The sequence below is a fragment of the Ammospiza nelsoni genome, chromosome 7 (assembly GCF_027579445.1).
Source record: "Ammospiza nelsoni isolate bAmmNel1 chromosome 7, bAmmNel1.pri, whole genome shotgun sequence".
Lineage (NCBI taxonomy): Eukaryota > Metazoa > Chordata > Aves > Passeriformes > Passerellidae > Ammospiza > Ammospiza nelsoni.
The window spans coordinates 1379272-1955987 of NC_080639.1; the positions used below are offsets into that span (position 1 = coordinate 1379272).

At 46.9% G+C, this 576716-nt stretch overlaps 4 protein-coding genes across 6 annotated transcripts; 3 read left to right on the forward strand and 1 right to left on the reverse strand.

Annotated features, from left to right (window-relative positions):
- Positions 1 to 4903: 4903 nt before the first annotated feature.
- On the forward strand, positions 4904 to 20866 carry ASB18 (ankyrin repeat and SOCS box containing 18). The gene is made up of 6 exons (XM_059476433.1): positions 4904 to 4961; positions 8361 to 8898; positions 10362 to 10629; positions 17364 to 17862; positions 19149 to 19262; positions 20552 to 20866. The coding sequence occupies exons 2-6, from the start codon at positions 8589 to 8591 to the stop codon at positions 20735 to 20737; spliced, it is 1377 nt and encodes a 458-aa protein (XP_059332416.1). The 5' UTR covers positions 4904 to 4961; positions 8361 to 8588; the 3' UTR covers positions 20738 to 20866.
- Positions 20867 to 30403: 9537 nt separating this feature from the next.
- Positions 30404 to 32194, forward strand: GBX2 (gastrulation brain homeobox 2). The gene is made up of 2 exons (XM_059476236.1): positions 30404 to 30902; positions 31089 to 32194. Exons 1-2 carry the CDS (start codon positions 30404 to 30406, stop codon positions 31610 to 31612), a joined length of 1023 nt encoding a protein of 340 aa, XP_059332219.1. The 3' UTR covers positions 31613 to 32194.
- A 20591-nt stretch (positions 32195 to 52785) lies between these two features.
- On the reverse strand, positions 52786 to 375375 carry AGAP1 (ArfGAP with GTPase domain, ankyrin repeat and PH domain 1). Of its 3 annotated transcripts, XM_059476341.1 has the most exons (19): positions 375116 to 375375; positions 272791 to 272849; positions 268553 to 268640; positions 254360 to 254445; positions 250692 to 250833; positions 246916 to 247050; positions 228197 to 228324; positions 222197 to 222352; positions 217113 to 217205; positions 178207 to 178311; positions 166603 to 166771; positions 153778 to 153939; positions 135568 to 135729; positions 104924 to 105001; positions 95201 to 95355; positions 93035 to 93125; positions 86575 to 86797; positions 55165 to 55420; positions 52786 to 53902 (listed from the first exon to the last, which is right to left on the reverse strand). In XM_059476341.1, the coding sequence occupies exons 1-19, from the start codon at positions 375276 to 375278 to the stop codon at positions 53699 to 53701; spliced, it is 2655 nt and encodes an 884-aa protein (XP_059332324.1). In that variant the 5' UTR covers positions 375279 to 375375; the 3' UTR covers positions 52786 to 53698. The 3 variants fall into 3 exon arrangements, with proteins under 3 accessions (XP_059332324.1, XP_059332326.1, XP_059332327.1); XM_059476343.1 differs by lacking the exon at positions 104924 to 105001; XM_059476344.1 differs by lacking the exons at positions 104924 to 105001; positions 153778 to 153939.
- A 99441-nt stretch (positions 375376 to 474816) lies between these two features.
- Positions 474817 to 506993, forward strand: TRPM8 (transient receptor potential cation channel subfamily M member 8). The gene is made up of 24 exons (XM_059475938.1): positions 474817 to 474916; positions 476008 to 476081; positions 477491 to 477647; positions 480940 to 481117; positions 482520 to 482692; positions 484218 to 484392; positions 485344 to 485411; positions 488618 to 488815; positions 489631 to 489733; positions 490688 to 490806; positions 491803 to 492093; positions 492432 to 492521; positions 493095 to 493224; positions 494205 to 494350; positions 494841 to 494953; positions 495541 to 495757; positions 498190 to 498281; positions 499017 to 499155; positions 499894 to 500065; positions 500897 to 501074; positions 502464 to 502654; positions 504350 to 504449; positions 505629 to 505662; positions 506943 to 506993. The coding sequence occupies exons 1-24, from the start codon at positions 474827 to 474829 to the stop codon at positions 506991 to 506993; spliced, it is 3279 nt and encodes a 1092-aa protein (XP_059331921.1). The 5' UTR covers positions 474817 to 474826.
- The last annotated feature ends 69723 nt before the right edge of the window (positions 506994 to 576716 follow it).

The following is a 576716-nucleotide window of genomic DNA, read 5'->3' on the forward strand; positions in this document are numbered from 1 at the left end:
TCACTAGCCTTGCAAATCAGCACAGCACTGGGTAGAGCTGCCTTTTTTTTTTTTTTTAATTTTTTTTTTTTGCCTCATGGCATCAAGCCATTTCTATTCCGACCAGAAAAAGAGGATTATTTCGTGCTGGGATTTCAAATTAAAAAAAAAAAAAAAACCTTACACCTAAGATAACAAGCTGCACAAAATCCCCAAATGGTTTGGGGCTCTTGTTGGGGTTTGGACAGCGCCTGTGGGGCTGTCACAGCCCTGGGCTGAAATCCCTTTTTTGGTATAGTAGGGAAAGCCCCAGGGGATGTGCCAGCATGGAGAGACCCCCATCCCACCCCAAATTCCCCCAGAGCAGGTGCCACCCTGGGGCAGGGCACTGCCAGGCTCTGCACACACCTGCCCAACAGCCTTAAAGCCAAAGGAGGGAAATGCCAACCCCAAATCCTTCCCAGCTTCCCCCAGTCCTCTGGAAAATTACTTATCCCACCCCTAACCTCCTCTGAGCATCCCCAAACAAACACACTCAGCTTCCTAAGGCTGGAATCTGCTCTCCTGACAAGTGTGAAGCATCAAGCTGCTCCAATTAGCAAGAAAATCATCATTAATGACACAGCTAAAGCAAAGGGGGAGAGAAGCCCAAAATAAAGCTGCTCCCTTCCAGGATGGTGTGGGGTTTTCTGAGACCCCTGTGGAAGGGAGGAATGATGAATCTGACTCCATGTTCTGAGAAGGCTGATTTATTATTTTATGATATTATATTAAAGAATGTTATACTAAAACTATACTAATGAATACAGAAAGGATACAGACAGAAGGCTAAAAAAAAAAAAGATAATAATGAAAACTCGTGGCTGCTTCCAGAGTCTTGACAGAGCTGGCTGTGATTGGTCATTAAATCAAAATAATTCACATGGAACCAATCAAACAATCACCTGTTGGATAAACAATCTCCAACCACATTCCAAAGCAGCAAAACACAGGAGAAGCACATTGGATAATTCTTGTTTTCATTTTTTCTCTGAGGCTTCTCAGCTTCCCAGGAGAAGGATCCTGGGCAAAGAGGATTTTTCCAGAAAATGTGACAGTGACAGGAGGGCAGCTCCAAACCAGCATTCCCTAACAGCCTTTCCCAGTTTCCTTGCTTTAGGATGACCCTAAATCAGTTTTCCCAACCAAGAAAAGGCAACCAGGAGTGATGGAAACATGGGAAGGGGGGAAGGCACCCACAGCAGCACAAAACAAGGAACGGAGCAAGGAGAGCCTGGAGAAGACAGCCAGGTTCAGAAACATGGAAAAACGCACTCAAGGAACTCCCCTTGTCCTGGAAGAGCCACAGCTTCTGCATGGATAGAGCTGGGCTGTGTTAGCAGGAAGCAAAAGGATTTTCAGTGTTGCTTTGGCCACCAGAAACCAACAAAACCCAGGGAATTCTGGCTCCAAGGCTGTTGTCCTCTCCCTCAGGGTGGTGGGAAGGTCACTGGTGTGGGCACACCTGGCCCCAAAGCTGTCCCATCCTCTCACAGGACCCTAAAGCAGGTCCTGCCCTGAGCCACCACTCCATTTTATGGAATGGCTCAGTGGGATCACGAGCAAATGGGAAGCCCAAATCACCTGCTGCCCCCACAGGACAGACATTCCCACATTCCCACCCTAGGCACAGCACTGTCTGTGGGATTCTGGGGAGCAAGGAGAAGCCACCGTGCCTGACCACCCACGGAGGGGGATGCTGGCTTTCTGAGTCAAGATAATTGAAGTTCAAACTCCAGGAATCAAAATCAAAAAACCCAAAACCAAACAAACAAAAAAAAAAAAAAAAACAAAAAAAACCCCAAAAAACAAACTCAAAAACCCACCAAAAAACCCGACACAAAAAAAAACAAAAAGGAAACAACAACAACAACAAAAAAAAAAAAAAAACAAAAAAAAAAACACAAAAAAAATCGACACAAAAAACCCAAAAAAGAAAACAAAAACCCCACAAAAAATCGACACAAAAAACCCCAAAACAAGCAAACAAAACAAAAAAAAAATACTAAATTAAAAAAAAAAGAAAACCAGAGGGAAAAGAGAATGGGGTGAAATGACGAAAAAATCCACCAAGAAATTCTGTTTGGATATCAGCTGGTAGGACTGGCCTGGGCGTGGAGGGCTCTAAGCCCCAGTGAAGGTTTGAGGAGAGGTCAAGGCCTGGGTACAGCCCTGGGCTCTCTTTGGCAATAATTGGAGCAGTGAAAGGGTTGGGGGATCAGCAGGAGATGGGAGTGGTGCCAACGAGCCATTGGCACCTCTCAGCACAAAGTTTGGGAAGTGACACCCGTAATTACCCTAATTACTCCCATCTCCACCCCAAATGCCGCCACTCCTTCCCAAAAAGCTTCTCAGGGAGGGATGGGTGCTGGGCAGGGAGAAACAGGGTATGGGTTGGACTCGATGGTCTTGGAGGGCTCTTCCAGCCTCATTATTCTGGGATTCTGGGATTCTGTGCAATGCTAACAGGCATCAGGCCTGCCTGGAATCTGGGGGTTTGGTGGGCTTGGAATGGAAGCCCCACATCACCTCCTCTCCCTGGGGGTGGTTTGGGACACACACATGTGGCCCCAAAACCTCCCCACCCTCACTGGGTCATTTCTGACCCTAAAGCAGGCCCTGCCCATTTTTCCGCTGTTCCATTTGATGTTTCCAACCCCATCCCTGCTCCCTCCAATCTCCCAGCCCTGGGATGTCACTGCCCTGCTGGTGACACCACATTGCAGCCATCAGGGACACCCCAAAGCCCTGTCCCCCCATACCCACAGTGGGGTCAGCTCAGGGGTGGCACTGGGGACAATGTGCTGTGACACATGAGCCCAGGACCAGCTGCTCTGCACAGCACAACCAAACCCGTAATTTGCAGCCCTTGCCCCACAGGTGATGGGAACGAATGGGGGCAGAACCAGGTGCTTCCCTCCTGTAGCCCCAAGGAGAGGTGGGAGCCCTGATGAACCTGGCCAAGGCCCCACTAATTAACCCTGACAGGCCCAGCTCTGGTGGTGTGTCCAGTGGGAAGGGATAAATCAATCCCCCAGAAATGGGCGTGGGATGGATGGCTGGGTTTGTTCTCCTGCACCCCAGAGGGCAAGCAATTATCTCAGGAGCTTTCTGTTGAGGTTGTGCTTGGGAAACACATCCCCCAGCCCATAAATAACCCCCACAGCTGCCTGGCACTTCCAGGTGTCAAACTCTAATTGTGCTCAGGGGTGACATGCAGCCGAGGGAAGGGCTTGTTGGAGCTCGTGGTGGCCTTGCACCTCCCACAGCCATGGCAGTGCTGGAATTCCCTTGGGTTTTGTGTTGCTGAAATGGGATAGAAGAGGTACTAAAGAGTCTCTTTTTCTCCCAGCTCCATGCTCGAAGAAGTCAGGATTCCTCAGCTCTGCTTCTCAAGGTTGTTTATTTTCTCTTATCGATAAAATTCTTTTTCTGACCTGCTGAGGTCTGTCCAGCAGGTTGGGTTGTGGCACAGTGACCATTCTCAGGATGTTGTTAGCTTGTTATACTAAAAACTACGTGTACTTTATTCACAATAATTTTCCAAAACCTATCACCTATGTTAGACAATGTGTCTCTACTCTAAACCAATCGAAAAGTGTCACCATCCCAGTAGAAGATGGAGAACAAGAAGAAGGAGAAAAAGAAGAAGGACAGGACATGCCCAGATCCCTCCATCTTGCCTCTTGAACCCCCATTATAAAACCCCAAAATTCTACATTTTCACCCTGTGACAAATTCACTATCACTCTACTCAAACTCTTGTGGCTTGTAACTCCTCACACAAAGTTGGTAGCTTTTTCTATGGGCTAAATCAAAGGCACAGGTGTTTGTGACTCTGTGCCAAGGTCTCTGAGCCCCCTGCCAGGGTCTGGAGTCCTGCAGGGCAGCCAGAGGGATGTCCTGGGTTCTGACAGAATTCCAGCTGGGAATGGGGTGAACCTGCTTCAGATTCCACGAGCTGGGGGGAAAGAGCTGGGCTCTGAGTCCTGCAGTGCCCCGTGCTGTGTCCTCACCCTGTCACCCTTCCCAAAACCCTTTTTGGTGGCAGTCCGTGAGGGGTGAGGGTGCCACACAAATCACAGATTCGGTGTCTCCCATCCCAGGAGGAAATCCCACATTTTGGACCCCACAAGGAGCCCCTAGTCCTGAGCCTGGGTGGGGGACATGTGATGAGGGTCAGCCCAGCTGGTTTTCCAGGCTGGCACCCAGAGTGACATTCCATGAGCACATAACTCAGGGGGTAAATAACTGGGAGGGCTCCACCTTGCAGAGAGGATGTGCCCCAGGACTGAATTCCCAGGGGATAATTAACAGCTCTTCAGCAGGGAGGTGGGGACAAATTGCATTTTTACTTAAGCTAAGAGCAATTTTTTTTTATTATTATTCCTGTAATTGATGGGGGAAAGGAGAAAAAAAAAAGAAAAAGGAAAATTGTGCAGTTATAATTGGAAAGAGTTTGGAGAGGGGTTTATTGAATTATTTACACCTGACAAAGATGAGCCACTATAAACCAACTGTAGCACGAAACCTTTCCACGTTATATAGAGCTGTTAAAGGGAAATGCTTAAATATCATCTCATTTCCAATAAAAACTCCACAAAATCAATGCAGCCTTGGGACAAGTTTATATTTCACTAGGCAGCAGCTCCTAAAGAGGAGCAGCAGCATCTGCAGAAGTGTTTAGGGGGGGGTTAAAGGCATGTCCCCTCCCCAGGCACAGGCACAGGGACAGGGACATGTGTGTTGGCACAGCCACATAGCTGGGCAGTGCTGTCACATGGAGAGCTGCAAATATAAACGTGGGGACGTGCTGGGCACGGGGTGGCCCTTGGCAAGGTGGCACCATTGGCGCTCACCCCTCGCTGTGCCCGGGCAGGGATGGGGACACAGGGGGCATGAGGGAGCAGCAGCCAGCAGAGCCCCCCTCCCATGGCCCCAAGGTAGGTGTGGGGCACTGGGGGCATTGCCAGGGGGTGCTGGGGGGACCCTGCCATCACAGGGACCCCGTTTGAGCTGTTTGGGGGGGCTGGGAGGGGATGCAAGGTTTAAATCAGCCCCTGTGCAATGCAGGAGGCAGTGCTGCAGGCCCCTGCGCCACGCTGGAAACTTCCCTGCAATAATAATGATAATAATGATAACAATGATAACAATGATAATGATAACAATGCCATGCCTGCTGCCAGGGGCCAGCTGTAAATCGGGGTGGTGGTGCCAGGAGCTCTGCACATCTGGGTGTTTTTTACCACAGCCTCAGCAGGGCCGAGGTGTCCCCAGAGTGAGGGCTGAGCTAGGTGACAGCAGCACACCTGGGACAGGCTCTCTGCAACCCCTCCTGCTGCAGGAATGAGTTTTGCCAGGAATGGGGAGCTGGAGCAGGCAGTGGAAGCTGTTATTAATGGGGAAGGGAAATGCAGCATGTTTTGTTCAGGGAGAAGGGGCTGGAGATCCATGAGGGGGAGGCTGCAGGGGCTCATTTCACTCTGGTGTGTTTGTAGGGGCATCCCTGCTTGTGGAAAATCACTTGTTTTTTTTTTTTTTTAATTTTTAAAAGTTTATTTGTAATAGAATGGTTATAAAAATAGCAATATAATTAGAGTAATAAAAAATTGGGACAATTTGGATTAGGACAATACGAGACAATAAGAAGAAAGAGTTAAGGATGGTCTGGGTACCTTTTCTGGGCAAAATAAGCCCGAAAAAGGACCCACATTAACAGAGGATTAACCCTTAAAAAGCAACAGCCTGTTGCACATTCATACACCTCATACATGGTGCATAAATTCCATTCAAACACAGGATTCTGTCTGGGCAGTGTAAGCTTCTTCCTCTGAATCCTGACAGCATCTTCAGGGCTGAGTGAGGTGGGAAGAAGTTCATTTCTTCTGATAATGAAGCAATAAATTCTCTTCCTCTGAAAGATTCAGGTGTCCTGTGGCTGCTATCTCGCTGCAAGTCCTTTCTTTAAAAAAAGTATCCTACATAGCACAATTTCTATTTTAACATTATGCTATAACCCAAAACTATATTTAACACACTACTTAAGAGAATTAATACAGCATCACTTTCTGACACAACACATGTAATTTTCATTTGAATATTTGCCAAAAGCCAACAATAAAATACACATTTTTCACACTGCTGAAGTTAGGACACAGCAGGATGATCCCAGGCTTGATTTTGGCAGGGTCAGGCACTCAGGGATCACAGAGCTGTGATGGCAGGGATGTGCCCCAGGCACACAGCAGCGACACAGGGGAGGCTGTGGGGTTTCCTCCAGCACCCAAACTCGCTGCCTGAAGGCAGCAAGGGCTCTACAAGCTGTTGGAACCCCCTTGTTTCCCTTCCACACCCCACCAGGGTGTTCTGCCCCTGCTCTGGGCAGCCCCAGGCTGTGCCCAGCTCTCCTGGCCCCTCTCTGCAGTGAGTCCCACCTTGTGCAGCCACATTTCCCCCAAACCCACAGCAGCATCCCCACAGCGCTCTCCACATCTCACAGCTCTCAGCTGGGCTGGCAGGAGCCCAGAGCCAGGGTCTGTGTGCCAAGGGTCCCTTTTCTCTCCTCTCCCGCTGTCCCAGGGTATTTTTAACCCTGGCACGGGCCTCCAGTGTTTATATGCAAATAGATGCAGATTGAGAGGGGTCACGGGGAATTAGAGCCCACAGTGTCTGCCCTGCCTGCTAAATTTACCCAGGGAGGCAATCCCTGCCCAGGGAAGGTGATCCCTGCCCTGGCTGTGAGGCAGGATTGTCACCACAGAAATATGTGACAGGGTCACCAGAGAGAGGAGAGGGACAGGAGCCAGGGCAGCTCTGGGAATGCCAGCCGAGGGTGAATGATCCCTGGCTGTGCCTCTCCCTGCATCTCCAAACCCTCTGCTGAGCCCAGGGATGCCCAGGGGGTTTTTCATGCCAGGGCAGTGCTGGAGGAGGTGGCTCCGTCCACACCAGAGGGGGAATGGGCACTGAAAGGCCGAGTGCAGCAAAACAGCAACCAGTGGGGAAAGCAGAGGGGAAAATGAGTGCTTTGGAGGCTCCAAACCAACACAGAGGATAGGCATAGGTGGATAAGCCAGGTGTCCCCAACCAGCCTTGAGACCAAGGGGAAAAGAAGGAGAAAATAGGAAAAACCACATAGGATGGTCTCAAATTATCTCCCAGCGCCGCTCCCATGAACGGGGGCCTTAAGGAGGGTTCTTCAGCAGGAACCCCATCCCTCATGTGTGATGGTGTTTGCAGGGGTCCCAGGATGAGGGGAGAGATGAGAATCTTGACTCCATGTTTCAGAAGGCTGATTTATTATTTTATGATATATATTATATGAAAACTGTACTAAAAGAATAGAATAAAGGATTTCATCAGAAAGCTAGAAAAGAAAGGAATGGAATGATAATAAAATCTTGTGACTGACCAGACAGTCCAGACAGCTGGGCTGTGACTGGCCATTAATTAGAAACAACCACATGAGACCAATCACAGATGCACCTGTTGCATTCCACAGCAGCAGATAATCAATGTTTACATTTTGTTCCTGAGGCCTCTCAGCTTCTCAAGAGAAAAGATCCTAGCAAAAGAAATTTTCATAAAACATGTCTGTGACACTCATGGACACCCCAGGGAGATTTTGTGGCTCCAGGACCTGAGCTGGGTGTCACTACAGCCATGCTGGGGACACACACACACACACAGGGGACCCTCAGGTGGCTCTGGCAGCACGAGGGGTGCTGGCTCAGGGATGCTCAGGATCCCCAGGAAGGTACCAAAATGTTCTCCCAGCCTCAGGTTGGCTCCACACAGAGGGAGTTCCAGCTGTGGTGTAACATCCCAAAATGTGCTCTGAGCAGGTTTATCCCCACAGAGCTGGGTGGCAGGGCTGGGAAGGGCAGGCTTTGTCACCCAGAGCCTCCCAGTCACGAGATGCCAGTCTCTATTCTTGTCCCCAGCACCGGATCTCTCCGGTGACCTTGGGCAAAGGGGAAGTGGGAGCAGGGAATGCTCTGCTGGCATCCAGGGCAGCTTTCTGTCTCCTATACAAGGCACTGTCTGGGAGTGCCAAAGCCCCAGGAGCATTTGTACCTTGCTGCAAGGGCCATCCCAGCGTTCCAGGCTGGGCCAGCAACACGTAGCCCAGATTTTTCCACACTGCAACCACAGGACTGGAATCTCCTATGAGCACCTTCATGAAAAAAAGGAATGTAGAGGGGGGAAAATAAAATCCTCCCACCAGAGCTCAGAGGACACAAATAAGGTTATTGGGTGAGAAGACACAAATAAGGTTATTGGGGATGGACAGACAGCATGACTAAATTTTTTAATTTTTTATTTTTATTTTTATTTTTTAGTTTCCTAAACATTAGGCACCATTTTCCTCCCAGCCTAAACACTTCTGTCTCAAGTTGGACCCTCCAAAAAATCCAGCAATTCAATCCAAGAGGTGCTGCTGCAGCATGGCCCAATGACCACCTGACCCTCATTGTAGCCCGTGTCCATCATGCTCCAGCCCCTCTGGAGTTATAAATACTCCACAACAGAGCCTGGACTGGATTATAATTAGACAATGAGCCAAGAGGATGGAACCAATGGGCTATAAAAGCCTGGCCATCCCCCCAGGCAGGACCTGCACACCAGGAAGCACTGGCATGAGCCAGGCACCAGGAGCTGGGACAGGGAAGCTGAGGATTTCCTCCAAGTTGGACTTGGAGCATCCCTTGGGACCTCGTGCTCCCATCGCCAGGTTCTACACAGCCCTGGTCACAGGAGACCTGAGGAGCCTGCAGCTCCTGACTGAGAGGTACCACCAAGATGTCAACCTGGTCTTTGAGATCAGTAAGAACCAGCTGGAGTGGCAGGTGAAAAGCCAGGCCTCCTATGGACTCTCAGGTACTTTTCCTTTGAAGGAAATGAAAATGAAACCAGTGGGTATTTACTAACCCTGACCAGGAGAGGTGCCTTAGGTGTGCCCAAGGTTTCTGGTTAGCCCACAGTTCTGGTCATTAATATTCATAACTTTTAATATTTTATTCTCTTCTGCTCCTACTAACCCAGTGGAAGTGTAAGATCTGTGCATCCACATGATTTCTTCAGGCTGGGGTTAGGCATTCTGTGTTTTGGGAATGCTCTCAGGAGGGCTCACAGCCCAAATTCCTGATGGTCCTATCAGGAAGGATAAGATGCCCTGAGATGAGGCTCCCCATGGCCCCAGGTGTTCAGGAGATGATCCAGGAGGTCCTGGAGATGCTGGGAAACCCAGTTCCTCTCTGTGGCTCATCCCAAAGCCAGCACATCCCAAATCCAGCCCTCCATTACCCTCCCACCTGCTTGGGAGCCTTCACTCCCAGCAAAGTCAGCTTTTCCTTTCCTGGGGAATTCCTTTTATGTCCTGCCATCCACTTGGACATGGGGCTGGGTGCCCTGCTGGCCAGCAGGGTGTTGGTTTGCCCACCTGATTCCATCTGGAATGACACTCCTGGAAGAGCACACACTGAGGGGGTTTTGTTTCCCCTCCTGCCAACTGCAGTCAGAGCCACCAAGCGCAACCAGCCCCTAAAGCTGCCAGAGAGAAATGGGAAAAGAGGAGTCAGGAGCTGCCTCAGACACCAGGCTGCTGGGCAGGAGAGGGAATGAAGGGGCAGGACTGGACCAGGTACAATCAGAGCCCTATTTATTGTATTTGCTGGGAAATACCCTAATGAAGGCAGGAATGATGAATCTGACTCCATGTTCTCGGAAGGCTAATTTATTACTTTATAATATATATTATATTAAAGAATGCTATATTATACTAAAGAATACAGAAGGGATACTTACTGAAGGCTAAAGAGATAACAATGAAAACTCCTGACTCTCTCCAGAGTCTGACACAGCTTGGCCCTGATTGGCCAAAGAGCCAAAACAACTCACAGCAGAACCCAATGGAACACTCACCTGTGGGTGAACAATCTCCAAACACATTCCACATGAGCACAGCACAGGAGAAGCAAATGAGAGAAGAATTGTTTTCCTTTTCTCTGTGGCTTCTCAGCTTCCCAGGAGAAAAATCCTGGGCAAAGGGATTTTCAGAGAATGTGCATGCCACACTCTTTCAAGGGTGTGACACCCCATTCAGAGGAGTGAATGCCACACTCATTCAGGAGTGTGAATGCCACACCCATCCAGAGATGTGAATGCCACACCCATCCAGAGATGTGAGTGCCACACCCATTCAGAGGGTGTGAGTGCCACACCCATCCAGAGATGTGAGTCCCACAACCATTCAGAGATGTGAGTGCCACACCCATTCAGAGGGTGTGAGTGCCACGCCCATCCAGGGCTGTGAGTCCCACAGCCATTCCCGTGTCCCGCAGGGCTGTGGGCTCTGGAGGAGCGCCTGGAGCTGAGCTCCCCTCTGTGCCTGGCCGCTCGCCATGGCCACCCCGACTGCCTGCGGCACCTGCTGCGCCGCGGGGCCGACCCCAACCTGGCCCCGGGGGGAGAGGCTCCCCTGCACCAGGCCTGCCTGGGGGCGCACAGCGACTGCGTGGAGCTGCTGCTGGAGTACAGGGCCCAGCCCAACCTGCTCAGCGAGCGCGGCACGGCCCCGCTGCACCTCTGCACTTCGCAGGACTCCCTGCGGTAAGCACGACACCCACCCGCTGCTGGGGCTGGCATGGGGCTGGGACAATGGGAGGTGTCCCTGCCCTGGAATGAGGTGGGATGGGTTTGGCTTTGAGGTCCCTTCTGTTGTAGTTGAGATGGAGACAGATGGAGATGCTCTGTACTAAAGCAGGTAGCCCCGATGATGAGGAGGAATGATGCATCTGACTCCATCGATATCAGAAGGCTAATTAATTACTTTATTATCAGAAGGCTAATTAATTACTTTATTACACTATATTATTCTGTACTATATTATTCTATACTATGTTTCATTGCATCCAAACTGAATCTGCACAAGCACCCAACTCAACTGCCCAGAATCTCGTGACTGCCAGCCAGCAGTCCCAACACACACACATAGATTCAATTGGCCAATGAATCCAAACACACCAGAATCCAATCACCAATTTCCTTCAGGTAAACAATCTTCCACAAGGCATTACACTTGTGAACAACAGGAGGAGCAGCAAATAAGAATTGTTTTTTTCTTTCTCTGAGGTTCAGAGAATGTGAATCCCAGAGATATGCTTGGGAAATTGGGCCTTGCTTTTCTCTGTGAAGAGAAATGGGGCCACAACACTCCATTTCCAGATGGCTTCAAACTGGTTTTATTCTAGCAGGCGTGCTTTTTATACATTCTTACAAAGCTCAGAAGTTCACACTTTACTCATTGGTTAGAAGAGACAAAGTGATTATTTACTGTATTTGTAGGGAATTCCCAGATGAAGGAAGGAATGATGGATCTGACTTCATGTTCTCGGAAGGCTAATTTATTACTTTATCATACTATATTATATTAAAGAATACTATACTAAACTCTACTAAAGAATACAGAAAGGATACTTACAGAATGCTAAAAGATAATGATGAAAGCTTGTGACTCTTTCCAGAGTCCCAACACAGCTTGGCCCTGATTGGCCAAAGAGCCAAAACAACTCACAGCAGAACCCAATGGAACACTCACCTGTGGGTGAACAATCTCCAAACACATTGCACATGAGCACAGCACAGGAGAAGCAAATGAGAGAAGAATTGTTTTCCTTTTCTCTGTGGCTCCTCAGCTTCCCAGGAGAAAAATCCTGAGCAAAGGAATTTTTTCAGAGACTGTGAATGCCACAATTATTGGAATAGGCAGTTGCAGGTTTCTCTTATTTATTGTCTTATTTATTCTCTTATTTATTCTCCTATTTATCCTTCTTTCTTGCTTGGTTTCTATGCCAGTGACCTTGGTAGGAAATTCTTTCAGGGGTAAACATGGATCCCCTTATCAAACATGGATCCTCTTATCAAACATGGATCCTCTTCTCAAGCTTCTTCTTGGCTCACAGAAGTTGCTGTAAAACCTCTTCCGCCCAAATCTTCCAACCCAAACCGCTCTGGCATTCCGTGTTAACCTTGCTGTGCATCCCCTGTGCACACAGCCCAGGAGCTCTGCCTGTTGGAGGCAAAAAAGATGAACCAAAAAAGGTGCCATGATCCATGGCAAGGCTTCCCACACACTCCCACATCTCCCCACTGCCACAGCAGAGACAAAAAGGGCATTTTGGTGCCAGGCACATTGCACGGCCCAAGTCTTCTTCCTATGGACAGCCCAGCCTCAGCCTTTCCTTCCTCCTCTTTCCTGACTATTTCCCCTAAAATCAGTGTGTCCTGCAGCCCAGATCCAGCACGCTTCCCCAGGAGATGCTCAGGATGGGTTTATGGGTTGTGGAGCAGTGCTCCCACCCCCTCACCCCACACAAGCCATATAGGGATCCCCCTTGGTTCACAGGCAGGGCTGAGCTCCTCCAGGTGCACCCACATCCCACCCTGCATCTGCATCACACAGATGAGCATAAAAATTGCCTGGAAAAATATGGAAAAGCACAGAAAAATATGTTTCTGTAGGACTTTAGGTGCCTGGATAGCTAGACACATGGAACCAGGATATTTTGCTTTTTTCTTTTTTTTTCTTTTTTTTCTTTTTTTTTTTTTTTTTTAATAAAGAGTTCAGCCACTTGATATTATCCTGATGAAACTGCTCAGGGCCACAGTGAATTCCATCACCTGTCAGCTTCCCTGGAAAGCCAGCCTGTCTTCCATCCTCTGCCCTCCAGGCAGGCAAGAGTACCTGGAAGCAGGTGGTGAAAGCAAGGTTCCAGCATATCATGGGCAGGGAGAAAGTTCTGGAGAAGGAAAGCAGCCAGAGAGGGAAAGGTTTGATCCCTGCTCATCAATAAGAGCCTCTGCAGGATGTCCAAAAATCAGCTATTAATCAACTCCTGGTTCAGCCAAAAACATCCGGGGATGAATCCAACACATCCTTGGTGCCGTGAGGGATGGAAGGAGCGGGATGGGAGAGGGAGAATGCTGCAGGCAGCTCTGGCTTTAATTCCTTCACCTGAGCGCCCTTTCCACCTCCAACCTCATCCTAAAACCCCAGTGCTTCCCTGATTTTGGGCTTCTCTCCCTAAAGAGATGGGGCCACCAAACCATCCCAGGGCGTGCAGAGGATCTCCTGGACCACAGAGGTCTTTGCTTCCAAGCTTGGAAAAAAAAAAACTATTTTATATAGATGCATTAAAAAATGGATCTGCTCTCACTGATTTGCATGTTCCATTCCCTTGGAAGGCAGAGGGGGATGGCAGCACAGCCACCAAGGGGATCAGACAGCCCCGAGGTGGCAACAGCTGAGTTGTAAGGCCTGGAATATTGGGGCTTTATAATGGAAATGCTGCGAGCCTCTTAACTGCGGCGCCCGGCGCTACGGGGGCTTCTACAATAACTGAGCCAACTCCCTTGAAAGATCAAAAATTAATAGACATTTCAGACAGGGTTTGAGGTTTCGACCACTGCTTTTTCAATAGCAAAGACTTTGCTAAAGTTAGAGACTGAGGAGGTCAAGCTTCGGGTAACACAAACATTTCCTCTTTGATTAGGGGGAGACTACTTTACCTCACCTCCTTTTTTTTAATTTTATTATTTTTTTCGTCGAGTAGTAGATTTTAGGTCATCCTTAATTTTTTACTGACAACAAAGAGCAGGTCATTGACCTACATAGAGAGCTATTTTATTTTTCTCCCTCTCGATAACAATGGCCAGAACACCTATGTGCCAGGTTCCTCTGTATTCCCATATACTCGGCAATTCACCATGGGGGCAGGACTTAAAACCTTTGAGCCTCTCAGTGACTGGGATAAAAAAAAATTATCTGGGCTTCCTTCCAGCCATTTGAGCTTCAGAATCCATGAGATTTCAACAAAAAGGATATCAGAGCTTTAATCTAGGAGCTTTTTGAAGAGATGGAAAAAAAAAAGTTCCAGTAAAGTTCAGTCTTACCTTCTTCACTTTAGGAGCTGTTCATGCCAACGTCGGCCTATTTAGTAGAGTTCCTCTCCTTGACCTCTTTTTTACAGCCGAGATAATTAACATGGTGGGGTAAGATGAGTCTCTAAATTCACTGCACTCTCTCCCTGGCGCTCTCCCTTTTCCCTCTTAAAGCTGGGGATGATTAAAGGAGCCTGCCTTTATTGGCACCCCGAAAAAAAAAATAAAATAAAAATAATTGAGGGGGAGAGGAAGAGCCTCGGCAGCGGGGAGGGGAGGGGACAGCGGGCGTGGGCCTGGTAGGGATGCAGGACACGGCTCCTGCCTCCCATCACGGCAGGGAGAGATGCTGAACATCTGCAGAGCCCTCCTCCAGAGCTCCCTGGATATCCCAGGCTCCCCTCGAGGCCAGGGAGAGCCTGCCTGGAGAGGAATTTCCCTTCTCCAGCCTCGCACAGGAGGAAAGAGCTCGGCAAGGAAGGAGCTCTGGGAAGCCAGGGGATGGGACAAGAAGGTGTCACCCCCACTTCCAGCTGAGCAATTCCCTTCTCCGAGCCTTCCCCCCACCCTGGGAGCTGGAGTCAGAGCTCTCCAGCTCCTCCAAGCCCCCAGAGGTGAGGGGTGGGGGATGGAGGGTGGGATGAGTCCATGCAGGAACTCAGGGGCTCCGTGCGAGGAGCACCAGGATGGGGAGCAACACCAGGGATGGGGGAATGGGAGGAAGGAGCAGGAAACAGGAGCTGAGCAGGAAGGCAGGAGCCTGCAAAGGCCAAGGCAAGGCTCCCAAACTCCAGGAGATGGGGACTGACCCAGAGGAGCATGCTCCAAACACTTTCCAGCTGTTCCAGCATCATCCTGGGCAGCTGTGGGAATGCCTGGGGCTGTGGGAATGAGCAGCACTGCAAGGGAATAAAAGCCCAGGGATATGAAAAGCCAGCATTTAGCATCATCTAGTGCTAAACCTCATCCTCTGCTCTGTTCAGCCTTGCTAAATACAGCACTCGGAGCGTTTGGAGCCATCGTTTTGGGAACCTGGGCAAGAGCAGCTCCTGGCTGGGTCCTGACAGAGAAATGAAGAGCCCAGAAGCAGCCACAGGGCTGGCCTTGCCCTCTGAGACGTGACAAAATGAGGGCTTTCACAGATAAACCTCGGGGATGGGAGGGAAAATCAAACAGGAGGCTTTTCCTTAAGGAATCTGGAACCTGAGTGGGTTTTTGGGACTTTGGGAATTTCCCTGCAGCCTCCGCTGCCCCAAGCTCCTGCTCCTCCTGCTGGCTGTTCTTCACATCCCATTTCTAACAAATCCCGCTTCCCCAGCCTGGTGGCTTTCATACCAGCCAGTGGGAGCCATAAGGAGGGCAATGGGCACATCCTGCCCTGACTCTGTGATGGGTGAAGAGATTAAAAAATCAATCCCAAATCATTTTCTCCCATTCCATTTGATCCAGGAGCTCAGAGCAGGGAGCACCAGCACCACTCACCCCAAATTTAATTTACCTTTAGAAGTGACTTGTCCAGCAAGGGGATGTCACCCATCACCTGCAAATTACTTGGAAGTGAGTTTAAATTAGTCAAAATTAGGCACCAGGCTGGATGGAAAACAAACTTACCTATTTTGCCACGGAATTTGTGCTGAGATAATCAGAAAGCTGAACTCAGTGTGCTCTTTCAGTATCCCCAGAAAATTGTAGAGGAGTCCTTGAAAAAGCAACAAGCCATTGCTGGGCCTTATTTAATGGGATTTTAGTCCAATCTGGTGGCAACAACCAGGCTGAGAATGAAAATACAGGAAGCCAGAAATGCTGGGGAAGTGTTGGAGCTCATGAATTCATCAATAGAGATTTTAGAGTTTAACCAGAGCATCTACCCAGAACCTGCTGATGCCCAGATATCCAAACAGGAGGAAAATGATCCTCCCAGGCTCCCACCTTTTCCATTCAGTGGAAGAGATCACTCCTTGCTCATAACTCCCAAGAGAATAATCATAATCATGGCCTCAAATTCCCTGCTGACAAGGATAGCCAAGACCAATAAAAGAGACCAAGAGTCTGAGTGATCCCTTCAACAGCAGTCAGCAAGCCCCAAAAAGCCTCAGGGAGACAAACCACTCCTGAAGAAAGGGATTCAGCATCCTAGTGCAAAAAATGAAATTGGTAAGTGGGGGCCTGAGGATTTTGGCAATGGTACAACCCCACCTAAATCCACTCTCAGGCAACCACAGCCCAAGTAGAGCATTTGTGGTGGAGCCTCTGGTGAGGGCTGGCACCCCTGGGAGGTGCAGGAAAAGATCCTGAAGGGATTTTTCCTGGTATCTCAGGCTTGAGGTGCACAGGAAAAGCAGCTCAGGGAGGTGTTTGTAGATTCTGCACTGCCAAGGACAGTGAAAATCCCCCCAGCAAACCCTTGTGGAGGTGATGAGGCAGGTCCACAAAAAGTCAAGTATATTGTTATTAGTATTAGCATTATTAGCATTATCTCATTATTTTATTATTGATATTTTCCCCACACTCATTAGCATTCTCCTGGGCCAGGAAAAACAAGCAATATCCTGGTGCTGTGCTTCCTCCCTGAGGTTCCTCTTCTTCCCCATTCCTGCTGCTGTAAGGATCAGGGTGGGACTTCTCTCTCTCTCTCATGCTGCTTCTGTGTCAGCCCTGATCCTCCCCCAGGGCTCCAGTGGCACCTGAGCTGACAGAAAAGATGAAAATTAGAGAGGCAGGAGGGGGTTAAAGGTTGGTGCTCCTCCCTTGGACTCCATGATCCTTGTGGGTCCCTCCCAGCTCGGGATATTCTGTGATCGTGTGAAAACACAATCCTCTGGAGCAGGAGCACAACTCAGGTGTGGGGTTCCTCCAAAGGGGAGGGAAAACACATTTTTATATCCAAGCAAGTGAGGCTAGGGTGGTCAAGGTGTTCAGAAATGGTCAGGGATGGTCAAGGATGGTCCAGGACACTCAGGATGGTCAGGGATGATCAAGGTGGTGAGGGATGGCCAAGAACGGTTGAGGATGGTCAGGGTGGCCAAGGAGAGTTGAAGGCAGTCAAGGATGATTGAGAATGGTCAAGGTATTCAAGGATGGTCAAGGCATTCAAGGATGGTCAAGGCATAGGACAGTCCAGGATGGTCAAGGATGGTCAAGATGGCTAAGGACAGTCCAGGATCGTCAAGGAGGGTCAAGGTATTCAAGGACAGTCCAGGATGGTCAAGGATGACCATCCATGCATGACCCTGGTCAAGGGGCAGAGGGAGATACTGCCGAAACCACCACTGCCCTCACTGTGGAGTGCATCAGGGCACAGTGCCACGCTCCCAAAAATCCCAGCTCCAGCATGACTTCCCCCCTCACCCCACACCACCATCCCTCATGTCTCACCCCACACCACCCCAAACCCCTTCCCACAGGTGTGCCAAGCTCCTGCTGCTGCACGGGGCGGCCGTGGAGCTGCCGAGCGAGGTGGGAGGTGACACTGCCCTGCACGTGGCCGCCAGGCACCGTCTCTGCCACCACGCCCGCCTCTACCTGCGGCGCTGCGCCCACGTCGACGCCCGCAACGCGCGCCAGGAGACGGCGCTGGACGTGCTCTGCGGGCAGGCCCCGGCCCAGGACGACCATTCCCTGCAGCTTTTCCAGCTGCTGCTCAACCACGGCGCCGATGTGGAGGCCCGGGACGAGAGCTGGAGGCGGCCCCTGCACCGGGCCTGCAGGGTGGCCAACGCCGAGCTGGTGCGGCTGCTGCTGCGGCGCGGCGCCGACGCCAACGCCATCGACTACGACGGCGTGTCCCCGCTGGGCTGGGCCCTGCAGGCCGCGGCCTCCCGCCCCGAGCTGCGGCCACACCGCACCGTGCAGCTGCTGCTCAACCACGGATCCCAGAGGATTTGGCCATCGGCCTTCAGCAAGGTACAGGCCTCAAAATGACTCCCAGAAAATTTGGCCCCATGTCTTCAGAAAGGTACTGGCCCCAAAATGGCTCCCAGAGGATTTGACCCTTGGCCTTCAGAAAGGTATCAGCCCCAAAATGGCGCCCAGAAAATTTGGCCCCAGGTCTTCATCAAAGTACCGGCCCCAAAATGGCACCCAGAGAGCGCCTGGCACCTGGGGGGTTGAGGTTGGGTGTGGTTGTTAATTGTTGTGGTGTTGTTGAGGGTCCCCAGGACGAGGTGATAGAGGAGAATTGACTCCAAGTTCTCAGAAGGCTGATATATTATTATATATCATATCATATCATATCAATCACATCATATTATTATATGAAAATTATATACTCAAACTACACTAAAGAGAGAGGAGACATCAGAAAGCTAAAACAGGAATGATAATAAAAAAACCCATGACTGACCAGAGTCCCGACACAGCTGGACTGGGATTGGTCATTAAGTTAAAGCAATTCACGTGCTGGGTAAACAATTCACCAAATCACATTTGCTCCATGGAGCAAATCCATGGAGCACAGGAGTATCCATGTCTGTCGGGGTCACTGCTTGCTGTGGTGAATGGATGGCTCCATTTTTAGTCCTGGTTTTCCCAGGAATAAAATGTGCTTTTGGCTGGAAATTTATATAGGTTAATTTTTTTTTTAATTGTGCTTTAAGTATTGCAGTCCAGAGGAGCAAAACATGGAGTAACTGAAGCTTCCCAGCTTCCCAGGAGAAGAAATCCTGGCAAAGTGATTTTTCATAAAATGACAGGGACAGTTGGGAGATTTGGGACATCTGAAGGTGGCAGGGTGGGAGAATTTGGGAGAGCTTCCCAGTCTGGGCAGGGGCTGGGGAGTGATGGAAGTGAAGGCCCAGAAGAAGGGCCGGATGGAGCCAGTGTGGCTCAGAGGGGTTTTTCCCTGCCTAGGGAATATCAGAGACAGGCTTGGCACATCAGCTGCCTCGTGGCTCTGCGTTCCATTGGTTTTACACCAAACCATAAAGAAAATATTATCCTGCCATGTCAGGCACAAGCCAAAAATGTAAATAAGGAGCAAGGGCTGCATACAGAGGAAAAAATGCCTCAGCAGGGTGGGACTTCCCACTGCTCCAAAAGGCACCAGGAGAAACCCCACGCCTGCCCCATCCCAACACGGGGCTGTCCCAGCCTGGAGCGGGCTGGGGTGGGACAAACCCCAGCTGCAGCAGGTGGGTGTTGTCCCCTCTGGCCTGCCTCTCTGTCTGAGCCCTCCCACCATCCCTGGACAGGTGCTGAGATCCTGTGCAGCTGTGCCAGAGGTCATCGAGGTGCTCTTCAACTCCTACTCCCAAATCCCAGTGTCCCAGGAGTGGAGAGAGGCCGTGCCACAGGAGGTGTTCCAGGTGAGGCAGCCCTGCTGCTTTGAGACCCTAGGAGGGGATTTTCCCCACAGAATTAGGGTTTGTTTTCCCCACAGAATTAGGGTTTATTTTCCCCCAGACTTGGTTTCCCCCCCCCCCACCCAGACGTCACTGGGACAGAGGAGAAACAAAAGGAATTTTCCCTAGAGCAGCACCACACACCTGATTCCTCCAGGCTTGCATCCCTCCACCTCCACCATGCTCAGACCCCACATCCCTGCCCCAGACTGCCATAAAATCCACTCTCAGCCTCTGGAAGTGAGCCTGGAGCCAGAGCACTTCCCAGCAGGAGCCCACATCTCTCCTTTTGGTTGGAAAAGCTCCTCCTTGGATGTGCAACAGGTACAGGCAGCCCACTCTGGGGTGTTTTGGGATGACTCCTGGCCCCACAGGCTGTAAGGAATGGCTGGAATGCTAACAAAGTCTTCACCATGCTCTGAGGAATGGGACAAAGGATTTTATCCCCCCAGATTAAGGAACGGCTGAGGCTGCACAGCCCAATCCTCCTTTGTTTCCCAGTTCCCTCAGGGGCAGGCTCTCTTCTCCATCAGCTTTCTGTGGGATGCTGCTGCACCCTCCCCGAGACTGGCTTTCTCCAAGGTGCTCCCACAGGAGAACTGATGTCCACAAGGTCCCAATTGCACAGGAGAATTCCAGTCCAAAAGGCCCAATTCCATGGGAGAATTGCAGTCCACAAAGTCCCAGTTCCACAGGAGAATTGCAGTCCACAGGGTCCCAATTCCACAGAGTTCCAGTCCACAAGGTCCCAGTTCCACAGGATAATTGCAGTCCACAAGGTCCCAGTTCCACAGGAGAATTCCAGTCCACAAGGCCCCAATTCCACAGGAGAATTGCAGTCCACAAGGCCCCAATTCCACAGGAGAATTCCAGTCCAAAAGGCCCAATTCCACAGGAGAACTGCAGTCCACAAGGTCCCAGTTCCACAGGAGAATTGCAGTGCACAGGGTCCCAGTTCCACAGGAGAATTCCAGTCCACAAGGTCCCAGTTCCACAAGAAAATTCCAGTCCACAAAGTTCCAATTCCACAGGAGAACTGCAGTCCACAAGGTCCCAGTTCCACAGGAGAATTCCAGAACGCCTCATCCACCCTTTCCCTGTGTCAGTTCCCCACACCCACAGCCACACCTGAGCTCCTTCCCTCCAACCCTTATCCCTGAACACCTCCAGCTTCCCTGGCAGCCAGGAGAGGTGTGACCCCAGGTGGCAGAGCTCCTGTGGGTGGCACTGTCCCCGTTGTCCCCTCTCTGCAGCAGCACCAGGCGTTCTACGAGTCGCTGCTGGGGCTGGCGGGCACGGCGCGGAGCCTGCAGCACCTGTGCCGCGCCACCATCCGGGCACACCTTGGGGACAAGTGCCACTGCCTCGTCCCCCTGCTGCCCCTGCCCAGGGCCCTGCAGGAATTCCTGCTGCTGGAGCCCCAGGGAGTGGTGCTGTGAGGGGGCACACCCAGGAGCACATCCATGGAGCTCAGGAGCATCCGTGTCTGTCAGCGTCACCGTGGTGGGTGGATGGCTCCATTTGTAGTCCTGGTTTTCCCAGGAATAAAATGTGCTTTTGGCTGGAAATTTGTATAAGTTGATTTTTTTTCCCCTTCTAATTGTGCTTTAAGGAGATTACAAAGAGTGATAATATGATTAGTGGCTGGTAGGAATAATGCTGATTGTAGAGGATCCCTGCAAAGCAGCGGGGGCTGCTCAGGTGTGGGAAGGGAGGGACAGGGCAGGGGACACAAAATCAGCCCAGGGGACCCAAAACAGCTCAGGGGACCCAAATCACCTCAGGGGATTCAAACCAGCCCAGGGGACCCAAATCAGCTCAGGAGATAGAAATCAGCCCAGAGGACCAAACCAGCCCGTGGGACCCAAAACAGGGGACACAAATCAGCTTAGGGGGACCCAAACCAGCCCAGAGGACCCAAAACAGGGGACCCAAACCAGCCCAGAGGACCCAAAACAACTCAGGGGACCCAAATCAGCCCAGGGGACTCAAATCAACTCAGGGGACTCAAACTAACCCAGGGGACTCAAACCAGCTCAGGGGACCCAAACCAATCCTGGGGAATCCAAATCAGCTCAGGGGACCCAAACCAGCTCACGGGACCCAAATCAGCCCAGGGGACCCAAACCAGCCCAGGTGAGCATCAAATCCCCTGGGATAAATCTCCCCTGGGAGTGGCACAAGCAGAGGGGCTGTGTAGAAGCCCCTCAGCAGGATGCAAAGTGTAGCAGCATTAATAAAGACCCTAAATTTGATTTAAATTCGATTTTTTAAAAAATGTAGGAGCCACCTAGAATGTTGTGGCTGCTTCATGCACAGGGTGACACAGTGTATGTCCCAGCCCCTCCCATACCCCTTGTGCCTGTCACTGTCCCCAGGCTGGCACAGGAGGGGGCTGGAAAACCCAAAATTGTGCAGTTTGGGCTTTCATTTCCCACAGTCACCTGGCCAAAGGGAGCAGGAGGAGCCAGGATTTACCCTCACGCTCCCCAGGTTAATTCCTGCACACGTGCATCCCTTGGGAGAACAGCTGTCCTCCTGCCACAGTGCTCCCCAAAATTCTTCCAGTCCTCAATTACACCTGAGTTTCGTTTGGTTAAAAAAAAAAAAACCCACACAAAATTATATGTATTGTATTTTTAATATATGAATATACATAGTAGATATAATTGTGTGTGTATAAATTCATATATATACATATATACACATACATACACATATATACATATATACACACATATACACATATAAATAAAAATATATATTAGATATAATTGTGTGTATATATTCACATATGTATACATACACATACATGTATATATTTGTAAATAATTATAGAGATAAATATATAAATTTATATTTTTCTATAGTTATATATTTATAAATATAGATATAATTTTATATAGAAATGGATATTTTTATATAAAATTTTCAGTATTTATCTATATATATTGTCTATTTTTTATTATATATATATGTTTTATATAAAATAAATTGTATATATATTATATATAAAAAAATTATATATATTTATATAATATGTTAAAAATATATATTATAAATTAATTTATATTTTCTATTATTATTAATTATATTTTATATAAAATTCTGTATATCATATTCTATATAGAATTTTTATTTATTTATATATATAAATAATGTATTAAAATTATTGTAATATAATTTTTATAATTTTATGTGACTTTATATATAAATGTATATTTTATATAAAAATTTATATGTATATATTAAAATTGCATGTGTTTTATATATAATTATTTATATTTTATATGCAATATTTATATATAAATTTTAATTTTTTTTTTTTTTTTTTAATGGATAATTCATTTTTTCTGTCTGGCTGGACTTTGCATCCCTGGCTCCCAGAGCTGCTGCCCTTGGAGCATGGAAATGAGGAGGAGAAGGAATTAAACAATTTTTCCCCTCTCCCATCTCCCACCTGCTGCTTCCACAGCGTCCTTGTCCCTCCACGGACAGCCCGAGCGCTGCCAGCCCTGCCCCGCGCGGTGTCCCCAACATTTTGTGTCTCCCGGGGTGTCCCCATCCCAAAGCGCCGTGCCTGTGGGACTCCGGGCTTTGTTTGGGTGGGAATTGTCGGGGATTCAGGCAAATCCCATCCCGGCTGAGCCGTGACCCTCATCTGAACCAAGCCAAGCTCAATGTCGCCGCTCTTTGTCACCTTTTACCTCCGTGTGAGATGAGGGGGACGCAGAGAGCGCCGCCGGGACACCCAAAAACCCAAAACCCCAAATCCACAGGGGTGGGACGGGGAATGCACCTCAGAGGGGACACGAGGGGACAGAGGGAGACAAGGGGGGACAGGAGGGGGACAGGAGGGGATGGGGAGGGACAGGAAGGGACACGAGGGGACAGGAGGGGACGGGAAGGACAGGGGGTGACAGGAGGGAACAGGAAGGGACAAGGCGTGACAGGGAGGACAGGAGGGGACAAGAGGGGACAGGAGGGGACGGGGAAGACAGGAGGGAACAGGGAGGGACAGGGTGTGACAGGGGGGACAGGAGGGTATACGGGAAGACAGGAGGGCACAGGGGGGGACGGGGGGGAACAGGGGAGGACAGGAGGGGACAAGAGAGGACAGGAGGGGACAGGAGGAGACGGGGGTGACAGGAAGGCAGGAAGGGACAAGAGAGGACAGGAGGGGACAGGAGGAGACGGGGGTGACAGGAAGGGACAAGAGAGGACAGGAGGGGACAGGAGGAGACGGGGGTGACAGGAAGGGACAAGAGAGGACAGGAGGGGACACCAGTGGGGGGCGCATTGCTCCCCGCGGCCGGCAGGGGGCGCGCTTTGCTCGGCCGTCGGGGGCAGCCGCGACCCCCCCAAAAAGAGCCGAAAAATGAGATTTAGAGGCCAAAAAAAACTCTAAAAAACGGACTCCGAGCCCTCGGGGCTGGCGGGGGAGGTTCTGCCCTCGGTTCGAGCCCTTCTGCCCGCGGCGGGGGCAGCGCGGCGGCCGGAGGGTGCTCCGGGCGGGATGGTGCTGGTGCTGGGGATGATGGTGATGATGCTCCGGGTGGGATGATGATGATGATGATGATGATGATGATGACGATGATAAGGCTGATGATGATGATGATGCTCCGAGTGGGATGATGCTCCTGGCTGGGGCTGATAAGTTTGGCGGGCTTTGTATATATATATATATATATATACTCTAAATTATATATACCCCAAATACAGATTTTTTTAGATTTTTTTTTTCTTCCTGGCAGCGCCTTGTTTTGATGCAGATGTTCTCGGTTTTTCAGGTTTTTTGGAGGTTTTTATTATTGCTGTTATTATTATTATATTTTTGGCTATTATTATTTTTATTTTCCAGCAGCTAAAGACGGGAGGTCACATTAACTTCTAATACGGAGACACATAAAAATGCGATTATGCCTGCTAAACAGAACACAGTAGGCTGCTAGTTAAGACAATGAGATTTCCAGGAAGTGATGCATAAATTCTTCAAAAAATGACACATTTTTCACGTTTCATTCCAATTAAATTACTGAGGCAGCTAACACAGCGCTGCACACGCCACACATTTCGGGGAAATGAAGGCTTTCTGTGTTTTTTCTCTTCTTTTTTTTTTTTCTTCTCTTTTTTTTTTTTTTCTTTTTAAGTAGATCTGGATGTGCGTGTTTTATGAAAGATGTTTAATATTAAGCTGCTATTAAGGCAAAAAATGTCAGAGACCTTCGTCTCTCCTCGAGGATTTTTTTATTTTATTTTTTTTTTTTCCCCTCTGTGTGTGTGTGTGTGTGTGGTTGGGCTGCTCCTGCTCGTTTTTCCACCCTGCGGTATTAAAGCACCGATGGTCCAGCTGCAAAACAATTTCCAAATAATGGGAATTCCCCGCCCTGCTGCACACACCTCTCTGATTGTGAGGAGCTGGGGAGGATTAAGGAGCGATGCGCGCCCTCCCACCGGAAAATACAAATAAAATCACATAAAAATAATAAAAATAATTTGGGGAAAAAGAAGGTTTTGCCGTCCCGTCGGGTGTTTTGTCCCCTCTGGAGCAGGATGGAGCCCCCCCCGGGATGCAGGGGGTGGTGATCCCGGTGGGAAGCCGAGTTTGCCTCTCACCATCCGAGCAGGGGCTCGTCAGGGCGATAATCAAACCCCGAAGTGGCCCCGGTAATGAAACAGCGTTTGATTTCCTTTATTTATTTATTTATTTATTCAATTTTTTTTTTTTTTTAAAGCTCGGGCTGCGCCGGGCGATCCGCAAAGCGCGGATACGAATCAGAAATGAGATTTCTTTTTTTTTTTTTTTTTTTTTTGAAGTCCTAATGAACCTGATTGCAGGAACATTTATAATCCCCCATGGCTTTAAATGAAATCAGATATAATCAGGAGCTATGGGGAAAGGGAGTGTTTACAGGCAGAGATTGGGAAGTGCTGCTGTATTAGCAAAGATGCTGCTCCTTCTATTGATGTCTAAAATGATGGATAATGTGAGAATGGCAAATATACTATTTGTCTAATGGCTCTGCAATTAAATTCCCCTGTAAATGACCCATGCCTCATTTCATCCTAATCTATGGAATTTTGATTGAATTCGTCAGCTCTAATTGAAAAATACTGCACTTTAATGTCTGCACTGCAGTTTCAGGACCGCGCTGGTTTTAATGAGACGGTGCCCCTCTGACCCGGGAATATTTTAGACTTTTAGTCGGGATTTTTTTTTTTAATTTTTTTTTTTTTCTTTTTAACCCGGCCGATTTCTCAACTGGATTCCACGAAAAGCCGGGATCGAGAGGGTGCGTGGGGTTCGCCAGCACTGAACTCTCCGTGGCGATGTGTTTGGCTAAGATCCCCTGTAAGGCTCTTAAAATACTCGGACTCCGCTTGTTTAAACATGTATCCATTTAAAATAATTTTTTTAAGAGCCTATTTGCCATTATCCGAACGAATTTCGGGGTGAGAGCCGGGATTATAGAAGTCAAATTTCTATTTTTTTTTTTTTTTATTATTTTTAACCTGCACCGTGGTATTTTTTACCCTTTTAGCCTCTTTTTTCCCCTCACCCGAAAATCCCGAGCACCTTCAAGTTTGTTAAAAAGGGAGGAGGGAGGAGGGAAGGGGGGAAAAAAATTTAAAAATAAAACCAGAAAAAGATAAGAAGCGTGGAGTGGAAGTGGGGGAACCCGCGGGAGGGGCTGGAAGGAGTTCAGAGGGGAACACGCGAGGGAGTTAATGGGATTAGGCGGGGAATGAGGCGTTTGGGGATTGTTTTGGGGTTTGGGGGACTGTTTTGGGGATTGTTTTGCCTTTTTTCCCTTTCCCCAGTGCAGGGCAGGGGGGAGCAAGGAGGGGGTTCCACGCGTGATCCCTCCGTGCACGGCCAGGGGCAAATCCTGAAATCCCTGAAATCCTTGAAATCCCTGAAATCCCTGAAATTCTGCCCTCCCACCCTCTGCCTGGCAGCTCCCAAAACTCTCCCAAAATTCCGGAATAACCCCGGGAACTGCCTCCATTCCCTACAGGAGGAGGAGTGCGAGCCGCGGCCGCATCCCTGATTTTGGCTCGCACCTGCATCACTGATAAGAACTCGCTGATTTGGGGGGGTAATTCTGCTAATTCTGCTCAGGATCTCCTCTCTTGCTCACCTCCCTTTCCTAGGGGGAAAAAAAATATAAAAAAAGACTTTAAAAGCACCGCAGGGTGATGCGGTTTGGGTGATTTTGGTGACGTTTCCCACGCAATTAAAATTTCCCCGGCAAACGCAAGAATGAGCTGGAGAGAGGCTCTGGGAGCCCGGGTTTCGCTTTGGAGAAGATCAGCAGCTGGAAATGGGAGCTGGGGGTGCCAGGGCAGGGTGGGCAGCGATCCCTTGGCACGGCAGGCTGGGGATGTGCCCGGCTGGGGATGCTGTGCCAGGCTGGGGATGCTGTGCCCGGGTTAGGGATGCTGTGCCAGGCTGGGGATGCCGGGTTGGGGATGCTGTGCCAGGCTGGGGATGCTGTGCCAGGCTGGGGATGCTGTGCCCGGGCTGGGGATGCTGTGCCCGCGTTGGGGATGCTGTGCCAGGCTGGGGATGCTGTGCCCGGGTTAGGGATGCTGTGCCCGGGCTGGGGATGCTGTGCCCGCGTTGGGGATGCTGTGCCAGGCTGGGGATGCTGTGCCCGGGTTAGGGATGCTGTGCCCGGGCTGGGGATGCTGTGCCCGCGTTGGGGATGCTGTGCCAGGCTGGGGATGCTGTGCCAGGTTGGGGATGCTGTGCCCGGGTTAGGGATGCTGTGCCAGGCTGGGGATGCTGTGCCGGGCTGGGGATGCTGTGCCGGGCTGGGGATGCTGTGCCCGCATTGGGGATGCTGTGCCGGGCTGGGGATGCTGTGCCCGGGCTGGGGATGCTGTGCCAGGCTGGGGATGCTGTGCCGGGCTAGGGATGCTGTGCCGGGCTAGGGATGCTGTGCCGGGCTGGGGATGCTGTGCCAGGCTGGGGATGCTGTGCCCGGGTTAGGGATGCTGTGCCAGGCTGGGGATGCTGTGCCAGGCTGGGGATGCTGTGCCAGGCTGGGGATGCTGTGCCGGGCTGGGGATGCTGTGCCAGGCTGGGGATGCTGTGCCCGCATTGGGGATGCTGTGCCCTGGGCATTCCCACCTGGAGCGGCTCCAGCCCATCCCAGCGCTCTCTTCTCTCCAAACTGCGTCGCCTCCTGCAAGGAATTGGGATTAAAACCCCAGGATGGGTCACACCCACCCCACAAACTCCCAACATCGCTGCTGTTCCTCCCCTGCGAGGATTTTTGGGGACAAACCCTGCCCGAAGCCTCCTGCTCCTGCTCCATCCCGGGTACCGCATTTCCAGCTGGAGCTGGGGCTGCTCCCTCCCCACGGCCCAGCCTGGGGGAAAAGCGCTCCCCCAACCCATCCCGGCCCTCTGGAGCGCTCATTCCCACCAAATCTTTGGGGTTCGCCCCCTTTTTTTGCCTTTTTTTCTCCTCGCTCCTGCTCCTCTCCCTGCCACAATCGCGCCCCGCTTGCTCCTGCCACAATCAGGGATCGCCGAGTTTGGTTGGGTTTTTTTGGTTTTTTTTTTTTCCTTCGGGAGAAAAAGAAAATCAGCTAATTATGTGCCGAACAAAAAGCCCATTCTTGCCCGAAATAATGCTGCCGTCCTGCAAAGGCACTTGTTTGTGGGCAAATTTTGAAGGGGGCTGACAATAAAAACAGCTGCAGGAGCTGCCTGTTGGTACACATTGCCATTCCTAATTATCCCTGCCCTTCCCGCAATCCTGAAAAAAAAAAAGGGATTTTTTTTTCTTTTCTTTTTGCCCCTCTCGGCTCGCTTGGCTTTGCTCCCCGCGAGAATTCCCAGCTTTTTGGGGTTTTTTTAGCCTGGTGGAAAGGGAGGGAGGAAGGAGAGGGATGAGATGCCGGGCGGAGCGCGGGGAAAAGGGGAAAAAAAATGGGAGAGGAAGAATCCACGAAGCATCCACGGGGAAAACGGGCAATCTCCCGAGCTGCTGCACATATGGTGGCCTCCGCAAGACGGAGCCAGGACATATGGAAATGAGCTGGGAAATCCAACTTTTCCCACTCCCTTCAAGTCGGAGCTGGGCCCCAAAAGTGTTTGTGCACGCACATCACACAAACCCCCCCTGCCCATCCCCAGCCCAGCTGCTCCCCGGGCCGGGGAAAATCCTTCCCGCAAAATCCCCAAAATCCTGATGGGGACAGCAACCGGGGGGCAGCACCCCAAAAACTGCAGGGTGGGGAGGGGGATGCAGCAAAAAACGCGCCGAGACCTTCAAGAAATAACCTGCCCCCCTGCTTTAATTGCAAAGAACGTTTTCAGATGGTGGCTGGGGGATAAACTGACCCAGATATCCGGGCAGGGGCCGGGGGCGATCCCACCCCCCACACACAGCGGGATTTGGGATGGGAACCTGCGGGAAGGGGATTTGGGATATTGGGGGCTGGGAGGGAGCAGCAGGGCATTCCCCAGCGGGATCTCCCGCAGATCCCGGGGTTTGGGGAGCCTTCCCAAGCGGGATCTCCCGCAGATCCCGGGGTTTGGGGAGCCTTCCCAAGCGGGATCTCCCGCAGATCCCGGGGTTTGGGGAGCCTTCCCAAGCGGGATTTCCCGCAGATCCCGGGGTTTTGGGGATCCTCCCTCCTGCCACAGCCGCTTTGAGGCGGGGTCTGCCCGCAGAGCCCCCCAAAGCCAAGCGCAGGGGCACAGCCAGCGCCATTGTCCCATTGGGAAATCTTAAACTTGCCAAAGGCAGGTGGGATCCCACCCACCCCCAGGCAAATCCCCTCCTTTCTCTTTTTTTTTTTTTTTTTTTTTTTTTTCCCTCTCCTTCTTTTATTCTTTTTTTTTTTTCCCCTGCATTTAATTTTATTTTCCAAACCACTTGATCTTTGCTTGGGAACCTCCATTAATTGCCTGGGTTTGCCTCTTCGCCTGGTCCCTTTATCATTATTTATGGCCTTTGAAATTGTGTAAAGTTCCCTTGACGTTCAATTTACAAGTTTGGGGGCTTTTTTTTTTTCTCTTTTTCCCCCTTTTTTTTCCCCTTTTTTTTTTTTTTTTTTTTTTTGTTCCAGCTTTTGTCCTCGCCAAAGACGTCGTGTTGGAAAAGGCTTTGAGCCGGCCAACATGAGAAGCTCGCCGGAGAAAAAGGGAGCAGCCCCTCCATCGCTTTTAATTCCGCCGTGTTGCTGAATGGCTCTTTTACATAATTGCAGAAGCAATTTCAAAGCCAAGCCAGGGGCTGACTTTACCCAGAACCACATGGAGCCTATTTGGGGGCTTTTAAAAAAAAAAAAAAAAAAAAAAAAAAAAAAAAAAAGCGAAAAAAAGGGAGAGGGAAAAAAAAAAGAAAAAGAAAGGGGAAAAAAAAGAAGGGAAAAAAGAGGGGGTGAGCGTGAATTTAAAAAACAAAAAAAAAAAAGGGGGAAAAAAGGAAAAAAGTGGGAAAAAGGAAAAAAAAGGAAAAAGGAAAAAAAGGGGAAAAGGGGGAAAAAGGAGAAAAAAAGGGAAAAAATGAAAAAAAAAAAAAAGGAAGAAAAAGAGGAAAAAAGAGGGGAAAAGGAAAGAAAAAGAGAGAAGGAAAATGTTTAGGGAAAGGGCTGTTCCGGGGTTCGGGAGGCAGCGCGGGGCTGTCCCGGTGTTCCGGCCGGAGCCGCGCAGGTTCCGCGGGCGGTCCCGCGTGGGCCGCGCCGTCCGGGGCGCCGCGAATGGGGCGTGCCCTGGGGGGGCGTGGCCTCTCCTCCAAGCCCCGCCCCTTCCCCCTCTCCACCAATGGGCGGCGGCGGCGGCGGCCACGTGGGGCGGGCCGGGTTCCCAGGCGGCCAAAATGTGAATGGGCGCGGGGCAGCGCGGGCGGGCAGAGCGGCGGCGGCGGCTCCGCGGGGGCGCAGCGCGGGCGGGGCGGCCCCGAGGTGCGGGAGCTGTCGGGCCGCGGCCCCGCTCCGCCCCGGCTCGGCCCAGCGGCCAGCACGCCGCCGCCGCCGCCGCCGAGCAGCGGCAGCAGCCTCGGGACGAGCGGGAGGAAGAGGAGGAGGAGGAGGAGGAAGGTGCCGGCTCTCCCGCTCGCTGCCGCCGCCGCCGCTGCTCCGGCATGAGCGCGGCTTTCCAGCCCTCGCTGATGATGATGCAGCGCCCGCTGGGAAGCAGCACGGCCTTCAGCATCGACTCTCTGATCGGCAGCCCCCCGCCGCCCGCCCCCGGGCACTTCGTGTACACCGGCTACCCCATGTTCATGCCCTACCGGCCCGTGGTGCTGCCGCCGCCGCCGCCGCCGCCGCCCGCGCTGCCGCCCGCGCTGCCGCCCGCGCACCCGCAGCACCACCCGCTGCCCAGCCTGCCCTCCGGCTTCTGCTCCAGCCTGGCGCAGGGCATGGCGCTCACCTCCACGCTCATGGCCACGCTGCCCGGCACCTTCCCCGCGTCCCCGCAGCACCAGGAGGCCGCCAGGAAGTTCGCGCCGCCGCCGGGCAACTTCGAGAAAGCCGAGGGCATCCCCCCGGACGGCGGAGGCGACGACGGAAAAGCTTTCCTGGGCAAGGACGGAGCGCTGCTGCCCTTCCCCGCCGCCGACGCCGTGCAGGCTTCCCTCGGTGAGTGACGGAGCGGGGATGATGGGGGGCAGCGGGCGGCAGCGAGGGCTGAGCTCTCGGTAACGTCGGAGCGAGCGGAAGGTAGGGGGAAAAAAATGAGGGAAAATAAAAACTAAAAAAGGGGGTGGTCAGAGCGTGGTTTTTGGGGCGCTGGGACGCTAACGCGAGGCCTCTGCTCCCTTGCAGCCGGGGCTCTCCGCGGCCAGGGCAAGGAGGACGCCAAGGCGGAGGAGGAGGCGAAAGGCAAGGAGGAAAGTTTCTCCATGGACAGCGATCTCGATTACAGCTCGGACGACAACATCGCCGGGCAGGCGGCTCACAAGGAGGAGGACTCGGGCGCGGCGCTGGAGGAGAGCCCGCAGAGCGCGCCCGGCTCCGGCAGCACCACGGCCACGGGCAAGAACCGGCGGCGGCGAACAGCCTTCACCAGCGAGCAGCTGCTGGAGCTGGAGAAGGAGTTCCACTGCAAAAAGTACCTGTCCCTCACCGAGCGGTCCCAGATCGCGCACGCCCTCAAACTCAGCGAGGTGCAGGTGAAAATCTGGTTCCAGAACAGGCGGGCCAAGTGGAAACGGGTCAAGGCAGGCAACGCCAACTCCAAGACGGGGGAGCCCTCGCGGAACCCCAAGATCGTGGTGCCCATCCCGGTGCACGTCAGCAGGTTCGCCATCAGAAGTCAGCACCAGCAGCTGGAGCAAGCCCGACCCTGATCGCTCTCCATCCATCCCTCCCTCCCGCGCTCCGTTTTCCACGGGAAAACTTCCCAAACCCGGGGTTTGAAGGCGACCCGCCCGCGTAAAAACAAAAACGAGAGAAGCAGGAAAAAAAAACACCAAACCCACAAAACCCAACAACAACAAAAACGCACCGCAAAAAACAGCACGAAAAAATAAGAACCCCGCGTTGTGAGCGCCCGGCGAGTCCCCAGCGCGGGCGAACTTTAAAGCGAAACTTTGCGCTCGCCGCGAGGGGAAGAGGCTCGGGAAGTGTTTGGGAAATGCCGGAGCGGGGATATCCCGGCGGGAAGAGGCGCACAGAGCCCTCCCTGCCCCAGAACAGAGATATTTATTATTGCCAGGCCGCCCTGGAGCCCGCGGCCGGAGCGTCCCCAGCGAGCCCCGCAGCGCCTTTTGGCACCTTTGGGGTTTTCTTTCTTATTCGGGGCGAAAGGTAAAAAACATAAACAAAAACAAACCGACAAAAAGACGAGAGAACAAACAGACAGACAAAAAAAAAAAAGCCGAAAGAAAACTCAGAGTTTCATTTCATGCCTTTTTTATTGTTTGGTTTTATTGCCGATGGCTGAGTGGCAGGCACTGGGGAATGAGTTTTTAAAATCTTTTCTTTTTTCTTCTTTTTTCTTTTTTTTTTTTTTGCCTGGCTTTCTGTCGATTTGGTTTGCCTATTCTACCAAGCCATGTTTGAAGGGGAGGGAGGGTGGGAAAATGGCAAAAAAAAAAAAAAAAAAAAAAGAAAAAAGAGAGAGAAAAAAAAAAGCAGCACGATCTTCACTATGGTGTTTAATTTATTTCAATGTAGCTTATTTCCTTATAAGTTATGAAATTTAAAAGCAAACTAAGTCTTGTGAATAAAAACCGACAAAGAAACAGAAAAAGACTTTAAAAGGAAAAAAAAAAAGGCCAAAAACGCCCTCCAGCCCCCGGCTGCTCTGTCCAGGATCTGGTGCTGAGCTGATTTTCCTTTCCCCTCCTGCGCTGCTGGAGCGGAGCGATGCTGCTCTCGCCTCTATTTTCGATTTTCTGCTTTTGTGGTTGTTCTTCATATTTTCCCAGCCGCACTTATTGCCGGGGAGGGGGGAGCCGGGTGGAAAACTTTCTCTTTTTTTTTTGTTTTTTTCTTTTCCTATTCCCTTTATTTTGAGGGTTGTGAAAGCTCCAAAAAAAAAAAAAACCCAAAAATCTGTTTGGCAGTGCCTGCTCGGGGCTGGGGGCAGAGCAGCCCCGCACCCTCCCGGCTCTGACCCTGCCCGCGTTTTGGGGGTGCCGCCTCTCCCTCCCACCCCCAGCCGGGGTCTGGGGGTCCCTTTGCTCCCCCAGCCCCGTTTTTGGGGATTTTTTGGGGGGTGCAGCCGCTGCCCCAAACCCCGCGCCCGTTTTCGTTGCGGCGGGGCTGGGAGGGCTCGGGGCCGAAGGGTCCCGCGTCCCCCCTTCCCTTCCCTTCCCGCTGCCTTTTCCCTTTTCATCCCCTTTTTGTTTTTCCCCTTCCCCATTATCCCGGCTCCATCCGTGCCGGTGCCGCCGTGACATCGGCGGCGGCGATTTGGGATTAAAAATGAAATTTTCCCCAGGAAAACGGAGCGCCGAGGGGGGGGGGGGGTTTGGTGGGGGGGTGAGGTTTATTAAAATGAAATAATTAAATCGGGGGATGGGGGGGTTCGTTCTGTCCCGGGACAGGTTCCCAGGCTCGGGCGCTTCATCACTAATTTATTATAATGATTATAATTAATGCTGTTATATGATGTTGTTTGGGTCCGAGGGGGTTCGGCCGTGGCTCCGGGGGTGCACGGGGGTGAATGGATCCGTTTCCATCCCCACCAGGTGCTCCCCAAAAAAGCCAAACCCCGGCCAGCATCGCCCCACGGGCAGCCGCGGACACGCGGGGAAACGCGCGCAGTTCCAGCCTGCTTTAAAAAGCTGCAAAACGCTCTAAAAAGCTTTTCTAAAAAGCGGAATATTCATTATAATGACGATCATATTTTCGGGGGTTCGCCGGGAGCCGCGGGAAAACACGCGTGGGACGAACCCCCCGCAACACCCCCGGCGCTGCTGCTGCTGCTGCTGAAAACAAAAATGATCATCTCTGGAATTGCTGGGATTGATCCCGGCCGGATCTCGGGGCTGCCCGGGCAGCGCGGAGCCTGCAGAACTCCGGGCTGTGCCCCCAAACCGGGGGGTGCACCCCAAACCGGGGTGTGTGTCCCAAACCAGGGGATGCATCCACAAAACCGGGGTGTGCTCCCAAAAGCGGGGGCTGCACCCCAAACTAGAGAATGCACCCCAAACTAACATGCACCCCAAACCAGGGGATGCATCCACAAACCGAGGGATGCACCTCAGAGCGGGCTGTGCACCCCAAACCAGGCTGTGCCCCTAAAACTGGGGGATGCGCCTCCAAACCGGGGGATTCACCCCAAATCGGGCTGTACCCCCTTAAACCGGGGTATGACCCCAAAACCAGACTGTGCTCCCTAACCGGGCTGTGCTCCCCAAAACTGGGGGATGCCCCCCAAACCGGGCTGTGCTTCCCAAACCAGGGGATGCGCTCCAAAACGGGCTTGACCCATCAAACCGGGTTACGACCCCAAACCGGGCTGTGCTCCCCAAACCAAGCTGTGCCCCTAAACCGGGCCGTGCCCCTAAACCGGGCCGTGCCCCCCAAATTAAGCCGTGCCCCCCAAACCGGGCCGTGCCCCTCCCGGGCTGCCAGTGCGGGGTTTTGGGGAGGAGCGGCCGCCGCTCAGCCCCGTTCCCCCGGGGATCCCCCCGGTGCCAGCCCCGGTCTCTGGGAGTCTCCGGGTCCCCCCAAGCCGGAGCGGGGCCGGAGGGGAAGCCCCGGGCCGGGGGCCGGAGGAGAAGGAGATAAACAAGCGAGGGGGTTGATAGCTGTCATCATCACCATCATCATGGCTTTCATTTGGCTGCCTAATGAGTCAGATCACAGGCAGAGAGAAAAATTGTCAATCGCCCGGGCTCTAATGAATTTTTTTGCAAATTGTAATCAAGCCAGGCCGTCTCAGCTCGCTGATTAATGAGACCCAGGAGGCCCGGCCAGCACCTCAGCTTTTTATTCCATCCCGTCCTCCCCGCACTAAATTAACAGCAACTTGTCTGAGCTTCAAATTAACTCCCAATGATTAATTCTGATGGGGGGGTCTGAAGAATAGCTCGTCCTAATAGGCGCTGGCCTCTGATGCTGTTTGAAATTAATACACTTCCCCTTTGGCTGCCGGCTTTAATCCAAGGCTGGGCTTTGACATCACTATATTTGTTGTTACAATAAATTCCTCTTACATCTGCAGATCAAATAATCGCGGGGCTCGGGGAGAAGCGGCGGCAAACCCGAGCTCGGAGGGGACGGGGAGCTCTCTCCTCTCTCTGCTGCAAACCCGGCTTTGCGTTTGGCCACAAACGGGGATTTTTTTAAGGCAGCGGGGCTGGGACGGCGCTGGGATGTTAAATGAGACATCATCGCCTTTAAATCCCCCCCGCTCACCGCGCTGCCCGCAGCCCCCGCGCCCAGCGCGGCTCGGTTCTGTGTGTCCCGCGTTGATTGCTCGCATTGTCCCGGCCCGCTCCGGCTCTTCCTGCCTCGTCCCTGCCCCGGGAATGTGCCAGGACGCGGCCGGCGGTGCGCGGAGGGACGGGGGGCTGCGCTCCCTTGGGAATGCCCCGCCGAGGGACCGAGCGTGCCCCGGTGCCCCCGGCACTGCCCCCACGCCGAGGTGTCCCGGGGGCCGTGTCCCCTCTGTCCCGCGCGGAACCGCATCCCGGGGCCGCAAAGCGCCGCCCGAGCAGCGCCGCACGCACGGGGACAACCTGTGAGAATCGCAGAGCGCCCCGCACAAATGGACCGCTCATCCCAAAGCCTTGGGCAGCGCGGAGATCCCGCCGGGCCCGTGTCCCCCCTGTGTCCCCCGTGTGTCCCCTCGGGGGTGCCGGGTCCCTTCCATCCCCTGCTCGCCCGCCCCTCGCTTGCTCTTTTCTTCCTCCCGCTACGCCCGGCCCATAGAGAGCCTTAATCTGTTTATTTCGAGCCACTTCATCCTCCCGGCCGCTTTTGTGCCTCTGGCTTTGTGGCAGCACCGCGGAGGCTTGAAAAGCGCCTTCCCCTATAGTCTGAGGTCTCCTCGGCTGCCGGCGCGACAATGGCTGAAACAGGATTACACTGACCTGATCCCATTAAACTCGCCCGTGGATCGGGGCCGCCCTCGCTCCCTCCCTCCGGCCCCAACTTCGCTCGCACAACTTTCCCCGGGCCGGAGGGGGAAGGCAAAGGCGGCCCCTCCGAGCAGCCCCGATGATGGAGCAAGGATGGAGGGATGCAGGGATGGAGGCTGCTCCTGTTTTCTCGGCTTGTTGCTCTTTTGTTTTTATTTTATTTTTTTTTCCCCTGAACCACGTGGACTTTAAACCTCAGCTTCATCTCCCAGGGCTCATAACCAAAAGGCGGCGTTTCCTCGGTTGCCGGTTCTGGCAGGAGATCGAGTTCAACCCGTACAGGGCGATTTTAGCAATAACCAAAATCTACAGAATTCCGTGCAATTCCTACAGATTTAGACCCTGAAACAGGTTTAGACCCGCGAGGGGGGTGTGGGGCACCGCGTTCCGCCTTTTCCAGCGTGGGGAAAACCCTGGGGATGCTCATCCCGCATCCCTGGGGGCATCCCCGGAGCATCGCCGGGCACGGAGCGAGTCCCGGCTGCTCCCAGGATGCTCCGAACGGGAATTCATCCCCCGGGGCAATAATCACCGAGCAGGGGGATCGGGCGGTGGAACCGGGGGTGTTCGAAGCTGAGCTGCGCTGAGTCAGAGCCCTAAAACCACGCTGGAAATGGGAATTTCAGCCCCGAGTGGCAGACCACGCTGGAAATGGGAATTTCAGCCCCGAGTGGCAGAGGGCCCACGGCCGGCTTTTAGTGCTCACATCCTATTAATGTACCCAGCAAAAGACAACCCGGAGATTCCCGGCTATCATTTTCATCATAACACTCTCCTGTGTGGTGCCACCTGCCTGGGGCTCCCAAGCTTCTCTAAAAGAACCCAAAAATGGCCTCCCCAAAAGGGCCTTTGGCAGTGATTTGTTTTTTTTTTTTTTTTTTTTTATTTTTTTTATTTTAAGTTAGCACGTCTTGATGCTACCTGAAGTGATAAAAATTGCAACTTCTTGAGTATAAACAGAATTTTTATAAACAGAATTTTTTTACTGTTTTCCTCCCCGTTTTCATCCTCTTCAGGATTTTTTGTTTTGCTGCAAATGCATCCATACTTGGGAATGTTGTGGGAAAAAGGTGAGTTTGGCCCCAAAAGCGCTTTAAGAAGAATCTGCATCCCTTGCTGGCATTCCCAGAAGAGCCAGAAGAAGCCATGGGAATGGGTTATAGAAACCACCCGTGCAGAGTTCCCCAGTGGGAGCAGCTTTCTGTCCCATCCCCTCTGAATCAGGCTCATGGCCATTTTTAAAACACACATCTGTATTTTTTCCCAGCCAGATGTTGGGCTCCTAAGCCCACAGCTGCCGTTTCTGCCCCCTCCCCAATTATTTTCAGATTTCCCCATTTCCAAAGAGGCAATAAGTCCCCGCCAGAGGAGGGTAATGGGAAGGCTCTCTCCGAGAGAAATTGTTAATTTGGGATTTATAAAGGACTTTCCTTAATGAATAATAGTTGAGATCGATCTGTCTTCCTGCCTGGTGCTGCAGAGTAACATTTGTAAAGTGAGGTGATCCCAATTACTCCCTCTAATGACCCTCTCCAGGAGAGATTCCAGAGCTGCAGCCACGAACCCCCTGCTCCCCTGGTGCCAGGAGCAAACCCTGATTATCCCAGGGGTCTCAGGATTTACCCAGCTCCCAGTGCCCTCATTTCCCTGCATCCATCCAGCTCCCAGTCCCTCATCTCCCTGGATTTATCCAGCTCCCAATCCTTCACCTCCGTGGATTTATTCAGCTCCCAGTGCCCAAATTTTCCGGATTTATCCAGCTCCCAATCCCCACCTCCCTGGATCCATCCAGCTCCCAGTCCCTCATCTCCCTGGATTTATCCAGCTCCCAGTCCCCTCATTCCCCTGGATTTATCCATCTCACAATCCCCAATTTCCCTGCATCCATCCAGCTCCCAGTCCCTCATCTCCCTGGATTTATCCAGCTCCCAGTCCCCTCATTCCCCTGGATTTATCCAGCTCCCAATCCCCACCTCCCTAGATTTATCCAGCTCCAATCCCTCATCTCCTTGGATCCATTCATCTCCCAATCCCCATCTCCCTGGATCCATCCATCTCCTAATCCCTCATCTCCCTGGATTTATCCAGCTCCCAATCCCCCATTTTCCCTGGATTTATCCATCTCACAATCCCCAATTTCCCTGCATCCATCCAGCTCCCAGTCCCTCATCTCCCTGGATTTATCCAGCTCCCAATCCTTCACCTCCGTGGATTTATTCAGCTCCCAGTGCCCAAATTTTCTGGATTTATCCAGCTCCCAATCCCTCTTCTCCCTGGATTTATCCAGCTCCCAATCCCCCATTTCTCTGGATTTATCCAGCTCCCAGTCCCCTCATCTCCCTAGATTTATCCAGCTCCCAATTTCCCATTTCCCTGGATCCATCTAGCTCCCAATCTCTATTTCCCTGGATTTATCCAGCTCCCAATCCTTCACGTCCCTGGATCCATCCACCTCCCAGTCCCCATTTCCCTGGATTCATTCAACTCCCAGTGCCCATTTCCCTGGAATTATCCAGCTCCCAATCCCCTCATCTCCCTGGATTTATCCAGCTCCCAATCCCCCATTTTTCCTGGATTTATCCACCTCCCAGTCCCCTCATTCCCCTGGATTTATCCAGCTCCCAATCCCTCACTCCCCTGGATCCATCCACCTCCCAATCCCCATTTCCCTGGGCTTATCCAGCCCCACCTCCCTGCCTGCCGTGGCTCAGCTCCAGGATGTGCTGCAGGATCCTGCAGGAATGTTTGGGTGGGGAGACCCCTCCAAGCTCATCCCATTCCCAACTCCCACCAGCCCAGGAGGCTCCAGGTGTCCTGGCCTGGGACCCTTCCAGGGATGAGCTTGGCATCCCAGAGGGGAGGGAAGGATGGGGAGTGCCCCCTGGCATTGTCACCCCTTGTCCCCAAGGTACCAGGCCCTGACCCCCACCCCCCTCCTGCCTTGGCAGAGAGGGGGGAAATGACTCAGTTATTACTAATTAACTCGATTATTACTAATTACTGCCCAAAATGTCCTCACAGGAGAAAACACCAGCGCTGAAGGGCCCTGGGACCAACGGGAGGGGAATGGGAATGGATCCAGCAGCTCGAGCCTGGCAGGCTCCAGTGAGCAGCAAGGCCTTTTCTCCTTCTTTTTTTTTTTTTTTTTTTTTTTTTTTTTTTTTTTTTTTTTTTTTTTTTTGCTTAAAATATGGATCTGTAACAGATCCAACAAGGTATGGGGGGGGGGGGGGGTGTCTCTCCATCTTCTCCAGGGCTTCAGCTGGAGACTGGCTGCCTTCAGGGCATTGATGGGTGGATTCTTGCCCTTGCAGGTGCCTTCTCCAGCTGTTTTCCTCTCTTTCCATCCTTCCTCTCTTCCCTTTGCTTCCTCTCCGCAGCAGGGAAGGAAGGTGTGGAAATCCCATTCCCTTCCCTCCTTCTCTTGCTGTCATCCCACATCTCAGTCCCACATCTGGAGGGCCAGGAGCCAAGGATGGGAGCTTTTTCCCATCTCTGCTCCCCTGCTCCCCAACACCTGGGACAGAGGTTCTGTCTGGATTCCGTCTGCCCCACCAGCAGTGCTCCCCTTCCTCCTTTGCCTCCACCCCAGGAACATCAGCCCAGAGATGTCCCAGCGCCCATGGAACACCGATGCCACTTTCCCAATCATTCCAGTGGAAAAGGAAAATCCAGGAAAAAAATTACCTCTTAAAAAAAAAAAAAAAAAGCAAAATAAATTTCTCTTTCCTCACCTGGCACAAAAGCTCGGCGATGCCAGCGTGAACTGGCCGGGCCGATTAAAGTGGCAGCCACCAGCCAATAAATAAATTGGAAGCATCTCCAGAGCTGATTAGCTCGCTAATTAAGCTCAGTTACGGGGAAATCTGCGGTCAATCAGCCCGGCCATTACCAGCTGGATCCGCAGAGCGGGAGATGGGGATGGTGCCGCTCCTCTCTCTGCTGGGGAGAGCAGGAGGAGGAGGAGGAGGAGGGTGGGGAGGAAGGTGCTGCCCAATCCGCTTTCCCCGGCCGCAGTCCGAGAGGCTCATCCATCCCGGGTGGGGGAATCCTTAAAATCAGAGCGTTTTGGGAAACCTACAAAAGGCAGGCCTCAGAGACAGCAGAAGTCTGATTAGAGTTAAGCAGTAGCCATAAGATTCGTCAGCAGAAAGTTTTTATAAGAAGTAGACAAGTAAGGAGAAATAGAAGAAGGGTCTGTGTATTAATGCTTGGCTAGAATACCTCCCTAAGCTACAGAAAAGTTTATCTACCAAGATATTAGGAGGTTCTAAGCTTAATAATGGAGCCCTGTGGATTGTATTTTAATGCTTACAAGCAGGTATTGTATTCTAAATAAGCAATATTGTTTCACTGAAGGTATGTGTGCTTACAGTGGTTGGATAGAACTACTGTCAATGTGCTTTTGCTTTGTGTGATTGGTCAAAAACTTTTAAATTGTAACTTGAAGTTCTCTGTCTGCTGCCGGGGCTGTGAGCTGCTGGCATCTTCCCATTGCCATAACCATGTAATGAGACTGATGCTGGAAGATGAAGAGCTCGAGATGCATTCCCCAGCAGTCCCATCCCGTTGGTGATTTGTGCAGAGACCCCAGGCAGTGATACTGGGGGTGCCCCACAGCTCCCCAAACTGCAGGGTGCCCCCAAAGAGAAGGGTAACACCAGGGCTGGGGTGTGTAGTGGATTTTCTGGCTGGGACAAGTCTGTTCCCCATGGGAATTTGCAGTTCTGTCCCCTCCCTTGGCTCCTGGCTCTTGCCCGGCAGCAGCTGGGGACCCTCAGGGGATGCTGAGGGACATCTCCACCCCCTCTGGGGGCTTAATTTCCCTCCATCTCGGGGGTCTCTGTGGTCAGAGTGACCCCGAGATGTGTCAGTCTCTTTTCCCAGCCTGGCAACCGAAGAAGCAGTCAGGACTCTTCTGTTCTGCTTTTCAAGGTTGTTTATTTGCTGTTATCTGTAACATTTGTTATCTATAACATTCTTTTCCTGACCTGCTGAGATCCATCCAGCAGGTCAGTCCATGGCACACTGCCCACCCTTGGGGCGGTGTTCTGTTTTTATTCTAAAAGCAACTACGTGTACAATATTTACAGTTACTTCCCAATACCTATCATCTACGTTAGACAGTGAGCTTCTACTCTAAACCAATCTAAAAGTGCCAACATCACAGCAGAAGATGGAGGCCAAGAAGAATAAGGAGGACAAGGCACACCCAAATTCCCCCATCTTGGCCTCTGAACCCCCATTCTAAAACCCCAAAATTCTATTTTTCCACCCTGTGACAAGCTAACTATCATTCTACCTAAACTTTCATGGCTTGTAATTCCTCATATAAAGGTGGTAATTTGCTCCATGGGTCAAAATCAAAGGCACAGGTGTCCTGGGCTCTGTGCCAAGGTCTCTGAGCCCCTGGCAGGGGCTGGAGCCATCCAGGACAGCCAGAGGGATGTCCTGGGTTCATTTCCCTCCAAGGCATCTCCAGCCTGCTCGGGCTGCCCCAAAGCTGAGCTGGAATTTCCAGTCCGGGATCCATCCAGAGCTGGCAGCACTGCAGGGTGAGGTGTTCTGGTGTGATAGATGAGGAATGCCACGACTGACTCTCACCATTAATGGACAAATACCATGCAAGCAGGTTAAGAAAAGTTTTATAGATTTATAGGTATGTTGTACCCCCTCGTGTGGTTATCAAGGGACAGCTGGGGTTGGGACTGGCTTGTCACTGTGGAACACCTGAGCTCCAATCAGGATTTGGGGGAGAGATTTCCACCACTGGACAGCAAAGAAGGGGCTGATGGACAGAACTTTGGGAGGGGTTGAAGGGTTAAAAAGGGTAAAACCTCCATTGTGAGGGGGCTGAGCACATGGTGGGAAAACCTTTTGCTCCCTGCACCGTAACCTTTTTTCTTTATTCAGTCTTCTGTTGTATTTTTGATAAGGTTTAGCAGACCTTCCTGAACCATGAGGAGTGAGCAGCTATTTCTCGCATTCCACATTTGGGAAGCCCTTTTGTCCCTCCTGCTGCCAGTGGGCACCAGGCAGGGAGCTCTTCTCTCCTCCTCCTCCTTCCCCTGGCCCTGGCATCTCGAGGCTGCTGCAGATCCCAGCCTTTCCCTCCTGAGATCCACATTCCCGGCCTTGGATTCACACTTATCCTCCATCGGTCATTTGCTCTGCATCAAATCAGCAATAAATGAGGATTTTTTACTGCAGATTCTCTTCAGCTGAGCAAGGAGCCCTCGGTGGGAGCAGCACCAATTCCTGACAGGCTGGAGCCAGCTCCAGGGATTTTTGTGCATTCCCTGGAAGCCCAAGGTCAATCCCTGAGCAGCAGCGAAACTCCCGTGGAACGGCAGTGTGAAAAATGTGTATTTTATGATTGGCTTTTGGCAAATATTCAAATGAATATTATTTGTGTTGTGTTAGAAAGTGATGCTGTACTGATTTTCTTAAGTAGTGTGTTAAATATAGTTTTAGGTTACAACAAAATGTTAAAATAGAAACGATGCTGTGTAGGATACTTATTTTTTTCTAAAGAGAGGACTCTCACCAAGATAGCAGCCACAGGACACCCAAATCTTTCAGAGAAAGGGAATTTATTGCTCCATTATCAGAAGAAATGAACTTCTTCCCACCTTGCTCAGCCCTGAAGATGCTGTCAGAATTCAGAGGAAGAAGTTGACACTGCCCAGACAGAATCCTGTGTTTGAATGGAATTTATGCACCATGTATGAGGTATATGAATATGCAACAGGCTGTTGCTTTTAAGGGTTAATCCTCTGTTAATGTGGGTCCTTTTTCAGGCTTATTTTGCCCAGAAAAGGTACCCAGACCATCCATAAGTCTTTGTTTTTATTGTCTCATATTGTCCTAATCCAAATTGTCCAAATTATTATTACTCTAATTATATTGCTATTTTTATAACCATTTTATTACTATTAAACTTTTAAAATTTTAAAAACAAGTGATTGGCGTTTTTCACAGCATCACCGCTCCAGAGCTCCTCATCCTCCCCCTGAACCCAGGGAATCTCCAAACAATCCCATCTGGAGCCGGGAGATCGGTGCGGGCAGGGCACAAATAAATAAGTGCAATAATAAACAAGTGCTAATTGCTGGCGCTGGGCTTCAAATGGTTACTGCCCGCGCATTTATTGGGCAATTAAAGGCTTTACTGGGCATTCGGAGAGATCAATGACTGCTTTTCCCTCTGCACTTGGAGTGTTCCACCAGGAATGGCCACGTTTCCCTCCTGGTCACCCCTGCAGGCTGTGCTCTCCTTTAGGGCTGGATTTGGGCCAAACCTGAAAGGTTTTTCCCAGCCTAAAAGGTTCTGCAAAGTCACCTGGGTGGGAATTGTGAGGTTTCATGTGGAAAAAACAAAATTTCTGCCTGAGATCCATCCCAGAAACAGAGGGGAAAGGGATGAGCTCAAAACCAGGCCTCAGAAGAGCTCCAATTTCAGCTGGGCTTCTCCTCCCAGCCAGGGTAACATCAAATTCCAGTGGGAGGTGGCAACCAGAGGAGCTTCCAGGTCCCTTCCAAGCCAAGCCAACCCATCCCATGGCTGGGATGTGGATGCTGTGGGTGCTCAGAGCTTTCCAGGGGTTCTGACATCAGCCAAACTAATGGGAGAGATGAAACCCGCTGAGGACTGAGAAACTGATGGAAGAGATGAAACCCAGTGAGGATAGAGAAACTGATGGAAGATAAATCCACTGAGGATTGAGAAACTGATGGAAGAAAAGTCCACTGAGGTTACTAACTCACTGGAAACTGGTGACTCGGAAGTCCCTGCATTTTCAAGTCCCAGGCTGGAAATCCACAGGGAAGCCCCCAAAAAATCAGATTTCAGACACCTCCAGCTCTGGCTTTTGGCCTCTGGTGGAGAAATAAAGACCTGGCTCTTTAAGGTCACTCCTAGCTGAACTCCACGGAGCATAAAATGTTTTTGTTTAAAAACCAGAAGGATCTGGGTCTCTTCTGGAAAACAAAGCTGGTGGTTAAGACACTCAGCCCCATCCCACCAGCTCTGAGCTTCCTGTGCTCAACCCCTCACCAGAAATCAGGAATTCTGAGCAGGCTCAAGGAGAAGCCAAGCAGGAGGTGATGGAGAGGGAAGCAGGAGGTGATGGGTTTCCACCAGGCCAGACTGGGAACTCACTGGAAGAGTCCATGCAGGAAAAAATGTCCTCATCCCATCGCTCCTCTCACCAGAAATCAGGAACCCACTGATTTTACAATACACACCCAAACCAGTTTGGATTTTTATTGAAAAACCAAATAAAAGCCAGCAGAAGTGCCCAGAGAATGTCCTGGATGTGGTGCATGCAGAGTGAGAATCTTCTGGGCCATGGAGGAGCTTCCCTGAGCTGGTGCCACCAGGGTGAATCTTTTGGAGGCGAGGGTGGAAATGCACAGCAAGGCCCTGATGGGAAAGCATCAGTCTGGGCTCTTTAGGAATTACTTTTTCTCTTAAAAAAAAAAAAAAAAAGCAAAAAAAGGGGATGCTTCCCCCACTCCCATTATGGGAATCAAGAGTTTTCCTTCCCAACCTCCTCCTGCCCCCCGTTGCTTTGCTGTAGGATTATTTTCTTTTTTCCCCAGGCATCAGTGAATGCCACCAGCTGGGAGCGTTCCAGGGGTACACAGGGGTGGGCTGGGGGTAAGGTGAGGAAGGTGGGCATGAAAGGCATCCTTAAATGTGCTCCAGCATCTCTGAGCACCTGGATCTTGCAGGAGAAGCCAGATCTTAGGAGGGTTGTGAGGGAGAGAGAGCAGCCAGCCGTGCCCATCACGAAATCAAAACCCGCATCCCTTCAGGAGAGCAAAGGAGGGGAGGGACGGATGGCTCCGAAAAAGAGGAGCTCTACTACAGCTTTACACCCAGGGGGAAGCCAAACAGAGTTCTGCCAGGCTGAGAGTTCACATTTCAAATCCAGGAGGGGAGAGCACAAAGCAGCACCTCCTGCCTGGGTGCTGGGGGTTCAGCAGGGTGGGGAAACCTCGCAGGAACAAAGGGGAGCAGCTGCTGCCTGGCAAACCAGCCATGTGAGCCCAAAAAAGGGGGAAAAGGAACATCCATGAGCAGCCCTGCAGCTTCTCATCCCTCACAGTGCTGCTGGAGCCTCCCTGGAGCACTTGGAGAGGAAGAGCAGGGAAGGAAACAGCAAAGTTCCCCAAATCCTAGTGGGACAGGAGAGCTGGGAGGCTGAATGGGCAATGACAGATTTAGGTCAGGGCACAGCAGGCTGAGAGGATAAATCCCAAACCCCAATCCCAGGCTGTGGCAGCCCCACTCAGACCATGAGGACACAATTTCACCTCTCCAGCCCTGGCCAGGTTTTCTCTGGAGCAGGATCTGCACTGGTGCCCTCTGGGGCATCTTGTCCCTCCTGGGTGGCTTTGAGGTCACCAGGACTGCAAGGTTGGGAAAATCCAACCCCAATCTGCTGCTTCTCCCTCTTTTTGAGGGAAATCCCCCACTTTTCCTCATCTCTGAGCACCCCTGATTTCTCTGTGAGACCAGCACAGACTGGGCAAACCACAGCACTGGTTCTGTCTCTGTAGTGCCCTTGTAGATCCTAAATGTCTCATTTCATTCTTCACTCCAGGGTGGTTTAAATCATCCTTAAATCATCATTTCCCCCCTTTCCATGCACTTCTATGGAATCTGGCCTGCTGCTCTCCAAGGACCACACAGCTCTCCTAATTTTATTTAATTTTTTTCCTGCAGGGAGCCTTCCAGTGGGTTCCCAGTCTGCCCTGGTGGAAACTTCATCACCTCCTGCTTCCAACTCTCCATCAGCTCCTGCTTCCAACTCTCCATCACCTCCTGCTTCCCTCTCCATCAGCTCCTGCTTGGCTTCTCCCTGAGCCTGCTCAGATTCCTGATTTCTCCCGGGGCTGTACTCAGGACAAGACCTCTAAAGCTGTAAATAAATGTCAATTACCTGCCCATTGCTCAGGGATTTGAGCTGGTTCAGAGAAGCCTGGTGGAGAGCCACCATTTCCCTCCAAAGCAGGGATTAGGCCGTGCCACATGCTGACCTCAGAGATGTTTCATTATTCTTACTTTAAATGATCATTTGGAGCAATTTAGCAGATACAGATGTAACCAATCCCAGCCTAATTCCTTGGATCCCCTCCAGAGAGCCTTAAAGCCAAGGTGCAACACTTAGAGCTCCCTTCCTGGGGGAGAAGAGCTGTTTTTAATGGAAGCTCCCATATTTTTGGCTGGCAGATCTGTCACTCACTCCACGTGCACTCTTAGATACACACCCATGATGGCCTGGCTGACTTATTGCTTTTTAATTTATCAATTTGCACCATTATTGGCTCCTCTGCCATCCCAGCTCCTGGACAATCCCTCATCTTTATGTCTGGCAAAGAGTGACAGGAGCTGGAAAAGGAATCAGTGGAACCACGAAGACTCAGGCAAAGAACAAGCTGCAACCAACAAGTTTTCTTGTCTTTATTAGAAAGAGACCTATACAATATAGCAGCCTCTCTCTGCAGTACTTTACAGCTTTTTTTGTTCCTTTTTTTTTAATTTTTATTTTTATTTTTAATTATTCAGAATACTGTACAGCTGACACAAAAAATCTCGACGTGTAGAGAGAGAGAGAGAGAGAGAGGAAGGGGGAACATAATACAAACTGGCATACTTAATCAAACCCAAATAATAGGAAACAACAAGCAAAGTGAAATGTTTGTCAATTGGTTTAATTACAGTACAAACAATATAAATAAAGCATCATCGAGTCATTGTAAAACAAACTTGCTGGATGAGGTAATATAAAAACAACAACAAAAGACCTTTTTTTTTTTGCCTTTTTTTCTTTTTTTTTTTTTTTTAGAATTTCCACACTGTCTCATCATCATTTATACATTATTATTTACAGAAACAGAAAACAAACAAAAATAAACCGAAACCCCAACAACCCAAACCTTGCTATGAAGCCTGCCATGTGCTGGGTACCTCCTGCCTCTGCCCCAGGCAGGTGTTCCCTGCTCACCTGGGCTCCCTCCCTGCTCAGCTGGACAGACAAACACCACAAAGCAGAAGGACCTGGAGGATTTGGGGGCTGAACACAAAATCTGCTGCTCAGGGCTGGGCCAAGCTTTTGGGAGTTGCTCAACTCCTGCTGAAGCCCAGGGGTTTTAAGGCAGCAGGAGCTGCAGATCCGAGCTCTTGGCTGTTCCAAGAGTTAGGAACATCACCAAAGGAGTCCCTGGTGTTTTGGGGGACACTCCTGCCCCAAACCCCCCTCAGCCTGTGCACCCACATGCAGCCACCAGTGAAAGGGGCTCCTGACAGTGACACAGCAAGAGGGACACCTGGGACTGGCAGATGGGCACATCCTCTTCTCCTCAGCAGATTCCATGGAGAATCCAGCTGAGCCCCTGCTTACCTCAGGAAAAAGCACTGGAGGGGGTTTTCAACAGCACTTCCAAGGAATTGAGGGAGTGGGAAAGGCAAGATCCTCCCATTGCTTCCAAGATCCTCTAATTTTTCCCCACAGCTCCTTCCTGCCCTCTCCCTGTGGAAGGACAAGAAAGCACAGCCAGGGCAGAGGTGGCGGCGGCAAGGCTGGCTCAGCTCCGGCCAGCCTGCAGCACCCCAGGTTTGTGACACCCCCACTGCAAAATTCTGGAGCCAGTCATGGCCAAGGACAGCTGAAGGGAGGGATGAGGAGCTGGAGACAGCTCTTAGAACATCTCCCTTGGAAACATCTCCCCAACAGCCCCACAAGGCAGCAGGACCCCAAGGGCTGCTCAATCCCTGACAGCTCACTGGTCCCACAGCCAGGTTCAGCCAGAAAGATGGGTCTCAAGCAAATTGGTATTTAAAAGAGCCTCTGAAATGCCAGACTCTGTCCCTTCTACCTTCAGGATATCCTTCCCTGGAGCTTCCCACCCCTAGGGCTGGTCAGAGGGATTTCCCCTCTCCAGTGAGGGAGGGTGTCTCCCCTCCAGCCCTGCAGGCCAAGCTCAAGGCTTTCTCAAGCTGAGGAAGGAATGCCTGAAGGAATTGGATTTTTGGAAAACCCCTGAGGCTGCAGCAAGCCTGGAGCTCATCTCCCTGCACCTCCCCATCCCTCCAGCCAGTGTCTGGTCTGACTCCAGCTGGGATAAACTCCCATCCAGAGGCTGGCTCCAGCTCCTGGTGGTGATTAGGGCATTCCCACAGTCCCTGACAGCACTGTGGCACCAGCACACACACACACAGCAAGTGCAAAATGACCTCCAGGTGACACCTGAGGGCTCAGGACACCCTGGCTGCACCTCACCCACCGGTTCAACTCAGCTCAACCCCTACATTTGGGATGCAGATGCCAAACCCCCACATTCAGCACCAAAACCCTTCTTGGGCCCTGCAGGAGGAGTCTGGGCTTTGGGGCACAGAGGAGACGTGGACAAGCTCTCTCTGTGAGGGGTTTTCCTCCTCGTGCCCTGCAATTCCTGAACACCAGCGAAGTGTTTTCAGCTACTTCAGGAGTACAAAAACCCCACATGGATCAGTTCTGGAAAGAGGGGAGGAGCAGGGAGCATTCAGTGCCAGCAAGCAAGGTGCCACCGTCCCCAAGGCATGCCATGAGACCTCTGAGGTGCCCCCCACCCACCCCCCTCACATCCTGTACACAACACACAGATGGAACAATGAGTAGCTCTGAAGCACTGCAAAACAGCCAGGCCCTAGCACTGGAAGCGAAAATAAACCACATCCAGAAAATCCATGGCTGAGGGGAAGCTGAGGCTCTGCCTGCCCACAGAACCCAATGTGCCACAGGGGATTGGGCTGCAGGCAGGCACAGGGAGATGAAGAGGTTAAAACTGCTGAAATGCACAAAGACAGCTTTATTTTATCCACCCACAAGCAAAATCCTCCCCCCTGAATATGGTAGGAAACGATGGGAGTTCATTCACCCACATCTTGCTGTCACCCTGAAATGAAACATGGGGCCAGAAACATGCTTGGCAATTTGGGGCTGAAGATGGCCCTAAAAAAACCCCAGACTGACCTTTTACTTTTCAGAAATCATGCAATTCCCCTCTCTAAACGTGAACTATTCACAGCTCCTGACAATCCTGGCCAAAAGCCCTCAAACCTCCCTTTAAAATGTGGGACAGACTCAGTCAAGTCAAGGTAAACTGTCCCAATATTTACTGTAAAAACTGGCCCATGCTAAACAACAAAGCAAAACCTACAAATATCCTAAACCAACAAATCCACCCATCTACAGCTCTGGATGTTTTGCTCTACGACCTCTATTATTATTTTCCAATAAAACCATTCAAACCAACCTTCCTTTTTTTTTGGTAGCTTAGAACTCAAAACTCACTGCAGAACCTCTTGATTTGGGGTAGTTCAGTGTTTCTTTTTTGCCTTGATAAGAACTTTACTCCGGAGCAGTTTTGGGTTTTTTTCCCTCTTGTGCAGCAAACACAAGAAGATCCAAACCTGGCTTTTCTGTGCAGTAAATGTTACCCACAAACCATCCAGAATGGAAGGTGTGGAACTGAGGGTCCACAGGCAGAGATCCCACCTAAGGACAGGATTGCTGCAGCAGCCCCCAGAGGGGGAAGGAAGATGCCTGACAGTGAGATGAGGAGGGGGAAGTTGTCTCCTCTCCAGCCAAGCTGCCCCAAAGTTTGGTCCCCAACGCTGCCCTCGAGTCCCCCCTCTGACAAGAACCACGTAACCAAACATGAAATGACCATTTCACCAACAACAAACCCCACAAACCATCCCTGTTAAGGTGCAAAGGCGACTCCCCGAGACGTTTGGGAAGGGCCCCTTGGGGACCCCCTTGTGAAATCTGTGCTTGTCTCCACTACCACTACTCTGAACTAGAAACTACAAATTACTTCATTTCTCCTGATCTCCGTACAAATATAAAAGCTGAAGCTATTCCAACCCCATAGACTCTAATTTTTCTACATTACAGTGCTGGAGATCGCTTCCACACCCGGACCTGCGCTCCCACCTCCGCTCCTCTCCCCACATGACTCTGCCTTCTCTGGCCCAGGCAAATCTCCAAGTGCAGCTAAAGCTTCTTCTTGCACTAACACACATAATTTAAGGGAAGGGGGACAAGACAGTGAATTAAACAATGTTTACACAGTTATTTTACACTGCACCCAAATGCTTCAAAGTCCTCTCCACCTTCCAGGAGCTCACCCGGCTTTCCCAGCAGCACCAAGGTTCTCCAAGCTTTCCTTTCTTTTCCCTGCTCCTTTTTTCAACCACCAAAATTGGAAATCTGGCAATGGGAGCCCTTGGCCAAATCTCTGCATTCAGGGCAGAATTTTCCCATGGTTGGGTCTTTTTCCTTCACGAAGAGCAAGGAGAAAGAAGGGAACTGTCCTGGCAATATCCAGGCTCAGCTGTGACACATCCAACTGAATTCCACAGCAATTAGCCAAAGGGAGGAGGAAATATGGAAACACCAGTGGCTGAGCTGCTCCTAGTGTTTTAGTCATGGATAAAGTGCAGAGGAAGGGGGATTTGAAGGTATCTGGGATGAAGGGAAGGGTTTGGGGGTGCAATGCCAACCACTGCCACAGCCTCCAGAGAAAACAGCTCTGGCTGCTGGGTGTCTGCTGGGATTTCTCATGGACTGGGTCACAGCTAGGGCTTGTTTTGTTCCCAACATGCTCCAAGGGTGTGAGGGTTCCAAACAAGCAACAAGAGTGGCTAAACACGAGCCAAGGAGTGGCAAAGGGGTGGAGAATGGAGTGAAAGCATCAGGAACCACGATTCCTGTGGGATCTCCAAGTGCCAGGGGGCCTTGCCTGATTCTGCACCTGGATGGCTCCAGGAGCAGCCTCTGCAAAGTGCAAACACATCCCCTGACGAGCCTGGGAGCTCTCCAAGCCAAGCCCCACCAGGATCCAGCAGGTCCCTTCCAGCTCAGGATATTCTGGGATCTCCTGACCTTCCAAGGGAGCTCTGCCACCTGCAGGGCTGGGAATTCTCCCCACAGACCCCCAGTCCACACTGCTTCAACACAGTTATGCCAACACTTAGGGGAAAACCACATTTAGGTTAAAAGCAACCACGCTACCACTTAATTAAAGCAGCACTTCGCTTGCCCGGATGCATAATTTTTCCTGTAATAGACTGGAATTTCCTCTCCTAAAAATATTCTGTGTTTTTTCAAGGGTTGGCCTCAGAAGATTTTTAGGAAAGGACCCTGAAATTTGTCCTCCTGCAATCTGCCTGGTTGCCCTTGTTTCTCAAACATCACCCTCAGCCTTGTCAGAGGAAGGTGGCCAAAGAGAGCATTAAACAATGTACAGAAAATCATCTCAATTAAGGAAAAAATCCCAGTTCTGAAAAGGAATGTGCACTTTGAACCCTGGGTTTGAAACACTGGACTTGGTTTTTGGGATACAAATGCCCTGGATGCTCCTGGGGGGAGCTCTAGCACCTCTGGGATTGCCATTCCCGAATCCCTGCTGTGGCAAAGCTCCTGAGCACCAGCACACAGAGGGGGTTTCACAGCATCCCACATCAGCTGGGCTGTCCCCTTCCTGAGGGACCACCTCCAAGTACCAAATGTCAGGAATGGTGGAGAAATGGCAGTTCAGACAGACACCTTTTCTGAATTAAAAAGAAAAAAAAAAAATTCAAATATTTAGAAGTATCCCAGGGGGAAGGGAATCAGCTGTGTCTGGTGCAGTCAGCCTTGGCTGGCTGGAGAAAGATTCCCTCCCCCAGATACTCAAAGGTCTAGAATACAACAAAGTACAAAAGGACAACACCACCAAAGAGGAGAAGCTGGTCAATATCCCTGTGCTTCCACCTCAAGGCTCGTTTTTCAGCCACAATTTTGCCTCAAATCCATAATTTTTCATTTTTTTTTGGTTTTCCTTAAGATAACCACGCGGCATTTCCTCCTTTGCATTTTTCCCACATTCAGTTTATTCAGCAACTGCTCCTCCCATTTGTGTGCTGAGTGAAACCAGAGCCCCAAGGCAGAGCACCACCAAAGGCTTGGGAAATACACAGGAGCAGGTAGATCTGCAAATTGCTCTGCTGTGTGCACCTCCCTGCCTTCACATAATTGCTCCTTTGCCATCCAATTCAGTTGAGTTTTCAACTTTCCCCATGATAAACCATGCCCCCATCCCCACATTGCCATAAGCCACTTCTAAAGAAAAAAGAAAAACAACAAAAAAAAAAATCACTTTTCTTCCTGCCAAAACCTCTGCTTCCCCACGCCAGAATGCTGCTAGTGGGAGGCAGGAGAAGCTGGGATGCAAGACCAAAATGGCCCAATCAGGTGTTAAAAGTTGGAATTGAAAGGAACTGTCCAGGGCACTTGCACAAGCCATTTTTCTCGCCGAAAGCAGCCCTGCCCGCCGTGCTGAAGGCTATCAATTCTGAACTTAATCAAATCTGATCTTCCCCCAGCCAGAATGGGCCTTTTTGTCTTGGCTTGTGAAAGCTTCCTGACTTCTGGAGTAAAATATATTTACAGTGCTGAGGAACAGCCTCTTTTCTCCTTCCTAAATGCTTTTTTTTTCTCTTCCCTGATCTCCTTCTGATATGTTGTTCCTCACAGGCTTTGGAAAGAAGAGTTCACTGCTGGGGATATTATCAATGTACAATAATGATCTGTAACCCACAGATCCTAACTAGTTGCACATTATTTAGTTCACATCCATTACAGTTTATAAATTAACAGAGACGTAATTTTCTGTACAAAAAAAAAATCAATGTATATTTACGGTCCTTTTTTTATTCAAATAGATTTTAAATACATAGAATCTAGAGACACAATACAAAAATCTGTATAAGTTAGGCAATGCATCACAGGAGTGACCAAAAAACTCAACACAATTTACCTTGGCAAAATGACAGAACCTATTTCTGCTGGCTGAAAACATAAAAAAAAAAAAAAAAAAAAAAAATTAGCCTTTAATGCATTTATTAATTTCACCAAACGCACTTGAAATGTTGTTTTCCACAGCAGTATTCATTATTCCTTTTTGTGTTTCAGGCTTACCCTTATTTATTTTTTCCATTTTGTTTTTACACCAAGGAGACTGCAGTCAAATAACACTCAGCAACTCATTTCCTCTCTTTGGACTGAAAAATTAAACAGATACTAAATTATGACAGTGAATTTAGAAAGGAGGGCTCCAAGGGCTCGAAAGAACATGTCTGAGATAATATGATGCTTCTAAGAATATTGCAATCACATCCAAGCAATCACCGAAGCGTGCCATGTAACTACCTCCTCAGCTAATATGCTTTTTTCTCCGTGATGACTAATCATGTTCTATTAAACAGCAGTAATGCTGGAAGAACTCAACTATACAAGTGTAATGAAGCCAGTATTCTCCCCGGACAGATTAGCTACAACTGATTTGACACATACCATCATAGGAGCTTCAAACCTGACAAACTCTGTGCTTGCTTCTGATTTATGCCGTCAAGCTCTTCGGGAGAAGAGAATGGAAATCCATGCGCCGCAGAGGTGAAATGTTCTGATGTGCTTCACTGTCACTTAGGGAAAGTCACCGTCTCTCCTGCCTTCTTTCCTTCTTTCTTTCCTTCCTTCCACTCCGGCTCGCCTCTCCCCGCGGTGCCGGTGCCACCCGGCACGGCCCCCAAACCCAGGGCCTGCCCGGCATGGCCCCCAAACCCAGGGCCTGCCCGCAGCCCCCGCGCTCCTCCCGGGCCCCCCGCGCTCCGCTGGCACTCGGGATGGACGCAGGGAAAAGGGAGGAGGAGGAGGAGAGGCAGCGGACTCACAGAGCGGAGCTGCGATGGCGATGGAGGAATGTGAGGCTGCGGCCGCCGCCGGGCTCAGCCAAGGCGTTCCCCTCAGATGATGGTGGGCATCCTCCCGCCGCTGTTGTTGCGGTTGTTGTTCTTCCTGGACAGGTTTGGGGTGGCCATGAGGGCGAAGCGCTCGTCGGGGCAGCCGTACTGCAGCAGCACGTCGATGCACTCCTGGCTGGAGGCCTGGCGGGCGTAGGCCAGCGCCGTGTTCCCGTGGGCGTCGCGCGCCATCACGTCCACGCCGTACTGCGGGGTGACAAGAGGGGGGAATCACAAACCACAAATGGCACCTGAGCTGTTGGGAGCTGGGGTGTGACAATTTGGGGAGGGGGTTTGGTATTGGAGGCGAGGGAGGGTGAGGGAGCAGCCTGGCAACAAGAGCACGGCAGCGCTGAGCCATGTATGGAAAAAATGTTTCTGAGGGAAGGACAAAATCGTGTGGGACAAAATCTGCCCTAGCAGACTCCAAGCTAAGAGAATCTCTCCTTCCTCCTTTCCCATGCTCTCCCTTGCTTTCCAACAAGCAGCAGAGAGGCAGAAATGTGCTTTTCTACCACCCTCTGAAAGCATGCAGTGAGGAACACCCACCCTGAGGCCATGGCGCCCTGAAGCCCTCCAGGAGCAGCTCTGGCCCATCCTGCTGAGGGACACAGCCCAGCCCTGGCAGGAGTCCTTGCCCAGATGAGGAGCTTCAGCAGCTCGATCCTGAGGCCATGGGGCCCTGAAGCCCTCCAGGAGCAGTCCTGGCCCATTCTCCTGAGGGAGGGCAACGAGTCCCTACCCATGTGAAAAATGCATATTTTGTGATTGGCTTTTCACAAGTATTAAAATGACTATTATATGTCTTGTGTTAGAAAGTGATGCTGTATTAATTCTCTTAAGTAGTGTGTTAAATATAGTTTTAGGTTATAAAAGATGTTAAAATAGAAACAATGCTATGTAGGATACTTTTTTTAAAGAAAGGACTCGCAGCAAGATAGCAGCCACAGGACATCTGAATCTTTCAGAGAAAGAGAATTTATTGCTCCATTATCAGAAGAAATGAACTTCTTCCCACCTTGCTCAGCCCTGAAGATGCTGACAAGATTCAGAGGAAGAAGCTGACACTGACCAGACAGAATCCTGTATTTGAATGGAATTTATGCACCATGTATGAAGTGTATGAATATGCAACAGGCTGTTGCTTTTAAGGGTTAATCCTCTGGTAATGTGGATCCTTTTTCGGGTTTGTGCTTGTACCCGGACATCCATAACTCTTTGGTTCTATTGTCTCGTATTGTCCTAATTCAAATTGTCCAAATTATCATTGCTCTAACTGCATTACTATTTTCACAACCATTTTATTACTATTAAACTTCTAAAATTTTAAAAAAACAAGTGATTGGCGTTTTTCATACCCATATGAGGAGCTGCGGCAGAACCACCCTGAGGCCATGGTGCCATGAACCCCCCAAGGAGCAGCCCTGGCCCATTCTCCCGAGGGCCCCAGCCCTGGCAGGAGCCCTTACCCAGATGAGGAGCTGCAGCAGCACCACGTTGCCCTTGCGGCAGGCCAGGTGCAGGGCCGTGCGCCCGTCGCCGTCGCCGCAGGTCTCGTTGACCTCGTCGCGCGTGCCGTGGGCCAGCAGCAGGATCACCGTCCTCAAGTCCTCCTCGGCCGTGGCCCTCAGGAGGTGCTGGCCCAGAGAGAGCTCCAGGCACTGCAGAGGGGCGAGGAAGAGCTTCTGCTCGTACTTGGCGCGTATCCAGAGCTCTTTTTCTTCCCTAGGGGAGCCAGAGGGGACTGGTCACTCTCAGCTGGTGTTGTAGCCCACGGTCCTCAAGCAACAAGGAGGTTGTTTGCCCTTTCAAATTCATGTCAAGAAAGCCCTCACAGGAACAGTTCAGCCAAACCTTAGGAGCAGTTCACCCAAACCTCGTATTTTTAGCAGTATTTGTGTTGTCCACTTTGCTGTTCCAGTGCTCAGGATCCTCCCTGATGGATGCTGTGCCAGCATCCATGGGGTTGGAAGATCATAACAGCCAGGAGGTTTTAAAAAGCCCTGGGCCAGCAAGAGGTCGAGGCAAGAGCCCTCACTGTGGTCACAAAGACACAACAAGGTTCCAATTCAAGGCTGGAAAACACACTGCAAAAAAAATGCACCCAATTTCTGTAACCCAGACCAGAAGTAACCAAATGGGGGCTTTGTCCCCCTCCAAACTGAGTAATGCTCCCAAAGGCATAAGGATGATTCCTCTTGTTTTGCCAAAATTCAAACCAGTGCTTTGAAGCACCTTTTCCTCCTGATGTATCAAAGAACCATCAGAAGCTTTCTGGTGCTATCAGGTTACAGCAGAACAAGGACTACAAACAAGGCCCTCCACTCGCCCCCTTTCAAAAATTACCATACAATTACATGATCTGAGAGCAACAGCCCCAGACAGAAAAAGTCCCATTTAGAGGTCCCTCAGGTAATCTGCTCAGCCTGTGAAAACCACAAACATCACCTGAGCCAGGCAACTGGGTCCTGGTGACAGATTCTCTCCTCTGGAGTACAAAAGGCCAAGCTCTGTTTACGCCTTTCAGCCGTGTTTACACTGCTCCCAGTAATCTAGTGTCAGGTTAGCCCTAATCTGTTTTTAAATACTTATGTAAACATCTCCTTCCACCAGCAAATCTGGATTAGTTTTGCATCATTTCCTGGGACATGTGGAGTGACCTTGCTGTGACCTGCCTGGATGCTTCCAGGCACAGCTTCCCAAAGCAGGCACAGATTCCCTGCCCTGGCCACAGTTTGCCCCACAAACAGGGCCAGGCCTTTTCTTCAGAGCAAAAGTGCAAACAGAAAATTAGCACAGAGAGTGCTTCTTTTACCTCAAGCCTCTGAATGGCTCCTGCAAACTAAAAGACACACACACAAAAAAAAAAGCCCCTCCACAACCCATTTGGGCAGTTGCAAATTAACCTTTGATGGCAGGATCTGATAAATGGAGTATGGCTGCAGGTATTCCAGATGGAGAGGAGGAAGAAAAGGAGTTCTGTTATCAGAATCTTTAATTCATGGTTTTTCTAATTACATTTTTTAAGGTAAAAAGCCAAACTAGAACCAGTGCCACGAAAGGGATAAACTAACACATAATTATCTACAATAAAATGGGCATTCTTGCAACAGCTTTGCTCCCAATACCCAGTTAGAATATCTTCAAGGATGTTAGCAAAGATCTCAGATGATTTTTAAACTCACACAGAGTTATTGAGACTATACACTCCGTGTTTAAAATGTGCCAGACTGGAAAATGAGGTGATTCAACCTGTGCTGTTCACCCCCAGTAACACACACCAGGGCTCTGGGAATTTTTTTTTTTTCCTATGTCCATACACCCTAAAGGCAAAATACTCCTCAGATATCTAAGTAATATATTTTTTCAGCTTAGTGAAGGGTCTGCAAATGAAACTCCCTCTCCCCCAGACCATCTTTGGAGTGAGAGAAACTTTTGACTCCTATCAGAGCACTGGTGGCTCAAGAAAAAGTCCCTTCCTATTGAGAAAAAAAGCTGTTTGACACAAATCTCCCACTTCCAATCACCATTCAGCCTAAGCTGTAACAGTGAGGCTAAACAGAGAATAACTTAGTTCAGGCAGAGGCTCTCCAAGCTTCAGGCTGGCAGGTTCACAAATCTATCAGCACCAATTTCACATTTGCTCTGCACATTTGCACAACCCTGGTGCTCCTGGAAGGATGCAAGAAAGAGAGACAGGGATGCCCCAGTCCAGCTCAGCTTTGTCCTACTGCCTCAAAAGGCTGGGGAAAGAAGAGGAACCTCTTTAGAAGCCAATGGCACAGGACGGGGAATGTGCTGCCACCTGCCTCAGCGCTGGGCACCAAATGAATTCACTCAGTAAGGTCCAGTTCCACCTCTGGAGCCACATCAAGGGTTGTGGTGGAATTATAAATCAAAATAAAGGTGTTTCAGAGGCCCCAGACGTTTGGGGCAGCACATCACTGACATCAGTATGGCGTGAGATTCAGGTCTTTTTCAGCAGTACAAACTGGGCTCAAGGAAGATTTGGATGTTAGGGATGAAAACAAAACCTTATCAGAGGTGGGAGGAAAAGCACACTGGACTACACCTCATGGACAGCCATAACACACAGGGACTGCTCTCCAATGAGCATGTCCACAGACATCCTGCCTCCATCTCTGACACAAACCCTTTCATTTGGATGGGAAGTCCTGGGGACTTTCCTGCTCCACCGCTCGCATTCATCTCAGAAACCCTGACAACAAGACACAAATACTGCAATTGTTGCTCTGATGCCCCAATTTCACTTCTGGGATCCACAGCTTGTCTTGGTTGAGGTTTCATTTCCCCCAAGGAAGGCCAGTCCAAGAGCAGAGTTGTCAGCAGTAGATCACTTAACCTCATTGCAGTTCCCTGGAGGACCACTGCTCACATCCCCTGTTAGTTAATGAGCTAAAAAATGAATTATTGGAGCGGTCAGCAATAAGCAGGAAGAGGAGGCACAGTGTTTCATTTCAGCCAGCACTGACATACCTTTAAATAAATCAACTGAAGAAGAGCACGAGGAAGTGTGAGGGAGAGCAACTCATCAGGAGAAAGACACTGAACCAGTCCCTAAAATAAAGGCTAGTAAATATTGCCCTCTCTTCCTCCCTTCATTGCAAGCCCGGCAATTCTAAAGGACCCTCTCCATACCAGGCACTTTCAGCTGTAGTTGTCAAAGCCAAACCAAGACTCTTTCAGTGAACTTTCAGCAGTGGAGTCCTTGTCTCAGGAGCAAATCAAAGCTGCTGTGCTGTAGAAACAACATCTTCATGTGCTCTGATGGTCCCAATGACACCAAACACTGGGGGAGGTCTGAGCTGCCTCTTCCTCATATGCAGCAAAACGAATATATTATGAACTCCTAGATAAACTTAGAGAAATGAGCAACAGAGCCCTAAGATCAGATGTTCTTTGAGCCTTTTCTTTCTAAAAAACCGTCTTCAAACCCTGATCTGTATCTGCTGGTGCAGACTCCAAACCTCACTGAGCTTGCCCCTCACACAAGGGACACATACAGCAGAAAATCACTGCAAAACACCCCACAGAAGCAGGAATGAGTCACCAATGTTGTCCAGCAAGTGCCACCAAGCTCTCTGCTCCTGGAGGAGCCTCCATCACTCGTGAACCCCAAGAACACACAGTGGTGTGAATTACAAAACCCCTGCTGCAGCAGCAGCACTGTACACAGGTAAAAGGTTATTAGAAACAGATGAAAATTTCAGTTCTCCGTTTATTTTGATCTAATTAGGTGCTTGCTTCTCAAGATAATGTCCAATTATTTAAATTACTCTGCCAGCCACATCACATCATTATTATGTGGAAACATAAATACTGGGCACTGGAAGGGGGGAGGGTAAGCAGGGAGCATCAGAGAAGAGGAAAAGCAGATTTGCTTCCAGCACAGCCTCACTCCAGGAGCTGCCCTGTGTTCCCCAGCTGTGGGCTTGCACTGGAGATGCTCCTTGAGGAGCCCACATCCCACACAGCCCAGCCCCATCATGTGCTGCACTGGGTTTTCCACCCTACCAATGCCATCAGAAGCCTCATCCTGCTGGTACCCACCCTCCATCCTGACTCCTCCTCGCTCCCATTCACCTCTGCCTTCACCTCCACTTGTCCCTCACAGATTTTTGGTGGAGTCACACCAGCAGGCAAACAAGAAGAGAATGTGCAGGGTGGGAAAAGAAGTGGTGCTCATGCAGCGACCCAGAACTGCCTGAGTGGGCAACAGCTCGTGGCTGGAGAGCCTGGGAACTTGCCATTGGAATTCCAATCTCCAGAGCAAGAGCAGCCTTGCTCTTCCCAAAGCATGACTAAAAGGATGACTAAAATGTCATGTCGTTATCCAGAGTTACTCACCACTTGTTAAAAAGCTGGAACAAATTCTGAAGGTTGAATTAGAAAGACAGTGGACGGCAGGTATTTACCATGGCCCAGCATTGATTTCCCACCACCAGAAATGAGAGCAGGCTCCTTACAGGCGCTTTGAAGTGAAGTTTTATCCTCCACACCTCTGACAACACTGAAAAGCTCCTGGTTTTTTTTCATCCTTTCTTCTCTCCTGCTACAGGAACTAATTCTGTAAGGGAGGAGGCCTCTCAGTGGTGTCTCCACGGTGGCTGTGCAGGTGCTGTGCCCGTGTGTTGCCATTTCTGGTTGCTCACTGAAGTACAACCCTTTAACGCTGTGGTAACCTGGCCAGCTCAGCAAGAGCTCTGCCAAATTTCCTCTCCTGTTGGCCAGCTGACAAGGTTAATGTGTCTCTTCCAAGAAAATGAAGTAAATCTAAGCCACTGCACCTCCCAAACTCCTGGAAGAGCCCCAGGATGTGTCATTAGCTTCGTGGTCCAGCACACAAGGAGCACATATCACCTAATGACCAGCTGCATGTGCGGGGCTTCCCCATTAAACATGATTCCAAAAAATGGCACTGCTTTGGACAGGACTGGCGATGCAGGCTTGGGATGGGTAAAAAGAAAACACTGAGGGTGGGGGCAGGATTGCAATGTTGGAGAAAGGTTAAATGCAATTAAAATGATGCTTTTAATTGCAACAGCAAAAGCGGGGAGGAGAAGAAGAGAGGGCGAGAAGAAAGGGGCTAGCAGCAAGGAATTTCCAAAGTGCCTTCCTGCCCCGAGCAAAGCAGGAACTGGGAGGAGAGGCATGGAAGAGGGGCTGGGAACAATGTGCTGAGAAAACACAGGGGCTTCCTCTCTCTCTGCAGGAGAAGACCCCTCTGCTGCATTGCAAAGGCAGCGCTGGGCAGCTGAGCGGCTCCGCGCCCCGCATGCCTCCCCGCCCCGCCGCGTTGCTAAGGGGGAAGGCACGAGCCCACCGGGAATATCCAGGTCCCTGGCAAACAAGAGGGCTCCAGACAGCAAACAAAGACCGATGGGTATTTATCCCTTAATTACTGAGAGCTTTGAAGAAACGAGCCCACTGTAAATCCCGCCCGCTCGGGAACGGAGCGCGATTTATGCGCGCCGGGGCAAAGAGGAAATAAATATCTCTCTGGCTCCTGATCAATATTATGAGTGTTTTGCCAACCTACAGGGTGTTTTATGAACTGTAAGGATAGAAAGGGATCATTAATAATTAAATAAAGTCTATCTATTAAGCTTATTACTTCTCACAAGTTAAACATCCCTGACGGATGAAGGGCAGCCCCATAGGAAAGCTGTGGATCAGCCAGCCCGTGTCTTGCCTTGGACTCTGGTCCAAGTGAGCAGTGTGGTAATCCAGCCTGGAAATGATTTAGTTACTGTCTGATGGGCAACTTATCTGCCTAAGGACTGTGTTCAACCCACTCTTCAGATTTTGGTCCAGGAGACAGACAATTCAGTGCTGCAAAGTCATGCCAGACTCAGGTTACTTCTACTCTCAGTCCTTTTCAACCTAACCAAATGGCACAAATCCCTGGAAGAGTTCAAGGCCAGGATCTGAGCACCCTGGGATGCTGGAAGCTGTCCCTGCCCATGGCAGGAGGTTGGAAGGAGATGATCTTGGTCCTTTCCAACCCTCACCATTCCAGGATTGTATGAAATGAGGGCGGTTTCCCACCAGCAGCACCTCGCACTGTCAGGGACTCATTTCCTGCAGCCCCCAGCTCTGGACCTTCTCCACCATTAACTCTCCTATTCAATTTTTCAGTTTTCCTTTCACAGCTGTGTGTTTCAGGGAAAAAAAAAAAAAAAGCCCTGTCCCCTGTGTGTGAGGGACAGAGATCACTCATTTGTGCAGAACTCAACGTGCTTCTCAAATTAATCACGGCTTGCCTGCCACTTACCAGGATCATCATTACTGGGATTTGGAGGAGTTCCTCCACCTTTTTCCCCTCTCTCCTGACAGCATTCCCCTACACAGGGCTCCAAACCAGCACTTGTGGGTTACCCCTCCATGGAGTAAGCAGCAGCACTCCTTGAAGCATTAATACACCCACAGGATTTATCACTGCCCAGCATTAACGACCAGCGTGGCCAAGATATCAAGGTTTACTGGCTTCAGGCCTTTCAGATAAATACTCTTCAATTGTGGGCTCTGATTTATCACAGAAAATTGCAGCCAACTTCTGTTTTCATTGCAAGACACTCCATCTAATAATTTTTAAGGTTTACTCGATAAAATATATCACACCTGAGGTTTACTTCGTGTAAAGTTAAGGAAAAACTGTGACATACAACAGCAGGGGATACTGTGGGTACTAAGATAAGGCTTATTAAGTTGAGAATAAAGATCTTAAGGGTGACAACTCTAAGCCCAGCAAGTTGTTTAAATCTTTTCTCAATAAAAATCCAGGCTTTTCCTTTGTTCTGTACCATTATGTGAAATGAAAACAGTCCCTAGAGATTTAATAAAAACCTTGAAGAAGCCACAAGTTGTCCTTTTCCTCTAACCCCAAAAGCCCCAGAATTTTTTGAAACAGCGTTGCCAGTGACATTTCAGAGGGAAAACCCTAACAATGGTAAACTCCAAGGATTTAGAGCTCACCACAGTCCTGAGACCACAAAGACTATTAGAAGTCTGGAACACCTCTGCTATGAGGAGAGGCTGAGAGGATTGGGAATGTTTCCATTTACTGGGTAGTGAACCTCAACACTTGGGCACACCACAAATATTACCTTAAAAAAGCCAAAAGCTGCAACAGTTGCACAGAAATGCTAAAACCAAGGAGTATATTTGCTTCTTGCCTGTTTTCAGTAATAAATAAATATATATATATGCAGGGAATAGTAATTGGAAACACGTACCTAATGCATTTCATTACTCGTGTGTAACCACACTTAACCTGATGTCTTAAGTGTATAAATCAAACTGCATTGTGCCAGTACCTAAACACAGACTGGAAATTTCAATTTGCCATTTGATATACAGTCACTCAGGTCAGAAGATTCCATTAATCTCCAATTTGTTAGCACTAATTTTCTCCTACAGCAAGGCCTTGCTCAATGCAGCACTGTTTTAAGTGGAGCTCAGGAAACCATTACTTACTAAAAAAAAAAAAAAAAAAAAGAAAAAAGAAAAAGGAAATTACCTTCTCTTTTGTATTTTTGGGGTGCCCTGATGTTGGAAGGAAATGATGAATTGATGAATCTGACTCCATGTTGTTAGAAGGCTAATTTATTATTTTATTATCTATATTATATTAAAGATTGCTGTAATAAAACTATACTAAAGAATACAGAAAGGATACAGACAGAAGGCTAAAAGATAATAATGAAAAACCCATTACTCCCTCCTCAGAGTCCAACACAGCTTGGCCATAATTGGCCAATAAGTAAAAACAACTCACAGCAGAAACCAATGAAACAACTACCTGTTGGTAAACCATGTCCAAAGCAGCAAAACACAGGAGAAGCAAATCAGATAATTCTTGTTTTCATTAATTCTTGTTTTCATTTTTCTCTGAGGCTTCTGAGCTTTCCAGAAGAAGAATCCTGGGCATAGAGATTTTTCCAGAAATTATGACGGTGACACTTCTCCAAGGCGGCGGATGGGGAATGACACACAAATACTGCAAGGCACAAATCTCAATAGTGTGTGCCAGGAGGGAGATGGAGCGAGGTGGCTGTGTGAGTGTCCCCATGGCTGAGCAGTGTGGCATGCAGCAGGGCTGTGCTCCTGCCATCACACAGCATTAGGGATACCACAACAGTGCCTGATGTGAGCGGCTCCGGAACGCAGCCCGCGGCAAACACGGCGAGGAAGAGAAATGGAGCTCCTCCTCTGCTCGGCCTGCTGGGAAGTGGAGGAGCAGCAGAACTGAGAGTGCCTTATAAATAATGAGGGAAGGGGGAAAAAAACACTTGGAGGGGGTTGACTGACTTGCAGAGCAGAAAGATATGGGAATCCATAAAATCAGAGGGTTTTGGGAAAGCTATAAAAGGCAGGCCTCAGAGACAGCCAAAGTGTGATTAGAGTTAAGCAATAGCCATGAGATAGGTCAGCAGAAAAATTATGTAAAAAGTAGAAAAATAAGGACAAAAAGTAGAAATGTAAGAAAAATAGAACAACAGTCTGTGTACTAATGCTTGGCTAGAATACCTCCCTAAGCTACAGAAAAACTTTTATCTACCAAGATATTAGGAAGTTCTAAGCTTAATAATGAAGACCTGTGCATTGTATTTTAATTCTTACAAGCAGGTATTGTATTCAAAATAAGCAATATTGTTTGACTGAAGGTACCTGTGCTTACAGTGGTTGGATAGAACTACTGTCAATATGCTTTTGCTTTGTGTGATTGGTCAAAAACTTTTAAAAGAAAGTTGTAACATGCAGTTCTCTGTCTGCTGGTGGGGCTGTGAGCTGCTGGCATCTTCCCATTGCCATAACCATGTAGTGAGACTGATGCTGGAAGATAAACAGCTTGAGACGCGTTCCCCAGCAGTCCCGTCCTGCTGGTGATTTGTGCAGAGAGCCCGGCCGGCAATAGAAAGAGGTCTCAAATTAAAGTTTGCTTGAGGCTTTCATCATAGAATCAATAAGGTGGGAAAAGACCTCGAGGATCATTGAGTCCAACTGATCCAAAATGGTAAAAACATGTTGAGGGCTCTAGGAGAACCCAATCTTTACCAGAGGATCAAAAACTGATCTAATTGCAATGCCCCACGAAGACCTTCAGAAATGTTTCTTGATCCTTTGTTAACAGGAGCTCCTACAGTTTGGTTTGCAAGGAGAAACAAAAGTCCTTTCACAGGGCTTTAATGGCATCTTAATTTCAGCAGAAGCAGTAAGATGATGCTCTTTGGAGTATTTGGGGAAGAAGAACACCCTCCAACCATTACACTGAATTTATGTAAGACATAAAAGAGAAAATACAAGTAATAAACATTGTATTTGAGCACAGACTCTGAAGAAAAACACATTTGGAGCAGCAAGCAAATAAAACCAACTGCTTGCTCTGCACAAGTCAGCAGTGGGAGGCAGGCAAGCTTGGAGGGAAAGGTCCAGGGGCTGGGAAGCAGCTGGACAATCCCTGTGGGCAGCATTTCTGGGATACACATTCCAGAGATGCTGCAGGGACCTCTCCACTGTCCAACTCTTCCCAAGTGACTTGGAGCTCTCCCTCCTGCTCCCCTCACCTTCTGATGTCTCCCCATTTGCGCATCCCAAGTCCCACAGAATCCTGAAGTTTGTAAAAGACCTCCAAGATCAAGTACAGCCTTCAACCAAACACCATGGTACCCAAGGCACTTATTTCTATGTCTGCTCATTCCTTGGACACTGCCAGGGATGGTGCCTCCTCCACCTCCCTGGGCAGCCCTTCCAATGCTTAACCACTCTGTCCGTGAAGAAATTTCCCTAACATCCAACCTGAACCATCTCACTGATGCCAAGGACTCTACAGAAATTGTTGGTGTCATCAGATCCTTCCATCAGTCTCCTTTATTAATGGCTGTTTTTATTTAGGAAAATGATGCCTTTTTTGGCAAGGCAGAGATCCCAAAGTATTCCCACTGTTCAGCAAGTGATGGGACTTCCCTCCACCTCTGTTTTAGTGGGTTGCAGGTGTTTGATGCCCTTCTCTAACCATAAATCATAATTAGCTAAAAAAAAAGACTGTTGGTAGACCTGCTCATGTTTCTGGAAAAGCCAAGTGGGCAAAGAATTTCCTTGGAATGAAAAGGGATGAAGCCTTGAGAATCCTCAGCAGTTAACACCCAGAGAAATCCATGAGGTTCCTCTGACTAAAAAACTGAAATCCCAATGATTTCTTTTTGTTTGTTTGTGTATTTCCAACAATGGGCTGTGCAACACAGGGGTCACCCAAATGTGTCCCAGAAAGATGAGACTAGAGATGGATGTGGCTTTCAGAAGACATGGAACTGCTCAGGTCCTGCTCACGCTTTTCCAATGCACCTCTGCCTATTAATCACTTGCAAAGCTTTGGGCTTTCATGATTTACAAGCCATAAGGTGGATGTTTGACAGTGGGAAACCCACAGAAATCCTGACAGCAAAGAAAATCCGCACCGGGGACACCTGCCAAAAGTGACAGCAAGTTCCACTTGGAGAGCAACTCAGAGAGAGCTGTGCAGGGTTCTAAAGGCTGAATTAAAGCCAGAATTGAGGAATTAAAGCCTCTTGCCCAAGTATTCCTTGTGCCTAAGTGCTCTCTCTCTCCCAGCTACCTCACTGCAAATCCCTCTTCAGGCCACATTTGGAAATTATTAAAAAAAAAGATAAAATATCCCTAATCTGTTACCAATTAGAAGAAACATGTGAATATTATTTTCTAATTTGTGACTCAATCTTAAAAGTGAACTCACTGAAATAATTACACTGGCTCCTGAATATTCCTATTGTGCTCCTGAAAAAAAAAATAAATCCAAAAACGAACAGTGGGCATATCCTCTACTGCCCCAGATGCCCTGGGGCTGAATGTATCAATAAGAACCATCAAAGCCCTGGACATGGACTGCTAAAAACCTGTAATTTCTGCTCCCAGCCCAGGGGCTGCCAAACAGACTCATTTCCTCCTAATGGTCTTTGTGCACCTTGGGCTTGTGGCGCGTCGGGACGAGCCAAGGAGGCCCAAGCTGAGTGGCCAACACAAGGTGTCCAAGCTGTCCACTGCACAAGTGACCCCTTCCAGCTGCAGGAGCTCTGAGCCAGGATTTATGGGAGAACAGCAATGGAGATTTCTTTGTAAAACCCAGACACAGCACGACTTGAGTGAGTAACTCCTGAAAATTGGTAATTTCCTGGTGGTTAGCAGGAGAAGGCCCACCAATGGGGAAGCAGAGGCTGCTAATAAATTTATAGTGCGTTATATGCCAATTAGACCCCCTCAGCCCTTCAAGAGGCAGCACCACCAATCAGGTTATCATTCCACAAATGTACTCTTTAGGGCTGAGCTCATCACAAATCAATCCTGCATTTCAAGTGCAATTTTCATTAGCGTTACCCGGGACCGCACTGGTGAAACAATGCAGGCAGGTATTCTCCTTCTCCCCTCAGAGCACCCTTCCCCGATGCCTTGTGCTCAGCTATTTTGCTCCTCCTGGTGCACAGCCACGTCTCAACTTCAAATGGTAAATAATCACTTTGAAGAGCACATTAATCCTGCGCCACAGCAGATTTATTACACGCGTCACACGCGGGAGTTTCGCCGTCACTCGCAAGCCAGCCGTGAACCCCGTGCTTAAATTACACCCTTGTACCTGACCATGCACCATGCAAGGCTCTGTCAATACCAGCAATCAGCAGCTCCCTCAGCTTCCCACCCTGTGACATCCACAAGTGTCATTTGGGAATTCAGAGAGAGGAAAAATACACCAATAAATACTCTGTAAGGTTTAGCATCTGCTTTAAACCTCTGGCCACAGCTTGAATCACAGCTTCTCCTCTGTGCAAGCAACACTGCACTTTGGATGCTCTTCTTTGCTTCATTTTTGCTGAACAAAGCCAGAAACAGCCTTTAGTTTTAGCTTTGTAACCTATGGCAGCACGGAAGTGCCTCCTGCTCAGGAACACAGGGCAGCCTGAGTCACCAGGAATGCATTTTCCTTTTATTTTGCTTCTCAAGCTGGGTACAGACCTTGAAGAAGCACATGCAGGAACCTATCAGAGAATATCCTGAGTTGGAAGGGACCCACAAGGACCATCAAGTCACCCCAGCAATCCCACCCTGTGCATCCCTGAGTGTGATATCCAAATGTTCCTTGAGCTCCTGCAGGCTTGGGGCTGTGACCAACCCAACCTGACCCAAGCCTAGGTGGGGTTACAGATGTAACATCCATGTTGGGTGGACTTTTAGAACAAGGATCTCCTAATGCAAGAACTCCCAAAGCAACCTTCACAAAATTTACTTCCTAAACCTCCCCTGCCCCCAGTCATTCTAAATTTTTATGGAGTCTCTCCACAAAAAAAACCTCAACCTAGGAAGAGCAGTGCCTGATGCCCCAAGCCTTGGGCTGTCACCTGCATCTTATTTCTACTTAACCTCTTAAATAACATTGGAATTCACTTTGTCCCCTGATGGGCTCTGTAATGAGAACCTCCTGTCAATCAGGGCTCCATTAGCCGGGACAGACTCCCACTTCCTGAAACAATTTATTGCATTCCCAGCAGCGAACGGGCCTGGCTCCTTTTGAGCCCTTTGGGTTGTTTTGGGGAGCTATTCATCGGGAGCGGGTGTCCCTTGCGTCCCTGCTGAGCGGGGCATTGTTCCCCCCATTGTGGCTCCTGGAAACGGCTTCCTGAGCTGACCCACCTCTCCTTGTCCTGCCCAGGCCCAGGGTTTGCCAAAAACTTCCTTGGGCTGCTCAGTTCAGCGGCCCAACACAAAACCCACCAGCTGTTTCCAGCCACTGGGGCAGGGGGAGAAGCCAATCCTGCTGTTAACCCCTTCCCAACAAAAGCCCGGGGACCTGGAGCCTGTAGCTCCCTCTTCCTTAAAGAGCAGGATCTGCTCGCATTTAGCATGAAACTAAAGGCAATTTTGTTTTCCTCTTCCTCTCTCTTGGTTACAAACTCAAATTGCAGCTCAAAGGAAAAAAAATCTTACTAATAGAGGCTAAAACCACTTTGGCTGGAACATTATCTTGAGAGGAGAATTTCCATTTCCCTAAGTGTGTGCAGTCCTTACGAGGTTCATTTGCAATGAGTCTATCTGTTTTGATGAGATAATAAAATGCATTTTATTTAAAAATATCTCCATTTCCACAACCCCCCCCAAAGGAATTTAAATGGTCAGTTAATCTTTCTGCCTCAGAGTAGAAGCAGAGTAAATAAAAGAGGGCTCAAGATTATATAAACCAAGATTTTTTTCCTATTCTAACACTGGTCTCAAAGACTAAAATACAGATGTACCTGGGCATTGGCTGTGTGCCTTTTTAGTATAAATCAGTTTAACTTTTAGCCTGGGAAAGGGAAAAAAAATGGAAACAAGATGATAGTTATCTCCAGCCTTCTGTGATTCTCGAGTCAATAGTAAATGGGGGGGACTCGTTAGTGCCATAGTGATCCAATCAGGATGAAATTATGCAGTCATGTAAGAAATAATATCTATTAGGCTAATTTAATCAACGAATACTTTACAGATGAATTAGAATGCAGAATCCAATTATTTCAAACATTTGGACTGTCAGCCGCTGTGTTTTTGAAGCGGTGCAGGGGGGGAAAGGGAAGGCTTGAGAATCCTTTCAAGGCCAGGCTGGCTGGGCTGTGTTTGTGGCAGGAGGGCTGAAAACAGCAGAGGAGCTGACAACCACAATCAGCACCTTCCCTGGCTCCTGGGGCACCTTCCTCTGAGATACTGGCAGGGACAGCTCCATCTGCTCTTTGCACTGGGTCTCCAGTCTTGGTGATTCCCCTGGCCAGCCACCCTTTAGAAGGAAGGTTCACCCTCTAATTCAAGGGTGTTTTCTTACTGGGAAGGGAAGATGTGCCCCTGGTTGGTGCACAACACCCTGGTGCTGCCCATGGATTACACATGGCATTTATTCCCTGGGAAAACCAAGGTGCTGCTTTGTGGCACCATGCAGAGAAATGGGACAGACATAACTACTGCCAGAAGGGGAAACTGGTTTAAAACACCACTTGACTCAAAAAGGGGTCATATTTTTAAATAAAATGCATTTTTCAATCTCATCAAAACAGACAGACTCATTGCAAATGAACCTCGTGAGGACTTGATCTGCTCTTTGCACTGGCTCACAGTGACTATCTCCAGTCCTGGTGATTCCCCTGGCCAGCCACCCTTTAAAAGAAAGGTTAACACTTTAATTCAAGGGTGTTTTGTTACTGGGAAGGGAAGATGTGCCCCTGGTTGGGGCCCAGCTCCATGGATGCCACGTGGCATTTATTCCCTGTGAAAGCCAAGGTGCTGCTTTGTGGCACCGTGCAAAGAGAAATGGGACAGACACATCTACTGCCAGAAGGGGAAACTGGTTTAAAACACCACTTGACTCAAAAAGGAGGGGACAAAACTGGGGGCTGTGAATACACAAACCATGATCCAGCCTGCTGGTGCTCTGTCAAACCACGACAGGACCATGAAGCTTGCCATAAAACCATCACTGCTCCACCAAGGAGCCTCAGGGATTGGCTGCTTGCTCTAGAATAAAGGCACACCCTACCCTCTCTGTAGACAATTTCCCCCCCCCCCCAATCCACTGGAACTGCTGTTTCATAAAGAAACAAGAGCAGCCACCCTCTGCATTTTGAGTATCAGAATGGCTTGGGCTGGAAGGGACCCTCAAGACCATCTCATTCCAACCCCTCTGCCATGGGCAGGGACACCTCCCACCATCCCAGGCTGCTCAGAGCCTGTGGAACAGCTCACACACACAGAGATGGTCTGATGGTCCCATTTACCATCAGAGCAGGTATTTCAAGAGCTGCAGATGGCAAAGGTGCATGTTTTAGTATCAAGCCTACAGCACAAAGTGACATTTTCTCCCCTTCTCTCATTATTAATAGAAGTTGTTTGTACAGAGAAAAACAAGGCTACAAGAAAGCGATGGATACTTTAACCGTGTGGAATATGTTTTACAAAGAACTGAAAGAACTTCACTGAAAAAACCCATTTCATTCTCTGGGCTCCAGCATTTCTTTTGACTATTTGAGAGATATCATGAGGAGCAGAGCAACCCTGGTGCCTGCTGCAGAGTGTGGATGCACCATTGCTCCGTGAGCTCTGTGTGCCATTCCCAACGTACCTGGGGTCCAAACATTTTTCTGCCCTGTCATCTGGAGCAGTAAATGGACTCTCTTGCTTATTTAAACATTTAATGCTCTTCTGATGCCCAAATTATGCCTGTTTCCCATGATGGATTAGCACAGGATACAGCAGTGACAATTTTCTGCAATCTGTGGAATATCAAATTTTGATTACTTTAGGAGGAAAAAGTAAAGTTATAAGCAAACTGATTGATAAGGAGCAGAGGAATACTTCATGTGGTGGCTCGTTGGGAGCCTTGATGAATGCCTGGCAGGACTGTGATGAGTCCCCACAGAAGACATGCAATAACTCTGAGGAGATTTAAGGTATTTATTGCTCAAATAAAACAAAACCAAGTGACACGAGTAGGTGAAGCAGCACCGGGTGATTACAATCTGCTGATCAAGACCAAGTGCAATTCCAATTTTTTTTGCAGAGCTAAAAAACCAAACTAATTCTCCAGCTTGCCTACAGAACACTGATGGTTATTTTGGGAATTTTGGATGCTGGCTTTCTTCAGTGAGCAATGGGGTTGTTCCAGTGCCAGGTCTTTGTGGAGGATTATCATCCAGTTAATGCTGGCAGCTGTTCTACTTCTGTGTGTCAAATTATTTAGCAGTATCTTCTTAAGATAAAGTGATAATAGATATATTTTTATCTATCTATCTATCTATCTATCTATCTATCTATCTATCTATCTATCTATCTATCTATCTATCTATCCATCCATCCATCCATCCATCCATCCCATAAAGCTGCAATACATATGAAATATATAAGGTGTGACTTGGTGATCATGGAGGTTCTTCCCAACCTTAACAATTCTATGATTTTCTGTCTCTACATGCACACACATTCCCTGGGCCCCATTCCCTTTCCAGCTGTGAGACTGAGGAGTTCCCAAAGGAACGTCCCTAACACAGTGCTCCTCAGCAAGGTGTAGAGAGAGCTCCTCTGAAGGAAGAACTGCTCTCTCCTCAATCACAAATCTCTCTTCCAGGGCTTCCCCAGCAATGTTATTGTCAACAATTCCCCAGTGCTGGCAGAGGCAGATGTGACCCTTTCACTCTGGAACTCTGCCGAGCTGTGTCTCTGTGAGAATCCCTAAAGCTCTCCCTGAGTGTGAAGGGGCTTTGTACTAAAAGCATCTTCCCCAAAACAGTTCAGACTGAGGGAACCTTCTGAGAGAGACAAGGGAGGGAAAAAGCCACCAGAGGAGAGCAGGATGCATTTGAATGGAGGGTTGGACCAGCAGCACCTTCTCCTTCAGAGAGGGGAGCTCACCTGAGCCCACAGGGCTGTTCTGCTATTTGAAAAGGCACTTGCAGTTAAGCACTGAAGAGAACAGATTTTTTTATTTTCAGTTTGCTATTTCTGGGCGGGGTTGATGGATGTTTTGGACAGAAGAGGCTGAAAGGAGGCTTTGTAAACCAGCATGATTAAAACAGTTGTCTTGAGCTGAGTTTGTCTATTGTGAAAAGAAGTGAGGGAGACTCCAGCCAATCCGTCAGCAATGCACTGCTGGCAGACACAGGCACTGATCAGACACGACAGCTTTGCAACAAGTCTGAAACCCAAGTGCAGTAAAACCTCCCAGCCTGCCTGTATCTGTGTTTGCTACAAGCATCCTGAAGATTTTCAGCTTTTCCAACTCCAGGAGCCAGCATGGGAACACCAGTGGCTTTGGTGGCACTCCAAGGAGGACAAGGAAGATCCTGGTGGTAAAACAAAGGGTGCTGAAAGCTCCCAGTGTGAAACATGGTGGATTTGGAGGATTTTTGGATGTGGTATTTAGGAACCTGGCAGTGCTGGGTCAAGGGCTGCACTCCATGATCTTGGAGGGCTTTCCCAACTTTAGCCATTCCATGAATCCATGATATTTTAGATGCAAAGCACAACCCAAAGGCAGGGTGTGTATTCCCAGCTATCCAAACAGAACAAACACCAAAGATCTGCTGCCTTTCCTGAAAAATGCTTGGACTTTGCAGGGCTATCCCATATCCCAAATCACTTGCCCTCTGTTGATCATGCTTAGGATGAGACTCCTAAGCTGTATCAACCCATTTTGTTTCCTGTAAAATATTCTTCTATCCTGAAGGAAAAGGAATTAATGATTATTCTGAGATCTAAACAATGTGACAGACTTTGCTGGGTATTTTGGACAGCTTTTATAATGGGGAAAAAAATATTGCTATTGCTGATGTGACCTGGCAATTAAAATATCTTCCATCTGACAAACACCAGCAGTCAGAAGGAGCTCTGTAGAATTCCTGAGCATTTGTTTTTTAGCTCCTGGATGAGACCAGAATGAGAACTGCTGGGTGAGCCCCTAAATTACATCTTGGTGGGCATCTGATCCCAGTCCCTGCAATGCTGATGTTTGCTTATACTCTGTCTTTTGGGAGCGGTTTCTGAGGGATCCAACAAGCTGGCAGCCCCCTCCAATCCTGCCTGGATGCCTGGAAAAAAAGCTGCAGCTCCCTCAGAGCTGAAGTGGGCAGCAGCCCCTTCACAGGAACTGGTCTGTGAGCTACCACCACATGTCTAATTAATGACCCTGCCGGTCGCAGCTGGAAGAGCTGAGCTGGGGGTGATTAATTAAATTAGCTGGCAGAGGAAATTACAGTGGAAAAGCCAAAGTTTGATTGCTCCATAATTAACCACAGTGCAAATAATATCTGCATCTATAACTTCCAGCCATGAGATCAGAAGCCAATTGAATTTGGCACTGATTGAAGCTGTAAATATCCTGTGGTGAAAAATGATGGGTTTGTTCTGAAGGGAAAACTTACAGAAATGGACATCCAGCAATGCAGGAGGGGAGCAGGGCACAGGGAGGAAAGAGCCCTGGAATGAGATCCTGAGCTCAGCTGATTTCTGCAGTGCTGAGAGGACTCAAGGTGAAACAGGAGGAAATATTTTAAAATGGGAATGCTGTGAGATTCCTTAGCAGAGCTTTGGTGAATCCAGAAAGCAAAAAAGGCACTGAGATCATCCCATCCCCTGCCCTGCCCCACAGCCTGTGGTGGGAATCACTGCTTTCCTTGGGAAAAGACTGCACAGCTGAAAAAATACCCAGTCCAAACCAAAATACCTCCTCCCTGCTCCTGCACCCTCCATCCCCCACTCCTGCTCTTAGGAGCACTTTGTTGAACTACAAGATCCCATTTTTCCAGGGAGATCACCTCCAAATGCCTGCCAACCCCTCCATCCCCCTCTAAATCATTAACATTTCATTAACTCCCTTAAGCATCTCCTGCTACTCACTGAATTCTTATCATTCTTATAATATATTCTTATCATTCTTCTCCAAAATTCTCTATTTTGCCAAGTTATGTACCCACCTCAATGCTGCATCGTGTTGGACTGCTGGGAGTCTCATTCCTGTTCCACTGCAGCTGAGTTCTGGCTTAAAGAAAGCTCACATTTTTAAACTGTGGCCTGAAATGCAACCCCTCAAATCCCAAAATGAACCAAGATTTATTTCCATGCTTCTCAAACTGCTGTCCAATGTACTCTTGCACAAAAACTACATGATCCAGGAAATATTGAATTTTCATTTTTTTAAAGCAGTGAAACCAATTTTCCTGAGTGTTAAGTGCACTATATTCACATACAAAATAGTATTTCATATTTTGTGTATTTTATTTATATTTTTTCATTAGATATAAAAATATTATATTATATTTATATTTCTACATTATCTTGAATTTATCAAGGATATTATCCATATGCTTGATAAATCCTTGATAAATATGAAATATATGCCCGACCATATGATATTTACCTGATGATTATGTTTCTCCAAAGGGAATCCCCTTTGTGTGGACCAGAGTCTTCTCCTGAAACAAATTTGTGCCTTCTCCTGCCCCAGACCTGAACACTCCTGTGGGTATTGGCACCTACTTGGCCATCAAACCCTCCTCACCAGGGCACACCAGTACAAAAAAATTTATAATTCCACAAAAAAAACAACAGCCCAGTATTTAATTGTGAACACACAAGTCCTGCTCTGCTTTGCCATTTCTTTCTGAAAATGCGGGGAATCACCAAACCAGCTCATTTTTATGTAATTCATCACTCCTGGCTGACAACACAATTTTTGGGGTGCCCTGAGAGCCTTCCCTGTAAGCTGGGCTGGTTCCTGCATGTCCCATTATTGGTGTGGCTGTAAAAAATGCAAACCAAACCTCTGCCCCCAGGATGCCAAATGCACTTTGCCCTCACAAAACACCACATTTGATGGTGGAGGCTATTTTCCTTCTACTTCTGAGGCATCCCATTCTCCCCTGCCTCTCATTCCACATCTTAACACACACACATTGGTGTCAAATGAGCTGTGTGACTCCACAAAAATGCAAATGTGGCAACAAAGACCAGCTAAAAATCAGCTTTGGACATGTATGAAGGCCAGGAGTCCCAAAACTCCGTCAGAAAAGCCATCCTCATATCTCATTTTACTTGGAGCATTCCCACCATGCATCCTGCACATCCCTAAGCCTTGTCTGCTCCTCACACCTCCCAAACACCCCTTGTAAAACACACCATGACTTAAAAAAAACCCATTTAAAATGTTAGTGACTGATTTTTAACAAAAAAACCTCTGCATTTCAAAGGGTCCTGCAGCTGCTGAGTTTATCCAACCTCCAAAGGAATTTTGTGTGATGGTGTCCACAGCTGGAAGCAGAGCTGGGAGCACCAACACCAACTCAAACTGGAGTTCCACCACTCAAAATTGCAATTGCAGCAGCATTTCAAATAATATTTACTTTAAACACTATTTTAAATAATAATATAATTTTAAAGAATAATTTAACTTTGACCACAAGTCCAAACAAGTAATGCTGATTATTTTCTGTGGTTGATTCTTTATTTTTCACCTTTTTGCCTGAATGCAACAGGTGAACCCAAGCAAACTCAGGAATCCATTTAGGACTGGTGTGAGCTGTGAGAGGACAAGTGGCCTAAGCAGATCTGGTCTGGAAAGGCTCAGCCAGGAGCACACACACGTCACCAGCAAAGGATTAAAGCTGCAAATTTTGGCTTCTTGAGATGAACAAATGAAAAAGTCAACTTCTGAATATCATCTTTTCATAAGAGAGCCCTCAGTTTCAGCACACAGTGACACAATCCTGCTCTTTCCACTTGCAGAGGAGCCTCAGAAGCACTCCTGGGCTTGTGATTTAATTCAGCTTCCCAAGCCTGGCTGCTGCTGCACAGACCAGTGAAAATAAAATCAAAACATCCATTTGGAAATTGTGACCCGGATGAAACCAGACAAATGTAAATCTTTCGGAGGAAAAGCCAAGTTAGCAGGAAGATTTCTAGGCCATGACATAATCATCTGTGCAGTATGAAGGCTTTTTGAAGCTGGGCCCATGCACACCTTTGAGATGCACCAATTACCAGGACACGGCTTCTCCTCCCTCGCTCCCCAAATTCTCACACAAAAACTGCCTCAGCCACAGGACTTTGCTCTGTCTGCACAATCTGCTTAATAGGCACAGGCAGGGATTTCATCTCCCTCTAATTCCTCACCTGTGCTCCCCTCAGCACTTTCATTACTCCAGAGCTGCTCTGGTTTCTTCTGGTCACTCATTTCTGCTGGGGCTTTGCTGCTGCCCCCCACTCCAGCACCCACACATGGAAAAATGCAGCTGGAAGAGCACGATCCCAGATGAACAGAGAATATTTGAGAGCTGTGGGGAACCTGCATTTGGGCTGCTGTGTATATCAAGTTTCAGTCCAGTCAAAAGCCAGCACCATCTTTTCACTGCTGCCCTTTTCATTTAGTTATCTTACTGAAGTCTTATCTCCCCAGTCCCTTGCCATAGGCTACCAGCTTCCTGCAGAGCCAGAAACAAAGCTCAGTCTTAAACAAAGGGGGGAAAAAAGGGAAAAAAGCACAAAAGAAAGTTGGTCACAGTTACTGTTAGGGAGCCCTGCGGGTTCTGTAGGCAGGACCAAAGCGAGGGGATGCTGCTGCCTCTGTACCTCGTGTCACCGGCCAGCAAAGCCACCAGGAGCACACACAGGCACTGCCTGCCTTCAAAGCATCCCACCACTGCCTTCAGCCACGCTCTGCTGGCCCAGGAGCTGGAAGAGATCCATCCAAATGGCTGGAAGAGGCAGAAAGCACAGGGGGAACACAGCCACCATCACCGGTGACAGCCGCCGAGAGCTCGTGTCACAGCCCCCCTGTGCCATCCCACCCATGAAAAACAGGATCCTGGGGAGCACCTCCCACCCTCCCTCTCCTCAGATTTACCCACAACCAGCTCATGTACGTCTTTAGCAGCAGAAAACACAGAAAGAGCAGAAGGAATTTACACAGCAAAGCTTCCCCAGCACAAACCAGGACTGAACTGGCTTCAGCTCAGAAAGGAATTTGAATTCTGTTTGGTTCAACTGTGCACAGAGGCAGATGGGAGCTCAGGGCAGGAGGAATGAAAGGAACAGGTTAAGCCTCAACCACACAGAAAAGCTGCAAATAAAAAGAAAATATTTTGCATAAGATTTCTTTCTAACAGAATGGGTATTTTCCAATCTGCTGCGTGTTTCCCTAAATACTTGACTCACAGCACATCCCAAAAAACTCACAGGTGAGCCTTTGCATCTGACCTGGGCACCCCATAATAGCTGATGCTTGGCATTGGGCATTTTTTAAATCAATGGCTCTATTATTATTACTACATGTTTTTTATTAACATGTTTTAAAACTTAATGGCTCTATTATTATATGTTTTTATTAACATGTTTTTTAACTCAATGGCTTTGCTATTATTACTTGTTTTTTATTAACGTGTTTTTAAATTATTACATGTTTTTTATTATTAAATGTTTTACTATTATTACAAGTTTCAGCCTTACAAACAGCTGAATTTCCAGAACAAACAAGTGTCCAGTGATTTTCCTTTAAGAAGTAACTGATGAAAAAAAACCTTTGCCCAATGCTTCAGACAGCAAACTTCATTTTCCAGTTGCTTTTAGCTTGCCATATTTAAGATGAAACTCCCCATATGTGTTCCTCAGGTACTGTGGAGTAGCAGATATGTGCATCCACACATGTGCTGTGCAATTTAATTCCAGTGTCAATGATGCCAAGGAATTTTCTGAGGAAAAACTAACCCACAGTGGTTTCCATCTGATTCCTTTTCAGTGACCTTGGCCATAGCCTGATCTAAGCCATGTTTCCCCTCAAGTTATAAATGCACCATCCATTTTTCCCCATCCGAAATTAAAATTTTGTTCTAATTAGCCTCTTTCATTCCTCTATTGTAGTTCCACACTGGCCTGAGCCGTTTCTAATAAACACAGTGATGTGGTTTTCTCTCTGTTAGTGAGCTCTGAGTTGATCTTTTCAAGTGGCTTTTTGGCCAAGCTGATGTCAAGTCCACTGAAAACACATTGGTCTTCAAACCTCTCTAGTCTGGTAGGTGTTTGGGAGAGAACTAACACAAAAAGAGAAATAATCAGTCTGAATCTAAACAGAAAATTAATCTCAAAGCCAAGATCCTACACAGTTTTGAGACCTTCAGGACAGGCACTCACCCACCCACCAGATGGGTTCTTATTCCAGCAAACAAAAAACCAAACCAAAAACCAAAGCAAAAACTATTTTCTATTGCTGATTATATCAACTTACAGACACTCTTTTCCCCAGAAAATCCCCCTTGTTTGAGTCCTGAACTCAAATCCTAGATTTCTCCAAGTTTAACAGCTCATTAGCTTCTTTTTTCTGGGGAATTCCAGCTTAACTTGGTATTTTTAAGCACGGCAGGCAAATCCACAAAGAATGAGAATCCAAATTTGTCAAGGATTTCACCAGAACAAAGGAACCTGGAGCTGAGTGTTGCTCCAAGCCCTGTCCAGGCTGGTCTTGGACACTCCCAGGGACTCAGTGAAGTGGTACTGGTGCTATTTAGACTGAAAAGAAGAACAGCACTGTGGCTCTTTCATAAATGCTTTCCTAACCTGCAGAAGGAGACGGCAGCACTTCTTTTTCGGGTTTCTCTTTCCCCACCACCACCAAGGAGGAAAATAACAATGGTAATAATTATTGCAAACCAGGCTCCTGTTTACCCAGAGGCTGAGCTTTTATCAGAGGCAGCCTTGCACACAGGAAAGGTGCAGCTGAGCCAGGGAGCATTTCATCTAAAGCACTCATTAACTTGGACAAGCAGGGTCGAGGGTGTTGTGGTTGTTTTGTTTTGATTTTTAATCATCCAGGCATCTCCCAGGCTGCCGTACAGGCACCGGTGTTGCACCGGATCAGCTCCTGGGTGACAAGGGCTGCCAAGCAGCTGCAAGGACAATAAAACACAGTATTACTACTACTGCTACCACCTTTCATCTTTGGAGTATTGTATCTGAGCTTCCAAGGCCTCCAAAGGGCTGAAGTCTGAGCAGCAGCCACCCAAGCTGATGTTCACTCACCTCACTCAGCTCTTCCTGTCAGAGGCATTTCCTGCAAGCTACTGCTGAGTGACAATTTCATTTTTTTTGCTTCAATTTCATTGCAAACCAGCCCAATGTGGAAGCACACGAAGGGCTCACTCCTCCAGCTGTATCCCAGAGTTTCCTGGCAGCACTGAATCAGTCTCTTTATTTATGTCTGCGTTTGAGGACGCGATGCCGCCGCAACCAATAATTTATCCATTTTCCTCATTATCCCCGTGAAATATCTGCTGTCCAAAACACAGCTAATAGAACTGCAACTCGCTGAGTGCTGCTCAGTGGAGTTCAGCCACCAGGAGTGAGTTTTCACTGATCCCCAGGTCCAAGCTGGAAACCTTAAGCCAAACCTTAAGGCAAACCTTAAGCCCAAGCTGCAGTCCCGGAGCAGCTGTTGGGCCGGCAGCAGCCCAGCTGTCTAAACTTTATTGGCAGCAAATGTCATCCTTGCACACAGGAGCTGCCTGCCTGGCAGAGCCAAAGGCACATCTTGGGCTATCACATCCCATCACGTTCCCCTCCAGACGAGATGTGAAAACCGGAATGGGAAACGTCAACAGAGTCCGGAGCGGGGCACGGCCGCTGACAAGCACAGCACGCCGTGACAGAGATGGGCTTGGAGTTGCAATTAGTGGCACTGTCATTTTCGGGCCCTCCTGCCAATTAATTAAGCCTGTCAAATGGAAAAACAGCGGCATTCACATGATAATTTATATCGGGAGAGACTGGCCCGGCTTTGCCGCTGCCGCCGCCAACAAAATCCCCTCCGAGCGCTTCAGGAAAAAAAAAAAAAAAAAAAAAAAAAAAAAAAAAAAAATATATATATATATATATATATATATATATATATATATATATATATATAAAGAAGTGGAAAGGGGAGGGGGGGGGATAGAAAGAAAGAAAGTTAAACTGTCCTTGTTATAATTGTTAACTCTGATCGCTCAAGTAGAAGACGGGCTGATTAAAACTCCAAACGAGCCCCCAGCTCGCTTAAATCTCCGAGTCCGGAATGATAGAATCAGAGGAGTTTATTCATACCATTAAGCCCCAGAGAACTTAATTGAAAGAAGAGCATAGCCTGGACCTTGACAAGCGGGAGGTCACAGTAATTGCTGCCGGACATATTTAACATTAAGATAATCAGGCCATTAATTACCCTTTGGATCATTAAATCAGCCAGTTGCAAAATGAAATTTCTGCCTCTATTACTCACTTGAGAGACCACAGGGGTGGCTTTTAATTTATCAGTGAGCTTGAGATACAAAGGACCAGGCTTGGGGAGGAAGGAAAAGGGGGAGAAAGGAGGGGGTTTGCTTCAGCAGAGGCAGGAATATCAATCCGCCATGCTTGGTGATCGTGGCAAATTAACTAGGTAAGATAACCTCAGCTTCTAAAGGCAGAAGCTGGGGGTATGTAAATAGATGAGGGCAGACAGGGAGATCAGAGCCTGCACACCACTTAGCAGGATAATAAAGGAAATCATCCTTGATTATCAGTGCTAATTTGGACACTGCCGGTAGCTTGTTATGCGTGTTCTGAGTAGCATTTAATTAATTCAATTGCTTGTTAATGAGGGAAGTGACATGTGGGGAGCAGATGCCACCCAACTGCAGATGGGTTCTGGTCAGCCCTTCACAATAAAATCTTTTTTTTTTCCTTTCCTTCTTCTTTCTTTTTTTTTTTTTTTTTTTTTTTTTTTTTTAATTTATTTTAAAAAATCCCCTTCCCCCAGCCCTGGAACTGGAAAGGTGTCAGGCGTGGAGGAGCACTGAAAAGGCACAAAACACTGACCTCATCAGGCCAAGATCTGCCACGGAGCCAGAGCTGATAATCAGGGCTGGAGAGGTACCTGTGCTCCCCCAGAGGCCCCGTCCATTCCCTGTGCCAGGAATCAGGAGCAGCAGCAGCACAAACTGCTGGCCAAAAGGAGCAGAGGCTGAGCAGGACGGGAACACAGCAGCCCTACAAGAGCCAGGATGCACAGAGGGATCTGAGGTGCTCCATTTCCCTGGGTTCACTCTTCATCTGTGATGAAGGATTCATTATTTTTACCAAGAAAAGGACGAATATTTGCATGGAAGGTATGGGTTTTTATTTTCCATTTGGTATTTTTCATCCAAGTCACTCCCAGTGACCAGCTCAGCATCACGGCCGCTCTCCTGGCAGCAGCACAAGCCAGGCTTTGGCGCAGCTCTGTAAAACTCAGCTCAGTGCAGTGCAGCTGCAGAATGCTGTCCCTGACACCATTAGAGTGAGTTCATTATGAGCAAGGATCAAAGTGGATCTTCCCTGGGAAGGTGAGAGTCCATTCCCAGCTCTGCCAGCTCCCAGCTCGGCCAGTGCTGGATTTTCCTGTAGCCCTTGGTACCCAGGATAAACAGAGAGTGCTGGGCAAACAGAGCTGAGCACAACTGCTGCTCCAAGCCCCAGTTACAGAGCTTAAAACTGTGCCTGGACTTTTGCAATCCATTCATCCCTCAGTTCAAAACCAGAGTTTTAGCAGAGTTGGACATTCCACCTGCTTGTGAATACTCTCAAGGAGATGCTGGAATGGCAGAGCCCTGTCAGTGTGCAGCCAATGCAGATATCTGGCATTGTCTGAGCAGCAGAACAACATCCCAGTGTGGCTGGGATGGTGCCTGGATATGAGCCTGCTTTCCCCCAGCTTGCCTGGCAAGCTCCAGCTGGTGGAGGTGGCACATCCATCCCAACAGACCCAGGGAGACAGAGATGGAGCTCAACTGCTGCTTGTGCTCCAAGCCCCAGTTACAGAGCTTAAAACTGTGCCTGGACTTTTGCAATCCATTCATCCCTCAGTTCAAAACCAGAGTTTTAGCAGAGTTGCACATTCCACCTGCTTGTGAATACTCTCAAGGAGATGCTGGGATGGTGGAGCCCTGTCAGTGTGCAGCCAGTGCAGCAGAACAACATCCCAGTGTGGCTGGGATGGTGCCTGGACATGAGCCTGCCTTCCCCCAGCTTGCCGGGCAAGCTCCAGCTGGTGGAGGTGGCACATCCATCCCAACACTCCCAGAGAGATGGAGCTCAGGGAAGGAGGGTGAGGGAGCACATAAACAGCCATCTCCTGGAGGGGCAGAGGGATGGGGGCAGCTTGTCTCCTCTGGAAAAGGCCAACACCACCTTGAGAAGTCAAATGAGTCTGCAAACCAGAAGCAACACGAGCACGAGGACAAAGCAAAACAAGTGAGCTGTGTCCAGAAAAAGCCAAATATCTGGTAGGGGATGGACACCCCAGTGCAACAGGCAAAGAATTCCCTATTGGGAAGTTGGCTTCCCCACATCTCAACATTCCTCCACAGAGCTGCTGAGCCCCACAGGGCTCCTCCAGCGCTGCAGCACTCCAAAGCAGCCCTGTGAGAGTGTGCTCAAACAGTATCAATAGCAATTAGAGGGAAAATCCTGATCCCATCCCCAGCCCCAGTTAATTGTTGCAACATTGATTTACTCTAATTTGACTTCTCACTCCAAATTAAAGCCGCATTACCCAAGGAGGGACTGCAGGCAGGCTCCCCCTGCTCGCCCCCTCCCCTCTGAGACAATAAATTTCATATTGAATACACTTGGAAAAAAACCTGGCAGTTGTTGCAGGATCCATACCCAAAGATCTTTTTTTTTCCCTCTTTTTCTTTTTTTTCTTGCTGGGAGTAATTAAAAGATGCTTTTCTTGACTAATGATGCCCCTGTTTAGGAATGGGAAGTCGATACTCCTTCAGCAGCAGTCAGCTCCAATTTGTCACAGGCCTCCCCAAGTTGGAGCTGTGTTCTGGGGCTGCTGGTAATTGCTGGAACCAATTACTGACCTAATCAGGGACCCACAGACACCACAGCTCGGGCCAGCTGCTCCCTGCTCCCTCTCACACTCCAGTGTTTGGCTTTTCCACCATTTCCCCAACTTTCTGTGCTCAGCAGAGCTCGTGTTTGTTCCTCCTTCCTCCCAAAACCCCAGGAACGCCCTGAGCCCTGCCTCAGCCACTTCCTTGGGATCCTAGCACACCTGTGCTCCCAAAGCCTTCAGGTCAGTGCCAGAGGCCATCCTGGGTGCTGCTTTTCACTGACAGGGGCACTGAACACCCTGGACATCTGCCTGAAGAATCACAGGATGGTCTGGGTTGGAATGGGCCCTAAATCCCATCTCATCCCACCCCTGTCATGGGACACCTTCCTCTAGACCAGGCTGCTTGCCTCTCCAGCTGGATATGAGCTGGAAAATGTCAATATCAGAGGATACAGCTGGGCAATATTCCTGCTCAGTGCAGGAGGGATAATGCCTTTTGCTGAAGGCTTTGATTTTACACGCCCTCCCATCTCAGAACCCTTCTGGCTTTCAAAGGAAGTGTCCAGGTTGATCTTTTCCCATGATTTGCTTGGATGAAGAATATGAAGTGCATTTGAGAGGGCCAGAAAAGGACAGCAGCATTTCACATGGTTTAATCACAGAATCTCCTGAGCTGGAAGGGACCCACAGGGATCATGGATCCAACCCCTGGCCCTGCACAGACACCCCAACAATCCCACCCTGGGCATTCCTGGGAGAGTTGTCCAAACCCTCCTGGAGCTCTGGCATTCCCTGGGCAGCGCCCAGCACCCTCTGGGGGAAGAACCTTCCCCTAAAATCCAACCTAAACATCCCCTAACACAGCTCCTGCCATTCCCTGGGTTCTGTCCCTGTCACATTGCAGCTGTCCCTTATGAGGGAGGCGCAGGCCATGATAAGCTCTTGAATTTGGTATCTTATTTGTGAGTGTGCAAAATGACTGAAGGGAAGCTGTAGTCACAGATCTGCCTTCAGAAATACTGGTGACATTTTCCTGGTTAGGATTCCTTCATTATGCCATGACCTGGAGCAGCCATGTGGCGATTCCTCCTGTCAAAAACCATCTCCAGGAATCCCTCCATCCTTTCCTCCACTCCACAGAAACACACAGGATGCCACTGCCAGCACACAGTGATCAGTGCCAGTCTCTCCCAGGCTGAAGGGACTCCTTTGAAAGCCACATCAGGACTTTCAGGTTCCTTTTAGTCCAGCCTGTGAACACTCCTTGAGCCTCCCAGCTCAAGAATTCAGTATTTGTGGAGCAGCTCATTACTTCTTTATTTTTTGGTGTCCCTAGAAATCTGCGGGTTTCCATTGATGGCTTTATACACAACATGAACAGGTGAACCCCACCTGATCCTCTCTGAAAGTGTCTGTTGAGGGCCCATCACAGAATCAGAATCCCAGAATGGTTTGGGCTGGAAGGGACCTTCAGGACCATCCAGTGCCACCCCTGCCATGGCAGGGACACCTTCCACTGTCCCAGGGTGTTCCAGCCTGTCCTTGGGCACTGCCAGGGACAGCTGCTCTGGGCACCCTGTGCCAGCGCCTGCCCACCCTCTCAGGGAACAATTCCCAATTCCCAGTGTCCCATCCAGCCCTGCCCTCTGGCAGTGGGAGCCATTCCCTGTGTCCTGTCCCTCCATGCCTTGTCCCCACTCCCTCTCCAACTCTCCTGGAGGTGCCTCTTCCCCCTTCAGTCCCTTCACAACAACAAAAGGAAGATTTATTTAACCCTCCTTTCAGGGCCATTTCACCTGCTTCCCATAGAATTCCTCATGCAAAACTCCAAGCAGCAGTGGGAACATGGGGAGCAGAGCCTCTGCCTGAAGAACTTGAATTTATTTTCTCACCACAGCTTGGAGAAAGGATTGTGATGCTGGCAGAGCCCAAAGAGAAGCACAAAAGCAGGCACACACTTGGAAAAAGCAGAACTCTCTTGTATTTATGTAAAAAATTGCATTTCAGTCCCTGCTGCAAAGAGCAGAGGAATGGGAGCAGCAAAGCAAGACTTCAATTGCTTTGTGGGAGAATTTCCACATCATCCTAATTCTGCTTTTTCTAGCACCTCTTCTATCACAGAAGCATGAACCTGGACACAGAGCTAGAAAATCCTATCTATAAAATGAATCTTTTTGTCCAAAAATGTTGCAGTGCAGTGATATCAGTGGCAATCAGAATCAGCTGAATATAACCATGAAGATGCACAGAAACAAAGTGGGAGAATTAAAATAAGCCCTGTGTATGAAATACTAAGAGAAAAACAGTTGATTTTCTAGAAGTAAAATTCAATCCTGAGCGAATTATTAATTGAAATGGATGGTGCTCTTTTCATCACAGTCACATGGATTTTAGATTTTTCCTGATGATTATTATATGACTACTGAAATAAAGTGATTTTTCTTTTTTTTTAATAGCATTTCAATTGAGTGCAAGCATTTTCCTTTCAGCTGTTTAGAACCGCTCACTCAGCAGTAAGGAGCAACATATCTTTGTGAGGTGCAAGAATATAAAATCTCTGTACTGAAGTGATAGCAACGACTCAAAGTTCATTTCAATCTACCTGATGAAATCATTGTGCCCAATAATACACAGGTAAAGAGCAGCCACCCCATTTCTGCCTGAACAAAACCTCTCTTTGGGGCTCCCTGAGCACTTTTAGATGCACAGCCATTCATCTAAGCAGCCTGATTAATGCAGTGGCTTCATTCTCGAAGATGAACCAAAGGTGGCACCACAAATTCATTTTTCAGGGCTAACGAAATAATGCAAGAAGGAACAGTTGACTTTTCTACACTCAACAGCACAAACCCAGCCCTCTGCTGCAGGAGCTGGCCCAGGCACAGTGATCCTTCCACCTGGTCCAAAACTGGAATAAGTATTCTCAAAACATCTGTCTTTGACACTGATCGGATTAATTCAGCAGAAAACCCCCCAGTTTTAGGTAGGACAGCACCTCACAGGAAGATTTTCACTGTGTGGAGCTATGAGGGGCAGGTGAAGAGCTGTTCTCAAAGGAGACACCCCCCAGCAGCTCATGGTTTCACATAAATCACACACAAAGAAAGTCAACAGGTCCATGGCTGTCACCATCATATTTTCTGGAAAAATCCCTTCCCCAGGATTTCCCAGTCCTGGGAAGCTGAGAAGCCTCAGAGAAAATGAAAACAATATTTCTCATTTGCTTCTCTTGTGTTTGCTGCTTTGGAATGTGGTTTGGAGATTGTTTATCCAACAGGTGAATTGTTTTAACTTAATGACCAATCCCCATCAGGCTGTGTCAGGACTCTAGAGAGTCACAGGTTTTTCATTATTTTGTTAAGCCTTCTGTCTGCATCCTTTAGTACAGTTTTAGTATAGCATTCTTTAATATAATATAATATCATAAAATAATAAATCAGCCTTCTAAGAACATGGAGTCAAATTCATCTTTCCTTCCTGCCATGGGAGACCCTGAAAAATACCACACATGGCCAGCAGGACTTGGAACACCCCTGAGCAGGACCAAGGACCTGACAGCCCTGACACTCTGAAGGGAGATTGTTAATGACACACTGACAGGCCAAAAGGCAGGAACTTGGTGGCCAACTGAGACAAAGGAGCCCATGACAGGACAATTTGGATGGAGGAAGAAGCAGGTGGGAGGTTCCCATCTCCCACTGAACACAAAACTGCAGAGCTGCTGAGCAAACCTTCACAAGAGCGAGAAATCAACGAGGTCACTCAACTTTTGCCACCTCCCGCTTTGGCACACGTTCACCCTGGGCACATAGGGAGGTTACAAACAATGTGAGGTTATAAACAAGGAGAGGTTATACACAATGTGAGGTTATAAACCATGACTTTCCCACAAGGGAGAACTCCGAAGTGGCGGCGGCATTGCGCGCCGGGTGAGGTGCGGCGAGCACGAACCCACCTGGTGGAGTCTGGGGAAGGCTTCACGTGGCCTTGGCTGTTCTCCTCCCACACACTGTTGGCCAGCTCGTTGCCAATGGCTGACATGACCTTGATGAGCTCGATGGGCCAGTCGTCCAGGTCCAGGGAGCGCACGCGGGACAGGTGCGTGCCGAGGTTGCGGTGGATACCTGAGCATTCGATGCAGATGAGGGCCCCCAGGTTGAGGCTGGCCCAGTCGGGGTCTGCAGGGCAAGGACACAGCAGTTAGGGCAAGGGAACACCCCACAGGACTTCCCAGCTGTGGTTGTGCATGAAGGTTTTGGTTCTGGAGGTGTTTTGTCCTAAAGAGCAGCTGGGAGGCCATCCAGGGTCAGTGGGGATGCCAACCCTTCAAGGGGTACAGAAAAATGAAATGTGGTGTCTCAAAGGATGCATCACTCCACCTCCAGCCAAAAAACCCCAATGAATTAGAGGGGAAAGGAGAAACAGAGGCAATATAACCATGGGGGTGGGTAAAAGGAGAAAAAACCAGAGCCTAGAAACAATTATCTCCTGCTAACTCCATCAAGCTATGTGTGGCTCTTCCATCTGACTCTTCTTACATCTCCAGCACCAGGGAGATAATAAACACCAAGGTGGAAATGTCCCAATTGGAATGTGCCTGGTCCCAGGGCATAAGCCAGAAGGATTGCACCCACCCAAAACAACCCCACACAGGGTGACACTGGGACAAACCTGGCACAGGATGGGAAATCCCATTTCCCAACATGGTTCAAAGCTCTTTTGCCACTGTCCTCTGTGATTCAAATCTAGATGTGTATGGATTGCCTCCTCTCCAATAAACATTCATCCTAACAAGTGCAACTGAAGACACATGAAAGGAATTCTGGTTGGTTTTTCCTAACCCCCTGCTGTCAGATCTCTTTTTCGTGCCTCACTCTGTGCATCCCAAAGAACAACCCCAAATGCCATGCAGGAAAAGGGGGATAAATTAAGAGGGCAGGCAATTCTGGTTCCTATCTAAGCAATATTTGGACCTGACAGAAAATGAATTTCCAGTGTTTCCTTCTGCTGTGAAAAATTCATCCAAAGACTTGTCTCCACTTGGTGTAACCCACAACTGAAAAGCTATTTCTGGCAGACAAAATATGTGGAAACAAAACATTTTCTGGTTCTTTCCCATGTCATGTTTGGACAAAAAATAGGAAAGGAAAGCTCATAATTTTAATTGTGAAGTCCCACATTTCACTGAAGGCATTGACTGACATTTTTCAACAAGTCCATTGATATGTAAAAATGCAACCAAGAAGAAAAATTCCCCATCTTATTCCACTTGAGCAGAAAAGCACATCTTTTGTTTCAAAGTTCCTGTCCATAGCAAGTCCTACGTTATACATAATTTAATATCCACATTATAAATATACAACATTTCAGATCTCCAAAAAATCAGGTGAGACAAAACTCCTGCCATGCTTCCCAAGCTTTTGGTACAACAACCACAACAAACTCTTTCAATTCCATAATTCTTCATATACCCCCACTGTTGTTTTGCCAGTCAGGGAACCAGTGGTGTACCAGAAACACACTAAAAACCCCTCAAAATCTCAATTTGTTGGTATAAATTTGAAGACAGCAAGTAATAATTTGAAATTTGCAAACTGTGACTCGGATGAGACCCCTGACCTGCAAAGGCCAGGGTTATCCTCACAAAAATCCAAAGTGCAATGAGCTCCAAGAGGCATGAACTCGGAATGAAGCAGGAGAATGGAATACCAACTCACATTATTCCAATTATTCTGACAGAACTGGAGTTAAGGACCTGACCTCCCTCCCAAACACCTCTCTACTTGATGCACGTGTAGAGCATCTCGTACTGAAAAAATTCTTTAAACACAGAATGGTTTGGGTTGGAAGAGCCTCTCAGTTGCCAGCACTGCTGGGATTGAAGGAGTCCCCCAAAAAAACAACAACCAGGAGGTTCCATGAAATTCTAGCAAGATATTATTTTCAATTTCAACAATCTGACAACACAGAGCTGGGTGGGAAAGTGGCAAACAAGGCAAGGCAAGGGCTGAGCTCATTACAGAAATAAAAATTGTTATCACCAATGCACACCACAAGTTACAGCTTTCCACCTGTAACTATTCAAGGTTGGTTTTTTTTTTTTTTACTTAAAAGATGATACAAACCCAGCTCCCTTTTCCTGCTGGTGGTGAGAGTAGCTCTGAATTGGAGGATGTTGACAAACATGGGGCAGGTGTGGCCATCAAGGTTTGACAGCAAAAAGAAGAAAAAGCCCACTCAGTGCAGTTAGAGGTGCTTTACTTAGAATTGGTCAAACAAAATATGAGCTTTTTAGCTCCACTGAATACAACCAGATTACAATTTTCAGCTGTTCATAGCCTCAAAAACGCTCAGCTCACTCCTTCCCTGAAAATTCTTCCCCACTCTCACTCTCACCTCAATCAGCTTCACCATCTGGAGGTGAACACTCTCTTAGGAGAATAACCCCTCACCACTCCTTCATCCCTTTGGATTCTGATGAAAGGCTGAACCTTCCTGAGGTCAGCAGCTGTGAGATATCCCTGGGCTGAGCAGCAGGAATTGCTGGAAGGAGGAGCAGAAGGGCCAGGGAAAGAAGAAGCAGGGGTGAAGGCATCTCCAGTTGCTGCTGAAGGGGGAGAAAAGTTTGCAACTCTCCTATTCTTTTTTTTTTCCTATTCTTTATGAAAAACCAAATTTTGTGATGGGAAGGACAAGATTGTCCAAATTATTATTATCTCAGTGTTTGGCTTTCAAATACAAAATACAGCAGAGTATGTGATCAGACTCCTGGAATGGAAAACTCATGATGAGAATCCATGTTTTTAAACCCTCCCTGTTGTTTTCTACAACAGCAAAGACCTGATGTTCCATGTTCTCCAGGTATCTTGGAAGAGGTGACTGCTATTTATCCTCTGCTGAGCCCAAATCCAGAATTCAGCAGGGTTTGCCTGAACTACTGGATCACCCTGGGTGGCTTTTCCAGAGTCAGTACCAGGACTCTGCTGCTTTGGGAAAAGGCAGCACCAGCTTCCTTTTGAAACATTAAATCAGATCCTGGGCACAAACTTCAGCTCCTAAAGAGTATTTTGCCTCTTTTCTTGCTCTGATATAGGAATGTTGGCAGGAGAATATGGAATAACTTTAGCTGGAGGCTGCCAAAGGGCCGGGATGCTGGTGGCACACAGCTGCTGGATCAGCATCCAACAAGGCAGAATTCCCTGGTGAAACAAAGTGCTCAAAAGGCAAAAGCTCCAGAAAGAGGGAGAATGAGACTTCTGAAGTGGAAGATTGATGGCTCCTGAATAGAGCTGAGGGATGGCAACATCTCACACTCCTGTTTTCCCATACATCTGGCTCTGTGGAGATGCAAACAACGTGAGGCTTCCACGGAGTGCTGGGGTTTGTGATGTTAAATGCTCTGGCCTGCCCAGGCCAGGCAGCAAGGGAGGCAAGGGAATAAAGCAAAGCCCTGCAGAACTGAGGTTCACCTCCTCTCTGTGTGTGTTTACACTTTAAGATCCACAGCTTTGGAAATATCTCACATTTTTCCGAAGGAACGACAGCGGCCTTAAAATCAGGAAGGTCAAACAGCAAGAGGAGTCAAAGAGAGCATAAATCACCAGTGAGAATACAAACAGGTCCAGCTGACATTCCAAAATCATCCCCCATAAAAGCCACATGACAGAGTGTTGCCAGAATGGGCTGTCCCACTCTGCCCTCTCCCAGCAACGAGCTCCTGGCACATCCCTGCTGCTGGCACCAGGCACCGGGGCCAGCTTGACCCATGAGCAATCTGGCTGAGAACCAGATTGGCTGGGGGGAAAAAAAACCCAAAAAGGGTAAAAAAATATGCTGTTTTCTTGTACAAGTGTTTTCTTGATGAAGCATCCATCCTGGCTGCATAAATCCTGGGATATGTGCATGGCTGGGGAGAGAAACACCAGCCTTGGGGACAGTCTGGGTACGGCTGAGGTGGATCAGAAGGATGTTGTGGAAATTGTCTGCACTGAAGGGATTGCATCTTATGGATATATAATATAACATCCCATAAATAAATAAATAAATAAATACAAATAAAATAAAATATGTTTGTATATTTTATAAATAAGTATCTAGTTAGCAAGGCTAGCAGTGTGGAGTCTGGGTAGAGCTGAGGTGGATCAGAAGGATGTTGTAGAAGTTGTCTGCACTGAAGGGATTGTATCTTATAGATACATAATATAACCTCCCATAAATAGATATAAAAATATAATTGTACATTTTATAAATAAATATCTAGTTAGCAAGGCTAGAAGTGTGGAGCCTGGGTAGGGCTGAGCTGGATCAGAACAATGGTGTGGGTGTGAAAGTTGTCTGCACTGAAGGGATTGCATCTTACAGATACATAATATAGCCTCCCATAAATATATATATATATATATAATATGTTTGTATATTTTATATGTAAATATGCAGTTAGCAAGGCTAGGAGTGTGGAGTGTGGGTAGGGCTGAGGTGGATCAGAAGGATGTTGGGTGTGAAAGCTGTCTGCACTGAAGGGATTGCATCTTATGGATATATAACCTCCCATTAAAAAAAATATATATATTCATGTATTTTATAAATAAATATCTAGTTATCAAGGCTAGGAAAATGCCACCCCCAGTAGAGCAGGACCCAGCACCACTCCCCCCATGGGCTGCTCAGAGGCAGCAGTAAGTACTTTAAATGAGCTAAATATCCATGAATGAGCTAAATATCCATGCAGGTCACTTCCAGACCCCCTCCTCACCCACAGCACACACCCTTCCTGCCTTCCTCCTGAGCTGCATCAGAGCTCTGGGGGAAATCTCAATGGCTGCCAGGTCACTATGAAAGCACACCAATAAATAAGACTTGCTTTGGGCTCCAGGTGCTAAAACACCACCCAAACCAAGCTTTTCCCTGGTTTAGCTCGTGCTGGATCACTTAGAGTGAAATCAGGGACCAAATTATTGGTGCAAAAGCACCTGCACTTGTGTACAAATGTTCTTTTTACACTGGGGGGTCAGAGTGGCTGAGACCAGGAGTCAGAATCCCGAGCAGCCAATCTTTAAAAATAAAAATCACACCTGAAGAAAAGTAAGCGAATATTTTTCCATTTTAAGCATGTGTCAAAAATGCAAGGAAAGTTCTGACTTCCAAATATCAAAGAAATAAAAATGCACAAGTTCTCAGTCCTTTAGCTCCTACAACTAATTGCTTTAGAGCAGGAGAACTTCCTTTCTGTGGCTTTGTTGCAAACCCCTGGAACTAAAGAGCACCAGAATAATGGCCTCAGTCAGGGTTAGTGAGGTGAAGCACAGCTCAAAGTATTCCTGAGAACACTCTTCTGAACACTAAGCATATGTTTCAAAAAAAAAAAAAAAAAAAAGGGGGAAAGAAACACAAAGGGGAAGAAAGAAAAAAAATCCAAAATCAGTTTTCTAGTATCCAGATATAATGAGCAATGACTTTGGTTTCTTCTGACAAGCAAGCCTGAAAAACCAAACCAAAAAAGCAGCAATCAAGCTCTACCTCTTTGAAAATATTACCATGGCACGTGTGCTCTCACCACACAAAAGAGGGGGGAAATGGAAGGGACTGGTGTCAAACAGCAAACTTTCTGCCTTTTCTTTGAAGCAAGTACAGAAATGCTGACATTCAACGTGAAACAACGAGGGGGAAAAATCAGGATGCACTTGACGTGGCAGATATTGAGCATAAATTAAGTTCAAACAAGTCTGGTTAAGCAAATCCTTCAGGAAGCAGAGATGGGCAAACAAGGGAGGGGATGCCACAGCAGGGAGCTGGGGAAACCCAGGGCACTGGGAATATTTCTCTGTGTGCTCTGACCCCCAGGGGAGCACTGACTTTGACCCTCATTCATGAAGAAAGTTTCCAAAGATAGGAAGATAGACTAGATAGACTATTATCCACAAAAAATGTGAAACAGATTGTAGAGAGCAGTGTAGGTCTGTCACTTGGTGAGAAATTGAGGTTTTGGGATTTTTAGTGTGTAGTGGATGGAAGCAAGATGGAGGGCACAGGGTGTCATCCTGGGTTTCGTCTTCATGCTTCTTCTTCCTTCTTCTCCATGGGTTTGGGCGGCATTTTAGGATCAGTTATTGGGTTAAAAGGGAAAATCTAAGTGTAAATTCCTAATTGGATAGTTTAGCTTCAAAAGACCTTGTAACAAGAGACTGTTGGCCATTTTGTGCCTTCTGATGAAAAGCTGCTGAACTCATGGTTATGAGTTTTACTGATAAGAAATAATAAACACTTGAGTCCAAACAGGAATTACTGTCTCGAGTGCCTTCAGTCCAGACCCAGAGAAACAGAGAGCTGGTATCCCCCCCGGGAGGCAGGGCTGGGTGTTGCCAGGGCCTGGTGGCCAAGGGGAAGGGGTCAGAGGTGCAGTCAGGTGCTGTACTCACTCTGTGCCTCGCAGTCCACGCAGTGGGAGTTGCCTCTGATGTTCCTGATGGACTGCAGGGCCATGGCCTCGTTCTGGCTGGTCAGGCGCGACTGCGGGGAGCCAGAGACACCAGTGAGCAGCAGGAACCCAAAATAACCCCCACGACACCACTGTCAGCTGAACGAGCAGCCAACCCCACAGCCCAGACCAAGGTCAAATTAATACAGTCAAGGAACCTCAAGTTTTGATTTGCCCCTCAAGGAACAGTGCTCCTTTGGCACCTCCCAGACTTTTGGGGTCTCCAGCCTGGATTCTAACAGAGGGAAATGGAGCTTGGGAATGAACCCTGCTCTTCCCAAGAGCAGCAGCCACACTGTAGGCTTGCTTCTTGAGATAAATGAGACAAGAATATTATTTTACAAGATCAATTTCTTTTATTGATGTGCGTGCTTGTGCTAATGAAGACTAAGGGACGCTCTGCAGAAGAGGCTGGAACTTTTTATCATCCAAAGGTCAGATTTCAGCCAGTGGCTCCCCTTTAAATGCTCCCCATGATGACCTGCCCATGACCTCTGCTGGGGGAGACTCTCCTGATGTACAGGCAGATTGGCTCTAGCCAACTGGCTTAGGCTGGAAATGCAAGATGTGCCTGGGGGTGTGAATTCTATTCTGTATCTGTTAGAGCTGGGGCAGTTCTCTTCTCTTCATTGGGCAGTTTTCTTTATCTCTCCCACAAACCAGTTCTCCCTCGGGGAAATATCTTGTGTTCGTGGGCCATTGAGTGTCACTGCATGACTGATAGAATTACATCCTCCCACTGGGAGAAGCTGTGCCCACGGGGAGGAGCCAAGCATTCCTTCCTGGATATAATCTGACAGTTGGAACACCACAGCACCTTTCCCACTGGATTCCCAGAGGAAGACCAGACCAATCTACACCACCACTGGATCTTGAGAGGAAAACTCCACCCTTCTACAGGATCACTGCTTCAGCAGAACCACACCTGTCTCTGCAGGAGGGCTGCAGTCACCCTTTAATGGGACTGCTACCAGCAACCTGACACACAGGGAGTCGGGCCATATTCTCACTCTGTCACGGTTGTTTTGTATTACTGCTTTGGTTTGGGTTTTTTTTTTCCTTCCCTAATAAAGAACTGTTATCCCTGCTCACATATCTTTGCCTGAGAGCCCCTTAATTTCAAACCTATAACAGTTTGGAGGCAGGGGGTTCACATTTTCCATTTCAGGGGAGGTTCTGCCTTCCTTAGCAGACACCTGGCTTTCCAAACCAAGACACCAAGTAGGACTTGTGGATGTCCACCTGGAGACACAACTGCCATGAGACACCTGCTAAACCTGTCCACCCAACTGCTCTTTGCTGTTCCAGCCAGTTCTTCTGACATGCTTTGGGAACGCAGTGAGAAAAACCTCTCTGAGCCATTGCCCAGCCACTCTCTATCCTTTTGTATTCATCTTTTTAGGTAGGTGACAATGTACAAACTTCCCCTTCTGTGCTCTTAATAACACATTCATTTCAGAGTGTGTGAACCCATGCTAAGCAAGAAACATGTAAGCTGTGATTTTCCTCCATCTCAGGAATATATGTCGGAAAAAACCCATTTTTAAACACAAAATGGGAAGTAAATTGTGTTATGATGATGGTAATTACTGGTGTTTGATCCAGTCTGTCACACCAGGGCAATGAAGGCAGGCATTCATTTAAAAATGAGTCTCCCATGCAGTATAAAATCATGAAAGACAACTGTTAGGAGGGTAATATTAAAGGATCTACAGTTCTGGACTGAAATGATCAACAATCATTGGCCATTTCTGTCCCTCAATCACCACTCAGCACCTTGCTCTCTCCTCTGAAGTGTTTACAGACAATTGCCCTCAAGACACACAAGTTCTCCCAAAATGAGCGTTGGCTGAAGACTTCTCAGATTTTAAACATTTGTTTTGACAGGAAAGGTGAGCAGATTCCTTCTGTCACCAGAGGAAAGCACTCCAAGGGGGAAAGCTGCTCCTCCCAGGCCACATTGCTCCCTCAGAGAGCTCTGACCATGCTCAGCTGTGGGGGGAGCACACACAGCTCGAGGGGTAAGGGCTTAAAATCCAGAATTTGCTGTCATCCTAATGCTCCCCTGACCCATGGCTTATTGCCAACACTGCTCTGTGCCCCATACCTTGTTCTTGCTGCTCTCACAGGACTGTAAACTGGCCAGGATCTGGCTCTCTATGGCTTGGACCCACGCGTCCCTCTCTTCGTAGGTGGTTGCTTCAAAGTGCCAAGTCTGGCCCGTGAGAGAGACAATGATAAACTCAAAGTTCTCTTCTTGCTCTGGAAAAAAAAAAAAAAAAAGAAAAAAAAAAGAAAAAAAAAAAAAGAAAAAAAAATAAATGCAATAGGAAGAAAAGATTAAGTTAAGGACAGTGAAAAGAATCTTGGCTGGTAAGAACTTGTGTTACTCAATGGTTTTAAGCTGAAGGAGGGTAGATTTGGATGAGATACTGGGGAGAAATTCTCCCCTGTGAGGGTGGGCAGGCCCTGGCACAGGGTGCCCAGAGCAGCTGTGGCTGCCCCTGGATCCCTGGCAGTGGCCAAGGCCAGCTTAGACGGGGTTTGGATCAACCTGGGACAGTGGAAGGTGTCCCTGCCCATAGCAGGGGTGGCACTGGATAATTTTGAAGGTCCCTTCCAATCCAAACCGTTCTGGGATTGTGCAAATCCTGTAAGTGCAGGTCTGGACCCTGCCCTGCACAGTGCACCAGGAAACAACCAGGATCCACTCTTTTCTGTCCAAATGCTGTGCAGGTAAAGCAGTGGTTTAGGTAAATACTCAGTGCCTGTGTTTGTGAGCTTGGAATCGAGTCTGTGCCTTAATCAAACATAAAGTGGCCAACAAGCATCATTCAGATTTAAACCTGAGGTGCTAAAAGCTGCATAATGTAAAAATCAAAGGGTACCACAAAATAAAAGATGAATGGACCACAAAGAGCTGACAATACAGAAAATGTAACAATTTACCCTCCTCTTTCAAGCAGTTTTTACAAGCACAGATATATTAAAGCAGATGTGGACATTTTCTCCTCTACAGCATAAATACTGGGATAATAATAATAATTACTGGGCTATAATACAGGATTAAAATCAGTTCAACCTATTCAACATCCACATCTGACATGGGAGATGAGAAAATGATCTGAGAAGCCAGGAGAGAGGGTCAGTGAAATATCCTTAGGGCTGCTGGAGGAGCAGCACATGGAAATACCAGCAGCACTGAAATAAATGGACACACACTCCACCTACACATGGGACACCAATGCCAAATTAAAAAAAAATCAAGGAATCTGAAACAGAGTAAAGTGCAATTGGGGCAGGCTGGCATGAAGCATGAAAGGAAAAGAATAATAGAGCACAAAATTCTGGTGAACATCAGCCCTAACGAGCTTCAGAAAGAACATTTTGTCTGATAATGACTGATTATATATTCAGTGCCATGGCACTACTGTGTTCCCTCATCATCCATAAACATGCAAAGATCAGGGACAGCAGATTTGAGGACAGCACTGCTGGCAGCTGTGTTCCCAAACTGGGGACAAGGGCTTTTCTTGGATAAGCTCCATGTCATGCTGTAAGGATGCCTCAAAGGCAGCAGGAGGTGACTTGTCACCTCCAGGTGGGGATAACACAGAGCTGAATGTCATCTGCAGGTGCAGGGGAGGTACCTGAGGGTCCAGTTAATTTACTGAAAAACGGTGCATGGGGTAAGTGGGAAAAGAAATCATGGAATGTCCAGAGTTGGAAGGGATCCAGAAGGATCAGACCCCCAACAATCTCACCCTGTCCATCCCTGGGAGTGTTTTCCAAACACTCCTGGAGCTCTGGCAGCCTTGGGGCTGTGCCCATTCCCTGGGGAGCCTGGGCAGTGCCAGCACCCTCTGGGGAAAGAACCTTTTCCTAAAATCCAACCTAAACCCCCCTGGCACAGCTCCATGTCATTCACCTGGCTCAAAGATGAATGATGCCCAGCTACAAGTGTTCCACTTTAGCAACACACTGTTCCAGACAAACAGGTAGAGACATTACCCAAAATGCCATGAATTAATCATGGCCAAAGCCTCGTTTATCAAGCAGAGCTTTCAGGGTTTCCTGAGGAAGATCCAAGAGGAACTACTCCACAAAAAATGAAGTCACATTCAGCCCTGTGCACAACACAGGAGGAGAACACAAGACTTAAGGTCTCTGCAGCACCACTGACTCCTCTGATCTCCTCTTTAATGATGCTGATCACACACATGGAGCTGGTTTGCCCAGGAGAAGTAAGCCCAGGTGAGCTGCTGCACCTTTTCAGGTGGGGCTGGAAGGACATTTTGAGATCCAGAGAAGAAAACAGAGCTGGGAAGGGTCTGGAGCCCCAGGAGGGGCTGAGGGAGCTGGGAAGGGGCTCAGCCTGGAGCAAAGGAGGCTCAGGGGGCCCTTGTGGCTCTGCACAGCTCCTGACAGGAGGGGACAGCCAGGGTGGACAGGGACAGGAGCAGAGGGAACGGCCTCAGGCTGGGCCAGGGCAGGCTCAGGGTGGGCACAGTAGGAATTTCTGCATGGAAAGGGGGGTCAGGGATTGGAACTGACCAGGGAGGTTTGGAGTCTTTAAAAAATTTGTAAATGTGACACTTGGGGACATGGATTAGTGGTGAACATGGCAGTGCTGGATTAACTGCTGCACTTGATGATCTTGTAGGTCTTTTCTAACCTTAATAATTCGATGATTCTATATCCACTGAAGCTTCAGAATTACTCCCCAAAAAGCTGTGCTGGTTGAAGGCATCCTCCTTAATTTTTTCTGCTTAATCACACCAGTATTTTATTTCCCCCCCCCCAAGCTCAACTGTGAAACAAAGCAGCAGAGCCTGCTCTACATCAGCCCCAGGGCAATTCCTTTAGAAGACAAGGAACAAACCTGTTCCTGTATGTCCTCAAGCACAGCACACAGGAACAGGAAAATCCAGGCAGGAGGATGAAGTTGTTCACTTTTTACTCTTCAGCCAAATTATAGCTTGTGCTATTTAAATCCCTGTGAGCCCAATCACAAAATTTTATTAAACAGTTTTCCATGTTTAACAGTTATTCATGGAAAGGTCCACTATAATAGTATTTTAGCACCATCAACCTGTCGAAATCAACCTGCCCAATTACTCCAAACTACATTAATAACACCGGATATTACACTAATTGTGTCCAGTTTCTATGCAGACGAGGTCCCACGGGGCTAATTTTGCATCCTCAGGGGCAAGCAACTCAGCCATCAGCCTGATTTCACCAGGAATCCCTCCTCATTACACAAGTCCAGGCTGTCAAACTTTTTTTTTTTTTTAAAAGAAAAAAAGGTTAATGGGCCAATCAGTCATCAATTATTTCCTGGAAGGGCAGCAGAGGAAGGGTTAAAGTGTGAAGAACCAGCTGCCACTGACTTCCATTTGGAAGTTATTATCAACAGGAGATGTCTAAAATGCTGTTGTTGTTTGTTTTGCCTTTTTTTTTTTTTTGAAGAGAGAAAGGTGGCTGGGATGGGAAATGAGCCAAAACTGTGAGATTGTGATGATATGGAGGGAAAAGCACAAGGGAGTTTTTCTTTTAGTGGAAGCCCACATGGAATCAGTGAATTTTAGGGTGCCCAGATGTGGCTGCTCCATCCTTGGAAATGTTCCAGGCCAGGCTGGACAGGGCTTGGAGCAGCCTGGGATGGTGGGAGGTGTCCCTGCTCATGGCAGGGGTGGAATGGGATGGGCTTTAAGGTCCCTTCCAAATCAAATCATTCTGGCGTTCCAGGGACACTTCTCACCATCATCTTTTCACACCCAAGTTCACAATTTATTTTCCTCTGCCAAAAAACCAGACACTGCCACAGCCCACCCACTTCTGGAGAACAGAGAGATACAATTTCTCAGCAGCAATGGATTGTGGAAGGAAAAACAAATGTGCAGGGCATGGCCCCCCTGCCTTCCCCATGCCATGTGTTTGTGATGTGGGACTGGGATCAGGCTGAGAAACCCACACTGAAAATTACCACAGGATACAATTAGTCCATAACTTGTTCCAGAGAGCTCCATTTTTAGTCTGTGAAATGCAGGGAAAACACATGTCCAGGAGCACTCACACCTCCTGGTGTCTCAGGAGTGGCTCTGAATAATGTGCACAAATCACTTGGTCTCCATTCCCACTCCCCTCCTATTTTACTCTCACTACTAAGAACTGCATAAATAACACCTTGCACCAGTGAGGGCACAATTCCAAGTCCCAAAATCCTACAAGATCAGGCTGGGAGGGACCTCAAGGATCACCTGGTCCAACCTTTCAGCAAGGCAAGGGCTCCTTTCTGCTGTGCAGGAATCACACGCATCCTGAAAGCTGCCCTTAGAATAAACACATACAAAGGTATATCTAAGAGGCATTTATGAGTATTTTGCCAGAATAAGACTGGATTTTCTGGCTTCCAGGCCCACCAGGCTGTGCATTTGTATCTCTGCCCAGCACAGCTGTCTGACAGCAGAGCATGCTGGTGCTGCTGCTAATTAACAGCAGCTCATCATGCACATCTGGAGGGTGGTGCCACTCACACAGGAAACACTTCCCAGCAAGAAGAAGTCAAGTGCAGCACCAGAAGCCCTCGAGGGGGTGTTTCAAATGCTCCTGAAGCACCTTCAAGAGCTGAGGTTGCAGCCTGAATCCCAGCCAAGCCTGCCTCGAGTAACACCCAGACCTATTTCAGCTCCTTTTTCATCTCTCCTGAAAATCTCTTCTGCTCAAGCACCACAACCCTTCATCCTTTCAAAAGGAGGAGAGGGAAGAACTGCTGGGGTGCCCTGGGAAGCAACATGAGTTGTTTACAAGCACAGTTTGTTGACAACAATTGTGTTATTTATGTCCCACGTGTGTTGGGTCAGTCACCTTTGCCACTCAGTGAGAATCACCCCCCTCACTTGGCAGATAAGTATGTTTATTAGCAGCCTCAATTAAGGAAATATTTGTGCCATGTCCCACTGGGCATGGCTATGCTAATACTTCTCTCCTCTTTCCAAACCCAGTGTCTAAATCTAATTAGTTTTGAAAATCAACCCCATCAGGACAAGGCAGCTCTGCTGTCGCTTGCCCACAGCTCTTGGTAAAGGTTGTGTTCCACTGGAAGAGTTTTATTCTGGTTTATAGCACATTTCTCTGAGTGGTGGGGAAAGGCTGAAGGCACTGAAGCCCTCTGCCTCTTGGGCTCGATGTTTTATTTGGGTGCCAGGACAACCCAAGTTGAAAAGTTTTTAAAAATTCAGCTTAGACAGAAAAACTAAAAAAAAAACAAAAATCCAGGTTAGATGTAACTTCCTGCATGGCAGCAACAGCATGACTTTAAAACCAAAGGTAGCCTGGGACTGCCAAGTATGAGTACCCAAACAAAAAAGTTTTCCCTCAGTGCCCAGCAAATCCAACCAAAATCATGCAACAGTAAGGAGGGGGAAAATCAGGATTTAATATCTTTATCCATGCAGAGTACAGGTTTTTAGTTCCTTGAAGATAATCCTTCCTGCTGTGCTGCAAAATCATAGAACAACAGAATGGTTTGAGCTGGAAGGGACCATAAAGCTCATCCAGCTCCACCCTCTGTCATGGGACACATTCCACTATCCCAGGATGCTTCAAGCCCTGTCCAACCTGGCCTGAAATCTGTTGGTACAGGAGAAATTATTCTGTATTTTAATGATACTACAGAAATTATTCTGTATTTTAATAATAATAATAATGCACTCATGATAACAGGTGCAAGGTACCCTTAAAACCAGAGTGGGATTTGTTTGAATTAGAACTCACTGCTATTTATATACTATATAAATATTATATACTCACTGCTATTTATATAATACACTATTATATACTGTATACTATTATATACTATTATATATTCACTGCTATTTATATACTATATAAATATTATATACTCACTGCTATTTATACTCACTGCTATTTATATAATATACTATTATATAGTGTATACTAGTATATAATGCTATACACTCACTGCTATTTATATAGTATCATATAGTGATACTAGTATATAATACTATATACTCACTGCTATTTATATACTGTATAAATATTATATACTCACTGCTATTTATATAATATGCTATTACATACTGTATACTAATATATAATATTATATACTCACTGCTATTTATATAATATGCTATTATATACTGTATACTAGTATATATTATATACTGACTGCTATTTACATACTATGTAAATATTATACACTCACTGCTATTTATATAATATACTATTATATGCTGTATACTAGAATATGATATTATATACTCACTGCTATTTATACTCACTGCTATTTATAAAATATACTATTACATACTGTGTCCTAGTATATAATACATACTCACTGCTATTTATATACTATATAAATATTATACTCACTGCTATTTATATAATATGCTATTATATACTGTATACTAGTATATAATATTATATACTCACTGCTACTTATATAATATACTATTACATACTTTATACTAGTATTTAATACTATATACTCACTGCTATTTATATAATACTGACTATTTTTCCCCCTAAAGAAGCAAAGGATTGCCTCAAGCCTGGCTGCCCGCAACAGAGGGAGCATGTGGGACTCTCTCATTTGGCTTCCTATGGAAAAGCACTCAAAATCTGACAGCTAAACAGTTCAGGCAAACTCTAACATGAATGAAAGTAAGACTTCTTGTAATGAGAGAGATCTGATGGAAGAGGTAACTCTGCAGTTTTGGGGCAAGGCAGGGGTTGGGCTGTGCTCCAGGGAACAGGGACAGGAGGGGAGGGAATGGCCAAGGCTGGGCCAGGGCAGGCTCAGGGTGGACAGCAGCAGGAATTTCTGCATGGAAAGGGTGCTCAGGGATTGGAGTGCAGTGCCCATCCCTGGAGGTGTCCAAGGAACACCTGGAGGTGGCCCTCAGTGCTCTGGGCTGGGGACAAGGTGGGCATCAGGCCCAGCTGGGCTCGATGGGCTGGGAGGGCTTTTCCAGCCTCGGTGATTCTGTAACACCCTCAGAAGGCTGAGTCCTTCAGCTGGGATCCCACACCTGGGGAAAATCCCACCCTAACCTTATTTTTGCTGTGAAACAGCCAGGAGAGAGCAGCCCCTCTGATGGGGAAGCCCAAGCACAGAGTCCCCCCATGCAGGAGATTATTGAGGCCTTAGGATTTCAGCTTTTCTATTTTTCCTGTATTTGTAATCCTGCAACTCTTTAGTGTATAACTCTGAACTCCATATAAAGTGTTCTCTATTGCTTTCCCATTTTGGTCAGACACAATTCCTCTCCAGGCCTGGGAATCAAGGACATCCTGAGAGATGGAAACAAAAGTGAGCTGGGAAAACAAACTTGGGGTAAATGATTTCATTACTTGCAGCTGTAGTTGAGAGATTAACCCCCAATATGCAAATGGCCCAAACTTATAAAAGTATGAAAACCTTTGTCCATTTTTTGGGTGTATCTCCTGAAGGCCCTTTAAGAAATAAAACTGGTTTTTATTCCCTTAATTCTGTCTGGCCTTTAGGTAGCACAAAAATCACCATCAGCTACCCAGAGCAGCACCTGGGCTGCAGCTTCCCCCAGCTCCAGCTGAGCTCTGCCCACCTGGCAGGGCACCTAAAAACACCAGCAGGGAGCTAAAAATGATTGGAGAGCTTTCCAAACCAAGGCTGAAGCTGAGGGAATTTTTTTTTTTGGTGTGTGGATAGGTGTGAGTGGAACCGAGCAAGCGTGTGCCAAGGAGCAAAGCAGATTTGTTATTCTGGACTGTCATTTCCCATCATCGTTCTCTTTTTTGAAGGCATAATTATCCAAACATGTGGTTTTTAATACTTACAATGCTCATTAACTCCACATTTGCATGTCTCACCATTCCAGCTCTCACACAGTACCAGCTCACAGCTAAGAACATTGAACCTCCAGCTTTTGGGGGGGGATAAAACATCCAAAAAATGATACATTTGCCCAATTTTAGAATTTCATTTTGATGCTGTGTCTCAAAACTTGCTCGGCCATGGCCAGCAGAACTGTGTTTCCATACCAAGGTGCCTTCATTATTTAGTTTGATCAGTAAGATAAAATATCCTCAAATTAGACAGGCCCTACAAAACCTTGATCTGTAAAACACAAGGGAATTCCAGATATTTGTTCCTCTGCTGCAGTTTGAGAACAGGTAAATAAAAACTCACAAGCTTCTCAAGCACTAAACCTGTAGCAACAAACACACCTGATCAGAGGAAAAATAGGGCTGGGAGGTATAAACAGCAAATAGAAAATTGAAAATTATTAAAGTGTCTTTGTGGAAAAAAGACAACCCCAAGACTTATGAATATCTGACAGCCACTCTCTGTCTTTTCATATTTATTTGAAAAGACAATGAAAGGATCAAACCAGCCCATTTAGCAGCTCTGAAAGGCAATAATTTTACACTTGGGCTGAGAAATAAAATAAAATTATAGTTAAAAAAAAAAGCTGCCTTAACAAGCTGGAATAAAACCCCACTTTTGTTTCCTGTGCACACTTTGGCAGGGAGAGCCAGGCCCCCAGCAGCAGCCTGGGCTGTAATTGTGCAAAAAGAGGCTGGTGATATAAATCACCAAAGGTTAATGATCAGGATGTGAACAGAGGGACTTGTTTACAGAAATAGCATGCAATTTAAAATTTACAAGAGATTTAATGCCACCGCTTGGCAATCACTAAAATCAACAGCCCAGAAAACAGTGACATTAAGAAAAATATTACAGTTCTAATCATTCCAAAATAAGTCAATTAGTGTTAGGGCATGAGCTGGCGATTACTTGACCCATTTGGTTCGCACTTAAGTGAAGAGAAAAAAAAAAATCCCCCTCCCTTATAGCGAGATTACTGAGTTGTGACCTATTTTGCATTCCCTGTTCCTTCCACCATCCCTCTTCCATGCTGCTGGAGATGTTGCTGGTGGGGTTTTTTCCTCCCCCTCCCCTCCTCCTTTCTTGGTTTGTGAGTCGTTCTGACCTTTGACATTTGTAATAATAATAATAATATATATATATATATATATATATATATATATATTAAAAAAAAAAAGGAAGTTTGTAATCGTGTTGTTTGAAGGTGGAGAGGGGAGGGGGGGAAATAAATACATAAAATTCCTTGTGCTATTATACAGAAGGCATGACTGGTGCCTTGGGTGGGGGAAAAAAACCAGCAATGTAAGTCAATTTGTGAACTTTGGCACTGGGTGACCTTTAGAAATACAACAATATCCAGAATTTACAAGCAAGAGTAGCACATGCAAATGACCCGGCACTGTCTCGCCTCTGGATTAGAGCTGCAAAGAGCATTATGGAGAAGGCTTGCACAAAACAAATTAAGATTGTTACTTAAATGTCATGGCACACTATTGTATTTGGCTACAGATCATTACACCTGATACTAACACTTTTAAAAACTGTAATAACTTGGGAAATATTACATTGAGTGCCCACATGGAGAAAGGGAAAATATATATATATGTATCTCTCAAAAAAAAAAAAAAAAAAAGGAGAAAATGGGTTCCTGAAGTAATTTAAACATCACCACTCCACGACTAGAGGGAAAGGTCAAAATTTAAGTAAGCTGAAAGGAACATGAATGGCAAAACAAAAGGCACGAAGAGAAAGATGAAGAAAAGACCAAGTGGAATGACTCTGCAAACACGGGGTGGAAACAAACACGCATGCTTGGGGCAAATCTCATCTCCAGGGGCACAGGGAGAGGGGCAGGGAGGGTGAAATTCTGCAGAGGTGGGTTAAAAAAAGGGGGGGAGAGAGGAGGTGTTTGGCTGGGACAGGTGGGGTTGTTACCTTCGGTGTTGGTGCTGCTGCTGCTGTAAATATTTCGCAGGCTACCAACACGGTTTAGTTTCCAAGCTTTGCGTTTGGCTGCGTCCAGAGAGCAGGAGGGGAAGAGAGAAAAAAAAAAATAATAAAAAAGAGAATAAAAATAAAGAAAAAAAGAAGGGGAAGGAAGAAAAAAAATTTTTTTTGGTTTTTTTTTTCAATGAAAAAGGGGAGAAAAGAAACATCAAAAAGCATGTGAAGTAAAATCCAAGCACGAGCCTGTTCACACGTGAAGAGCTACACACAGAAAATGCACACAAGGACCACTCAGCCCCTGCAATCTATGGCCAGTGTGGAAAACCTCATATTCAGAGTGATTCTTCTTTCACTCACCACAACATGACACGATTTGAAAAGATTAAATGGATCTGCTATTGGAATAGACAAAAACAGACCAGTAGAAGTCAAAAAGAAAAAGAAAAAAAAGGCAAAACAAAGAAAAAGGCAGGAAGTATTTGTGCAGAAGATACAGGACTGGACAAAACAGCTACTGTAAAATGTGATTTACTTCATGACAAAACAGAGCCAGACAAGAGCTCCTTTTCCTCCAAAAGCCTGTGGGGATCACTTGGTGCCTGGAGTTCACCCTTAGACCTCCTTTTTACATCACCACCTTTGGAAACAGAGGTGATGATGTAATGACCTTAAACCCTCATCCCAGCAAATGTCCTTTGTAGCACTGAGCTCAGAGGAAGCAGAACCATAAAATAAATCCCAGAATGGTTTGGGTTGGAAGGGACCTCAAAGCCCATCCTGTTCCACCCCCTGCCATGGGCAGGAATACTTTCCACTATCCTAGGCTGCTCCAAAAATCCTCCCCCACTGCAAAATCAAAGTGTTTATTTGGAAAGGAGGGGAAAAAATGCCTATTTTTTACATAGAATAGCAGCACCCTTGTTTTATTAGAATTGACCCAAACTTTGAGATCCTCTGAGCTGCTGCTTCTCAATGAGTAGAAAATCTGCCTCAAAAGCACCCTGCTCCCAGGCTCATTAGGGGACAGCACATTGTCACCCTCTTTAGAATCTTGAAGTTAGGCAGGGTTTCCTCACCCAGGAACCAGATGAAACATCTGAGAACACCAGGACACCTGAGAGCCACTGGAAGAACAGGAAAGTGCTGGAATTGCCTTGTCTGGAAGTGTGTAAATGGCATTTGGATGTGGGACAGGGTTTAGCAGTGATGAGCTGGTGGTTGGACTCAAGAAGTCTCCTAAGGGACCTCAGACCCTTCTCCCTCCCACCACAGATGTCCCTCACCCTTTAGGATGTCATCCACACCCCACAACACAGCCAGTTCCAGGATACAATAATTTAAAAAATTTTCCTTTAATATTTATGGGGGAATTTCTGTAGTGCCCCAGGGAGCTCAGACCAAACAGCTGCTGACAGGGAGAAGGAACAGGACACAAAGTCATCCCAGGCTTTAACAGAAAGCTCCATTTTCAGCTGAAGAATTAAAGCTGGAAGAGCACTGCCTGAACCCCCTTAATGTTAAGCCAGGTATGATTTGAATAAATCTGCAGGTTTCAATGCTCCATGCTGAAGAGGAGGACACATTCTCAGTGACATCACCAAATCTAAAAGTGCTTCCATTGGGTGCATCCTTCAAGCTGGAAAAAACCCTTTCATTTAAAGACCTGTTTAAGACGTCTCTGCAATAGAGAGGCACAATTGCCCTGCAGAAAACTTGTTTTTCCTCTGAAACATTTACATATAAATAGGCAAAATCGAGGTTTGGCACCCCTCTGAAAGGGAAGATGGTCTCCAGTGCACAGAGACCCTTTCCCAGAGCCTTTCCCATTTTTCACACTTTAATGGCACGTTTTGTGTGCAGGAGTGATCCTGCAGTCTGCTTTTCTATTAACCTATTGATGAAATAATCCATTTTAATGTGTTAAGTGTCAGCCTTTCCCTTCCCTTTCAACAAATGGACTTTTCCCACCGAGATGCTGAGGTGCTGACACATCCACATGCATCCTTTGGCATCCACTGGGCTCCTGCCTGCTTCCTCCAGGTGCCTTTAAGGATTCAGTGATGCTTTGGACACTGCCAAGCAAAGGCTCTGCAGGGTGATTGATGTGCCAGGAGAGCAGAGCCATCCCAGCCTTCCTGCCTCTGGAATGACACACTGCTGTTAGCCACAGCCAGGCTGCAACAGGCCCTGCAGCTCATTAGCTGCCTGCTTTGTCTTTCAATCATCTCCCAGGATATTCAGTTTGTCTGCTCTGCCTTCACTTCCTGGGCCCCAAAGGAAAGCCAAGAAAAGCTCTGCTGCCAGCTCCAGAGATATCTATATCATCTATATCTATATCTATATCTATATCTATATCTATATCTATATCTATATCTGCATCTATCCCTGTATCTATAGAATCTATATTTTATCTCTATCTATCTATCTATCTATCTATCTATCTATCTATCTATCTATCTATCTATCTATCTATCTCTATATGTCTATGTCTATATCTATATCTATCTATATCAGTATCTCTACTCTATATTTATATCTGCATCTATCCCTCTATCTATGTAATCTATATTTTATCTACATCTACATATCTATCTATCTATATCTAATCTATATCTATACCTATCTCTATATCTATATCATCCATATAATATATATATATACAATATATATACATATCTATGTCTATTAGCCAAATCTAGTTTGATATAATATATATGATTGAGGCTGAAGTTGGAAACCAGTATATTTTATATATATGTATATAAAAATATTATATCTATATCTATCTATATCTATGTATCCCTATATCTATATAATCCATATTATATACATCTATATATCTATCTAGATATATATCTATATATCTATCTATTATCCAAATAATTTTCTATATAATACATAGAGAATATGTATTTTCTATATATATGATATAGAATACAGATTTGGATATATTTCATATATATGATTGAAATATATATATTTCATATATATATTATTGGGATTGGGGTTGGAAACCAGTATATTTTATATATAAATATATCTAAAAATATTATATCTATAGAAACCATATTACATATAGCTATATATCTATATAGGTATATATCTATATATCTATCTATTATCCAAATAATTTTTATATCATATATACAGAAAATATATATTTTCTATATATATGATATAGAATATAGATTTGGATATATTTCACATATATATATGATTTAAATATATATATATTTAATATATATATGATTTGGGCTAGAAACCAATATATGATATATCTATCTCATATATCTACAGCTATAACTATATCCCTATATCTGTATAATCCATACAATCTATATATATACACATCTATGTGTATTATGCAAATAGATTTCCTATATAATAGGGTTGGAAACCATTATATTTTATATATAAATATATCTAAAAATATTATATCTATCTATCTATCTATCTATCTATCTATCTATCTATCTATCTATCTATCTATCTATCCCTATATCTATATAAACCATACTATATACAGCTATCTATCTCTATAGATATATATCTATATATCTATTATCCAAATAATTTCCTATATTATATATATACAGAAAAGATATATTTTCTATATATATGATATACAATATAGATTTGGATATATTTCATATGTATTATTGAAATATATATTTCATAAATATATATGTGACTGAAATATATATATATTTCATATATATATGATTTGGGTTGGAAACCAATATATGATATATCTATCCCTCTATCTCATATCTATCTGTCTATCTATCTATCTATCTATCTATCTATCTATCTATCTATCTAATATGTATATATATATATATATATATATATATATATATATATATATATATATATATATGCTTAATCAAAGAAACTCCAACTGGTTATCAATAAAATGCTGTAAGAAATACTTCATTATCTAACAGAAAAACTCAAATTAAAAATGTAAAAAAAAATCTTTAAGGCAGATTGATTTTTGAAGTAATTTCTGGAAGTGTGTTCCTCCAAAAATCCCACCAAGAAGTGTTTCTAACTAAAGATTCCAGGAAAAAAAACCAACCAGGCAAACCTTCTCAAACCTCAAACATCTGGAATGAAGTTAACAATCTCCCAGCATTTAATCTGACTTTTCCTGAGTGAGAAACAGCACTGGCCCTGGATATTGAGGATGCAGGGGAGCTGTGCCTGCCCCATGCAGACCAAGCCCAACACCTGAAGCCACACCTGCATGGGCACGGAGCCACTCCCAAACGTGCCCCATTTGCCCCCACCCTGAACCCTGCAGGCATGGTGCCTGCAGCACTGCCCTGGGCACCTTTCAGAGCAGGAACTGTCCTTGTCCCTGAGCAGGGGGGGTGGCAGCAGCTGCAGGACACCCAGCAGGATGGGGGGACACAGATCAGCCCTTGGCTGGTGCTTGAGTGCTCCCTGGGAGCTGAACTACCCCCATGGGTGTAGAAAAGCTTTTACACCTGCACATCGGGGTGAGAAGAGCTATGTTGGAACAGGAAGGAGGAAACCAAGGTCCAGGACAGCTTTTTGTAAAGATATGGAGGAACTGGGAATCAATTAAACTTAATCACTCCCAATTACCACCTCTCTGTATTTCCTCAGGACATAACTTTACAGCTGTGAGCAGCCAGAATTTCTGTGTTTGCCTTCTGTAATGGGGCTGCTGTTTATCCTCTGCTGATGCACCTGATTGTCCTGCCCAGTTTTGATTACTCAGGTTTGCACTAAATGTGTTACTGCCACCACCATCACCTGCCATTGTTCCCAAAAGCAGGAGAGGTTTGTGGCAAGGGTTTAAACCCAGGTGTGATCTGAGGACACATCTGCTTGTTACCTGGGAAGTTCTCTAAGAATGCTCATGATGCTACAGCCAACAAAACCTGCGTTAACCCTTTCCAACCTGCTCCAATATCACTGCCTGGGATCTCTGTACAAACCACAAATGGGATGGGACTGCTAGGAATGTGCCTTGAGCTGTTTATCTTCCAGCATCAGTCTCATTACATGGTTATGGCAATGGGAAGATGCCAGCAGCTCACGGCCCACCAGCAGACAAAGAACTGCATGTTACAATTTACTTTAAAAGTTTTTGACCAATCACACAAGCAAAAGCATATTGACAGTAGTTCTATCCAACCACTGTAAGCACAGGTTCCTTCAGTCAAACAATATTGCTTATTTTGAATACAATACCTGCTTGTAAGCATTAAAATACAATGCACAGAGCTCCATTATTAAGCTTAGAACTTCCTAATATCTTGGTAGATAAACTTTTCTGTAGCTTAGGGAGGTATTCTAGCCAAGCATTAGTACACAGATCATTGTTCTCTTTGTCCTTACTTTTCTAATTTTTACATAATTTTTCTGCTGCCAAATTTAAGGCTACTGCTTAACTCTAATCACACTTCTACTGTCTCTGAGGCCTGCCTTTTGTAGGTTTCCTAAAACCCTCTGATTTTAAGGATTCCCACAATTCCCCCTTCCCACCACCATCACCTGCCATTGTTCCCAAAAGCAGGAGGGGTTTGTAGGAAGGGGTTTAAATTTAAACCCAGGTGTGATCTGAGGACACATCTGGGAAGTTCTCTAAGGTTGCTCAGGATACTACAGTCAACAAAACCCTGCATTAACCCTTTCCAACCTGCTCCAATTCAGCTCTTTTCCCATTTTGATAAGCAGAAACACACTTTTACTCCTGGCAGAGTGTTCACATGCACAGGTACCAGTGCTGCAGCCAGGCATTCCAGATGTGCTAATGTCACCTCTGGTGCGGCTGTGACAGATCAGACAAACAGTCCCCAGCCAGCTGATGCAAAGCTGCCGTGGCTGCTGTGTCCGAGCCTGGGCAGCCATGGTGGAGGAGGAATTCCATGGACTACATCCCTGGAGTGTGCTGAGCAGGGCTGATTAAATGAGGCACGCCACAGCCCTCAGCATCAATTATCAGAAATAATAGGATCTCTGCACCCAGGCTGGGGGAAGGGGGCTGCAGTGTCAGCTGCTTCCTACAGCATCCTCCCAGTGCCCAGTGCCAGGAATAAAACCAGCCAGGCACCCCAGCACTGCAATTCCACACTGGGGAATGGCAATGGGGGAAATCCTCCTCCCACAGCACAGGGCAGCTGCTCCAGGTAACACCTGCCCAGCAAAATGGAGTTCTGAGAGGAGGATGGAGGCAAAGCTGAATATTTCGGGATGAACTTCATCCCTCCCCTGCTCTTCCTGGAGTTTTCCTGCCCCACACATGGTTCCATCAGGGCAGGCTGGGGAGTCTCCTCTCTTCTGGGGAGCAGCTTGTCCAAGCAGACCCCCCTGTGTGACCAGAGCACTGAAATGATCTCACTGAGAGGCAGCTCAGGACATTCTCGGATCATCCCAATTTGCAAATCTGCAAATTCTCAGATGCAAATTTGCATGCAAATCTGTCTCTGTGACTGTGAAGGGGCTCGACATTGTCTTATCCTATGTGAAAGCAGAATGACAAAAATTCCTCAAAAAAGGGTTAAAAAACCACCAAAACAAACCCCAGACCTATCTAATCTAGATGTGTACATAAATATGAATGTCTAAGTAAAATGAATTGGATATATTGCCCTTCAAGATCTGTCCAACACTACATTTTAAAATGAAAAAAGGCCACAAAGTGCATGGATGTTATAGAAAACACAGACTCATGAAATGCTTTGGGTTGGATGGGACTTTGAAGACCCCTAAAGATCTGGTTCCAACTCCTATTTTAAAATATTATTATAAATATAATTATAAATATTTTTATAAATATTATCATAAATGTTATTATAAATATCATCATAAATATTATTATAAGTATAATTTTAAATATTATTATATTAGGTAAATATTTTTATACTTATAAAATTCCCTATTTTTCTATTTATTCAATCAGATTTCCACAATGAACCATCTCTAAACACCTGAAGGTGACTCTGAAGTTTCCCATCGTTTCTGTTTGGAGCAGGAGGGATTATCAGGATGCACATCCCAAAAGACAAAAAAAAAAGGGGAGACAGAAGATATTTTCATTTGGCAACAGTTCTTACTATGCCCAGGCTCCAGAACACCCAGAAAAAATAATCTGGTGTGAAGTAAATTAATAAAAGTGCTGAGTTACAGAAATTTCCCCAAATACAACTCAAACTGTGTGGTACAAAAAACCCAACTCTTTCCTCTGCCACTGAAATCCTTCCCCAAGCTCTATTTCAAACCCACCAAACACTCTAAAAGCAATACTTCAAATCACATGAATAGTTAATTACGTTTGCCTTCTCCTCAGCTTTGAACATTTCAAATGAAGGGAGAAAAAAATGAAAACACATTCATACTTCTGCTGGTGACAGGGGGAAAAGTTACTTTAATTAAACATTTCTAAAAAATGTTTTTTTTCCCCTCCTCTTGCAATATTTCTCCACCCAAACTTCTGCAGTAGGTAAAGGAGCCACTAAATTATTTCAGTGCCTTTCCAATGCACTATAAACATACAGGGTTCCAATTCACAAAAAGGAAATGGTAATTGGAAACATTTTTCTCAGTTTTTCATTATCTGAAGCAGAAAATTATGGCTCTTTTCTACACACACACACACACACACACACACAAAAAAAAATCCTTTTCAACCACCTCGAAAAATTGTCTTTTAATAAAAGCTTTAAATTATACTATCATATTTCAAAGGCAATGAACAGTTAAAGCAGCTAATCAAAGGTATAATTATTTAATGACTCTGACTGCTGCTATGTGGCAGGGCTGGGATGGCTTGGCTGTGATCAGCAGAGCCCCAGCTCCAGCTCTGGAGCATTCCAGCCTCCCATTCCCAGGGGAAGCTCCTCCAGGTTGGGGTGACTTCACCAGGCCAGCTGAGCTATTATGGAATTAAGGGAATTTCACTGCTTTTTTGTACACATCTGGACTTTAAAACCAAACCAACCCACAAAACGAGCATAAGAGGTTTTCCTGCAGAGGAAACGACAATATTTCCCTGACAAAATGGGATTTGTCAAGATCATAACTGATTTTTTTTCCTTTCACTTTTAATGCTGCATGACAGTTTTCTGTAAAGCCCAGCTGCCCCACTCTAGTAATTCAAATGTAAAACACCTCCTCCTCAAAATGTGCTTATTGAAAACCTGTCTTAAATGCATTTTAATCTTTTTATTGAGAGGAATCTGTATTAATTTAAATATATAAAATAATTTAAATATATAAAAAAATTTACTCCAGGTGAGTGAAGCTGTGAGCAAGCAGAGCTTCTGACTCCATTCCATTGCTTTTCTCATGTATTTTACAACTGGAAATATGACTGGAGTAACATGCAATCATCAGGCATTAATTAACACAGCTATCCAGGAGTGTTCAGTGCACCTTGGCTTATTTTTAATTTCCAACAGAGCAGTTTGTACCATTACATCTGAGCCTCCATCCTAAATATTAACTTCTCTTATACTTTTTTTTGTTGTACTAAATTACTATTTTTTTTTTTTTTGCTACTCAGCTAGATTTCACAGAATCACAAGGGTTGGAAAAGACTTCCAAGATTATCAAGTCTTGACCAAATGTCACAAATCCCAACAGCAAAGTGCCACAAATATTCATTTTTTGAGCACTTCCAGGGATGGTGACTCCCACCACTACCCTGTAAGACATTGGACCCTCTGGAATCTCAAGGATATTCACATTTCTCCCCAATTGCCTTGATCCTGGGGTCAGTGTCATGCTTGTCACCAGGATCATGGGAGCTCAGGTGACACCAGCACTGGGGTGGCACTGGAAACCAGACACGGTGGGGGAGCTGCCCCTGCCAGCTCTGCACCTTGGGGCACTCCGGGATCAAAGGGGACACCCAGGGACACCACAGATGGCAGCAGTGGCACCTGTGACAGCAAACCCTGCTGGATGGGACACCAAAACCCGCTGGATTTGTGGGGAATGTTCCAACAAGGCAGGAATGATGGATTTGATTTTATGTTTTTAGAAGGTTAACTTACGATTTTATTTTATGATATATTATATTATATTATACTATATTATAGAATATTATATCAAAGAATACAGAAAGGATATTTATTTAATGTTAAAAAGTTAATCATGAAAACTCGCGACTCTTCTTAGAGTCTTGGCACAGTTTGGTTTTGATTGGTTAAAGAGTTAAAACAAGTCACATTAGAATTTAATGAAATAATTACTTGTGGGTAAACCATTTTAAAATACATTTTTCATGAATAAAACAGGGGAGAAGTAAATGAGATAAGAATTTTTGTTTTTGAGGCTTTTTAGCTTTTCGGGAGAAAAATTTTGGGCGAAGGAATTTTTTCAGAGAATGTGAATGCTACAAAAACCACCTGGGTTTGGAGAGCCCTCCTGGCATGGAATGGCTCTGGCTGGAAGGGTCACCCAGCCCAAGAACAGTTCTGGAACACAACATGCACCTTCACTAAAGCCCTCTCAATGCACTTGAAGGAGATGAAGAAAAAAGGCTGAAGAGGAAGCAGAATTTGGGGGGAGAATCCAGGGAACTCCTGCCAAGGTGTCTTACAGAAAGCAAGCCAAGACTGAGCACCAATATTTATGGAATTCTTCCAGCTCTCATTTCCTGGAGATTCTTTTGTAGATCCAAGTGATGAAGAATTTGATTTTCCCAATGCCCAGGTTAGGCATCAGTGTCACTTTGTTATTCCAGCTCTGACTTACCCTGAAATGTGAACTACTGAACAGAAATCAGAATTATTGTTACCACCTCCCATTTTGCTCACCTTTAATCCACATCATCCACCCCACTGCAGAAGGAAATTTCACACAAGGTAAATATTGGATTTGCAGGGAATGCCCTGACAAAGGCAGGAAGGCTAATTTATTAGTTTATAATACTATATTATATTAAAGAATACTATACTAACTATACCAAAGAATAGAGAAAAGATACTTACTGAATGCTAATAATAATAATAATAAAAAAATAAATATAAATAATAATATATAATAATTAATAATAAAAAGTTAATAATGAAAGCTTGTGACTCTCTCCAGAGTCTGACACAGCTTGGCCCTGATTGGCCAAAGAGCCAAAACAACTCACAGCAGAACCCAATGGAACAATCACCTGTGGGTGAACAATCCCCAAACACATTGCACATGAGCACAGCACAGGAGAAGCAAATGAGAGAAGAATTGTTTTCCTTTTCTCTGAGGCTTCGAGCTTCCCAGGAGAAAAATCCTGAGCAAAGGGATTTTTCAGAGAATGTGAATGCCACAGGTAAATAAAAACTGAGGCACACACCACACACAAACCCCAAATTAGTGTATATCTAACATAAAAATGAGTTCTTTGTGACTTTGCACACTTGTGAAAATGAGCAGGAGCCAACCTGCCAGAGCTGGGTGTTAATTGTTCAGCATGTCATCCTTGTTAATTGTTCAGCACCACCCTGCTTGTGGTGTAACATGTCCTGTGAGAGTGGGGAGATTCCTCACTGGAAAAATCTTGCTTGGAGAGATTCCCTGTGCTCACTTCCCCCACAAAGTGCTCAGCCACCTGTGATGACTATTTCTCTATAAACCTGAAGGATCATGCAAAGACAGGGGAATGATTTAGGCTGGAAAAGACCTTGTGACCATCTCCCTTTGTGCCTGAGCTTCCACATCACCCTGCACTGACAGAGCAGGAGACTCCCAGTCCCTTGCCTTGGCTGAACTGGAGACCACAGACCTGCAGATGTTGGGTCCTTCAGTCTGAGGAGGACAAGCTGAGCATGGAGGGTTCACTGGAACTCTGAGTTTGGCAGAAGCTCCTACCCGGGAGTGCACCCACAGCACCCACAGGCTTGGCAGGGAATTGGACAGGATATGGGGGAATGCTTAAAACAGAGGGAAATTGGGATATTGGGAAGGAATTCCTCCCTGTGAGGGTGGGCAGGCCCTGGCACAGGGTGCCCAGAGCAGCTGTGGCTGTCCCTGGATCCCTGGCAGTGCCCAAGGCCAGGCTGGGGCTGGGAGCAGCCTGGGACAATGGGAGGTGTCCCTGCCATGGCAGGGGTGGCACTGGATGGGCTTTAAACTCCCTTCCAAACCCAACCATTTTAGGCTAAATCTATTCATTTGCATTTTAGAACTCCTCAGAGGCTGCACAGTTAAACAGCCACCTCAAATGGGACAAAGCAGCGTGGAATTCTCACAAGGACTTTACAAACTTCCAGCTGATCTCCCCAAGCAATTCTTACTGCACAAGTCACCATCTCTTTGGGGAAGAGTCTTAACCCAGCTCTCTTCCTAGGGAGAAATTCAGTACTGAGACACCCCATGGGAACAGAAAAAATCTTTCCAAGGGCAGAGAAAACATTTTGTCTCCTCTCCACAGCCTGCATTTCCAAGGGCTTCCCCCACAGGAATTGCTACCATCTATGGCTGCCTTGGGTGGGCTCCTCAGATTTGGTGTTAATTTGCACAATACCAATGAAAAATGTAAAAATCATTAGGTGGAAGATGTTTGTGGTTTGCTACTCCCCAGCATCTGCCCACAACTTTGCACAAATCCATCCAGCTCAGTGCTGTGCTGCTCTTACACGAAGGTTGTCATCCCTGTAATTCGACTTTTTTCCCAAAAGCTGTGGTTGCTGGAAATCCCTGGGGAGCTGCTGTGGTCAGCTCTGGAATGAAGCTGAGAAAAGGAGGATGGGATTTGCTATTTGGATGTTTTGAACATTAGGCAGGGCCCACACAAACACCACAAGGGACCAAACCCTGAATTAAGAGATTTGTGCCAGAGTTGTGCTGTCTTTCACCTTTCCAGCAGAACCCTGAGTAGCAACTCAGATAAATATTAAAGAGAAATATGAAATCCTGAATTTACATCAGCTGCTGGTGTCCCAGGCTCCCTCCCAAGCCACAGCCCTGAGCTGTTCACCACTGACTGGCTCAACCACAGCGCCTGTTACTGATCACTTATTGAATAATGGAAGTGACACAACTGATAAAAGCTTTCAATCCTGGAAAAAAATGATTTATAGGATTTCACTCCACTGGCACTGTTATTTGTGTGACAAATGGTTGGACAGACACCAGTTAATCTCCACACAGCTCCAGCTCAGATGGAGCAGCCAAATGATCAGGCCCTGCTGACAACAGAGCCACGCTGTGGGGAGGGGCTGAATGCTGGCACTGCACCCGGGCTGAGCCCCAGACCCATGCACCCAGAGGGTTTGATTTTATTTTTGGGGGTGGTGGGGCAGGCAGAGCATGGCAGGGATGAGGAGTATCCCATAAAAGCAGGAAGGTGCAGCTGGGGAGAGCAGCCCCTGCTCCTGCAGCACAGAGATGAAACCATCAACACCAGGGAGGCATCAGAGGTCTCAGGAGACTCCAAATCCTCCAGGGATTCTTCCTGATGGCCAGAGCTGAGCTGCAGTGTCACCCACAGCTGTCAAGGCTGCAATATTGCAGTGTAATATCAGTGAGAGCTGCAAACCCCACCTTGCTGTCAAGGCTGTTATGTTGCAGTGCAACATCACTGCAAATCCCACCTATCCTCAGCTGGGAGAGAGGGATGGGGCTGCTTTTGAGGCAGAATAGCCCAGGATTTCTCCCCCTTGAGGAATGAATGGAGTTTAAAATTTACAAGCAGCACATCACCAGCAGCTTTATCTCACTGGTGGCATCAGCAGCATCCTGCTCCCTGTAGAAGTCAGGCCTATTTTATCATCCACTCCTTCAAAAAGCAGCAAACCCCTCAGAGTGCTGAGCTGCCATGAGTCTGCATTATTCTCTTGAGTTGCTTTTCAGCTTGGCACCCCAAATCTGCCATTTCTCTCATTCAAAAAAATCATTTCCATGTCAATAAAAATCATTTCCGTGTCTATAAAAATCACGGGCAGGGACACCTTCCACTATCCCAAGGTGCTCCAGCCTGGCCTTGGGCACTTCCAGGGATCCAGGGGCAGCCCCAGCTGCTCTGGGCACCCTGTGCCAGGGTCTCAGCACCCTCCCAGGGAAGATTTATTCCCAATATCCCACCTAAACCTGGGTAGAGAACAGAAAGCCTCAGCAAACGAATCTCTGGGTTGGCCACAGAAAGACAAGAACATCAAGAGAGAGGGATAAGAGGACCTGATAAAGGAGAAGCAGCAAGAATTTTCTTCAGAAGGTCTAAAAGACCTCTGGAGTGGTAAAAACCCCCCCAGGCTGCACTCCTAGTAGCAGGAGAAATGCAGATGGAGTGTGAAGATGACTGATTCCATGGGAAACAAGGAGAAAATCCCCCTTCACAGCTGCTTCTTGTGATCTCAGGTCTAACTCGGTGTGTTTGCTCTTGAAAGACACTTGTGATAATGTGGCATTGAAAATTGCCCAGCTCCTTATCCCCTGACAATCTCCTGGGAGAGACCTGAACAACTCTGTTACTGTGCTGAAACTTAATTTAATGGAAATTAAGTTTCTAGGCAGATCCCACACCAGCCTTCCCAGGATTTCACACTGGATCAGTGTGAGGTTAAATAACACACAGGTTCTTCAGGATCCCTTCCCTCTTTCCAAATTTCCAACTCCAGTAATATCCTTTTTGGATTTTTCCAGTCCTCTGCAACATTCTCACAGCTATGAGATCCCTTCAAAATTGTATGACCTTTCCACATGGAGAAATGGCACAAAAACCCCTCACAAAACACCAGTACAAAATGACTGCCAAAACACTGTGCAATCAAATATAATAAAGGTTGATACAGATTATTTCCTTCACTGGGCATAGCTGGACTTGCTTGGTGGGCAAGAACAAATGGGTTTGGTAAAGAAAGTGAGCATGAAAAGCCAGGTAAAACAAAGTGCAATCAAAAGAGAATTTTCATGAGAAAATCAGAATTCTCAGCCAGACACTGCACCCTGGGTTCCCTCAGAGTGGCAGAACTTTGTCCCCAGGTGAGCTGTAATGACACTGAGAGGATAAAAACCCCTTAAAAATGCTGTACCAAATACAGGCAGCTTTTCCTGCTTGGGATGGGAATAAGCTGGATGTGCTGAAAAACTGTGAGTGATCAATTGATGCTCTGCAGTTCCTGTGTGTGGCAAAGAGGAGATCCTCTCCTCATTGATTGGTGCAGCTCAGGGAAGCAAATTCACCCAAAAATGGAGGGGAAACCATGAACCCTGTCCCCAAAGATGTACAGCAGGGACAGAAACAGGCACTTGGGGGGAATTTCTTCCACCTCATCTCCCACCATTCCCACAGCTCCCATTTCAGCCTTGCCCATCCCTTGCAGAAGTGGCTGGACTGCTGACTAAAACTACCAGCATGGAGGTGTCTGGCAGTACCTTTTATTGCAGATTAAAATCTCCATCATGCCTTTCCACAAAGTTCTTTAGGAGGAAAACAAAAAAAAAAAAAGGAGATGATAAAAAAAATAAAATATATATTCATGTTGAATTTGCCCATCAAACTGGAGTTGATGTGTTAGGACAGACCCACAAAAAATGAGCACCCAGGAGGTGACAATTCCTACATGTGTGAGTGTGGCACTGCCTTGAAATGACAAAACCCTTTGTGTTTCACAGGGTCTCCAGGACCTACTTCTCCCTGGAAGGATAAGTGGAATGAACCAGAATCCTCTGAATGTTCCTTGGATATTCAACATCCTCCTCAAGCAGGAGCAAAGCCCAGCACAATTCTCAGAGAGATCCAACGTGCTGCCTCCTTTGCTGCTCACAAAACCATCCTGGATTTTATTCTGGCTCTGGGGGACAGTTTATGTCAATCTTTTCTTCTTTTCTTTTTTCTCCCCACAAGTGTTGCAGGTTAAACTTTGTGCCTAACAACACTGACAGAGTCCCTTCACATTCTTTACATGAGCTATTGAGTAGCATTATGACAAATTATGGGGCCTGATGATATGGAAAAGGAACATCTCCTCCACCCACAGGCTGTGGAGGAAATCAAAAGACTGAAAGAAATATTCCTGGCCAAAAAAAAAGCCAACAAAAAACCTCAGAACCATGTGGGGAAGCAGCAAGGTTCATTATGGGCAGATTACTCATGACTCAGGAGTTCATTATTAGTGGATTATTTACAAGTATTTCCAATGGGCTGTCAGCTGTTCCCCTGGGAATGGCTTTTCAATAATATCCACAACTTAGAGAAAGAATGATGGGCTGTATTGATATTTTTATTACTAAAGGCAGCAGGTAATCATCAATATGTTTTAAGAGAAAAGCAAAGACCTATTTCCAACCTCCTCCACAGTTATTTTTACATGTCATAACAGCTCTGGGCATATCCTGTACTCTTTAGTTAGCAATAAATGACAGGGCTGCACTTAAAACCTTGTGTACATGGAATTCTGTGGAAGCAGATCCTGATGTTCTGTGACTCTGGGATTCTATGAAGACCTGCTCTGTTAGTCCTCCCTTAAAAAATAAAAAATAAAATAAAATAAAATAAAATAAAATAAAATAAAATAAAATAAAATAAACATAATATAAAATAAAATAATGTCTAAGATCACACCATAAATTGAAGCCCAGATCTCCTCTTCCACAGAGGGAAACCTCCCCATCATTCCAGTACATCCCATTCCTCCCCAGGTTACCAAAGCTCAGCTCCTCACTTCACATCTGGGATCCAAAGTTTAACCATAAGCAGTGGTGACCAAATTATTGACTTTGCCTGGACAAACCAGTGTCTAAGTGTACACAGAGAGACTGAGAAATAAAGATTACAACTGACAGATCACTAAAAATTAATCAATTCTCACATTCTCCTTATAATCACTATGGATCCTCACACCAGAGTCTTCAGGTAATCTGGTGAGCATTAACTTACATTTTACCTAATTATTAAAAGCACTAAGCACATATTAATCTATGATTTATTACAATTAGGTTTGTTCTAATTTAATTAAACACTCAGGCCTCCTAAGTATTCTATGAAGCTCAGGTATGTTGCCTGGCAAGTGGGGTCTTGCTGAAAATAATTTTTCAGGAATCCTCATTTCAGGGATCTCCAAATGGGAACTATTACCCCAGATGAGAGCTCAGTTTCAGGATGAAAATGTACCTTTAGTCACTGGTTAAGTGCTGCCAGACTTCCTTCCCCACCTCCACCTTTCCAGGCTCAGATTGCTGGGTCAGTCCTGTGTGATAAACACCAGGTCTCACCATAAAATGGTGTTTATTTACAATAAAAAAAAAAAGAAGCGAGCAGTTATTTCTGACTGCCCACTCAGAGCCACGCACTGAATGGTGGCCAGCCAACCAAGAAGTGATTATGTGTGTGACAATGCTGATGTGAGCCCAAAGTAGTAATATTGCTTCCAATTTTAAGGTTAAGCAAACCATGAACTGCCCTTTTATGTATAAATATGTTGGTTCAAGCTGGAAGTTGTCTGGAAAGGAGCTGGATCCCTTGGGTGTTTTGTTTTTTGAAAAGCCCCTGCGTTTATGATCATCACAAACCAGCCAGCATCACCAACAACTTTCAAATGAGGATTTAAATACTAAAATATCCTTCTTTAAAAACCATTTTCCCCTTGAAAAGCTTGCAGGACCCCTGCACACCGTGCATGCAGGCACTGGAGTCCCAAAGGGAGGAGCAGAAGGAAGAGGGAGCCAAAAGAGTCTTGGAGCTGCCAATTCCTTGTCAAGGGAAGCAGGGGCAGAACCTCTCCAGCCTGGCTGGGTCACCCACCCCCAGGGAGGGCAGGACGTGGATTCAGGACATGAGGATCTCTTTTTGCCTTCCTTTGGAAGAGAAGCTGCTCTGAGTCTGTGTTTGCTGAGCTGTGTGTGCTCATCCCTGCGCCAGCAGCCAGGCTTTGCCCCTCACCCTGAGAGAGGGGAGCTTTGGCTCTGGAGCAGCTTTGGTGCCCAAGTCATAACAAACCTGAGGGGCAGCTCTGCATTTTCCATCTTGGTCTCCATCAGGGAGGTGAAACCCTTGGAAAAGTCAACTTTTCAAGGGGAGGAGTTGTCCTTGGTTGGTTCTGTTGGCTCTGTTGCAGTGGGAGCTCTGTTTGAGCTGCTGCCTGTGGGAATCTGTCTTGGAGCTGCCAATTCCTTGTCAAAGGAAGCAGGGACAGCACCATTCCAGCCTGGCTGGGTCATCCATCCCCAGGGAAGGCAGGACATGGATTGGGAGACATGGGGAAAGAACCAAAGCCATGGCAGTGGCTGGAGGGCCCAGGGGATGAACCTCTCATGGGATGAACCTGCCTGGGGACAACCCAAACCATCCTTTCTGTAAAAATCCCACAGGTGTTTCCCACATCCCATACCCAACATCCCACTCCCATGGGAGATCTGCCATGATTCACAGAGCTGTGATGTCCCTGCCATGTCCCTGCCATGTCCTTGTGTGTCCCTGCCATGTCCCTATTGAGCAGGGTGTGTCACCACAGAATCTCTTCCCTGATTGCCTCAGGTGAGCAAAACCACAGATTCCCACAGGCAGCAGCTCAAACAGAGCCCACAGTGCAACAGAGCCAACAGAGCCAATGAGGGAGAATTCCTCCCCTTGAAAAGTTGACTTTTCCAAGGGTTTCACCTCCCTGATGGAGACCAAGATGGAAAATGCAGAGCTGCCCCTCATGTTTGTTATGATTTGGGCACCAAAGATGCCCCAGAGCCAAAGCTCCCCTCTCTCAGGGTGGGCAAAGCCTGGCTGCTGGCACAGGGATGAGCACACACAGCTCAGCAAATACCTCAAAATAGGCACAAATCTCCCCAAACCAGGATCTGGAATTTCAGACAACAGCTGAACCCAAATTCATTGGAACAAAACCCAACAGCTCTGTTTCAAAGAGAAAAAACCCACCAACATGACTTTTTTTTTGCTGTGATTTCTGGTCTGGCCCTTATGTGGGAGGTGAGAACTGATTTAAAGAAGACAAAGATTTTAAAAAAGAAATTAAAGTTGCTTTTTTAGGGGTGGGGCTGGTCAATTTGAGCTTAGTTTTAGGGAAAAAACCAAACCAAATAAACAATCCAAATAAAAGGGAAGCAGTAGAAGAGGGGCAGTACCATGAGAGGGGCAGAAACACCTTCAGGAAAGGCTGGGAATTTACAGAACTGCAAGAATTCCAGGCAGGTGGAGAAAAATTGTATTGATTAATGGCAATAACAATTTGGGGTGATACCAGAGCAGAGTTTTAACTGCATTTTTCCATCCCAAACATAAGCTCTTCATTTGATGCATGGATAATACAGCATTGTACTATAAAGTAAAAAGCTTTAAAGCTCATCTCTGAGCCACACATGCATCCAAGAATTAGGAATTGCAGGATATTCATAGGTGAGAAAGCACAGTGGTGCCACTGAGCAAGGAGCATCACTGACAATCAATTCCCTGCTCTGGCACCTGAAGTTCGGCTTTAATGATTTTACTTTTATTGGAATGAAGGAAGATGTGACATTTTCATAGGGGAGAAATAAACAGCAGCCTAATCAGCCTCTGAGACATGAGGAGCTAAATGAAGGAGCTGGCCCCTCTGCCTGTTTTAAAGGCCAGGGATTTATCCTCATTATTGGGATAAAATTGGGATAAAACCAGCTCGGGAGCGTCGGCTTCGCACCTCGCGACGTCTGCTGGCACGGGTGCCAAACCAGAGCCACGTTCTGGCAGCCTGCAGGCTAAACTGCATGAATCCCTAAAAGCTGAATGCTGATCTGCTGTCATTTAACATGTGCTCAACATGTGTGCTCAGCAGCAACTGGGAATGAAATATCTTAAATATTATCAAACGCTACATCATTAAATATAAATTAGATGGAAACAGGGGAAAGCTAAAAATTGACTAGGAGTTCAGCTCCTCTAAATGGCTAATACGGCCATTTTTCACCTGAAGCCCTCTCCAATCCAGTTTTGCCATTAAGCACAAACCCAAAGAAAGGTAATCAATTCCAACTAAAAAGCACTTCTCCCGCAATGACTGCACTTCAAACCCCTGGCTGGCTGCCAGCCTCCCCCTCGCCAGCCCCAGACAACAGCCATCAGTGTTTCTGACTTTCACAGGAGCACGAGGGGCCATGCATAATTGACTGGAAGATGGGCTAAAACTGTGCCCAATCAGTGTGTGATCAGAGCCTGTGGAATATTCAGCGCCACTTGATTACACGGCGGCGCGGCCTCGGCGCTCTCCTCATGAAATCTCTTCAAGGTCCAGAGTACTGTAATAAGATCATTACTGTCAAGCGCTACCAATCGCAGCCAATGAGTCTTGGGATGGGAAGTCATACTTCACAAGCTCCTCTGGTCTTCTTTTTTTTTTTCTTTTTTTTTTTCTCTCTCCCCCTCTCTCCCTCTCTTTTTTTATTTTTTTTTTTTTGTATTTTACTGCGTGTTGAGGCAGCAAGGCGACGAGGTGACAGATAATGATCACATCACTGTGTGGCAACTAGAAAGGCACTTTTAAGAAAGAGCACAGAGAAATCAGCTTAAGAGAAACTCAAACAATTTTTTTTAAGGGCTTTTTCTTTTCCCCCCTCAAAAATTAAATAGAATTAAACTGTGCAGTATTCTCCTTTCATGAATTGTGATTTAATGTCATTGAATTTAATCATTTGATAGATTTTCATATTATCCCAAAGCCTATTACCTCACAGACAAATGGCCAATTTTCTCCAGCTCATGCTCACAAAAGAAACCTTTATTAATTTTTTTTTTCTTTTTTAGAGTCAGGGGGAGAACTGGTGGAAAATGTCAATGATGAGGCCTGTTCAAGTTTCCCTTTTTACCTAGTGCTTCCTGGAGTTACACACCACATATGATGCATAACATCTGTCACAAGTAACTGGTCTGTAAAGAGAAAGGTGGAGGGACAGAAAACAGGAGATTAAAGCACAGGGTATAAAATAAACATAACAGCCAGCTCAGCACTGAAACCTCACACAGGGAATGTACATCTACAGCGAGGGCTTCAGCTGATGTAAGGCTTAAAACTTGACAAAACAACGTGGGTTTGAAATGACTGACAGGCCAGGGGCTGGAAATGAAGAGCTCAGCACTACTGCAGCAGGGATGACATCAGTACCACAAAGGATGGGAACTGGAACGGCTCCAGTCGTGCCTTTGAGCTGGAGAAGGCTCCAGGGCTGGGACAATTGCTGAAGGGGAAGGGAAAGTCCACCCTGCCCACATCTCCAGCAACTCCCACCATCAGCACCTCCATCACCTCCTCCGGGCCTGGCAGCTCCCATCATCTCCAGCACATTAAATCCCATTGCACAGCATTTCCTACTTGCTGTTCCTATGGAGAGCCCCATCCTCATGGATCTGTGCCCTTTCAAACACATTCCACTGGCACACTGCTCCTCAAACCCACCCTTTGCATGAAAAGTTTCCATTTCCACAGAATCCCAGAATGGTTTGGGTTGGAAGTGACCCCAAACCAATCTTGTCCCACCCCTGCCATGGCAGGGACACCTTTCACCATCCCAGGGTGCTCCAAGCCCTGTCCAACACTTCCAGGGATACAGGGGCAGCCACAGCTGCTCTGGGCACCCTTCTCCCCTCAGAGGGGAGAATTCCTTCCCAACATCTGACCTGAACTTACTCTTTCAGTCTCCAAGCCAATATATGCATATTCAGCCATATATTTAGTACAATTGTTCATATTTATCACCACTCTCCTCAGTTTTGGACGTGTTTTTTAAAACATGTCACAAACACTTTGACAAAGAATCAAAACAATAAGGAGCACAAATATTTCTTGATCTACAGGTAAATATTTCTTGATCTACAGGTTGCTATAAAATCCATAATTGACTAAAATGTAGGGGTTTGCAACTAAAAAACTGTTATTGTTCTGTGTGTACCTCTTGATTATGAGTTCTTAGCAGCCAAGAGCTGATATGTTTAATAAGCCTTGGGTAGATCAGACATGACACAGTCCCCCTTGAATTTCAGGACTGAGCTATCCATGGCAATCCTCCATGGCAATCCTCCACAAGCAGGGCTTCTGAAGGGAATTATTTAAGACTTGCACCTTTTAAAGAAAGCTGTTTCCCACAGGTGGGACAGTCCCAACAAGCTGATGAGCCCAAGTGCACAGGCATCCTTCACAAACTAGATTTTCCTTCTACATCACAATACCCTGTTTATTGAAATTGTGACAATTTGCCTTGAGAGATGAACAGGAGGACAAAGTTACACTGAGCACCAGATTTTAGCCTTTTCACTGGCTGTAGCTTTATCATACATAATCATCTAATTTTATGATATTTTAATTTAGGTATATAGGCTCATAACAAAATGAAATTGCCCTACACTCCAGAAAAACTGGAAGGCACTTTTAGAATAGACATTTTTATTTAAGGAACAGAACTACCAACCTCTCTAGCACAATTAACATTTTACAAACACTCATTGCTACCTCTGCAAACATCACCTTGTGGACATCAGAAACCATTTTCATAACCAAAATCTCTGTGTCAAGCTGGCAGCACCTTGCTGAGGACACTAATTACCCAAAGCCAGTGAAATGCTAAGGTGTCACTTGTTTTTGTTCAGTTACCAAGCTGCTCAAAACTTCCTCCTTCCCCAAAAAATCAGGCCAAATCCCAGCGTGGCACTGGATACCCAGCGGGCCCTTCCGCTGTCGCAGTGCTCAAAACGGGACTAATTTTTAGGGAAACTTTGAAAATAAAATAAAGTAAAATAAAATAAAAATAACTTTTCTCTCTCTCTCTCCAGATGTGCCAGTGTGTACAACCAGCACCAAATCATCCCAGGCCTCAGCCTCTCCAGAATCCCTTTTCCTGCTGACCACCACTGTGACACTTTTCCTTTCAACCAGGTGGGCGGAACCAGCCGCCTCCACCGACCCCGGCTTCTGAAGGGAAGCAGGAATCTTTCAACTTGTTTAGCCTGCAATGAAGTGGGTTAAAACAATAGATGAGCTTCACCTCCCTTGTCTTTCACTCCTCAGCATCAACATAAGTGCCTTGCAGCAGCAGCAGCCCTTTCATGTCAGGGAGGCTGTGGCAGCCGAGGCTCGAGGATTCCCAAGCACTGACCTTTCTGCCTTGGTTGAAAGCCAGGCTCTGAAGATTGGGGCTGCATTTTTTAATTTCTGCCCTCCTGCCTCCTCCTGCACAGGACTGAGCTTCCTTTGGATGAAGTACCAGCTGATGGGTAGAATTAGAGCCCAGGAGTGTTTTGACAAGGAGAGGTGATAAACTCACAGATGCCTAAACGAGCATCTGGCATTACAGATATGGGCACACACTGCTGGGGTTTCTTCTTGAAGTTCTCTTGCAGGCAGGAAAAATGCAGCTAGGCATTTTGCTCAGTTTTAATGCCAACTAAACCCTAAGACTTGTTTTGTTTTGGGAGGTTTTTAAAGAAATTGTTTCCTAAAAAGCAGCTAGAGCAGAGAATAGTTGGGCAGGGAGGCTTACAACTCTTTGGAGAAAATCTACAAAATAAGGATGCAAATACTTACCTAAACACACTCCTAAAATCTCACTGAAAGCAAACTCATTAAAGCCCACGTTTAGAAAGTGGGGGTTTTTTGTGTCCAGTATGAAATTCAGCAAAATGTCATTTGCTGCAGTTCCTGAAATGTTTCATGTACAGGAAGACCACACAAATGACACAACAACCAACAAACTGTACACAAAGAGAATTCAGCAGTAACGCTAAATGCTAAACCTATTTAACCCTAAAATACAAACCTATTTAAACCCCCCAACCTTCCTAGGAATCTGCTCATCCTGCCAACCCCTCCAGTTCCAAATAAATGCTTCTTCTCTTCATTCAGCATTGCAGACAAAATGCCACTTTTGTATCCCTCTCTCCTTAAGCCCTGAATATTTTTTAAAACTATGAACATTTACTTCCTGAAACTTCAGGCACCTAAAGAGGCCAGAAATAGAAGCAAAACCTGCTGTCACTAAACCCTTTATCAGAAGGGGCACAGAAACACTGCACTAAAGGATGGGAACATACTCCTCTTCTGTGTGATTTGGGATTTTAAATTTTACATTTATGTATTTATTTTTTAGAGGGGAAAAGCTTAAGATACCACTTATCATTTTAAGGAGGGCATAACTGAATAAAAAAAAATATAGGGTATTATTAAGGAATTACTGTTTTCCCCTCGTGATTCATGCCCAGACTTTGTGTTGCTGCTGTACCCCAATCACACAGCAGGCTGTAATTATTGATAGCTGATATATAGGGACCAACTAAAATAATTAGGATGGCAATATCACCAGGAATAATTTTTGTGGCATTCCTTCATGGGCAACACCTGTTTGCTGTACATTTAATTGCCCTCCAATGGACTGCAAACTCTTTCCTTGAAGAAGTTTTGGTGGCAGCTCAGTTCTGGGCATCACTTCAAGCAACACAATCCATCCAAGGACCTCCACATCCAATGGATTGGATTCCAAAGGTTACAAACTCTTTAATAGGTGAGTGGCTTTGCCCTTGCTCCAGCTGCAGGTCAAGATATTGCATTTCAGAGAAAAGGCAGTGACAACGCTGTGGCTCTTTGTGCTGGAAAGGTTTGTGAACATGCTGTCCTCTGACAATGTCAGAAGGTTTCTTCCAGACCATAAAAAGCAAAAAAAAAAAAAAAAAAAAAAAAAAAAAAAAGAGCAAAAAAAAAAAAAAAAAAAAAAGCAAAAAAAAAATTAAATATATATCTAAGAGGAGCAAGTAAAAATACCCTCCTTCATCCTGGTGCTTAATTCAGTGCATGATAAGTAAGTATTAGCATTAAAAATGTCAAGTTCATCTGTCAAAGGAGGAATTTGCTCTCCCACTTTTGCTTCTTGAGTTGTTTCCACTAAACTTCCAAAAACCCCAGATGACATTTTCTTTTAACATGCTTAGAGAGATAGAATTTTTTAGTTCAGTTGTGGCCACCACACTTCCTAAAGGAAATGTTTGTTACAATTGTGTGGAGGACAGCACAATGTGGTACCAAGAACATTTAAATCACCTCAGGGTATGATGCCAGCAGGTAAATCACCAGGAAAGCTTAGGGTGGGAGGCTGCAGGGGAAATGCCCACAGCTTTTCCATGCATTTCTGTGACCCCTGTATTGCTTCTGGTTTTTTCACTTACAACAAGAAAAATTTCAGGTGTTATACAGAGAACTTCTGTGTTATACAGAGCATTTCTCTAATTCCCCTTGTCATTCTGGTTGTGGGGTGGCTGAAAGGGACACAGGGAGACACCAGCTGAAAGCACTGATGGTTTTGCTCATTGCTAAAAGAACAAATGAGAGGTGCCACTAAACCTTTGCCACAGAAAACAAATGAATATATTTTAATTTCCTGCTTAACCAGGGCTCATTTTCAACACACGGTGACACAAAATGTTTTAAAAAACAAGGGTTTTTTAAATAGCTTCACCAGTTTACCCCAGGAAAATAAAAAAAATAGGGTTTTTCAGTAAAGTGGGGTTCATCCTTCAGCTAAAAGCCAGAAAGCGTAAACCTGGAGTTGGGTCTGGACTGCACAGAGCAGCAAAGCACCAGGAAAAGCAATTACTGCACAAGGGCCAGAGAACAAATACCTTTGTGCTAACAAAACAGTTCTGAGAAGAAACATAAAAGGTCCTTCTTTGTCCTTCAAAACCTCTTTAGAACCAAATGATGAAGAGGAACATGGCTTTCAGAGAGTTTGGAAAGTCTCCCTGCAGTTGGAGCTCACCCTTGCTGCTCCCCAGGCGCCGTTTCCCAGCTCCAGCTGCGTGTGCAGAGCAGAGCTGGGGGGTTTGCCCCAGGATGCTGAGGCAGGAGATGGTGAATTCTCTTCCCTGGGAGGGTGGGCAGGCCCTGGCACAGGTGCCCAGAGCAGCTGTGGCTGCCCCTGGATCCCTGGCAGTGCCCAAGGCCAGGCTGGACGGGGCTTGGAGCAGCAGAAGGTGTCCCTGCCCATGTCCCATCCCAGGGGTGGCACTGGATGGGCTTTGAGGTCCCTTCCACCCCAGCCCAGTCCATGATCCTTTGGTTTTCCCAAGGGAAGGAGTGGATGTACCCATCCCACTGGGATGTGGTGGTGCTGGCGCTACAGCCCACACTGGCTGGATCTCCTGTTAATGAAAAACTTAAATGTACATTTGATAAGGAGGTTAACACTGGGATGGTCCCAGTGCTGAAAGGCAGCCTGGGGCCTTCCTAAAATCCCAGAGATGGATGGAGGGGAGGCAGGCTCAAGCAGGCACAGCCATCAAGCTTTTGAACCAACAAGAGTAAGAAAAATAAACACTGGGAAAGATCTTTCTGTGAAGAGCATTTCCAAGAAAGCTTTTTAATTTTTCTGCTTGTTTTCCAGCTGAAAAGCCTTCCTATTATCCCTGGCTGTTCCAGGAAGTGCAGCAGCACAAGGGGACCCAAACAGATGTGGCTCTGAGCAGCCATTCCTGTTTGAAACACAGCTCTGTCTAATCCTGCTCTGAGCAACTTCAGGCAGCATGGTGGGGAAAAAACTGCTGCTTGCTGGCACCTTGCCTAATGTAAGCATTCCTGCTGCTACCCTCAAAAACACCAAGGGATTTTTTGTCAGTGACAAGTTCAGCCCAGAGAACTGAAAAACTTCTCCCTGGGAAAAAAAAATTTCACAAGAATCTGATTTTCTGAGATAGGAATGGAATTTTAATTCTCCTCCAAGCGTAGCGCAGGTGCTGCAGCATTTGTGTTGCTGTGAGCATTGTCTCAGAAAAGCTGCAGGAAGATAAACCAAGTGAGATGAAAGAACCCATCCCAGAAAGAGAGGGCTGTGCATGTGCAGATAGTGTGGAGAGAGAAGAATCAGCATGACCTTTATGGAAGGGCATAAAAGGGATGAGCATCAGGCCTTGGAATTGGTGAACCAGCCTGAGCTCAGTGTCCATCATCGTGATATCTGAATACTTGGGCAGAGGTCAATGATCAAAGCAGGCACGTTCAAGGAGGGGAAAAAAGCCCTGCAAAGTGCAGCAAAAATGCTCCAGTTTGCTGAAGACCAGATTTAAACCTCATTGAACACCTCAGCTTTGGTGCAGATGAAAATGAAGGAACTCAGAATTCCTGTTTGAAAGCTGACACTTGAAACGTGCCTGGAGCCAAAGGAAGGCAACATAAAATCTAGAATTACCCACACCATTTAACTCTGATCCATTGTACCTGCCTGGGAACAGCGACTGCAAGAGGATCCTCCTCCTCCTCCTCTGCACAAGGAGCCCAGGATTTCCAGGAGGAAGGAAGGAAAGAAGATCATGGTTCTCCCACAATTACCACCACAGGCTTCTGGAGCCAATTTGCAGCATCTCAAACACTTTGATCAAAGTGTTGGAATCTCCCAGAACACCTTTGATGGCCTAGTTTGGATTTGTGGTCTTCAAAAGTGCAGTAATCCTCTGAGGGTGCAAATCTATGTTATGGTGGGGGAAGAAAAATCCCCAAGGGAATATTTTAGGTTACTGGACAGATTTGTAGCCAAGCACTGGAGAACAAGGAAACAACTGGAAATGAAAACTGCTTTGAAGTGCAAGATGTGGAAACCATAGAATCATGGGATATCCAGAGTTGCAAAGCACCCACAAGGATCACTGATCCAACTGCTGGCCCTGCACAGACACCCCAACAATCTCACCCTGGGAGTGGTACCCAAACCTCCTGGAGCTCTGGCAGCCTTGGGGCTGTGCCCAGTCCCTGCACCCTCTGGGGGAAGAACCCTTCCCCGAGATCCAGCCTAAACTCCTCTGACATTCAACTGCTTGGAGAAAGCACCCAGAAGAGCCTGAACCTGGCTGGACTCCAGGATCCTTGAGGCCCTTTCTAACCTCGACCATTCGCTGGCTCTGCCTCGCACCAACACAACTCCCAGAAAACCCAAAGGCTGCCAGGATTTGGGCAGAGCAGCCCCCCCAGCCTTTCTGAGTCTTGCTAGGACGTCCTTAGTGGCAATCTCCAGCCACTATCACTCTTAGTGAGATGCCCTTCTCCTAAAAGGACAGGAGCTGGAGCACGCCTCATTGCTTCTCCTTCAGCTCGCGCTGACGGACGAGGCTGTCTGTCCTCGCTGTCAGCCATCCCCTCCCAGCCCCGCCAAGGATTCCAGGATTCAAGGACCAGCCAGATTAGCTGTGTGCTGAAGGATGCCCAGAGCCCTGGCATGCCCAGAGAGAACTCCTCACTCTGCTCTTGTGGCCAAAGTGCTGCTTTTCAGCAGCAGGGCTGTGAAAGAGATGGTGTGAAATGAAAGAATTTAACAGCCACTGAGGCCCTCTTGTGTGACATCCACATCCTCTGGAAAATCCCTTTGCCCGGGATTTTTCTTCTGGGAGCTGAGAAGCCTCAGGGAAAAGGAAAACAATTCTTCTCTCATTTGCTTCTCCTGTGCTGTGCTCACGTGCAATGTGTTTGGAGATTGTTCACCCACAGGTGATTGTTCCATTGGGTTCTGCTGTGAGTTGTTTTGGCTCTTTGGCCAGTCAGGGCCAAGCTGTGTCATACTCTGGAGAGAGTCAGGAGTTTTCATTATTATCTTTTAGCATTCAGTATCCTTTCTGTATTCTTAAGTATAGTATAGCATTCTTTAATATAATATAGTATGATAAGGTAATAAATGAGCCTTCTGAGAACATGGAGTCAGATTTATCATTCCTGCCTGGGGCCAGTCCCTTATGGGACCCCTTCCTGGATGTGCCAGTCCCTTAAATACCTGATTGCATTTTGTAACACACTTGCATGTTCAGCTCCACAGGAAGGTGGTGTGGTGGCTGTAACTGTAGAGTTTGCAATGTGCTCTTGACTTTAGTCTCATTTTTGAGTTGTTTTGGCTCTTTGGCCAATCAGGGCCAAGCTGCGTCGGACTCTGGAAAGAGCCAGGAGTTTTCATTACTATCTTTTTAGCATTCAGTATCCTTTCTGTATTCTTTAGTATAGTATAGTATTCTTTAATATAATATAGTCTAATAAAGTAATAATTAGACTTCTAATAAGATGGAGTCATCATTCCTGCCCTCGTTGGTGGACCTGCATTTTATGATACTCCTGAGACAAACTTGGCAAGTCCCAAACAGAACAGAACACTCTTCTCTCCACACAGAAGAGTGAACCTTCTGCCTCAGAAGACATGTGAGAAGAGGCAGGTGACAGGAAGCTGATGGGCTCATGCAGAGGCACAAACACTGTAAAAGGAGGGGTTGGATTGTTGGAGAGCGTCCAGAGGACAGGATGGAGCTGGGAAGGGGCTCAGCCTGGAGCAAAGGAGGCTCAGGGGGCCCTTGTGGCTCTGCACAACTCCTGACAGGAGGGGACAGCCGGGGTGGACAGGGACAGGAGCAGAGGGAACGGCCTCAGGCTGGGCCAGGGCAGGCTCAGGGTGGAAACTGGGGAATATTTCTTCACAGAAAGGGCTGTCCAGCCCTGGCACAGCTGCCCAGGGCAGCAGGGGAGTCCCCATCCCAGGAGGGATTTAGAAGATGTGAGGATGTGGCACCTGGGGACAGGGATGAGTGGTGGCCGTAGCAGTGCTGGGGAATGGGTGGACTGGAGGATCTCAGAGAGCTTTTTCACCCTAAATGATTCCACCCTTTGAGCTCCCTGGGTGTTACTGAACTGCTGCTTGCCAGCAACCTCCTGCCTTTCTGGAAGCACGCTGATCCCATTTCCATGAGAGGGGACAGTTTTGTTCAGCTATTGCAAGAGGATTTCAGGTAACACAGCGTGGTGCTGGAAGTAGAGGAGGAGAGGAAGAGGAGACAGAGGAAGATGAAGGATGGACTCTGCAATCAGAACAGGGACATCAGGGACAAGAGAGCCATGTGCAAACTGCTCCCTCTGGGTCTGTGCCTGCAGCCCAGGACCACACAGGCTCCAGTGCCTTGTGAAAACAATCTCCCCAGGAGAAAGAAAACATACACCTATTAACTGCTCAGAAAGAGATTTTTCAAAGGCTCTCGATATCCAGCTGGTCTTGATTCATTTTGACTTCAACAAAATATTCTTGGGCCAATGGTGAAAGCTCTGAAAAATCCCCTCTGTAATTTGCCATTGAGGTTTGAAAATAAGTGGTGTAAAAGGGTTTCTTTAAAAGAAAAATAAAAAGAAAAGGACAAATTAAAAATGAAAGGTTGAACTAAAATTTGGCTTCGGGCCATAAACTAGGGGGAAACTAACAGCAAAGATAGTTAAATGACTGGAAAGAGAACACAACAGGAGCTGTTATGAAAAAAAGCTGATGGCTTTTTAAAAAAGGATTTGTATAGATAGCTGGGGAAATAAATTCCGGATGTGATAGAAGTGCAATTGAGAAATTAAATAAATGGAAAATAAGGATGACTAAGTAGTAGTTAACATGCCCCTTCTCAGTTGTATACTATTATCACATCTATTTTTAATGTCTCTTCAGCTGTCTGCAATTGTCATCCTTTCTTCAGAACTTGTTCCAACATTCTTTGATACTGAATTAGCTGTTTTTTACTCTCCCATGCTTACAACCACATCTTTTTCTTACTCAACACTCCCCTTTTCCCACAATGTTATTCCATTGTCTCCCTTTTTCATCTCTCCTTATGTGTTGACTCCCCAGTTTCTGAGCCCTCCAACCACCCTTGTTCATCTTTCTTTTTCTGGAGCTCTTTTTGGTTGAATCCTAGCATGTTTCTTTTCTTCTTTTCTAAAGCTGCAAGCATGTTTTATATCATACCTGGCTCCTGTACACATTGTTACCCCTTCAGAAGGGCATTGAACAGCTACAGCAGTGTGGAAATAGTAAGCTAAACTAAGGGAGAAAAAGAAGTTCTTTTTGGCTTTTGCTTTCTGGCTCATAAAAAAAAGAACCCAAACATTTAAACTCTCCCCTTTTCCCTTTTATCCTCAAATAACACAAGCTTTTCCACAAGCAGCTGAATATTCAAACAATGAGAGGCATCAGAAGTGTTGGCGATTCTAGAGCTCAGGATGTGCCTGAGGAGATGTGATAACACAAGATTTAATAATACTGAAAAAAACACACAAGTTCTGACGTGATCCATGGGCTGGGGAGTGAACCTGAATTTTTCCTCCTTGTGAACCTTCCAAGTGTGCCTCTTCCTTACCTCAACACCTAATGATGCTCCATATTAACTTGGGGACTCTGATTTATTTTAAAAAAAGGGTTCTAAACACATTGCAGACAGCTGAATTCACCAGTGTGATGCCTCAGCTGCTTCAGCTCCATCCTCACAAGCTCACACTTTAATTTCTCACAATTTCCTTTCCCCCGTGCATTCAGAGCCGAGGCTAGTGTTTGTCACCTTGGTTTTTAAAGATTTGCTAAGTCTTCTCATGTTTACATTTCTCCTCCATAAAAGAATACAAAACAATAAGTTATTTACACCTTCTGTAAATAACTCATTGTTTTGCATTCTTTTATGGAGGAGGAGAAATTTGATGGACTGTTGGTTTGTCCAGTGTCATTGGAGAGGTGGCACTGTCACCCTCCAATCCACTGTCACTTTTGGAAATCGATAAATCTTGGGGTCAGAAATAAAAAGAATTCCCTTTTCACTTTGGGAGAGCTGTATGTGTGTGTGGTGTTATTTCGTGCCCTCCAGTGACAGGTGCTGAGCTAACACCACTCCTTGGAATGGCCCAGTTTCCAGGATTCAGCCTGGGATTGGGATGGGGACCTACCCTCAGCCGTGCCCGAGATGCCGTCAGCTTTGAAGTTGCTTGTGCTTTTCTTCCGGCGGTGCTTCTTTCTGTTGGCGTGGGGGGAAGGAGGGGGGTCCAGCTTGGGGCTGGTGGTGCTGGAGATGCTGGGGCTGGAGCACACTGAATCTCCCAGGCCCGTGTCTGCAGCAGAAAAGACCAAAATGCTGTGAGATTGGAAGGAGGTGATGGTTACAATCCAAGCTTACAACCCCTGGCTGTGGGCAGATACGTTCTTGAGCTGCTTCAGGAGAGTCTCCAAATAATGTCCATTGTTTTTTCCAAAAAACTGATTCAAGTCCTCTTAGATTAACAGGACTGAGCAGCAATTTTAGGGGCAGGCCAGCTGGAATGCACAAAAACAATGGGAAAGCACTTTATTGCTTCCAATTCTTCCAAAGACCCTCCCTAGCCTCAAATTAATTTGTGTAACACTTGGACATTTTAATGCATAAACAGAGATATCCCTGGATCCTCTGGATGTTCTGTGCTGTCATTAATATCAGACAGACGCCCACTGAAAAGCTGGTGATGGCAGTAAAGGTGGAAAATAAGGTAAGTAATGTGCACCTGGTAAAGGTAATAACTGTGTGATAAATTCCTACCTGCTCCACACTTCCTACCTGCTCCCAAGGAAAATAAATAATCCCACCTTACTCTGTTCACTTTCCTGCTTTATTAACTCCAACAATTTTAAGAACTTGGGTCCTTCCACATAGTAAATATTCAAGTAACCTTAATCCAGGATTTCCCCCCAAGGTTGGTAATGTGATTTTTGTTTAATTACTGGCTTGGTTTGGATTTTAATTATAAAATTCCACATAAAACCTACACTTAAAGGAAAGTGCTTGCTATTATGGAAAGTGAAGCCATTTCCAGAACCTTGCTTAAATACCATATTGCACCTTAGTGCAGTATCAGGACTGCATTTATGTGCCATATCCTTAAAATCTCCCAGACATATTCAGCAAATACATTCCCATGATTGCCTTTTGGGGTTAAATACTTGGTGATTGGTTTCAGAACAGCAGACACAGGGAAAAAGAATAAAAATCCTTATTATAAAGCTTAAGTGTAATAACAGGAGTGCATTTAACTTAATATGTCAGAAAAATATCAAGCCAAAGATTATTAAAAAAATAGCTGTTGATTCTTTTTGCATAGTTAAATTCCCACAGAACTGCCTCTTTGACAAAAGCCAACTTATTTTGCTTTCTTTTTCCTCCTAATAAAGTTTATTTACTAATTACCCCCTAAGCACAGTTGTGCTCTAAGTTATTAGTGGGGGATAAATTATGTAGCTAATTGCCTGGCAAGAGAGACCAAACCAAACATTAATCTTTATATTACGGATTTCTGTTCTTTTCCCTACATCCACTAGCTTGAAACCAGTTCCCCAGAATTTAACCCCAAAAGGGACTCATGGGGATGTATTTACCCTGTATCAGTGTAGGAGATTTTAAGGATTTGACCCACAACTGGTGCAAGTGGCAGAGTTTGCTGTCTCTCCAGGAGAGGAGGGAGGTGAAAGTCAGGTGAAAATCCTGGTGGGAATTCTCTCAGCCAAGGGGACAGAGATCCCTTTGGATCCATGGCACAGGAGAAGGTGCAGAAGAGGGTGCCAGAAACACAAAGGCATGAGCACAGATGCACTGGGGTTTCTGCCAGCCCCAAGCAGTGACCTCCAGCTTGACTCTGGAGGTTTTCAATGCTGAGACTTCAAAAGAAGGAGAAAAACCCCCAGGCTGTCCAGAGAAACTGTGGCTGCCCCATCCCTGGGAGTGCCCAAAGCCCAGCTGGAAGGGGCTTGGAACAACCTGGGCTAGTGGATGGTGTCCCTCTCTGAAGTGTTACAACCAGGTGATGCTTAATGTTCTTTCCAACCCAAACCTTTCTGGGATTATATGATTCAAAATGCTTCACTTGCCCCCCACCCCATTCCCAGCTTTCACTTTAAAACAATCAAACCCCTCCGAGTTCATCCCCTCCTGCACCCGCACGCACCTGGTGGAAAAACCCCCACAATCCTGAGGCAGCAGCACAGAATACACCCTGTTAAAACCCATCAGGTTGCATCCACACACTGGTGGCAGCTCTGTCTAATTTCCAGGCCGTAAATCCCCCCAACAAAACCTGCTGGAGAGCTCTGAAAAATGAGGGACGTACGGGGCTGACGCCCGGCGTCGCGGAGCTGAAGAATTAACCTCCCGTGGTAAATCCTCGTCATCCCCAGCCCCTTCCAGGTAATCACCTGCCGTCCTTGGGTCAAACTGCTCTCAAGTGGGAGCCTGGAGCTCTCCCTCCCCCTCAAGCAGCAAGGGAGGTTGGTCCCTCATGAAGGGAGCCGAGTTGGTCGTGCTCCGGATCCCCGGATTCTGAGCCCACCCTTTGAGGATGGGAGTTATTTAACATTGCCCTGCTTTAAAATATGAGCAATCAAAAGGCACCGGGCTTCCACGCTGTGCTCTCCCATTTCCCACTCCTTCTCGTGCCTGACAAGGTATTCTTCAAATTGAAAAGAGGGCTCCTGAAAGCTCGGGCTTGGGGAAACTGTAAATGAGTTCAGGCTTCAGCCCGCTGAATGCAATTTCATCCTCCTGACTGAATACAAATAATGCATTTTATTTGGTATCAATTACCACGCCTGAGAACAGACGACCACTGCCAGCACTATTAAATATATATTTAAAAATAAAAAAAAAGAGGGGGGGAAAAAAAAGGCAAGGATAAAGGCATGGCAAATTAAAAAAGCAAGCGCCTCATTACTCCCCATCTCAAGCAGCTTTGACAGAGGCACTGGAAGCCATAAGCTGCGTTCCACTGGGCTGGGATGGGCTGTTTTGCAGCCATCCCGCACGCTCAATGTCAGCCATTAGTTCTTCCCAATCGGGCATCAATGTTCAACACACACCCGAAAAAATATATAATACTGGTAATAATAATAACAATCTGCAGCTTCTCTGAGCTTCAATACTTGAAGTATGAGTCAAAGCAGCAGTTTCACTTTTCACTCGGGAAGCTGACAAGCATGACTAGAGGGGGAATAAAATAACATTCAGTTCGCATAAATATCAAGCGGGCTGCTTGAGACTGATGGGCCAGGAATGTATTCTTAGCCATCATTCTGGCAGACAGGCCCAAGGACACTCATAACTTATTTTACAATCATTTAGTTTCAGCTCAAGTGGAAAACGTGACAACTTATCTCTGCTGACAAGATGCCATATCGAACCTTACAATTAACTCTCCCCCGATTATCTGCCCAGCCCATCATTAGCTCTGTGCCTCTTGATGGACTGCAGGGGCACAGTTTCCCTTGATGATGGTCATCATTTGCAGGGTGCACAGCTCCATGACACCACAGCGAGGACAAAACTCTCCCCTTGCCACGGAGCTGGGCTTGTCCTGGCCGGCACAGCCTTGTTTTTTGTGACTGCTTTGAAGTGATGAGCAGCAAAGCGCTGCTGGAAAATGCCTTCTCCCCCCAAACGGAGCATCCTCGTGTTTCAGCCCATGTCTGCTGCTGCTGCAACCTCCAGGAGGGAGCCAGAGATGCCCACGCTGTGTCCCAGCTGCCAGGAGCCTTCCTCGTGCCCTCCATCCCTCCCCAGTGCCAGGATTAACTCCTTCAGCCGGAAGGGAGAGCTGACACAGCCACATCATGGAACTGTTTGGCTTGGAAGGGACCTTAAAACTTCAACTCTTGCCATGGGACACTTTCCCCTGTCCCGGGCTGCTCCAAGCCCTGCCCAGCCTGGCATTGGACATTTCCAGGTTCATAAGTATGTGCAGTATCTCACTCCATGCCCAAAAGCAACAAGTGACCCTTGGTGACCAAACATCCCTTGAGTTATGCACAGATGGGACATAAAAACCCCACCCCTCTGCTCTTCACATGGGGATTTTTCTCTACAGGTGCAGGACACGTGGATTAAGACAGAGACTGCTCTGCTTGGGCAAGTCCAGCCCTCATTTGTGAGAATTTACCAAACAAAACAAAAAAGCCAATGCAGCTTTTACTCCACAAGGCAAGCTCCATGTCTGCCTCTCTCCAAGATCCATTTTGCAATTACGGTCATGAGAGAAATTCCTTTCAAGTATGACAAACTGTGGTAGAAGAAAGGAGGGGTGGAACACAAGAAACACTTTGTCTACAACTACAACCCAGAGTCAAGAGACAGAACATTATATGAAAACCAATCCTCAGAAGAGTCTCAAGAGCTGTGCTGTTGCACTGGGCTTTATTTGCTGTTTGAAACAATTTTATATCCTCTCCCAGTGTTACAAATATTTTGTAAAAGGTAACAATTCCCACTTCCTATCTTTTCTATTATTTTGCTCTTTGGGAGCTGCATGTGCTCGACAAATGGATCTCAAGAACAACTCCATTTGTGCCCCCTAAGGACTTTGTGATTGTCCTCCTGGATTTGAAAAGGGTGGAAAATTAACAGAATCGTCATTGAATCACAGGACTGGGAGTGACCCAACAGACCATCTTATCCCACCCCTGTCATGGGCAGGGACACCTTCCACTGTCCCAGGGTGCTCCAAGCTCTGTCCACCCTGGCCTTGGGCACTGCCAGGGATCCAGGGGCAGCCACAGCTGCTCTGGGCACCCTGTGCCAGGGCCTGTCCACCCTGACAGGGAACAATTCCTAATCCCCAATATCCCATCCATCTCTGCCTCTGGCACTGGGAGCCATTCCCTGTGTCCTGTCCCTCCATCCCCTGTCCCCAGTCCCTCTCCAGCTCTCCTGGAGCCCCTTTAGGTCCTGGCAAGGGGCTCTGAGCTCTCCCTGGAGCCTTCTCTTCTCCAGATGAACACTCCCAATTCTGAGCTGTCTGAAACTCAATCCAAAGGCAGACTGTGCCTCCTGGTGCCCCTAGAACAGAAAAACAACTTCCTTGCATCCCAAATTCCCAAGTTCCCTCACCAAACCCGTCCGAGATACGACTCCTTCAGCACCTGCAGCAGAGGTGCAGGAGATGCCAGCACAGGAACCAAGGAGGCCAAGGAAATGAGGGCCAATCAGCCAGGATGAGCACCCCAGGCCAGGGTAAAGGGGCTGGGGGTGGGAAAAGCAGGAGAAGAGGCAAGGTGTGAGGGACGGGAACAGCACAGCACAAAGGCTGGGACACAAAAGTCCCAGAGCGGAGCTTCGGCGTTGGCCCACGGCTGCTATTCTCTGTGTCACACACACAACCCTCTCTCCTGTGTAACCATCTGCAGAGGAACCAAGCATATTCTGACCCCTTCTATCCCCGTGCCTTTTGATTTATTTCATATTTTTGTCAAATCACCTATTTACAAAAACTTGAAACAAACTCAACAGGTGACGCTATTCTCCGCAGACCAAAGTCGAGCTTGATCTGGTTTACATTTTTCTTGCATCTTCTTGTTAAAATTTTCCAACAGGCTTTCAAAGTGAAATTAGACTTTTTTGTCAAGCCCAGCTCCCCAACACGGCCTTATTCTCAAGTGGCTGGAGATTGATTAATTTGGGTTTTTGATTTGCCCAAGTAACAAGAAGTCAGACGTTACAAAAGCGGGAGCGGTGAATGGGATCAATTAAAGAGCAGAAGCAGCAACACAATTAATAGCACCGGGTTCAGGAGCAGAGAGAAAGGGCTGATGACGAAAACAACAGCAACAGCTCTGCCTGCAGCAGGAATCTTTGCTGAGACCCAAGGAAGGCTGAATCCAAAGAGGGTGTTTCAGAACTTTCACTGTGCCATTAGCGCTGAAATGAAATAAGGCAAAGATGTCGGTAGCTGGTGGACTGAATAATAAAAAAATAGCTGGACACTTTCATCTTCCACACATGTGTTTTAAATAAAGGTGAGAAAAGCAATCCTTTTATTTAAACAGAGACTATAACTATCTGTAGTTTGTATTTCAGACCCATTTCCCTGAGCTGAGATTTTTCTGGCTGTGAAATCCTCTGCTCTCCAGCTTCCCTTTACAGCTATTACCATAAATGTTCTATCAAGTTCTTTATCTTCCTCCTCTGCCTCAGACCGAAGTGAAGGGATGCAGCAATCTCACAGTGCAGATGTACAGGACTGACACTGAAATCCTGTCAGAACTGTTGTAATAAACACTTGGGAGTGGGGGAGAAGGGGTGGGCATGAGACTGCAGCCTCCAGGATGAAAAAGAAAAGGCAAATATTTGTCAGGTACAGAGAGCTCACACCTTTGGAGGAATTAGGTGCATCTGGTCATTGCTGAGCTGAGCCCAGCTCAGGCACTCAAGCTATGGAGGGCTTAAATTAACCTGCTGCACTGAAGGAAATTAAAGGAGGCTCTGGATGGACATCAAGGAGCCTTGGGAGCCTTCCCTTTCCACGGCATCTCCCATTTTTGCAGCCTTGTGCCCAGAGCCTGCAAATCTCAAAGCTGTCCTGTCATCCTCAGGAAGCCCCACTGAACCACTCCTTTCCTCTAAGAGCAACTTCAATTGAACAAGGAAAACAAAAGTTCCTTCTAGGCAGCAGGAGAGGGCTCTGCCTGCTTTTGGAGGCTCTGGCTCTTGCACCTCCAGACCCCAAGGCATGAGCAACCCTTCTGCTCTGTGACAAGGGAGGGACATAATCCACAGCCTTGGGAGGGACAATCAGCCTCAGGATGCTCAGGCACAGACATTGGAAAGCTTCAGTGATTTTGGAAAGACCCTCATTACCATCTCCCTTATCTAAAGGGAAGACACATCACCTCCAGCTCATTCCCTAGCAATGCACAATGTTGGGCCATCATAAAGGAAGCACGAGAGCAGAAAATGCAACAATAGAGCTTAAAAAAACCCCACAAAAGTACATTTTCCCTCCTAAGGAGCAACACATTAGAGTGCTGGCAAAACAGCATCCTGCTCCCTGGAACTTGAAGGATGGCTAGGAAGAAAAGAAGCTCCCTTTCAAAGGCAGCTCCTCGTTTCCAGGAGGAATTCACCAGCTCCCACAAGGAGAGCACACAGCTGTTCCTACACAATTCTCTCCTGTGCTGCCAGGATGGTGACAAGCAAAGCAAAGACTGTGTTTTAGAGGACCTGCAACCTGAGAACGTGAACTGGGGATGAGATCCTAATCTTCCTCCACACATCTTGCCTGCAGCAGGTTTGGGTCAGGGGCAGGGATGATACAAACTGCTCCTGAGCGAGCAGGGATTGTTAATTTATCTCATCCCCCATTACACAGACACATCCCTGCTCTGGATGCCCTGTGGAAAGATCAAGCCTGACAAGTTGTTGAACACATAAGGACAACAAAGCAGGAAAGAGAAGCCAGTCTGGGATGCTGCAGGATGCCACCACACCCTAGGCAAAGTAACTTGGTGGCTCCTGCTGAACAGACCTGCAGCTGAGATGTACAGGGAGCATCCCTAATTCTTGTGGCAGGAGGTTTTCACTGGGCAGCACCAGCCCTGTGAGCCCTGTGTGGTGTCACCCTGAATTGCTGCCAAGGCTGTGGGTGTCACTGCTTCCCCCGGCCATCAGCTGGGATGTGGAACAGAGAGGGAAAACAGCACAGAGGACAGAAGTTCTGGGGATTCACTGCAGGTACCTTGCTCATTTCAGGGAATTTGCTCCCTCCCCATGAGGGAGAAAGGAGATGGGTGGTCCTTTTGAAGACACACCTCAGGGCAGAAGCTCCTGGTTCAATTCCAGGTCATGTCTTGGTCTGTCTGGGCCAGTCTGGATGGGGCTTGGAGCAGCCTGGTCCAAGTGGGAAGTTGTTCAGGAGGGTCTTTAGGGCCCTAACAACCCAAACCATTTTGTTTTGTGATTCAATTATTCACATTTCTGTGATTCTATTATTCATGCTGTAACTGGTTTCTATCTCCCCTTTCTGAAGCCAGGTAGATGATCAGGCACCTCAGGAACAGCTGCCAACTGCAGCACTCTGGATGTGGCAAATCCACCAGGACCATCCCCAGGAATGGTGATGGGGAACAAAAAGACTCTTGGAGCACACTAAAATAACACATTTTAGGTGAACAAGCTCCATCATGGTCAGACACATACAAATTCTATTTTAGATCAAAATGAGATGCATTTAAATTCACCTTAATTACACAGAGGGGGGCAGAGCTCCACCCTGATCTAACCATCAGCGCTGTCTTCTTGTTGCATAAAAAAAATCCTCATTTAACAACATTTTGCTTTGAAATAGAGCCTGCAGGTCAGCAGGCACTTGGAAAATAATGAATCCATGGCTTACTGAATCACTTCCTACTAAAATATTTACCTTGTGTTTCAAGATAGGCAAAGTAAGACAGAGAGGAAGAACTGACTCTCTTCAAAGGATGCTCAGAGCCAGAAAGATGTCTCGTCTCTACTCCTGTACTTTAACCTTCCGTCTGTATAACCTGTGGATAACTTCAAGCTTCAAACCCACTCTGTGGTAATTGAGAAGAGGTTAGGAAACTCTCCACTGTCAGTCCACGAGACTTCAGTGACAAGCCCTAATATCAGTGTTTTGGAAGGGAAAAAAAAAATCAAGGGACTTTCACTATTAACATTTTCCAATTAAAGCTGAATAATTGCTGTATAGCAAATTGGCTGTTAATTGCATCATGCTAGGCAGGAAAAAGCTAAGGCTTTCCTGGTAATGTATGCCATGAGCAGCACTGTCAGAAAGGAAGAGACATAATGGCAGCAATACCAAACCTGCTCTTAATCAAAGGCAAAATCAAACATTTTCCTATCGCAGACACCCAGAGCTGAAAAGCAAAGCTCTTAAAACACAAAGCTCTGTCTTTCAGAGGTGTCAGGTGGCCTAACTACCACCCACAAACTTTTTTTTTTTAATTTCCAATTTTAATCAAGGCAATTTTCTACCTCTGGGACAAACAAGTGGGGGCCCTTCCTCAGAGAAGCCCCCGGTGCACTGGATACTGCTCACAGCCCAGCTGCATGAAGGGATGAGATCAACTGTGACAAATGAAGGGCCAGGGCACTTGAAAGGGAGGGGAAGCTCTCCCACCTGCAGGAAGGGAAGCTCTGAGCTCCAGCTGGCCCCCAACAATCCCCAGGTTGTGGCCAGGGCCCTGCACAGAGGCTTCTTTCACTCCCCGAGCCGCAAGCGCTCTGAGGTGGCTTTGAAGTGTTGGGTTCCATGGGTAAGGAATACACAACATCCCTAAAAAACCCAAGCTTTGAAGTGTTGGGTTCCATGGGTCAGGAATACACAACATCCCTCAAAACCCACTGCTCTGATGCGGGCTGGGCAGAAACCCAGCCTGGCAGCAGCCACGCTTGAGGAGGCAACTGCTCTGCTCTTAATTGGAACAGAAACTTCATTAAGGCCCAACAAGGGATAAAAGCACTGAGTGTGTTTCTTGCACACTCTTCCTCCAGACCTCACAAAACAAAGCACTGCACTCCTGGCTGCACACTGAACAAGAATGTAACATTAAACATTAAACAAGGATGGGACTCTTAGAAGCATCTGCTGGAACTTGTGAAATGTGGATGTGCAAAGAAGAAATCCTGAGATCAGGAATTGCTCCCATGGGACATGAACATTTTGTTTCTCAGCTTCGTGTTTAAACCTTTACAGCACTTAAAATAAATTTAGAATTTACATTATTAAATAAACTGAGCTTATTTACACTAAGATAAAAAGATTAAGGGAAAATAAAAGCTTGCTGATTTGGGAAGCTTATTTATTTCCCTCCTAAAGTCTTCCTTATAAAGTCCTTAAATACAGAATTCAGTGGGCTTATGAAATTTGTTAAGGCACACTACTTGAATCAAAGAGTTTATAAAATGTCACATTCTGCTCTTGCAGTATTATGTCTTTCCTCTGTGTTTACTTCAGAGTGTGTCTCTCGATTTATAATGTTCTCTGCAAACGTGATTTTATTTTCCAAGTCCACAACCTCCTGCAGGATATTGTGTGAATCCAGCTCATGTATTTAATTCCCTGCAATTACTGCAAACATTTCAGATTAAAGCAGCCTTAAACTGCAAACATGCAAAATAAAAACCTTTAAAACTTACACTCTTCTAAATACAAATGAGATTACAGGACAGCCTCCCTGATGAAGAATTCCCTTGTCCAGAGCTGTGATCATCTCCAATATTATACCTTAAATTAAAATGTTTTTATGTAATGATCCAAAACATTGGTTCTAATACAAAACCAGAGACGAGAATGCATTTTGCAGACTTTAAGGGCTGTGTCTGTCAAATGTCTGAGCTACACAGATCCATGGTGGGTATCCAGCTGCCTTCCTGGAGAAGCCCTGACTTTGGGAAGTGTTTCTTGGACAGGAGCTTGAAGAGCTGATGAAGACAACATTCACTCTCCTCACTATTCTGTCAGGTTAAAGCCTAACCTCCAGGAATAAAAGTAAAGTGCTCTGGCTTGAGGGATTTTCCCTCTTTTTTTCTCCTGAGTGGGGATAACAGAGAAGGTGTGACAACAGGCAGAAAAAGCACTGATTTACTGAACATTGCCAGATAATCAAACCAGATTAATCAACATCAGTAACCAGGAACAAATCACCTTTTCCCCCTGTTATAAAGAACATGCTACTTGCATTTTTACCTCAGTGTAAATCCAAAGTCTGTATTTAAACACCCATGAGTAAATGCTGGGAAAACCCAGAGCTTTATAGTTCAGTCAAGAAGTTAATTTAGTCCCATGAACAATTTACTGACAGACATTTGGCACTCCAGGCTGTGAGCAACATTAATATCAGCATCAGGTTGCCAATGCCAAATTACCTGAGGATGCAAAGTCATGTGTCTTGGAATCAAGAGCAGGATGTAATTGCTGAATGCAACAATTCTTTGTGTTTTAATCAGGGGTAGAGCAGAAAGAAGATCTTCAACAAGAAAAGCAGATGGAGAATTGCAAAAAGGATTTAAGCAGCAGCACTGGATAAACAGAGGAGCAGCTGAAACTCAGTCAAGCTGTGCAGAATTCCCAAAGTCCTCCCTAAACCAACATCATGGCAGAGTTCAAACCTCAGAGGGCTCTTGGTGCCACCAGAGACACAAAGTGAAGAGCTGCTTTCACACCTTTCATTCTTTGATGTCACCTCCATGCTGGACACCAGGCCCAGATGGCACCAGCTCACCTCCAGTTTGGTGTCACCGAGCTGCCACCATGGCCTGGGTGGGCAGGAGAGAGGCACAGCCCCACAGCATGATGTAGGCTGGAAAAGCCCTCTGAGAGAGGCACAGCCCCACAGCATGTTTAGGGTGGAAAAGCCCTCTGAGAGAGGCACAGCCCCACAGCATGTTTAGGGTGGAAAAGCCCTCTGAGACCCTTGGGTCCAGCCCCTGACCCAGCACAGGTTCCTAAGTGCCACAGAGTTTTCAACATTTCCAGGGATGGTGGCCCCAAGGCTCCCACTGAGCTGAGATTCCCCATGGCTGCAGAACAGGAGGGGTGAGCACTGGGTGCTGCTGCTTCCAGAGGATAACACATTCCCAAAAACCCCAGGCAGGCAGCACCAGCTGGGTTAATGCTCCAAACTCCTTTCCAGAGCATTTATTTATCAGCACTGCCCTCCAGGCATTGCCTTACTTTGGGGAACCACAGGTTGCAAAACCCCATCGTCCCCTGGCTGAATTAAAACCAGTTTGAAACCTCAAGTCCTGCAGGATCAGCAATACAAAAAATTACCAGTTTCCTCTGCTACACAGAGTTTTTTCATATTTCTGGCTGACTGGGCTATTTCAGGTGAGAGCTTGTCAAGAATGCCAGGTAAATTTAAATACTGGAAGTTTCTCAGCACACAACCTCATGCTGAAAGGGGATGGCTTTGCAGAGATTGTTAGAAAATAGTGCTTTATAAGCCAAGTTTCCTCAAGGTATGCTGAGACAACAAAGGAAATAATAAGGTGCTACTAGCAGAGTTTGCCCTGCTCAACTGCAATAGTTTCCCTCTGGAAATATTTTGCCAAAAGCAATTTGTGGATCACAAAAAGGTATGAAAAGGAGAAGAATGTTCCCTTTCCTGTCTTGTGTAAAATAATGTAAACTATGTGTACATATTATGCATGGTGAATTTTATTATATTAAGTAGTAAGAACTACAGAAAATCCCAGAGTAGCTCTAAAGCAGCTAGAAAAAAAAAAAAAGGAGAAAATAAATCTGTATTTGCTTTTCAGTCACAATTTCCATATTTTAAAAGGAGGAAAAAGCTCTTCTGACCCAAACCATCTGCATACACCGACCAAAACCAATTCCAAAATTCTACAAATCTATTTGAAATTGTATAATTGATCCTGGTCAAGGGCTTGCCTATGGAATTCCAAGAGCTCTAAATGGTATTTTCTGATGTCAGGTTGAACCATTTCCTCTCCCAAGGCAGAGCAGAAGGCTCCATCATTTAATCATTGCCAGCACTTAGGATCAGACAAGGAAGGCAAGTTGCAAGGTCTGCATTAATATCAACACTCCAGCAACCTCTCACACCCCATGGCACAGTGAGAACTCAATTTTACATTAATAAACCCTAAGACCAAACTGTGAGGAACTCAGAAGACACCAGGTATTACAACTGCCATAAATTACAGCCCAGCTCAAATGGCCCGTACAAGCAATTGTACAGTGATAAAGCCTAAGTGGATGATATTTAAACAGATATTTGATTTACTGCAGAATTTTACATCATGCTGGAATTCAAATGACAATTTACAAGTGCAGGGAGCAGAAATCCCTGTCCCATGCAGAGTGCTGTTTGCAGGGCTCTGTCAGGAGAGCTGGATGCTGAATCCTTGCCTCTGATGGTCTCAGGGCACGGAAGCCAAATGATAAAGCAGGATACTGAAAAAGAGAATGAACCAAGCTGCTGCTTCATCCCCAGGTGGGAAATGACATCCTTGGTCTTCTCAGAGTGATGGCTCATAAATCTCACTTCTGCAAGGCACCACAAAACCTCTGCTGGCAAATGGAGGGTCTGTCTGTCTGTCTGGTTCCTCAGAGATGCACAAACTGTGAAGACTGGAGAGCAGACAGACCCAGCTCTTCAGGGACATCAGCACCACTAAAATCAAGGAATTAGAAAAGCCTTCCAAGACCACAGAGTCCAACCTGTCACTGTCCCCAGCCCAGAGCTCTGAGTGCCACATCCAGGAGATCCTTGGACACCTCCAGGGATGGGGATCCAAATCTCCCTGGGCAGTTCCAATCCCTGAGCACCCTTTCCATGGGGAAATTCCTGCTGATGTCCAACCTGAGCCTCCCTTGGTTCAGCCTGAAGCTGCTCCCTCTCCTCCTGTCCCTGTTCCCTGGGCAGTTCCCTCCTGGCAGGAAGATTTCCTCACTGGCACAGGGTGCCCAGGGAAAGGGTGGAACACTTCCATCATCCTGGAAGTGTTCAAAGAATGTTTGAATTTGGCACTTAGGGACAGGGATTAGTGGTGGGCTTGGCAGTGCTGGGTTAAGGGTTGGACTTGATGATATTTGAGGGTTTTTCCAAGTAAAAATCACTATTTTCCAAGTTGTGATTTTATGCAAATAACAGCTGGATTTACAGAGGAGGAATTGTGGGATGAACAATCCAGAGCAGAACTTTAACACCCAAATGGGTCAAAAATATCTCCCCTGAGACAAGAAACCCTCCTGTGCCCCAGCAATGAGCAACTGCAGATAATTCTGGGTGATAAAAGAAAAAAAAAAAAAAAAACAACAAAACATCAAGGAGGAGATTTATCAGAGGAAAAAACATCGCAGGATTCCAGTGGGATCCAGGAAAACCTCTGTGCCAATAGCTGGAGCAGCAGTAATTGTTCCAAATCTATCAATAAAGCTGAGCTGCTCCTTCATTGACTGCAAACACCAATTTCTTTCATGGGGGATTATAAGTTGATGTTCATGGTCTCCCTACCACCATTAGGGTGATAAACAGTTGAAACTACATCAGGATCTGACACACAGATCAATTCTGGCTCCATAAAGAATCTACACAAGAGGTTCCTGGACAGGGATTTACTGCCCCCAGTTTTTATTCTCTCTTGCTGCTAAAATTACTTCTGTCAAGCACTTACAAGAGCACGGAGGAGAAGGGGGAAGGAAAAAAAAATAAAAAAAGAGGAAAAAAGGCAAAAAGAATTAATTTTTCATGTGCTGCTGGAACAGCCTTTTGAAATTTGGGGAGTTTTTAAGGCAAATATGTTCCTGCATTGGAAATGATGCTGAACAGCAGGTGGGAGTGAGCTAAATAGTGAGCCAGCAGCACGAGCTGCTCACTATCCAGCACGCAGCAATTTGAAACACCAAACTAAGCTGTCGAGATTTTCTCCCAGGGCAGGCACAGGCTTCATGTTACCAGCACCAAATTATATTAGACATTTAATTTTAAACCTCAGGTACTTAAATGTAAAACCTTACAACAGTAATAGTCATAAAGCAGTGGGGCATTCCATTTCAGAGAATGGATTTTTCTATTTTTCCCCTTTAATTTAACCAGCACCTCCTGTTTTGTGGCTCTGCCCACTACAAAGTAATTTATCTAATTAGGAGATGTTCACAGCTGCTTGAAAGACAGAAGCCCCAGGAAACCAAAGGTCTGGTTTGGAAGACTTTGAAAAGTTCTCGGGAGCCACACAAAGTATTAATTTAATGTGAAAAAAAGGTGCAGAGAAAAATTGAATCCCAATATGTTATTTTGTCTACAATAAAACCACGTGACAATAAGCAGGCATATTCTCCAGTACATTGGCATTTGAATTCCAAAAGATGCTTAGCTTCTTGCCATACCTGCTGCTTTCACAGTATTAGCTTTTTATGACTAAAATTCAAAAATCTTTTAATGGAGAAAAAAACCCCAGAAATTAAAAAGGGTTTTTCATGCGTCAACTTGCCAACATAAAGGCCACATCTCTGAGCTTACCCAAAGATGATACACTCAGAGCAATCAATTATTCTTGAGGTTTTGTAGGAGTTTTAGTGCAATGCTTCTGAGTCTGCTGCCTAAAACTCGTTTTTAATCCAGTTTTCCCTCCATATTTATAAAAAAACAACCCCTCAAAAAATACTTTAAATATTAGAACCTCTGCAAGAAATTATTTGAGGTAGGCTTCTTCACAAGCACCCAGCAGTCACCTGCAATTTCAAAATAAGTATTTCATAGGTAATTCTGGCTGTCATCTCTTCTGAGCCAGAAGTAATCCCACACGATTGTCAAGTCAGAAAGAAGGTACTGCACATATGGAAGAGTGCAGGGCTGGGGTAGGAGAACAGGTTCCCTTCACCAGGAATTGCAAACCAGCTCAGGATCAGCAGCAGGAGCAAAAGGCAAGTCCAGCAACCCCAGCATCCTGAAGTCAAGGGGATGGGAAAGGCAGGAATTCAGGGGATATTTCTCATTTTTAAGATTCTATTTCCACTCCAGGGTAGGAGTTCACTGAATTTTGGAGGTTTTTCTCCCCTGCAGCCTCACTTGGGACATGTGGCACAGGGATGGCACCTGCTCACCTGCGTGCAGGTGTGTCAGGGTGCACAGCACTGCAGCCTACAGCCCCTGCTTTCCCCCTACAGCCAGCACCCAACATTCCTCATCTTGCCTTAGAAAAGCCACAGGATAAAAGGCACAAAAAGCCCAAACTTTGGTCTAACCTTCCAGAAGGGAGGTGGAGCTGGGGTGGATTAAAATGAGCAAGCAGCTCAGGAAAAGGAGGCAGAAAATGTATGATTTAAAGATGGAAACCAGCTCAGCATCCATGCAGGACAATGCTGCCTCCCCTAAAAGCTTCACCAGGAGTGGGTGAGCTGAGGGGACACAGAGCAGAACAGGGCTGGAGCATTTGTTTCCCTGTGCTGCTTCACAACACCCCTGCCTTCCTGCAAGGCTCGCTCAGAAAACTCTGAGGCAACATCTGGAGCATTTTAATGCAAATTCTCCTGAAGGTGCTGCCCCCATGTTTGCAGCTCCAGGAAAAGGTCTGTGCTGTGCTAAGTGTGAATTTGATAGTTAATGTCACTCTGAAACACGGTGGTCATGGTTTTAAACCCTCTGCTCTCCTAAGGTGGCACTAAAAACCTGCCCAGAGATGCTCTCAGGGCTATACTCAGGTTCAGACCTTTCACAGACACAGAGATATATGTGGGACATGTGAAATAGCTCCCATATTCCCCTAACTGCTCCCATTTTAGGGGCAGCCATCAGAAACTGTATTCCTCCCCTTTCTCCTGACCTGTTCACCCTGGTCTGGTAGCAAACATCACATCTACCCTTTAAAAACAATTATTGCTACAACCTAATAATTCCAAAACACCACCAGGAATAGTGCCTGCTCCTTTTAATGCTGTTCAATGCTCCACAGAGGAAACACTAGGAGTGTGGAGCAGGAGCACAGCAGAGAAAGGACACACTGAGGAGAGGATCTGGAGGGTCATTTACTGCTAATATCCATCACACAGGGCAAGGAATCTGAGTTTCAAGCAAACAACACACATTAATTATGTGGCTGCTCCATCCCTGGCAGTGTCCAGGGCCAGGCTGGATGGGGCTTGGAGCAGCCTGGGATGGTGGAAGGTGTCCCTGCCCATGGCAGGAGAAGATGGGCTTGAAGGTCCCTTCCAACCCAGAGCATTCTGGGATCCTATGATTATGTACCTGAAATTAAAATTAAGCAGTATTGCAACTATATTATTGCACCTTAATGTTGAAAAAAGTACAGCAGAATTCTCTCAGGCTGCTCCAAGTCCCATCCAGCCTGGCCTTGGACACTCCCAGGGCAGCCACAGCTTCTCTGGGCAACCTCTGCAGGGCCTCACCATCCTCTCAGGGAAGGATTTCTGCCTAATATCCAAGCTAAACCTCCTCTCTTTCGGTTCAAAGCCATTCCCCCTTGCCCTGTCACACTAAAAAGTCAGTGTTTAAAGTTAATCCTTTTCCTTTTTTCTAATTCCAGTTTTTCCCTCTGCAAGTTTCCAATTTTTCCCTTAGCACCCAACGCCACAACAGGGCGGGCACCATTTCACTTCCCTTTTTTTTTCCCCTTTTGAAAACAAACAAGAGCACCAAAGCACCGCCACAAAGCTGCAGGTTCCTTACCACTGCTAGTGCCACCATCCTCTCAGGAGAGGATTTCTCCCTAATATCCAAGCTAAACCTCCTCTCTTTCACTTTAAAGACACTCCTCCTTTCCCTGTCACACAAAAAGGTCAATGTTTAAGTTAATCCATTCCCTTTTTTCTAATTCAAATTTTTCTCTCTGCAAGTTCAGCACCCAACACCACAATGGGGTAGGTGCCATTTCATTTCCTTTTTTTTTCCCTTTTGGAAAAAACCAAGAGCACCAAAGTCCCCCTTCATCCCCCCAAAGCTCCAGGTTCCTTACCACTGCTAGTGCCACCATCCTCTCAGGGAAGGATTGCTCCCTAATATCCAAGCTAAACCTCCTCTCTTTCACTTTAAAGCCATTCCCCCTTGCTCTGTCACACAAAAAAAGTCAAAGTTAATCCATTCCCCTTCTTTCTAATTCCAATTGTTCCCTCTGCCAGTTCAGCACCCAACACCACAACGCGCTGGGCACCATTTCATTCCCTTTTTTTTCCCTTCTGACCAAAACCAAGAGCACCAGAATCCCCCTTCACCCCGAGGCATGTGGGATCCCTAAAGCTGCAGGTTCCTTACCACTGTTAGTGCCACCATCCTCTCAGGGAAGGATTGCTCCCTAATATCCAAGCTAAACCTCCTCTCTTTCACTTTAAAGCCATTCCCCCTTGCCCTGTCACACAAAAAAAAGTCAAAGTTAATCCATTCCCATTCTTTCTAATTCCAATTGTTCCCTCTGCAAGTTCAGCACCCAACACCACAATGGTGTGGGCACCATTTTGTTTCCTTTTTTTTCCCTTTTGAAAAAAACCAAGAGCACCAGAGTCCCCCTTCACCCCAAGGCACGTGAACCCCACAAAGCTGCAGGTTCCTTACCACTGCTAACACCACCATCCTCTCAGGGAAGGATTTCTCCCTAATATCGAAGCTAAACCTCCTCTCTTTCTGTTTAAATCCATTCCCCCTTGCTCAGTCACATAAAAAATTCAAAGTTAATCCATTCCCTTTTTCTAATTCCAATTTTCCCCTCAGACTCTGCCAGTTCAGCACCCAACAACACAACACGGGGGGCGCCATTTTGTTTCCCTTTTTTTTCCCTTTTGGAAAAAACCAAGAGCACCAGAGTCCCCCTTCACCCCAAGGCACGTGAACCCCCAGAGCTGCAGGTTTCTTACCACTGCTAATGCCAGAGTTGGCAATGACTGTGGCCTCACTCCACTGATCTGCACTGGAGACCGAGTAGGAGCGCTGGTGCAAACCGTCCGGGCGGCTGTTGAAGGACACCAGACTGATCCCACTGGCCATCTGAGACACAGATGTGCTAGTAGTCACGTTCCCTAGGCACAAAGGGAAAACAAATCGTGTCAATAGAGAGCACAGGAGGGATTTTGTGTCAGGATGGATGGGGGGTGCTTAATGAGCAGAAAGAAGGGGTAACTTCACCCACACAATAACCCTCCCTGAAGCGCCGGAGCTGACGGTCCTGAGACCAGCTCCAACCCAGCTAAGAAGATCAAAAAAGCCAAGTTTTTCATGGTATCACCTCATTCTGTTCATTCACCTTCTGGGAAACATGGCCTTCCACCACTCTGCTACCAGGCACACTCTCTGGAGCTTCTCTGCTTGTTAGACTGGGCACAGAAAATCAATTTTATTGTATTTGCTGGGAATGCCCCAATGAAGGCAGGAATGATGAATCTGACTCCATATTCTCAGAAGGCTCATTTATTACTTTATAATACTATATCATATTAAAGAATGCTATACTGTACTAAAGAATACAGAAAGGATACAGAATGCTAAAAGATAATAATGAAAGCATGTGACTCTCTCCAGAGTCTGACACAGCTTGGCCCTGATTGGCCAAAGAGCCAAAACAACTCACAGCAGAACCCAATGGAACAATCACCTGTGGGTGAACAATCCCCAAACACATTCCACATGAGCACACACAGGAGAAGCAAATGAGATAAGAATTGTTTTCCTTTTCTCTGAGGCTCCTCAGATTCCCAGGAGAAAAATCCTGGGCAAAGGGATTTTTTCGGAGAATGTGAATGCTGCATCAGTTTATTCCTAAAAGCCACTGTTTATACAACTGAGCCAACTCCAAGAATTTAAAACAATCCAGCTCTAAATAATACCTGACACAGGCATGGCCCCCAAGAACACACTGATGGGGAGCAAAGGACTGCCAGCAGTGAGAGACCAAGAGGGAAAAAAAAAATTCTTGGACATTTAATCTTAAAACAACATTGTGACACAAAGCAGAACTCTGGACTGACTGCAAGTATCATTCCTGGGGATGGTCCCTGGAATGTGACACAAAAGGGGACACACAAAGAACAGCCTTTACCCAGCAAACACTTCTGTATTTTCACAATCACTGAGGCCTAGGACATTAAAATGCTGGGAGCTGTGTTCAAGGGGGAGTGACAGGGACGGGTTTCTCACCATAAAACAGGACAAGTGGGATCTGCTTGAATACATTTTAGAGCAGAAACAATTAAAACATTTCCAGAAACTCAGGTTTCTGATAGTCTTACTCACAACTTGCTATGGGCCAAAACCTGCACCACGGTTTGGGTTCTGAGCACATTTTACTCCATCCCTAGCCACAGGCCTTGCACATCATAAAGCCACAAAGAATTTACAGTTTCATTCCTTGTGACAGGCTCTCTAAAGGTGCCCCACAGGTCCTCTCTGGATTGAAGAACACTCTTAAAAACCACATGCAAAGGGAAGGGAACAGACGCAGTGTTATAACGCACCCTCACACTTTGCATTTCCATTGCACCTTCTACTGATGAGTTCAGAAAAATTAATGAATTAATTTTCAATGCTCCTGTGAGGTTGTTAATTATCTGCTATCATTTCCCCCATTTTTCAGAGGTTAAATGACCCAGGGCCACAAAGGAAGATTGTGGCAGACTTGAAAATAAAACCCAGATCTCCTGACTCCCAGTTCTATCATTATGTCTTTTCCCAGAGCAGCCTTTGGGAAGACAGCAGAGCTTAGTGAACTACTTTGTGTTTATTAGAGTTGGCATAATTGTCCCTTTCTCTCCTCCCCTTTCCCAAGACAAAATCTCCTCTTTAGTCCTTAGCACAGATCCATCACAGTATCTGTGTCTTCAATGTACTTATTCAGCCCTCCAGAACTTCTGCCTGGCAATCCCTGCTTTGAAATGAAATATAGACAGGAAAACTCATTTGTTTCATTATGCAAAGTCTAAGGTGGGTTTTGGAACCTTGTTGGGACCTCCCAAGGCATGAGACTACGGAACAGAGGACTAAACTGCAATTCAGTATTTTAAAACCACAACAGGAAATGAAAACATGAGCTGACCAAAGTTGCATTTTGGCTGCCTTAAAAGAAATCTCTCCTTCCAAATCAGCTTCTGTGATGCTCGCTGTGAAATCCCCTTTTCCTCTGCATTTCACAATCCAGAAAAATGATGAATATTAATAAATTGTTTTGATGATCCACCAAATTAAAGGGAATGGCTGATGTGAGTGAGTGACAAGAGTTTGAGAGTGGGTTCTACCAGCTCAAGATTTAGGCCAGCACAGACACAACACAAGCAGTGATATTTTTGTGCTGACATCTCCTACCTAGCCCACAAGCTTCTGAACACAAGGGTCCCATCACCTTGTGACCATGATGCAAAACCAACACCTTGAGAAGAGACCACCAAGGTTTCTGTGCCATCATGTCAGCACCAAAAGCTCTCCTCTCCCCTCAATGCCACCTGAGGCAGCTCCAGCCCCACACTGAGACATGAACCTGTTCAGAAGTGACTTGTTCTGGGAAACAAAGCAGAATTTTTCTTCCACTGCACCTCTCTCAAAGGTTGCTAGCACAAAACAAGTGTATTTGTGTGACACTTGAGTGAACTCTGATGAACCCAGCCCAGCTCCCCCTTTCCTACTGCCACAGCCTGGTATCCTTTATCCTGCAACTTTTATGATAATATTTATTCAGGATTAAATCCCACTTTGCCCAGGTGCTGCAAGGTGTGTATTTTCGTGGCATATCAGATCACCAAGCCAGCATCCCTGAGTAGACATCAGAAGTGCCAGGCTACAGAAAATAGTGTGCCTTTCCTTTCCTGTTCCCCTCCTTGATATGCTCAGCTCTAGCACAAATTTGTTACTTAGAAGCTCATTTAAAAATCATTTTTTCCCAATCCAGCTCTGATTTTCCCACTTCTCAGTCCCTCTGCATGAACCCCACACCAGGCACTAAAGCTGCCACCCCAAAACAAGGACTGCTGCTCTGGCCAGAGCTTCTCCAACAGAGTCCCACAGCTCTTCCCGTCTACCATGGGCAAACCCCAAACCAGACCTGGCAAAACTCCTTTAATTTTCCTCCGGGACAAATCCTTGACAGAATTAAGACCAGTTCAGCCTTTCAGCAGACAAGCAGGAGACAGTGAAGAAGAGGAGGCCAGCAGCATCAGTGGAAATGCTGCAGATGTCCCTGCCCAGGGCAGGGTGTTGGATCAGATGAGGTTTAAGGGTCCTTCCAGCCCAGACCATTCTGTGGTTCCCTGATCCATGACCAGCAAAGCCTGTGTGTTGAGTCAGCCTTTACATCCTGCACCCCTTGTCCCCCCAGCCAAGGACAGACTCCCATCTCCACACCGACTCCAGGCTCCTGCTCTGCTACCTGGCCCAGGCTGGAGCTGTGAAAGAGTTGCCTCTTCAAATGCATCCTGCATGCATCAGCTGGTTGCTTAAGTTGATTAGCAGGGGGCAGTTAAATTACTATGCTAATCCATGTATTCTCAGCACTGCTTCCTTGATATGGATATGTGTATATGCTTACTGGGAAGCCTTGATTAGTTCAAGCTTCAATGTGTCAAAGGCTCCAGATTCTTTCCAAAGAATAATTTTAGCTGTACTCACATCCCTAAAGTGTGGGAGCTGATTTGAAAAGGTACTTACCTCTACCATATGCTATTTTTCTTTAAACAATTTGCATTTCAAAGGGAATATGGCATTTATATTTGAATGAATATCAGTATGTTGCCAGAACTTGTCTCAAATGAGCAAAAAAAAAGATGCTGGTCTCCTATTGAACAAAAATGTTTTCATCTACCAAAGGAGCATCAAAGAAAGAGTTCCTCTTTCTAGCTCTAGACAGCTTTATTAAAACTATCTTTTCTGATGTTATAAAACACCCCGTTACGGCCGCGCTTACAAAACGTTCAAACAATTAAGCCCCACAAAACCCATCCAAATTAAGATTCAAGGTAATTTCCAGGTTTGGCCACTGCTCAGCAGAGCAGCCCCTAAGAAAAGCGAGCGTGCTCACACGAAATCCCATTTAAATGCCCATTTATTCAGTGTAAAACGCTGCAAAGAGCACGAGGAATGAAGGCAAGGAGAGTGGAGAAGCTGAGGGAAACACACACGGGGGCACAAGGAGAACAAGAGCAGAAATGCAAGACTTAGAAATGAAATTAAAATAACCAGGATCCACCCAATCAGGGGGCTTGACAAGATGTGAACAGTGTGAGTCTAACAGGTAAAAGCCAAAAGGTCTATTGTAAAAATGGGATTAAAATATGCAATTAAGGTTAATATAAATGCTGGGTTACATATGTGGAGTGACTTGTCCAACAAAAAATAAAGCACTCGTGGTTTTGGTCTTGTTTGCTCCTGTAATGGAACAGTATGAGGGACAGCATGTCTGCAATCCCACATTTGATGGTTTTTAAGTTAATAATCCTGTGAATCATCACAGGTTAGTGGAACACACACATCAGTTGAAGCCTTCACCAACTACACCACCCACTAATCCCAAATGCAGAAGGAATACAATTCACAAGCAGACCCTGAGAAGTGAGACACAAGTGACACAAACGATGCTGGGCACAAATGATTTCCATTCCCTGCTGCAGACACATTTCCTCCAAACAAATCAGCTACCAGAAGTTACATTCACAAGTGCAACCAATACACTCCTGGATTGATGAGATGAGCAGCCAGAGCAGGAGTTGTGAAGCAGAACTGTATTTTTCCATGAGGCAGCAGCGTGTGAGACTCGCAGGGGGCTGCACAGAAAGACTGAATCACATAAACTGCAGCCCTACTGCTCTGCTTTCACCATGTTTCATTTGTCCCAAGCTCCTCGAGCTCATGACGAGTTTCTCTTCCAGAAAAAAAAGAGAAAGAGAAGGAAATAAACCTCTTAAGGCCAGAGGGCTGCGCTCACCAGCTGTTAGAACTAATGAAAAATACATTAGAGTTGTGGGTCAGGAAATCCTGACTCTTGATATCAGAGGGTTAATTGTTTCAAATCATGTCGGGTCAATTTGTGTTGTAGGAATTCTGCCTATTCTTGAAATGCCCTCTAATTCAGCACCAGGCACTGTCAAGTAGGTTAGATTGGCTGTGGATGCCCCTTCCAAACCCACACTGCTCCCTGGAGTCTCTTCAGGGTGGAAAGGGAGAAGCCCCACTGCTGGCTGCAGAAAGATGGGAAGCATTCCCTTCCCACCCTCAGCTCTGCAGCACGCCCAGAATGAACTCCCAGAGGTAAAGCAGAAACCTTTCCAGTGGGCAAACCTTTCCTGGGAAGTGTCTGACCATCCCAGCTGTGCTTCCTGCCTCTCCCTCACCTACCAGGAATATTTGGGGATGCTCTCCTGGGTTCCATTAGTTTGCTGCCTCAGCACCCACCTTTTCCAGGTGCATCCTGTGCCCACTCTGGAGATTGTGTGCTGCACTGAAATCTGAGCAAACACCTCCTTGCCTCTCCCACTGAGGAGAGCCCCATGCTGGGAAGGGAGGCCCAGGTGTCCCAGAATACAGCCCAGGTGTCTGGCTGTGTTCTCAGGAGACTGTGGGACCTGAAGAGCTCTAAATTTCAGAGCCAGGTTCTTCAGGGGAATTCCCTCAAGTACTGCCATGGATTCTGTTCCATCCCGACGGAAGTGTGCAAGCAGCACAAGGTCCCTGCCCTGCTTCATTAGGCACCTGAAATTACCTGAGGCTCCTCACACATGAAATAAGAAGGAGTGAGGGGCAGAGTTGGACAAAGATGATCCTTCAGGTCCCTTCCAACCCAAACCACTGTGACTCTGTGACAAATCTTTCCAAACCATGCTGGTTCCAGCACTGCAACTCTCCCCCAACACGCTGACGATCACTTTCAGCACTGCAGCAGCAAACTTGCTCGTGAGTTTAACTTAGTTTTAAGACTTCTTTCTTCCAGAAGCATTTATTTACTCAACAAAATTCCTAAGGACAAGCAGCTATTCCTAGAGGAAGCCCTTCCATGTCCATCCCTGCCGGACTGGGCTCGATCAGCAGCACACAGACCGAGTGGGGTCAGTACTAATGAACAAACAAGGCAGTGCCAAGAAATATCCTGGCAGTGAAGGACGTGGTGCTGGGAGTATAACGAGGAAAGCTATTATTCTCAGAGCATGCCAAAGCAACACAGCAAGTGTGGAGGAAAATGAAGTCATCAGAGGAGACATCTCTTCTAAAAGAAAGTTAAACCCAAGATCTTCACCGCGGGCTTCTGCTTGAGATCCCCCACTCTTTATTCTGCTGGGATCAAAGCCTGCTTTCCTTCCCTGGCAGGCAGATTATTATTATTTTTCTGTAGTTTTAACAAATAACAGTAATAAATAAGATATGCTTGACATCCTGGTTGAGGCTACCTGCTTGTTCAGGGACGGCAGCTTTAAGACCCAGAAGTGAGTGCTTTGCTGGCAAAACCTGCTTTTTGTTGCTCTTATTTGGCTGTGAATCCTGACAGGAACCATGGATTTAACTTTGTGAAAAATAACAGCAGAGATCCAAACCATTCTGAGGCAGGTACAGCAGAGCATGTGCAGGCCCTGAGGCAAAGGATGTAAAATGCTCCCCAGTCCCTTCGACTGTCTGTGGAAATGATCAATAATGGGACTGGAGAGGGGGTGGCAGGTCCTACCTGTGGGCTGGATCTAACTTTGGGAGCTTCCCACGGGCTCCAGCCCTCCCCAAGCCCTGCCAGAGCCTCCTGGGCTGAGCTGGGGAGGGACCACTGCTGGCATTCACCGCCTCTCCGGGAAACAGAACAAAGAAACTTTATTTTCGCAAAAGAGACAATAGATACCAACGCGAGATGACTTTTTCCCTTTTTTTTTCTTTTTTTTTTTTCTCCCCCCTCTTTTTAATAGCTCTTGCCACTGTAACAGCAGCTAAGTGAATGCATGTCTGCAGTGTGAGCAGTTTTGATAAACAGCCTCTGCGGGCCACACAACGGGGATAATGTATCCTTAAGTACTGCCAATGAGCTGCCATTCTGCACAGCCAATTACTTCTGTGCGTCTGTCACTCAAAGGAAAAATGACTGAGCCCATTAGATCAAACCTTTGTCACTGTTCCTAATGCACTCTTAGGCCTCATTAATCTGAGGGAGCAGCAACACAGCCGCCGGTGCCTCATTGCCTCCCCCACAACAGGCCCACGTGAATCTTCTCATCTCTCCCCCAAGTGCACCACGTTAATCAAGCTCTCCTTATTACCCCGGTCCCTGTCACGCCGGAGAGCGCTCTCTCTCTTAAATGCTCTCATTATGGTCCATCTTTAGAGCCGGCTGAGTGGAAAAAAAAAAAAATTAAAAAAAAAAAAAATAGAGGGAAAAAAAAAGAAAAAAACAAACCCGAGCCAGAGAGAAAGAGAAGAGGAAAAAGCAAGTCCGATCACATTAATATTCATGACAATAATTAGTATTCTAGGTCACTGAATATTCATGCTATTAGTTGGGTTTTTTATGGGTTTGCTGGATGTCCTGATTGCTGGAGTGTGGAGGAAAACAGCATGGTTGGGACTTTAGATGTCAATGGCAGTTCAATACTCCAAACACATTTGTGAATTTATTTTTTTTTCCTCCCCCGTTTGGTAAATCAGCTTCAACCCTCCCGATGGCTTTAATACCTTAAAATCACTGGGGGAAAAGCACAGACATCCACCTTTTTTTACTCATCACTTGCCAAGGTCTGAACACCCAACCAGCTCGTGCTGCTCCCTGTGACCCTCAGGACACCGGGATGGCATCGGGTGCACAGGGCAGATTTGGGATTTTGTACGGTCACAGAGCCATGAAAATCATCCAGAGGGAAACAGGCACTGCCTGCAGGCTCCAGTCACCTGCCTGAAGCTCTGTGACACATCCCCACCCTTCATCCACCGCAGCAGCATCAGGGGTTTGCCCACTCCAGAAAGGATCCTCACACAGCTCATTTTTCCCTTTTTTTCTCCCTAAAGAGAAAAATCTCAGCAAACTCGTCTTTCTCAATATTTAACTAATACAGTTATTTTAACAAATATTTATTTCATTATTGTGCCCTGCTCCTTTTCTCTCATTATCGAGGGATATAGCATACTAACTAAATGAAAGTTTGTATTTCTCTAAATCTGGAAAGGGCAAATCCCAGCCCAGAGGAAGCAGAGAAAATGACCTTGAGGGATCCCCCTCTAGTGGGATGAAAGGGAAATCTCGGATGCACTTGAAATTGGGCTTTTTTTCCTCAGAAACGAGCAAACTGCCAACTTCTCCTTCCCGTTGCTGCAACTGTATATCACTGAGCCAACAGCAGAGTCACCCAGATGGAAAATTGACTGGGGTGATGGATGACAAAAGTAAGTCCCAAACTTGCATTTGTGATCTGTGGCAAGTGCATAAAACTGGAGCTGGAGTGTGGAAAGTGTTCTGCACCCAACTGCAGAGTTAGTGACAGACAACTCCCAACAATCACTCCAGGCCACCTCAGCCACCTCCAAGCAGGGAATTCAGAATTTAGGGCTCAGTCCAGCATTTATTTGCAAAGGCACCCACAAGGCTTTGGGAAAACTGCCCATGCTTCTGAGCTCTTGGCTTGATAAATATTTTTACTCATCACCAGCCTGATTGTAACATCTGAATCCTCACAGTGACCCCCCCAGTTGAAAAAGATTATTACATGATCTGCAAAAAGCACCAAGGATTTGATAGATGATCACAATTAATGACAGACAGGAAGCTCACAGTGGTGAGAAGGTGGAGCTGCCATTCCTGCAGCATCTGAAATGTCACAAGCAGTTAGCAGATAACAACCTTCAGCACACTTAACGATGGCCCTGGCACTAACACATTTTTGGATACTTCACATACTGTACACTCACCATTTTAAGAAAATTTAATAGCACCAAATTTTTTTAAATGAAGTGTTAATCAGGAAACAATTTATCTCTACACCATAAGCTATTTTTAGTCGTGAACTTTCTACATCAGTGGCTCTTGCTACAGCTCAGGCTTTGGGTTGTTTGGAGAGGAGAAGAAATAAATGACTCCTGGGAGAGATTTCAGGAATAAGTTCACCTTCAGGTCAAGCAGCTCAAATCCAACCCAATTCAGGAGTGATGAAACCTGGACCCACTCCTGGCTCCCAAGCCAGGCTGAGCCAGCTCCTATGGGCAGAGAGACTGGCCAGTGGGATGGACAGGACAGGACTCTGGCCCTGCTCCCAGCTCTTAGAGAAGGCTGGAACTGAGCAAGTCCAAGAATTACCCTTTTCTGAAGGACTTCCAACTGAGCTGCATCCACAGAATGATGCTCAGTGCCATGTAAATTCAATTTAAATTTCAGTTACTTCACCACTGTTTGTCAGCTTGGAGTGAAAATACCACAGAAGTGACATAATTTTGGATTGAAGGCAGTAAACATCCATTTTCCCCAGCTCACAGTTTCCTACCAAGTTAGCTTACAAGGGTGAGCACCTTCCCTGAAGCCACAGTTAACAACCTGTTATTTAAAGTCTATACAACATAAATAACAACCCTGCATCTCTCTGTGTTTTCTGGGAGAAGCTGCCACACAGAATCCCAGCTCTTACACAATAAACCCCAAAGAACCCAAGAAGGGACCAGTTTTCAAATCAAAGTAAACCTTTTTCCAGGCAAGGTGCTTGGCTTTGCAACAGCAGCAGCCCAACCTTCTACTCCTTTCCCTGCTTTCTGACAGCACAGAAAATATTCCTTTTTCCTGCTGCTGTTTCACTTCCAGTTTGTTCACTGTCCCGCCATGACTCTGACAATGGACTGTGACTTGATGTTAAGGGAAAATTGGTTTTTTTTGGTTTTTCCCAAGCTCTTGTGCCAGTGGAAACCCAGCAGGGAAGAGTAATCCAGACTTTTTAAAACTCATATATTTTCATAAAGGTGGGGAATTTTCTCCTTTTTTTTTTTTACATCTCTGAAATGGAAACTCTCAAGGACTGGAACTGAGTTTGTCCTTCCCAAATTCCCAGTATTGCCCTGATCAGCCTCATTCCCCCTATTCTGCTCACAGCACTGTTATGGGAAGCACCTTGGGAAAGACCCAAGGTGGGAGGAAATTCAAGGTGTCTGATGCATCACTGAGGTTCAAAAAGGCTTCAGAGAAGGAAGGGGATGAGGAGGAGGAAGAGCTTGAGCTGCTCTGCTGCCTTACAGACCATGGTGGGAGCAGAAGAGTGGTTGGATCACAATAAATCACACTCAGAGAAAACTATTTGCTTAAATATGAACTTAAAATATCAGTTACAGGCAATCAAATGGGCATTTTATCCATAGATTTCTTGGCAAAGTTGGCATGGAAATCCATCCTTAAGGGGCATCTTCCAAGCAGGGCCTAAGTGTCAAAGGAAGGCACCAACCAAGCCAAGCAGTATTTAACATTTGGGGATGAGGTAATGTGAAGCAGAGAAAACAAAGTGAATTTACAGGCCTAAAAATCAAAATAGAAAGTGCTGATTTTTCCTGTTTGGTCCAAGCCTCCTCCACATGGCAGAGCTGTGTACAAAACCCTCCCAGTGTAACCAGTAAGTGACAAGCTCAGCCCTGTGATCCATTTTAAGGCACCGCAAAGGCTCAAGACACCACTTTTCCACCAATACCAAGTGAGGGGAAGCTCTGAGGCAGCAGCACAGCCTGCAAGGGACGATTCCCAGGTGTTTTGACGTGGGGAGATATGTTTTGAGTGTGGGAGATAACTGCAGATATTCCAGGGCTCCTCCTGCCCCTCCAGAACTCAGCCCCAAGAACCTCATCAGAGTTCAGATGAAGAATGCAGGCACAGCTTGGGACAGTGCCCTTCTTTTCTTTATTTTCTTTCTTTTTAGTAATTCTTAACTGATTAATCCTTTTTATGTTTGCTTTTAAGCCAGTAACAAGCAGCAGCTGCTGCCCAGACATCAACAACAGCAAAGTCTTTCAGTACGTCTAAGCAGGAGGATGAGGAAGCCAAGAGGCAGGAGAGAAGCTCCAACTATTCCCACAGTGTTATTTGAAATTCACTACCTGAATTTCCCATAATTTGGAATTTCTGGCATAACTGACTTGTGTGATCAAACCTCAGGCTGGCCAGGACACACACACACACAGTGAGAGCTGCCTGCTGCAAACTCTCAGGGAAAGTTTCCCTCTGACCTGGCAAACCAAGTAGATGCCAAAACATGTAAATTCCACGCTATAAACCTTAAATTCTTACATATCTCTAAATATGTTTCCAGAAACTTGCTTTTCTGAAGCTATCAAGCTATTTTTGACTGTGTTCAAAAATGTGTTAAAAGCTGAAACCTATTTAAATGTCTCCCCTGCAGTTTACTGACTCAGCCCAGCACTTTGCTTCCCTAAATTAGGAAGTATAATGAAAACCTAAGCACTCTCCACACCTGGTCATCTAAATTATACAGAAAACTGGAAAAAAACAACCCCAACCATAAATCATTTTCTCCTATGAGCTCTGTCAGGTCAAATCCTGAACAAGGGTTTGATGAAATCATGGCTTCAGACACCTCAGGGCCCAGCCTGGGATCTCCAGGAGTTTCTGCTCAGTGGCACCACTTTAAAAACCCATCTCAAACAGCACCATTCAGAGTTGGAAGGGGAAAAACACTTCTCAGTTTTCTCCTAATAAAGGGAAATGTCTCAAAAGAGCAGGGAACTCCACCTTGGCTTGAAGGACTGAGGTTTGGAATTAGATGATATTTAAGGTCCCTTCCAACCCAAACCAGCCTGATCCTATGAAGCATGAGACAGATAATTATCATTATTATTATCCAAGAGAAGACACCTGAATACCCAGGAATGCCAGGGCTGCTCATCCCAGTGGGTTTTGCACAGGGACAGGAGTGTGGGATGGTTTTGCTGGCACATGCAGGAGGTGTCTGCATTACCCATAAATGCAGAAGGCACTTGGCACTTTATGGATGTCATCCCAAACATGCTGACAGAACTTCCACTAGCCCATTATGAGTTTTGTACAAGCTGTGCATTTTACAGGATAAATTGTCTCCAATGTTTTCCCTTAATGCAATTTTTTAAAATCCACTTAGCTGTATGGACAAGTACTTCAGCAAACAATAAACATCTTTGTTTAGAGCTCAGAAGGAGCTATAAACCACTTCCACCAATAAATTAAAAAGCTTTCCACCGAAGAATCTTGCTGTTAGAAGAATGCATAATACTGAACCTTCCAAAAGTGGAAAGAAGGGCTGTGGGTCTCACCAGGAAGCCATAAAAAGTTTTTTCAGATCATACAGCATTTGCTTTTCCTAAGTATTAGCTAAGAGATCATAGATTCCTCCCATATGTTAATGACTGGGAAATTATGTAGGGCTTTGGCAAGTACAGGGTAACAAATACACAAAAACAGACACTGAAGGCTACCCAGAAACTCAGAATCTCCTGTGGGGGACAGATCAGCAGTCAGGGCTCAAAAACCTCCACATCAGTGGGTTTGTAAATCCCAGAATGGTTTGGGTTGGGAGGCATCCTACAGTTCAACTAATTCCACCCCCTACCACGGGCAGGGAGACCTTCCACACCACCAGGCTGCTCTGAGCACCACCAGCCTGGCCTGGAACCTCTCCAATGATGGAGAGATATCCATCCCTGTCCCAGCTGCTCATGGTAGTTCCCTACAGACACTGGAAATGCAGATTTTCTGCCATTTTCCTGCATGCCAGGTGCTCCCTTACCTGAATTTGGCGAGATGTGTAAACTGCTCATGTCTTTGGAGAGGCCGTTGGTTTTGGGGCTGGAGATGGGGGCACAGGCTGAGGTGGCTCGGGGTGGCCTCTTGCCAGGGACCTTCACAGTGGTTCTCAGCAAGTCAATCTCTTTGCCATGGACATTCTGCATGTAATCCTGCACAGAGAGGAGAAAACCCCAAACACAGCATCAGACAGGGAGTTCTGGACAATTAACACAATTAACAAACCTGGTTTCACAAGGCTCTGGCCTTAGACTCTCTGCCCATACCCACCATATGGTTTTCCCCTTGCTTCCATGTTCCTGATAATCCCTTCCACACTTCTCACAATTAACCCCATAAGTCTGGAGCTTTCTCACAGATCCTCTAACTTCCAGCTGGGTAAGAGGTGATTCACAACACAGCCACATGTGGGAATTCACTAGCTAAAGATCCCAAACATGAGGAGAAGACCAAGTGTACCTCCTGAGCACATTCACTTGTGTCTCCTCTCTGCCAGTGTTTTATGCCCTCATCTCCCTCTCCCTCAAATTTGGCTGGAATGGGTCAGCAGGCACCAAAGTTACCAAAGAGCACCAGCAGGGAAGGTTTCAGCAATTCCAACATTGTTTCCTTACAGTATGACCCTTTCTGCACCTACACAAAACATCATCAAAGGGGAAAAAAATCATGCAAATTACATCTGATTAGAGCAAACACTGGGAGCCAGAAGTGGAAAAGGATTTTGCTAATTCTTGCTTGCAAAGCCACAAAGGGGAAATAAACAGAAAAGCAAATGGACATGGGTGTTTTTATCAGAGGGCAAATTGATCCTGGGATACACCAGCACAGCTATTTCCAGGAGAGATGGTGAATGTTAAAGGCAGCACACAAGACACCAGAGCTCTCATCTCCTGGTACACAGGGCTGTGGTTACTCACATTCCAGAAAAAAAATAATTGAAACTGGGACAACTATAGGGACATGGAAAGCAAGAAAAGAGACACCCTCTTAAAGAGGACATGCAAGAGGGGCAGCACAGGAGAGTAAAACCAGGGGTGAAAAGGGGCAAGGGCACTGCACAAAAAGATACCTGGGCTGCCGAGAGAAGCTGGGGCTGCCCCTGGATCCCTGGAAGTGTCCAAGGCCAGGTTGGATGGGGCTTAAGATAGTGGAAGGTGTCCCTGGCAGGGATGGAATGGGATGAGCTTTTGAGGTCCCTTTCAACCCAAACCACTCCAGGCCTCTGGGATTAAGGACCCCGAGAGAAAAACAGCGATTTGAGGTGGCTGGGAGAAGATCTGGGTTCCCACTTTACAAGAGATTTCCTGAATTCACCCAAAATCTGTATCACTGCTGCCACAATCCAGAGAGATGATTGCTCCCTCATCAAGATTCTTTCACATTTGGCAGTTTTTACAGCACAAATTATTTATTCTGCTCAAAACCCATCGAAAACCTGGACCAGCAATAATTTCTTCATAGTTAACAGAAATCAGTGATAAAACCCTTGAACTAAGCCATCACAGCAGCTTATTTTTCCCAAGCTGAGAATTACTAGCAGGAAAAGGTGGTGTCTGAACAATTAGAGGGGAGAGGACACAGTGCTCTGCTGCCAAGAGAAAAACAAAGGCAATCCACTCAGAAAAATTCCTTTACTAGGTGTTGGGAGAACAAACACCTTCCATCCATAAATCATGAACTCAGCAGAACTTTCTTGTTCGGGTGTCACTTCTTCACAAATTAAAACACAATAAGCAGAAGATAATTGAGCATTCGTTGCTTGTGGGCTGTAAAGTGAGGTTTAATCAGGGAGTGACTAAACCTCGGCACGGGCCCTTTCCCAACAGTTTTATTTAGCCTACAACCAACTTCAGCTGGAGAAGGGGGTTTTGGATGCAGTTCAGATGAAGGCTGGGTGTGATTTCCCAACTTGAGATGTGGCAGGGTGTTGTTAAAGGCCTTTTGGCTGGGTGCAAAGCAGGCTGAGGTGAGCCACAAAACCACTTGAGGACGCAAACACAAAACCAATGAGTTGCTGCCGTGGGAGCGAAGCGCCCGAACCACAACAGATGCTGGGTAGGTATTAATGTCAGCTTAAATATTTATGGGGATATATCAAATGTAAATAATAAAGGCCCTTTCATCGTGGGCAGGGTGCAGGGCGATAATCTGCAGGTCTCCCCGAGGAGGGGAGGGCAAGGAGAGCGTTCCCAGCCCCCTCAGATCCTCGGCTCGCTCGGGGAATGAAAGTTCAAACCACAAAATGACGCCGGGGCTTCAGAGGAGCAATGGAGGGTTTGATCAGATTAGAACAGATGAGGGTCTTGCTGTCATCTGGAATATGCTGTGTTAAAGAGAAGACAGCAAGCTGGATTTTGATATGCAAATGGTACAGGGATAACTCCCCAAGATGTTAGTTGTAGAAAATGCTGATCCGAGAAAAAAGGGGGAAAAAACCCTTTAACAAGGCACGAGGGTAATTCAAAGCCAAGTACTTTTAAACAGCACTTAACAAGTCCCTGGAGCCCACTCAACAGTGGGCCACCCCAGACGTGCCATCTTCTGCCCCTCAACAGCTTGAAAAAGTAGTAATTGCGAATCCATTTGCATTTTTCTTCTCAACTTGTCCGCGTTCATCATTCGGCAAGGCAGGGGGAAAAAAAAATAATAAAGAAATAGAAATTAAAGGCAGCAGCAAAGCAGAGGGACCCCTCCCCAAACACGTGGCGCAGAGGAGACGCGGGCGCCCCGATCCCGCACACCCCGCGCTCGCACCTCCGCCGCCGCTTGTTTTTTACATTTCGCTCCTAATTATGTTGCATCTATTGCCATACACTTAATTAGCTGCATTAATGTGATTTCTTTTCACATAGTCAAGCAATTAAGAGCTATGATTGAGTTTCATTCAATTAGCCTCAACAAACATGCTAATTGATGTCCCAGATGCAAATGAGGTGCAGTGAGAGAAACCTGCTAGCAATTGAGAGTTGTGGCAGGGGGGACCCGGGGCTCGCAGCTCGCTGGCAGCAGCAGCACGGCTTAACACGGCTCCCCCTGCTCCTCCCAGGGCAGGGGGGACACCAGCCATGTCCCAGAGAGATCCCTACAGGATTGAATGCGGGAATCACAGGATTGAATGCAATGGGCGCCGTTCCATTGAATCCAACGGGCGCTGTCTGTGGTTCCGGTGGCCGGTGGAACGTTCTGCTATCCCAGGATCCGAGGGCTACCCAAGGTCTCCATCCAGAGCTGTGAGACACCGGGCAGGCCATGGCCTGCAGTCAGCACTAACTGGCAGCTCCATCTTAGTCAGAGCAGGGCGATGCTGCCTCGGCATCCATCAATCCATAATCCCCAAATCGCGCTCCCCGCGTCGATTCCCATCCCTTCTCCTCCTCCCCGGGTTACCGCTCCGCTACGGCGCCACCGAGGTGTTAATGTGACTACTCAAGGCCATTGACCATTATCTACAGGACTAAATAAACTGTTAAAATATCAGGGGGAAATCAAAAAAGCTGCATTGACTGAAGATGACGCCAAACATTACTTGACAGCCCCACAAAATGAATTGCCTTGAGTAAGAAAGGAACGATGCGCCAGGACCCAGAATAATGTAAAGTAAAATTACTTTAGTCCTGCTCCTCATACAGCAGCTCTCTGTTTGCAACAGCAGAAATTAATTTAACCAATTAACTGAGCAGGAGCCTTTCAGACATGCAAATTGAGCAAATGGGTATGATCATGTTTTCTAAACAAGCCTACCCAAAAAGTGACACCCCCGTTTTGGGGGGGTCTCTTTGGATTTTGAATGCCAGCAGTTGTTGAATTTACAGCTGCACATCACAGTGATTTCAGAGACACTCCACCAAGGGCCACAAGCTGAACCCAGGCTATGTGTGGCTCCAGCTTGATGCCTATGTCCAACCTGGCCCTGAGCACTTCCAGGGATGGGGCAGCCACAGCTCCTATGGGCAAGAGCCTCCCCACCCTCACAGGGAAGAACTCCTTCCCAATATCCTTCAGCTTAAAGCCATTCCCCCTTGTCCTTGTGCTCTAGAGCCATGCTTAAGTTAAAGACATGGCTCAGATTATCAAAAACATGGATATAAAAAACGTTACAGAGTTTGAGGGTTTTCAAATAATACAAGAGTGGTGGATAGGGAGAAAGCCCTTCACTGGGGTTACAGTTTTACCCTGGGCAAAGGGGTTTCCAAGCTCACATTGAAATCACTCACCTCGGGATAAGCCATGTGTCACAACACTAAAATGCAAAATAATATCTGCTCCTTCCTCGAGGTCTCCCTGTGTTTCTTCCATCTGTCCCACTGCCACCCTTTTCCAGGGCACCACATATGAAATGAGAGACTCTCCAAGAGCAGTGACTTTCCAAGGCTATAATGGTATACAGGTATGAATATCACACTTTTTTTGTCCTTTTCAGCTATTCTGAGCTCTCAAAAGCCTGTTTTTTCATCACTAGGAACAGGTCCAGACTAAAAATCCTCCCCAGATCTCTGCCTGGTTTCCACTGAGAGATGATGAGCTTCTAACCTATCCCTGGTAGTGTCCAAGGCCAGGTTGGATGGGGCTGTGAACAACCTGGGATAGTGGAAGACATGGCAGGGAGGTGGAATGAGATGAGCTTCAAGGTCCCTTCCAAGCCAAACCATTCCCTAAAAAACACCTTCATTTTGTGGCAGTTTTCCCCCACTGTTCAATCAGATGTAACACTCCTAAGGCTCCACTTACTGAGGTTGAAGTAGTGTTTCCTGATCTGAGGCGTAATAAAAATTATTATGGAAAAGGAAGTTTATGGTTGCACCTCTGGATGACATTTCAAAGACTGTGTGCAGCGTATTTTTTGAAAGACAATTCCAATTTTGTGAGCTGACCTACTGGAGGCACAAAACCTATTGTTCACCCTCAGCAACAACCAAATCCTCTTCCCCCCAAACCAAGAGCAGCCCGGGAAATTGGATGGAGCCCTGACTTTTGTGCCTCTCCGTGGCAGTCAGACATTTTTATTGCAAAACGCCGTCTGGAAAAGATGCAAAACAAAATTGCTAAACTGCAAAAAGAAGAAAAGGGGGGGGGGGGGGAGAAGGAGAAAAAAACAAAAGGCCCCCTTCCCTTTGCTTATTGAGTTCAAAGGCATAACATGCAGCACCCTGCAGCAAATGGGAAGCTACACTAATTTTAAAGCCATAAAACGCTATAAAGTGCCCTGCGGGGCAGGACTACACTGGAGCTAGTTGCACCTAAATAAGCCATGGTTCATTTACTTCGCAGCTTAGCCTAATGTAATCATCAGCAGATTCCTAGCCTAGAGTTGTAACAGGCGCGGAGCCGCGGCCGCCGAGGCGACACTCCCAGCCATGGAGGGGCCGCCGCCACATCGCCGTTGATTAGAAAATTTTTCAGTTTTGACAAGCCCTTAATGAACATAAATCGCTCCTTGATTGGTTTCCGTGTGGGGCCACGGGCACACCTAAGAAGGAACGGCAACAAAAAAACCCCCACAAGTCTCCCCAAGTCCTGAGCCTCGCTGCTTTTCCCAGGAAGGGCCTGAGCTGTGGATGGAGCATCGGGATATGAGCCACAGTGGAATAAATTCATCAAATGGTCCTGGGGAATTAGCTGTCCCCCCCCCCCCTGCATATAAACACGGCCATAATGTCATTCAGCTTCATAATACACAGTTAATCTTAAGGAGAGCCATGAAATGTTATTTTCTGAGGAGAAGAGAGGAATGGGAATGCGTTCTGGAAAACACTGATCGCCCCAAAGCGCTGTCCTGACAAAAGGAAGGGCATCATGAATCTGTTTGCTTCACGTTGGGAATCAAGAACATTAAATTTCAGTAATAAAAAGCACTGGCTATATCTATAGCGAGGTGTTAATCAGCTCCATCAGCGTTGCAGGAGCAGGGGAGGAAGGCAGGGCAAGACTTGGAACACAACAGCAACAAAATGTTGGTCCTTCTGTAAATGGATCCCTTATTTGCATAACATTTTAAGAAAACTTTTCCCCTTGCACTTCACTTCTCATTCAGCCTTTGTAATGAGAGCTGCTGTAAAAGACAAACCAGAGTTTTACCATCCTGAGTAATTTATGAAGCATTTATACCCACAGCAGTTAGCTCGGCTGGACAGGAAGCTCTAATTTTATAAACCCCCCTGATTAATTATTAGCTTGGCTTTTGCCTTTTAAATTGCAACTTATTCTGACCCTCAGAATTTCCCTTGGCTTTCAGAAGGAGCAAACAGACACTGGAATATGTGTTTGCTGCAGCTCTGCCAAAGCACAATTGTGTTTGCCACACTACTGAGTGTCGACTCCCTCAGGGGCAGAGAGGCCTGGACAGATCCTCGTGGGTCACTTCCCACCCAGGATATTCTGTGCTACTGTGATCTTCAGTTTTATATTTTTCTCCCAAATTAATCTTGACTCCATTACATCTTTCAGATTAAGACAATAAAGAAGTTTTCCAAGAAGCTCGAAAGTGACTGAGTAATCTGTACAGCTATAGCACTTTATAAAAATCAGGAATTACTGTACTCATATTTAACTGTTCCTATCATTAATTTTCTTCTATCCTAACCAATGTTTTAGGCATGCTAGTGGATGCAGTAGTAACTACAATAAAGCTTCAGATTTATCTTCATCAATACTCAAGCTGCAGGATGTGTTTTGATCACTGCTCTCTCAGGAGGGAGAGCCACATCACACGTGAAAAGTACCACAGAATCCCAGAGTGGTTTGGGTTGGAGCAGACCTTAAAGCTCATCCTGTTCCACCCCCTGCCAAGGACAGGGACCTTCCACTATCCCAGGTTGCTCCAAAGCCTCTCCAGCCCAGCCTTGAGCACTTCCAGGGTCCTTTTGTCAGTCTAAAGACTGATTTGAGGATTAGCTGTTTTTAGGAAATGCCACTTGAAAGGCCCCTCAGAGCCAGCCAATATCCAGCTTTACGTTCCTTCAGAGCAAAAACAAGGGGGAAATAAATGGACATACATGATGGTATTTTAGAAATATGTGAGCATGAATATTTTTATTAAAGCAACACAAACAACACACTTCAGAGCTATTGAACTGCCTGAGGCAACAACCTGGAAATAAGGCTGAGCTGCAACGATGGCTGTGGGGGATATTCCTAATGGGAAGGGGAGCATGGGTCCTTGGCTGCAGCAGCACCAGGGGCTGACTGGCCACACAGGACAGCACACTGCTCTCAAGGATGAGGGGAGATAGGATCCTGCATTTGCAAGCAGCCTTTTTGTTTCTAAATAGTTCAGGAAAATCACAAGAGCTGGTAGCAAAAATTTCAACTGCAGCTCTGAGAGAAATGCTGGGACCAGAGAAAAGTGCATGGAGCTACAACACTTCCAGATACCAACACAGAGGACATCCTCTAAATCCTCCTGCTTCTCACCATCTGCTTTTTCTGGAGAAAATGGCCAAGCAGAGAAAGCTCAAACAACACTTCAAGCCTTAAGGAATTTTAACATATTTGTAGGGTCTTCCCAGAGAATGTGTCCATATAATATATTGCTGAAGCTCTCGTGCCAAGTTTAGCCTAGTGTTGGATCTGACTCTCTCTCAGGCTGAAATATTGCCTTTAAAAAAAAAAAAAAACAACAATATATTTGAGGATAGAACAACACTGCTAACATTCACATGCCAGCACTGTATTTAAGGGAGAATTTGGAACTGTGGCTCCCGTCGGATGAATTGAGCAAACCAGGTGAATCCACACCTCCCTTATGGAGATAAAGCCAGATTTCCCCCCTCAATCACATTTACAATCCCCAGGTCATCACACCAGACCAGTGAAGATGAAGGTTACAGGCTGCAGCCAGCAAACACCAACCTTGCTATGCACATGGGGTTTGTGTACCCGCTGTGTTCTAGGTGGGCATCACTAGGGGAATGGGCATTCCTTCTCATGTATTTAAGAAGCTCTTCTTCTCCCATAAGGTGCCCCAGCACTGAAATCAAATCTAGACCAAATTAAACATAAAAGGGGAAAACTGCCCTTACCAAAAACTAGCTGTTTTCAGCCTTTTTTCCCTTTTTCCTTCTTTTCACAACAGAGGTGCAGCGATGGTGAAGACATGAGAGCAGAGAAGGGACATCCACAGCTAAAGCTGTGTCACGTGCTGACCCGTGGCACGCTGGCAGCCCTGTGGCAGGCAGCCAGTGGTGAAACATCATCAGCTATTCATCAGGAGAAGGCTCAGATAAAGCAGGGCTGCCCAGCAGGTATCCTGGTGAATGCATTCCGGGAGCATCCCGCCATTAAAAAGCCAGGAGATGCCTCGGCGAATTCCCCCGGGGCCCTTTGGGGAGGCTGACATGGAATTTGCCGGCCAGAATTTTAGTGATCCACTCCACAGCTCTGCTCCAGAAGCCCAAGATGAATAGGGAGCTCTGGTGAACTTTGAAGCCTGAGGGTCAAAGTTCTCTCTCATTATCCCCAACCATTTTCTATCAGCGCAGCTCCTTGGCATCCCAAGGGACGGGAAGGTTTGAGGCTCTTGAAAAAACCTGACACGACCAAGTCAGGAAACAGTAGGGTGCTTATGTACACATATTTTTCTTCCCCCGTTTCCCTCTCCCCCCACTTTCTTGAAAAGAAACGAGAGGGATTTTGCTATTGTGTCAAACATCAACCTGGTGGCACCGGGAGTCGCTCGTGAGGCTGGCACAATGCCGCGCTCGTTTCAGCACGCTGCCCTGCCAAACAGCCTGACCCTCCCAGGGACACCTCCTCTGCAAAAAAGGGCCTCATTTGATTTTTCCCTCCCCACCCCAAAACCTTTCATTGTGCAGGCAATGCTTTCAAGGAGGATGTTGGGGCTGGATTCTGCAGTACCTGTTTTCTGTGTTTAAACCACTGCTTCGTGCCTGAGCTGCTACCGAATGCATCTGGCAGAGACAACTGATGCACCTGTGGCCAAACCTTGAGCAATATTTAACACAGTGCTCACTATCAGCCACTAAACATTGTCATTGGCCCTTCAAACACCAGGTGTTAGGCTCTGACTCAAACCACAGGCTGGACAGACCAAATGATCCCCTAGATTTCCTTTCTCTGCCACCACTAGAGGCCAGCCCACCTTTCACTGCAATTAAAAATTCACTCCAGAATTAAAAGAGCAACATTTTGATGAACTCAAATGATATACACATTTGAAACAACCCAAATCTGATTAGAGCTAGGCTTTGCACAAGTTTGGGAAACTGACTTTAGACAGCAAACAAAAGCTCTTTTCTTCACTGCTGCTTAATGGGAAACGTGGTAGGAATAAGGTCTGATTTTTCAAAACAATGTAAGAAATTATCCCAGACAGCAATGCAAGCACAGCATTAAAAATTCATCGCTTTCTTGTGAAAAAAAAAAAAAGGAACAAAAAATTACTGACAAACAAAAACCAGCAAAACCAAAACAGAAACACAGTATCAGAGCTCTGGTTGGGGGAAGACCCTCTCACCTGACAATTCCCAAACTGTGACATTCCTGCTAACAAAGTTTAGTACAAAGTGTACTGGGCGTGTGACTGACTGAAAAGATTTGTGGTTCCCTCACAAACCCTTCTGATCCACACAAGGAGGGAAAGGCAACACCGAGCCCAGCACCTTCTTCTTGGGGTGGGGGGGCACGGTGGAGGACAGAGGGAAACAATTACAGGCTGGTAATTACTTCTTCTTTAAATGGATTCCCTCTAATCTCCGATGGATTTACCTCTAATCTCAAAGTAATTACGTGTAACCTCAGTGGATTCTCACTCTGGGGGCGCCGCCGCTGCTCCGGGGGAGCCTGCACGGGAGAAGTTTCTCCATTGTCTGCCAGAGCAATGGAAAACTCACACGTGCACAGCCCTGGCAGGAACAATAGAGCCTTTTCCAGCAGCCAGGAAGGGGCCAGGGCACACACAACAGCTTCATCCTCGTTTGGTGACCAGCATAATCTGAGGCACACTCAGGTGTGCTCCATGGGGCATGCAGAATCCCTGCTTCCCTTCTGGGAGCAATGCCAACACACAAATCTGGATGTTTCAGGGCTACTTCACAGCAGAATTAGTCACGTTTGGGCACTAAAATTGGGCAGAAAGACATGAACTCCATCACACAAAGGAGCAGTGAAAACCCTGCTCCAGAACACCAGGGCTGAGGGACAAGGTTTCTGATGGGAAGCAGCAATGCCTGGAAGCTACTTGTCATCTCATTTACCACATAATGTGTAAGAGAAATGGACATCACATCAGAAACCACAGCAAAGCATCATCATGGCAGGACCTGAGACCATAAAACCTTGTGTCAAGGCAGGGGAAAAGTGCTAATATTCCACAGACAGGGGCAAGCACAGCATCAGCGTGGCCAGGCATGGATGTGGCACTTGGGGAGGGGGTTTAGTGCTGGGCTGGATGACCTTAGAGTGCTTTCCAACCTTAATGATTCTAGGGCTCCATGCTCCTCAGACACCACCCAGCTAAAGCAGAAGTTTCCTGCCAGTTCCAGGTGCAGGTTTGTAAACCCCAAAATTAATAGAAAATGCATCAAAGCCTTGATTTTCACTCCTTAATGAAAACGTGACCAGGAGCTCAAGATGCCACCAATAGGTTTAGAAACAACTGACCCTAAAAACATTACAAGTGGCAACCCTCTGATTTGCATGTGTGGGATGATGATAAAATACAAGATCAGATATTATATAAAACCACACATACATGTATATCTTTATATATATTTATATACTTGTATTTATTTTTATATATTTATATATATAGGTAGGTATTTCTAATCTATATATCAAATATCCATATATCTCACATCTTTATCTATCATCTATCTATCTATCTATCTATCATCTATCTATCCATCCATCCATCCATCCATCCATCCATCCATCCATCCATCCATCATCCATCTATCTGTCTATCTATCTATCTATCTATCTATCTATCTATCTATCTATCATCTGTCTGTCTGTCTGTCTCTATTTTTATATATGTATAATGCATATTCTACCTTGGTGAGGGTCACACCATGATTTCTGGGGTGGGCTAGTCGTGAGTGGGATCTCTGTGCTCCTTCCACCCCATACTAGGAGTTGTGCCACACACTCTGAGGGACAGACAGCATCCTTGGGACAGGGATAGATGCCTCGACATGGAAAAGTTGTATGGAACAGTTTTTAATGGCTATGCCACTTCCAAAAAGCTGCTCAGAATTACTCCTGAATAAACTATAAGCCCTGCACACTGACAAAGACCTCTCCTCACTCTTTACTACCTCTAGGAAACTTTTCCTTGTGAAACCAGTTGTTTTTTAACCCTGGGATCAACAACAAGCCCATAAAAGAAAATAAAACAGAAAATAAAGCAGGAAATGAAGGCTTTAAACAGTTCCAGCAGGCTCTTGGGATGCAGGGAAGCCCCAGTCCCAGAGGAGTCAGAGGAACTGGAGCGCGCTCAGACCTCAGGTGATGATTCCCTGGGAGGGAGGGCAATGAGGAGAGAGGAGGAAGCTCCTTGAGCACAGAGGTGCCACCAAGGCCTGGCTGAGCCTGCTGCCAGGGCTGGGGCTCCCAGGGCAGGGGTACTCACGTGCAGGCTGGGGTGGTAGGTCAGCAAGCCGTTGTCACACAGTGTCACGTACTTCTTCTTCCACTCCTTGTTCAGGGACTTGCCACTCCGCTTCAGCAGCATCCCCTGGTGGGGCACAGAGAGGGAAAAGGTGAAATGGCAGCACAAACCACACACAAGTGCCTAAGACACAGAGCGAGGAGGAACTGCCTTTCCAGATGAGCATTTTCAGACAGGCTTTCCCCTGCCTCTCCCACAATGCACATTCCCTCCACTGGCTTTGTCCAGTGGGTAGAAAAACCCTCTTTTTCCTTGAATCCCATGCCTCAGGAAAGCACATTTTGGTGTGACCCACATGGATTCCTAGCTGATGAAGACACCATGCTCTGCATTTCCTAACCCTCTAAAATAAATGATGAACCCAGGCTGAGGGAGGACTGTGCTGTGTGGCCTCTCCCTCCAGCATCTCCTGAGGATTCCGTGCCCACAGAAGAGCACACAGCTGTGTTCTCATTCCCTCTGCACAAGGGTGACACCACCATGGAAACTCCTCACTCCAGCAAAAGAAACCTCAATCCCAGGCAAGAGTAACAAAACAGAGCAAACACAAAGTGTTTCAAGTAAATCCTGGATAATTTAATGACAAAAGTGTGACTGGAGAAGAAAGGAGGTGGGCAAAGTGAATCTCCTTTCCACAATATTCAATCAAGGATGAATGACAACAGTCACAGAATCCCAGAATGGTTTGGGTTGGAAGGGACATTAAAATCCAGTTTCAACCCCCAGCATGGGCAGTGACACCTTCCACTGGACCAGGTGGCTCCAAGCCCTGTCCAACCTGTCCTGGAATGCTGCCAGGGATGGGGCAGCCACAACTTCTCATCCACAGCAAAGATTAAAAGTCATCATTGTGCTCCAACAGACAAACAGACAGGAACTGCTACTGTACATTGACCTGTTCTCAGCTGCAAAACCAAAATTCACTTTGAAAAATAAAACATCACGTGCTGTGGAACACTCCAGGTAGTAAATGAAGGATGCACTTCCTTGGGAAATTTTAATTTTCAACCCAAGCCAGAAGGCAGTTCCTAATGGATCCAGGCAGTGTTGTGGTTGTGCAAAGCCTTACTGAGCCAGTGGAGATCCCAAGCTCAGTACCCACCACAGGGACACAGAGACTGGTGTCACAGATCAAGCTCTGAGCAAAGCAGACACATATCCATTTCAATAAATCCCAACCAGGAGTCCACCCAACACAAACTTCAGCTCCCTAATCCCTATAAAACAAGTTTTTCCCTTCTCACTGTACAAGGCAATTAAAACACAGGGAAAACAGAACACAGAAGGATGCCCTACCAAGCACGGCGCTTCCAACTCCCATGGAGTCGTTAACAGTAGCTTAAGCCTTGAAAACGAGTTCCACTGTTTGTTTCCCCATTAAACTTGCAGCTTTATGAAGTGATCCCTCTGCAGACCCTGTCCCAAAGCCAGGAGGGGACACAGGTCAGCTCCACTCAAGCAGAAGCCCTGCTCCTGGCCACAGAGCTGGAGCGGAACTTCAGAGGAGAGCACTCCATGGTGGGACCATGAAGAAAAGCTCTGCTGGACACTGAACAGCACAGTGATCCAAACTCCCAACTTTCTGCCTGCCTCTGGGTCACATGTCTGTATGTTTTTTTTTTTTTTTTTTTTTGTTCTGCTCCTTGCTAGAACTCAAAACTTTTTCAAGGAGAACGGGGCTTCTGAAACGCCTCCTCACAAAAGCTCCTGCTCATCCCAATTACTGCCAGCCGGCGCCTGGAGACGTTGTTTTCTTCTATTAAAAAATGAAAGCTTATTTCTGCCTTTGACTCTCCTGTTTGTCTATAGGAGGTGATCTGTCTCTTCACCTTTCCCATCTTTCATACCTCACCTGCAGCACAGCACTGGTGTTTAGGGGGACCCAATTCTAGTTAGTGCTGTGCCGTGGGGATCAAAAATTACTGTTTCTCTTCACTGGTTTGTTCTTCAGACCTTCTAATGGGGAAAAGCACTAAGGATCACAATGGGGATTTTTTTTCCTTTTGCCTTCTTTTTTCAAGCTTTGAAGCCAGTAAAATGTACATATTTCATAACCTTTTAATTGCCCCTTTGCTATACAGAAAACATGTTATTACTTACATAATTTTCAATTTGTGTCAATTATAGTCTCAATAAAGAGTAAAAAATCTATGACCATCATGATTTTTACTACTTAAAGTTTTGCTGCTAAGTAGGAATTATGACATTCTAGTTTTGGATCTAAATGAAGAAAATTACTCAAAATGAGGTTTTACTATGTTTTAAAATAGAACTCTGTGCTTTGATGTAAAAAAAACAAACAAAAACCAACCCACCCAGCTCAGAACTGAACAGGGATGATGGACCTATTTGTGCCTAGCTAACAAACCAGACTTCCCAATCCATTTTCTTCAGGCATTCCTTTGGCAAACAGAATCATTTTCACATTATGTGATAATTAAAAGTATCTTGAAGTACCTGGAGAGCAAACTGCTGTGAATACAAGGAGCTAACTTAAAGTGCTATAAAGCAAAGCAGCCCATATAAACCACAGATTTTATCCCCAAGGCCACCACTTTGTGGTAATTTTATAGAATGGTCTGGAGAAATGGTCTTAGAATCAGAGTTTAGATCAGTTATAAATGCACTTGAACGTTAGCTACACATTAAAAAATGGCCCGCATGACAGGAAATGTTATTTAAAAGAAAAAAAAAAAATAAAGCTCCTTGCTTCAGTCACATTGTGGCTATATTTGAATCACATCAGATCCTGTGCTGAGGAAATGAGATCCAGGGGTTCCTGCTGACCCCTGGTACCTCCAAGGCAATTCAGAGGCAGCTTGGGCACGTCCCCAGCCACTGCCAAATAGGTCTCCATGTACACACAGCACCCTGGAAAAATCCCATTGAGTCCCCAAGCTAGGCAGTAAGAGCCTACATGAATCTTCTACTCCAAATACCAATTTTTTTTTGACTAAATAATCCCTGCCTCAAACAATTATTAATTGGATGATGCTATTTTGCCTAATTTCTAGGAAATCTTTAATTTCTCACAGCCCTCCATGGGCAGTTGGGTGCAGCTCCAGAGCCTCCAGACTCAACACTAAGGATTTAACACCTCTGATTTCCACACAAACCCAGAAGAACTTCACACCTCCAATAGCTTTTTAATTTATTTTTTTTTACCACCTTCCCTCCAAAACTGCAATTCTGTGTTGAAGGGAGGAATGGTGAGTCCTCCAGCTTGTGGTTTGAAGGAGCTGGAGGAAAAAGGCTCCAAGTGGAGTGCGTGGAGCTCAGTCCCTGGGTTTTGCTGGAGGATCCAGGGAGCGAACGGAGCTGGCTCTCCATTAGTAATGTGTGTGCTACATCTACTCCCAGGAGGTCATTGCAAGCCAAAAGCAATGTTAAGTGTACAAGCTTTAAATAACTTACAAAGTTAATGTAATGAATGCAAGTGTGATCTGAAATCCATCACTCAGTGGCTTGCTGTAGCCTCAAGCTGTGATAAAACACCACTCATAAATTTATATTAAAACTCTGTTCGATAGCAATTATTTACCAACAAAGATTTATTGATTGCATTTGCTGTTAGGGACTGGGGCCCTAACTGAGTCAATCAGCTTAGGCTGCTGAGCTCCAGGGCACCTGGGGAAGTTACAGACTGCCAGCAGGCTCTGCAATCCCAACATTACCGTGGGAGCAGCAGCAGCTAATGAAAAGCCGCCAGCCCCGGATTGACTGGAGCCAAGGTGGAAAGAAAACAACACACCCAGCACTGGTGAAGGCACCAGGGCTTGTGGAGCACCCAGCTCACCTGAATATACAGCAACCAGCAAAATCTGCCTGCTCTGGGTGCCCTCTGTGAGCTCCAAACCTTGCCTGATTAAATAACGACTCAGTGGTGAAGCAATCATCAATTTGTTCTACTGAAATATTTTAGGTTTTAAATAGCAAATTATCAGCATTTCAGAAAGTGACTCCTTGAAGATGTTGGCAGGTGAGAAGCCTTAAAAATGGTTTTTGAAGTCAGCAGAGCCAAGATTGACCTTCTGGAAAAGGAAATATGGTACCTACAAGGCAGGGGTTGGAACCAGATGAGCTGCAAGATCCCAACCAACCCAAACCATTCCATGATCCCACTCTGGTTTCTGTTTCCTTTCAGACATTTACCCCACTGCCATGGTTGAGGTGCAAACTTCTGCCAGCCTTTTGTTTCTTCCCCTCCCTAATTTTTAGCTGACCCCATATTGTTTCCCTGATGCTATTCTGACAGAATGAAACAGGTAACCTCACACTTCATCATTAACAACAGAAATTCCTGATTTTCCACTCAGGTCTGTAGCTCCCATAGCCATGATTAGCAGCTAGCACTGCTAGGAATTTTCTACAGCTCCTGTGCATCCTGCTCAGAAAAGAAAAACTCTCAGCCATGAAAAACCTCCTCCTTCAAATACCTCTGAAGGCAACCACTCAGTCAGGATCACAAACTAATTGTTACATACAAATTCTGGCCAATAAAACACCCACTCCTGTGAATCTATTAATGTGGGGAACAAATGCTGGTGAAACCCCAGGATTCAGTGACCAGCCAGCTCTGCACAGTCTGTCCAACAGCACTGGGGGCACCTGATAATAAACAAGGGATTCATTTTTTTTGCCTCCTGAAGATTTAGTTGTAACAGGTTTCTGGTGGTAAAGTCCATTCTTCAGCAGCTCAAACTGTTTCACCCCCAAACAATACCTGCATGCCAAATGAAGCTTTTGGTAATGACTGAATCATTGATCCACAGAGAGTCAGAGAATCCCAGAATGGTTTGGGCTGGAAGAGACTTGAAATTTCATCTCATGCTGTCCCTTATCATGGACAGGGACACCTTCCACTAGACCAGGTCGTTCTGTCTTTAAACCTAAAATCCTCTAGGGAACAAATTGTTGAAGATTCCCAGTGTATGTGGAATCCTTCCATAAAAATGTAACTTGTTTTCTCAGTTTCTTAAACTGAGATCTTTTTTCCCCCAGGAATTTAAGGGAATGCTGCTTGGTCTTTTGGTCAATGAGACATGAAGCTGGTTTAAGTTTTTATACTTGGAAACCTGTAGCAACCTCCTGATACTTAAAGGGAGCTTATAAAAAAGAGGGAGAGGGACTCTGGATAAGGGCTGGGAGTGCCTGGACAAGGGGAATGGATTCACACTGCCAGAGGGAAATTGGGATAAATGGGATATTGGGAAGGAATTGTTCCTGTGAGGGTGGGCAGGCCCTGGAATGGAATTCCCAGAGCAGCTGTGGCTGCCCCTGGATCCCTGGCAGTGCCCAAGGCCAGGCTGGATGGGGCTTGGAGCAGCCTGGGACAGTGGAAGGTGTCCCTGCCATGGTAGGGGTGGGATGGGGTGAGCTAGGAGGTCCCTTCCACCCCAAACCATTTTGGGATTCTATGGCCTCTTACAGTAGCAGAGCACAACTGGGGACCAACTGAACCACAAAAAAAAAAAAAAGGTTACAAGAGCATGGAGTGGCTCTGAAGAGTTCTGAAAACAGGAGAGCTCAAACATTCTCCACCTTCAGTATCTAACAATAACATTGCCAAAAACCCTTCCAAAACCTTGTATGTTCTTAGTACAGTTGTGCACAAGGAAAACCCCTCCCACCTCCCTTCAAAACTGGCACAGCAGCAGCAGCAGAGTTTTGCTACAAAGCTGCTCCCACACTGCAGAAACTATTCAAATTTATGTTCTGCGCCTTTAGGAGAAAATGAAATCAGAACATTGCACCCAATTCTCTTGTAACATTCCCTAAACACCAGGCAGTGAGTGCACAGCAGGTAATTACTCCATGAATGGTTACCTAATGCTGGGGCTCATCAGCCACGATTTCCATTTGAAGACAAAGAACAGAGAGGATCTATCACCTGACTTGGGGAGCAGAAGATAATGGCTTTGCTTAAACTTGAAGGACAATCAACCTGCAACTCGTTATTTTCCAAGCTCTCTGCACACAAGCTACGAAAGAAAATTAGAAAGATGTACTGAAAAAAACCCCAGTGCTGATTAAGCAACTCTTACAGTTCATCACAGCACCAAGGAAGACTGCCACCAAAGGACAGCCCCCAAATTCCTGCAAGGAACAGCAGCTAAGGACAAACTCAACGGGAAGAACAAACTTAGCTGCATCTCACTGTTACTGCATCTTTATTTTTAATCCCACAATGGTTGGAAGGGAGCTGAAAGACCATCTCAGCCCACCCCCTGCCATGGGCAGGGATACCCTCCATGATCCCAGGCTGCTCCAAGCCCCATCCAACCTGGCTGCTCCAGTATTTCACCCTCTGCATCTTGCCAACACAGGTGATGCACGAGTTCCTCCAACTCTTCTCGAGTTCTCCCTCAGCTGCAGCTCTGGGACTCTTTCCTTAGCCCTGCTTTATGACTATTTCTAAAATGAGACTAAAGTCAAGAGCACATTGCAAACTCTAGAGTTACAGCCACCACACATCTTTCCTGTGGAGCTGAACATGCAAGTGTGTTACAAAATGCAATCAGGTATTTAAGGGACTGGCACATCCATTGCATTTGCTGGGAATGCCCCAGGCAGGAATGATGAATCTGACTCCATGTTCTCAGAAGGCTCATTTATTACCTTATCATACTATATTATATTAAAGAATACTAAACTGTACTAAAGAATACAGAAAGGACATTGAATGCTAAAAATTAAAATAATAATAATGAAAGCTCATGACTCCTTCCAGAGTCTGACACAGCTTGGCCCTGATTGGCCAAAGAGCCAAAACAACTCACAGCAGAACCCAATGGAACACTCACCTGTGGGTGAACAATCTCCAAACACATTCCATGTGAGCACAACACAGGAGAAGCAAATGAGATCAGAATTGTTTTCCTTTTCTCTGAGGCTCATCAGCTTCCCAGGAGAAAAACCCTGGGTCAAGGAATTTTATCAGAGGATGTGAATGCTACACACATCTTTCACTCTAACCCAAGTTTACCTCTCTGAACAGGACACAGCACAAGAAAATCACATTATTTTCCTGCCTTGCAGTAGTTTATGCCTCTGTTGCCTTCCAAGACTTATTCTGCTTACTCTGGACTGCTAAAAAAATAGGACAAAAAGGAATCCCAGCCCTTAATAAACTCCAGTAGTTGGTTTATTAACCCCTTGGCACTGGCAGCTGTGGTTTCCCTGACACCAGTGAAATGCACTTGGATGCAAATCATTACCTTGGGCAAAGGAAAGCAGCATTGGGGAGAGAGCAAACAGCACTGTGGGAAAGGCTCTGGCAATGGCTGAAGGGGCAGGCATGAAAAGGGAGCCCCAAAACACTGACTTCTCTCAAGAAACAAACAGCCTTGGGTGGGTGGAGGGAAACAAGGACTCCTCGTGCAGGCATGACCACTCCTAGGCAGAGGATCTGCTCTTCCTCCCAGGAGCACTCCCCAAAATTCTCTTTATCATGGTTTATATAAAGTAGGGATTCAGCTGGGGGAGCGGAAAAGGGAGAAAAGCCATGAAAAGCTTAAAACCCAATTTTAACTTTCTCTCCTGACACTATAGTGTTTCCATAGAAACATCAGGAAGACCACTTAAGAGCAGCTTTTTTTTTTTTGCCTTTTTTTTTTTTTTTGTAGCCATGTTTGGCACCATACCCCTCCCCTGGCCAACCTATTATTTCACAAATGGATGCGTTCTGTGCAGGCTCCGATGGAAAAGGGGGGCAAAGAGAAAAAGAAGCCAGGATCTTTAAGCAGTTCCCTTGTGGTCCCCTCCCTTTTTTGTTGGTAATATTTCTGTCGTTCTGCCGGGGCTGTATGGTACAAAGGGTTACACTTTAATTGAGCTGTCAGCATCTCCAACAATCCTATAAAACTGCGATTATGCACGGCGGGGTTAGTGACACACTTGTTATTGTGGATGCCCTATTTGCTAAAGCCGGGCTCCCCCCCACACAGGTCACCTCACCCAGGCGACCTTCCTGTCATTAGCCTCGTCTATTCCTACCTCACCGCTGTGAAAATCACACAAGGAAAGGCTTCAAAGCCCTTGCCAGGACTGAATTCGACCAGGAGCTAATCACCCACAAATCCAGCTCAAATGGCAATAATTGGCTAAACTGCTCACCTCTCCAGAGCTCAGCAGTAATTTGGGATAATAAAGAAAAGAATTATTCAGCTAACTGCCCTGAAATGTATGCTTTGTGACCGACACACTTCACATTTTAATAATGATGGACACAAAATCCAATTTAATACAGCATCGGCTGAATAACAAACCCAAGAATGCTGGCAGGAAAAAAAAAATAAGTGTGTGTGTGTTCCTTTTTTTCCTTAAACTATGTTCCACGTTATTGTACAGAAAGGATTCACACTTCATGTCAGGAAATTTTGGGACGAAAAAGGCCTTCAACAACCAACCTCAGAAACTCTGCTCCATAATGGGATTTTGAAATTTAATTTAATTTTTTTTGAACCCAAAGGAGCGTCCTCCTTGAAAAATAAATTTTGCTGAACAGTTAGTTATACCTCTGGTCCTCAAACTTTTGTAGGGGTAGGAGAATAAATATCCTTTAAAAAAAAAAAAAATCTGTATTAGAAGGCCACCTTCTTCATAGTTCTAATTAACAATATTTCCTGATTGCTGAATTTTTCTACTTTTTGCTCCATTTTTCTACTTTTGTTCCATTTCTCTGCTTTTACACCTCGTCCTGTGGTCAAGGACCATCAGCATCAATGACCCCACCAAAGAAGGGTCTGCCAGGACACACTGCACTGGTTCAGCACTGCAGAGCTCACAGAATCCCAGAATGGTTTGGGTTGGAAGGGACCTGAAACCTCATCCTGTGCCTGCCATGGGCAGTGACACCTCGCACCAGACCAGCGTGGGTGAGCAGGGCCCGTCAGGATGCTCCAGCACTCTTCCATGCACACACCCAGCTCCCTTTCCTCCAATCTCTCCCAAGACCAAGAGAAAAAAAGGAAAACAGATGAAACAGGCATTCCTGGTGGTGTTCCTGGGATGTCCAGCTCAGCCAGAGGAGTGAAGGTGGTGATGTCCTTCAGAGATGCACTCAGTGTGTGCTCGGCACTGTCCTCTCATCTTTAGAGCAGGAAACAAATCAGGAACGTAGCGAGGAAAAATGCTTTCCCTACTGGTTCCTGTTTCCTGGAGTTCATGAAATCATGTTTCACATTCTCAGAAAAAGTTGCAAAAAATGTAAATTCCATCTACAACATGAGGGAAATACCTAAAGAAATGCAGAACTTGCCAAGACACACAGGACAAGTGCATAAGAGAGCTCCAAGCACATCTCTCTGCTGCTTGCTGAGTGTGTGAGCAGTCATGGAGCTAAAGAGCTCAGAAAAATGATGATTTACCTACTGCTGCAGCAGAGACACAGTTTTTTAAAGAACCCTTTTCACAACATACACAACTGCCTGCTCTTTCTTCTTATGAATCAGTCTGTACTTTATCACCTGAGAACAAAATCATTTTGGCTCCAGCTGGGAATACATAAAAATGTGCAAATAATTCACTCAAAAACCTTCTGGTCTTGGCCAAGGACCATGACTTGAGTCCCACTGGGAGAAGATCTCTGACAGGGTGTAAAATTTGGCTCAAAATCCACCCCCACACGACCTCAGGTGGTTGGGGTGTCTGAGCAGGGTCAGGATTTGGGCTGAATGATCCTCATGGACCCTTCCAGCTCAGAATATTCTGGGATTTGGTGCCTCTTTTACACCAAGGCATCTCCACATCTCCAACAGCTCCCTGAGCCCAGGGTAAACCTATCTAAGGCCATTTCCCAGGATTTAAGGGTACAACCTAAAGGCAGCTTTCAAGTACAGGTTTTTCACCCCATGTTCTTAAATTGTGACAGCAAAAAGGCAAAGTTACTGCTGTGAGAAGCAGAACTCAGTTGTTACAGAAATTAGAGTTAATAAAACATGAGACATTGCCAGTGCCAGTCAACTGCAAAAACTTTTCTGAGACATTATAAATCAATACTCTTGACAAGGTTATTATTAGTAATAACCTGAGACACCCCAAAATTTGTTTTTTGTTATTTAATATTCCTCTTCTGAGAAGAAAAGGTTTTGTCCTGGCCTGCCTTGCTTTACACACAGCACTCACTCCTCCTCTCCCCCACTTCCCCAGCTCAGCATTAATCAGGGCAATTTCAAAATAAAGGATTCTGCATATGGTGTCAGCAAGTTAAAAATTGTAATATTGTTTTAATGTTAAAATCACTCCAGATACAATACTTCCTGTGTAGTGTATTTCATGGCTCATTTGCTTCAACAGATATTAAGCTTCAGTCAACAATTAACTACTGACACCTTTATTTATTTATTTTTTTAAACCGAGACGATTTAGCAGAAGAGCTAAAAGCACAGCTTGGATTTATTAGATGGATGCTAATTTGATGTCACCAGTTTATTTCATTTCTATCAAGTATCCATTCTTGTGAATGATAGGGTCACTCAGCCCACATTTCAGATGAACTGAAACCCAGATTTGAGCACATCCTTCAGCCCAAGAATTGCTGCAGAAGGGCACCACTCTAAAAGACCATTTGAACTGTTAATTGTTTATCACTTAGCACACGGGATCATTCCCAAACACAGCCAATGTTTAAATGGGGTTTTGGACTCAGCACTTGTGGTTTTCTGCAAGAACCCCACTGGCACTGCCTTAGCCTGGCTCCACCTGCAGTTTCATGGTGCTGCCCCTGGGACAGAAGCCAAACCAGCCCATTCCTGAATCATAAGGCATTTCCATGGTGACAGCAGCAAAATCAAGCTGTCATCAGAAGACTTCACCTCTCTCTGTCCAATCCCCATCAGAGGGATGCAGAATCCTGGAATGCTTTGGCTTGGAAGGGTCCTTAAACACTATGTACTTCCAACCCCTGCAAGCGATGTGAACCCAAGCCATATTTGCACTTCATGAGGCATTTCCATCTCTCAGAAGCCTTGGGACATGATTTTGGATCACTGGCTTGTACCCAAATGATGTCAGGAACACAATGTGACACCAGCCAGGGAGGTCTGGCCCCAAGTCCAGAGCAGTACAATTAACAGGATGTTGTAAACATATGGTAAAGATCTTTGTAAACAACTAAACCCTCCTGGAAATCTCTACTCCTAGAGAAAACTGAGCTATAGTTCAGTGGCCAAGTGTGATGCACCACAAAGAGTGACAGACCACACTCCCCTCTGAGCATTCCTGGAAGGACACCTGGGAGATGTTTCTGGAAGAAATGTTTCCCTGATTTCCCCACATTTCTCCCTGCAAAGCCTTGAATTTCTTCACGTGTGATCTGTAAGGCAGAACACAGGTTGCCCTGGGAATTTAATGCACTGGTCACTCAGCTTTTAATGTTTTGGAATACTCAGCAGGGACAGCAGGTATGGCAAAGGCCATAAGGTTTATTAAGCCTTATTCACTTATTAAGACTTATTATGTGCTATCTGTTTATTAAGACTTATTCATCTATTTATTAAGACTATTTGTTTATTAAGATTTATTCCTCTGTTTATTAAGGCTTATTAAAAGGAGTCAGAGAAACCCAGAATGGGATTAAAGCTCACCCTGTGCCACCCCTGCCATGGCAGGGACACCTTTCACTGTCCCAGGCTGCTCCAAGCCCTGTCCAGCCTGGCCTTGGGCACTGCCAGGGATCCAGGGGCAGCCAGAGGTTCCCTGGGCACCCTGTGCCATTCTCTGTGCCACCCTGCCCACCCTCACAGGGAACAATTCCTAATTCCCAATATCCCCCCATTCCTGCCCTTCTTCAGCTTAAGGAGTCAATCCATAAGTTGTTAAAGCAGAAAAACTCAAAGATGCTTCCACAAACAAAGATATTTGTTCCTTCCCCAAATCATGTAAAGATGCACACTTTATTTACCTTTAAAGAGTGGTCTCACACACATGTTGATCCCCCAGTTTGAACCTCATTAATATTTCAGAGGGAGAGACAACAGGAGCAGGAGCTGCTCCAGAGGCTACGATTGTTTTACGACAGAGTATCCCAGATCCAAGTGGCTTGCAGGCAACACAGACAAACACCCCCTTCACAAAAGGTAATTTATAAAGCTCATTTATGGATTTCTCTCTGCTGTTATTTAGCTGTGGACTAGGCAAGCTGTAAAGTGTTGGAGACAATCTCCCTCAAAAAAAAACAACCCAATATAATCCATTATTTATTAAGTGATCAGCCATGGACCAGACAACACACTAATTTTTAACCACCTTTCCCAACTTCCTATAGATAAAGAACATGTTTGTAAAGACAAAAAAAAATTAAATAAATAGATATATATAAATAAAAATGCAAGGTACCCAGAGTGCAGCTAATGGGATTTGACGCTGGCTTTAATTTTAATGAAGAAAGTTGCCAGTAGCAACAAAACTGTCAGCAGCAGCCAAGCACCATTAATAAAGACCCAGACAACATTAGTGGCACGGCAACAGTACAAAAGGTTCCCCCCGGTTCATGCTGTGCTAAATTGGCTGCCCAATTTTTCTTAAGTGTCCATACTATTTAGAAGACAATTTATTAATTTTTGTCATCCATTGTCACTTGACAGGCCATCATTTTGCATCCCGAATTTGAGATGAAAACTAATTGAAAAGACTGGCAGTATTTATGAGGGGTATTATTTGTCAATTATGGCTGCTGATGATCCCAGGTCCTACCAACTTTAACACCCCGTGCCTGGGTGGTGTCAGCCGGACCTTTTTTGATTTTTTCTGGTCATTTCCATGTTAGTTCTAGGAAAGTGACAAAAAGCAATGATAAAATCAATTCAGCAAACTCGTTAAGAAACAGGGGCCCATCAATCCCTGCTCTGAAATCACTGGAGTGGGGGAAAAAAAAGCACTGGTGTGGCCTGGGGAATCACAGCTTTCCAAGATACCTTCCAGGGAAAAATCCCCATCTCTTTGTTCCCCACAAGCAGGACACATTTTCAAATACTCCAAATAATTCAAATACTCCAAATATACTTTCAAATACTTTCAAATAATTGAAATTAATTTACCCAGAAAGGGAAGGTTTTACTCTCTTCTCACTGCTCTTAACTGCTTCTCTGCAAGTCTGAACGCCTGAACTGCCCTGAAATTCCTAAATGCAGGGAGTCACAGAAACACAGAATATTCTGAGCTGGAAGGGACCCACAAAGATCAGAGTCCAGTTTTTCATTCCAGCTTTATTTTACTGATAACTCTTGCCCAGCCTTTCAGAAAGGTTCTCCTGCTTCCCACCTTCACAGACTTCAAACAATGATACAAAACATCCCGGTGTTAAAACAGCAAAGAAAATGAGGTTGCACCACCCATCTCAAGCCTTGTCTGCTTCCACCACCCATGGTGGAGCCCAGGGTGAAGCAGCTGTGCCCTGTAGGCCATGGTGGGGCTGAGATCCACCTGAATCCCACAGAAAACCCCACACCAGAGCAGGGAAAGGCCTAAAGGAACCTCTGGCCCCATGAGAAGCTCCTGCTGGAGCAGGGTCCTGGCAGGAACCATGGAGAGAGAAGACCACACTGGTCAGTGTTCCTACAGCACTGAGCCATGGATAAAGGGACCCACACTGGAGAGATCCTACAGCACTGAGCCCATGGATAAAGGGACCCAAACTGGAGAGATCCTACAGCACTGAGCCATGGATAAAGGGACCCACACTGGAGAGATCCTACAGCACTGAGCCCATGGATAAAGGGACCCACACTGGAGAGATCCTACAGCACTGAGCCCATGGATAAAGGGACCCACACTGGAGAGATCCTACAGGACTGAGCCATTGATAAAGGGACCCACACTGGAGAGATCCTACAGGACTGAGCCCATGGATAAAGGGACCCACACTGGAGAGATCCTACAGGACTGAGCCATGGATAAAGGGACCCACACTGGAGAGATCCTACAGCACTGAGCCCATGGATAAAGGGACCCACACTGGAGCAGGTCCTACAGGACTGAGCCCATGGATAAAGGGACCCACACTGGAGAGATCCTACAGGACTGAGCCATGGATAAAGGGACCCACACTGGAGAAATCCTACAGGACTGAGCCCATGGATAAAGGGACCCACACTGGAGAGATCCTACAGCACTGAGCCCATGGATAAAGGGACCCACACTGGAGCAGGTCCTACAGGACTGAGCCCATGGATAAAGGGACCCACACTGGAGCAGGTCCTACAGGACTGAGCCCATGGATAAAGGGACCCACACTGGAGAGATCCTACAGCACTGAGCCCATGGATAAAGGGACCAGATGGTGAAGGATCTCTCCTTATCCCAATCTATGGGCCTGTTTCCTAAGTTTTAAAAGCCTACAATATTTATCTCTTTCCTCCTTAGTTCTCTATTTAGCATCAGTAAATCTTAGTATTGATTTAAATATGGATATTCTTTAACTTGTCCAGTAACATACTCCACTTCTTCTGAAGATCTGAACACTTGAAGATCACAGCTAAAACCTGATTTAAACATTCCTTTCAGTACAAAGCACATAATTTCCTTTACCAAAAGCAATTAGAAAGCCTGAAGCTTTCATCTACTATACCAAGTTTTCTCTAATACTTATAGCAAAATGGGCATTAAGGAAAAAAAAGGTGCATTTTCAAAAGAAAAATTTGAAACTAGAACTGCATTAACATATATTTATTAGTCTATATTTAAATGATAGCTTTTATATCTCTATTTGCAATATACTGTTGATTAAATAAAAAATCCAGTGACAATTAAACAAGAAGAATTTTCTTCTATGAGAAAACCAAACATGTAAACACCAGACCAACCCAGCTGAATCCATCCCATTAATCCACACATGTTTTACAGAAGACACTGCCAGTTTTGCTTTAAAAAAAATAATTCAGGGATAGAATTGCCTCATCTCTTACATTTCAGAGGCAAATCCAAAGCAAAAGCTTTTTCCCTCCACTGTTTCCTAGAACAAAAATAATGTGCATTTAGTTAGCCTTCTGCATGAGGTAACACCATCCAAGGCTGATGCTCACTTGCAATATAAATCCTCAACCTGGAAAACATTTTGGCACAGTTCTTACATCAGCGATGATAATTATGTTCTTGCCTTCCACTGTGTTCATGCCTGGCTTCTCTCACTCACAGAACACACAACTGAGTGTCTCTCTGGGGCATGAGAAGGCTCTTGGCTCCCTCTGGATCACCTCCAGTGGCAAGATGCAAGCCCAAAACTCTGAGGAGCTCCATGTCCCCTTGGACATTTCACAGCCCCTTCAGATATTTGCTCCAATATTGGAACCTGGTGGAAATAACACTTTTCTGCATCTCTCATTGGAATTTCTCCTGTCCCAAAGATGTCACAGACTCCCTTCCTCCACCCTTCCTATCAATTAGCAGGGAGGTACACAAGAATTTGCCTTCCTGTGCTGGGATGAGGTGCACATCCTGCACAACTGAGGGGCTGCACCAACCACAACCATCACAGCACAGCAGCTGCAGGGCTCTGTGACCCACCTGGACAACCTAGAAGTTATTGCAAACTGGAACAGTTTCATTCTGCCATCAGCAATGTCTTTCATGCAGTTACACTGGGCCATCTTAACTCATATGTTACTAACTCAACTTCCAGGAAGATCCTAGAACGAGGTAGGTGTGCACACAGAAGCTTGAATCCCTAAAGAATTGTAGCCAAACTAAAAATGTATATTGCTGCTGAAATGCCAAAGAAAGAGGAAAAATTTACCAGTTTTATTAAAGAGAGAACAGAAGAATAATGCTTTATGTACTTTCAAAAAGAATCAAGCCTTTCTGGCATTGAGAAGCCTGAGTTAGTGCTGACACTGAGATTAAGGAGAACCAGAGCTCATTTGAAGCTGGAGTCGATGCCATAAGACACAGGAGTCTCCATCTGCAATTCAAACACTCCAGATGAAGGCAAAACACACAGACTTGCTGCGGAACCTTGTTCTCCTGCAGCAGCCAAACCTGTCTACAAACCCAGCCCAGTGCCACGAGCCTACTGTGAACACAGCTAGGAAGCTCCTGTCCCCAGTGCATCCAGAGAAGGACACAGCTTTGATGGAGGATAAATCTGACATCCCAGTCCCCTTCTGATGGGGTCTCTGGTATTGAGATGACCCCAAGGTGTTAGAAAGTCTCTTTTGCCAGGCCTGAGACCAAAGAAGAAGTTGTCAGGATTCCTTGCCTCTCATTCTCAAGGTTGTTTATTTTCTGTTATCTATAAAATTCTTTCTCTGACCTGCTGAGATCTGTCCAGCAGGTCGTGTTGAGGCACACTGACCACTCTCAGGGTGGTGTTAGCTTTTTATACTAAAAACTACCTGTACTTGATTTACAATAATTTTCCAAAACCTATCACCTATGTTAGACAATGTGTCTCTACTCTAAACCAATCAGTGTCACCATTCCAGCAGAAGATGGAGGCCAAGAAGAAGAAAGACTGGACACGCCCAGATTCCTCCATCTTGCCTCCTGAACCCCCATTCTAAAAACACCAACATTTTACATTTTCACCCTGTGACAAATTCACTGTCATTCTACTCAAACCCTTGTGGTTTGTAACACCTCACACAAAGTTGGTCATTGTTTCCATGGGCTAAAATCGAAGGCACAGGTGTTTGTGACTCTGTGCCAAGGTCTCTGAGCCCCCTGCCAGGGTCTGGAGTCCTCCAGGGCAGCCAGAGGGATGTCCTGGGTTCTGACACCCTTCATCCACCTCAACAGGCAGGAACTCAACACCTCTTACAACCCTGATGCTTTTAAGATACGTGGCTAAAGTTTCTCCCCTACTGCAAGCAAACCAGCTCAGCCCACAACATAAAGGTGATAAGGCCACCTAAAGAAAACAGAGCAAAACCTAATTTATCTTCCCGGTATTGTCAAGGTGAATTAGACAGCAGAAGAAATTAAGGGTCCTTTGTCAGCATCCCAACTTTGTGGAGAAATGCCCCATTCCTCTGGCTAAATGCACCTCCGTAACCTCTTTGTTGGGAAGTGTCAGCGGCGGATCAGCGCCGGGCAGGGTGACGGGCGCACAGAAGCTATCGGGGCTCCGATCTGGAGCTCACCTCCACGTTAACTCCTACTGCTAATTCATCATCCCACCACGACAGCCAGGCTGATTGGGGTGCTGGCAGGACAATACGGGCCCAGGCTGACCACCAAAGCCCAGCCCAGGGGAGGAGGGGCTGACGGGCACGCCGTGGAGAAGGCCTGAGATAAGTGCTGGCTGTCAGCGCAAGGACAAAGAAGGGCAGGCCCTGGGGAGAGAAAGGAGATAAAAAAAACCCTCGACAACTGCTTTATCTGATGAGGGTTATGGCTAATTAATTATAAACTCAATTACCTAACCCTTACTTCAGCAGTCTCTATTCATTAAGAGATAAAACCTGACTGACTGCTAACTTTCCCTTGCACGCCCGCACGCACAGCACGCTGCATTCGGGTTTGCACGCTTTGCCCCACGATTCCTAAAAAAAACTCTGCAAAAGCCTTGTCCCTGTCAACTTTGAGCTGGCAGGATGGAAGATTCCTCCTTTCTTTCCTTCCCCCTGCCACCCAAGGCACCCTGTGTGGCGCCACGGGAGGGCCAGGCCTCCGTGCTGTGCATTGGCATTTAAAAGCAAAGCCCTAGCATTAAACAATGGGCATTAGGGACATCAAAGCCCCCTTTTCTCACCAACTCCCTGCTGCCTCCCCGGGCTTCTGATCTGCTCCACATTTCCAACTGAGCTTTTAATTTTGGGTGCTGGAAGCTTGGTGGAGCAGCTCAGCGGCATCAGCTGAACGTGATTCTTCCAAAGTTTGAAGGTAGCCAGGAAAATGAGAACCATGAACTCTAAAACCCCTGAGCCAAGCTGAGGCTGGCTAATAACACGAGCAGAATTTTGCATGTAAGGTAACAAAGATGTCTGTTTCATCAGTGCTCAGATTCCAGCCGCGCTCCTGCCGTGCCTGGCCTCTCCTCCAGCTCGAGTTCTTGCCCCCATGCCTGGTGCTTGACACGGGCTCAAACATCCCTGTGGAATCAATGCTGCCCATTAAAGGAAGGCTCCTCTTAATCTCTTTCCAAAGCTGCAGACCTGGCTCGCTCCCACCTTTTGAATCCACGGATATTCTCAAATCCACGTTTTTCTTTGGCTGCCCTTTGCTCTGGCTTTCCCATTTCTACAGGATAATGTTCTTTACTCACATGTTTTAAAGAGAGAGGTCTCATCTATGTGTGTGTGTGTATATCCATAATTATCCATGTTTATATGGAACAACAAGGTGATGACACTCACGTTATGCCTCACATCAGAACTTTTTAAAGAATAATTTCTTCTACTCTACAGAACAAGGGATCCCAGCTCTGGGTCCGTTTCTCATACTTAGTCCATTTTCAAATCCCTGTAAAGTGTATTAATGACCGAAGATTTTGGTTCATTCATGGTGTATGGCCTTTTAGGTAATTTTCCATAATTTATATGCACCAAATGGAATAAGACAACACAGTCAAATAATCAGGCTGGGCAACATTGTTGGGGAAGATGAAACAAGCTACCGTGCAACCCCCAGCTACTCCTACACAACATACATTATTTAAGCCCTTCACTACAAAGATATTATTATTATTATTATTATTATTATTATTATTATTATTATTATTATTATTATTATTATTATTATTATTATTATTATTATTATTATTATTGTTGTTGTTGTTGTTGTTGTTGTTGTTACCAATGTTTTGGCCTGGATGGTGATTATTATTATTATTGTTATTTGGTCTTAGTATATGGTCTTGGTTATTACCTTATTAAACAGGATTTATTTTGCTAACACTCATGGTTTTGGACTTGAATGATGGGGTCCAATGGTTCACTTCACTCCTGTGATGCTTAGGTGTGGCGGTGCTTTTCTGAAATCTGTTCCAGCATTTGGTTCCCTTTCTCCTTTATCCTGCTGGCACCCCAGGCCTTCCTTACATCCCACCTTGCTCAGCTCCATCTTTCAAGACTTCCCAAAGAAGATAAAAATATGTTGCTATACAAACTTTACAGAGAGACTTTTTCACTCTGTAATTTAACAACTTTTGTCTCATGATTTTAAAGTGTATCACAAGGACAAATTCAGCTATAATTAAAGGCTGTCCACTTTGATGGAGCCTTTCAAAATCTGAAAATAAAAATTCTTAAACACCATAACCCTATGGAGCAGCCAACTCATCTTTGTTTATCTTCTAGGTAACATGACAAATAATAATATCACCTACCATGAGCTATTCTGAATATCAACTCCATACCTTGCCTCACCATAACCAATTCCAAATCCAATTCATATTCACTTCCTTGCTCACCTTTTGCATTAAGTTGGAAGGCTTATACCATGCTTTTATGGTTGAGTTCCTCCCACTGAAATTCCTCATAGATCCCTGTGATCTTCTGAACTTCTTCTGAACTTCCTTGGCACACACACCACACTGCAAAATCACCCACATCTGAATCACCCTGTGTTGCCTCTACCCCCTCTGACCAACAGTTCTGAAGATATTCCAAAATCACAGAATGGTTTGGGTTCAAAGGAACCTTAAAGATCATCTCCTTCCAACTCCCCTGCTCCATTAACAAAGTTTTTAGACCAATCCTATTCCCTGCAGCTCTCACTTAATCCTTCACCCAATAAATGCAATTACAGGTGATTAGAATACCTTGAATAAAAATAAAGTTTTCTGTTTGCATTCTGAAATATTAAGAAGAAGGTCTGCACTGGCTTTATTTGCAGTTCTTTATCTGAGGTTGCCAAGGTAGCTGACACCTCTGGTCAAATCCCAAACTGAAGCTGCTGGGAAAGGCAGATTCACCCATTCCCTTCCCCTTGTTTCCCATAACTGTAGCAATCCCATGAAATCCCTACAGCAAAGGAATGAGGGTGCACCAAGCCACAAATCAGAAGGTCTCATTTGCTTCCAAGCTCCTTTCCACCTCCCTTCTCCCTCTTTTCTGGGGCTGTAACTCTGCCCTGTTTTGACACGAGCACGAGTCCAGCTGTGCTCTGACCTCCCTCTTCAGCAATGTGTATGGAGGAATTCACTGCTCCCTCTTTATCCAGCTTTGCTGCAAATAATGACCATTTTGAGTCTCTTCCCCTACACATATTCACTTTTATGTACTCCTATAACTTTTTATCTAAAGGAAGATGATTGTACTTTCAACAAATTACAGCTTAAAAGAAAGAAACAGAAACATTAAAAAAACCCAATGCCGTTTTCCATCAACAATTCCACACAGCTTCTTCACTTAAAAATATAAACTAGGCTTGAAACAACCCCACACTCTGCAGAAACTGTCCTCTCAACTGCCTTCCCATCACACCAAGAGGATTAGGGAAAAAAAGGAAGACTTGTCCCATTCATCAATAGAGGAGTTATTCATCCGAAGTTTATTATCTCAGGTAATTTGATCAATACACTTCACCTTTATAGTCCCGTTGTCCTTGTGAGCAAAGCATTTTGCCTTTTATAGTGAGCTGGTTATTATGAAGGCTATTCACAGGGAAATTCTCTGCAGTTAAAAGTTTTTCCAATTAACTACATTGAACACCACTGAAGCCATAAAGCGGTGCTGCCATTTCCCAGCGTTGTTGTCGGAGTGTGGCGGTGCTCGGGAGGCAGGCACAGCACATTTGGCACAGACATCCACCAACACTTTGGGATGGCAGGCAAGGAAAGCCTGCCAGCTAACACAGAAACACTTTTGCAGTGCAGACTCAGGAGCGTGCACCACAGAAAAAAATCAAAAATAAAAAGTGGCTCAGTAGGAAGCCTTGAGAAATCACATAGAGGCGCCTGAGCCCTTGGAATGCTCCTCAGATCAATCCTTCTCCTTCCAGGCAGTGTCAGAACCAACTCCTGGAATCGTCTGGATTAGAAAGGACCCCAAAGTTCATCTGGTTCCACCCTCCTGCCATGGGCAGGGACACCTCCCACCAGATCAGGCTGCTCCAAGCCCCATCCAGCCCAGCCTTCCTGCATTCCCTGAGTTTTCTCACCCAGAACTTCCAGGGCATCACAGCGTGTGAGGACAAATTCCCTGATGTCCTCTGGGTTAGGTTCTCAAAACCCCTCATCCCACACATGAGCTGCCTCCTCCTCTCTTCCTAACCCTCACAAAGGACAGAAGCAAAACACCAAATTCTCAGGGATCAGCTGTTCTAAGGAGAGAAACCTCTAAAAACTCGCTCGAAAATAAAAAATTATTATTCCTTGTGAGAGATCCTCAGAACAAACTAGTTCATTAAAGTCGTATCAGCACTTGTAATTGGCCCTTGTTGGCCAATAGAAGGAGACATTTGCAACTTTTCCCAGGAAATTATATTCTAAATCCTTCATAAGGTGGACCTTGTCCTTTTCTGAGGAAACTTGATAGCAGTCTTTAGTATTCACTGGCATAATTAGGACTGCAGTTAATTTCATTAAATTCTCTTGCTGCTAAATGAAGCAGATTATGAGACATCTTTTATTGCAAGGCATGAAATTACAGCCTGTCAGCTGCCAATGGTAGAGTAAAACTAATGAATTACAGGGTAAATAACACCAGAATTAACCAGCCAATTTAACATAGCAGAGAACAAAGTCATTTTTACTTGGAGTCACCACTGCTGGGATCCCTTTCAGCTGAAAGGGAACCAACCTCAAATCTAAATAACCACACAAGCCCTGTTTCTTGGGCAGCAATGTTAAAAACCAACACTGCCAAGAAGTTGGGAGAAAATTGGTGAGATAGTTACAGAAAGGCATCACTAAAATATTTAAATTGTGCTATGTCCAAGTAGTTTGTGCTGATGTATTATCCTTTATCCAGGCCAGGAAAAAGGGCAGGGGAGCATTAATTTGTTGCCATTACAACTGGTTTAATGGGGCCAGCTCTTCCCAGGCAGCACGAGACACAATCCCCATTAATGAGGCACAGACACACTGAGGGGACATAATTAAAGGAAACGGAAAGCAGGTGCCACCAGCCACTTCCATCTCCTCCTCCTGTCCTTCCAAACCTCTGGCACAGGGCTCAGGAGGTGCCTTGTCCCTGCACAGAGCCCAGGCCACCCTCCCTGCCTGAGGGAAGGATGGATGCCCCTCTGAGATCCAACCAGGAGCTCCCACAATCCAGAACTCTTCCCAACACACTCCTCAAGCCTGTCAGGCTGTTGGACACACAAAATTTTTGGGGCTGAGGAGAGAGATTTGCTCTGTGTAGGTTGCTGTCTCACCCCCACACCACCTACTTTTAAAATTGCCTTAAATTATTCTTATTTTAGAATTTTATTTAGGAACAAACCTCTTCTCTGCACTTACATGGAAATCTTGTTGTGTGGAAACAGAGGCTGAGGAGAAGAATGGCAAAGTGTTCATCCCCACTCCAACAAAGGGAGATACCTGAGTGCCTGGACAGCAGCAAGACTCCCACAACCCTGGGTATAAAAACCCAATAAACCCAAGAGAAATGGAAACAAAGCTTTCATCTCAAATTAATGCTCTCACTTTTCTGATGTAACCCAAGGATTGTTTTTCCTACAGCATGTTTCTCCATCTCCAGGGAACACAGTCAAGGTACATCAGGGGTCAGCAAGAGAGAGAAAGCCCCTATTATTAAAAGGGCTGATCATTTTCTGATTTTAGCAAACATTTCAGATCTGTCATCACTCCTACACCAACAAAAAGGGTTAAAAATGGTGCTTCTGCTTGCATTCCCAACAGGCTTCTGAAAGACACCACCTCAAGTCACCTTTGCAGCCCTTCAGAGCTTTAAGCTCAACATCAGCCAAGTTTGATGGAAGGGCAGGAACACCAAGGGGGTGTTCTGGCAGGTTTTGTGAAGTTTCATATGTGCCCGCAAGACTGAAAATCCCCGTTTTAAACAGACTGCAGCTGGAATATTGTGCTGGAGGATGGAGCAGGAGCCCACCTGCACTTGGTACCAGCATAGCACACATTGTTTCTATCCCACAGGTGAGGCAGGGTAAAAAAACTCATGCAATTTATCTTTCTAGTGGAAAGTGTTCCAGGGGGTGGAATGAGGTGAGCTTTAAGGTCCCTTCCAGCCCAGTCCATTCTGTGATTCTCTGTTTGACTTCTGTTTTTAACAGAAAAACCTGACCTTCAAAAAAATAAAATTTACATTTAAAACTCCAAATGTAAATCAGCAAACCCTACCTAGAACAACTAAAAGCGAACAAAAGAAGAACCACAGAGCAGAATCTGTGAACACCTTGCACTGGAGGGGCTGCTCCAAGCCTCAGCCATCCTCCACCTCCATGCTGAAGCTTCATCTCCATCCTTGTGTCCATGCTGGGGTGGGAAAAGGTGAGAGCAGGAGCCCAGGGGAGCCAAGCAGGCACTGAACACTGCAGAGTGGTACAACAGCAAAATTCCTGTGCCACCATTGCTGATGCCACCCCAGAGCTCTTTGGGACAGGACACCAGCACCATTCAGAGAGGCGGGGGGAGAAATTACCTATGCAAAAAAGCATTTTTGGCCACAGAGCAAACCTTCAAGCAAACCTGATTTTAGAAGTTCCAGTGCATGCCATGAGCTCAGGAATGGGGTTTCCCTGACAACCAGGTTCTCCAGGCACACACACTTGTGTTCCACAGGAGAGATTTACTCCACGCACACACACATGTGTTCCACAGCAAAGATTTACTCCAGGCACACACACGTGTTCCACACGAGAGATTTACTCCAGGCACACACACATGTGTTCCACAGGAGAGATTTACTCCAGGCACACACACGTGTGTTCCACAGCAAAGATTTACTCCAGGCACACACACATGTGTTCCACAGGAGAGATTTACTCCAGGCACACACACGTGTGTTCCACAGCAAAGATTTACTCCAGGCACACACACATGTGTTCCACAGGAGAGATTTACTCCAGGCACACACACGTGTGTTCCACAGCAAAGATTTACTCCAGGCACACACACATGTGTTCCACAGGAGAGATTTACTCCAGGCACACACACATGTGTTCCACAGCAAAGATTTACTCCAGGCACACACACATGTGTTCCACAGGAGAGATTTACTCCAGGCACACACACGTGTGTTCCACAGCAAAGATTTACTCCAGGCACACACACATGTGTTCCACAGGAGAGATTTACTCCAGGCACACACACGTGTGTTCCACAGGAGAGATTTACTCCAGGCACACACACATGTGTTCCACAGGAGAGATTTACTCCAGGCACACACACATGTGTTCCACAGCAAAGATTTACTCCAGGCACACACACATGTTCCACAGCAAAGATTTGCTGCTCCCTGGAGCTTCTGTCCAGCACACCCAGCTCACCCGACCCCTTCTCCAAGTGTGTCTGAGAACTGATCCTGTCCTGCAGCCATCCCCAGCCTGTGCAGGTCCTTCCACACTCCAGGCAGAGATGCTGCCTCTCCTAATTTCCCCTTCCTTTACTCTCTGTGGTTTCAAACTCCCACCATATTTCAGGCAAACTCTTTAAGAGCTCCAGAACTACTCTGGACCACCACTGAAGCCTTGCCTCCAGCAGAGGGAAGCTCAGCAGTCTGACAGCATGAATGCATCAGCTCCAGGGGTATTCCTGAGCTCTACAGACCCAGAGCTCCAGGAGTGATCAGCTGGAACCAGCTCCAGGCACCAGGAAGGAGCTCCAGAGGCACCCAGGAATCAATCATGGTGCTTCCTGCTTGGAGACACCAGCACCTCTGGGGACTGCAGGGCCACTTTCTCAGAGACCCTCAAGATTCCTGATGTTACTGAGAGCATCACCTGGTTTTTATTCTCTCTCCCCATCTCCTCCAGAGTCTTTGGTCAATATTTTCCCTTCTCCCTCTCACCTGTTTAGTACAGATTTTGCTTCTCACAGCAGCACAAGTTTCCATCTGAGCTCTGTCCCTCCAGTTCTGTTTTTCAATCCCACTGTCATTTACCCCTCTTCTCTCACCTCCAAAGCCCCTTGTGCTTGTCTGCCTTCAGCTGCTGCAGAAAATAGGGATCTTGGAATCCCTGTGCTGCACAAACAGGTAGGAATCTTGCTTCAGAACACCACATCAACATTAAACAGTGTCACTTAATTGGAGCTAAGTGTGACTTAATCTGGATCAGGAATTACTCAGAGCAATCACTGTGCTGCAAGATTAAAGGACCAACAGCAGTGATTGTGCACCTGTTATTTCTCAGCTACAAACGCAGCATTGCCATGAATTCCCAACTCACAGCAGCATTTGCTGTGCAAAGGCCAAATTCAGAAAATGATCCCAAGTAGTTTTTTGCCTTGCACCACCTTCAGCAAACACAAAATGTCAATGCTCAGAATGCTGGGCACATTCAGCACTGGGGGGATGCACATCTCTCCTGCCACAGCAGGAAGGGGCTGTGCAGCTCACCTGCCTGGCACAGCACAGGAAATCTCAACATCTGTATCTTCAGGAGATGTGGCTCACACAAAAAGTCAATATACACAGAGAATTCCAGATCTGCAGACTCAGACTTGAATATTTGTTTAACTTGAAACACACCAACCACACATATCTCTGCATTTACTCAGTTTGCATCCTGAAGAAGAGTTTTCACCCAGTTTGCTCAAAGCTCAGCTTTTAGTCAATGATTTCCAGTGCATCTCTCCCTCCAGATAAAATTGTTTTGGTTTTAATTTGGCCATGAAACAGCCTGTACAATTTTGATTCCTACAGTGATGGTACCTGCCACCTTAAACAATCCCTGCTCTTCAGTTCTCCTCCATTCCAATGTATTGCTCACTTCAGACAGCACAATTTCTAAACAATTTAACCACTTTGGTAATTTTAGTTGATTTTTCTTTTTCAATACCTCCCGCACTTGAGGATTTCTTAATTTCCCTCCCCCCCAAATACTCACAGAGAAGAGAGCATGAGATGTTAATCTACTCCTTGATTTGTAGCAGCTCTGCACTTCTCTACCCAACCATTTAAATGCTGTCATTCATAATAGGGTGATATACTGTACTATAAACCCTTTTGCAAATGGTAGGTCTTGGTATTTTTCTTTTGTGACAAAGACTCATATTAGTTATAAAGGGGAAGAAATGGACTCAGAGCTCAGATCTACCTACATCATCTCACTGCTCAACAGCCTCTCCCTTTCTTTAAAAGAAAATCCACACCCTCTTCCTTAAAGAAAACCGAAATCACTAAGATTTTATTTTTCCTGGTAGAGAGAACATTCCGTGGTGTGACAGCCCCTGGAGTTCAGCAGCTTCCTCCTGGAGCATTAATCCTGAAACCACACAATCCCAGGCTGGACTGGGTTAAAAGGGACCCTAAAGTCCCACCCCTGCATGGGCAGGGACACCTTCCACTGTCCCAGGTTGCTCCAAGCCCTGTCCAATGTGGCCTTGGGTAATTCCAGGGATCCAGGGGCAGCCACAGCGTGTTTGAGGCTCATGTCAGGTCCTGGCCTTGATTCCAGGGACAGGAACCTGGAGAAGTGTCTTGGTGAGGTACCCCAAGCACACCAAAGCAAAAGCTGCATACAGGTCCTTCCCCATCCAACCCACAGGTCTGCCGCCATCTCAACCTACAGCTCCTTCTCCACCCAACCTACACATCCAACACTGCCCCAAACTGCAGCTCCCTCTCCATCCAACTTTCCAAATTCGGGTTAAAGCAGCAGAAGTTGGAGTAGGTTTTAGTCCAGGTTCCATTTCAGTTTGTTCTCCCACACTGCCCTTGTTTTCCTGGTTCTTTTAAACAAAATACACTTTTCAAGCAGACACATGGCCCTGTCCCCAGAGCTGGGCCAAGTTTAGTCCCCTTGTAGCCAGCCCAGACCACACTCTGGCTTTAGGGCTTGTTTACACCCCCACAGACCAGATCCAGCCCACATGGCAGCTTTCAGCCAAACACATTTGGTTAAACTCTCAATTAAGATGTAGTGAGGCTATAAAACAAAATATTTTACATCTGCTATGTTTGCTTCATGCACTTAGTTGGAAATTCTATCAAAAATCCAATTGAGTTTTCCTGGCAGGTTTTAGTCTGTGTAAAATCACTCTGTCTGTTCCTCACTGGAATAGCTTCTGTCAGGAAAACTAAACCCCAAAGTGTGTGTTTGCATTACTTTTGCCTTCTCCCTAACAGCAGTAACAAAGTTCATTTCAAGCTTTACAGCTTTAGGAAGTCTGTGAGTGAAATATACCCAGGTCATCTGATCATGACACTCATTCCCAATTTATCACCATGCAAAGGATCCTTTACAATAAACAAAACACTAAATTATAAGATTTTTTTTCTCCCTGTTTTAACTCATGCAAAATAATATGAGATTTTATTTGTAAGAATTGCACTTTCATTATAGAATCCTTGAGAGGTTTGTGTTGGAAGGGACCTAAAGGACCATACAAATTCCATCCCCTGCCATGGGCAGGGACACCTTCCACTATCCCAGGTTGCTCCAAGCCCCCTCCAGCCTGGCCTGGAACATTCCCAGGGATCCAGGGGCAGCCACAGCTTCTCTGGGCAATCTGTGCCAATCATTCTCTTTAAATTCAAAATATTGAAGTACCAACATCTGGCCTGGCTGCCGAGACTGTTCTAAAGATGTGCTGATAATTACAGTAGTAACAAGATTTTTTTTTTAAGCAGGTTTAGAGAAAACAGTATTTAAATCAAAGTGCAAGGACTTCCACACATATTTCAAATATCCAAACCAGTTATAGTCAGAGTACCCATGTTTCAAACACTCCCTGTTCCCCCCAAGCAATATTCCTTTTTCATGCCATTTATTGGTTTCAATTTGCCATTCTTCACTATGCTCTGGGAAAATATTTCCTCACACATTACACACACTGAAGTGCCAACGTTTTAAAATAAAAAAACAAACATAAACCCACAACATAAAACAGGAAACTAGGGATGCTGGGCCAACACCCCCAATCCAGATTCACACACAATTACCACACAATCAAATGGGAGCAAAAGAATCATGAAAATACTCAGAATGCCCAAAGTTTGCTTTGTTAAAAAAATTAGGCTAAAGGGCTTTAACTGCGTGCTGTTCAGTTTACTCTTTTGATTGCTTTACCACTATGTAAATCAATTTGTTAATGTTCCTTACAAAATGCATGAGCCAGTTATACTGACAAACACACAAAGCTCATTCGTAATTAGCAGTTAATTAGTACGAAGGAACAGATGCTGTTAGAGTTTCAGCAGGCGAACAGGTTCTGTAAACAATGCTTATAAATCTAAATGAATTTATTAACCACAATGCAACTGTCAACGTTCTGCTGGCAACCACACAGATATGGTGGAATCCCCAAAACATCTTTACAACATATTAATAATCATTGTGTCAAGCCCAGTCTATTGGGCAGCCTCACTTGCTGTCATAAGCTTCCTACTTAATCTTCTGGTGTCACTCCTCAGGACTAATTCCTCATGCCCTGGGAGGAAGAAGAGCTGCAGCCACCAAAGCCAGCCCAGATGTGCATGGATTCTCCTCAGAACAAAGGTGTTTTCCCACTGCCTGCCATCGTGCTGGATGGCACCTGGCGCAGGCCACGGGCACCCTGCTCCTTCGGGGTTTGGCTCCAGGTGATCCCTAAAGGTCCCTTCCAACCCAACCCATTCTGATTCCTGATCTCATCCACTGAAAATAAGAAAAGGCTTCCCTTCTTCCTGCTCTCCTGGCTCATTTGGGGATGTCCCCCCATGCCAGGGCTGGGCTGCTGCTGACACAAGGGATTGCAGGGATAAGTGGGAGATCAGGGAAAGGTTCTTCCCCCAGAGGGTGCTGGGCACTGCCAGGCTCCCCAGAGCTCCAGGAGCATTTGGAAGCACTGCCAGGGAAGCCCAAGACGGGATTGTTGGGGTGTCTGTGCACAGCCAGGGCTTGGATCCATGACCCCTTCCAGCTCTGGATATTCTGATTCTGTGGTTATAAACTCATGCACTCAGCCACGGACTGATGCCATTGTTTTGTGGGGTTTCTTTGATTGCCTGGGGAGATGAAGGGTGGCTCAAATAAAGAGATTGCATCTTGTAAAGCAGTTTCTACATGCAGCTGCTGAAGCACCACCTCCAGTCACAGGCTTTTGGCCAGGGGCCAGCTCAGACCCTCAGGGCAACAGTGAAGATCCCTCAGTGCCCTCACTGCTGTCACTCTGCATGTCACACTGACATGCCACCCTGATATATTACACCATTTCAGCACTGGAAAATTCCAATAAATTTTTTAAAGTCATATTACAGCTTTTTTTATTGATGTTCTCTTTTACACCTCCATTGCTTTTGCTCATTCCCTCCTCCTCCCCATCAAAGCACTCTGACACCTCTTCCCCATGTTCTGGCCCATGGACACTCCTGGATTTGCATGAGAACATCCCAAATGTATCAAATCCTCCATAGTCTCACCAGAGAGACTGCTTGGCTTGCCTCCTGTAGGCTCCAGCCCTACTGCATTGGCAGTGGATCCAAAATCCTGGAATCTGGGGGAGTCTGTTCTCTGCTGGAAAGCAGCACCAGCCACAAGAGGAAGATCTTCATAGTACAGCCTCAGAAAAATACAAATACTTTCTCCCTTCTCTTATGAACACTGGAAAACAGATTCTGACTGATTTATGCTAAAGAGCAGCACCTGTTCCTTCTGTACAATAGGGATCTTCCCCCCCTTTTTTAAAAAAAAAAAATTATATTTTAGGTAAGAGAAGCTCTTTCCCTACTATTTCTGCATAGGCTGATGATCCCCTGGCACTCTCCTCCTGCCTGCTTCCATTCTCCTTCCAAGCCTCTCCAAGGATGCTCAACCTGATCAACACTTATTCCAAACAAAAGCTGGAATGTCTCCTCTTGAATCTTAAGGATGAACAAGAGCTACAATCACCCCTGATGTGCCAGCTAGGAAATCATCAGCTGCTACTCAAACCCACAGGTTTGTCCCTGGCTCTTTCACAAAACATCAAGAGCATTGCATTTGGACAGGATTTGAAGTAAATCATTAATTAAATAAGGAGGATGGAGTTGAACACTCCTTATTGGCAGCCATAAGCAATTATGACCCCTTATGGCATTAACATATAAAAATTTAGGAAATACATTCATAAAACATGAAATTTCCCTCTGTTTTTGAAGTTGGTGGTCTGGCTACTTTCCATCATTGCCCACTGCTCCTCTTTCCTTACTTTGAGGCTGGGTCACACAAATAAATGGAATATTGTGTTTGAAATCGTGTGCCCCCTGCCCAAATCAACACTAATAAAAATTTAAATACACACGTGGCTCCAGGTCACTGCCATGGGAAGTAAAAAAACATGACAAAGTTAATATTCTCTGAGAAGTTCATTGATAATATTTCATTTATGGACCCTTAAATGCACCTGTGGAACAGCTGTAGAGGGCTCACCTTGCTCTAACAATGGCTTGGGACTATCATTGTATGACAGTCCTGGGTATTTTAAGCATTTAGAGATAAAATAACAACATTTTATCAGATGTGAAACAGAAAACTCATGTTTTAGGTACCCTGAAAAATTAGGAGACTAATTAAAAGAAACATATTAGAAATTCAATCTTGATAAGCCAAAGGACCAAACAAGTCCAGCTCCTTCCTGGAACCGTCAGACATGGCAGGAGGGGAAACCAGAGAACCCCAGAGAGCAGGAGGGAGCAGATGGGAGGATCCAGCAGGACAAACGGATGCATGAGGAAAAAGAGGAATTCTCTCAATCAGAGAGGCTGAGCTCATGCCCAGCTGTGCCAAGGGGCAGAAGGGGCCATGCCCTTGGACTGAAACCACATCCTTGGGCAAGGGAAGGGTTTAACACCAGGAGCTCCCAGCACCACATGTCCGAGACAGATTTTCACTGCTATTTTATTGCAAATTCCAAGGACTACAGCTCTTCTTGGGATGGTATCTGCAACTCATCAAGTGGAAAAACCCACAAACCTGGCTTTCACAGTCAAATTAAACATTATTCCAGGCAGGAGCTGAAGTCATTCTTCTGATGTAAGGGCACATTTGATCTAATTGGAAAAAATATTTCAAGTGCACTGGGAATAGTCACTGTTAACTGAATGCAACAACGAAAAAGGAAAAAAGAGCATGCAGACCCCAGGGAATTACCAAATCAATTAACAACTAATTCAGGAACTAATTTCTGTATTGCCTCTTAGCACAAAACTGTATCTTTAATTTCTCCTGCAATAAGCATCACCATGATAGTCCTAACACACTCTGACGCTTTAAATGAGTTTACAAGTATCTCTTTTTGATTGGCTATATAACATTATTTCTTCACAGTTCAATGCAGCCATAGCCAAGTGCTCTGAAATATTTAATTATACTGGTAGCAACCAGTTAACAATTTACAGAACCACGGTGAGTACAAAACATTTTATAACTGGTAATCAGCTAATTAAAAAAAAAAAAAAAAGCCAGCAAAATGTGTATGTTCTGATTATAAACAATTGCAGAGGAATTACACAGAAGATTTCAGCACTAAGAGTATTTGGCTCAAAACCATACCCTGGTGTTTGTACAAGCTGATCTGGAGACTGATTACTGTGATTAGACAGACGTGTGACAGAGGAAATTACACCTCACGCTGCAGATAAATAAATCAAACCATGTCATCTGCCAGTTCCTTGTAAATCACATCAGCTCTGACTTTGGCAGAGCTGCTCCCTGGAGACTCCCAACCCTGGCTTGCTAACAGCAGCCCACAAACCTACCTGAGCACCAGGAAGGAAACACACAAACAGGAGGAGTTTTGGAGAAGGCTCCTTCCTGAGCTGAGGGGATGAAGTTGGAGAGAGACTTTTCACAAGGAGTGCCAGGACAAGGGCAGTGGGTTCACATTGGCAGAGGGCAGGGATGGATGGGACATTGGGAATTGGGAATTGTTCCCTGTGAGGGTGGGCAGGCCCTGGCATTGCCCAGAGCAGCTGTGGCTGCCCCTGGATCCCTGGCAGTGCCCAAGGCCGGACTGGGCAGGGCTGGGAGCAGCCTGGGACAGTGGGAGGTGTCCCTGCCATGGGGTGGGACTGGATGGACTGTAAGCCCTCCCAGACAAACCATTCTGGGATTCTGTGTTTGGAGCAGAAGCAGCAGCACAGGGGGCTGGGTGTGTCTGTGTGCAGTGGAACAGGGGGTTCAGTGCACAAACACACAGCTGTACGGAATGGAAGCAAATCTGGGCTCTGTGTCCCTCCACAAGTTTGCTGCCATCCTCCTCCTGAAATGCTTTTGGCCCTTACCTGCATGAGCCACTTTTATTTCAAAGCACAACCTGATGGTGAACTCAGAGAGAAGAGAGAAGCCATCAGATAAGCCCAGGCACCGGTGGCTGTAGCATCATCTGTCTGTCCTGCTCCTCTAGATGGCTTTTTTCACCCTGTCAAGTCAGATGAATTAAGCAGGAAGAGCTGCTAAGATCACTGCTTGTTTGTTCTCTCTTCTGGTGGGCTCCAAGTAAACATTTGCAGCCAGGAAAGAGCAAAGAGCATTTGCTGCTTGTGAGGACAGCCAGTCTTGGATGTGACACTTGCCTGGAGCACTGGGGTGCTCTTGTGGGAGTGAGGATGACTAAGGACATCACTCTGACTGAGCAGATGTGGCAGATGATCCCTTTTCAGAAGCCATTTCCCAGACACTGCCATGCCTGCTGAAATGCTCCCACAGCTGGACAGACAGCTGTGGCTATTTTAAGGGAAAACAGGCTCCAGGTAGCATGATCTCTCTGCTACAAGTGAAGGAGCAACATAACAAGTGTTGTGTGCTATTCCATGCAAGGTATGTGTAACTGGTGCTTACACATCCCAGCCAGGGCTAAAAATGAACAGAAATGAGGCTGGGAAGTTACCTACTCAACAATGAGGTTAGGAAATCAGCAGTGAGGCAGAAGAAGTAGCAGATGTGGCAGATGATCCCTTTTCAGAAGCCATTTCCCAGACACTGCCATTCCTGCTGAAATGCTCCCACAGCTGGACAGACAGCTGTGGGTGTTTTAAGGCTCCAGGTAGGATGAACTCACTGCTTCAGTGAAGGAGCAACATAACAAGAGTGTTGTGTGCTATTCCATGCAAGGTTTGTGTAACTGGTGCTTACACATCCCAGCTAGGGCTAAAAATGAATAGAAATGAGGTAAGGAAATCAGTAGTGAGGCAGAAGAAGTAGCAGATGTGGCAGATGATCCCTTTTCAGAAGCCATTTCCCAGACACTGCCATGCCTGCTGAAATGCTCCCACAGCTGGACAGACAGCTGTGGGTATTTTAAGGGAAAACAGGTTTCAGGTAGGATGATCTCTGTGCTACAAGTGAAGGAACAACATAACAAGAGTGTTGTGTGCTATTCCATGCTAGATTTGTATAACTGATGTTTAAACATCCCAGCTAGGGCTAAAAATGAACAGAAATGAGGTTAGGGAGCAACCTACTCAACAATGAGGTTAGGAAATCAGTGGTGAGGAGAGGAAGTAGAAAATCACTACTAAAAAAGAGGCAACACTGACCTACACCTGCAAGGAGCTGAGCAGAAGTGACAGGTTTTTTATGCCAGGTTTGACATTTGATGACAGCATCTTCAAAGTTACCTTTGCTGAGTTTAATGATTTTTAAAATGAAATTAAAATGGACATTGGGAAGTGGGAGTTTTCTTTATGCCCATCTTAAGGAAAAACTGTAACTTGTACATCAAGGAACCAAACTCTTCTTCATGAACAGCAAATCAGCGGTGCCACCCCTGTGCCTTGACATAAAAAATATTTGCCATTTTTAGGTCAGAGTAAAGGAAAAAAAAAAGACCAAATACCTAATTTCATTAAGATTACTTTAATGTACTTAAATATGCCAAGCTGGCAGGCAAAGAAGGTCATTTGAAATATCACCTAAAAGTAAAGCCTGAATAAGATATTCCACTTTCTCCATTAATCCAGCCATTTGCAAACTGAGGGAAGGGAATGGATTCTGAAGTTCACCTTTGCAAGTCATGGATGGCAAATTTTTCACTGTGTCATCAATACAGCACTAACCATTAGAACATTTATTTCTAGTCCAGGCTTCCAGTTTGTCATCCCTAAATGATGCAGCAATTTGGGGGCACGAGAGGGGCAGCACCTCCCAGGGTAAGCCAAGGGGGAGGCAATGTGGCAAACACTGATTTTGGACAGTTTTTGGTAAAAACAACAGCCAAGGTTACATGGCTGGAGTATGTAGTGATGTGAGCATCTGTGATTAAGTGCAAAGGGCAAAGAGAAGAAGGGCTGGGAGCAGAAAGTCAAGGCCAGCTCTTATGTATTTATTTACACTCCAGTCTGGGGGGGGATGGGGGCAGGACAGAGGAAAAAAAAAATTAAAAAAAAGAAAAAAAAAAAAAAGAAAAAAAAAAAAGAAAGAGCACACAGCTGCCATCCCAAAAACAGACCTCCCATCTGCCACCCACGATTTGCATGTCACCTTCTCCAGGCTCATTTGTACTTCATTAACTGCCATTGACTTAACAAGATTTATGCAAATGACACCATAGGAGCTTGCTAACTCCCACTGCAATCAAGTGATTATGTATGTACAATTCTCCACAGCAATGAAAAATTAATACATGACAAGCCCCCTTACCGCTGAGCTGAGCTTCTTGCTTTTATTTTTCTTGTTGTGTGCATTTTTTTTTAAATTTGAATATGCCCTACTGATAAAGATTTCCCAAACCCACAAAAACCAAAGTAATTTTCCCAAAACACCATAAAACCTCCCATTCCAGAAAGTCAATTCCCCAAAAGTGGGCAGCCCAATGTGTGCTTCAAAATATTCTTCAAAATATTCACTCAGGCTATCAGGAACAAAATTTCTTTTCTAGAATAAATGAGTTTGGAGGGAGGATTCTCCAACCTTAGCAAGCCACTCACTTTAAGAGCATTATTAGCAATGCTACAGAAAACAGCTTAAATATTCTTAGTTTAAGCATCTCTTTCTCAGAAGTACAGAACTTCCTGGGGATTTTAACTTGAAGCCAATATTGCTCTGATTTCTCTGATTGCTCCTTTTCTGACTCTGATTTGCACAATATTTTTAAATAGCACACAAGTGAAATTTTGTATAATTTTTTAGAATTTCTGATATTCCCAGTTCTCAGAATCTGCTAAAAGTCCAGGATTTAAGACATGCTGATGTGGCTGTGCATGCACAAGGTACTGGTACCTCCCCAGGAAACCTGCCTTCCCAAAATTTCACTCACTTTAAGAGTATTTTGGCAAGAACAAGCAGCCACCCTTTAAAAACAAACCTGCTTTTCATTGCCTACATTTTGGGTTTCTGCTGGGAGCAAGGAAGGGCCATCAGGACAGTTTTATATGGCTTAGCCCAATAAAACCAAATTTAGCACTGCAGTGAAAAACCAGCTTTACCACGTAGAAAGGACACAGAGAATAAGAACATTAACTCTTTTTGACCAGGCTGCTCTGAGTTAAGGACAAAATCCTGAAGGAATGAGGTGTTTCCTTGGAAGGAAGCAGGCTAATCACAACTTTACCTCCTTCATGGAACCCTGGAATGGTCTGGGTTGGAATGGCCCTTCCAGCCCATCTCATTCCAACACCCTGCCATGGGCAGGGACACCTTGTCCTAGACCAGGCTGCTCCATCCAAACTCTCCCAAACTCTCAGGGATTTCCCTTAAACCCACAGGGATTCAGGCACCAAGAACAGGAATGCAGGAGCAGGTTGCAACCCCTGCCTTCTTTTGACCCAAACCCACTGGCAGCTGTGCAGGTCCATTCCTGGGGCTCAGAATGATCAGCATCCCTTTCACTGGGACAGATTCCACTTGTTCCTCAAAACCAGAACACTTCCAGCCTCCAAGGAACTTGTTTTGGGTGGAGGTTTTATCATTTGTTTGTGGGGTGTGGTTTGGTTTGGTTTTGTTGTTTGCTTGTTTTTTTTGGTAAAGCTTTTGTTGCTGTTGTTGTTATTGTTGAGTTTTGTTCTCCCACAGCAATCCTGGGAATGCTGCAGCCTGAAAGCAGATTTCTGCTTCTATCCCAAGTATCCCAAGCAACAAGAGACAGGACAAGAAGAAACAGCCTCAAGTTGCACTAGGGAAGGTTCAGGTTGGCTGTTGGGAAAAATTTCTTCAGAGAAAGGGTGGTCAGGCATTGGCACAGCTGCCCAGGGCAGTGGATTTAAAATCCATGAGGATGTGGTGCTTGGGGACATGGGTTAGTGGTGGCCTTGGCAGTGCTTGTTTCAACACTGGACTTGGTGATCTTATAGGGCTTTACCAAACTTTATAGCTCTGTGACTCTATTTGCCACAGAAAACATCAGGATGTTTCTCATCTTAAGGAGAACAGCAGCATGAAGATTTTTAGGTTGAGAAGTTCCCTTCCACATCTGCCTTATTCCCAGTTAAGGCATGAAATAAAAGGCACCAACTTTCCCAGCAGGAATTTCTGCTGTCACTGTCATATTTTCTGAAAAATCCCTTTTTCAGAGAGGATTTTCTCTCCTGGGAAGCTGAGAAGCCTCAGAGAGGAATGAAAACAAGAATTATCTGATTGCTGCTCCTGTGTTTGCTGCTTGGGAATGTGGCTTGGACATTGTTTATCCAACAGGTGAATGTTTGATTGGTTCCATGTGAATTGTTTTAATTTAATGACCAATCACAGCCAGCTGTGTCAGACTCTGAGGAGTCAGTCACCAGGTTTTATTATTTCATTCTTTTTAAGCCTCCTGATGTATCCTTTCTCTTTCTTTAGTATAGTTTTAGTATAGCATTCTTTAATATAATATCATAAAATAATAAATCAGCCTTCTGAGAACATGGAGTCAGATTCTCATCTCTCACCTCCTCCTGGGGACCTCACAAACTCCACAAGCTCCCAGGACCTGGCACCTGTCGAGACCCCAGGAATGTGGGGCTGCATCAGCAACTGAACCTGGAGCCACCCCTATTGACCAGGCCTCCAAAATCTCTGCTCCTGACACCTGAGAGTGATGTGACATCCCACTGGGAGCAGCCATCCTGCAGCACTGCAAAAACCTCCCAACTCCCACCCCAAAGCCCAAAGAACGGGATGGACCTGCTGAGGTGCACATCAAGGGTTTGTGGGTAATGGCCAGTACATGACAAAATGAAATTACCGTAATTGAGATTACTAACAAGGAGGACACATTCCCAAAATATTGGTCATATTTGGTACACAGGCAGGGCTACAAGGAGAGCTTTGCCATACAGAAATTCCAGATATTGTAAGGGATATTTCTTTACAACACGCTGTGGCACAATCACACTCACAATATTTCCCTTACAATGCTCTTCCTATGAGTGTATTTTTAATTAAATTCATTCCATACAACAGCATTTTAGGAAAGAATAGTAGGTATGCCTGGAATAAATACTGGCACATCTATTCCTCAGTTTTACATTCTCAGCTGCCCTTTTGTTTAATTAGCATTACCCAAAAGGACTGCAGCCGGTCTAACCCATCCTGTACCATACAAAAGCTGTAGGAAAATAAAATTGCAGCTTGTTTTAAATGCCTGGAATCTCCTCCCCTGAATGCAGAGCCAAATACTGAACTCCTCTGCTTTCAAACTGCTCTTCTGGATTGCAGAGTGCTTGATTAAAATTTGCCTACTAGAGATTCACACACCACAGCATTTTTGCTGCCTGATGGTCCCAAAAGGTCTTTCAGAGTGACTTCAGGAAGAAGAATCACAGCTAATAGTTGAGGGTACAAAATCAACTCCTTCTCACATCCAGAAACAGAGGAAAACCACAAAACACCCCAAAATATGCAAACCCAGCTCCACACAGGACATCCAGGGCTGCCTGGCAGATAAGCACAGGCTTAGGGAAGATCAGGAGAGGCAAGGGAACCTCTGGAGAGCAGGAAAGGCACCAAAACAACTGGAAAGAAAATAAGTGGAAAAGAAAGGGAGCTCATCTCTAGCAAGGCAACTCTAACACGTGAGTAAACACCTGGAAACACTGACAGAGAAACTGTGTGAGAAGCATTCCATGGGAATGTGGAGATCTCAACCACACGGACCCAGTGCCATTTCATTTGAGCAAGTGAATCATCTCATTCCCCAAACACTTCCCATCCAAGGCTGGCACTGCTTTTGCCTTTCAAAGGAGTGTTCCCAGCTACAATTTAGCATCGAGATTCCAGGCTAATGAAAGTGCATCTAGGCTAGTAAAAACAGACCAAAACAAATCCTCGGCTTCAAGTCCTGTTGTGTAATGAGAAAGTTTAATTAAGGCCACACATTACAGCTGTAAACGTTCTCTTATATAATAAGGTTTAAATGAAACTGAACCTAATCAAAGTTACAATTCCTTCATTAGCAAATTACAAACAAGAGTGCGCAGCTGACACACCGGCCATGATTATCACAACTAATTGCCTCGTTGTTAGGGAGCAGCCTGAAACTGTGTTCAGATGTCCGTCTGTGGTAGCAAATTAGGGCCACATCAGGCTATTCCTGCCATCACAAGGGGCTCTTGTCGAGCGATCTGATTTACCCTGCGCCTGGCAGCACTCGGCCCAATCAAAGCCCCCTCTACAAAGGCAGCTTTGAAGCCAGCACAGCCTAGAAACCCGCTCCATATGCAGGCCGGCAGACTGCACTTCATTAGGCCTGTTGTCACATTTTCCCTCTTCTTATTCTAATGATCCTATTTTAATACACATAGGAACCTCTCCTAATTGATGTCAAGTGAGTGACTTCCACATTCATCAGCGGCGCACATCAAACGCCGCTCCGCGGCCGCTCGGCCTGCCCGGACCCGAGGTGTGTGTCTTGTCTCCCAACTATGGAAAGCAGGCAAGAGAAAAAAAAAAATAAAATACAACTATTTCGGCATTACCTGTTTAATTGGGATTGCACGGCCGCTTCCAATGCTGTCTGTTCTGCTCTCCAGGACCTTCTTCTCTTTGTCTGGGTCACTCCCTTTCCGAGACTGTGGAGCGAAAAGAAAAGTTTGTGCTCCATTAAATGCACACAGAGGATGCTTTTATTTGCCTTTTTTTTTTCTTTCGGGGCAATTAAAAAATACTTTGGCAGGTAAATATAGGCTCAAAATTGAATCTACACAAGTACACAACCATCCTGACAATGAATAAATTTCCCATCCACCACCCATAAATTTCAACCATCCACTAGTTTGAAATGCATTTGGGTTTAAAGACTTTCAGCTTCGCTGCCTGAAGACCCACAACATCAGAGGACACGTTTCTGAAGTTTCCAACAGCAGCTCCAAAGGGGAATGAATGTGCCATCTCCTCATTAAAAACATTTAAAATAGCCAGGCATAGATTTAATTCACACCTGTGTGGCTCTTAGAGATGTCAGCAACTATTTAGAAATATGATTTTTTAATGCTGGATTGGACCATATGGACTTCAACTTTTTTTTTTTTTTCTGCTTTGGGACAGTTAGAAAGTTGCAACTGTGAGAAAAGCCAATGACTGGAAAAAGTTATCTGAACACAGTGTGGAAAAATTAGCATGAGGAGAATTTTACCAATGTCTAAAACCTGAGTTGCTTTATCCTGGCTTCCTCCAAGGCTGGAAGGAGTGAGGTCACAGCACTCCCTTCATGATTTTCTCAAGTTCTATGGGAATGTGAAGAAGTTATTCAGATCGCAGCCCGTTATTGCGACAGAACGCACGGGCGCAGCGGTGATTTTGACGGATTTATTTTATTACAAAAAGAAGACCTGAGAGTCATCCTCCTTAATAACTGCGCTGACAAGTGACAACTTCACTCCATTACTTTCCAATGGGAACATTACTCACACAATATGGGAAATGGGAAAACAGTTCCGCGTGCTTTTCAAACCGCGGCCGCGCCAGAGCCCGCTCCGGCGGGAAGAGACGCCGAAACCAGGAGAGAAGCGGGAGCGTGGATCGCTCATGCCCCTTTCCCCCGTGCCACAAAGGGGTGGGAGGAAGAATAAAACCCAGGAGCAGCTGCCGGGGGGGGTGAGGGGAGGGAGGAGAGCGAGTACGAGCAGCACATTCGCGCAGCGGGGATGCCGCGCTGCCGGGAACGGGCTGCGCTGGCCAGTTACTATGGCTGGGGGCAATGGAATGGCGTGCCGGGGAACTAAACAAAGAACAAATGAAAGCAAGCAAAACAAGTGGGAGGGGTGAAATCCAGCGTGCAGGATAACTATTGTTCCTCGTCCTTCAAGACAGATTTCTGCCTCTCAAAGTGCCACTTCCCAAGAATACGAGGCAAAACAAAGCTTCAATGGCGCAAGGCGCCCGTAAGTGACATTGTAAAGAAACTCAGTGAAGGTGCCCAAATCCTTGGGAGGGAAGTTGTCAACTTGAATGTTTCTTTTTTATCTGACTTTTTTTTAGAGAAAGAAAAAAGTTTTTAGCCTCTGAAATGCAGGCTGCATATCTACACACTGTTTTTCATTTCTGGTTTTAAATCATCACCATTCCCTGAAAGTTACTGCAGCTGGAAATCACAGGCTGCACATGGAAGGGAAAAGCCTACGTGCAAAACAATGGTAAATGCCAAAAGTACAGAAATGTAGGGATTTCTGCTGGGCAGATTCCCTTCCAGCTGCAGATTCCCTCCAGTCACAGAATCCCTAATGTTTCCAGGGGAGAATCTTCGCACGCTCCGCTATTTATAAAGATAAATTGTGCAGTGAAACAGAAATCTGATCTTTTATGCTTTTGTACCTACGACACACACAATATGTCTTATATCCTAGCAGAAAAAAATCCACTCCAAACCATGCTGGAGCAACACTTCCCAGGACCTTTTCTGATGGCACGTCTACACAATAAATGGTTCTATTGAAAACTTGGTGCCAGCAAACCAAAAAAGGTCTGGAAAAATTAAAGCACCTGCACAAATATCATTGGGGTGATTTCCCCTGCAAGTCACTCACAGATTAATGCACATAACACTTGGCCCAAGATGTCACATCTGAGTTTGGGCACAACCAGACCCAGATTGGCAGTGCTGAGCACCCCAAAAATAAAATACTCATCTCTAACAGTACATACTGAGACATGGAGCTCATTTTAAGTCTGAAAAACTCCCTTGGAATTCTGTAAATATGTAAAACAGGTAACACTGAATGTGGGAAAGGTGATGCACCTTTCTATGCCAGAAATTCCCTCACCCGGTGTGGGATCAGACATAGTCAGAATCAGCTCAGTGAACCTCATAAATGCATTTCAAATCCTCACCTGCCCTATACAGGATTATTTGGTGGTCCCTGTTATGACAGTGTCCAAACAAAGGACATAAACTCTTCTAATATTTCATCTATCTTATCACTTAAGGGGAAAATCAGCTGCTGCTGCAACAACAGCTTTACAACAAACATTAATACTCAAATGTAAAAAGATGAGATGCTGCATTTAATGCACTGAACATGTTTAAAAATTGTCATCCCTATTCCAACTCAAAAACTGTAATTAAGAGGAATCAAATATTTTCTACTTAGCCCAGTTCTCTTCCAACAACAGAAGATCTAAAGATCACTGAACAGATTACCTGTGCTAGATAACAAGGGGTAATTTGCAATTATTAAACAGAAATAGATCTGATTCTGTAAGAGATAAAGGCATAAGTGACTGGGAAGGGAAGCACAGCAAGAAACCTAGAGCTAAACAGTAAAATACTTTAATTACACACTCTGTTCATAACCAGCAGTTTCTGTGTAGTTGTCTATTTATTCAATTAAATAATTCCAGGTTGTAACTTGGCACAGAAGCTGGGTTACAGCAGAGTGGGTGTTAAGTACTTCACCACACAGATTACAGGGCAACTCATTAAACAGCCTCACTACACCCACCTTAAAAGACACAACTAAATCTGCAAAGGCAAATTATTATTATTTTTCCCAGTTATCAGACACTAAGACAACTATCAACACCCTCTCATGTCAGTAAATATGGCTCTCACTAATTATCACAAACCAGAGCTTCAGTCTGTTTACAGCTGACTTAACATTCTTCTCCAACCTTTCCTGTGACTGTAGATGGGTCTGTTTTTCTCTCCTCCCTTTCTCAAATTTACAGCTGCTCCAAACGGAAGCATTCCCAGTTTCCCAGATGCCAAGAGCACCTGCAGAGCCCTGGCAGCCCCTCACACATCCTCCAGCCCAGCCATGGATGGACGGTGATGTTTGCAGGGATGCAGCAGCAATCCAGCTCTGCTTCCCGAGCTCTGATGCTGCTGGTTTCTGGGCTGACACTGACATCTAGTGGGGCTGGGAAATCTGCAGTTCTCCCACCTAGCTCCAGGTTGTTCCCAAGGGAAGGAATCTGCACAGCTGTTATCAAATACCAGCATCAAAGCTGGGACTCTTCTTCCCAGGCCACTCATCTGCACCCAAACACAAATGCATGATTTCCCCTCCCTTCACAGGACTGGAGATGTGGGTTTAAATCAAAATACCTCTGTTGGGAGGGACACAGGATCCCTGGGGCTATGTGCTGTCACTCAGAGCTCCAAAATGGTCACAAAACGTTCCACTTGCTGAAGGTGGAGAGCTCAGATTTCCCTCAGTCTGAGGAAATGGTTTTTACAGGTTTGTATGTGGGAAGTGAGCATGATACCACCTTTGGAATAAAATATATAAATTCTCCATGTTGACAGGAAAGTTGTGGGTTCCTAAACACAGCTAACATGTAGCTACAGCCCCCAAGGGAGTTACACGAGAGCCCAGAGCCATTCTGAGTTTGCTGTGACATGTGTGACCTGAAAAAAACTGCTTACAAACCACAGTTACACCTGCAACAGATCCCAGAGCTTTCAGCAAGAGGCTTAAACCAAGGAAACTTCACTCAGGGCTTCACTACCATCTCCCAAACTACTTCTGCATAACAAAGAACTGTCAGATTGCACCAGGCAACTTTTTATTTGATTTTTTTTTTTATTTTGGGTTTTTTGGCCTCTCAGTGAAGCAAAAAACAGGAGGTTTGGAAAGAAAAAAAAGTTACTTTAATCTCCATCTTTTTTAGCCCTGGAGAAGAAAAGAGTAAACTGATTGTATGTAGTAATAAAAGCAGAACAGGGTAGTTATGGAATAGTTTGGTTTGGGAAGGAACTTAAAGCCCATCCAGTGTCACCCCTGCCATGGGCAGGGACATCTTCCACTATCCCAGCCTGCTCCAAGCTCCATCCAGCCTGGCCTTGGGCACTGCCAGGGATCCAGGGGCAGCCACAGCTGCTCTGGGCAATGCCAGGGCCTGCCCACCCTCCCAGGGAACAATTCCTAATTCCCAATATCCCATCCAGCCCTGCTCTCTGGCAGTGGGAGCCATTCCCTGTGCCCTGTCCTTCCATGCCTTGTCCCCAGTCCCTCTCCAGCTCTCCTGGAGCCCCTTTAGGCACTAAAAAGGGCTCTAAGGTCTCCCTGGAGCCTTCTCTTCTCCAGAACAACCTCCAGCCTCTCGGCCTGTCTGCCTAGGAAAAGCACTCCTGTTTAAGTCTCAAACAGAACCACCCAACAACAATTCCAGGATGTTCTTGTTTTTGAGCCCACAGCTCTGTTGTAGCACTCCTGTGCCACCAGAGCAGCCCAGCAGCAGAGGGGTGAGGCTCAGTGTCCCCAGGGCGGCAGGGACTGAGGCTCAGTGTCCCCAGGGCAGCACTGACTGAGGCTCAGTGTCCCCAGAGCAGCAGGGGCTGAGGCTCAGGCTGTCCCCAGGGCAGAGGCCCCTGTCTGAGGCTGAGGCTGTCCTCAGGGCACAGTCCCCTGGCTCAGGCTGCCCCAGAGCAGCAGGTCCCTGTCTGAGGCTCAGTGTCCCCAGGGCATTGGCCCCTGGCTCAGGCTGTCCCCAGGGCACTGGCCCTGTCTGAGGCTCAGGCTGTCCCCAGGGCACTGGCCCCTGGCTCAGGCTGTCCCCAGGGCAGCAGGGTCCCTGTTTAAGGCTCAGGCTGTCCCCAGGGCAGTGTCCCTGGCTGACTCACCGTGAAGAGGTTGGAGCGGCGCTTGGACTGTTTGCGCACAGGAGTTGGAGTGTTGGCAGTGGGAGGAACATCGATCCGCAGCTCCTTCTGGCTGGTGCTTGGAGTTGATGGGACAGAGGAGGAATAATCACTTAAACTCCCTCCTCCATTACTGGTCTGCAAGGATTAAAGGGAGTTTTAAACAGTGTCAGGCTGCTTTCAAGCAATGACAATCCACAGCTGTATCTTATTTACTCCTGATTTACTCCAGATTGATGCAGAAGTGCAGCCAGGGCTCAGGGGCTCAGCAGGGCTGCCCTACTGCCACTTTTCCACACATTTCTATTCCAAGCCTTTGAACATCTCCCCCACCATTATTTTTTGAATACTCAGATAGCTCTGATTATACAGCAGGCACATTTTCATTCTACACAGTATAACCTTAACTGGGCAGCAACAGTTTCATTTGTTTTCTAGTGTACGAGTAAGCAAACATTGGGAACAACCTTCCAAATCTGGATTTCTACTAAACTAAATTGTAAATACCCAGTGCCATGGAGTTAAACCTACTCTGGAGACACCAGATTATTGAGAGCTGATCAAGAAAATGAAAATAATTCAGGGTTGTAAAATGGCTACCAAGGGGTTGGATAAATCCCGCCATATTCCAAGCATCACAGACTTTCCCACAAGGACAATTGAGTCCAAATCCTGGCCCCACACAGGATTTGCTGAAGCCACTGGTGCAAAAATACAAAACTTGTGAGTAAGAGATTCCAATTTATCTGAAGCAGCCAAAACTGATGTTACATCCTAGTCCTGAAAGAAATAAAGCTTTGAGCCTATAAAAAAATATATGAACTGATGTAACAAATTCCTGAAAGGAGGAAGGTGAGGAAACCAGACAGAATGGAAAGGATCAAAAGGTGATTAAGTATTATTTTTTTTCTTTAAAAGGACTTATTAGACATGACATAAACAAGTACTAAAAACACCACTGAGGGAGGAGATGCTCTGTGTGCTGATGGGGGACTGGGGCAGGACAACAGAGAACATTCTGCCTGCTGGGGATGGAGCAGCAGTGGATGAAGTGGCTGGGCAGTAACTCACAGGTAATTCTGGAGGGAAAAGAAATGTCTGGGATTCAGAAAGAAGGGGGAAAGGCCATCTTTAAAGCAGTCAAGATTCCTGGAGGAAGTGAGCAAAGGTGGTAAGAGGGTATTTCCAGAATTCCTGAGGAGAAAGATGCCTCATGGCACTTCCCCCATGCTCCTTGGGGATGGGGACCTCAAGCTGTAACCAGTCACAGGATGATGGAAAAGCAGGAGACAACCCCTTACACCCCAGCTGAAATCCTGCATGCTCCAAGCTCTCTTCTGGTCCTTGCAGCTTTCCCAGAGCAGGGAGCAGAGGGGAAGGCACTGCAAGGGCAGGGCAGAGACATTTCCTACAACACTCTCAAGTGCTAGAGGAAGCAGCAGCAGAACTGGGAGATGTGTACAAAACAAAGGAGATGAAATTACATAACTGGAATGATCATTTTTGGTGCCCTAATGGAGACCAGTAACACTGGACAGATGAGCAGGACAAGCTGGCAAGAAGTGGCCTCAATTACCCCACATTTGCTTTTCCTGTCTCTGTAGCAGCTTCCCAAACCACTGGATATGGTGGAGATGAGAAGGGTGGCAAGGAAATCCAATTTTTTAAAATTGAAATGAACAGATTTATACCCTAACAGCCTACTTTCCAGGTGGAGACCATGAAGGATTCCCTAAAATTTTACCTTTTAAATCCTTCATCATTTTATAGCGTCATTTTACACTTTTTGCAGCTGTCTCCAGGATTTCTAAGTGATTTATAAGTAACTCCTAAAGGAAAACACAAATCTGTTGGATATTCTGTTCCCCTAAGACACAGAGAGAGTTTCTATAAAAGAACTCCTGCAGGCAATGTTTCTCTTCTCACACACCAAGCCCAGTGGATTTCCAACTTTGTAAATAAAACTCTGAAGTGATTTCAAAATAAGCCACTGGCTGGGACAATGAAAAACAAAACCAGAGAGAATGGCTGCAAAAACCATAGAATGGTTTGGGTTGAAAGGGACCCCAAGGATCATCTAATTCCAACTCCTTGCCATGGGCAGGGACACCTTACACTGTCCCAGGGTGCTCCAAGCCCTGTCCAGCCTGGCCTTGGGCATTTCCAGGAATCCTGGGGTAACCACAGCTGCTCTGGCGCCCTGTGCCAGGGCCTGCCCACCCTCACAGGGAGCTATCTACAATGCTTGTTCTAGATAAATATCAGGTTACTTAGAAACAACCCTGTAAATTCAAAAGGATTGTGAAATATGTGGCATTAAATACATTATCATTCCTTGTTTAGTTTTAGTTTTGACATCCCAGAAAATTTCTAAAAGGCTTAACAATAATCAGGTCTCACACAGAATGAAATAATGGATGACCAAACTGACTGCACTCTGCTTTTAGTAATTTAATTCACGTTTCTGGACAATCATGTTGTAGTAAAAACTGTCTGGAGGCATTGTGTAAACATGGATAATGCATCATACAGATTTACAACAGGTAGTAAGGAGAGAGCTTGTGTGGCAGCCACACCTGAGCTGCAGCTTTGTAGTGGCTGGTAAGCTCCACACCTTCCCAGGAATAATGGAAATCTCCTTGGAGAATGGCACTGCTGACCAGGACACACAACTCCTGGCACTGCAGTCCCCATGGATGGGCACTGAGGGGCTGGAGAATGGCCAGGGCAGGGAATGGAGGGGCTGAGGGAGCTGGGCAGGGGCTCAGCCTGGAGCAGAGGAGGCTCAGGGGGCCCTGTGGCTCTGCACAGCTCCTGCCAGGGGCCTGCAGCCTCCCACACCAACAACAGCTGTTGTGCCAGAGGCTTTTCCAGCTGTTTTTCCAACAGTGCAATCCCCAGCCCAGCTGCAGGTAACCCCTGAGCAGGTTATGCAGCCCCACACTGAGGCACTGAGCACCAAAGGAGGGGCTGAGCAGCCTCAGGTGTTTGGGAACCAGATCATCTCCACTTCCAGGGGCTGGGCAGAGGAAACAGCCCTTTGGAACTGTTTTATTGGCACTATTCTGCTAAGTTAATGGCTTAAAATTGCCTTCCTGATAGGTCAGGTGTAAAGGACAAGCAACTCCTCTAGCACCAGGATGAATGTAGGGAAAAGGAATGGTTCTGTGGGGTTTTGTGAAGTAAAAGGGAACTCAATTCTTCTTTGAAATTAGGCTTAACATGGTATACAAGCATATCATGCCTAGGAAGATTGTCAAGGCACAGGGCAATGTGGGAATGAAAAGTGGGATAGACATACAGAGCAGAGAGATACGGAAGTGACTGGTCTGTACTTGTAAAAAGTAAAGACCTATTCCAAGATGCCCTGTGGCCAACAAGAGGCCTCCAATCCACTGCACAACATTTCTTTCCCTCTGAACAGCTCAGTCTACCTCTTGAAGTGTTCCAAAAAGCCAGACAGTGGGCTGTGACTGGAATTATTAACTCAGGAATACCTGAATGTAAGCGATGTTGCACCATCCCTCTTGTTGACAGAGCACACAACAGCTCTGTCCATCATGCTCATGAGTGATAATCTTGGGATTTGAAAATAAAATTCTTTCCATGCATTCTGTGCTGCCCTGAAAGTCAACAGAGGTACCTGAGATACTTAAAAAGGTTTTCAAGGAAAACCTTCCCCTTGACTGACATACGTGCTAAAAACTAAGTCAGAAGGAGAATTAAGCAGCACCTACTACAAAGAAAAGTGGATTTTGCCTTTGGAAGAGGAAGCATGTTAGTGTGTGGGACAGGCCTCTGGAAACACATAACTACAGCTACTCCTGAGAGCATTTTCTGGAAGGGCTCTTACTGAGGCAGGCACCACCTCAGACTCCTGGGCATGCAGATGGATAAGCACCCACACACACAGACAAGTCTGTCAGAATCCCAGGGTGGTTTGGATTGGAAGGGACCTCAAGGCTGATCCCATTCCAACGCCTTCCACCAGACCAGATTGCTGCAAGCCTGTCCAACGTGGCAGACTGAAACCACAGGAGCCCTGGATGGGGCTGAGCCTTACAATTCCCCCCAAGGTATGCTAAGGACTACTCTGGTTAAGGTGACACTCAATACCTCTTTTTTCCCTCTCTAAAGCCTAAGCTTTTGACTGCAGAGTCATCTGGAGAGTTTGCAGGAGTTCAATCCCCGGGATGATCCAACCAGAGATGGAACAGAATCTGACTCTAGCTGAAGTGCTGTGTGCAGGCAGTGCCTCTGAAGGCCTCTGCTCCTGTGGAGAATGCAAGTGGCAGGGCACTGCACCGCTAACGGGGCTGATTCAGGGAGGAAATCTTCAGAGGAACATCATTACGCCAAGAGAGATGTTCCAAAGGGCAAGACACCAGCCAGTCTTCCAGCCAAGATCAGAGATGGCAAATCTTGCCCCAGATCATCTTAAACTTGGAATTGCAGTTGCAAAGTTCTTTCAAGTCTGGGATAAGGATTCGGCTTCCTTCCCTTAAACAAGGTCATACTGCCTTTAAGTGTAGCACAAAGGAGATAAGACATGAAACAGATTGCTGGCCTCTACTTTTAGGCATGACATCAGTCTCAGAAGAGAGACATCTTTGACTGGTGATGCAATTGCCCCTTCAGGTAATTATGACTCCTGCCAAAGGCAGTAAAGAACATTATTTCACTTTTATTGGAACGGAATCTAGGGAGCCTTATCACAAAAGCTACCTTGCCTTGATTTTCCCAAACAGCTCTTATCACTGGCAAGAAGTTTGCTGCATAGGTGATGGCACTGCTCTAGAATTTGGTGTTTGCTGTTGACCTTCACACTAGACTTGGGTAGGAAACCAGTGAGCCCCCAGATATTTGATGTCCTTCATCAAAAAAAGCTTCATTAACAAAAAATGCCCCCAGAGAGGGTCAGATCCAAGGGCCTGTGGTCAGAGACAGACCAGGTGAGGGAACCTGGAAAGGGGAGAAGCTCTCCCATGGGAGAACTTCTCCTTCACCAGGAGGTGCCAGGGCTCTTCTAAGGAGCAACACACCTCACTCAGCACCTGCTTTAGAAAGGGGGGCCTGAACTCCAGCATTCTCTTTGGGCTCATCAGCAAAAGCCACAGCCACAGCCTGAGGTTGTACCAGGACTCAGTAAATCACAGCAAAGAACTCTGAAGGTTAAACTGGCACCTGCATCTTTAGGGTGATAACCCAGCGGGAACAAGTTACTCCCTTCTGCCAAAAAGCAGGCACTGTGTGGGATAAAGGTCCACAGCCAAAACAAATCCTCACATGGCTGGCTCAGGATTGCAAAATAACCTGTGCATTATTGAGTTTAGACTGAAAACCACACCAGAATGGCTGTGGGTACCTGACATCATTCAGTTTATACCCATCTCAGCTGGGGACAAGCCCAGAGATGATCAGTTGACACTAGAAAACAAAGCCACTGAGGAAGGGCATTGTCAGGGAAACACAGGGGAGCATGCAACACACGTAGGTAAAAGTTGGTGTTAACCATATGTTAATGTTTAGAAAAAGTTGGTATTAACCTCATGTTTCTCAAAATACCATTGAGTGTAAAATTCCAGCACTCTAACCATGGGGATACACCAGCTCAGCACAGCTGAGTGAGAGTAACCACCAAAAACACAGCAAGGGGATGCTGAACCACAGCACAGCAAATCCTACAACTGTAATGATTGGCCTGCAGGCTGCTGGGTATCAATGAGAATGATCAAAGCAGGCTTATCAATCCAAGCAGGCTTTAAAGCTAAATTATTCTGCTTTGCTACTTTGTTTCTTGAACTCAAGCCAATCTTAAAAAAAAAAATTCAAATATCACTTCAAACCACAGAGCACTGGCAGCATGAATAAAATGGCAACTACCTCTTGAGCAGCAAGGAGAGCACTTGAAATGGCAGGAAACACACCAGAGATGAAAAGCAGCTTATCAGCCCCTTTCCCAAGCACTGATTTTGTCTGTACCTGGCTGATATGCACGGCAGAAACCTGGGCAGAACACACGGAGGAGTGGCTCGGAGAGTTGGGCAGAGACTTGCAGGGTCCGATGGAGAGCTGCTGCTTCTTCTTGGTGGAAACGATCTTCTGGGCCACTGAGGGGAGACACAACAGCCAGGCAGGTCAGGCAGGGCACACGGGGGGCAAACACACAGTGAGCAGCACACACAAACTGGGGGGCACCACCAAAGCCTGCCCCAAAAGCTCAGTGTGGTACAGGGAAGGGGAAGGGTGCTGGTTTTCCACGGTGCTCCACGGGAAACTCCAGCTGGGAAAAGTGACTCTTCCTCATTCCTGGTGGAATGAGACTTCTGGAAAATGTGCCTCCAGAAGTCTCATTCCACCACATGAGTACCGCAGGACTCAGGGAAAAATAACAAAAAACAACACCAGGAATTCTGTACCAAGTCCCCTCCGTGTTTGTGACCCCACACTAACAAAGCTCATCACTCTCAGATGAGAGAGACTCATCTGAGGCTTGTGTTTTCCATAAAAGCTCATGGTAGCAAACATTTCCCATTCTTCCTTGGGATATTCTCCTGGCAGACAGGAGGTACCTGCTCTCTGCTGCCAAGGAATAAGATGGATTTCTCTTTTTTTTATCAGCCATTGCACCAGGGCAATCCACTGTGGAGCCCAAACCAAAGATAACTGCAGTATTAGAACTGCAATATTAGAACTGATAAAGGGTTCATGACAGTGAATAAATACCTAGATTGGTGGCACCACACATCCCAGTGAAATTCTTTATGGAAAGAAGCTGTATCATTAGTTCTAATTTAGCTTTTATTCTTTCACAGCAGCAGCACAGCTGGGAAAATGCCTTTTTTTTTCTTTTTTTTTCTTTTTTTTTCTTTTTTTGCAATTTATTAAGACATTCTCTTCAGCATGGGAGAAAAAGCAGCATTTATCAAACAGATACAGGGATCAGAGCCATTAACATCTCTATACACAGCCTGGCAGACCCATAATAAAAAAGATCAAACAGAACTGATGTAGAATGCAGCCACTTCCAAACCTCTCCTACAACCTTTCAATTTAAACAACTCAAACCATTTCAGAAATTCATCCCATCACACAGTGGAACTTGAGCTCATGCTGCTAATTCAGCTAAAGCCTTTGGAAAGAGCTCTTTTTATGTCATAAATACATAAAAATAAAATGTATTGCTACCTTTTGAGTCACAAATTAAAAACTAATCAAAATTTCAGTCTTTGGAAACAGGTAGTTGTGTAGTGGCTAATCAAAAATGCCACTAACTAAATTCAGCTTCATTGCATGCAGTTTTCTCCATGAAGGGAAGCACTTCAGAAAACTTGTGCCAAGGAATCTGCAGTCACTTGCAGCACCTCCACCAAAGCCAGTGACATTCACTGGCATCTCCTCAAAAAGTTCCCCAGGAAATCCTTGGAATTAAGCCAACAGAACCCAGTCTGTCTTGTTCAGCAAACACAAAAGGACAATTATGTAAATTCCAAGATTATTTTCCCTCACTACATTACAGCACAGGCAGGGACAGTGTAAGCATAGTTTCTTCTCAAATGAATGCAATTTTAATAACAAACTGGTCTGTGGCTTATGTTTTTCATGTAAATGAATGATGGCATAACCATGATTTAGTGAGAATACATTGGATAAAGAATGGCTCATATATATGAAGAAGCAGCTTCATTAGTTACATCCCACCTCCAATAGGCCTCTTATCATCCTGAAAGGATGATATCAATTAATTTATCTTCCCCTAGCATATTGATCATAACCTTCATCAGCTAATCATGTTTAAATTAAAGGGGAATATCGTAGCACTCTGTCATTTCAGACCCATTGGGTTATTGATCTGGGGCCTGGGAAGCTATATATTAAAATATTTTAAACCACATTAGCGAGTGAAGAGAGCAAACCAAAGGTCAGATTTTAACATATGCACATGGATTTGTCTTCATCCTATGTGGTACAGACCTAAATTAAGACCCAAACTGAACAAAAACCACACATGGATGAAAACTACCTCATGTGCAAAAGCTCCTGCTCTCACATGGCACGGATAATTAGCCAAGGAGAATATTTACCTCCCCTGCAGTGTGGGTACAGGGGTGCTGGCAGCATTGGCACACACAGCACAGTCTGGGCAAGAAGGGGGAGGAGCAGGGGAAGAAACCCAGGGCAGTCTGAACTCAGTGACTGAACACAAGCAAAGCACCAGGCTGCTCCCAGCCCTGTCCAGCCTGGCCTTGGGCACTGCCAGGGATCCAGGGTGGGCACCCTGTGCCACGGCCTGCCCACCCTCACAGGGAACAATTCCCAATTCCTAATCTCCCATCCATCCCTGCCCTCTGGCACTGGGAGCCATTCCCTGTGTCCTGTCCCTCCATCCCCTGTCCCCAGTCCCTCTCCAGCTCTCCTGGAGCCCCTTTAGGGACTCTGAGCTCTCCCTGGACCCTTCTCCTCCCCAGGTGAGCACCCCCAGCCTGGCTCCAACCCTGGAGCATCCCCATGGCCTCCTCTGGACTCACTCCAGCAACTCCACATCATTATGCTCAAACTGGACACAGGTGGGGTCAAAATAAACCGTTATTCACCCCAAATTTCTCAGCTCCTCACTCTGTCAGAACAATGATGTTCTATAAAGTGAATAAAAAATTCAAGAAAGCAGAAATATTGTTGTCCCAAGCTGCTTCTGAACACAATATTTGAATTTTATACTCTCTAAAAATATTTCTAAAACAGATGAATACCAACTTAATCTATGGCAGATATCAAAAATAATCCAGAGATTGAGAAGCATTTCAACTCTTTTTAAAAATCAGTTGAATTGTTTGTACTTTTACATACTCTATTTATCAGTTTGGGACAGATTTTATTTTAATATATCAGAAGAATGAAAAGCTAAACAAAATTCATGTGCAAAGTCAAGAACTCTTCTGCAAACAAACAGGGATATGCGATGGATACTTAGAGTTGTAAACAAAGAGAAACTGATATTTAGCAAATATTTGGCCTTGGAGGGAGACTGACGCTTATTTTTCATACATTTAAATTTAATTCCACGAGCCAGAATGACTGGGAGTTGTATGCTGCTTGAAGGCATTGATAATTAAAAGCATGTGAAATTCCCACTCTGAGCTGGGAGGGAAAGCTCCTGGCTTGAATGCCTCTCCTTCCATGCCTGACCTAGCTCACCACAACAAAATGAACCTTCCCACCCCTGCCACTTCCATCCCAAACGCTGCTTTTTGTTAGGGAAAAACCCACTCATTCCTCAGCATCTCCTGCTCCCTGCCTGCCCACGAGGCTTTCAGGGAGCCCTGAGCAGGACAGCCGGGAGCTGCACATGGAACGATGGCCGGGCCCAGAGAGTGGTGGTGAATGGTGTCACATCCAGCTGGTGACCAGTCACCAGTGGTGTCCCTCAGGGGTCTGTGTTGGGGCCAGTTTTGTTCAACATTTTTATTGATGATATGGATGAGGGCTTAGAGTCTTTTATTAGTAAATTCGCTGATGACACTAAATTGGGAAAGAGTGGAGACCTGCTAGAGGGGTGTAGGGCTCTCCAGAGAGATTTGGAAAGGTTAGATGCATGGGCAGAATCAAACGGGATGAACTTCAATAAGTCCAAGTGCCGAGTACTGCACTTCGGCCACAATAACCCCCTGTACCGATATAAGCTGGGGACGGAATGGCTGGATAGTGCCCAGGTGGAAAGGGACCTGGGGGTGCTGGTTGACAGTCGATTAAATATGAGCCAGCAGTGTGCCCAGGTGGCCAAGAGGGCCAATGCCATCCTGGCCAGTATCAGAAATGGAGTGGCCAGCAGGAGCAGAGAGGTCATTCTTCCCCTGTACTCGGCACTGGTGAGGCCTCACTTGGAGTACTGTATCCAGTTCTGGGCCCCTCACTTTAGGAGGGACATCGAGTTACTTGAGCGTGTCCAGAGGAGGGCAACGAGACTAATAAGGGGCTTGGAACACAAGCCATACGAAGAGCGACTGAGGGAGCTGGGGTTGTTCAGCCTGGAGAAAAGGAGACTAAGGGGCGACCTTATCACTCTCTTCAACTTCCTGAAGGGTGGCTGTGGTGAGCTGGGGGTCGGCCTCTTTCTCCGGGCAACAACAGACAGAACAAGAGGACACAGTCTCAAGCTGCGTCAAGCGAGATGTAAGTTAGAATTAAGAAGCAAATATTTCACAGTAAGAGTGGTCAGATACTGGAATCATTTACCCAGTGAGGTGGTGGAGTCATCATCCCTTGAAGAATTCAAAAAAAGACTGGATGTGGCACTTGCTGCCATGATCTAGTGAACAGTTAGAGCATCGACTGGACTTGATGATCTTATAGGTCTCTTCCAGTCTTGAACTTCTGTGATTCTGTGATCTCCACAAAATTACATTTTCCAAAGGAAACAGTGAGCACAACTCATTTTCCCAAGCAAAGCCCTCCCACTCTGAGGAGCACAGGACTGAATTCCCTGGGGATGAGGAGCAGAGGACTGAATTCCCTGAGGGATGAGGAGCAGAGGACTGAATTCCCTGAGGGATGAGGAGCACAGGACTGAATTCCCTGGGGATGAGGAGCAGAGGACTGAATTCCCTGAGGGATGAGGAGCACAGGACTGAATTCCCTGGGGATGAGGAGCAGAGGACTGAATTCCCTGAGGGATGAGGAGCACAGGACTGAATTCCCTGAGGGATGAGGAGCAGAGGACTGAATTCCCTGAGGGATGAGGAGCAGAGGACTGAATTCCCTTGGGCTGAGGAACACAGGATTGAATTCCCTGGGCATGAGGAGCAGAGGACTGAATTCCCTTGGGATGAGGAGCACAGGACTGAATTCCCTGGGGGATGAGGAGCACAGGACTGAATTCCCTGGGGGATGAGGAGAAAGGACTGAATTCCCTGGGGGATGAGGAGAAGAGGACTGAATTCCCTGGGGATGAGGAGAAGAGGACTGAATTCCCTTGGGGAGGATGAGGGTGGTGCCTCCATAAGGAACTGGCTCCTCCCTAGTGCTCTGTTCGGGAGCTCATCCCCCTTAGGAAGGCTGGTGCCAGAGGAGCTGCCCTGACAGAGCTGTCTGCCCTGGTTCCAAGAGCTGCTCACACACCAGCTCCTACTCCACCTTGATGCCTTGTGAAGGCTGAGCTAGAACAGAGGCCAGACAGAGTTACAGAATAAAGTAGGGATTGATTAAAAGGATATTCTCAATGGACACACCTTGGGCAGCACACAGCCCGGCCAGGGCTGCACACAAGATGAACCAAAATGGCCACAAAATGGACAACTGGTCACAGGATCTCTCACTTTGATCAGTTCTGCTCCATTTGCATATTGGAGTTAATTGTCCAATTACAGCTTTAGGTTATCAAATCTCATCCTTCTTGTTTTTCTCTCTCCAGCCCACAGTGTTTGTGCTCTTGGGCCTGAGATTTGGATCATTTGTCCTTGGTCCCCAGCTGGAGCAGGAATTGTTTTGTCTCCCTGCTCTGTGCACAGAGCTCAGCATCCCCTAATGGAAGCTCAGACTAAAGCAGCACAGAATCTGAAAAATAGAAAAGCTCAAACCTGAGGCATCAACCTCATCAGCACAGCTCCATCCAAGGACAAGGATGAGAAAGGCAGAGACTTCAGATGAAAATACTCCCTAGGAGGAGTTCAAGGCACAAGGTGAGAGTCTGCTCCAGTCCCACATCTCATAAAACTGAGAACTCTGCAGCACCCCAGAGATGAGTGGAGGGAAACCTCATCCAGGCTGAGACCTGATCTCTCCCTGCTCCTAAGGTGGATCCTGGAAAACACCCAGAGGTACCAGCAGTCTGATCACTTTTCATTCCCAAAAGACAGGGAATACAGCTCTTCCTGTGCTCTTTTTTATACATTTAAATTGCTCAACTAAGAAAAGCTTGGAGTATTAAAAGGGCAGACTCCAGGCATACAAGACCCGTAACATCTGGTGCCATTTCTCTTCTTAGTGATCACAGTCCAGGGTGCTGCATATTTTAGGAGATGCAAACACTCAGTTCTCCAATTACCACTAATTTAAATCAAAACTGGTTTCTCATCAAAACCTGTGTAACACCATCCATCTCCTCTGCACGTCCAAGAAGGAGCAAACAGCAGGTTCAGCTAAAACCTGCCACTTGTGAAAAAGACGGGAATGCAGGAAATTTTCCTTCACTGATGGGCAGACAGAAAATGGCCTTCAGTTGAAGCTGGAATGCTGACAGCTGAGTGAAAAACATCAGCAGGGATAAACCCTTGTTTAAATAAATACCTGTTTTAATTACTTGGGGAAAAAATAACATTGCAAAATTGGGATTTTTGTGTGAGCAAAATTTTTTGTGTGTGCTTATACCTTAAAAAACACAAGTGAAAGACGTTAGGATATACAGCAGCTTACATTTTTACAGCAGCTGCCTTTTAGCTTAATATTCCATGTTTACAGGATAAGTAAGGGTTCAATAAAAGCAAATTTATTCCACAATTACATACTGCAGGAGAGGCAGTAATAACTACCAGAGCAAGCCTTAACCACAAATGCTTCCAAATGGGAAACATTCATGTAAGTAGCCACTATTAAGGCCATTGTGCCTGTTATTTAAAATTCAATCAATTTTCTAGGCTAAACAACCTTTAGATTCTTCTGTTTAGCAGGAGAGCTTGGCATACCACATGTCAGGTGTAATGGAGAAATGAGTGCTGGACAATTCTAAAGCTGGGGTTTGGAAATGGCAATTTATCCAGCTAATTCCTGGCCAGGTGCAGCAAAGTTATTTTGCCCTGAAGAAGTGGTGCCACTGTGAAGTCACACCAGAGCTCCTGCTCTGCACTGAGCACAAACCCCTCCATGCTCTGACAGCCTGTGCTGGGACTTGCTGGGAGAAAACTCAATGACCAAAAGTGAAAAGTCCAATTGACCAAAAAGACATAAATCTGTAGTGCAAGGCACCAAAAGCATTAGGAAGTTTTACAGGACAAAGTGCTTGGTTAACAAATCTTTGCTTCTTAAACCTTGTCTTACAAGATATGAAAATACAGCTGTAAATCAGGCTCTGTATTAAATATCTTTCATCAATGCCAACACATATTTTTTTCCTCCACAGGTAACTCTAATTAACACTGCACATCACTTATTCCCAACTTCCATGCAAATCACTGCCTTCCAAGCCTAGGTAAGCAAATATGCCAATAAATCCACTGGAAACAACCTGGCATCTGAAGCAATTTAAAAATAACCTGTGTTTTCTTCACTGCTTCAGCTGTGCTGCAAGTAGAAGCAAACAACTTGAGGACTTAAGGGGAACATTGTGCCAGACACACAGGTGAAGTCTCCTGCAAATGGATTTACCTGGAGCTCTGCTGACCTTTCCATGAGGGCAGAATAAAGTCATAAATCCTGTTGTATCCCACATAGAGTTATGATTTTAAATGCAAAGATTAAAAAAAAAAAGTTGAAACAAGAAAAAAAGTCAAACTGAAAAGACTCAAAGAGAATGCTGTAAAATTGATGTGTTTTGTAAAATGTCCATAAAGGAAGCAACTGAGTTGTTAATTACCCTTTAAGAACAATATTCTTAAGGATAACATTAAATGTAATAATTACATTGTATGAAATAATAATTTAATGTATTTAATTCTATGTCAAAACACAGAATTGCTTTTAAATCATATCAAACCATAGGCTTAAGTAACAGAAAATTATATGATCTTCAGGATGTTGCCACCTTAGTGAGTCATTTCCTACTCCCATTTTGAGGCAGCTTCATGAAAAGCCCACCTTGGGGCACACAGCACCAAATGACTGCTCTCATAGAGAACATTTCTGCTCTCTGAAGAGTCCTGCACACCCAACTAACAGAGCACAGAGAAGGACACAGTGACAGAAAGCTGCTGTTCTGGCAGTGCATCTCAGATGCAACCAACCCTCTAGAAAGAAATAAACTAATCACATTGACTGAATCACATACAACTTAACTCATGCCTCATCCAGATGGTTCTATTAACTCAACTTAAAGAAAAAGCTCACCAAAAAACCAGAAAAATCAATGGTTTTCTTTTTGAAACTGCCAAAATGACACAAAATTGTAACCCAGCAAATCAAAGTCTGAAGTCAGAGGTGTAACCACACCATGAGATCACACAGCTACATCCAGACAGGGCACAGCTGGTTCCAAAGCAAGGGCCATGATTGCTGGAGTATCTAAGAAAAAAGTTATAATCACCTAATACTTTGAACAAATATCACTTTTTTCACATTAAATATTCAGAAATACTATTCCTCAAGATGTCAGCATTCTCTTCAGAACAGAGGAACCAGGTTTATGACAGAAACACCAAAAAAAGGTGCACAAACACATCACTGCTTCTGAAGCACAGCTTATCCAGGCTGTTCACCAAACTCAAGCTAGAGAATGTTCTTGTCCTTTAAAGAAAAACCTCCCTCAAAACAGACCACCAAGCACCTAAATAAGATTAAATAAACCACCTCAGCCCATGAGCTCGCTGCCCACTGAGCTATCACAATCCACCTCTCAGGCACACAGAGGCCTGCTGGAAAAAGTGTTAAGCAGTGTTACCAACGCCACAGTGCAGGTGGAATAAACCCTGCTCCCAAAACACCCTCCAGAAATCCAGCAGCACATAGGAAGGCATCTCCTCCACCACTACAAGCTAAAAATCCTCTGGGTATGTGGGTTTATGCACATCCAGCTGTCACAAAAGCAGTTCCCTGCCAGAGCAGAAGCATCATGGAGCATTTCACATAAATCTCCCAAAACACGTAAGCCCCCCCTTTGCACTTTAATCATTTGCTAACAGTTACAATAAGATTGTATTAAAAATTTAAACTGCCCTACTTAATGCAATTTACCTTCAAAGGTCCATTTCCAGAGAATGAAGTCGAATGATATAAATGTCGAACACTTGATCAGATTTATGGCGCCCAAGAATATTTCTCTTGATACAGATCTGACGAGTGAAGGCTAATGGCTTTAGTTTTATTACTTTTTAAGCACTTAATGGGAAAATTTAGACATTTTCACAAGACTGAGCTCCACAAGAATGGTGCATTTAGAGGATGACAGCAGAGGAGAGAGCTGTGTGCTCTGGTTAAACAGTGAGAGATTAACGCCGAGTATTTATCCTGATCATCTGTCACACAACAGTTAGGCCTGAGTGCCTCTGTTAGGGCACAGCAGCACAAAGTGCTGACTCCACAGCCAGTTCCAGGTGGAACTGGGGCCAAACTCCCAGGGAAAGACAACTGAAGGCACAGTGGGATTGTAAAAGCTGAGTGATAGTGCCAGGGCGCAGATCAGCCAGTGCCTGCAGGTGAGTAGCAACCAGCCCTTCCACTCTTCAGGGAACCCCACCTTTTCACCTCAGCCATGTTCTCCAGAAATGCTACAAAGCAATAGTTTCACTACTCCAAAAAAAATTTTTTCCCCCTATTTAATTTTTTTTTAACTGAAAGACAGCTGGGAGTCCTCAGATTTCAATTAATGTCGAGGTACTTGGCCAGTCAATCACCGAGTGCTATAAATTCCCCTCTATTTCTCATTAGTTACACTATTGCACAGCTTAAATCTAAACACACCTTTCTGGGAGACTGTAAATTACCAGCCTAAGACACAAGTGAGCGCATCAGGCACCAGGAGGGGCATAAATGATGGCAGTGAGGCCATTGTGTGTGCGCTCCACTCAGGCTGATTTACTCCTCACAGGGCTTGTTTCACACGCAAGGAGCAGCAGCACAAGTGCCACCGGCAGCACTCCATCTCCTGCAGTTTGCATAGCTGACTTGAGACCAGTAATGACCTGTCTTTATTAACATTAACAAGTTTTATGCCCCAAATCCAATTTTCTATGGGAAAAAATATTTCCTCAGCATCTGCCAATAACGTTCTTTCATTAAGTGCAGATAGAGCTCCAAGAAAAACAAACCTCTGCCTTAAATTAAAATTAGTTCTGTGGCTCTGATATGCCACCTTCAGCCTTTTCAAAGTTGAGACAGTGCAGAAGTTACCAGACATCAAAGGATCTTGTGCTGAAACTAAAAGGAACAAACATTCACACATTTATTAACAAAACTAGTCAATTTTAGTCATGTACCAGCTTTATAATAATTTGTGAACTAAAGACCATAAGTCAGCACTCCACAGAGGCTGCTGAGGGAATGCACTTGTCACAGAGGACAAATATGTTCCAAAAAATGTCTTCTATCAGAGATAGAATGTATTAAAAATTTAATTTGAAGTTTTGAAAGTTGCAGGGAATACCGAAGTGAAGTCACATGTGGGAACTCTCAGGGATCACAGGAATCACAGGACCCTTTAGGCTAGAAAAGCTCTCTCAAATCCAGTCCAAGCACTACCCCAGCACTGCCGAGGCATCACTAACCACATCTCCAAGTGCCACATCAAGAAGTATAAGAGTCCCCCAGTTTTCCTAACCCTTTAATAAAACATGTTGAGCCCCTGTGTTCACATTTAATATTTGGGATCGTTTTCATAACTGAGGCAGCACATGCAGTCCCATCCATCTGCCAGCTAATTTTCCTCCCTGATTTGAGCTTGCTTCCTCACCAAAACACAGCATGCACTGCTGAAACAAGTCCACATAGATCCCAGACTGGTACCTCTGCAAAGACCAAGTTAAAGAAGTACCCAAAATCTACAGAAGCTGTTCAAAAACAGCTCAGTGCTGCAGATTCATCTCTTGAGTTATACAAAATGACGTTGTGCTGGATTTTGTCTTTTCCACAAAACACTGACCAGATCCTGCAGCAGGATTTTGCATTGCACAAAATGATTTTGTGCTGGATTTTGTCTTTTCCACAAAGTATTGACCAGATCCTGCAGCAAGATTTTGCATTGTACAAAATGATTTTGAGCTGGATTTTGTTTTTTCCACAAAATACTGACCAGATCCTGCAGCAGGCACGACCTGACCTTGCTGTGTCTGGCTCGCACAGAACTCCAGTAAAGAGAAAAGGAAGAGTGAAGAGTAAAAGAGAAGGAAAAGCAAAAAGGGAAGAGTTTGATGCAGAGAACAAGTCTCAGTGTTTAAGACTGGCCAACAACAGAAACTGAAATGAGAGGAGGAGCCTACAGATAAAGTTGTACAGATATTTGACCAAAACCACACAATGCTTTTCTTCTACAGGAAGAGGAAGAAGCCCCAGCTTTGGTGGGCAACATTTGCCTTGTGCAGCATCACCTCATCAGACCTAACCCTCCATTTCCAAGTTCATCATACACAATTAAAGATTCTCTATAGAGAAGGAGGAAGGAAAAACGCATCTCCTAAGCTCGGCTGGAGGTTTGCTGGTGCAGGAATTCCGAGGGGAATGCCAGCACTGTGTGCCCTGCCCCACACTGCACCCCCCGCATCCAGGGAGGCTTTTGGAGCTGAATCCACGCCGCTAATCCGGGCTGAGCAAACAGCTCGATGGGATTTGCATATGCATGGGGATTAGCTGAAAGGCAGCGATTTGCAATGCGCTGCTTCGGAAGTGGCTTCTGAGGAAGCAGCTATGCTAATAATCAACTTTGATGTTAGAAATGTGTTTGTTGCACAACAGAGGAGGCTACAAAAGGATTATGTTTATTACACCAGTTTTAAACGTTTGATAGCTCAGACAAAAGCATCTCTTCATTATAAGGGGGCAAAGTGGGATTGTCTTTAATAAATGCTGCTAAACACATCGAGAACAGAATGAAGTTACAGAAAGGGCATTCTGCCTTCCCTTTCTGTCTTCACACAACACATCTCGTGGGTTAGCTCTTCATCTTCCATTCATCAATATTAAGCCAGCAAAGCTTTTTTTATTTTTCCTTTTTTTTTTTGCAAGCAAATTTAAACAGAAATCCACAAAGGACACTTAAAACCAACAGCCAAGGGAAGACATATTGAGGATAACTAAAAAAAAAAAATTGAAAAATCAAGCTTTAGCTATTTCATGCTGCCCTCTGTATGTCAAGGCCTGCTGGAGAAGCTGTAGAAAACAAAGTGGCAGATGAGGTGTATGGGTTTTAAGATTTGTCAATATGTCAGATTAAATGATCAAACCACAATCACAGAAGTGTAACAAAGAGCACAGCAGCAGGAAGAGAGGCAGAGATATGCTGGGCAAAGCAGAGCATCCCCCAAAATGCAGCAAACGAGGCACAGTTTACACAGAACACTCAGAAATAAAGCAGGCATGAGGATGATAAAGGTTCTGGCTGTGATAAAGCAAATACAAACTGGCACTTTGAGGGGGTCATGCTCTGCTGAAGCCCCTCCTGGCCCTCACTAACCTTGTGGTCACTCCCTCTGCAGCAGCCAAAGCATCCTCACTCTAAGCATACCTCTACTCACAGGTATCACCAAGCAGAATTTCATTGTGTCTGTTTTTAAAGCCTCCCCTCTGGACACAGCCCGTGCCTGAGCCCTGCCAGCAGCTCTGCTGTGCTGTCAGTTTGCTGTTCAGCTCCCTTGGCTCCAAAAGAATGGCAGAAATTGTCACTGCTGCTTTCAGCTCCACCAGGAACTGCAGCATGACAACATTTATTTATGGCTTATTTCTGTTCTGCCTTTCCTGGTGTCTTTACTGAGAAAAGCAGAGGTTTGAAAAATAAGGAATTTTCAAACTTCCTCCTTCTTCCAGAATTTTTTGCTTCTGTTTCTAGGAAACAATTCCTACTTGCTTGCCAGACACTCCACAAATGTGTTTATAACACTTTATCTGCCAAGCACAACACACATGAGTCTGTCAAACACACTGATTCTGCCTCTTCTCTCATGTAAAATTAAAAAAAAAAAAAACGCAATTTACCCCCAAACAACCACCTTGTTTCCTGCCCCAGGATTTCAATTAAGAGTTTACATTCTAGAATATGACTTTACTGGACTAATTCTGAATCTTCACTACTGAAAACCTGAATTCTTTTGCATTTTGAGGAGATGTTGATCAACATTCTTGCTGCCATTTAATGAAGAATTCATCAATGTTGAACTAGGTCTTGCATTTATTGTGCTCTCCAAAAAATTTAACAGCTGTTACTTATTGCAGAGAATCAGCAGCTCTGCTCTAGGTTTTGAGTAACCTGCCTTACTGCATACACTTCAAATTAAGACTTAAAGGAAGTGCCATGAAATAACCACTATAAAATTAAAAGTCACATAAAAAGTTCTGCAAGACATTATGGTTTTCTACGAGTCACCTACTGAATGACACATCAGAGCTAAAATCAAAACCTCTCTGGAACTTTTACTGGCATTAAATCATTCTATTCCTCAATGCTCATTGTAGCACTTTTAAAATTCCATACCCTGGAGTACAGCTCCTCATCCCATTATTTTATTCCAAGCTTGAAAAAATGGATGCAGACGAGTCACTGGAAAACCTCTTTTCGTTCCTTCACACATTTGTGGATCCAGGTGCAGTGTTGAAAAACCTGATAGAGCAGTACCAGTCTCAATGTCCTCAAAGCCTGCAAAGTTGCTGCACTTTTCACCCAAAAATTGGCAAAAAGATGAAGTCTGTGCCCACCAAACAGCATGGCAGCAACACTGGACAGCACCAAGCACGAGGGGAACTGCACAGAGACCTATTAAGTTCTCAGGGACAACAGAAAAAGATTTTTGAATGGTAATGTGTAAAATGTGAAATTTGGTAATCAGTCAGAAAATAGAAATCCAAGGACATGGATCCATTTTCCAGCCCAATCCTACTGATGCCAACTGCTCCCCAGGATGAAGGCTTCCTCACACCTGTCTCACCAGGCAATGCTCAATTCACACAGCTCATTTCAAGCCTGTGTTATATAAATTTCAGATATTGGTTAATATCTGGATATTGGTTAATATCCTGCTAGTTCACACTGGGCCTTGCTACAACAACATGCAGTCTGATTTATGGCACCAGAGCTTGTCATCTCCTGAATGGGGCTGAGGGATTATCTGGAAACCAGAAAAAAATATCTGTTCAAACAAAAACAGCCATCAAAATAACCCAAAGAACGGTGGAGTGAAATTCTGGTTTCCAAATTAAATCTTCTTGTTGTTCAATGGCCCATAAGAGTTACAGGTCGAGTGAAATTCTTGTTTCCAAACTAAATCTTCTCATTTATTAATGGCCCATAAGAGTTACAGGCAGGCAGGAAGGATAAAGTTAAGTGTAAGGGCAAAGCATGAGCAAGGGTAAAGCTGCAGCAAGTTCAGAATAAAACACAAACAGAAACACCTCAAAGACGAAGGTGACCAGATTTTTACTTTTTTTTTTTTTTTTTTTTCCCCAGCCGATTTTGGAACGTTTGAATGTCCCCGAAGGGCTCCGCGGCGCCGCCGCCATCACGGGCCCCTCATGGGTCCCTCACGCCGCGGCTCCGGCGCCCCCTGGCGGCCGCTCCCGCCGCGCTCCGTTATTCCCGAGGATTAATAAAATCAAAACGTTAATTTTACGTTCAAACAAACGCCTCAAAACGAACTTAAAACTGAAAGGACTTAAAATGAACGGGGGGGTTTAAAATGAACGCGGCTTGAGCGTTTGTTGTTCCAGGCTAAACTATGATGTTGAGGAAAAGAAATTTACTCCCTCACGTCACTTTCTCATTAGAAAAACCTGAAACAAACAAACCAGGAAGATACAAATATCTAACCAGCCAAAACATCGATTTCCCAGCGGTTGTGAAGCATGGAAGAGTCAGCAGGTTGATCCAGGCCATGTGTGACCATCCTGAAGCTCATCACTGCAGGTGCCACATTCCTGGAGGCCTCAGCCAAACCTCCAAGGAAATCCAAGGAAACCCAAGGAAACCCAAGGCAATCCACAGAATTCCAAGGAAACCCAAGGCAATCCAAGGAAATCCAAGGCAATCCCGAGCTGAAGGAACCACAGCTCATCCTGCCCTGCACTGGGTCCCCACCAGCCCAGCTCCCCAAGCAGAGAATCCCTCAGGCCACCTCCAGTGCCAAAGTGCAGATTGATCTTCCCAAACCAGCTGTCAGGATGGGTCCCATTTACTTCCTTTTTATTTACTTCCCATTAGGCTGATGAATATTTCCTAATGAAAACACATCTATAAAAGCTGACTTGATAATGCTGATGGCAAGTGACAGCCCTTCCCCTCGATGCCAGCAGGATTAATTTGTCATCTCCCATTCCTTAACAGAGAAATGGTGCTTTGAAGTTCTCCTTTTAAGACACCTTTGTTCAACACCACACTAAATACTATTTGGATCTGGAAATAAAATATCCTGGTAGATTTTTTTGCACAGAGTGGACACGTTCCTTAATAAAAGACTAGTTAATTTGCAAATAATCATCCAAAAATACTGGCAGCACCAGATCAAAGTGCAAATTGTGAGGCAGCAGTGGCCTCTGCCACCACATACCTGCAACTCCTGCCTCAATACTCACAGGTTTATTGTTATTTTGGGCAATATTAGATCAAAATCTGGGTGTTACAGCCATCTAGATGAGGTAAAACCCCCTTGGTTGAACTGCTGAGCTACAGAGACTCAACTCTGAACCCAAGTTAGACTCAAACCCTTTTGTTTCAAACCCTGTGATAGTAAAATTTTATCCTCTAAATATTTGAACATTTGCTCCTTTGCGGTGTCAGAGACTCGCATGGCCCACAGCTAAATGGGTCAGGGAAAATCCAAACATAAAGCAGGGCAAGATGTGTGGTTCTGAATACACCATGAACAGAAATAAAAGCAATTCTCATGCATTAATGGTACATCAAGCTAATTCAAGAAGCCATTAAAAAGGCATCCTGGGGCAGTACACAGTCATTACAATACTGTGCTGACAAGAAGTATTAAAATAATCATTTTCAATGTCATTGATAGAATCCGTTCTGATAAGCAGGGGGGAAAAAAATCTCTAATTCTTAATTGGGAATATGAAGCAAAATGGATCTTATTAGCTTTTATCTAATTCTTAAAATGCAATTTTGTTCAACTATTTAATACACCAAAAATAAGAAAGGATTTATTATCCTCCAACGTTGGATATATTACTAAACTAAATCCTTGAAACACGGAACTCCTCTTTTTTACTTCAGCCTGAAATTCAGGTTTTACTTCCCAACAGTATGAGAGATTAAACCTCAGTGGGACATAGCTAAAGGTTAAAAAACAGCCTCTAAAACAGCAGAATGTGAAGGAGGACTTTGGCTTTCACTTTACTCAGCTTTCCTCTCACAAAATATGAACCAATGGACTTGATGATCTTAAGGGCCTTTTCCAACCCAAGTGATTCTATGATTCCATCTCTGTTACAATCAATAGTGAGCTTATCAGCTGTAATGAAGCGTTGGAAATGAGGTATTTGGATTTAACTCGAGAATAAAGTAGCATTTTCATAATAACAATAATCATTCAAGTTAAATTATTTTCCCACTCAGCTGTGGAGAAAACGGGAAATGAGTTATCACAGAAGAATCGTAACAGATGACCACTAAGTTCAGTAGCTGCTTGCAGGGGACAAATTAGAAATTTAATTTCTAAAATGTGTGCAATGAAGGAGTAAAAGGCTCTTCAATGCCATTTCCAATTTCTTCCTCCAAAAGGTATGTCTACATCACAGCAAGGCACAACACAGAAACCAGAAAAGAGATTTTAAAATAGGCTTGCAAACAAAGCAGCCCAAACCAGGAACTGGTGTCCACACCCACCAGGTGTGTGTGGAAGAAAAGTCTGTGGGCTGGAACATCCTCAGGTGAATTTTATTTCTTTTTTTATCAGAGAATCCCAAAATGGTTTGGATGGGAAGGGACCCTAAAGCTTATTTTGTTCCAACCCCTCCCAGGGCAGGGACACCTTCCATTATCCCACTAATGTGAACCACAAAAAAACCATTACAGCTATGCTGAACCTGAACACCCCAGAGCAGCACAAACCAAGAGACATTTAATCAAGTGCTCCCTACTAACAGCTTGCACTGCTCATTCATACCCCCCCATTTAATGGGGTTAAGAAGTTGCTTTGTTTCCTGCTGAAACAAACAGCAAAAATTATCAGGAATTGGATTAGGTCCCAGACGTGTCTGGCAAGTGTAACCCATTCATACAGAAGCATTTCTAATCCTATTAGCTGGCAAATATTAAAGACTTGGTTGGCTGCCACCAGGGCAAAACAACTCCCTGATATTTCTTAAAACACATGAGCCCTGTCAATTCTTTCTTACCACCAAAGAGAGACAAATGAGCCCCCTGAAAGCTTACAAGTTTATCACACCAGCTTTGTGCCAAGAGCCTTCTCTCTCCAAATCTCTGAGAAAAGGGAAAAAAAACCCAAGGAGGAGGCTGCAGACAGAGCCACAAACACCAGGACTTGGAATATATAATTAACAATCTAACTATAGCCAGCACTCCAAAATAAATGTGCTAAACAAAACCCCCTAATGGCTCTTTGAAACTCCTAATCAATATAGAAAATCTAGGCAGTCAAAACAGTAATTTTTGCAACTGGTTCAACAGAAAACAGGGAGCAATGCAAGAAGATGCAGCTTGAAATGCTCTTCTCTGAAATCTGATCAACAGCATGGGTAAAAAAGAGGTGCAGGTCAGTATTTTCCACATAAAATGTACAAATGTTTTAACTCTTTTTGTCCCACGCAAAAATTACCACTTTTTTTTTTTCCCCTCGAATGTAAACATTAGAATATATCTCCTTTTTATTCCACATAAAAATTGGTATTTTTGCCTTTTTTTTTTTTATTTGAAGTATCTTTTCACGCCCTATTGCTGCTGTGACACTGCCTCATATAAGCACAGGCAGAGCAGGACTTTGCAATGGGAAGCTGGCAACAAAAACCCCCAGAACCAGGGGCTCTGAGAAGCATTAAAATTTAATTAATTAAGGAGGTTTTTAGACAGAGAAAGCTGCTGTGATGAGGGGCTGACACGTTCAGCTACGAGAGGAGCATGGCGAGAAGAGAAGCCAGCCAAGCCCCAGGACACTTGATTGCAATTCCACTAGAGGGGGCACAGATCCCATCTCATACAACTCAAGGACCACGGAATTATAGAACATCCTGATCTCACAGGGACCCACAAGGATCAAAAGCCCTACACAGGACTGTCAGAGAGTCCCAGAATGGTTTGGGTTGAAAAGGAGCTTAAAGCTCACCCTCTGCTGGGGTATGACACCTTCCACTATCCCAGGCTGCTCCAAGCCCCATCCAGCCTGGCCTTGGGCACTGCCAGGGATCCAGGGGCAGCCCCAGCTGCTCTGGGCACCCTGTGCCAGGGCCTGCCCACCCTCACAGGAACAATTCCTTTCCAACTAGCTCTCCATTTTTAACACCCCATGAACATTACAGTGCTCAAACGTCGCATTTTCAGCTACTCTGCACAAACAGCCCCTCAGCCTCTCCACGAGCACTAAAACCAAAGCAGAGAAAACTTTGCTACCATAAAGCAAGCACCAAAGAAAACTGAAAATTAAATAAGGACTAAAAATAGCTTAAGATGCTTGAGACTAAAGGTGCTGGTGGGGAACACATCATGCACATACGATGTGTTAAGGAGTCATCTTAGAAAGCTGAGGAGCTCTCTTAGAAAACACAACAAAAATGCCCAAAAATCAGGGTTTTCTTTAACTGAGCAGGCAAATCTGGGAGCTATCCCAAAGGGTCACTACTCAGAGAGGACAGCTCGAGGGTGGGGTGGTGCGCTGGGTGCCCGAGGGCAGCGGTACCGTCATGGAAGACTCTCTCCACGTTGAGCCCGTAGGTGGCGCAGGTCTCGTAGTAAGTGCATCTCTTGAGGTCGTTGGACAGCTTCCTGGCCCTGGCATCGTCGATGACACGGGGGTTGGTGGAGCTGATGGCATCTGCAGAGCCACAGGGGGAAAACACCCATTAATGGTCACTTGGAAACACCAGCTTGGGGCTCACAGAGTCTCAGGAGGGGTGGGGAAGGTGGGAGAAAGCACGGAGATCACCGAGTGTAACAGCAACCCACGGTCACCACTGACCCGTGCCCTCCAGTGCCACATCCACGTGGTTTTAGAGCGCTTCCAGGGATGGTTCCAATGCTTTACAACCCCTTCCATGAGGAAATTTTCCCTAATATCCAACCTGAACCTCCCCTAGTGCAAATTCAGGCCAGCTTTTCTCATATTGACTGATACCAAGCAGTGAATTTAAATACAAACCATGAAACAGGGTGTACATCACTCTGATTTACAATTCCTTATTAAAATTACCAGTACACTGATTCTAAAAGCCAGGGGGAAACCCTCCAAGGCTTTTTGCTTTCCTTAAATACATATATTGAGCTCAGACATTGCAAAAAAAAAAAAAATACACAATCACATGAAAGAGCATGAACTCTGATGTAAAATATATTTAGGGAAACAAGTGGGTGATTAGTACAAACATGTCAAATGGTTTTTACATCTCTGTAAGTATCAGTGACTTATAGAGTGTGAAATATTGAACATGATGTATTTTAAAGAAATACAACTTAATTGTAAATTACTTTCTCAAACTGCTGTAAAGGCACCCAGAGATGTTGTGGGAACATACTGCAAAGCTGATAAAAACTGTATTTTTCTAAACTATCATACTTGGTAATTCTCTCCAAGAGCTTCTTCTCAGGAAAGCTGAAATTTTAGTTTCTAGAGCTTATCCAGAGGAGCTGAAAAAACCTTACAGCAGAATAGACGAAGGAGAAGCTTCTTCCTTGCCACTCCATCATAGTGATGAACTCTGTATACAAAGGTGATATTATCTGAAGTGATAATCTTATTAACAGACCTTGAAAAGGAATTTTTTTTTTCCCCAGGAGTATTGTGCTACTCTTCTGCCCCATGCCTGGAAGTGTTCCAGGCCAGGCTGGGAACAACCTGGCATAGTGGGTGGGAGGTGTCCCTGCCCATGGCAGGGGATGGCACTGCATGGTTCCTTTCAGCCCAAACCATTCTGGGATTCTACAACAGGCAATAATTTCAGCATTCACAGCTGCCCAGAAAGCCTTCCTTAAAATCTGTAACCACCCACAGCAGCAACACAGATTTGTTCTTTGGGAAAGAAGCATTAAAAAAACCCCTAAACATGGACTCAGTGCCTCTTGCAACGCTGTGTGTGAGGCTCTGCCCCGGGCACATCGGGACCAGACCTCAGCTGCTGCTGTCATTACCTCCTCATCAGAGCCAATTAACAAAAATAGAGCAGCAATTAGGAAAGGCAGGAGCCCGTTATTTCTCAGCAGAGGGCGCTGGTAGCATGTGCCCAGAAAGGAACCGGAGGGTTCAGCTCCAGAACACCACAGCTCCCCTGAGTTTGGCTCCAAGGGGGCTCAGCCTGGGGCACTGAGCTGCCCTTGGAAGCCAGGGGAGAACGTCTGCAAGTGTTCATGCTGTGGGAAAGATTTCATTGCACATCTCATTCCAGGAATACCTGACACGACCAACGAGTCCAGGTTGGACAGGCCTTGGAGCAGCCAGGGCTAGTAGAAGATGCCCATGCCCATGGCACGGGGTTGGAATTAAATGAGCTTTAAGGTGCTCTCCATCCCGAACCATTCTGGGATTCTGTGATATGAAAGGTTTATTTGAAACATGTATTTTAACAAGTGTATTTATGTATTTCAATCTTTTATTCCACTGTAAAACACAGACCAAAAGCTGCGGTTTTTCCTGATGCTTATTCCTAGAGTTAGCATTATTTTCACCTTTTTTAAAAATCCCCTTTGCATCAATGCTGCAACAGAAAATGAACTTTTCCTTTTCTGGAAGTAACAGGAAGGAGATGGAAAACCATACCCCAAACCATATCCCAGAAGGGGGTCAGAAGGGCACAAAGAAATAAAAATGTTGGAGAAATGTTTCCCCTTCACCTTTTCAACTCCAGCTTCAAGCCCAAACTGTGGCCCTTCAAAGTAGCTCCTTTCTGCTTTTTGGTGGGGTTTCTGCTGTCTTAAGACTTTTTCTGTTCCTACTTCCCCTTTTCCTTCTTATCATCTGTTTCCTCCCTCCAGCTGGGCTGTGATTCCTCCTTCCCTGCTGCCCACACATCCCCTCTGTGCTGTCACCCCTGGCAGGAGGCAGGGGAAGGCCAAATGCTCCCTCATCACGTGGCTGAAAAACACCAAAAAGCTTCAACACCCCCAAAACCACTGGGACACAGTGACAGGGAGAATGCCCAAAATTGAACCAAGAACAATTCACAACACCTCTAACACACAACAGCAACCTGGTGGGGCTCAGCCTGGAGAAAAGGAGGCTGAGGAAGGACCTTCAGGCTCTGCACAGCTCCTGGCAGGAGGGTGCAGCCAGGTGGGCTCTGTACCCAAGGGACAGGACAAGGAGAAATGGCCTCAAATTGTGCCCAAAGGGTTGGACAGCCCAGGGCAGTGCTGGAGTCACCATCCCTGGAAGGACGTAAAAGTTGTGTGGAGGGACATGGTTGAATGCTGGCCTTGGCAGTACTGAGGGAACAGCTGGATTTGGTGATTTAAAAGTTTTTTCCTCAACCTTTATTATTCCATGGTCAGGAACAGAACAGCCTCAGCTGCACCAATGCAGCAAACCAATCACAGGATGGGAAACTGGTGAAATGTTACTGGGCTATGCTGGCACAAGGAGGCAGAGAATACTCAAAAAACCACTCAAATGCCAAAGAAACTGAAACATTTTGGGTACCTTTCCCCTCCGCATTTCCCTTCAGGACAGCTGCTATTTCAGAAGGAAAAACTGGGGGGACAGGTGGGCTCAGGTGGCAAAAAGCTGCATTTTTACTTGATTTACAGAGGTCTCCCAGGGTCACAGCCTGAGGCCAGGCTTCACCTCTGCCTCCTACCCTGCTGCTGGAGGTTTCCCACCTCTCACTCACCCTTTTGCCTCTCAGCAATGCCAGGGTGTTGAACCCTCCCAGACTGCCAAGCTCATGGAAAACTGGTCTGGCTGCAGAACCTCCCCACACAACTGATTTACCTGCCCAAATTCAGCGAGGGCATCTCCCTGCTGGGCAAGAAAACCACCACCACCAGCACACGTTGAAAATATTATTTAAAATTGCCTTGCAAGCCATAGAATCCTGGAATGGTCTGAGTTGGAAAGGACTTTAAAGCTCATTGTGTTCCACCCCCTGCCATGGGCAGGGACACCTTCCACTGTCCCAGGTTGCTCCAAGCCCCATCCAACCTGGCCTTGGGCACTTCAGGGATCCAAGGGCAGCCACAGCTGCTCTGGGCAACCTCTGCAGGGCCTCCCCACCCTCAGAGTGAAGAATTTCTTGTGCATATCTGACCTAAACATCCCCTCTTTCTTCTCTGCTGAGGTCCCACACTCTCCCTCTCCAAGCGGGCTGCCAGGACATTTTCCCCTCACCTCAAACACTGTCCTTGCAATGCCACAGCCCTGTAGCAAGGGAGAAAGGACAGGACATGGCTTTGCCATCCTAAAAGAGTCAATATGGTCTGAAAGGGCCAGCTGAGAGCGTTCCAGCTGGGAGTGAGGGCTGCACTTACCCTGGGTGCCCACCAGCACCATGGGGATCTCGCTGGTGTTGCGGTAGTTGGCCATGCGGCTGTAGTAGTGGTAAACGGTCTGGAAGCTGACCTCATCCTCCAGGCTGAACACAAAGATGACAGCATCCACCCACATGGCAAACTGCAGGGGAAAAATGGGAAAGGCCAACTGTGAGAAGAGCAGAGAGGAGGGGGAAGGAAGGAAAACCAAGAGAGAAACGTTCTTACCTTCCTGCAAGGGAAATACACACCAGAAAAACTCACACACAAAAAGGCCTCAACAGGGTCAGGATCAGCTGCTAAAATGATGAATGTCATCACCCTGCACACCATGAGGATCTGGGATACACAAGGCATTTCCCCACATGAGCAGCCCTGCTTCAGTGGGCTGTGTAACCAGTTACTGTGAGTGCACACTGGGTTTGATGCCCAGCAAACACAGCAGGCTGAGGCTGCTGGCTCTGTGCATTTGAAAGGAGCAGCACTCATCTGCAGAGCTGGCTGAGCCCCCAGGCTGCCATCTGCCTGCATGCCAGGACAGGCATGGCTAGGAACTCTCACATCCCAACCCCATTAACCTGAGCCTTGCAATTCTCCACCATACAGACACTGTCAGCTGAGGCAGCAGCACCAAGGGCCTCCTTGTGCTTTCAGTGAAGAGCAAACTGCTCTCCTGGCATCAGGAACCTGCTGAGAGACATGCAGGTGCTCCTCAGTTACCATGCAAGTGAGAAGCTCTTAGCTCTCAAGTGAATGAAGACATTTAACTCAACAGTGAACATGAACAGGACACCAGGAAAAACCTCCAGCTTACCTCACTGCCTTTATTTTCCCCTAAGTGACTCCATTCCTACCCAAATTCAGAGCAATGGAAACAAGCTACAGCCAGAGGATTTTCATGCTTTGTTATATTACTGCTACAACGTGCCAGGGGACACACTGAACACAGAGGTTCACTGGGGAAAGGCTCTGCATATTCATGATGATTGTATTGAAACCAAACACTGCCTGTCCTGTTATGGTGCAAATATAGACCAAAAAATTGTTTTGAGGTTTTCAAGACAGTCAGGAGGACAAACTTCCAGAGGGGATGGACAGGGCTGGTTAACACACAGCAGAGTCACTGCCAGAATAAGGTCAACCACCACACTGTTCAACTGTTCAAACCAGAAGATGAAACCACAGGAACTGGAGGCAGCATCATTATTTGGGAGATGTGGGCTTGGGTCTCATTATAAAATGCTTTTTGTTGACTGGACTCAGCAGCATCATGCCAAGGACTCTTCCCAACAACTGGGAATGTCCTTAAGGCATCCATTGGGAAGCCAACAGTCTCTCTAAACCCTCTGAATGCTTGAGCAGTGTGTACAGCAGCCTTCTAATAAAGATTATTTCAAAACACTCCACAGATTTACACTGTGCAGTTCGTGCAGACACAAAACATTTCCAGGAAGTCCTTATTTCACTTTTCATATTGAAATGCAGCTTAATCTTTGTGGAGATCAGACCTGTGCTACAAAGAAACCAAAGGAATTTTGGGGAACACAAGGTCTGGAAACCCTGGATGTCTCATCCAGAGTACTGTGCAGGAAATGGCTTGAAACAAGGATAAATCAGCTGCTGGTAAAGAAATCCACTCTCAGACTTATTACTGTGAGTGAGCAGAGCTGTTAGTTCAAGGCAAGCCCAAAACCATGCTGTAAAAGAAGTTTGAAATTTAAAACTTGACATGCAACAGCTCATTGTAGGTCAGTCACCAGGTTAATTTGGTTTTACAATAGGAAATTGAATTATTTTCATCTTTGAAACATTTTATCTTAGGCAAAGAAAGGAGAGATCATAGACCCACAAATAGAGACTTTAGGGAAGTTTGTTTTTCCTCCCTCCCTGCCAAAAAGAAGGGGACAGTAACCTGGGGAATACCCATGACCCAGAGCCAGAACTCCACGTCAGCTCCTTAATTACTGCAGGTGGAATTCAATCCCAGTTATTCATGAACACACAAGCAAACTTTTCATTGCAGGAATGAATGAACAGATTAAACATTTTTAATAGACATGTAACTTGAAATGACACCCAAAAACTCCAATGGGAATTTACAGGAAAGCCTCATGCTGAAAGGTGAGACAGCACTGACACCTCAGACCTCTTCAGCAAATCACGAGGATGGAGAACAAATCTCAGCCACCACAGAATCCCAGAGTGGTCTGGGTTGGAGGGACCTTAAAGCTCATCTCATACCAGCCCAGTGGCTGTTGTCCACACCTTCCACTGGACAACAGCAGCCAAAGCCCCAAATTCACCTGGCACATCCCAGGAGCACACCCTGTGCTGTTCATCAGCCTGCAGCCAGCTCCTGTGAGCTCTGCAAAGCCAGGCACAAACCATCTCAGATTGCTGCATGCACCTTTGCACCTGCACTATTCACATTTTAGATGAGTGAATGTTCTCTAAGCATCAGAGGCTGGAAAGCAGGGGCTGCTCCAGCCAAATCCCTGCCAGCCCCAGACAGAGCTGTCCTTGTTGCTCCTGCTGCCAGATGTGCCAGTGCTTTATTCTGCCCTGTGACTTCCTTCCTTCCTTCCAGGATGTCTCTCTGAGCCTCCATTTCCTCCTCGTCCTTTCTCTTCCCCTTTGTGCTGGCACCTTCCCCCACGCTCTCACCCTCCTGGAGCTGTGCTGCTGCATTCAGACCCGAGCTGCTGCTGCTGCTGCTGCTGGCACTGCTCCCCCTCAGCTGTTTGGCAGCTCCTGGTGCTCCATTATTGCTTGTTTGGAAGCTGATCCCTCTTGGAAGAGCTGGGCAAAGCCAGGCAGCAGCAGCCAGCACTCAGGAAATCCTGCCAGAGCCCAGGTGAGGAGAGGTGGAGGAGGAGGATGCCCAAGACAAGGATGCTGCTGCAGACAGCACAGATGTTAAATCTGAGGTGATTTAAGCAGCACATGAGCAAAGTCTTACTCAAAACAGAGTAAGGGTCAAGCACTCAAACCCCCAAGTGTCTTCTCCACAGCCAGTGCCCTGGACAGGCTGGGAGAGATGGGGGTGTTCAACCTGGAGAAGAGAAGGATCCAGGGAGACCTCAGGGCTCCTTCCAGAGGGCTGGAGAGGGACTTGGGACAAGGACTTGGAGCAGGGCAGGACATAGGGAATGGCTTCCCACTGCCACAGGGCAGGGTTAAATGGGATGGTGGGAAGGAATTCCTCCCTGTGAGGGTGGGCAGGCCCTGGCACAGGGTGCCCAGATCCCTGGCAGTGCCCAAGGCCAGGCTGGATGGGACTTGGAGCAGCCTGGGACAGTGGAAGGTGTTCCTGCCATGGCAGGGTGAAATGAGATGAGCTTTAAGGGCCTGCCATCCAAACCATCCTGTGCTTCTGTGAAATCCTGATGTGTCACCAGGGGAAGCACAATGCTTGGGAATTCAGTGTAAATGACCTGGATATCCTGACTTGCACAGGCTCAGTCAGAATCCCAAATACTCACTACACACACTCATCCATCCATCGTAGCTGAAATCCCAACCATTTGCTGGACAAAATCTTTTCCACCTGAGGGTGATGCTGGAATTCTCCTGGCAGGAAGATGAGAAGGAGCCAGGGCAGAACAAAGCAGAGCCAGTTCTTTGAAAGGAAGTTCTGAAAAACAAGGGAAGGGAGGCTTGGGGCTCACCTGTGCCTCTGGAGGGCCTCCTTCATCTCTGATCAGCAGCAGGTAGCTCTGGCCATCAACCACTATCTCCTTCTTGAATCTCCCACCTGCCACACAAAGCAGCTGGTTACATACAGCAGAGGGACAGAACACACAACAGAAAAAGGCTTCACTTGTGGAAACAAAAGGTCTTTGCAAATTCACCAGCAACTGGAGTGTTACTGAGGTTTATATGCACATACATGGGAATTACTTCAAGTTAAGGCCTGTACTTGCCTTATATACATATATATATATATATATATATATATATATATATATATATATATATATATATATAGTGGGGAAAAGCCAGGAATTGCATTACATCCCACGTTAGGTGTCCTTGGGTTGATACATACAGTTAAAACCCTGTATGTGTCACCTTTGTTTTTAATAATTGTCAGAAGTGTCTGTAAGAAAGGCAGTGCACACAAACATGGTGTCTCCTCCCCAAAAGCAGTTTCCTGTGGCACTCAGCATTTCCCCAAGGGAAGCCCAGTTCTCAGAGCACACAAGAGTGGGATGTTATGGGATGAGAGCTCCACACTCACACACCACAGTTAGGGGAAGGTACCACACACATGTTAGACAAAAAGCTACGATGGTGCTGCCTCTGGAGAGATGTGCTAAGCCAGCAGAGCAGCCTGTGCTGCTGGCTTGGGAGGAATCCCACACCTGCTCTGGACATCTGGACAAAGAGAGGGCAGCCATAGCCTCCAACCACATCCTGCTCCTGCTCCTGCATTTCCAGGGAGTGCACATCAGGAGGTGCCTGGCACCACCAAGGAGGCTCCCAGCCCAGCACTGCTCTGTCACCCCCACTCTGGCTCACAGGGACTCAGCCACCACCCAGGGCAGGGCGGGGATTGCTGCTTTTGGGGCTAAAAGCGTGTTTTGGGCACTCTGCTGCCTCTCTCAGAAATGCCAAATCCCATTTAGGGCTTCTGGTGTGGCAGAGCCTAAGCCAGGATTAGCAAGCTTGGCCTAAGCTTGGGGAGGCATTTAGGCTCCTCTCCTGGAGCAAACCCACTCTTATCTCCCCACCTAAGCCCCAAAGCCCCCAAGGCCTCCAGCTCAGCATCACCCACCCTCGCAGCTGAGCTCACCATGCCGAGATAAAACACATCCCTTACACACCCCAAACTTCTCTCTTTGTCCTATTTGTAAAAACCGGAATTAGTTCTGATTTTAGCCCGTTTTCCCAGCTCCAAAATGTGTCATTCCACAAAAACCAATGGTAGAGAGCCAACAGCTCTGCCCTGCTCTCCAAACAAGCTCCCCTAGCAAGTAAGTCAGTAAGTCAGCACTCTCAGACTAATACTGATCCTCAAAACACAACAATCTGCACAAAAATTGCTGCCTTAGGGGAACCCAATGCTGGCTTAGACCCACCATTCCCCCCAGCCCAACCACAACAGCAGCCTTCAAACCAAGATTACTCCACAGCAACATTCAAGCATGTTTAAACACATTTTGTGTTTAATAAAAGATGTAAGAATTAGAGGTTTTTGTGGGTTTGTGCTGGGGTTTTTTGTTAAATCTTTTCTTTATAAACTTATCCTATTAGCAGTATTAAGCATGCAGCAACGAAGACTATCACATTTCTGGTTGTTTAATGGCACAGAAGGAGCAGAAGAGCCACGAATGGATTTTCATTATCTCACTCACAAAGTGGATTTCAATCCTGCCCTCACAGATCAAGTGGCAGATAGATATCTATCATTACTGAACCTGAAAAGAACAATCCCAAACAAGTGTAGAACTTGTAAAGGAAACAGCCTCAGCTCTCAGGAACTGGATTTCTATTAATCAGGCCATTATTTCTGTACGCTGTCGATTAAACAAGCTTCCCAATGAAGTGTTAACTAAGATGAATTACTTAATATAGAGCCCTCCAGAGAGGGGCTTTAAAGCTGCAAGTAACAATGGAAATACACTGTATGCCTGATCAGAGAGGGAAAGTTCTGCCTAATTGCCATTTCCTATTTCCTTTTTTTTTTAAACACTGCAAGTTCCCCCAGCTAATTACAAAATACCACACACCGAATGCGTTTGGGAGCCAACTCATTATTCCCATGGTCAACAGGATGCCTTGCCAGCCTCACTGTACCTTCAAACACTCCTCAGAGGCACAAAGAAGGTACAGACAGGGTGGATTTAAAAGCTTAAGCAGAGAATTGAAAAATAAAAAAGAAATACTTGAGTGTACAGCTCACAAACGTGAGCCCTACGAGATTTACTCTTCATGATTTGACTGTTGTGAGCAGCTTGGAAAAGGGCATTGAATTTAATAAATGCAGTGCAAGTTAGCCACAGCTCTTCTCCTGTGTGAATCCACACTAAATGATCACCTTGGGGACCTGCTCCTTGCCTTCCCCAAAACCACTGGGCGTGGAGCTCAGTGCAATTATTGTTATTTCCAGGATTAAATTCAGATCCTGACGCGCTGTCCCACTTCACCGAGGGCTGTCACCCTGCTGCAGCCAACAGCCACAGTCAGCTCAAATCTGCTCAAGTGCCTTCTTCACCCTTGAAAGCAGGATGTGCTCATTAGCTGGAACAGGCACATCCTCACAATCCTTGATTTCTGTTTGGATGGAAGTATTTCATGACAAACAGTTTGAATTTAACACCCCTCCAACCAAACTGTTTCAAAGAATGCCCTGCATTTCCAAGCTGCACTAAATATTTCAAAACAAATCCAAAGGCTCAGAAATGGAACAGCAAACTCACGCTCATCCCTCGAGTAAGAATTATTTTATGCAAATCTCAGCTCACAGCAGGACTCATCCCTAATAACTTGTGCTTCTCCACCATTAAGGAGCCCTTATCATGAGCACAGCACAAAATTAGGTGCTGCCCAGGACACAGATTAAGAAAACCGACCTCAATATCACGAATTTACACAAACAAAAGCATAAACAGTGAAGAATGGAAAGAGCAAGGCTGTACCCTGCAGGTATCTGTGGTTGTAGGATTAAGGCAAACAATGAACTGCTTCTCCTTTGATTTGATGAGCCTTGATGAGACCCAGGAGCACTTTGGGCAAGGGCAGCAATTTTGGGGTGCTTCAGCTTGGACAGCACCACGTTCTTTTTTTGTTCTGTTTTTAATATATCCAGGGGTTTGTAAAGCACCACAGGCAAAGAGGAATTACAGAGATCAGCCAGTTCAAATACTGGACTACAGCAACCCATGAGGAAGCCAAACACTCTCCCAGGGCTACAAAATACCCCCTTATTTTCCTAAATATCTGCCTGTGTGACAGAGCCAGGAATTGCTGTCTAAACCAACAGCACTGAGAACAAAGAAATGACCTTCATAACACAGAGAACGAGCTCAAAACCCACAGCACCACTCCCAGGGGAGGTGGCTGCCTTTGCTTTGGTCCCATCAGGATTATGACACATGCAGCTTTTTAATGAGGGAGCTGCTCAGCTCCCAGATGTACCTGCCAGGGGAGGGGATGACTGGTGGCCAAAGGATGGGGCACCACAGGCACTTCAAGGCACTTATTCCCAGCTTTCCAGGGCTAGAACAGTAGCCATTCCCACAGGCTCATTGTCAGATGAGCACAGGATTTTTGCAGGTGACAAATCTCCTCCCTGTGCCCAAACTCATGAGGCAGCCCCCAAACCACCCTGGCTCTCCCAGGTGCACCTGGCCACACTGCTGCTGTAAAATGCCCCACGTGAATACACAGCTTTGAGCAACACAAAGCTAAATAAATGCTGTGCATCAGCAATTTACAGCCCTGGCTGAAGCCCCAGCACAAACTTGAATAGAGGGGGATCAAGCACAGCTTCCTGATCTCATTGTCATGCACGACCCTCCGCAAGGTGAGCGCCCGGCATCGGCGGCGGCGCAGAAATGAACCAGCGAAAATCAGAATTCAATTTAAACACTGCACACACACTGGCAATCAGAGGTGCTCTCTGTAACAAAAGCTGGGTATGACATGGGGAATTCTGGGCATGGAGGCTTTAATCCAGGCTCTGACAGCCTGGCCACCCCCTCCTCTCACCGAGAGCCGTTCCAGCGCGTAATTGCTCAGCGGAGCAGCCGCTGATTTTGCTGCTGCATCCCCAGGCCCCACTGTGCTCACCAGGCTCTTTATTCAAGCAAATTGCCACGGGGATGAAGTTATTTAGTCATGTGAGAAGGATAAATTCGGGGGGCTGGCCACACGACAGGCACAGGCAGCAGCTGAACGTCTGCTGTGGCAGGGCAAGACAGAAGGGAGGGCTGAGGCAGCTCTGAAGGACTCAGGCAGCTCCTGGATTTCATATTCCCAGTGACATGTGCATTTTGACAACAGCAGCCAGTTGTCTCACACATGCATGTTCTCTCCTTTTTTCCCCCCCCATCAGTGCCAAGAACCTGGCTCCTCTTCAGGGAAACACGTTCAGAAATCCTCTGTTCAAACAGATGGCCACAGAGTGGTCTTCTGGTTAGCTACTCACGTTTTTTTTTATTGAAATAAACTAATTTAAAAATGTTTTTCACAGCATTGCCTTAAAAGGAAAAAGAAATTTTAAAAAAGGAAAAGGTTCTTCCCCCAGAGGGTGTTGGGTCACTGCCCAGGCTCCCCAGGGAATGGGCACAGCCCCAATCCTGCCAAAGCTCCAGGAGGGTTTGGACAACGCTCTCAGGGATGCACAGGGTGGGATTGTTGGGGTGTCTGTGTTGGATCAATGATCCTTCCAGCCCAGGATATTCCATGATTCTATGATTTTGGGCATTTCCTGAATACAACCACTGTGCTAAACAACAATTTAGAAACTGTGAGCAGATGAGCTGGGTCAAGGATCAAAGACCAAGGAACCATCGCTGCCACACGAGACTGAAGCTGCAAAAAGAGCCCTGGACCCCCTTTCCAAACACTACCTGGGTAAAACAAACCCCAAAAGCCAACAAAAGCAGCCTAGACTGAGCTCTTCAACCCCCACCATCTGCTTTACTCAACAGGTTTAGGATATAGTCCAGGAAATCCATGGAGAGGCCCTGGAACTATCAAACCATACCCAATTACGGCAAGGTACCCCCACAGGGACCATCTATAAATGCAATATTACATCTTATCATCTGATCTTTACCTAAAACTGCCAATACAGATGCTAATACATCATCTTGCAACTCCATGGAAAGAGGGCTCAATGCTGGAATTTTAGGGGCAGCTGCAATGACATTTGACAACTGAATTCTGAGAGGCACTCACTTATGTATTTGCAGTGCCTCTCCAGAAGGGCAGAGGCAATGGGCTTCCAAAACCTGCGATTTGAATGGAGATCAATGGAATTTTAGAGTTTTAATGGGGTTTTTTTGGGTTTTGTTTAGAAAAAAAAGCTTACCCTTCAAAAATATATAAAAATTACCTCAAGCTGCATAGAACCTCCAGGGTTGGATAGGACAATGGGAAAAACCTGTGAGGGTGGGCATGCCCTGGCACAGGGTGCCCAGAGCAGCTGTGGCTGCCCCTGGATCCCTGGCAGTGCCCAAGGCCAGGCTGGACAGGGCTTGGGGCACTCTGGGATAGTGGAAGGTGGAATGGAATGAGCTTGGAGAGACCTGGGACAGTGGAAGGTGTCCCTGCTCATGGCAGGGGTGGAATGGAATGAGCTGAAAGGTCCCTCCCAAGGCAAACCACGCTGGGATTCCATGATAAACAGGCTGAGCTAGATCCAGTGTTTTATCTCATGCAGCAGGAGAGGAAGTTGATTGATTAACCACCAAGATAAATGGGAACTAAGCAGAGCCAGCCTCTGAGCAATTAAGATTCCCTCATTACCCAGGGACAGGGCTCACTCAGGAGCAGTCCATGTTCCACTTTCACTGCAAAGCTCCTGACAGCCAGTGCAGGCTGGGCTAAGCCAATTAGAGAGGGCCAGCCTTAAAAAAATCACTGTAATGTGAGTGCAGCCAGAGAGGTAAGGCACACTCTGTCCCCATCAAATGACTCATCTGAAAGGAGCAGCACGATAGTAATCCAAGTTTCTGCAGCAGTTTCAACCCTCTTGCACCCACTTTATTAATAACCTAGAAGATGGAAGTAACAGGCTATTTAGTTTCTAGATAATGAAGCAGGAGGGACTGCAATTATGGGAGAAAATTGGATTGTACTTCAACATGACCGTAACGAGCTCGAGAAATAGAGAGGAAAAATAAAAGCAGCATCACAGGGACAAAAGTGGGGACAAAGCAGCTGTGGAAAGATGGGGCAGGATGGCAAAAACCTTTGGCACAGGAGAGAAAAGCAGCTGGGAATTCCTGCAGAGTGCAGAGAAGGGGACAGCCTGTCCCTAGTCTGTGTCACCACGCCAGCCTCAGCCTGTGCTGATCAGGACAGGGCATCCATGGCAGATAAGGACCAAAATCTGCCTGCAAAACACCCAGGCAGAAAAATAAACATGTGCACCCTGGTTATTTAGGGGAGCAGACTAGGAAGGGAGAAGAGGTGTGAGTTCTTAGTAAGAAATAAACTGCTGATCCCATTTTAGGGCAAGGGAAATATTTTTCCCATCTTTCCAGTTATTAATTGTTACGGTCCCAGGTAAACAGGCAAGAACATCAAGTGGGAGCAGACATACAAAGCACCAAATCCCAATTCCAGGGATAACCCTTGGGTTCAGACACCCCTGAGTCCAAGATGAAGCAGGAACCCATCTTCATCAGACACCACTGCAAGAACTGTGGCACTGAGCAAGGGAAAAGCTGAACATGTTGTGTGTTCTCCTGGATCAGAAGCATTTCTGACAGATTAAAGGGCAGGAAAAACAACCCCCAGGAACCTGTGGGGAAGCCCCTCCTCTGGAACCCCCCCAGAGCCCTCACATCCACCCACCCTCCCCAATATCAGGGATATTGTCAGCCACAAGCTGACAAGGACCCACAATTCAATCACTGCTCCCATTTCTACCAACAGCTCATTTTTCATCTTTTTTTTTTTTTTTAAATTTCCTTCTCTTGGTTTATTTTACTGACAGCAGGTGCAGAGAGTTGCTTACACCTCACACCCACTAATTGTATATACACAAGTCTAATTTTAAAAGCTTATTTTTATCAAAGCAGTCAGAGACAAAAAAAAACAGCAAGTCATCTCCTTCAGGCAGGATGTGATCCCACTTTAGCACACTCCCACCTTTTCCACCACCAGTCTTTTCCAGTTTTAAACACAGCCCAAAACACCACTTTCCAAACAGAGTTCCTCACAAAGGCCGCCCCATGATTTAAAATATCATCCTTTATTTTTGCTGCAGCTCCTTCTAAGTTGGCTTCCCAGGCATTTCATCTTCCAGGCAAACCCATCCCAGCTTTCACCCTAACACAAAATTCAACTGCTCAAAATTTCTGCTTGACCTCACAAGCTTCCAACGTAATTGCTAAATCTCAATGTGCACTAACAAACCCTAAACAGCTCACCAAGACAGCCCAAAATGTAAGCACTGATGCACACATCTCAGATCTTTCCAAACACCCCTCTGCTTTTCATACCCACACAGCTCCCCCAATACCTGTCCATTCATTGCAGCTTTACATCACAAATAGCAACTGAAGTTAAAAATGGACTTAGCAGAGATTACACCATAATCAGAATTTTACCCTTCCTAAAATGGCAACAAAGCCCTGGTGACAGCAAATTGAGGGGTCTGTGAGAATTCAAAATGCTGTGAATATATCTTTTTGATACAACTTCCCATAACAACAACAGATTCAGTGAAGGGGGGGGGGGGGGGGGGGGAAGCTCACAATAAGAAATCAAATACAAGCTGAACAAGGAACATGCTCAAAGAAAAATATTAAAACCTGGCTTTGAGATCAAGAGTGAAACAGTGGGCTGTGATTTTGTAATACATCCAAAAGGAGTATTTGAGAAATGTTTGAGAAATAAAAGCACAGGGAGGTCCAGCAGGAGCCACTCTCAACTGGCTGCAAAAGCAGCAGCGAGCAGGGAGCAGTGGAGACCCAAAGCCATGGAAAGCCAGAGGAGGTGGGGCTGGAAAAGCCCTCTCACATCACCAGTGTGACCCCACCAGCACTGCCAGGGCCACCTCTAACCCCTGTCCCCAGTGCCACATCCACATGGTAATTTTTAACATTTCCAGTGATTCCCCCACTGCCCTGAAGAGCCTGTCCCAATGCCTGACAACCCTTCTGGTGAAAAACTTTTCCTTCATACCCAACCTAAACCTCCCTGGGCACAACTCGAGGCCATTTCCTCTTGCAGCATCACCCACTATTGGGAAAAGTCACTTGTACTCCTGTGAAGAGCCTAAATTTGTCAGAGAAGTTCTATAAATCTGCTTTACAGCTTGTCCCAGAGACACAACCCTCAGAGCAGCACACCAATGCTGCAGACATTATTTCCCAAAAACCCCTGGCCATTCAAGGTGTTAAAGAGAACACCTCGAGGACCCTCAGGGAACACAAGCTAAAAGGGAAGCTTTTCTGGCAATCTGCTTCCTCAGCACCTCCTAAAGAGCAAATACTTGAGTTTTTTCCTTTAATTAACAGAGCCCCTCATTTGTGAGACACTTGAAGCAGTCCCCAAGCTGACAGCTGGAACAGAGAGGTTTTCAAAGGGATTTTTTTCCCTCTAACCCACACAGGCAGTCCCAGGAGGGTGAGGAGAGGGAAGGACTCCAGAGGGGAGAGGGCAGAATGCATAAACACCCCCTTTTATGCTGAGCCTGAAAGGCTCCAAAAGCCCAAGAGAACCCTCTGCAGCAGTGCTTTAAAGGGATCAAAAAAAGAGACAAGTGTTGGTTTATAGCTGGGTGTCAGCGTGAAATGCCAAATAAAAATAATCACTCAGTGCTATTACAGCAAAAAGGCAGACAAAGAACTGGAAAGAGGTAATTTTGAAACACATGTCCCAAGTCATCACTGGCTTCTGAACACGAGACAGAGCCTGCCTGTGGGTTTTCAGGCCCAAAGAAACCTTAATCTACCCCAAAGTGCTGAGGGGGCTCCCGAAAACTGCACCGAGGATTTGAAACCAGCACAGAAAATTTCAGCTGCCTCGGGTTTTGCAGTGCAAGAACCACAAAATGGTTTAAGGTTTATGTGGCTTTTTAAAACTCATGTTGGGATTCTTGCAAAGCGTCCCTGTGTAAATTCTTACATGTGTGATGGGGATTTTCTGGCATTCCAGAAAATGCTGAAGGAAAAGGCATGAGTGATTGCAGGGAGACCACCAAGTACATCCTCACAGGACACATTTCTCTGCTCTTCATTTCCACTGCAGCCAGCTGCTCACTGAGAACAGAGCTCACAGATTAGTCTGGGACACATCCTCCCTTTATTCATCAAAGATCAAATTGGGGTGTTCAGTAAATATGGCCTTCCTACGTATCTGAGAAATATGAACTGGATAAAAATAGCAATGGCTTCTGTGAAGAGAGTGGGAGCCTCAGGAACCTGATTGCTCACAGCAGGCAGAACTGCCTGAACCATGTGGAGAAGGGGACAGGAGCCCCAGGGCTGCAGAGGGGACAAACTGCCCAGTTCTGCTGCAGCTCCCATGTTCTGTTCAGCCCAAAACACAAACCCTGACCCCAGCCTGAGGATAAATCTCCCAGCACAACCCCAGCAAGCAAAGACAGATCCCAGAGGGGTTTGGGCTGGAAGGGCCTTTAAAGCCCATCCCATTCCACCACCCCAGAGTGCCCAAGCCTGGCCTTGAACACATCCAGCCATGGGGCAGGGTTTTATCCCTTTTGTTATCCCTTTGGGTTTTTTCCCCAGGTGAAGCGGGTCCACGCTTGTGGATGCAGGCCAGGCTCAGACCTGAATGAAAGCACCTGGCAGGCCAGCCCAGTTCATAGATTATGGCTGAACTTTCTGCATCCACATTGTGTAAGGGTCTGTGGCCAGCAGAAAAATCTCTTAAGAGGATGTGAACAACAGCAGCTGAAATTTTAAAGCACTCTTCCTCAATCCTCCTTGCATAATTACCCATTGCTGAGGAAGCAGCAGACAGGAATAGTTACTCGAGATAAACTGAAAAACACGGACATGCATCCCTCAAGATGGAATTTCTACACAGAATCAGAATCCTTGAGCTTGTAAAAGGCTTGAAGATCATCAATGCATGCTTTTGTTACAGGCTGGCAACTTATTTTCATGACATGCTTCAAAGGGAAGGCTGAGGGTGACACTCCATTTAATACTTTAATATTAGACATGATCATTGCTGCCACTCAAGTGACACACTGCTCACTGTGGCACTGAAAAAGTTATGTGGTGAAGGCTGAAACAGCATAAAAATATTTTTAGGTCAAATTTGGAAAGAGAGTAAATGAACACAGCTTTCTGAAAAACACATTAAAGGCTTTATTCTGTATCTTTTACTGAGGGAAATTTGATTTCTAGTGTAAGTTCCTTCACAAAGAGAGATGAAACCTCCCCTGACTGCAACAGCTACTTGGGATGGTGGATGGCTTTTATGCTTTTTAAAACACTAAAAATAATTACTCCACATGAAATGAATATATAACTCTTAAATATATCCCAGAGTACATGAGAAAAAAAAAACCTCCTTTTTTGTCATCCCAGCCTGGGCCACAGTTTGTCTTTTTTTTTTTTTTGTTTTATTAGACTCACTGGAAAACAAAGCACTGAAATAATCATGACATGATTTTAAATATTCACAGACATGCCAGAGATGTGGAAAAGCCTTTAAGTCATGTTTCACACCTCTGTGGCTTTTTGGAAACAAAAACCCAAACAAGTAACAGAACCCTCCTGCCACTCATTACTCCTGTAAACTCCAATTCACCTTGGTCTGCAAAGAATTCAGTCTCAAATTCCACCACGCAATTCAGTCTCAAAATACAGCACACATCTCATTTGGCTCCTACAGGCAGAATTCAATTCTAGATGGGAGAAACAAAGCCACAACACTTCCCACAGCTCACTTGTTGTTTCAGCAGGTAAAGCAGTTTTTATTCCAATTGCTCAGAAGGTCCTTAGAAGATCACAAATCCCTAGGATTCCTTATCTCCCATCATTTCTGTGAAAAACACATTTCCTCTCTGGTGAAAATTTAAAAAGGATAATAGGAGATAAGGATCATAGAGTAAAGGTTATTACAGCTAAGAGCACACTGTTATCTTTGGGGATACTCTTTAAATACTTTTTCTTTTGTATCAGCTTGTTGTATATTCAGAGACTCCTTTGCATAGTAAACTTTTCTTTAAACCAGTTCACATGTCCTAAGTAAATCTTCTTTTTGGGTCTTTTTTTAGAGTATGGGTATCCTTTCGTTATGGTTTTAGTCTTAAAAAATATCTTTAGTCTTGTTCTTATCACCTCCAGTTTTTGGGCTTTGGTCTACACTGCCATCAGACATTGAGTGTTGATAGTTGGCATATTTGTAGTAGGTATCTTCTTTATATGTTTATTAGATGTTATCTAAGTAGGTATTCATACTTGTATCAGCTATTCCACTACTTTGGCTAAGCTTAATTAACAACAGAAATAAAAACTAGATCTTCGTAACAAAGTTACTGTAACATCACACATACAGAATGCATTTTAACATTTGCAAAAAGCCAGTATTAAAATATGTATCTATAACAATTTCTTTCTTGTATCATCACAGAAAAGTCCCAGAGTACTGAAATTCCCCCCTGACAGCAGGGTAACACATTGCTGCTTTTCTTACATCTGATTTAAAACGTGTCACTCAGCAGCACAGCTGAGTGTGTGTTAAATATGCAAAGGAAAACTCTCAAGGCCCTTTTTCTTCCTTCTAAAAACTTATTCTTTGAGAAAACAAAGGTTTGCAAGTTGCAAACACAAGAGGGACTGAAAAGTTCTGAGCAGAAATCAAAACTGGGGCAGGCAGTGAGAGAGAAGTGCAGGGTGAGGTGCAGGTTCCTCCTCCTGGTGGGGAGGTGGTGATGGGCACAGAGAAATCTCTCACTGGGAGAGCTGAAGGAAACCTGAAACCACCTTTACACGGCTCAAATTCATTTCCTGGGATGCTGGAGCCCTCAAGGCCTGCAGGAGATGTGGATGCAGGGCAGGTTTCCTGGTAATTGCAGCCATTTAGAGGCAGAGGAAAGCAGAAATAGCAGCCCCTGGCCCTAATCACCACTTGCACATGAAGCAAATATCCATCACCTCACCCATTAGGCACTGATTTTATGATGCCTGTTAAATTTAGCTGTTAGGAAGCCATTCCAAGCCAGTAAACTCAGGTTTTCCTTAACTGATCAAGCAGCTGACACCTTCACATCCGACATGCATCCTCTTCTTTATCCAATTTAACAGCCTGACACATTTATAGTCCCTCAGGAAAGGAGAGAGGGGAGGATCCACAAGGGTCTCCAGCACGAAGGATTTTCTAGGGACTTGTTTGAAGGACCTAAAAGTGCTCAGGACCAGGTTGGAGGGGGCTTGGAGCACCCTGGGATAGTGGAAAGTGTCCCTGCCCATGGCAGGGGTGGAACAGAGTGAGCTTCAAAGGCCATTCCAACCCAAACCTCTCTGTGCTCCTGTGATTCTCTGACAGAGAAGTAAAACACAAATCCCCCCTGCAGATGTTTACTGAGGGTAATTTATGTGGGTTGAATTTCCTTTCATGCTGACTTGATTGGAAACCTTGACCTGATCCCTCACAAGGCAAATCAGAGCTCTTAATTATTCCAGTTTTCCTCCTGTTAATGAAATGCAACAGTGTCATTAGTGAGGCTTGTCAGGCACACTTATGTGCACAGAAATGATTTGACACAGCTTTTGTCATCTACTCCTTGCAGGAAAAACAGTCCCAACGTCACTGCAGCACTGTAAATAAAAATCCTTCAAGACAAAGGGGACAGATGGCAACACTCCCAAGGAATATCACCTAAAATATTCATCCTTCAGGAGGAGAGGAGGGCTAGCCCTGTCAACAGTCAGGAGATTTGAATCTTCCAAGGGAAAAAAAAACCCAAAAACATAACCAAATATCCTCTGTTCATGAAGTGGAGGAAGAGATCTGTCAAGACAGTGATTTTTGCTGAAGATTTGCTGCACTCAGTGCCTCTGCAGCCTCTGTCAGCATTTCTCACTATCAGCATCCACAAGAGGATCCACACACACTTCTGTGCACAGCCTCAATTGCTACCATCAATTATTATTGTCAGCCCTAGCTACAAACCAGCAAAAGCATTCAGGGCAAACTTACACACTGCAGGAGCTCAGTGTCAGTGCAGCTCCACAGGAAAATTCCTTGTCCATCCCTCCCTTCCCCTCTCCTCCCATTTTAACTGCAATCCCAGGCTGTTAAAATGTCAACTACCAAGCTGAACCAGCTTCCTGTGGTAAGAGTTAATTAGAAACAAATGTTATCAGAGATGCATGAAACTACAAACTACTGCTGAAGAGACAACAACAGTGATTTGAAATCAAAAGGGAACAACTCAAAATGATACACAAAACAAGGGGGAAAACGCTCTAGTACAGAAACCACCATCTGGCCCTTCCAAACCAGAGCTGCCATGAAGACAATGTATAGTTACCTGCATCCATATCTGCAAAGAAGGGAACAGCCAGTAAGGGAAAGAAGGAACCAGAAATTCAGTGTCTCAGAGTTGGATTTAAAAGTTCATAAGGAGAACAGATAAAGAAAAATAATCAAAAAAGTATTTACTGTAAGATAAACCTCGATAAGGTACTGTGACAATTTTTTATTTCAAGCTATAAACTGGGATTAATGTTAAACACTACAGCGTACAAATTAATTTTCTATGCCATAAAAACATTTTTAAAAAACCACAAATATTTATTAAATTAAACAATAAGTAAGTTACACATTTTTAGGTGAAGATTTTTATTCTCCTAACAGGAAACCCACCACTACAGACAGTAACTGTGGCTTTCAACAGCCCAAGTGAAAGCAGCAGCACTACTGAGAGCAGCCAACTCCTCTCCATCAGGACTAATTCCCACATGGACACTCACTGGGGGCCAAAGTATTTAAAGGATGCAAAGCAAAGTATTTAAAGGATGGAAAATCCACAATTTTATTGTGCATACTTAGCCCGCTCTGGAGAATGTTAAAGCAAAAATCCCCATGCATTTTGAATAGCACATGGGATTTTTTTTTAATCATTTCTGCATGATCAAAAATGAGCAAGGATGTGGATTGTGGGGGGAAAGCAGGCTGGGAGCTGTGGATGCACGTACCTTCAGGTGACTCCTCCTGGACATAGGTGCCGGTCAGGTAGCGGTGCACCAGCGCCGACTTCCCGCTCGCCAGGTTCCCCACGATCCCCTGCGTGCAACACGGAAAGAAAGCAACAAAGAACTCAGCTGCAAGCCATCCCTGCAAAAAGTTGTGTCTTCTGGCAAAATCTTCACGTGGAATAACACCTCAAGCAACAGACACAGAGCAAAATGTGCCCAGAGATAAATAAACTTTGATTGTGTTTAGTGTGAGGAAGCCGGTTGCAGTTATTACAGCATTTAGGTAGAAGTTGAGGAGGGTAAGTTTAGGGTTGTAGATAATAATGATTGCTATTCAGCCTAGGTGGGAGATGGAAGAAAAAGCTAGGATTTTTCAATTTGTGTTTGGTTGATTCACCCTCCTAGGGCTGCTGAGAAGATAGCCAGGATGGTTAGGAGTGTAGGGTTTAATGAGGGTGAGGTTATGAACAGCAGTGGTTTGGGTGGGAGGACCTGAGAGATCACCTTGTTCCACCACCCCAGGGTGCTCCAAACCCTGCCCAGCCTGGCCTTGGACACTGCAGGGATGGGCCACCCTGTGCCAGGGCCTCCCCACCCTCCCAGGGAATTATTTCAGCCCAACCCCAGAGAGTTTTCTTCCTGGAGGTGCTCAAAGCCCAATGGCTTGAGGAGATTTGGGGTTCGTGCCTTTAAAGGGGAGCACGGAGCTGAGGACACCCTGCTCCCTTCTTGGGGGAGGGAGGTGATGGAAGCTTCTCTCGCCCTCTGAAACAAGCCCAGCCTGCTCTGCTCTCTGCTGTTTACTTGACCCTCACCAGAGGTTCAGAACAGAAGGTCCCTGGAGAGAAGATGAACTCTGCTGATCTGCCTGGATTGCCAAAGGGCCCGAGGCAGCAGCCACGAGCTGCACATTCCCCACCTACCCCAACTTCTCACCCCATCCCATCTTCTCAGCCCCAGCTGGCAGGACAGCACCCCCCTGATCAAAGCTGGCTTGGTGGGACCCAGCCAGGTGTGCTGGCACCCCGAATTCCCCCAGCCTGGGGCTGCTCCCACAGCGTGGGCAGCAGGGGGCGGAGGGAGGGATGCTGGGATGAGTCACAGGGAGAAAATGACATCTCCAGCACGAGGCCCTCACCCCCAGGACATGCAGCAACCTCTCCCATTAATGCCTTTTCCCTCCATTACATGCCCATGGGCTGCAGTACATCTGTCTACTCCCCCTCACACCACAGACCCACTGAGAGCTGAGGGTGAGCAAACAGCTTGGCCCTGGCACCTCCTCTCGTCCCCAAAGTGACACCAGCTCCCCTTCCACACAAAGCTTCCCAAGGAGAAGCTCCTTCCTTTTTTCTTTTTTTTGCCTACAACAATGTACAAAGTCCCCACCAGTCAGGATTCACCACTGAAAAACAGTTATTTTAGTGTGTGAAAGCTGAACTGTGTTTTTCATGGTCTACACATGTGGCCAAGACAACAATTTTCCAGTAAAACCTTCACTTAAAGTGATTAGCCTTGTGTGGATGGAAATTAATTTCATTTTCTAGTACACCCGTGCCAAAACTGTAACTGGCAGGGTGAACAGAACAGCATCAACCTGGGGGTCCACTCAGAGGCAACATCCCATGGCTGGGATGTCTTGTTCTGTCCAGAGACCCTCAAAATTTAAAAGACATCAAAAGATTCAAGAGCACAATTTTATATAATAATTGTTTTTAATATCCCAAAGGTCATACCAGGTCATACCATTTGACAGCACTTCAGGTTCTGTGACACATTGCTACAAAGTAGGAGCAATAAATTCCACACTGGGAAAAAAAATCTGACTTCTGATACAGTTTCTCTGTCAGCATTAATATTTGCTTTAAGGCTGATCCCCCACAGCATGACAAAAATGCCAGCCTGTTTTCACAGCAGTCATATTCCTCTCTCCCTGCTTTACACACAAACAATCCCAGTCATCTCCATTTATTTATGGATATGTCTGAAATGCACCAAGTTATGACAAGCATGTTAGGGAACAAAAATACCACCCTAACCCAGCTCAGGGAGGAGAAAATTCAGCTCCAACTCACTGCTCTTTTCAGTTGTGACTTGTGCAACACTGAATCATTTATTTCCATGTGCCAGACATGCTGTAAAACAAACCCCAGCCACTTTGCCCAAACCTCCTAAAGCCTGGTGGGGAAAATCAGAAACTGTACTGATGGCACTTGGCATTTTAAAGCTGTCCAGGAGAGGAGCCTGACTGCACTTGGCAGATCTTTCTGCAAGAAATTTGGTGATTTTATTCAACAATCTCTCATGTTTATCCTGCCTAACACATCCTCATTTAATATTTGAACAAACAGAACCCAGGAACACCAAAGGCAGAGGTCTCACCAAGCTCTTGGCCACAATAAAAGCATCAAAACCCATAAGTAAAACCCAAGTGCTGGATCAGCAGGAACCAGTTACAGAATCCCAGACTGGTTTGGGCTGGAAGGGACCTCCAAGCCCATCCCATCCCTCCCCCTGCCATGGGCAGGGACACCTCCCACTATCCCAGGCTGCTCCAAGCCCCTCCAAGGTGGCCTTGAATGTCCTTCTGAGCACTGGAAGGAAACCAAGCTAAAGAAAGGAGGCAAAGACTGCTGTTCTTTCCTCAGAGGCACACTGAGAAATAGCTCCTTCCTTTATTGCAGCCCTGGGGGCTCTCTCTGCTCTCCCAGAGCCAGTTTCTGTTCCCTTTAAAAAAAAAAAAAAAGGGTACAACACAGCCACTCTAGAAATAAGTCAAAGATAAATAACAACAACAATCCAATTAAGGACCTCCCAGCCTGTACAGGAGGACAACCTCTCCCTTTACCATGGCCCTGGTGTTCCTCAGCCCCTGGAGCACCCAGGATGAGGCCGAAGCGAGGGAATGGCAGGGGGCACTCACAGCCCCAAGCCTTCCCCAAGGGCAGATGTGCAGGAAAGGCAGAGCAGATTTCAGCTGGGCTTCCTGATTTACCCTTCCTCTTGGAGCACAAGCTCACAGGCACAGCTGCTGCTGCTGGCTGCCATCACTTGCAGGGCTATAATCAAATTATTATTTTTGTAACAGCAGCAGTTGTGCTTTTCCCCTTGGGCAGCTCCCGTGGCACGCTGACCACTGCAAATCCATTCTCTGCAGCAGCCACACAGCTGAAATCTGGAATTTCCCAGCCCTGCTCAGACAGGTCAGGGGCAGGACACCCAAGGGAACTCTCACATGGTGCAGCCAGGCTGGCACAAGAGGAAAATGTACCCTGAGACCATCAGCTGGTGCTCAGCAATGGTTTGTGCCCTGAATCCCAGCATGGAGTGCCTGCAGCTCTGCTCTCACCTGCAATTCCCAGTTTCCTTGGGGGTGCTGTGAATTAGCAGGGCTCAGAGGAGGGGAAGGGATGGGCAAGGAAACCCAGGAGAAGCCAGCTACTCCCAATCCTGAATTCCTAGTTTTTCACTGTATTTTGGGCCTTCCAAATGACACCATCTCTTTAACAAAACCTGGAGACCCTTCCTGAATTAGGGAATCACATCCACTGACTGCCAGGTTTTTCCTGCACTCACCTTTCAAAGCAGCCACACAACTGCAGTTGTGAGGATGCTGCTGCCATTAAAATGCCTTTAATAAAAGTGCATTTACCCTGCTAAGTGTGGCCTTGCAGATTCTCTCACCTCCACAAAACACTACTGTCAACTCAGATTTTGGGAAAAGCTTTAAATTCTTTAAAGAGAGGGAGAACAGACATTTGCTCCTTGAAATCATGGAAACTTATAATGGGGAGATGAAATGAGCTTTACATGTCAGCTGCTAACTTCCACTGCCCTCCTAAGACTTCCCTGCTGAGAGGATCCCCCCTGAAAGCGGGTTCATGGAGCAGAACAAATTCCAGCAGTAATAAAACACTGAGAGATCTCTCAAGTATGAATAAAATGAATATTGAATATAGATAAAGAGAGGCTCAGCCCTGGAAGTGTTCAGGGTCAGGCTAGAGTGGGCTTGGAGCAGCCTGGGACAGTGGGAGGTGTCCCTGGAATGGGACAAGCTTTGAGGTCCCTCCCAATCCCAAGCCTTCTGAGTCTATAATAGATATTTACAGGAAAAATCCTTTACTTATTAAACTGATTTTTACATTTTGCCCCAGCAGCAGCTGGAGTGAAGCCTGGGAGGTCCCCAGCACTGTGTGACATTCCCAGCATGTCTCAGGCAGGAGCAAACACAAACTCACCACTTTCAGCTCGGGCACAGAGCGGCTCAGGGTCCATTCCTGGCTGTTCACAAAGGCATCTGTGGAAGAGGAGAACATTCCCAACATCAGGATAATGACATTTCATGCTCTGCTGCACACAATTTCATTCCACAGCTTCAGGAATGTGAGACCAAAGGTCTGATTCCTGAGATGGTGACAGTCCAATGTGACAAAAACCAGGGAAATTGTATAAAAATCCCAAAAATTCCCATTCTGCATGGATCTGCTGCCGGCAGCAGGTGCTCCCACATCATCCCAGAGCTCAAACTCACTCCAGTTAGAGCAAAGGCTCTCAGTGTGTACATTGTCACAGACATCATTTATGGAAAATCATTCCCTTAGGATTTTTCCTCCTGAGAATCTGAGAGGCCTCAGGAACAAAATGTAAACATTGATTATCTGCTGCTGTGGAATGCAACAGGTGCATCTGGGATTGGCCTCATGTGCTTGTTTCTAATTAATGGCCAATCACAGTCAGCTGGCTTGGAGAGTCCAAGACAGCTGCCTTTGTTACCATTCCTTCTTAGCTTAACTAGCCTTCTGAGATGAAACCTTTTCTTCTATTCTTTTAGTACAGTTTTAATGTAATATATCTAATAAAATAATAAATGAAGCCTTCTGAAACATGGAGTCAGATCCTCGTCTCTTCCCTCATCCAAGAACCCCTGTGAACACCAGCACAGTACCTGGTCAAACCATTTCCCATGCACAGGAAAAGCCCTGCGTTTGTCACAGTCATGTCCCCACTGCAGCTGCAGTCACTTCTCCCCCCACGTAAATCAGGAAATCTGCTGGCTCTGAAACCTGTTATTTCCTGCTGCACATCAGATTTCATGTCAGCAGCTGCAGCAGCCACAGTCAGTGGGAACAGCCCTGCTCAGGCAGGGGAAAATCTCTTTTTATTCCTCAAACACACCATTTTTTCAGGAGTATGATCTAGGCAGAAATAAACCACAGAGCCATTTACTACAAAATTAATTAAAAACTACTTGTGGCAGGGGTTGATTCCTTGAAGAAAGGCAGGTTTATCACAGAAATTGAGCTCTTTGGGCTACACCTGGCTCCTGCCTCACTGACAATTCCACACCAAAGAACAGAAATAAGGCTCCATTTTTCTGTATTTAAAAACATTTATCATTTAGTTCCTTCCATAAAGGCCTGGTCAGCTGTAAGCAAACAGAGAGTGATGTTTGTGCTACAAACCCTGTGTGGGTGCTGATTTAACCCCTGCACAACCTGTGCTGCACAGGATGCTCCTGCAGAGCAGATCAGCTCCAAGCCCACAGAAATGGAGCAGCACTGAGGTTCCTGGTGCTCCAATCAGCCCCTGAGCCCACATGAGACGAGAGCTGCAAGGTTAAAACCACCCTGGGTTTAAACAACCCTCTCAGGGTCCTGCCAGCCACTGCTTCCCCTCCAATGCACCCATCAGCAGCAGGACCAGGCTGTTCCATTTGATTCTTTCCATCTGGAGAGTAAAGAAATTGGAGGCAATTTCCTACTCCACACATGACCCTCACTGACTCTAGAAACCATCCAAGCTCTCCCAGCACCCACCTAAAAACAATCACAAAGCAAACTTGTGTTTTCCACTCTTTCTCCATTAAATATATTGCTTTTGCCTCAACAGCCCAAAAAGATCTCTTAGGCAGGAATGAGGAATCCTCCTCCAGTTTTACCTAACACACCCCATTATATTCCAGCTGTGAATAAACCCTGTATGAGAACACAGGTAGAATAATCAGTATTTTGGTGCAGGTATGAGCTGCCTCCCACACACTCAGGGGCAGGGGAAGGAAAAGCAAAGCCCAGAGTAAAATTGGGTTTAACCTTTGGCATTGCAGGTGCAAGAGAAGACCCTGTGCTCATGCAGCTCCTGTTCCATGGCCTCAACTCCCACTGGATCAAAAATGGGAATGGGAAAGGGAAAATGGAAGGAAAGGAAAAGGAAAGGGGAAAATGGAAGGAAAGGAAAAGGAAAGGGGAAAAGGAAAGGGGAAAGGGAAAAGGAAAAGGAAAAGGAAAAGGAAAAGGAAAAGGAAAAGGAAAAGGAAAAGGAAAAGGAAAAGGAAAAGGAAAAGGAAAAGGAAAAGGAAAAGGAAAAGGAAAAGGAAAAGGAAAAGGAAAAGGAAAACCTTTCTGTAGCACACCCAGAACTTGAGATGGGGACAGAAGCAGCAGCAGTTTCCATTTGGGAAATGGGAATGATTGAGGCACTCCATTCCACAGCTGGTCTGGGATGTTCTCCTGCCTTCCTGGGGGAGGAATGTTTGCCCAGACAGGGAGCAATGGGATGGGAGCTTTAGAGTGGGTACTGGGGGAAAAATATCATTGCCCTAACAGGAAACCATCAGCTCCCATGGTTTGCTGTGGGTTTGGGAAGGAGCAGCCAGGGCTGAAGGGGATGAGGAGGTTCCAGCTCAGCTCCAGACTCTCAGGAGTCAAGGAAAACCATCAGCCTCTTATCCCTGACTTGTGGAGGTTTAGGTGTGTGAAACAAACTGGGACAGCTCCCCATCAAATGTCAACAAGCTTCCATGCAAGAGAACCACTGGATTTTATCACCATGGAAGATTAAAGAATGGTGAGTGAGCAAATCACTGCTGCTGACTTGGAGATCTGCAAAAATGAAACCTGCCAAGCCAAAGGGGAGCTGCACAAGGGGAACGAGAACATCACAAATCCTGTCACTTTTCTCTATAATAAAAACCTTTTAAAATATTGTTTTGGAACACCTGTGCTTTCCAAAAGGACAAACCAGGGAGGCAATGAAAGCTGAAATCCCAAAAAGCACAGAGGCCAAAAGACAAAGCACAAGGTGGGCAGCTGCAGAGAGGAAGGATGACCCAGCCCAAGGTCTTGAATTTATTCCTCCTACTTGGTTCTTCCTTCATCAAAATGCACCAAAATCCCACACCAGGACCTTCCAAAACTGTATCAGATCTCAAGGACCCTCAATGTGGGCAGTATGTGCATTTTAGTCCCAATTACCAATATAAGAAATAAAATAAAATTCACTTGACAAGGCGCTAGAGTTCTTGACAAAGCCACCTTCCCCTTTTTTACTAAAGCCTTTAGTTCCTGCCCCCACACAGGTTTTGAGCATCCAAAATACTTGAGAATGGTTGAAATTCCATTTTATTGCCAAAATATGCCTGTTAAAGAAACAAATAAAACCAACTAAACAAAAAAAGCCCAAAAAAACCCAAACAAATTATAAAACCCAAACACCTTGACCTCAACCCAACTAATTTTAACTAAAATCTCCCACTTCTGTTATCCCCAATTTGCAGTTAATTTACATAAGGTCTCCCAGTGCCCTTTAAAAAAATAAAACCAACTTGTTTCTGTTAGGAGATCCATGAGATTGCTCTACACTGGCATGTTTAGAAGGAATTACCACAGCCAAACACAGAATGTGGCATAAAACAGCACCTGGTCTATTCTGCAGTGTGAGGTTTGTGTGCCACCATTGGGATGGACATGGAAGCAGCCTCTGCCCAATTCTTTGTAGGAATATCTCAGGAAAAACTGATTTATTCCTAGAAGTCAAGGTGAAAAGGTCAAACACTCACAGATATAACATGACAAAGGTTTGGGGATTATTTTCCTAAATAAAACTAAGTTATAGCTACAACATGAACCACTGCATCCATCAAACTGGAGCAAGCAGAGCCCACAAAAACCCTCTGAAGCTGAAGCTGCCACCCCCCACCAGCACAAGTTGATTAAACTCATTGGAAGAGATTTGCATAATAAACAGAACCACATGGATGAAGCTGATGAGCTGGGGTCTTGTTTGCATTACTGCCCAGCCCTGGAATTCCAGTGAACTCAACCTCCACACATGCAAGAAATGGCTTTTGTCAATAATTAATCACACTTGCATCTGCTGCTCCTTTCATTTCTGCACCACTGATCAAAAGCTTCAAATATTCATGGTGTCACTTGTGTCTTCTTAAAATGTGCACCAAGACCATTGAAGCTGCATTTCCTTCACAAAGTTGACTTTGCCACAACAGAAGTCTTCTTTTTTTTTTTTTCCTCAATTCTTCTGGTTTGATTTCAACCCCTAAAGCAAAGCACAAACTCCCAAGAGGATCCTCACCTATTTTAAAACCTCAGTTTAGTGACTCAGCCCCACCCAGAGGAACCTTCTTAATTCCAGTACTGAGATGTTGGTTCCACCACATGAATCCCAGACCCCCATGAGGGGTTTGAGGTTTGGATTTGGTGTTTTGGGGTCCCTATGTGGGGTTTTGGGTCAGTTTAGGGGTTTGGGTTTGCTGTTTTGGGGTCACTTTGGGGGTTTTAGGGTCACTGTGTAATTTGGGGTTGGAAGCAACCTTGAAGCCCATCCATTGCACCATGGGCAGGGACACCTCCAATATCCCAGGAGCCCTGTCCAACCTGGCCCTGGACACTCCCAGGGATGGGGCAGCACCTCCTGGGGGGGAATCCTGGGGTTTGGTGGCCATCTGGCCCAGGTCCATGCACCCCATGGCACAGGAGAGCAGCTGACCCCAAGGCCTGACTGTTCCAGTATTCCATATTTAAATTCCATATTGCTTAGAATTTCCCCACAGAAAAATCTACTTCTTCAAATGCAGGAATGACCACTAAAATCCAAATAAATATCAGCAAAACAATGCAAATGAGAGAACATGGGGTCAAGGCCAATCCCAGCACCCATGGGTCAGCAGAGGGGAGGGAAGGCATGAAAACCAGAAATGTTTCCCAGCAGTGACCCCAGCAAGGGCCTGGCTGTCCCGAGTCTGGTTCATCCCATCCCTGAGTTTTCACACTGGAAACCTCCTCCTAAATTAATTCCATTTACTCTCATGGAATCATGGCAGTGAAGTGAATTAATCAGCAGCAGCAAGGCAGCTGAGGGGAGCTGTCAGGAAAAGGTTCTAAAAGCTGGGGCCAGTCAGATTTACAGCACCCTCTCCACCCTCTGGGACCATCCCTGAGGATAATCCCCAGCAGCCAGAACAGTTTGGCTGTTGTTTACTATTTTTTTTTTTTTTTTTTTTAGTAGAGCCTGGGCAGCCCCAACATTAACCAGCCCTGGGCAGTGCCAGCACATCCTGCCCATCACCAGCCTTGTTCCACTGACCTTGTTCTGCCCCCTTTTTCCACCCAAATCTCTCACCCTTGACAAGCAAGAAGCTGAGAGGCTCAGAGCTTTCTCTTCCTCTGATCCAGATGGAAACCCAGTGGCAAAAGGAGTGGTGAGGGCTTTCCTCACCACTGGGCAGATACCTCTGCAGGATGAAAGGATTTAAATCTTTCATTATTCTTGGAAAGTTTCTCAGCAAAATCTTCCCTCAGGCAATCCCAACGTCACTTTGCTGTCCCTCTAAATGAGGAAAAGCTGTAAATAAATAAAATATGGAAAAGCCAAGGGGTTTCTCTGGAAACTCTCAGCTAAAGATGCTTTTTGCTAAGAACAAGAGCCCTCAAAAACAGGGGGATGAATTTAAAGCACCAACAGCCACATCATGTGCTGCTCTCCCCCTTCAATAATTCCTGCATTACAAGCAATATTTAGAGTTTCTTCTGCTTTGAAATCAAAACCTGAGAGTGAACTGGTACAGAAAATATTCCTACAAGCTGCCACTTGCCCACAAGGATGCAGAGCAGGCCACACATGGCTCTCTTGGAGCTGTATCAAAGCAGCACTTTCAGGATGTATTTCCCAAAGCTCCTGTGCTGATTTTCTGAGCAAAGAGGGAAATGTGCAGCTTTTGGGTTGAGACCTGTGATCCTCCTAAAACATTCATTTTTCACATTATCACACATTAATCTCACAGCACATCCTCTCCAAGCCAGCCCCCAGCACTTTGGGTCAAAGCATTGAGTCAGTTCCAGCAGAAAACAGCACAAAACCATCCTGACATGTTGATTTCTAAGCTTTGCATAAAATATTATTTGGAAGATCGTGTCATGTTTCAAAAGGTTCTTTTTCTGTGTTTTATGGGGCTCTGAGCACCCTTTATGGGTGGGAGGTGCTCCTGCTCATGGCAGGGCGTGGAACTGGTTGGGCTTTAAGGTCCCTTCCAACACAAATCACCCTGGAATTCTATGAATTTTTATATCTGTTGTGTTTGGGTTTTTCAAATCAGTTTTTTATATGAGTCCTCTCTGCTTATTCACTCTGTTGCATTACACCAAACAATAACCACAAAGCAGGAACAAATAAAACCCTTAGAAAACCCACCAGGATGATTTAAGGTTTTACTTCCTCCCTGCTCAGTGTGACAGAATCATGGATTCTATGGAATTACTGCTGCAAGCACCCAGCTCCAAGCAGTCCCTTTTTTTCCTTCCTGAGCTGCAGATGTGTAATTTATAATTCTCAGGCGGTTTGGGCAGAGAGCAGCATTGCAGCTCCTCCTGTGGCAGCACAATCTCTACTTACACGTCACCAACAGCAGCAATGCCCACATGCAGAGCAAACCACCAAAGTGCCCCAGAGAATTCAATCCCAGCCCTAAAACCAGAGGGATTTCAGGAGCTGGCAGCTCAGGGCTCCTCCCATCCCTGTCAGGATGGATAAAACCCCTCCAGCCCCAGCAGAAATGTTGGATATTGGGCAGATTTATCTCTGGCCATGCCCAATTCCTAATTCCAAGCAGGAGAACGAGGCTGAGCTCTGAGCAGCTCCGGCACCAGGAATCGCAGCCCGTGCCCATCAGAGCCTCCCTTATCTGTGACATCTGAAAAGCCTCTCCCAGTAACTGAGAAGTGTATTAAAGAGATATTTAGGTCAAAGCTGTAATCTCTCCCCAGCAGCATCTGGCAGCTGCAGCAGCAGCACTGTTATCCTTTGTGCTGCCATGGAAACAAAAGGAGGACCAGGGATGCACAGAGCTGCACAAGCTCCCCCCCCAGCTCAGCCTTTCCCAAAATGTGCTTTGGGTTTGGGGGCTGGGGAACACTTGGCTCTCTGCACCGTGTTTGGGGTTTGGCTTCAATTTTCTAATTGTTCCAATCAAAAGGTTTTTGCTGCTGTGAATATTCCCCCTCTCTCACTCCTCACAGCTTTCAGCTGGGGGCAGAGGTGTCACCTCCTTAAGGATAACCCCTTGTAGGATGCTTCCTACAAAAGAAATGATGAATAATGGACCCAAGTATATTCCCAAACCCAATCTCATGCACAAACTTTTACATCCAACACCACCAAATTGTTTGTTTTGCCCTTAAATACAAAGCAGCTCCAAGCCTGACTGCTCATCCTAAGCCTCCCCACCCCACAAAACAAATCCCAAAACCAAACAGAGCAAATATTTTGGCTGCAGGCTTTTTACAAGGAAAAATAAATTACATACTAAACAAGGACAACTTCCCATTGCCTGTATTTTCCCAGTGGGTTGGGCTCTGGAGCTGGCACACACACTGAGTGTAAGAGAAATTAAAACCCCCCAGATGAAAGCAGAGTTTTCTGCTGTGGGAGCAGCACAGAGCAGGGGATGCTGCGGGTGAGGAGTGTCAGGAACATCATTCCAACCAAATGCACATTTCCCAGCACATCCCTCACAGAAATGGCACTGGAAGCTGGGCCAGCCCCTTTTCCAGCAGGCAATGACAACCCCACCAAGAGGCTGAAAGGAACATAAAGAGCAGACAAAGAGAAAATGAAAGCAGCCCTGTGGCACAACTGCTCCCTGCTCCAATAAAACTGGGAAGGGAAATGATGGAAATGATCATCTCTGCAGTGCAATGCAGGAACATCTCTTATTTCAGGCAATAAACAAGATTTCCTAAAGGCCAAATCCCCACAGAAATTCAGCTAAACACAAAACTACAGCAGTAGTGGAAAGCAGGAAGAAAAGGAAGGCACTGGAGAGGAGAGGGAATGGTTGGTAAATGCTTCATTTTGTTGTGTCTGCCCGAAATCAGGGCAGGGTGAGAGGTGAGATCAGTTTTCTCCCATCTCCTGCCCCAGGGGAAGGGCAGTGCCAGCACAGGAAAGAGGATTCACAGGGACTCAGTGAAAATCCAGAGATAAAGTTTTCACTTTGAGACAGGCAGGAGGGAAAATCCACAACTAAATCCATGTCTCAGCAAGGATGTCCAAAGCACCCAAAATGAGAGAGACCCTTCAAAATCCACAGCCTGGGCTGCCTCTCCTGACTACACACACAAACCAGGAATCTGCCTTTCCTATTCCAATCTGAATGTTAATGAGGAACCTCCCTGAGAAGCATCAAAGATGAAAAGGGACAGCTTCTGCAGTTGGCACAAGAAAAATCGACATGAAAGGAGAAATTAAAAGAGATGAAGTGGGGGGAAAAGAGCATTTTGAAAGAATATAGGAACAGATTTATCTGGCAAGAAGAAAGTCACAATAGAGATTAAAAAAAAAAAGCAAAAGAGAGGGCAGGCTGCAAAGACTTTTAGCTTTTCAGCTAGGTAAGAATGGCTGCAACTCAAAAAACAAGGAAATAAAAAAGGCAAGGGAACTTGGTGACTATTTGATAGAGAAGAAAATGGAATCATGGAATGTCCTGAGCTGGAAGGGACCCACAAGGACCATCCAGTCCAAGCCCTGGCCCTGCACAGAATCCCAACAATCCCACCCAGAGAGCATTGTCCAAACCCTCCTGGAGCTCTTGGGGCTGTGCCCATTCCCTGGGGAGCCTGGGCAGTGCCAGCACCCTCTAGGGGAAGAGCCTTTTGCTAAAATCCAGCCTAAACATCCCCTGGCACAGCTCCAGAAGCAATAGTGAGTAAAACCCAGCACACAGTAAGGCAGCCTGGCCAGGGTTCCCACCCCTGGCATTCCCAGAGGAGTTTGTTCTGGGGTAGCACTTGAGCATCACCAACATTTAAGCAGCAGAACATGAAGCAGATGGCAGTGAATGAGCAAAACCACAGCAACCTTGGGGGAAGAAGGTCTAGGAGGAAGGGGAGAATGGGAATATCAAGGCAGGCTTAATGGCACACAAGTACAAACACCTGAGAGTGTTTAACACCAAATCCCAAACTAAAAATTGGCAGGGGCCTGGAGTGCCAGGACTAGGGGGAATGGCTTCAAACAAAAGGAGGGCAGGGATAAATGGGATATTGGGCAGGAATTGTTCCCTGTGAGGGTGGGCAGGCCCTGGCACAGGTGCCCAGAGCAGCTGTGGCTGCCCCTGGATCCCTGCAAGTGTCCCAGGCCAGGCTGGATGGGGCTTGGAGCAGCCTGGGACAGTGGAAGGTGTCCCTGCCATGGCAGGGGTGGGATGGGGTGATCTCTGAGCTCCCTTCCAGCCCAGTCCAGGCTGGGATTGTGTGAACAAGCAGCTCAGCCTCTCTCCATAGCCACAGCCCCTGAAGTGTTTCACTCACAGCTGCACATCTCTGCTGAGGACACTGCCAAGGTCTGCAGGCACTCACAGCTCCATTGTCTTTGGGATTAGAACAAAAGGGAAAACTACTGGGCTGGGCTTTAATCTGCCTCTTCCCAGTTTCACGATGTGCTTCTTAATCCTCAAGTAAGCAGGGATGAACAAGAGTGATTCCATCTTTAGCTCCCCCTCCTCTCTCATGCAGATCCCCCCTGGCTGCCCCCTCCTCAGGGGGGTGGCTCTTGCCTGGAGCAAGTTCACCTCCTCCTTCTCATCCCCACACTGACCCAACTCCACCTCCTCCTTCTCATCCCCACACTGACCCAACTCCACCTCCCTTTTTCTCTCCCCACACTGCCCCACAGCAAGGTCAAACCACCAGAACACCCAGCACCAACCAGCACTAGGTTCTTCTGTAGCTCTGCACAGCCAGCTCCTGCTTTGTGCTTTCATCACAACCTTAACCTGAAAAGGCTGCAGCAGATTTCTCCAGGATTTGCTGCTGGGTCTTTTCAACATGAAAAAAAAAATCAATTATTTATTCCTAGACATGATTTCCTACTTTTAAAAACTTCTATGCACAAGAGGACCCTGCCTCTTACCTGCTGGTAGCTCAGCTCAAGGCTTCAACAAGAGCCGTCAAAATGAACAATTTCCTTTGTCCCCCCTACAGAACCCAAGTAAATGTGAGCTGGGATTTCCCCATAAAAGCCAAGGCTGCCCTAGCCCAGTGCCTCATTTATCCACCCCCTACAGACCCCACTCTCAGTCCCAGCTCAGTGGTTGCACTCTGAGCGTGACCAATGCACACAGAGGCAAACTCTGCCCTTGGCACAGCCAGGATAGAGTCAATGTGCTTTAGTGGGTGTGATCCCACACCCAGCTGAACCTACAGAAAGCCCTATAATCCAACTGAACCTACACAAACTCCTAAAACCCAGCTGAAACTACAGAAACTCCTACAACAACTCCTACAGCCCAGCTGAACCCACAACAACTCCTATAACCCAGGTGAACCTGCAGAAACTCCTACAGGCCCAATGAACCTCCAAAAACTCCTACAACCCAAACCCAGCTGAACCTACAGCAACTCCTACAACCCAGGTTAAACCTACACCAACTCCTATAACCAGGTGAACCCACAAAAACTCCTACAGCCCAGCTTGAACCTACAACTCCTACAACCCAAACCCAGCAAGAACTCCTACAAAAACCCCTGTAACTCAGCTGAACCTACACAAACTCCTACAACCCAAACCCAGCTGAACTTACACAAACCCCTACAACCCAACTGAACCTACAACAACTCCTACAGCCCAACTCAACCTCCAAAAAACTCCAATAACCCAACTGAACCTACAAAAACTCCTACAACGACCTCCTACAACCCAGCTGAACCTACAACAACTCTTATAACCCAGGTGAACGCACAAAACTCCTACAACTCCTACAACCAGCTGAACCTACACAAACTCCTGCAACCCAACTGAACCTGCACAACCTGCTACAGCACAGCTGAACCCACAAAAACCCCTACAACTCCTACAGCCCAGCTGAACCTACAACAAACCCTACAACCCAGCTGAGCCTACAGAAACCCCTACAACAACTCCTATAACCCAGCTGAGCCTCCAAAAACCTCCCACAACCCAAACCCAGCTGAGCCTACACAAACTCCTGCAACTCAACTGAACCTACAACAACTTCTACAACCCAGCTGAACCCACACAAACCCCTACAACTCCTACAACCAGCTGAACCTACAGAAACTCCTTCAACCCAAACCCAGCTGAGCCTACAGCAACCCCTACAGCTCAGCTGAACCCACAACAACCCCTACAACCCAAACCCAGCTGAACCCACACAACTCCCTACAACCCAGGTGAACCCACAAAAACCCCCTACAACAACTCCTACAACCAGCTGAACCTGCACAACCTCCTACAACCCAGCTGAACCCACAAAACCTCCTACAACTCCTATAACCCAGCTGAACCTCCAAAAACCTCCCACAACCCAAACCCAGCTGAGTCTACACAAACTCCTGCAACTCAACTGAACCTACAACAGCCCTTATAACCCATGTAAACCTCCAAAAACTCCTACAAGCCAGCTGAACCCGCACCCTGCCCACCCCAAAATGCTCCTCCTCTCTGCAGAACCAGCAGAGGAGTGATGTTGCTGCCATGGAGGATTCTCATCCTCCTGCTGCCCTGGGCCACCTGCTGCAGTGGCAGCACCCAAACCCTGCAGATTGGCACAATCCAGCCCCACATCAGCCCAATTCCCCTGCCTGCCCACCCAAACCTGTGCTCTGACATCATCTGACCTTTGCCAGTGCCTTTAGCTGGGGCTCCAGGAGGTTTGTGCAGAAACACATCTAGAAAAACATTTCCCCTCTTCACCAGGGAAATGATGCCTTGTTTATGCAACACATTTCTGCAAACATTTTTTAGAGCTGCAGTCATGTCTCCCAGATTGCTATGCTGGTTGTCAAAACAGAGCCTCTTTTTCCCTGACTGCACCATATGTAATCCTAAATCCACTTTCCCTAACTTGATATTACCCATGCAAGGTTTGGAGCTGATTAGTGGAAAACACACAAACAAGACACTGTTCTCCAGAGAACAGCCCAGCAGGGATAATCTGACTGGGTTTGGATTTATTAGCCTGATGCACATCTCACTTTGTTTAAACAAAGCTTTTGTCAAATGTCACCAAAAAAAATAAAATAAGAGAGTTAATGCAATCCAAGGCATGGTCTCAAAGGGAATTAATGCTGATCTGGAAGCAGAGCAAAAGCCTTGGTTACAGCAACAGGGAAACAGTGCAGAGGGGCCCATTCTCCTTCACTTCACAGAGATCCACTGGGAAAAAAAAGGCTGATTTCCTAAGAAGTGGGGTGGGGAACATGCTCTGTGTGCCTGAGAGCGTCTCCCTGAGCTGATGGGGAGAGGAAAAGGCCCCATGAGGGTTCCCAGCACAGGCAGTGCCCTGCGTGCTCTCCCTGCCCTGGCAGCACCCTCACCTCAGCTGCACAGCTGGTTTTTATTTTATCTTCCTGCAACAAGGCTGATAATACCCACTCACTCAATTTCATTTCCCTTTCACCAGGACATGAAACCAGCACTAAAAACCTGGCACTCAGCACAGCTGAGCCAGGGCTGCATCCTGCAGCCAGCACAAAGCCAAGCAAGCAGGGAAGGGCTCAGGTCAGCCAGCACCTTGTGCCTGAAAAGTGCTCAAAACCAGTTAATAACAATCAGAAAAAGATAATCTGTGACTAAAAGCTCCATTAGGAAAGAGTTTCCTTCCACAGCTGCCTGTTTAAAAAGCACCTGCTACCACCACCAGGCCCTGTGGAAAGCACAGGACCCATGCAAGCCCCAGGTATTTATTTTGGAAACCCAAACCACTGCTCACACGAACTTTAGCCCCAGAGGCTGCAACACAAAGGCTCTCTCAGCTCTCCTGCAGATAAAGCTGCAGCTTTGGAGAAACCAGGAGGAAGGAAAAGGCACCAGGATGCCAAGGTCCATCCCCTCCCATTCCTGGGGCTCCTCCTCCACACAGCCCCTGGGGAATTACTGCAGTGCCTGAGATCTAAACCAACACAGAACCACTGCAAACATCCATTTGTTAATCCTGCTCCATTTGAGGCTTATAAAGCTGAATATTTACTTTGCTGGAACTGGTAATATGACATATTTACAAAAAAAAAAAAAATACTCATGCAGGAATCAGACTGTTATGGGTCTCTGCAAAAATCCTGCCCTCTGGCAATGCTCTTATTTGTGTTTCCTGGGTGAACCAAAAAACCCAAGTGTGTTTTCCAAGCTCCAGCAGGCTCCCAGCACCTCAGGCACATACTTTAAACTCAAAGCCCTGCACTAGAAATGATCTCTTTAAAGGAGCCCATGCAGAGCTCAGCAATCAGAAACCAATTTTGTTCACCTAAGAGACCAAACCCCTCTGTCCCTAAAGTCCTGGCCCTGGTGCTTTTCACATTTGCTATTTTACAACATGCAAATGAGGCCTGTTAAAGGGTAATTTGGGGAAAATGAGCTATTTTTGCACAAGCTGCATCTTGACCTGAAATGTGCTCTGGCAAACCACACTGTAAACTGAGCCCTTGCTAAACCTCTGCACCCAAACACTCGAAATTCTCCCTTCAAATTCTGTTCCCTACTAATCCTATAACCTCCTATTTCCTTTATATGAGCTGAGAAAGGAGAGCTGGGGGCCAGCTTATATTCTTTGTCACCTCTGTGCCACTTCTTCAGGTAAACTCCACCCCATCAGCCACTGAAATTCAGTATAAAAAATTCTTTTCATGTTTAGGGGAAAAAAAAGGCGCCAAAAACCCACCTAGAGATCTAAAATGTAGTTCAAAGCCAACAAGAAGGGTGTCAGCCTCTACTCCAGCAACACCACCAGCACTCACTGTTCAGAAAATAATTAACACAATCAAGTGCAGCCTTAAATCCTTAATAAAGAGCAGCCACTTGGGAGCAGGACAGGGGGGAAAGAGTCTCCAAATCTCCAAAAGATGCCCCCAAAAGCAGCACAGAAGGTGTGACACTGAATGCAGAACCCAGAGTTCCCAGAGCCAGGGAGCTCTGTCCTTGGGCTCTCGCACACACAAAATGTGCTCAGCACACCATGGCAGCTTCTGGGCACATCACAACCACCTCTGGCTGCTCCTCCCCCTGGAAGGGATTTGTTTTTTCCCAGGCACAGGCAGGGGGAGGATGAGGATGAGGAGAGCAGTGCAGGCTGCTGCCAGCACAGCTACAGCATTCTGGGTTTGTTTTAAGCTGCAGCACATCAGAGTTCACATCCCAGAATGAAAACAAGGCAAACCCCAAAATAAATTTCACTCTCTTACTAATTAAAGGGATTCTTTCCTCCAGGAAGGCCAACACAAACCACTGCTGTGGGGTTAAGGATGTATTTTTAGCACTCAGTCCCATCCAGCATTTTTATGGAGGCTGTGCAGGGAAACCAGAGCCTGACTGCCCCTGCAGCATCATCAAAAGCTCTGTCTAGGAAGGGGTTTTTTCCCCCTTATATTTATTTGAAATGCCACAAGACATTTGCATAAGCTAAATCCCAACAATACTGGAATTTCCTCTCCAGCATCCCCGTTTCCATTCCCTGTCATGGATCCAGTGAGTTTTGACAGGCACCAGAGAATGGTTTGGTTTGGAGGGGACCCAAACCCATCTCATTTCACCCCTGCCATTTTCACCGCCACCTTCCACTGGACCAGGATGCTCCAAGCCTCATCCAACCTGGCCTGGAACACTCCCAGGGATGAGGCAATTTCAGCAGATATTTAATAATTCTGGCACATTTTTAATGGCCCTTGCTGCCCTTTCCATTGAATTCACAGCAGTGATGAGGGCTTACCATACTGCAGCTCACACAGCCAACAAATAATGTTATTTATAAGATAGAAGCCTGAACTTACCAGTGACAGGCATGGGTTTGAAAGCAAAGGAAAAACAGGCATTTCCAAATTTACTGGCTACATCTAAAGGTAGAAAACTGAGCCTCTCCATTCCCACTTCCAACAAAGGAAGGAAAAACACCTGATGTGACTTTAAAGGTGTTTTCAGACAGCTGAACTCCCCAGAGTCAGACATTTATCTTTCAAAATAAATAGACATGTCACCACAATCCTTACTGTTAAAAAAAAAGGGAAATATGCTGAATTTCAAAAAGGCACTATTGGAAATGACAGCACAAGAAAAGGCACAACATATGAAAATCTCACTCTCCCAGTGCAAGTTCACTGCTTTTCTAACAAGCCAACAAGTTTCCACTTGTAACTTGGTCCCAAATGATGGCTGTAAGGTTGTTCCAAGCACATTCCAGATTTTTTTCTCTTGACTGCTCAGGACCTGTAACCCCAGGATTACAAAAGTGGCACCAAGCTGTACCTGATGGAAGTAGAGCTGGGAAAGTGAGGTGTCCCCTGCTCTGAGTGTTCTGTTTGGGGAAGTCCAAAGCAGGTTTAACACAGAAATCTGAACAATTAATTCAGATTTGCTAGATGTGCTTATTATCCATATTTGCAAGAAAATAAGGGGACAAACCTTTATATATGGTGGTAAAGCAACCCCAGCAGTGAAATCTCCTCATTCCACAAAACTCTGGGGTTTTTCCATGTTCATAGATAAAGAATCTTATCCTAAACACCAACAAGAAAACCCAAATCATTTCATAGCAGTGGTTTGGGTGACCCCAACACTGAAATCCAAGTCTCCAGCCCACTTTAACAGAAGGCAAAGGCAATGGCAGCTGTACCAGCTGGCCCCAACTAAACCCCTCACCTTTATCAGCTCTGGAAGCATTTCTGGGTGGGCTGAGGAGCTGAGCACCACCCACCATTCACTCATGTCCCTGCTGACTCACACCAACATTAATCAGCCTTTAAAGGTGGTGCTCTACCCCTTCTGCAAATTGCAGCCAGCTCAGGGAGATGAGGAGAGCACAGTGAGGGAGCTGACACCACACACCTGGATGTGCACCAGAATATTCTCCATTCAATAAAAGCAGAATATTCCCCATTCAATACAATATCCCCATTCAATAAAAGCAGGGTGAACAGTTCTAGCAGCTCCTGCTCATTTATGTAAAAACACACTTCCAGTTATTAAAAACCACAGAATAATTTGGCTTGGAAAGGGCCTTAAAGGATCCTCTGCTGCCATGGGCAGGGACAGCTCCCAGCAGAGCTGCTCTGAGCTCCACTCACCCTGTGCACTTCAAGGAAAGGCACAGAACAGATTTCAGATAATCCCTCCTGCCCAACTCATTCTCCCCTTATCCACACCATAAAATGAATATCTCAGGACAATTTGCTCCCTTTATCTGCCTCTGTGCCAGCCTCCACAGCAAGAGCAGAATATTTACAGATCATTTCAGGACTGGCCATTTCCCAGTTTATCAGGGAGCCTAAAGGAGTGGGAGCATCACATCCTGCTGCCCTTCCCTCTGGCAGGACCCACAGGAGGCTCACAAAAAGCTCACAGCAGCTTTAAGCAGCATCACCTTACCAGGCTGCATGACAAAATTAAAGTCTGCATGCAAACCAACTGTTTTTATAGCAGGAAAGAACTGTTTTGGTAAAAAAGCTGCACAGCAGACAATGCAAACTGAAAATATTACCTTGCATGGGCTCAAGCTGCCCTGTCCAATGAAACCTTTGCATCCCTGCTTCCAGAGGTGCCTCCAGGCTCCTTAATCCTGCCTCCCTTGGAGGAAATGCTGCCCAGGTGCTTCTGGTGAGGGGATTTTCTTTTAAAAAATCACTGTGATGCCCAGCATCGCAGCTGAGCATCATCAGCATGCCCTGCTCTATCCCAAACACAGGGACACACATCAGGAAGTGTCTGCATCCCTGTTAAAACACAGGAAATTCAGGGTGGAGGAGATCTCCAAGATGATCTAGTCCAAGAAGCAAAGCCAGGTGTGTGCTTACAATCAGACATGTTTGTCATCTGTAAAGCTCTAAAGCAATTATCATGGTGAATTATACAAAAAAAAAAGAGAAATCTCAAACTAAATTGCTTTAGGCACTGTAATACACAAGAAGAATGAACAGAATGATCCAGGGAAGCATTAGATAACTTTTTCCTCATTAAAAAGGCAGGCAGGCACTCAGAGGGCTCCCAGAGAGTCCTGCATGAAGAAATCTCTGCCCAGACCAGTCTCCAAAAGAAGGAAAAGCTGAGATAAATGCACTAAAAAACCCAGCATGGATTTCTGGCGGAAAATTGTTCCTGTGAATGAAACCCTTGCTCAGGGTTGCACCTGGCAGCCAGAACTGCAAACCCCTGGCTGCTCTCATCACCCCTGCACCCTAAAATAGCCATGAGCTGCCTGTTCCCAAGGCTTTGCTCAAAGGCTGTGCCTCAATCCCTCCCCAGAATGCACAACCTGCCTCCCTCATTGCCACTTCCAACAAAGGATGGAGCATTTGCACCTGGAGGGAAAAATCCTCACGTGATTTTAGAGGTGTTTGCAGACAGCTGAACTCCCCAGAGTCAGGCATTTATCTCTGGAATTAAATAGAGATGTCATCACAATCCTTATTGTTTAAAAAAAAAAAAGGGAAATATGCTGAATTTCAAAAATTGGAAATCACAGCACGAGCAATGGAAAGCTGACATTCCCCAGCTGATATTTGGGGAGTGAAATGTCCATGAGGAATGATGAGATTTTCTGCAGAAACCAAAGAATAAGCAATATAAATTTCCAGTGCTTTGAGACTCTTTTTGCCAGCCTGTACTCAGTGTCTCCCCCAGCACAGACACACAGTGAGCATTAAGCATTTTGGAGCTATAATGAAGCATTCGGCAATCAGCCCCTCAGAAAGTCACTGATTTACCCCAAACCATGCCATCCACCTTAACCACACCATTTATCACTCCAGTGAATAAATCTCACCCCCCAGACCAAAACTGCTGTGGAGGGAGAGCCCCTGGAGCTGGGAGCAGCTCCTTCATCAAGAGAACAAACCCCCAGCTTGAGCTGGGGAGCCCCAAAGCACACAAATCCCCTGGCTGCCCCCCACAGCACCAGCAACAAAGGAGAAATGTGATGCCCTCCTTCCCAGGCTGCTCCACACAGGATGTTTCCTCCCAGGAATTCCCAAATTATTTCCAGAAGTGGTTTATAACATGCCCAGGCACCCATGCAGCACAAGAGTCTACTGAAAACTTGACCTTTGGGGTTTTTGCATTGATCCCCCAGCCCTTGTTGGTATTTTCCAAGAAAAACCTACACTGAAATCTCACTTTAATATAAACAGTCACAGAGTTTCCAGCTCAAAAATCTGCTGTAGGAATTAAAAGCCACACTCCTTCCTGAAAACTCAGGTGACCAGAACCTCAAAGAGCCAAGACCACAAAAGCTGTGCTGTAATTCAAGCTGCACTTACACAAACTGGCTCCCACTCCATGTACCAATTAGTGTCCTGGAAATGCTCCTCAAAAATGCTGCCAAAATCTGTGACAGAATCAGTAAAAATGCCCTTAAAACCCCCAACAAAACAAAACAAACAAACAAAAAAACCACCCAAACCAAACCAAAAACAGCAAAAAAACCAAATAAACACCCCCCACACACACAAAATCCCAAAACAAAACAAAAACAAAACAAAACAAAATCAACCTAAAAGCCTCACAACCACTTTGAGGCCCAAGGTTTTAAGCACAAGTCATCCACTGGAAAAAAACATGACACTGAAATGAAGGAAAAAACCCAAGTGAGAATGCTGCAAAGCTGCTCATTTCAACACCCAGCTCATTTTATTGGTTCTGCCATCACTTTTTCCTAGGTTTGGCCTGCTGAGTGCATATTCCACTAAACAAACATGAAGAAATAAAGGTGGTAAAATTAACTTGAAGTGATTTCATGAGTTGGAGTTGAACACAAGTGCCTTTATTACTCAAAAATTCCCAGCCTAGAGAGCAAGGACACAGCCTGACTCCAAACTCCTATCACACAGCTCACCAGCTCAGCCACAGCCATGAAATTATTAAATAATGTGCTTGAAATAAAGGCATTGCAAGCAAACTCTGCTGGACATGGATTTATACATTATATTTTAAAAATATGTATATATATATATATATATATATATATATATATACACACATATATATATTTTAAAAATGTGTGTGTATATATATACACACACATATATATATATGTGTGTATATATATATATATATATATATGTGTGTGTATTATATCTATGTATTTATATATGTAAATAAATAATATGTAATCTCCCCAAAATGCCATGCCATTGAAAAAAGGGAATTAAGGAAAAAAATAAATTCCTCTGGCTGAAAAGGGTGCAAGAGCTGACAAGATAAGCTGAACTCTAGTGGTGTGAGCCCAAATTTAGCCTTGGTTTATCTGGGAAGCCTTTGTGGAGGTTCCATGGGGCTCCTTGGGCTCTCATCCAGCACCCACTGTTGTTGGTCAAGTACTTATGAAAGCTCATCATCTGAATGACTGAAAAAATGCACAGAAATCCATTTTTATTCATCTTAGCAGAGGGAAACAACCAGTTTTATGTTTTTGCTGTGCTTTTTGTTCAGTTTTACTGCAGAAAACCCTTCCTTCCTCCTCCCTGAGGAGCTGTTGGGGACAGGGACAGCAGATGTAAACAGCAAAGGGCAGCAGTGTTTGTGATGACTGCAGTGACACATTCCTGGGATTATTCTGCAGGAAAGGAACTCAGCTTGGATCCAGAAAGAAATCAGCTTTTCACTGGGAGCATGAACCACACACAACCCTGCTGCAGCAGTGGAATGCACAGGAGGAGTGGGAGCAGGAATTCTCCATCCCAAATCTGCAGAGCTCCAGGCAGCTGGGCTGGGGAACTCAGCTCCAAGCACTGGGTGGGCAGGGGCTGGGCAAGGAGGCTGCAAAAGCCAACAGGGACACCTCAGAAGCCACCAGAAGCCACCAGCAGTGGCTGTTTGGGGACAGGGACTGAGCTGGCAGCCAGCTGCACCTGCAGGAAAGCTGTGTGAGGTCCTGTGCTTGTGGGAACAGGGTCAGACACATTTTATAAATCATTGCTGCACCATAACTGTGATGTTTTCTGGGTCCCCAGGACGAAGGAGGAATTGTGAACTCCATGTTCTTAGAAGGCTGATTTATTATTTTATGGCATTCTATTCTATTCTATTCTATGCTATTCTATTCTATGCCATTCTATGCTATTCTGAATAGTATACTAAAGGTATTATACTATAGTATAAAAATAGTATACTAAAACCATACTAAAGAATAGAGAAAGGATACATCAGAAGGCTTAACAAGATACTAACTAAAAACTCGTGTCTGACTCCTCAGAGTATGACACAGCTGGCTGTGATTGGTCATTAATTAATAACAATTCACATGGAATCAATCAAACATTCACCTGTTGGATAAACAATGTCCAAGCCACATTCCAAAGCAGCAAACACAGGAGAAGCAATCAGATAATTATTGTTTTCATTCTTCTCTGAGGCTTCTCAGCTTCCCAGGAGAAGAAATCTTGGTGAAGGGATTTTTCAGGAAATATGACAGTGACACATAACCAGCTCCATCAGCCACTAAAGGCTGTCAAGTCCCCAACACCAAACTGGTTTTCCATCCAAACTGGTTTTCCACACAAAAACTACCTGTCTCCATACTTCACCCCCACTATTTATGGGCAACATCTCACTGACACAGCTGTATTTTTCAGCCTTAAAAATACAGAGCAGGCACACTCAGATCACACTCCATGTCTTCTTTATTTGGGGATGGAAGGGGATTTGTTATCAGCCAATTCCTGGCATACTTTGCAAGGGTAGAGGTTAGGGCAGGCTGTGACAGGAACATTCCCTGAGTGTAAAGAAGAGGAGCTGCACCTCAGCCCCTCTGCCTGGTGACTGCAGCACCCCCACCAGGCATGGCCTGGGCTCCTCCTGCCACAGGAACCCCCAGGAGGGACTCCAAGAACAATTCCCTCAGTGGGCTCATTTCTCTTCCAAGCCAGCATTCCCAGGGGGAAGCCCACAAGGTGCCCAGACACACATTCAGGACCTGCAGGGATTTCACACAGAAGTTCCAATGGTACAGTGTGAAATTAAATATCTGGGACTGCCATCCATAACCCACAAGGAATGCAGAGCTTCCGTTTTCATGGCAAAAGACACCTAATAATCAACAGCATCATTTAACAGTTACCTAGAACAAAACTGTGATTAACACAGCAAATAAATCCCACTTTGCTCTGGAGTCCTTTATTTCAAATGCAGCTTTCTGTTGCAGAAAAAGCAACCCCAGGAAAGCCCTGCTTCCCAGATACTTCCTTGCAGAGCCGCACACTGAGGCATTTTCTGGGGTTTCTCATGGCAGGAAGGAATTAATCTGACTCCATGTTCTTGGAATGCTAATTTATTATTTTATGATGCTATATTGTATCAAAGAATGCTATACTAAACTATATATATATATAGTTTATATATACTATATATATACGATACTAAAGATACAGACTGGATGCAAACAGAAGGCTAAAAAGATAATAATGAAAAACTCATGACTGCTTCCAGAGTCAAACACAGCTGGACATTGGTCATTAAGTTAAAACAATTCCCGTGACACCAATCAAACATTCACCTGTTGGATAAACAATCTCCAGAGCACATTCCAAAGCAGCAAACACAGGAGAAGCAAATGAGATAGTGTTGTTTTCATTTCTCTCCAAGGTATCTCAGCTTCCCAGGAGAAGAAATCCTGGCAAAGGGATTTTTCAGAAAATATGAAGGTGACACCACAGGTCATTCAAAAGGGACACAAAGGTCCCTCAAAATCAAGCCCTGCTATTTCACCACCCAAATCCGGGTTCCAAAGGGATCAGATGAGAACAAAAGCCACCCAGCAGGAAGGTTCCCTGTTTGAAACAAAGGACAATACAAATCCTGCTGCTGCTCTGGCTGAGATTGAGGTGGGAACAAGAGCTGAGTGGTGCTGACAGCACCTGCAGGAGGAGCTGGCTCAGAATGCTGCAGTGCAGGAGCCTCTGTGAAGCTCCAGGAGCACAGAATGCCCGGGCACAGCCTCTGCCCTGCCCTGCAATCCCCATCCTTCAAGGGAGGATGATTTGTTCCTGCCACACCGGGAAGGGCACCTGGGGTGGGAACTGCTCTCACACAGCCTGGGAGGGCTCCTGCAAAGGTCTGCTCTGCTTTTCAGCTCCACCACTCAAGTGTGACCTGGCACTGAGGCAGGGCAAGGACACACTGCACATCCACCTGAGGACAGAAATAGCACATCTGCCTGGGACTGTGACATCTTAATCAGAGCTAAACTCAATGAAACCATCTGCCAAACGGGAAAACAGAGCTCTGCAGCCTTCATAGAAAATAGCAGCCATCGTGCTTCTGCTTCACAGCCACAACTGAACTGAAAAACTTTCACATTCCATGACTAAACATGTATATGAAAATATAGATTCAAGAAATATAAATATAAATTTATACCCTATAATGTATAATTTATTTATATTTTATTTATTATTGGAAATGTATATATAATATATAATATATAATATATATTATTATATGTAATATATAATTATATATCATTATACAATATATAATTATACAATATATATCCTATAGTACATATAATTATATATTATATTATCTATTATATAATATATATTTTACAATAAAATATATTATATACTATATAATATATAATTTAAATATATAAACATTATATATCATATTTATAATATATAAATATATGATATGTTTATATTTTGAAATATAAATATATATTTATATTATATATAAATAGAAATAATTTGTATTGCATAAATATGAAAATAAATATATATAAATGTATAATATATAATTGTATAAATATAAAATTCTTATATATTATGTAATATATTTCTATATATTTAATATAATCATTTTTACATATTTATTTTTCTAGTTATATATAAACAATACAGATTCTTTATATTTATTATCAGTTCTTTTAATTCTTGATCTTTTAATATATAAAATATATGCACATAAACCAAACACTAAAAAAAACTTCAAAATACCTGAAGGCTTTAAAGCTTTGTATATGAAAATAGATAATTTTTATTTATACAGTTTATATCCATATATATATTTATTTGTTCTAACTTGAGCATCCCTCACAGTGCTTTTCAGAACCAGCTCTCCCACGGTAGCAGCCGTGTTTCCCGGAGGAAGAGGGCATTAGAGCACAAACACGCTGATCTGCCGGCAGCGCTGTGTGAGCAGCCCCTGGCCAGGGAGATTCTCCTCCCTGCCCTGGGTTAAACACAGGGCCGGTTCCAAGGGCCGCAGCTCAGGGCACAGCACTGACTCAGGCCAGGACACCCCTGGCCCTCGGTTCCAAGGGCCGCAGCTCAGGGCACAGCACTGACTCAGGCCGGGACACCCCCCGGGTCTCGGTTCCAAGGGCCGCAGCTCAGGGCACAGCACTGACTCAGGGCAGGACACCCCTGGCCCTCGGTTCCAAGGGCCGCAGCTCAGGGCACAGCACTGACTCAGGGCAGGACACCCCTGGCCCTCGGTTCCAAGGGCCGCAGCTCAGGGCACAGCACTGACTCAGGGCAGGACACCCCGGGTCTCGGTTCCAAGGGCCGCAGCTCAGGGCACAGCACTGACTCAGGGCAGGACACCCCTGGCCCTCGGTTCCAAGGGCCGCAGCTCAGGGCACAGCACTGACTCAGGGCAGGACACCCCGGGTCTCGGTTCCAAGGGCCGCAGCTCAGGGCACAGCACTGACTCAGGGCAGGACACCCCCCGGGTCTCGGTTCCAAGGGCCGCAGCTCAGGGCACAGCACTGACTCAGGGCAGGACACCCCGGGTCTCGGTTCCAAGGGCCGCAGCTCAGGGCACAGCACTGACTCAGGGCAGGACACCCCTGGCCCTCGGTTCCAAGGGCCGCAGCTCAGGGCACAGCACTGACTCAGGGCAGGACACCCCTGGCCCTCGGTTCCAAGGGCCGCAGCTCAGGGCACAGCACTGACTCAGGGCAGGACACCCCTGGCTCGGTTCCAAGGGCCGCAGCTCAGGGCACAGCACTGACTCAGGGCAGGACACCCCTGGCCCTCGGTTCCAAGGGCCGCAGCTCAGGGCACAGCACTGACTCAGGGCAGGACACCCCCTGGCCTCGCAGTAAAACCTGGCTGTCACCTCAGCAATGCCCAAATCCCACCAGAGAGCAAAGCAAGGGCGGGATTTCGCTTCTCACTCCCCACCCTTTGTGTTCACCAGAGCAAGAGATAAGAGGGGGCAAAAGTGAAGGATTCCCACGAGTTTTCAAGGCAGCCAAAGGGACTCCCGGCATTTCCATGCCTCTGGTGCACACACACAGAAATCACCAAGCTGTTTGCACATCTTTATGCACAGCCAAACACACATCTCTCTTATCTGATCCCAACCTGCTCTTTTCAGAGCCTGTAATTCTCAAACAACCTCACCCTGAGTCACCTGGGAAGCTCTGCAGCAGATCCCTACACTGAAAACAAAGGAATTTTTTTCTCTGAGAACTTCAGTTCCCCTCTTTGAAGGCCCCATCCCCACCTCACCCAGAAGGTGAAGTTCAGCTCCTCATTCACAGCAACCTTCTAATCTCAAACACCATCATCTGCCCTGAGCAGCGACTTTGCAGCCAACTCAGAAATAGCCAGGAATTCTGAAGAATTAAGACATGCTAAGATATTTCTGACATATTAGAATCAGATACAAAAATAACATGTTTTGGCCAGAACTGCTCACATTCAAAGGCATTTCACCAGCACCCAGGTGACCCCACAGAGACAGTGCCCTGCAAAGGGGAGCTGATAGAGGCCCCTCACTCCCAGGGACTTCTCAACACTGCTTTTAAAACATCTTTTTTTCAGAAAGAGCCCTTTAGTGCTGCCCTCTTCTTCCTCTGACCCTTGGGAAACAACCCTGCTATGCACAAATCTACATGGAATTAAAAACATCTCTGGTTAACTCTTTAACAGCACAACGCTGCCCAACACCATGCTGGAAATCTGAGGAGATTTCTGGCCACCAGCACAAAACCAGCGATAACACCTTCTCCTGAGGGCAGAAATTAGCCTCTTTTTATTAAAACAAACCCTTCATTAACAATTAAGGATGTAAGAAGGCTCTGGGGAAAACTCTCTGTGGACTATGGGTATCTAAAGGGGCTTTACACATGGGCAGATAGTGATAGGACATGGGGGAACTGTGTTAAAGTCAAATATTTAGATGAGATATTGGGAATAAATTCTTTATTCAGAGGATGCTGAGGCCCTGGCACGGTGCCCAGAGCAGCTGTGGCTGCCCCTGGATCCCTGGAAGTGTCCCAGGCCAGGTTGGGCAGGGCTTGGAGCAGCCTGGGACAGGCTGGGGTGGCAGTGGATGGGCTCTTCATGGGGAGGGGACAAGAGGACACACACAGTGACAGGGTAGCAGTGACAGCCAGGGAGGATCTGCCATCCTAGGAGCAAGAAGAGCAACAATCTGCACCAGGGATGAGGCAAAACAGGTGAATTTCAATTCAACTCAGGGTAGAGAGACAAAATTTTCATTTCTCTCCAAAGCCTGAGCACAATCCCCTGAAAGCTGTGAAGAGCAACACATGGTCAATTTTAACAGCTTCAGTAATTAAACTGGAGAAAAGTTAAACCTTGTCTCCTCCATGAGCACAAAATCAGATTTTTCCCTGCGGGACACAGAGGTCAAGGCACAAAAGCTGTTGCCTTGCCAACACAAATATTTCTGTATCTGTGAGCAGAGGAGCTTCTGAATTAGGATGTTGCATAAAGACCAGTTGGGTCAACATCCCAGTTTCCCAGGCATTTAACCCCAGACAGGAACACCACAGGAGCCCTGGAAGAGCAGGAGATGTCTCAGGCACTCCTGTCATTGTGAAACTCACCCCAAAGAAAGCTTTGGGGTTTGGGAGCCTTGGCTTTGGGAGCAGGGAGAGCTCAGCTCTGCAGGAATGCCCAGAAGAGCATTCTAACTATCATGATTAGATAGATAGATAGATAGATAGATAGATAGATAGATAGATAGATAGATAGATAGATAGATAGATAGATAGATAGATAATAACTGGCAGGGTTAAGGGCCACTACTGATTTCTCAGGGCTCAGCCTAAGCAAAGCAGTGCCACTTAGCAGAGAGACAAACAGGAACTCATTAAGGTGAAATATTGTGCTTTTAACACCCAAATAACACCCAGAAGCAGCAGAGAAACTAAGGAGGGAAGTAGCTCCATAAATGCCTCACACATCCCTGCAAATCAAATCAATCCAGCTGCACTGAGTGGTTGAGCACCCACTTTTGCAAGAGTTTTCCCTTATGTTTAATACATTGGCACTGCTGACAGGCAACTGTTTGCATGGGAATAAGAGGGAAAAAAAATCTTTCATCAGTGGTGCAGAAGCCTGTTCTCAAACCCCACACATGTATATGTATTTGTATACACACACCAAGTCCTAAAGCAGCATTTTCAGGAATCCAGGTCCTCTGTCAGAGGAGCCAGACAAGCTGACTGACAAACACATGCAAACAAAGAGGGATTATAAATCACTTGGAAGCAGCAGGAGCTGGCAGCACTCAGCACAGTGTTTGAGCTCCCCTTCATATCTAAGTAGCAAAACAGCAGCATCTAATCCTTCCAAGTGGGAAAGATCTGCTGGGAGGCTTCATTCACAAAATGGGAGCTGGGAAGAACAAGAACCCTCTACTAACACTGGGATTTTCCCAAGAAACTTTGAATTTATTTCTTATTAAGTACCTTCAAGACTGCAGTGAACTTCCCCAAGCTCAGCAGTTGAGACACATCATCAATTCATTTAAAAATCCAGGTTGCTTGATAGAAGCAGAAGTGACACTGCTGAATCTTTAATTCAACAGCTCTATCTATAGGCTAGTGGAAATAAAGGTACAAATAAGGGGTGTCAGGCAATACAGAGGGAACATTTCTGAAAGCAAGGAGACAAACTTGGAGCACCACCCACGTGGAACATTCACAGCCAGCAAACCCAGACCTGCCTGCCTCGTAAATAATCCCAGGGCTGGCCTGGCATTACAGCCAGATCCTGCTGCTCCTCACAAAGCCCCTGCTGTAACATCTCAGTGCATGGGGAGATTACTCTGGGTTATCATCTCAGACGAGTGACCTTTACAGCTTCACCTGGGCAGCCTCAGCAGAACCAACCCACGAGCACGAGGTTAAATGATGACTGAGGTGAGCCCACTCCACAGCCACCCCTCCAAGTGAGACCTCCTGACCAAGCGACCCTGATGGCAAACACCAGCCCCTGCCTGCTCCAAAGCCCTTCCAGCTGCTCCAAAGCCAACAGCTGCACTGCAGGTCTCTCTGCCTGGCTTCCCTTCTTGTTCCCAAAGGAAACCTCAACAAATAACAAGGCCAACCATTAATGCTGCCTGTGATGATCAAAAAGAGCTTGCAGAAAGCTGCAGCGTGCTGTTTTTTATATTCTCTTGCTGGCATTCCCCCCCTGCTTTGCTTTGGAGCAACATTTGGTACTATTTTGTCAATAAAGCACAAGTATTTGTCACACGCTGTCATTATGTAGCAGCCTGAACCATCCAAACTCATCCAACACCCCTTTTTCAACTCCCATCAAGATAATAGCTTTATGCTGGATGCTTTTCATGAGCAAAATAGATGATAGGGTTCAATATAGTGACATTTCTTTCTCCTCACACATGAAAAAAGCCATTCTGTGCTTTTTGGCAGAAAGGGCCTCTCACTGTGTGTTTACTGCAGTTGCCATGGGGAAATCCCAACACCACTTATCAAAAGTAACACCAGCACATTAACAGTCTGCATTAATGATTTCTTGTTACATCCCAGGCAGCCCAAAGTGCAAAGGAATATCCAGGCATTTAAAACATTTGCTCTCCGCTTTCCAAACACCAACTCCTGAGGTTATGGCCATGCCAAAGAAAACCCCACACCTGCCATGGTTTTACACTCATTCTAGTGACTGCAGAGTTGAACTTGGGCAATCAGTGCTCGACTACTGCTGGTCCTCAGCTCTGTGGGATCAAAATTAGCTCTGCCCTGCAGCAAAGAGCCAAACTGCTCCTTCAAATGCACCCAAGTGGTTCTTCAGGGGTGATCTAGGAATCCAAGACCTGGATGCAGCCCTGCTGATGATCTTACACTGCTTTGAAATTGTATTTTGTGACATGGGAGTGATGGCAGGTCCTGGCTGCTTCACTAGAGGAAGGGTTCAGCATCTGGCACCAGGGATTTCATTTTGCAGGGCAAAATGACCATTTCATCCAGCACAGAACTGCAGCCAGCTCATGCAGCAACTATGAGCAACTAAAACCCTCCCTCTGCTCTGAGGAAAAAGCTCATCTGCCACCTCACATACAGACCCCACCTCTGAAAAACCCGAAACTGTAAAGTCACCAGGAGGAGCAGAGAGTTCCAGAGGAGCCCCATGATCCTCAGAATCACAGAGTCCTCTAGGTTGGAAAAGCCCTCCAGGGCCATTGAGCTGAACCTGTGACTGATGCCCACATTGTCCTCAGCCCAGAGCTCTGAGTGCCACATCCAGGCATTCCTTGGACACCTCCTGGGATGGGCACTCCAAACCTCCCTGGGCAGCCCCTTCTAATGCTGTCCCCTCAGGGTCCCTCTGGCTGTGAGTGCCCAGAACTGGCCCCAGCCCTGGGGACAGTCCCTGCCCTGGGGGTGTCACACCACAGCCCTGGCACAGCCTGGGGGTCTCCTGCCCACCTGGTCCCATTTTCAGCTCCAGGTCCTTTCCTTAAGGAACCTTTCCAGCCACCCTTCCCTGAGCCTGGGGTGCTGCAGGGACAGGACCTGGCACTTGGCTTCTCCTCACACTGAGCAACCTCAGGCTCAGGGCAAGGAACTAGGAGGAAAGGAGAAGGAATTTTGTGTTCTGAATGTTGCTTTTCCTTGTGCAAGCTGTGTTTTGGTCATCTGCATGAGACCACACATGGTTACCTGGAGTGGTAAACAAGGAACAGGCAGATCTCTGGCAAAACAACAGAGCACTAATTCAATTTACAGGGCTCAGTTTGGGAGGGAATGGAGATGAATGCCTGCACAACACTTTGCAGAAATATTCAGTGATCTGCCCCAACAAAGTTACCCATCACTGCCATAAGGCATTTAACTGCCAACTTTATAGCAGAGGCATTAAAATTCTACATTTCTTTTCCATTTTAAGGGAAAAACAAAGACCATGGCTGCTAGCAGCTGGCACATCCTTCAATATTGTGCACACATTAATCCATCTCATTCTCTAATTCAGCCAGTGACCTTAATACCAGTTCAGTTCCTAATCACCCGCCTCTATCAGCGCAGCTGGCATTCATTTTGCTTGACACAAGACCTACCCAATAAGTAACAAAATAAAAAAACTCTTAGACAATGCTTGAAAATGCTTGACCCCAACTACAATCCATTTATCTGCTGGGTTTTAGTTTCATAACAACCTCCAGACAACACTCACAAGAACTGAAACAGCTGAAAGAGTGCTAGGGGGCTTTTACTTCATGAAATCAGGGACTCTCCAGTGCTGAAAAAGATGATGCTGATGGCAGCACAGCCCCACAAAGCTGCAGCTCCATGCCAGGGAGGCGCAGAGCACCAGTCCCAGTGCATTTGCACCCCCCTGCTGAAATCCCATGAGCTCCAGGTCTGTGCCCAGCCATCCATGCCCAGCATGGGGATGCCAGCAGCACAGCAGAGCAGGGGCCAGGGCAGCAAGGAGATGACACAGAACTAACAGGAATTATCTCAAGTGGAGCTTTGCAAGGAAAAGGCTGGAGGCCTCCAGCAGAGATCACTCAGCAGCTTCCCCCTGCTTCCCACGACTCTAAGCTGCAGAGAATTTGAGATAAGAGCTTAAAACTAACTCCTCTAAAACCTCGGGGGGAATACCCTCACAAGAGCATTTATTATATTATAATGATACTCTTTTTGATAGTCCACAATTTTGATACTCAAATCTGCTTAGTGTATCCCAAAGAGAGGTTATTCAAACAAACTTATCTCAGACCAAAAGCAGCAAGTGAGAACCACTGAAAAAGGAACTGTTTTAACACCACCCTCAGCCTCAGAGCCATCCTCCTCCTCTTCCTCCAGAGCAGAGAGGGTTCCTCTCACCAGGAAAGAATAATGAGAACTTCAAGGAGAAAAAAGTTTAGATGAGGAATGATATTCCCCTTAAGGACTTCTTCTAAATGGTTTAAGGCAAAAATAACTCCTCTGGCTTGAAGTTTATGGGAGTTTCTCTTTCTGCCTCTGGGGATAGTGATCATGCACATAGAAAATTTTTCTTCTTCAAATAAATGGATCCCCTCCTTCCCCTTGCAAGTTTTGGGAATTGTTACTTGCATAGGATTTGAGGCCAACAATATCAGAGCAAATGGGGTTTGCAGGTAGGAAAGGAAAAGGCTTTTGAATAACTACTGAGACTGTTGACTGATCTCAGCCAAAAATCAACCTTTACTGACTCCACAGCTAAGTCACACTCAGTAGCATCAAAAACATGTAGATTTAAAAATTCTTGACTCTTCTGCTTAAAAACTTGTCCAAAACTATGTTACACCAGACTGTGGTACGTAAAGTAAGGTATTTCTTTTCAGGAAATATCATCCAAGCAGACATTGCAGTACCCAGGTGAATATTTGAAGCTAAAAAATGCCAACAAGCAACATTTCTTTAAACTTCTACTTTCTCTTAAAACCCTGGGCAGGCTTTTTGTTGCAAGTAAAAAAAAACCAAATAACTCATGCACAGCAGCAAACACAGAGAATACCAAGGCCACAAGGGAAACAAGTGTAAAATCATAAAATCACAGCCTGGTTTGGGTTGGGCAGGACCTTAAACCCCATCCCACCCCCTGCCATGGCAGGGACAACTTCCACTGTCCCAGGCTGCTCCAATTCCATCCAGCCTGGCGTTGGGCACTGCCAGGGATCCAGGGCCAGCCACAGCTTCCCTGGGCACCCTGTGCCAGGGCCTGCCCACCCTCAGAGCCAAGAATTTCTTCAAGTTTCTGGGAATAAAACCTACACTGAAATTAAGGTTTGGTCCACCATCTGTGCACAGGACTGTCAGGAGCACACCAACTCCACATCAACTAAAAGAGGCAAAAAAACCAAGTTCTGGCCAACTAGCAGCTTGTTCCAACCTTAGAATATTAAATTATATTTGGCATGCTAATTGTAATAACTAATTAAATCTATTTCTTAACATACAGTAGGAGAAATTAAAGACAAATTAGTTCAAGTTCAGCTTTCTAACAGTCACCAATGAGCAAGAGCTGGAGCTGTGCACAAGCTGCAGTTTTATGGAAAAAGGGAAGGAAATCGAGCACACCAGGCCTGCGAACCCATAACACAAGGCTGCCACACTGCTGCTACTGCAGCCACACCACTGGGACTCGTTCTGGGCAGAAGGAATCCTTGGCCCAGACAGATTAGGTGGTGGCACGCACAGAAGAACCTCTCTGGAACATCTCAGTGCTGTTTACCAAGAGTTATTGATTAACTGAGGTCTCCTCCCAGGCTGGCAGGACTGTGCTCCCAGAACACAAGGAGAGCATGAGCTGGGGTGTGCTGGCACAGCACAGGCACCAAGAGCCCCATGAAGTAATTCCCTGCTGTGGTTACCTTGACCTTTAACCAAGGGCAGGCCACAATTTCCGTCAGGGTTATTCCAAGCCCACATGAATGCCTCCACATCAATAAAACCTTACAGTCCTCAGCTACCAGGTCTAAATATTTGGCTCTGCTCCTGGTGCCTCAGACTCTGGGCACACTCCACTCACAGCAGGAGCTCTGGATAGGGAAAGAGCTGACAGCAAGTTATTGCTTTCCCCAATAAACCACACTCCACACCATCCTCTGCTGTACCTGGGCCTTTAGGAAACCTTAATCTAATTTGGAATTGTATTTCTCAGAAAAGCAGCAACTCAGAGATCATTTGCCACCTGATAAGCACTTGGTGTTCAAAGGGGACTGTAATTGCTGGTTAAATGTTTCATCACAGATACTTATTAAGGATCTGAGAGCACAGCTGGAGGAAAGCACTGGCTCACAATGAAGCTCCACAACCAGCATTTCTGGTTTGGCCCGTCCCAGGCAGCGATACCGGGATGCTTGCAGCTCCTCACAGAAAGCAGCTCGTCAGCTCTTCCCTGCCACCCCACAGCCAGGCACCTCCATCCCACAGCAAGGATCTTCTTCAAGTTTTTCTTGTATCTGAGGGATTCACAAACCCCCAGAACTCCCTATCTGATTTCCACCTAGACTAGAAATGCTCTGGCTAATTTGTACACAGCTATATAAAAGAACTCAAATGATATAATAATTCAAAGAGTAGCTATATAAAATTACTCAAATAATACAATAATTCAAAGAGTGTGGCTTCTGAGTCTGTCCTGTGTTTTTCAAAAATACCTAACTCAGTTCAAGCTCTTTTACTACAATGAATGTCTAGGATTTATAAGACATTTGCACCAGTATTCACTCACTTCTCCAGCAGTGCCCATTGCTAACCAACACAATTCATCCTTCAGATTACAGAAGCCTTTCCAAAAGGAGAAAGTCCCAGCCTGTGCAGCACTGGGCCACCCAGTGACCTATATAGAGCAGCACTCCAGACCAGCTTCTATTCCATAATTAAACAAGCCACACTTGCCTCACTCATCCATCCTAGAACGCACAGCCAATCACCCCAGAGAGGGATTTTTGGTTCAGGAGGACACACAGCCTGACCTGCACTCTGCACAGCTGCACTACCATGTGCTTCAAAGCACACTGCATCCATAGAATTAGGGATGGTGTGGACTGGAAGAGACCTTAAACATCATCTCATTCCATATCCCTTGCCATGGCAGGGACACCTTCCAATAGCCCAGGTGGCTCCAAGCTCCATCCAACCTGGCTTTGGAGACTTCCAGGGATCCAGGGGCAGCCACAGCTGCTCTGTGTGTGCCTCCCCACCTTGATGTACCCCAGCGCAGCATTTCCCTCCCCTCGCACCCAGCAGCCCCCTGACCCCACCGTCCATCCCCCAGCACCGACGCCGAGCACCCAGAGGCGACGAGGACGGGCACCTTTCTGGGGGGACCCATTGATGCTCTCGGAGCTGGACTGCATCTCCACGGCGGCTCTCCTGAGGCTGCTGAAATAAGCCCTGGACCTGGAGAAGCTGCTGCGGGGGGAGCGCCCGTGGGGGCTGCCGAAGAGGGCGGCGGGCCCGTCCCTGCGGGCGAAGATGCCGCTGAAGAAGCGCAGCAGGCGGTGCTCGCTGCCGCCGGCGGGGCCCTCCCGGCCGAGGCGCTCCGAGAGCCGCTGCAGGTCGCTGTTATCCAGGGTCCGGTTCTTGCTCTTGCTGCGCTCCCAGCGCTCCAGCCGGGACAGCGGCTCGGCCTGGCTCAGCACCTCGCCCACGTCCAGCGTGTTGCGCTTCTCGGGGGGCTCTGCGGGCAGCGCGGCGGGCGGCGAGGGCGGCGGCGGCGGCCCGGGCAGGCAGCCGGAGCTGCTGTGCCGCCGCACCCGGGCCGGCTCCGCAACGCCGCCGCTCCAGTGCCTGAAGCTGAAGCTGCGGCGCAGCAGCCCCGAGTGCCGCCGCGGGCTGTGGCCCCGCTCCGCCGGGCCCGGCTCCTCCCCGGGCTCCCCGGCCTCGTTCCCCTCCTGCTGCCCGGGCGGGGATGCGGCGGCGGCTGCTGCTCCGGGCCCGGCGCTGCCCCGCGGCGCCCCCGCTCTCCGGGGCACCTTGAGGCGGCCCAGCTCCAGCTGCCCCGTGCTCAGCGTCCGGAAGGTGCGCAAGCCGCAGGGGCTGGGCACCCTGTCCCGCTCCTCGCCTTCCTCCTCGCCCTCCTCCTCCTCCAGCAGCAGCAGCCCGGCCCTGGTGAGGCTGGAGGAGCCCGGCGGGCGGCTCCGCCCGCGCCGGGGCAGCTCGGGGCCGGCGCGGCCGCTCTCGGGCCCCAGCAGCTCCTTCTTCACCATGGTCACGGAGATGCGGTACACCGTCTTCCTCTGCGGGGTGCCCCGCTGCATCCTCTCGGGGGAGGAGGCGGCGGCCGGCGGCTCGCTGCTGTCCAGGAGGTACATGATGGCTCTGCCCTTCAGGCGGGCATCGGCGCCGAGACGGACGGACGGATAAATGGATGGACGAATGAATGGATGGACGGATGGAGAATAGCTGGAAACGCAGAGCCACAATCCACTGCAACCCGGTTTAAAAAAATAATGAAATAAATAAATAGTAATTAAAAAAAAAAAGCTCCGGTGTCACACCCCGCTCTGCGGCGGGGTCAGGCTGGGCTCCGGCCGCGCTCCCCGCCGGCGGCCGGCGTCCATGGCAGCGGCATCCCGGAGAGGCGCCGAGGCACGGCTCACATCCAGGGCACGGCTCACATCCACGGCACGGCTCACATCCTCCTCCCGCGGAGCCCCGCTCCGCTCCTCACGGCACGGCAGCCGCTTCCCAGCTCATTGTTTACAGCGCGGCCGCACGGCCGCGGACCCGGCCGGGTTTCTCCCTGCTCTCTGGGCCGGCTAAATCCGATTAGCATCCGCGGCGGGTCCGGCGGGCGCGGGAAGGGCCGGCGGGAGCGGAGCCGGCGGTGCCGGAGCCCGGCGCACGCCACGGGGCGGGCAGCGCGCAGCGGAGCGGCGGGGCCCGAGCGCGGCACCGGCAGCCGCCAAGAGCCGGCATGGAGTCCCGCCCGCCCGGAGCGGCGGCACAGAGCGCCAGCGTTCCCTCAGCCGGATCCTCTCGGGAAAGGGACGGGCATCACACCTCCCTGCCAGCAGCACAGAATTGTCCTCTGTAGGTCGGCCAGTGCAAGCCCCTGGCCAGGCCAGGTTACCTAGAACACGCGTGTGTTCTCACAGGAGCACGGCCAGGTGAGGGTAGAACGCCTCCAGAGAGGGAGACTCCTCAGCCTCCCCGAGCAGCCTGTTCCCACCCTCAATATACTGAAGTTATTCCTCGCGTTGATGTGAGCAGCCTGTTGCCATCCTCAATATACTGAAGTTCTCTCCTGTGTTGATGTGAGCAGCCTGTTTCCATCCTTAATACACTGAAGTTCTCTCCTGTGTTGATGTGAAACTTCTCGTGGTTTGTGGCCACTGCTCCTCATCCTGGCGCTGGACACCACTGAGAAGTCTGCCATCACCTGCCTTTTGGGATAATTATACGTGGTAATGGGACCCAGGATTTATCCAGGCCCATGAAAAGGCAAGCTGTGTGCTGCTCACCAGCTTGGACCACACTGTGAGCTCAAATCTCAGCTCATTCTGCATCCGAGGCAACACTTCCTCCTCAAAAACACTCAAAAAGACCCAGAACCGATTTGTTTTTTTATCTGTGACCCTCCTTAATAAATGTTTGCTCACAGCAACCCTCTGCACGATTACCAAGCCCATTACTAGAGTGGTTAGTCATGCAAGAACCCTTCCCGAGCAGCGGTTTCATCAGAACCTGGCTCTGGTGCACAGCTGGAGCAGGGCGTGGTGCACACACCCCCTTTCACACCCACTTGCCAGCGCCTTTGCAGGGATGCTGAGGTCACTAACAACCAGTAAATGCCCGCTCTCAGTCAAACCAGGCTGGGAGAAAAAAAAAAAGTTACACAACCATAGAAAAAATGTGTTTAGGTTTCATGCTAACATCCCATAAAAAGTCAGGCTTGAAAAATCACCTGCAGCTGCCTTGCACCTCCCTCCCACGTCTACAATCAAAACGTCCCTCACCAATGCCAGTGAGGGTCAAAAACAATAAAAAAGCAGGTGTAAAAAGGTAGGAAAGCACTGCCACTTCCACCACTAAACCCCAAGAGCCACCTCTACAGGTCTGAAATCCCCCGGGATGGGGGCAGCTGTGAGGGCCTGACCTCCCTTGGAGTGAGGAACAGACCTGGAGGCACATCTGGGAAGGGCACAGCCCCAGCAGCAGGAGGCTGGACTCTGACACAGGAATCAGGGATGCTCTGCTCCCAGCCTCTGCACACACCCATTTATCAGGGACACTGATCCCACACACTGCTGCTCTGTTAGCACAGAGAATTCCTGATTTAGCTCCTTTCTCCAGGTACCAGTGTTGTCTTTAACGCTGACTAATTAACACTGATTATTCCTCTTAGCTCTGTTCACCATGGAATAGTTCAGCACCTGCATCATCAGCAGATATGGATTCAAGACCAGGGGCTTGGAGCAGCCTCTCTAGTGGAAGGTGTCCCTGCCCTAGCAGAGAGCTGGAACAAGGTGATATTTAATGTCCCTGGGATTCTAAGAGGTCTCCCTTGACCAGCCTGAAAACAAATTTCCAGTCCCTTCTAAATGTTGTTTATTGCCATAGAATGATGGCACAATTCTCCAACACCCAAAATGCCATTTCCAACGGAAAAAAAAAACAAAAAAACAACAAAGGGAAGTGTCACAGACATTTTTTATGAAAAATCCTTTCCTTAGGATTTTTCCTCCTGAGAAGCTGGGAGGCCTCAGGAACAAAATGTAAACATTGATTATCAGCTGCTGTGAGATGCAACAGGTGCATCTATGATTGGCCCATGTTGGTTGTTTCTAATTAATGGCCAATCACAGCTCAGCTGGCTCGGACAGAGAGCTGAGCCACAAACCTTTGTTATCATTCCTTCCTATTCTATTCTTAGCTAGCCTTCTGATGAAATCCTTGCTTCTATTCCTTTAGTATAGTTTTAATGTAATATATATCATAAAATAATAAATCAAGCTCTCTGAAACACAGAGTCAGATCTTCATCTCTTCCCTCATCCAAGAACCCCTGTGAACACCATCACAGGGAAGAGACGGGGGAAGAAAAGACCTGTTACAAAATATGATCCTGAGAGTGAAAAATTACTTATGTTTTCCTCAAGATCCAGATCTGTAATCCACCAGCGCTGGAGCGTGTGGGGCAGATCCCGGCTCCGGGTCCAGGCCGCGCTTTGCAGCGCGCCGCGCGGGAGCGCAGCCTCCTCACCCGGAGCGGGATCAACCATTTTTCATCCTCCCGGCGTGACAGACCCCTCCAGAGGAACCACTTTAAGCGCACACAAATAGCCGGCACATTCCTGCAGCCCTCTCCGGAGCATCCCACACCGCCCTGCTCCCCGCATCCCGCTCCGCTCGCACCGGGGCGGGAACGCCGGCATCCATCATCCCTGGGGATGCTGCTGCTGCAGCTCTTCCTACGGGCACTAAGTGGTACTCCAAGGTTGCTCTGCTGCTACTCATCACAACTTACCTTCTTGTAAGGCTTCCTGTAAACAGGACGAGCTCTTTTGCAGCCGCTGGTGCAAAGCCCACCATCACCTGGTGGTCCTGCCATCCATCCCCCTTCACCGCGGCCAGACACACTACAGGAATCTGCTTTAACAGCGGGGTAGCTCAGAGCAGGGAGCTAATTCACGGGGCAAGGGATGGCATGTTGAATATTCCGGACGGGCTCCAAGCTCTACAGAGCTGGGGGGTGCTGTACGGAGCCGGGGGATGCTGTACAGAGCAGGGGGATGCTGCCCCAGCCGGGGGATGGATGCTGTCCCGAGTGCAGCATGCCGAGCCCGGCCCCCGCCGCTCCTGCCGGCCCGCAATCAGCACAGATCCGCTCCCAGACCGGGAGAAGTCCCTCGGGCCCGGGACAGGAGCAGCCAGAGGCTCAGCAGCCAAGGCAAACAAGGCCTTGGGCTCGCAGCCTGCGCCGTGTGTCCTGAAGGGCCCTCGGCAGCCGCTCCCGCTCACCTTTCATCATTGCAGGGCCGCCCGGGCGCAGAGCAGGATGCACAGGCTCCACGAACACCGGGCTCTGCAGGCTGGCAGCCTCTCCGGGGGCTGGGGCACAGGGGGTTACACCCTCCGTTCGTCCCACAGCGTGCCAGCACTGCAAACTGCTCCGTGACCCTTTGCCAAGATCACAGAACCCAGAGGATTGTGCTTGACAATGTCCTACTGTCCCTCCAGTGTGGCCATACTGGAAAGTAGAACCATGGAAACCCTGCATCCCATCCAGCCAGGAAAAGGCACCTCTGCCATTTCCCACACAGGATAAGCTCTCTACCAGAATTTGGAATTTCACAGTTCTCAGCAATGAGAATTTCTTTTCAATCAGTGAAACACAGGTATCTCAAACACATCTTCAGAAAGCCTCAAGCAAAGCTGGTGCGCTCAGAGGGAGCTCTCTGAACACTCCATCCACTGATGCCCACCCCAAGGATGTTCTGGAGCTGAGTTTCACATCCCCAGCACTCACTGCCTGCTCTCCATCAACCACTGCAGCGATGACCCTGCTGGCAGGAGGAGCATTGCTGCTCTCCAGCAGCTGCACAGCAAGGTCACTGTGAGCAGCAAACACTGCTGCTACTGACTTTGTAAAGCAAACACTTCTTGTGTCCCTCCAAGTGATGCAAAATAGGCCCTGCATCTTCTCTTTTCCCAAGAACTCTTTGCAAAAATATTTATAATCATCATTCTTTGATTCCTTGTTCTTATTTCCTTACAGGTGTTTCACATTCTGCCAACAGATCTAACACAATCTGCCAATTTACAAATGTAAAAGCCCAGACATTGAGAAAGAGCAGTTGGACTTGCTGATCTTAAAGATCTTTTCCAACCTGAACAATCCTGGGATTCTGTGAAACGCCTCCTATACACCAGCAGCATCTCAGAATAAACATTTCCATGCTGAGACACACTGGACAGGTTTGTCAAAACCTTTCAGGGATACAAGTCCTGTGAAGCTGCTTGTTTGTATGCCCATGTTTTGGATTTTATTGGACACTTCATTGCCTTCATTTTCTTGTCTTTTTTTTTTTGGTAAGAAAAGCAGCCCTAAATGTTACCATTCTTGCAGACTGCAGCTTCAACTATAGTGTCACAGACCTATTTTATGCAAAATCCTTTCCTTAGGATTTTTCCTCCTGAGAAGCTGAGAGCCCTCAGGAACAAAATGTAAACAATGATTATCTGCTGCTGTGGAATGCAACAGGTGCATCTGTGATTGGTCTCATGTGGTTGTTTCTAATTAATGGCCAATCACAGCCCAGCTGTCTGGACTGTCTCAGTCACAAGCCTTTGTTATTCATTATTTTTCTATTCTTAGCTAGCTTTCTGATGAAATCCTTGCTTCTATTCTTTTAATATAGTTTTAATATTATATAATAAAATAATAAATCAGCCTTCTGAAACAGGGAGTCAACATTCTCATCTCTTCCCTCACCCTATGACCCCTGCAAACACCCTCACACTACAGAACACTCCAAGTAGTGGCTCCTTTGACAAAGGGATTGTGGAAGGCAAAATTGGGTCACCTGAGCAGCTCTGAGGAGCAATTTGGCCAGGATTCCCCGTTTGTCTCCCGGAGAGGCCGCGCTGCAGCCGCTGTTTGTCAGCACGGATCAGTGCCCAAGCAGCACACAGGAGAGGGCATCTGGGCCAGAGCAACATTGTGCTGCAGGGGAGCAGCAGCACAGAGCCCAGGCTGCGGGCTCTGCATTAGGGCACCGAGCTGTGCTCTCCTGTCACTCTGCACTTGTCCATTAAACGCGCCGGAGGTCACTGCGGGCAATTCTCTGCTCACGTGAAGGACACAGACATCTCACAACAAAGCACACAACAGGGGCTGCCAGCACGAAGGCAGCACTTGGCACCAGTAATGATCCCACTGCCAGCACAAGGAAAGCACATTCCTGTCCTAAAAACACTGGGTGCTGAGCAGGAAAGGGAATAGGGGCCATGGGTACTGAGTCTGTGAGGTCCCCACGACAAGGTGAGGAATCTGACTCCAGAAGGCTAATATAATATAATATAATATAATATAATATAATATAATATAATATAATATAATATAATATAATATAATATAATATAATATAAATTATATATCTAGAATATAATCATATTAATATCTAATTTATAATATAATTATTATATTATATTATATTATATCATATCACATTACATTATGTCATATCACATTACATTACATTATATTAGATTGCATTATATCATATCATATCATTTATGCTATACTAAAACTCTACTAAAGAATACAGAAAGGACACATACCGAAGGCTTCGCAAGAATGAATAATAAAAACTGGCGACTGACTCCTCAGAGTCTGACACAGCTGGCTGTGATTGGTCATTAATTAATAACAATTCACATGGAACCAATCAAACATTCACCTGTTGGTAAACAATGTCCAGATCACATTCCAAAGCAGCAAACACAGGAGCAGCAATCAGATAATTCTTGTTTTCATTCCTCTCTGAGGCTTCTCAGCTTCCCAGGAGGAAATCCTGGCAAAGGGATTTTTCAGGAAATGTGACAGTGACACATGGGATGCACAGTAAAAATGCACCTCAATAGTTTGTCCCACTAGGAGAGAGGTAAAATGTTTGGCATTGCTTCTCCAGGAAGACCATGCCTTATTGCCAGGGACATTCCACCACATGGGATAATAAAAGTCACAATAATTTTCATTTTCATGTCTCAGCATGGATGATGGTGCTTCCTTTCACATCAATTATGTACTTCATAGTCTAAAAAACTCTTACTTCATAAGACTACATTATTTTATAAAAACAATAATGAAATACCTTTGACTCATATTAATTCATTAAAGATGAGGGTAGGCATCACTCATCTTTATGTGAAATGGAAAAAGATGAAGCTAAGTCAGTTATGATTTGTTTAAAACCATGACATATGCTAGCATTATTATTTCTTTAAAATTATCTTCAAGCAAATTCCAAATTCCATTAAATTTCTGATGTCCAGGCATAGCAGGTTTGATCCCTGCAATTTACTTTAAAGAGCAGAATAAACCCCCCCTTTTTTAAAGGGAAAGAGCACAAAACCTCTTGAATTCTTCTGCATGACTGAAATCATCCTTTTGATTTCTGCCCCCAAGCTGATGGAGCTGTTAAAATTAATATATTGTGCCCATCCATCAGCTTAAAAACAAAACAACACACCTGACTGCAGCTGGATTTTCACTGAATAAACCAGGGTGCTCCTAACTTATCTTCTCACTGAACAAAGAGGCATCCAAAGAATTAATGTGAGATTCACTTGCCCATTTTAAATAAAGGTTTTTCTACATCACATCATCTGACAGAGGAGTTGTATCCTTCTGTTGTATTTAACTGAAGCAGCAAAAATAAAACAGGAAAACTGAAAGAGATCATAGAAACTCCCTATTAATACTTCAAACTAAGACACTAAAGCTTGTTGTCCTGAGAGCTACACTGTTGAATTATAGACACAAAACTTGATTTGTACTTCTATAAACTTGGTTTATCATTCTGCCGAGAGAAGAGAAACTTACAGTGTAAGAAAGTTAAAGGCAAAAGTTTAAGAGCAGAGAGCATGTAGAAAAGAGAAAGTAAAAAAATGCAAAAGAAAAGACAAAGGGACAAAAAAAGAAAAGAGCGCGAAGAAAAGCGCGAAAGCGAGCAAAGAGAGATAAGAGAGCGCAAAAACAAACTAAAGTTCTTGTTACAATACAATAAATCATCTTCAATATTCAAATTCTCATTAACCAATCTACTACAACATACATATCATATAACATTTCTATACAACTTATAGAAATATTTGAATATTGTTAAATATTCAAATTCTCATTAACTAATCTACTACAACATACATATCCTATAACATTTCTATACAACTTATAAGAATCACTACATTACCATACTATATTTACATTTTAAACCCTAAATCTTATTCTTTGAACCCCATTTACTAAGCTGCAAAGCCTACTCTAACTCTTAAACCTACCTACTTACAAAAAGAATTGTTTCCTCCAAAAGAGATTACATTCAACTAGTCACATCGTTATTTTTCAGCAACTAAAATATCTCAAAAGTTGCTTTCATTTCAATCTCACTTAAAGTTTCCATATTCTCAAAATCTTTCGCCAAGCAATCATATTTATAAAGCTTTCTTGTTTCATCCTTCCTAACACCCAGGGCCTTGGGGATGGAGCAGCCAATGCTAAAGCCATTCCCACAGGGCATCCCAAGACTCTGCTTCCATTCCAATCCCAGCTGCCAGCACAGATCTGCCTTTATTCACAGGGGTGACCACAGAAATGAGAATTCTGTGACTTTAATTTGCTTCTAAGCAGCTGCCAGTGCCAGCCAGGAGCTCTGCTTGCTGCTCCTTTCATCTCCTGAGCCAGCCAGCCAGCCAGCCAGCCAGCCAGACAGCAGCAGGGCACCTCAGCCATCCCAGGGATGCTGGGGAAAGCATCACCTGATCCAGCAGCTCCAAGGGCTGCTCCTGTCACCTGCCTGCCCTCCCAGCTGCTGGCAGGCACAGATTCCAGGAATGAACTGCAAGAAAACTCATCTTCCTGCACAGCCAGCCTTCCCTGAGGGGGCTGCCAACAGCCCAGGTTTGTGCACACCACTGCTTTGGGAGGTCACCTTAAATACAGGTATTTATTTACAGATAATGCACTCATGTAAGGCCATGTTTGCTCCACAAGAAACACTGCAAATCTCAAATCTCTTACCTCATTTTGGATCTCATGTCCTTTTTTTTTTTAGAAGCAAAATCCTTTTTAACTCAGGCTATCATACACTTCCTTCAATCCCCTCTCTGGCACAGTAAAATATTGTGACAGGCAGCATCAGCTGTAACCCAGGACTGCACCTTTTGCTCATTACTTGTGGTGTTCCAGTACCTCTCACAAGCAGGAGGATTTCCAGGCGCCTGCCAGCTACTCATTTTATTAGGCAGGTTGTTTTTCACCTCAAATCACCCAGACACTCCAACTGCACTGCAGCAAGGCAAAAAGAACTCAAGAAAGCACTTTTGGCTAAACTTTCAGCTCCCAACTATTGGAAGCAGGTGAATTTGTCACTAGCAAGGATCCAGGTGAGCACTCAGGCACAGGATGATCTGACAAACCTGGGCACGCTCTGAAGGGCCATAAAGACAGAGGGTTGTGTGTTTATGGAAAAGGATTATTCCAGAAGCACAGGCTTGGATCCATCAGTGGTGGTGTGAGGTTTTCAGAACAAGGTGAGAGATGAGAATTGGACTTTATGGTTTTAGAAGGCTGATTTATTGTTCTATTCTATTCTATTCCATGAAATTCTATGAAATTCTATTCTATGAAATGATATACTAAAATTATACTAAAGAAAGAGAAAGGATACATCAGAAGGCTACAAAAGAATGAATAAAAACTCATTACTGACTCAGTCCAGCACCGCTGGCTGTGATTGGCTATTAATTAAAAACAATTAATATGTTTGGATAAACAACCCCCAGACTACATTCTAGAGGAGTAGAACATGGAGAAGCTGAGGCTTCTCATCTTCCCAGGAGAAGAAATCCTGGCAAAGGGATTTTTTAGGAAATATTATGGTGAGATCCATCAGTGTAAGGAGGGGGGAGGATGTGCTGTGACACTGCTCCTGCCACAGTGCCACTCTTTGGGAGCCTGGTTAAACTGCTGCCACTACTGAGCACTGCCCTGCAAAGCCAAGGTCACAGCACACAGCACAGACTGACTCTGGGTTTTTTAAGCACAGGCAAGAAAATAAAGCAAGGAGCAGGAATGGAATGGGAAGGGTGGTCTGGGCTCATCTACAAGGAGATGGCAGAAAGATTCTCAGCTATGATGTTCCATTCTGGATACAGACATTCCACAGGCTCAACCTGGACCTACCTCAGGGAACAGAGGCTTGGGGTGCAGTCTCAACTTCACAATCCCTTTTACAGCCTCAGAAATGGATTGTGGCTTCCCCACAGGCTTCAGGGAGACCTCAGGGCACACAAAGGGGGCTTACAACAAGGCTGCAGGGCAACACTTCACAAGGGCTGGTAGGACAGGACAAGGGGGATGGCTTTAAACAAAAGGAGGGCAGGGATGGATGGGATATTGGGAAGGAATTGTTCCTGTGAGGGTGGGCATGCCCTGGCACAGGGTGCCCAGAGAAGCTGTGGCTGCCCCTGGATCCCTGGCAGTGTCCCAGGCCAGGTTGGATGAGGCTGGGAGCAATCTGGGACAGAGGGATGTGTGCATTCCACGGCCTCTGAGGTCCCTTCCAAGCCAAACCACTCTGTGGTTGTACACCACCACTGCTCTGTCTCTGCAGGGTATTTTGTGGGTACACAGCTTTGTGTGGGTTACACAACCATGGCTTTGTGGCTGAGGACAGAGAGATGGGAGCTGCTGCCAGCCCTGACCCTCAGGTGCTGCCCTCAGTGAAGCCACCCCAGTGTTATGCAAGCCCTGCATTGAGTCTGCCCGATGCCTTTCTGCCACTGAACACACCATGACATCTGTAAAAGCTTCCAACAATCACCCAAACTCTTTAAAAAGCTTCTCCCTTTATAAACACAGTACAGCAGCAAAGAAAATGTGATGTGAAATCAGCTTGAGTGGCTGTGTTTTCAAGCCAGCCTCGAGCTGAGAAGCCAAAAAGGTTCTAAAAAACACAAAGAGAGTGGGTCTGGGTAAGGCACTTTTGTGCAAAGCGTGCACTGACCCAAGGGGCACTGCAGGACACAGACAGGCTGCTAAAATGAACCATGCAAAGCAGCAAAGCCAAACAGGTTCAACTCCTGCACAGCTTCCTTGAGTCTGTCCCAGCCCAGCAGCCTCCCCTGCACACCTCCTTGGGAATGGAGGCACCACTGGGCAAGGGGAAGGGAAGGGCAGGCTCCTTTAGAGCAGGAATTATCCTTAGGAGGATGATTTCTGGTCTAAATGGAGTGAGGGCTGTAGGTGCTGGGGTGCACAAGCCAACTCAGGAGGTGCAGTGTGAGAGAGCAGCCAGGGAGCTGCTCTGCAGGGGCTGGGCTGTTCCTTCCAGCTCTGCAGCAATGTTCAACGGTGGCAGGAGGCAGAGATCCAAACACCAGCCTGGATCAGCTGGGAAATGCCATTTAACACCAGCACTGCAGTGCTCCCAACAGATCTGGAATTGTAACATCAGACTGGGTTGGGAGGGAACTCAGAGCTCATCCCATTCACTCCCTGCCATTCCAGGGACACTTCCCACTGTCCCAGGCTGCTCCAAGCTCCATCCAGCCTGGCCTTGGCACTGCCAGGGATCCAGGGGCAGCCACAGCTGCTCTGGGCACCCTGTGTCCCACCCTCCCAGGGAGTAATTCCTTCTGTTTGCCAAATTTCTGTATGTTCAGCCTGTCTCTAATCAACAGACAAAGACACCACTTGAACAAAAGATTAAAATCTGAAGAACAGCATTTTCCAAGGAGGAAATACATCTCTTAGCAGTAACTTCTAATACACAGATTTGCCTCAATGCACTACAAGAGCACACAAATTCTCCCTTCACCACCTCACATCCCACTCTGTACATCCCATTCCTGCTCAGCAGCATTTCAATGGACAATCTGCCTGTTATGTGCAGCCCCAGCAGTAGTTCTAATGCAGAAAACCCATCCTTTAGCACTTCAGAAGATCTGCCTGAAACAGAAGCACTCATTAAGGCAGAGACCAGCAGGAAACACAGCTCTATATGAATTTTGATTAGTCTGGCTCTGAAAGGAGAAGCTAATTCCTGAAGCCAGCCCTTTCACCATGCACAGGGCTATAAAATGTGCCATTTCCTCCTGCCCCTGTTATTCCAATGGTTTCCATGCCATTTCTTTAACAGAACAAAAAAAAAAAAAAATTAACATAATTTTCTAACATGCCAAAAAAAAAAAAAAAAAATTTAAAAAAGGGTGGGGGGTGGGGAGGGGGCTGGAAAATTCACTTCCTTGCTTTTGCTGTTTTAGCTCCAAAGCTAAGCAAGCCCAGCTGCTCAGGAAATACCATTGGAATGAACACATTATTGAACATGGAAGAATCAATCGAGATTGCTGTCAAAAATTTCACATGCTGTAAGCAGGCCAGCAATCAAAGGCCCTTACGAAATACTTCTCAGGCATGCTGGACAACTTCATCTTTCAAACCTCAGGCACATGATCAAAATTACTTCCAAAAAAAAAGGAGAGAAAAAAATAGAAATCACAGAAAAAATAACTGAATTAGAGGAATTTCACCAGGAAGCCAGGAGCTATTATTTGTTATTAACACCTGACATAACATGATGTCCTCTAGGTACTGTATTTATTCCAGATCAAATGAAGAGGGAGGGGAAAAGAAGTTGTAGCTCAAGATTCCTTCTTTATAAAGCGCAAAGCCTACTCATTTGGTGACTGATTTCGTCCTGGATTCCTTTCACTGACACATTTGCTGACAACACACAAAGAACACTCACTCTTTAAAGGACAACCTCAGCCTGTTCTGCTGTGAATATTTGAACTCCACAGAGGTTTCTCTCCATCAGCTGACACTGGTGGACACTTTGGCCATGCCAGAGTTGCTCAGGGCTCTCCTACAGCCACAAGGAGGAAATTTCAGGGCTTGCAGCACTCTGGGATAGTGGAAGGTGTCCCTGCCCATGGCAGGGGGTGGAACTGGGTGAGCTCTGAAGTCCCATCCAACTCAAACCATTCTGGGGTTTTATACCACGTTTCACATGTCCTGGTGCAACAGATTGGTTTGTTTATGGGTTTTTTCCTGCATTTCCATAATGCTGTGCCACTCTGAAGTAAGTATCTGCAGCAAGTCTGCTCTTCCTTGCATCAACAAATGGAATGTAGCTGCCTGTTCAGCTCCTTTTCCAAGCAAATCACTTGGATTCTTCCTTATTTCCCTTAAAGAACCTTTTGGTGGCCTTCATCATGTGACAGTGCAGAACTTGCAGCACACAGGAGGACACTGGGAACTGAGGCTGTTCTTGCAAACTCTGTATTCCTCCATCACTAAGCTGAAATAACCAATTTTTGCTGGGTTTTTCTAATTTTTTCTCTTAACTATGTTGACCACAATGCATTATCATCTCATGGAATTTAGCTCTGGGATATCCCATTCGACAGTATCTGAAGCTCTTTGTTTCTTTAGTGTCTGCTGTCATGTGCTTTTAGTTACTGAAATGTTCCCAGAAAAGGGGGCACTTCATTCAAAAACCCTCCACAGGAAATAGAAAATGAAAAATAATGAAAAATGAACAACCAACCCTCAGGGTACAGTGTACATAAAACAGAAAAACACCCTCAAGCACCTCCTCTTTTCCCTCCTCACCCCCACATCCCCAAGATACAAAGAAGCTACAACCTCCATCATTCTGTGACTCCACCATGAACAGACAAACGCATTAATAAACCACTATTATCCATTTCTGGCACCTCAAAACACTGCCCCCAGTGTGTATTTGAATCCTGGCTCAAATCAATTGTTGCACGAGGATGATGCTCTGCATTTATACCCCAGACAGGGAGGTTGAGTATATTGCTTATAAAAGCAAATAATTACAGAAAACTTAAGCCCCCTGCTGCTCCTAATTCGAACTGTTCTTTCAGCTCCAAGCCACAGCAATTGCTAATGGCCTGGATTACTTAGCAGAAATTAAGTTTTGTCTCAGAATCTCTCAAATTAAGTTTTGTCTTAGAATCTCTCAAATTAATGACCTCAGTGTGGAATAAGCTTTGTGAACAAGAGTCCTGAGGATCCTGGCAACCACAAGAAAATAAAGAGAACACAGGTTTTGAAGCTGAAGACTAAAATTAAGATTATTTCTAACACATGAAAGCTGAGCAGATAGTGTATTTGCCTTCCTGAGTAGAGAGAATGCGCTATGTCAAAAATTCATTCAAGAATTCAAGTCCTGTCCACCTTGAACAACAATGAATGTCTTTATTTTCTCTTCCCTTCTTATCAGGAATGGATTTTCAAGTATGCTCCTTCAGCTTTTATTATGGCTTTTATGTCCAAGTCAAATAGTTTGCTCTTGGCACAAGTGAAACTAAATCCTGACAGTTATTGACTGTAAAAGGAAATTCTTAATTGGATGAATTACACCCTCTAACAACAATTTTGTAGAAATGTTAAATCACACACAATTGCTGGCACCATGATTCCCATTTTTTATTATACAACTCAAGTTCCCAGAATTATACCTTACTGCAGTGAAAGAAGTCTATTAATTGAGTAAATTCACATGAAGATTTCTTTTATTCATATGAAGATTTAGGCACTTTTAAGGTGTTTGGTACTTCAATTAACTTGCAACATTATGAATTGTACAATCAGAACACTCTTGAATAATGTTTAATTGGGACCCAAATGTCACAACAAAGGTTATCAGAGGTGTATTTAAAAGCATGTTTTACCTGGGAAAAGCTCATCTTGATTCAAGCTGTGAAGTGATTTGAAATTCAGTGAACTGGGGGAATTATTATTAAAGTAGAACGCACAGATCTTCTGAAGAAACACTGAATCCCAGAACACAGAGCTGGCTGAGCAATTAACATAAATCATTCTGACCTGTCCCCTTCCCTTGTTCACTGAAATTGGGATGCTCACAGCAGAAGGAAGATTCTCAGGAGAGAAAGGCTGAGATTTGTTGTTCCACCCAATGAGCACCTCAAGGAGAAAAGTGCCAGGTGAAGAGTTCCAAGTGTAGCTGGGATTTTTCACAAGTTAAAACAATCCAGGTTTCATGCAGCTATAAGAAACCTAACTGAATGATGTCCTGTTCAAGAGGAAGGAGTGAGGCCACAGATGGCTGCCAACTGCACCTTGGCAAGAAGCACTTGAGTGCAAAATTCTTTACCCACCTTACATTGTCTCTGCCTTTCTTCACCAGGCAAGAAAGTGAACTAAACCTGTCTTTGCAATTCAAATCATTATGTGATCACAAGAGGGTGAGACCCCAAGAGGAACTGACTGATCTAAAATTTGGATTTTACCTCCAGGTTGCTGACTGCAGTTCCTCTGAGTGGAGACCGTCACCGTCACATTTTCTGAAAAATCCCTTTGCCAGGATTCCTCTCCTGGGAAGCTGAGAAGCCTCAGAGAAGAATGAAAACAATATTATCTCATTTGCTTTTCCTGTGTTTGCTGCTTTGGAATGTGGTTGGAGATTGTTTATCCAACAGGTGAATGTTTGATTGGTTCCATGTGAATTGTTTTTACCTAATGACCAATCCCAGCCAGCTGTGTCAGACTCTGGAGAGCCACGAGTTTTTCATTAGTATCTTGTTAAGCCTTCTGTCTGTATCCTTTCTCTATCCTTTAGTATAGTTTTAGTTCAGTATTCTTTAGTATAATATAGATCATAAAATAATAAATTAGCCATCTGAGAACATGGAGTCAGATTTGGAGTCAGATTCATAATTTCTTTCCTGCCATGGTGGACCCTGAAAATACCACAGGAGACCACCCAAAGCTCTGAAGGGCCCCAAAGGACACAAAACCAGTGAGGGAATCACCAGGATTCCCCAAAGCACAGGGCAGTGCAAAGCCTGGCCTCAGAAATCACACAGTGACACATCTCTGGCCCTTCAGCCAGCCAGCATGAGGGAATTTTGGGAAAACAGGCTGCAGCTTCTGCACTGAATTTTACCCAATTTGGCAGGTCACAGTTGCAAACAGCCTCAGCACATTTGGAAGGCCCAGCTTTGGGTTAGATGTGCTGGGTCAGGTGCTCTGGGTTAGCTGTGCTGGGTTAGAGCCACGGGCGGAGCACTGCTGTCACCCTGTCCCTGTCACCCTTCTCCAGGCAGAGGTGGCTTTTCCTGGGGCTCCTGGGAACCTGGGGCAGACAAGGCTGGACAACCAGCAGCAATCTTGGTGTGTTTGCCTCCAGCTGCTGTCCCCAGAGATCAGGATCACATTCAAAGCAGTCAGGAAACACAGCCAGACAGGTACCTTGGCAATCCTTTAGTGCCAAGCCCACAGCTCAGCTCCCTCCTGGGCCTGGAGCTGGTGTGGGACTCCAGGACTCCTGGACAACTCATCAATATGACTGAGCAGAAGCCATTTATTGTTCACCTTACACACATATTTATTTATAGGTTCTACCAACTGCTAAGGACTCACTTCTTGGTTGGTGCCTTTGTCTTGTTCACCCCTTTTCTGCCTGCATTTCTCAGAGCGTGTGATTGGTTACACTCCAGCTGTTTCAGTCCTCTTATTTACTTCTTGCTGTCTTGGTATTCAGTTTCTCAGCCTCTTCCTCCTTAATTTAGCACAATTTGTGTTTCAGAAGTCTGGATGAGTCCTGAGGCTTTGCTAACACACTTAGAATCAGGCTGGCTGGTGCACACTATGGCCTAATCCTGCAAATACATTGCAACAACCTCATATAGGTTTTACTCCTCTCCAGCCTCAGTTTTCATGGATATCTTTGCTTATGCACAGGAGGGAAAGCAACAGCACAGCAACAGCACTACCTGAAACAGGCTTGCAAAACCCCAGAGCTGGGTGTTTTACATGCTCCTATCACCTGCAGCTGGGGGGAGAGCAGAGGAGAGCTAGAGAATGGGGAATACTTCCAGAAAGTTTTGTCAAACATGAGGAATGCAGGGGTTTTTGGTTTGTTTTTGGTTTTTTTTTCAGGTCACACACCAGACAGGTTTTACACAGGTTTTGGCCTGACCTTGCCTTGTGCAGGAGGTGAAAGTAGATGACCTCCTGTGGTCTCCCCAACCTGAATTTTTCTGCAGAGGTAAAGGTTTTAAAACTGCTCAAATATGATTTTGCTATATTAAGTTTCATATCAAATGAAAACAAATTAAAAATGGAGTATTTCTCTAAGGAAAGCAAACTCATATCCATGCCTTTCACAACATTCTGTGTGGTATAACAAAATGAGAGAATAAAGCAACTGGGGGGATTTTCCCCCTCATAACAAGCACACACAAATGATGAAGGTTCAAGCTTAAGAAAACAAAAAAACCCTAATCATAACATATTCATGTTACATGAAAAAAAATCTCATTAAATCCATAAAATATGGCAACAGTGCCTCCTGACACAAGTAATCACATATTAATAACCTTAAATCATATTTTAGACTGGAATATCACTTACAGAAGAGAAGAACCATAACCAAAACAACATTCTTTAAAGACACTGAACCGTCTTCTTTAAATATTTTTAAAGCAAAACCAAACAAGTGCAGGGTAGCAGAGGGAAAGGGGCTTTACCCCAACAGCAGCAGAGGCCACCCCAGGATGTGCTCCCCTGGGAAAGGCTCCTGGGCTCAGCTCCCAGCACCTCCCAGGGAGAGAGGGAGAACTCATGTCCTCACCTATGGACAAAGCCCTGAGTGCTTTGGTGGAGGAAATACCCAAAAACTTCCCCATTTCCAGTCACTCAAGGCACTGCTCTCTCTCCACTTCCACCCAGAAAACCCCAAAAGTGGTTTGGGCTTTTTTCCCCAGCAGCTCTGAAGCAAGGGCAGCAAAGCCTGGGTTGGATTTAACATGGAGCACAGGTATCCATCCCTTCATGCCTCAAAGCTGCCTCCCTCTTCTAATCCCTCCTTTTTATTTGCCTATAAAAAAGCCTAATTACTCAGCTGCACCATTTTCTGCAAAAACAGCTGAACACTCCCACAAGATATACTGGCTTGTTTAAACACCAGGTAATAGCAGCATTAAAAGATTCATCCTTCCATAAAAAGCAGGTTCAGTCCCATCACACAAAATGAAATTCCAAGACATAATTCATCCATTAGCAAAATGAGTTACCTTAATGTATAGATCACCAAAACTCCCACTGCAGGGACTGCCAAGTTTTTCTCTCTGCATAAGTTCCATGACAGCTTTCTTTAAATAGCTGAAGTTTCAAGTGCTTTCCAAGTAAAACACAAACTGTGAATTACAGTTCAATCATACCCATACAATAAAAATCATCTTTATGCAACCACCAGCACTTTCAGGTCATTCCCCCTGTACACCATTGTTCTGTGAGGATGCCACAAGACATTTTCATTTTAAAAACCCAGATAAGGTGAGGATTTTCCAGCACTTAGTCCAATCAGAGCAAGATTCAAACAACTTCTGGGAGAAACTCAGAGTTACTCCTAAAAACTGAACTTTCTGTTTAACACAAAGAGTTTGCTCTTCACCCAGGCCTTAGTGAGCCACTGACAGAGCAAAAGGTGCTGCTCACAACTGGCATTTTCACAAACTGGATATGCTGATTCATGTCAATGAAAAACTTAACTTATGAGGGGTTTCATGCAGGTGCTGAAAAACACCTCATGAAGGGTTCATTACTCACTTCAAGAGCTCTTGTCTTTTCCAAGACATACAGTTAGGGCTCCAAATGTTATTGAAAATGTATATTCCTACTTTACAGCAAATTAGAACCCTGCTCTTTTACTGCTTCAAGTATTTATATCCACAATGGAAAGAATAATAAAAAAACTCACACAGTTTCGCATGCATTCATTACTTAACTGTTCAGCAAATCTAACGCTAAAGGTTAATCCTGAGACAGGGAGCAGATGTTCAGTGAGAAGGAAATTTTTCTCAAGAGGAGATACCCAGGAAGTCTGTCTCTCCAAGCTGCTCCAGCCCACAGAGTTTCCCACCACATGAATCCAACTGGGAAAAGCTGTGACTCAGCCTCCAATTAACCATGTACAGAGCAGACACCAGCACAGAGCCTGGAAAGCACACGGAGCACTCAGAGTTCAGAAGCAGTTAGGTGAGCATCACACCAAGCACACACAGCTCCTGTCAACATCATGATCTTATTACAAGCTTCAGAAGGAACTGTTAATTCTCTAAAATCTGAGCCATGGGGTTGTTTTAAATGAATAACAGAGCGCTGCTCTGGATTCTCACCAGCAGAACATTTCACAGGTCAGTTTAACACCAGTGGATAAGCTGGCTGAGTCTTCTCCTCTCCAGGATGGGCAGTCCCAGCTCTCAGCCTCTCCTCACGCCATCACCTTTCAGTCCCTCACCAGATTTGCTCCAGTAAATCCATGTCTTGCTTTTACAAAGCAGCCCACAATGAACAGCAGGAGTCCAGAGGAAGGATCAGCTCCCTCTCTGTCCTTCAGCCTTCCTTCAGGAAAGGAATCCTATCACAGTCTGGTTTGGCTGGGGAGGGACATCAAAGACCATCCCATTCCACCTCTTTCCACTGTCCCAGGTTGCTCCAAGCCCTGTCCAACCTGGCCTTGGGTACTGCCATGGATCCAGGGGCAGTCACAGCTGCTCTGGGCACCTGTGCCAGGGCGTGCCCACCTTCACAGGGAGGAATTCCTTCTCAATATCCCACCCAACCAAACAATTTTGTTGGCAGCAACAAAATTGTGCCTTTCACTTCTTAAAGCCACGGGAATCATTAGGAACAGGGAACCCAGGGCTGATGCCAGGCTAAGGACAGGCTTAGCATGGGCTGCCACACACACTCCTTGTAGCCAGGAGAATTTTAGTTCCTGCTGAATATAAACTCTTGTACTTGGCACATCTTGTTTCCCTCAGCGTGAGCAATAAACCTAAAATCCCACTGTCCTGGACTGCCAAGCAAACTGTGTTCAGTTTGCCATCTGTATGGCAGCTGTCTTCTGTTCAGTGGGCAGTTTGCCTTATCTCTTCCACACCCACTCCTCCCTCAGGGAGACACCTGCTGATAACAGCTATTGAATGTCACTGCATGGCTGATAAGAACTACAGCATCCCACTGGGAGATGTGAGCCCAGAGGGAGGAGCCAAGCATTGCTACCCAGATATAATCTGGAGATTCTGGAACACCAGCACGGCTTCTCCACTGGATTCCCAGAGGAAGACCAGACCAATCTACACCACCACTGGATCTTGAGAGGAAAACTCCACCCTTCTACAGGATCACTGCTTCAGCAGAACCACACCTGTCTCTGCAGGAGGGCTGCAGTCACCCTTTAATGGGACTGCTACCAGCACCCTGACACACAGGGAGTCAGGCCATATTCTCACTCTGTCACGGTTGTTTTGTATTACTGCATTGTTTATTTTATCTTTTTTTTCCCTTCCTATTAAAGAACTGTTATTCCCTGCTCCCATATTTTTGCCTGAGAGCCCCTTAATTTAAAATTTATACCAATTCAGAGGGAGGGGGTTCACATTTCCCATTTCAGGGGAGGCTCCTGCCATCCTTAGCAGACACCTGGCTTTCCAAACCAAAACCCCCACTCAGGTAAGCCCAGAGGAGAAAGCCATTATCACAGCACACACTGCATTATCCCAAACAGCACCCAGCCCCCCTGGCTGGAGCTCAGCATTCCCCAGTTGCCAAAATGCAATGTATATCCATGTATATCCATGTGCATCCCTGGGTCTGGCCTGGCAAGCAGCCAGCTGCAGATGCTCAGAGATTTTCACTTACTTGCAACAGTGCAAGGCCGTGTTTCAAAATGAGGATAAAACATCTATCCCCAGAAAGAAGAGGATTAGATATTCATTTAGGGGTTTTCATATTAAATCCAGATCCTGCTAACGATGGGATGCCCTCTAAACCAATCCCAAATCCCCCTGTGGCCCCAGCATGTCCTAAGATATCTTTAAGCTGTTCTGCAAACCAGCAGGACAGAAAAGCCCCTCCCCAAGCCACTGGGAGTGAAGAGGGCAAAACACAAACAGCACAAAGGGAAGTTTATGGCTAATTACACCATCCGTGCTCACCTCCTGCCCTTCCACTAGCCAAGATCCCATTGCAAAGTTCCTTTAAAACAGAAATTACTTGCAGAATAATTTAAAACAGAAAAAAAGGCGTTAAGAAGCCTGAAAATATCATTTTTATTGGCTAAAAAATCAACCCAGGGTCACTACACTACTCTCATGATAGCTTTATTTGACCAAATCTTCATAAGATTTTTCTGCTCACACATTGCATCTTGGGGACAAGCACAAGCCTTGCACAGGCTTTGAACACAAATTATTAACACTACAAATGGCATTATGGTCATCAGGAGAAATGGACCCAAAAGGTTCAGCTGCATTTTGGGTTTTTTCTGGACTGTTTTTGGGCAGAGGATGGCAGCTCCAAGTTGTATAAATCTACCAGAGCAGGACATGTGTTGGCTCAAACATTTCAACAAGCACCTAATAAATAAGATATAGAGAAGCTGTATTATCATACTAAGGAATGATGATTTTACTCACCTGACAAGTATTTTTCAAGACCCTCCTGAGTAGCTTAAGGTTGCTAATAATACAATTATTGATTAAGACAGGAAAATATATCAACCAAGCCACAACTTGGAGTGTAAATCTTATGCCTTGACCTTTCTGAAATGCTCCAGCCATAACAAAATAAAACTGACAAATATTTCATTTGGAAAAGCACACCAACATATTTTAGGTGTCACCTGAAAATCCACAGCCCTTTCCAAACCTTATATGAGATAATTATTTGATCATTAAGACTGGAAAAGACCTCCAAGACTGAGTCCAACCATTAACCCAGCACCAGAGCAGATTTGCATATCTATAAATATTGCAGGTTCTATAAGCACAGCAACATCAAAGTACCATGGGATGTGCTCACCTACCAGCAGATCCACTGCAGGAAATACGTCCACTATTTGATCCAGACTGAAAAGCCTTTAGTAAGGATCTGCTTCAACCTAAGCATCATTTTCCTTCAAATTGGAAGGCAAAAATGCCTCTATTTGATATTTTCCAACATAGGCATCAGGAGTTTCACAGCAGCAAGGACTGGGAGCAGTTGATCTGGGAGGTACAACCACTGCTGCCTGCTTTCCCAGGCAATCTCTGGGACAAAATATGGCCATTTAGTGGCCATTAACCAAACCATATTTTGGCCATTTAACCAAAATATGGTTAAAGCTGTGAAAGCCCATTTCCCAGCTGGCTCACCAACTGCCTCATCCAGGCAATTCCCACACCTGTATTTCCCTCTAATATTCACTTCAGCCATCTCTCCTCAGGCTGTCACAGCCACCTGACCCTCATTGCTTTTGCAATATTAGATGATTTTACCCAGCATCCTGAGGACTGTGTTCAAATGCATGCACTCAGTTACTCAGTTCCAGTCTTACATGATTTCTTTAAAACCAGGCAAGAAAAGCTATTTATATTTTATTTTTTTTTACCATCAGCCCTTCAAGGCAGGTTTCAGCAGTAGGAGAACACTGCAGGTAATTGAGATTCTCCTTCAGCTCCCTCACTGCTCCAGCCAACATGAGGGACAGGGAAGATGGCACTGATGTGCCTGCTGGAATACAAAAGAGTGTGTGACCTTCCCACCCAAAGCTGCTTTACAAGTCTGTTTTGTGATTATCCCACCCTTCAGGTGGATCTATCAGCTACTTTAAATTACTTTCTCAGCTCCTTGCCCATCAGTCAAACAGAAACCAATTCCTCACTTCCTCATCTGCTTCCCAGTCCAGGAGCATTCATTTCATTTTCAGGTATTTTAAGAATTTGCTGCTAAATTCACTATTTTTTTTCTGTCCTTCCCCCCAGCTCTTTAGACACCTCCTCTGCTACAGTGAATGCAGGGAACATTTAAAGGTCTCCTTCCTTAAAACTAAATTAATTCAACTATCTTAGAGAAGTTTATTGGAATGGCTTCCCATTTTCTTGACAATACCCTGACAGAAGAGAAAAGGTCACCTAAAACAACAATCAGGTCTTTCCCAAGGCCTACACAGCTGCTTTCCCAACTTTTTCAGAGTAATTTCAGAGGATGAAAACAAACTGCAGGAAAAATACCTTTTTCAATCATCAAAAAGTTCAAATGGAAAAAAAACCAACCCAAACCAAAAATAACATTGTGTAGGGTTTTTTTATTCAGTCCAGTAGCCTATAAAAAGCTTCTTTTCCAGTCACAAGGGACAAAAGTGACATTTCCATTGTCTACAGACAAGCCAATTGAATTTGATGTCTGTTGATAAACACTGAACAGACATAAACAGCTTGCAGAAGCCATGCACTTGCTAGAAGGCAAATCTGAGGGTCTGACAGCCAAAATAAAGATTGACAATGCCCATGGCCACACAGAGAAGGCAAGATCAGGTGCTGAACAATGACAAAGAGCCCAGATATTCCCACAGCAGTAAGGGAACCACTCCTTAGGTCTGGTTAGGTGACATTCACATCCTCTGATAAAATCCCTTCACCCAGGATTGTTCTCCTGGGAAGCTGAGGAGCCTCAGCAAACAGGAAAACAATTCTTCTCTCATTTGCTTCTCCTGTGCTGTGCTCATGTGCAATGTGTTTGGGGATTGTTCACCCACAGGTGATTGTTCCATTGGGTTCTGCTGTGAGTTGTTTTGGCTCTTTGGCCAATCAGGGCCAAGCTGTGTGGGGACTCTGGAAAGAGTCACAAGCTTTCATCATTATCTTTTAGCATTCAGTAATTATCCTTGCTGTATTCTTTAGTATAGTATAGTATTCTTTAATATAATATACTATTATAAAGTAATAAATGAGCCTTCTGAGAACATGGAGTCAGATTCATCATTCCTTCCTGCCATGAGGGTCCCCACAAATACAATACCGGTCACATTCCAGGATCTGAGATGTTCTGCCCAGCAAAGATCAAAGTGTTAAAATTACATGACAAAACACAAACCAGATCAATTCCAAGGGCAGGTTTGAGCCACCAGGCTACAGCACCCACAAAAACTGGAGAAATGGATTTTCACCCTGCTGACTGGAGAAAATGCCAGCGCAGTGAGGAAGGAGAGGAGGAAGCCACCGGAGGAATTGCAAAGCAGAGCAACACAAATTGTGCCTCAGCCACTGAATCACAAACAAGGAGGAGCTGCCAGGGAAGCCAGGGCTCAGCCAGCCCCCAGGGGATGGGATGGGAGGGAAGGAAGCACAACAGGCCTGATAAGATCAGCCTCCTGCCCCCAGAAGCTGAAGCCACTCCAGCTTTCAGCCTAATAAAGAACATCTTTAAAACCAGGACTGAACATCTACGGAGAGAGGTTCAGCCCAGAGGCCAGCCTACAAAACCAGCCTCAAACTCCACTCCTGAAAGGAGAGAAAATTCACGCTCTTGTTCTCCCACCCAGGGGGACAAGGTGAGATTTGGATTCAGTTTTTGGAAGCAGTCTGAGTGAACAGACCCACTTCAAACCCATGGAAAGTACAGGAACGCAGAATTTCAGAAATCAAAATCATCACTGTAATGCAGGGAGCTTCCCTGTCGGGAAGGACTGGATTCCATCCTCCTGGGACAAGGATGTGACTCCTCCATCAGAGAGCTGCTCCTGTCCCACTCTGGGGCAGTGGGAATGTCACAGGGCTGTGCAGAACAGAACACGATGGTCCCAGGAATCCAAAGAGATGGCAGGGATGGCTGCAGCAAACCCAGAACAGGGAGCTTCCCTCTCCTTAAGACATCCACAGCTCTTCCAAGACATTTGAACAAAGGCATCATTCCCACTGCCTTTGCTTGGAAGTAGATGTTTTCTAATGCCCAGCAGTTTGGGAAACCATTCTAACCACAGCCAAGGCACAGACCTGCTGCTGATTTAGCTGGTTTGATAACAAAGCCAGGTCTCCTCTCTTGTCTTCTGCTTTCAGGTGATGGTTTGAGGTTTAATCCAACATTCTGCAGCAATCTTAAAGTTAAAACAATTATCCCTTTGAGACTTGTTTAGGATAACTTCACCATTTCAGTCATGTACCTCAGTCCCCTGAGGGCTACTGAACATTTTCCATTTCCTGACTGTATAATTAAACCTTTAGTATGCCATGAATTTCTGCCTCAACCCCTCTGCTTTACATTTGTCAACACGCTGCAGTCTGTCCTCATTCCATTCCTTACATTGGTTTAACCTGGTAAATTACATTCTTAGCAAAAAATGTTGTTCTTCTTAAAATACAAGCTTCTCCAACTCAACAAATATCCACATTGTCAGACAAAAATGTTGTGGAAGAGAAGGTGACTCCGCCAGGATTTTGTTATGCCCTTAAATCCACTGGGAAGAATGCATCTAAATTCAAATTAAAACATGACATAGAGCAAAATGTGAAATTTTGCTGACATGAACTCAGGAAGAAGTGATAAACAAGGAAGAACTATCAGAGGGGGAGAAGAGAAGAGCTAGACATAAAAGGGAATCACACATTACCCAAAACTGTGTTTTATGACAACTCAGCATAGGTAAGTCATAAATCTGCTTCATGAAATCTGGTGTTGGCAAAATTGAAATCAAATAAGCAAAGAACAGAAACTCACTATTCCTAAAGAGAACTGGGAGTGACCTAAAACATCAGTTAAAAAAAGCTTAATAAAAGAAGATTTTGCTCATAATTATTCCCTGTACTCCAGAAAGTATTCACACAGCTGTTATGCCACCTATTGCTTCTGTATTCTAGTTGCATAATATCCCAAATTATGCTTCTCTTCACATTTATATGGCATTAAACCTGCAAGAAGATTGCCTTTCCATGGAAGGGATCTGGGAATCCACAGAACCCAGGAAAGAGCCAGAAGGCAAATGCTTCTAAGAACTAGGTCACTCCTGCTGCTTCCAAATTATTTACAATCCCCCAACAAGGCTGCATTAACTTCAGGGACACTACGGGCAGAGCCAGCACGTGCACTCAGAGAGGGGAAAGCAAACACTGCACTTCAGCACTCACTGCCAAACCATAGATAACTCTCAATAATAGACCCTGACTCCAAAAAGCCACTTGTCTTGCACTGACACAACAGCAGTTCATGTAACATTTAGGCACAGCTTTAGTTCAATGAGGTACAGCTGTCCAAAGCGTGTGACACAAACATCCACGTGCGCTCCAGGAGAGTTTGGCCTCCTGGTTTGCAAAGTGTACATTGACCCCATTAGAAAAGGTTCTATTTGATGCTTTTCACTGTTTTCTAGGCAAGAAAAAGCCAATTACTCCCAAACCTCTGCTTTGCAGGGGCCCCAGACATTCTGCCAGCCCCTCATTGGCTTCAGCTGATACCCACTAACTCTTCTGGGATACCAACAGCATTTGAAGGATCCAGCCTTCCCACACTGCTCTCAATTTTCTGCCAGCACTGTGGCAGATCAGTGTTTCCAGCCAGCCACCCTCCACTGGAGAGCTAGACCCCCATAAATTATAGAAGGCAGCCCGTCAAAGCTCATCTCTGTACCTGCAACAACTCCGCAGTGCGACACGGCTCCCCTTGGAGCCCCTCTGCCCCTCCAGCCCCACAGCACTGCACACTTGGAGCAGAGACTCCTTAAAAGCCAACAAACTGAGGTCAACTCACAAAAGAAATGTGACTTCCTAATATTTCATTCTGCTGGCAAAACAAGATGCCTCTGCAGCTGTAATTGTCCTTGGAGCTCAGCCATCTACGTGCTTTCACTTTCCAGATAAAAATGACCCTCATCTTTCCAGGATACAGGAGCAGCAACAGGGAAAAAACATGTCAGCAGCACCATTTATTCTACATAGGATGCATGTGTGGGCTTACCTAGGATGACCTTCCTCAGGCCTCTCAGCTCAGCACCAGATGGGATTTAAATACACATACCCCCATCCTAATGCTGCTAAAGCATTTCCCGCTGTGGAAAACGCAGGAATTAGTACCTGCTACAGAACAAAGGAATTGTGGTCCAGACCAATTCCTTCCTGAAATGATTTGAAATGGTCACAGAGAAAACAACAGATGATAGAGTTGCTCCATGAAAAACAGTGAAAACCAAAATCCCTCCTTTATTCAAACAGCAATAAAAAAAGTGGAATTAAAACTGCACAGGTAGCACCAACACATTTTTTATTTAAAATGTAATATATATATATTCTCCCCACAGGCATGCAAGGGGTCTGAACACAAAGGAACTTTCCCTGGCATGGTCCAAGCAGTTGGCTATCACCAGCTGCAAACCAAGCAGACTTTGGGGACCCTACAGAACTGCAGTCCTACCTGCTCAGTGGAATAAAAATCACCACAACCTTGCAAAGGTCAAAAGCTTTCTCTCAGAGCCAAGATCTCCCAGCCTGCTTGCTACAGCTCTTACAACTTGACACAACAAATAAGTCAGAAGTACCTTGTGGTCTGGAAGGTCAGTGAGGCCAGCTGCAGGTACCTCACAAATAGAACAGGAGACCTGAACCACCACAGAACTATTTTTCCTTTTCAATTACCACAGTGTATGACCTTATCAAAAGGAAGGAGCCTCTCAAGGGAGATAAACATCAACTGATAAACCAGACCTGGAAATCCTTTTACTACAGAGGCAGAGAAGCAGATTCATGTTCAGGCTGCAGGCAGGCCAGGGAGGGCATTGTCCCTCCCTGCAGAAGGATCTGAAGCTGCTGGAGAGCATCCAAAGGAGGGACACAGAGATGCCAAGGGCCCAGAGGGGAAGCTGAATGAGGAACAGCTGGGCTAAACTGGCTGGTTCTCCTGGAGGAGGTGGGGGTCAGAGCCCACTGGGGGCTGCAGCTTCCCCGTGAGGACAGCTCCCATCTCTGCAGCCAGGGAACAGCTGGAACTCTGCCCAGGAAGGGTTGGGGGGATGAAAGGAAAAGGTTCCTCTCCCACAGGGTGGCTGGGCACTGAACAGGCTCCCCAGGAAATGTCACAGCCCCAGGCTCACAGCAGCCCAGGGTCAGTGCTAGGGGATGCTTGGACTCAATCTGAGAGGTCTTTCCCAGCCTTAATGATTCCATCACTCTACACTGCTGCAGCACATGAACCAGGTAACCATGCAGAGCTGGGAGATTGTTCCAAAAGCAGAGGGGAACACAACACAACAGGAATCTAGTAGGTGCCACCCTGATTTTTTTAAGTTTTTCTAAGCCTTCTAATGCTTACATTCTTATAACAAATTTTCTCACACACTTTCTGTAAATAACTCATTGTTTTGCATTCTTTTATGGAGGAGGAGAAATCTGATGGACTGTTTGTTTATCCAGTGTCATTGGAGAGGTGGCACTGTCACCCTCCAATCCACTGTCACTTTTGGAAATCAATAAATGTTGGAGTCAGAAATTAAATATTCTCTTTTTTACCTTAAGAGAGCTGTGTGTCTGTGTCGTGTTATTTCGTGTCCTACAGTAACAAGTAGGAATCTTCTAGCATACTCATCACACATGCCTGGTATCTTCCATTTTCATTTGCTTCTGAAGTGCTGTTACCCCTCACTGCCTTTCCAAACCACAGCTGACCACAATGGTGATGAATTTGGTCTCAGTCAATCTGAATGGCCAAAAGTCAAGTGTCTTGTGCTGTATTTTAACTCACACTGGCAAAACTCAAGGCAGCTCTTATCTCAGTCTTGACATGATTTTGCTGAGGTCCTCCCAGCCCTGCTTTCAGGTTGTGTGTATATTCCACAGGGTGCCTGCTCTGTAAGCACAGCTGTATGTGAAATTTAAATACCACTTCCAAATCCCTGGAACGCTTTTCTAGCCCCAGCTAAAATACCCATGTATTCAATTAGCGCTTCTCTCCTAGGAGTAACATTTATTTTCATCATTAACCAAGCACGTGTCCATCCATTTTTAAAGCTCTGCTTCCTCCAAGGGAGAGAACAGTAGCTGAAAGGGCTTTTATTTTCTTGTGGTGAAGGCATGCTAAAATAGACATAAAACGCCTGCCATAGCGCAGAGCCAGGTGTCCAATTTTTCCTCTTAATGGCTGGAGGCAAAGAGCAAAAATAGCTCTGACCCACTTCTGCAGGAGCCCATCTGACCATTCTGTGTTAAGCTCACTCGAAGGCAGACCATGCTCCTGCTCTGTTAATTTATTCTCTGCAGAAAACAGCCGAACCAAAGGGATTTTCAACTCGCTTCACTTGCCATACACACTCACCAGAGTTCACCCCGGTGAAAAAATTACATTTCTTTAAAATATTATTATTTTCAGACAAGTACCATAGCATAGTCTTACTGGGAGGAAGTGGAATTTAAAAAAAAAAATCAGGAGTTTTTCAAGCAAGAAACTTAGATAAAATCCTCACTGCATCAGCAGTGCCTGTATGATTCCCACCAGGCTTACTGTGCTGCAAAAGCAACACTTACAGTGAATAATCATCAGCATACACACAGAATACTGATAAAGGCTTTGGAGAATACAGAAGCTCATCAGGATAACAGAATTATGAGAATAAAGGCCAGTTATTTATATATATTGAGCTATCCCTTCACATCCTGCTTTGTCTTTATTCTTTAGGCAACCCATCTTCCAGCTGATTTTTTACCATTATAAGGGCAACACCAGACACCTGCCTACAAGCAGAGTTGCTCATGAACTATTTCCAGACTCAGAAAGCGCAATGCCCTTTTATTGCAGAGGTGATTTGGACATATCAAGCATATTTTCAATTTTTCTCCTTCAAGTTCCAGACACTGAGAAGAGTGCTCTCAAATAGAATGGTTGGGTTGGAAGGGACCTTAAAGCACATCCAGTGCCACCCTCTGCCACAGGCAGGGACACTCTGTACTACCCCAGGTTGCTCCAAGCTCCATCCAACCTGGCCTTGGACACTCTCAGGGATGCAGGGGCAGCCCCAGCTGCTCTGGGCATCTGTAACAAATCCATTCTTGTCCTCTCTCTCTTAGAAGCCTTAAGAGCCTCACCCTTTCTCTGAGGTCAAACACCAGAGCTGCTTTCCCCAGGCTGACCTCAGCTGACTTGAAGCCCCAGCAGCCACAGACACCTGATCTACAACAATGCCCAAATCACCCTCCTTGGGTCCAGCTCTTCCTCTGTGGAACAGCATGGTCTTGAAGGTCCCTCCAGCCCAAAGCAGCCCATGAATCTGTGATTTCATTACATATGGACAAACACCACTGTCCTGGAAGTGCCCTGCCACGAGTTAGACAGCCCAGAGCAAGGGAAAGGACAGCACCACCACCAAGAGTCACAGCAAGCACTGTAACAGCCTGCACTCAAGGGCTGTGGGGAACTGCACTTGCACACACACTCCAGCTCTGCTCCTGACAGGGATGGCATTAAACAAAAGGCTGGCAGACATCAGCAGAGGAGAAGCACAAGGCATCTCAGCAGATCCATTTTCCCTTTCTGTTATGGAGGGAGCACACCCAAGTGTACAAAGCAGATGATAATTATTTTAAAGTTACAAAACCCCCACCTCATCCTTGCCCAGTTATGAGGTGTGGATTTTAAACCTTCTGGAAGGGAAGAACCAAGAACTCCTGTTCAATATCCTCAGCAGATCCCTGCACAGAAGACTGACAAGCCAAGTGCCATGAGCAGATGGTTCAAGGTTTAGCAGAACCACTATCATATGCTAATTTGCTATTAATTACAGAAGCTGTCATGATTACTGCAGCACTGTGCACTGAGGAGGGCTGCCAGAAAGCACAGCCGTTAAGGAAGGTTTCTGATTAATAAAGTTTCTGATAATAAAAATACAGCATTTCTAGTGACCAAAGGGTGAAGAACATACAGTCACTGTGTTTGCCACTACACACACAAAATCTGACATTCCATGTGCAAGGCATCAGCACCAGTGCTAAACCAAACTCTTACTGGTTTAGGGTGGAATCCCAGACTGGTCTGGGTTGGAAGAGACATTAAAGATCATTTCATTCCCTCTCCCATTGTCATGGGGGGACATTTACTGCCTCCTGCTCCCAAATAATTGTGTTTTCCATCAGCCACCTTTACCCAAGTTTTGAACTGCTGACTTGAAAGCTCAAGAGCATCACCAGATTTTGAGCAAATGCTGTCACTCATCACTTTTCTCACACATAATTGGTAAGAAAAATGTCAGCAGGTGAAAATAAAAACTTACCTCACAATTTCTTGCCTCAGCATCCCATCAGTTGTGGGACAGAACATGAATGACTTTGTCCTGCTGAAGTTTGCCTAAAGGGAGGGACAAAGCTACCCAAATCTCCATGTTCCCAAAAAGTTTAATGTGTATGTAAATAGATGTTTTTTATTTCCATCAATGTTTTTGTGACCCTCAAAGTATAGAAATACCAACACCTCTCTGCCTATCAATTTTCCACCCTTTCAAAGACAATTTCCATATGGATTTTGTACAGAGCAGGTAGTCAATAACAGTATAATAGAGATTTATATCCCTACCTCTGTCAATTCCTAGAGGTTTGCACTCAGGGGTGGTAGTCATTTGTCCTTCCAAGGCTTATCACTCAGAGCTGCTCAAAGCCCAGGCAGACAGGGAAAAGAGATATCAAGAAAGGATAGGAACAACCAAAAAACTTCAGGAATTTCCTTCCCCTCAACACACAAATCCTATTAGCAACTAAGTAGTTGTCAGAGTGAATGACTAACAGCAAATATTTCATATATCATCTGGAAAGAGCCAAGCCCCTGAGATCTCATTATCAGAACCAAGTGCCCCAGCTGACATGAATTATTTACTGCAAACCAGTGGTTTTGATTATGCATATGCATTATATGCTGAAGGTACATCTGTGCCCCAGTTTTAAAGCACCACGTGGAGACAAAGGCAGAAAGAGCTAAAATCCAACATTGATTCCGCAGAACAAGGTGATGCTCTTGGCTGGTAAGTTTACCCATCACAAGTGATAGTACACAGATGTTTGCAGTACAACCCAAAGGTAAATTATAGCAGCCTGGAGAATACAGGCATTTTTCTTCCTTCTCTTTTTGACACCCTGACAGAAAAGGAAATTCTTGGTCTTAATCACCTGTACCCAAAGCACCAGGTGATCCATTTCAGTTATCTGAGTGACAGCACACAGGGAGACACAGACACATCAGAACACACTCCTTCCCATTTCCCTCGTCTGTTTCAGACCTGTTTCTATCCTCTACAGTGCAATTTCAGAAGGAAATCTATTACTCATCCAGAAACCTACAGCTTGTGGATTGCAGCATCCAAACTCTGACCATAGGGTTCCCCCCATTTCTTCTCCTTCTTTGACCCCCAGAGAGCAGCCCTAAGAGCTGCTCTGACCACAGCTTCATCAAAATAGAGAGATGCCTCACTTGTTTCTTTTCTAGGACCACAACACATTCATTTCCTACTTCCATTCCATTAACATCCAACCCTACAGGTGTTTTCACACTGATGCCTCTGACAGCCATGAAGGTGCCTGCAGAGCAGGTAGAGTGGTAGCTTCCATTTAGTGTTAAATCTAGTCTTACCTTTATGCAGAACCATTATTTGCATGCAACAGAATTTAGAATATTTGCAACACTAGTCTGAAAAACAGCCCAAGCATGTATGAATACAGCAGGCTTTTCTGATGGAAAACAGACAGCAATTATCACCTCAATATTGGGGGGCTCATTCCCAGCACTTCATTAGGCTGATTTAAGACAGCTTTCACATCTATAACATAAACCCCTTGCTCCTATACAGGGAACTCTTCTTCCTTGTGCTCCAAGTCTTTATTCCCCTTGTTTAATCAACCAGACCCTGACCTGAGGGCAGAAACCACAGGTGTAATGTACACAAAAAGCAGCTCAGCTCCCAACACCTCTTTTAAAGCACAACTCATCCCTGAGCACTTAGATACATTCAGTGCATGCGTTTACATTTGTTCCCACTGCTCTTTACAGCAACTACCTGGACTTTTTCTTAGAGAGAAGAGTAAAGGGGGTTGGTCTTGCTGTGGTTTAACCCTGGTCAAGGAGGAACATCTGTTTACAGCACCTCTCCCTTATCAGCTTGGAGATACTGACAAGCAGAACAAAGCCCGGAGCAATTACCAAGCCAACAAGGCACAGAAACGTCCTCAGGGGATCTGTAAGCATCCTACACTGTTAATTTTAACCACCAAAGCAGACATCTCAAAGGGGAGCTTTTAAAAGCAGAGGGATTTGATGTCCACAACCCTTCTAGAGAGCTACTCACAGGCTGAGAGTATCAGCCAGAGAGAAACAGGATACAGGCAGGGAATAACACCCCAGTTACCTCCTGCCTGTGCTGAGGGCAGGAACAGAGTTAGCACCTGAAAGCAAAGCCACATCACCTCCCAGTGCTCAGGGTTAAGATTAATTTTCTGCTAAACCACCCAAATCTACATTCACATTCCAAAGAAATACAAAGAATGTGAGTTTGCAAACATAAGTGAAATAACATTTTCTATCTGGTCAGAATAAACCAAGGTCTCTGCCCTGCTACCAAATACATCTAAACCTGGTAGTGCACTTGAGACCAATGCCAGTGACCCAAATCCTTCCTCCTTTTGCCTTCTGTCTTCCAAATCTTCTCATTCCCACCAGTGGCATCCTCCAGCCCCTCCCCAAGCCACCAGCCTTCCTCTAACAGCACGGTGCCAAAGAGCTTTCCCTCCAGAGCCTCCTATCACATCCTGTCTCTCCACAGTGCCCAGCTGTGCTCCCAGGCTTCCCCCCAGCTGGAGGCAGAAAGGAGCCTGCACAGGCAGGGAACAATCCCCACACACAGCAGCCTCTGGGAGCCCCGGATCTGGAGGCTTCCCTGGCACAACTGTTCCCATGGCAGGCACTGCCCATCGCTCTCCTGGCTCTGCAGGCGGGAGAAGGGAACTATTGAGCCCAGCTCCTGCATCTGTACAGAGCTGCATCTTCCCAGCTCACTGCTGCCTTGTCTGAATCACAGAGGGGGGGTTGAAAATGCAGGCAACCATTTCAATGAGCTCCTCAGCATTATTTAGCAGCGCTGAGAAATACAGTTTGCTACCAAGCTTAGCCCCAGATTAATGGCCAACACGCCCCACATTCCTAATTTATCACTGCAAATTTACAACTAGATTCAATAAGTACTATAAACACACAAGTGTAATAGATCAGTTACTGGTGCTAGAATATTTTAACCTGGAGCAAGTACAAAATATCAAAGCTGAGGTTATTTTGATTATAGATTTCAGCTGTGGGTTTTGATGTAAAGAGGAAAGTTAGGCACTAATTCACCCCTTGAACTGAATGGCAGGAGCTCAGAAACAGGAACAGTCACCAAAGGTGCCCCAAAATGTCAGGTTTTAGAGCAGCAGCCCAGAGTTACCTGAAATTCCAGGTCTCCCTTTGCCACAGCCAGGGGCTAGCTTTTTCCTAGCAGCAGCAAACCCACCACCCTACACATAAGACCTGAACTGAGAAAGCACAGGAAAAGCTGCCCTAATCAAACAAAGCAATGATAACTTGCAGTCAGAATTTCCATGCCATGCCTTACACACTAACACTGAATCAGGAGATTTAGGAAACTTCCATGGATTGAGCTCTACTCCTGAGTGCACAGGCTGATACAACACCAGAAGGGGAAAGACTTGGCACTGTGTTTTGTGAATTGGTTTAGTTCTGTGATTTCACAGAAGGACAGAATATCCTGAGTGGGAAGGGACCCCTAGGGATCATCAGTCCAACTGCTGGCCCTGCATGGACACCCCAACAATGCCACTCCCAATTTCAGAGTTGTCCCAAGCCTGCTGGAGCTCAGGCCCCCTTGGGACTGTGAACACTCCCTGGGGAGCCTGGCCAGTGCCCACCACCCTTCAGCCTTGCACTACTCAGCTGCCTCAGTGCCAGCTCACAAGCCTTTAAACAGGGAAGATTCCTGAGACATCCACAATCAGAATTCCACATACCCAATCCTTAATCCCTTCTTTAACACATTCATTCTTTCTCTGCTCTCTGGACATTTAAATATTCCTTTCACCCTTAACCCAGCCTGGGAGACATTCTCATTCTCAACTCCCAGTACATTTATTTGCTCTAGAAATCTTTGTACAGCATCCCCATACACCCACAGCACCCTGACACACACAAGTACATCCTAAAGTCTGAATTCCCTCTTTTGGGAAGGTTACTCACACAAACTACTCCAGGTGCTATTTCCATATCAGCAAGCACTCCTTCCAGGGCATTGTTTTCCATATGGTCCTGCACAAACAAGCTTCTAGAAAGCTCACAGTTATTCTCACTGATGTAAAGGAGGAAAAGAACAATACAGACCCATAAATTGCTTATATTAAGTTCATTTATTCCATGGACAGTGCATAATTGTCATAAAACAGTTCACCATGAGTGGTGACTTTCCACAAAGCTGACAGCCAATTTATGGAGAGTTCTACTTTTGCATACGAGGGAAAAAGAGTTAGTGCCAACACCTATAAAATTTGTGACAGTGCTAAGAAAAATTACATCTCCTTAGGCACTTTTCCTTTAAAAAAAGAACTCAGTCATACATATCTCACTAAGCAAAAACATGCTGGGAATGTTCAAACTGCTCTCATGCTGCCTGAAATCTCTCAGCTCTGGGTTTCTGTTTTGGTTTTGTTTAACCTTGGCCTGTGAACTCTCAGTGTCAGCAACACCTCCCTTAACTCTTCCCATGGAAAGAGATTTCAAAGTTGAAGCACAGGGATCTGAACTCTCTCTCCAAAGCAAGAGCTGAGCATGAAGCACAAGTCCCACAACAGTTATTTATTTTATACCATTACTCTGGACACCTCTGGGCAATTTTCTAATTAAAGTGAGTAGCTGAGAGGTTCAGAGGCTTCAGTTTCATCCTGTGAAGAAGCAAGACAAGGTGAGAGTGGAATAATCTCTCAACCCAAAGGCAGCAGTGCAGCACATGGAAGTTACTGTGCACCAAGTTCTGTCCTCTGAAGGCTCTCTAAAAATGATGCAACTTAAATTTCTTCACTTAGAGGACTGACTGCAAGTATTTCTTTAGATATAGAGCAGGTGGGAATGGCAACATACAAGCAACTTATAGGGGCATCCTCACAACTGAGTTTAAAAACTGTCCTACTACTCCTTAGGCAAAGGCAGCACTATGCTACTGCAACTACTACAATCTGTGAGGTTAAATACATGTAACTATCAAAAAGGGGATTGACTTGTAGGTTCTGAGGTTACCAGGAGGATTTTACACTGTAAACAAGTCTCTGGTCTTGTCCCACAAGATAAATCCCCACAGAACTCGGACACTCACCCTCAGAGCCTGCACTCGGCTAAACCAGCTTCCTTCCTTCAGCTAATTTTAAACAACAGGGTGGAATGTTATAAACCAAAAGGCAAACTAGAAAACTGCTGGGAGAGAATCAATTCTCATTGTGACTCATACTGTTAGAAGAGCCCCAAAACACTCTTACAGAAAGAATACTAATTACTTGCATAAACCATGCAGAAAATAGAGAAAAAACAGGAAACTCCCCCTGATGCAGGAACACTTGTATAGCAGCATTTTGAGTCCCAGTCCTGTTTTAAACTGGCTTGCTTAATTTCTTCTGCAAGTCCTACAAAAGGCAAAAACAAACTACAGGTTCTCCTTTTCCCTACCCATCACTTGGCTTTCATCCTATCTTCAAAGGAGTAGAGACTCCAGTTTGACTTCTGTATCTCATTACCTCCATCTACTGGCAAGAGCTGCTCCGGGTTTATAAACCCCCTCCAGACTCAGCTCACACTTAAATATTAAAAAAAAAATAAAAAAACCTCATTTCAGAAATACTGATAATTAATCAGTGAGAAGGAAGAACACAAACAATTCAATTCCAAACCACCTGAAGGTACAGGCCAACTTGTAGACCTCACACCACTTTTTTTTCCTGTTGTCTAGAATTTATTCCTCCCTACCAGTGTATGAAATTTATCTTTGGGTTGAAAATCAAGAACAGGAGCCACAGCCCAAGAGCCCATCTGAAATATTAATGTGATTTCCCATTAAATTTCACAGCCTTTACTGGTAACACATTAGACATAAAATCAGAAAATCCTGGAGCGCTTTGGGTTGGAAGGGACCTCCAAGCCCAACTCATTCCACCCTGCCATGGCAGGGACACCTTCCACTATGCCAGGGTGCTCCAAGCCCTGTCCAGCCTGGCCTTGGGCACTGCCAGGGGTGGGGCAGAAGAGTAACAGAAGCAAGAACAGCTCCTGTTTAAAACAATTCCTGGACTAGCACAAACATCCCAAGGCAATCCCACTCCCAGCCTCTGCTCCTGCACAAAGCCATAGCTCATCTGCAAACCCGTTCTTCAAAACAAGGTAGCAACTAAATAAACAACACACTACAATTCAGGCACATCAAAACATACTTTTGACACTAATGAAGGCTGGTGGTCTCTACAATCTTGCTTCCCCTGCATTAACCCTTATTAAGGGATCCCATTAATCCCTTATTAATGGGATCCTCAAATGTGCCTGGAAATTTTCCTTACATTCAGCTGTTCTCTGTAAAGTACTAGATTATTTTAAGACATCAAAACTATCTGTTCTAAAGCAAAATAAAATGCATGCATTCCTTTTTCCCAGACCTTTTTATGTTATTTATTGTACTGCTCCTCATCCCCAACTCTCACAGTTGTCAGCAGCCAGAAGAGGGCAACATTTGAAATATTATGTAAAACCACAACCAATTCCATCAGCTGCAGAGCACTGGGACATGCTTAGTCTTACCAAAAACCACCAGGTTGTCCCAAAGCTCCTCACTTATCACTGTTACATGATACTAAATTTCCATTTCCTCTTTCTACAGATCCAAGATCTCCACTGAGTGATTTGATCAGATTTTTGTAAGCAGTGAATTACTTTCCCATCAGCACTGCAGTATCATGATGCTTCAGCCCAAGCAAAACTGCTCTGCAGACACACTACTGTTAATTTGTATTATTTTATGCAGTCAATTTCAAAATGAGACCTTTTCTGAAGCATTTCTGACTCTATTTACCACCCCATGTTCCTAAAATACACTCAGCGTGCACAGGTCCTTACTTAACTTTCACAATAAAGTCAAAGTGATGATTCACTTAAGGGAAATGCAAAACCTTTTCATCTCATGATAAATAACACAGACTCAGTTATTCTTTGAAATTCAGTGAGCAAAACATGCTCTGATCCATCCAAGACAGTGCTGCTCACTGATCCACAAGCAGAGGCACAAAATTCTCTAAGAGACTGCTGCTATGGTGATGCCTCTTCAAGAGTGAGCAACATCCACAAAAACACCGTGCAGAAACATGGCAAAAAAACTCCTTTGGGTTTTAAATAGTAAATTTCAATTTGGGGAGTGACAGAGAAATGTTACCATGGAAAAACAGTTTCAAAAAAGAATCTGAATGCCCTCAATCAAAGTTAAATCTGGGATTCACCTGAGAGGTTTGTTTTTCCTTACAAGGATGCCAACAGGCTGCATTATTTTAACCTTTAAAAAGTGTATTGCTCCTAAATATGATTTTTAGCTGTTCCTCAATGCCTGGCATAGCTTACACCTGAGAATGAACCTGTGTTTGTGAGTTTGTTCATATTGTGCTTGATCAAACCTGCTCTGACTTTACCTGCTCCAGGGTGGTGCTGGCTGAGAGGAACCCCACAAGGAACCAGCACCTGAAGGCATCCAGCACTAATCCCTGCCTGAAAACAGAATATTCCCTAGTGGGATTGATTTGGGGGTAAGGATGAAGATGCTTGGCATTCTGTATCAGAATCCTTCAAGATTTCAGCCCAGTTTCCATGAGAACTAACTACTAACTGTTTAAGTCAGGCTGATGTAATTTAAATTCCCCACGGTTTTACAGACGTGTTGAGTTTTAAAATACAATAAAATATTTTCAAGCTATGACATAAAGAAATTGAAAAACAATCACATTTCACTTCATAAGTAAGCTTCACACATGGGGAAAAAAGTCAAAATTTTGTAACAGTAAAGTAAGCAAAAAAAGGAGTAAAAATTAGTCACAGAAGCAGGGGAAAGGCCGCAGTGATTTACTAATACTGGTTTAAATATCCAGTCCCAGGCTGATCTTTCCCAGTGATCTAGGAGGAAAAGGAACCCGAAGTGCCCTTTTGTACTACTCCTGAATACCAAGAGTTTGAGACAAGAAATGTCACATTTTTTTCCAGCAGGTCCAGATAAACTGGCCCTTAAGGCTGACTAATTAGGCAGCTGTTTAAGGGAATGAAAAAAAGATCATGAACCAAAAAGCTCCTGAGCCAAGATCAAACAGTTTTGTGTGTGCATGATCCCCCTCAGATGCTTTCCCAGAACTGCACTTCCTCTGCAGAAGCTGCTTTAAGCAAAATATTCACACAGACTTCAAATTTAGAAGGTGGGACAAGTGTTTGTTAATCAAAAAGCTTTTAATTTATCTTATTGTGAAAAAATTAAATATGTAATTAGTTCTGCAGTCTCGTATTTCATGACAACAGAGCACACATCATCCTCATCCTTCTTCAAGTTTCTCCTGCACTCATCCCTGTCAATAATCAAATAACCAGATCTGGAAATACTGAGAGTATTATACTGAGTCGGACATCAATACTGATAGAGGCTTTTTATTAAGTTGAAAGTCATTTGTATTCTTACTCCTCTGCCAGGACTGTATGCTGGTTTTCATTTATCCATCTACTCAAGTGTGCAACATTGCCATTTTCTCAATAAAGCGTTCTTTTAACATGATCATAACTCAGATTGTTTCTTCCCATACACACAACACATATTTATACATTTCCCTTCTGCATATTATACATCCTGTTCCAGCTAGAGAAAACTGACTGTATTTAAAATAAAATATTGTATTTCCCATCAAACCAAGACCTGCAAGGCCTAGAGCCAGTATTAAAGGTTTAAAGGATTCCAAACCCCTGGATACTCATCAGCAAATGAGTCTCCAACACCAGGTTCTGCAAGATTTCAGCCTCACCTGCCAGTAATCTTTGGACTGTCACTGGTCTGACATCACAGCAAACTCTCACCTCAACATCCTTCTGCTTCCAAAAGTCACCTAATTACTGGTGTTTGAGTTCCTCGTGTACCAACCAAATCTGCTTTGATGAATATGCCAGTTATGAATGTTAATTTCTTTGCTATATCCCAATTTATAGATGGTCATAGCTGAGGATCCTGGAAAGGCAAAACTCCACAAAATAACTGAAAATTAACCCAGAATAAGCCCAAGTGTTCCCTTTTTTAACAGGTTATGAGATGAGGTGCTGATGGAGGCAGTGGTAAATACTGCTTAGGCAAAGCTACTCCAAGGAACACAATGCTTCCTCATGGAAGAGAGGATTCAGGATGGGGAGCAATATTTCACCTTCAGAGGTCATGAGAACATCTGCATCTCCTCTGCACAACTACAGCCCACTGACCCTGAATGATCTGCCCACAGTATTTATTATTTATCTTGCTGCTCTGTTCTCCAACAGACACATAAATATAGTCACATAAATATTGTCTGGTTAAAAAAAAGCATCCATCAATCCAACAATTACTTTCCAATATTTTAAGATTATGAAAATTGCTAATCACAGTAAAACAATCTTCTTCTGTCCTTAGTGCAATGTTTCATCTCTATTCACAAAACAGTGAGAATTTTAATTTTAATTTTTTTTTAGAGATTAGGCACACTTATTAAAAGCACCTTGATGAACTGGGAGGTTCTTTGTCTGGTTGCAGAGCCCCTCCTCTTTCTTTAGCTCACTGCCCAGTTCCCAGCACCTGAGCACTTTCAATTAATCCCTGAAGTCCTTGCAAAACCGAAATGCTCCATTTATTCTGCATAGCCTGGCCCTTCAGAAACTTATCCAAATTTCTCTTTTCCAGAGTCAGGATGCTTTCAGCAGCTTGACAATATTACTTTGGTACAGAAGACTTCATAAGAACTTCAAATTCATTTGTAACTGCCACTCACAGAATCTCAGACTGCTTTGGGTTGGAAGGGACCTTCAAGCTCATCCAGTTTCACCTCTCTCCACCCTCCCAGGCTGCTCCAAGCCCCATCCAATCTGGCCTGGAACACTCCAGGGCAGCCACAATTCAAGACCTCATGTTAAGTCTGCTTCTCTTAAATCCTGGCTTGGAAAGGACTTATCACTTATACATGAAAGGACAAAATTTTAAAAACCCACTTTAAAACTCTCTTATTTCCTTTCCTAGCACCTAAACTTCTGAAAGTTAAGAGAATTCCCTGCTATCCATTTTTCAAACCATGTGGTTGAACTTGGTCACCACCAGGATGTCCAGGATGCAGGATCCAAGCAGGCCCTGATGCTGCCAAGAGCTCAATTGACAAGAGGCTGATGAGCATCAGGCAAATCCTCCAGAGCCTCATTTCTCATTTTTAATAAAAGCTGACACTGGATCATATTAGCTGCAGTTCCAAACACAGTAAATACCACCAGCATGTATTTATATTTACAAAGAGCCTAATTTTTTTGTGTGTTATTAACATTATACAATTAGCATGTTCTTTTGACAGGCACCAAGCTCAGATGAGTTCATATTGGGCAGAAGTTAATTAGTGCTTCATTCCAAAAGCAGAAAATGGAACAGTTTGGGGATGGGATTTATGTAGCACTATTTTTTGCTGCTGTTGTTGCTACTGTATTGGGGGTTTTTAAGGTTTCCATATTTTTGTCTCCCCAAAGAGACTGCTGGAAGCAAAGTCATGGATCCTGTGTATTATCAGCTCCCTCAGCAGGCAAGGAGCCCTGCTCGTTATCACCACCTTTACTTGTACCTGTTGCTCCTGGGATAACAACACTGTGCCTGAGGCTTACAATACCTCTGAACTCCCCAAAAAAGGCATTTCTTAATGTGGATACTCCCTAAAGGAAAAAACCTGAATATCCTTAAAAGCACAGGCATCAATTTTTGTGTTCTACCTATGAAGCTTATTCATCATTAATGCCAAACTTTCTGTCACATCACATTTTCATTATTATCCCCTAATTAAACATTCAAATCCATCTGCAGACATGGACTGAGTCTTCACTGCTGCCACTATGTTTAAGATGCTCTCCATAGGAAATGTTTCTGAAAAGAAGCTCAAATGAATGGCACTGCAGGATGGTCTCTGCATGGGGCACTCAGGTTCTGTCTGCTTGGCAAGGTGTGACTGGCCACAGGCTGAACTGGGTGATCCTGGAGCCCTTTTCCAACCTTAATGATTCCATGCTCAGGAACAGTGAAACCACAGCACACTCTGAGCTCTGCCAGCCAAAAGTTTCATTTTGCTATTTTCTAACTACCTGAAGACAAAATATAAGGATAATAAAGTAACTGTGAGTTGCTTACAGCACACAGGTAACATAGGCACGTGAACTCTTCAGTGCAAATACTGAAACTTTACTATAAACTATTATTTAATGATTTGTATTTAACCTGCTAAACCCTCCCAAACTCCCACTCACCCTAAAAAATTGCATTTCCCAGATTGTGATGTATTCCATGTGCTCATTTGGGGTCTACCAGGGGAAGACCCTGCTACCATTACAGCTGTGCCATAGATCCATACACTCAGATTTCAAGGATTTCTTTTGGAATGGGTGCCTTAAGCCTGGGGAAAAGAAAAGGAGAGGAGGAGACCTCAGAGCCCCTCCCAGAGCCTAAAGGGGCACCAGGAGAGCTGGAGAGGGACTGGGGACAGGGGATGGAGGGACAGGACACAGGGAATGGCTCCCAGAGGGCAGGGCTGGATGGGATATTGGGAATTGGGAATTGCTCCCTGGGAGGGTGGGCAGGCCCTGGCACTGCCCAGAGCAGCTGTGGCTGCCCCTGGATCCCTGGCAGTGCCCAAGGCCAGGCTGGATGGGCTTGGAGCATCCTGGGACAGTGGGAGGTGTCCCTGCCCATGGCAGGGGTGGCACTGGATGATGTTCAAAGGCTCCTTCCCATCCCAAACCAGTGAAGGATTCTGCCATGATTCCATAAATGCCTTTACCTGAACCACTCCAGTAACACTCGAGTGACATTTCCAAACCTTGTCCTGATGAGAAACAACCATTTTTAATCTCCTCCATAACAGACTATGGTCAAGCACTGGGAAGCTGACTTCATCAGCTACAGAATTCAGGCTAGCAAGATTCTGGGCAGTCTAAAATTGTGACTGTCACAGTCATGTGAAATACCAAAACTTCACATTCCCCACAACTAAAACTTGATTCCATCTTGGGCTATAGTATACACAAGATACCTCTAGAAGGGTTTGAAGAAAAGTAAACAGCTTTGAGAAGTGGGAGTTTTACTATGTAAACTTCTTATTTTTCTCAGACAAAAAAAAAAAAAAAAAAAAACAAAAAAAACTATGAATAAGCAGTTCTTTTCAAACATTTCAGAAATAGTCTATCTTTTCCTTTAACCAACCATTATCACAAAAAATGCCCTCAGGGGGCTTCTCTGGAAGTTTTCAATGTGAGGAGGAGAAATCAAATGTCAGAGAGGTTTCCTTTGCCAGAGAGTAAGGAAAGCCAAGGGAAGCACATCACCCAGGAGGATTCCAGGCCCCACAGACTGACAGGAGTTCAGGTTTCCAAGACTTTCTCAGACAAAGCATCACGTTTTGAAGCCTGTTACATTCAGCATTCATTCTGCTGCATCCACTTGCCTGCATTCTCTCCATACAGAGTCCTGCTGAGCTGCTGCTCAGGTTTGTGCTAAACCCCCACAATATCTTCTTGGCAGTAAGAATCCCAACAGCAGCAGGCAGTGAAGCTCTGCCTGACCCAAGCACTCATTCCAGACCAGCTGAAGCAGCATCCTGGGCAAGTCATTCAGTTTCAGGTCCCTAAAAATTACCTATTGCTGGAGAGCTCACAAACACGAGAAGAAAGCACCAAGTAAGCCCGCAGCAGGAGATTTGGTGTCTCAACAGGAAGATAAGGAACCCATCTGACTCATCTCCATCATGCTCTCACTGAAGCAGCCTCACAGAAATAGAGCAGGTCATGAATTTTCTGTAAGGAGAATTGTAGAAGCCCATCAAATATTAAAAAGCACTGCAGATGTCTGCAGTCCTTTCTAAAAGCTTTTCTCAGATGAGCAAAGAGGACACATTAATTAATTCAATTAACTGTTTCCAAACATTCCCCTTGTACAGATCATCACCTTTCTTCAGATGTTTTTATTACAAAATTAGTCTGTTCCTCCAGGGTTTTCACTGCAGAGCTTCTCTCTAACTGTAACACTGTTTGTTTGTCCAGGCTTTCAGAAGAATTCACAGAACCTTACTGCCTCCTGCACAACCTAAAGCAATAGTTCCATCTCCCTGATTTTCAGAAAGCCTCTGCTATCAGCCACATCTCCAGGTTACCACTTGCACAAGCAAAAACCTTAAGTACAAATACGAAATTACCTGCAATGCAAAAACAGCCTCTTGAAAATGATCAGGAATGCATATGAATCACTTCAGCTTATTGAATTACTGCGTCTACCCCACAATCCACTTAATGGGGTTTCTTAAATTAAATTTCTCTCCATTTCCCTCTGTCACATGACACAAGCTGAATATCTACAGAGTACTGAATTTTCATCAGATCCAGCAGCAAGGTACCTGCCTGAGTAATTCTGGCAAGATCAACTTGTTTGTGTTCCAAGCAATCTTTCATTAGTGCATTCCTTAAAAATCAGTCTGTTTCTAAATAGGAAACCTGCTCAAAGACATTATTGCAGAACAGAAACTGGACTGAAAGCTGAAAAACATCATACCTATATTGGAAATGCCATCTTCCTCCAGTTCCTTTGCAGCAAATAACATCCTTTCCAAAGCAGCAGTTGCAGAATCAGCCTGTGCACCGCTTAGATGCCCCTATGCTGGTGGAAGCACATCTCCAAGGCTTCAGTCAGGGAAGGACAGAGCTCTCTGAGTGCCACCTTCAGCCACCCAGAGCTCCCCAGCTCCTTTTGCATCATCCAGGCAATCATTTCCTGCTCTTACATAAGAGCAGAGCTCCCAGGTGCCCCCGTTTGCAGCACGGGGCTGGCACTGCAGGCAGAGGCTGCGGCTGTCCCGTGCCAGGCCCAGCTCCCCATGCACTGACCTCAGAGGCAGCAAATCAGCACTTTGGGATCTCTGCTCCTCAGGGCTTCCAAAAATAGAACAGCAGCTGCTATCAGAGCCTGGGTGCTGATACCCAGCGCCACTGACCACATCTAAGACCTCCCATTTCCTTAATGCCACAGCCAGACAGATTTATGCTGCACTCTGTATCTGACAGTGAAAGGCTGCCCGATATCCATGTGGTTCTCAGCCTGATAACCTGGGTAAAAAAAATCCAAACAAACCTTTTTTTAGCATAACTTTGCATGCCAGCTGTGCTTACTTCAGGCTTTAGATGCTACCAAGTGGAGACCCTGCTCAGATTTTCCCAGCACAAGTTGCAAAGGACCATTCTCAATGCACAGACCTGGCATTGACAATTGGCACTGACACTCTTGGATCCAACATGAATTTACGATTAATTGAATCAGCTTTCAATTAATCAGATTAGCACCTCAGCTGTGAACACATACACTTCAGAACCTTATTCTTGGACTGTGACCTCCTGTTATCTCCCACTATCACAGAAATTTAATCTGTCAAACAATCCAGTACAAAGTCCATGCAATTACATCCGCTTAAGTACAAATCCACGCTTGGCCGTGAGCCCTCAGCAGATACATCTTGTTCATATGTCAGTCAAGTTTCGTTCAAGTAATTACAGCCTCTTTCTTACTGGAAACAGCCACTGCTATCTGCAAAGCCTCAGATTTCCAAAGCACTGAAGGGCAGGCCAGGATTGGGACTGCCAGTTTTACAAACAGCAGATTGGAGGAGGGACATGAAGTTAGGATGGCTGAGGCTGCTATGGATCAGCCAGTCCACCCCAACTGCAGCAGGGACACTCCATTAACACTCACCACTGCCTGTAAAATGCACACCAAGCTGAATCTTAGCATGATTCAAAAGCTTCTCCACTTGTATCTTCCTTGACAGAGAGAACTCGATCACTGCACCTTCCACCTTTCTGGTTGTAACCAATGCACACCTCAGATGGTTTAAAACAGAACAGAGAGGACCAGAAACACAAACTGCAACACGTTGGAGAGGCACAATACAACCTGAAGCAGAAACCACATTCTGTTATTCCTTACAAAAATCCCTTGTGCAGGTCCCTTCTTTTATTCCTTTCTCCCTCTATTCTCAGAATGGTGCTCATGCAGATTTCAGCTCAAAGAAAGTGTATGCATTGTACCTTAACTAGTTTCATAATAGGCAGCAAGGAAGCAAAACTGGACCTCAGTTATTTACAAAAGCACATAGGCTATAAGATACCTAGCTGTTTAAGTCAGAAAAATTAATAAAGGGATCCCACAGAACTTTGCCTTCTGTCTATTCACTCCTCAGATTACAAATGCCCCACAGATTCTTTTCAATGTAACCAACTTTATTCAATGGAACTCTGATTGTAATCTCCTTTAACAGTATTTTTTAAAAATATACAAGCCAACAAATACTCTCATTACCCTCCATCCTTTGTACAAGACACACATAATAGCTTTATATTTCTTAGATCAAATTAGATGAAACTTAATACACCAACAGAGGAAAGCTAGTTCAATCAGTTCTTCAGTCTTGTTCCTCTATTCAGTTTCTACTTATCCAGGTGTTATTGGGTCAAGTCTGGTTTTTTAGTTTCTGTAGAATAAGAGCCATGTAAAGAGATTTATTGTCTCAAGAGTTGCTACTTATTTCTAACAGAAAACGTGTTCAAAATGCTGTCTTTTCACTTTGCTCTTCAATTACCACCATTTGGTTAATTTTGAGCATTTAGCAAGTGTTAGATCATGAGAGTGTTGCTTCATGTCTTTAAAGCAGTCATGATCAACCACAGAAGACTTTATTCAGTTTTACAACGATAGATAATTATCAGGGCTAAACACTCCATGCACTTTTTCAGTTATATCTGTTACTTCAGTAAACCTTCCCAGGTAGGAGCTAGTGATTTCCTCCAGCATTATTTATGAGTTATCAGTTAAGGAAGCTGATTCCTCCTCGCTGGAATTATTTTATAGCTGATCCTCAGAACATTACAGCATCAGCCAAGCCAACGGCATTAACTCCTCAGCATTCTTTAAAAGGCTTTCCCACTATTATCAACTGATAAATGTAATTCAGCCATCGCACAGCACTGTTTATTCACTGCTTTGGCTGTTTGCTGCCCTTTGTTGATGCAGCAGAGGCTTGGTTTCATCTGCAGGGAAACACCTGCAGGGCTAATCCTGGAGCAACAGCTTCAGCTCCTGCACACGCCCCCATGCTCACAGCAAAGTTGGCTTTTCTGTTTTCCATACACGAGACATGACAAACAATTTATCATGGAATGGTTTGGGCTGGAAGGGACATTAAAGTCCACCTTGTTCCAGAGATACCTTCCACTGTCCCAGGCTGCTCCAAGCCTCATCCAGCCTGGCCTGGACACTTCCAGGGATCCAGGGGCAGCCACAGCTGCTCTGGGCATCTGTGCCAGGGCCTGCCCACCCTCACAGGGAACAATTCTGGACCAGAAATTTCAAGTCTTAAGTTTTCTTGCTCCTGCACATCAGCTGTGCTCCTGCTGCTCAACACAGAGCTGCAGAGAACAGGCAGCTGCCCTTGGCTGCTTCAGCCCAGAGGTCAGGCAGAACTAAACCACGGGCTGGTTTGGAGCTCTGCTTTCCAAGTGCATTTGCAGCCACCACATCCAACAGCACTTCCCACAGATGCCTTGGATGTGAGGCAAACCACAGAATGCTCACTCATGAACTGAGCAGCTTATCCTCAAAATACTGCAGGCTTTCAGAGTGACCTAAACCAACTACATGGGCAAAAATGAGCCCCTAGCAGCCGCGAGTCTTGGGCAAATGGTCAGCACAATCCATTCTGTGTATTTATCTTTTTGTTACAAAGCTCCAATCTAACCTTGTAAAAGCTTCTGATATCCTCCTTAACAGGGGTGGCAGACAGATATTTCTTTGTGTGTTATTCCAAAATGGTATGAATTTGCTTTACATTTTACATACTTTTTAGGTTTGTATCTATACGTACTATAGATCCTTTTGTCACCATCCTGGCTTACACTTCACATCAATATTTCAACAGTTTTCATCCTCAGCCATTGTTATGCTAAAACCTAGGTGTTAGCAGAGCTCTATTTTTGAAGTTGTCTGCCAGAGCATGTCTCACTCAAAGCAGCCTGTCAAAGAAATTCACCCCCAGCATGAACAAAGAGAGATGGAAAAAGTAGTTGATGTCATTTTATTTTTTTCAATATGAGAACAAGTCAGTGAGACAGATCTAGATTATTATGAAACATAGTAAATTAAGCTATTTGCCAGGCCTACTGAAATTCAAAATTCAGGAATCTGCCAGGAAAATGATTTTGAAATTAATTTTATTTAATTAATCCACATTACATTTGGCACAGCCATACTCCATGATCCTTACCTCATCCTTATAGGGAATTCCCCTGTAACAGAGTTCATTTATGGAGAAGACATGGCATTCATTTCATGGCATCTTTATTTTGGAATGACAAATTTGCCAATTAAAATTTTAAAAAAATGAAAGGGACAAGAATTCAAGGAAAGTCTGAATTCAATCAGGTCGTTTGATTTAAGTAAGTTGAGGCTGAACTGAAGTTACCCCTCACTGGAATCTACTCTAAAGAGCAGCAATTCCTGGTAGTTTGAGATGTTTTCTGCATTTCCTCCTCAGCCATCAACCAACTGAGGCTAATCATCACCTTTTCCATTAGCACAGGGCTGGAGAACGCTCTGGGAACATCTGCCTTCAATAATTCATCTCTCACACTAATAAACTCCTGAGCCAGTGGCTGCAGATGCTCCTCACTCTCCCCTTCCATACAAGGCCTAATTACTGCTCAGAGTGTGTTCATTAGCCTGGACAGGCACCCACCTCCCTTTGCAGCTCCCTGCTTATCATCTGCCCTCCCATGCAAACAAACACTCCTAAAACCTGGGACCTCCCAAAGATCTCGTGGAGAACCACAGCCCATCTCCATCACAAGCTGGTGGCACAAAGGAGGCATCTCACAAGGACCCTCATTAGAAGGTTCTTCCAAGAACTGGGGGCAATCACCAAGGCAGTGGCCCTCAGTTATTTAATATTTACACTCCTTTTTCCTTCCTGCCTGGGGTTCTCCTCCCTGTTCCATCACATGGGCAGCAAGCTGGGGTCCCTTCACTTGTTTCCATTTCAGCCACTGCCTGAATTTCAGATCAAAAATCCAACAGCTGATCTGTAAACCAATAAGCTAAGTTATTTTTCAAGCACGTCTTTAACATCACCAAGTCAATATTGCTAATGAAGCAAAAGGTAAAACATTCTTATAGCTGAGTCTTAAAGCAAGCAAAGAAATCAAGTTTGTACTGACCTTTTAACATGCACATGTACTCTTTTTTCAGTTATAAGCATAAGTTGAGAACACTAATTCAGAGCTGAGTATCAGCCCCTTGGCTTGGTTCTTATACTGTATTTACCACTATTTAAAAAGAAGCATCTGAGATCCTTCCATAGCAATTTCACTGCTCCTAGGCAAAGGTTTAATAATTATTAGCCTGATTCTGTCATTTCTGAAAAAAAATCCAAACAAACAAATAAACCCAGCCAAGTCCCAATTCATTACAGTAGTACCAGACTCCCCTAGTATTGTGACTTTTTTATTTCACTTCAGTTGCTCAAAGTCAATATAAATTCTTTTCACTGCACAGTTACTAGGCCAAAGTCAAAATGCTTTTTTCCCAGTTCAGCCACATCAGGCTGATCTTCATTTCTTTCCCAGAACTCTAATTAAGTCCTTCTCATAACTGCTCAGAGAATGCAATAAGATCCAATTTCTTTGCAATATTTATTATTGCAGTTATCATCTTGCAACAGCTACAGCCAAGTGAGCATCTGACCAAGTCCTAAAAAGTACCATTGTTTGGCTTAAAACCTTCTCCAAGTGCTGAGTCCCAATCGATGGGAGACATGACTCAAGAGTGAAGGAATTCTGCAGATCCACAAAAGTGAAACAAAAATTAGCTGTGAGTAGCAGCCAGCAGCCAAGGCAAATCGATTGCTGCCCTGATCAGCACACAGATCACAGCTCTGCTTTCTGCACAAACTGAAGGTGTCCAACTCAGTTATGGTCTGAAACGACACAGACTGGGGCCCTCTGCAGTGTTACAGCTCAGCCAGAAAAGAAACAGCTCTCACTGTTCACTGCTCTGCCCTGTCCGTCTGGCTGTGCCCACAAACAAACCAAACCAGCCACACTTCCAGTGCCAAATGAAACATTCCCACCAGAAAACACTTCCTGTTGACAAACAAGGCATCAGCCCTTCTCACTTGCTGTGTATTTCTAGGAAATAAAGCAGCATTCTGCAGATTTGTTTGTAAAGATAATCACTGTGAGCGATTACAGGATCAAGCTCTTGATCAGATTTAAGTGTTCAATACACACTGTCTGTCTATTTACAAACACCCGGTGATAATCCCCTGTTGTCCTAGACAGAGAGAAATAAAAAACAGTTCTGAATAGTGAGTGTTTCTTTCTAGATAACCTGAGGAAAAACTGACCTTGAATTATACAGCAAATAATTAAAATTACCAAAGGCCCTGAGGAGCAGCACCCAGCCCTCTGCTCACCCAGACCACCTTCAAACCAGGACAAACACTGGCACCTCAGCTCCTGCCATCAGGAAAAGGATGTCATTTCCAAAGCTTTTATTCCCCTCAGTCTAGGACAACGGGGGATTATCACCAGGTGTTGGCAAACACTCCCCCACAAAGCTGTGAGGTTCTGCAACTGCAGTAACACAGGCCATGGTTGTTTTCAGCCAGCTTTCACACTAACACTGCCAGAGCCCAAGCAGGAATTATTCAAAATTATTTTCAGACATAAACCAGTAGCAACCTGCTATATAATTCTTCACTCTGGTTCATGACAAATGAAAGTTCTAATTCTCTTAGGCAAACAGTGAATTATTGCAAACCGAAATAAGTGGTTCACTTCAGGAAAAATGCACTTGTTAGATTAATTCCTGCTAGGTTTTCATCTGGATGCAACACAGGGGTCACTTCCAACGTGCTGACCCTTGTCCCACAGGGCCAGGACTTGCATTTAATCCACATTCTGGCACAGCTACAGTGCCTGAAGCCTGCACAGCCTGGACAATTGCCTGAAACTGCACAGAAACCCCAGGGCAAGTCAGTTGAGAACTCCTAAGCTTCAGCCACGCTGGAATTCAACACAAAACTGCTGCATAGCACCATGGCTTCTTACACATCTTGCAGGGAGTGAAAAGTCCCTTTATTTTCAGTGTTATTGAGTATGTAGCTACTAGTGGCATTTCAAGAACACAGGAGCTAAAATTAGCAGCAGCTGCATTTTAAAAAGGCCAAGGCTCCTAGCAGTAAGCCAGAATGTGTTTTCATTAAACCTCACCTAGAAATGAAGATCCAAGTCATCTGGAAGATGCTGGAGTTTAATGGGGATCAGCATTCATTACTGAATGATGAGATGTCTCACAATACTGATCAGTAAAGATTCACACTTGAGTGACAAAGCCACCTCTGCAGTGAGAGCTCCCTGCCACTGCCATAGCAGTGGATCTGGTGTTTTACTCACACCTCCAAGCCATTCTTCCATCTCCAGGAAAAAAATATAAAGTGGAAAATACATATTAACAACTTAAAATCTGTTTTTAAACAACAAAAAAAAAAAGTTACACAGCTTAACTAATAGCTATCTAGCAGAAATTCAGTAACATTATATCAACAGATTTGTCTCAGATGTCTCTCATTCCCCAAAGGACACAAACTTTGTAAGAGAAAACTTCCTCCTGTTTGCATACTCTGAATATTCAAGAGTAACACATTAGAAATCAGATTGCCTTGGATTTGGCAACACTGTTCAAAATTTGCAGCTCTTCCCTCATTGCAACATTTTTCTGCAAGTTTAGATTTTAGAATTTGAGAGTATCAATATGAGAATCACAGGTTTTAGGAAAGGTTTTAGAACAAGTAGAGGGAAAGAAATTGCACAGAAACGCAGTACAGTATTTGTAGCAGACATATTACAGTTAGTGAGACCACTTATCTCCACCCAGCACTTCTACAATTAAAAAAAACCAATCTCAACACATGATCTGAACCCTGACTATTTAGAAAATAATGTAAATGAAACTTCCCACACTCCTAGCTTTACTGTGAGTACAACGGCAAAGGAAATTCATTGATTTACCCTGAAATCCTGTGAACTGTGCATTCTGCTCACAACCACTTGATGCTTCAAGTTCCTAACCCCTGGTATCATATCTTCAACAGAAAAGGTGAAAATTGTAAGGGTGATTGTTCAGCAATGCAGAGAACCTTTCACTAAAGCTTTGGAAGCTGTGATGCAAATTTAACCTGTACTAAAAAGCTGAAAACACGAACCCTGTGTTTTTCACTGCAATACAAGATGGCATTTCTGAAAAGCTGATGATGTATGTTCTGAGCAGGGTTACTACTCTGACTGGGCTCTATCTGCACTCATCCATTATCAGACTACTCAAACACCTCAGTATCAGGTTAGCCAGGGAAAAGGAAGCATTAGGACAACATGAGAAGGCTGCTCTAGGCTGGCCTATTAGCTTATTTTTTCATTCAATTAAATTTCCTGATAAATGTTTCCATGGAAAGCTTATATTGGCAGAATTCTCATCTCCACAGCACTCCGTGGTTTCCCAGAGCCACTGACAGAGGAATCAGCTACAGAGCCTCTGATATTGTAGGAGGGAAGAGGGACTGAGTGAGTCAAACCTACTTGGGACTCAAGCACTCATGAACTTGGGGATAAATAATAATTTTCTACAAAATTCCAGCTACCTAATGCAAAACTTAATTGTCTATTATGGCCAACAGTTGCTCTTCTAAGTGCTGCAATTATCTCACCATTAAGGGATTACCACAGTCACGCATTCATTACAAAATTACTTAGATTACACCATCCAAAGTAGCCAACACCGAGCAGCATTAGCATTACATGACTTCAGGAACATGCTCTTGATTTCACTCAAACCTAGGATACAGATTTTCCAAGTTAGAGAAATGCTTTGTTCTCCACTACAGGGGGTGTTGAGATGGTAACAAACTGTAACTTTCACCCACAAGTCTGGCAGACAACCCGAGCATCCTCCAAAAAGCTCTCCACAGTCAAGGTTAATCAAACGTTTGGAATGAAGACCAGATTTCCTTTCCTCAACGTGGTTTGGGTTGGAAGGACCTTCCCTCCCAGAGAAACAGGTTTGCTAGGGCCTGGGAGTTATTTTACACTGAGGTGTTCAGCAGCAAGAGCTTGTGTGCAGCATCCTCCCCTGCTCTGCTCCTTGAGGAAAAGCACATTGAGGTGTAAGACAGCAATTCAGCAAACACAGCCCAGAGCCCTCCACCAGCAAATTAAATTAAATATCACAGGCTCACCCACTCTTCAGCTACGCTCTCAGAGGGCCGTGAGGATCTGCATCTGTTTTTAGCAAGTTTATATTCTGCTGCTCAACTTTACCACAAGTCTTGCACATTTCTAGTATTGTTTCCAGCTAAATCCAACCTGGGAATGAAGCAGCACATCACCTCATTTTCAATTCAAGCTGAATGGAGGTTGTAGTAATTCTAAGGCACAAAGGAGCAGAGTAATATAATTCTCAGGTTACAGACTATGCTTACCTGACTAGCTTAAAGAGGCTTTACTCTGTGGGGGTTTAAAAAGAATTAAAATAAAAGCTTAATTTCCCCGCCCCCCCCCCCCCCCCAAATCACTCTCAGCATCTTTATTTATTATTAATCAGGTCTCATCTGCTCAATACATCATTTCCATAAGATTAGCAATCAGCCACATGTTATAAGGAGACAACAAATTCTGGGTCCTTTTCTCAACATAAAGCTTCCACCTCCCCAAGAGTAAACAAAGAGCAGAAGCTCAAACAGTTTGTTGCCTTTATGCAAGTCAGCCCCTGGATGAAAAACATGTTCCAGAGAACAGACCTGATTTTCAATCTCAGTTATTTCCATCTTGTACCACAATTTGTCATTAGCCCTTATCTATGCCTTCTTAGGAATATCCCCCATCACCTCCCACTTGAATGCAACATAAACACAAGTAATTTGATTTACTGCTCTTTTAAAGAAATTAACACACTGGGTTTTATTTTAAACAGGTAAAAGTTAACTCCAAATTCATACATTTGCTGACAAGTGGATGTAGGATCCAAATTAAACAAGGGCCAAGCAGTTAAAAATATTTGCTTTTACATCAGCTGCTCATTATCACATAGCACACATAAATGTCTAAATATAGAAACTGGTCTGAAAGTTGGCAATCACAGGGACCAGAAGCAGAACTGGATCCAGCAAATCCCTTCACAACATTCAAGCACACCAAAGTGATAATCCAGACGCCTTCAAAATTCTCTCAAGTTATGTCATTTTAGTTCCTATCTCAAAGTCTCCCAGAACAGCTGTTTGTCCTTGACTATTACAAGAATTTGGCTTCTTTTTGCTTTCAAAAGCCAACAGCCTGCAAGCACTCAAGAAGTTTGGGAGAGTAAAAGCCATGTACACTGAAGCTGCTGCATTCCAGCCACCACCTATGCTCAATGGCCTGTTTGTCCTGCTTGGAGGCAAACTGAGCAAAAAATGCTCCTTGCAAGTGAGGAAACCACTCACTATCCCATAGCTCAATCATATACGGCTACCTTGACCATTAAAATCCACTTTTACAGCTCCACAGGAATTACTCACAAGCTATTACAGCTAGAAAACAGATCTCACACTCTCTCCCCATGATGGTCACATCCCTCAGCAGCACCAGAGCTTCCACCTGTCCACATTCCCAAGGACATCAAACCTGAGTTCTCCATACACAGCTCCCAGCCTGCCCAAGCCCATTGCTCTTCCCTCACGTGTTTTGGGGTGCAGACAGACACATCTGCATGTACATTTTTAGCAATTGATTCAAGCTCCAGGGCCAGCAGCAACCACACTGGGCTTTCAGTTCCCCCTGCTCCATGTGGAATTGCTCCTGCAGTAGCTTGGCCACAGCACCCAAAACACAAAACCCACCGTGGATGCCAAGAGATGAGCCACTGTCACTGCTACAGAGGCCACATTTTCAAGATGCTTACTGTACTATCTCCTGAGACTCCGCTTTTACATTCTGCTTTAAAAGCTGGACTAAAATTAATCTTGTCTAATTCTTTGCTTTTTTATTATTTGAGTGTGTATAGGATGGTAATACAACAACAATTTGGCAATACACAATCTAGAGGACAATTCATAATCAGCATTATAACTGCTGCTTTTCTAGACCTTTATGTAATTTCAATCAGGTATCTCCAAGTTCAAGCCAACTTGTTCTTGATTTTAGTTTTTAACTCCTGAATGTGTAAGAAGTGCCTGTTACACCCACAGGTAACAATTTTCCTCAATCCAGAGGTGATCCTGGAGATCCATCACACAACCCAGGGACCTAAGAGTAAAAGCAACAGAAACCAACCCAAACAAAGAGTCACAGGGTAGGAGAGGGATGTTCTAGTGTTCTCCAGACACTATTCCCAGTAAAACCTGTACCTTAATCCCTGTCCAGGGAACACATTACCCTGAGGACAATAAGTGTCCAGTCTCTGCTGACAGACCTAGCTAGGAACAGCCTTTTTATTGATGGCATCAAGTTCACAGAGACACACGCTGAAATAAGACACAGATCGTACTCAGGAAGAACACAGATTTACACAACTGTATTCATCCCTGTTTGTAGCAGATGGTTATTTTGGATTTTTTTTTACTTATATCCTCAATGATCTTGTTTGAAAAAGATCTAATCCCATCTGTAATTGCAATTTATCCATATTTCGTTTCCTTAATGTGGCATCACTCAGCAGCTTTTATCAAATACCACCACTTACCTAGCAGGCAATATTTCCACCTGCTGAGTAGAAACAGTGTGAGAGCTACACAAAAGCAGCTGCAGAATGTCAGGCAGGGAGGAGGAATGTCTCCACGTTGCATGGTAACACAGGTCCCTCTGACAGCACCTTTCACTGGGGTTCAGGAAAACCAGACAACTTCTAAAGCACTCCAGTGCTGCTTTCCTCCAAGATGATGGTGCTTGTATTTGAGCTTCTAGCAGGTAGCCGGTTCAGCCTGAGCACACCACCTTATTTACATATTAATTTTAAAAAATTATCATCCAAAACACCAGCAGTAGTTACCTGCATCCCTACGAATTCTGACAAAATTCATTTCCCAATTTATCAACCAGGATTTGAAAAAGCTATTGGCCTACTTAGCAAATCAAGGGATATAAATGTGAGCTTTAATTTTAATAACATGTCATTACCTAACAACAAGTAATCCCTAAAGGGACATATTTGCACTTTTTAGGTCACTGAGGTATTTTGCCTCTTGCTGTTGACAGCCTATATTCAAATCACAGCCAAACACCTGTATTTAAATGCTTTTTGCTTCCAAATGGACTAATTTCTTTCAGCTGTCTGTAATCTCATTGCAGTGCTTGCTGTAAGAGCAAGCCAGTCAGGCTCAAATTAGAAAATTTGATATGATTAAAGTGTCTAAATCACCTTGAAATATGAAGTTTGAGATAGATTAATGTTCGTTTTGTCAAACACCCACTTTAATCCAATATGTTACAGAAGCACAGCAATCCTCCCCATTCACACAGAGCAGCCAGTACAATTCTCAATCTGAAGAATCAGCTCCTCCCTGAAACAGCTCTTGCCTTATTTAAGAAAAGGTAAAAGTCTCTCTTCAGACTACTGCATTCCATAATCTAACATCAGGATTTTCCCTATCGGCCTGGAAATACAGAATCTCTCTGGTTTACAATAAACTTCATTGGTTTGCACAGTAAAATAGTCAAAGCACATATCCTCTACCAGCATCACAGCCAAAATATCTTCATTATCCCAACAGTGCATGAATATCTGCATTTTATCTTCCTTATGTTTTCCCACTGCAGTTTTTGCTGCACTGACATCACCAGCACCAACTCAAGGGCACACGGTGTTTTCCATTACATAAAGCTGCACAGACAGACATACTCTGCCTTCACCATACAGATAACACACAAAAACTATTACCATATAGATGATGGCAATTTTCCAGCTTAAAGGGGAGGGGAAGCATGTTCTGGAATATTTTTTCAGCTGTTGTTTAAATCCCACAAAGAACAACAACGAGACTACATGAAAGCCACTGAATTTCTCATTTAGCATTACAGTGACTAAAATGGACCAGCACCTGAATTCGGCATTTAAAGCAAAACAAGGGCCCCCAATTGTTTACAGTCGTCTGCAGACCAGTTTTAAAACATATGTAATGCTCCATCCTAAAAGCTTTTGTCACATAATTTGGAGAGGATTAGCAAGTGAGCAATTAGTACCCGCAGTTCACATCAACTACCACGCCAATTAGCATCATAAATCAAACTCTGACCGAATCCTATTATGCGGGGAGCACGATGTTCCAGTAAGCAAAGTATTCCCAGGGAGGTGATGTCTTCCTGGAAGGCACCTAGGGCTCCTGCTCAGCTCCCATGCTGCTTGTCGCAGCTCTCAGGCCGCTATCGAGGCCGGTCTGCCGTCGGTACTGATCACCTGGCACCCAATGCCGACACACAGCCTGCTCCAGCTCGGGGGTCACGCCCGGGCACTCAGCCCAGCTCATCTCCAAATAAGCCAACAGCCACATCCTTCCGTCCATGAACTCGTGCACTGTTGTACATCCAGATGCTCTTAAATGCCACAACCTCACAGCGGTGAAGCTTAATTAATGCAGGTTAAAATGAGACTCTTATTTTGCATGAGAAAAACAATGAAAGGGGACTGAATGGATGGGTTGCCTCAGGGTATAGGAATCGCTTTCCCCAGCTTGTTTCTGCTCCTCCCTGCTTTCATTTACTCGGCTGCAAGGGTGGAACTACAGATTGCCGTGCAAGCAGCAGAACTGCCATGGAAAAATGATAAACCGCTCCAGCAAGGTCCCACCTGCACTCAGGCTGCAGCTATAGATTCTGCTGTACTCAGAACATACCAGCACAACTGTCAATTCTCACAGTCCCATCATCCATGTCACCACCCTGGGCAGGGGCTCAGAAGTTGGCCCAGGGACTCCCTGAGATCCTTCAACCCCAAGCCTGAACAGCAATCCAAAACTAATTTTAGGCAGGAAAACTATTACTCGGCTTTATTCACAGTGGAAAGAAAATAATCCTATTAATTCTTTAGCATGTATTGAAAATATGAACAAAGCTTTACTACAAAAGCACTTTAAACTCTGCTACATCATTGATTTTATGTTCATGACAGTAATGGTACATTATTTTCCTTCATTGTCATTATTTATTAGATTTGATAGCTGACAATTGTACCCTTGGCAGCACCACCAATAACACCTTCTGGCCAGAAACAGAGATAGTGCAATTCATGACAGAGTGATTTTTATTATCAGAATCCTCACAATCAAATACTCACATCTCTTAAGACTTTCCAAGCTATCATTCTAGTTTTAGTGCTCAACAGTGATCCAAATCAGAGATTTACAGCCCATCTTTCTCAGTCTCCACACCTGCTCCACAGCCTGCCTCCCAGAGCAGCAGATATTAAGCTGTATGTCACTCCAGTGATAGTAAGTGCCTATCTCTGCCTTTTGATTATTTCTTAACAGGCCAAATTTGTCATGTCACATCACCTCACCTGAATATAAACACCTACCAGGCCTCTCCAGGAGCTGTGCTATGGCTGTAACAGTTTACTATGACCTAATATTAATTAATGTTTTCTCTTTCCACGTCAGGAACAACTCAGTCACTAAAGCCTAACTCAGACCATTACATAAAATTTACAAAAGAAAAGACATCAGTATTCTAACCTAAGAATCCAATGGCAGCTCCATTATTCCTTACTATTCCAGCATTACTACATGGATGAAATGAGTTTCCAAGAGATCCTTTGCACCCTGCAGTCAGATCACCTCTTTGAAAGCAGCACAGGTAATTTCTTAGGCCAAGTCTATGACAAGAAGTGCCATTGGTTCCTGCCATAAATTGGCTTTATGGATTTCTTGGCTGCATTCGTGTGCTACAGCTGCCACAGGAAGGCTGAGGGATGACCTGATTTTTGCCTTGGAGACATGAAAATTACTATAAACGTTCAAGCCACCTCAAGGAATTTCACTGAATGAGTAATTCTGGCTGTAACAGTATAGAAAGCAGGTGGGAAAAGGGCCATTCCATCAATTTGCACTTGCTAACCTAGTTCAAAGCAGCAGATTTAAACTGCAAAGCCACAATCATTTTTCTGCTTTGAGAACCCCCCTGGATCCTTTCCACAATGCATTTACATAGCTCTAAAACTACCCTCCCTAAGTTTCCAGGCAAGCCTACTTTAGATTGTTTCCTGGACCTGGACATGTATTTCAGCTTCGTGTTTATCAATCCATCCACAGCCTTAGACACTTCAATCACCTCCTCACCTCCCTAGTTATGGAGCATTTCCCTGAGTTTGGCTGCTGTATCTTTGAGGAAATTCACTGCTGGATGAAAAACAGCAGCTGTCCAAACACTGTCTGACTTGCACAGCAAGGTCACCCTCCAGAACCACAGGATCTCTCTCCTGAGCTGGAGTAATCCTGATCCACAAGGATCATTGATCCAGCCCTTGGCCCTGCACAGACACCCAACAATCCCACCCTGGGCATCCCTGGGAGCATTGTCCAAACCCTCCTTGGGCTCTGGCAGCCTTGAGGCTGTGCCCATTTCCTGCCAGCACCCTCTGGGGGAGAACCTTTTCCTAAAATCCAACCTCAACATCCCCAACGCAGCTTCGAGCTGTTAGAGATGCTCTAACAAAGGGTTCCACAGATACTGGGGAGAATTTCGGGGGAAAAAAGAAAAATAGGAGAAGTAACATCTCTTCAACACTAAAGCTTTAAAGTCCAAGGTGATTCTAACCAGGCAGAAAGCTCCTCATTTGTCCATTGGCCATCTCCAAATTCACGTGCCAGACACCCGAGCTGGGATGTTGCCCGAGTGATGCAGACAGCTCCTGGCACACGAGGGGTTAACTCAGACACAGCAGCACTTGCCAGGTTAAATAGGATCCATTTAAGTGATTGCTGTCTGGGCATTCCAGTGCCATGCTTTTAGCATATTTCCTCTGGAGAGCACAGTTGCTGCGATACCAAAAAGCCAGGCGTCCTGGCTGCTGTCCTGAGCATGAGAAGCTCAAACAAAGATAAGGATCTCTCACACTCGAACCTGCTGCATCTGTGTAACCCAGCCCTGATGCCACAAACCCTGCCACAGAGACTGCCTGGCTGTGTCGCTCCTCCCTCTGGTTATGGCACTGGAGAAGGCAGCTGGAAATTATAGAGACAGTGGTAGAATTAATAAGGAATTTACTGAAAGGAACAACATCTGTGGTTTTAGTTTAATAGAAAATGTAAGCACTACCAAGTCGAGGTTTGGAGTTAAGTCATGCTGAGCATTGATTTGGTCTAAGCTATAAAGAGTTCCTCAATCCCTTTAAAACAATGAAAAAAAATTGAAAATGTAAGCTTCTCACAGACAAACACAAAGCAATCCACACAAAGCTATAGATTCAATTCCAGTGCTCCCCAGAGTCCCTTTGCTTGCCTGTACCTTTCTTTGGGATAAAAGGGGAAATTACCAAACAAAGTCACTGCCTCACCATTGGGTTTACATTCATTATCCAACTATGTAAACTAGTAAAGCTACAAAGGAAACACTGAAATTACATCTTTCACACCGATCAACCCTGTGGTTTCAGCTCTGGGTTCCTGAAGTGGTTAACTGAAGCTCATTTAAGCAGTAAGAAAGAAAAGTGAAAGAACAAGTCATTCTCTGGTTTAGAAATGCACCACTATCTTAACACCCTGTCATCTGTACCACTATGCAGGCTCCAAATAGATTAGTCAGGATCCTGAAATTGCATTAATGAGGCTGAATGTGCACATACTGATTAAGTAACACATCTGCTTCTACCCACTTAAGAAAAAAAATGATTAAATACTTCCAGAGGGCTTTGGAATTGCCAGCTGCCCACAATGGACTCACCAGCACCACTAAGAAAACCTGAATCCTCACCATTTCCACCTTGGAACTAAAATTTAAAACAAACTTTCTAGGAAATCAAAGATGCCTGGTAGCCAAAATACATCTAAGCAAGACATGACCTTATTTCTAACATGGATCACCAGATTTATGCTGCATTTATAACCTTAGCACAATTACAAGAGAAGCACAAACTAACTGCAAACAACTTCAGATCAAAACCTACTTAGGAAGCAGTTGAAAAGTCTCCCCTTACAAACACTAGGTTCAAATCACCCTCCTTTTCAGCCTCCATTGGTACAGAAATCACAAAAGTCAAACATCAAAAATCAGCAGCATCCCAACTTGTCCACATCTGGCACCATCTTTGCTCAGTTTCATGGTGTGAGGACAGACAGGCACACAAAAGAGAAGCTGAGCCACAGTTCTCCCTCAGTACAGGTGACTCAAAGTACAAACAGTGCTTGAAGGCAGTCAAGGACAAAAACTAATATAACAGAAGACAAATCTCTTACCCCCACAGACATCAGGATTATCAAAACTATTGAATACACCACTTGCTGTCTCAGAACAGAAAACTTTATCCAGTGTAGATTACTAAGCAATCACTTTGGATTTGTTCCACAACTGATAGAAAGCCATGTGTATGAAGGTCACACAGAAAACCCCTCACATAAAAACTGACAATTGCAGAAAGGGATGTTTGAAATGCACTGTCAGCAAAGGGTCACACAGTTGAGATGCAACTGAGTTCTGAGATTTTTCTGGAGCTTATATTACCTTTTCTTCTAAGATTTGCTAAAAATATCAACACTACCACTCACCTTGCTCATTGGAAAGGACAAAACCAATCCCAGTGGTGACACAGTGAGAACAGAGTATTCCTGAAGTCTGGGGAGTTGTTCAACTGCCTGGAACTAATCCAAGCCTCTCTCATTAGCCAAAAAGAGTGTGGGATTTTTTAATTTCACTTATAACTGTAAGGCTGCAGTATGTTTGCAAGTGCATCCCTTAAATATTAGCAATGAATGACGTAACTGAGGTGGGGATACGAGGTTTCACAGCATGATCAAAGATACAAACCCATTCCTTCAGGTGGCAAAGTTAAAGCTAAGCCCATGGCTGCTCCAAGTGCTGGGAAAGAAGCACTTCTCCTAATTGGAAGCCAAGTCCTGTGAAGACACTTAGCCTGAGCACCGCTGTCACCTCCTGAAACCACAACTGCCCTTTGTTAGTGCTCAGTACAATGGAGAACACAGACACAGCAACCCAGCTCCCAAAGTGTTCCCTTCTCCCAAGAGCTGAGCAAAAGCAAATGCAATGTGCTGTCTGCTGCGCTGCCGAGCGCCCCTCTTAGGGAGCAGGACTCATTCGCCAATTTCAACAGAAATAAAAACAGTGGTGTGTATACACAGCAGCGCGAACCCTTGTATCAGCATCACTGCCTGCTGCTTTCCGCTAATCCCCCAAAGCAAACGGCGGAGAAGGCCCGGCACACTCCCTGAAACTCCAAAGCCTCGCTGCACGTTTGCTCCACCAACATCAGCTGATGCACAGCAGGTCTCCTTCTGTGCCCCGGGGAAAGGAGTTCTCCTCACAGTCAATGGTGCAAGGCTTTCCTCTTGATCTGCAAGCCTCCTGCGCTTGCTCAGAAGCAGCTGATATTTAATCATGCAGCTTTTGCAGAGAACAGCAGTGAAGCATATAATTTAAAGCCAGAATAAGACATTCCAGGAACTTCAGACACAATTATCAAACCTAGTTTTTAGTTTGCTCTGCAAGTACAGTTAATATCACACACTTGAATCTTCTCATTTACCTACACGCTCGAGTCTGACATCTTCAGCGTTAAAAAGAAATAGCTTTCATTTGCATATGAGCCACACAAACAGCAAAACGTGCTGCATCTCACCAACTGCTTCACACTGGAGGTCTACAGACAACAAGAGCAGATCACAGAATGGTTTGGTTTGGAAAGGACCTTTAAGATCATCCAGTTCCACCCCCTGCCATGGGCAGGGACTATCTCACTGTGCCAGTTGCTCCAAGCCCTGTCCAGTCCGGCCTTGGGCACTGCCAGGGATCCGGGGCAGCCACAGCTGCTCTGGGCACCTGTGCCAGGGCCTGCCCACCCTCAGTGTGTTACCTCTGAGGCAGGTTAACAGCTCAGGGCACGATCAGCAAAAAAGGGCATTAAGAGACTCGTTCCCAGCACGCTGCCCTGGCTGTGACAGGAAACCATCCTCACCCAAGTCCGTGCTCACTGTGTTCGTGCAAGCTCAGAATCCACCTGGATACACTCACCAGCTCTGTGGGCAGATTCCCCACCCTGGATTTAATCCCCCAGCAAACCAACACAACCAGCACACTGCCATGCTCAGCTGTGCTCAGCCAGCAATCTGAAACAAGATGGCTCTAGGGAGAATCAGACTGAGCTGTGCAATTACACAGTTTGAGCCACAGTTCCAACATGCAAACATAACAAAAGCACAAAGAGGCCAGTTGCTACTTTGGTTTCTGGATGCAATTGTTTCATGTGATATCTGGGGGTTTCTTCAGCTTTGGCCGGTGATGCCTGAAGAGCTGAACTACGCCACCATTCCTCTGATGTATTGAAATAATGTAACAAGCACCCAGAGACTGCCACAATGGTCTGGGCTGGAAGGGACCTTAAAGCCCATCCCATCCCACCCCTGCCATGGCAGGGACACCTGCCACTGTCCCAGGCTGCTCCAAGCCCTGTCCAAGCCGGCCTGGAACAGCTGTATTTCCCTAGAGAGAACAATGCTTTGGCAGCACATGCATTGTGCAGTAACTTGTCTCAGCCTTCAGTAGCAGCACAAGTGCTCAGACACAACTGCTGCCTCAACTCAGACCCAGTACAACTCCTGCTGTAACACTGCTCTCAACAGACTCGGTGCCAGCATCCAAGGGCTGCAAAGCTGGAGCTACAACAATCAGATGCCTCCAAGGCTCAGGTACTTCAGGAGTTTTAGCTGCACCCTGAATTACTTTCTTTTCAGCAAACAGTACTTTTTAAAGTGACCAGAAGGAAAAAAATAAAGCAAGGTTTGTACCTTCTCCCATTTTCTCCCACCCACACACTTGCCAGTGTATCTTTGCACTGCCTTGAGCAAGTTATTTCCAATGTACAATCTCATTTCTCCTAAGACTTCAAGTACTACTTCACAATCACGTAATAATCATCATTTCAAAATTAAAATTTACACTTACAACATGCTTTTAAAAAATTTACTTTTAACAGAAAAACTAAAATAAAGATCACAAAATGCTCTGGAACACAGCAATTCATACCTACATGATGGCTGGTATGGTATTCTTACCAATTAAAGCAATAATTTCCCCCTAAATAAATAAATAAAAGCTATTTGAGATGCTCAACACCTGCTGCATCAGCATGTTAGTACTAATATATTAATATTTTATAGAGTATTAATAATGTGTACATCATCTTGGCTAAAGTGTTTTAAAGTCTTTTTATGAAGCATTAAAAATTAGATTTTTCACCATCTTTCCTTGGTTTTCCATCTTGCTAAAGTTTACAAAAATATAGTGTAGTCTGAGCCTGGATGGTGAGAAACTGGAACTGACACATTCAGCTATCACCACACCTTGGAACCTCAGGATATTTGCAGTACCCCAAAGACCACTGAAGGCAATCCATATTTTCTCTCCCTGTTTCTAAGCACACATCATCCTTGGTACAAGGAATGTTTAATGTTGACCAAGCAGTGGTGCAGTGAACTACAGAACATGGGAAGGCAGATTTGACTATGGTAAAGCCTGTGTAACAGACTAATAATATTAATTACACTGTCATTAAACTAATAGAACAGTCTAATTTACTCTAAAACTGATTGGCTACTTAACATTTATAGAACTTTATACAAAAAATACAGAATAAATGCTGTTCCACTGTTGGCTCTGCAACTGTGAGACATGCAAGAACCTGAGAGCAGCCTACTTCTATTTCAGCACCTTTATCCACTGAGGAAAAACTAATGAACATTATCACCCAGAACTGTTTTATCCAGTATCACATGTAACTTAGAATAACACAAGGCAAGAAATCTCTGTGCAAAAAAAGTAAGGACAAATCAATTCAGGACCCAGGTGAGCACTTACTCCCTTCATATTAGACAGCACTCTTGCACTTGAATATAAACAACTGCTGCTGAAGGGAGAATTTGAATTTCAGGTTATTTCAACAGTCTTTGGTCCAGCAAGCACGCCCAGACACCCCTATGGGCTCCTAATGTAAAAAGGAAGAGGGTTCACACTGCCAATAAAACCTGAAGTTTTATTGAGTGGCACTGGAAAGACAGTGCCACTCTACATAGGAAAGAAAACTCCAGGAATCAGTAATAGGAACTTCACTGAAAGTCCCAAATTGCTTAAAATTCCAAGCATGTTCTTCTCCAGAGCTGTCATCCCTCTCTTGAGCAGGAGAGCATTAAATGAGCAGTTCAAGGAGCACATGTAGGCTGGAGCTGGTGTTTAAAGCAGCCTGCACTTAACAAGACTACTCTCTTCTCTTTACAGGGTACAGCTCTCCTTGCAGCGGAAGGAGCTCTTCCAGGAAGTCACTCGGTGTTTTCTCACAGCAGCCACATGCCAACCACACCACAAGTCCTGTCAGTGAACCTCAAGCACCCTGAGGTTAAAGGATTTTGTGATTTGGGGAGTTATCAGCACAACACTAAGCTCTTTGCAGCAAAATTGGAAGGCAACCACCACAAGCCAAATGTCTGTTGCTCCTACATGCAACACATGGCACTGCCACACGGATTTACAGGCTGCTATCAGTGAGAAAGAGTTAGCTACAGGAGGTTTACAAAAAAATACAGCCTGGTGGAGCTGTAATCCAAAGGGGCGAGGAGTTGTTGTTTACCTCTAACTCTGTAACTATTCCATGTTGAAATATTTAAGAGCTAGCTGAAGAGCCCTCAGAAGACATACAATACACTCATTTTCTAGATAAATCGTTCCCAGCTATCAGAGCTGCTGCTCTCATGACTCAGTGTCCAATAAAAGTTAGACAGCAAATTATCTGTGAAGGTTTTACTCATCCTCTCAGCTCTTGAAACATGTTTTTAGACTGCTATTTTGGTTTTCAAGTCTTTGTGATTGACAAACGAGCTGAGGCACAGTTAGGTAACAGAAATCATTAATACATGAAAAGACTATCACGTGCTAAGGAGATAACTACATCCAGCGCTCCACATCCTCCTCCCACTTCCACACCAGCCTGGCACCTCACTGGAGCCCGAGCATCTTATTCACAAACACATTTATACCTCAGAAACTTGTATTAATTACCACTGGAAAAACACTCTGCTGCAGGCATCATCCATCCCAGGGAAATGCAAACAGCAGCAGCACGGAGAAGGGGACAGTGCCTGCCACCAGGTGTACTAATAAGCTTTAAACTCCTCAGGAGAGGAAAGAAAAGGCAAAGCACCCTCAGGAGGGGACAGCCCCACACCATAACCTCAGTAGTGACTGGTAAAGCAGAGAATGTGCACAAACCTCCAGCACACACTTGGTGTGAGTTGGGGAGTGCTCTGCAGTAAGTGACAGGCACTGCCAGCCTCCCCACACAGCACACCAACCCCAAAATGTTAGCTGCAAGAACCAGCATCTGTCTGCCCGAGCTCCTCTGCTCCAGAGGCACACAAATAAATCTTTCAGGCAACAACCTCAATAGCAGCTTTTCCATCGGGACTTTTGGATTACATATCACTCAAAGAGCAGCTAGGCCACCAACACAAGTGGGTTTTAGGCAGCTCTGTCTCAGCTGCTGTACATCACACTCTGCTACCTTGAATCCCTTCCAAAACAGCGACAGGATACTCCAGTTGGAAAAGCACACGATGTGAAGCTCAGCAAGTTATCGAGCAAAATAAGCCATAAATTTCTCCACAAAACACACATTCCTAGCCAATACCGTTTGCTCTTTTTAACTCCAGCGACAGTAAAGAAAAAATATCTGCAGACTTCCCTACGCTGGTGATTTCTCTCCTTTATTTTGTGCATCCTAAGCAGTTCAAGCCTCTGTAGTGCTCCTGCGGGGATAGACGCACATAAATCTAAGCTTAGAGGGCTGTTATCTCCATCTTGCCTCCCGACCTGTTTTCACACTACGGCACAGACCGACACCGCTCTGTAACCCAGCTGCACGTCTTGTTTACCCGCTTCACACCACCAAACCACAGCTCCACACTGTCTCCATCACATGCTGCAGGGAGCGCCGGAGAAAATTTCATTTTCCCGAACCCTTCTGCCGGCAAAGCGAGCATCACCCTTCCCACTGCACCCCAGCCCGAAGGAACACGCTGCTCTCCCACACAGCAGCAGTGCACGAGTAGCAGAACAACTTCTAAACCCCACAAATCCCAACAGAGGGAACAGCCGGGGCACGCAGCGCCGAGGAAATGATGGGGACCAAGCGGGAACACCTCCGGCTCCCTGAAAACGACGGGTGGAGGAAGGAAGGGCAGGCAGCCCGGAGAGGAGAGGCGGCTGCTCCCCACGACCCGCGGGCTGGGGGGCACGGGGGGTGCAGTGCAAGGGGCTGGGGGAGATGGAGGGAAGTGGGGAGCAGCACCATGGGCTTGGGAGATGAGGGGGAGCAGGGCCATGGAGGAGGCGGAGCGGCGGGGACAGGGCTATACACGAGGTGGCAATGGTGGGGGGGAAGAAGGGGAGCGCGGAGGGAAGGGTAAGAAACAGAGCCGTGGGCTGGGGGAGGATGGATAAACAGAGCCGTGGTCTTGGGGAGGGCTGAGAGGGGATGGATAAACAGAGCCGTGGTCTTGGAGAAGGGACGGGGGGGGGTGGATAAACAGAGCCATGCGCTGGGGGAGGCTTGAGACGGAGAACAGGACTGGCAGACGTCTGGTGCGGGGGAGCAGAGCAGCGGGCTGGGGGAGGCTTTCGGGGCGCAGGGCCATGGCCAGGGGAGGCTTTGGGGAGCACAGCACCATGGCCTGGGGAGGCTTTGGGGAGCACAGCACCATGGCCTGGGGAGGCTTTGGGGGAGCACAGCACCATGGCCTGGGGAGGCTTTGGGGAGCACAGCACCATGGCCTGGGGAGGCTTTGGGGGAGCACAGCACCATGGCCTGGGGAGGCTTTGGGGAGCACAGCACCATGGCCTGGGGAGGCTTTGGGGGAGCACAGCACCATGGCCTGGGGAGGCTTTGGGGAGCACAGCACCATGGCCTGGGGAGGCTTTGGGGAGCACAGCACCATGGCCTGGGGAGGCTTTGGGGAGCACAGCACCATGGCCAGGGGAGGCTTTGGGGAGCACAGCACCATGGCCTGGGGAGGCTTTGGGGAGCACAGCACCATGGGCTGGGGAGGCTTTGGGGAGCACAGCACCATGGGCTGGGGAGGCTTTGGGGGAGCACAGCACCATGGCCTGGGGAGGCTTTGGGGGAGCAAGCCATTGGCTGGGGAGGCTTTGGGGAGCACAGCACCATGGGCTGGGGAGGATTTAGGGGAGCACAGCACCATGGGCTGGGGAGGATTTAGGGGAGCACAGCACCATGGGCTGGGGAGGATTTGGGGGAGCACAGCACCATGGGCTGGGGAGGATTTGGGGGAGCACAGCACCATGGGCTGGGGAGGTTTTGAGGGATGCAGGGCCAGGGGTTGGGGGAGGTTTTGGGGCACCCCTCGCCGCTCGCTGCTCTCCCGGCCGTGCCGTCTCACCTTCGATGGCGATGACATGCTCGCGGATCTGGTTCTGCAGCACGGGCTCCTCCACCCGCTCCAGCAGCTCGTAGATGGAGTAGATGTTGGGGTGCACCGACTCGAAGCGCTGGATCTCGGCCCGGATGGCTGCCGAGTTCGCCAGCTGCTGCTGGTAGTTCATGGCGCGGCCGCTCCGCTCCGGCCCCTTCGCGCCGAGACCCCCGGGCGGCGGCGGGGGCGAGCCCGGGCCGCCGCCGCCGCCTCACTCACCGGACACCCCCCCGCGCCCCGTGCCGGGCCGGCAGCAGCGCCTTGGCCTCGCAGCGCGCTGTCACTTCACGACGGCGGCGGCGGGGCGGGGCAGGGCCGCCCCCGGCCCCATGGAGGGAGGGAGGAAGGACCCGCTCCCGGTCGCGGTCCTGCTCCGCCGGTCGCGGTCCCGCCGCCTCCTCAGCCCCTCACGGCTCCCGGTCCTGCCGCCGCCGCCGCCCCCGGCGCGCGCGCGCCCCCCCCCCCAGCCAATGGCCGGGCCCCCCCCGGCAGGCGCGCGCCCCCGCGGCAGCCAATGGTCGGGGCCCCGCCGCGGCCTCGCGCCCTCCCGCGCGCTCGCCCCGCGTCCTTCCCCGCTTAGCCCCGCTTCACGCTGGCGCAGGCCACGCCTCCTCCCGGCGACGTCACCGCGCAGGCCCCGCACTGCCCCACCCTCGGGCACGCTGGGAAATGTAGTCCGGGAGGGAGGCGCTGAGGGAGGGTCGGGCTGGTACCGCTCCCGTCCTCTCAGGGACGCCGGACCCGGCCCGGTCCCGCCCTCAGGAACGGCCGACAGCGCTCACCCCGCAGGGAGGGATGGGGCCCCTCACCGTGAGTCCGGCCCCCGCAGCCGCTGGAGCCCTGAAAGTGATGAAAGTAGGAGTTAGTGCCCAGTCCGCCATTCACGCCGGGAATGGCAGCCCCAGCCCTGGAGGGGCTCCAGGCCAGGTTGGACACTGGGGCTTGGAGCAGCCTGGGATAGTGGAAGCTGTCCCTGGAACGGCAGGGATGGAATGGGATGATCCTTAAGGTTCCTTCCAGCTGAAACTGCCCTATAATTCTATGGCTTGTCACAAATATTTGTCTCGTGGAGTAATGAAGCACTGTTGGCATGACACAAACAGGGTTATTTGCAATATTGCCAGCTGTGCTCTGTCAGCCCCTGACCTCAATTAATCCATTTTTGGGATCGATACTCTATGGATCTAAGCTCCAAAGCTGTGAAACGTGGAGCAAACTTTGCTGTAGGAAACAGCATAAGGACAACTTGGTATAGGATAGCCCCAGGAAAACTGTATCCATCCATTCTAGTGACATATACCACAGGAAGGAAAAGAGTTATTTCGATAACTTCCCCCCCAAAATATCTTTATTTGGGCATAGAGCTCTGGCCTGGGGTGGAATGAGGTGAGCTTTATGTCCCTTCCAAGCCAAACTGCTCCTGATGTGATGGTTTGCACCAAAAAAGAAAGAACTATAGAGGTGCCAAATCAAGCTGTGATATGGGATTGAGTCTTTGGATGCTGCTGGGACTGGAGCTTCCTCAGCAGTGGTCGATGTCTGCTGCAGGAGTTGTCTTCTGCTCATCTGAACAGTTCAGGGGCATTCTGCCATAGATGCCTGTGTCTTCTTTCCTCCTCCTTCTCAGCAGAATTTGGTATCATTTTTATCACCTTTCTTGTTTTTATTTTCTAATCCTAGGAGGAAATTCTTGAGTGGATAAAGAAATAAATTTAAAACTTAGGAAGAATATAGCCCCCTTTCCACTGGTGAGTGCCACTCAGGGCATTAATGATGCTGATGAAAACTTGTGCAACATAAGAGGATTTTTGCTTTCATTTGCCTTAAACTGTTTGAATAAGCTAAATGTATGTAGAAATCTGGATGAAAGCTGCAATTCTCCCCTTTTCCTCCCTCTAGCCTGATCTGGAGCAGAGGCACTACCTCACATTGTGTCTCAGAAAATGCCAAAACAAGCAGCAGAGCCAAGAGTCAGGCAACAGCCTCTGCTGTATGTGGGGCTGATTGTTTCCACTGCTGCCATATGCTTTGTGTTCTTCCAGCTCTAAAATTCATGGAAAACAACTCCCAGAGTAGTCTCAGCTGTAAATGAATGCAGCTACTGCACACAAATAACTGAAGCATTAAAACCCTGTGTTAATAGAAAGCCTTTTTGTGATATTTTCATCTCTAGTCCTCCCATGAAGCCTTGGCTACCCTGATTTTTTTACTACATAATAGCTTTTGTGTAAGCTTTGTAAAATCACAGCAAAATATAAGCTACTATTGCAGCTTACATAGATTTCTTGTGGAAGAAGGCTTTAACAATAAATATTTTGCTTTTGCTTGCAGCTGAGGTTGGCCTGAAATGCTGCTGGTGGTGCACAGGGAGATGCTGGATGCCTCTCTGCTCTCAGAGGTCTGGCTTCCAAAGTGTTCCACCAACCTTTAGTGTGAGCTGGCAGAGAGTGACTGGGGCAGCTCTGCTGAGAGCAGTGAGGAATTCAGGTTTGTTTTTCTTTGCTCTAGCGTGGGCACTTCACAGCTTTTTGGGGTCTGGCTTTGTGGAAGGCAAGGTGAGCGTGCTCCTCTGGGGAGGTGATGAAGCTCAGCCAGTCTCACAGGTATGGAGGGGCTGCAAGTGCAGCAGGCAGAGTGCTCCCAGTGTGGGTCACCCTGCTGGCACTGGCTTTCCTTGCTGAGGGTGAAAGCTTGCCAGGGGTGAGGCTTCCCACCGCTCTCCCACGCAGCTGGTTGTGTGCTGGAACAAAGTTCCATCTGTGCTGGCTTCCTCCTCCTCCTCCTCCCCATCTGGCACATCCACTCAGTGCCCTACCTACAGAGAGCCAGCCTGGATGGGTTCCTTCTGCTCCTGGTGCCTCATTCCTGGAGGTACCAGGAGCTGGAAAGCAGCACTGAATCACTGCCCCAAACACTTCCACCTCCCATCACATGGCAGGGCTTATCCTCTTCCTGCTGTGCCCACCAAACCAAACCCTACAGAGAGTGGGGGAAAGAATTTTGGGGAGTCACAATTGATGCACTTGGACTCAAGGCACGGGGACAATGACATTTTGCTTTCTAACTGAGCCTGACATGTGCACCTTAATGGAAACATCACAAAAGTTCCACAGAGATGTTGCAGCCAGGGTTCATGAGCCATTAAGGTGATGTTTCAGCACAGATCTTGGAAATTGAGAACTCCAGTGGAATTTCATTTCAACCCTGCCCGCACCTTCCCCTAATGCTTTGTTGGGATGTGGAGGAGCTTTCCTGGCTGCTGAAATGGGAATTAGGCAGCACTAGCTTGCAGTTACTAATCCAGTAGCTGAAATGTTGATTGGAGGGGGAAAAAAAATGTCTGAAAGGTGTTCAAGCATCCTATCCTGATCTGTGCCTGAATTTAACATAAATTAAACATCACAGACAGCTTGGCACAGGGACTGCATTGTGGGCCTAACAGGAAAGGGATTAACTGAAAAAGCTGAGAGCATAAGGACTCCTGCACCATCCAGGGGATGTTATAAGAGAAATCTCAGCTGATGGTTGTCAGCAGCATTTCACATGCCTGGGACTCTTTCTGTGTCTGCTTGTCACTGACATCTTTTCATAAAAATCTTTTCTTTAAGATTTTTCTCCCTTCTGAGAAGCTGTGGCCTCAGCAACAAAACGTGAAACAGTGGTTATCTGCTGCTGTGGAATGCAACAGGTGGATCCGTGATTGGTCTCCTGGGGATGTTTGGATTTACTGACCACTCACAGCAGAGCTGGGTCTCGCTCTCTGCTGAGACACAGAACTTTGTTATTCATTCTTTGCTATTCTTAGCTTAGCTAGCCTTCTGAGAACTTTTCTCTCTATTTCTTTTAATATAGTCATAATGTAATATATATCATAAAATAATAAATCAAGCCTTCTGAACATGAAGTCAACATTCTCATCTCTCTCTTCATCTTGCAACCCTTGTGACCACTGTAACATCTGCTGACAATCTTAAAGCCTGGCTGTTTCTGGGATGGCTGTTGGTGTGAGCAGTGTTTTGTTTAATAGGCAGGGAGTGCCTGGAAAAACACAGCAGACAGAGTGTTAGAGATGCATCTTTGTGCCTATACTACTGATATTGCTGTGGAGATTGAAGTCAAACCCATATGAAAAACAGATATGGAAACGTCAAGTTTTCCTGAATGATCTTCACTGTAATTTTCAGTGAATATAAAAATTTAAATAGGTTAAGCTTCCTCTCCTAACAAATTGGGATGAAATTCTGTTATTTTACTGGGTAAATATTTGGGTCAGTCAGTTACTATTAGAGAGTGATTAGATTGCTCAAGAGGCTTTGAAACAAATGTAACTAATGAATTAACCTCATTCAGGGAGTGTGAAATCTGTTCCAGGAGAAATGCCAACTAGTTCAAACAATCCTAATTATGGAGCAGCAACAACAAGCGGCTGTGGGAGCTGTAGCTCATTCCCCAGTGCTCCTGTCAGACCTGGGGAAATGCTGCTCTCTACCCAACCTGCCTGGAAAAAGGTGCCATGGCAAAAGCAACCTGCATTTCTGGAGGTGGGAGCACAGATCCAATCCCTGCTGCAAGGTCAAATTATCCTGCTGAAGGGGTCTGCTAATCAGAAGTGAGCCACACACCAGCTGCAGAACAGGGAACTAGCAATAACTCTGTGTGTTCACCATATGGGGAAGGAATCTGAGTCACTTCTCAATTCTAGCCCCAGGGACTTGGATTTCCACTAACCTGGAACTTTCTGAAATGTTAGAATGAACCGTCTTTTAAACTGCCTGGGTTTTGGCTCCTTGTTGATCAAAGTTTCACTGTAAAACCATTTACAGCATTTGCAGATTTGCACAACTACTATCTTCATGAAACCAAAGCCATTGCTCAGATCTGGAGTTGTGCTGTGGCTTTGATCAGGCTGCTGATGGTCTGTGCTCCAGCTTTAAGTTGTTTTCAGTGAAAATAAATGACTTCTTCACACAAGGCAGGTTTTCAGTGCTAAGTTCTACCCAAGCTATCCAAAGCTCAGACAGCTTCATTGCAGCAAAGACTCAACTCACATACAACAAAAAAAAATTGTTCAATTGGTACCCCTGAGTCAGGGCTCAGCTAACATCCTGAATTTTATAGCAGAGCAAATCCAGTGACAGCTTCATATGCCAGCTCCAAGATACTCAGCACTTTACTGAGCTCTTATCATGGCTAAATATGATTACACTGAAAGTGTCTCTAAGCTTGTTGCTGTTGTCACTTCCTTGACAGAGAATCAATATTTGATTCGCCACATAATTCCATGTTAAGCTCAGGTCTCACTTCAGCTGTGGTGTGCTGACAGGGCTTGAAAAGTTGTGGAATATTGTAGGCTCAGTTGTTACCTTGGAACTTTCAGACACAGGCTATTAATTTAATGCAGAAAAACCATGGGAGAGGTCACTCTGGATTAGTTCAAGCTCATCTTTTAGAACAATTGCCTTAATATTTAATAATATGTTCTATGCATAAAGCTGTGACATCCAATGGTAAGGAATTAAGAAACAGGATAAAAATTGATACTGTAAAGTCAAAACAAGTAGGTCTGGCAAAAGCCTTGCTGGTGGAGGTCCCACATGACTTATTTTAAGAGCATGACATTGGCCAACTGGCTAACCCAGCACTGCCTGAAATGCAGGTTTTTGGTGACAGATTGCACAGTTTAAATAGCAACTTGAAATCATTCCTCTGGTAAGAAAACAAAACCTTTTCTTAGGTGTTAAGAGGAGTGTGAGCTGTTACTGATCAGTGAAGGAATGCAAAAGAGCATGAAAACAAAGCTGAGGATGGTAGTCAGGGCTGGTCATGGTGCTTCCCTACATTTCAGGTGAGAAATCCAGTTCTTTTTGCCTTTGAGACTTGTGCAGGTGAGTGCAGACATCACAAAACCAGCCAGCAGTAGCTGTAGCTTCTTAGAATCCAAGGATCATTTCAGTTGGAAAAGACCTCCAAGATCAAGTCCAGCCTTTGGCTGTCACAAGCCCAGAGCTCTGAGTGCCACATCCAGACATTCCTTGAACACCTCCAGTGATGGGGACTCCACCTGGGCAGCCCCTTCAATCCCGGAGCACCCTTTCCATGGAGAAATTCCTGCTGCTGTCCACCCTGAGCCTGCCCTGGCCCAGCCTGAGGCCGTTCCCTCTGCTCCTGTCCCTGTCCACCCTGGCTGTCCCCTCCTGTCAGGAGCTGTGCAGAGCCACAAGGGCCCCCTGAGCCTCCTTTGCTCCAGGCTGAGTCCCTTCCCAGCTCCCTCAGCCCCTCTTGGGGCTCCCTTCCCTGCCCTGGCCATTCTCCAGTGTCCCCTCAGGGTCCCTCTGGCTGTGAGTGCCCAGAACTGGCCCCAGCCCTGGAGGGGCCTCAGCAGGGCCAGCCCTGGGGACAATCCCTGCCCTGGGGGTGTCACACCACAGCTGGCACAGCCTGGGGGCCATGACCTCGTGGCCAGCCCTGGGGACAATCCCTGCCCTGGGCCTGCTGGCCATGGAGAAGAGAGTAACAGGCACTCTGCTACAGCTGTGCAACAGGCAGCCTGCCCAGGAAGGAGAGTGCTGTCACCAGCACCACGTTCTGTGGGAAGATGTGGATGTGTAGAATTGTTCACTTCAGTGCCTGTCAGAATGGTTATGGGCTCCCTGCAGCAGCACTTGGAGGACAGCCCTGCTGCTTGTTACACACAGGGCCGAGTTTTCTACTCACTGTGTTTATTTGGGTGTGTGTTTGACATCAGCATCACCTGAGTTTGCCTTTCCTTGGAACTTGTAACTTCCAAATCAGTGAGATTTGGCTGCTGTGGGAAGGCCAGCCTTTCAGCTTTCCCATGGAAGGAGTTCCCCCAGGGATGGCTGCAGCCCTGGCAGCCCCCCACCCCAGTGGGCAGTATTCCTGAGCACTGTGGGGTCAGAAGGGGGTCTCCAAAGGGCTGCCATCTAGGACACTGTCACCATAGAAACTGGGGGGATTTGCTGTCACTGTGTCAGCTCTTTGAGCTGCTTAACCGCTCGCTCATAGCAACTCACACACAGCTCAGGGAGAAACTCACACACAGCTCAGGGAGCAAATCACACACAGCTCAGGGAGCAACTCACACACAGCTCAGGGAGCAACTCACACACAGCTCAGGGAGAAACTCACACTCACACAGCTCAGGGAACAGCTCACATTCACACAGTTCAGGGAGAAACTCACACACAGCTCAGGGAACAACTCATACACAGCTCAGGGAGAAACTCACACTCACACAGCTCACGGAACAACTCACAGCTCAGGGAACAGCTCACACTCACACAGCTCAGGGAGAAACTCTCACACAGCTCAGGGAACGGTTCACACACAGCTCAGGGAGCAGCTCACACACAGCTCAGGGAACAACTCACACACGGCTCAGGGAGGTGGCACAGACAGGGCTGCACTGCAGATCCCAGCAAGAATTCCCTGGAAAGGCTCTCCTGCTCATGCCTTGTGTGCATCACCTTGTATGCCCCCTTCCTGCAGCTGCAGCTTCCTCATAAAAATGTAATAAAACCCCATGGGCTCTTTGTCTAGAGACAAGGAAGGGCTCCTGGCACGTTTCCACCATCCCATTTTGCTTATGGTTTGACCAGGTTTGTCTGACCTAGTTCTGTTCATAAACTGGGCTTAATGGTGGAGCCCTGGAAACGTTCCCAGCTGCTAAAGCCTGGCTATTCCCTCTGCAGTAATTAATTGCAGTTCAAAAGCCCTGCACCAGCTATGTATCATAACATTAACATAAAAAAAAAACATGTTCTCTGGGAGTCTAAGCTTTGAACAATCTTCTTATGGTGCCCAGACTTATATTCCATAGCACAGGAGCACCATGGGACCCTGCTCATCAATTGCTTGCTTCTAAGTACAGACTGAACTGGAAAATCTCTTTCCTGTGTACCCATTGCAGACCTGTTATCACAGCACAAAATGAAGCTTGGAATTGTTTTTATTAAGCTGGGTGTGATTTTTCATTCCAGTCTAACTTTCCATCCACTTGCAAAAAAAAATAAAAGAATTTGAGAACAAGTATAATGAGTTGAAACTCGATGCCCAATAATAACTTTAACACCATGAGGCTCCTGGAGAGTGTTCAGCAATTATTAGAGACAGGGAGAATTTTTAGCTCTAACTGCCTGACAAAGAGTAACTTTTGGTTGAGCTAAGGGTACCTAAATAACACATCTTCAGCAGAGAGAGCAGGAGACTGCTGTAAAACCTATTGATGCTTTATTAAAAAAAAAAAAAAAAAAAAAAAAAAAAAAAGAGGTTTGAGCAAGTATTCATGTGCTTAGCTCCTGACTGTGTGAATTGTAGAAGAACTTTTGGCACTGCAGTTCCTGTGATGGTTCCTTGGGGATTTCCTGGCCCTGAACTGTGTCAGCTGCACTTGCTTCCAGCTCGCTGAGAAATGTGGAGCTAAGGCCAGGAGCTGGCCAGAGCTCAGCCTGGGTACCTGCCCTGGCCACGGGGAAGGCTTTTCTGAAATGCTGCCCTCTGGGAAGGAGAGGCTGCTCCTGCCCAAGGTGCTCAGCCTGAGCTGTACATCTGATACCACTGCAGACCAATTCAACCCACAGAATTTCCTGCAAAGGCCAGAAATCCTTTGTGTAAAGATCTCTTCTTCACAAGGATGCAAGTGACTGGAAGTTACAGTGAATCCTCCCCTGCATAATTTATATCCTCCTCTTCAGTGCTCACCACATCATTTCTCTTTACATGCAGGTCTAGCCCCTCAGCAGCATTCTCGAGGCTCATTAGCACATGTGCTGCCACTGAAGCAAGCTGAAGGATGAGATTTTAAAGTCTTCTGTTACCAAAGATTAATACAGATTTTTTTTTCCCCCCCAAAATAATCAGCTGCAGACCAGTGCCAGGACTCAGATGTATTTTGTCTGATGGAAAAACATTTCCTCTGCTTTGTAGAGGCTGCTTACATCCCTTCTGCTGCCCTTGAGGTATTTGTTCCAGCTTTCCTGACACCTGGAGCGGGACAAGCCGGTCCCTTGGCCCCCATCTGAAGGTGGACAGTGTTAAAAAGAAAGGTCAGCCGTGCTTCAGTAGCTTTCAAAGGAGGCCTTGGGTATTTCAAGCACAACACTTCATTTAAAGTCAAAAGACTGAGTTGCAACACTCTTCAAAGGAAGAGCAGTTCTCACTTTTAGGACAGCTCCAGTGTCCCTGAAAGCGTTCCCGAGGCAGCAGCAGCGGAAGCACCTCGGATCTGCAGTGAGGAATGCTTTGCTTTCAAAGCCTGCAAAGCTGAAACGCCTCAAAGCTTAGCCTCAGCTTTGTCTACAGTTTCAGTTTGTGTCACTACTTTGAAATGCAAGATAAAATGTAGGCTTAGGTCTCCTTGAACTCAAGCGACTTGAGGAAAGTGCAGGCAGGATGGAGCTGCATTCTGCAGGCAGGGAAGTGGCATGGAGGCATGTCCCTGCCCTTTGGCCTCAGGTCAATACAGAATGCAAGAGCCTGCTATTGACCCAGGTCTCAAGGGTCAAAACCCAGGGGAGTTTGGCACTCATTTTCCCAAGAGTAGCTGGATGGAGTAAGATGAAAGTATGGCATGGATTCTTACTCGCTCCTGTTCAATCACCCAAGCTGTCACAAGTTTTGCCCCCTTATCCTTGGGCCCTCATCTGAATTTTGATGACCTGTGTGGGGAGTGTTTAAAGCTACCACTGCAGACTCCTCACTGCTCCAGACAAGGCTGAAGAGTCTTGGTTGCACCAGAAACGTTTAAAGTCAAATCAACCATCATAAAATTTAATAAAGCCACTGGAAAAAATTCTGCTGCAGTTTCCAGTAGCAGCACTGCAGGTGTACTGTCTTGAGAACTATAAAGGCTTATTTGTGTTTTATCTCCTCACTACTTGACTTTAAAAAGGTGTAGCAGACTTTTAAATGTTCCCTAGAGAATCCTGGGAGCCCTGTAGTGTTAAGATATATGGAACCTGGGGTAGAGTGCTCTGAAAGCTGAGATAAACTACTGCAGCAGTGGTTCTGTGTCTGAGCCTGAAAAACAGGATAGAAATGTCATTCCTTGTGCAGCTGACAAGCACATGTGCACATCTGCTGGGGCTGTGCATGCCAAACAGACCTGGAACTGCTGTTGCCTTGCAGAACATGAAATCTGGGTGGTGAATAGTTACCTAACATGAAATACTTGGCAGAAGCCTCAAAAGCTAATTTCATTTTTATGCTTTGTTCTTTAAGGGAAGCAGGTTTAATTGGAAGCTAATACTTTTGTTAGAAGTATACTCTAGAGGATATAAATGTTACTGGTTTTTAGGAATGGTATAAGTCCTGTGGGTGCAGGCTGTGGTCAGTTGGAATTAACAGAGTTAAGATCTCAGACAAAAGGGCTCCAGGATGCCAGTTCTCAATGCCAAGCTAAATTGCACGTATCAAGTACTTTCCTTCATGGCTCTCACATCCAAATAAACTTGTGAGTTCAGTTAAGAAGGTATTCCAAGGATGTACCAGTCCTGCCTCTAAACTTGGTTATCTGATGCCATTCTCAATAGCTTACATGGATGGAAAAAACTGATTTCTTGGCCCCAGACCCCACCTTTGGGGGACAGGAGTCAAAGTTCCACCTGGGCTGGGTGCACCTAAGGATCAGTGGCCTCAGGAGGTTACAGTTGCATTGAGTTCTGCATTCTGGGAGTAAACTGGCTGCTCCAAGCAGAGAGAGGGATCCAGTCTTTTCTCTAGGATAGTGGTTGGAGTCACTTGAATGTTCCAGTTCTCATGGCAGCCTGTTCTTTTTTAGGTTCTTCTGAAGCACAAGGCATCATGTGGCAACTCTGCATCTTAAATTTTGTGAAAACGATGCCAAGAGGAAGTGAGCCTCTAAGTGAAAATGGGGAAACCACTGGGAAGCACTGAGTAAGTGAAGTAACTCCACACCCAAAACAGCATTACAGCATTGCAGAGAAATACAGGGAAGTGAGGAGTCACTTCCCAGAAAAATTTCCCTCTGAAACAGAGAGTATTAGAGTGACTTGGAGCTTTCCTTATCGCAGCAACCCAAACTAACATGTAGTAAAGTTGTTGGTTCCTCTAAACAGTCCACCTAGAGACCTTTCAAAGGGATTTCAGATATTTCTGGGAAGTGTTCAGAGCAAAAAAGACATGAAAGCTGTTCCACAGATTGGTCAGTTTGGGGCTTGTAAGGACAAACCATGGCACACACGAGCTTGCAGCATTCCAGTGGTTATGATCCTCCACTGCCCAGCTCAGGGATCACCTGGCACACGAATGCCCTGGGAAAGGAGTCTGGCCTGTTGTGGCCACTGGCACAGAGCACTAGGCAAACATTTGCTGTTGGAAGAGGAGTTGCCTTCTTCTCTTGGGCAGCTGGGTAACACCAGGGCTCCTCCTGTGTAAAAAGGGCAAACAAATTTGAGATGTCTGTCAGGACAGAAGTGCATCTGTCTTGTTGCTGAACTGTGCTGAACCTGCTAAAAGTGCTCTGAGCTTCCCTCAGCTGTGTAACAGTGACAGAAACAGGGCGTTGCTGCAAAAAAAAATCATCCCAGCAATGGCCAAAGTGTGCTCTGCAAGGAATTTAACACAAAAAATGTGACAGAGAGGTACAAGGAGGGGAATAATTCACTATGCACATGGTTGAACAGAACTTTTTGCCCCAAAGAGCTTAATTCTCCAAGAAGAGGTCATTTGGCATTTGAGGTTAACAGAGTTATTGTGAGAGCTTGTGACTGATGCTGGCATAAAGCAATGGTCCACTTTTAGTCCTGTTTCTATCCATGATGCAATAAGATGTAACAGAATGATGAGTTTGTCACAGATCTCAGGCTTTATTAATCATCTGAACAATTGCTATAACTTGGCATCATGGACATGATGGAAGAGCAGCTTTTGTGTCCTGCCAGCCTCTTTCCATCATTCTAACCTGCTGTTTGAAGTAAGGAGACTGGAATTCTCAGTGGATATGAGCAGTCCCAGTGTCTGTCTTCAGGCTGCCTTCTGAAGAGTCCTGGGGGTGATATTCACAATTTCTCTGCTCAGAATAAACCATAAAAATGTGTTAAAAGTTGACTGGATCAGTTCTAACCAAGCTAATGATGAACTCTTACAAGCAAATCGTTTTCTCTGTGAATTAGACTTTAAACTTCAATTCTCTCAGCTGAAAGGAAGAAAACATCCCAGTATTTCGTGAGCTCTTGCTCTGGGACAAATAGTTTCTCATCTCATGCAAACTGCTTGCAGGTTGTACAATATCCTTGCAAGGATAAAAATGGGAAATAAAATAACTGGGGAAGTATTTGAGAGTTTCACATTCTTAGGTGTTTTTTTACCGGTAGATTTACTTGCAAGGAAGTCTGTTGGGAGGACACAATTTCAAGCCTGAAAGCAATCAATCTGGAGGCTGCTGAAACTTTGCCAGAGAAAGTTTTCTGTAAACACACCTAAACTTAGTCAGTGAAAGTTCTTGTTGGTTTTAACCAGGTGTCACATTTCATCTGCTTAGCCCTGGCAGCCTCACTGCTGCAGCCCGGTTGCACATTTTCTGCAAAGTGACTGGAGAATCCCCTTTTTTTTTTTTTTTTTTTGTTAGAAATGAAAAGGTACAGTTGGTTCATGTGGGCACAAGGCTGAGGAAATATGAGCCTACACTATTCATGATCAATCTGTCAGTGTGGTCCCCTCTTGTGTTTACCTGCTCTGAATTTTCATGTCTAATGAGCTCCCTTCAGACCATTTAGCACTCTGAAGTGAGCTGTTGGGTAATTCTGTGGAAACATGAGTTCTGTGATGACCAAACACAAAAAGGGAGTTGAACAGAATATCATGCTATTTTTCATTAGTCAATAGTCCATGTGCATTTGAATATTGCACATCTGTCTAATGGCAGGAATGGGAAGAGCTCAGAAGGAAAAGCAAAGCTGAAGACCTGCTTCTATTTTTGTTGTTGTTTCGAGCAGAGATTTCTTAGGTAAGTTACTAAATACCAAAAACTGTACCTAAGCTGAAGCTGCTTGTGCCTGGGGAGTCATGGTGTGAGCCTTTCCATGTCCTTAGCTAGCCAACTTCCTTTGGCCACACCAAACTGGGCTGTCAAACTGAACTCACCTTTTCTGGTTGGTGCTGCAGTGAAATCCTGCTGAGCACTTCTGAGGGGCTGTAGCACAATGACAGCTTCTCAGTCACAGTGGTGAGCTGGGTGCTGATTAACTTGGGCTGGTCAAGGGAACAGACAGCCATGCCAGTTTAAACCTTCCCAACACGCAGCTTGCCATCTCACTAATTAGGAGGATGTATTAATTTGCTGGAAACAGAACTCTAACCACATCCAGAGAGAAAAGCATGCACTGTATAAAAAGTGTACACTTAGACTCCAGCACTCTGCTAAACTAATTCTGTCTGATGAAGCATATAGTGACATTTGACTGACCTTGTCAGCTGGAGGGGTGAATGGATAAAAGAAATGAGCTTTCAGTCTCTGGCTGAACATATTTAATATGCTGGGTAGGAGGTCAGTATGACTCATCCTTTCCGTTTGCTGCATGGCCTGGGATTTGCAGAGAAAAATCTGTGCTTCTGTCAGATCCTTCCAGAGATGTTAATGCTTTGTGGTGCTTGAATCCTCCACAGGTGCCCTTTCCAAACTGATACCAGGTTCTGTAGTGCCACTATTGGAGCCAGGATTCCCCCATGCCGCAAGGCCAGGAGCTGGCTGCATTCCTTAATGTGCCGTGGGCCACTGCAGCTTCAGAGGGCACCAGCCTGGATCCTGCCCTCCAGATCACGGAGCTGCTTCTGGAAGCTTCTCCCCTAGCTTGCTCCTGATCTAAGTAACACTGCCCTGAGGATGGAAGATGCCATGTGGCTTTTGTGCTGAACCAGACCCCACATGTCATTTACTGAGACTGGCTTGAAGAAGGCAGCAGGCTCAGCACGGGCCTGGTGCTGCCCAGGTCACAGCAAACTCTGAGAAGAGGCAGCACTTAGCTCTTCCTGCCTCACTGAGAGGTGCCTCAGCTTCATAACCTGCTTCTAAAAACAGGGCCCTGAGGAAATGGTGCACTGTACATGAAGATCTCCACAGGAGTTTAATTAGGTGCTGTCCTTTGAGAAATGCACTTTTTTTTTTTTTTTTCCTCAAGACTTTTAGAGCTGGGCCTCTGGTTCCTAATTATCTTGTTCTTTTGACTGGGACAGCTAAATAATTATGATCCAGGCTGGGAGAATGAATGTTGATGTTCTTACAGGCAATCAGCCACCCATTGCTCTGACAAAAAGTGTGATAATGTAATAACCAAGCCCTGCAAGAGAGAAATGGGAATATAAAATGTAGAACATTTGCTCAAGTTTGCCTGGGAATTAATGGAGTCAGCTCTACCTTGGAAGAGGATCTAAGTCCTCCATGTCCCAGCTGAAGCTGTAAGTGATTTCTAAATGAGCATGACATCAAGTGAGCAGAAACCTAATCAGTAGTTGATAGATACAGTTGCAGGTCCCCGTCACCGCTCTGTCTCGGATCCCCAGCCTGGATTGAGCCTCTGAGCTCTCAGTGCAGCCTCTCAGCAGCCTGAGCTGCACTCCAGTGCTGTCAGAGGCCTCATTACGCTCACAGCTATGAAAGCTGAACCCCCAAAGTGAGAAAGAGGGCAGCAATAAAGTACAACTTAGCCAGAACCTCGGCCATTATCAGCTTGCACAGAACTGCTAAATGCAAAAGGAGGAGACACAGGATTTGCCGTATGCAAAGGGATAATCTTTGCTTTTTTTTTCTTTTTCTCCCAGCTGTCTAGACAGCTAGACAAATGCCAGGTTAATTTCTCAAGACCCTGACTGCAAGATATTTTAACATTTCATCCTTTATCTTGAGTGCAATCTGCCCAGATTGTCTGGTAGTTATTGATCGTATCACTAACAGACTTGGAGGCTTTCCAATCCCTTGAAAAAAGTAAAAAGTGCTCCTGACCACGATGATAGTGAGTTTGGTGTGCTTCTAAGCTGATGAACGAAACATAAAGGTGGCTGAAGTTGTGAAAATAGTATTGGAGCAATGAAACCCTTGAGCAGATTAATGTGAGTGCCAGCTGTAAGCCCAGATCCTTGTACTGATAGACAAGCTCTTGGACTCGGAAGCAAAACAGAAGGAGAGTTCAGGAAAATGGTAAGATTCAGCTTTACCCAGTGCTCACCCTACAATGGAAATGAGAGTCTGGAGAAATGGGAATACCCTCATAGCTGTGCAGCTCTCTGTCTCACCCTTCTCCCCCCCAGTTCTGCTGTCAATGTCAATCTCCACCAATCTGGTGCATGAAGAAGTGTTTTCTAGGTGTGAGAGCAAACACCAGACTTCCCCAATATGTTTCTCTGTGCCGTGTGTCTGTTGCAGTCTTGCTCAGGGCTTCTGCTTCTGACAGACTGCACCAAGCCCTGACTGCAGTGGTAGTGTTTGAAACTCAAAAGGTGGCTGCTGGAGAAAGCCTTTCCAGGACAGAAACCCAGAGTAATTCACACGGTTCTGCTTGAAAAGGGTTGTGTTTGGATTGAGCACCAGCATTTGGCACAATATGATGGAGCAGGAGGCAGCAGCACTGCAGACATATGATGGATAACAAGCTTGTGGCTCAGAGCAGTTGCTCACATCAGACCTATGGAAATTCATAGTGTGTGATTTAACACTTGCTATGAAGCAGAGTCTCAAAAAGCTGTTCGCAAAGAGGCAAGGAAAGCTGATAATGGCCTGTAATGATGGCTCTCACAGAGAACTTGCTGCCCAGCCCTTCATAAGGAGCCATCTGCCACACTGAGGGAGCACAATGGAGATGCATCCTGATCCCTAATGTGGGGCATGGCCTGCAGGGCAGTGATGGAAACCTGGCTGTGACATTCCTTTGATGTAGCCGGGATTGTGACCCCCACTGAGTCCACAAAGCAAAACTTAAATGTTCTTTTCCAGGGGTTTGTTGTGCCCAGCATTGGAGTGCCACAGCTGGAAGTGCTGCATGGCCTCTGCAGATGCAGGAAAGGTCATGGAATCATCAGAGAATGCTTTGGCTGGGAAGGGACCTCAAAGATCACCTTGTTCCAACCCCCTGCCATGGACAGGGATGCTCCCATGTGTCCCAGACTATTCTGTGCCTGTGCCCTTTGCAGAATTCATGAGGAAAACCTAGGCATGCTGCACTCCTGCATCTTAAACTCTGGATTTCTGACTGGTACCAGAAGATTGTTCCCTTGCACGGATCATGGATGTAAGGATGCAGTAAAGCACAAACTTTGACACATTTAGTAGCAGAAATGGCAAGCTCAGACAAACACCACCCAGGTTTGGTATGACAGAGAGCACCAGCTATGGTTTGTTAAGGCATCAGGTTGGAATACAGGATGGGATACTGGGAGCAGGAAATAATTAGCTGATGGGCTTTCATGCTATGCTTGAAATTTGTTTTCACTGTTCAAGCAAAACCACTCCACTGTCCCTACACAAGAAGAAACCGTTTTCCTTCAGCCTCTGACCCAGTTCCTTGCTTCCATTCCCTTTCAAGTTTGGATTTTACCTTGAGTTTCAAGTGCTGTTTTGTTCCCTAGAAGAGCTGATGTGTAGTGCAGCTGTGCTTTTCAGCAGGAGACACTTTTTTGGTTGGGGGGGACCCCAGAAATTAATTTCCAAATAATCAACACATAGGGAACATCCCAAGCAGAAATCTGCCCTGGCTTCAACAAGAGCCAGGAATGAATTCCTTAAAGTGAGGGAATGTTTGTTCTTGAGAGTCAGGAAACAGCATTATCTTCTGTAAGGATACTGGAGAGGTGTGAGCAGGGAGTCTGATCTGCTGGATGGGAATGCTGTGGTGGTGGTCAGTGTAGCCTAAACCTGGCTGCCAGGCCTGTCCTAACCAGAACTGGTTTATTTCCCTTATTAAGACAGATTAGAAAGTAAAACTACTCATATGTTCAAACACTCTGAACTGTCTGAGAAATGATCCTGTTTCAAGAGCACATCTGTTATCCCCATTGATGAGCCTGTGTTTCCAACTGCAGTTTGCCTTCTTATTCTGGATGTTGGCAATACCCACTTCTCCCAGACTTTGTTGGGGATGGGCTGCCAGCTCCAGGCTAGCTGTGCACCACAACAGCCTTTCTTAGAAGCCAGTTATGTACTCACAACCTCACTCAGACACTCCTGAACACAGTAAGAAGACCCCTTTTGAATGAAATGGACTGAGGAATTGAAGCACAAAATTGTGTCTTTTTGATCCATTCTCCCCTGAAATGCTGAGTGCTGTCTTTTTAATTGTCTGGGAATCAGCGACTCCTCTGTGAATGGGATGGTCACAGCTGACAGCCCTGCCTGTGAAATCTCTTCCCTGCTCTTCAGATACTTCTAAGTCATTTCCCACAGCCATATGGCTGTCATGAGGATTTAACCTCTATTCTCAGAGGGGCTTTCACTTCCACGAGCAGCAGAGAAGCTGCCCTGTGCTTTCCCAGCAAATACAACAGCACGGATTTGTAACAGCACCAGAAAAGATGCAAGCTCCTTTCTGAGAAATCCAGCCACTAAAAGGATACAACATGAGGAAGAAGAAAGCTGAAATGAGCCTCTGGCACAAGCAGGGAGATTCTTGTCTGTGACAAATGATGGGAACTACCCAAAAATTTTGGTAATGAAGGTCCAAATGTAGGAAGTGAAGTACACCATAATTTCCTGCGTCCAGTGCTGGTTGGTTTCTTATGGCTGTATCTAATTTTCAAAAGGCTGTGCCATAACATTGCTCTGGGCTCTGTAGCCATCCTGTCAAAGGTTGAGGCAGAGATAAGTCACTTAATATTTTTATCTCATCAGGCATATGTTTGTTATGAGACTCTCACACTGGAAGAGCCCTTCTTCCAAATCTGCATTATCCCACCTTGACTGATGAGTTTAGGGCTGACGTGGGGAATTGCCTTTATGCCAAAGCTCAATGAATTTCATAATTTTACTCAGCCCATATTTTAATTTAGTCTTTCACACCAACTCCCCTTAATATTCATCTTTCTGTGCAGGTTTTGGGGTCAGGCTCAGACTGTCAGTGTTATGTGCTGTGTGTACATGAAAGGAATATTTTCACAGTGCTAGCTGTGGTGGCAGCAGGAGGTTTCTAAGAATACATCTCATAGTAGGTGTGTTGTACCTTCTGTGTCTTCTCTGAACTCTGTAAATATGGGACTGAACTGTTACCAGCAGCTACTCCCCCCCAAGCTAGTATTACTTAGGGAAAAGCAACACTAATTTGTTTCTATATAATAAGGTTTACTCACTGCTTGATGTCATTGGCTTCACAAACTTCTGAGCATGCTAAATTCAGACACCTAAAGCACAATATTATAAATGTGTTGTTGGAATTTGAATGAAAGAATAAGCAAATCAGCCTGGAAAAGGAATTCTCTCAGAGGCACAAGGCATTTTGTGCTGATTCCATTAAGGATTTTATGAGTTTAGCTATGGCTAAGCATAATGCTTTTACAGGGAGCAGCAGTGTGATGGATGATGATTTTTAGAAGTGAAATAGCAGTGCTGCTCTTCAGCTGTGCTTAGAGCTGCTTACCAGCTCTTCTCCTGAGGCTTAATTAAAAGGAATATACTGTCCATCTCCATATGGAAATGCTGGCATTCTGGAAACATCCGCTCACTTTGATCTCAGTGATTGGTGCTTAAAAAGCAGATGGACCCAGGTGCCATATTTTTGTGTAATATGGCTGATTATCATAAATACTGCTGCTTTCTGACATCTCCTGAGTGCCAGCCTTTCAGCCCTGGGAAGCTGCAGGAGGTGCAGCCTTGGTTGCAAAGACAACATCCCCAAAACAAGTTGTTCAGTGTCATCCATCATCACAAAGAAATTCCTCTGCCCACTCCTTCCTGCTGCCTTCTGGATGGGAGATGATCCTGGGAGCCTGTGGGAGGCTGCTGTCAGCTCCTCATGGCAAGGCTGAGGTTTCCCCCTCCCCTGTGCCCCTGCTGCAGTGCAACCATAAACACACACCGTGGCACCAAGAAAAATTCACAACTGGGGCCCAGCTGGAAATTTCCCTCCAAAGTGAGGATGCTGCTGGCTTTGCAAAGTGTGTCTTAGGAGGAGGTTGTGGGATTTGCCATCCCTCTTCCCTTCATCCTCAGCACCGTCAGTCATGGGAGTGGTGCCAGGATGCAGCATGCTATCCACACACAGATCTTTCTTGGGAAGAGTAAAGCTTGGGACTTACAGAATCCTGGAATGCTTTGGGTTGGGAGAGACTTAAATCCCATCTCATTCCACCCCCTGCCATGAGCACCTTCCACTAGCCCAGGTTGCTCCAAAGCCTGTCAAACCTGGCCTTGGACACTTCCAGGAATGGGGAAGCCACAGCTTCTCTGGGAAACCTTCAGGAAGGCCCAAGTGGGAGTTGGGAAAATCCAGAAATTATGTGTGTTAAAATTAAGGGGCCAACAAGCAGGAGAAGTAAGTGAGGGAGAAAATATGATTTAGTAGAGAGTAAAGCATCCAGAGCAGAACATGTGAGGGCTGGGGAAGTGAGGGAGGCAGCTTGGTGCAAGAGGGAGTGACTTCAGCTGGCGTGGGGCTGGGGGGCACAGGCAGGATGCTTCTCTCCTCCCTGCCATCCTGCTGTGGCTGTGCAGACTGCAAACTGTCAATGCCAGCGCCTGACAACAGCATCTGTCTGTTCCATGACTTTCACATAACCAAGGAGTTTGAACCCTCTGTGGCCTTAGAGTGATGAAGGTAAATAAGCTGATAAAGCTAAGGCAGATGGGATGGAATTGCAATGAAATAAGAAAAAGAGGCTTTAACTTTTAACTTTCACCGAAATGTATTTGAAGGACAAGATTAGCTTCAGTACAAGTGTGGTATCTCCTTAGTGAGTAAAGCTTTCACTTGACTGCAGGAAAGCCACAATTTTTCATATCCCTTCTATAGTGGCTGTAAAATGTATAGCTGGCACATATGTGTTAGTGATGCATCAAGGCCAGCTCAGCAGCAAATTAATGACTATTTCTGTTGCTGAAAAGGCTGCTCATTTTTATAAGATGCCTGTTGTTGCATTCTGCTAATCAGTATAAACAACTTGTTTTCTAATTTTCTGCTATTTGGGATGATTATGCTTCTGAAAGTTCAGTCTTAGCTTCATATTTCAATTTCAAGCCCATGGAGCTGGACCAGGTTTGCCTTGGAAGCAGAACTGCTATTTTTCAATGCTGAGCATTCACTAAAGACTTCCCCTGTATTCCTGACTGTGATATTTAGAGTGTAAAAGAACAATCATATCTGCTCACATCTTTTCAGCTGCATCTCTTGTAGCTGCTAAATTGAATCTTGTGGTAGCTTAAGTGCTTGATTTATCCTAGCCAGCCCTTGAGATTTCTAATAAAGTTGCACAATGCCAGGCTGCTGTAGAGAGCCTGGTATCTGCAGTTCCAGGACAGCATCATTTTCCTGTAGGAAAGGTGGCTGGGGTGACGTCTGAAATGTGACCTGAGGGAACACTGCTGGCTGAAAAGGAGCAGCTGAGTTTTGGTTATTCTGGGAGGCTGAGCATATGGTGCAGCACAAGGCCAAACAAGTCTCAGTCTGTGCTTTGCCAACCTGTCTCTTAGTGTTCCCTGCAGTCTTCTCTCCCACCTTGGCAGGAAGAGGTTTTGCATTCCTCTTTCCCAGCTCATTAAATACAGTGTTCAGGCATTGCTTTTCCCCATGAAATGGGCTTTGTCAAACATGCTCAGAAGCTGTGGCCATGGGGGCAGCCTAATGCCTGCATTAAATGGGTGCATGCCTTTCATTTCACTGCACTTTGTTGAACCTATTACTATATTTTTAATATGATGATCAACTGTGCTGTCCAAATCATCTTCACCAGTGGCAGCTCTGCTCCACTGGTCCCTCTCTGTCACATGGCTGTTGGAGCTCAAAGATGAAGGGAGCATTTGTCCTAGACTGAAAAGAAGTTGCTCTTAAAAAGCAAGGACAACTGATTTGAGCCAAGACCCTTCTCCAGAAAGCCTTTGCTAAAGAAACCTTTATGTTTCCTTGGCATTGGCTGTGGCTGGAACGTTGGGTCAGGCTGACAAGGAATTTATTCTGTTGCAATTCTGTGAGACTGAAGCATGACACAAGGGTATTAGACAGATCCTGTGAAGTCAAGAACATGGGAAAATCTAAGAAAAGAGGAAATACAGGGATGTAGCAGTGGATTCACAATTCATTTGATAAGATTTTCAGGCACTGGGTTAATACCATGTGGTGGAGAGTTGATACTTCCAGCAGCGAGCTCAACCACTGAACTGTGTTTATGGGGATTATGCTGATGCTGGGTATTTTGCACAAGGCAGAATCTCAGTTCTCCAGGCAAACATACATTCAGGGATGATTTTTTTTCCACAACTGCAATGTTTTTAATCCCCAGTGCAAATGGCCTGCTCGGTTTTCTGATAGTTCAAACATACTGGTTTTGGTTTGGGGACAGCGTGTCCTTTTCATTACAGCACCATGCCTGTTGCATTAGCACAGGAAGCTGAGGATTGCAAGTGGTTTCTCAGCAGCAGAGACACTGTCAGCTCAGCTCATGAAGAATGTATCTAGCTGAAGGCAACACAAAATTGTGCAGCTTCTTTCAGATTGTTGTGCTGATGATTGATTAAAAACCAGGAAGAAAACAAGAGCAGATCAAGCCAGAGGGGGCTGACAGTACCAGCATCACTGGTTCCACTCTAATTATATAAATTTAGGTATCAGGAGTGACTAATGCAAGGGATTTGGGCAAGAGCTTGCCATGACTTTCATGGTTCATCCTTCTAACTGGGATGTAATGCAGTGTGTCTGAGACTAGCAACATCCTATTAGCAATGCATACAAGACATTAATTATTCAAGCTTGTTACGGTGAGCCTTAAATTGGTTGCAGCCCAGCATTGTAGAAAAGAACTTTATCATTCCCTGGTGGAAAGTAGATGTTTTAATAAATATCTGCAGACTGTGTACAAATGTACTCCGCTGATGATGCCTCACTCACCTTGTGCTGCTTACTCATGTTCTGCTTTTGTCCTTGATAAGAGCAGCAGGGCATGGTCCTGTTAAATAACACCTCCATCCTGAGCTAGAGATGATGGGATCCTCCTGCCAGAAAAAATAAAGGAATCCAACCTCCCTCAGCAGGCTGTTGCCTTCTGAAGCTGAGATCAAACATTAGAGACATGGGATCAGAGAATGGTTTGGGTTGGAAGGGACCTTAAAGCCCATCCAATTCCAACCCCCTGCCATGGGCAGGGACACTTTCCACTAGACCAGGCTGCTCCCAGCCTCATCCAACCTGGCCTGGAAATTTTCATTCTTTCAAATTATTTTCTTGCGTTTCAGCCGCATAGTTTTGGACTCGATAGGAATGAAAATATATCTAACCAAAAAGCTTTGTTCATTTTCCTTCTTATCTGCCTCAGCAGGGCAGTCTGATTAGTTTTCTGTAGTGGTTATGCTTCTTTGTCACTTAAAAATATCCCTCATTGCAAAGTTTCCCTCCCTCTCACACTCTATAAGCCATTTGGGCACTTCTGTCCTGCAGAATGTTCCAGTCTGTGAACCCCTCAGATTGTGCATGAGCAGCCTCAGTCACCAGCCCAATGAAATGTGGCAGTCTGACTTGTCAGAGAAATGAGCCATAATCCCCCTTAGCAGCTCTGCTCTGCACCAAAAGTACTTTAGCTTCAGTGAGGTTAAACCTGAAATGGGTTTGGTCCCTCTTAAAATCAGAGATGGCTTTTAAACAGACCTAAATGAGTCCATTTGCAGAGCTGAGAAATGGTCTCTTGGTTTCTCCTCCTTCTGACCCAGAGTGGTAAATTGAAAAGCCATGAAAAACAGGTTTTGTAGCCATAGCTGATACTTTGGGGGTTGTGATAATGCCCCAAGCACTGGGGTAGCAATTCCAGCAGCTGACTCTAGAGAGGAATTCTGAGTTTGCATTGGGTTCTGCTGGAGACAGACTGCTGTTAGCTTGGAGCTACACTGTCTACAATAGCACTAATTAGCATTCAAGGCAAAAAATCATTACTTCTAAAACACAGCTTTTATTCTCTGATACTTCTGGTACCAGCTATCATGTAATGTGAACCTCGAGAGAAATGCTTTGTAAGTAAGAATTGCACTTTAGCTTGTCAGACAGACTTGCACCACTGAACTCACTGAACACATTTAGAGTCAAAAATATCTTGTTTCTCTGACTCCTGTAGCAAGTATTTGGTATAATTTGCCAGTATATACAGGGCATTAAAAGACTCCAGCCTGAAATCTTCTGGCATTATTACATAAGTCAAGTCTGAATTAACCAGAGCTCATATGATCTCCTTCCTGGGGAGAAAAAGAGGTGCCTGACTAAAATTCCCTAGAAATTTCCATAGTTAGGGCCATTGGGATGGCCCGCTGGTGAAATCAAGAGAGCTACAGTTCCACAGGACATGGGCCAGCTGGAGATTATGGAGAGCATCAGGACAGGAAAAAGAAACAAGTTCTTCCTGAAGAGAGCAATGGAAGCCTCAAAGAGGTTCCTGAGAGAGGCTGTGACATTTCCATCCTTGGAGTGTGAAATTTCCATCCTTGGAGATGCTCTGAATTCAAAGCAGATGAAGTCCTGAACAATCTGATCAAACATTGAAGTTAGCCTGGTCTTGGGCAAGGAGTGAGGGCCCTTGGCCCTCCAAAGGTCCCTCCTGGCCTACAGTAACCTGTGATTGTCCCATTCCAAACCTCCTGTGGCAGGTGGGGCTTCCTGAACCACATCCACAGGGCTGCATTCAGTAGCCTTAATTCCCTTCTATGAATTTGTCCATGGGGTTTTTTTTTTTGGAACATCAAGACTTCTGCCTCCCATCACTTTGGAGCAAAATGTTCTGCAGCCTGTGTGCGCTGCCAGCTGCCACCTTCAGCTTTCCTGGAAGCTGCTTGTTCCTGGGGTGCCTTCTGCCTCCCCTGTGTGAAACAAAATCAATGTCACATGTAGATGTTCCCTGTTTTTCCTACTCCATGGGAAAAACAGATAATGGTTTCCCTAGATCTGTCTGACTGTAAAGTTGTGTGACAAAGGTTGTGTCATGGGCCAAAGTGTATTCCTTGGATCAGTGCCCAGGAAGCCAAGCCTGGCACATCCCAGCCTTTATTTGCATGAAGTTTAATACGAGGAATTGTTGTTTAGGCAAGAGACATGGGAATATTCATCCAGTAGCCATAAAAACTCCAAGATAATATTCTGATTCATCCCCTGTGTGGGTGAAAGGAGGAAATCAAAACACAAAAGGATGGCCTGTGCTGGCTTTGTTTTCCTGGTGCAGACAGAGCCGGAGCTGGGCATCGCATTAGCAGACCTGTTCATAAAATATTCCATAACAACCAGAGCAGCTCATGCTTAATGGAAAAACATTAAATGTTCCATTGGGAAACAATTGCCCTTTATACAAGATGCATTTCTTCTCTCTCCCTTTTGTTCAGGGAATCTGACTGGGAACAAAAAAAAGCTTGTCCCTTCAGACACCCTCTGTTCGTGCTGCTCCCTCCCCAAATCAGGGTCCTAATCCCTTGTTTGGACCACATAATCAGCTACACAAATATCAGTCCAGATAGCACAGACAGATTACAGCTCCCAGCAGGACCAGGGAGGATGGGTCAGGCTTTAAATACCTCTGCCTGCATGCAACTGTTTTTCCTAAGGATAAAGCAAGAGGAATATAAACAGGAATTCTTTAGGCAGATGGCCTTTAGTAACCTCTGCATGAGGCATCAGCAGCTTGTAAATAATGAGTGGTCCAGTGAGCCAGCCCTGACTGGAAGGGCTTTCCAGGCCTGGATTGGGAAGCCTTGTGCGTGGCTGAGGGGGAAGATGTTATTGGAGGGAAAAAAGGGATAAGAAAGGCTGATAATTAACAGTAAAGAGTGAAAGCCACTCTAGAAGATAAATTTGTTTTCAGTTTTAAACCACAGTTGAGAGCTGATTCCTGCAGCTATTTAGTGCAGTCATGGTTAACTTGGGAAGATAGGGAATACTTCCAGGAGCCATAAACCATAAGTTGCTTCATTCTCCCATTTGGTGAGACACAGAGATATCCTGCCCTTGGTAGGGGCCATGCCTCTCTTTCCTTCTCTTTCCTTGGGGAAGCAATATTGCTAAACTTGTAAAGAAAAAGGGAATTTTGACCTGTTGAGATTTAAGTGCTGGATGTAACAAGTACCTGTTTCTAATCCATATCCATATATAGGTCCTTGAGAGGGCCCACAAATCCAGCCTGTTTCCTGACAAATTTCTCCATATATCTGCTTTGCTTGGCTGAGCTCAAAATTGAAAGGTTGAAGTGCTTGCCTGATACATGTTTTCAATTATTGTCATTTTCCAAACCAAGTAAGGGATGCTCCAGCTGTACAAATTGGCATCACTATTTCTGGGATGCATCAATATGAGTAACAGCTCCAGAGAGATCTTTAAAGATTCCTCTTGGGAAAAGGACTGGGACATCTCAAAACTGGCTCACCTTGATTACTATCTGTTCATGTGGCAGTCCAGCTGGCTGCTGTCCATGGATATTTATATATATATATAACCTATATATTTATAGGATCTGGGGACAATGATTATCCCTTTAATATTGGGGCTGAGATTTTATGTGCAGAGCTGGGAACAGCAGCACACCATTTCAGGTCCTCAAACTGGGTAGGAAACCTGGAGCTGAGCAATCACTGCCCTCTTGGAATAGGTTTAAGATTAAATGGGCCAGATTAGATGGGATATTGGGAAGGAATTCTTCCCTGTGAGGGTGGGCAGGCCCTGGCACAGGGTGCCCAGAGCAGCTGTGGATGCCCCTGGATCCCTGGAAGTGCCCAAGGCCAGGCTGGATGGGGTTTGGAGCACCCTGGGATGGTGAAAGGTGTCCCTGCCCATGGACAAGATGGGATTTAAGGTCCCTCCCAACCCAAACCAGTCTGTGACTAGGACTCTGTGGTTGTTACTGGGGGAAAATTAAAGTTATAAATCATGCAGAGTTAGACATCCACTTTTGCAAAGTGTTTCCACAATTAGTTGAAAAATTGTAGTGGGTAGTTATGCCTATTTTCCCATAAAATCTAATAATAATTTTAAAAGCCACATTTGACTGCATTAAACCTGAGGCTCTGTGAGCTGTAATTCTAAATTAGCCTTTACCTTTAGCCTGGCACAGTAAAACCTGGGCACTTGGGGAAGAGATTGTGAGAAATGGATTGGGAAATTTGTCTGAAAAAAACCCTTTCTTCACCTTTTACCAACACACATGTAAACTGTGCAGGTTGCATGCCCCGTGTGGGGGTAAGGCTTGGTTATGATTCAGCTCAATGGAATGTAAATGAAGGCTCCTATAATGAAATGAGTGGGAACATTTTGGACTTCCATTAACTTCACACTGTAAGAAAGAGATAATTCAAAGAGCTGCTTCTCACTTCTGAGAGATAGTTTTCAAAAACCTGATTAGAGACTCATAGAATTGGGGCTTTTGTTGAAACTAAACCTTCAGTGAGAAATGTCTGTAACATCCTCTTCTCCTCGGTGCCGAGCAGGATTTAAGAAGTGAAATCTTGAACATCTGAAAGGCACAGACAAATTGAATTCAGCACAGAGAGGTTGCCAATAGCTGCAGTGAGGCACTGGCTGTGAGCTGAAGGCTATTGAAACTGGGAGTAATTTTTAGTGAAACCAGTATTCAAGTAATGACACTTTAATAACTGCAGCCAAGGGCCAAAAGGAATGGAGAATAAAAGACGGTTGGTGGAAGTTAAGTACAAGTCAGCTGGGCTAACTCTCTCCCCTTGAAGTTCTGAACCACTTGAGCAGGAATTGAGCCAGGAGATTTACCCACAGCCAACAGCGGTCAAATTTTAGGGGAAAACCCCACCTTTAGAAGCTGAAACAATCAACTCTTTTCCATCCCCAATGGCTTTTGAACTGCAGTTTGTGTGCTGAGCAGGTAGAATAATGCAAACAAAACAGTACCTCATGTGAGGAGTGATTGTGCAGTCCAAATCAGATTACAGCACCTCCAAACTAACAGAGTTTATTTTAGACACATTTGCTGAAAGGATCACCAGAAAACATCAGGATAATCATGTGTGTTGTACCACCAATTGGCTGCTGGTGAGGGGAGGATACAAAAGAAATATCAGTATAATTGTAGTTGGCACATGAGGCTGAGGCAATTTTGTAGAACCTGTCCAAATTAGTGTTGAAAATTAGCTGTTCCAACAGCAGATTGTTTTCACAGATCTTTTTTTTTTTTTGTTTCCAGGAAGAGGAAAAGCTGGTTGAATTCAAAGATGATGGGGCTGGAGGAGAAGCTGTGGCCATTTGCAGCAACACATCTGCCAAGGTACCTGCCCTGTGCCCCAGTGCTGCAAGCCTGGGCAGTGGCATGGGAGTGGAAACAGTACCAGGAGTTTGAAATTAAATTAAAATTGGAAATTAAATGAGTAGATAGTCCTCTGCAGAGCAAAGTGAGGGTACAGGGTAAGTGCTGCCTGGTGAGTTCACTGTTGTGCTCACATACACAGGGACAGGCAAACATGGGCATCACTCAACACCTACAATCCTAAAATAACTTGCCTGTATGAAAGGAAAAGGTCTCACAGGGAACAGAGGCCTGGTAGGCCCTGTGTCTGAGCTCACTGCAGGCATGAGCCATTAGATAAGGCTGAAGAATCCTCTCTTCACTTTATGAAAGCGTGCAAAAATAATTATGCTCTTTCCTTGGTGAGTAATAGCTCAACAAAGCAGCAGCTTGGAGCGTGCTGCTCGCTCTCCTCGCTGTGATTTCCCTTCCTGCAGCAGTCCAGGATGCTCCTGCTTGTCAGCCTTGGGACTGGCTGATGCATTTACGTTTAGAGATCCTGTTACAGCACAGTGTCCTGTTTAATTGGAGTGAAGATGCCTGAAAATCAACCTGATATCTGGGAGCTTGGCCTTATCTTTAGGTGCCAGCATGCTGCCTGATCAAACTGAAGTGATCAAGTTAAAATTCTGGAGCCTTTCTGGGCTAAAATTTAGAAGCTACAAATGGACCTGGCTGGAAAAAAACCCAGCTGAGTAGGAACAGAGTCTGGGACAAGACAGAGTCGAGGTTGTTTCCCTGAGCTGAGAAAATGGCCAAGCCACAGCTGCTGGTCTTGTCTGGAGCAGACAGCTGTAGAAAACATTTTGCTGTGCAACAAAAGGGCAAATACTAGGATGCCATGAGACTCATGTAGAGTTTGGCTTGCATAGCTGAACTCCTGCCCTCCTTTTGTGCCAGAATTATTCTTAGGGGCTGAAGCAAGAGCAGGATTTGGAGCAACCTGGTCAAGTGGAAGGTAGGGGGGATTAGGGCTTTAAGGGCCCTTCCCAAACCATTCTGGAATTCTGTGATTCTATGGATGTGCTCTGCTGTCAGGCATCCATAAAGCTCCTGATTTAATAGTTCAGTGATAAAGAATTCATTAATATTGTACCACAATCCCTGTGTGGAGGCTGTTGCCAAACACCTACATGGCAACAGGAGCAGCAGGGCTGGGTCTCAGTGCCAGCCTTCAGTAAGTGAATTAAAGAGAAAAGCAAGAACAAAAAATCCTGCTCTGTGACTTTAAACAGTGGTCAGACAGCCTGGTGAAAAGATACTGGCCTGCTCTGCTTTTAGCTTGCAACATAAGAAAATAAACCTTGGGCTCCTGTGGGTCGTGTCTATATAATGAAATTAAAAGGATTTAAGCTAAACTCTTGCTCAAGGGAGCATCACTGCATGGCTGCAAGAGAACATCTGCACCTGAGAGACTATTTGGATGCAAATAATGCTGCAATTCACAAGTGCCTTTTCAGAAGCCCATGGTTGATGTGCAGCCCTGACTGGGGCTGGGCAACCACACGGAAACAAAAACCTCTCCGTGGAGGCTCTGCCGCTCCAGTGACCCCAGGCAGTCAGTGTTGATGCTCCTCATCAGAGCAGTGCTGGGAAATGCAGCTGGGCAGGCAGTAAGTACTGAAATTGAGTACAAATCCACAATTCTCATCACCTCAGAACCCATGGAATACAAGCACAGGCCCTAAAATGTATATTTTTCCCTTCATAGATTAGCAAAATGTTAAAACTTACGAAGAGCATTGTTGCGGTGTTGGGTCCCCAGAACGAGGTGAGAGATGGGAATCTGACTCCAAGTTCTTAGAAGGCTGATTTATTATTCTATTCTATTCTATTCTATTCTATTCTATTCTATTCTATTCTATTCTATTCTATTCTAAAGAAAACAATATATTGAAACTATACTAAACTATAGAGAAAGAATACAGACAGAAGGCTAGAAAAGAATGAATAATAAAACCCCGTGACAGACTCAGAGAGTCCGACACAGCTGGCTGTGATTGGCCATTAATTAATGTCAATTCACATGCTGAGTAAACAATTCTCCAAATCATATTCCAAAGCAGCAAAACATGGAGAAGCTGAAGCTTCCCAGCTTCCCAGGAGAGAAATTTTGGCAAAGGGATTTTTTAGAAAATATCATGGCGACAGACTATGAAACTCTAGACTTGCTCATGACATAGCATCTGTTCCTTGTCATATTTTTCTTTTTTATCTTCTTTCTTTGGCACTGGAATAAGGTCTTAATATTCAGAAGTGTCCCAATGTTTTCTTCCTGTGGGTTTGTGAGAGTGGCCGGATCTGGGGGTTAAACAATGGCAGCTTTTGAAAGGAGAATGGGTCGGGAGCACCAGTGTCATGATGCACAGCCGGAAAAGAATGTTTGCAACTAAAAGGATCTGTTAATGAATTCTGAGTATTTATAGCTCTGTGAGCTTTCCTGCAGAGTTCATCTCCATGGGAAGTTATTAGCTCAAAAGTGAGCTTAGTCACAAGCCGCTTATGGGGAATATTTCTATTTATAATATTCTCATTTCAGTGACTGGTGCTTTCACGACATGGTTATTTACTCATTGAGGTGTCCAGTGCTGCTCAGGTCAAAATTTATCACTGCACATACCACTGCCTTAATGGGGAGAGAGCTCTGCAGCCATGACAGGCACAGAAACACCTGCCATGTGAGGCTGGGATGGCCAAGGAGAAAGGGAGGGGTTGAAACCCTATTGCTCACCCAGCAACCCCTTTTAGACTGAGCAGCAAACCACAGCAAAGGGAGCAGAATATGGGGAATGCATTGGAGCTGATGCTGTACACACTGTTTTACCATCCATTCCCTACTCTATCTGGTTTCAGAAGCCAATCTGCCTTCAGCAGCACAGGGTGAACAGGGGGTACATATGTCAGCACAGGAGAACAGCTTGGAGCATGAACTGATATTAAGGCCACTCATGCATGAGGTAATTTGTTTTATAATAGCAGCAGAAAGGCTGCTTATGCATCAGTGAGATGCAGCAGCCTGGGAGCCATGGGGGAATTAAAGTAGCACTGTGCACTGGAAATGCTAATAAATACGAACTTATGCCCAGATGGATTTTATTTGGTTTATGGCCATGCAGAGCCTCCCTGCTTCCTGCCACTGCCCGGGGCTGGGAGATGAATCTCTGGGCTGCTGCAGCAAGGATCTCTGTGCACAAAGTCGTGTGTGAAGAATCCTCTGGAGTTCCTTCCCACAGTCAGAGCTCGCGCTGTGGACGTGGCTGCCTTGCTGCTGCTGGAACGCTCCCACGCAGCCACCAGTGGCAGCTGCAGCTCATATGGTGGGAGGGTTCCTGCTGCTCTGGGGCTGCTAATGCCCCGCAGGGAATGGCAAAGGGGCAGAGAGCAGGCACAGGGAGAAAGGAGGAAAAGGAAGGATCGAGCCTGGGCAGGGCTTGTGAATGAGCAAAACTTGGCTCTTTCATCTGAATTCTGGGTTTAGCACCCTGCTTGTATGTGTCTATGTATGTCTGTGCCTGCTGAAGGCTGGTTTTAGGTTTATTTGTGGGGTTTGACTCCGAGAAAGGCCTCAAAATCAAGCACTGGCTTGTGGTATTTTTGGGGGTCCCCGGACGGAGGAGGAAGGAAATGATGAATCTGACTCCATGTTCTTAGAAGGCTATTCTATTCTATTCTATTCTATTCTATTCTATTCTATTCTATTCTATTCTATTCTATCATATCATATCATATCATATCATATCATATCATATCATATCATGCTATACTAAAACTACACTAAAGAATAGAGAAAGGATACTTACGGAAGGCTTAACAAGATACTAACGAAAAACTCATGACTCTCCAGAGTCTCAACACAGCTGGACAGTGATTGATCATTAAATAAAAACAATTTACCTGTTGGATAAAAATATCTCCAACCACATTCCAAAGCAGCAAAACAGGGAGAAGCAAATGAGATAATATTGTTTTCATTTTTTTTCCTGAGGCGTCTCAGCTTCCCAGGAGAAGAAATCTTGGCAAAGGGATTTTTCAGAAAATATGACAGTGACACTGGCTCTGTGACATGCTGCCCTTCTTGAGCAACTTTCAGTGCCAGTATAGGAAAACAACATTGAGCTTTCATTTTGAGTAATATTAATTGTTGTTTTCTTGATTAGTAGAAGTTACTTGATCTTTTTACAAGGTGCAACATCACCATTTGTTACATGATGGTCACTGGAGGTCATGCCAAGAGGGTTTCAAACGAGATTGGCTTTAAATGTACCCATTTAAAGTCACCCTCAGGTGCAAAACTTCTGCCTGAAGGTGAAGAAACACAATGGACTTACAAGGTTTAAGATGTCCTTGCATCATTCATGATTGTCAAAACATGGGTGATTTACTGTGTGTCCTTTTCCCCCTCATACGGGGAGCTGTAAATGCTGACTCAGCTCACACAGTTTATCACTCAGTGCTTGGGCTGCCTTAGCAGTTGCAGAATCACTGACAATTCCAATACCAGGCTCCCACCAAACCCAGCTCCCAGCAGCCTCTCTCTGCTGTGGTTAAAGCCATTAGTTGAGTTCCTTTACCAAAAACTCTCTAATGTTACTCATTTATTGTCGCTGGGGGTTACTAATGGTTGCTGAGGGCCCTTGAGGGGGTATTTTGCCTTTATTAAAAATGCTAAACAGCATTTTAGCAACCTTTTGGGAAGCTGAGGCTGGCTTGACTTCTTGGTTGATGAGGCAGCACCATGATTCATGAAACCACAGCAGTTCAGCTAAACCCTGCCCTGCAGTGCCTGAATTTTGTGCCAGCAAACCTCTCAAAATGTGGCTCAGGAACCTGAGATATCTCCATTTGCAATGGGATTCACTGGAATGTTGACCAAAGTCTGAAACCCCAGAATTCTGGGCTGTAAAGCATCCATTTTTTAATCCATTTTTATCAGATTTATTTTGGGTTTGATGCAGACTGAAGACTGTGTGCCCCCTTCAGTGTGAGTGAGCATGAACAGACCATCAGTCTGATGGTACGGAGGGGGGAGCTGGAGCTGCAGATGACTTTCCAGCTGAAAGGGCAGCTGGAAGCACAGCCCGCCACCAGCAGCCCTTGCCACAGGCAGGCCCTGCAGTCATTCCTGCCCTGATGGCTCCCTGGCTCCAGACAGAACATGCTCTGATGGTCAGCCTGAGAAATAAAGCCCCAAAACTTCATTTGTCTACTTAATATCACTCCCAATGGCTCTTCTTTCCCTCAAGACTGAAGGAAACTTGCTGCCAGGTGTTCCCAAACATCTCCAGCTCCTAAATGCAGGGAGATGTCTGTCAGCCCCAGAAAAAGCATGTTGTGCCAACCCTGATAATGAAAAGCTCCAAACAAAACAAAGCAGTGAAAGAATTTTTGATGCTGCTATAAATCACTTTGAAATGAAGCATGTCAATGCCTTATGTGGAAAACCAAACTGATGCAAACAGCACTCAGGAGCTGGCAGCATTTCATGGTTTTTTACACTCATCCCACACAGAACTGGCTTTCTTTCTTTTGCACAGGCAGGTTTTCACCCATCATCCTTGCTGGTGTCTCATGTTGACATCAGCAGGAGCCTTCATCAAATACATTTGTCTTTATACTGATACTTTTTATAGAATTGGGCTGCTTGCCACTCAAGGAAATTGTAGTTTCAGAGGAGTTCAAGTGGTTCCTCAGTATAATTCATTCCCAGAGAAGATTAAGAAAAGCTTAACTCTGGCAGCATGACTATTTGCCTGGAAGAAGCAGGGAGTATTTCTTACTCAATCTGACAAAAAAAAACCAAGACTCGTTGGGGTTTTAATGAAAAACAGAGTGTGACTAAATATAAATCCACACTTTAGCTGTCTTCTGCAGGGGAGAAACATCTCAGGGTAACCTCCAGAGTTACAACGATTTGCCCTGAGAAATTCAGGCTTTGGGTGGATGTAAAGCACTTTCTGAGAGCTGTCCTGTAGGAGCTCCCAGCGTGCTGCACAACTTCGTGCAAAGCAGGAGGAGTTGTGCAAAGCGGGAGGAGTCAGGGCACAAATGTCAAGTGCTCCTCTCTTGCCTGCTGCTGCCTGTCAGCAGAGGAATATCCACATGGCTGAAGGGCAACTGCTTGGTTATCAGTCAATCTGAGGGAGCAGGCTTGCTCTGACAGCTGAGGGTTGGTAACCAGTACCCAGCAGGGATGAAAACTCTGCTGAGAAAAGCCTGGCAGCTTGGGTAATTTGTTGGCTTTGTATGGCACTGAGTAATGTTTGATAGAACAGACAATGCTGTGCCTCTGGAAGTCCCAGAATCACAGAATGGTTTGGAATGGAAGGGACCTTAAAGCTCATCTCCTAAACCCCAGCATGGGCAGGGACACCTTCCACCAGTCCAGGCTGCTCCAAGCCCTGCTTAACATGGAAAACTCCCAGGGATCCAGGGGCAGCCACAGCTTCTCTGGGCACCCTGTGCCAGGGCCTGCCCACCCTGCCAGGGGGGAATTCCTTCCCAACATCCCATCTAACCCTGCCCTCTGTCACTGTGAAGCAATTTCCCCTTGTCCTGGTGCTCCAGGCCCTCATAACTAATCCCTCTCTATCTTGCTTGGAGCTCCCTCAGGCACTGGAAGGCCACAGTTAAGTCATCCTGAAGCTTCTCCAACAGAACAGTCCAGAAGAAGCTTCTCCATCCTGAACAGTCCCAGCTCTCCCAACCTTTCTCACAGCAGCTCTGCTCCATCTTTCTGCTCATCTTTGTGCTCTCCTCTGCCTGGCTCCAGCAGCTCCACATCCTCCCTGTGCTGGGAGCTCAGGGCTTGGGGCAGCCCTGCAGGGGGGTTTTACCTGAGTGGGGCACAGAGGCACAATCTGCCCCTCCCCTGCTGCCCATGCTGCTTTTGATGCTTCTTTTTGGTTCTTCTCCATGATTCCACATTTGTGTGTGCTTTTGCTCCTTTTTCTGCTTGGAACTGGAAGTTCAGTCAGATGCTTGTCCCTTTTTTCCCTGCAGAAGCTGTTTGGCTTTCAAATGCTATGGAAGAAGGCGGTGTGTGCAGCACTGCCTGAAGCCTGCCCCAATATTCTGAGGGAGAGAAGTAATTGTTTGCTTAGCTGGGCCCTCCAGGAGCCAAAGTAGCACTTCAGGTGATAAGGGCAGCCTTAAAATTGGCTCTTAACTATTTGTAGGCTGTAAGAAAACAGCATGGAAAGAATATTTTCTGCTGGAAGGGGAGTCAGGGTTCCAATCTAAGCATGCACAGAAGTTACAGTGAATAAATATGAATAAAAACTGATTAATGGGTGCCAATAAAACCAGTCACTCACTAAAGTCTCCTTGTTTGATTCTAGCTAAATCATCAGAGTCAAGAGCCTTCCTCTGCCTCTGTGGCAGAGGTTGCTGGCTGAAGCCAGTGGGAGTTTTGCAGCACTTTTTCTGGAACATGTGAGCTGGTGTAATAAGTTTACCCTACTTGGACTTAGCAGAGTAAACCTTTAGTGCCCCTGTGTAATCCTGGCTGTGCAGCTTTGCCCTGTCTGGCTGAGCTGGTCCTTGGAAAAATGGGAAGCTTGGAACTAGATGTAATGCAAACCCCTTTTCCCAGCTCTGAACAGGACTTGCCATGTGTTCATGGCTAAGGATTAGCACTCACTCCACTCTCAACTCAACATTTCAACTTTTAGTTGCAGATTTGCAGTCTGAGGGAAGGCCACTGTGGAAAACTTCATTCTCCAAAGGGAAAGCTGACATGCAAATGTCACTTTGGTGAATAAAGTAAGAGTGTTAAGTAAGTGTTTCTCAATTATCAGTGATAAGCTTTGAAGTGCAAAGCTGAATGACTAAGGCTTCTGTGCTCAAAAGTCTCCAAGTGATCTGCAGCTGGAAAATCTAACAAGAATCAGTTTTCCAACATGACAGAACCATACTCCGTTCTGCTTATATGATGATTCATGACCACCACCTCTCTGTGTGGGCTTGTCCGTGCTCTTTCCCTGTCCTTCCACAGCAGCTTTTATTTCTTTTCCCTGCAGAGTCTTCTTTTTGCACTGGTGTGTGTATATCACTGATGGACAGTGCTTAAACATCTGCACTTGGGGGCTGAGACCCAGCTCCCAGTGCCCTGGCACAGCACAGAGCCAAATCTGGGCCTGACCTAGGAGTGAAGTCAGTCCTTTGGCTCTGGGAATCAGTTCAGTGTTGGACCAGGCTTTATTCAAGCCTTGATTGCTTCACTGTTCAAAAAAAAAAAATCAGAAAAAAAGTGCACTAAAATGGGCTAAACTGTAGCTCCGAACAGTTGAGCTATTTAGCTGGAGCTCTTAGTACACTACAAACTTCAAAATAGCTTTCATAACTTATGTTTTGTCCCTTCCCTCCACAGAGATGAAACGCACTGATTTACATTTACTCTTTTTTTTTTTTTCATTAAGAGAAAAGAATCAAGCACTTTGTAGGCTGTGCAGGAAAAAGACTAAGCTATTTACTTTTTTTTTTTTTTTTTTTTTTTTTTTTGCTCCTAAATACTATGAGTTAATGAATATTTAAATGGGATCAATTCTGCATTAGCTTGGGGATAATTTGCATAATCTCCAGCGTTCTCACCAGCGCAAGTGACACTGATGCCATGCAGGACAAAGCTGTGCCAAAGGCTGGGACATGGCGTGCAGAGTGACTGCCTGTGTCTGGCCAGCTTCCAGCCTCCCAGGCATTGCTGGCACCAGCCAGGAGGACAGGAAGCCTGGAGAAAAGGAGCCCAGGGGGGACCTTCTGGCTCTGCACAGCTCCTGACAGGAGGGGACAGCCGGGGGTGGTTGGGCTGTGCTCCAGGGAACAGGGACAGGAGGAGAGGGAACGGCCTCAGGCTGGGCATCAGGAGAAATTTCTTCACAGAGAGGGTGCTCAGGCCGTGGCAGGGGCTGCCCAGGGCAGTGTGGAGTGCCCATCCCTGGAGGTGTCCAGGGGAGCCTGGATGTGGCACTCAGAGCTCTCTGGTCTGGGTGACAGGGAGGGGATCAGTCACAGGTTGGACTCGGTGATCTTGGAGGTCTTTTCCAACCTAAATGATTCTGTGATTCCATAAAGTATGAGAAAAGAAAAATGTTTGTCCCAAGCTTGAAGTACTTTCAGCTGGTGGCCTGGGAAGAGGAGAAAAGGCTTTTATTGTCAGCTCAGATTGCATAAAATACCTGTAAAAACAGACAGGGGGTAAAGCTGCCCAGAGCAGCTGTGGCTGTCTGGTGCCTGGAAGTGCCCAAGGCCAGGTTGGACAGGGCTTGGAGCAGCCTGGGCTAGTGGAAGGTGTCCCTGCCATGGCAGGGGTGGGATGAGATGAACTTTGAGGTCCTTCCCACCCCAAACCATCCTGTGATTCTCCAGTGGCCTATCAGACCATCGTGTTCTGCACTGCAGGGAGTGCGCTCACAGCACTGCTGCTGCTGCTGCTGCATCACACAAGGGGTTTGCTACAGCCCAGCCTCTCTGCATGGGCTTCAGAGAAGCTGCTGAGCCATGAACAATTCAGGTTAGGGTGACCCTACTGATCCAGTTCCTAGTCCCAGTGTTCAGCTGTTTTTATCTCCTTACCCAGCTGTGCACAATATGTGGCTTTCCAGGCGTGCTTGTGTAACCTGCTCTGCTGATGCACTCTAGCAGTCAAGTGTGTGAAGAGCCTGAGTCTGCACAGCCCTCACTCCTGGCACAAATAACAGCCCAGCAGCTGCCCAGCTGCTTGACCTGCCTGGCAGTGAGAAGGAAAAAGAAAGAAAATGCACAAGACCTGGCAAAAGCTGAAGCCTGCTTTCCAATTCTTCATAGCCCCTGCAGGAGGATGAGGGTGAAGAAGAACAGCATTTCCCTGTGTACCTTTTGTTACTCACACTTCAAAGTGCAAGGAATGGTGAAATACACCATTCTGTACATCCTGGGAATGTGTCTAAGGGACTGCCTTTGTGGATTTGCAGTGAAAATGCTTCTAAGGACTAAAATCCCACAGTACTGTATGCAGAGAGTTTTGCCAAGAACAAAACAGGGAACAGCAGGATAAATGTGTTGTCCTTGCTCTCAGCACAGGCAAGCCACAATCTCAAACATGGACCAGGAATGGGAGGTGCAAGGGTGAAGCCACTAAAAGAGTGGAATGGATAGTAAATGAAGGGAAGAAACCAAAATGAGAATAAGCCAAGTGCTCAGGCTGGACTGCAAACCTATCAGTAGATTTTTGCTTCTGTCTCTTCAGCAAGGACTTGAACTGGAAGGAATTAGTGACTGAAAACAGCTGGAAAGGGCATACTGGGATTTTGGTGTCTGGGAAGAGGGAGGAAACAAAAAGCAATTGCTAGCAGTGAGGTGGGATAACTTGCACAGCAGTGAGCAGATCAGTTCTAAAGGGCAGCCTTTCCTGTTTGAATAGTAATTGCTTATTTTCACCTCATATCAGCTATTTATTGCTAAACAGAGCTTTGTTTCAGTGAGGAGGGACTGGAACATGTCCCCTCACTGCTTGCCCATATAAATGCACATAAATAAGCCGCTTGACTGGCAAAAGTATCTAGAAAAACCAGTTCAGGCTTCCATGGAAAAGACAGTGGTGGTCTGGAAGGCAGCAGAGAGCTGAGGGGCAGCTGGAGGAGCAGTGCAGGCAGTCTCATCTGTATGAGGATGGGGACAGGGCCCCCAGCAGCAGAGACAGCTTTCCTGGAACACGGACTTCTGTGCTCCTTTTTAAATTGTTAAATGCAAATTTGTGCGCTTCACTGCCAAGAGACATGAGTTTTGTGAGCAGGAGGACAGGACTATCAAGCAGCTTGAGAGACAGAGGTTAAAAGGCAGGTCAGACCAGGTCATGGGTAAAATCTGAAGACAAACCGAGATTCACTGGAGGAGAGTTGGAGAAGGAAGGATGACCAACAGGAAATGAAGCTCCAACAATAAACCTTATCCTGAAAAATGCCAGATTGTTTTGCATTCCAGGAGGAATATCTGCCTTGGTTCTCAGGGTAGGATGCTGCTTGGTGGGATAGTAAAGAAAACAAGTAGTTCTCTGGGGAAAACGTGACGTGCCAGACATCCAGACACTGGGTGAAGTGCTGAAGGAGAAGAGGGAGAGAGATGCTTGTCATTCCCAGCACTCCCCTGAGCCCAGGGTTGGCTTCCTCCAGCTCTCAATGCAGCAGGCTTTGCACCCCATGGTTTCCTTGGACAGATATTGCTGAAGTCAGGCTCTTTTGGAGAATGACACTTGTGTGTTAGCTTGTGTGTAATAGTTACAGCTCGCTGAATTTGAACAGGCCCATCAGCTGGAGTGCAAAGCCCTTCAAATCACACATTCCCCTGCAAAAATTTGGTTTAGAAATGGCCTTGTTGCTTCTTTTCCTGCAGAAAAACACAACATTCAGCAGTAATGGTTTGTAGCACAGCAGTTTGGGTTTTGGATGCTGCATGTCTCAGTGCTGGATACATTCACTAAGTAGTAAAGCAGAAAATATCTTAATCACAGCAATGGTGTCCAGCCATTGGTGCTCTTTCCATTTTCAGGATCAGGTTTTGATAATTTAGTGGTGGATTAAGTGGACATGTAAAGTTGTTTCAGTCAAGTTAATAATAATTAGGAGCAGTAGTATGTACTTACACCTCTGGTGGGAGATCTAACTTGGAGTTCTTTTGAAACAATGGGAGAAATGGACATGGAGGAAAAAAAGGGAGATGGAACAACGCTCCATTGCCCATTTGTTTGTTGTCAGCAGCAGAACTTGAGGAAATATAAACTCTTAGGTGGACAAATGATTTAATTCTCCAGGCTTGAGGAGGAAAACTCTTTGATTTGTTTTGCCAGCTATATATCTAATATCCAGATATTAGAACTATAAACCATCATGTGACAGTACTCTTGCAGAAATTTGAGTAATTTCTTTGTTTGTCACTCTTCCCTGGTGACTTTATAGGCCTTGCAGCTGCATAGGACCACTGGGAACATTAAGTCATGGTTTCCAGCCTTTGACACGAACTAAAATGTATGCAAAGGCTTTTGGGACTGAGTCTTCGGGGATATCATGCCAGGACATGCCAAAGAAGCTCTAGGAAGATGGAAACACTTGTGGGTTTATTAAGAAATCTAAGGAATGTGGAGTATTTCACTTCAATAAATGTCAGTCTCTAGCTTCCGGCTCACTACTGCTGAGACAATTTCCTCTTACTTGAGGAGAGCTCTGGAAGGATAAAAACCAAAGCTCGAGAATGTTGGCTATCAGCCTCTGCCATGAAATGGAGGCAAATCACATATCGACCTTTTTTTCTTTCCAGTAATTCCACCCTCTTTGAGTTACTGTCTCAGGGGCAGAAATTCTGGTTAGCAGTACAAAATAAAGGTGCCTTTCTGTGACGGTGTTCACAGGGGTCTCAGGTTGAGGGAAGAGACGAGGATCTGACTCCATGTTTCAGAAGGCTTGATTTATTATTTTATGATATATATTACATTAAAACGATAGTAAAAGAATAGAAGAAAGGATTTCCTCAGAAGGCCAGCTAAGAATAGAATAGCAAAGAATGATAACAAAGGTTTGTGGCTTGGACTCTCTGTCCGAGCCAGCTGACTGTGATTGGCCATTAATTACAAACATCCAACATGGGCCAATCACAGATGCACCTGTTGCATTCCACAGCAGCACATAATCAATGTTTACATTTTGTTCCTGAGGCCTCTCAGCTTCTCAGGAGGAAAAATCCTAAGGAAAGGATTTTCCATGAAAGATGTCTGCGACACCTTTCAGCACCCAAAGTTCACCCTGGATAACAAGGCAGCACATATTGCTACAGGGAATTCACTGCACAGCTGAGCAGCAAAGGAGACAGAGGAGAGCCAAAATCTGCACCTGTGGTTCATCAGCACCTCCAGCAGAATTGTTGGGGTCACTTTAGGATTTTTGTGTTCAGTTCTGGTCTCCACAGTTCAGGAAAGACAAGGAGCTGCTGGAGAGGGTTCAGCAGAGGCCACAATGACAATGAGGGGTCTTGAGCACCTCTCTGATGAGGAGAAACTGCATGAGCTGGGCAGCCTGTTTAGCCTGGAGAAGGGAAGACTGAGCGTGGATCTCATCAGTCCATACAAATCTCTCCAAGGTGGGTGCCAAGAGGGATCTCATCAATCCATGCAAATCTCTCCAAGGTGGGTGCTAAGAGGGATCTCATCAATCCATACAAATCTCTCCAAGGTGGGTGCCAAGAGGGATCTCATCAATCCATGCAAATCTCTCCAAGGTGGGTGCCAAGAGGGATCTCATCAATCCATACAAATCTCTCCAAGGTGGGTGCTAAGAGGGATCTCATCAATCCATGCAAATCTCTCCAAGGTGGGTGCTAAGAGGGATCTCATCAATCCATACAAATCTCTCCAAGGTGGGTGCCAAGAGGGATCTCATCAATCCATACAAATCTCTCCAAGGTGGGTGCTAAGAGGGATCTCATCAATCCATGCAAATCTCTCCAAGGTGGGTACCAAGAGGGATCTCATCAATCCATACAAATCTCTCCAAGGTGGGTGCCAAGAGGGATCTCATCAATCCATATAAATCTCTCCAAGGTGGGTGCCAAGAGGGCAGTGCTGGACTATTTTCAGCGGCAGGACAAGGAACAATGGCCATAAACTAAACCACAAGAGGTTCCACCTCAACATGAGGAAGAACCTCTGTTCATTGAGGGTGGCAGAGCCCTGGAACAGCTGCCCAGGGAGGCTGTGGAGTCTCCCTTTCTGGAGGCATCCCAAACCCACCCGGAATGCATTCCGGTGTCACCAGCTCTAGGTGACCCAGGGGGTTGGACTGGATGATTTCCAGAGGAATCCTGTGGTTCTGTGAAAATGGTTGGAGGAGAGGCAAAGGGTGTAGATGGAAGGAGGAGAGAGAGAGATGGAAGTCACTGAAGTATCTGATAAGCTGCATTCCTTCCCACAATGAGAATTGTGTCCTGAAATAGCTGTGTCAACGCAACAGATATTTCCCCAGGTCAGGGTGTCCTTTCCCAGCTCCCCACTGCAAAGTTGTCTGTATTTATCATCCATGGCCACAACTAAAGGATAGAGTCATAGAATACCCTGAGTTTGAAGGGATCATCAACCTCCTGAGTCTGCTGTGGCCTCTCTGGCAGAGCCAGGTACCTCCAGCATGCCCACCTGGCTGCTGACTAGGACTCACCAGTAGCCACCACACGTGGAAGCAGCTTCCCAACAGGCATTTTGGGGTTTTGGCCTTCCCTGCAATCAAGTGGAATTTGCAGCTCTGTGGCCAAACACTACCCAGACAGTGAAGGACATTTTAATACCAAATCCACGAACAAATCAATTTACTGCAGTAAAGCTACTTAGGGGGCCCATCTGGTAACTGCTAATTTACAGACTGGGCCATCTGCCACTATCACAAGCTGAGAAGACTGGAAAAGTTACCCAACATAGCCAACAGTTTGGCTTTGTTTTCTTTTCCCCCCCCCCCCCACCTCCTCAATGCTGTGTTTTGTTTCGCTGCTAACTGACAGCAACACAGTGGTTTCTGTTCTGAAATCCAGATTTTTCAAACCTTGGATAATCTCGTGCTGCTGCTGTGACTCAGCAGTTGTCCCTGGGCATGTCTATGCAGCATTGAAGCTGCTGACAGCAGGATGGTTTGGGAAGCTGGGTTTCTACCCAGTGCCTGCATATTTTAGGTTGGTGGGACAGGATGTGTGGAAATTTTATTTTAAATGTATGTTTTTGAAGCTCTCGTCCTCTAGAGTTGCAGAATGCCTCCAGGTCCATGGAAGCAAATTGATCATAGAATCATGGAGTGGTTTGGGCTGGAAGGGACCTTAAAGATCATGCAGTTCCAACCTATGACACGGAGAGCAAATCCTCTAAGAGCTGCAGGTTTGTTCTGTGCTTGAGCTGGTTTGGACCATGTGTGGGGAACTTGAAATTCTTCACACTTTACCCTGCTCGAGCAAGACAATGGTTGGTTTTGTTCAAGGTCTGTGTGACTGGGACACAATATTTTGTTTGAAGGTGATGTGGGGAAGCTGAGCTAAGTGGCTGGAGCTGTGTCAGGGCAGGTTTAGGCAGGATGATAGGAAAAGTTCTTTCCCCAGATGATGTTCTGGCCTGATGGTCAGGCAGTGGTCGTGGTCCCAAGCATGTCAGAGCCCAAGGAGCATTTGGACAATGCTCTCAGGGATGCCCAGGGTGGGATTGTGGGGTGTCCTGTGCAGGGCCAGGGGTTGGATTCAATGATCCTTGTGGGTCCCCTCCAGCTCAGGCTGTTCTGTGATTCTGTGACTCAGTGATGAATACTACAGCAGAAAGTTCCAACTGGGCAAAGCCTTGGACAGAATACAGCTTTCCTTTGAGAATTCTGCTCTTCAGAAAGGGTTGGGATTTAATCCATGCTTTTTCCTCTGCTAACTGGATAATGTTTTAGGCACCTGAGCAGTGGAAGTGGTGGCATATAGGATTTACATATTCTTCAACAGACGGGGGAAACCAAATGAGCACAACAGGCCCAACACTGATCTTCTGAAGGTTTGACCCTGAGAACTCCTTTGGGCTTCCCTGAATTAAGATGGCAGATCATCCTAAAATGGGGGGAAAATCAGCAGCAGCAAAGATTTTTGTTCCCAAGGCAGAAACCCAAAGCCCTTCCTTAATTAATGAAGCTAGTGGGTGTTCTGCCCACTGCGACACAGAAGTTTGGAGCTGGAGTTTCTTTTCCATCTGAGCATGCTTTTCCTCACTTATTGTGATTGAATGTGTTATCCTTGGGGGACACATTAATTGAATTCTCTAGCAGCCTCTGCTTTAAGAACAAGGAGGGCCCAGAGGACAGATTACCAATAGGGATTCTGTGGCTGAGGTGATTAAAAATTATTTGGCTGTGGAAGAGAGAATGTTGTTGTTCTCCATTGTGTTTCTCAGCAAGGAGATAACACTGGGACTGACAACAGGGGGACAGGTCATACATGTTTAATTTGATCAGCTATAAAAAGAAACTTGCAGTAGGGCTGCTCATTCAGAATCTAATAAATAAAAGTTAATATCATAGCTCACTGTAATCCCAAGGATAGCTCTTCATGAGCTCCTCTTGGAATCTAAGCTATCAAAAACTTACGATGGGAGGCTGTTGTCAAGAGCAGGGTATGTCTGAAAGGCAGAATTCTCTATTCATATGATGGAATTTGGCTACTGAGCACTGATCAGTTTTGTGCTCAAAAAGCTAAAACATGGACAAATCATAGAAAAACAGAATATGCTGAGCTGGAAGGGACCCACAGGGATCATGGAGCTCAGCCCCTGGCCCTGCACAGACAGCCAACAACCCCACCCTGTGCATCCCTGGGACCATTGTTCAGATGTTCCTTGGGCTCTGGCAGCCTGGGGGCTGTGCCCATCCCCTGGGGAGCCTGGGCAGTGCCAGCACCCTCTGGGGAAAGAACCTTTCTCTAAAACCCAACCTAAACATCCCCTGACACAGCTCCAGCCATTCCCTCAGGCCCTGGACTGCTGCCAGGCTGTTCTACAGCTGTGGAGCAGAGGCTCAAACAAAGCAACCCACCCAAAGCTGCCCTAGGTCCCCTTGCTGTGGTTGTGGTGGCTGCTGTGTTTATCAATGTCGCCTTATCTCTCAGCACTTCCCTGCCGGAGCCACGGTGCTGTGATGGCTCTTGGTGCTGCTGGAGAGCTCCCGCAGGTGCAGCTGTCTGGGTGAAGGCAGCTGGGAGGGCACATCTCTGCCCCAGCTGTGCTCATCCCTCACAAGGCTATAAACGAGGCTGAAATGCAGTGTGGGGCTGTAATTTGGGCAGGGATAAGAAGAAAAGGAGGGAAGCTGTAAGTCCTCAGCCTAGATCTGCTTTCCCAGAGTCTTGCCTTGCCTCCTGGATGGGCTTTGTGTGCCTGATGCCCTGGGATGCTGCTGGAGGCCCCTTGGCCCTGTGCCAGGCTCCCTGTGATTGTCTGTGCTGCGGGCTTTTGTCAGGAGCCACTGACCCTGCCAGGAGATGCTTTGATGTTCCTGATCCTGCCTTAAATGTGCAGGCAGGAAGGCAGGTACACATCCTGCTCTAAGCCTGACTGCTGTAAGATCACAAAATGCCTTGTAGGGGTTTTAGGCTGTTTTATTGAAATCTGTGGTTTGTTTTTGCCTGCTTTCCTCAGGAATGCACTCCTGGGAGAGGCATTGCATCTCCTGCAGCGTTGGAACCTGAGGAAATTGGCCACCAGGAGCTGTGATTTCCTTCTCCTGTGATCCTCCAGCTGTTCCACCTCTCTGTGTGCTGTGAGTATGGCATTGCTGAAATGATGAAACACCTGATGCAAGCAACTTTCAGCCATTTAATCAGTGCACTGAGGGAAAGAGTTGGATATAGGTGCCATGGTGGACTTCCTGTTTCTGAAAGTAAGTTAAATAATTATCCATTGCTTTGCAACTTAGAAATAATGGTGAGAGCCTCATTTGTGTGAATTCTGATTGAATTCTGCAGTGACAATGGACCAACATGATCTCATTATGTTTCTTGCTCTGGAGGATACTTCACACACAAACAAGGTTTCTTTGTCTCCTGAATAAGTTAATCACTAACTAATATTTGTGGTTATTCCTTTCCTTATTGGAAGGCTCTTTGCTCAGTAAAATTCAGGTGTGTCCTTAAACTGCCTTTCAACTGTAACTTCAAAGCTTTGTTTCCTTGTTTGTGGCAGCAGCAAAGTCTTGCCAGTGTGAAGTATCCTGAAACATCTTGAGCAGAGATATCCACAAGTACAGCTTGAGCTTCAGAACTGCAGGGAGATGTGCACAGTGGGCGGGTGGAGAAAAGATCCCTGCAGGAGGTGGACTGTGCCTTTAAAAACTGCCTAAGAAAACAAGTCATTTCCTCATGCTGAGCCTAGGCCTCTCTGTTTGTTTTTTGAGAATTATTGCTGCCTGGGTGTTATGGCTTGTAAAATAACCACATGGGAACTCAGGGGACTGGCAGTGCAATCATCCAACAAGTTCCAATAACAAGCTGTCTTTGCCTTGGCCATCGGTGTTTCACTTTGCTGGTCCCTTTGATGCAGGGAAGAGCCAAGTGCCAGCTGGCAGTGCTTGACTTTGGGGCACCTGGAATGTCCCATCAGCACTTGCCTCAGGAGCCAGGCTTAGGTTTGCCTAGCCAAGAATTCCATGATCGTGCTGAAGCCAAAAACTTGGTTGGATTTGGGTTTCTGTGGCTGGGATACCTTTGAGGCAGGAATGTAGAGTGGGGCTGTGGTATTGTCCTGCTCTTCCTGCATCCTGTGGTGGAGCTGGGCTCAGTGGGACAGCCAAGCTGAGAAGCTGTCAGTGTTTGTCAGATAATCTTTTCAGAAGTAAATCTCTTATGGCATGGCTTTTCCAGACCTCTAGATAGATCCATCTCTTGGAAGTGCCAAGCTTCTGTTTTTCAGGGGCTGTGAGCACTCAGCTCTTAACTGCAGGTTTGTTTAGAGGTTAGGGAGCATTTCCCCCAAGCTTAGTAAAGAAAAAGCCATACATAGCAAAATTACTTATTTTAGGGTTGGTGTAAATCTTGACATGAAATGGTTTAACCTAATCAAGCAATGCAATGTTTTAATAAAGCTGCCAAGAAAGAAGTAAGGGCTGTGGTTGTGCTCATTATTGCACAGAATAAATCTTTCAAGCTCTGCACAGAAATGGGCAGAAGAGAAGACAAGCTGACTCTATTTCTAGAATCAGCAGCACATCAAGCCTTTAGGAGTGGCTGCTGCTCACAGTGTGAGGAAAGGTGTCCCTTCCAGCCTTCCCCAGCAAGGTGACATTGTCCTGTCCCTAAGAGGACTGTTGGAGCTCTGAAGTATTTGAGAGGGAGTCTGTGACTCGAGGTTTAACTTGGTCCTTGCTGGATAACCCATCCTTCTTGGGGCATTCCCTTGGCACTTCACCCGTTCTGCTGTTGCCCAGAAAGTTGGGGGTTCCCCATCCCTTTAAAGTGTTCAGGATTGGTCAGGGCTTGGAGCAAACTGCTCTAGTGGAAGGTGTCCCTGCCCATGGCAGGGGGTGCAATGAGATGGAGCTTTAAGGTCCTTTCCAACCCAGCCCAGGCTGGGATTCTGTGATTTGCTGCAATAGAACTCCCCTTGCTTTCCCTCTTGCCAGGGTTTCCTGCAGAAGCTCTCCATAAAGCCAAGCCTGTGGCTGGGGCTGCTCCAAAGCCCTTCATCATCCTCTGCCTGGAAAGGGATGTGTTTTTATTCCATCACATCTTCAAGGGCTTTGAGCTGGGCTTGTGGGCTCTTGACAGGTTGTCTCGGTTTGGAAAGACAGGAGTCTGCTAAGGAAGGCAGGAGCCTCCCCTGAAATGGAGAATGCAAACCCTCCCCATCCCTCCCAATTGCTATCAATTTTAAATTAAGGGCCTCTCAGGCAAAATTATGGGAGCAGGAAATAACAGTTCTTTAATAGGGAAAGAAAAAAATGAAGGATAAAATAAACAATGCAGTACACTAGAACAACAGTGACAGAGTCAGAACCCAGCCTGACACCCTGTGGGTCAGGCTGTTGGTGGCAGTCCCATTGGAAATGTGGCTGCAGCCCCCCTGCAGTGTCAGGGGTGGTTCTGTTGGAGCAGGGGGATCTGTAGAGAAGGATCTATTCTTCCTCTGAAGATCCAGTGGAAGGAGAGGGAGCTGCTGCTCCTCTGGGGAATCCCGTGGAGAAAGCCGTGCTGGTGTCCCAAACACCTCTGGATTATATCTGGGTAGCAATGCTTGGCTCCTCCCTCTGGGCTCACATCTCCCAATGGGATGTTCTAGTTCTTATCAGCCATGCAGTGACATTCAATAGTCTGTTATCAGCAATGTCCCCTCCCCAGGGAGGTGTGAATGTGGTCACTCAGAGAGAGAGATAAAGCAAACTGCCCACCTGACAAAGGTAATCTGCCATACAGATGGGAATGGAAAACATCTTGCCTTGCAGTCTTCAACACAGGTGAACTGAAGCTTGTGAAGAGATGAGAAGCACAAGTACTTCTGTGCAGGTTCCTCTGCTCCACATGATGGCCACAGAATCCCAGAATTCTGAAGGCTGGAAAAGACCTTTCAGCTCCTCAAGTCCAGCCATCAACCCAGCACTGTGTTCACCACTAACCCATGTCCTCAAGTGCCACATCCACATGGCTTTTGAGCACTTCCAGGGATGGTTACTCCATCCCTGTCCTGGGCAGCTTGTTCCAATGCTTTACAGACCTCAGTGTTATCTCCTGGGTGCAATGAATAATTTGGATTGATGGTGTTTATGTAAGAGTTGTGAAGAGGAGTTGTCTTTGTTGGCAGTTTGGTGCTGTCAGGCTTTGGCTGAGTCACACACTAGGAAAGGAGGCATCTGGCAGCAGCAAACCCCACTTTTGTTCTGTTCCTCACAATTAAGCTTTTGTTTACCTTGAGATTTCCTGAGGTATTATTAGTCCAATTTTTGTTCTTAAACCTTTCCTAGGGGAAAAGTGGATTTAAAGTGTGATTTAAAACCAAATTGGTTTTATTTCTTCTTTCAACTGTGAGTCAGTCGAGTGCACTTTGTGACTGCATACAAAGGCCTTCATTTCAACTCTGACTAAAAGGGGATATTTTTGTACTGTCTCTGTTCAGCTTTATAAAAGGAGCTCAGTGAGCTCAAGGTGTGCAGTGACTTGTGTCAGAATGCAGCTGTGGTCAAAGCTGCTGGTCAGGACATCTAAGATAAGACTCATGAAATAAAACCAGAGCCCCTGGAAGTGTCAGATCCTGCACCAAGGAAGCTGCAGTTAAGTCAGGTGTTGAGCTTACTTGCTGTGGCATCTGGCACAGATCCATCACTGCTGTGCTGCAGAGCTGAGCCAGCCACAGGCAGCTTTTGGAAACAAACAGGGGTGAAAAAGGATTTGTCCTGCAGATGCATAAAATCTTCACTCTTCAAAAAGAGTGTGGAAGTGGCCAGCATCTTTTCTGGACATTTAATCAAGTTTTTTATTCATTGAGCCAGAGTGCAACATCATGTCTGTTGCCCACACAGACACTTGTCCAAAGCTGATCCAGATGCTGCTCAAGGCAAGCTGACTTATCCATCTCTTTGGGGAGAGATGTAGCTGAGCTCTGAGAAATGCACATCAAAAGCTGCAGATAATCAACATTCCCCTCCAGTGAGGAGAAGGTAACCCCCATGTTATTGGCATTTCCATAAGTCCCAGAAAGGGCTTGGGTGAGGGTTTGGGTGAAGCTTGCCAGCTGTTCCCTGGTCAGGGAATGAAGGAGGCTGCAGCACTGTTTCCTGCATGAGCTGGATTCCAGCCCTGGTCCTGCTTCAGAGCCATGGCTGGAACTGGTGGGGCAGTGTCACTGTGTGGGTTTTTGTGGTGTTTGTGAGGGTCCCCAGGATGAGGTGAGAGATGAGAATTTGACTCCATGTTCTCAGAAGGCTGATTTATTATTTTATGATGTTATATTATATTAAAAGAATGCTATATTAAAGCTATACTAAAGAAAAAGGACACATCAGAAGGCTAGAAAATAAAAGAATAATAAAAACTCGTGACTCCTCAGAGCCTCAACACAGCTGGACCATGATTGGTCATTAAATTAAAACAATTCACATGGAACCAATCAAACATTCGCCTGTTGGTAAACAATGTCCAAGCCACATTCCCAAGCAGCAAACACAGGAGCAGCAATCAGATAATTATTGTTTTCATTCCTCTCTGAGGCTTCTCAGCTTCCCAGGAGAAAATCCTGGGCAAAGAGGATTTTTCAGAAAACATAATGGTGACAGGTTTTAGCTAATCTCTCAGATATTCTCACCTTGAGCTTGTGTTGTTTGGGCTGGAAGGGATCACCCAGCCCAAACCTGCTGCTGCAGTGGGGTCTCTGAGAGCAGCCTGTCCAGCTGGGATCTGAATATCCCCACAGCTGAAGATTCCACAGCCTCTCTGCTGCTCCAGTGTGTGACCAGCCTCAACAAGGTCAAAAAGGGTTTTCTTTTGCTCAGATGGAATTTCATGTGTGTGTTTGTGCCTCATTCCTTCCCCTCATGTCATTGATATGATCATCCCTGAGCCTTTTCTCCAGGCTGAGCAGCCCCTGCTCTCTCAGACTGTCCCCACACAAAAGATGCTCCAGTCCCTTCATTCTCTTTTGGTCCTTTGCTGGATTTTCCCCTGTAAATCCATATCTTGTACAGAGGGAGCCCACATTTAACAGCACTCCTCCAGGTGTAGCTTCCTTAGTACCTTAGTATTGGGTGGAGAGGCAGGATCACCTCCCTCCCTATCCTTCAGTCTCTTCTGAAAAGGAATAAAATTGTGCCTTTAATTTGCAAGCAGGGTAATTATTAGGAATAACAAAACAAAAACAAACTAACAAACAAAAAAACCCCACCAAACCCAGTTGTGTAGAAGTTTGATTTCCAATGCTGCTGGGATATGGTTTAAGAATATTTTCATGCACAGACTTCTTGAATTAGAAAAGTACAAGAAAAAAAGAGAGGGAGAAAATGGAAACTACGGAGTATAGATTTTGTGAGTGGTATGCATTGTAGTGATGGGTTGTAGGGGGGCAAAATGCATTTGGTTTATGAGGAAATAATGAGGGAAAGGGCAGCAGGGGAAAAGGAATGCTGCAGGAATAAATGGCCACGAGGAATTGCAGACTCAGACACTGGAAAGGGTGAGAATTTGTTCTGGCTAAATGAATGGGTGGAAAGTACTATTGTCCAAAAGTGTAAACTTAAATATTGCTATTTTTAGACTTGTTATTCCTGTTTAGTGTGGGTTTTTTTTTTTTTTTTGGTTTTTTTTTTTCCTCAGTTGGTTATTTTGGCTCTAGTGACCTGGAGGTGTGATTTTGTAGATGCCTCAGATATGGCAGTAAAACTTTCTTTGCAGAGCAGAATCTGGTGTTTGGTGTGATTTTCTGTGCCACTCATCCCATCCCACAACAGCTTTCCTACCAGCACCTTTCAGGCTTTGCTCTGGGCAAGTTTTACACATGCAAAAAGACTACCAAGATCAGTGGAACATTTATTTTTTATGCAGAGAATGGCAGTTTTGTTTGTCAAGGCTCTTGGTTCCCGCTTCCTTTTCCAGCTCTCCACAGCACTGATGTAAATTTGCCCTCCTGGAGGCCTTAATTTCTATTTAGCTGCTATCATGGAAGCAACAGAGCTCTTCCCTGCGAGAGTGGGCAGGCCCTGGATCCCTGGGGGTTTTCCAGGTTAAACAGGGCTTGGAGCAACCTGGAACGGTGGAAGGTGTTCCTGCCCATGGAATGAGATGAGCAACCTGGAACAGTGGAAGGTGTTCCTGCCCATGGGATGAGATGAGCAACCTGGAACAGTGGAAGGTGTTCCCGCCCATGGAATGAGATGAGCTCCGAGGTCCCTTCCAGCCCAACCCATTCTGTGAGTCCAAATATTCACTCCAGCAAGTGTTCACTGGCTGTCACACCTAAGACGTGTGTTTACAGATCCTGATTGTGTTTCAGCCGGAGAGCTTTAACAGCCCCCCATCTCAAACCCTGCCTTTTGAAAGCAGTGTTATATTTAGCTGTTTTTTTTATTACCGTCAACTCCAGCAGTTGAAATTGGACCTCGGGGCTTCAAAGCAGCTGCTTGGTTAAGGAAGCGTCGCTGAATAAAAGCTCCCTGCTCCGCTCCCCTCCCCCTGCCCTGCCGCACTCCCAGCTGTGCGAGCCCGGCAGCAAGGAAGGGAAGCTGGCCTTGAAGTGAATCTAAAGAGGAAAGAGAGTGGGAAGAGGAGAGGAGGAGCCAGCCGGGGAAAGGCAATAGCAGCCCGCAGCGTGGGAAGATGAGAAAGCAGCAGCAAAGGCACCGGTGGCTGAGCTCCGCCGAGCAAGGCTGAATGGAGGGGAGGACCCAGCAGTTTAAAGAGTGAGCACACACTCGCTGGAAAGGCAGGGATTAGCCTCCTGCTTCCACCTGGAGCGTGGAAAACGCCAACCACTCGGTTTTAAAAAATTTGTAAAGTTTAATAGTAATAAATGGTTATAAAAATAGTAATATAATTAGATATATTATATATAAATATAAAAAGTATATATATATATTTATATATATTACATATATAATTAGATATATTTTATATATATATAGGTATATATATCTATATACATCTATATACCTATATATCTATAATATATAGGTATTATAGATAGATAGATATAGATATATAGATACAGCTTTACAGATATATATAATATATATTCATAAATATATAGATATAATAGTAATATAATAATAGATATATTATCTATATATATAGATATATAATAGAAATATAATAATAAAAATGTGGACAATTTGGATTAGGACAATACGAGACAATAAGAACAAAGAGTTGCTGACAGTCCAGGGACCTTTTCTGGGCAAAATAAGCCCAAAAAAGGACCCACGTTAACAGAGGATTAACCCTTAAAAGCAACAGCCTGTTGCATATTCATACACCTCATACATGGTGCATAAATTCCATTCAAACACAGGATTCTGTCTGGGCAGTGCCAGCTTTTTCCTCTGAATCCTGACAGCATCTTCAGGGCTGAGCGAGGTGGGAAGAAGTTCATTTCTTCTGATAATGGAACAATAAATTCTCTTTGTCTGAAAGATTCAGGTGTCCTGTGGCTGCTGTCTCAGTGAGAGTACCTCATTCCTCTCTTTAAAAAAGTGTCCTACACAGCATAATTTCTATTTTAACATCATTATAACCTAAAACTATATTTAACACACTACTTAAGAAAATTAATACAACATAACTTTCTAACACAACACATATAATATTCATTTTAATATTTGCGAAAAGCCAATCATAAAATAGGCATTTTTCATATGAAGTAACAATCCAAGGGAAAAGGTGAGGGGTACAAGGAGGAAGTGAGTGAAATCAGTGCCAAATTCTGCTTCATACACAAGACTTTAATAAACAAGAGGTTGTGATAGCTGAAGGCCACTTGGAAATGTCTTTGGTGCCATGCAGGAAGCAAAAAATACTAAACAGTGCTGTGAGAATCCTGCAGGCATGATGCTCTTATTTCATTGTATTCTTACTTTGGTTGTGTAACTGTAATCTAAGCTCTCCCTGGCAATACATGTTTTAATCCTTAGTGCAGCTCAAGTGTTACTGTATTTCATGGCATGAAAGTGAGTGTCAAATACAAATTATTTTTTTTAAATTTACCTATTTTTTTTCCTAAGGGATTAGCAGAAACCTGGAGACAATAGGATGGTATTTACTTTCTATAGCACTCCTGCCTTCAAAAGAGGATAGAGTGGCTTTTAGCCAAGTCTAACATGTTCAAGTTGAACCCCACATATTTTAGGCAGCTTTTGGTAAATAAATCAGTTTTTAAATGTACTGAGTAAAACTACCAGGTTCAGGTCTCTTTGATCTACTAAAAATGACTGGACTGCAACTTTGAAGGCTTGGAGGGAGTTGAAAGTATGTACAAAAGGGAACAAAACGGGGGTAAAACTTTGTTTATATCTCTCAGGGTAGTGCAGTACCTACTCTGCAGTCCCACTTTGTCGGAGCACTGCAGGTGCAATTATCCCTGCAGTTGCTAATGGCCCTCACCTCTCAGCGAGGGAGTGTTCCTTGCTCCCTTCGAACCAGAGGGAGGTGGAGCACACAAGTGGCCGGCTCAGCTTTTCCACGGTGCTTGAAGCAGACCCTCAGTGTGGGGCCCTGTGCCTCAGCCAGCACCTCACCACAGAGACATCTCTTTTACCTGAGATTTATGGGGCTCGGTGGTTGAGCAAACAGGGTGGCCACTGGCACAGGGCCGCAGTGCAGCCCCTCCAGTGCAGCTGTATCTCCCCTTGGTTACCAAACCCACAGCTATTTAGGTAGTCCTGGGTTACAGCAGGGCTTTGCTGACCCTTTCTTTCCTTTGGCAGTGGTAACAGACCAGTGACTCACTAGAAAAGACACAAAAATTTCTTCCAAAGATTCTCAGAATTAAATATGACTCTGGGCTTCATTCTGCCAGCCACTAAAATGCTAAATCTTTCTTGTGGACTCCCTTTGGGTAGTGGAAGGCCACCATTAGGTTACCCAAAGCCTTTTCTTTTCCAGGCTGAACTATCCCAATTCTCCCAGCCTTTCCCCATAGCAGAGGTGCTCCACACCTCTGATCGTCTCTGGACTCACTCCAGCAATTCCAGATCTTCTGCTGTTGTTCCCCAGGGCTGGGGCAGCTCTGCAGTGGGGTCTCACCTGGGCAGAGGGGCAGAATTTCCCCTCCCCTGCCCCCCACACTGGGGGTTCAGGGCTGGGGCAGGTCCAGCTCTCACCCACCAGCACCCCCAGGTCCTTCTCCCAGGGCTGCTCCATCCCAGCCTGGATTAATTCTGATTCTGGGGCTTGCGTGGACCCAAGTGTATGGGAATAAATCACACAGGCCTCCATCTGCTTCATGGTGGAAAAAGCCCATTCTTTATTCACATAACTCACATTTTTACACAGTTTTACAGACCTCGTGTGTGACTCCAATTGGTCAGCAGCTTTCTTGCCAATTACTGTATTTAGTAACAAGTTGTTATTCTGTATAGATTGGTCACTCAAACCAATCAAACCCAAACTGGTGTGTACAGGCAGGAAAAGCTGTTTGTGAGAGATTGTTTTCATGTTTCTATCTAAGGATGTAAAAGCAGTTCATACAGGTTGTTTTTCACCCAGGAATAGATTGCTATGCTAATGAACTGCTCACACCAGGATTGCTTCCACGAGGGAACTTGCAAAGGGCTGGCTTGACAAGGCCAGCCATTGGTTTTAGGAGAGCAGCCTTGATTTTATGAGGCCTTTCTTTATAATTTTTCTCCCTCACCACAACACAAGTCTTGTTAAACCTCGTGGGACTCCCATGGCCCCAGTGCTGGAGCTTGCCCAGGTCCCTGCGGATGGCCCCGTCCTCCAGGTGTGTCCCTGCCCCTCGCCTCGGTGAGCTCTGCAGGCTCCAAGGGAGCTGACAATCTGCGTGTTTTATCTGCAGGTTTACACCTCCCCCTTTGGGATCAGCAGCTCTGTCCTCAGAGGAGCTTGCTGTTTATCCTGATTCCTCCGTGGGCTCAATGAACCCACACACCCCACTCCCTTCTTGCCTGTGAGTAGCAGATCCACTCTGGAGGAGCAGCTTTCACCGAGCTGCAGCTCAAGGCTTCGTTTCCATATGGCTGCCTCACAAGAGAGCAGCTTTCCTTGGGCTTTCTCTGGTGGCAGAGTGCCAGGCTCCCCCACCTTCCTGCTGGGGCTCTGGTGCCTTGCTGAATGATAGGATAAATCCACTTTTTTCCCCCTCCTTCCCAGCTTTCCCTCTGTTGAGGGCTTCATGCAATTCCTTCTCTCTGAAAGACACATTAGAAACCATGAAATGCATAAGAGTATCAAAGTGTGACGTGAAAGAATAATCTACATAATCAGATTTTGGGCTTTATCTGAGGTTTTTGTACAGAAAAGGCCATGTATGACATGTTCAGTGCTGAAATCTGGACTGTGACCTCCTCTCTTCATCCCTTTTTCTGTTTTTTTAGCTGCAAAAAATGTCTCATTTTGGCCTAACTGGCATGGAAAAAAACGATGGGAGGCCAGAGGAGAATTTGAAGTGACTCTTCAAGTTGTAAAGGCCCAAAATAAATGAGGTGGATTTTTTTAAAGTATCCATGCTAGCAAAGGGGTGTCAGATGAAAAATAGGGAATAATTCAGCTTGTCTGCTCTGCTGAGGTTTCAGGAGACAGTGGACCAGGTGAGTGTGGATGTGGATGTTATCCATTATCAGGCTTGGCTGATTTTAAGGAAGGGTTTTGCTGGATGGGGCTGTGCTGTAGCTGGACTCAGGCTGTGGGTACAACACCTCCAAAACATTTTCTCTTGGCAGTGGTCCTGGTACTGCTGGCCTGGACAGGGAAGTGCTGCCTGTCCTGCAGGGATCAGTAGCAATCAGGTACATTTTGTGCTGGCTGATTTCAAATTTGATGCAACCCAGTCTGGACTCACACTGACTCACCCTCGAGATCTCAGAGCAGATGGTGAGAAGGTAAAAAGGCGATTCTGAGCAAGACAGGGGTTGGCAGCCTTTGAGATTAATTTCTTTGAACAAACAACAGCATGAATGAGCACAAAATTCAGGATGCCATAATGTTCTGTGCCATCTGTGACCTATTAGATGATGATCATGATGGGAACAACTCGTGTTTAGTAACTCCCTGCCTCAGACAGCCTGGGAAGGGGAAATCCAGAGTCATCCATCTGTGCTTTGCTGGAGCTGCTCTTGGGGAGGATCCTGCAAGTTGCATCCTTTGAGGGAGCAAGGAATGAATATACAATGATTTCTCTAGCTGAACTTGTTTGTGAAGTGCTGCCTTTTCCCAGGAAAGCACATACAAAAATAGCAGCCAGCCCTCTCTAGCCACGGAGCATATGTCTGTAGGCTCAGCTTTGAAATGCACCAGTTGCTGCAGCTCCTCCAAAGAGGCTGAAATGCTTCTGTAATGGAAATGACCTGAGCTCTGGGGTTCATTACTGCATTCCCCCACCTCTAGGCTGCTGCTGGGAGTCAGAGGCATTTAAATGAGTTGTGTCAAATGAAGTCCTTAAATTCTTCAGCGCCTCTGATGCCAGTGTGGGAGAGCTCAGCTGTGCTTCCCGGGCTGCTCCAGTGTCCCCAGCAGCAGATCCTCCCAGCCTGGGCTGTATAGACCCTTCTGTGAGCACTGCACATTCTTTCCTAGCCTTCCCCTCTCATCTGCCTTATTCCTCAAGCCCTTTTACCTGGCAGAGCTTCACCAAAATGCATAGACATGAAGCTGCTCCTCACCTCTGCAAGGTCTTGCCTCAGCTAAAAGAACTGCATTTATTGTTCAACTGAGCTGAATGTTTCCTTCTGTAACACAGAATGACTCCTGCTTTTGGCTGAAGTCTGTGTTAGGCCATTAGAGAAATTAGGCAGCTGCCCAAAAGTCTGCCAAGGGGCAAAACCTACTTGCCATTAAAGCTTTTAACAAATGAGATTGGTAGGTAAGTCCGTGACCACCTGGGCTCTTGTGCAGCAGGATTCCTGTGGACATCAAAACCCTGAACAAGTCTCATGTTTTAGATGTGACCTAATTGAAAATACAGCCAGTAATGTAATTATCATCAGGAAACAGCTCACCTTCTGTTGCTTAATTATATTTTCCTTGTCTATTTAGTCTGTTTCAAAGAAGCTGCCTTGGAAGGCACACAGGGTTTCCCTTTAATTACTGCTGTATGGTAATTGTCATGTAATTATGCTGTTATGAATATCATGTGCATGTATTATTGAGGGGCAATGATTTATGGCATGTAAGCATTTTTTTAAAGTGCTATAAATGTTCTCCACACAGCCCTTTAATGACAGGAGTCTCTCACAGCCATGCAGTGTTTTAAATTCCCTGTGTTTAAGGTCTCCTGTAATAATGCTACTCATCATCCAGTCAACACTATGGGAATTACAGCACTTGCATGTGGTGAGGTATTTGATGGTCCTCATCATGCTTGCAAAATTTGCTAGTGCAGAAATAAATTGGGCATCATGAGAGGACAAGGGGGAATAGCTTTAAGCTGAAAGAGTTGATTTAGATCTGATTTTGGGAAAACTTCATCCCTGTGAGGGTGGGCAGGCCCTGGCACAGGGTGCCCAGAGCAGCTGTGGTTGCCCCTGGATCCCTGGCAGTGTCCAAGGCCAGGCTGGATGGGGCTTGGAGCAGCCTGGGACAGTGGAAGATGTCCCTGCCCATGGCATTGGTGGCACTGGATGGGCTTGAAGGTTCTTTCCACCCCAAACCATTCCATGATTCTTTGTATTAACTACTGCCATCAACAGGTCACAGCCCCAAAGATGTGACAGAAAAGGTTTTGAATGCCTGACTCCAGAAGACTCCATGGGGGGGTTGTGGCACTGGAAGCCTGAGCACAGAGCTGATGTGGTGAAGTCACTGATGGCTGAGTGTGCTGAGCACTGCAGCACCCACTTGCAGGTGGAAATTTGGGAGCACAGTGATTAGTGTATCATTAACCTTCAATTACAATTTAAATGTGCTTGTGGTGGGGTTTTTTTTGCTCCAAGATGTTTCTTCATAATGTACTCTGTGAGTCCCCTGCGGCAATGTGCATTGTGGCAGAATTTCTGATTTATCACAGGATTTGCCTTTCTTTTTAAGGCTTTTTCAGAAGTTTTGGGCTATGCTGAAGGGACAACAAAAACTGTGGCTATGTTTAATTGTTGGTCCCTGAAACAGCAGTGAAACCCTTGCTGCCCTGGTGGTAGCAGAGGAAATCAGTCCCAGAGATTCCTGGCTGGTGAAATAAACTGCCAGGAGGAGAAGCACCCACTTGGCAAGACCTTGTACAGTGAGTGCTTTATGATGGGTGATTGTAAGATATCAGGGAAAGGCTTTCTGAGCACACTGTAGTTCCTGGAACTAACATTTTCATCCTGGATTTGTTGCACATATTGTATAAATGAAAGCTGTATCAGGAAAAATAAATCTTCAGTTTTGTGCCAATGCACAAATGCTACTCCTGTATTATATTCCCAAATTTAGCAAAACCAAAGTGACTGGACACAACTCAAGTGCATCTGCCTGTTTGCAATAGAAGCAAGCAGGAATCAGTGAAGTATGACTAAACTGTGCTGGCAAACACATTTTTATCCTGAATTAAATTTGTCTGTGGGCTCTGGCTCACTGCTGTGCACAAAGGGTGAAACTGGCTGTGAAGAGGACAAAGAGCTCATCAGGAGCACACAGAATTGCCCTGACACGCTGCACTGTGGCTCTGCTGAGCCTGGCTTGGCTGCACACCTGCAAGAGCAGGCTCGGTAAGTTTGTGGTCCCAGCTCAGGCAGCAGGCAGAGGATGCCATGCAAGTCCCATGCTCAGTGTCCTGGTGTGTCAGTGGTCACAAGGGTTGCAGGATGAAGAGAGAGGTAAGAATGTTGACCTCATGTTCAGAAGGCTTGATTTATTATTTCATTATATATGTATTACATTATGACTATATTAAAAAGAAACAGAAGGAAAGTTCTCAGAAGGCTAACTAAGCTAAGAATAGAAAAGGAATGAATAACAAAGGTCTGTGTCCCAGCAGAAAGCAAGAACAGTTCTGCCATGAGTGGTCAGTAAATCCAAACATCCACCTGAGACCAATTACGGATCCACCTGTTGCATTCCACAGCAGCAGATAACCATTCTTTACACTTTGTTGGTGAGGCCACAGCTTCTGAAAAGGGAGAAAAATTCCAAGAAAGGATTTTTCACAAAAGATGTCTGTGACATCCTGGTGGCTGCACAGAGCCATGTTTGGAGCAGGGGAGATGATAACCAGGGTCACTCTTGTCCTGCTTCTTACTGCCACAGACACATTTTATGGAAAATCCTTTCCTTAGGATCTTTTCTCCTGAGAAGCTGAGAGGCCTCAGGAACAAAATGTAAACATTGATTATCTGCTGCTGTGGAATGTAACAGGTGCATCTGTGATTGGTCTCATGTTGGTTTGTTTGTAATTAATGGCCAATCACAGCCCAGCTGTCTGGACTATCTTGGTCAGTTCACAAGCCTTTGTTATCATTCTTTTTCTATTCTTAGCTAGCCTTCTGATGAAATCCTTACTTCTATTGTTTTAGTATAGTTTTAATATAATATATATCATAAAATAATAAATCAAGCTTTCTGAAACATGGAGTCAGATCCTCATCTCTACCCTCATCCTGGGACCCCTGTGAACACCACCAAATCTGGTGACCCGAGTGAAGAAAAAGTCCACACCTTACCCTTGCCAGGCTGGTTACTCATTGTTTTGCATCTTCCCCTCCACCCTGGAAATGACAGCAGTACTCAAGTAATTTTATCCCTTTATTACTTTTTTTTTCTTCAAGATTTGTGTGTTTCCAGGCCTGGGGGGTTCTGCCCCACCACACACAGGCACAGCAGCTCTGCTGTCATTGGCACAGCACAGCCCCATGGGTTTGCTAACCCAGCATCTCTGGTACCAGCCTTGCAGGAGACATGAGCTGAGCTTTAGAGGATGCTGAGCTGCCAGAACAGCCAAGGACTTCCCCCAAGGTTGGGGGAGCAGCTGCTTTTTCATATTGAGCCAAACTCTTCTCTTGTGCAATGTGCTGCCCTCTGAGGATGAGCAGGTTAATCCCTTACAGATGTAGGAGCTCTGCCCTCTTCCCTGCTGAGCCAATGTACCAGCCAGCTTTCTCCAAGCTGATCACCAAGCAAAATATCTGACTGCTGAAATCTGATCCGCCGGAGCTTCCTTTTCATCTGGCAGGGATGAACCTCTGCAGCAGGGCAGGTGAAAAAATCTTGTGGGTTCAGATAAGGGCAAGGAGATCCTCCACCAATCAGTCATGGGCAAACCAGACTCGGCTTGGGGAAGTTTAATTTATTGCTAATTAGAAATACAGCAGCATAGTAACAAACTGGAACTAAATTTTTTCCCTCACTTCCCATTCAGAAACTATGAGGAAAAGGTTTCTTGCCTGTCTGTTTTCTCCTTATTAACAACCAGGACACATGAGCCTCTTCCCCAACACCTGAAAATAAACCAATAATCTCCAATTTTTCGCTCCTCTTCTAGTCCTGTTGCTAAACTGGAAATGTGAAGTGTGAAATGCTGCTAAGAGGGCTCATTTACACTCTCCGGGGTTGTGTTGGCAACAATTAATTACAGCCCTTGCCAGAAGTGACTTTGAAGCGGCATTTTTCAGGTGAAGAGCACTTCGAGCCGGCTGGAGCCCCTCGCACCTGGAGTTCTATGTCCTTTAATCTGGGAAAGGATCATCTCTTCCCTATTCATCTCTTTGTGGACTGGATGTTCTGCCAGTGGTGGGATGGTCAGAGGCTCTCCTGACTGCTTTTTGTGCCAGTTTGTGTCAGTTTGTGTAGGAGTGGCAAGAACCAGCATCTGTTTAACAGGAGAGGATCCATTCAGCTGCAGTGTCCAGACTCTGAGGGGTGTGTCACAGACATCTTTTATGAAAAATCCTTTCTTTAGCATTTTTCCTCCTGAGAAGCTGAGAGCCCTCAGGAACAAAATGAAAACAATGATTATCTGCTGCTGTGGAATGCAACAGGTGCATCTGTGACTGGTCTCATGTGGATGTTTGTAATTAATGGCCAATCACAGTCAGCTGGCTCGGACTCTCTGAGACAGAATCTTTGTTATCATTCCTTCTTATTCTGTTCTTAGCTTAGCTAGCCTTCTGATGAAACCTTTTCTTCTATTCTTTTAGTATAGTTTTAATGCAATATATATAATAAAATAATACATCAAGCCTTCTGAAACATGGAGTCAGATGCTCGTCTCTTCCCTCATCCAAAAACCCCTGTGAACACCGTCACAGGGGTGGGCTCAAGCTGATGGAAAAAGGGATATTCCACCCAGGGATGAAGCTGGTGGCAAGAGAGGGTTGATAGCTTTTCCCAAACAATCGTTTGTCTGTTCTCTCCTGACACCACCAAAGGCCTCATTTCAGCAGCAGCCCTCCCAGAGGACATTTGCTGTAGTAAGTGCTGTGCTGTGCCCAGCAGTGCCTTCAGGGGGGCTTGGGAATGCTGGAGGGACTGCAGGGCCCTGGCTGCTGTGATCAGCTGTCCTTGAGCAAGGCTCCAGCCTGCAGGGCTCCTTGCTGGCACTCAGCATCTCCTCTTTCCAGTGCCAGCTCCATCTTCTGCCCTGGGAAGAAAAATACAGAGGAGACCAGCAAGCCAGGAACAGCTGCTGGCTTTGCAGTCCTGCTCATTTAGATCCTGCTGTTTGATTCCACCTCCTGCCTCCAGTGCAAGGATCAAGCTTTCCCAAATTCTCTTACACAGGTTATTAGAATAAACCTTCCACTTACTCTGTAAATAATATTGGTATAAACCCACAACAATAGAACTTTCTTTTTACCTGTGCTCCTCTAAATGGCATGCTGCAGTAGTTTATATCAGTGCAATGGTGAGCAGCTGCAGGATTGCACCTTTCTGACCTTGGGAAATCATTCCTGGCTGCCTTCCACACGGGAGTGATGCAGCTGGATCTGCCTTGATCACTTGCTTAGTATCTAAAAGTTCCTGCAGTGTTCTTTCAGGTGATGGTTTAATTTAAACCTCCATCCTGCTCCCAAATATCAAAATATGCCAAATAGGTCACATGCAGCTGAAGCAAAAGATTTTTATGAGCTTTCAATGGGAATTGAGGATGAACACCTTTGGAACAGTTGGGATTTATATTCCTTCCCCCTCACCTTCCTCCAGTCATTTGCAATTCATGTGGCACCCAGGTGATGAGTCTGCAAGTGTTACTCAGAAATCATTGAAACATTAAAAAAGAGCTTGAGTATCTGTTTTGCCCCAAAACTGTTTCTGTTTTATGAGCTCAGAACACAAGCTGCTGATGGAGTGAATTTGAAAACTAGGTCTTGCTCCATTCCCAGGGCTTTGCTCCCTGGAGGTGAGTTTTTTTTTGAAGCAGGAGTTATGTGTATTTGACACTAAAACAGAGTAGTTTTGTTATTTGTTTCCTCTTGCCCTTGAAAATAATTAGTTAAAACCTTTTGGGGAAACATTAGCGGTATAATTTAACTAAGCAGGGATTTTTCCAGGCTGGCAGGAAACAAAAGGGGAAGGTGTTCCTCCTGGAACTAAATGGTTTGTGAGGTCTCTTCCAATCCAAACCATTCTGTGATTCTGTGATCCTATGGAGAAGTCTGGTGATAACTGTGTCAATGAGATGCCTGAGGAAGAATAGTAATCTGAAGCAGTTTAAAATTTGAGGTTAATGCAGCTCAATTAGAATTATGGAAATTTTTTTTCTTTAACTGAGAAGGAAGGGATTTATTTTGAGCTCATCTTTCCCACAAAAAGCATTACCCTTAAGCTATATATCTAGACAAGAGCTTTAGAAAAATAAGGAATAGACAGAATTTATGAGCTGATGTACAGGATTTGTCAGCAAAAGTAGCTGCACTTTAATCACGTAGTCCAGTAACTGCATGCTGTGCATACAGAATCCCAGAATGGTTTGGGTTGGAAAGGAGCTCAAAGCCCATCCAGTGCCACCAATGTCATGGGCAGGGACACCTTCCACTGTCCCAGGGTGCTCCAAGCCCCGTCCAGCCTGGCCTTGGGCACTTCCAGGGATCCAGGGGCAGCCACAGCTGCTCTGGGCAATGCCAGGGCCTGCCCACCCTGCCAGGGAACAATTCCCAATTCCCAATTCCCAATATCCCATCCATCCCTTCCCTCTGGCAGTGGGAGCCATTCCCTGTGTCCTGTCCCTCCATCTCCTGTCCCCAGTCCCTCTCCAGCTCTCCTGGAGCCCCTTCGGGCCCTTCAAGGGGCTCTGAGCTCTCCCCAGAACCTTCCATCCTCCACTCCTCTCTGCCTGTGGAGCTGTACCAGGTTGGGGATTTGGGGAGAGCCCTCCTGGAGCAGATCCACCTCGGGGGTGAGGTTCCTTTGGCTCTGGGCAGGTGACACCACTGGTGACAAGTGTCCCTCACTGCCAGGAGCAGATGAATCCAGCAAGAGAAGCTGCCCCATTGCACTGCACCCCAGCCAAATGCCAGATCTTAGGGTTTTTGTTTAAATACCAAATAAGTTTCTGTGGCTGACAGTGTGCTAACAGGGATGACCCCAAACTGGCTCAAACAGGGGGATGTGAGCACTTTATTTAAATATAACTTGCAAGTATTGACCAAACCACATACAGTCTGCCCAGCAGTCTCATTAATTGTAGTCATTAAGTGGATTTTAAATCAGAATCATCAGATCAACAAAAAAAGGATGAGGCTCTCACTTTTCAACAGCACAAACAGTATTAAACTCTATCAGCTCTCCCTGTTGGGATGTAATTATCTGATCTTGTGCTTTTTCTTTATTTTTATTTTTATTTTTTAAATCCATATGTGTCGTTTCATTGAACTTGCACCCACTATTTTGTGAACCCTACCCAACCCACTACTAAATGCAGAGACTGACTTCCAACTGGCTTAGGGGGATTTGGACAGCACTGGCACAGCTCAGATTTGAAGTTCAGAACTAAAATACTTTAAGCCCTGTGTCAGATGTATTTCGAGTAGGGCTCAGTACTGTATCACTTAACCTCTTCACTCAGGCAGGCATAAATCCTCTTTTTTGACTTTTATGGGCCCAAACTCTCATAAATAATGGTGACCAGAGTGGACATTTGTTCTGTATGCACTAATGGGTGATAAAGGAGGTAGGGAGAGTAAGCTCTGAGTAGTGCTGTGCCCAAACCAGAGAGAAGAGACTTTTAACCTGCTCTTAGACATGAAAGCCTTTCTCTGGCATACACTGGACTCAATCCCCTGGCCTGCAGATGAGGAGGAGAGTGTTCAGTGGGACTTGGATGTGTGGCTAAAGGAAAACAAAAAGGTAGAAAGAGAAAGGGAAAAAGGGGAACCCAAGCCCTGTTTGGCACTGCCTGGCCCTCTTGTGCTCAGCAGTGATCATTCCCAATGGACTTTGTGCTTCAGCATCTCTGGATCTCTTGCAGCCTCTGTTTAATTCAGTTCCTAGGGTTTAAGCTGGATCCCTTTTCTGTAAATAGGAATGAACTGTCAGTCTTAGTCTGTCACAGACATCTTTTCATTAAAAATCTTTCCTTAAGATTTTTTCTTCCTGAGAAGCTGAGAGGCCTCAGGAACAAAATGTAATCATTGATTATCTGCTGCTGTGGAATGCAACAGGTGCATCTGTGATTGGTCTCATATGCTTGTTTGTAATTAATGGCCAATCACAGCAGAACTGACTCGGAAAGAGAGTCTGAGGTAGCTGCCTTTGTTATCATTCTTTCCTTTTCTATTCTTAGTCTAGCCTTCTGAGATGAAACCTTTTTCTTCTATTCTTTTTAGTGTAGTTTTAATATAATGTATATCATAAAATAATAAATCAAGCCTTCTGAACATGGAGTCAGATCCTCATCTCTTCCTTCACCTGAAAACCCCTGTGAACACCGTGACATTAGTCTCTTGTCCTGTAGAAAAATTAATTGAGTTTAACTCCTCACTTCTGCCAGAGCACACGGCTATAACACCTCTACCAAAATTTCTGTGTGCTTTGGCACTTTCTAGTAGGGTGCCTAAGTGTGCCTAAGCACAAATAACTGGTTTTGGTGGAGTAACTCGAGTCAGTGGCCTTCTGGAGGAGCTGGGGCACTGCTCTGCTGTGCTGTCCTCCTTCAGGTTTGGTTTTCAGTGGCTGTGACAATGACAAAATGACAGTTTCCCTCCAGTTCAGGCTCTGCCTCTTGCTCCTGCAGGTAAGCTGCTTTTTGAGCTCACAGCTGAAGTGCTGGGGAGCTCCCTGCCCTGCGTTTGAGGAGGATTCCCATCTCTTATCAGGTGTAAAAGCTTAGCATAAGCGCAGTTAGTGCTGTGGTGGAAGGAATTTGAAATGGTTTTGCTCTTCAGCTCTCGGGGAGCTGTGAGGAGGGAGCCCCAGCTGGGTAAGCAGTTTGGGCAGTGGTGTGCATCTGGTGGCACATCCATGGGCATGGCCTCCAAAAGGCTGAGAATAAAACAAAGGAAGAGGAAGAAACCCAGAGGGCTGCTCATACAGATTTGTTGTGGCTTTCATTTGGGGTTCCTGGGATGTCACCTTGATTTTTTAAGTTTTTCTAAGCCTTCTGATGTTGACATTCTTGTAACAAACTTTCTCACACGCTTTCTGTAAATAACTCCTTGTTTTGCATTCTTTTATGGAGGAGGAGAAATTTGATGGACTGTTGGCTTGTCCAGTGTCAATTGAGAGGTGGCACTGTCACCCTCCAATCCACTGTCACTTTTGGGAATCTATAAATGTTGGAATCAGAAATTTAAAAGTCCCCTTTACCTTAAAAAGAGCAGCGTGTCCACATGGTGTTATTTTGTGTCCTATAGTAACTGGGATAGGAAAGAAAAATGGAATTGGATTTCCGAGGAAGGCAGAGGGAAAGGGAAACAAAGGAGGCCTGGGAGGATCTGCTCTGGTGTTACAGGGGGACACTGGAGGCAGGGCAGGTGGAGACATAAAAGGGCTGGTTCTCCTTCAGGGCTAAACAGCCCTGACTCAGGATTTGGTACTTGGAAGGGAAGACTCCTTCTAGGTGGGTGTTATGTTGTGGATCAGAAAACTCAGGCTGATCTCAGAGGAGAAGAAAACATCTTTGTCAAGGGAAAGACTTGCTAGAGTGGCTTCTGGCAATGCTTCTGAACTCAAGCAGTGAACACCTTGGCACAGGTGATGACTTGCTGCTCCTCAAGGCATGGAGTGGATAATCTTGGGGCTCTTTTTCAGCCCCAGTGATTCAATGATTCTGTGACAGCATTTACCAAAAGCCTTGAAAAGACTGGCTGAAACAGCAGGGACTCGGGGAAGGAAAACAAACAATGGCAACTGTGAGGCAAACAAGGGAAGCACAAGCACAGACTGATCCAGACAAGGAATTCAAGCTGGCTCTGGGATGGGATGGGATGGGATGGTGTGTGAGCAAACAACTGCCCAGAATGTGCTGGGCTCTGTTACAGCCTGAGAGAGGGAGACAGCTCTTCTTTCCAGAATGAGACCCTGTTTGGCTGGGAATGTCCTCTGCCCCCCAGCTTTGGTGGGGCAGATGGCATTGGAAGCTTGATGCTCACAAACACTCCATAGTCATGGGCCCTTTCCATGAGCTGTCAGGCAGTGGGAAGTGAGCACAAAGTCAATTAGCAGAAAATGAAAGGGCACATCTGTTGTACCTGGAGGGGCTTGGATTTCTGAGCTGCTGTGTCCTGCTCTGGCGAGGAAGCTCTCTGGATGGATGAACAGTACAGGTTTTAAATTTTAAAATCTCATTTCTACAGATGCACAAAGGCACCAGATCTGGGCCTGAAAGCATCATCTACTTTGCAAGCTTGGAATGTAAACGAGAGGTTTAAACTTCCAGTGTTTTCAAAGGAGGTGGGCAGATAGTGACAGCACCAGGGGCAATGGTTTTAAAGTGACAGGGGGCAGAGTTAGAGCAGATGTTAGGTGTGGGGGTACCAGTTGTGGGTTTCTCTGGGTCTGGATTGAAGGCACTTGAGACAGTAATTTATGTTCAGGCTTGTGTTTATTATTTCTTATCAGTAAAACAGCCTCACAACCATGAGTTTGGCATTAGAAGGCTCAAAATGGCTAACTATGTGTTGTTACGAGGTCTTTTAAGACTGAATTATCCAATTAAGAACTGACACCTGGATTATTTTCCCTTTTAACCCAATAACTGATCCCAAAGAGCTGCAATGTGGACTTTTCTGCCCAATTACAAAATGCCACCCAAACCCATGGAGAAGCATGAGGAAGAAACCCAGGATGACACCCTGTGCCCTTCATCTTGCTTCCATCCACTACACACTAAAAATCCCAAAACCTCAATTTCTCACCAGGTCACACACCTACACTGCTCTCTATAATCTATTTCACACTTTTGTGGGCTCCAGTCTATCTTGAACTCTGGGAAGCTTTCTCCATGAGTGAGGGTCAAAGTCAGTGCTCCCCTGGGGGTCAGGGCACCCCAGGGCAGACAGAGAAATATCAAATATTCCCAGTGCCTTCGGTTTCCACAGTTAGGAAGGAATTGTTCCCTGTGAGGATGGATGGGATATTGAGGAGAAATTCTCCCCTGTGAGGGTGGGCAGGCCCGGACACAGGGCCCAGAGCAGCTGTGGCTGCCCCTGGATCCCTGGCAGTGCCCAAGGCCAGGCTGGACGGGGCTTGGAGCAACCTGGGACAGTGGGAGGTGTCCCTGCCATCGCAGGGGGCAGAACAAGATGAGCTTTAAAATCCCATCCAATTTAAAGCAGTCTGGGATTCTACAGGCACAAGACCATGGACGCAGATCTGGCATGCTGAGCTGGGATGGAGCATGGCTGGAACGCTCAGGCTGCTCCCTAGCTGCGGTGCCAGCTTCCCTTGAGCCGTGAACCTCTCTTTATCCCCAGCCCTCACCCAGCAGGCTGCAGAACGCGGGGATAACCTCGTTCCCTCCCTCTGCAGGCTGCCGAGCGCGCTGACAGCCCCGTCTGAGCTGCTTTGTGGCTGGGCTAGGTTAAACCCGGGCGCTCATGCCCCGCAGCTCTGCCCGGGATTTGTTTGCAAATGCAGACACTCAATGGCGAAACAAGGCATGCCAGCCCTTGCCAGCCAGGGGGAGCCGCCAGAGCTGTGCCCTCAGCGCTGTGAAACCCAACTGAGGGCTGGGGAGCGCTTGGCTGATGGACACGGTGAGCTTGGCAGGAGAGGAAGGGGTTGCGTTCCCTGCCACGTCAAAGATTGTGACCTAATTGTGAAAAATGTGTATTTTATGACTGGCTTTTGGCAAATATTAAAATAAATATTATGTATGTTATGTTAGAAGGTTATGTTGTATTCATTTTCTTAAGTAGTGTGTGTTAAATATAGTTTTAGGTTATAACATAAGGTTAAAATAGAAACTATGCCATGTAAGATCCCTTTTTTAAAGAAACGACTCGCACTGAGATAGCCACAGGACACCTGAATCTTTCAGACAAAGAGAATTTATTGTTCCATTATCAGAAGAAAGGAACTTCTTCCCACCTCACTTAGCCCTGAAGATGCTGTCAGGATTCAGAGGAAGAAGCTGACACTGCCCAGACGGAATCCTGTGTTTGAATGGAATTTATGCATCATGTATGAGGGGTATGAATATGCAACAGGCTGTTGCTTTTAAGGGTTAATCCTCTGTTAACTTGGGTCCTTTTTTGGGCTTATGTTGCCCAGAAAAGGTACCTGGACCATCCAAAACTTATTGTATTTATTGTCTCATATTGTCCTAATCCAAATTGTCCAAACTATTATTACTCTAATTATATTGCTATTTTTATAACAATTTTATTATCATTAAACTTTTAAAATTTGAAAAAACAAGTGATTGGCATTTTCCCCATTGCTCTCCTTGGTGTCAGGTTCTGCTGCAGGGACACAGAGCAGTCCTGGAGATCCCGATGTCTCTTCTGCAGCTTGGAAAGGAAATTAATAATGTTTGTTTCCTGCATTTCCGGGCTGTGTTGCTGCTGCAGTGTCCCAGCACCATCCCAGAAATGTGTGAGGTGACTGAGAAATATCTGCCACATGCTGTTTGTCTTCTCATCCTCTCCCCAGGAATGAGTGCTGAGCAGTGACCTTGCTTCAAATGTGCACAGCCTTGGTATGATATTATTTCAGATCTTTGAATCCCAGGGAACCAGGTATTGTTGTTTTCATAGTTTGTTTTTGTTTTTGTTTTTGTTTTTTTACCTGTATCCCTCTTACTCCTCTGGGGCCTACTGGACCTTCGGGGCCCTGAAACATAAGTGAAAAAAATGATGTATTTCTGTATATTTAGATTTTGTCAAAACCACTTTTAGGTAACTTTTTACTAAGGTGTCTTATTTAGATATCTTTACATTAAAGTCAAAACTAAATTTTAGAGAAGCTTATCAGCCACAAAGTATTAAATAAATAATTTTAAATTGACTGATAATCAAATTGCAGCGTAATGATGAACATTATCAAGGATCAGTAGTGCAGGATTAAACTCTATTTGAAGTATTTAAAGCAATTATGCACTAAATCTTTGAGATTGGAATTAGAAATCTTGTTTTCATTTTTATGTCTCATTCCCTTCAAGCCTTCTGCATCTGTTAAAGTAGAGTTTGTCCATTGTTTTAAACAGGCTCAGCCTAGGGCCATAAGAAGAATCACATGAAAATGTAGAAGGAGCTCAGAAAGTTCGTAAAAATGGTGCCCTTGCTCACTACATAATTCCAAACTGTCAGATGTCAATTTACCTCAGCCTTATGTTAAAGGCAAGAGCGACACAGAAATGGATATTCACCCAAAGCTGCTGAGGAGCAGGGGTGAGCACATTGAAAAGTGATGCTGTTTGAAGCAGCACAGGTTTGTGGCCACTGGTACCAGCATTTAATTTGGCTTAGGATTGGTCTACAGTGCAGAGGAGTATTCAATGTGTAATTAAAGAGCTCTTATGATAAGACTGGGGGTGAAGGAGTCCCCTTGAAGTGGGCTCTGCTTCTCTGCAGTGCTTGAAAGCCCTTCCTTTGTTGCCTGCTGCCAAAGTTTGAGAAGCTTCGTGCGGAACCTGTTGGGGGCATTCCCATGCCAGGATGGGAAGACAGGGAGGAAAATCCCTGCTAGGCTAGCAGCTGATCCCAGCCACGAGGAGCACTGCTCCAGGGATTTAGCTGGCTTGCTGCACCAGAGGGCTGGAGGTGGAGAGACACTGAGAGTCCAAGAGGTTCATGCAGAGGGGCTGGAGACACTCCTGGGACACTCCTTTGTCCTGACTCAGGCCAGGATTGTCTTGGTGTGGTATTTTCAGGGTCCCCCAGATGAAGGGAGGAAGGATGAATCTGACTCCATGGTCTCAGAAGGCTAATTCATTATTCTATTCTATTCTATTCTATTCTATTCTATTCTATTCTATTCTATTCTATTCTATTCTATTCTATTCTATTCTATTCTATTCTATTCTACTAAAGAATACAGAAAGGATACAGACAGAAGGCTAAAAGATAATAATGAAAACTCCTGACTCTCTCCTCAGAGTCCAACACAGCTGGCATGTCCGACACATTCACATGAAACCAATGAAACAATCAGCTGAACCTCTGTTTTGGATAAACAATCTCCAAACACATTCCACATGAGCACAACACAGGAGAAGCAAATGAGATAATATTGTTCTCCTTTTTCTCTGAGGCTTCTCAGCTTCCCAGGAGAGAAATCTTGGGCAAAGAGGATTTTTCCAGAAAAATATGACAGTGACCATCCTGGTTGGAGTGGAGATGCTGCTCTGCGGGTGGAGGTCCCAGGTGGGGCTGCTCAGGGCACTAAATGCTCATTCTTCTCTGGTTTCTGACCTGCCACAGGTGAGGAAGGGATTGTTGGTCCCTGCTGCTGTTCAGTTCAGTGCTGGATCCCTGGAAGTGTCCCAGGCCAGGCTGAACACGGCTTGGAGCACCCTGGGACAGTGGAAGGTGTCCCTGCCATGACAGGGGGTAGAATGGGATGAGTTTTAAAGTCCCTTCCAACCCAAACCATTCTGGGACTCTCTGATGTTGTGCTTAGCACTAGGAACTAATGGAAAATAGGAGGAAGGGGGGGATGTGCAGGTAAAACTTATTTTCATAGGGACGTTGTGGTGGTGTTTGCAGCGTCCTCAGGATGAGGGAAGAGCTGAGAATCTTGACTCCATGTTTCAGAAGGCTGATTTAGTATTTTATGATATTATACTAAAAGAAAATGATATATTAAAACTATACCAAAGAAAGAGACAGGAAAGGAAAGGAAAGGAAAGGAAAGGAAAGGAAAGGAAAGGAAAGGAAAGGAAAGGAAAGGAAAGGAAAGGAAAGGAAAGGAAAGGAAAGGAAAGGAAAGGAAAGGAAAGGAAAGGAAAGGAAAGGAAAGGAAAGGAAAGGAAAGGAAAGGAAAGGCGATTGACTAGAGTCTCAATACAGCTGGAGTTGTGATCGGTCATTAATTAAAAACAACTACATGACACCAATCAAAGATGCATCTGCCACATTCTACAGCAGCAGATAATTATTGTTTACATTTTGTTTCTGAGGCTTCTCAGCTTCTCAAGAGAAAAATCCTAGCAAAAGAATTTTTCAGAAAATATGTCTGTGACAGGACATTAAACCTTGCATCATAAAAATCCACACATTTCCATATTGCTTCTTTGGCACCTGAGAAAAATAGAGGCAGAATTACCTGCTGCACATCCCTCCAGCTGTGCTAATAAACATCTCCCCGAGCCTGACCTCGGGTGCAAGCCACATTCTTCTGTGAGAATGTTTGCTGTAAACAATGTACTTGTTATCAGGGAAGTTAAAAAGAGCCTTGTTGGATACTGAAGGGAAGGAGCACTTGCCAAAAGATAAACACCCAGCCGTGCCTGCTTCCCATTCCTAGGCTGAGGGAAAATCACTGCAGCACCAAACATCAGCTGCACTGACAGGAACGTGGGAATTACTTGAGATGTAGGGGCTGTGTGTGGTTCTTCCTCTGGCTTTTTTAAGGCTTGGTTGGTATGCTGTCCACAGCAGCCCAGGGCATCTTGCAGAATTCCAAATCCTTAGTTAAATGCAGCTGCACTCTGTGAGAACTTCTTTCTCTGGCAGTTAAAAAAAAAAAAAAAAAAAAAAGGGGAGGGATGGGAGAAGGGAGAAGAGATGGTCCAAAAAAAAAAAAAAAGCAAAGATAGAAAGGATTCTGATAAAAGGGAATGGCTTATTAAAGGGATTCAGGAGGAGGGAGAGTAAGAAGAGATTGTCTCATGGGAGATTTTGTATGAAGTACTTGGGGGAGAGAACTGCCCCAGGGCTGGGAGGTTGAATCTGTTGGGTTTTTTCTTTAATTTGGGAAACCAGGATTTGCTACAGTGCCTGGATCAGTATTAGACACTGGACAGTAGCAGAGAGACCTGTGTGGGGCAGAAAATGACAGGACATCTGTCTGTAGCTCACTCTGTAGGAAATGGCACATCTCTGCATCTCAGTCTCAAAACTGAAGGCTGGACCACATTCATGGTCTCATACCATGGAGCATACACTTCCCCTTTCAGTGCAGAGGAATCACCTGGTGTCTGTTCGTTTTTACTTTTCAGATTTTTTGGTGGATAATTTCATCATTTCAGGTTTTTGCTCAAGATTCCTCCACCAGCAGCATGTGTGGGGTTCTGCCTCCTGCTTGCTAATGTCTGCTTAAATATTTTTCACTTGCATGAAAAGGCAGCCTAGCAAATTAGAAGCATTTCGTAGGCATTATGCTGCTGTTAATTATGTAGGAGCCCAGACACTATTCACAACAGTAATAGGAAAACTACCAAAGCAAATGCAGCAGCCTGAAATGCCAAATTAAGGTCTCAGCTCTTGAATGCAGCTCAGTTTGCAAGTGGCTGCTGTACACAGTCAGTGTGGGGGTCCCTGCTTCCCTGAGTGGTTCCCAAGCTCTGTGCAGTGCAGGACAGGGTGAGAGCTGTGCTTGCAGGTGGGTTCAAACCTGAGCTGGGAGCCAGGGGAGCCCCCAGGGTCTGCACTGAGGTTTGGTGGAACGCTCTGTTCTCCCCCGGGGGAAGGAGAACTGCTCCTGCTGCTCCAGGCCTGCACAGAGCTGGGTGACACTGCTGGCAGTGTGGCTCTGGTGGTGGCAATTGTCCAGCTCATTGTCACAGACACATTTTATGAAAAATCCTTTCCTTGGGATTTTTCCTCCTGAGAAGCTGAGAGCCCTCAGGAGCAAAACGTAAACATTGATTATCTGCTGCTGTGGAATGCAACAGGTGCATCTGTGATTTGGCTCATGTGGTTGTTTGTAATTAATGGCCAATCACAGCCCAGCTGGCTCAGACTGTCTTGGTCAGTCACTTTGTTATTAATTATTTTTCTATTCTTAGCTAGACTTCAGATGAAACCCTTTCTTCTATTCTTTTAGTATAGTTTTAATGTAATATATATCATAAAATAATAAATCAGCCTTCTGGAACATGGAATCAACATTCTCATCTCTTCCCTCAGCCTGGGAGCCCTGTGAACACCACCACATCTCATGGCTTCAACCCGTTCCATGTTCCTGGGGCAGCTCCTGGTCAGCCCAGCAGCTTTTAATTCTAGGTGAGGTCTCAGTGAGTGCTCGCTGTTTTCTGTCAAGGCTGGTTATGTAAGGGAGCCACTTTTACAGTTCTCACTGCACACAGTCATGGCACTGGTCAGTTTTATTTTCTTTGCTGTTGCAGGCTCTGTTTTCATTTCATGGCTGAGGTCCATGGCAAGAGAATTGCCTGGGCAGACAGCCCTGGGATAAATTCATCTTCATTACAGGAGGTGGGAATTCTTAACATGAGAGCTCTGCAGTGATATTTACACCAGATTTAGATTTATATTAGGAACAAATTATTGACAGTGAGGGTGGGAGGGACCTGGCACAGGTTGCCCAGAGAAGCTGTGACTACCCCATCCCTGGAAGAGTTCAAGAATGTTTGCTGTGGCTAGATTGACACAAAACTCTGGTGCCTTGTTGTCAGTGATTGAGGAATTGCTTTCCTTGTTTGCCTCATGGTAGTTTTCCTGCTGGCAGCCTGGATTAGGGGTGGGAAATTGAGCCAGCAGTGCCAGGAACTTGTTTGAGTCCAGGTGCTTTGGGTAACCTTGCCAGTGCCAAAGTCAAATGCAAATTCAGCAGGTCCTGGCTGAGTTTTGTCATTCTTCTTCTGGACACCCCCAGACATGATCAGTCATCCAACATCTGACTAGACAGGCATTCCAAGAGCAAACTTCTGTCTGTATTAAGTCTGCTTTGACCTTTTTCTTTTTATCCTGTAGCTTCTGAGCATGAAAAGCATGCGCTCTGATAATATTGTCCTTAGGTACCCTGTTATAGTGTGATACCTTTGTGGATGACTATATATTCATCTTTGCAGCAGTAATACAAGAAAGATGCACTTGGATGGGGGGGGAAACACCCCTCTACTTTCTAATTTTGATCAGACTTACTGGATCTTTTCCAGTAAAGATTCTGCAGGAGCTAGGAAAATATTCCTACTCTTCTTTTAGGACTGAAATTGCCACAGGACAGAAATTACTGTCATTAATATTGTATGCATATTTTGCCAGAGGATGGCAGTGTGGAAGGGTTTGGATTGCTCTGGGAATGCCTTTGTATCAGCTGGGGAAGGAAAATGCCATCTGCTTTCACAGGCCAGTCAGCTCATGCACCCAGACAGCTCCACCTGCAGCCAGATCAGAAAAATAAGGTTAAGGGCTGGTGGGTTAAATGGGTTTAAGTTTAAAGATTGCCAAACCAGTGACCTGCCCCAACAGTGCTGTCTTTAAAGGGAGAATAATCCATTGAAGAAATCAGTTATTTGTTAAAATACAAAGTTTGTGTGGGAAGGGAGAGTTAAATGTATGTAAACCAGAACTGGGACTAGAGCACTTAATTTAAGTAATGCTATTCCTAAAAACTTCAGCTAGCAATCTGTGGGCCTCTTGAGCTAATTCATAAGAAAGTAATAATGCTAAGTATGTGGGGTTTTCCCTATTTGTGTGTTCCATCACCTTGTGTTAGTGCAGCCTTTAGAACATTTGTCAAAATATTCATTTCCTGCTTCTCCTTTCAGCTTGCAGAGGTGGCATATATCTAGGCAAGAGACTAAAATAAGTGCTCAACCTCCTTATTACCAAACCAGTAGGTTTATTCTGTCTGCAAGGCATTGATCCAGTGCTTACACACAATTCCATGTGCAGTTCAGACAAATCCAGTTCCCAAGGTGTTGAGTTTGTGAGGTCCCCAGGACAAGGTGAAGAGATGAGAATCTGACTCCATGTTCTCAGAAGGCTGATAGGATATATATGATATGATATGATATGATATGATATGATATGATATCATATCATATCATATCATATCATATCATATCATATCATATCATATCATATGATATTATATTTATTGAAAGAGTATATATATATATTATATATATTGAAAGTATATATACATCACAAGGCTTAACAAGAATGAAATAATAAAAACCCATGACTGACTCCTCGGAGTCTGACACAGCTGGCTGTGATTGGTCATTTAATTAATAACAATTCACATGAAACCAATCAAACATTGACCAGTTGCTAAACAATGTCCAGCCACATTCCAAAGCAGTAAAACAGGGAGAAGCAGATGAGATATTGTTTTTTCTCTGAGACTTCTCATCTTCTCAGGAGAAGAAATCCTGGCAAAGGGATTTTTCAGAAAATATGACAGTGACACCAAGGAGCTGTCCTGCAGCCTGATGTTGGAGCTCCAGATGTTGGCCCATCCCCTGTCCCTTGCTCTTACATGGTCCCATGGGGAATTTGGATGCACAGGGTGTTCCCAGAGCTGGGTTTGTGTCCAGCTGCCCCAGTTCTGTTGGCTTTGGGACAGCAAATAGCAAGTGACCCTTTGGACCATGCGCCAAGGTGTTTGCAGGGTGGTGACACATGCACAGGAGAGTCTGGGTGCTGGGCAGTGGACAGGTGAACATCTCAGTGAACATCTCAGCAGGAAGCTGCTGCCCTCACCTGTGCCTCTGGGAGCTGGCAGGGGTGTGTGTGTGAGAAATGGGGCCAAATCCTGCATCCAGCTGAATCCCAGTGAGAGGAACCTTGTGGCTCTCCAAAGAGCCAGGAGTATCAGGAAAAGGAGGCAGGGGGAGACCAAAAGCTGCTAGAGAGACTGTACAATAAAATTAAAGCTTGAGGGGCTCAGAATTGCTTAACAGGGGCTTCCTAGTACTGACAGCCAGGTGAAACCTCTTTGCTGTCCTTTGGAAGCCTCACTGCCTTGAAGGCTGTCTCCAGTGGTGCTGTGCCTGTGAACTGTCTGTGAAACTTGTGAGCACTTGAGGCTGGTCAGTACAGCTGCCAGTGTCCCCTGCAATCCATCCACTGTGACAGCAACAAAATACCTCCAACACAACCAGAACCACAGCCAGGGCTGGGCTTTGCCATTGGAAACCTCCTCAGGGCCCTGGGGATGCAGCAGCAGAGCTGGGTGCTGCTGGAAGGGTCTGTGGAAACCCAAGTGAGGGGATGGAGCAGGATCCATGCAGGGCTCCAGACATGAGCAGCAGGGACTGGGGCTGCAGGCAAGGCTGCAGGTGGGTCCAGGGGTCACCTACCTGCCTGCCAGCTCAGGAACTTCCAGATCAGGACTGGGTGCCAGGCATGGAGCTGAACAGAACCCTATGGACAGTGACACCTTAGGTTTTCCTGTTCTGTTTCAGTGTGCACTTTTAGCTGTATATTAAGTGTCACTGGGATCTTTCCACAGGATGGTGAAGACAAAACAATCCTACTCTAGCTGGAGACTCAAGGACAAGCTCTTCAAACTTCAGGCCCAAAGCATAAACAACATGAGAAGAGGAGAACGGGCAAACAGGCAAGGAGGATGAAACTTCATCATTTGAAGCTGTTAATTGGCTCCTATATGCAAATGGACTAAAACTTATAAAAATTAGAGATCTCTTGACCAAGCCCTCTTTGCTTCCATCTTGGAGCCATCTGGGCAGAGCCATGGTACTGCCAGGGTGTGGCCTTTGAATACACTTCAATAAATCTCCACTTTATTGCTCTTAACCCCATCCAGACTCTGTTCCAGCTCCTCAAAACATCAGCAGGACTGCAGGCAGAGGCTGCTCAGGGCAGTGAGGGGCTGTTGGTGCATCAGGGTGCTGGTTCTTGTGGCTCTGCACTCAGGCAGCCTCCTGCCTCCAGCTCCATCTTCATCTCCTATCTCCATGTGCTGATACTGTTGGGACATTTGCTGTTCCTCACTGTGGCAGACAACTTCTATAAAAAATCCTTTCCTTAGGATTTTTTCCTCCTGAGAAGCTGAGAGGCCTCAGGAACAAAATGTAAACAATGATTATCTGCTGCTGTGGAATGCAACAAGTGGATCTGGGATTGGCCCATGTTGGATGTTTCTAATTAATGGCCAATCACAGCCCAGCTGGCTCAGACAGAGAGTCCAAGACAGAGCCTTTGTTATCATTCCTTCTTATTCTATTCTTAGCTTTGTTAGCTTTCTGATGAAATCCTTTCTTCTATTCTTTTAGTATAGTTTTAATGTAATATATATCACAAAATAATAAATCAGCCTTCTGAAACATGGAGTCAGATCCTTGTCTCCTCCCTCACCCAAGAACCCCTGTGAACACCGTCACACCTCACCCTTGTGAGAATGGGGAATGTTTCACAGGTAAACATTGAACAGGCCATTGATCCCTGTTTCTGACTTTCCACAGTCAAGCAGTACTCCCAGCCCCACTTGGAAAAGCCAGGACAAATTCAACAGCAGGTTTTTGTGGCTTACACAGGTCAGCACCCCAATTTAATGAAGCAGGAGGTGGGTCTGAGCTTAGCTGTGTTCTGACAGTCTTGAGGGCAAAGCTCCTGAGCTGAAACTGCTGTTGTTTATTTGCAATGGCTGAAGAGAAGTGCTGCAGAAATAAATCCAGGTTTACCAAGGGAATTGTACAGTGTAATTTGGCATCTGTCAGCTGAATCCTGGGCCAAAGTCACTTCCTTGGCTTCCTTCTCACCTAATCCTTAGCCGGTCACTTCTTATCATTGGATTAAGCAGCTAGAATGCACAAAGTAGAGCTGGGACCAAATTCCAGCCTGACAGTGGATCACAGAAGCCTCTTCTCTCACACACTGGCCATTCCCTGTGCATCTTCTGCTGAGTTTGTTGTGCTGGGACTTGTGACACTTTCCATGTGATGCACTGCACAGCTCCTGCAGAGGAGACACCTCAGGCTTCTCAGAACTCAGCTGGGCTTTGTACTCATGAATAAAATATCTCCTTCCTTGGTTTGCTTAGGGGTTTTGTGTGCTGAGGCATGAGTGGTGACAGGAAATCAGGAAACTGTTCTGTAAATAAAAATAGGGTTTATTTATGTGGCTGTCAAATGTTTGGTGTCCACACTGGGCTGAAATGATCCACCCCTTGTAGCAGAAAATCTCTGTTGCACACAGGGCTGTGCCAGCTGTGGGATGAAATCCTGTTGCCTTATAAAAGTCAAGTTTCAGGGGTTGAGTTTTCTTCTGTCTCTGGAGTTCTTTTCTGTCCTTTCTTGCCTCTGTTCTCCTCCTGGAAAACACACAGAAGCCCCTGGGATATTATAGCCAGGCAGGGGTGAGAAGATTCTTGCATGGCTGGGATATTGCCACTCCCCACTAAGGAAAACACCTTCACTGCAGGCAGAATTAATTGTGTTTAATTGTGGGGCAGCTTTCCATGGTGCAGTTACTCAGTGGTGAGGAAGGAGCACCAGTGTCTACCTCAACTTCACTAAAGCCTTTGGTGCTGTGTCCCACACCATCCTGACAAAGGGGCTGGCAAAGGGCAGCTCAAGGAAGTTGTCGCAGACATCTTTTCATGAAAAATCCTTTCCTTAGGATTTTTTCCTCCTGAGAAGCTGAGAGCCCTCAGGAACAAAATGTAAACATTGATTATCTGCTGCTGTGGAATGCAACAGGTGCATCTGTGATTGGTCTCATGTGGTTGTTTATAATTAATGGCCAATCACAGCCCAGCTGGCTCAGACTCTCTGTCCAAGACACAAACCTTTGTTATAATTCCTTCTGATTCTATTCTTAGCTTAGCCAGCCTTCTGATGAAACCTTTTCTTCTATTCTTTTAGTATAGTTTTAATATAATATATATCACAAAATAATAAATCAAGCCTTCTGAAACATGGAGTCAACATTCTCATCTCTTCCCTCACCCTAAGACCCCTGGGAACACGGTCACAGGAGGTGGCCAGTGGGGCAAACTGAAACCTGGACAAAGGACCAGAGGGTGCTGAACAGGGGCACAAAGCACAGGAGATGCTGCTAAGTTACCCAGGGGATTGATTATATTGATTGTCATTAATTGCCAGCCTGATGGGACACAGCACATTCTCCGTTTTCACTGATACTTTACAGTTCTTGCTCTGATGTTTATTTTAATGCTGAAATAAACATCAACAAAAATTGTTCCCATGGGGTAATAGCTTCATTAAATGCTTCATTATAATGCAAATAATTCCCTGCTAGAATTGCATTATATTTAAAAGTTAGAGAACTAAAGCATAGAAACAACCTGAATATGGGATTAACATCTAATATTATACCATCAAAATTGCTGTTAAATTAATATATCAATCCAGCAAGAGTCTTTTGTTGTATTTACACATTTGAGAAAGCTTTCACTGGGTTGAATAATACATTAAGAGTTTAAAGCAGCTCAAATGAAAATAAATCCAAATTACAATTAGTTTACAGTGCTCCCCTCTGGATTCTCCCCTTACTTGTGGGACATCTAGTGGCAGAAAGGAGACTGGATCTTGGCAGACAAAATTATATTTAAAAATGTGATGCTTGCTTTTAAAAAGGACACTAAAACGTTTTTCTTTGCTATAGTTGGAGGCTGAAAGAATTGTGTGGATTTTTAGTATTGATATTTAAAAGCAGGTTTGGCTTTTAGTCACAAAAGCAGTTTGTGTGGGAGCAGCAGGGACAAACTGCAACTTGCTTTCCTTAATGCTGCTCCATTGGGAAATAGCTTCCAGAAAAGTTTTCCCTGATCAAGACTGATCCCTGTTCCAGCTCACCTCTCTCTGTTCCAGCTTCCCTGAGTCTCATTTATGACACCCCAGCTGCTCCTTCCAGAATCTGTTTATACGTTTTATTTCCCCTTGATATTTTCTTGCTGGCATATTCCACTGTTTTACTGTACTGTAGAGCTGTGGGGGTCTCCAGCAGACAGAGCAGAACTCTGAATTTGGAAATACAGCTGAGTTGTGAGGTGGGGGCAGGAAAAAAGAAGTGCTGTGCTCAAATCTTGCTACACCTGCAGGATATTCAATGTAGTCTGCTATAAATATTTTGGAAGAAGGAGCTCAGGCTTTTCATGGGTATGGCCTGGGATGGAACAGCTCCCTTTTCCCTTTTGTGCTCCTCCTTCCAGGCCAGGGAGAGGTGCAGCACAGGCCAAATAATGGATGCAAGAGGAGCCTTCTAAAAGGCAGCAGCCCTGGGCTCAGGGTGGCTGTGAGCTTTCACAGCAAGAGGTTTCCTGGGTGTTGTTGTGCTGTCCCACTCCACTGGCTCTGCAAGAACAATTGTGCAAACTGTGGAATGTTCTTCCTTTTTCTCTTTTGTTTTTTCCCCTGAACTTTCCTCTCTTCTTGGCAAAGCCCACGCAAACATTCTTTCTTGATGGAGCTGGAAGAACTAATGAGAACTTCTGTAACAGCCTTGGGTATTTCACGGCAGCATCAGATCAGCTAGAATATGTACCTGCCTTTAAATCTCTTGCTTTAATGGTGTGGGGTTTATCACCTTTCTAGTACTTGGCCTGTTTGAGGGCTTTTTCTGTTTTTTTTCCCATTATGATCTGTAGCCTTAAGGGAACAGAATCCACTCAGAAAGCAAATTGATACTCCTCTGACCCTCAGTTTTGGGAGTTTGTGCAGCAGGGCCCTAATGGAAGGATTAGCTGAAATTTCTGAGCTCTCTCAGTACATTTCTGTACTTGAGAGTCTGAAGAAGGTCATGGCTCTGCCCTTGCAATCAGCCAGGTAACACCTGGGCTCTGAGATGCTGGGTGACATCTTCAGAGAGGCTGGGACACCTGGGAACCCAGGAATGCTCTCTTGTGACAAACCCCACAAGCTTCACCCTTGTTCCATGTCCCCCTCAGCAGAATGGGGAACTAAATAAAGACCCCAAATATTTTATTTTTCTGGGCTGAGCATGGTGCGACATGGTGTGGGCTATCCCTTTGGTCAGCTGTGCTTGTTCTGAGGTGATCCAAGATCCACTATTGATGCAAGGTGCCCTCAATGTGAGAGGAACATGCTCTGACTCCATGATTCAAAGGCTGAACAAATGCTTTAAGCTATACTATATTACATTTTATTACTACTATGATACTAAATATCATAGCAGTATCATACTATGATACTACTGTGATATTTAGTAGTACCATAGTAGTATGATACTACCAAATATCATAGTAGTTATGATATACTAAAACCATATACTAAATACTAAAACTATACTAAACTATACTCTAAATACTAAAACTATACTAAACTATACTAAAGAAATGCTAAATGCTAAAACTATATTAAATACTAAATACTAATACTAAAACTATACTAAAGAAAAACCCATGACCCTTTCCAGACAGTCAGGACACAGCTTTGAGCCAACTGGTCAATCAGTCCAAACAACCATCAGCAGAGTCCAAGTAAGAAATTCACTTTCAGTAAACAATCTCTGCAACACATTCCACATGTGCCAAAGAACAGGACCAGCAAGTAGAGATAGAATTGTTTTCCTTCTTCTTTCTCTGAGCTTTCTCACTGCCTTCTCCAGGAAAAATCCTGGGAGAGAGAATTATGTCTCTCTCTGTTCAGAGAATGTGAATGCCACAGCCCACCACTAGCACTGGTTGCTGAAGCAAGGAACAAGGTGGGAGGCTCTGGAGCTGTGCCCATGAGAGAAGCCATCTCCACTGATATTCAAGGCTATTTCCCACCCAAAAGAAGCTGGAGCAGCAGTCGAGTCTCTTCTTGTGCCTCTCTTCCAGTTCTCTAAGAGGGGACTTGGAAAAAGCAATGGCAGGGCATGAGCAGAGGTTGTCTGAGGTGGAACAGAGGGACCAGCACCTGGAAAAAAGATGTGCCTGCAGGCAGCAGGGTTGCATGGAGCTTCCTTCCCATGGGCCAGGAAGGCTTCAGGAGTGAAGTCCAGTGGCTTTAAAGGCTTCCATCTAGGCCTCCTACACTACAAGACACTTTGGAGACGCTCAGAATGCTGAATCTGTTATCAGATCTGTTATCTGACTCAGAATGTGGAATCTGTTATCACTGGGAATGCTGGGCTTGGAGAGGTGATACCCTCCACTGCAGACCAGGAGAGAGACTTCCCTGCAAACTCTCTATTCCCATTTTCCCTGCCTCCCTCATTGGTCAGGTAGCACTTGCAGATCACACTTTGATAACATCTAATTTTTCTCATTTCAAATCTCTCTGAATGTTTAGGATTAATCCATTTTTTAAACCAAAGAATAATGTAGGCAGCCCCACATGGATCTCTAACTTAATTCTTCCACATCCAAAGGTATGGCCCCTGCCCTGACCCAGGTTCAGCCACATTGTCACAGGTTTTACACAGCTGAGCATTCCTGGGCTCCAGTCTTTACTGCTGTGTCCCTCTGAGCAATCCTCCTGTTGTCCAATGTCCTGATAGCCAGGAGCACCTGTAAATCTGCAAGTTCAGCTTTAAAACCATCCAACCTGTGGTTGTGAAGCCTCATTTGAAAACGAGCTCCTTAAATGTCTGTGTGTGTGTTTGGGGGAAAGTGTATGAGTGGCATAAACACTGGGTTTTGAGAGAAATCTTGGAATTACAGCAGTTTGTTCTGTACCTGGAATCCAGGGTGAATCAGGTAAGCTGTTGTTGCACAGCTCTGGCAACTGGTGGAGACAAAAGGAAAAGCTGAGAGAATTGGGATTGTTCAGCCTGGAGAAGAGAAGGCTCCAGGGTAACATAACTGACCCTTCCAGGGCCTGAAGGGAACCCACAGGAAAGATGGAGAGAGACTTTTTACAAGGGGTTGGAGTGACAGGACACAGGGAATGGCTTCCCACTGCCACAGGGATGGGATGGATGGGATATTGGAAAGAAATTCTTCCCTGTGAGGGTGGGCAAGCCCTGGCACAGGGTGCCCAGAGAGGCTGTGGCTGCCTCTGGATCCCTGGAAGTGTCCAAGGTCAGGTTAATGGGGTTTGGAGCACCCTGGGACAGTGGAAGATGTCCTTGACCATAGCAAAAGGGATTGGGGTGAGATGAGCTTTAAGGTCCATTCCAACCCAAACCATTCTGGGATTTTGTGATCTGCTCTGAGGCTGATGCATGCACCAGCCTGCTGAGCTCCAGGGCTCTCTGGGACAGAGAACAGCAGGATTTACTGCAAGAGCAGTTGTTTATTTATTTATTTTGCTTGGGACTCTAGGGCTGTTGGGAGTCTGGTCACTCTTACAGGACTGATCATGGGACAAGCCCACGAGCAGCCTTTGGGCTCAGGGAGGGTCAGGTCTGGTCTTTCTGGCCCTAGGAATCCAAACTGCTATGAAGGGAACTGCCTGCCTCTCCTTTTCTGTTGGGATGTTTCTTTTCACAGAATCACTTAGGTTGGAAAAGACCTCTGAGATGGAGCCCATTTCCTGCATTCCTGCCGACTGAGCCTCATGCACAGGTACACTTGCTCCTGGTTTTCCTCTGTCATTCCTGAAGTTGTGACAACTGGACCCATGAGAAATGGAATTTCCAGCTCTGGCGGTGGGAAAGGCAGTAAGGTGAGGAACAGGATGTTCAGATGTTCAGCTCACTGCCGGGAAGGGAGCAGAGTGGCACAGCACAGCGTGGATTTGGGTAACAAAAAAAGGTCACCAGAGTTCCTGCTGTGCCGAAAATTTGCTTTAGAGGTGGACTTGATTTGCAGATACGGCGTTCAACTCACCTACTGTGTGATGGAAAATTACTGCCCTCACATTCTCCCTTTGTCCTGCTGTAATCCTAAATACTCGCAGAGATGTTTATCCATGCTGTTAATGTGTAGTAATGGGATTGCTATTTTAAAAATCGATACAAATCTCACACTAAAAAAGAAAGGCTTAAAGATTAGTCTGTCAAGAGCTGTCTTAATAGATCTGTCTGACATTTGAGACACTTCCCCCAAAAGTATTCTTGCAGTTTCAAATTACTTCTTAAATGTTGCTGCCTGCAGATTCCAGGCCAGCTAATACAAGTTGTCAGAGTGAAAACCTTTCTCTGCAGCTTCAGAGAAGCTGGAAATCATAAATGTTTTCATTCTTTTTTTTTTCATTTGATCAAGAATGTGTTCCCTCCTAAATCAGGGAGCAGTGGTTTCAAAGACATTCTTTACTTTTGTGGTTTCAGCCATCTGGGAGGCTGGAGAAGCTGGAGAGGTGGGGATGATGGGGAGGCTCAGAATGGATCTTTGTAATACTGCCACTTGCAGTGTGTGAAAAGCTGAATGGTGCTGACTCGATTAAGACTCCTTTTTGAGATGCAAAAAATTGCTAGCAGATGGTATATGCAATTATAGTCTAGGTAATTGAAGCTGGCTTTAATATCCTTTTCATATTTTAACAGTATTCCATACCCTTCTAATTTCCTTCCACAGCTCTGGCTGGAATGTCTCTGGTCCTCCTCTGTCAGTGTACTCACTTCTGACTTCTTCTGACTCTTAAAGGCCTGTTAATTAGCAATAATTGCAGTTATTCATCAAGTTCAGGGCCATGTCTTTGTGGGGTGTGTGTCCTGGTGAGAGCCCGAGACCAAAAAACATTCCCAGTTCCAATAACTCGCAGACTTTGCAAACCTTTGGAGAGTTACTGCTGCTGTTGCCCTCTACAAGACTTTGGTTCAGGGGCATGTTTGACTTCTCTGCATCTCAACATCTGCTGCACCTTTCACTCTCCAACGGGGATGAACAAGGAACTGGCACAATTACCCCACTCCCTGTGGAGCCCACAGCATCAGGGGCAAGCAGGGGGATGAATGGAGCACATGGAGAGGTGGCAGGAATGCAGCTTGGTGATTCTTCACTCCTTTGGAGGCTCTTTCTGAGCCTGGGCAGGACTTCCTGCACTAGATCAGGATGTTTTGTCCTTAATTCAGCATTTTGCAGAGTGGCTATAAAGCTCTGCTTGCTGTAGGGTCTGTCTGCAATGGCTGTCAGATCTAGGCTTTCCCAAATAACCTATAATCCCAATTATTTTCTTTAAAGTCTTCACAGCACACAGCTCCACCCATAAACTAAAGATTCCATGATCTTTTTGGGGTCCTCAAACTCTAATCAACATAGAACTGGGTGTGCAAAATTTGTGTAGTGATGGAGAGAAAATCCCAAACCTGGGGTGTTTGGTGCTAAGTGCAGTGAAGCAGTAAAGAATAAAAAAATCTGGCTTCAGATGTCTGCAGGGAAGCAAGGGTAAACCTTGGAAAATTTGGCCATCTTTGAAAGATTTGCAATTGTAAAGAAAGGCCCAATGTGTTACCATTACTCTGATTCAGAAATAGTTGTCTGATATTAGTCTAGAACTGCTAAATGTCTCTCCTCTCCCAGGTAACAAGTGGCAGGACCAGAGAAAATGCCCTCAGGTTGCCCCAGGGAAGGTTCATGTTGGATATTGGGAAAGATTTCTTCCTGAGAGGGTGGTCAGGCATTGGAACAGGCTGCCCAGGGAAGTGGTGGAGTCACCATCCCCAGAAGTGCTCCAAGCAATGCAGTCTTGGTGCTAAAGACACCATTTGGTGCTGGGTTAATGGTTGGACTTGATGTTCTTAGAGGGCTTTTTGAAACCTCAGTAAACACCTGTTTAAAATCTCTCCCTGCCATAAAAAGCCCAGGCAGCTTCAGCCTTGCCTTATCTACATTTTAAAGCATTTTTGAGTTCACAAACCTGCTGTAGGGTTTGACATCCTGGAAGGTAACTTGAAATCTTATTTCTCTCTGGGCAAAGTCTGCCCGCAGGCAGACCAAGGCCGAGCCTAAAGGCCTTAACCCTTGGTATTGCAAATAGGGTGGTTAAACCTGGCAAAATTTTGTTCATGTTTTGTAGGGTTTATTTATAGCGTGTTCCTCTCCACCACTATTCCAAGGCTCCCCATTCTCCCCCAGTAGCTGGTTTTTAGGGACACCTATCATTCCTGCCTGATGCTGATCTTGCTGGAAGTGGTGCCTGAGGTGTCTGAGCAGCCCATCCACCAGCAGGACAGGCAGGGTCTGTTCCTTGTCTGTGTCTCCATGGTGGCTTTGTCAGGTCTGTGACTACATTTCTTTGTGGTTTCTCCCTTTTCCCCTCAGAATTCTCAACTGACAGAGTCTCCAGTCAGATAACCTTGCTGAAGTAAATATTCTCACACTCATCAGTTGATGTGACCACTGTGGGGATGAAGATATTTGCATTTTTTCAACCCCCATCTTGGCCACATTTTCCACCTGATACTTTTTTCCACTGCTTTTTTCAGGCTGTGCTTCCAGCTGGGACTAAGGCTGGTGTCAGCACAGAGCCCAGTGAGCTGTTCCAGCCTCACTGGCAGCCAGGACAGCTACAGCACAGAATAAATAAAGTACACTTGCTGGCCTTAACTTCTGCTCCTGGGATTTTGAGTGGTGTCTACCCTTGTGAACAAAATATTTTGGGCAAAGAGTGAGTGAATGCTTTGCATTGCTCTTGTGCTAAGAATAGTGGAAAAAAGGCAAGCAGAGGATCAAAATATGAGATTTTCAGTGGGCAAAGTCCAAGCCTTACAGAAATGGATATTCTGGAAGCAGGACTAAAGGGTTCTAGAGACATTGATGAGTCAGTGGTACCTGTCCAGGCAGGGAGAGTGAGACAGGTGTTTGTGCTGCCCTTTGTGCAGCTGGCTGTGACTCCAGGGAGACTTGGGCTGGGTGACAGTGATGCTCTGTGTCCTCCAGTGCTGCATGTGAAATCTGGGGGGTCTCTCAGAAGCAGAAACTCTCCAGAAGTTGAACTCCAGACAAGTCATGCACTTCTTTTGGTGCCTGACCTTGGGCTTGTGCTGTTCTTACCCTCAAAGTCAATCAAAGCCTCCCCAGACACCAAGCTCCTTGTGGGCTTGGGAAAGCAATGAAATATATGAGTGAGTGGATCAAATTCATGGTTTACTCTAAATCACTTATCTTTCATTTGAATGCTGTGTGATGGACATAAAATCAAGTTGATAAACTGCCCTTTATAAAGAATGCTCCACTCGGTGTTTTTAAGCACACAGGCTTGACAGCAGCAGCTGATTAATTATTAATTAAAATAATGGTCAGGGAAAGAAATACAACGTTGCCAATCTATAATTACTTGGAAGCTTCTTCATACATTTTCCATGAGAGTCTTTTCCTTGTAAGACTCTGAAAAAGTATATTTAGTGTTTGTTTGCTTTCAGCTATGGTTTTCAGCGGATATTGACTGAAACAGCATCTTAATCAGTCTGACCTCAGCCTCCAGGGGATTTTTTTCCATTGACTCTATCTCTTCCTCCTTGCCTCTCACTGTGTGCTGAAATTCTTGTCAGAGCTGCTAACTCTGTTACCTTTAGTGCCTCCTTTTTAAAGACTCTTTAGCTCAAAACTTTTCCTACACATTTCCATCTTGGGGTGGAGGGGGGACAGCCAGTTCTTCCCGACTGTGACCCGAGCTAAATTTCTTGGAAGCAGTTTCCTCCCATCCTCCTACTTTCCTCAAACTGATTTTCCAGCAGCAGCTGTGCTGAGGACAAATTATTAAGTAATGCAAAGCATTTTAGAGCCTTAAGGAGTGGGGTCTTCTGTCTATCCATTCAAAATGGATAATTCAGCTGGGGTTTCCTACTTCAAGCCTGCAGTGTGGCTGTTTTATTTTTTGCCTGCAAATTTGGCAAGGGCTTTTGTGTTATTTTCATCTCTGAATGCTCAGACACTTTGTTTTTCATTGCTTCCTATTTCAGCAAGTTCAACTGAATCCAGCTTTTTCATTTCAAAACTCAAAGGTGTCCTTGGCCTCCCATTCCCTTGTTGTTTTTTGTTCAGAGTGATCTGGGGTGAATGTCACAGCTCACTTGATTTCCAGCCACATTTTCCAGCTGAACATTTCTCCTGGCACTGTCTTTATATTATCTCCATGGGATCGGTGATTCACTATTTCTGTCCCTATTTCTTCTGTGGCAGTAGGAAAACAGAAACCAACAGGACTTTACAGGTTATCTCTCAGCCTGGTCAGGGATTGGGAACAGGCAGCATATTACTGAAAGCTGAAGGGTTTTTCCATAGTTTAGCTAGAGATTTGTTAATGGCTGACTGCATGTTTTTGGTCCCCTCCCAGGTGAATAAAATATCCTGGAATCTTCCTGGTTGGAAAGTACCTTAAATATCATCTAGTTCCAGCCCAAGGAGAGTTTGAGATGGAAATGTGCTGTGGGATCTTCATTGTGTCTGCAACTTCCTCATGTGGGAATGTGGAGAGAAAATGGATCCAGGAGTGTCTGAGGTGTGCAGGAATGTGGCACTGGGCACAAGCTGGAACAAAGGATTAAGTAGGAGAGCAACCTGGGATAGTGAAATGTTGGAACCCTGGATGCTGAGAATTTTAGGCTTTCTGTGTGTTGAAAGACACAGATCCTAAAGAGAACACTGCATTTGACCTGAGGCCATGGAGAGGACTTCCAAAATAGAATGATAGAACTGGGATTGTAGGTGTGTAGTTTGAATGGAAACGTGTAATATCACAGCATGGAAAACTTAGAGTTTAAGGGTTTATAATATACTAATATAGATAAAGATAAGATGGAGATTTTAGGGTGGAGTCTGGTCCTTCTTTTTCACCTTCTTCTTCTCCTTCACCTTCTTCTCCATGGGTTTGGGTGATTTTGTGTAATTGGATAAAAAAGTCCCCATTGCGGGGCACAGGTGGTTGGTTATTGGGTTAAAAGTGAAAATAATTTAGGTGTCATTTCTTAATTGGACAGTTTTTCCTTAAAATACCTTGTAGAGATAGATACAGGACCATTTTGTAGCTTGGCAGTGAAATGCTGTAGAACTCACAACTTGTAAGACTGTAACATTGGTAAGAATTAACAAACATCTGAGTCCAAACACAAAACAGCGTCTCGAGCACTTTCAATACTGACCCTGAGCCAGGCAGGAAAAGAAGAAAGAAACACAATAGTGAAAGGTCCCTGCTCAGGGCAGGGGCTTGAAATGAGGTTGACTTTAAGGTCCCTTCCAACCTAAACCATTTTGGGCTTTTCTTGTCATAGGAAAAAACATGCACCTGAGGATGTTCAAGTATTGTATTTGCTGGGAATGTCTCAACAAAGGCAGGAATGATGAATCTTACTCCATGTTCTCAGAAGGCTAATTATTACTTTATTAATTATATTATATGAAAGAATACTATACCATACTAAAGAATACAGAAAGGATACTTACAGAATGCTAAAAAGATAATAATGAAAACTCCTGACTCAGTCCAGAGTCTGACACAGCTTGGCCCTGCTTGGCCAAAGAGCCAAAACAACTCACAGCAGAGCCCAATGGAACACTCACCTGTGGGTGAACAATCCCCAAACACATTGCACATGAGCACAGCACAGGAGAAGCAAATGAGAGAAGAATTGTTTTCCTTTTCTCTGAAGCTTCTCAGCTTCCCAGGAGAACAATCCTGGGTGAAGAGAGTTTTCCAGAGAATATGAATGCCACATTCAAGCACTAGAAAAGACTCTGGAGAGACTGTGGGATTTCTGTTCCTTGAGCTCTTGAGTCATGTGTAGTTTATTGTGACTTATTTGGACCTCTAGAGGTACCTTCCCACTTACTCTGAAAACTCTGATTTCTGCGGCTTAAAGGCATTTTACTCAAGGTATCTTTGGATATCTGATTAAGTGATGTTTTTTGGGGTGGGATAATCTACTGCCTGCTGCTGACACACACCATTATCCACACAGTGGTGTGAGATTGGAATGGATGTGCAAGGTTTGCATGTTACTCCCAGAGAATGGAGACTGAAATAGTCCCAAGCATATGTTAATTTTCACTGAATATCAGATGAATTTGACAGCGTGTTTTAGTCATATGGCTCTGTGGAAACAGATGTACTTCTTCACTGGAGGAGTTTCTGCAGATTAAATGAATATTTGAGAGCTTTTTTTTTGGTGTTACCACTTGTCTTTGTACTGTATGGCTTTGATTTCTGTATATGATCTCAGTGCATGCAAAATAGGCACAAGAAATTATGCATAAACTCTTAGAAAGATTATACAGTTTGGTTGAATTCTGAACTTTACAACAATGAGCAACAGCAGTTATTACTAAGGATAATACTCTGAATCTTGCAACAATATTATCATGAGCCTTGAAAAATTAATCAACTCGGTATTTTCCTTAAATATTCTAGCCATATTCAAGTATACTTGATTATTGAAATGTGTCCTTCCTTTACAAGAACGTGGTTTTCATGAAGTTTTGATGCAAATGTGAGAAGAATTTAATTTATTTATTGCTTTTAATTTGAAGGTTTTTTAAGTTCTGAAAGTTTTTGTTGCTGAGACTTTCCTATGATTGTCATCAATAGGAATATTCTGGATTAATGCACATTTTTATTTTGATCCTGGCTAAATTCTAAGAAATCCATGGGGCTGTAGCTAAGATGTGAACTCACACTGGTGGAAGTGAGTCTCCAGTTGACTGCTGTGTTGATTAGAGCCTCCTTATTGCTTTTTCTTTGGGTTTGGGGTGCTTTTTTAGCTCATCTCAAGCATTCATCTCCTCTCCTCACCTCTCCTAATTTTTAAAGCTTGATGAAGACTTTCTCAGAACATTTCCATCAAATAAAGTGCATAAAAGCCCGAGGTGCACAATTTCTAGTCACTCAACACTGATAAGCTGAAAATTACATAATTCTTTCTGGTGGATTTATTTTTTTTTTCTTATTTTTAGGGCTTTTACAGAAAGAATCTGCCAGTGTTCTGTTCCTACCTATTAATATTTCACACCAAAATGCACTTTCAGAGCTTTCTGGGCTGACATGCACATCGGAATGATTTCATTGTTCTTCAAATGCAAAGCACTCTCACACTGAAAGGAAATACAAGTGTCTGCATTTAGGGATGTAAATTGTGAAAAAGGGTTTTAAATGCTTGTGGACAGCAGGATGGATGATGAGGGAGGGCAGGACCACAGCTCTCTGCTTTGTTGTATCCCCATTTTCAGCGTTCCACAGCATTAGGTCTTTGCAGGGTCACATTTAAATTTTCCAGGAGACTTTTGTCTTTCAGCTAGACTAGTTTGACACTCAGACTAGTCAGAAGTGCTTCTGATAGATTTAAATTCCATTAAAAATCCCCTTTTGAACAGTTCCAGCATCACTAATTGCCAAAATATTGCCATTTTGCACCAGCTTGTGTTCTCTTTTCTCTTTGGTGTGTCCTTTAGTGTGTCATTTCAGGCTTGATGGAATGTTCTGCTACATCCTTAGGTAAGTGGCTAAAAATTGCTTTCAGTAATTAATATTACATTAAAAATCCCTGTGAATTGAGCAGCCAGATGGAAATATGCCATTCCACAGTATCTGCCATTCAAAATGAGCAAGAGTCACTGGAGCTGGGATCTTCTGTGACATTTGGTTTGTGCCCAGCAGTGCACCTGCCTTCCCAAATGCAGAAGAAAGGATGAACCAGAAAGTGTTGCTTGCACACAGAACTTGAGCAGCTGTCACCACAGAAAAGTGCTCTTTAGGCTTTTCCAGGATTTTTAAAGACCCAAACCTCAAAGAAGTTGTGATGTCTGTGCTTGTTGTAGTTGAGACAATACAAAACAACACACGCCATTTTCAGAAAGCTTCAAACCCCTCTTTTATCTTAGTAGGCATCCTTTTTATGCATTCTTATAAAGCTCATAAGTTTATACTTTACTCATTGGTTAGAAGAGACAAAGTAGTCATTGGAATAGGCAGTTGCAGGTTTCTCTTATTTATTCTCTTATTTATCCTTCTTTCTTTCTTGGTTTCTATGTCAGTGACCTTGGTAGGAAATTCTTTCAGGGGTAAACATGGATCCCCTTCTCAAACATGGATCTCCTTATCAAACATGGATCCTCTTTTCAAACATGGATCCTCTTCTCAAGCTTCTCCCTGGCTCACAGAAGTCGCTGTAAAACCTCTTCCACATGTGCTTTTGTTGCCAGATTTGTAACAGGAGTTATCCCACCTCTGCTGTGGGTAGGACTCCAGTCTGGTTTGAGGAGTTTCATTGACCTTTCTTGCACTGAAGATTTTCTGTGGCTCCTCATTGTACTGTGCCTCCATATAACCCAAAATAAGGACAAGAAATTGCCTGTATTAATATGGCAGCTAATTCCCTGGCAGATAATTATGGCAGATAATTCTCTGCATTTCTCCTCAGGTTTGTTGTGCTCATGCTCGTTATGTTTCAGATGCTTCTGAGGATGAGGAGTGCTCAAATGTTGTCTTACAGTTCCCATTTAGGCTATGAATCCAAAATCCCAACATGAAGGGAGTAAGGAGCCACACACCAGCTCATATCCCAGTTCAAGGTGGGCTTCTGCAGCTTGGATAAAAAGGGGAGAAGTGGATTTTTGTGCAAGCAATAAAGGGGTGCAGAAGGCAGGTCATGCACAGCAAATGAAATTCTGTGTGCAGCTGCATCAGTGCCAGTTTCTTGCTCAGAAACAGGAACAGTGTTAACAGCTTGCAGCCAGAGCAAGAGAAATCCAGAGGGATTTTGGGGATAGAAATGTTCTTTGTGAATCTCCATGTAAAGCTTTGTTTGAGCTGCTGTAATTAGTAAGTGCCCTGGCTGTTCTACGACAGTGTTTGACATTTTGTTCTCTCTGGCAGTCCATGGGGAGAGCTGAGATGAGGGAATGGTCGTGATTAGCACTCCACAGAGTAAGTATTAGGGGTTTTTTGCCTTTTTGATCCATCATACTTTTAACCATTGGATTCTAAGCTTTGAAATCCCACACACAAACCTCCAGTCAGACACTGCCTTGCAGCAGTGGGATAATAATCACAGAATCCCACAATGGTGTGGGTTGGAAGGGACCTCAAAGCCCATCTTCTTCCCCCCTCTGCCATGGGCATGGCCACCTTCCACTATCCCAGGTTGTTACAAGGTGTGCCCAAAGCTTAGCCAAAACCCCCTTGCTCCTAAAAAGGCATTTCATGTGCAGTAATGGTGATGTCAGTGCTGTCAGCCAATGATAGAGTGATAGGACAAGGGGAAGTGGTTTTAAAATGAGAGAAGAGAGATTTAGATGAGGTGATAGCAAGAAATTGTTCCCTGTGAGGGTGGGCAGGCCCTGGCACAGGGTGCCCAGAGCAGCTGTGGCTGCCCCTGGATCCCTGGCAGTGCCCAAGGCCAGGCTGGATGGGGCTTGGAGCAACCTGGGACAGTGGGAGGTGTCCCTGCCCATGGCTGGGATGGGATGGGATGGGCTCTTAGGTCCCTTTCAACCCAAACCATTCTGAGATTCTCTGATGTCACTTGATTTCACAGGTACATTGTCAATTCTGCTCTCACCCACAAAAAGCCCCTCTCAAGCTTTCACAGGTTCTGGGAGAGAAAGTGATTTCCTGCCAGCCACAGAATTAAATCCCATTGTAGCTATTTTTGTGCACAGTGGGGGCTGCAGGGCTCAAATCCCCGTAGCTCTTCAGGCACCATTTTCCTTAAAGCTGCTCTCTGGCTTTATACTTCATTTTAAACAATCAGAAGGCTCATTCAGATGCAGAAGAAGTTTTTTCTTCCCAGTATCTTCACTGCTCTCAATACAATGGAAAATATTTTTGTATCTATGTGAATTCCCACTTCTTAGTAATACAAGTGCTTGCTGCATTTTGATTCCTGCATAGAGGACAAGGACTCTGATCCTGAGGATGTAAAGCTTTTGCCTGTTCACCAGAAAGACACAGAGCTCTTTGGCCAGGATCCATAACAACACCTTTTCTTTTGGTTGTTCACAAATAGCTCTGTCTGATCCAAACCCAGAGTCACATAACTTCTGTAAATTGGGAGAGACAGGAGTGCTATGCAGTTTGGCAAATTCTCACTGAAATCTCTGCTGGAGTCAGCCCTGATTTTGCTGGAATACAGTAAATATTAACATTTTCCTGTAGATTTGGAATAGCTGTATGTGTATTCTCAAAGCAAGAGTGCAGGAATGCTGGAAAGTGTGAATTATTGCCCATGGAGGTGCTCTTGTCTTTGGGAAATATTGATTACTCTAAAAACTTTCAGGGAGCATTTTTTACTTATGTTTGGGTTACCGAATTTCTTACTTGAGAAAAGTAAAGTGGCCCCAAAAAACTGTCTCTTTTCCAGGTTGGTTCTACCTAAGAGGACCAGGCAGAAGTGTTTGCTCCTCAACTGTGCATTAACATTTTTAAAGGAATATCTGAGCTCTCCATTTATGTACAGAGTAGTTATTTTTCTTGAGAGTAGCCAGCCAGGCAGGTTTCACAGGGCAGTGATTAAGGGACTCTCTGCAGGTATGAACCACAGATTTGTGTTCAGTACTTCAGGGATGTTGCTGCATGACCATGGTGCTGCTGTCCATGAAAACTCTGCTTTAGGGAAACAAGATGCCAGAAAATGAACAGGAGCTATTTAGCTCCTCCTCAGGTTTACCTTCAAGTCCTTGAAATCTGTTTTCTTTATGTTCTTTAGAAGCAGTGGATCACGGGATGTGTTCTGTCTTTCTCCACGCACATGTTTTAAGGAGCTGTTAGATGCTGTCGTGTGGGGTGAAGGCCCTAAGGGATAGTTCATGAAAATGCAGATGTGCACATGCCAAGGTAATGTGAGATTTAAGACAAATAAACCTACCTTCCATCACAGAAGGAAAGATGACTCTGAAACTTAAAATCCTGAAGTGATTTAAGTTTGAAGGGACTCTCAAAACTCAAATTTTCCACCCCATTCTATGGGCAGAGACCCTTCCACTAGACCAGGTTGCTCCAAGCCCCATCCAGCCTGGCCTAAACTGGTCCAAACTGGGTGATAGAAAGGCAGTAGAAGGTTCTCCAGCAGCAAATGGGGCAGCACTGCTTCCTGCAAGGAAGGCGGCCTGGGAGCAATCCATCTCTCCATGGAGCCACTGAATATCACAGCTATAGAAATTGCTTTTACATGAGTGAAAAGCTTTAAGTCAAAGGCAGGAGAAGACCAGATTACTCCATGCCAAGTGTCAAACAAAAAATTAAGGAACTGAGTCTGATTTTTATTGAGTAAAAACACTACTAAAATCCTCTATTGCACTCAACAGTGCTTCAACAACCTTGTAGTAAATTAGATTAATAGGTGTTGATTTTACAGCTGCTTCATTATCATCTGCTACATTAAAATCTAATTATTTATTCCCACAAGCGTTTCCTTCTACTCCTGGCTTTTTACTGGTGCAAAGGAGCTGCAGTGCTATCTGTTCCTGCAGCCCCTGGGCAGCAGCAGGTGGGACAGCAAACATCTCTGTCACAAATTACCTGAGCAGCCATCCCTGCTCCCTACTGCAATTAAGCCTTCATTAGGAGCTGGTGAATAACTCTGCTGCTCCTGGCCACTGATCCCTCCCTCCCTTAAAAGGCAGGCATGACACAGATAAAGGTGGGGCTTTGCCCGCCCGAGTATTTCAGAGCATCCTCTCGGAGTCATGATTGCAGAAGGAGTCCTGGGGCACGTTCTGGACACTGTGGTAAGTCTGTGCTGCTGGTTAAGCGTGGGTTTTTCTCTCCTTAAGTGAATATACTTTGGATTTGCTGAAGTTGTGTGAGAGGGTGCAGCTGAAGTTCGACGCATCCTCTGCTCTAACCTGGAGAGGTTTCATGTAAAGCCAATTTTGGGAATTGTTAATGCAAATAGTAGATTCGGGTATCTAGGAGCTTCCTGAGAATGGAACTGGTCTTGCTTTTTTAAATTACAGGCAAGTTTCTAAAAGCCTCTTAATTTCTCTCTTTAGAACTAGATATTTTTTGTCTTTTTTTTCTCTTTTTTAACATCACCTCAGGCTGAAGATTTCCTTGGATATGCTCCTTGAATCACCGTGGAAGTTACAGTCTTACACTTTAGAGGATTATTTTGGAGTTTATTCAATGCTTATTATTCTCAATATATGTTGTTTTAAGAAAGTTACACTTCAATGCTTTGAGTATCTTATATATTTAATTTAATGGGTTGGAAATGTGTTAGCAAAAGAATAGTTTGCCTGTTCCGTGGACTGCAGCTGTGTCGCATATTTAAAAATATGTATAATTGCTGTGTTACTCCAACACTCACAGAGTTAATGAGCGTTGCTCACTGGTATCAGCTAAACACTGTGCTATCAATGAGGCTTTTCAGAATTTAAAATTAAATACCAGGTTTTCAGGGGGGCTCTTTGCACTCTCGCTAACTTTCTTCAGTTTCTTTGTTCGTTCTTATAAATTATTTACGAAAGCAGCAAGGCAAACTTGAAATCCTGTAGTGTTTGGAATTAATAATTTAATGCTCTTGTTCCCTTTTAATCTCCTCACTGTGCAGTTATGTCCATAGTCACTTTTCTGGTGTTAAATTTTATAAAGCAAATCAACAATGAAAGTAAAGCTGTCAATAAATAAGTTGCGTAGATCCAGACTTAAATGTTATTTCCCTCCGTGGAGCTTTTATCTTGAATTACAGCTTTAAAACCATCTTTACACTGAACATTAATCATTTGAAATATTAAGAATGGCTTTCTGGGTTATTGGGAAATACATCTCCCAGTGCAGAATTGCCTGTGTCCTTAAACCAAGTTGCAGTTTCATGGAGTTTCTTGATGCCTGTGGCTGTCAAGGTGTTTTTTCATGTCTCTGTGATGTGTGCCAGCCCTGAGCCCCTCTGTATTTTGTGTACAACTTCCCCCTTTTCCTTATTATCCTATTTGACAAGCCTGCCCTGTCAGAGATAACAGTTTTGGAGTAAACATTCCCACGTTATCGATCACTCTTGCTGACCAGCTTTGGGTCCCTTATTCTCTGCCAGTTCGGGTTTTCCTCCTTGGTCACTTTGGGATCACAGATGAAGAGATCACACAACAAAGGGGTTCAGAGTAAAGGGGGTGGTAGCTGTTAAAAACGGGACCACACTCCTGGTGCTAAAAGTGATTTCAACATTTATAATGATAAAAAGAAAAGGCCTAAAGCAAGGGGACCCACGGGCTGAGCAGGAGTGCTCCCGTTGAGGATGGCACTGGGGCTTCTTCAGCAGCCCCCATGTTCCTGGTGGAGAGGTACAAATTCAGTGGGTCCGAAGCCCCTTTTTATCTTGTTTTTTGTCCCTTGGGATTGGTTTCTTTTTGGATCCTTCATTTGCATGAAGGTTTTAGGCCTTGATTGGCCCATGACAGTTCTGTCCAGGCTGGCTCATGGTGCACTTTACTGAGGTGTGTTATGGTTCGTTGAGTACTGGATTTCTTATAACTACCCTTTTAACCCCTTTTACAATATAATAACTAACAGTACATGCTTAACAATTATCAACTGTTTTCCAACAGTTTCTAACCTATTTTTAACAGTAGTTATTGTTCCTCTGGGCTGAGGATCCCAAATGGCTGTGGTGGGGCTCTGTGGAAGGTGATGCCCTCCACTGGTTCTGGTGCCTGCCAACCCTTTCAGGGATTCAATTTATCCCAAAATCCACCTGAGCCTGCCCTGGCCCAGCCTGAGGCTGTTCCCTGTGCTGCTGTCCCTGTTCCCTGGAGCACAGCACGACCTCCCGGCTGTCCCCTCCTGTCAGGAGCTGTGCAGAGCCACAAGGGCCCCCTGAGCCTCCTTTGCTCCAGGGTGAGCCCCTTCCCAGCTCCCTCAGCCCCTCCTGGGGCTCCATTCCCTGCCCTGGCCATTCTCCAGTGTCCCCTCAGGGTCCCTCTGGCTGTGAGTGCCCAGAACTGGCCCCAGTCCTGGAGGGGCCTCAGCAGGGCCAGCCCTGGGGACAATCCCTGCCCTGGGGGTGTCACACCACGGCTGGCACAGCCTGGGGGCCATGACCTCGTGTCCAGCCCTGTCCCCAGCACCGCCAGGGCCTTTTCCAGCCCTGTCCCCAGCACCGCCAGGGCCTTTTCCAGCCCTGTCACCAACACCACCAGGGCCTTTTCCAGCCCTGTCACCAACACCACCAGGGCCTTTTCCAGCTTCCCAGCTGCTCCTCCCTGAGCCTGCAGTGTCCCATGGCTCACAAGGAGCTGGCCCTTGGCCTTGCTGACCCTGGGCCCATGGATCCCTCTGCAGAGCCTCCTGCCCCCCAGCAGATCCACATCCCACCAACTCTGTGTCTGCAGCTGCCTGAGGGTGCTCTCCATCCCCTCAGCCACATCCCTGGTAAAGATAAAAGTATTAAACAGAGCTGGGCCCAGTACTGAGCCCTGGGGAGCCCCACTGGTGACTGGCCACCAGCTGGATATAATTTTGTTCCCTTCTTTCTGGGCCCAGCCTTCCAGCCATTCACTTTCCAGCCTTTTTTTCCTTTTCTTGGGTTGAAATCATTCCTGTTCTGTGCAGGAGCTAGGAAGGAGGAGGAGGAGGGCTTTTTTCTGTGCTCTTCCATCACTTATCAGTGACAGAGTGGCACAGATCCCTGGGCATGCTGCAGAATTTGGGGGAAGCAGCTGAGGGCTTCTGCCATGCACAGTGAACAACATCCAAATTGTGTTTGGATCCTTTTTTGTGTTTGGATTCTTGATTCATATTTGGATCTTCAATTTGTGCTTGGATCCTTGTTTGGTGCTTGGATCCTTGTTTGGTGCTTGGATCCTCAATTTGTGTTTGGATCCTCAATTTGTGTTTGGATTCTCTATTTGTGTCTGGATCTTTTTTTGTGTTTGGATCCTTGGTTCATGTTTGGATCCTTTTTTGTGTTGGATCCTTGCTTGGTGTTTGGATCATGCTCCCCCTCAACACGAAATGTTTTTCAAAGGATTTTAAAAATAACCATAACACACAAATATTTGTGTCTTTGTGGAAAGTTGCTGTTTCTTACTGCTTTGGGGGCTTGCTCACAGCACATCCCATCAATTCTGTTTACTGAAGCTGCAGCTTCCCACTGCCCATGCCATTCCTCCTGTGTGGAGTGCCCCAAGGAAACGTTCACACTTGCTGGTTCCTGGCCCTCAGGAGCTCTGTATTTACAGGGTGATGCTTCAGTGATGCTGTGCCTGGGAGGGGTGCTTTGTGTGCCATGCAGTGGCAATGTTAGCCCAGGGGCAAACCCAGAGCACACAGGCAGGAGAGAAAACAGTGATGGAAGCACAAGTAGGCTCTGGGCTCCCCATGTTCACTGGCTGACAGCTTTTCTTTCAGGAAAAGGCCTTTGCCAATATTATTCACAGAGTGTCATGAAGGGAATTAAAATATTTATATTAGAATAAATATTATTTTGTTCTGTGCTTTGCTGCAAGTGCAGTGATGCTCCTTCAAAGACAGTGACTTCAACACAGAGATCTGCTTTGGAGGGCAATTGAAATGTGTTTGCTTTTATAAGTCACTCCCTAAATTTTGGATCCAATATCCTTTAAATCTACTTGCTCTTTGGTTTGCACATTGACTGTCCTTGTTCCAGGAGTGGGATCAATGGTGGGTGCTGCTTCTCTAAGCTCCCCTGCTGGGCCAACTGCTTTAACACTGCAGGTTTTCCTCTGTGCCTGAAGCACTTCTTTAATAGCCCCTTTAATTTGCAAATACATTGGATTAAGGACTGTTCATGTATATAAGCCCGAGCTTTCTCATCAGAGACAAAAGAGTTAAAATATGGGAATGAACTGAATGAGATGGCTCTTAAGGTATGTTCCTTTCTCAAAGGATGTTGACTTTGGGGAGGGGAAAGATAAAAGAAAGACTCTTTGTGGTATGGAATAATAGAAAATATATTTTCTGAATTTTTATTTCACACTTTATGAATAATCTCCTTCCTAATTCTTTTTGCTGGATTCAAACAACCTCTTCCTTGCCTTGCTAGGGCACAAAGTGCCCTTGCTGTTGTCTGGTTGTTCTCCATCTCCCCCTCTACTGTGCTTTTCCAGGCTTCCGTGGGCAGCATGAGGCACCGAAGGAATGGCAATTTTGAGAGCTCCAGGCTCCTCTATTCCAGCATGTCTCGCAGCATAGACGTGGCTTGCAGCGATGCTGTGAGTACCTGGTACACTCTGCTGTCTTGGGAGGGGCCACAGTGGTGAATTCGCTCAGGTCAGGGCAGGATGTGATGGATTTGTCACTTTCCCCTTTGTGGGACACTTTCCTAACCAGTGACCCTCAAGCAGCAGCTGGCACGGTGAAACCCTGAGGGTGTATTGCCTTCCTTTTGAGCCCTGTAGCTCTTCATTGTGCTTTCTCCATCACTTCTGGTTTTAAACCGTGTCCCACGTGGCAGCAAGAGACAAATTTGTCTGTGTAAAGAACGAGCTTGATGGCCAAGGCAGCCAACATATGGTTCTGTTAAACATCCTTTCATGCCTGAAAGATTGCTGACTCCAGCAACTGTGTGGCAGATTCCCTGCTCCTGATGGGTTTGCAGAACGCCCTAATATGGCCAATCCTTAGGACTTCAGCAAGTGCTTCCCTCTCCTTTTATTTTTTTGGTCTTGCACTGCTGTGACTTTTACTGGTTGAATGCGTTCCCTTCCATTTTCCTTTCCTTGGATATAATGCTTGTAATGTTTTCTTCTGCTTGGAATAACTTTTTCTACCTGCTGTTTAACCACAAGTGTTGTGTCAAACTAAACAAAAGTGTTGTGTCGAACAACTGAACTATGGCTGCCTGTCTTCCCTTTGTGTCCCAGGTGAAATCTTGCCCTGCAAATCTAACTATACTTAAAAGCAAACAAAAAACCCCCAACACTTCATGAGCAAGTGAGAATTTCTCTTTGCTTTCTTAGCTCGCAGAGGCAGATGAGGGGCGAATTTGAGTTTCAAGGTTAATAGCAGAGTTAATGGTTAAACAAGCTGCAGAGACTTCACATTTCACTGAGCTCCCATAAAGGAGGACTTGAAGTTGTTCTGGACTCCTGCTGGGGTCTGTGTGTTGAATTAAAACAGCCCCTACCCTAAAGAACTTTCCAGTGTTCTCTTTTTCATCTTTATTTTTTCTTTTTACCATTGGGAAGAATGTTTGCCATAGTGTTTTAAGCAGTATCTTTGTGTTCACACTGACTGTGATATTACTGAGGTCTCTTCTGTTTTGTGAGTTATCAGAAATAAACTTCTAAAAATTATCTTCCAGGATTTGGCCAACTTCATCCAAGAAAACTTTAAGAAGAGAGAATGTGTCTTTTTTACAAAGGACACCAAGTCCATGTAAGGAGATATTTTTCTCTTGTTTTTCAAGAATGGTGGGCTGGTGCATGAGGGGATTTCTGTCTGCAAAGGATGGGAGAAAAGTTTTGGGTTTTTTTTGTTCAGAGCCTGGATCTAGCGGTGCAATCTCACCTCATTCCCCTTGTTTGGGTCACTCCACAAGTAACTTGATGCAAAACTAGGGATCTCATCTTCCAGCAGCTCTGTCACAGGGTTTAATATCAAATTCCCTATTTGAAGCATAAATGGGGCAATGGGATGCTTGAAGGATGCAGCTCTGGTATTGGTGTATGAAAAGGTGTATGCATCAGATGTTTGCATAATTTAAATTTTCCTTTTAAACCCAAATCACAAATTTTGTGCACAAACCACGAAGTTTTGCTCAGGCTGATGTTCTCTTAAGACAGGGCATTAAACTGGCTCCATTGTCAGGCACAGGTACCAGTGCAGTGCTGGTTTGAGGACCATAATGCTGCTTTGTGGTTTTGGGGTGGTTTTTAGTCTCAGGAGAAAAGTGATCAAACAAATACAGCTGCAGAAATGCTGATATTGAGCTCTGAGGGCTCTCTGACACCATTCTTCTCTGAAGCTGGGAGGGAAATTAGTCTCATTTCAGAAACTCTCACTCAGGGTCCTCCTCTGCCACCAAAAATGGGATGTCTGGCAAGGCACCAACAATGGATGGAGGAGCTGGTGCTCATCAGCTTCTCTTCCTAAAAGCTCTCTGGGAGAGGATTGCAGGACTTGCTGGGTTATTTTTGTCTAGATATTTTTAAGGTAAGCTGGTATCATTTGCAAGGTACAGCAGAGTAAAAGAAACCTTTCTAAAGGAGACAAGCAATGCCCCCTGCTCCATGTCCTGTGTGGAAGCAGGAATGTGGGCTGTGGAGAGGACCTTTAAAACCAAGTCAGCCCAGCACCACCACTAAAGCATGTCCTCAAGTGCCACATCCATGTAATTTTGGAATACTTCTAGGGATGGTGGCTGCACCACCACCCTGGGTAGCCTGTACCAATGCCTGACACCCCTTTCCATACAATTTTTTTTCCTAATATCCAATCTGAACCTCCCCAGGCACAACCTGAGGCCTTTTTCACCTGTCCTGTCACTTGTCACCTGGGAGAGGAGATGCAGGGAACTCATCCTGTGTGGTTAAGGGCAAAAAAAGGGAAGAAACCCCTCAGCACAGCCTGGTTCCTGAGCTGTGTCCCTCTTCCCAGTGCTGGGCAGAAGCAGGTTTGGGGAAGGAAGTAGCATCAGGTGTTGCTCTGCTTTGTCAGGTGCTAAATCCCAGTATAGTCCCACGCACAACTGGTTCTGTAGCTCCACCTGCTGCTTTCCTTGCTGGCAGAGCTCACTTTCCTGTGCTCAGGGTTTCCTCAGGGATGCCTATTCCCTCTTCTTTCAGGGGTAACTTATGTAAATGTGGATACCCTGAAAATCAGCACATAGAAGGCACCCAGGTTAACACGACTGAGAAATGGAATTACAAGAAGCACACCAAGGAGCTGCCTACTGATGCCTTTGGGGACATCCAGTTTGAAAACTTGGGAAAAAGAGGAAAGGTAAGTGGAAATATTAAGGATATTCATGAGGGCCCTGTGGAAGCTCCTCAAAAGCAAGGAAGGTGAAATGGATTTTATTCTGATGGCAGGAGAGAAGCTACAAAGGGCACAAGCTTGTTTTTCAAGCCCTGAAAATAGGTAACAAAGGATAATTCCTTCTGTGTTACTTGTTAGTTAGGCTGGTCATGGGAGTGAAAAGAGATTTTCTCTTTCCAGGCATGGCAGGAGAATGGGTGAATGATAGTGAATGTATATAAAATAATCCCTAAATTATTTTATATCCTCATAGACCAGCTCGCTCAGGTCTATAAACAATTGCATCTTGAATATTTCCCATGGTGGAGAGTTCTGGAGGGATGTAAGATGTCTGTGGAACTTCAAAAGTTTTATTCCATTTGTTGGGTTTTTTTCCCCTTGTGTCTTTGCTCTGAGCATGGACAGTGGAGGTGTGGGAAGAAGAAAATAGCTGCTGTTGCTGTTTTTGGTGGTTTATACTGGTGCTTGTGAGGAGTCACATGTGGCTGAGCTCATCTGCTGCCTCTAAATGGCTGATATTTAACACCAGTGCAGGTTGCTTGGGACAATCAAAATAATGAGGAAAATCAGAGCCTGCTATGTAAATGAATTTAGTTTGTTTTATGCAAAGTAGCAGAAATAAGAGGCACTTGAGTGGGCAATGAGACTGCAAGTTTCAAATCAGGCTTTAACAGATCCACGTACTTCACATATTTTTTGATGTGCACGTTTTAGCTTTGTCCTGCTTAGTTGTAAGCTGCTGTGTGACTGTACTGGAACAAAAAGTGCTTTGCTCTCTTGCAATATTTCAGACTTCTCAAAGGTTAAATGTTCTTTCCTCAGAGTGTGTCTTCCCCACTTCCAACTCTGGGGATCAGTTCATGGGGCCTCACTTGTTTCATGCGGACTCTCAAGGCCACTGTGCATATTTCAGAGCATTCTTTGTTCAAACACTGCACATAGGTCTCCTTGTCCATCCCATTGGAATGTTGGCTGGAATCACATCGTAATTCCCTGTTCTTATCCCCTGCACAGCAAGGCACCTACTGCTCCTGAAGACTGCCAAGTATTTTCTGTGGATGCACAGCAGAGATGACATAAATCTCAGGGTGACCTGAGAATTGCTGTCAGTTACCAGAGAGGGATGGGAAGTTTTATACCCTGCACTATGCTTTTTAGGACACACGAGTCCCGAAAAGTTCTGAGCAGAAATGAGATGTGAACAAACCCATAAAGAGGTTTGAGGACAAGTTGGGAGAGCTGGGGGTGCTCACCTGGAGAAGAGAAGGCTCCAGGAAGAGCTCAGAGTCCCTAAAGGGGCTCCAGGAGAGCTGGAGAGGGACTGGGGACAAGGCATGGAGGGACAGGACACCGGGAATGGCTCCCACTGCCAGAGGGCAGGGCTGGATGGGAGATTGGGAAGAAATTCCTCACTGTGAAGGTGCTGAGGCCCTGGCACAAGTTGTCCAGAGGGGCTGTGGCTGCCCCTGGATCCCTGGCAGTGCCCAAGGCCAGGTTGGATGGGGCTTGGAGCACCCTGGGATGATGGAAGGTGCTCATAGCAAGGATGAGACTAAAGCATCTTTAAGCTCCCTTCCAGCCCAAACCACTCTGGGATTCTATAAAATCCCACCCTCTGTAAGTCCAGCTTTTGAGCTCTTCGTTTCTGCCGTGCTGCTCAGACCCTCTAACACCCACGAGCATCTCAGTCGCTGCATTTACCGTTCTGGGAGCCCAGAGCCCAGAAAGGCTTCCCGAATGCCATCCCTGGCCTGGGAGCAGCATCCAGCGGCACCACGAGATGGCATCCTTGCACTCCGCAAGGAGAGAGGGGCTGAGCACTGCAGTTCACTGCCTGCACTGGAGCTGACACTTTGCTATGGGCAGGGTATTTTTCCGGGTAGCACCCCCCTCTCCTATAAGGGTTCCCCTCCAACAAAACACTCAAAGCTTCATGAGACTGAGGCTTCTTAGGGCAGAAGCTGTGGGAGCCCTCAGCTCTCCTGTGTAGCTGCTGGAGCCTGCTCGGCATCCTCCGTGATGCCCTGAATGCTTTAACTCCTTCTGGGAACCTGTCTTGGAGCACATGAACATTTTTATTCAAGTTCAGTGTCTCTTAGGTGGAGACATTTCCTTCTCAAAGTAATCCTTTCATTTGGCTCTCCTGCAAGTACTGGGCAATCCATATTAAATCCTCTATGGTTCAGGTCCACCTTTTCATCTCCTGATTTGGCTTGTGCAGCCATGAATGTCTTCCAAAAGTGATGAAAAAGTGAAGGGGCTTTAAATAGCAAAGCATGACAAGGCCAGAGAAGCTTTTAAATAAATGGAGACATGTTAAGTCTACCTGAAGCTAAATTTTGTCTCTTAGGTGCTTTTTGGCATCTTTGTAGAGTGTTCAAGCTTTACTACAAATTTGATGTATTTGTTTTGCCTTGTACTTGAAGCACTGGAGTGGGTAAGTGTTGTGATAGGGACACCTCTCACATGGAGCCTGGAATTTATTTGAATAGTGTAATCAAAATACAACTGTCATTATGATTATTAGTTCACTTTCAACAATGCTGCCTCTGATTCATAATCCAAGCTTTAAATAGCACCACTGGAGTTAGTTGCTGTAGGGGTGGTGTGTTCATCCTTGCAGAGCTCCTCTGAAGCCCAAGGTCATTGCTTATTGTGTTTGCTGGGAAATGCCCCAGTGAAGGCAGGAATTATGCATCTGACTCCATGTTCTCAGAAAACTAATTTGTTATTTTATAATACTATATTATATTAAAGAATGCTATACTATACTAAAGAATACAGAAAGGACAATTATTGAATGCTAAAAAGATAACAATGAAAACTCCTGACTCTTTCCAGAGTCTGACACAGCTTGGCCCTGACTGGCCAAAGAGCCAAAACAACTCACAGCAGAACCCAATGGAACACTCACCTGTGGGTGAACAATCTCCAAACACATTCCACATGAGCACAGCACAGGAGAAGCAAATGAGATAAGAATTGTTTTTCTTTTCTCTGAGGCTCTTCAGCTTCCCAGGAGAAAAATCCTGGGTGAAGGGATTTTTTCTGAGAATGTGAATGCCACAACTGCTCTTGCCCTCTCTAGAGGAAGCTGGGTTGGGTGCCTGGTTGTAGGGGAAGGATAAAGGTGCTTCAGGGGAAGAACAAGGATTTCATCTTTACCTTTCCTTTCATCTCCTGGCTGCTGGAACAAGGCTGAGCTGCAGAGAAGAAATCTCCTGCTGTGTTTGTTCTCCTGTTTTCTCTCCCCAAGTACATCCGCCTGTCATGTGACACAGACTCTGAGACCCTCTACGACCTCATGACCCAGCACTGGAACCTGAAGACCCCCAACCTCGTCATCTCCGTCACCGGCGGCGCCAAGAACTTCGCGCTCAAGCCCCGCATGCGCAAGATCTTCAGCAGGCTGATCTACATCGCCCAGTCCAAGGGTGAGCACCTGCTGCTGGGCCTCTGCCACCTCACTGCTGCACTGCAGGGCTGCAGGGACAGCAGCTGCAAGGGTCTGGGGGGGAGCAGAGTGCTCATCTGTCTGCTGCCAAATGTGATTTATTAAAAATATGGATGTTGATCTAGTACTGATATCCAACTGTGACGGACAAAGACTCTCTAGCAGTTTAAAGCTAGAAAGTGTGTGTTTATTGTGGGATAGCTGCCAAGTACACACTGCAATATACAGGTGATTACAGAGTCCTTTTATCTATACAAGTATTGAATATCCAAAATACAAATGTATATTCATAACTTTGGTGCTTCCCATTCTCTGTTTCATATGGTAATTAGTTCAAATTCATTCATATGGTAATTAGTTCAACCATTAAGCTTGCACAGTTTGTTCCTTGGAATGGGTCGGTGGTCCCTTTCATGGGGAGGGGTCCCAAAATGAGGAAGTAAATGAAGTCTTCCTCGTTCTGACCTTTCTGCCTTTTCAATGCAGATATGACAAATGAACCCTTGGTAGAACTCCCATTCCCGTCTTCAATTGGTTTCAGAACAGAGGAGGCCACAATTGTCTTATGTTCCTAAAAGCTATTTATTGGTTTCTATATTCTTCTTTATAAACCCAGCTAACCAAACATTGTGTTGACAAGCAATCAATTATTACTTAACTACTGGGTGATGGTGTGATGGTGTTCACAGGGGTCCCAAGACCAGGGAAGAGATGAGAATCTTGACTCCATGTTTCAGAAGGCTTGATTTATTATTTTATGATATATATTATATTTAAACTATATTAAAATGATAGAAGAAAGGATTTCATCAGAAGGCTAGCTAAGAACAGAAAATGAATGATAACAAAGGCTTGTGACTGACCGAGACAGTCCGGACAGCTGGGCTGTGATTGGCCATTAATTAGAAACAACCAACATGGGCCAATCACAGATCCACCTGTTGCATTCCATAGCAGCAGACAATCACTGTTTATATTTTGTTCCTGAGGCTTCTCAGGGGAAAAAATGCTAAGGAAAGGATTTCTCATAAAACGTGTCTGTGACACTTAACTTCATCAGGGTCTACCCATTTGCTTTGATTAACTACAACAAAGCTTATCTCTAACTAAAACCTCAGCTCCTGTAAAATCCCTAAATTCCTTAAAGTTTACATCTCACCTGGGACACGTGTGGCATTAATGGATTGGAAGTAACAGGAGTGGGATTTAGGGGAGTGGACTCAGGGGTGCCTGTGATAGCGTAAGTGAGTTGTGTATCATCTCTCTTGTGCTCAATTGAAGAGCCACCCCCAAGGTCACAAGAGGGGTTTGGTTGTATCTTTGATGCCATGGCAGGGTGGGTGTTGGGCTGTGCTCCCCCAGGTGAGCGGGTGTTGTTCCAGGAGCCTGGATCTTCACCGGGGGAACGCACTACGGGCTGATGAAGTACATCGGGGAGGTGGTGAGGGACAACACCATCAGCCGCAGCTCCGAGGAGAACGTGGTGGCCATCGGCATCGCCGCCTGGGGCATGATCTCCAACCGGGAATCGCTCATCCGCACCGCCACCAGCGACGTAAGGAGCGCGCCATGGCGTGTGGGAAGGGTGAAAGCTTCACAAAACAGTCTCACAGATATGTGTGCTTGGCAGAAGGATTTTTACATGTAGAATCTGAAGAAGGAATAGAAATGAAAGCAAGTTTTGATATAGAAGAAAAGAATTGCTGAGCCAGTCTCACTGGATAACCAAGGAGCCAAAGGGTGTGTTAGTTAGAAGGAGTTTTTATGGCTTAGAGCAAAGGATAAACCCACTCCAAACAAGAAGATGTTTTTACCAAGCAGAAGGAGAGCACAGGCAAACAAGTCAGCAAATGTTGCAAGTAGGAAAAAGGTCTCAGAATTTTCCACTGCAAGAAAACTGAAAAACAACTTCTAGCTTAAACTGTAATGCACTGACTTTTAGTGATTGGAGAACAGTAACATGAATATGGTAATTACAGTAGTTGTGATAGGCTGTAGGTAAAAGTTAAGGTATAGATTGGTTCTACTATATGAAGATGCTCAGCAAAGAAAAGTATATAATGCATTGTAACCAAAAGAAAAGTATATAATGCATTGTAACCAAAACCAAAGGGTCTCCAGGCCTGCCTGCAGCAGGAGCTGACAGCTGTAGGCACAGCTCTGTCACCCACAACCCTGGATTGCTGTGACATTTTGGATGGAATAAACTGCATTTTGAAGAGCTGCCTAGAGTCCCACATCTCTCACTCAGGCTCTTACAGTGGGGTTATTAATGAGCTTAAAATTAAGGTTGGACAAACTGTGACTTCTAAGAGTCCAGCTGTCAGCCCAGTGCTGCCACCACATTCACAGTTTAACCACATCCTCAAGTGCTGCATGCATGGGGTGGTGGGGAAAGAAAGAGAAGGCTCAGCCTCAAAATGTCAGGAGTTCTTCCCAGAACAGGAGGAAACTAAAATGTTCTCGTGCCCTAGTTAGTCCCACACATCAGGCCTGGTGAGGAGGATTTCAGCTGTGCCAGGTTTTGGCATGTCTGTGTGGGAGTTCAGCTGCTCTAACTCTGTGTCTGGCATTGCTTTAGGGAATAACCCACTCCCATGGTTATTCCAGCTCTGAATTCCCTGTGCACTCCCCCACAGCAGGGCTTCCCATGAGCTAAGGCACACGGTGGGTACCTGCTGCTGCTGTTTAGGATCTTCATTACAGAATCACAGAATAATGAGGCTGGAAGAGACCTCTAAGATCATTGAGTCCAACCTATGCCCTCACACCTCAGCTAGACTCTAGCACCAAGTGCCATGTCCAGTCTTTTTTAAACACGTCCAGAGATAGTGATTCCACCACCTCCCTGGGAAGAGAATTCCAGTACTTTATTATTCTTCCAGTGAAAATTTTTTCCTAATATCCAACCTATCCCTTCCCTGACATAGCTTGACCCTGCCATCCTTCCTGTCAGAAGGGATAGCCCCCCTTGTCTCTTGTCCACCAAACACGACAGAACACCTCTGAAAAACTGTCCCACCACATAAATAAGGTGTGTGTGTCCTTGAATCTTTGTCAAACACATTGTGTGCCCCCAGGGGAGCTACTTGGCCCACTACATCATGGATGACCTGAAGAGAGACCCCCTGTACTGCCTGGATAACAACCACACCCATCTGCTGCTGGTGGACAACGGCACCCACGGGCACCCCACCACGGAGGCCAAAGTGCGGACCCAGCTGGAGAAGTACATTTCAGAGAGGGTCATCCCAGGTATCCTCCTCCTGCTGCCTCTGCATGCTCTGGGGCACAGCCACAGTGATTTCCTTGGAATCAGAAAGCACTGGCAGCATCCTGTGGCTGCTGAGCTGGAAGGTTCACACTGTGTGTGTGAACTGCAGTGCATCTGGAGCTCTTTCAGGAGCAGCACCTTCCCTCATCTTCCTTTCTGTGTGTCCTTTGTGTCACAGGAAATGCTTCATTTCAGCCACACAGCCCTTCCCTCCCTTCCTCTTAGAAGCTGGCCCTTCTATATCCATCCCCACTGAATTCCAGGTAGCTGGAGCACAGTTACACAGAAGCTGAAATTTGGCTTTTCCCAAAATATTTATTTATGAGGGTGATTGAGCCACCTGCAACCTACTGCTAAATAATTTCTCTTTCATCCACTTCTTTACCAAAAAAAAAATAAAAATCAAACCCTTAGCAATAAATTCTTAAAAAGCTTTTGTGAGTGTTGTTGTTTGGGTTTGGTTGTTTTGGGTTTTTTTTGGAATGTCTCTCAGACACTAGCTCCAGTTACAGAATTCTTACTTTTCTTTTACGACTGGAAATGTGAACTCAGAGGTTCTGTATCTTGAGTTTGTGATAAGAACCTTTTTTCTGAGACTCAAAATTTTATTGTGTTTATCTGCTCCTTTGACTCTCTGAGTTAAAGGAGCAGATAAATACAATAAAATTCCATTTTAAGGCCCTCAGAGATAGCAAGAATTAGGCTTTCTAGAAGGGAAAAGCTTCTGTTGGAGAAGGGTGTCTGAATGTTAGGCAAAACCGAGTTTTTATCAAGAACAGCTGTTAGTAACTCTGGCAAAATCAACAGCAAACTAGTATTTGCATGAATGGCTTAGAAATTCTTTCATTGTACTCAGGAAAAAAAAAAGTTGTTCAAACTGCATTAATTGATTTAATATTTTGCCTTCTTTTTTCTTTTGGCATATTTCACAGAATCTAATTATGGCGGGAAGATCCCAATTGTGTGTTTTGCCCAAGGTGGTGGGAAGGAGACTTTGAAAGTAAGTTCATTTCTTTTATTTATTTCCAGGAATGACAACAGGGGCATTGCTCTGATATTGAAGACTGATTGCTCCAAAAGAAACTTGATGAAATAGAGAGTGCTGTTATTTACAGAAGCTTGCCTTGCACTTGCTACAGAAGGACCTTGTTTGCAATTTAAGCTTTTGAAGTTTGTTTCTGTTAAAATTTCTCTGCAAAGTTTCTGCCTTGGGCTGACATCCTGGAAAAGTATTGGCTGGGACAGTTCAGTTGTCTCAGTTTTTCCACACCCCAGAATGTGAAGGGACAATTAAGACCACTCAATTCCATGGGCAGGGACACCTTCCACTATCCCAGGTTGCTCCAAGCCCCATCCAGCCCAGCCTTGGACACTTCCAGGGATCCAGGAGCTTCTCTGGGCACCCTGTGCCAGGCCCTGCCCACCCTCACAGTGAATCATCTCCTAATGTAAATATAAATTTCTCCGCTTGTAGTTTAAAACCATACCCTCTTGTCCTATCACTATCTACCCATGTAAAAAGTTTCTCTCCCTGTTTCTTATAAGTGCATTTTAAATACATTTGGAGTCTAGTTTAGATCTAGAGCTGGTTTAAGTCTTGGCAGCTGAGCAGGGCAGGAGGGCTCTGCTGACTCTGACCCTTCCAAGCCTACATGGAGAAGGACCAGACATCCTCTTCAAACAGAAGACAGGCAGGAGGAGGCTGAACAGAGCAAAGAAATTCCTTGAAACAGGATGTGTAAGTGGCTCTGAGGGGAGGGGGAAAGGGAGATCCCTTCTAAATCTCTCTCAGGGTTAAAACCCAGGGTTGGTACTTGCCCATCTGCCTTGCCAGAGTGAGGATGAGTGGCCTGAGGGAGCAAAGGGACCTGCCCAGGGCTTTCAGAGTGAGGGGGTGTGGAGTCAGGCCATGTGGGAAGGGAACAGGAACAGTGAGGACAAGCTCTGACCAACTGCAGGAAGAGCTGGTTTAGCCTGTACAGAGAGCTGGATTGTGCAAGAGAGTAGGATGCTGCAAAAATAAAGCTGAAGCAGCATTATATTTATGATTTGTTTTTGTAGGTGTTATCTTGGTACTTCCTGTTCTCACCAGAGCTGTGCTGTTACTGTCAAGGTTAATAAAATTTTGCTTGTCAGGAGGATAAACAATGTGATTTCAGAGCACGATCTCTGCTACCACTGTGTTGCTGGTGTTAATCAGTTGGTCTGAATCAGTGTGTGAAATTCCAGATTGCTATCCCAGCCTCCCTGTATGTTTCCTGTGGGGTTGGCTCCATTCACATGATGAATTTTGTCTTTGCCCAGTTGTAGATAGATTCAGATGCAGTGTTAATCAGAGGTCCTGAGATGAAATGAAGCATCCAGTCAGGTTTTAGAGGAAAGCTGTGCTCAGAGGGTTGTGTTGAATATGTCCATTTCCTTTTAGCTCCAAATTGCTGATGTTTGAGAAAGGATTCGGCCATCACTGAAGGAGCTGACTGACTGCCAGGTGCTGTAGCTGTGATTTCACAGCTACAGACTTATGATTTCACATTTTTTGGAGAGACCTCAAACCCACTGTTCGGCAGTGATACATAACACAGAGTTAATAGCTGCCTGACCAGAATGAGTAAAAACCTTGTTAAATCAAATGCATAATTCCTGGCAAGAGTTTCCTCTGGGAAGTACCTGGATGATGGTTCCATTAAGGGTTCATGCCTCTCTCTTGGCTCTTTCACAGGATCATAATAACATTGAAGTTGGAAAAGATCTCTAAGATCCCATGGTCAATTTAGCACCATTATCATGTTCACCACCAAACCATGTCCTCAGGTGCTACATCCACACATTTTTTGAACACTTCAGGAATAGTGACTTCCATAAGCAGCCTGTTTCAGTTCTTGATAACTCTTTCAGTGAAGAATTTTCTGTGATATCCAACCTAAACCTCTCCTGGTGCAACCCGAGGGTGGTTTATGTCACGCCGAGTTTTTATTTCTCAGTGTGGGAAGTGCACTGAGCTATTCTGAGGTGAAGCCTTTTTTCAAGGAGTAAACTGAGTCTCTGACCAGCCCAGATGACTCAGCAGAGTCCATGCTGTGGATGTCTGTCCTTGCCATGCCTTGGTCCTGGCAGGGCTGGCCAGGAAAGGCTCCCCCTTCCTCAGCTTCTGTGGCTGGTGCATGATGACAAGAATCAGCATTAGTGAGGGAGAGGTAAAACTGCTCCAAGCTTCTGTTTGAAATTTCCCTGTGATGTAAAACATGCACTTTAGCTGAACCCTTCTTTAGAAAACCCCTTTCATCTAGCTGATAAGAAAAGCCTCCTTGCCTTTGTCAGAGACCTGCTCCAGTTGACAGGAGGAATGTGTGCACGGTTTTGATGACTGAGGTGATTTTTTTGTTTTGTTTTTGTTCTCAAGAAACTCTCTTAACTAATAGCTGTTCTGTTTTTTCAGTGCTTGGTGATAACTTGCATTGACTCCCTTTGTGCAATTTGCTGGCAGCAGCTCATGCTGTGACTCTGTTCTCAGTGTAGGGATGCAAATGAAATCAGTGTCTCCTATGGTCTTTGCCTTAATGGGTTAATGGTCCTTCCAGCACGATTCCAGCAGATTTTTGTCTTGCTGTTAATCCATGGACAATGTTGCTGTGTGAGAAATCATGTCAGTGGCTACTTGGAGACTTTCAGTAACATTAGAGTTTGATGTTCTTGTGATGCTACAGAAGTGATCTCTCTGTAAAACACTGCTGCTGCTGCCTCCAGCAGGTAAATCCAGAGCCCTTGGTCTCAGCTGAGCAATGCTGAGCCATAAAGCAGCAGTGGCTGTGGCTGGGCAGCACTGTTGTGTGACCTGAATGCCATTTCCACTTGGCTGCTGTCCTGATCTGCTGACCCACTCTCAAGCTGAGCAGCCTGGCCTAGTGGAAGGTGTCCCTGCCCATGGCAGCGGGGGGGAACAAGTTGTGCTTTGAGGTCCCTCCCAACACAAATTGCTCTGTGATTCTGTGAAAGTTTGGCAGATGGTGATTTCTGACCCCCAGTCTCTCTGGGGCTCTCACAGCCCCCTCTCATCAGATGATGATGTTTTAAAGTGTTGTCACTGGTAAAGTATCGGTGTATAACAATAAAAATACTGCTGTGGGCTGTGGGTTTCTGTTGTTCTCTAGGCTTCCTTACTCAGTAGCACTCATGCTCAAGTGCTCTCCTCTCCCTGTGTGTCCCCAGTCCATCAACGTGGCCATCAAGAGCAAGATCCCGTGTGTGGTGGTGGAGGGCTCGGGGCGCATCGCCGATGTCATTGCCAGCCTGCTGGAGGCCGAGGGCACGCTGGCCTCCTCCTGTGTCAAGGAGAGCCTGCTCAGGTTCCTGCCCCGCACCATCTCCAGGCTCTCCGAGGAGGAGACGGAGAGCTGGATCAAGTGGGTGAGTTGGTGCTGTGGGAGGAGCTGCAGGGAGCAGACGCTGCCTTCCAAGGCAGGGGTGTTGCTGTCTGGGGGTACCCACGGGCTGTGCAGGGCTCCTGGCCATGCTACACCTGTGCAGATTTAAAAAAGGAACATTCTCCATCTGCAGGGATTGGAACAAAGGCATTGTGGGGGCTGCAATCAGGTCAGCAGGTGTGTGGTGACAGGAAAGTGAATAAGGTTCCAGAAGGATCTCTTCCCTGTGGAGGGGGGAGCTGCTGAAGGCCGTGTTTGTTCCCTGTCTGGCCCCACTCTTCACAGCTTCTGCTGGGATGCCCTGGAGTGCGCCTCCTCCCGCATCAGAAATGGACAAGATTATTTGTCTTCTGTGTGCTGAAATGAAATGAACTCTACAAAGTTTCATTATGGGAGAAATTATCTGGTTTTGACAAAGCACAAGGAGCTAGAGACTGTTCTCTAACAAGCTGCTTGACATAAGTTGAAACTTGTGCTGTCAATCTTTTCTACTTTAAGAGTCACTTCTAATTACTGAGATTATATCTTCTTGTTAAAGATGATCTGCATAGGGGAATCACAGTTATTTGCTGTATTTTCAGAGGATAATTAATGTTGTCCTTTGGTGACTTTAAAATCAAGCTCATTATCTACTTCTATTTGGGTTTGTTTAAATTTGTTAAAACCCAGGACTGATGAGAAGCAGCTTTGCTATGATGTGGTGACAAATTTCTTTCTAATAGGAGATCTGCTACTAAACAGCCTTGATAGCTTTGAAACACAACTTTTCTTTTTTTTTTTTTTTTTTTTTTTTTGTAGATCAAAGAAGTCCTTGAGAGCCCTCATTTACTGACTGTGATCAAAATAGAAGAAGCTGGAGATGAAATTGTGAGCAATGCCATTTCCTTTGCCCTGTACAAAGGCAAGTAATTGTTTTTCTGAGTTTTTTTGGGGATTTAAAAATAATTGGGAGAAGGATGGCTGTTCATTCTCTAGAAGTTTCTTTAGAGCAGTGCCATCTCTCTAGAGCTAAGCTCCTGCCACAGTGTGGAGCCTGCATTCCTCTGAAGGGGTGTGGGCAGGCTGCAGCAGCAGCATGGGATCTCTCAGGGTGGGAAAGATCCAAACCAGGTAATTGGGAAGGTGTTTTGGAGAGCCCTGGGGATGCTGACAGGGCCCCACTGGGAATCCTGCAGGATCTCTCCTGTGTAGAGAGTGCAGGACTCTGAGGAGCCTGAAGGAAGTGTTGTGCTGTTCTTGGTCATGAGGTGCTCCTGGCAGCTCCTTTGTGGCCTGTCTTGGGCCATAAATACATCCCTGAGCCTCCAGCCCCCAGTTGGGAAGATGTGCATGAGTCAGGGGAAAGCCCCTTGGAAGGAGTCTTGTCCTGGCAGTGTGTCACATTCACATTCTCTGATAAAATCCCTTCGCCCAGGATTTTCTCCTGGGAAGCTGAGAAGCCTCAGAGAGAAAGGAAAACAAATTCTTATCTCATTTGCTTCTCCTGTGTTGTGCTCACATGTGGAATGTGTTTGGAGATTGTTCACCCACAGGTGATTGTTTGATTGGTTTCATGTTAATTGTTTTGACTCTTTGGCCAGTCAGGGCCAAGCTGTGTCAGGACTCTGGAAAGAGTCAGGAGTTTTCATTATTATCTTTTTAGCATTCAGTAAGTGTCCTTTCTGTATACTTTAGTATAGTATAGCATTCTTTAATATATTTTAGTGTTATAAAGTAATAAATTAGCCTTCTGAGAACATGGAGTCAGATTCATCATTCCCTCCTTTGTCTGGCAACCCCAAAATACAGTAGTAGTGTGAGAAGCAGAGATAATAAATATGGCTGGCCTTGACCAGGGGTTGTTCCTGCTCTGCAGCTTTCAGCACCAACGAGCATGACAGGGACAACTGGAACGGGCAGCTGAAGCTGCTGCTGGAGTGGAACCAGCTGGACCTGGCCAGCGACGAGATCTTCACCAACGACCGAAACTGGGAGGTACAGCCCCCTCTGAGTGAGTGCAGGGGCTCTGGGGAGGGACTCAGCCCAAGAGGAGCCCCCCTGTCCCAGCACCTCAGCCTCTGTGCCCAGAGTGTCTCCTGCTCCTGCACTGACTGTCACATGCCATTCAGCCTGGAGAAGAGGAGGTCACACCTCCTTGGGAGCTGCTGCTTCCTCACGAGGGGCAGCTCCCCTCTCTGCTGTGACAGGGACAGGACCTGGGGAGCAGCTGGAGCTGTGTCAGGGGAGGCTCAGGCTGGATATTCTTCCCCCAGAGGGTGCTGGCATTGCCCAGGGAATGGGCACAGCCCTCAGGCTGCCAGAGCCCAAGGAACATTTGAACAATGCTCCCAGGGGTGCACAGGGTGGGATTGTTGGGCTGTCTGTGCAGGGCCAGGGGTGTCAGACTTGGTGATCCTTGCAGGTCCTTCCCAACTCGGGGTATTCCATATCCATGAATGATAGTTTTGGATCATTCCAAAATGATCCATTGTCGCTCTGTTTTTTTAAGTTCTTCTAAGCCTTCTGATGTTTACATTCTAGTAATGAACTTTCTCACACACGTTATATAAATAGCTTATTGTTTTGCATTCTTTTATGGAGGAGGAGAAATTTGATGGACTGTTGGTTTGTCCAGTGTCATTGGAGAGATGGCACTGTGACCCTCCAATCCACTGTCACTTTTGGAAATTGATAAATCTTGGAGTCAGAAAATAAAAAGACCCTTTTTACCTTGGAAAGAGCAATGAGTCTGCATCGTGTTTTGTGTCCTATAGTGACAATCCATCATTCCATGATGATCCATTGAACCATCAGTGGTTGCAAAGGTGATGTGCCCATGCCAGAAATGCTCTGGGCCATCCAGCCAAGGCAACTGTGTACAGAAAAAAACCTGATTCTGATGAAGATGTGACAGTGACCGTGTGTCAGGCCTTAGATAAGGTGCACATGTCTCACGTGATCCCCAACATTTGCTTTTCCATTCCTGCCCAGTCTGCAGACCTGCAGGATGTGATGTTCACAGCCCTGGTGAAGGACAGGCCCAAATTTGTCCGGCTCTTCCTGGAGAACGGCTTGAATCTGCGCAAGTTCCTGACCACAGAGGTCCTGAGGGAGCTCTACACCAACAACTTCAGCAGCCTGGTGTTCAAGAACCTGCAGATTGCCAAGAACTCCTACAACGATGCCCTCCTCACCTTCGTGTGGAAGATGGTGGAGGATTTCCGCAGAGGTTTCAAAAGATACTACAAGAACAGCAAGGATGAGATGGAGATTCAGCTCTCAGTGAGTGATGAGCAGTTGGATCCTGCTCTGAGTGAGGTTCTCTGGCTGCAGTGGTTAAAGCAGCAAGTGCCTTTTACACAAATATTCTTTAGTACCAGCTTCAGGAAAAACAAGGAGGCTGATTCTTCCTTGTCAAACACAAGCTTTAATAGAAACATCAAATATAGCCTAACTCACCGTAGTGTGTTGCAAGCGGCAGAGAGCTGAGAGAAGGGATTGGTGTGGTGGCTGTGAAACAAAGAAAATACAAAAACAGGAGAGTCCATGCTCAGATTTGTTCCAGTTGAAAACATTTGGTGATTTCAGGCCTGAATACTTGCTCTCTCTTCCAGGAGGAGTGTCCTATCACAAGGCACCCATTGCAAGCTCTGTTTATTTGGTCAGTTCTTCAGAACAAGAAAGAGTTGTCCAAAGTCATTTGGGAGCAAGTGAGTTCTCCTTTATTTCTCTTTGCAGGCAGTGCACTGGGGTTTTGTGTCTTTGGTTCTTTGGCCTTTGAAGGCTCCACATCCAGCTTCAAACACAACACCACAAGAGATGATTGCTAGATGACTCTCAGTAGGTTTTATATTGCCCATTTTGTGTCTGGGTGTGGACTTGATACTTTGATTTCCTAAGGCTGTGTGTGAGTCAGGAGTCCACATCCACTGTTTCTTGTTATCTGTGCCTGACCTGGGATGCTGAGCTCCTGCCCATTCCAAAGCATGGATGGGTTCTGACTCCAGGGGTTTGATTGAAATCCAACTTCTAATTTGGAACAGTAATTGAATGGTTGTAGAATCAAATAGATCATTCTGGACTGGGAACTGAGAAGGTGCAAAATGGAGAATAACTTTTAAAGGATTCTACCTGGTGTAGTGGAAGGTGTCCCTGCCTGTGGCAGGGGGTTGGGATGAGATAAACTTTAAGGTCCTTTCCTACCCAAATCATTGTGGTTTCAGGGTTCTATGATCATGTTCCCTTCTCAGAGGGATGTGCATGACTTCACTCTCTCTCCACAGACCAGAGGCTGCACTTTGGCAGCCCTGGGGGCCAGTAAGCTCCTGAAAAGCATGGCCAAGGTGAAGAATGATATAAATGCTGCTGGTGAGTCCGAGGAACTGGCTAACGAGTATGAGACAAGAGCAGTAGGTAAGTGCCTGCTCTGTGAGTCCTTTAGAAACTTAGTGGGAAGGGTCAGAGACCAGGGAATCAAAAACTAGAAACCCCACATTAAATAAATTTTTCCTTTATGTCAACCTGTGGTTTTACTGCTTGGAAATTCCTTCCACACCATTTGTTCCCAGTAGAAATTTTGTGCCCTGTCTTAAGAGCTTGGCTTCAAAAGGTGGATGTTGTGAAGTGGCCTTTTTTTGGGGTGGAGAATTTCTTTTATGGGGAAGAAAAGCTACTTAGCTCCACTGGCAAGGCTGAAGAAGGATGCCCACAAACAGGAAGGAGAATATGGAAAAGGGGAAACTTTCCTAATGAATACTGGTTGGGAAAAAACACTCTTCAGATTTGTGGGAGTACTTCTGGGAGTGAAAACAAGTTGCAGGTAAAAAGTAGATTGATTGTTCTGTGACTTTATAAGGACCAGCTCAAGGCCATGCTGGAAATATATTGCTTGTTTCCAGAGTTTTCTCTTATTCCACAAAGCACAAACTGCTTAAATAGACCTTTTAAAAGGTATCTACATCCCTCAGGCCTGATGATTTAGCAAGACACTAAGGAGTGAACAATGCATTTCCCAGGGAAAAAGCATCAGATTCTGACTATTTCAACCCTACTGTTAATTTTGGACTGACTATAATTCATCAGATCAGTGCCAAGCAGAATTTAAGAAAAGAGGATGAATCAAATAGATTTACTGAGTCATTTAAGGAGAAATTCACATTTTTTACTCAATTTTTTAGTGCAGAACTAAATGCTCTCTCTGCGATTTAGTGTTACAGTTTTCCATCCAGGCTCAAACTCTGTATGAAAAGTTGAAGATGTGCAAGTGAGGTTGTAAAGTGATTTCAGCACAGTCATTCTGCAGTGCTGAAAATGTGACATCACAAATATTACACTAAAGATATTTGCACCCAAGTTGGTGGGAAATTGAAGTTGGAGCTGCCTCTTCCTTGCAGAGCTGTTCACCGAGTGCTACAGCAACGATGAAGAGCTGGCTGAGCAGCTGCTGACTTATTCCTGTGAAGCCTGGGGAGGCAGCAACTGCCTGGAGCTAGCAGTGGAGGCCAGGGACCAGCAGTTTATTGCCCAGCCAGGTGTGCAGGTAATGGCTGTGAGGGAAAGGTGTGCAGGTCACTGTGGCTCTTGTGCTCTAACAGGGGCTGTTGGCTCCTCTACCCACAAATGTAAATCAGGAGGGGAAAAAAAATCTTGGCTTGGGGCTATAAATCATAATGAAGTGGATAATAAAGGCTGCCTGAAGTGATTTCTGCTCCTGGCTTGCACAGAGTGGGTGTAATGCCCAGCATGGATGAGCATTGCACAGAATGCAGTGGTTTATGAGTGTTTTATCAATCAGGTCAAGTCCTGCTCAGCCTCATTTTTAACTCCTCATCACATAGATGGAGAATGGCTGCCCTAAGAAGCCAGCATTGCTGAGACCTTTCTGGTTTGTTGCAACAGAAATCTCTAGTATTTTGATTGAAATATCAAAGTTTGGGGTTTATTTTTATCAAATCAAATGTTCTAAATAGCATTCTTAGGTGATTTTGTTGCTGTTAGCACAAATGAGGATGTTTCCTTCTTCCCTGCAGAATTTCCTCTCCAAGCAGTGGTATGGAGAGATTTCAAGAGACACAAAGAACTGGAAGATTATACTGTGCCTGTTCTTTTTCCCTTTAATAGGCTGTGGTTTCATCTCATTCAGGTAATCAACTGACTTTTCATCAGTGGGAAAACTTTCCAGAGGGAAAGCAAGTTAATTAATTGTAGAATCTTAGGGCAAGTCAGGCTGGGTGGAGATCATCCCATCCAACCCTGTGCTCAGACAGGGTCAGCTGGACTGTGGACTGTGCCCAGTTTTGGATCTCTCCAAGGGTGGAGACTCCACAGCCACTCTGGGGAAGCTCTTCTAGTGTTCAGTCAGTCTTAGATGAAGGTATTAAAAAGCCAAATGAGCTTTTGACAGTTTGTGTTTCACTCTGATCTAGGATTTAAGATCACAGAATCACAGGATGGTTTGGGTGGGAAGGGACCTTAAAGCTTATATTGTTCCAGCCCCTGCCATGAGCAGGGACAACATCCACTATCCCCGGTGACTTCAAGCCCCATCCAAGCTGGAAGATTACCAGTTTGCTGGAGTGCCTGAGGGTAGTGGGTGCAAGATGTCTTTACCTCTGAAGTAACATCCTGAGCTAGACCTTGCACCCTTTGCTCTTTCTCTTTTAAGAACACAGATGTTTCCAGGCATTAAAAGCTATGCTTTGAGACCTTTTCCCTCTTTTAATTCCTCAGAAAAAAGCCTGTGGAGAAGAGTAAGAAACTCTTCTTGTATTATGTGTCTTTCTTCACCTCCCCCTTTGTGGTCTTCTCCTGGAACGTCATCTTCTACATCGCTTTCCTGCTGCTCTTCGCCTACGTGCTGCTGATGGATTTCCAGAAGGAACCCACGGCCCTGGAGATCATCCTCTACGTGCTGGTCTTCATTCTGCTTTGTGATGAAGTGAGACAAGTAGGCAGCTCCTGCAAGCCCAGAGAGCTTAGTGTTAGAGCCACAGCCCTGCGGCTTTTCCCCTCCAGGGCAGTGCAGGTGCTCAGGGGAGCCATTTCCCAGCAGAGCTGCTCAGGGCTCACTGAGGGTTTTTTCCTCTGGTGTTTAATTCCTGTCTGTGCACCAAGAGGATGATGATGCCAGTGCAGATGTTCCCCAGGAATGCCTGGCTTGCCAAGCTAGTTGGTAATAAAGGGTTAAATTTAGCACATTTATCTTGGTGCAGAGCTTTAGATTAATCATTTAGATTAGCTTTAGATTAAGTCGTGCCTGCCTCCCTTCCCTACATTCCACCCCCTTTATTTTTTATTTTACCAGTAAGCTGCATACCTTTGTGCATTTCTATTTAGCTTTTAATCATCTGTACAGTTTTTGGTGGCTCATTGCAGACTCAGGGACCAGCTGTGATGTGGGAACAGCATGTGGGGCTGCCTTTATAGGTATCTTCTCCTCACTTCACATGGAATCTAGTGGGTTTTGGGCAAGCTGCTCTCTGCCAGTCTGTGGCCAGAGCAGTGGGAGGATGCCGGGGCAGTCAAAAGAGCAAAGAGCAGTGGGTCTGTGGGTTTGGTGCTGCTTTCTGACTCTGCTGAGTCCCCTCATGAGTGTTTGTGGGTGATCTGCTGGATCATCCCACCCTGCAATAATATTTTTTAACTTGAGCTCAGATGACATTTCTGATGCTGCTGTTACTGTGGTGTTTTCCCTTTTTAATAGTCAAGGTGGAACCCTGTTTATGGCAACTTTACTTGCTAAGAAAATGGGGGAAAAGTAAAAGACTTTTTTTTTTTTTGCCATGAAAACACTAATGGAGTGTTTGTTTCTGCTGATTTAGGTTCTGGTGTCTCTGGACCTGTCCTTGCACGTCCTGTGTGCACTCAGCAAAAGTCCTAGGGAAAACCTTAGGGATAGAAACCTTATTTTCCTATCAATGTCCCTTTTTCTTACTACCCTGAGCATGTAGAACTGCTGCAATTCTCTTTAGTAAGGGGATTGCAGTAGCCAGGCAGTACCAATTTGGCAGTGGAGGCAGCTAAATTTGAAGATTTCAAGTTATCTGCAGACAGTGTTCTGGCTCCTGAGGAGGAGAAATGGAGCAGAAAAGCAGAGCAGTGTCCCAGTCCTCTAAACTTCTTGGGGAAATTCCTCCCTGGCTTCCCCTGAGATAGACCATGTGTGCATTGCTCTAACTCTGCATCAAAATTGGGTCTGTGTCCTTTGTATTTAAAGAAATAAAAGAACAGGGGTCTCTTAGATGGTGCTTTTACATCCAAAGCAAGTAAGAGCAGCTTGCCAGGGGTCCCTGCAGTCAGATACCCAGTCCTGGAGAGAAATCAGCCCTTGGTCTGGAGCAGTCTCTGAACTGTAAGGCACTGGCTCAGCCCTGCTTTCACTTCTGGTGCTCCCGGGGATTTGTAAGTAGCTGGAGCTCTCCCAGTCCTGTTTAGAGCCCTAGGGAAACTGGAGAGGCCTTTTCCCTGCTGCTTCCTTAGGCACATGGAGGTAGCCTCCAGCCAGGTGAGTGGGTGCACTGGTGGGGTGTGAAGGAGAGCCCTGTTTTCTCCTGTGGAGGAGGAATTGGGACAGAACCTCTGTGCACTTCACAGCAGTAGGAACTGCTTGGCATTTGGAGAACTGCACCTCAGTCCCAGATGTTTTGTTTGATTTAGGGAGCTACTGGGCAGAGACAGCACCTAGGAGAAAACTCCCTTTGATTTCTGTTTGTTTCCCATAGAAGCAGTAAGGGCAGAATTGCCTTCCTTGGATATGCCAGTTAGAGATTCACTGAACAGTACTCTCCAAAACTTTTATTATTTCAGTAAAAATTGAAATTCAAAAGAATTATGATTGGGAATGCAGTTTATTTCTCCAGGCCTGGCAGAGGTTTGTCCTGGTGAAGCTTCTTGTCCTCATGAGTCACCTCTGAATTGACTCCTGAGGTTGGTTCTTGCACAGATCCAGGATCTGTGGGGATCCAGGCTGCTGTGCCAGTCTGTCTGGGAATGAGCAGGGATTCTCACTAGACCTGCAATTCAAAAATAGAGAGCTCTGTAGTTAAAAGAATAAATTAAATCTGCATCTTGGATCCAAAGCATGTGCATGTAGCTGGGGGCAGATCAGTCAATGATCTCTGTGAAGGGAGAGAAGCCAGGATGCATCAGCTACCCCTAAACTGTGACCCCCCTCCCCTCTGCAGTGCTTCCTGGGTCACACCAAGACCCAAAAAACCAGCTTGCCAGTAACTTGTGGCATTGCTGGACACACTAAACCCTTCTTTCTGGGGAAACTGAAAGCCATCTGAACTCTGGTGTTATCTGTTGTGTGACAAAAAGGTAATTGGGCAAGGAAACTGTCCTGTGTGGAGGTTACTTTCTGTTCTTTTTCCTTCCCAGTGGTACATGAACGGCAGCAAGTATTTCTCAGACCTGTGGAATGTTATGGATACCCTTGCAATCTTCTACTTCATAGCAGGGATTGTGTTCAGGTGAGTAGTGCCTTCTCTTGTGTCCATCTTACAGCTTTACTTCTCTTCCTTGGTGGGTTTTGACTACAACCTGCAATGAAATTCTGGGGAGCAGTCTGTTAATGAAATTCCCTTTATGAAGGCCCCAAATACTGACCAAAAAAAAAAAAAGTCAGGGGATCTTTAGGATTTTCTGTGGCTCCTGTTACTGGCTATTTAGTATGACCACGTGGGCCTTGCATTATATTTAAGAGGACTGTGATTGTCCCTGCAGCAGCCTAACAATGTCATTATCTCCCAAAGCTGTTCTACACGATGGGGTCAGTTAAAAACCATGGCAAAGAAATGATGGAATCACATTTTCCAAAGGAATTGTTCAGTCAGCTGTAACTAAGTCCTTGTTGCCTCAGGGCAGTGGAGCAGTTGTTGCACTGTGGTGGTTTCACAGGGCTGTGGGAGTAGCTCCAGGTACAGATTTCTGTGCTGTTAATGGCTTTAAGGGTAAGAGAAGAAATAAGAGAAGAAATGAGCAGGGATATGATGCATGTCAGGAAGGAAGGGTGTAAACAGAGTGTGCATTAACCATCTCTGTCACCTGTCATTAGATGTGGGAGGCCATGGGGCCCTGCATAGCTGTGCTCTGCTTTCCAATTACTCACCTTCCACTCTCCATTTCAATGTTTCTGTGTGGTTTTACCTGATTTCTGCATGATTCACCTAAGGCTTCTCTTTGTTTTCTTCTGCTGTCTCCATCAGGCTTCACTCTGATGAAAGCTCTTGGTATTCCGGGAGAGTAATTTTCTGTTTGGACTACATAGTTTTTACCCTGAGGCTCATCCACATTTTCACTGTTAGCAGGAATCTAGGACCCAAAATTATTATGCTGCAGAGGATGGTAAGATTCTGGCAGCTATTCAAGAGAGTCTGAATAAATGATGTGACACTTTTTTTCCCTTCCCTCTTAAGAGCAAAATCACCATGTTCTGATGATGGCAGCAGTTAAATCTGCTAAACAGGATGAATTAAGATTTAAATGGGATCTAATTAAGAGCAGGGCATTTTTCTGTGTCAAGAGAGAGAATAAGGATCAGGCTGAAGAACAGAAGAGGAAATTTGCTTTCTGGTAGCTTTTGTCTTCCACACCTCAAATGTTTCAGCAGTATTTCTATTGCTCCCATGAGTATTCCCCAAACAAGACAGTGATGATAGAGGGTACAGGGGGAGGATTTTGGTCCTCCACTGCATCCATCACACGAGTACCTAAGGAAGAGGGTGGTGAAGATCCTCTCATACAGTGCTAGAAATTCATGAAACCATTGGCCAGAGTGTCTGTGCTGTAAATGCTGGCTGGAAGCCATCCAGAGTGGCATTTCCAGAAGCTTTCATCTCACAGGGATAAGGTGAGCCACAGTCCTTTTTACCTGGTTCTGGCTTTTGTGGAGCCTGTGTGATGCCAGGGGGATATCCTGTGTTCCAAAACATGCCTTGCTTTTGTGGTTGCATAAATATGTTTGAAGTTCTCTGAATGGGAGCAGTCAGTTGCTACCACGTGTGTTGGTGAAAAGAGGAGCAAAAAGCCATCCATGTGTGGATGCAGAGGGGCACTGATTGCTGCCTGTTGTCCCTTTTTCAGATGATAGATGTCTTCTTCTTCCTCTTCCTCTTTGCTGTGTGGATGGTGGCCTTTGGTGTGGCCAGGCAAGGCATCCTGAGGAAGAATGAGCACCGCTGGGAGTGGATCTTCCGCTCGGTCATCTACGAGCCCTACCTGGCCATGTTTGGCCAGTACCCTGATGATATTGATGGTATTTGCCTTCTGGGGGTCTCTCCTGGCTGGGTCAAAGGCTCTGTCCTCCTAAATGTTGTCCAGACTGTGCTGGCCCCTTGCCTCCAAGTCTAAAGAGGAGCAGGGATGGAGGGATGAGGGCAGGAGCTGGGGCTGGGCCCATGTCTTGGTTTGGAAAGACAGGAGTCTGCTAAGGAAGGCAGGAGCCTCCCCTGAAATGGAAAATGTAAAACCACCCCTCCCTTTTCTGAATTGCTATAAATTTTAAATTAAGGGGTTCTCAGGCAAAAATATGGGAGTAGGGAATAACAGTTCTTTAATAGGGAAGAAGATAAAAAGATAAACAATGCAGTAAACTAAAACACTGAGAGTCAGAACCCAGCCTGACACCCTGTGGGTCAGGGTGTTGGTAGCAGTCCCATTGGAATTGTGGCTGCAGCCCTCCTGCAGTGTCAGGAGTGGTTCTGTTGGAGCAGGGATCCGGTAGAAGGGTGCAATCTTCCTCTGAAGATCCAGGGGAAGAGAGCAGCCGTTCCTCTGGGAAATCCAGTGGAGAAAAGCCCTGCTGGTGTTCCAGAGCCTCCACATTATATCCGGGTAGGAATGCTTGGCTCTCCCCTCTGGGCTCACATCTCCCAGTGGGATGCCGTAGTTCTCATCAGCCATGCAGTGACATTCAATAGCCTCTTATCAGCAAATGTCCCCCCAGTTGTGGAAGAGATAAGGAAAACTGCCCACTTAACAGAAGAGAACTGCCATGCAGATGGCAAACGGAACACAATTTGCTTGGCAATCCAGGACAGCCCAGCAGAACAGGAGCTCACTGTTTGCTCTCCCCTCTCTCTCTGAGGTACCACCTACAACTTTGACCACTGCACCTTTTCTGGGAACGAGTCCAAGCCCCTGTGCGTGGAGCTGGATGCCAACAACCAGCCCCGCTTCCCCGAGTGGATCACCATTCCCCTGGTGTGCATCTACATGCTCTCCACCAACATCCTCCTGGTCAACCTGCTCGTGGCCATGTTCGGGTGCGTACCCCAGGGGCCCTCCCGGCCACCCCCGCACTGGCATTTCCCTGGGAAAGGGAGTGCACTGCTGGAAAACAGCAGGAAGCCTCCCCTTGCCTCTGCATCTGTCCCTGCAGCCTGGGGGAGCTGGTGCAGTGTCCTGGGGAGGGACTGCTGCTTGTCCTTGGCCTCCACCTCTGAGCATCCTCTGAGCTGGGGGCTTGGTGTGAACCCCCGTGGGTCACACAGGGGTGATGCTGGGTCAGGGCCTGGCCAAGTGTGAGCTGCTGCCCCAGTGACCTTGCTGGAGTGAGTAAATGAGTTATTCTCACCCTTCTGTCCCAGTGACCTTGCTAGAGCAGAGTCAAGGAGTTATTCTCACTCTTCAGGACTCTATGGTTTTATTAACCTGAACTTGCTCCTGTGGTTGAGGCCTTGCTGGGTTCATACAGTGCTTTGTGCCATGGATTTGATCCATGCCTGGAATGTCCTTAATACCTCTACTACAAATCTTAGGATCTTTTAAATTTTTTGTTAGTGTTCTAGGTTTAGATTTACTTGTTTTGTTTTTTTTCCCCCTAAGAAGGGAGTTATCTGCTCAGTTAATAAGACACAATATCTTGTGAAGAAGCATCCTGTTCTCATGTGTTTAGGCTGCAAGAAGATTGCTTAGAGCTGAGGTAGTAAAAGTACATGGAGCATTTTCTTCCTATTCAAATTTTTTCCAGTTTATTTGTAACTTCAAGGGGTTTTTTTTTCCTACTGTCTTAGTTCCACCCATTTGCAAATTACTAAGAAGGAGAACAAGCTAAATAACCTCCTAGCCAATAAATGAATGATTGGGGCCCTAACATCAGAAGCTGCTGGGATGAGTCCAGAGGAGAGTCTCCAAGGGCTGGAGCCCCTCTGTTCTGGAGCCAGGCTGGGAGAGGTGGGAGTGCTCACCTGGAGAGGAGAAGGCTCCAGGGAGAACTCAGAGCCCCTTCCAGGCCCTAAAGGTCTCCAGGAGAGCTGGAGAGGGACTGGGGACAAGGCACGGAGGGACAGGACACAGGGAATGGCTCCCACTGCCAGAGGGCAGGGAGGGATGGGATGGGATATTGGGAATTGGGAATTGTTCCCTGGGAGGGTGGGCAGGCACAGGATGCCCAGAGTAGCTGTGGCTGCCCCTGGCAGTGTCCAAGGCCAGGTTGGATGGGGCTTGGAGCAACCTGGGGTGGTGGAAGGTGTCCCTGCCCATGGCAGGGATGGATTGGGATGAGCTTTAAGGTCCCTTCCAAGCCAAACCACTCTGGGATTCTGTGACTATAAAACCATGCCCTGGTACAGTAGAGGAGTGCTCTGTTCTTGGCTCTGCTGCAACTCTTTGGTGAATAACTCATGCTGGGTGTGTTCTCTCTTTACCACCAGCTACACGGTTGGATCAGTGCAGGAGAACAATGACCAGGTGTGGAAGTTCCAGCGTTTTTTCCTGGTGCAGGAATACTGCAGTCGCCTGACCATCCCCTTCCCCTTTGTCATCTTTGCCTACATATACATGGTGCTGAGGAAATGCTTCAAGTGCTGCTGTAACAAGGAAAGCAAAGAGCCATCCATTTGTTGTGAGTTGGATTTTTCCTTGTTGCCCAAGGAACCTTGGATTTGGCCCTTGTTGCCCAATGCAGCAAGTGCATTGCAGATCCTCCATGGCATCCTGTGCTTATTCCAGGCATTTTGTGCTCCCCTGGGAAATTTCCAAGGGCCATGTAGACCTCTGTCATGCAAATCCACTGTGCTGCTGGAAACCTCTTCAGTAGGATTCAAGTTTTCAAGTGAGATTTATCCAGTGCTCTCTTGTCCAAACCATTTCGATGTAGAATTGCTTTGTGTGTGTAAATGATTAAGACTTCAGATTAATCCCAACTCTTTAGGGCTGCCTGTGCTGTTTCCCAGCCTTGCAAGGTTTTTTGTAATTCATCCTGCTTGCTAGGAATGACAGAAAGAGAATAAACAGTTTCCATGTAGCCAAACGAGCAAACCACCTCAAAAATTGCAAGTCAATTCTTGAGCTATTTCTCCTTTAATTTCTCTGTCAGAGGACACAGATAGGAATTGTTTTAACAAGCTTTCCCCCCATCTCTCCTGCAAATGTAGTGTTTTCTCAGCTGAGAGAGCATAAGTTGAGTTAATTGACAGGCCTGTTCCCATTCATCAGCAATCTGCCTGTTGCCCTGCAGCAGAAGCTGGATTTGTTACCAGTTTAGGAGGAAGAGCCTGCTTTGGGCTGTCCAAATTGCTTAGCACTAAATCACTTTGGCTGTCCAGATTGCTGTGTGGATTCCTCGCTGGGGAAGCTGTTGGATGGCAGAAATTCCTGCTCAAATGATGCACAGTGGATGCTGCAGCTCTGAAAGAATGGGAGAGTTAATTAGAGCCAGAAAATGATTGTGGTTTTGCTGATGATAGGACCTGAGAACTGTGTGGAGGAAGCACATTGATGTATTGACTGTTGTAAAATCCTGCCTTCTCATTTAACTCTTATGGAAATGATTGGGATTTGGGTGCTTATGTGTTTCTTGGAATGTAGGAGAACAGCTGAGGGGTGTGTGAGCTCCGAGGAGCACTGGGTGGAAGAAAGGGACTTCAGCTTCTTTTGTCTCAGTTAATTTTATTTTTTACTTTAAACCCCTGTGGTTTACCCTATCCTCCTGGAACATGATAAAATGCTGAAGTATTACCTTGGAGGGCTTTGATGCCTCAAAGTGGGCTCCTCTGTATCAATTCTTGAATTCACAGCACCACCACAAAATGCTTCTTAGAGAAGACAATTCTTCATCATTCTGGAGGGTTTCAGTTCAGTGAAAAATCCTACATTGTAGTTCTTAGAAGTGTTACTCTTAATGACCCAATGTGGGATAATATAGAAACAAATGGAAAGCTCAAACCCAGATGGGAACTTGCTAGAATGTCCTGTACCTGCTGAAGCAGAGGCACCTGTGTTAACCAAGACTCAGAGAATCCAGAAAGACTTTTGGAGCTTGTAAGGTTGGGGAGGAGGGGGGTGTTTTGTGTTTGTTTGGCAGGTTTGGGGTTTTATGTTTGCTCATATTTTGCATTTTTAAGTGACTCTGGTTGCCAGGAGCATTCAGTGCAAGGTGTTGGTGTCACATCTGTCAGGGGTGGGCAGTGGGGCTGTGAGTGCTCAGGATGTGGGGAAGGGAATCATTAACCTCAGAATCCACGCACTGACCCAACCTTTTTGCACCTTGGCTTTGGAAAGACAAATTAAGTGTTTTTTCTTCAAATACATTTGCCAGGCTCGAGAAATGAGGACAATGAAATCCTGGCATGGGAAGCTGTCATGAAGGAAAATTACCTCGTCAAAATCAATACAAAAGCAAATGATTCATCAGAAGAGTAAGCCTGCCCATCTTTGTCTTCATTCTCTTAATTTTCTCTTGAACATTTCTAGTGAAGGCAAGTTTTCAGCAGCTCTAAATGTTTACAAATTAATGAGTAAGTAAGCAATCTCAGCATAAACATGCTTTTTATTCCTAAAGTGAAATGGTGCTTTTTTGTCTGCTGAAGAGAAGAAAAATGTCTTCCCATGGTGTTTTGAGATCTCATCATGGGAAGCAGTGCCACAGCTGACTCTTGCTGTAGCATTAGTTTAGGTTGGATATTAGGAAAAAGTTCTTTATGGAAAGGGTTGTCCAGCCTGTCCAGCCCTGGAATAGACTGCACAGGGCAGTGGTGGCACTCCCACCTCAGCGTGGGGATTTAAAAGCTTTGTGGATTTGGCACTTGGGGACACAAGTTAGTGGTGGGATTGGTTGGACTCAATCTTTTCCAACCCAGATAATTCCATGGTTATACATTTAGCAGAGAATGTTTGCCATTGGATTTGGAATCTGATGTTCCCACAGCAGTAATCCAGATGGAGATGTGTACTTAGTCTGGAAGGCCTCTGAGGAGGGAAGATGATCTTTAGAATCATGGTATTTGGAGGTTGGACACTTAGACTTGGATGTTTCTTTTACTGCCAACTCATGGAAACATTATCTTTGGGATCTGTCTCACTGTTTTCAGAGTAATAGTACAAGAGAAAAAAGAAACAGAAAGAAAGGAAGAAAACAGAGCACTGCTAGAGAGCAAAACCTGCTCTGTATGATTGCTTAACTTTGCTAACTTCTGACAGCTTGAGTATTTCCCTTAATCAGAGAGAGCTGTTAGGAATGGGCAAGAAAAACCAGACCCTTCCTATCCGTGCGCATGAACATTGCTGTCCCCAAATAAGTGTTTAGTTAAGACTACCCAGAGACATGCAGCATTGGATAAGAAGCCAAACAAATACCAAAACCATCTCCTCGGTACTGGAAGCAAAAGTGTCTTGAGAAGGAAAATGGAATAGCATCCTACTACTAATAATAATTTGCATATTAGTTCATTTACTTTTACTAAAAATGATGCCAGTCACGTGCAGCCCTGCCTCCCTGGGAGGATGGAACCCTGGGGGAGATGGGATGTGGTAATTGGCCAAGTTTTCCTTGGTATTCAGACTGATCCCTTTGCTCCGTGTTCTCCTTCTGCTTCTAGGATGGTGCATCGATTTAGACAGCTGGATGCAAAGGTACTTCTGTCCCAGACTGCTCTGGGGAATGTGATTCTCTCTGGTGAACAGGGGGTGTGCCATGGCAAGGAAAATGAGCTCCCAGAGTTGTGTGCAGTCTTTGTCACTGTCCCCAGGACCCCATTTTAACTGGGCTTTTTTACCATGGTGCTTTGATTGCATGGACAGGAACGTGTATGGTGTGTAGAGATTAGGACAAGAGGGAATGGGTTTGAACATAGAGCAGGTAAAGATGGGATAATGGTAAGAAATTCTTGGCTGTGAGGGTGGGCAAGCCTGGCACAAGGTGCCCAGAGCAGCTGTGGCTGCCCCTGGATCCCTGGAAGTGCCCAAGGCCAAGTTAGATGGGTTGGAGCAGCCTGTGTCCGTGCCCACAGCAGGGGTGGAACACAATGAGCTATAAGGTCCCTTCCAACCACAAGAGCTTCATATTGTGAAGGAAAATGAAACAAATGAAACAGAAAGACACTTGCTGGAGGAGTGTTTCTCAGTATTCCTTGTGGGATGGAATAAAATAAAAGTAATTTCCGCCTTAAACTGCAGCATTCAGCTGTGTAACAGGCCCATGAAACACCAATGGGAAGAAGGGGTGTCACACACCTGGAATGTCCCCTTCCCAAGGTGTCTGTCAATTTTAGCTTCTGGTGCTGTTGGCATTGGGTAATTAAGCAATAGAAAGCTACCAATCTGCCAGAGAGCACATTACGAGAATTGCCATACAAATAATCTTTTTATGACTGTGATGCTGAAAAGACATTCACAGTGGGTATTTTCTGAGGCTTGACTGAACAATCTATTTGGCCTCTGAAGTGGGGAGTGGCTTTGACATGAAGCACAGACTTTTGAGAAGCTCACAGGTGAAAAGAGCCAGGTATACTTCAGAATACATATTTTGGTTGCTGTCAAATAATTTAGATTACAAAATTATAGTTTGCTTCCCAAGACTGAAAGGGAAGTGGTGAGCCAGTCTGTGGCTAGTGATGCTGCTCTTGAAACTGAAAAGAGATCCTCCTAACCTTAATTCCCTCCTGAAAAGAAATACCCATCTGCTTCTCTCTTCTGGTAACTGCTGGTTAACTCACTGAAATACAGAGGCATCAGGACTTGCTGCATTAATTGCCCTGATGAACATTGTAATTGGGAGTGTCCTCTCCAGCACTCTTGCATTTGGTGCAATACTTGAAGAGGCAATTAGTCATTACTTCCTTTTCTCATTAGCATTGCTTTCCTTCAGCTAGATAGACTTTACCAAAATAACCTCCTTCTTCTTTTTTTTAAAGCTCTCTGATTTGAAAGGCCTTCTGAAAGAGATTTCCAGTAAAATTAAATGAGTGCAGCTGAAATCCAAGAGCAGCTACTGGAGCAGGGTAAGCCCTCTTTACATCCATTCTCTGCCTTGAAAAAGCCTACCAGAATTTGTGGTGTTCAGTTGGTGTGTCTTTGGAAGAAGAGCTAGTATTAATTGTCGATGCTTGTATTCATATTGTCTGATACTGGGAAAGAAAGGAGACCAGAATTCTGTTCCTCATTTGTGTTTTTCTTTCTGAAAAATACAGTTTTCCATCTGGGGTTTCTATCAATTTTGGCACTGTTTAAAATACCTTGTTTTGCTCACTTCTCTTTGAAAAACTGTGACTAACCCAAGGTCATTTCAGTTGTCTTTGTGTTGGAGGGCCTCAGCACAGGGCTGCTGTGCTGGATCCTCTACCCTTGGTACCTTTTAACTCTGAAGAGCATGCAACCCAAATAGAAAAGACAGGAGTGAGGGCAGGAGTAAGGTTTATTTTTCCATTATCAAAGTGCGGCTTAGGCTGGATCCCTGTAGCCTTCCTGTGTCCTGTACAATAAGCTGCACTGTGAGGAGCTGACCCAAAGCCTCCAGTCCGGCTGAGTGTCTAGTCATCAGCCTTGTGTACTTTCACCTCCAGTTTTAAGGAAGAATTGGCTTGGATCCCACAGTGGGATGTGAAAGGTAGACAGAACACTGATGGATGCAGAGAACACTGTCATCTTTAGAGACAGCAGGTTAAGAAGAGTAACTGTTGAATGAGATAATCTGGAACAACTTGATCAGCCTGGACATTAGGGCCTGGCTCCTCCTTCCACAGAGTGGTTTTGTCCAGGAGAACTTAAACCTATGCCAAACACTCCCCAGTCAGCTCACTGTTTTCCTGGGAAAACTGAATATTCACTTGACCTAAGTTCCATTTAGTCATGAATGACTTGCAACCACCTAATAAAATCTACAAGGGTCACCAGTTCCTGGGCTGGTTGTAGGAGGTGCTGGACTCCAAGTTGCTTAAAAACCAGGCTGTAGAATAGTGGAATTCTGGAGGCCATTTAGGCCAGCACAGATCAAAGGGAGCTGCAGTGTGGCTGGAAAACCAGGCTGTAATTCAGACTGTAATTAGTTACAGTGGGGCAGCCTGGGACAAGGGACAGCAGTTTATGATGGAGCTTGTGGAAAAGGATCTCCCATTGCAGATGATAGTGCCTTCAGAAGAATCCTAGAATCCCAGAATGGTTTGGGTTGGAAGGGACCTGAAAGCTCATCCATTCCACCCTCTGCCATGGGCAGGGACCCTCCCCCCAGACAAGGCATCCAAGTCACCTGAGCTGATGTGGGGAGGATGAAAGCAAAGCCTTGAGGTCGGCTGGGAGCTCTACTCTCCAATTCTTTCTGTTGCTCACACAGGTACCAATTCATGAAGAATAATTGCTCGGAGCTGGCAGTAACCCCCAAGCAGATGGCAACAGAGGCACCAGACTATCAATGTCTCAGCAGGAGTCAGCAGGATTTTCTTGCTATTTTTATTTTCATTGATCAAACAGCCCTTTCTGCTTGTTGCAAGGTTGTGGGGAAACAGGAGACGACTGCTTATCTCCTGACATGATTCCTGCATTACCCAAACTCTTCTCATCTGCCCTAATGTCCAGTGGCAGATTAGTCCTAGTAAGCTGCTGTTGCAAAGCACTCCTATTTCCAAGAGTTCTGCTACTGTTGCCAAAATCCTTTTGCTTTTCCATTTCACTCAAAGGGACCTGTGCATGGGTTTCCTTCAAGCACTAATTGCTTGTCTGAATGAATCCATCTCCCTTCCCATTCCATCCTCTAGTAGCTGGATCTTGCTTGTTCCTTGCATGGGCTGTCTGTCAGACCTGCTGGGGTCTGGAATGCTGGTGTGCCAGAATGCAATGGATTTTGGCATCATCCCCCTGAGGAAAGCCTTTGGTCCAACCCTGCATCCCTATTTCGGACCAAACAGGAACATTGTGGACTTGTTCCCACTCTACCTGAAACCTTTCAGCACTGCAGAAGTTCAGCTATTACAGCCCTGCATGGAAGAGACTTTAATTCATCTAGGAAGTGATTCCAAAGGCTTTGTGGGCAATCCTTGCTTGGTTTCATTAGTGAAAATTTGTATCCTGGGAATGCTGGAACTCATTTGACTTTTGCAACCTGTGTTTGCTGATGTTTCCATCTGGAAATGGAGAAGAGACTGTTGGAACCTTTAAATAGAGCAATGCTCGATATGGTGAGGTGGCGCTTTGCGCTTTCTGTCTAAAACAGCAGCTGAATTCTGTCACATTTGTTTGGTACAACTGAGAGCACAGCCAACTGAAGGCACTACAAATAGCATTTATTTACATGGCAAAGCACTGTAAAAAAGCAATCTTCCTTCCCAGGGTCTAGGAATCATGGAATCATACACTCACCAGAGAAAAGGACCTGCAAGGATCAGGAGCCCAGCCCCTGGCCCTGCACAGACACCCCAACAACCCCACCCTGTGCATCCCTGGGGCATTGTTCAGATGTTCCTTGGGCTCTGGCAGCCTGGGGGCTGTGCCCATCCCCTGGGGAGCCTGGGCACTGCCAGCACCCTCTGGGGAAAGAACCTTTTCCTGATCTCCCACCTGACCCTGCCCTGACACAGCTCCAGCCATTCCCCCAGGTGCTGTCCCTGTCACAGAGAGCAGGGATTGGAGCTGTCCCTGGGGAGAAAGATGCTGAGATCTCCTCCCCCTCTCTCCTCCTCCTCTCCAAGCTGAACAAGCCAATTGACCTCAGCTGTTCCTCATACACTTTCCCCTCCTGTCCCCTCATCATCTTCATGCCCCTCTTTGGATACTCTCTGCTAGCTTTATATCCTTATGATATGTTCAGAGAGGTTGCTGCTCTTCTCTCCCTGCATCTCCTGACCCAGCTGTACTGTATGCTGTGCATGACACCATCCTGGGGGATCCAGCACTAACAACAGCACTGGTATCTGTTTACATGGGGAAATACTTCCTGCTGAAAACTAAAGGAGCCAGGCTTTCACTGATTCACATGGCAGTTAGCTTGCATCATAAATTCTCGAGATAAGGTTCCTTTCTGGAAATAATTTTCCTCATATCATTTGTCTGCCTTGGATGTGAAAATTGTACTTTTTGTTCACTCCTTTCCTATATAAAACCTGTGGAATCCTTTGAACCCTTCAGGGAAATCCCAACGGCCTTGCCTTGGAAGAATATACAATAGTCTCCACCTAGGCTGAAAGACTTCTGCCACGGAGCCTTGCAACACTATGATCCACCCCTGTACCTTCCTCCATAGGTCCCAAATTCTCATGGTTTCTCCTTTCTGTGTTTCCTCATTGGTTGGGGTACCCCTGGTGTCTGGCCCTGTCTTCCCTGAAAGCCAATCCCCTTTGCATTGCAATTTGTGCTGCCCCATTTGCCCACTGACCCCTATGTAACCTGGATGGTGCAGAGCATACATCCAGGTCTGTCTCCCTGATCCCTTCGGCATGGTGGATGCAATAAACCTTTGCTGGAACACATCATACAAAGGCCCTTCCTGTCTTTGCTCTGCTGAGCTATCTGTGCTGTGTGTGTGTCTCTGTGTGTGTGCATGGACTTGAAATGGCTGCTCTTGTGGCCTTGCTCCAAGCAGCTTCTGAAGGAGATGCTTCAAAGAAGACTGCAGCATTTCTGCCACTCCGCCACATGGAAACAAAAACCTGCTGTGTGATTGCCCAGAGCTCTGGAGATCTGTTCTTGTGTGAATGTAACTGTGAAGCCATGTTCTGTCAGGTCTGAATTCTGGACTCAGTCCAGGTCCAGTGTTGCAGCCAGGGGCACCAGCCTGTGCCTCACACGCCACTCCCTTCCCTGGGCGGCGCAGGCTCTTCTCCCGGCACCCGTGGGCCCGAGCCGGGTGCCCACGGAGCCCCGGCCCGGTGGGTCTGCGGGCCGGCACCGCGGCTCCCCGGGCAGCAGCCGGCCCTCTGCCCCCTGCCCTCGGGAGCCCTTGGCCAGCGGCTGCTGGCTGCACCTCAGGGCTGTGCGGCATGGGGAGGCCGGGGCTGGGCGCAGGCAGCGCCCGGCCCCGGGGCTGAGCCCGCGCCAACCCTTCCCTCCTGCCGCTCTCTGCAGCTGGCACAGGACAGGAGCAGAGCGGCCGAGCACCTGCGCCAGGCCCTGCGCTACCTGGAGAGCCCACAGGAGCGCCTGCGAGAGGCGGCCGTCAGGTTCATGGGTGAGCCACGAGCCCGGGCTGCCCTTCCCCTCCCCGGCCCGGCCCGCCGCAGCTCGGCCCCAGCCCCGCCTGCTGCCCCGGCAGCGCCAGCCGGGCCCGGTGCCGTGGAGCCCTGACCCCCCAGGCTGCTGTCTGGATGCTGCCAGTAAGGGGCAGAGGCAGAGCTGGCGGCCAGGCAGGGCTGGCAGCTGTCCGAACCACGGTGCCGTGACCGAGGCCCCCCTGACCCAGAGCTCTGGGCCTGCAGAACTGCTGCCACCATGGGGAGGGCGGCCGTGTCTCCTCCAGCAGGGCTGCAGAGTCGCTGCTGCCCCGGCGGCTCTGGGCCCCACAGAAAGAGCACCAGGGCGGGCTCAGGAACAAGCACAAGAACAGCAAGTCTATTTTCAGCGCTTGCAATGGCTGCTCCTTTAGGGTGCTTGCACCATACTCAGAGAAAAAGAAAACCTCTTTCTCCTCTGAGAGTTATCCCTGTCTTCTGCACTTTCCCAATGCACGGGATATTACGTGCTAGCCTCAGACAAACAAACACTGCTGCGATAAACTTTAAACTCAACTGGTATTTTTATTCCAGAAGGCATGAAAAACTTGCAGAAAAGTCCAAAGAGACATATTTGTGTCTCTGTAGAGTCCCTCTGGTCCGTGAAATGCAGTAGCTGTTGCTGTGTTTGTGCAGCTGCTGATCCCTGCTATGGAAAAATTCCTTTCAGGAAGGAGCACAATTATCTGTCAGGGACAAAGTGTGCCAGCAGTTGCTCCAGGTGCTTCTGCCGTCAGCCCCTGCAGGAAGGAGCACAGCCCCCAATGCACGTGGGCTTTGGCTCCCTGTGGCACAGAAGCCCCCCGGGGGCACAGGTCTCTGGGGCAGGAGACGGGCACCAGCGCTGCCAGGGCTCGGGGGGTGGCAGCTCTGCTTGGGCAGGGACTCTGCCCCAGCTGCTGATGGCAGCGCTGCCCGGGCCCCAGGGCTCACAGCAGCATTGGTGCCCGGGCCCACACGTTCCTTGTGCGAGTCACACCCGCGGGTTTAGGATGGCCATGGGCCGGGACGTGTCCCAAGGAGGCCGTGCCAGCGTCCCTGGAAGGGCCCATGCCCTTCCCAGCGCGGCTGCGTCGGCAGCCCTGGGGGCTCCTTCTGCTGCCCTGAGCCCGCAGAGCAGGGCAGCGTTTGCTGATGCTCTGAGCCCTTCCTCAAGATCCTGTGGGGCTGCCTTGGACACCTGGGGCCAGGCATTCCTTCCAGCCTGGGCCACTTTGGCTGGGCTGGGGGCGGCCCCAGGGAGGGCGGCAGTGTGTGCAAGGGCCCTTGGTGACACACTGCAGTACGGTCACCATGCCATAGAACAGAACCCGGTGTCCAAGGTCCCTTTGTGACATGCGGGAAACAGAAGCATGCCTGGGTGCTCGGAGCAGGTGACAGGACAGGACGGGAAAGAGCGGTGCCGTGAGAAGCCCCCACACAGCGCGCTCCTTCCCGTCTGACGCGGAGCTTTCCCGAAACATTTTTCCTTTAGCTGAGCTCGAGGCCAGACCACAGGATTGCTGACCCGTGGTCTCCCCGAGGTTCCTCTTTTGCAGCTGCCCTTGAGGGCAGAGTGTGGGACTTGGTGCCCCGGAGCTTTTCCAAGACATCTCTCCTGCAAGTAGCTCCAGTCACTGACATGGAGCAGAGAACCCCAGGAGTGCCCAAGTGGGTCTGGGTGGAGGACGAGGAGGAAGAAGGCCCTGGAGCTGCCCCAGCACTGGAGACCAAGGAGGTGGTGCCGTTACAGCCACCACAGGAGGGTGAGTGGCAGAGCTGGGCATCAGAATGGTGCCTGCAGCCAGCTTGGTGCCATGCCATGCCATGCCATCCCCTGGGGACATTATGAAGGACAGGACAGAAGAGGGGCCGGGCAGACACCCTGCAGGGGCCCTGCTCCATCCCCTGGGCCATCCCGGGGCTCTCCCTGCCTGGGCAGCGCAGGGCTGGGCTGTGTTCTCCGGCCTCTCCCGCAGCCCCTCAGCTCTGGCTGCGCTCGCTCTTTGCCAGATGCAGCCCTGGAGCGCACACAAGAGCAGGAATCCAGCCGTGGCCACTTCCGCAGCACAGCACAGGTACCTGCAGCCACCCCCACCGGGGCTGGGCCTGCTGTCCCTGCTCAGCCCAGCACCGTGTGTGCAGCACTCCATGCAACATCCCCGGCTTCCTGCCCTTCTCCTAACACTTCTTTACAAATTCATCAAGAGAATTCAGGAGGAAGAGACCATCTCCATGGGCACTGGGCCCAGACCATACTCACCCATCTTACAAACCAAGACACGTGCTGCCCTCCTGCCTATGCTTGGAGAAAAAAAATTTTACAATCCAAAGCAAGTAAGCAGCCTGTGGGAAGGGTTTGATGATCCCAGGAATTGCTTGGCCTCCTAAGCCACGTATGCTGGTTGCTGTGAGCCTTTGAGGCCATGGCAGTGCGCTGGGAAGGGAAGCACTTCTCTGGGGAAGCTGGGAACATTGCTCCCTCTGGCAGCTTTCCAAGTCTCCCTGCGCCTTCTCCAGGTGCCCGCCATGGTGATGTTCATCCACCAGTGCATCATGGCCAATGATTGTGCTGAGCACAGGCTGGAAAAGGCCCTGCTGGATCTCACTGAAGCACAGCCACATGACGCAGTGATGACGCTCCTGCGTGTGGCCCCGTCCTGTGACAGGTATGGGGCCCACCTGCCCACAGGGCTCAGGCCCCCCCAGCCCATCACCCTGTACAGCCTGGCCCACGTGTCTGACCAACAGACACTTCCAGGCCCCTCTGGCTGCTGCCTTTCCCAGCCCTGGCACGTCAGCCCCTGAGCCTGCTGCCATGCTCCCTCCCTGCCCCTCAGGCCTCTGTCCCCACAGGCCTGGGCTGCCTGGCTGCTGCTGGCCAGGGCCAGTGGCCAGAGGCAGAACTGGCAGCCAGCTCAGCTCCTCCCGGGGCTGTGTCTGAGATGCCCCTGAGACAGAGCTCTGACCCCACAGAGCTGCCATGGCCATGTGGAAGACCATCATGGGCTCAGCCAGGACTGCAAAGCTGGCACAGCTGATCCTCCTGGATGTGCTGGGGAGCTGGCCAGAGCACAGCACGTGCACCTCTGATGGGGATGAAACCGGTGTCTTTGCCCTGGCTGTGAGTTTCTGCAACTGGCCTTTGCTGGCCCCAAAGCCGCCCCTCCAGCAGCTCTCCATCCTCCTTCCCCCACTGCATCTCCCTGCCTCAGGCGCTGCCCTGAAACCTGGCCCAGGGGCAGCTTCAGGCCCACCAGGCCCCGTGCTCCCCCTGCCTCTCTGCCGGCCTCTCCCTGCCACGCTCGGGCCCTGCCACACAGACACCTCGGCACTGAGCGCTGTCTCGGGGGCTTTGTCCTTTGCAGGCAACCATGCTGATGTGGAAGATCCTCCAGGAGCCCCCTGTCCCACGTATATTGAAGGTATATTTCTCCCGCCTGTTTGTGCATCTGCTATTCCAAGTGTTTCTCAGCACAGAAGAGATGCCAGTGGAGGTCAATACACTCTGGAAGCGATGCCAGGAAGAGCACGGCCTTGCCACCAGCCCCAACAGGTGCTCCATCCCACTCCTCCTGTCCCTGCCACGTGGCCTGGGAAGGAGCCAGTGCTGCCAGTGTGACCTGGGCTTTGCTGTGCTCACAGGTTTGCAGTGCAGACCCTGAAGTCCCTGCTCTGCCGAAAGCAGTACAATGATGTCGTGGTGGCAATGGAACGCAGGTGTGGCTGGGACATGCTGCTCTCTGTTGACACCCGCCACTATGCTGTGGGTCTGCTGGCCAGGTGAGACCCCCTTCTCCCCATTGCCTCTGACATTTGTGCTCTGTGCCCAGAGTGACCCACACAGTCCCCATGGTCATGGGCCAGAGGGCCTTGTCACTGAGGGACGGCCAAGGAAACTGGAAAGTCTGGGGGAGGAGGGTGGCCAAAAGAGCCACCTCTGAAGTAGCCCAAGTGCGCTTGCAGGCTGCTGGACAAAGACCTGACCTGTGTGAGTCACTCCTGGGACGGGTTTTATTCTCCTGCCTCACAGTCTTGCTGACTTTTTCTCCTGCCAGGGAGATGTCCTGCATCTCCATACCTTCCTGTTCCCGGATCTTTCGCTACCTGCTGCGGCTGCTCAGAACACGGGAGCCACGCTGGGATCTGCCCGCCCTGGCGTTTCTCGTGGAGGTGAGCCTCAAGGCCAGCGCTGCCTGGCTGAGCTGCCTCCCAGCTCTCTGCCCTCTCACAGCCACAGCTGCCAGGACGGTGCCCGTGCCCTGTGCTGCTGCCTGGGCCCAGCCCTGTGCGGCTCCGGGCTCCTGCGGCCGGCTCCCTGTCACTGCCCTGTGCCTTGCAGGTCCTCGAGTGCCTGGACTTGAGGGAATGTGATGCTGACAGAGTCCTGCAAATCTTCTCAAGGTACCTGCAGAGTGAGTGCAGGGAGAGGCGTCGTCTGGCACTCAGGGCCCTTCTCAAACTCACTGACGATCCCTCGATGGTGAGAAAGGGGCAGTGGCTGAAGCCGTGCAGGCAGCGTGGGACTGGACAATGCAGTTGCTTGGCCTTGCCTGGGCTTTGGGTGCTGGGGCAGCTGCTCCCAGCTCTCCTGCCTCCCGCTTCAGCTGCCCCAGTGCTTCGGGACAGGCCTTTGGCCTGTGGGCCCTGTGGCAGCAGGGTGGCCTTTCACAAACTTGTGTTCCACACAGGCTGAAAATATGTGGAGCCTCATTGAAAAACTTGTGGAGCTCCTGCGTGATGAAGATGGGGAGATAGTTAAGATAACAGTCATGGTAGTCAGCTTTATAATCTTGGACAAGGACACGTCAATACCCACCCCCATCGCCCTGCAGCTGGCTGAGGGGCTCCTGCCACTCTTTGACCATGTAAGGCTCTGTACCCACAGCCCTGGCCACTGGCTGCTGCCCGGACACTTGGTGCCCTGTGCAAATGCAGGCCTGCACCCAGGTGAGCCCCTCACAGCCCATGCAAAGATCTTCTTTTCTTCTCTTCTAACAGGACAATAGCAAGGTGAAGCAGCTCTCCATATTGCTCTTCCGAACATTGCTGGCTCTTCCAATGGGAAAGAAAAGAAAGGCCCTGGAGACAAAAGTGCGCCACACCCTTCTACCACTCTTCTTCCACTGCCATGATGAGAATCAGCGTGTGGCACAGGTGAGGAATCGTGGGCTGCTGTTGTCCCCTTGGGAGGGGACTCGGCTGCCTCCTGCTCTGGTCACCTCTCAGGCTGCAGCCTCCTCCAGGCCTTGGCACAGAAACAGGGGTGCTGTGTCCTGTGCTCTGTGGACATCTCTGCATCTCTGCTACTCTCCAGGCTTCTTTGGAAACACTGCTTTGTGTGGCCAAATTCCTGAAGAGGAAGGAACTTGACAAACTGGTGAAAAAGAAGAAGCTCTGGATGTTCACACACAGCCTGGTAAAAGCAGACAAGAATCCTAAGCCTCAACCCGCAGAAAGCTCCTGAGGGCGGTGCTCAGGGTGCAGGCTGGCAGCTGTGCCCCTGCCCGCTGCTGCAGCCAGAGGCCCCGCGGGCTCTTCTCCAGGCTCCCGTGGGCACAAGCCGGATGTCCATGGAGCCCCGGCCCGGCGAGGCTGCGGGCCGGCAGCGCGGCTCCCCGGGCAGCAGCCGGCCCTCTGCCCCCTGCCCTCGGGAGCCCTTGGCCAGCGGCTGCTGGCCGCGCCTCCCCGTGGCCAGGGGAGGCCGGGGCTGGGCGCAGGCAGCGCCCGGCCCAGGGGCTGATCCCGCGCCAACCCTTCCCTCCTGCCGCTCTCTACAGCTGGCAGAGGACAGGAGCAGAGCGGCCGAGCACCTGCGCCGGGCCCTGCGCTACCTGCGGAGCCCACAGGAGCCCCTGCGAGAGGCGGCCGTCAGGTTCATGGGTGAGCCACGAGCCCGGGCTGCCCTTCCCCTCCCCGGCCCGGCCCGCCGCAGCTCGGCCCCAGCCCCGCCTGCTGCCCCGGCAGCGCCAGCCGGGCCCGGCGCCGTGGAGCCCCGCCTGGCCTGGGCATTGCTGCTGCCGCCCTCTGGCAGCCGTGCCCTGGGGCGGCAGCGTGCGGCAAGGGCCGGGCTGAGCCCTGCCGGGCCAGCAGCCCGTGCGGCCACAGCGCCGGCAGTGCCGCTGGCAGGGAGCTGTGCTGCTGGGGCCGTGACAGGCTCTGTGTTCACAGGCATGGCAGGGCGGCACCTGAGGGGGCAGCAGCAAGAGCTGCAGCTGATCTGCACTGGTGAGTGAGGGCAGCGGGCTGACAGCGGGGGCTGCCAGGGGGAGAGCTGGAAGCCCTGCCCCGGCTGTGGAGGGCTCTGCTCCCGTGGGCAGAGCACACTGACATTTCAGGGCCACTTGGGCCATTCGTGGCCAACAGCTTCCGGCTGATCCCCTTGCTCCCTGCTCCCTCCTGGCCATGGCAAGAGCCAGCTGGGATGGCCCTGGCAGGAGGCTCTCCTTAGTTCCCCGCAGATCTGGGATCTGACCTTGGCTCGGTTCCTCTCTCTTGCAGCCCTGGAAGAAATGGCAAATGACATCAGCCTTTCTGTCAGAAGCCTGGCTCTTCAAACTTTACACATTCTCAGGGCAGAAGCTACAGTTCGATATCCCATCTTAGAGAACCTGGAAGATCGGCTCCGCAGGGCCTGGAAGACAGGGCTTCGTGTCTCAGGGCTTGGCCGCCTGTGCTGCTGGAGCTCTATGGTGATCTGATGCCAGGGGCTCTGTCTGCTGGGACCACCAGAGCCAGCATGGATTTTTTCAGTTTGTTCAAAACTGTTCTTTTCTTCTTTTTATTTTTCTTTTGTATGTAAATATAGAATGTGTTAATATAGAGAGAATCCCAGGATCTTTCTTTTGCAGCCCAGGGTCAGTAGGGCTTACGGGACGAGGATGAAAAGGGTGCTTGTGCTCAGCCAGCTGCCCAGGCGTGCAGTGCTGCAGGGAAAATGGCCAGAAGCCCCTTGGCCTTTGGTGGTTCTGCTGAAGCCTTTGTGCTGCCCACAGAGCGGCTGGGCAGGGGCCCGAGCTGCGGGGATCCCTGCCAGAGCCGTGCCTGGAGATGGCCACGAGCCCTGTGCCAGGCAGGAAGCGCCATCCGTGTCCTCCTGCCCGTGTGCTGCTGGCTGCCTTGCTGAGGGCTCCCAGGTGCCTCTGGATGGGGCTGCTCTGGAGCTGCTGTGGGGTTGCAGAGCTGCTGCCGGGCAGCTTGGCCGGGCTGGGGCAGCCCCTGAGGGGCTGGGGCACTGGCAAGCCCTGAGCAATGGGCTGTCAGAGGCCACAAGCAGCCCCCTGGCAGCTGCCTTGATCCTGAGAGCAGGCTGCTCTGGCACTTCCTCAGTGGGCGGTTGGAGGGATCCCCTGGAATCAGGCGTGGAACCCTGGTCCCAGCCTTTGAGGCCTGTGAGGCCAGGAGTTTTGGGGCTGGGAGTGTGCCCTCCCTGTGCTCCAGACTGGAGCCCCTGGTCCCTCAGCCTTAGGCATTGAACACCACTGCCTGCCTACCAAGTCTTGTTCCTGTTGCCGTGGGGGAGGCTGAGCTTTGTGGTTTTAGGCCCCATTGAGCCAGAAGAGCAGCAGCTTTGAGCTCAGAGGGGCCATAGAAAGGCCCTCGTCACAAAGGGCATTCGTTGCTTTCCCAGGGCAGGGACACATGAGATTGTGGCAGGTAGCTTCAGGGTGCCACGCTGCCTTTGCACTGGGCCACCTCCCTGTGTGCAGGGCTGGCTCTTGGCTTTGCTGTCCTCGGCCTGTTGCTGTTGTGCTCCTCTGGCTGCCTGCAGAGAGGGGCAGCCCTATAAGGAGGGTGAAAGGCCCTGTCTCCAACATCTCAAGGGGGAAATGGAGCTCTCGCGGTCCTCAGCCCATGCTGTAAGCAGAGCAGAGCCTTTTCCCCAGCCCTGGTGGATTTCTGCCTGCGGCTGGCCCCTGGCAACCGTCACCTACAGGATGGCTGGTGCCTCTTGATTTGCTGATGGGACGTGAGGGGCACTGAGGGAAAGGTGGGTGTCCCAATGCTGAGGGACACAAAGGTCACTGAGCAGACTTGAGGCTTCCCCAGCAGGTTGCAGGTGCCTTCTGTGTCACTGAAGGCAGGGCAGAAGCCCTGCATGCCACTGAGGCCAGCGAGAGTCACTGAGGGGAGGCGGGTGTCTATCGTGTCCCTCAGGGTACGGCGGTTTCAGTGAGGGAACGGGAGTGTCACTTGAGGGGGACACGGGCACGCCGCGTGTGGCTGAGCGCACATGCCGCTGGCTGAAGGGACGCCAGGGCCGCTGAGGGGCTGTGGGCTCGCCCTGAGGGACACGGCAGGGCCGGGCCGGTCCCCGTTGCACCGCCGCCGCCCGCTCCCCTCAGCCGCAGGGAGCGTTTCCCGCCCAGGCGCGGGCGGCCCCGCCCCGCCGCTCCCCTCAGCCGCGGGCGGCAACTCGAACACGCTGGGGCCGCCCCGCGGGGCCGGGCGCCGGGTGGCCTTCCAGAAGCCCCCGGGGAGCTGCCCCGGGGCTGCCCTGCGCTCAGACACACCGAGGAGCATGGGCAGCGTTGGCTCAGCGCCAGGGAGTGTTTCACTTTGTCAGGGGTGAAGCTGCAGTAGCTTAGAGGGACAGAACTTTCTAGCACAGGAATGCTGGAATTACCTGGTGTCACTTGCAGGGCACAGAATGAACGTTTGGGCTTTCAAGTTGAGGTAATCACTGGAGTGTGGGAGTAATGATATTGGAGGTGATCTGTCGAGTACGTGTAGTGGATATTTGAGAAGATCTGTGGTGATCTCTTGGGGAAAAAATTACTTTTGAGGAAAAGTCTGAGTAATTTCTAGAGGGCGCATAGAGATCATTTTGTGACAAATCCTGAGGTAAATATTAGGGCAAAGCCAGAACATTTGGGGGTTAAATCTCAGGTTCTCGGCCTTCCCACTCCCTCATGCCATGCCCCAGCAGGGCAGCTTTGCCCTCCCTGTGCCCAGCCAGCCGAGCCTGGGCACCTCAGGGGTGCCCCCACCCTCCTGCTGAGGCCCGGACTCCAGGGCTTCTGCCGCAGGCCTGGGAGATGCTCTGGGGAAGCGCCAGAGCAGCCGGGTGCCAGGGACAAGGCGGCTGCCTGGGGGCTGCTTGTGCCCTCTGACACACAATTCCTCAGGGGTTCCCAGCACCCCGGCTGCGCAGGGGCCTCCTGGTGTTCTGCCAATTGACTGAGGCGATTTAAAGGACACACCATTGGAAATAATGTCCTTCTTTTATGTGAGTATGAAGGAACCACAGTGCTGGATGATTCATTCAATTAAAATATTCGCTTGGTTTTAGTGACAAGCAAAAACAAGCAAGGTAGTGCACCAAAAACAGCAGTAGAATGTTATAAATGAGAAGCTTGACGTGGTCATTATTCAAGCAGTAATCAATTTATTAAATATTTTGGTAATGTATGAGCCATACAGCGCTGAGTACAGTGGGGGAACTTTAACCTCCAACTGCACACCAATAGTTGAGGCTTACAGGTATTTATAGGGGCACTCATGAGCTTTCTCAGCAATTTCTATTCCAAATTTTTACTCATCAGCAGTTTCCCTTCTCAATTTTTACATCACATTTCTATACAGTGTTGTGGTTTAGTTTTTCTCAGGATGTATCCCAGAAAAGGGGAAACCATTTCCCAGCAACTGGGAAAATCCAAGGTCATCAATCCACTCAGAGATGAGGTCTCCAAATTTGCCCCAAAAGTGGGTCCAGCTTTTACAGACCAAAAAGAGCAAGTCCAAGTGACTTAATTACATTTTTAGCCCAGAAAGCCCTACAGCTGATGGCACACTTCACAATCAGCAAGGAACACAGCTAGGCCAAAGCCCAGACCTCTGCTGGGAGGGTTTCCCCTCAAATACCCTTCAATCCAACCTCTATTCAAGTCAGGTGGGAAAGTTCCTTCAAATGATCCATTTCTGGCACCTAACCCCACAGTGTTATGTGAAAGTTTCTAAATCAGCTGTTATGGAGTCAAACAGCCAACACTAAGAGTCCTTGTCATCTATTTGTAGCTAAATCACACTTAGGGGGATTTGAAGGAGTTTGGAACGAGCAAGAGAAAAGACCTCTGAGCTTTATGGATGATGCCATTTCTTTTTCTTATCTTCTACATAGATAGGAAGGGTGAGTTTGGCTCACATCTCCACCGAATGGCTCAGAAGGTCACAAGACTTGAATTTACAAGACCTTTAAAGGGTTTATTGGCCAATAAAACATTGCCAACAAGGATATGTATGTTTCTGACCCAATCCTTCAGTATTTAATCTCATGGACTCTTGCTACAGTGTAAGCTTTCTTAGGCAATCATGTTCTGACACACAAACCTACAGCACTGCAGTCTAAACTTTGTCTTTACTGTTGTAACTACTTTTATTTCTGCTATATCTTAAAACTCTAAAATGCTAAACTCCTCCACTTAGCAAAAGATGTCTCTGCTTCATACTAGAAATCTAAATTCTCGCTTCTAGCATCTGAGTTTGGAAGCCCTTTCCAAGGCCTCAGCTCAAATCCCGTGTTTAACTCTAGGCCTTGGCTAACAGGCCCAAAGATCGGAGAACTCCCTGCATTTCTGTTTCCAACAACAATGATGCTATTAATTCCAGAGGGCCAGGAACCATCTTGCAAGTCACTCAGGCAGGATCAAGGCAGCTGCCAGGGGGCTGCCAATAGCCTCTGACAGCCCATTGCCCAGGGCTTGCCAGCGCCCCAGCCCCTCAGGGGCTGCCCCAGCCTGGCCAAGCTGCCCGGCAGCAGCGCCACAGCCCCACAGCAGCTCCAGAGCAGCCCCATCCAGAGGCACCTGGGAGCCCTCAGCAAGGCAGCCAGCAGCACACGGGCAGGAGGACACGGATGGCGCTTCCTGCCTGGCACAGGGCTTGTGGCCATCTCCAGGCTCCGCTCTGACAGGGATCCCCGCAGCTCGGGCCCCTGCCCAGCCGCTCTGTGGGCAGCACAAAGGCTTCAGCAGAACCACCAAAGGCCAAGGGGCTTCTGGCCATTTTCCCTGCAGCACTGCATGCCTGGGCAGCTGGCTGAGCACAAGCACCCTTTTCATCCTCCTCCCCAAAGCCCTGCCGATACTGGCAAGGAAAAGATCTTGGTAGTCTGTTTACTATACATATTTTTATTTACATACAAAAGAAAAATTAAAATATTAAAACAAAAATCATGATTAAAAAGAAAATCCCTGCTGGCTCAAGTGGCCCCAGCAGACAAGAGTCTTCCAGATCAACTTTACACAGAGTTCCAGCAGAACAGCAAGACTCTGTGGCACAGGCGAGGCCGTTTCTTCCATGCGCTGCGGAACTCATCCTGCAGCTTACGCCACGTGGAGTAGGGAGCCCTCTGTACAGCCCAGAGAACAAACCCAGCTTCAGCTGACAGATTTCTGATGGCAGGACTGCTGTCATATGCCATTTCTTCCAGGGCTTCAAGAGAGAGGAACAGAGTCAAGGTCAGGTGCCAGATCTGAGAGGAGCTGAGGAGAGGCCCCTGCCAGGTTCATCCCAGTCGGCTCTTGCCATGGCCAGGAGGGAGCAGGGAGCAAGGGGATCAGCCCGAAGTTGCAACCAACAAATCCCACATGTGGCCCTGAAATTTCAGTGTGCTCTGCCCACGGGACCAGAGCCCTCCGCAGCCGGGCCAGGGCTTGCAGCTCCCCCCGGCAGCTCCCGCTGTCAGCCCGCTGCCCTCACTCACCAGTGCAGATCAGCTGCAGCTCTTGCTGCCGCCCCCTCAGGTGCCGCCCTGCCATGCCTGTGAACACAGAGCCTGTCACGGCCCCAGCGGCACAGCTCCCTGCCAGCGGCGCTGCCGGCGCTGTGGCCACACGGGCTGCTGGCCCGGCAGGGCTCAGCCCGGCCCTTGCCGCACGCTGCCGCCCCAGGGCACGGCTGCCAGCGGGCGGCAGCAGCAATGCCCAGGCCAGGCGGGGCTCCACGGCGCCGGGCCCGGCTGGCACTGCCGGGGCAGCAGGCGGGGCTGGGGCCGAGCTGCGGCGGGCCGGTCCGGGGAGGGAGCCCGGGATCGTTGCTGACCTATGAACCTGATGGCCGCCGCTCGCAGGGGCTCCTGTGGGCTCTGCAGGTAGCGCAGGGCCTGGCGCAGGTGCTCGGCTGCTCTGCTCCTGTCCTGTGCCAGCTGCAGAGAGCGGCAGGAGTAGGGTTGGCGCGGGATCAGCCCCTGGGCCGGGCGCTGCCTGCGCCCAGCCCCGGCCTCCCCATGCCGCACAGCCCGGAGGCGCGGCCAGCAGCCGCTGGCCAAGGGCTCCCGACGGCAGGGGGCAGAGGGCCGGCTGCTGCCCGGGGAGCCGCAGTGCCGGCCCGCAGACCCGCCGAGCCAGGGCTCCATGGGCACCCGGCTCGGGCCCACGGGAGCCTGGAGAAGAGCCCGCGGGGCCTCTGGCTGCAGCAGCGGGCAGGGGCATCGCTGCCAGCCCAGCACACTGAGCACCGCCCTCAGGGGCCTTCTCCAGGCTGAGGCTGGGGATTTGCGGCGGCTCTTACCAGGCCCTCGCCGAACCTCCAAGTCTGATCCACCTGGAGCATTTGTTCAATATCCCTCCTTTTCAGCAGTCTGGCTGCAGAATGCAGCGTTTCCCGAGAGGCCTGGAGAGCACCAGAGAGGCACAGTTGGCCCCACAGTCCAGCGCACAGGAGCATCCCAGTGCCACAGCCTGGAGGAGGCTGCAGCCCCCAAGGTGCCAGGGCAGGAGGCAGCCCAGCCCCCTCCCGGGGGGACCACAGCCGGCCACAAGTCCTCACCTCAGCAACCATCTGATTCTCATCATGGCAGTGAAAGGACAGTGGGACCAGGCTCTGGCGCACATGGGACTTCAAGGCCTTTCTTCCATCTTCTGTTAATAACTCCAGCATCTCTTGAAAGACACACATGCAGCTCAGCTGCACCTGGCTATCATCCTGTATGAAAGGAAAGGCAAAAGACCTCAGCATCAGCTGCCTCAGGCCCCCAGGGCACAGGCCTGCATCTCCACAGGGCACCAAGTGTCCGGGCAGCAGCCAGTGGCCGTGGCTGTGGGCACAGAGCCTTACATGGTCAAAGAGCGGCAGGAGCGCCTCAGCCAGCTGCAGGGCGATGGGGGTGGGTATTGGTGCACCATTATCCAGCAGCAAATATCTCAGTAGAAGAATGGTCATCCTGATCATGTCGCTATCATTTTCCTGCAGGAGCTCCACAAGACTTTCAGTCAGGCGCCACATTTTTTCTGCCTGTGTGGAACACAAGGTTGTGAAAGGCCACCCTGCTGCCACAGGGCCCAGAGGCCAAAGGACTGTCCCGAAGCACTGGGGCAGCTGAACCAGGAGGCAGGAGAGCTGGGAGCAGCTGCCCCAGCACCCGAAGCCCAGGCAAGACCAAGCAACTGCGTTGCCCACTCCCACGCTGCCTGCACGGCTTCAGCCACTGCCCACTTCTCACCAAGGAGGGATTCTTTCCCAGCACTACGAAGCCTCTGAGTGCCAAGTGACGCCTCTCCCTGTGCTCACTCTGCAAGTTCTCTGACATGATGTCCAGAACACTGTCACTGCATTCCCTCAAGTCCAGGCATTTGAGGACCTGCAAGGCACAGGGCAGTGACAGGGAGCCGGCCGGCAGGAGCCTGGAGCCGCACAGGGCTGGGCCCAGGCAGCAGCACAGGGCACGGGCACTGTCCTGGCAGCTGTGGCTGTGAGAGGGCAGAGAGCTGGCAGACAGCTCAGGGAGGTAGTGCACCTGGAGATGGCATGAGGGGACTTGGAAAGCTGCCAGATGGAGCAAAGTTTCCAGCTTCCCCAGAGAAATGCTTCCCTTCCCACTGCACTGCCATGGCCTCAAAGGCACCCAGGGACCAGCAGGCGTGGCTCAGGAAGCCATGTGATTCATGGCAGAATTGAAGCCTGGCCACAGGCTGCTTACTTGTTCTGGCCTGAAAACACCCTTCTCCACAAGCAAATGCGTCAGGGTGACGCTGGCCTTAAGTTTGAGGAGCTCCGAGTGTGCTCGGAGCCCAGTGCCCATAGTGCTGGTGTCTTCCTGCTGAATGCTCTTGGTGAATTTGCAAACGAGCTGTAGGAGAAGGGCAGGAAGCCGGGGATGTTGCATGGAGTGCTGCACACACGGTGCTGGGCTGAGCAGGGACAGCAGGCCCAGCCCAGGTGGGGGTGGCTGCAGGTACCTGCGCTGTGCTGCGGAAGCGGCCACGGCTGGATTCCTGCTCTTGTGTGTGCTCCAGGGCTGCATCTGGCAAAGAGTGAGCGCAGCCAGGGTGTCTGCCCGGCCCCTCTTCTGTCCTGTCCTTGGGCATGTCCCCAGGGAATGGCATGGCATGGCATGGCATGGCATGGCATGGCATGGCATGGCATGGCATGGCATGGCATGGGGTCAAGCTGGCTGCAGGCACCATTCCTGCGGCCCAGCTCTGCCACTCACCCTCCTGCAGTGGCTGGAATGGCACCCCCTCCTCGGTCTCCAGTGCTGGGGCGGTTCCAGGGCCTTCTTCCTTCTCCTCCTCCACCCAGGCAAAGTTTCGCACTCTCGGCACTCTCTGCTCCATATCTCTGATTGGATTTGTGGCAACTTGCAGGAGAGATGCCTTGGAAAAGCTCCAAGTAACCAAGTTCTGCACTTGTGCCTGGGATGCACCTTCAAGAGAGAAGCCTCAGGAAGGCTGCAGGACAGCAAGTCCTGCACTCGGTCTAAAGGGCTCCTGCCACAAGGACAGGAGACTCCTGTCAAGGATTGTGGTCTCTCCTCGAGGGCGCCAGCAGCAGTGATGAGAAATGCTTCAGAAAAGTTCTGAGGCACCAAGTCCCACAGTCTGGCCTTGCCAGCTCCTGCAAAAGAGAACCTCGGGAAGGCCACAGATCAGCAAGGCCCGCAGTCTTTCCACAAGGTCACCTTTGGGACTCACGCCTCAGAAAAGCTCCGGGTGGGACATGAACGAGCGCGCTGTGCGGGGGCTCCTCACGGCACTGCTCTGTCCAGTCCTGTCCCGTCGCGTGCTCCGAGCACTGTGGCCTGCTCCTGTCACCGCCAGCTCCTTTGTCACCACGTGTCACAAAGGGCCCTTGGACAGCCGTTCCATGTCACAGTGACCGTGCGGCAGCGTGTCACCAAGGGCCCTTGCACACACTGCCGCCCTCCCTGGGGCTGCCCCCAGCCCAGCCAAAGTGGCCCAGGCTGGAAGGAATGCCTGGCCCCAGGTGTCTAAGGCAGCCCCACAGGATCTTTAGGAAGGGCTCAGAGCATCAGCAAACGCTGCCCTGCTCTGCGGACTCAGGGCAGCAGAAGGAGCCCCCAGGGCTGCCGACGCAGCCGCGCTGGGAAGGGCACGGGCCCTTCCAGGGACGCTGGCACGGCCTCCTTGGGACACGTCCCGGCCCGTGGCCATCCTAAACCCGCGGGTGTGACTCGCACAAGGAACGTGTGGGCCCGGGCACCAATGCTGCTGTGAGCCCTGGGGCCCGGGCAGCGCTGCCATCAGCAGCTGGGGCAGAGTCCCTGCCCAAGCAGAGCTGCCACCCCCCGAGCCCTGGCAGCGCTGGTGCCCGTCTCCTGCCCCAGAGACCTGTACCCCCGGGGGGCTTCTGTGCCACAGGGAGCCAAAGCCCACGTGCATTGGGGGCTGTGCTCCTTCCTGCAGGGGCTGATGGCCGGAGCACCTGGAGCAACTGCTGGCAGCACGTGGTCTCTGTCAGAGGGCAGAAGCTGTTAGTCAGTCCTGAAAGGATTTTTTCATGGAAGGCATTGGCAGTAGCACCACAACACCATCAACTGCTGAGTTTCCCTGGACGATTTGATTGTACAGAGGCACTGTCATGTTTCATGTGATCTTCTGTCAGTTCTTCTGGGAAAAACACTAGCCCAGTCTGCGATGTTCAACGCTCCAGTTCCTGCCCTTCTGTCTGTGTCGTAGCTGATGCAAGGCAGTTACTTCCTCCAGACCCAAAGAGTTGTGCCTGAAAAGTCACAGGGCTACATCTCTTTTTGATTTTTTATTTAATGCTTTCCCGAGCCTGCTGACCATTTTCGAGGTTTTCTCCCTATCTCTAGGGCACCCTCTCCAGAAGTTCTGCTGTTCCATCCTTTTGCATTTAGTAAAAGCTACCTGCAGTGACCAGTCGATCAAAGCCCTGGGAACACCTGAACTCCTGGGTGAAGCCAGGCTAAACTTTTCTCTCCCAGATCTGAAGCCATTAAGTGCCAAGCACTGTCCCCAGTGTCATACTCTGTCCCTTGGAAGTGTTCTGATGCAATTTAAAAGGGGTTGAAAACACCCAACTTTTAACATTTTTGTCATTTCTGCATTAGCATTCAAATCCTTGACCAGAAAAATCACATGTAGACATTTCTGGGATTCTTAAATACCAAAGCTGTCCTTTTCATCCTGGATTTCAGAGTCTCTGAATGGAGTCTCTCACACAAGGATTTAGTTTGAAACACTACAGAAAAACACCCTGGTGTTGAGCTGTACCTTTACATTGGCATATACTCCTAATGATTACTTTAGGCAGGAGCAGCAAACCCAAGAATGAGCCGAAGAGGTGATTCCTGTCTTCTCCTGTGCTGCACAGCCCTAACTGGGAATTCGAGGATGGATTCAGGAGTCTCAGGGTGCACAGGAAGCCCCAAAGGCTTTGGGATGCTGAAATGGACCAGCCTGCTGCCTGTGCCTGGGCTGCACAGGGCTGAGCTCCATCTGGATGGTCTAACAAAGGCTGAATGGACATACCATGGCCCACTGGAGACTCCAGATCCTGTGAGCTACATAATTCAGTTGTAACCAGCTGAATTTTTCATGTTAACCTGATACCCAGGAGAGGAAATGGTAAACATGGAAAAGTGTTCTTCCAGTTCTAGTGACAGCTGTACCTGCACAGCACCTGTGCCCACGGCAGGGTGGTGGGAACTGGATGATCTTTATGATACTTTGCACCACAGAGTCTTCTGGCATTCTGTGATTCCCCAAGCGGAGAAGAAAACTTGAATTCTCCTCATGTTGTCCACTGCTGAGCAAACATAAGAGCATCAAAGGAAGCATGGGACTCTAATGTATCCTTCCATTGCCACCATTCCAACTGCGCAGCCCCTACTGCCACTGCAGACCTTGGAATTGGTGGAAGTTCCTGGTCCAAGCATTAGACAGTCCCAAGAGAGCAAAACAAGCACTGACAGAGTCAGAGGAGCTCTTTCTTCCTAAAGGAAACCACATATTTGAACTGAAAGATTCTATATTTAGTTTAGAGGCTCTTGCCAGAACCTTCCAGGTCTCTCTGCTGTGCACGCAGCGCTTTTCATGCCCGCTCCCAACAGGCTTTGGAACACAGAGCCCAACCTGGCTGGCTCTGCCACCAGCACAGCCCAAACGCAGGCGGAGGAAGAAGCAGCAGGGGCTGTTTTGCGGCCATGCCCAAGAGAGACTGGCAGGGTGCCCTCCCTCTGCTCTCCCTTGGCTGGCTTTCTGACTGGCTCTGAGCCTGGGGCTGCCATTCCTCACTTGTGGGGAGCAGAAGCACGGCCGGGATCCCGGCACTGCCTGACAGCGCTCCGGGCACCGGCACGGCCGCGAGTCCGAGTCTCGGGCGCCATGGTCCTGCTTCATTTGCCCTTAGGCACACCCAGAGCTCCCTGCTAAGCCAGGATGCTCTCTGCTTGTGCCCTCTTCCTCATCCTGTGCGGGGATGGAGCACTGCTGTGCTTTCAGGAAGATATTCCTGAAAACTTTCACCATTCCAAGCTCCTTTGTCCTCCATGGATGCTTGCCATGGATTCAATCTCAGCTGGGTTCAGTGCATACTCAGGTTGGCTCTTTCAAAATTCAGGGGCTCTGAGGTGCTCAGCAAGATCTGGAACTTCACAGTGCTGTGGAACTGCACCTTCAGCACAGGGACCTTTCCAGCCTGACCTGCCCTCGTTCCTCTGTGTCTGTGCACAAAACACAGCAAGCGAGAGAACGGCAGCAAAGGCCTGTGTGTCTCAGGGCCCCGGATTTTCTTCAGCTCCACAGAGATGCAGGCAAAGTGAAGAAGCCAAACTGTTTATTGATGGAAGGCAAAGCAAAGAGATGAGCTGGGAGAGAAAAAAGGGGATCAGCAGGATCTGAGGGCTAAAGGGAAAGAGTTGTCCATAGGGAGGGAGAGTGGAGGGAAAAAGAAGGGCTGGGCAGAACCAGAGGGCTAAAGGGAAAAAGTTGTCTACAGGGAAGGAGAGTGGAGGGAAAAAGAAGAGCTGGGCAAAACCAGAGGGCTAAAGGGAAAGAGTTGCCCACAGGGAGGGAGAGTGGAGGGGAAAAGAAGGGCTGGGCAGAGGCTGAGGGCTAAAGGGAAAGAGTTGCCCACAGGGAGGGAGAGTGGAGGGAAAAAGAAGGGCTGGGCAGAGGCTGACGGCTGGAGGGAGGGAGCTATCTATAAGCAGGGAGAGGGCTGAAGCAAGGCAAGTTTCCCGCAGGCTCAGGTGTGCCAATCATCAGCTGTGTCTGGAGCTCCAGCTGGTCTCTTCTGGTCTCAGAGTAGTCTCATCTTCCATTGCATTTGGAGGTCTTAAAGAAATACTTGTTCTTCTGAGCCATTTCTGCAGCTTTTTTACTGAATATCTGTTGAACAACTATGTTTGTCTGTGAAGGCTTGTCATCTCTCCTCAGGGCTTGAAGGGCTGGAAGAGAGAGGAAGCGAGGCAGGGTAAGAGCCTGGATCTGTGGGAATCCTAGGAGACCTTCCTGCGAGGGCCATCCCACCCAGCTCTTGCCACGGCCACAAGAGCGGGGGTGTCAACTGGATCCGCTGGCCACTGAATCCGCTGCCCTGCATCCCTGAAACCTCTGTGCGCTCTGCCCATGCCAGCCTTCACACACAAGGAGCGAAGCCGGCCCCAGCCGGGACAGGGATTGCAGCTCCCTGCCCAGGCATTGCAGCTCCCTGCGCCAGGCCCCGCTGCCAGCCCGCTGCCCTCACTCACCCTCACAGATGACCTGGAGCTCTCCTGGCTGCCCGATGAGGAGCACCCCGGCGATGCCTGTGAACACAGAGCCTGTCACGGCCCCAGCGGCACAGCTCCCTGCCAGCGGCACTGCCGGCGCTGTGGCCGCACGGGCTGCTGGCCCGGCAGGGCTCAGCCCGGCCCTTGCCGCACGCTGCCGCCCCAGGGCACGGCTGCCAGAGGGCGGCAGCAGCAATGCCCAGCCCAGGCGGGGCTCCACGGCGCCGGGCCCGGCTGGCGCTGCCGGGGCAGCAGGCGGGGCTGGGGCCGAGCTGCAGCGGGCTGGGGAGGGAGCCCGGGCTCGTGGCTCACCCATGAACCTGACGGCCGCCTCTCGCAGGCGCTCCTGTGGGCTCTCCAGGTAGCGCAGGGCCTGGCGCAGGTGCTCGGCCGCTCTGCTCCTGTCCTCTGCCAGCTGCAGAGAGCGGCAGGAGGGAAGGGTTGGCGCGGGCTCAGCCTCTGGGCCGGGCGCTGCCTGCACCCAGCCCCGGCCTCCCCATGCCGCACAGCCCGGAGGCGCGGCCAGCAGCCGCTGGCCAAGGGCTCCCGAGGGCAGGGGGCAGAGGGCCGGCTGCTGCCCGGGGAGCCGCAGTGCCGGCCCGCGGCCCCGCCGGGCTGGGGCTCCGTGGACAGCCGGCTCGGGCCCACAGGGGCCTGGAGCAGAGCCCGCGCGGCCTCTGGCTGCAGCAGCGCGCAGGGGTACAGCTGCCCGGCCCGCACACTGAGCACCGCCCTCAGGGGCCTTCTCCAGGCTGAGGATGGGGCTTGCAGGGCCTCCTTACCAGGACCTCGGGAAATGTCAACAGGTTCTCTGTCTCCAGCAGCTGCTTGAGTTCCCTCTTCTTCAGGAACCCGACCGCACAATGCAGCGTTTCCCGAGATGCCTGAAGAGCAGCAGAGAGGCACAGATGGCCCCACAGGCCAGGGCACAGGAGCATCCCAGTGCCACAGCCTGGATGAGGGTGCAGCCTGCAAGGTGCCAGGGCAGGAGGCAGCCCAGCTGCCTCCCAGGGGAACACCAGCAGCCGGCCATGATTCCTCACCTGTGCCACGTGCTGATTCTCATCATGGCAGTGGAAGAATAGTGGAGGTAGGCTCTGGCACACATATGACTTAAGGGGCTTTTTTCCCTTGTCTACTACCAAATCCATCACCTTGAAGAACAGGTTAAGGGAGAGTAGCTGCACATGGCTGTTGTCCTAGATGAAAGGAAAAAAAAGTCAGCACCAGCTACTCCAGGCCCCCCTGAACAGCACAAAAATCCACAGGGCCCAAAGTTTCTGGGCCGTAAACAGTGCCCAAGACTGGGGACACAGAGCCTTACGTGGTCAAAGAGCAGCAGGAGCGTCTCAGCCAGCTTCGGGGCAGTGGTGTCAGATACCGGCATGTCTTTGTTCTTGAGCAAATTAGTCAAGACAGAGAGCGTCATTCTGACCACCTCTCCATCTGCATCACTCAGCAGCTCCAGAAGGCTTTGAACAACGCTGCATATACGCTTGGCCTGTATGGAACCAAAGGCACTGTGCTAGGAAGCCATGGACGGCTGCACCGCAAACACCGCCAACACCGCCCTGGCACTGCAAGCCCACCCTGCTGCTGCAGGGCCCACAGGCCAAAGGGCTGACCCAAAGCACTGGGGCAGGTGAGGCAGGAGAGCTGGGAGCAGCTGCCTCAGCTCCTGAAGCCCTGCCAGCCCAAGGGACTGCTTTCCCCCACGCAGCTTCAGCCGCTGCCCCCTTCTCACCATCGAGGGATCCTTGCTGACCACCACGAGCCCTCTGAGCGCCAGGCAACGTTGCTCCTTGCACTCGCTCTGCAGGTGCCTTGACATGATCTCCAGTGTGCTGTCAGCAGCTTCACTCCAATCCAGGCACTCGAGGACCTGCAAGGCACAGGGCAGTGACAGGGAGCCGGCCAGCAGGAGCCTGGAGTCGCACAGGGCTGGGCCCAGGCAGCAGCACAGGGCGTGGGCACCGTCCTGGCAGCTGTGGCTGTGAGAGGGCAGAGAGCGGGGAGGCAGCTCAGCCAGGCAGCACTGGCCACCAGGCTCACCTCCACAAGGAATGCCAGGGCAGGCAGATCCCAGTGTGGGTCCTCCTTGCTGAGCAGCCCAAGCAGGCGGAGAGCAATCGCAGAACACAAGGAGAGGGAGACACGGCACATCTCCCTGGAAGGGCAAAAAAGGCAGCCAGACCATGAGGTGGAGGGGCAAACTTCTTCCAGGAATGCCTCACAGAGGTCTGGTCTTTCCCCAGCATTCCTGGAGGGGATGTGAGCACTGTGGGAGGTCCCCCCTTCTGGGCACCCTCCTCTCCCAGCCTTTTCCAGTCTCCTTGGCTGTCCCTCAGGGATGAGGCTCTCTGGCCCATGACCACAGGGACTGAGTGGGGCACAGGGCACAAATGCCAGGGGCAGTGGGCAGAAGGGGTCTCACCTGGCCAGCAGACCCACGGCAAAGTGCTGGGTGTGAGCACACAGCATCATGTCCCAGCAACGCTTGCGCTCCATAGCCACCACCTCATTGTCATACCACAGTCGGCAGAGCAGAGCCTTCATGGCCTGCACTGCAAACCTGTGTGCAGAGCAAAGCCCAGGTCACACTGGGAGCACTGGCCCTGGCCACAAGGGCTTGGGAAGGACAGGAGGACTGGGACCTGTTCGGCTTGCTGGGAATGCAGTGCTCCTGCTGGCATGCTCTCCAGAAGTTATCAACTTCCTCTGGTGGCATCTGCTGTGTGGTGATGACAACATGGAAGAGCAGAGCCACAAACAGGCGGGAAGAATAAAGCAGCATTGCCTTGTGGCACTCAGGCACGATAACCCAGATCACCAGAGTTGCCTGCAAAAGAAGCAGCCCAAGACAGCGCTCATTGTCGAGGTGTCCATGGGGCAGGGCCCAAGGGCAGATGCAGGAGGAGCAGCGGGCCTGGTGCCCCCTGAGCCTGCCCCTAGCCCAGGGTTCAGCTCAGTGACTGAGGCACAGAGTGGATGGAGAGCTGCTGGAGAGACGACTGGGTGGCCAGCAGAGGCCAGTTCCAGAAACTCACAGCCAGGGCAAAAACATCCCTGTCATCCCCATCAGAGGTGCACGTGCTGTGCAGAGGCCAATCCTCCATCACACAGATCAGTGTTGGCAGCACTTTCTCCATGGCTGGTCCCGATGATCCTATGGCTTTCCACATCATAGCAGCAGCTCTGTGGGATCAGAGCTCTGTGTCAGGGGCATCTCAGTCCCAGTACCCTGCCCTGTGCAGCTGTGGGGGCCCAGGTGACAGAGCCCCAGTGCCCTGAGGGGCAGGGAGGGAGCATTGGCAGCAGGCTTGGGGAACAGAGGGGCCCCAGGATCCTGGACCTCTGTGCCTGTCTGGCAGAGCCCATAGCACAGGCTGTGCAGGGCCATGGGCCCCAAAGGCTGGTGGGCCCTGAGCTGTGCAGGCACGTGGGCCCCGTACCTGTCACACGTTGGGGCACAGCGCAGGAGGGTCAGCACCACATCAGCAGGGTGTTCTTCAGCCAGCCTCACAATGTCACTTTGCAGCCTGGCATCCACAGTGACATGGGACACCAGCCTCTGGTGAATGCTCCTTACAATGGCTGGCACCTGGAGGAGGCATGGGGAAGACTTGGAGCGCTCTCCGGGGGAGCAACTTCTCCAGCTTCCCCCAAGAAGTGCTTCCCTTCCTGCCACACTGTGCTGGCCTCAAAGGCTGAGGGGGCCCAGTGACCGTGGCTTGAGGGGACACACGATCCTGGCAGGCCTCCAGGCCTGGCCCCAGGCTGCTTACCTGCTGCTGAGAAGGAACAGAACTCTCTTCCAAAAAATCCTTAGTGGGAACGGGCGTTGTGTCAGTATTTGTGATTCCCTGAGTCTCTCCAGTGTTGGTGGCTGTGATGACATCCTCAGTCACTGCCTGGTCATCCTTTGCCCTGTGATCACTGGAATTCATTGCAGCATCAGAGTCTTCTGAGCACTCAGCCAAATCTGGTTTGGTGTCAGTATTTGTCATGCACTGAGTCTCTCCAGTGTCGGCCACATCCTCATTCAGTGCCACATCAGCCTTGGCTCTGTCCTTGTTCATTGCAGCATCAGAGTCTTCTGAGCACTCAGCTGAATCTGGTTTGGTGTCAGTATTTGCAATGCCCTGAGTCTCTCCATGGTCGGTGTTTGTGATGGCCACATCCTCGGTCATTGAGGTGAGAACAGCCTTCTCCCAGATTTCAGTCACTGAGGTGTCAGAGTCCTGTGAGAACTCAGCCAAATCTGGGCTGACATCAGGCTCTGCCTGGAGCTCGGTCAGCCCCGAGTCAGGCTGGGCTGTGCCCTCAGCTGCTGCAGTGCTGGTCTTCCTACGCGGAATGCGCAGGAATTTCCGGAACCTCTGCAGGAGAATAAAGGAGAGGGAAGGCAGGGATGCTCCAAGCCTGGTGCTCGGCTGAGCAGGGACAGCAGGTGGGGATGGCTGCAGGTACCTTCAGGGTTTTGCGCAAGCGGCCACGGCTGGATTCCTGCTCTTGTGTGCGCTCCAGGGCTGCATCTGGCAAAGAGCGAGCGCAGCCAGAGCTGAGGGGCTGCGGGAGAGGCCAGAGAGCACAACCCAGCCCTGCGCTGCCCAGGCAGGGAGAGCCCTGGGATGGCCCAGGGGATGGAGCAGGGCCACTGCAGGGTGTCTGCCTGGCCCCTCTTCTGTCCATGGTCATGTCCCCAGGGTGTGGGGTGGGATGGCATGGCATGGCATGGCATGGCATGGCATGGCATGGCATGGCATGGCATGGGTAGGGGCCCAGCTGGCTGCCACCATCAGCTCTGTGGCCCAGCTCTGCCACTCACCCTCCTGCAGTGGCTGCTTGGGCTCTTCAGGCTGTTTTCCTGGGGCAGCTCCAGGGCCTTTGGCTTTTCTCCTCTGGGAGACTTTAAACAGGCTGAGAAATCTGCCTGCCATGCTAGAGTCTGTCCTTGAGGGCCCCTTAGAGATATATGCTTTGTGAAAGCTCTGAGTCAGAAAGTCCTTTAGTTGTGCCTTGAAGGCATCTGAGGCAGAGAAGCCTCAGGAAGACTGCAGGACAGCAAGTCCTGCACTTTGGTCTCGAGGGCTCCTGCCGCAAGGACAGGAGACACCTCGTAAACGGTTTTGGTCACTAAGTCCAGGGATCACTCCTTGAGTGCACAGGCCAGAAGGATGGGAGATGCCTCAGACAAGTTCTGAGTCACCAAGCCTGGCCTTGTGGACACCTGGAAAAGAGAAGCCTCGGGAAGGCCACGGGTCAGCAAGGCCCGCAGTCTTTCCACGAGGTCACCTGTGGAAGTAACGCCTCGGAAAAGCTCCGGGTAGGACACGAACGAGCGCGCTGTGTGGGGGCTCCTCACGGCACCGCTCTGTCCCGTCCTGTCCCGTCGCGTGCTCCGAGCACTGTGGCCTGCTCCTGTCACCGCCACCTCCATTGTCACCACATGTCACAAAGGGCCCTTGGACAGCCGTTCCATGTCACAATGACTGTGCGGCAGCGTGTCACCAAGGGCCCTTGCACACACTGCCGCCCTCCCTGGGGCCGCCCCCAGCCCAGCCAAAGTGGCCCAGGCTGGAAGGAATGCCTGGCCCCAGGTGTCCAAGGCAGCCCCACAGGATCGTTAGGAAGGGCTCAGAGCATCAGCAAACGCTGCCCTGCTCTGCGGGCTCAGGGCAGCAGAAGGAGCCCCCAGGGCTGCTGACGCAGCCGCGCTGGGAAGGGCACGGGCCCTTCCAGGGACGCTGGCACGGCCTCCTTGGGACACGTCCCGGCCCGTGGCCATCCTAAACCCGCGGGTGTGACTCGCACAAGGAACGTGCGGGCCCGGGCACCAATGCTGCTGTGAGCCCTGGGGCCCGGGCAGCGCTGCCATCAGCAGCTGGGGCAGAGTCCCTGCCCAAGCAGAGCTGCCACCCCCCGAGCCCTGGCAGCGCTGGTGCCCGTCTCCTGCCCCAGAGACCTGTGCCCCCGGGGGGCTTCTGTGCCACAGGGAGCCAAAGCCCACGTGCACTGGGGGCTGTGCTCCTTCCTGCAGGGGCTGATGGCCGGAGCACCTGGAGCAACTGCTGGAAACACTTTGTCTCTGTCAGATGATTTTGCATTTTCCTGAAAGGAATTCTTCTCATGGAAGGGATTGGCAGTAGTACCACAACACCACCAGCTTCTGAGTTTCCCAGGACCATCAAGTTTCAGAGGAACATTGTGCTTTTCTCACTCTCTTTCCTGCATTTTGGAAAAAATAGAATCTGCGCAGCCTCTGATATTCTTGGCTTCAGTTGCTGTCTGTCTGGTGGAGGCAGCTCATGTCCAAACAAAACTTTGTCCCTGCTGAGCACAGCAATGGGCAGCCCCAAATAGAGAGGTTCCACAGTGAACATGAAGGCAGACACATGGAAGTACAGAGGATAAGGATATCTCTGGGAGGAAAAGGTGTTCTGTGTCTCTGATTATGGTGCCCACACCCTGAAGCAGCAGCCAAGAGAAGCGCTGTAAGCAGACAGGTGCACTTTTCGGCACCACAATATACAAATATATTAAGCCATTGTCCAGAATGCAAAGGAGGACTGCAAGAATGAAGTGTGGTCTGGAGGGGAAGCCCTAGGTGCAGCTGAGGCCACTCTAGTTTGTTCAGCCTGGAGGAGAGTAAAGGGCATCGCTGTGGTCTTCAATATCCTCCTGAGGGCAATCAGAGGGGCTGCTGCAGCTCCTGTCACTGTTGGGACCAGTGACAGGACTGGAGAAAAGGGCAGGGAGCTGGGACAGGGCAAGTTTCATTTCCATATCAGGAAAAGGTTTTTCACCCAGAGCACGGTCAGCACTGGCACAAGTGCCCCATTGACGCAGCCCAGCAGAGCCCAGGCTGGCTCTTGGGAAAACTGCGGCGCTGTGCCAGGAGTGGGGAACGGCCAAGTCATGGGTTCTGCCTGCGGCTGAAGCTGCCGAGCCACTGCTCAGTGGTTCAGTGTCTACTAACTGCAGCACGGACCAGGCAGAAGAGAAGGAGGAAGCACTTCCATTGTGAGGTTCCACAGGCAAAGGTTTATTCCAAGGGAGGGATTTAGAAGGAAAGAGCCATGAGCATTTCTGTGCACAGGATTTTATAGGGGTACAGCTCAGGGGGTGGATACAAACGATTGAGCAAGAAGGAAGCTGCAGGGGAGCAGCGAGGGGATTCATTCAGTTGCTTGGGACTAATTTCGACAGGTGTGAGGAGAGGGTAGGTCCCATGGGCCAGTGGGGTTCCTGCAATAGGGGAATTCCAAAGGCGTGGTGCAGCCAGGGATTGGTCCAAGACAAAACTGACAGGGAAGGTTCAGGAATAAAGAGCTGGGTTACCTTGACAGGCAGGGAAGGAGCTGCAACAAAGAGTGGGGCATGGCATGAGGGACAGCTTTGAGGGAGGGAAAAACCTAGGGGTAAACCAACTTGGGGAAAACATCGGGTACATCAAAACAAACTATTATACCATAGCTGATAAAGAAACATGAACTGCAACACCCCAGGGAAATGGGCAGAGCACCAAGCCCATCTGAGGTTGAGAAGTGTTTGAACAACATCGAGCAGTCACCCAAGCTTTTAGCCACTACATAAAAACTCAAGGGTTGTGAACTCTAGGCTTACATGAGCATCTACTCCTGAGTATTATTTAAGGCAGTGTTGTAAGAAACTTGTTTAATCTCTGATCATACCCCAGTTCCTTGTAGATTGTGTGGAACGTGTAATCCTTTTGTGTCCATTGCTTGTTAGGACTATAAAAAAGAACATTGGTGCTGGGTGACTCAGAGACACCCAGTGTGTGTTAGGTGCAGTATACAGGGCATAAGGAGAAGGAAAAGAGAAGTACTAACACATACTGATAAGTTTGGAAATTTAGATAGCATTAAGAATGAATAACCTAAGAAGTAAAAATGTTATTAAAAAAGACTCCACTAGAATGTATTTTAGCACATGAGAAAGATTTGGGAGGAATCCCAGAGGGTAATATTTCAAAGAAAGCTAATCTGATTAAATACTCTACCCAATGGTAGCCTTGGTATCAGTTAGAAAGTGGTGAAAAGTGACCACCTAATGGAACTTTAAATTATCATACATTCTGACAGTTGATGTTATTTTGAAGAAAAGAAGAAAAATGAGATCAAGTGATATATGCAGACATGTATTTTTCCCTGAAGGATAAACCTGAGTGGCAGAAAGAATGTGGCTTTGATTTGGTCCCACAGGACCCTTTAGTCCTAACTTAGGAAAGAGATAACAGGCAGGAAATAAAGCCATGTTGTTCTGCATGTAGCATAGGGCAGAGATGTTTGAAATTGGCTAAAAAGCACGAGGAAATTGATTTCTAGGTGTCCAAGCCTTACAGCCGAGTTACCCCAGGCCAGCTCGGGTACATTCCCCCTCACCCAACCACTCCGCCCCCTGAATTAAACCCAAATGGCAGTGAGGATGAGATGAATAATCCTGGTGAGGGGACAATTTCAGAGACAACCAACACAAGGAATCAAACCAACCAAAGCTGTGCCTTTAGTCAGCCCCTTAAGGCAATTAGTGGGTCCCCCAGGTGAAGCCATGTGGGTGAACATCTGCTTTTCTACTAGTGACTTAAGAGTTGGCAGGAAAAAGTTAAAATGGATATTGAAAAGCCCTGCAAAGTAGCAAAATTGTATGAGGTCATAGTCAAGAATCAAGACCCAAACTGAGGCGATACTGAATTCCTGCTGATAGTGCTAAGAAAACCAACAAAAGAGTTGGTGATAAAGACAGACAGAGCCCATGTGCAGGGGCAAATTGCTAGTGGAGCCTGACAAGGTACAGTGCACCAGTTGTTTCCTACTGTAAACCCTTTGTGGGACACGAATGTTGCAGGCAGCTGTGTAATGTTAACCAGATACCAAGAACTAGTCAAATTGGAATTAAAAAATACCATTCCAAAAGCAATAAATTGGTCAGTAATATACAATATTACACAGGGACAGCAGGAGTCACCCACTGACTTTGTGGAAAGGCTCTGAGCAGCTGCACGTAAACACACAGCCCTGGATCCCTGGTCGGATATGGGAAGCAGCAGTTCATTTCCCTGATGTTTTGGCAATCCAGCCCAGATGTCAGGCAGAAACTTCAGAAGCAGAAAGAGCCTGTAAAGAGAGACTTAAAGGCATTAGTGAAGAAAGCACAGAGGGTGTATGATAAAAAAGACAGAGAAAAACGAAAAGAACTCCCTGCAGCCATGGTGGCAGCTCTGGATCGGCATCAGGGAGAGGACGTGGGCATGGATGAAGCAGAGGCAGGGGCCAAGATAGCAGAGGCCGAGGAGGTTCAAAGCAGCCACAGACCAAGCTGGGGCCAAATCAAGGAGAAGGAGAGGGGACTCCAGCTTTATTAGAGAGCTCCAAGCAGATCTGCAACCCCAGGGATCCAGCCAACTGCAGACAGAGAACTGGGCTGTGCAAGGTGTTATAAAGAGGCAAGTGAACAGGGGAGGGGATCGCCCATCTGCCAATGGAATTACAGGAGGGCATGGGCAGCAGGGAAACAGACATATAGGGGAACCAATGGGGGTAAATGGGGGAGGGGCCCCAGTGCACGAACCTATCACTCGACACCCTTGGAAGAAGTTTCTGGAGGGAAGGGATGGGCTGTGGACTGACAGACAGGACACAGGGGAGGGGTTGAGGGGATGACAAGGCAGTTTTCAGGGAACCAGGGGAGGAGGCAGCGAGATTGACATTAAAAAGGAGGGAGGAGGCAAGGGGGGCAGAACCACTGTAACAGGGAGGAACTGCAGCAAACCAAAGTACAGCTTAATGCAATACAACAGATCAGAGCACAATAGAACAAGCAACAAGCGGATATGGGGTCTCGGGATGACAACGGTCTTTGGCAACTGCCCGGAAGGAAGCAATTTGCCAGACACCTCGACCACAAACTGTGAGATAACTTCCTGCTTTCCTTGGAATGACAGCTTGGTGCCAACTGCGCATATACAGCTAAGATTGATCATGAAACCTTTAGACAATTGGTGAAAATCTCTAAAAATACCATGATATGGACCCCCGAATTGAACAGGGCCTTTGAAGAACTGAAGCGTGAACTCATGAGGGCCCCTGCTGTGGGGCTGCCTGACCAGAGCAAGCCATTTTGGTTATTCCCAGTGAGAGACAGAATATCTGCACAGGTTCTGGCACAACACCTGGGTCCTTACAAAAGGGCAGTGGCCTGATTTCAAAACGACTCAAAATTGTGAGAAAGGGCTGGCTTGCCTGCTCCAGGGCAGTAGCAGCAGTGATCATGAACACTGAAGAAGCAAGGAAGTTTATATAGGACGAAAGATGAATGTCTCAGTGTCACACACAGTGTTGGCTGTTTTAGATCAGAAAGGGAAACATTTGCTGTCTTCCTCGAGGTTCCTAAACTACCAAGCAGTCCTGGCCGAATCCGATGATACTGGAATCCAGTGACCAATATTGTTAACCCTGCCTCTTTTCTGCCAGGAAAATCCAAAGCTGAACCTGCAGTACACAACTGCCCAGAGACCATGGAAGCTGTGCGCTCCAGCCGCCAAAATCCAGAGGAACAGCCGCTCCCAGATGCCATGAACTGGTTCAGCCATGAACTGCTGCTGTGATGGCAGCAGTTTTGGGAGACAGGGAGTGCGAATGGCGGGCTACACTGTGAGCACAGTCTCAGAGGTAATAGAGTCAAAGCCATTTCCAGCAGGAACCTCAGCACAAGAGGCTGAGCTGATAGCCCTCCCTCTGGCATTAGAAGTGGCAAAAGGAAGGGAAGTTAATGTTTGCACTGATTCCAAACATGCCTATGGAATTGTTCATGCCCACGCAGCCATATGGAGAGAAAGAGAACTCCTGACTGCACAAGAGAAGATGGCCAAATATGCAGCTGAAATCCTCAGGCTCCCCGAGGCGGTGGAGCTCCCATTGCACGTGGCAACTGTGCATTGCTGAGGGCACTCTAAAGGTAACACCCTCCTGGAAGCAGGTGACAGATTTGCAGATTATGAAGCTCGAATCGCTGCTGAAAGGAATGAACCACTTGTTGCAGCTCTAATACCTACTGCAGTATCAACTGAGCAGCCATAAGATACCAACCTTCTCATTGTAAATGGATTAATGAAAGTAAAGGAAAACGTTCAGAAAATGGTTGGGGACAATTAGAAACAGGTCAACTCATAATACCAGAGAAGTAAATGAGACAGTATGTGAAATCTGAACATGATAAGACTGGCTGGGGAGCAGAAACCAATACCTAAAGGTAAGAATTGCAGGCCCAGACATGCAGAACACTGTTAAAGAAGGATCATCACAATGTGTGACTTGTTTGAAGAATAATGCAAATCCAACAGTCAGGCTACAACAAGGGGTTTTGAGCAGAGGAGCTTTTCCTGGAGACTTGTGGCAAATAGACTTTGCTGGAGTCCCAAGAAAGGAAGGTTTCCAATATTTACTGGTACTTCCTGATACTTTCTCTGGGTGGCCAGAAGCGTTCCCTTGTAGGACAAAGAAAGCTAGTGAATTAATAAAAGTATTGTCGAATGAGGTCATACCTTGGTTTGGTGCACCTAGAGAAATATCCTCTGACAGAGGATCTCATTCCTGTGCCATCTCAAATGGTGCAAGCTGTCAGCAATGCATTAGGAATCCAATGGCAGCTTCACATGCCCTACAGAACACAAGCTAGCGGTCACGTAGAAAAGGCTGAATCATATGATCAAAGAATGGATAGCTAAAATTTGGCAAGAAGTGCATTTATTTTGGTATCAAGCTCTACCTATTGCCTTTATCAGACTCAATAAAACATACCTCCAAAGTAAAAGCCCATTTGAAATGCTTTCTGGCAGACCTTAAGGATTAAATGTCACTCATGATGAAAATTTGCCTCAAGGTGGTAGTCAATATATCTATGACTATTTACTGGCTACAAGCAAACAATTGCACCAGAAGTTTAGTACGGTGTTTGAGAATCAATGTAAGCTGCCAGATCATGAATTGCATGCAATTGATCTGGGTGGCTGGGTGTGTGTTAAGAATTTTACAGGTGATCCTCTGCAGGAAAAGTGGGATGGACGGTTCCAAGTGCTCCTGACTACCTTTATCCGTCTGAGTAAAGGAAAGACCTGCCTGGAATCACTACACCCCTTCAATCTTCTTGATTCAAGAAATCACCAACTAAACCCTGGACGAACAAACCTGTTGGGGATCATGGACTGAAACGGAAATTCACTCCTAAACCATGTAATTCACATTGTATTTCACTGTCTTTTTCATTGGTTACACTGTCAGTGCCTGTGTTGTTAACACCTGTGTAACACTAATAGGAAGCATAGCTCATTTTACAGGACTCAGGGATTGCAGGCTTTGCGGAGAGGAGCAACAATGGAAGCTTCCCTTAACAGGGCTACCATCCAGCAATTGGTCAGATTTGAACCCCCACAGCTTCCACAATGCTAGTGCTCAGTGTAGACAGGCAGGATCTTCTTGGGAAAGCCCCTTTTCCAGTTACAGCCTCTGAATGAGTCAGTCACAGATGCACAGGGATGAACACGTCTAGAACAAATTTCAGCAGCTTTAGCAGTAACACAGCTGGGTGGGTCAGAGGCACTCAGCCAGTGAGTGATCATGGAAAAACTGTCTTTTTGATAGACATATGGGAAACAAGTCAGTGAGAATTAACACCAACTGCCTTCTTCCTGATGCACCTGGGTGCCTTTGTGGGAATGGAATAGCATTAAAACAATTAGCAGGTAACTGGACTGGCCGATGTACATGGGATGCCTTATCCCTTGGTTACAGGTATAAATCAAACTCATAAAATAACAGGTGTTATTGAAGGACTGTGGAAGAACAGGCTCACTAAGAGAACACCCCGTAACCCAGTGGTGTGATACAGCAATAGTTTTCACAGTTTTGTGAGGGCGTAGCTCCCATGTTTAGGAATTGCACAACTAGAAAACGCAATTTCAAACATCTCAGCCAAAACAGAACTAATTGATTGCTAATTCAACAGCAGATGCCTTAGGAAGACTACAAACAGAAACAGACTTGTTGCAGACATTTCTCCACAGAAATCCTTTCTTTCGGATTTCTGCGTCTTCAGGAGGCCAGAGGCCCCCGAAGAGAAGGTAAACAATTATTATCAGCTGCTGTGGAATGCAACAAGATTCACCTTGATTGGCTCATTTTCTATGTTTATAATTAAGAGCCAATCACCAGTGCAAGCCAGGGGACTGAGTCCTTGGCCACAGCTTTGTTGTGGATTCTTTTCTATCTATTCTTAGCTTAGCTAGCTGCTCTGCAAACCTCTCTCTATATTCTTTTTAGTATAACTATAATGTATTATATCATATATTAATAAATAAGCCTTCTGATTCAAGAAACAAGATTCACCGTCTCTCTCTCACCATCAGCGACCCACACAGGACGCTGTAATATCTGGTGACCCCTCGTGTCAGAGCAAAAATTAATCTGATAAGACCAGAGGAGCAAAATTGCTGCACTGGGTAAAAATCCTGTATGTGTGGCATTTGATGGTTGCTCTGAAGTGATCAGAAAGTGGATTCAAGCCAGGAGCTGAAGAACCGAAGATCCTGATTTGGACAGAGTTCACAGCCAAGGCTGACCACAAGAGAACCTTTCTTCTGGAAAACCATCAGGAAAGATGATGGAAAAGAGCAGCAGACCTGTGGAGCTGGCCAGAGCAAGCTGGACTCTTTCAAAAGGTACTGTTCACTTTTCTATCCCTGATGAACCAGCCCTTCGTAGCTTGTGGCTGTTCGTATGGCAGACACATGCCTTGCCAGAAGAGATTCAATTCTCCCCTTCAGAGGAAAAACTCATAGCCCTCTGGAAATATTGGTGCAGAGAAGATGGTTGCTTTTTGTCAAAAACAGATATCTATGGGTTCTTTCGATGGGCAAAGCTTTTTGGGTTCTTTGCTGATGTCTTATATGCTTTAGATGCTTTTGTCTGGGAGTGCATGGACTCGATTATCCAGCGCGTCTTCAGTAAGGGACGCGTGTTGCCTTCCATCTACCCAGCATTTATAAAGCTTTTCCCAGTCCTGAAGCGCAGAGCAGCTTGTTTTCAGTGGATCTCTAATTGTTATGGCCAAGCTCCGTTTCCACCGCCTTTGGCAGAAGACCCCGTGGGTGACGACTTTGGGTTTTTCCCCCCCCCCCCCGCTTCATGGTGGGGGGGGGGGCGAAACTTCGCGGCGCGAAGAAGTTTTTTTTACTCTTTCTCCGGAGCATGCTCAGATGGAGTGTTCTCCTTCCCCCCCTTCTCTCTCTCCGGGGGGATGGGAGTGGCTGCTCAAGCCAGCGCCGGCCTCTCAGACTCCGCCTCCTTCACACATGGGGGCGGCACCGGTCTCTGAGGCTTCCTCCACGCCCCTGCAAGAGCCTGCGTCGGAGACTGAAGTAGCACTTCCAGTCCCTGAGCTGTTGCTAGGCGACGAGGATGCGTCTCCAGCTTCCGGCTCAGCGTCGGAGAAGGCAGAAGAGACAGCACTTTCGCCGATTGACCTGTTGCTAAGCAACAGCGATGCTCCACCGCTTCTCCAAGCTCCGATGCTGCCCGTGCCGTGCCTGCTGCCGCTTTCAGAGCCAAGGGACGCAGCAACAGCGTGTTCCCACGCTGCCCCGCCGCCTCCAGCCGAGACAGTTCCTGTTCAGGATGGGGCTGAAAACAGAGCTGAAGCTGTGGGACCCTCGGAGCAGCCCGCGGCGGATCCCACGATCAGCGCAGTTCCCTCCCCAGTTCCGGCTCCCTCCCCGATGCTTCCACCGGACGTCCCAGGAGTCGTCCCGGAGGGGGGTCTCTCCTTCCGTGGAGCGGGGGCTGCCCGCCAGCTGACTTTTGCGGCAGTCCGGCTGCCGGCTTTCAAGCTCGGCGGTTTGGGGGGTGGTGTTTAGGTTGCTGTCTCATGGAGGCTGCCATCTCTGCCGCCCCTCTTGTGCCCTAGCGGCGAGGGGGAGGGGGCTCCCGAAAGTTTTGCCTTTGGTCCCCAGCCCAGTGGGGGTGGTGCCGTGATGCTGTGGGAAACAAACATTCCCAGACCCGAGATGAAGATTCTCGGGGCAGCTTCTATTTCCCTGCTGCTGGCATGCCTCAGTGGTTTAGGGGAAAGGAAGCATCTCACTACCCGTGCTGCCATTGTGCTGGCAGCAGGGCTCAGGCCTGCGGGAATGCAGAGCCTTCCTCATGGGTTTGGCCTGGGATGCTGGGCTCAGGAAATTTCTGGGCCGGGTCCACTGCGAGGCCTCCTTATATTTTTGGGGATTTTGGTTTGTCCTACTGGTCCGGGTCCCCCTGTGTGAGCCAGTTTTGGGGTTCCTGGTCCAGTATGGGCCAGGGCCCCCAGGGCCTTTCCTTCTCTGGCACTGCTCTGCTCGGCTACTGCTTCTTTTGCTTTTCGATCAAAAAAAAAAAAAAAAAAAAAAATTTAAAAATTAAATAAAAAAGATTGAAAATACTGGGCAGCAGCCCTGAAGCACTGAAGGGCCAGAAAAGGACATTCTAAAAATTGTTCAAATTGTTTCAAATTGTTTTATGCTGTTTCAGGACAAAAAGGACTCTAAGGACTCTCAGATGTCCAAAAGAAAAAACTTCAGCTGATGGACTGTTCCTGAAACTCAGCTGCATGGACTTGAATTCTCTTTGCATTGTTTCTTGCAATTTTCTTATATTGTAGGATTGTTTTAGTGAATTGTTAGTATTCTATACTTTGCAGGTGAAGGAATTTCCTGTTCATTCCACATCAGCATTTTTCTTTTATTTTATACAATTTAGAAAGGTGAGATGTCGCAGACATTTCTCCACAGAAATCCTTTCTTTCGGATTTCTGCGTCTTCGGGAGGCCAGAGGCCCCCGAAGAGAAGGTAAACAATTATTATCAGCTGCTGTGGAATGCAACAGGATTCACCTTGATTGGCTCATTTTCTATGTTTATAATTAAGAGCCAATCACCAGTGCAAGCCAGGGGACTGAGTCCTTGGGCACAGCTTTGTTGGGGGTTCTTTTCTATCTGTTCTTAGCTTAGCTAGCTGCTCTGCAAACCTCTCTCTAAATTCTTTTTAGTATAACTATAATGTATTATATAATGTATTAATAAATAAGCCTTCTGATTCAAGAAACAAGATTCACCGTCTCTCTCTCACCAGCAGCGACCCACACAGGACGCTGTAATACAGACTCACTAAAAGACGTAGACTTTCAAAACCTCAGGGTGTTAGAAATGGTAACAGCCAAATGGGAGGAGTTTGTATTCTAATTAATGCCAGTTGTTGCACTGATACAGATCAATCAGGGCAAATAGCACTGGATATCCATGCCATTTGGCAACAGGCAAAAGTACTCCCTGCTGTAACCCAAGGCATTACATCTTGGAGCAAACATTTGAGGGAAACTCTGATATCTTGGCTACCTAATCTGAACTGGCCTGCACAACTTTTTGTAGGAATTTTAGGAACTGGAATACCATTCTTAGGAACCTGCACGATGAGCCAATGTTGTATATGGTATTGTAAACAAAATGCCACCACATATCACAAATGGAAGCAAAATAAAATGAGATACAGGATCGAAACAGGTAAATATTTTGAGACCACAACAAGACTATAGTTGCCAAAGATTTTGCAAAGGATAAAAGAAATGGGGGACTTGATGCCTAGGCAAAGAGAGAATGCTTGAGCTGAACAAAAAGCTGTAGCTGTAAAGAAGGAAGTAGCTACTTTGTAACAGGGTATGTGAATGAAGCACCTTTTGGAAATCAGCAAATTTAGCAGAACAAGCTACCTGCAAAAGCTGACCACTGGCTATTTGAGCAGACAATCCTATAGAGCATGCACAAGAAGCAGGTGTGGAGAGCTCAAGCCCGAGGAAGGCTTATGAGCCTTCATCCAAAACGACCACCAGAGGCTGATGACCAGCTTGTGCAGAAACCATGCATGTGCTACAAGGGCTTGCATCATGGTGGGATTAGAAAATATGTTGCAATGTGAAGTGAGGAAAGTATAATGTGCACATGAAGTAAAACACGTATAAAAGCCTGAACTGTTCAAAGAATGGATGAGTGAGTTTGTGGTGCAGCAATGCCCCTCACTCCTGGCACTGAAAAAACAAATACCAGCTGCATAGGCCTTATACCATGGAGGGCTGTTTTCTTGCCTAGTTTTTGGGCATCAGCACCATAATCAGAGACACAGAATAGCTTCTCCTCCCAGAGTTATGCCTATCCACTGCACATCCCCAGGTGTCTGCCTTGATGTTCACTGGGGAACCTCCCTCTTTGTGGCCATCCATTGCCACGCTCAGCAGGGACGCAGTTTTGTTTGGACATGAGCTGCCACAGGCAGACAGGCAGCGACCGGAGCCTATCAGAGGCAGTGAAGATTCTATTTTTGCCAGAATGAAGGAAAGAGAGTGAGAAAAGCAGAGCGTTCCATTGAAATCTGATTATCCTGAGAAACTCAGAAATGGATGGTGTTGTGGTGCTCCTGCCAATGCCTTCCATGAGAAAAATTCCTTTCAGGAAGGAGCAGCATCAACTGACAGAGACCAAGTGCTGCCAGCAGTTGCTCCACGTGCTCCTGCCATCAGCCCCTGCAGGAAGGAGCACAGCCCCCAATGCACGTGGGCTTTGGCTCCCTGTGGCACAGAAGCCCCCCGGGGGCACAGGTCTCTGGGGCAGGAGACGGGCACCAGCGCTGCCAGGGCTCGGGAGGTGGCAGCTCTGCTTGGCAGGGACTCTGCCCCAGCTGCTGATGGCAGCGCTGCCCGGGCCCCAGGGCACACAGCAGCATTGGTGCCCGGGCCCACACGTTCCTTGTGCGAGTCACACCCGCGGGTTTAGGATGGCCACGGGCCAGGACGTGTCCCAAGGAGGCCGTGCCAGCGTCCCTGGAAGGGCCCGTGCCTTCCCAGCGCGGCTGCGTCGGCAGCCCTGGTGGCTCCTTCTGCTGCCCTGAGCCCGCAGAGCAGGGCAGCGTTTGCTGATGCTCTGAGCCCTTCCTAACGATCCTGTGGGGCTGCCTTGGACACCTGGGGCCAGGCATTCCTTCCAGCCTGGGCCACTTTGGCTGGGCTGGGGGCGGCCCCAGGGAGGGCGGCAGTGTGTGCAAGGGCCCTTGGTGACACGCTGCCGCACAGTCACTGTGACATGGAACGGGTGTCCAAGGTCCCTTTGTGACACATGGTGACATAGGAGCTGGCGGTGACAGGAGCAGGCCACAGTGCTCGGAGCACAGGACGGGACAGGACGGGACAGAGCGGTGCCGTGAGGAGCCCATGCACCACATGCTCGTTCATGTCCCACCTGGAGCTTTTCTGAGGCGTTATTCTCAAAGGTGACCTCGTGGAAAGACTGCGGGCCTTGCTGATCTGTGGCCTTCCCGAGGTTCTCTTTTGCAGGAGCCGGCGAGGCCAGACTGTGGGACTTGGTGACTCAGAACTTTTCTGAAGCATTTCTCATCACTGCTGCTGGCGCCCTCGAGGAGAGACCACAATCCTTGACAGGAGTCTCCTGTCCTTGTGGCAGGAGCCCTTTAGACCGAGTGCAGGACTTGCTGTCCTGCAGCCTTCCTGAGGCTTCTCTCTTGAAGGTGCATCCCAGGCACAAGTGCAGGACTTGGTGACTTGGAGATTTTCCAAGGCATCTCTCCTGCAAGTTGCCACAAATCCAATCAGAGATATGGAGCAGAGAGTGCCGAGAGTGCGAAATTTCACCTGGGTGGAGGAAGAGAAGGAAGAAGGCCCTGGAACCGCCCCAGCACTGGAGACCGAGGAGGGGGTGCCATTCCAGCCACTGCAGGAGGGTGAGTGGCAGAGCTGGGCCGCAGGAATGGTGCCTGCAGCCGGCTTGACCCCATGCCATGCCATGCCATGCCATGCCATGCCATGCCATGCCATGCCGTGCCGTGCCGTGCCATGCCATGCCATGCCGTGCCGTGCCGTGCCATGCCATGCCATGCCATGCCATGCCATGCCATGCCATACCCTGGGGACCTGCCGAAGGACAGGACAGAAGAGGGGCCGGGCAGACACCCCACAGTGGCCCTGCTCCATCCCCTGGGCCATCCCGGGGCTCTCCCTGCCTGGGCAGCGCAGGGCTGGGCTGTGTTCTCCGGCCTCTCCCGCAGCCCCTCAGCTCTGGCTGCGCTCGCTCTTTGCCAGATGCAGCCCTGGAGCGCACACAAGAGCAGGAATCCAGCCGTGGCCGCTTCCGCAGCACAGCGCAGGAACCTGCAGCCACCCCCACCTGGGCTGGGCCTGCTGTCCCTGCTCAGCCCAGCACCATGTGTGCAGCACTCCATGCAACACCCCCGGCTTCCTGCCCTTCTGCTACAGCTCGTTTGCAAATTCACCAAGAGCATTCAGCAGGAAGACACCAGCACTATGGGCACTGGGCTCCGAGCACACTCGGAGCTCCTCAAACTTAAGGCCAGCGTCACCCTGACGCATTTGCTTGTGGAGAAGGGTGTTTTCAGGCCAGAACAAGTAAGCAGCCTGTGGCCAGGCTTCAATTCTGCCATGAATCACATGGCTTCCTGAGCCACGCCTGCTGGTCCCTGGGTGCCTTTGAGGCCATGGCAGTGCAGTGGGAAGGGAAGCATTTCTCTGGGGAAGCTGGAAACTTTGCTCCATCTGGCAGCTTTCCAAGTCCCCTCATGCCATCTCCAGGTGCACTACCTCCCTGAGCTGTCTGCCAGCTCTCTGCCCTCTCACAGCCACAGCTGCCAGGACAGTGCCCGTGCCCTGTGCTGCTGCCTGGGCCCAGTCCTGTGCGGCTCCAGGCTCCTGCCGGCCGGCTCCCTGTCACTGCCCTGTGCCTTGCAGGTCCTCAAATGCCTGGACTTGAGGGAATGCAGTGACAGTGTTCTGGACATCATGTCAGAGAACTTGCAGAGTGAGCACAGGGAGAGGCGTCACTTGGCACTCAGAGGCTTCATAGTGCTGGGAAAGAATCCCTCCTTGGTGAGAAGTGGGCAGTGGCTGAAGCCGTGCAGGCAGCGTGGGAGTGGGCAACGCAGTTGCTTGGCCTTGCCTGGGCTTTGGGCGCTGGGGCAGCTGCTCCCAGCTCTCCTGCCTCCTGGTTCAGCTGCCCCAGTGCTTCAGGACAGGCCTTTGGCCTGTGGGCCCTGTGGCAGCAGGGTGGCCTTTCACAAACTTGTGTTCCACACAGGCAGAAAAAATGTGGCGCCTGACTGAAAGTCTTGTGGAGCTCCTGCAGGAAAATGAAAGTAACACGATCAGGATGACCATTCTTCTACTGAGATATTTGCTGCTGAATAATGGTGCCCCAATACCCACCCCCATCGCCCTGCAGCTGGCTGAGGCGCTCCTGCCACTCTTTGACCATGTAAGGCTCTGTGCCCACAGCCACGGCCACTGGCTGCTGCCCGGACACTTGGTGCCCTGTGGAGATGCAGGCCTGTGCCCTGGGGGCCTGAGGCAGCTGATGCTGAGGTCTTTTGCCTTTCCTTTCATACAGGATGATAGCCAGGTGCAGCTGAGCTGCATGTGTGTCTTTCAAGAGATGCTGGAGTTATTAACAGAAGATGGAAGAAAGGCCTTGAAGTCCCATGTGCGCCAGAGCCTGGTCCCACTGTCCTTTCACTGGCATGATGAGAATCAGATGGTTGCTGAGGTGAGGACTTGTGGCCGGCTGTGGTCCCCCCGGGAGGGGGCTGGGCTGCCTCCTGCCCTGGCACCTTGGGGGCTGCAGCCTCCTCCAGGCTGTGGCACTGGGATGCTCCTGTGCCCTGGACTGTGGGCCAACTGTGCCTCTCTGGTGCTCTCCAGGCCTCTCGGGAAACGCTGCATTCTGCAGCCAGACTGCTGAAAAGGAGGGATATTGAACAAATGCTCCAGGTGGATCAGACTTGGAGGTTCGGCGAGGGCCTGGTAAGAGCCGCCGCAAATCCCCAGCCTCAGCCTGGAGAAGGCCCCTGAGGGTGGTGCTCAGTGTGCTGGGCTGGCAGCTATGCCCCTGCCCGCTGCTGCAGCCAGAGGCCCCGCGGGCTCTTCTCCAGGCTCCCGTGGGCCCGAGCCGGGTGCCCATAGAGCCCCGGCCCGGTGGGGCTGCGGGCCGGCACCGCGGCTCCCCGGGCAGTAGCCGGCCCTCTGCCCCCTGCCCTCGGGAGCCCTTGGCCAGCGGCTGCTGGCCGCGCCTCAGGGCTGTGCGGCCAGGGGAGGCCGGGGCTGGGCGCAGGCAGCGCCCGGCCCAGGGGCTGATCCCGCGCCAACCCTTCCCTCCTGCCGCTCTCTGCAGCTGGCACAGGACAGGAGCAGAGCAGCCGAGGACCTGCGCCGGGCCCTGCACTACCTGGAGAGCCCACAGGAGCCCCTGCGAGCGGCGGCCATCAGGTTCATAGGTCAGCAACGATCCCGGGCTCCCTCCCCGGCCCGGCCCGCCGCAGCTCGGCCCCAGCCCCGCCTGCTGCCCCGGCAGCGCCAGCCGGGCCCGGCGCCGTGGAGCCCCGCCTGGCCTGGGCATTGCTGCTGCCGCCCTCTGGCAGCCGTGCCCTGGGGCGGCAGCGTGCGGCAAGGGCCGGGCTGAGCCCTGCCGGGCCAGCAGCCCGTGCGGCCACAGCGCCGGCAGCGCCGCTGGCAGGGAGCTGTGCCGCTGGGGCCGTGACAGGCTCTGTGTTCACAGGCATCGCCGGGCGGCACCTGAGGGGGCGGCAGCAAGAGCTGCAGCTGATCTGCACTGGTGAGTGAGGGCAGCGGGCTGACAGCGGGAGCTGCCGGGGGGAGCTGCAAGCCCTGGCCCGGCTGTGGAGGGCTCTGGTCCCGTGGGCAGAGCACACTGAAATTTCAGGGCCACATGTGGGATTTGTTGGTTGCAACTTCCCGCTGATCCCCTTGCTCCCTGCTCCCTCCTGGCCATGGCAAGAGCCGACTGGGATGAACCTGGCAGGGGCCTCTCCTCAGCTCCTCTCAGATCTGGCACCTGACCTTGACTCTGTTCCTCTCTCTTGAAGCCCTGGAAGAAATGGCATATGACAGCAGTTCTGCCATCAGAAATCTGTCAGCTGAAGCTGGGTTTGTTCTCCGGGCTGTACAGAGGGCTCCCTACTCCACGTGGCGTAAGCTGCGAGATGAGTTCCGCAGCGCATGGAAGAAACGGCCTCGCCTGTGCCACAGAGTCTTGCTGTTCTGCTGGAACTCGGTGTAAAGTTGATCTGGAAGACTCTTGTCTGCTGGGGCCACTTGAGCCAGCAGGGATTTTCTTTTTAATCAAGATTTTTGTTTTCATATTTTAATTTTTCTTTTGTATATAAATAAAAATATGTATAGTAAACAGACTACCAAGATCTTTTCCTTGCCAGTATCGGCAGGGCTTTGGGGAGGAGGACGAAAAGCGTGCTTGTGCTCAGCCAGCTGCTCAGGCGTGCAGTGCTGCAGGGAAAATGGCCAGAAGGCCCTTGGCCTTTGGTGGTTCTGCTGAAGCCTTTGTGCTGCCCACAGAGCGGCTGGGCAGGGGCCCGAGCTGCGGGGATCCCTGCCAGAGCCGTGCCTGGAGATGGCCAAAAGCACTGGGCCAGGCAGGAAGCGCCATCTGTGTCCTCCTGCCCGTGTGCTGCTGGCTGCCTTGCTGAGGGCTCCCAGGTGCCTCTGGATGGGGCTGCTCTGGAGCTGCTGTGGGGCTGTGGCGCTGCTGCCGGGCAGCTTGGCCGGGCTGGGGCAGCCCCTGAGGGGCTGGGGCGCTGGCAAGCCCTGGGCAATGGGCTGTCAGATGCCACAAGCAGCCCCCTGGCAGCTGCCTTGATCCTGCCTGAGTGACTTGCAAGATGGTTCCTGGCCCTCTGGAATTAATAGCATCATTGTTGTTGGAAACAGAAATGCAGGGAGTTCTCCGATCTTTGGGCCTGTTAGCCAAGGCCTAGAGTTAAACACGGGATTTGAGCTGAGGCCTTGGAAAGGGCTTCCAAACTCAGATGCTAGAAGCGAGAATTTAGATTTCTAGTATGAAGCAGAGACATCTTTTGCTAAGTGGAGGAGTTTAGCATTTTAGAGTTTTAAGATATAGCAAAAATAAAAGTAGTTACAACAGTAAAGACAAAGTTTAGACTGCAGTGCTGTAGGTTTGTGTGTCAGAACATGATTAAGCTTACACTGTAGCAAGAGTCCATGAGATTAAATACTGAAGGATTGGGTCAGAAACATACATATCCTTGTTGGCAATGTTTTATTGGCCAATAAACCCTTTAAAGGTCTTGTAAATTCAAGTCTTGTGACCTTCTGAGCCATTCGGTGGAGATGTGAGCCAAACTCACCCTTCCTATCTATGTAGAAGATGAGAAAAAGAAATGGCATAATCTAAAAAGCTCAGAGGTCTTTTCTCTTGCTCGTTCCAAACTCCTTCAAATCCCCCTAAGTGTGATTTAGCTACAAATAGATGACAAGGACTCTTAGTGTTGGCTGTTTGACTCCATAACAGCTGATTTAGAAACTTTCACATAACACTGTGGGGTTAGGTGCCAGAAATGGATCATTTGAAGGAACTTTCCCACCTGACTTGAATAGAGGTTGGATTGAAGGGTATTTGAGGGGAAACCCTCCCAGCAGAGGTCTGGGCTTTGGCCTAGCTGTGTTCCTTGCTGATTGTGAAGTGTGCCATCAGCTGTAGGGCTTTCTGGGCTAAAAATGTAATTAAGTCACTTGGACTTGCTCTTTTTGGTCTATAAAAGCTGGACCCACTTTTGGGGCAAATTTGGAGACCTCATCTCTGAGTGGATTGATGACCTTGGATTTTCCCAGTTGCTGGGAAATGGTTTCCCCTTTTCTGGGATACATCCTGAGAAAAACTAAACCACAATACTGTATAGAAATGTGATGTAAAAATTGAGAAGGGAAACTGCTGATGAGTAAAAATTTGGAATAGAAATTGCTGAGAAAGCTCATGAGTGCCCCTATAAATACCTGTAAGCCTCAACTATTGGTGTGCAGTTGGAGGTTAAAGTTCCCCCACTGTACTCAGCGCTGTATGGCTCATACATTACCAAAATATTTAATAAATTGATTACTGCTTGAATAATGACCACGTCAAGCTTCTCATTTATAACATTCTACTACTGTTTTTGGTGCACTACCTTGCTTGTTTTTGCTTGTCACTAAAACCAAGCGAATATTTTAATTGAATGAATCATCCAGCACTGTGGTTCCTTCATACTCACATAAAAGAAGGACATTATTTCCAGTGGTGTGTCCTTTAAATCGCCTCAGTCAATTGGCAGAACACCAGGAGGCCCCTGCGCAGCCGGGGTGCTGGGAACCCCTGAGGAATTGTGTGTCAGAGGGCACAAGCAGCCCCCAGGCAGCCGCCTTGTCCCTGGCACCCGGCTGCTCTGGCGCTTGCCCAGGGCGTCTCCCAGGCCTGCGGCAGAAGCCCTGGAGTCCGGGCCTCAGCAGGAGGGTGGGGGCACCCCTGAGGTGCCCAGGCTGGGCTGGCTGGGCACAGGGAGGGCAAATCTGCCCTGCTGGGGCATGGCATGAGGGAGTGGGAAGGCCGAGAAACTGAGATTTTACCCCCAAATGTTCTGGCTTTGCCCTAATATTTACCTCAGGTTTTGCCAAAAAATGATCTCTATGCGCCCTCTAGAAATTACTCAGACTTTTCCTCAAAAGTAATTTTTTCCCCAAGAGATTACCTCAGATCTTCCTGCCCAAATATCCACTACATGTACTCGACAGATCACCTCCAATTTCATTATTCTCACAGTCCAGTGACTACCTCAACTTGAAAGCCCAAATGTTCATTCCGTGCCCTGCAAGTGACACCAGGTAATTCCAGCATTCCTGTGCTAGGAAGTTCGGTCCCTCTAAGCTACTTCAGCTTCACCCCTGACAAAGTGAAACACTCCCTGGCGCTGAGCCAACGCTGCCCCATGCTCCTCGGTGTGTCTGAGCGCAGGGCAGCCCCGGGGCAGCTCCCCGGGGGCTTCTGGAAGGCCACCCGGCGCCCGGCCCCGCGGGGCGGCCCCAGCGTGTTCGAGTTGCCGCCCGCGGCTGAGGGGAGCGGCGGGGCGGGGCCGCCCGCGCCTGGGCGGGAAACGCTCCCTGCGGCTGAGGGGAGCGGGCGGCGGCGGTGCAGCGGGGACCGGCCCGGCCCTGCCGTGTCCCTCAGGGCGAGCCCACAGCCCCTCAGCGGCCCTGGCGTCCCTTCAGCCAGCGGCATGTGCGCTCAGCCACACGCGGCGTGCCCGTGTCCCCCTCAAGTGACACTCCCGTTCCCTCACTGAAACCGCCGTACCCTGAGGGACACGATAGACACCCGCCTCCCCTCAGTGACTCTCGCTGGCCTCAGTGGCATGCAGGGCTTCTGCCCTGCCTTCAGTGACACAGAAGGCACCTGCAACCTGCTGGGGAAGCCTCAAGTCTGCTCAGTGACCTTTGTGTCCCTCAGCATTGGGACACCCACCTTTCCCTCAGTGCCCCTCACGTCCCATCAGCAAATCAAGAGGCACCAGCCATCCTGTAGGTGACTCAGTGTGAGTGCAGTGGGTCACGGTTGCCAGGGGCCAGCCGCAGGCAGAAATCCACCAGGGCTGGGGAAAAGGCTCTGCTCTGCGTACAGCATGGGCTGAGGACCGCGAGAGCTCCATTTCCCCCTTGAGATGTTGGAGACAGGGCCTTTCACCCTCCTTATAAGGCTGCCCCTCTCTGCAGGCAGCCAGAGGAGCACGACAGCAACAGGCCGAGGACAGCAAAGCCAAGAGCCAGCCCTGCACACAGGGAGGTGGCCCAGTGCAAAGGCAGCGTGGCACCCTGAAGGTACCTGCCACAATCTCATGTGTCCCTGCCCTGGGAAAGCAACGAATGCCCTTTGTGACGAGGGCCTTTCTGTGGCCCCTCTGAGCTCAAAGCTGCTGCTCTTCTGGCTCAATGGAGCCTAAAACCACAGAGCTCGGATTCCCCCACGGCAACAGGAACAAGACTTGGTAGGCAGGCAGTGGTGTTCAATGCCTAAGGCTGAGGGACCAGGGGCTCCAGTCTGGAGCACAGGGAGGGCACATGCCCAGCCCCAAAACTCCTGGCCTCACAGGCCTCAAAGGCTGGGACCAGGGTTCCACGCCTGATTCCAGGGGATCCCTCCAACCGCCCACTGAGGAAGTGCCAGAGCAGCCTGCTCTCAGGATCAAGGCAGCTGCCAGGGGGCTGCTTGTGGCCTCTGACAGCCCATTGCCCAGGGCTTGCCAGTGCCCCAGCCCCTCAGGGGCTGCCCCAGCCCGGCCAAGCTGCCCGGCAGCAGCTCCGCAACCCCACAGCAGCTCCAGAGCAGCCCCATCCAGAGGCACCTGGGAGCCCTCAGCAAGGCAGCCAGCAGCACACGGGCAGGAGGACACGGATGGCGCTTCCTGCCTGGCACAGGGCTCGTGGCCATCTCCAGGCACGGCTCTGGCAGGGATCCCCACAGCTCGGGCCCCTGCCCAGCCGCTCTGTTGGCAGCACAAAGGCTTCAGCAGAACCACCAAAGGCCAAGGGCCTTCTGGCCATTTTCCCTGCAGCACTGCACGTCTGGGCAGCTGGCTGAGCACAAGCACCTTTTTCCCTTCTTCTTCTATGCGCTACGGACCCTGGGCCACAAAAGAAAGATCCTGGGATTCTCTCTATACTAACACATTCTATATTTACATACAAAAGAAAAATAAAAAGAAGGAAAGAACAGTCTTGAACAAAGTGAAAAAATCCATGCTGGCTCTGGTGGCACCAGCAGGGATCATCTCTCTGCAGAGCTCCAGCAGCACAGCCAGCTGAGCCCCAGCAGTTGTGGCCCTGTCTTCCACACCCTGCAAAGTAGGTCGGGCAGATTCGTAAAAGTGAAATATTGAGTTCTGTGTAGTGCCCTGAGAATATGCAAAGTTTGAATTGTCAGGCTTCTCACGGAGAGGCTGATGTCATTTGCCATGTCTTCCAGGGCTGCAAGACAGAAGAACAGAGCCAAGGTCAGATCCCAGATCTGTGGGGAGCTGAGGAGAGCCCCCTGCCAGGGCCATCCCAGCCGGCTCTTGCCATGGCCAGGAGACAGCAGGGAGCAAGGGGATCAGCCCGAAGAGCAGCCACGAATCCCCCACGTGGCCCTGAAATCTCTCTGTGTGTGACCAGCCAGGGCAGGGCTTGCAGCTCCCCCGGCAGCCCGCGCTGTCACCCGCTGGCCTCACTCACCAGTGCAGATCAGCTGCAGCTCTTGCTGCCGCCCCCTCAGGTGCCGCCCTGCCATGCCTGTGAACACAGAGCCTGTCACGGCCCCAGCGGCACAGCTCCCTGCCAGCGGTGCTGCCGGCGCTGTGGCCGCACGGGCTGCTGGCCCGGCAGGGCTCAGCCCGGCCCTTGCCGCACGCTGCCACTCAGGGCACGGCTGCCAGAGGGCGGCAGCAGCAATGCCCAGGCCAGGCGGGGCTGCACGGCGCCGGGCCCGGCTGGCGCTGCCGGGGCAGCAGGCGGGGCTGGGGCCGAGCTGCGGCGGGCCGGGCCGGGGAGGGGAAGGGCAGCCCGGGCTCGTGGCTCACCCATGAACCTGACGGCCGCCTCTCGCAGGGGCTCCTGTGGGCTCTCCAGGTAGCGCAGGGCCTGGTGCAGGTACTCGGTCGCTCGGCGCTTGTCATCTGCCAGCTGCAGAGAGCGGCAGGAAGGAAGAGTTGGCGGGGGCTCAGCCCCTGGGCCGGGCGCTGCCTGCGCCCAGCCCCGGCCTCCCCTGGCCACAGTGCCCTGAGGCGCGGCCAGCAGCCGCTGGCCAAGGGCTCCCGAGGGCAGGGGGCAGAGGGCCGGCTGCTGCCCGGGGAGCCGCAGTGCCGGCACGCAGCCCCACCGGGCTGGGGTTCCATGGGCACCCGGCTCGGGCCCATGGGAGCCTGGAGAAGAGCCCGCGGGGCCTCTGGCTGCCGCAGCGGGCAGGGGTACAGCTGCCCGGCCCGCACACTGAGCACCGCCCTCAGGGGCCTTCTCCAGGCTGAGGCTGGGGCTTGCAGGCTGTCCTTACTAGGCAATTGGCGAAAATCCAGAGTTTCTCCTTCTTCACCAGTTTTTCTAGATCTTTCCTCTTCAGGAACTTGACCACACGATGTAGCGATTCCCGAGAAACCTGGAGAGCAGCAGAGTCCCAGATATGGCTACACAGCCCAGGGTGCAGGACACATGTCCCAGTGCCACAGCCTGGGGGAGGATGCAGCCTGGGAGGTGACCAGAGCAGGAGGCAGCTGAGTCCCCTCCCAGGGGCAGACCAGCAGCCCACAAGTCCTCACCTGTGCCACACGCCGATTCCCATCATGGCAGTGGAAGAAAAGTGGGAGAAGGCTGTGCCGCACTTGTGTCTTCAGGTCCTTTGTTTTCTTTTCCAGTGGAAGACTCAGCAATGTTTGGAAGAGCAATATGGAGAGCTGCTTCACCTGGCTATTATCCTGTAGGAAGAGAAGAAAAGAAGATCTTTGCATGGGCTGTGAGGGGCTCACCTGGGTGCAGGCCTGCATTTGCACAGGGCACCAAGTGTCCGGGCAGCAGCCAGTGGCCAGGGCTGTGGGTACAGAGCCTTACATGGTCAAAGAGTGGCAGGAGCCCCTCAGCCAGCTGCAGGGCGATGGGGGTGGGTATTGGCGTATCCTTCTCCAAGATTATAAAGCTGAGCACCATGACTGTTATTTTAACTATCTCTCCATCTTCATCCCGCAGGAGCGCCACAAGTCTTTTAGTCAGGCTCCACATTTTTTTGGTCTGTGTGGAACGCAATTTTGTGAAACACTACCCTGCTGCTGCAGGGCCCAGAGGCCAAAGGCCTGTCCCAAAGCAGTGGGGCAGCTGAAGCGGGAGGCAGGAGAGCTGGGAGCAGCTGCCCCAGCGCCCAAAGCCCAGGCAAGGCCAAGCGACTGAGTTGCCCAGCCCCACGCTGCCTGCACGGCTTCAGCCACTGCCCCCTTCTCACCATCGAGGGATCGTCAGTGAGTTTGAGAAGGGCCTTGAACGCCAGGCGACGCCTCTCGCTGCACTCGCTTTGCAGGTACCTTGAGAAGATTTGCAGGACTCTGTCAGCATCACGTTCCCTCAAGTCCAGGCACTCGAGGACCTGCAAGGCACAGGGCAGTGACAGGGAGCCGGCCGCAGGAGCCCGGAGCCGCACAGGGCTGGGCCCAGGCAGCAGCACAGGGCACGGGCACCGTCCTGGCAGCTGTGGCTGTGAGAGGGCAGAGAGCTGGGAGGCAGCTCAGCCAGGCAGCGCTGGCCTTGAGGCTCACCTCCACGAGAAACGCCAGGGCGGGCAGATCCCAGCGTGGCTCCCGTGTTCTGAGCAGCCGGAGCAGGTAGTGAAGGATCCGGGAACAGGAAGGTATGGAGATGCAGGACATCTCCCTGGCAGGAGAAAAAGTCAGCAAGACTGTGAGGCAGGAGAATAAAACCCGTCCCAGGAGTGACTCACACAGGTCAGGTCTTTGTCCAGCAGCCTGCAAGCGCACTTGGGCTACTTCAGAGGCGGCTCCTTTTGGCCACCCTCCTCTCCCAGCCTTTTCAGTTTCCTTGGCCGTCCCTCAGTGACAAGGCCCTCTGGCCCATGAGCACAGGGACTGTGTGGGTCACTCTGGGCACAGAGCACAAATGCCAGAGGCAGTGGGGAGAAGGGGGTCTCACCTGGCCAGCAGACCCACAGCATAGTGGCGGGTGTCAACAGAGAGCAGCGTGTCCCAGCCACACCTGCGTTCCATTGCCACCACCACATCGTTGTACTGCTTTCGGCAAAGCAGGGACTTCAGGGTCTGCACTGCAAACCTGTGAGCACAGCAAAGCCCAGGTCACACTGGCAGCACTGGCTCCTTCCCAGGCCACGTGGCAGGGACAGGAGGAGTGGGATGGAGCACCTGTTGGGGCTGGTAGCAAGGCCGTGCTCTTCCTGGCATCCTTTCCAGAAGGTTTCGACCTCCTCTGGCATCTCTTCTGTGCTGAGGAACACTTGGAATAGCAGATGCACAAAGAGGCGGGGGAAATACACCTTCAATATATGTGGGACAGGGGGCTCCTGGAGGATCTTCCACATCACCATGGTTGCCTGCAAAGGACAAAGCCCCCGAGAAAGTGTCAGTGCCGAGGTGTGCGTGTGGCAGGGCCCGAGCGTGGCAGGGAGAAGCCCGGAGAGAGACGGGAGCACGGGGCCTGGTGGGCCTGAAGCTGCCCCTGGGCCAGGGAGATGCAGTGGGGGAAGGAGGATGGAGAGCTGCTGGAGAGGCAGCCTTGGGGCCAGCAAAGGCCAGTGTCCGAAACTCACAGCCAGGGCAAAGACACCCGTTTCGTCCCCATCGGAGGTGCATGTGCTGTGCTCTGGCCAGCTCCCCAGCACATCCAGGAGGATCAGCTGTGCCAGCTTGGCAGTCCTGGCTGAGCCCATGATGGTCTTCCACATGGCCATGGCAGCTCTGTGGGGTCAGAGCTCTGTCTCAGGGGTGTCTCAGACACAGCCCCGGGGGGAGCTGAGCTGGCTGCCAGTTCTGCCTCTGGCCACTGGCCCTGGCCAGCAGCAGCCAGGCAGCCCAGTCCTGTGGGGACAGAGGCCTGAGGGGCAGGGAGGGAGCATGGCAGCAGGCTCAGGGGCTGACGTGCCAGGGCTGGGAAAGGCAGCAGCCAGAGGGGCCTGGAAGTGTCTGTTGGTCAGACACGTGGGCCAGGCTGTACAGGGTGACGGGCTGGGAAGGCCTGAGCCCTGTGGGCAGGTGGGCCCCATACCTGTCACAGGACGGGGCCACACGCAGGAGCGTCATCACTGCGTCATGTGGCTGTGCTTCAGCGAGATCCAGCAGGGCCTCGTCCAGCCTGTGCTCAGCACAATCATTGGCCATGATCCACTGGTGGATGAACCTCACCATGGCAGGCACCTGGAGAAGGCACAGGGAGACTTGGGAAGCTGCCAGAGGGAGCAATGTTCCCAGCTTCCCCAGAGAAATGCTTCCCTTCCCAGCGCACTGCCATGGCCTCAAAGGCTCACAGCAACCAGCATACGTGGCTTGGGAGGCCAAGCAATTCCTGGGAGGATCAAACCCTGTCCACAGGCTCCTTACTTGCTTTGGATTGTAAAAAACTTCCTCTACAAGCATACACAGGAGGGCCGCGGTGGTCTCATGTTCGAGGAGCTCTGAATGTGCTCTGAGCCCAGTGCCCATGGCGATGGTCTCTTCCTCCTGGATTCTTTTCATGAATCTGCAGACCAACTGTAGGAGAAGGGCAGGTAGCCGGGGGTGTTGCATGGAACGCGGCACACACGGTGCTGGGCTGAGCAGGGACAGCAGGCCCAGCCCCGGTGGGGGTGGCTGCAGGTACCTGCGCTGTGCTGCGGAAGCGGCCACGGCTGGATTCCTGCTCTTGTGTGCGCTCCAGGGCTGCATCTGGCAAAGAGCGAGCGCAGCCAGAGCTGAGGGGCTGCGGGAGAGGCCGGAGAACACAGCCCAGCCCTGCGCTGCCCAGGCAGGGAGAGCCCCGGGATGGCCCAGGTGATGGAGCAGGGCCCCTGCAGGGTGTCTGCCCGCCCTCTCTTCCGTCCTGTCCTTGGGCATGTCCCCAGGGGATGGCATGGCATGGCATGGTATGGCATGGCATGGCATGGCATGGCATGGCATGGCATGGCATGGCATGGCATGGCATGGGGTCAAGTCGGCTGCAGGCACCAGTCCTGTGCACTCCAGCTCTGCCACTCACCCTCCTGTGGTGGCTGGAGTGGCTCCAACTGTTTTGTCACCAGTGGTGAAGCAGCTCCAGGGCCTTCTTCCTTCTCTTCCCCCCAGGCCAGCTTGGGCACTCCTGCGGTTCTCTGCTTCATGTCAGTGACACGAGCTTCTTGCAGGAGAGATACCCTGGAAATGCTCCAAGGGCACCAAGTCCCACACGCTGCCCTCAAGGGCAGCTGCGAAAGAGAAGCCTCGGGGAGACCACGGGTCAGCAAGTCCTGTGGTCTGGCCTCGAGCTCAGCTAAAGGAACAAAGCCTCAGAAAAGTTCCAGGTGGGACACGAATGAGCGCGCGGTGAGGGGGCTCCTCACAGCACCACTCTGTCCCGTCCTGTCCCATTGCGTTCTCCCAGCAACCGGGCACGCTTCTATTTCCCACGTGTCACAAAGGCACCTTGGACACCGCCTTCCATGAGTGACCGTGCTGCAGTGTGTCACCAAGGGCCCTTGCACACGCTGCCGCCCTCCCTGGGGCCGTCCCCAGCCCAGCCAAAGTGGCCCAGGCTGGAAGGAATGCCTGGCCCCAGGTGTCCAAGGCAGCCCCACAGGATCTTTAGGAAGGGCTCAGAGCATCAGCAAACGCTGCCCTGCTCTGCGGGCTCAGGGCAGCAGAAGGAGCCCCCAGGGCTGCCGACGCAGCCGCGCTGGGAAGGGCACGGGGCCTTCCAGGGACGCTGGCACGGCCTCCTTGGGACACGTCCCGGCCCGTGGCCATCCTAAACCCGCGGGTGTGACTCGCACAAGGAACGTGTGGGCCCGGGCACCAATGCTGCTGTGAGCCCTGGGGCCCGGGCAGCACTGCCATCAGCAGCTGGGGCAGAGTCCCTGCCCAAGCAGAGCTGCCACCCCCCCGAGCCCTGGCAGCGCTGGTGCCCGTCTCCTGCCCCAGAGACCTGTGCCCCCGGGGGGCTTCTGTGCCACAGGGAGCCAAAGCCCACGTGCATTGGGGCCTGTGCTCCTTCCTGCAGGGGCTGATGGCCGGAGTATGTGCTGGAAAAACTTTGTCTCTGTCAGATGATTTTGCATTTTCCTGAAAGGAATTTTTCTCATGGAAGGCATTGGCAGTAACATCACAACACCATCAGCCTCTGAGTTTCCCAGGACAATCAAATTTTAGTGGAACGTTGTGCTTTTCTCACTCTCTTTCCTTCATTCTGGCAAAAATAGAATCTTCACTGCCTCTGATAGGCTCCGGTCGCTGCCTGTCTGCCTGTGGCAGCTCATGTCCAAACAAAACTGCGTCCCTGCTGAGCGTGGCAATGGATGGCCACAAAGAGGGAGGTTCCCCAGTGAACATCAAGGCAGACACCTGGGGATGTGCAGTGGATAGGCATAACTCTGGGAGGAGAAGCTATTCTGTGTCTCTGATTATGGTGCTGATGCCCAAAAACTAGGCAAGAAAACAGCCCTCCATGGTATAAGGCCTATGCAGCTGGTATTTGTTTTTTCAGTGCCTGGAGTGCGGGGCATTGCTGCACCACAAACTCACTCATCCATTCTTTGAACAGTTCAGGCTTTTATACGTGTTTTACTTCATGTGCACATTATACTTTCCTCACTTCACATTGCAACATATTTTCTAATCCCACCATGATGCAAGCCCTTGTAGCACATGCATGGTTTCTGCACAAGCTGGTCATCAGCCTCTGGTGGTCATTTTGGATGAAGGCTCATAAGCCTTCCTCGGGCTTGAGCTCTCCACACCTGCTTCTTGTGCATGCTCTATAGGATTGTCTGCTCAAATAGCCAGTGGTCAGCTTTTGCAGGTAGCTTGTTCTGCTAAATTTGCTGATTTCCAAAAGGTGCTTCATTCACATACCCTGTTACAAAGTAGCTACTTCCTTCTTTACAGCTACAGCTTTTTGTTCAGCTCAAGCATTCTCTCTTTGCCTAGGCATCAAGTCCCCCATTTCTTTTATCCTTTGCAAAATCTTTGGCAACTATAGTCTTGTTGTGGTCTCAAAATATTTACCTGTTTCGATCCTGTATCTCATTTTATTTTGCTTCCATTTGTGATAGGTTGTTGCAGTTTGTTTACAATACCATATAAAGCATTGGCTCATCATGCAGGTTCCTAAGAATGGTATTCCAGTTCCTAAAATTCCTACAAAAAGTTGTGCAGGCCAGTTCAGATTAGGTAGCCAAGATATCAGAGTTTCCCTCAAATGTTTGCTCCAAGATGTAATGCCTTGGGTTACAGCAGGGAGTACTTTTGCCTGTTACCAAATGGCATGGATATCCATTGCTATTTGCCCTGACTGATCTGTATCAGTGCAACAACTGGCATTAATTAGAATACAAACTCCTCCCATTTGGCTGTTACCATTTCTAACACCCTGAGGTTTTGAAAGTCTACTTCTTTTAGTGAGTCTGTTTCTGTTTGTAGTCTTCCTAAGGCATCTGCTGTTGAATTAGCAATCAATTAGTTCTGTTTTGGCTGAGATGTTTGAAATTGCGTTTTCTAGTTGTGCAATTCCTAAACATGGGAGCTACGCCCTCACAAAACTGTGAAAACTGTTGCTGTATCGCACCACTGGGTTACGGGGTGTTCTCTTAGTGAGCCTGTTCTTCCACAGTCCTTCAATAACACCTGTCATTTTATGAGTCTGATTTATACCTGTAACCAAGGGATTAGGCATCCCATGTACATCGGCCAGTCCAGTTACCTGCTAATTGTTTTAATGCTATTCCATTCCCACAAAGGCACCCAGGTGCATCAGGAAGAAGGCAGTTGGTGTTAATTCTCACTGACTTGTTTCCCATATGTCTATCAAAAAGACAGTTTTTCCATGATCACTCACTGGCTGAGTGCCTCTGACCCACCCAGCTGTGTTACTGCTAAAGCTGCTGAAATTTGTTCTAGACGTGTTCATCCCTGTGCATCTGTGACTGACTCATTCAGAGGCTGTAACTGGAAAAGGGGCTTTCCCAAGAAGATCCTGCCTGTCTACACTGAGCACTAGCATTGTGGAAGCTGTGGGGGTTCAAATCTGACCAATTGCTGGATGGTAGCCCTGTTAAGGGAAGCTTCCATTGTTGCTCCTCTCCGCAAAGCCTGCAATCCCTGAGTCCTGTAAAATGAGCTATGCTTCCTATGAGTGTTACACAGGTGTTAACAACACAGGCACTGACAGTGTAACCAATGAAAAAGACAGTGAAATACAATGTGAATTACATGGTTTAGGAGTGAATTTCCGTTTCAGTCCATGATCCCCAACAGGTTTGTTCGTCCAGGGTTTAGTTGGTGATTTCTTGAATCAAGAAGATTGAAGGGGTGTAGTGATTCCAGGCAGGTCTTTCCTTTACTCAGACGGATAAAGGTAGTCAGGAGCACTTGGAACCGTCCATCCCACTTTTCCTGCAGAGGATCACCTGTAAAATTCATAACACACACCCAGCCACCCGGATCAATTGCATGCAATTCATGATCTGGCAGCTTACATTGATTCTCAAACACCGTACTAAACTTCTGGTGCAATTGTTTGCTTGTAGGCAGTAAATAGTCATAGATGTATTGACTACCACCTTGAGGCAAATTTTCATCATGAGTGACATTTAATCCTTAAGGTCTGCCAGAAAGCATCTCAAATGGGCTTTTACTTTGGAGGTATGTTTTATTGAGTCTGATAAAGGCAATAGGTAGAGCTTGATACCAAAATAAATGCACTTCTTGCCAAATTTTAGCTATCCATTCTTTGATCATATGATTCAGCCTTTCTACTTGACCGCTAGATTGTGTTCTGCAGGGCATGTGAAGCTGCCATTGGATTCCTAATGCATTGCTGACAGCTTGCACCATTTGAGATGGCACAGGAATGAGATCCTCTGTCAGAGGACATTTCTCTAGGTGCACCAAACCAAGGTATGACCTCATTCGACAATACTTTTATTAATTCACTAGCTTTCTTTGTCCTACAAGGGAACGCTTCTGGCCACCCAGAGAAAGTATCAGGAAGTACTAGTAAATATTGGAAACCTCCCTTTCTTGGGACTCCAGCAAAGTCTATTTGCCACAAGTCTCCAGGAAAAGCTCCTCTGCTCAAAACCCCTTGTTGTAGCCTGACTGTTGGATTTGCATTATTCTTCAAACAAGTCACACATTGTGATGATCCTTCTTTAACAGTGTTCTGCATGTCTGGGCCTGCAATTCTTACCTTTAGGTATTGGTTTCTGCTCCCCAGCCAGTCTTATCATGTTCAGATTTCACATACTGTCTCATTTACTTCTCTGGTATTATGAGTTGACCTGTTTCTAATTGTCCCCAACCATTTTCTGAACGTTTTCCTTTACTTTCATTAATCCATTTACAATGAGAAGGTTGGTATCTTATGGCTGCTCAGTTGATACTGCAGTAGGTATTAGAGCTGCAACAAGTGGTTCATTCCTTTCAGCAGCGATTCGAGCTTCATAATCTGCAAATCTGTCACCTGCTTCCAGGAGGGTGTTACCTTTAGAGTGCCCTCAGCAATGCACAGTTGCCACGTGCAATGGGAGCTCCACCACCTCGGGGAGCCTGAGGATTTCAGCTGCATATTTGGCCATCTTCTCTTGTGCAGTCAGGAGTTCTCTTTCTCTCCATATGGCTGCGTGGGCATGAACAATTCCATAGGCATGTTTGGAATCAGTGCAAACATTAACTTCCCTTCCTTTTGCCACTTCTAATGCCAGAGGGAGGGCTATCAGCTCAGCCTCTTGTGCTGAGGTTCCTGCTGGAAATGGCTTTGACTCTATTACCTCTGAGACTGTGCTCACAGTGTAGCCCGCCATTCGCACTCCCTGTCTCCCAAAACTGCTGCCATCACAGCAGCAGTTCATGGCTGAACCAGTTCATGGCATCTGGGAGCGGCTGTTCCTCTGGATTTTGGCGGCTGGAGCGCACAGCTTCCATGGTCTCTGGGCAGTTGTGTACTGCAGGTTCAGCTTTGGATTTTCCTGGCAGAAAAGAGGCAGGGTTAACAAGATTGGTCACTTGATTCCAGTATCGTCAGATTTGGCCAGGACTGCTTGGTAGTTTAGGAACCTCGAGGAAGACAGCAAATGTTTCCCTTTCTGATCTAAAACAGCCGACACTGTGTGTGACACTGAGACACTCATCTTTTGTCCTGTGTAAACTTCTATGCTTCTTCAATGTTCATGATCACTGCTGCTACTGCCCTGAGGCAGGCAAGCCAGCCCTTTCTCACAGTATCGAGTTGTTTAGAAATCAGGCCACTGCCCTTTTGTTAGGACCCAGTTGTTGTGCCAGAACCCCTAAAGTTATTCTCTCTCTCACTGGGAATACCCACAACGGCTTGCTCTTGTCAGGCAGCCCCACAGCAGGGGCCCTCATGAGTTCGCACTTCACTTCTTCAAAGGCCCTTCTCAATTCGGGGGTCCATATCACGGTAGTTTTAGAAATTTTCACCAATTTGTCTGAAGGTTTTGTCCTGGTTTAGGGCAAATTTGGTAGAGAACCTCCAAAGGAGGGCCCCTCCCGAAAGAAAACCCACACGGCCCCTCCCCCCAACCGGTTCGGGAAAAAATTCCTCGGAGAGAAGGGGAAAGAACCTGTTTATTTGACAGGCACAGCACCCCCCAGCACACAAAATGAACAATACCGGATGACACCGCTCTGAGAAAGATGACAAAATCAGAAAGTCTCTTTCGGGGGTGGTTGCTCTGTTCTCAGTCCCTCCGGCGCTGGGGCAGCTGCTGCAGCCAAATGGTGCAATCCCTCGGTGTTCCCAGGTCCCAGTCCGGAGCAGGTTCGAGATGGTCACAGAAACAGGAGAGGAGAAATTTGGAAGAAATTTGGACTGTTTAGCTAAACTAGCTAATAAGCAGAAGCAAAAGCAAAAGCGAGAGCAGAGAGACAGCAAGCAAAGCAGAAAAGCCAAAAGCTAAAAGCAAAAAGCGAAAACAGCCCTATGTACTGCCCGTCTCTGTGTCCCTGATAAGAGAAACCCAAACAAAACTTCCACTCGTCAGAGACACTCTTAAAGACACAGAACACATGAATGGGGATACAAGCATCATAATGTCACCCCAGGACATTCCACCCCTTATCCCCATATCATCAACATACTACAACACATCATGCATTATTCATACAAAATTTCCGTCTGTTTCCCCAAAATTTACGAGCAATACCCATCATGCCTTCATCACATCCACACACTGGGCCACTGAATCCAGACCCTATATAACAGAGCTGCAGGATTCCCCCCTTTCACTTTACTCACTTACAGCTCCATCTATCACTTGCTCAGGCCTTCAACACATACACATTTCCTTTTCCATCTTCCACTTGCTCAGACCTCCGACACTTACACATTTCCTTCTATCTCATGTCTGTATGGTTTAATGTACAGACAATGGCAGTAACATCCAATGAACAGTGATATTGCATATCATTCTTACCTCACAATCAGATCTCCCTGAGGTACACATTGTGTTGTTCCATCTCTTTGCATTATCCACCATGTGCAACCTGGTCCCTGAGCAAAGACAACCCCACGAATGGGTTTGTCTGTACTCGAGGCAGAATTGATCCACACAGTCTTCCCTAACAAACCTCCGATATGTACCACTGGGACTTTGTCTCCTTCTATTACATTCAGGGACTCAGACTGGGCAGGACCTGCTCGGTTGGTGGAACCTCGGGTGTTAACTAGCCAGGTGGCCTTTGCGAAATGCTGCTCCCAATTTTTGAAAGATCCCCCACCCAAAGCTCTCAACTGAGTTTTTAGTAATCCATTGTACCTCCCCACTTTTCCTGCAGCTGGTGCATGGTAGGGGATATGGTACACCCACTCAATGCCATGCTCCCTAGCCCAGGTGTTGATAAGGCTGTTCTTGAAATGAGTCCCGTTGTCGGACTCGATCCTCTCAGGGGTGCCATGTCTCCACAGAACTACAGAACTTGCTTTTCAAGGCCCAGGATGGTGTTCCGGGCTGTAGCATGAGACACAGGGTAGGTTTCCAACCATCCAGTGGTGGCTTCCACCATGGTCAGCACGTAGTGTTTGCCCTGGCGTGTCTGGGGCAGTGTGATGTAGTCAATCTGCCAGGCCTCCCCATACTTGTACTTGGACCACTGCCCACCGTACCAGAGGGGCTTCACTCGCTTGGCCTGCTTGATGGCAGCACAATGTCTCACAGTCATGGATAACCTGAGAAATACTGTCCATGGTTAAATCCACCCCTCGGTCTTGTGCCCATTTATAGGTGGCATCTCTGCCCTGATGGCCTGAGGCATCATGGGCCCATCGAGCTAGGAATAACTCTCCCTTATGTTCCCAATCTAGGTCTATTTTGGACACCCCTATCTTTGCAGCCTGGTCTACCTTCTCATTGTTTTGGTGCTCCTCATTGGCCCTACTCTTGGGTACATGGGCATCTACATGGCGGACTTTCACAGGAAGCCTCCCTACCCTGGTAGCAATGTCTTTCAAATCTTCAGCAGCCCAAATTGGTTTCCCTCTATGTTGCCAGTTAGCCTTTTTCCACCTCTCCAGCCATCCCCACAGAGCATTGGCTACCATCCATGAATCAGTGTAGAGGTAGAGCTTTGGCCGCTTCTCTCTCTCAGCAATGTCCAGGGCCAGCTGAACAGCTTTGAGTTCAGCAAGTTGACTTGATCCACCTTCTCCTTCGGTAGCTTGTGCAACCTGTCGTGTGGGGCTCCATACGGCTGCTTTCCACTTCCGGTTCATCCCTACGATGTGACAGGAACCGTCAGTGAAAAGAGCGTAGCGTGTTTCCCCTGGTGGCAGTTGGTTATAGGGAGGAGCCTCTTCAGCATGTGTCACTGGTTCTTGTTCCTCTTCATCTGTGACACCAAAATTCTCACCTTCGGGCCAATTTGTAATGACCTCCAAAATCCCAGGGCGATTCAGTTTACCTATACGGGCGCGCTGAGTGATAAGAGCAATCCACTTGCTCCATGTAGCACTGGTGGCATGGTGAGTGGAAGGAACCTTGCCTTTGAACATCCACCCCAGCACCGGCAATCGGGCTGCCAGGAGAAGTTGTGCTTCAGTGCCTATTACCTCCGAGGAAGCCTGGACTCCTTCATAGGCAGCCAAGATTTCCTTCTCTGTGGGAGAGGAGTTGGCTTCAGACCCTCTGTAGCTTCAACTCCAAAATCCCAGTGGTCGGCCCCGAGTCTCCTCAGGCACCTTCTGCCAAAGGCTCCAGGACAAGCCATGGTTCCCGGCTGCAGAGTAAAGCATGTTCTTTACCTCTGGTCCGTCCTGACCGGGCCAAGGGCTACTGCATGAGCAATCTCCTGCTTGATCTGGACAAAGGCCTGTTGCTGCTCAGGGCCCTAATGGAAATTGTTCTTCTTGTGGGTGACCAGGTAAAGAGGGCTCACGATCTGACTGTACTCAGGAATATGCATCCTCCAAAAACCTATTGCACCCAGGAAAGCTTGTGTCTCTTTCTTATTGGTGGGTGGAGACATTGCTGTGATCTTGTTGATGACATCTGTAGGAATCTGACGCCGTCCATCTTGCCACTTCACTCCCAGGAATTGAATCTCACGAGCTGGTCCCTTTACTTTACTCTTTTTAATGGCGAAACCAGCTCCCAGGAGGATCTGGATGACTTCCTTCCCTTTCTCGAACACTTCCGCAGCTGTGTTCCCCCACACAATGATGTCATCAATATACTGCAGATGTTCTGGAGCCTCTCCCCTTTCTAGTGCAGCCTGGATCAGTCCATGGCAGACGGTGGGGCTGTGCTTCCACCCCTGGGGCAGTCGGTTCCAGGTGTATTGCAGTCCCCTCCATGTGAAAGCAAACTGAGGCCTGCATTCGGCTGCCAGAGGAATGGAGAAAAATGCATTGGCAATGTCTATAGTGGCATGCCACTTTGCTGCCTTGGACTCAAGCTCATCCTGGAGCTCTAATATGCCTGGCACGGCAGCACTCAGCGGTGGAGTCACTTCATTCAATGCATGGTAGTCCACAGTCAATCTCCATTCTCCTTCAGATTTTCGCAAAGGCCAAATGGGGCTGTTGAAGGGTGAGTGGGTCTTGCTGACCACCCCTTGGCTCTCCAGCTCTCGGATCCTCTTATGGATGGGGATCACAGCATCTCGAGTGGTTCTATACTGTCGTCGATGCACTATGGAAGTGGCAATTGGCACTCGTTGCTCTTCTCCCGTCAGGCATCCTACTGCAGATGGATTCTCACACAACCCAGGCAAGGTGTTCAATTGCTGGATGCCCTCTGTTTCTACAGCAGCTATTCCAAATGCCCATCTGAGTCCCTTTGGGTCTTTGAAGTACCCACTTTGAAGGTAGTCTATGCCCAAAATACATGGGGCCTCTGGGCCAGTCACAATAGGATGCTTCTTCCACTCATTTCCAGTCAGGCTCACCTCAGCTTCCACCAAAGTGAAATCCTGGGATCCCCCTGTCACACCAGCAGTAGAAACAGACTCTGTCCCCACATGTCTTGATGGCATTAATGTGCATTGCGCACCAGTATGGACCAAAGCTTTGTACTCTTGTGGTTCCGATGTGCCAGGCCAATGAATCCACACAGACCAGAAAACACGATTTTCCCTGGTCTCTACCTGGCTAGAGGCAGGGCCCCTCTAAGCCTGGTTATCCTTCTTCCCCTGGGCGTATGTTTTGGATGTTCCTTCGAGGGGGTCAGACATGTCATCATCATCATACCTGGCTGTTTGGCTACGGGCAACTGGTGCTGCTTTCCTTCTGGTGGCTTCCTTCATTTCACGCACCCGTCATGCCAGAACAGCAGTAGGATTCCTATCCCACCTTCTCATGTTTTCCCCACAATCACGCAGGTAAAACCACAGCACAGCTCGTGGGGTGTACCTTCTCTCACCATCTGGGAAACGTCTGCCTTGGATACCAGAACCTCGGATCTGTACTGCTGAAATTTGGAGAAGGTCTTCTTTAATCTCCTCTCTAAGCTTCTTATGGTTCTCCTCTATCTTATCCTCTAAGTTCTGCAGACGTGTTTCTACCGCTGCGATTCTGGCACGTGTTGGGCCATGTACAGCACCTGCATATGCTCGGAGCTTCCTTGCCATGTCAAGCACAGTCTCATCCCTCTCATCCCTCTTCATGATGGCTAAGGCAGAAGCATATTCATGTGGCCCAAGTTGTACAAGTTTTTGCCACATCACAGACGTGCATAGTGCTAAGTCTGGGTTCCTAGTTGTTACATTATCTGAGAAGATAATCTCTGCCACTGTCATTTCTCTCAGGCGTTGAATCCCTTGCTCTATTGTCTCCCACTGAGTTTGCTGCACACAGAGATCGTCTGCGCACTGGTATCTTTCTGCTACACTTCTTAGGACCCGTTCCCAGAGGCTGTGAGTGTAAGACCCCTCATCATTCCTTGGTCTATGACAGGATCCTGTGACAGGGATCCCAAATGCCTGGCTTCAGTGCCGTCCAGAATTGTAGCCTCGCCTGCAGCATCCCAGAGACGGACCAGCCAACTAATTATGGATTCATCAGACCTTTGAGTGTAATCCTTCCGTAGGCCACGAAGGTCCTTCAGGGAAAAGGACTCAATATTTGCATCTGATCTTGCACCTGCTGCTTTGACTCCTGATTTTATGTCAGGAGGCATTGAGGTTCCTTCTCCTTCATCATCATCATCATCATCCACTGGTCGATGGGTCTTGTCCATGCATTTCCCACTTCTAGTGCTGGTAGCAACAGCCATGGGTTTAGATGCTGCCTTGGCCTCACTATCTGGTTTGGCTGCTGGCTTCGAGCCTGGGCTGTTGGCTGCAGCCTGAATCACCGGGATAGTTGCTGATTTATCTCCCTGCCCCCTGCCTCTGTCTGCTGCCCGACAGTATCTAGCAGTGTGCAATAAGCATATGCCAGGGCCCAGCTCACTGCAATGACCTTCCTCTCCTTAGGCTCATCCTGGTACTTCTCTTTCAGATATTTCCCCACTTCAGCTGGGTTCTGAATTTGTTCATGGGGAAAATCCCAGACTATAGGGTCAGAGAATTCCTTCAGGATTTGGCCCATATTCTCCCATTTCCCACACCACTTAGGATTTTCCACACCAGGGTTTACTCCTGAGTCAGAGGTCTCATCAGCCTGTCTAGAAATCTCAGCCCTCATTCTAGAGAAGCAGCAGGCTATATAGAGGAAGGTTACCAGATTGAATACCAGAAAGATGGTTTCCTTAACATTGAGGGGAAACTGACCATCCTTCACTAGTGATGCAACTGATTCATAGGAGAAGAAGGAAAGCAGAGGCTGAAAAACCTCATTCCCTGCTGCTCCTCCTCTAACAAACTGGATGCATAATCACAGCCATGAACCATTCATACCTGGAGCAGACCCCAGCATGTTTATAAACTTCTTGCACATCATTGCCACCAAGCCCAGCAGGATAGTTACTCTGGTCACTGCCCCTCTGATGTAAAAACTACGTGTTAGGGACAATACTAAAGCTATTTCTGGATAAGAAAATAAACCTAGGGACCAGAGAGGTATTAAAATCTCAAAAAACCCGAGGGACCAGAAATGCATGCAAACCTTCACCCCAACAGACATTATGAATTCAAAAAGCATGGCTATTAGCTGATTTAAACGAACACAGAGTAATAGCAACCAAAATGCAGTCAAAACAGGGTTTTTCCAATCTCGCTCGAGCCCCACGATTGGGCACCAATATTTTGTCCTGGTTTAGGGCAAATTTGGTAGAGAACCTCCAAAGGAGGGCCCCTCCCGAAAGAAAACCCACACGGCCCCTCCCCCCAACCGGTTCGGGAAAAAATTCCTCGGAGAGAAGGGGAAAGAACCTGTTTATTTGACAGGCACAGCACCCCCCAGCACACAAAATGAACAATACCGGATGACACCGCTCTGAGAAAGATGACAAAATCAGAAAGTCTCTTTCGGGGGTGGTTACTCTGTTCTCAGTCCCTCCGGCGCTAAGGCAGCTGCTGCAGCCAAACGGTGCAAACCCTCGGTGTTCCCAGGTCCCAGTCCGGAGCAGGTTCGAGATGGTCACAGAAACAGGAGAGGAGAAATTTGGAAGAAATTTGGACTGTTTAGCTAAACTAGCTAATAAGCAGAAGCAAAAGCAAAAGCGAGAGCAGAGAGACAGCAAGCAAAGCAGAAAAGCCAAAAGCTAAAAGCAAAAAGCGAAAACAGCCCTATGTACTGCCCGTCTCTGTGTCCCTGATAAGAGAAACCCAAACAAAACTTCCACTCGTCAGAGACACTCTTAAAGACACAGAACACATGAATGGGGATACAAGCATCATAACGTCACCCCAGGACAGGTTTCATGATCAATCTGTAGCTGTATATGTGCAGTTGGCAGCAAGCTGTCATTCCAAGGAAAGCAGGAAGTTATCTTACAGTTTGTGGTCGAGGTGTCTGGCAAATTGCTTCCTTCCGGGCAGTTGCCAAAGACCGTTGTCCTCACAAGACCCCATATCCTCTTGTTGCTTGTTCTATTGTGCTCTGATCTGTTGTATTGCATTAAGCTGTACTTTGGTTTGCTGCAGTTCCTCCCTGTTACAGTGGTTCTGCCCCCCTTGCCTCCTCCCTCCTTTTTAATGTCAATCTCGCTGCCTCCTCCCCTGGTTCCCTGAAAACTGCCTTGTCATCCCCTCAACCCCTCCCCTGTGTCCTGTCTGTCAGTCCACAGCCCATCCCTTCCCTCCAGAAACTTCTTCCAAGGGTGTCGAGTGATAGGTTCATGCACTGGGGCCCCTCCCCCATTTACCCCCATTGGTTCCCCTATATGTCTGTTTCCCTGCTGCCCATGCCCTCCTGTAATTCCATTGGCAGATGGGCGATCCCCTCCCCTGTTCACTTGCCTCTTTATAACACCTTGCACAGCCCAGTTCTCTGTCCGCAGTTGGCTGGATCCCTGGGGTTGCAGATATGTTTGGAACTCTCTAATAAAGCTGGACTTTGCCCCCAGCTGGAGTCCCCTCTCCTTCTCCTTGATTTGGCCCCAGCTTGGTCTGTGGCTGCTTTGAACCTCCTCGGCCTCTGCTATCTTGGCCCCTGCCTCTGCTTCATCCACGCCCACGTCCTCTCCCTGATGCCGATCCAGAGCTGCCACCATGGCTGCAGGGAGTTCTTCTTCTTTTTCTTTTTCTGTGTCTTTATTATCATACACCCTCTATGCTTTTTTCATTAATGCCTTTAAGTCTCTCTTTACAGGCTGTTTCTGCTTCTGAAGTTTCTGCCTGACATCTGGGCTAGATTGCCCAAACATCAGGGAAATGAACTGCTGCTTCCCATATCCGACCAGGGATCCAGGGCTATCTGTTTACGTGCAGCTGCTCAGAGCCTTTCAACAAAGTCAGTGGGTGACTCCTGCTGTCCCTGTGTAACATTATGTATTACTGACCAATTTCTTGCTTTTGGAATGGTATTTTTTAATTCAAATTTGACTAGTTCCTGGTATCTGGTTAACATTACACAGCTGCCTGCAACATTTGGGTCCCACAAAGGATTTACAGTAGGAAACAACTGGTGCACTGTACCTTGTCAGGCTCCACTAGCAATTTGTCCCTGCACATGGGCTCTGACTGTCTTTATCACCAACTCTTTTGTTGGTTTTCTTAGCACTATCAGCAGGAATTCAGTAACACCTCAGTTTGGGTCTTGATTCTTGACTATGAACTCAAATCATTTTGCTACTTTGCAGGGCTTTTCAATATCCATTTTAACTTTTTCCTGCCAACTCTTAAGTCACTAGTAGAAAAGCAGATGTTCACCCACATGGCTTCACCTGGGGGACCCACTAATTGCCTTAAGGGGGTGACTAAAGGCACAGCTTTGTTGGTTTGATTCCTTGTGTTGGTTGTCTCTGAAATTGTCCCCTCACCAGGATTATTCATCTCATCCTCACTGCCATTTGGGTTTAATTCAGGGGGCGGAGTGGTTGGGTGAGGGGGAATGTACCCGAGCTGGCCTGGGGTAACTCGGCTGTAAGGCTTGGACACCTAGAAATCAATTTCTTCGTGCTTTTTAGCCAATTTCAAACATCTCTGCCCTATGCTACATGCAGAACAACATGGCTTTATTTCCTGCCTGTTATCTCTTTCCTAAGTTAGGACTAAAGGGTCCTGTGGGACCAAATCAAAGCCACATTCTTTCTGCCACTCAGGTTTATCCTTCAGGGAAAAATACATGTCTGCATATATCACTTGATCTCATTTTTCTTCTTTTCTTCAAAATAACATCAACTGTCAGAATGTATGATAATTTAAAGTTCCATTAGGTGGTCACTTTTCACCACTTTCTAACTGATACCAAGGCTACCATTGGGTAGAGTATTTAATCAGATTAGCTTTCTTTGAAAAATTACCCTCTGGGGTTCCTCCCAAATCTTTCTCATGTGCTAAAATACATTCTAGTGGAGTCTTTTTAATAACATTTTTACTTCTTAGGTTATTCATTCTTAATGCTATCTAAATTTCCAAACTTATCAGTATGTGTTAGTACTTCTCTTTTCCTTCTCCTTATGCCCTGTATACTGCACCTAACACACACTGGGTGTCTCTGAGTCACCCAGCACCAATGTTCTTTTTTATAGTCCTAACAAGCAATGGACACAAAAGGATTACACGTTCCACACAATCTACAAGGAACTGGGGTATGATCAGAGATTAAACAAGTTTCTTACAACACTGCCTAAAATAATACTCAGGAGTAGATGCTCATGTAAACCTAGAGTTCACAACCCTTGAGTTTTTATGTAGTGGCTAAAAGCTTGGGTGACTGCTCGATGTTGTTCAAACACTTCTCAACCTCAGATGGGCTTGGTGCTGTGCCCATTTCCCTGGGGTGTTGCAGTTCATGTTTATT

Coding starts and splice junctions, on each gene's coding strand:
- ASB18 (XM_059476433.1), top strand. CDS start 8,589: ATGGAACCAATGGGCTATAAAAGCCTGGCCATCCCCCCAGGCAGGACC. Junction 8,899..10,361: donor GGCCTCCTATGGACTCTCAG/GTACTTTTCCTT, acceptor CGTGTCCCGCAG/GGCTGTGGGCTCTGGAGGAG. Junction 19,263..20,551: donor TGCCACAGGAGGTGTTCCAG/GTGAGGCAGCCC, acceptor CCCTCTCTGCAG/CAGCACCAGGCGTTCTACGA.
- GBX2 (XM_059476236.1), top strand. CDS start 30,404: ATGAGCGCGGCTTTCCAGCCCTCGCTGATGATGATGCAGCGCCCGCTG. Junction 30,903..31,088: donor CGCCGTGCAGGCTTCCCTCG/GTGAGTGACGGA, acceptor GCTCCCTTGCAG/CCGGGGCTCTCCGCGGCCAG.
- AGAP1 (XM_059476341.1), bottom strand. CDS start 375,278: ATGAACTACCAGCAGCAGCTGGCGAACTCGGCAGCCATCCGGGCCGAG. Junction 217,206..222,196: donor GCCGCTCCAACCTCTTCACG/GTGAGTCAGCCA, acceptor TTCGCTCCACAG/TCTCGGAAAGGGAGTGACCC. Junction 135,730..153,777: donor CAACTCTGGCATTAGCAGTG/GTAAGAAACCTG, acceptor TTTCTGCTGCAG/ACACGGGCCTGGGAGATTCA.
- TRPM8 (XM_059475938.1), top strand. CDS start 474,827: ATGAGGCACCGAAGGAATGGCAATTTTGAGAGCTCCAGGCTCCTCTAT. Junction 474,917..476,007: donor ACGTGGCTTGCAGCGATGCT/GTGAGTACCTGG, acceptor ATTATCTTCCAG/GATTTGGCCAACTTCATCCA. Junction 488,816..489,630: donor CGGAGAGCTGGATCAAGTGG/GTGAGTTGGTGC, acceptor TTTTTTTTGTAG/ATCAAAGAAGTCCTTGAGAG.